We start from the raw sequence: 477,405 nt of genomic DNA, 5'->3' as shown, positions 1-477,405 counted from the left end.
ACAAGAAGGGAACCAAGTGTTTACTGGATGCAAGGCAGTTTGTTTAAGGAGCCTAAAAAAAAAAAACATGGCCAGGCACAGTGGCTCACGCATGTAATCCCAGCTCTCTGAGAGGCCAAGGTGGACAGATCACTTGAGGTCAGGAATTGAAGACCAGCCTGGCCAACATGATGAAACCCTGTCTCTACTAAAGATACAAAAATTAGCTGGGTGTGGTGGCATGCGCCTGTAATCCTAGCTACTCGAGAGGCTGAGGCATGAGAATCGCTTGAATCCTGGAGGTGGAGGTTGCAGTGAGCTGAGATCATGCCACTACACTCCAGTCTGGGTGACGAAATGAGACTCCGTCTCAAAATAAATAAATCAATCAATCAAAGATGCAGCCATGATAAAGAACAAGATCACGACCTTTGCCGGGACATGGATGGAGGTAGAGGCCATTATCCTTAGCAAACTAACGCAAACAGAAAACCAAGTACCGCATGTTGTCACACACGAGTGGGAGCTATATGAGAACACACACAGAGGGGAACAGCACACACTGGAGCCTTTTGGAGGGTGAAGGGTGGGAGGAAGGAGAGGATCAGGAAAAGTAACTAGTGGCCGGGTGAGGTGGCTCACACCTATAATCCCAGCACTTTAGGAGGCCAAGGCGGACGGATCACCTGAGGTCAGCAGTTCGAGACCAGCCTGACCAACATGGAGAAACCCTGTCTCTGCTAACGATAAAAAATTAGCTGGGCATGGTGGTGCATGCTTGTAATCCCAGCTACTCGGGAGGCTGAGCCATGAGAATCACTTGAACCCAGGAGGTGGAGGTTGTGGTAAGCCAAGATCACGCCACTGCACTCCAGCCTGGGCAACAAGTGAAACTATGTCTCAAAAAAAAAAAAAAAAGAAAATCTGTTGACTCAAAAGCCTGGTAAGCAGCTTTCCCTGTTTTCACCAAACCTCACCTTCCATAGTCTTGACCACAGGTAAATATCCCTTATGAGTCACATCACAAGAAAAGAGCCAACTGTTTATTGCATGTAAGGCAGTTTTTTAAAGAAATCCTTTAAAAAATCTGTTGACTCCAAAGCCTTGTGACCAGCTTTCACAGTATTCACCAGACCTCATCAGAGCCACAACAATAAACCTTCCCATAATAGTCAACTCTGGTGTCCCAGAAGACAGCGGCAGAGCTATGGGTTGATTTATCAGGTGTTATAACATTCCTACTTGCACACAATTGGATTTCTTTTCAATACAGCCTAACTTTTTTTTCTGGCCCTTGTACCACGTTCGCTTGCCTGGTTTAGTTATCTAAAGGCTTTAGGTGAAGTCAGGAGAGTTTCCAACACTACAAATATGATTGGAAGTGCTGCTGGTTCTTTATACAAAATAAAGCTGTCGTCACCGGAATTCTTAGAAAGTGAAGGGCCGCAGTCTCAGGGACCTAAAAGCCACCATCAAGCAGGACAGAGCAGGGCTGAACTTGAGCCTCCTGTTACTCCTTGGGTCCTCTGTTTCTTTCTACCTTATCGCTTTCTTTTTTTGAGACAGTGTCTCCCTCTGTCAGCCAGGCTGGAGTGCAATGGCATGACCTCAGCTCACTGCAACCCCCACCTCCCGGGTTCAAGCAATTCTCCTGCCTTAGCCTCCCAAGTAGCTGGGACTGCAGGGGTGCACCACCAATTTTTGAATTTTTATTATACACAGGGTTTCACCATGTTGGCCAGGCTAGTCTCAAACTCCTGACCTCAGGTTATCTGCCCACCTTGGCCTCTCAAAGTGCTGGGATTATAGGTGTGAGCCACCTTGCCCAGCCACTAGTTACTCTTCCCGATCCTCTCCTTCCTCTCATCCTTCACGCTCCAAAAGGCTCCAGCGTGTGCTTTTCCCCTCTGTGTGTTCTCATGTAGTGAGCCATCTTGCCTGGCCACTTTCCTCCTTGTCTCTTATCCTTGTTTTCCTTCTCTTCCCTTTCTCCCTATTCAGCTACAGTCTTTTTTTTTTTTTTTTTTTTTTTAGTGAGACAATGTCTCACTCTGTTGCCCAGGCTGAGATGCAGTGGTGTGATCACAGCTTACTGCACCCTCCACCTCCCAGTCTCAAGCAATCCTCCTGCCTCAGCCTCCCAAGTAGCTGGGACCACAGAATCCCTGGTTGATTTTTTCATTTTTTATAGAGACAGGGTTTTGCCATGTTTCCCCGCCTATTCTTGAACTCCTGGGCTCAAGCAATCCTCCCATCTCAGCCTCCTAAAATGCCTGGATTATGGGCGTGGATCACCTCACCCAGCTCATCTAAAGTGTTAATCACTTAGTGAATTACAGCTCTTACCCAGAACTCTCATCTGTCTTTCGTTCCTACCTTCCAGGGCATCTTAAGGTTGTTCCCATTTTCTTCTCCTCTTTGAAAACATCTCCTGTCTCTGCTTACATGTCCTAGACTACCCACCTCCAAATCTAATATCCTTTATGCCACCAGGTGATCCCAATACTGTCACTTCAGTCATAACTGAAATATTTTTCTTACTGATTCATCTCATCTTGCATTGGTGCACAGGTTTGTTGCACACCCCAATATCCATTCTCTCTCTCCTTGATTTTCAGATGGAACATGGCTGCTCAAGCAATTCACAGCCTCTCTTGCAGTGAGAAATTGTCCTGGAACAGGCTGGGCATGGTGGCTCTAGCACTTTGGGAGGCCACGATAGGTGGATCACCGGAGGTCAGGAGTTCGAGACCAGCCTAACCAACATGGAGAAACCCCATCTCTACTAAAAATACAAAATTAGCCGGACATGGTGGCACATACCTGTCATCCCAGCTACTCGGGAGGCTGAGGCAGGAGAATCGCTTGAACCCGGGAGGCAGAGGTTGCAGTGAGCTGAGATGGGGCCATTGCACTCCAACCTAGGCAACAAGAGCAAAACTCCATCTCAAAAGAAAAGAAAAAAAAATTGTTCTGGAACAAAGAGTTGCAACCAAAACCATTGTGTGCATTGTCCAGAAAATGTCCTTTAAAAAGGGTTATGGGCACTGTCTTTTACTCCTTCCTATTTCCTACTGGGTAGAATATGCATGTGCAGTCTGAAGCTTGAGCAGCCAGCTTGGATTGTGAGGCTGTGTGCTAAGCACATCAGAACATTAAAACTAGACGTGTTGGCCTGGCGTGGTGGCTCACACCTGTAATGCCAGCACTTTGGGAGACCAAGGCAGATAGATCACCTGAGGTCAGGAGTTTGAGAACAGCCTGGCCAACATGGTGAAACCCTGTCTTTACTAAAAATACAAAAATTAGCTGGGCATGGTATTGTGCACCTGTAGTCCCAGCTATTCGGGAGGCTGAGGCAGGAGAATGACTTGAACCAGGGAGATGGAGGTTGCAGTGAGCAGAGATGCAGTCTGGCCAACAAGAGTGAAACTCTATCTCAAAAAAAAAAACAAAACAAAACAAAACTAGAGGTCTCGGGCACAGTGGCACATGCCTATAATCCCAGCACTTTGGGAGGCTGAGATGGGCAGATCACTTGAGGCCAGGTGTTCAAGACCAGCCTGGCCAACATGATGAAACCCCATCTCTACTAAAAAAAAATTTTTTTTAATACAAAAAATTAGCCAAGTGTGTTGGCACACACCTGTAATGCCAGCTACTGGGGGGCAAAGGTGGGAGGATCACTTGAGCCTGGGAAGTGGAGGTTATATTGAGCCAAGATCACACCACTGCACTCCAGCCCCAGCAATAGAGCGCAAATCTGTCTCAAAAAACAAGAAAACTAGAGGCGTCTTGAGTCTCTGATGATTAGGTAACTCCATACTAGCCCTAGAATGACCATGCGAATTCTGTTATTTGAGTGAGAAACTAAACTCCTATCACTTTTAAGCCCTCCCTTCCCCCTGCCTTTTTTTTTTTGCCAATCAGTTTGAGCTTATGAGGTTGCTCAGGTTAGCCTTGAACTCATGACCTTGCCTTCACAAGCACCACGACCTCCGGTGGGAGCCACTTTGGCCCCCCCCCCGCCTTTTTTTGAGATAGTGCCTTGCTCTGTTGCCCAGGCTGGAGTGCAGTGGCACAGTCTCAGTTCACTGCAACCTCCACCTCCTGGGTTCGAATGATTCTCCTGCCTCAACATCCCAAGTAGCTGGGACTACAGGCACCTGCCACCATGCCCAGCTAATTTTTTGTATTTTTAGTAGAGTTGGGGTTTCACCATGTTGGCCAGGCTGGTCTTGAACTCCTGACCTTGTGATCTGCCAGCCTCAGCCTCTCAAACTGCTGGGATTACAGGCATGAGCCACCGTGCCTGGCCTCCCCACTATTAATTTTTTAAATATGTGTAGCCAGATGTACATTCTAACATATGGAATGTATAAAGTTGACTTGCATATAAATCTAATTCACCTAGGTCCATCCCAAAGTCATCAGGCCCAGGGTGGGCCTTGGAGAGAGAACAGATAGAGTAGGGAATTCTACTGGCTCAAAACCCTTCCGACCAGTTTTCACAGGCTGACCAGATTCCCTTAGTGCTACAGAAAACATTTCATAATAGCTTTAGTGTCCAGAGGCAGAAGATACTGTAATATTTTGTAACATTTTTTGCATAATTGTACTGTTCTTGGAAGAATAGTGGAGGGAGTTCCCATACAACCTTCACCCACATTCCCCAAATGTTAATATTTTTATCACATTTGCTTTATCATTCTCACTATATTTTTTTCTGAAACATTTGAGAGTAAGTTGCAGACATACCACCGCTTTACCTCCAAACACTTTTTTTTTCTTGAGATAGGGTCTTGCTCTGTTGCCCAGGCTTGAGTGCAGTGGTATGATCATGGCTCACTGCAGCCTCAACCTCCTGGGCTCCAGCAATTTTCCCACCTCAGCCTCCCAAGAAGCTGGGAGTACAGGCGGGTGCAACCACGCCCAGATAAGTTTTGTTTTTTGTTTTTGGGGGTTCTTTTTGCATAGAAGAACTCTCACTATGTTGCCCTGGCTAGTCTCGAACTCCTGAGCTCTCAAACTCCGGCCTTGGCCTCCCAAAGCAGTGGGTTTATAGGCATGAGCCACCACATGCAGCCTCTAAACACTAAACAAGGAATTTTGTGGGAACATAACCACAGTAAGATGATTAAAATCAGAAAATTCACCTTCATACAACACTATTTGCTAACCTGTAGACTTCTTTCAGATTTTGCCAATTACCCCAATCATGTTCTTTTTAAAAAATTTCAAACCACATGTTGCATTCTGTGGTCATGTCTTTTTGGTCCTCTTCAACTTGGAAAGATTTCTCAGGCTGGCCCTGACTTTCACAGCCTTGACTTTATATATATATATATATATATATATATATATATATATATATATAATTTTTTTTTAAATTGCATTTTAGGACATTTTTGAGGAGTTGGTTGTTCTTCAGAATGTCCCTCAGTTTTGGAACATCTGTTGCTTTTCTCAGGACTAGATTCCATTTGTGCGTTTGGGACAGGAATACACTGGAAGTAATGCTGTTCTCTTCTCATGGCATCACAGCAGGAGACCTGTGATGTCAGTGTGTCCTGATATGCAGGATGTTAATTTTGATCATTGGTTAAGATGGTGTCTACCAGCTGCCTTCAAAGCAAAGTTAATATTTTTTCTTTGTAAAATAAGTATTACGTACCTGGGTACATGGCTCATGCCTGTAATCCCAACACTTTGGGAGGATAAGGCAGGAGGATTACCTGAGGTCAGGAGTCAAGACCAGCCTGACCAACACGGTGAAACAACCCCATGTCTACTGAAAAAAATACAAAAATTAGGCCGGGTGGCTCATGCCTGTAATCCCAGCACTTTGGGAGGCCAAGGTGGGCAGATCACCTGAGGTCAGGAGTTCCAGACCAGCCTGACCAACATGGAGAAACCCTATCTCTATTACAAATATGAAATTAGTGAGACATGGTGGTGCATACCTATAATCCCAGCTACTCAGGAGGCTGAGACAGGAGAATTGCTTGAACCCTTGAGGCAGAGGTTCTGGTGAGCTGAGATAGCACCACTGCACTGCAGCCTAGGCAACAAGAGTGAAATTTCATATAAAACACACACACACAAATCAAAATTAGCCTGGCAGCCAGGTTACATAGCTCACACCTGTAATTCCAGCACTTTGGGAGACTGAGGTAGGCTCATCATGAGATCACGAGTTCAAGACCAGCCTGGCCAGCATGGTGAAACCCCCTCCCTACTAAAGATACAAAATATTTGCTAGATATGGTGGCACATGCCTGTAATCCCAGCTACTTGGGCAGCTGAGGCAGGAGAATCACTTAAACCCAGGAGGCGGAGGTTGCAGTGAGCTGAGATCACGCCATTGGACTCCAGCCTGGGCGACAGGGTGAGACTCTGTCTCAAAAAAAAAAAAAAAAAAAAAAAAAAGCCTAAGCCTGGTGCCTGTCCCCAGCTACTCAGGAGGCTGAAGTGGGAGAATCCTTTGAACCCAGGAGGCAGAAGTTGCAGTGAGCAGATTGCACCATTGCACTCCAGCCTGGGAGACAAGAGTGAAAATCCATTAAAAAAAAAAAAAAAAAAGAATAAGTGTGAAACACTTTGAGACTGTAAATAAGTGTGTAATCCTCCAACTTTCACCCAAACCTTTTAGCATTCCTTGATGATTCTTGCATGAATCATTTATGATGATGATTGGCCAATAGTGATATTATAACACTTTTATTTTCTTTTCCTTGGAAGATTGAAATTCAGAATGACATGAAAACAAACACTGTGAGAAAAAAAAAGAAAGAAAACAAAAATCCAGACACATGGTGTTTATTTCCATGAACAGGATATGAATAAAAATAATTTACCAATTAGGAAATCTCTTTTTGGCCAGGCGTGGTGGTTCCCGCTTATAATCCCAGCACTTTGGGAGGCTAAGGAGGGCAGATCTCCTGAGGTCGGGAGTTCGAGACCAGCCTGACCAACATGGAGAAATCCATCTCTCCTAAAAATACAAAATTAGCCAGGCATGGTGGCATGTTCCTATAATTCCAGCTACTCGGGAGGCTGAGGTAGGAGAATTGCTTGAACCCGGGAGGCGGTGGTTGTGGTGAGCTGAGATTGCGCCATTGCACTCCAGCCTGGGCAACAGCCAGACTCTGTCTCAAAAAAAAAAAAGAAAGAAATTTGTTTTTGAACACAAAGCATGTGTCAAGTTGTGCCAGACCTTAAGATTCGAAAGTAAATTAGTCCATGGCCTACCACTGTAAACACGCCTGATCTCAGAAATTAAGTAGGGTCAGGCCTGGTTAGTACTTGGATAGGAGGCTAACAGGGAATACCAAGTGCTGTAAGCTAAAAAAAAAAAGTAAATGAGATATCCGAGTTATCAGGGAGCACACTTGTTTAACAGAGGACACGTGAATAAACAACACAGTAAGGGCTACTTCTGGAACCAGGTTCCTTATATAGCAGGGTCTGGGGCTCTGCCGTGGAGTGGTGTAAGATGACACACTTTCTTTGTCTTGGAGCTATTTGCATACATTGAGAAAGATAAGTTGCTTTCTGGGAGGCAAAAACTTGAATCCTATATATTACTGATGTGTCTGAGGAACTTGGGTGCGCAGGCAAGAGCAAGATTGCAGGAAAGTACTATAGAAGCCTTAAAAAAGATCTCACTTTAAACAAAGAGTTGGTTGGGTGAGTCAACTACCCTGGCCTAAGACCCTCATAGCCCTGGCTTGGGGACGTCCCACCTGATATCATGTCAAACATGAAATATACCCACAGCTCATGTTATCTCATGTTATATTAATTGATGTGTGTATATATTAGTTTTATATAAGATGAGGGCTTTTTTTGTTTGGTTTGGGTTTTTTTTTTTGAGACAGAGTTTCACTCTTGTTGCCCAGGCTGGAGTGCAATGGCACAATCTCGGCCCATTTGTACTTTTAGTAGAGACAGGGCTTCTCCATGTTGGTCAGTCTGGTCTCGAACTCTTGATATCAGGTGATCCGCCCACCTCAGCCTCCCAAAGTGCTGGGATTACAGGCATGAACCACCAAGTCTGGCAAATTTGCCCATTTAAAGTGCACAACTCAATGGTCTTCAGTATAAAGAGTTGTGCAACCATCACTACAATCTAATTTTAGAACATTTCATCACTTCAGGAAGGCATTTTTATGCCCATTTAAAGTCACTCTCCATCCTTCCTCCAGCCCCTGGCGCCCCCAGTCTAACTTTTTGTCTCTATGGATTTGCCTTTTACGGACCTTGCATCTAAATGGAATTATACAATATGTGGTCTTTGAAGATTTCTTTCCACTTTGCCTAATGTTTTGAGGTTCATCCATGTTGTAGCATGTATCAGTACTCCATTTTTTTTTTTTTTTTGAGACAGAGTCTCTCTCTGTCTCCAGGCTTAAGTGCAATGGCGAGATCTCAGCTCACTGCAACCTCTTCCTCCTGGCTCACCCTCCCAAGTAGCGGGTATTATAGGCATGCGGCACCCCGCCCAGCTAATTTTTGTATTTTTAGTAGATACTGGGTTTCGCCATGTTGGCCAGGCTGGTCTTGAACTCCTGGCCTCAAGTGATCTGCCCGCCTTGGCCTCACAAAGTGCTGGGATTACATGGGTGAGTCACCACGCCCAGCCTGAAGCTGTAATTTTAGATCAAAGATCATAGATAGGCCAGGTTCAGTGGCTCATGACTGTAATCCCCACACTTTGGGAGGCCGTGGCAGGAGGATTACTTGAGGCCAGGAGTTCAAGACCAGCCTGGGCAACACAGGGAGACCCTGTATCTACAAATTAGCTGGGTATGATGGCATATGGCTGTGGTTCCAGTTACTTGGGAGGCTGAGAGGTGGGAGGATCACTTGAACCTGGGAGGTTAAGGCTGCAGTGAACCATGATCACACCAGTGAAACCCAGCCTGGGCAACAGAGCAAGACCCCATTTCCAAATATATATATATACACATATATACATATATATCATACATACATAGGCCAAAGTCAAAACCAGGGATGCAAAAGGGAAACAGATCAGGAACCAAGTATCAGGATCAGGATCCAGAAAGGCAGGATTACAGCAGAGACATTAAAACCAGGACCTGGCCAGTGTGGTGGCTTAATGCCTGTAATCCCAGCACTTTGGGAGGCCGACGCAGGTGGATCACCTTAGGTCAGGAGTTCGTGACCAGCTTGGCCAGCATGGTGAAACCTCGTCTCTACTAAAAATACAAAAAATTAGCCGGACATTGTGGCGAGCACCTGTAATCCCAGCTACTCGGGAGGCTGAGGCAGAAGAATCGCTTGAACCTGGGAGGCAGAGATTGAAGTGATGCCGTGAGTTGAGATCACACCACTGCACTCCAGCCTGGGCAACAAGAGCAAAACTCTGTCAAAAAAACAAACAAACAAAACAGGACCATAGTAAAAGTGAGACACTGGAGATGGAAAACCAAAGATAACGTTGTAACTGGGAGCCTAGCTCATCTTGCAGTTGAATTTAGAGGCAAATTGGGTGATTTTTCCACTGGCTGACCTTTTGAAAGTTCCAGACATGCTCTCCCAAAGGCACTAAGTTCTGTATCCCAGAGAGGTGGGCTCATGGCACGGCCAATCTCAGAGTTGGTGCTTGGGACAGCTCCTGACACAAGGCACTCCTATAAATGAAGAGTCAAGCAAGCAGCACATGTTTGTTGAAGGTCTACTCTGCGCCTCTTGTGGCAACACATATACTTGGAGGCAGAGGCTACTATCAGAATATAAATTGTACTCTCAGGAAGCTGAGAAGACAGTTGGCTTAGAAACTAGCTTAGAACATTTCCAAGTTTGACACAGGGCCAGGAGCTGTTAAGCCTCAACCACAATGCAATCAAGCACCAGCTCTAACCCACAGGCACATGTCCAGCTCGGCTAATAAATGGAAAAGTCAGGATTAAGATTCAAGTTTTTTAGCCTGGGCAACAATGACAACAAAAAATGAGCAGTTTATAGTGGTGCAGGCTTGTAGTCCTAGATACTCAGGAGGCTGTGTCAGGAGGACCGCTTAGAGGCTGCAGTGAGCTATGATTGTGCTACTCCACTCCAGCCTGGATGTCAGAGCAAGACTCTGTCTCTAAGAAAACCAAAATAAAAATAAATACCTGTAATCCCAGCACTTTGGGAGACCGAGGCGGGTGGATCACGAGGTCAAGAGATCGAGACCATCCTGGTCAACATGGTGAAACACCATCTCTACTAAAAATACAAAAAATTAGCCAGGCATGGTGGTGCATGCCTGTAATCCCAGCTACTCAGGAGGCAGAGGCATGAGAATTGCCTGAACCCAGGAGGCGGAGGTTACGGTGAGCCGAGATCGTGCCATTGCACTCCAGCCGGGGTAACAAGAGCGAAACTCTACCTCAAAAATAAATAAATAAATACATAAATAAAATTTAAGTTTTCTCGGCTGGGCATAGTAGCTCACGCCTGTAACCCAGCACTTTGGGAGGCCGAGGCGGGCAGATCACCTGAGGTCAGGAGTTCAACACCAGCCTAACCAACATGGTGAAACCCTGTCTCTACTAAAAATACAAAAATTAGCTGGGCCTAGTGGTGGGCATCTGTAATCCCAGCTACTCGAGAGGCTGAGGCAGGAGAATTGCTTGACCCTAGGAGACAGAGGTTGCAGTGAGCTGAGATCATACCACTGCATTCTAGCCTGGGTAACAAAGCGAGACTCCATCTCTAAAATAGAGAGGTTGGATAGATAGATAGAATTTAAGTTTTTCTACTCAAATGTGGGGCTTTTACATTCATATCATAGGATGCTCAGAGGGACAGTGGAAAGAGATGAAAAGGACTGAGCTTGATTATTTCTTTCTTTTTTTTTTTTTTTGAAACAGAGTCTCACTCTGTTGCCCAGGCTGGAATGCAGTGGTGTGATCGTGGCTCACTGCAACATCCACCTCCCAGGTTCCACAGACTCTCCCGCCTCAGCCTCCTGAGAGGCTGAGACTACAGGTGCGCACCACCATGCCTGGCTAATTTTTGTATTTTTTTTAGTAGAGACGGGGTTTCACCATATTGGCCAGGCTGGTCTTGAACTCCTGACCTTGTGATCTGTCCACCTCGTCCGCCCAAAGTTCTGGGATTACAGGCATGAGCCACCTCGCCTGGCCAGAGGAGAAAGGAAGGGGAAGAATCAGAGAACAAAGAAACCCCAACACATTCCTCTGTACAGGGTTCCAAAGACCCAAGCTATGGGCCCTGCCCCTTGCTGGGGAGCTTCATAGTTAGACCAGGGATTTCCCAAGAAGGTGATACTATGCCCTAAGGGGGTCTTGAAATCTGCAGGGACATTTTTGGCTTTCACAATCAATGGGGAACGCTACCATTAAATGGTCAGAAACCAGGAATGCTAGGCATCCTGCAGTATGTGGTGTAGGACAGGACTTTCCAGTGCCCACATTGGATATTGATGGAGGCAAAAATTTTATCATGGAGGCCGGATGTGGTGGCTCATGCCTGTAATCTCAACAGTTTGGGAGGTTGAGGCGGGTGGATCACTTGAAGTCAGGAGTTTGAGACCAGCCTGGCCAACATGGCGAAACCCTGTCTCTGCTAAAAATACAAAAATTAGCCAGGCATGGTGGCATGCACCTGTAGTCTCAGCTATTCAGGAGACTGAGGCAGGAGAATCTCTTGAACACAGTAGATGAAGGTTGCAGTGAGCTGAGATTGTAGCACTGCACTCCAGCCTGGGCCACAGAACAAGACTCTGTTTCAGAAAAAAATAAATAATTTGACCTGGCACGGTGACTCAGCCTATAATCCCAGCACTTTGGGAGGCTGAGGTGGGTGGATCACCTGAGGTCTGGAGTTCAAGACCAGCCTGACCAACATGGAGAAAACTCATCTCTACTAAAAATACAAAAAATTAGCCTGGCGTGGTGACCCATACCTGTAATCCCAGCTTCTGGGGAGGCTGAGGCAGGAGAATCACTTGAACCTGGGAGGTGGAGGTTGCAGTGAGCCAAAGTCGCACCACTGCACTCTAGTCTGGGCAACAAGAGCGAAACTCCGTCTCAAAATAAATAAATAAAGTTATCTATCATGGCCGTGGTTTTTTGTTGTTGCTGCTGTTTTTTGTTGTTTGACAGGGTCTCACTCTGCTGCCCAGGCTGGAGTGCAGTGGTGTGCTCAGCAATCTTCCCAAGTAGTTGGCATCACTGGTACACACCACCACACCTGGCTAATTTTTTCTTGTGTTTTTTTGTAGAGCTGGGATTTCGCCATGTTGCTCAGGCTGGTCTCAAACTCCTGGGTGCAAGTGATCCACCTTCCTTGGCCTCCCAAAGTGCAGGGATTACCGGCAGAAGGCACCAGGCCTCATGTAGGTGTTTATGATGATCTTGGTTGTGATGGTTAATTTTATGTGTCAACTGGACTGGCTTGAGGGATGCCCAGATGGCTTGTAAAATATTAGTCTGGGTGTCTCTGGAAGAGATTAACATTTGACTCAGTAAACCAAGAAAAGAAGATCTGGCTTCAATGAACGTGGTGGGAGGCGGGGGGCAGTGGGGCCATTATCCAATATGTGCAGGGCCCCGAATAAAACAAAAAGGCCAAGGAAGTGAGAGTTCTCTCTCTTCTTGAACTAGTACATTCATCATTCTCCTGCCCTTGGACATCATAGCTGCTGGTCCCTGGTTCTTAGACCTTTGGCCTTGGACCGGGACTGAATGACACCACCAGCTTTCCCGATTCTCCAGCTTGCAGATAGCATATTGAGTGAGCCAGCTCCCCTAACAAATCTTTTACGTCTCTCTAAATATATCCTGTTGGTTCTATTTCTCTAGAGAACTCTGACTAAATATATCAGTCCAGAACCTAACTCTACTCTGCATACAAGCATTGAGTATTGTAGCACATTTTATTTTATTTTATGTCTTTTGAGATGGAATCTCGCTCTGTTGCCCAGGCTGGAGTGTAGTGGTGCAATCTCGGCTCACTGCAACCTCCGCCTCCCGGGTTCAAGTGATTCTCCTGCCTCAACCTCCAGAGTAACTGGGACTATAAGTGTGCTCCACCATGCCAAGATAATTTTTTATATTTTTAGTAGAGATGGAGTTTCACCATATTGGCCACGCTGATCTTGAACTTTTGACTTTGTGATCCGCTCTCCTCAGCCTCTCAAAATGCTGGGATTACAGGCGTGAGCCACCACTCCCAGCCTTATTTTATTTTATTTGTGTATTTATTTGAGACAGGGTCTCACTCTGTCACCCAGGTTGGAGTGCAGCGGTGCGATCATGGCTCACTGCAACCTGTAGCTACCAAGCTGAAGTGATCCTCCCACCTCAGCCTCCTGAGTAGCTGGGACTGCAGGCATGTGCCACAACAGCCAGCTAATTTTATTTTTTTAGAGACAAAGTCTTGCTTTGTTGCCCAGGCTGGAGTACAGTGATGCAATCTTGGCTCATTGCAACCTCTGCCTCCCAGGTTCAAGTGATTCTCCTGCCTCAGCCCCTCAAGCAGCTGGAATTACAAGCGTGTGCCATCATGCATGGCTAATTTTTGAATTTTTAGTAGAGACAAGGTTTCAGTATGTTGGCCAGGCTAGTCTCGAACTCCTGACTTCAGGTGATTCTCCTCAGCCTCCAAAAGTGCTGAGATTATAGGTGTGAGCCACTGCATCCAGCTAATTTTTGTATTTTTTTGTAGAGACAGAGTTTCTTTGCCTCTGAACTTTTATTGGCCTCCTGCTCCCAAAGGGTCCCCTGCTTCTGCTGGCTTCATGTCTCAGAACTTTGGTGTCGTTGATCTCAGACACCACTTTGCCATCCACTATCCAGCGACAGTGGATGGTTTGCATGGAGTTGCTGCTGTCCAGGGCATCACCAAGATTCGAGTCCTCACCATTGTCCAGCAGGCGGCGACAGGTGGCGATCTCGGCCTCCAGCTTGACCTTGACGTTAGCAGGTCCTTGTACTCCTGGTCCTGGTGCTGCCCCTCTGCCCGGGAGACAGGCTTTCACTCTGTTGTCCAGAGTGGTCTCAAAATCCTGAGCTCAAGCAATCCACCTGCCTCAGCCTCCCAAAGTGTTGGGTGAGCCACCATGCCCAGATGAACTTTTTTTTTTTTTTAGATAGTTTCACTCTTGTTGCTCAGGCTGGAGTGCAATGGGGTGATCTCGGCTCACTGCAGCCTCTGCCTGCTTGGTTCAAGCAATTCTCTTGCCTCAGTCTCCCGAGTAGCTGGGACTACAGGCACTATTGTATTTTTAGTAGAGATGAGGTTTCATCATGTTGGCCAGGCTGGTCCATAGCTGGGCACAGTCATCTGGGTACTTCCTATGTCTTCTAGTGCAGCCATGCCCAAGCAGTTCCATATTGAAATTTTGCATTCTATTTATTTTAATATAAATCAACTTTCATTTATTTCTTCTTTGTATTGTGGAGGTTTGTTTTTTGAATTAAGCGCATAGGTGCATTATTTTCTATATTAATTTCTTTTTCTTTTTTTTTTTTTTTTTTGAGACAGAATCTCGCTCTTTCGCCCAGGCTTGGAGTGCAGTAGTGCAATCTCAGCTCACTGCAACCTCCAACTCCGGGGTTCAAGTGATTTTCCTGCCTCAGCCTTCTGAGTAGCTGGGATTACAGGTGCGTGCCACACCCAGCTAATTTTTGTATTTCTAGTAGAGATGGGGTTTCACCATGTTGGTCATGCTGGTTTCAAACACCTGACCTTGTGATCCACTCGCCTCAGCCTCCCAAAGTACTGGGCTTATAGGTGTGAGCCACCGTGCCTGGCCAACAATTTCTTTTTTTTTTTTTTTTTAATCTTCAACTTTTGTTTTAAGTTCAGGGGTATGCGTGCAGGATGTGTGGTTTGTTTCACAGGTAAACGTGTGCCATGGTGGTTCGCTGCACACATCATCCCAGCACCTGAGTATTAAGCCCAGCATCCATTAACTGTTCTTCCTGATGCTCTCCCTCCCCCACAGGCTCCTCCCTCCCATTAATTTTATTTCAGGAGAACAGAGAGAGTATTACAAAATGTTTGGTTAAAAAGAAGGTAATAGATGCGATCCAGCTGAAAATGACTGAGCGGACAAGGATCTGGCTGCAGCCACCATCCCCTTCTCATTTGGTGTTGCTTTGGATCAGATCTTACTCTTTAGGAAACAGCTACTTTTACACACTAATTAGCATTCGGTGTGTATTTGGTTTAGAGAAAGGCCAGCAAAAAATCATCCAGGAGCCAGGCACAGTTGCTCATGCCTGTAATCCCAGCACTTTGCAAGGTGGAGGTGGGAGAATTGTTTGAGCCCAAGAGTTCAAGACCAGCCTGGGCAACATGGTGAAACCCTTCTCTACAAAATAAATACAAAAACTACCCAGGCATGGTGGTGCACTCCTGTAGTCCCAGCTACTTAGGAAGCTGAGGTGGGAGGATGGTTTGTACCCAGGAGGTTGCATTGAGCCTGAGATTGTGCCACTGTACTCCAGCCCGGTGACAGAGGGAGACCTTGTCTCAAAAAAAAAAAAAAGTGGATCACCTGAGGTCAGGAGTTCGAGACTAGCCTGCCCAACATGGTGAAACCCGTCTCTCCAAAAATTAGCCGGGCATGGTGGTGGGCGCCTGTAATTCCACCTACTGGAGAGACTAAGGCAGGAAAATTGCTTCACCTGGGAGGCGGAGGTTGAAGTGAGTTGAGATCGCGCCACTGCATTCTAGCCTGAGTGACAAGAGCAAAACTTATCTCAAAGGAAAAAAAAAAAAAGCAAAATAGCAAAGCAATTACCTTGAGCAGGCAAAGGGTAGCTCCTTTGTCCCACATCCCTTGTGGGCGTAAGCAACCTACACTTCCTGGGTCATAAGTAGCAGGGAGCACCCAGCCACAGAGGCTGCCCAATATGAACTAGAGTGGCTCCATCTTGAATAGGGGATAGGGGTTGGGTAAAACGAGGCTGAGACCTACTGGGCTGCATTCCCAGGAGGTTAGGCGTACTTAGTCACAGAATAAGATAGGAGGTCAGCACAAGATCCAGGTCACAAAGACCTTGCTGATAGAACAGGTTGCGGCAAAGAAGCTGGCCAAATCCCACCGAGACCAAGATGGCGACAAGAGTGACCACTGGTCGTCCTCACTGCTCCTTATACACTAAGTATAACTAACGCTTTGGCATGTTAAAAGACACTCCCAGCAGCGACATGACAGTTTACAAATGCCATGGCAACATCAGCAGGTTACCCTATATGGCCTAAAAGAGGGAGAAATCCTTAATTCTGAGACTTGCCCACCCCTTTCCCAGAAAACTCATGAATAACCCACCCCTTGTTTAGCAGATAATCAAGAAATAACTATAAGTATCCTTAGTCCAGCAGCCCAAGCTGCTGATCTGCCTGTGGAGTAGCCGTTCTTTATTCTTTTACTTTCTTTTTTTTTGAGACAGAGTCTCCCTCTGTCACCCAGGCTGGAGTGCAGTGGTGCAATCTCAGCTCACTGCAACCTCTGCCTTCCAGGTTCAGGCAATTCTCCTGCCTCAGCCTCCCGAGTACCTGGGATTACAGGTGCGTGCCACACCCAGCTGGGATTACAGGTGCGTAGCTGGGAATACAGGCATGTGCCACCACGCCTGGCTAATTTTTTATATTTTTATTTTATTTTTATTTATTTTTGTGGTTGTTGTTTTTTATGTAAAGACAGGGTTTCACTATGTTGGCCAGGCTGGTCTTGAACTCCTGACCTCAGGTGATCCGCCCGCCTCGGCCTCCCAAAGAGATTACAGGCATGAGCCACCACGCCCGGCCTTTTGTGTATTTTTAGTAGAGACGGGATTTCACTGTGTTAGCCAGGATGGTCTCGATCTTCTGATCTCATGATCCACGCGCCTCAGCCTCCGAAAATGCTGGGATTATAGGTGTGAGCCACCACACCTGGCCTCCTTTACTTTTTTAACAAACTTGCTTTTACTTTGTGGATTCTCCTTGAATTTTTTATTGTGCAAGATCCAAGAACCCTCTCTCGAGGTCTTGTTTGGGACCCCTTTCTGGTGTTAAAGCAAACTAAATATGCCCTGAGAAGGACTCTTCTATGTTTGAGTCCTTGTGGATGAACTACAACCTAGCTTAATAGGTAGCCAAGAGGCAGGTGTGATCACTCACACCTGTAATCCCAGCATTTTGGGAAGCTGAGGCGGGTGGAATGCCTGAGGTCAGGAGTTCAAGACCAGCCTGGCCAACATTGTGAAACCTTGTCTCTACTAAAAATACAAAAAATTAGCTGGGCAGAGTGGTGGGCGCCTGTAATCCCAGCTACTAGGGAGGCTGATGCAGGAGAATCGCTTGAACCCAGGAGGCAGAGGTTGTGGTGAGCTGAGATCGTGCCATTGCACTCCAGCCTGGGCAACAAGAGTGAAACTGTCTCAAAAAAACAACAAAAAATCCTGTAATCCCAGCACTTTGGGAGGCCAAGGTGGGCGGATCACCTGAGGTCAGGGTTTGAGACTAGCCTGACCAAGAATGAGAAACCCCATCTCTACTGAAAATACAAACTTAGCCGGGCATGGTGGCACATGCCTATAATCCCAGCCACTTGGGAGGCTGAGGCAGGAGAATCACTTGAACCTAGAAGAAGGCAGAGGTTGCAGTGAGTCGAGATGGCACCATTGCACTCCAGCCTGGGCGACAGAGTGAGACTCCGTCTCAAAAAAGAAGGTAGACAATATTGAAAACCTAATCTAGGAGTATGCACCTGTAACAATAGCTAAGTCTTGGCCAATTCCTGCGGCCTTACTTAACCATTCATACACTGCTGAGTGTTCAGACTCCCTTTAAATAAGGCAGACAGCGAGGTGTAACCAATCCAGCTGTTCTGTACCTCACTTCCAGTTTCTGCAGTCATTTCCCTTTCTTTGTCTATAAACCTTCTTCCACCACGTGGCTGTACTAGAGTCCCTGAATCTGCTGTGATTTGGGGGCTACCCAATTTGCAAATTACCTTGATCAATTAAACTCCATTAAATTTAATTCAGCTGAAGTTTTTCTTTTATCACTGATAACAACTGCACAGAGAACAGCTGCAGACACCAAATGGAACTGAAGACGACAATGCCTGCCTGGGAAGGTGTCGGGTTGGAGGATGCTGAGTAGAAGAAGGGATTCAGGTGGTGGGCAGGACGAGGGTGTCTTTGAATGCAAATAGTCACTGCCAGGCTGGACACGGTGGCTCATGCCTGTAATCCCAACACTTTGGGAGGCCGAGGCGGGCAGATCACTTGAGGTCCGGAGTTCGAGGCCAGCCTGGCCGACATGGTGAAACCCCATCTCTACTAAAAAATACAAAAATTAGCCAAACGTGGTGGCACGCACCTGTAATCCCAGCCTACTCAGGAGGCTGAGTTAGGAGAGTCAATTGAACCTGGGAGGCGGAGGTTGCGGTAAACTGAGATTGCACAATTGCACTCCATACTGGGTAAGAGAGCAAGGCTCTGTCTCAAAAAAAAAAAAATTTTTTTTTTCGCAGAACAACTTCAACATGGTCCATGAAAATAAAAAAATTAAAAGCCAGGTGCGGTGGCTCACACCTGTAATCCTAGTACTTTGGGAGACTGAGGAGGGCAAATTGCCTGAGCTCAGGGGTTCTAGACCAGCCTGGGCAACATGGTGAAACTCTGTCTCTATTAAAATACAAAAAATTAGCCGGTGTGGAGGCATGCAACTGTAATCCCAGCTACTTGGGAGGTTGAGGCAGGAGAATCACTTGAACCTGAGAGGCAGATGCTGCATCACACCACTGCACTCCAGGCTGGGTGACAGAGCGAGACTCCGTCTCCAAAAAAGAATAGACATTGCCCTCCCCCTTTCCCTGGATGGTATCTCAGAAGATTTGCCCATTCTCTTGGGCATTCATTATGGTTTTCCAAGGGCCACAGCAGGTCCTCCCTTCTGCAGTCCCATGATGATGAGGACTTCTCAGTAGTCCTATTCATTCCACTCCATAAAAGTTCTTGCCTTGCCTAGCATAGTGGCTTCATCCTGTAATCCCAGCACTTTGGGAGGTGGAGGCAGGTGGATCATGAGGTGAGGGGTTTGAGACCAGCCTGGCCAATAAGGTGAAACCCTGTCACTACTAAAAATACAAAAAATTAGCCAGGCATGGTGGCCTGCAGCTGTAGTCCCAGCTACTCGGAAGGCTGAGGCAGGAGAATCGTCTGAACCCGGGAGGTAGAGGTTGCAGGGAGCAGAGATTGTGCCACTGCACTCCAGCCTGGGTGACAGAGGGAGACTCCATCTCAAAAAAAAGGAAAAAAAAAGTGCTTCCCTAGGTAAATTATCCCCCGGGAATCTTCAGGCCTCCCACTTCTTGCCGATTCAGGACTGCCAACCCACCCTTTCAAATCCTGGCTTTGGATTTGATGTTTCAGAGCTTTCCTTGCTTCCTTGTTTGCCTTTCCCGAGACTCAACACCAGTTCGCCTTTGCATCGTGACCCACAGCATAGGCCTGACCCACCCTCACTGGAGAATCAATTTCACTGTGTTCCATTGCTTCATAACTGCTGACCAATCATACCTCTTTCAAGCCCAGACCTGACTCCCAAGCTCCTGGCCTGGGCTAGAATCCAAGGTCCTATTTTCCAAGGAGAAGAGGTTGGACAGTTTTCCCAGCTGCTGCCTTGCTGAAAGCAGAGCCTCATACCCTGTACTCTGACCTCATCAGTCCCGTAGTTGGCATTACTCGTCTCTCAGAGGTTGAGAGAGTTGGCATTACTCATCTCTCATCACCAACATTTTTATTTTTTACATTTGAAAAGAAATTAAGAGCTTCCAGTGTTTAGAATCTACTTCCAAGAGGAATAGCCCTGTTGGAAAATCTAAATTAGCCATTTGGGCAGTTTACCTATTTATTCTGCAAAGTCCTCTTTTTTTTTTTTTTTGAGATGGAGTCTCACTCTGCCACCCAGACTGTAGTGCAGTGGCGCAATTGTGGCTCACTGCAACCTTGGCCTCCTGGGTTCCCAAGTGATTCTCCTGCCTCAGCCTCTTGAGTAGCTGGGATTATAGGCATGCACCACCATGCCCAGCTAATTTTAGTATTTTAGTGGAGATGGGGTTTCACCATGTTGGTCAGGCTGGTCTTGAACTCCTGACCTCGTGATCTACCCACCTCAGCCTCTCAAAGTGCTGGGATTACAGGTGTGAACCACCGCACCCAGCCCAAAGTTCTCTTCTTTAGGGCACTTCTTGAGTTTGTACTGAGCCATTGAATTTCAAAGCCTGTGGTAGGATCTAAGATTATATTCAAGATATCACTCTAACCTTATACCTCAAACACAAACCAACGAAACCCCAGCCATTTTCTAGGTGTACAATCTACTAAATCCATTAGAATTCTGAATACAATTCCATTTTTTTTCTTTTGATAATTTAGAAAGTGTCTAGAGCATTGTATCATACCATGGATTTTCTGGCAAATAATAGGTTCATTCTCTCTTGCCTTTAAGCCGTCTTCGACTTTGGATTCTCGTCCCCATTGATCACCTTTCCCTACAGAAATGATCAAGCTATAGTTCCCATCCTTGTCCCTCTCTGTGTCTTGCAAATTTCACAAGTCTCTGGTGTCAAAAGCATTTTTTTTTTTTGAGACAGTTTCACTCTTGTCGCCCAGGCTGGAGTGCAATGGCGTGATCTTGGTTCACTGCAACCTCCGACTCCCGGGTTCAAGTGATTCTCCTGCCTCAGTCTCCTGAGTAGTTGGGATTACAGGTGTCCAACACCATGCCCAGCTAATTTTTGTATTTTTAGTAGAGATGGGGTTTTACCATGTTGGCCAAGCTGGTCTTAAACTCCTGACTGCAGGTGATCCACCCACCTCGGCCTTCCAAAGTGCTGGGACTACAGGCATGAGCCACTGCACCGGCCCAAAAGCATGTTGATGGCCCAGTCACTGCTGCTCTCACAAAGGAGCCAGCTAGGTTTCTGGAGCTCCATCCTTCCTGGCTTACCCAGGGAGATGAGAGTAAGCTCTGGTTTCAGTGATGTGTGGGACGTCTTAGGGTAGGAAGAGGCTTGACTTGGAGCTGCAGCTGGTTTGTCCTAGTGTATTTAAATCGAACATTTGTGGCCCAGTGAGGTGGCTCACGCCTGCAATCTCCACAGTTTGAGGGGATGAGGTGGGCAGATCACCTGAGGTCTGGAGTTCTAGACCAGCCTGATCAACATGGAGAAACCCCATCTCTACTAAAAATACAGTATTAGCCAGGCATGGTGGTGCATGCCTGTAATCCCAGCTACTCGGGAGTCTGAGGCAGAAGAATCGCTTGAACTGGGAAGACAGAGGTTGCAGTGAGTCGAGATCGTGCCATTGCACTCCAGCCTGGGCAATAAGAGTGAAACTTCATCTAAAAAAAAAGAAAAAAATCAAACATAAGTTGCCTTGATTAATTTTCTTCTAAAACCCTCTCCTGTCTGGACTGCATAGGAGATTTATATTCTTTCTATTAACACAGCTTTGAGCCTGTTTCTTGTAAATGAACCTGCTCTGCTCTGTGCCTAGCATGTGAGCCTGCCTGTTTTCCTTGCCTGAGGCTGCATGACAGAGCATCCCACCTCAACTGACAGCCGTTGCTGGCAGACCCAAATGGACAGGAGGTTTCTTGGCGCCTCGAGGGGTGGGAGCAGGATGAAAATTTAGCTCACCCAGCCTAATTACAATTAAGATTATTACTTATGTCTCCATGCCCAGCCTAATAGGCTGGGAGAGCCCGAGGAAGTGAAATTTGCTAGTTCTTTAAATATTGAGTCAGCCAGGTATGACCTAAATAGTAGATCTCTATTAAATAGAACTTTCATTACAAAACAACACCAATAACAATAACAGCAAATCTGTATTTCCAGTCTAGGTATTATTACCTAGGTTAGGTAAGATAACCAAGTTTACTGTACAGACTTGACGGGGCTGCATTTGGAATATGTGCAACTCCATAACCACCCTGATGTTCCCATTTCCAGGCCATCAAGTTCAAGCTGAAATCTGAGAATTCATGTCGGGAAAGCCCATGACTGCCTGTTGAGAGATTTTGTAAAATCGAACAAAGTACATCCTGACAGATATTTAGATATGGCACTACAGGCCATTGTGACAAAAGGAAATCATGAAACTATATTTTTCAAATCACTTTTTTTTTTTGAGACGGAGTCTCAGTCTGTCACCCAGGCTGGAGTGCAGTGGCACAATCTCGGCTCACTCAACCTTCACCTCCCGAGTTCAAGCGATTCTCCTGCCTCAGCTTCCTGGGTAGCTGGGACTACAGGCCCCCGCCACTGTGCCTGGCTAATTTTGTATTTTTAGTAGAGATGGGGGTTTCACCATGTTGGCCAAGCTGGTCTGGAACTCCTGACCTCAAGTGATCTGCCCGCCTCAAAGTCAGGAGTTCAAGACCATCCTGGCTAACACGGTGAAACCCCGTCTCTACTAAAAATACAAAAATTAGCTGGGCATGGTGGCTCACACCTGAAGTCCCAGTTACTTGGGAGGCTGAGGCAGAATTGCCTGAGCCCTAGAGGTGGAGGTTGCAGTGAGCTGAGATCGCACCACTGCACTCCAGCCTGGGCAACAGAGCAAGACTCCAACTCAAACCCAAACAAACAAACGAAAAGACCATTGAAGGGAAAATGATAATACGATAATACAAAGGGCAATTGTGATCCATCTGGCTTAGGTTTGTCATGGTTTCTTCCCCAGAATCCAGGCCCAATCAAAGTCTGTAAACAGCACATAAAACTGTGTTACCTGCCCTTCTGTCATTCACCATTCCAGGGAACTGCCTGCTGGGCACAGGCGTTTACAGATGAAAAGTAAAGCACAGATGAATAGGTGAAGCACAGGATTCTGGGGAGGGTGAAACTACTCTGTGGGATACTATAACATGGATCCGTGCATGTCAGGCTACATTTGTCCAAGCCCATAAAGTAGGACAGCAAGAGTGAACCTTAATGTAAACTATGGGCTTTGGGTGATGATGATGCGCAGGCCCATCGATGGTAATGTTTCTGGAAAGGGGTCCTGATTTACACCCCAAGAGACGGTTCTTGGATCTTGCCCAAGAAAGAATTTGAAACCGGCCGGGCACTGTGGCTCACGCCTATAATCCCAGTACTTTGGAAGGCTGAGACTGGCAGATCACTTGAGGTCAGGACTTCGAGACTAGCCTGGTCATCATGGCTAAACACCGTCTCTACCAAAAATACAAAAATTAGCCAGGTATGATGGTGGGCACTTGTAACCCCAGCTACTCAGGAGGCTGAGGCAGGAGAATGGCTTGAACCCGGGAGGTGGAGGTTGCAGTGAGCCAAGATCAAGCCACTGCACTCCAGCCTGGGCGACAGAGCAAGACTCCATCTCAGAAAAAAAAAAAGAAAAAGAAAGAGAGAGAAAGAATTCAAAGCCAATCCATAGAATAAAGCAAAAGCAAGTTAATTATGAAAGTAAAGGAATGAAGAATGGCTATGCCAGGCCGGGTGTGGTGGCTCACACCTATAACCCCAGGCTCATGCCTGTGTAATCCTAGCACTTTGAGAGGCCAAGGAGGGCAGATTACTTGAGGTCAGGAGTTCTAGACCAGCCTGATCAACATAGCGAAACTCAGTCTCTACTAAAAATACAAAAATTAGCCAGGCATGGTGGCAGGTGCCTCTAAATCCTAGCTACTCAGGAGGCCGAGGCAGGAGAATCGCTTGAACCTGGGAGGTAGAGGTTGCAGTGAGCCGAGATGGTGACATTGCACTCCAGCCTGGGGGACAGAGGGAGACTCCATCTAAAATAAAAATAAAAATAAAACAGTGCTGAAGCAATTAAAATACAGCACATAAAGTTTAAAAAAAAACCTTTTTTTAAGGTGATGCCTTGCTCTGTCACCCAGGCTGGAGTGCAGTGGCGTGATCTCAGCTCACTGCAGCTTCCACCTTCCTGGTTCTAACAATTCTCCTGCCTCAACCTCCCAAGTAGCGGGGATTACAGGCATCTGCCACCATCCCCAGATAGTTTTTGCATTTTTAGTAGAGATGGGGTTTCACCATGTTGGCCAGGATGGTCTTAAACTTCTGACATCAGGTGATCCAATTGCCTCAGTCTCCCAAAGTGCTGGGATTACAGGTGTAAGCCACCGTGCCTGGCTGAAAGTCAAATGTTTAACTTGCTGATTTGATGAGATTTTTGTTTTGTTTTGTTTTTGAGACAGTCTTGCGCTGTCTCCAGGTGCCAAGCTGGAGTACAGTGGGGTGATCTCGGCTCACTGCAACCTCCGCCTCTTGGGTTCAAGCGATTCTCCTGTCTCAGTCTCTGGAGTAGCTGGGACTACAGGCGCGTGCCACCACGTCCAGCTAATTTTTGCATTTTTTAGTAGAGAGGGGGTTTCACCATGTTGGCCGGGATGGTTTCTATCTCTTGACCTCGTGATCCGCCTGCCTCGGCCTCCCAAAGTGCTGGGATTACAGGCATGAGCCACTGTGCCCAATGATTTGATGAGTTTTAAGGAAATTTAGATAATGGATATCAAATTTGTATTGAGTTTCCATCCAGTAAACATAGCTGGACCTCATTTGTTAAATTATTAACTTTTTTTTGTGGAGGGGCATACCTCTCAGCAGAAGCTAGACCTCATTCTTGCTGTTGACTGAACTTTGTCTCAAAGTGCCTAGGACCCAGATCAACGTAGGACACACATCCTAACCTTTTCCCTGCTTTTCTCCCCCAAGTGCCCAACACCAGCCGGCTTCCTGCTTCGACAGACCAAGTTCCATCCACAGGGGGGCAGCCCTATCCCAACCCCCAACTCGTTTTCTGCTCCAGGAGCCCTCTTCCAAAGGCTGAAAGAGCTGAGACTGACCTCTCAGCCCTGCTACAGCTGGAGTATGGGTATGTGGCCTGAGCCTGGCCAATGGGTCCTGGAGGGGAGCTTCTGGGAAAGAGTTCCCCAAGTGCAAGGACGCTCATGGAGGAAATCACTTTCTTGGCTAGATTTGTGCTTATCTGCGATGCCTGGAACTGCTCAACCATCTTTTGACAGCAAAGAGGGATGCTGCTGACATGCTGAGTGTGGCCAAATGCATAGTTGGGAAGTTGGGAAGCACCTCGGTCTTCAGTGTCATGGTTGAGCCCCTGCATTTAACCCGGAACCCACGCCTCTGCCTTTGAACCTCTGATTATGTGAAATCATACATATCCTTACCGGTTAAGCCACTGGCTCCCAAACTTCTAGTCTCAAGACCTCTTTAAGCATTTAAAAATTATTGAAGACCCCAAGAATCTTTTGTTTATGAGAACTATCTTTATGCTAATAGAAACAACATGTTTTTATTAAAAATTTGTCGTATTTTCCAGGCCGAGTGCGGTGGCTCACACCTGTAATCCCAGCATTTTGGGAGGCCGAGGCGGGTGGATCATGAGGTCAAGAGATCGAGACCATCCTGGTCAGCATGGTGAAACCCCGTCTCTACTAAAAATACAAAAAATTAGCTGGGCATGGTGGCGCGTGCCTGTAATCCCAGCTACTCAGGAGGCTGAGGCAGGAGAATTGCCTGAACCCAGGAGGCGGAGGTTGCAGTGAGCCGAGATGGCGCCATTGCACTCCAGCCTGGGTAACAAGAGCGAAACTCCATCTCAAAAAAAAAAAAAATTGTCGTATTTTCCAAAAGAAAAATAGATTAACGGCTGGGCGCAGTGGCCTCACGTGGAGGCCAAGGTTGGGGTCACTTCAGGCCAAGAGTTCAAGACCAGCCTCGTTCCTGGCCAACATGGCAAAACCCCGTCTCTACTAAAAATACAAAAATTAGTCGAGCGTGGTGACATGCACCTGTAATCCCAGCTACTCGGGAGGCTGAGCCAAGAGAATCACATAGACCCAGGAGGCGGAGGTTGTAGTGCCACAGTACTCCAGCCTGGGTGACAGAGTGAGACAATGTCTCAAAAAAAATAAAAAAGATTTGCCAGAAAGTAGAATGACAATTGACAGGAGCTGAAAGGTGGGAAGAATGGGGAATTGCTTGATGGGTACAGGGTTTCTGCTGGTGAAGATAAAAAATGGTCTGGGGCCAGGCACAGTGGCTCATGCCTGTAATCCCAGCACTTTGTGAGGCTGAGGAGGGCGGATCACCTGAGGTCAGGAGTTGAAGACCAGCCTGACCAACGTGGTGAAACCCCATCTCTACTAAAAATAAAAACTTAGCTGGGCAGTGTGGCATATGCTTGTAATCCCAGCTACTCAGGAGGCTGAGGCAGAAGAATTGCTTAAACCCAGGAGGCGGAGACTGCGGTAAACCAAGATCATGCCATTGCACTCCAGCCTGGGCAACAAGAGTGAAACTCTGTCTCAAAAAAAAAAAAAAATGTTCTGGGGATGAATGGAGATGATGGGCTGTACAGCAATGCGGATGTATTTTGTGCTACATCCACTGTACACCCAAAAGTGGTTGAAATAGTACATTTTCTGTTATGTGTGTTTTATCACAATAAAAAATAAGTCTTGCAAATGTACATACTTGAATCATTACAAGTAACAGATTACCTCTGATATAGCTCAAAACTAGAGAGGCTTTACCTCTACTAAGACACCAGTATTTTCAGGCTGGGCACAGTGGCTGACACCTGTAATCCCAGCACTTTGGGAGGCCAAGGCAGGCAGATCACCTGAGGTCGGGAGTTCAAGACCAGCCTCACAAGCATGGAGAAACCCCATCTCTACTAAAAATACAAAATTAGTCAGACATGGTGGCACATACCTGTAATCCCAGCTACTTGGGAGGCTGAGGCAAGAGAATTGCTTGAACCTGGGAGCAGAGGTTGCAGTGAGCCAATCAAGTCATTGCACTCCAGCCTGGCAACAAGAGTGAAACTCCATCTCAAAGAAAAAGAAAATTCCAGCACTTTGGGAGGCCAAGGCATGTGGATCACTTGAGGTTAGGAGTTTGAGACGAGCCTGGCCAACATGGCAAAACCCTGCCTCTACTAAAAATACAAAAATTAGCCGGGCATGGTATTGGGTGCCTGTAATCCCAGATACTCAGGAGACTGAGACAGGAGAATCATACCATTGCACTCCAGGCTGCATGTCAGAATGTGGCAGCGTTCACGCCAAGGGCTTGAGACAGTTAGCGTGACTCGCCCATCTTGGCTGCTGGACCTGTGCTGCTCTCCCCCGGCTCTCGAGGGCTGTCGAGTTGAGGGAAAAGAATGGCTAAGCCACTGAGGCAAAAACAGAATGCAGAGTAAGGGCCTGCCTGACTTCAGGTCTTGCGGCCCTCCAGACCCCATTTCTCTATTCTCTTTTTTTCCGCGCGCTCTCTCCCTCAGGTTGAACGAGACATCTACGTTGGTGGTCTTGGGGATTCCCGTGGGTCGGTAGCCCCCCTGGCAGACGTGCCGGACCCCAACAAGAATGAAACTTCATCTCAAACAACAGCAAAAAAAGATACTGTTATTTTTATTATCAACAAAGCCCTGGTCCAGCTAATGGTCGAATTCTTTTACAAAAACTGTCATTCACAGTCACTTATTCTTTACAACTAAGTCAGCTAGGGAGGAACAGATCATCTATTTGCATGAAAGCAAGGGGAAGCCAGGGCAGAGCTATATACTGAACTGTTTCACACTATCACAAATAAAATCGCAGGTTGAGCCTCAACCCTGCCCGCCCCCCCACACACACGAATGCGCATGCAGAGTATCAGGAAATAGCCTGTCCATTTTGGCTGCAGACGCAGGGATTTTGGTTTCCTTGGCTTCTGAGCTGTTCTTGGAGCAGAGCCATCTAGGGAAACTGAGCAAGTACACGGGGCCATCAAACTTGGACTGGATCCATCAGGGACACACAAAAAAAACAGACTCTCCAGCCCTCTCTTCCAAGTGGAGCAGACAACAGTGCTGTTGATGCTGAAGCTGCAGAATGCTTCAGAAGGTCCCGTGGGAGGAAGCTTGGCATGAGAGGCCAGCGGCTCCAACAGGCTGGGGTGGGATCCAGGCTCTGTTCCAACCAGAGAGCCCGCACCCTTCGCCTTCTCACTGTGAAGGAGAGAAACTGCCTGCCTGGTAGGTTCCCCTGGTGTCTGAGAAATGTTCTCAAAAAGACACCTCCCACCACCCATGGAAAAAATGCTCATGATACAATGTTGAATGTCAAGGTTCTATCATCTATCTATCTATCATTTTTTTGGAGGCAGTTTTACTCTGTTGCCCAGGCTGGAATACGGTGACGCGATCTTGGCTCACTACAACCTTTGCCTCTCTGGGTTCAAGTGATTCTCCTGCCTCAGCCTCCTGAGTAGCTGAGATTACAGGTGCACATCACTACATCCAGCTAATTTTTGTATTCTTTGTAGAAATGCGGTTTCTCCATGTTGCCCAGGCTGGTCTCGAACTCCTGAGCCTAGGTGATCTGCCACCTTGGCCTCCCAAAGTGCTAGGATTACAGGCATGAGCCATCTCGCCCCGCTCTACTATCTAATGTCACCCATGTTTAAAAAAATTTATTTTGCCTTTGACAACAAACCAGTAAAACTTTGGGCTAAAAAAAATAATAAATAAATAAATTTATTTTTCCCGGCATGGTAATATGGTGCCTGTAGTCCCAGATACTCATGAGTCTAAGGAGGGAGGATCCCTTGAGCCCAGGAGTTTGAGACCAGCCTGGGCAACACACCAAGACACTGTTTCACTTAAAAAAAAAAATTTTTTTTGGCAAGGCGAGGTGGCCCATGCCTGTAATCCCAGAATTTTGGGAGGCTGAGGTGGGTGGATCATGAGGTCAGGAGATCGAGACTATCCTGGTGAACATGGTGAAACTCCGTCTCCACTAAAAATACAAAAAATAGTTGGATGTGGTGGTGCATGCCTGTAATCTCAGCTACTCAGGAGGCTGAGGCATGAGAATCACTTGAACCCAGAAGGCAGAGGTTGCAGTGAGCTGAGATTGTTCCACTGTACTCCAGCCTATCGACAGAGCGAGACTCCACCTCCAAAGGAAAAAAAAATTTTTTTGAAGCATGCATTGAAAAACAAGGCCAGAAGGAAATACAATACAATATGATCAGTGATATTGTCTGGATGGTTGGATAATAGGTCATTTTGTATTTCTTCTTGAAATTTTTCTACAGCTTTTAAATTTTCCTCCAGCTAGGATGTGGTTTTTTCCTTTTATTTATTTATTTATTTTTGAGACAGGGTCTTGCTCTGTCGCCCAGGCTGAAGTGCAGTGGCACAGTTTTGGCTCACTGCAGCCTCTGCCTCCTGGGTTCAAGCAATTTTCCTACCTCAGCCTCCCGTGTAGCTGAGAATACAGGCATGCATCCCTATGCCCAGCTAATTTTTGCATTTTTAGTAGAAACGGTGTCTTGCCATGTTGGCCAGGCTGGTCTCAAACTACTGACCTCAGGTGATCCACCCACCTCAGCCTCCCAAAGTGCTGGGATTACAGGCATGAGTCACGGCACCCAGCAGAAAGGATGTGTTTTCTGATCATCATAATAGATCTTTCTTCTTCTTTTTTTTTTTTTAAGACGGAGTTTCACCATGTTGGTCAGGCTGGTCTTGAGCTCCCAACCTCAGGTGATCCTCCTGCCTTGGCCTCCACAAGGGCTTGGATTACAGGCGTGAGCCACTGCGCCCAACCCATAATAGATCTTATAATAATGGACACCACCCGGAACTCCACCAACCCAGTGACCCCTCAGCATGGGGGAAGATGTGGGCTGTGGAAAAACGGGTGGGGAATGCTCTTCAGAAATATTTGGCCCTTGCAATATGCTTGCTGCTGAGGGGAAAGGTCTGGAAGGCCAGAGCTAGCAACGCCCCCCGCCTGTTTGCCTTTGAGTTGCCCTCCATGTTACATCTCATGGTCAGGTTGGGCAGGTGCTGGTGGCTCTTGCCTGTAATCTCAGCACTTTGAGAGGCCGAGGTGGGTGGATTATGAGGTCAGAAGCTCAAGACCAGCCTGGCCAAGATGGTGAAACCCCATCCCTACTAAAAATACAAAAACTAATGAGCTGGGCATGGTGGCAGGTGCTTGTAATCCCAGCTACTCGGGAGGCTGAGACAGGAGAATCACTTGAACCCTCCTCACTGCGGAGGTTGCAGTGAGCTGAGATCACGCCATTGCACTCCAGCCTGGGTGATAGAGTGAGACTCTGTTTCAAAAAAGAAGGTCAGGCTGCAGTGACCTCATTCCCTGATTATTGGCTTATGCAGCAAGAGACACAGTATCAGGTATTTTTCCCAGGCAAATGCAGTCCAAACTCCTAGAGCAAAACTAGCTTCTTGCCCCTGCTTCCCGCCCCGTATTCCTCACCCGATCTTCAGAAAGACTTTTCTGTTTACTTTCCACAACTTTCTCAGCTGCCTTGACCTGTCTTTTGACACCTCCGAGAAGGTCAACACTCCTAGGGTCCTGGCCACTTTGTGGCCTCAGGGCTCCTGACACCCAAAGCCCTCTCTGCTGCTGACCCTGCCATGCTGGGACCACGTGGCTAACGCCAGCTGCGCTGTGGATAATGACATAGCCAGAGTCTGTCCCCTGGAAACATTTCGCATGTTCCTTAAAGGAACAGCTTAGCTCATCTCAAGAAAGAGGGGCAGTGCAGTCATCTCTGGATTCCACAGGACTCTATTTCTTGGCTTTTTATTTTATTTTTTTGAGATGGAGTTTCCCTCTTATTGCCCAGGCTGGAGTGCAATGGCTCGATCTCGGCTCACTGCAACCTCCTCCTCCTGGTTCAAGCAATTCTCCTGCCTCAGCCTCCTGAGTAGCTGGGATTACAGGGATGCGCCACCATGCCCAGCTAATTTTGTATTTTTAGTAGAGAGGGAGTTTCACCATTTTGGCCAGACTGGTCTCACTCAAGCTCCTGACCTTAGATGATCCACACACCTCAGCCTCCCAAAGTGCTGGGATTACAGATGTGAACCACCGTGCCCAGCCCTTTTTTTTGTTGTTGTTTTAAATATCATTAGGGCTGGGCGCAGTGGCTCACGCCTATGATTCCAGCACTTTGGGAGGCTGAGGCAGGTGGATCACCTGAGGTTGGGAGTTTGAGACCAGCATGACCAACATGGAGAAACCTTGTCTCTACTAAACATACAACATGAGCTGGGTAGGTTGGCGTATGCCTGAGCCAAGATCGTGCCATTGCACTCCAGCCTGGGCAACAAGAGCGAAACTCTGTCTCAAAGAAAAAAACAATACCATTGGATTTTTATAGCCTTTAGTTTCCCAAAGAATGAATATTCCTCATGTCAATGGTATTCTGAGGCGGTCTCACAGGCACCTCACAGAAGCAGACTCAGGCCCTCTTCATGGCTTGGTTTTAGTCACTTTCTCTGAATTCTCACTTTGTGGTGGGGTGGGCTGGATGAAGTCTTAGAATGTGGCCAAGAGGGTGCTCCTGGAGCTTTGGGAGAGGAACTTGTATTTAAGAATAGAGTGAGGGCTGGGTGCAGTGGCTTACCTTGTAATCCCAGCACTTTGGAGGCCAAGGCAGGTGATCACCTGAGGTTAAGAGTTCGAGACCAACCTGACCAATGCGGTGAAACCTCAACTGTATTTAAATTACAAAAATGATTCTTCTGATGGTGGTTTTGAATCAAGAAAAAATAAAAAAGATAAAATTTTTTAAAAAATAAAAATGATAAAATTTTTTAAAAAATAAAAAATATAAATATAAATAAATTACAAAAATGAGCTGGGCATGATGGAGCACGCCTGTAATCCCAGCTACTCGGGAGGCTGAGGCACGAGGATCACTTGAACCTGGGAGTCGAAAGTTGCAGTGAGCAGATTGCGACAGTTCAGCCTGGGCAACAGAGAGAGACTCTGTCTCAAAAAAAAAACAAAACAGAAGAATAGACTGAGGACATCTGGGAAGGCTGAGGTTGAGGGGCCGGAGGCCTGGTTTGAGAGGATGAGGTGATGAGAGCTAAAAGTTTGCTGCAGCTGCAGCTGTGACCACCCCCAGGCACCGCTCCCTCTCACACAGGACAGCCTTCGTCAGTATCCGCCTCCCTCTCAGGAGGGTGGGCAGGGTGCTGTCTGTGGAGGTGGAGGCAGAGCTCCCTGCTGTCCATGAGAAGTTCAAGGCAATGAGGCATACCTACTCCAAGTCCCTGCCTGGGAGGAGATCAGGAGAGGGCCACTCAGCCACTTCCCTAGCCCTGTTCCTTGTCTCCTTCTCTCTCTCCTTTTTTTTTTTCTTGAGATGGAGTCTCACTCTGTTGCCCAGGCTGGAGTGCAGTAGCATCATCTCAGCTCACTGCAACCTCTGCCTCCCAGGTTCAAGTGATTCTCCTGCCTCAGCCTCCCGAGTAGCTGGGACTACAGGCACACTACCATGCCTGGCTAATTTTTTGTATTTTAGTAGAGATGGGGTTGCACCATGTTGGCCAGGCTGTTCTCAAACTCCTGACCTTGTGATCCATCTGCCTCAAACTCCCAAAGTGTGTGATTATAGGCGTAAGCCACCACACCCGGCCTCTTTTGTTTGTTTGTCACCCAGGCCGGAGTCCAGTGGCACCATCCCAGCTCACTGCAGCGTCAACCTCCTGGGCTCAAGCAATCCTCCCACCTCAGCCTCCTGAGTAGCTGGTACCACAGGTACACACCACCACGCCTGGATTTAAATTACAAAATGTATTTTGTAATTAAAAAAAAAAACGCCTGGATGATTTTTATATTTATTGTAGAGTCAGGGTTTGCCATGTTGACCAAGCTGGTCTCGAACTTCTGGGCTCCAGAGATGCGCCCGCCTGGGCCTCCCACAGTGCTAGGACTGCAGGCACGAGCGATGCACCCGGCTTCGGCTGCTCTTGTCTTGAAGATGGCGCCCACCTTGTGCGAGGAACGTCCGTCCTTCTACTTCTGCCTGTCCTCCAAGTAGGCTGTTTCCATTGCCCTATCCTCCTGGGTCACAAAGGAAAATTCCCTCAGGGCTGGTCCCCTCCCTTTCCTGCAGGCCGGGGTCCCGGGGCTGACGCTCCTGCTCCTGGGCCTGCCCCAGGTCCCTGAACGGCTGGCAACACCCGGGTCAACTGGGCCACCGGTGACCACAGAAAGCGAGTTAAAGCTGCTTCCTGCTACCCTTAGAGAGATCAAAGAGCGTGCGCAGCACTGGCCCGCTTCGGAGAACAAGATCCAGGAGAGGAAAGGCCTCGGAGATCTCCTGAGTCAGGACACCCTCCTGCCTTAGAGCACATGTAGGCTCCTGCAGAGAAAGCGCAGACTGAGGCCGTGAGCAGCGCCGCCCTCTAGTGGCTTGGAAGGGCCATGCTGGTCTCTCCAGGAAGCCAGATACCATTAGTTTCTTTAAAAATAAAACCAAACAATAAAGTGTATATATATTACATATATATTATATACTTTTAAAAATATATAATATATAAATACTTTTTTTTATTGAGACGGAGTCTTGCACTGTTACCCAGGCTGTAGTGCAGTGGTGTGCCGGGCTCACTGCAATCTCTGCCTCAGCCTCCTGAGTAGCGTGCGCCACTACTTCCAGCTAATTCTTTTGTATTTTTAGTAGAAATGGGATTTCACCATAGTGGCCAGGATGGTCTGGATCTCCTGGCCTCGTGATCCGCCCACCTTGGGCTCCCAAAGTGTTGGGATTACAGGTGTGAGCCACCGTGCCCTACATAAATACATATTTTAAAATACATAATGTATATCTAAAATATATAAATGTATATAATATATAATATACATTTTAAAATATATGATATATAAATATTTGTGTGTGTGTGTGTGTGTGTGTGTGTGTATATATATATATAATGTATATATTGGGTTTGGAGACAGAGTCTCGCTCTGTCACCCAGGCTGCAGCAACCTGAACACCTGGGCTAAAGTGATTCTGGATTCCCTTTAGTAGCTGCGATTACAGGCATGAACGACCATGCTGGCTAGCTTTAAAATGCTTATTTTGTAGAGACTGGGTCTTGCTATGTTGCCCAGGTTACAAAAAACTTTTTTAGGGCCAGGCATTGTGGCTCACACCTGTAATCCCAGCACTTTGGGAGCCTGAGGTAGGGGGATTGCTTGAGCCTAGGAGCTTGAGGCCAGCCTGCGCAACGTGGCAAAACCCTGTGTCTACAAAACAATTATGCAGATGTGGTAGTGCACACCTATGGTCCCAGCTACTCAGGAGGCTGAGGTGGGAGAATTACTTGAGCCCAGGAAGTCAAGGATGCAGTGAGTCAAGAATCTTGCCACTGCACTTCAGCCTGGGGAACAGCAAGACAGCCTCAAAAAAAAAGTTTAAGAAAACTTAAAAAGAAGCGAGGCACTGTGGCTCGCACCTGTAATCCTAGCACTTTGGGAGGCCAAGCTGGGCAGATCATTTGAGGTCAGGAGTTAAAGACCAGCCTGGCTAACATGGTGAAACCCCGTCTCTACTACAAATACAAAAGTTAGCCAGGCATGGTGGTGGATACCTTTAGTTCCAGCTACCTGGGAGGCTGAGTCTGGAGAATCACTTGAACCCAGGGGGCGGAAGTTGCAGTGAGCAGAGATAGCGCTACTGCACTCCAGCCTGGGCGACAGAGTAAGACTCTGTCTCAAAAAACAACAACAAACAAACAAAAACCTTAAAAAGCATGAAATGTTGATGGGTGGGTTTAGCACCCTCTTTTCCTCCTCTTTTTTGTCTTTATTTCTGAGGAAGACAGAAAGGAGGCCTCGGGAGGAGAGAAGCAAGATGGGAGGGGCGTGGAGGAACTGGAGGAACGTTTAACCTGTTTCATAAAAATTGGGCCAAGTTAAATATCCCCTACCCCAGACAATCAGAAGACCATTTGCTTTTTGCCCCCCAAGCCTGGCCTCTTTTAGCAGACTAGTGAGGAGTCCAGGCTGATAACTGTACCGAATATTTTCCTGGGATGGATGAGTGCATTTAATCCTTGTAAAGATGCTAAGCAGGCGGATTATCATTCTGACTCTCCTCATTTTACAAATGGTGATGCTGGAGTACTGAGAGGTTAAGTGACATACCCAGGGGTCACAGAGCTATTAAATAAGGAAGCCTGGATCCGTGTCCAGGAAACCACATATTTCCCCTACACTGAGGCAGCCAGCACAAGTTAAAGATTGTTGGAATACCACCCCCCCATTTTTTTTTTTTTTTGAGACAAGCTGGAGTGCAGTGGTGCAATCTCAGCTCACTGCAACCTCTGCCTCCCGGGCTCAAGCAATTCTCCTGCCTCAACCTCCCAAGTAGCTGGGATTACAGGCACTCACCACCATGGCCAGCAAATTTTTGTAGTTTTGGTAGAGATGAGGTTTCACTATGTTGGCCAAGCTGGTCTGGAACTCCTGACCTCAAGTGATTCCCCCCACCTCAGCCTCCCAGAGTGCCAGGATGACAGGTGTGAGCCACTGCGCCCAGCCGCCCACACCAGTGAACTCATCACACATTCTGTCCTTCATGTCTCAGATCCCTCCTGAGAAATTGCCATGACCACCTCCAGTGAGGCTGGAGTGCAATGGTGCAATCTTGGCTCACCGCAACCTCCACCTCCTGGGTTCAGGCAATTCTCCTGCCTCAGCCTCCCGAGTAGCTGGGATTACAGGCGTGTGCCACCATGCCCAGCTAATTTTTTTTATTTTTAGTAGAGACGGGGTTTCACCATGCCCACCAGGATGGTCTCGATCTCTTGACCTTGTGATCCACCCGCCTCGGCCTCCCAAAGTGCTGGGATTACAGGCTTGAGCCACCGAGCCCGGCTGTACTGGTTTATCCGTGGGCCCTGGACAAGTCCCCATACCTCCTGGACCCCGTGTCTATCTCATTTGTCAAAGGAGGAGATGGGACAAGGTGAGCCGCTCCTGAGGGCGCTGACACCCTCCAAGCCCATGAGAGGCAGAAGGGAGACACAGACGGTTTTTGTTTCTCACTATCAATAAGCTCTTTAGTGACCCTGACTCTCTGGGCAAAAGAATAAAAATTATACGTGTAATGAAAAAAAGCCCAGAGAAATGTATTGCTTAATGAGCAGAAAAGCTACTTATCTCCAAAGATTGCAAACCGTCTTCTGCCCCAAGTCATTTAACACAGCCTACCCAAGGGAAATAACATACCCAGGATTCTACCACACACCGATCATCAATTCAACAGGTATGTGTGCAGTCACACGCTGCATAAGAACGCTCTGTTAATGACAGACCGCATAGATGGCAGCCCTCTAAGATTAAAATGGGGCTGGAAAGCTCCTGTGGCTTAGTGACAGCGTGGATATGTCATATCACACACATTGCTCACGTGTTTGTGGTGATGCCGGTATAAGCAAACCCACTGTGCTGCCAGTCACATAAAAGTCTAGCACATAGGCCAGGCACGGTGGCCCAAGGCTATAATCCCAACACTTTGGGAGGCTGAGGCGGGCGCATTACCTGAGGTCAGGAGTTCGAGACCAGACTAGCCAACATGGTGAAACCCCATCTCTGCTTAAAATATAAAAATTAGCAGAGCATGGTAGCAGGTGCCTGTAATTCCAGCTACTTAGGAGGCTGAGACGGGGAGAAATCACTTGAACCCAGGAGGTGGAGGTTGCAGTGAACTGAGATCGGACCACTGCACTCCAGCCTGGGCAACAGAGCAAGACTCCATCTCAAAAAAAAAAAAAAATGTTGGAAATAGATGCTCAGTGCCACAAATAAAAATTAGCACTGAGACAAAGGATCTTTCATTCAGCAACGCAATTCTTACTTCCTAGACTGCAGGAAGGGCGTCCTCTTTAGCCATCGTGCCACAAGGACATATAATTATGTACAATATAAAATATTTAACAATAAACAACCATGTTACTGGTTTATGACGATAGTATATTTTTTATTGTTAGAGTGTATTTTTTCTACTAATTAAAGAAAAGTTGGCCAGGCATGGTGAGTCACACCTATAATTCCAGCACTTTGGGAGGCCAAGGTGGGTGGATCACTTTGAGGCCAGGAGTTTGAGACCAGCCTGGCCAACATAGTGAAAACCCATCTCTATTAAAAATAAAAAAAATTAGCCAGGTGTGGTGGCACGTGTCTATAATCTCAGCTACTTGGGAGGCTGAAGCCAGAGGATGCCTTGAGCCCAAGAGTTTGAGGCTGCAGTGAGCTATGATTACCACTGCACTCCTAATTTTTGTATTTTTTGAAGAGACAGGGTTTTGCCCTGTTGGCCAGGCTGGTCTGGAACTCCTGGCCTCAAGCGATTCGGCCTCCTTAGCCTCCCAAAGTGCTGAGATTAGAGGAATGAGCCACTGTGCCCGACCCACCTTTATACTCTTGAGACGGCTCTCATGCAGAGGAGCAGGGAGCAGGTCTGCATTTGCTGCTCGGTGTTTAACAGCCCCGGGATCTCAGTGTTCTATCCATCACCAGGGAGATGTACAGATGGCTTAACTTAAAGGCGGTAGAATCATGTGGAAAGTACCAACTGTCTCAGCCTGGATTCTCCAGGGAGCACAGCCTGACGCAAAATCTTATGTGCCACTAATTTATTGCAGAGTGCAATTTCAGGGAGCAGGGCACCAGGAGAGCAGGAGAGAGGCCATAAAGGAGGGAGAGTAGATACTAGAAGGAAGGTACACTATTATTCATTGGGTTTTTTTTGAGACGCTTGCTCTGTCACCCAGGCTGGAGTGCAGTGGCACAATCTCCACTCACTGCAACATCTGCCTCCTGGGTTCCAGTGATTCTCCTGCCTCAACCTCCCAAGTAGCTGGGACTACAGGTGCACAGCACCACACCCAGCTAAATTTTGTATTTTTAGGAGATGGAGTTTCACCATGTTGGCCAGGCTGGCCTGGCACTCCTGACCTCAAGTGATCTGCCCACCTCGGCCTCCCAAAGTGCTGAGATTACAGGCGTGAGTCACTGTGGCCAGAAGGTACATTATTAAACTGGCTGCTGCTAAATGTGGCTGACATTCAATCCTGGGCACTGTCCTCCAATAAATCACCTAATCTGCATGTTAGGATAGTCATTCTAGAGTAAGAAGCAGGAATGACGCCATCCCAGGCTCCCTTCCCCGATTGGTCAAAGCTTTGCCTCATTGTATGCTAACACCCCCTGCGGTGGCACAGGCTTGTGCAGGTGCCAGGCTGGGTCCTGCTCTGTCCTGTCAACAGGGAAGCCCTAGGGTGGGATGGACGTGATAATGCAGACCCATGGCAAGACACAGTGTGGCCACGCCAGCTTGAAGTTGTTTGAAGTTTATGAAGAGGTGACAGTTGAAAAAGTAACAGATGAGGCTGAAAAGACCTGAGGGGATTCATAAGAGGTAATTGATGTATCATCTGAACAATAATCGGAACTGTCATTCCAAAGAATGCAGTAGCCAGAAACATCAGTAAGACCTCAGAGAACAACTGAACGATGATGTGTGTTCAAGAGTGTTTGCAGCAGCACTGCTTGTAATAGGAAAAAAAAATCAAAATCAAAATCAAGAACAATGGGAAAAGCCATTCAAACAATGGGGACTGGTTAATAAGTGATGGTATTTAGTTCACCAAAGAATCTAAGCCTTCAGTGAAAAGAAGGATGGGCCGGGCACAGTGGCTTACACCTGTATTCCTAGTACTTTGGGAGGCCAAGGCAGGTGGATCATGAGGTCAGGAGTTCAAGACCAATCTGGCCAAGATGGTGAAATCCCATCTCTACTAAATATACAAAAATTAGCTGGAGGTGGTGGCGGGCACTTGTAATCCCAGCTACTCGGGTGGTTGAGGAAGGAGAATCACTTGAACCCAGGAGGCAGAGATTGCAGTGAGCCGAGATCATGCCACTGCATTCCAGCCTGGTGACAGAGTGAGATTCCGTCTCAAAAAAATAATAAAATAAAATAATAAAAATAAAAAATTTAAAACTATAAAATCTGGAAACTATTCAGTCATTAGGGGACTAGTGAATAAATAGTGGTATTTAATACATTAAAAATTTAGGCCAGACATGATGGCTCTTGCCTATAATCCAGCACTTTGGGAAGTTGAGGAGGGCAGATCACTTGAGGTCAGGGGTTCGAGACCAGCCTGGCCAACAGGCAAAACCCTGTCTCTACTAAAAATGTAAAAATCAGCCAAGTGTGGCAATGCACACCTGTAGTCCCAGATACTCAGGAGGCTGAGGGAGGAGAATTATCTGAGCCCGGGAGGCGGAGGTTGCAATGAGACAAGATCGTGCCACTCTACTCCAGCCTGGGTGACAGAGCCAGACTTTGTCTCAGAAAAAAAAAAGGTGCCGGGTGTGGTGGCTCACAACTGTAATCCCAGTACTTTGGGAGGCCGAGGCGGGTGGATTGCTTGAGGTCAGGAGTTCGAGACCAGCCTGGCCAACATGGTGAAACCCCATCTTTAGGAAGACTGTACAAGGAGCTTTGGAAACATTGCCCAAGATATAGTAAATGAAAAAAGCAAAGTACAGAGCGATGCTTTTGTGTTCAGTTTTGGAGATTGACACATGTGGGCATGCTAGGACATTAGAAGCTAAACAGCAACAGAAAACTAAGATTGTAAATGGCTTAAACAATCAAATTTTCTGATCTCTTAGAACTTACAGGATCAAAAGTGAGGTGGGTTCCAGGCCAGGGGTTACCAGTGGCTCCAGGAAGCCATCAAGAGCCAAGATCTTGGCCTTTCTTTGTTCCACTGTTCTCTACATTACTGCTCCTAAGACAGGGCTCCCTGGTCATGGGATGGCTTCCAGCAGTGCCTGGAGCTACGTGCTTCCATATTAATACGCAGCAGGAAGGAGAGAAGAGCTAGCTCCCTAATCACAGAACAGAAACCCTTCCTCTGGGTTTGACTGGGCCAACATAGAGTCTAACAGAAGTCAAACCTGTGGTTGAAGGTAGGATCCCACTACTTGTGAGAGGAAAAGAACACTGGGTGGGCAATCAGAAGAATCTACTATGGTACGTTCCTAAAATTTTTCTGTAAAAGACATTTAAGAACTTGGGCTGGGGGCGATGGCTCACGCTTGTAATTCCAGCACTTTGGGAGGCTGAGACGGGCAGATCACCTGACAGGAGTTTGAGATCAGCTTGACCAACATAGTGAAACCCCACCTCTACGAAAAGTACAAAAATTAGGGAGCTGCAGTAGCTCAGGCCTGTGTTCTGGCACTTGAGGAGGCAAGGCTACATGTTCGAGGCCAGCCTGGGCAACATAAAAACCTCTCATCCATTTTTTAAAAAACAAAAGAAACAAAAGAACCACATTAGCTGGCATAGTGGCAGACACCTGTAGTCCCAGCTACTCGGGAGGCCGGAGCAGGGGAATCACTTGAACCTGGGAGACAGAGGTTGCAGTGAGCCAAGATTGCACCATTGCACTCCAGCCTGGGTGACAGTGCAAAACTCCATCTCAAAAAAAAAAGTTGTGAATGGTATTAAAGAAAATGTGTGCAGTTAAGAATCGGTATGCAGTTTTATGAAGATTAGAATTAGAGCTATGTAATAAATGAGTTTATTCAGTAAGTTCAGTATTTTAGTCTCTGCTGCATAACAAACTATCCCAACAACTTATTGTTTCAACTACAATTTCTTATTTCCCATTTGACCGTTGACTGAGAAGTTCTTTTGCTGGTCTGGCCTGGGCTCACTCACCGCTATGTTCAGCTGCAGGTCAGTTTGGGACCAAGGTCAGGTTGATGGCTAGACAGTGGGCCTCCCTCCGTGTGGCCTTTCCAGCAGGATGGCCTAGATGGTATTCCAGGACGACCAGCCCCATTCAGAGGCACTTGTCCAGTTTCTGCTGGAAGTGCACTTGCTATTGTCCCATGGGCCAAGCAAGTCACATGGCCAAGCCCAGAGTCTCCATGAGGGGGGATTACACCAAGGCATGAATATTAAGAGGTATGATGCACGTGGGGTGGGGGGCGTTATTGTTTGTTATTACTATTGCTATTATAACTATTCCTACAACTACACTCTAGTTAAAGAACAACGTCTTCAAATAAGGGAGACACTCAGTTTTGAGAGACATTTTCTTTCTTTTCTTTTTTGTTTTGAGACAGAGTCTTGCTCTGTCGCCCATGCTGGAGTGTAGTGGCATGATCTCAGCTCACGGTAATTTCCACCTCCCAGGTGGAATTCTATGCAATTCTATGCCTCAGCCTCCTGAGTAGCTGGGATTACAGGTACCCACCACTATGCCAAGCTAATTTTTGTATTTTTAGTAGAGATGGGGTTTCACCATCTTGGCCAGGCTGGTCTCGAACTCCTGACCTTGTGATCCACTCACCTCAGCCTCCCAAAGTGCTGGGATTACAGGCGTGAGCCATCACGCCTGACCTTGACAGTCATTTTCAAAACCCCAAATTATATACTCTTGCGTTATTGTTAGACACAAGCTCTGTTTAGACAACATAATTTAACCTGTGTGATAACCAAATATTTGTCGTAATGAGGAATTGAAAGCAAATTTACACAATAAATATTGAAAGAAAAAATATTAATGTAAATATTAAAACAGGCTGGGCCAGGGCAACAGAGGGAGACTCCGTCTCAAAACCAATAAACAAAAGCAAAAGCAAAATCAAAAACAAACAAACAAACCCAGGCTGAGTGCAGTAGCTCACACCTGTAATCCCAGCACTTTGGGAGGCCGAGGTGGGAGGATCATTTGAGTTCAGGAGTTGGAGACCAGCCTGACCAACATGGTGAAACTCCGACTCTACTAAAATACAAAAAGTAGCCATATGTGGTGACATGCGACTATATTCCCAGCTACTTGGGAGGCTGAGGCAGAAGACTTGCTTGAGCCTGGGAGGCAGAGGTGAGCTGAGATCACACCACTGCACTCCAGCCTGGTCAACAGAGCTAGACTCCGTCTCTAAAAAAATTTAAAAAGAGCTAGACTTAACGTCAACAGGCCAGGCACTGTTAGGTGCTGACGTGGAGAAAAGGGAGGGGAAGGGAGGAGGTGCTGTGGCTCACACCTGTAATCCTAGCACTTTGGGAGACTAAAGCGGGAACATCGCTTGATGGTCAGGAGTTCAAGACCAGACTGGACACTATAATGAGACGCCATCTATACAAAAAATTAAAAATTAAAAAACTGATGGGGCGCAGTGGCTCACGCCTGTAATCTCAGCACTTTGGGAGGCTGAGGCGGGTGGGTCACATGGTCAAGAGATAAGGACTATCCTGGGCAACATGGTAAAACCTCGTCTCTACCAAAAATACAAAAATTAGTTGGGCATGGTGGTGTATGCCTGTAGTCCCAGCTACTCGGGAGGCTGAGGTAGGAGAATTGCTTGAACCCGGGAGGTGGATGTTGCAATGAGCCAAGATTGTGCCACTGCACTTCAGCGTGGGGACAGAGCAAGACTCCATCTCAAAAAATAAATAAATAAAATAAAAATATTAGCCAGGTGTGATGGCATGCACCTGTAGTCCCAGCAACTTAGGAAGCTGAGGCAGGAGGGTTGCTTGAGCCAGGGAGTCTGAGGTTGCAGTGAGCGGTGATGGCACCACTACACTCCAGCCTGGGCCACAGAGTGAGACCCCATCTCTGAAAAATAAGAAATACATCATCCCAACTGACACTTGAGAGACTGGTAGATGTTGGAAGGATAATAGGAGCAAGTCTGAATTATGAAAAATCAAAATGTGAAAGTAAGATGAGGAAGTAGAGATTAAAAAGACATGTGAGATAGAAGGGGAGAGAGTCCAGGTGTAGCGAGAGCACAGCTGTCTCCTGGTAACTGATGTAGAGACTGAGCGGACGGGGAGGCAAGGAGCTTCCGTTCCAGGCTTCCATTTCCAGACTCCCTGGAAGTCTGATTCCTGCAAACCCTGCCTCCCTTAAAGCCTCATCGGCCTGCTTCATGCATCCTATCCTCTCATTTCAAAGAGTTGGAGACCTTCTTTTCCTTACAAAAAACTAAATAAAAGCTCTTCAAGATAGTGTCATAGGTTGAATACCAGCCCCCCAAAATTTATATCCACCCAGAACCTCAGAATGTGACCTAAGGTCAGATTGGACCAGGGTGGGCCCTAAATCTCATAATTTGTGTTCTTGAAAGAAGAGGTGAGGATGCACAGAGACTCCAAAGAGGCACAGGTAGAAGGCCATGAGAAGCCAGAGGCAGAGACTGGAGCAATGTAGCCACAAGCCAAGGAGTGTTGGGGCCACCGGCAGCTGGAAGAGACTAGGAAGGATCTTCCCCTGGAGCCTTCAGAGGGAGCGTGGCCCTGCTGACACCTTGGACTTTGACCTCCAGAACTGTAAGAGGATAAATTTCTGTTGTTTTTATTTTTATTTGTTTATTTTTTGAGACAGAGGCTAGCTCTGTCGCCCAGGCTGGAGTGCAGTGGTGCGATCTCAGCTCACTGCAACCCCTGCCTCCCGGGGTTTATTATGGGGGTAGCCTCATCCTCCTGAGTAGTGGGGATTATAGACGCATGCCACCACTCATTTTTTGTATTTTTAGTAGAGACAGCGTTTCACCACATTGGCCAAGCTGGTCTTGAATTCCAGACCTCAAATGATCCATCCACCTCGGCCTCCCAAAGTTCTGGGATTACAGCTGTGAGCTGCCACGCCCAGCCCAATTTCTGTTTTTGTTTTTTGTTTTGTTTTTGAGACGGAGTTTCACTCTTGTCACCCAGGCTGGAGTGCAATGGCACGTTCTTGGCTCACCACAACCTCCACCTCCTAGGTTCAAGCAATTCTCCTGCCTCAGCCTCCCGAGTAGCTGGGACTACAGGCGCATGCCCCCGTGCCCAGCTAATTTTTGTATTTTTAGTAGAGATGGGGTTTCACCATGTTGACCAGGATGGTCTCGATCTCTTGACCTCGTGATCCACCCACCTCGGCCTCCCAAAGTGCTGGGATTATAGGCATGAGCCACTGCGCCTGGCCTTTTTCTGTTGTTTTTAAGTCACCAAGTTTGTGGTCATGTTACGGCAGTCCTGGGAAATGAATTCATTTCACCTGTGCTGAAACCGGAATGCAGCTCTCTTTTCAATCGAGCTCTTTGACCACAAGAACACACTTCATCCGGGTTCTAAGGCCTGGTTCAAAAAGTCTAAATGTGAATTAAGGGGTCACATAGCAGGTTTGTGAGTTTGAAAAAGCACTGCCCTGATACCCAGAAACTCTGGTTTAAAAAATAAAAAAACAAGGCTGGGCACAGTGGCTCACAGCTGTAATCCCAGCACTTTGGGAGGCCAAGGTGGGCGGATCACCTGAGGTTGGGAGTGTGAGACTAGACTGACCAACATGGAGAAATCCCGTTTCTACTAAAAGCACAAAATTAGCCAGGCATAGTGGCACAAGCCTTTAATCCCAGCTACTTGGGAGGATGAGGCAGAATTGCTTGAACCCGGAAGACAGAAGTTGCAGTGAGTTAAGATGGTTCCATTGCACTCCAGCCTGGGCAACAAGAGCAAAACTCCACCTCAAAAAAGAAAAAAAAAAAAAAATCAAGGGTTCCCAGTAATTTGGTAGGTTGTTCAGAGAATTCTGAGTCTTACAGCTAGGAAGGCAGATGAATTAGCTCAGCCCTTGCCTAACACAGTAGATATAAATTCAGTCTCCCATGCTTATTTCAGAAATCATCCTACAACTTGATTTTTTTTTTTTTTTAATGGATTGGAGGTTTCAGTGGGACGGGAGAATCACAAGGAATCAGGTGTTCAGAGGAATGTATTGAGTAGAGGTGAGGAACTAGGATGTTGAAAAGTAAAAAAAGGAGAGAAGGAGAGGAAGAAAGAGGAAGAAAAAAGAGGGAGAGAGAACAGGAATATTGCTTCATTCTAAAAATGGGTATTAATAATGGCCGATCAATATTTTGTGTATTTAAAATGGAGAACTCTATAAATATTTATTGAGTTTACTTGTTCTGGATCTGAGTTGAAGTCCTGGATATCCTTATTAATTTTCTGTCTCGTTGAGTCTAATGGGTCTTATGTATCTGGGTATTAAGATCTCTTATTGTTGCATTGGTCCTTTTACCACTGTCATCTTTGTTGCTTTGAAATCTATTTTATCAAATGTGAGAATTGCAACTCCTGCTTTTTGTTTATTTATTTATTTTTGCTCTCCATTTGGTTGGTAAATTTTTCTCCAACACTTTGTTTTGAGTCTTTGTGTATCTTTGGATATACCATTAGGTTTTGGCTGTATCTTTTAATTGGGGGATTTCGTCGATTTAAATTTAGGGTTACTGCCATTTGATGTTAACTGGCTATTTTATCCATTTGTTGATGTAAATTCTTCTTTATGTTGATGCTCTTTACTTTTTGGTATATTTTTTAGAAAGGTTCATACTGGTTGTTCCTTTCTATGTGTAATGCTTCTTTCAGAAGCTCTTGTAAAGCAGGCCTGGTGGTAATAAAATCTCTGAGTACTTGCTTGTTCATAAAAGATTTTATTTTTCCTTCAATTGTGAAGCTTAGTTTGGCAGGATATGAGATTCTAGGCTGAAAGTTCTGTTCTTTAAGTATATTGAATATTGGCCCCCACTCTCTTCTGGCTTGTAGGGTTTCTGCTGAGAGATCTGCTGTAAGTCTAATAGGCTTCCCTTTATGGGTAACCTGGCCTTTCTCTCTGGCTGCCCTTAGTAGTTTCTCCTTCGTTCCGATCCTGGTGAATCTAACGATTATGTGCCTTGGGGTTGCTCTTCTTGAGGAATATCTTTGTGGTGTTCTCTGTATTACCTGGGGTTGAATAGTGTCCTGCTTTGCTAGATTGGGAAAACTTTCCTGGATAATATCCTGAAAAATATTTTCCAGCTTGGATTCATTCTCTCCATCACATTCAGGTACACCAATCAAACGTAGATTGGGTCTTTTCACATAGTCCCATATTTCTTGGAGACTTTGCTCATTCCTTTTCATCCTTTTTTCTATTCTTGTCTTGTCGTTTTATTTCATTAAGTTGGTCTTCGACCTCTGATGCCCTTTCTTCTGCTTGATCCATTCTGCTATTAAACTTGTGCATATTTCACTAAGTTCTTGTGCTGTATTTTTCAACTCCGTTAGTTCATTTATATTCCTCTCTATATTGTCTATTCTTTTCAGCATTTCGTCAAACCTTTTTTCAAAGTTCTTAGTTTCTTTACATTGGGTTAGAACAAGTTCTTTTAATTCCCAGAAGTTTCTTATCATCCACCTTCTGAAGCCTACTTCAGATAATGGAACACAGTCCTTTTCCATCAGGGCTTGTTCCGTTGCTGATGAGGAACTGCAATCCCCTGTAGAGGGAGAGGGGTTCTGATTTTAGGTATGCTCAGCCTTCTTAGGCTGGTTTTTTTCCCTTTATTATAAATTTATCCATCTGTCGTCTTTACAATTACCGTCTTTCTAATTAGGTTTCTGAGTCGACGTCCAATTTATTGATTCCCAGTGCTGGGATTCAAACAACCCACTGCACCGGCCAAAATAGCAGTGATAAGACTGATGGTGCTCTTCTGCCCGGGAATCTCTGGTCTGGCTTCTTTCTTGAGTCCGCAACAAGTGGCTCTGCCTTCCCGGAGCTCCAAACACTGGTCAGTAAGGGAACCAGTCCCGTTTACTCTGCATGAAGAGCTGCCATGCTAAGGTGCCGGCAAAACCGCTGCACCGGCCACAAGAGTCGTGCTGGCGACCCGTGGCGCTCCTCCACTAGAAATCTGCTGGTCCGTGAGCGACAAAAATTCGTCTGAAAGTGTGGCGTCCTCTCGTTCTCTGAGCTTTCACTGGGAGCTACAATCCTGAGCTGTTAGTGATCAGCCATCTTGGATCTCTCTCATTTTGATTTTTGTTCTAAATCAAATGACATCCTATTCGGCCTGTAGTACTTTACAAAGTAAATGAGAAATTTCAAGATGGATTACTCTTGGGGATGCTCTCCCTCTTGTCTGGTTCCTATAAGAATTTAAGCTTGCTCAATTCAAAAACCAGCCTGTAATCCCAGTACTTTGGGAGGCCAAGGTGGGTGGATCACCTGAGGTCTGAAGTTCAAGACCAGCCTGGCCCACATAGTGAAACCCCGTCTCTACTAAAAATATGAAAATTATCCTGGTGCAATGGCACGTGCCTGTAGTCCCAGCTACTCAGGAGGCTGAGGCAGGTAAATCACTTGAATCCAGGGAGACAGAGGCTACAGTGAGTCAAGATTGCACCACTGCACTCCAGCCTGGGTGACAGAGCAAGACTCAAAAATAACCAAAAACAAAAAGCAGGAAGGGGCCCAGCCTTCAGGCTGCAGGGGCACAGGCAAGCCCTTGGGGGGGGTCTGTCAGAAGTGGGTGGCTCCAGCCCCTCTATGCCAAACCTGGTGTTCACTTTGGAGGGGCTCACATTCAGCCACCCTGTCTGAAGCTGTGCCACCGCCTCTCTGAACTTAGGGACTGTGTGGAAGGGCAGCACACATCCCTGAGGACCCACAGAGTGTACCGGCACCAACTCCTTCCCCAGGCTTGGGGAGTAAGCGATTCCCTCCTTTCCAATGGAGTTCTGCCCCTTCTCTTTCCAGCCTCGCACTACATCTGCCTCCATTAATCAATTGCTCATTTCACACAAATCCAGGGGCAGAAGTCAGAGTCTCCCCATAAGTTCACCTCTCTGCCTGTGTCATCTAGCTCTTTAAGAAAGGGCAATGGGAGGCTGGGCGTGGTGGCTCACACCTGTAATCCAAGCACTTTGGAGGCCAAGGTGGGCAGATCACCTGAGATTGGGAGTTCAAGACCAGCCTGACCAACATGGTGAAACCTGTCTTTAAAAAAAAAAAAAGTAAAAAATTTTAAAAAAAGGGCGAGGGGGCACAGAAACATAAAGACTTCTTGGAATGAAAGAGGGAAAAATACCCGTTTATTTTATTTTACTTTTTTTGAGACGGAGTCTTGCTCTATTGACCAGGCTAGAGTGTAGTGGTGTGATCTTGGTTCACTGCAACCTCTGCCTACCTGGTTCAAGCAATTCTCCCACCTCAGCCTCCTGAGTAGCTGTGACTTCAGGCGTGCACACTTGGCTAATTTCTGTATTTTTAGTAGAGATGGGCCAGACTGGTCTCAAACTCCTGATCTCGGGTGATCTGCCTGCCTCGGCCTCCCAAAGTGCTGGGATTACAGGCATGAGCCACTGCACCTGGCCTAAAAAAATACCTGTTTTATTTCATTTGTTTTTGAGCCATCCATAATAGTAGGAATGCCAAACACACAGCTCAATAAATCATGTTCCACTTTATTCGATGGAAGGCTCCTGAGGTCCTGGTTCTCTGTACTGGTTCTTTCTTGGATGCATTGACACACAATGGCCTTATCGCGGTTCCTTTTGCCTGTGAGGGCGTTAGATGTTGTCTTGCTCAAAGTAACTGGCAATACTCTAGGACTTAACTTTTGAAAACGACAGAGTGGCCTGGTGCATCTGAAATAAGAAGGAAGTGAAGACGGCTCCCAGCAGTTCTGTTCATTTAAATTCATTTGGAGTAGCAGAGCTGAATGATTCTGTTCCAAACACCAGGATTCTAAGGAAACAGCTTCGACAGTTGGTTCATCCCTTCACCGGCAAAACAGGTAGTTCATCAACATACGCGTTTCAGCATGATCCCATCTCAGAATACGCAGCATGTGAAGCAAGTCCAGCAAGTGCTGGTGTAACTACTATAACCAATAGCAGTTTTTGTGGGGTTTTTTGAGACAGGGTCTCACTCTGTTACCCAGGTTGGAGTGCAGTGGCGTGATCTCGGCTCACCGAAACCTCTGTTTCCAGGGTTCAAGCTCTTCTCATTCCTCAGCTTTCTAAGTAACTGAGATTATAGGTACATGCCACCATGCCCAGCTGTTTTTTGTTTGTTTGTTTGTTTTGTTTTGTTTTTTGAGACAGAGTTTCGCGCTTACTACCCTGGCTGGAGAGCAATGGTGCCATCTTGGCTCGTCGCAACCACCGCCTCCCATGTTCAAGTGATTCTCCTGCCTCAGCCTCCTGAGTAGCTGGGATTAGAGGCCCATGCCACCACATCCAGCTAATTTTGTATTTTTAGTAGAGACGGGGTTTCACCATGTTGGCCAGGCTGGTCTCGAACTCCTGATCTTGTGATTCACCCGCCTCGGCCTCCCAAAGTGCTGGGATTACACACGTGAGCCACTGTGCCCCGCCTAATTTTTGTATTTTTAGTAGAGATGGGATTTTGCCATGTTGGCCGGCTGGTCTAGAACTCCTGACCTCAGATGATCCACCCACTTCAGCCTCCCAAGGTGCTGGGAATACAGGAGTGAGCCACCAAACCTGGCTCAGATACAGAGTTTTAATCTAGATGGAAAATGCTTTCATAGAAGGAGCACTTGACTGTAATACTGGCCAATGTTTTCCTCCACATGAAACACTTGCCATAAACATTCACAAATAGCAGGGGAATTTAAAAACCAGGAAGGAAATGAGTGATAATTGTCTCACGGGAAGGAACATAACTTCCTTACAAAGACACGAATGTTTAGTACTCACTTGTATCACATCCAGCCTCTGCCTGGCAACTGAGTTTGCTTAGAACGATGTCAAGTACTGAACGATTTCCCTGAATATATCATCAAGAGTTCAATAGTAACTGGAGTTTAGCCAACTTCTTTCAACAATGCAGTGTATCTCAAAAACTACGACATAATTAAACATTTTAGATTCGAATTCGGAAAAAAATGGTCCAGTCCTAAAATGAAGTTAAATTCAAAGTAAGAGGCTGGGCATGGTGACAGGCACATGTAATCCCAGCTACTTAGACGGCTGAGGCAGGAGACTAGCTTAAACCTGGGAGGCAGAGGTTGCAGTGAGCCTAGATCACACCATTGCACTCCAACCTGGGCGACTCAGTCTCAATAAATAAATAAACAAACAAACAAACAAATAAAAATGGGCACTTCCACTGGCCAAGGTCCTCATCCTGCTCAACTTTACTGACTTTCATTACTTACCTGGTCCCTGGAGGCATGTACACATTTGTCACCCTTGGGGCTCAACGAGATTGTTTTTAATACATTTATTTGACATTAGTGCTTGTATTTTTTCATTTCACATAAGTGTTCTATTTTCCTAACTAGATTGAAATAAACCAACGGGCGCAGTGGCTCATGCCTGTAATTCCAGCACTTTGGGAGGCTGAAGCGAACCGATCACCTGAGGTCAGGAGTTGGAGACCAGCCTGATCAACATGGTGAAACACCATCTCTACTAAAAATACAAAAATTACCTGGGCATGGTGGCATGCGCCTGTAGTCCCAGGTACTCTAGAGGCTGAGACCGGGGAATCACTTGTTTTCAGTGTAGTGCTTAATTTGACTTTCTACTGTCTGGGCTATTTCAAAATTTTGTAGGATCAGAGATTCGTTTACAGATTTTTCTCCACCAGAGATGCAAATAATTCTTATGTGACAAAACAGATAACCTTAAGACATAACAGAATATGGCTCTGTTGGACTTTGATTTTTAAAAATTTTTATTTTTATTTTTTAATGCCTCCTCTAATAGAGCCAGTCCAGGGCTTCGACTTTTTTTTTTTTTGAGACGGAGTTTCGCTCTTGTTACTCAGGCTGGAGCGCAATGGCGCGATCGCGGCTCACTGCACCCTCCGCCTCCTGGGTTCAGGCAATTCTCCTGCCTCAGCCTCCTGGGTAGCTGGGATTACAGGCACGCGCCACTGTGCCCAGCCAATTTTTTGTATTTTTAGTAGAGACGGGGTTTCACCATGTTGACCAGAATGGTCTCGATCTCTTGACTTCGTGATCCACCCGCCTCGGCCTCCCAAAGTGCTGGGATTATAGCCACCGCGCCCCGCCTGGACTTTGACTTTTTAAATCAAACTAGCAATCTATCCTCATATAAATAGCCTAGCTTCTCAAATACTCTTTGAACTAATTTTGACTTTTTTTTTTCTTTGAGACGGAGTCTCATTCTGTTGCCCAGGCTGGAGTGCAGTGGTGTGATCTCAGCTCACTGCAACCTCCATTTCCCGGGTTCATGTGATTCTCTTGCCTTAGCCTCCCGAGTACCTGGGACTACAGGCGACTGCCAGCACACCCTGCTAAATTTTTAGTTTTAGTAGAGACGGGGTTTCACCATGTTGGCCAGGCTGGTCTCAAACTCCCGACCTCAAGTGATCCGCCCACCTCCGTCTCCCAAAGTGCTGGCATTACAGGCATGAGCCACTGCACCTGGCCCCATAATCTAAATTTTAGAGAAAGAATTTATTTCCACACTCTGACTGTAATCCCTAAGTACTGACATCAGAAGAAAATCACATTATCCTTTGCATTCCGAAAGGTGAAGGAGATGTGGTCTTATATAGCAGTTCCATGAAGCGGGAACACTGAAATGTCTGCACTGCATCCTATATACAATGGAAAGCAATGGGGCAGCACCAGGAAACCAGCTGTTTAGTATTCTGTAGTGAGGGGCTGTTGTGCATTCAGTAGTAGCAGACATGATGTGCATTTGAAGAAGCATTTTGTTCCTTTATTTATTTATTTTTGAGATGGAGTCTCGCTCTGTCTCCCAGGCTGGAGTGCAGTGGTGCGATCTCGGTTCATTGCAACCTCCACCTCCTGAGTTTAAGCGATTCTCCTGCCTCCTGAGTAGCTGGGATTACAGGCACGCACCACCATGCTAATTTTTGTATTCTTAATAGAGACAGGGTTTCACCATGTTGGCCAGGATGGTCTCAAACTCCTGACCTCAGGTGATCTGCCCACCTCAGCCTTCCAAAAGTGGTGGGATTACAGGCATGAGCCACCATGTTTGCCCTGTCACTCTTTTTTTTTTACAAGATGGGGTTTCACCATTATGGCCAGGCTGGTCTTGAACTCCTGACCTCAGGTGATCCACCCACCTCGGCCTCCCAAAGTGCTAGGATTACAGGCATGAGCAACCGCACCCGGCCTGGCCTGTTGCTCTTTCTTGAAGGTAAGTTAGCTCTTTTAAAGTTATTTAATTCTTAAAATCCTCAAAAATTCTAATTGAATCTAATGCTAAAATTTGATCAAGTAAAATTAGTCTACATCATGTTTCTTTAATCTTTTTTAGTTTCTGTACTTGCAAATGACATTTAAGCATTGAAAAAAGAAAAACATTATGAAACCAGAAAGTTTTCTTTCATAGTCAAGAAAAATGTCCAAAGTTGAAGTTAAGGTATGAAATTGAACGAGGTACTAAATTTAGAGGTGTTGAATTTCTTAAAGACAAAGATGATTTTTAGTACAGAGTTGGTACTCGTCGCACATTAAATAGGGCTGTATATATGGCAATACAAAACAATTAAGAAAGGGAGCTTCTGTGACAACTTCCTTCCTCCTAGCAGATAAAACTGTCCTTGTTGAGAGCATTCTTTTTTGAAATGGAGTCTCACTCTGTCACCCAGGCTGGAGTGCAGTGGCGCAATCTCAGCTCACCTCAACCTCTGCCTTCTGGGTTCAAGTGATTCTCCTGCCTCAGCCTCTCGAGTAGCTGGGATTACAGACTCACATACCACCACGCCATGTTAATTCTTGTATTTTTAGTAGAGATGGGTTTCATCATGTTGGGCAGGCTGATCTCAAGCTCCTGACCTCAGGTGATCCACCCACCTGGCCTCCCTAAATGTTGGAATTACAGGCGTGAGCCACCATGCCAGGCCAAGAACATTATTTTTACACCCTAGTTTCAGAAGAAAAGTTGTCCCAGATGTGCTTTTGTGGATACATAAATAATGTATGTTTGTTTAGCTATTTTTATTATTCATACCAAATAATCCCTTCTTATTTGTACCCAGTGATGTCAAATGAGCTTTCGATTTTTTGGTTTTAAAATCTTAACAAGTTTCAGACCCCAGACCACCACCTATTGAGAACATAGGAGGGCCATCTCTTTTTTTTTTTTTTTTGAAACGGATTTTCATCCTTGTTGCCCAGGCTGGAATGCAATGGCATGATTTTGGGTTCATCGCAACCTCCACCTCCCGGGTTCAAGTGATTCTCCTGTCTCAGCCTTCTGAGTAGCTGGATTACAGGCACCTGCCACTATGCCCGGATAATTTTGGTATTTTTAGTGGAGATGGGGTTAACCGCGTAGGCCAAGCTGATCTTGAACTCCTGACCTCAGGTGATCCGCCTTCCAAAGTGCTGGGATTACAGGTGTGAGGCACCAAGGCTGGCCAAAAGCACCATCTTTAATCATAATTGCTCGACTGGGCTCAGGCACACGATACACACCCAACAGGGCTGAAATGACTTAATAACGCTGGTCACGAGTAATGCCTACTCTGTTGGTTCTTACTCTCCTTGGCAGTAGGTGCAAGAGGATAGGAGGTTTTGAGGAATTATCTTTACAGTTAGTGGAATAAGATTTAAAACAGTAAGGTGGGGTACAGTGGCTCATGCCTGTAATCCCAGCTCTTTGGGAAGCAAAGACAGGTGGATTGCTTAAGCCCAGGAGTTCAAGATCAGCCTGGGCAACAGGGTGAGATGTTGTCTCTACAAAAAGTTATACAAACAAGGAAAAAAACCAGCCAGGTGTGATAGCACACACCTGAAGTCGTAGCTACTCAGAAGGCTAAGGCAGGAGCATCACACGAGACCAGGAATTCGAGGCTTCAGTGAGCAGTGAACCCTTTAGCCTGGGTGATAGAGCAAGAACCTGCCTCTAAAATAATTATAATCAGCTGGGCACAGTGACTCATGCCTATAATTCCAGCACTTTGGGAGGCTGAAGTGGGCAGATCAGCTGAGGTCAATAGCTCTAGACCAGACTGGCCAATATGGTAAAACCCTGACCGTCTCTACTAAAAATACAAAAATTAGCTGGGCATGGTGGCATATGCATGTAGTCCCAGCTACTTGGGAGGCTGAGGCAGGAGAATCGCTTGAACCTGGGAGGCGGAGGTTGCAGTGAGCCAAGATCATGCCACTGCAGTCCAGCCTGGGCAACAGAGCAAGACTCTGTCTCAAAAATATATATATAAAATAATAATTATCATCATCATAAAATAGTAAAAACTTTACCAGGAATTGTCCTTGCCTGGTCTATCATAGCACTCCCTGGCACATATATATCCTTTTGGGTTTAAAATATGCAAGCTGAATGAAAGGTCTCTGCACTATCTGTGCAATTTCCTCTAACTATTATTTCCAAAAAGAAAAAAAAAAGAAGCCAATATGCAGACATACCCAAAGTAATTGAAAATGGAACTTTAGGCAGATACCTGTTAGCCTATATTCATAACATCACTAGTCACAATAGCCTAAAGAAAATGACTGGCCCTTTGGCCAGGCACGGTGGCTCACGCCTATAATCCCAGCACTTTGGGAGGCCGAGGCGGGTGGATCACGAGGTCAAGAGATCGAGACCATCCTGCTCAACAAGGTGAAACCTGTCTCTACTAAAAATACAAAAAAAAATTAGCTAGGCATGGTGGTTCGTGCCTGTAATCCCAGCTACTCGGGAGGCTGAGGCAGGAGAATTGCTTGAACCCAGGAGGCGGAGGTTGTGGTGAGCCGAGATCATGCCGTTGCACTCCAGCCTGGGTAACAAGAGCAAAACTCCATCTTAAAAAAAAAAAGAAAGAAAGAAAATGGTCGGGTGTAGTGGCTCACGCCTGTAATCCTAGCGTTTTGGGAGACTGAGGTGGGCAGATCACCTGAGGTCAGGAGTTTGAGACCAGGCTGGTCGACATCATGAGACCACATCTCTACTAAAAATTCACAAATCAGCCAGGTGTGGTGGCACACACCTATAATCCCAGCTACTTGTGAGGCTGAGGCAAGAGAATCGCTTGAACCAGGGAGGCTGAGGTTGCAGTGAGCCAAGATCGTGCAACTGCATTCCAGCCTGGGCAACAGACATGGTATGTACAGACAATCAAATGGTCTTCAGCCTTTAAGAGGAAAAAAAGTCAAACACATGTTACAACAAGAGATGAACCTTGAAAACATGATGCTAAGTGAAAGAAGCCAGACACAGAGGGGCCCTTATTGTCTGTTCCCATTTACACAAAATATCTAGAATAGGCAAATTCATAGTGACTGAAAGTAGAATAAACATTGCCAGAAGCTGGGGAAATGGGCACTTCCTGTTCATGGTTACAGAGTTCCTGTTTGGGGTGATGAAAAAGTTTAGAAAATAGATAGGGGTGATGGTTACACAACACTGTGAACGCTATTAATGCAACTGAGTTGTGCACTTAAAAAGGGCTCAAGTGGCAAATTTTCTACTTATTTTACCACAAGTGTGTAAAAAGTCAATATACGGAGACTTTTTGTTTTGAGACTGTGTTACTCTGTCCTCCAGGCTGCAGTGCAGTGGCGAGATCAGAGCTCATCACAGCCTCAACTTCCTGGTGATGTAGAAGTTAAGAAGCAATTACTGGCCAGATGCAGTGGCTCACACCTATAATCCCCGCACATTGGGAGGTGGGCAGATCACTTGAGGTCAGGAGTTTGAGACCAGCCTGGCCAATGTGAATGAGAAACCATGTCTCTACTACAAATACAAAAATTAACCAGGAGTGGTGTTGGACGTGTAATTCCAGCTACTTGGGAAGCTGAGGAGGGAAAATTGCTTGAACCCAGGAGGTAAAGGCTGCAGTAAGCCCAGATCCTGTCACTGCACTCCAGCCTAGGAGACAGAGCAAGACTCTGTCTAAAAAATAAATAAATAAAAGAAAAAAAGAAATTACTTAGGCAGGTAGCGAGGGTACAGGAGTCCTCGGTAAGGTTTTCTTTTCTAACAAAAAGCAGCCTGTAAAATCAAGCTGCAGACATAGACAAGCAAGCTAGAAGCTTGCATAGGTGAATGCTGGAAGTTGGGCCAATGGGAAAAGGCTACCTGGGACCAGGCAGGCTCCATCTGCCCTTCTCTTTGCCAAACCACGTGTACAGTAAGGAGAAGACAATAAGGCTCCAGCCAGGCAAAGACCCTATTTACATAATAAGATTAGGAAGGCAACCAGCCTTCCTGGCACACTATGTAAATATCACACCTGACAGAACCAATCTGTGGGCCCTATGTAAATCAGATACCACCTCCTCAAGCCTGCCTATTAAATCTAATGCTGTCCATGGAAGGCAGGGTTTTCCTTTTGCGAAAGCCCCTTTCTCTGGCAAGGGAGAGAGCTGTTCTCTTTTCTTTCTTTTTTTGTGCCTATTAAAGCTTTGCTCTTAAACTCACTTCTCATGTGTGTTCGTGTCCTTAATCTTCTTGACCTGAGACAAGGAACCCTGGGTATTTAGCCTAGACAACAACCCTGCTTCACTGGGCTCAGGTGATCCTCCCCTCCCCCGTGAGAGTGAATGGGTCTCATGAGATCTGATGGTTTATATAAATGGGAATCTCTCTGCACAAGCTCTCTCTTTGTCTGCCACCATCCATGTAAGACGTGACTTGCTCCTCTTTGCCTTCTGCGGTGACTGTGAGTCCAATTAAACCTTTCTTTTGTAAATTGCCCAGTCACGGGTACGTCTTTATCAGCAGCATGAAAATGGACTAATACACCTTCTGTCAGTCATCCTAGTTCACCAGCAGTTAGTTTTAGCAACTGTACCCCTACTGTATGCCAGGCAACATGCTCCACCTATACCCAGTGATGGGGTTCTCACTGCCAGCTGGCTAGTGGGTAACCTGGCTACAAAATCCCATTTTTGAGTCAGCTTTCTCAGACCGCTTCCAGCACCAACAGAAGCTGACTCTGAAATGGATATTCGCAGAGAGCTTATTGAGGCTTGCTTGGATCCAATCCCTTTAAGCAAGTGAAGGAAAGAAGGATCGGGAAGAGAAAGATGTTGAACTACAATATGGTTGTAACAAAGGCCTCAGTCAATCTTGGGGGAATTCTCCAGAGCTAAAATGGCCCTTCAGAGTTGTCCCAAATTGTAGCAAGAGCACCAGGACTTCATATTCTTATATCAATTAGTCATTGGAAGGGAGGCAGCTCTCTTCAGCTGAAGGTGATCATGGGGAGTGGAGGAAGTGGGTGAGGACACACTCAGCTATGGGTCATTAACACTCCCAGGACCAGGCAGGCATTTCAGTCTTGAATGAGACTAGCTGGGTGATACACCACAGTGTTCACTAAATAAAATGAAAGAAATATGGGAAAGTGGTAGAATATCTCCTTCCAGTGAAGTTAGAAGTAACTGAAGGGCAGAGAGTGCAAAAACTACAAAGAGAAGCTGAGTCCTATTTCTTAAATATAAATAGGGCATTCCAGACTGTTGTTGAAACTGTTTTTTTTTTTTTATTTGAGACGGAGTTTCGCTTTTGTTACCCAGATTAGAGTGCAGTGGCGTGATCTCAGCTCACCGCAACCTCCACCTCCTGGGTTCAAGCAATTCTCCTGCCTCAGCCTCCCGAGTAGCTGGGATTACAGGCGCGTGCCACCATGCCCAGCTAATTTTTGTATTTTTAGTAGAGATGGGGTTTCACCACGTTGACCAGGATGGTCTCGATCTCTTGACCTCATGATCTACCCACCTCGGCCTCCCAAAGTGCTGAGAAATGTTTGAGACTTTAAATTTTTATTTTTACTTAATTATTTTAAGAGACAGTCTTGCTCTGTTCTCCAGGCTGCAGTGCAGTGGTGACATGGTGGCAGGCCAGGTCTCACTAACCCAGGCCTCTGTAACGACTGTTTGAGCACTGAGTGATGAAGTTAAATATTAAAAGCTGAGAGAGCCAATCCCCTATACAAAGGCTGGAAAGTAGCAAAAGCCCATCAAGAGTTTTTTCCCCAGGGCTCACACCTGTAATCCCAGCACTTTGGGAGAGACCAGCCTGACCAACATGGGGAAACCCTCTCAGTACTGAAATACAAAATTAGCGAGACGTGGTGGCACATGTCTGTATTCCCAGCTACTAGGGAGGCTGAAGCAGGAGAATTGCTTGAACCTGGGAAGTGGAGGTTGCAGTGAGCCGAGATTGCACCACTGCACTCCAGCCTGGGTAACAAGAGGGAAAACCGGTCTCAAAAAAAAGTTTTGCCCAGGCCCTTCCTAGGCCTTAAAGCATGCCAAGATAACGAAGAAATTTTTTTTTTCTTGGAGGCGGAGTCTCGCTCTGTTGCCCAGGCTGGAGTGCAGTGGCTCAGTCTTGGCTCACTGCAACCTCCGGCCCCAGGTTCAAGCAATTCTCCTGCCTCAGCCTCCCGACTAGCTGGGACTACAGGCTCGAGCCACCGCACTCAGCTAATTTTTGTATTTTTAGTAGAGATGGGGGTTCACCATGTTGGCCAGGATGGTCTCGATCTCATGACCTTGTGATCTACCCCCCTCAGCCTCCCAAAGTGCTGGGATTGCAGGTGTGAGCCACCACACCCGGTAACAAAGGAATTCTTAACAGGACCCATTTAGGATTAAACAAGCTGTTTTGGGGGCTGAAGAAACTCCCCAGACTTCCACAAAGTTTATTGAGGGATCTGAAGAAATTCCCCAAACCTTCATGATTTAGCAAGAGACAAGATAAGGGTAATCACCCCAGTACTTGGATCCATTTAGATTAAGTAAATTTACTGAGGCTACAGAAGGTCGTCAGGACTCAGATCTTAATGATTAGAAGTTAATCACTTATGTCTTTAGATGAATTCATACTTACATGTAGACATACATCTTAGAAGGTGTATAAGCAAGCTCTGGAAAATTCTGAGTTGGTCTGGCAATATTTTCCAGGCCTTTTCCCTGTACTCAGTTATGGAAAGAAACTCCCTTATTTCTCAGTTCATCTGCATCTTGTCACTGGGCCGTGACAATAAGCGGCCCCACCCATGGTTGGTTTGGGAACGCAATCACAGCTCACTGTAGCCTCCACCACCCGGGCTCAAGTGATTCTGTCACCCGGGCTTTGTGTAGCTAGGACCACAGGTCCATACCATTATGCTAGGCTGATCTGAGCTAAAGCAAATTGTTTTCTTCCTCCCACTCCCACCCATTTTAAATTTTGTGGGGGAGATGGGGCTCTCACTATGTTGACAAGACTGGTCTTGAACTCCTGACCTCAAGGGATCCTCCTGCTTTGGCCTCTCAAAGTGTTGAAATTACAGGTGTCAGCCACCATGCCCAGCCTATTTTTTAGGGTGGATATACTCTTAGGAAAAAACTTTTCACAGTAATGTAAAGTTGGACATGAAGATAGAAACAAAATTCCAGCAGGTGTGATAATGAAGGGTTAAAGAAGATTAAGAAGAGGCCGGGTACAGTGGATCACGCTTGTAATCCCAGCACTTTGGGAGGCCGAAGTGGGTGGATCGCCTGAGGTCAGGAGTTAGAGACCAGCCTGGCCAACATAGTGAAACCTTGTCTCTACTAAAAATAATAATAATTTTTAAAAAATAGGAGGGCCCAGCGGGTGGATCACGAGGTCAAGAGATCGAGACCATCCTGGTCAACATGGTGAAACCCCGTCTCTACTAAAAATACAAAAAATTAGCTGGGCACTGTGGCACGTGCCTGTAATCCCAGCTACTCAGGAGGCTGAGGCAGGAGAATTGCCTGAACCCAGGAGGCAGAGGTTGCGGTGAGCTGAGATCACGCCATTGCACTCCAGCCTGGGTAACAAGAGCTAAACTCCGTCTCAATTAAAAAAAAAAAAAAAATAGGAGGGCATGGTGGTGGGTGCCTGTAATCCCAGCTACTTGGGAGGCTGAGGCAGGAGAATTGCTTGAATCCGGGAGGCAGAGGTTGCAGAGAGCGGAGATCATGCCATTGCACTCCAGCCTGGGCAAGGAGAGTGAAACTCTGTCTAAAAAAAAAAAAAAAAGGATTAAGAAGCAATTCAACAAGCACTTAAGTTTTTATGTAACAAATGATGGATTACAAAGATAAACATGGTACCCAATTTAGTAAAAAGAAATAGCAAGATAATGAAACAGAATCTCCAAAGAAACATCATTCAGTTCCTTCCTTATACTAAATATTAAGCTCCAGGCTGTGTGCAGTGGTTCACAGCTGTGATCCCAGCACTTTGGGAGGCTGAGGTGGGAGGATCCCTTGAGGCCAGGAGTTTAAGACCAGCCTAGGTAATATAGTGAGACCCTGTCTGTCTCTCATCCGGGCTGAAGTGCAGCAGCACAATTTTCATGGCTCATTATAGCCTCAACCTCCCAGGTTCAAGTGATCCTCCTGCCTCAGTCTCCCAAGTGCTTGGGATTACAGGTATGAACCATCACACTCGGCCTCTACAAAAAGTTTAAAAAATTAGCCACACTGGCATATGCCTGTACTCCCAGCTGCTGGGGAGGCTGAGATGGTAGGATTACTTGAGCCCAGGAGTTCAAGGCTGCAGTAAGCACTCCAGCCTGGGTGATAGTGAGACCCTGTCTCCAAGAAAACAAAAAATTAAGCTTTAAGTTAGGAGCATTGTTTAATATCCTCTCAAAATACCAAGACCATTTCTCTCCATCTCAGTAGGCAGTAGGGAAGCAGACTTTCAAATAACTAAACTCCAAACAACTGGCACTGGACGAGCATCACGCTGTGGCTTTACTGTCACGTGTACCTTACATTCATTTTTTCCCCCTAAAAATCTTTTAAAAAACCAACACATTTCAGTTCTTTTCTAGTTCTTATTACACATGTTGTCAGGAAGAGTGGTTCTCAAAGTGTGGTCCATGGACCTGCAGTTCTGGCACTGTTAACTTGTTAGAAATTATAATACTTGGGCCCCACTCCATCCCTACTGAGTCTGAGTCTAGGGTGGAGCCCAGCAATCTGCTTTAACCACCCCTGCAGGTATTCTGATGGGCCTTGAGATGAAGGACCACTTGTCAAGTGCCCAGTAAAGCATGGCCTAAGCCACCAAACTCAAATCAGCAGCTTAGGAGGGGCAGTCAGCTGGCTTTTGAAACTAGATGTTTTCTCACTGCTTAAAAAGCAGGTTCAGATTTATCCAAAGGATTTGGAAACTTATGTCCACACAAATGTTTCCAGTTTTATTTGTAATTGCCAAAATGTGTAAGCAAGTTCCCTCAGGAACTGAATGGATAAACTGTGGTACATCCACACAATGGAATATTTATTACTCAGCACTCAAAAGAAATAAGCTATCAAGCCACGAAGAGATGTGGAGGAAATTGAAATTCGCTTTACTAAGTGAAAGAAGCCAATCTGATAAGGCTGCCTGATGTGATTCCAACTATGTGACATTCTAGAAAAGGGAAAAACTTCCATACCATAGACTAATGGTCTCTGAGGCAAGAGGAAAAGGGAAAAGAAAAAGAGAGAGAAAAAAGGGAAAAACTGGAGACAGTAAAAAGACACCATTGTCAGGGGTGTTGGGGGAGGAAGATATATCTGGCAGAGAATTGTGGGGGTGGTAAAGTGTTATGATAGAATAATGGTGGATACATGTCATTATACATTTGTCCAAACTCACAGAATGTTCAAGAATGAACCTTAAAAAATGTCCCCCTCTGGTGGGGGATGTTGATAACGGGGGAGGTGTGAGAACAAGGAGAATATGGGAAATTTCTGTACCTTCCACTTAATCTTGCTGTGAATCTAAAATTCCTCTAAAAATATAAAGTCTTAAAAGACAAAACAAAAAGTAGGTTGAGAGAGGTGATTTGGGGTAGATAAAAATGAAAATTATGGCCTTTTGATTCAGACAATGAAAACTGAAGTGATCTTTTAAAGTATGAGTTTATTCTCCAGGTTTTCTTAAATACCCACAAATTAGTGTTTTTATTGCTGCTATATCCAAGAGCTGAAAACAATTTAAAATATGTACTTTTATCATACATTTAACACTTACAAGAGATAGAATGGAACTGTATGAATTTTAAAGATAAGCTTTTCAGATTCGGTAACATATGACAGAAAATTGAGGATAATTATAGAAACAGCTATTGAACTCTAAAATAAAAAAATATGGAAAGAAAAGATTTTGTTTTTTAAAAAATGGCTCATCACCTCTCCTGCTGGTTAATACACTAATGACAATGAAATTGAGTCAAGTGTTATCTTCTCCATATTTAAAACAAAGTGCTTCTTTTCATGATTGCCAGCTTTAGGTCTGAAATGTAAAACAGGATTAATTGAGTTTCCGCACAACTCAGATATTTTACTATTGTACTTTATGCTAATGAATTATTTTGTAATACTTAGAAAATAAATTGGTAAATACCTCATAAGTTTGCTTGATTAGTTTGACAGGAAAAAACAAGAAATGGATGAACAGCTGATGGAGTTGATTGCGATTTGGTCACTGGGACTGTTACAAATGGCACTGAATCATACACAAAGAGTCTAGTGTGAGGGTGTGTTAAATTAAGACCAAAGACAGGCTGGGTGCAGTGGCTGACGCCTATAATCCTAGCACTTTGGGAAGCCAAGGTGGGTAGATCACCTAAGGAGGTTAGGATTTCGAGACCAGCCTGGCCAACATAATGAAACCCAGTCTCTACAAACGCAAAAATCAGCTAGGCATGGTGGCATGTGCCTGTAACCCCAGCTACTTGGGAGGCTGAGGCAGGAGAATCGCTTGAACATAGGAGGCAGAGGTTGCAGTGAGCTGAGATACACCACTGCACTCCAGCCGAGGCAACAAGAGTGAAACTGTCTCAAAAAATAAATAAATAAATAAAACAGGAGGAATATTTGCAATCTCTAGCAATGTATTTGTCCAAATAGTCCAGGTTTGACAAGCCCAAAGGTAATGAGTCCCTAGAAAGATGGAAGTTAATGGGAAGCTAGTTTCAAATTAGCTTCAATTTTGTTTACAAATTAACAATACATAATTTCATCTTCTAGCCTTTTCATTCAAAGGAAAAGTAAAACCATTCTCTGTTAGTGTGAACTTCTGTTTCTAAACTTGTTTTTTTTTTTGGAGACAGAGTCTCCCTGTGTCACCCAGGGTGGAGTGCAATGGCATGATTTTGGCTCACTGCAACCTCCACCTCCCAGGTTCAAGCAAGTGTCCTGCCTCAGCCTCCCAAGTAGCTGGGACTATAGGTGAGCACCACCACGCTTGGCTTACTTTTAAATTTTTTTTTTAGTAGGTTTTACCATGTTGGCCAGGCTGGTCTCAAAATCCTGACCTCAGGTGATCCGGCCACCTCGGGCTCCCAAAGCGCTGGGATTACAGGTGTGAGCCATCTCACCTGGTCTTTTTTGGTTAGTTTTTAAAAGATAAGTGATAGCAGATGTTAATGTTATTAATGTGACCAATGCATTGAACTTCCAAAGAAAAAAATTAGATTACTTTAGTACTATGTCATTATTTGCAATGACTCACAGCATAAACATGACAGATATCCCACAATTGTCTTCAGTCCTGTGATCATGAAACAGGACAATTGATAATTTTCCATTAAGTGGAAAATTAATTAGGAGAAATACCATTTCTAGAATGTTTAGGTTTCTCTTCTCTTCATTTGAATTTTTTTAAAGTAGACTTCACACTTTCTTCATTTAAGCATCATTTTAAATAACCTTCTGTTTTTTTATTTTCTCCAAAATAAATCAAATTTAAAAAACACTTGCAAAATGTTTGTACCAATTGATCTCAGATTGTTTCTTTGACAGTAAGCTACTTTTAATTCTCTGAAAATATTTAATGCTATACCAGTTACTATGAGGGAGGCCTGAAGTCTTTCTTTTTGCCATTTTTTAAAGCATTAGATTATCCAGTGTTCATAAAATGGAACTAAAGTTCCTACAAAAATAATAAATGTGGAACAATAATGATGTACTTAGACTTAAAAGTTAAAGCCTCAAATAAGCCTTATAAAAACAACTTTATGTTAAATTGAAACCCATGCAAAATACAAAGAAAGGGGGAAAGGGAGAAAAAAAAAAAGCAGTCACTATCCCTATTGACAGGACTGCCAGAGGATGAGGGCTGAAAGCAATCAATCTACTGTGATTGGAAGCAGTCTGACTCAAAAAAACAACCTCTACAGCTTACCAGATTGCTGCATACACACTCAGTCTAGACTTTCAGCCACAGGATCAAAACACAAATTCTTCACAAAACACAACTCTATCCCGAATGTTCTTGTGTGCTCTATGTTGCTTTTCTATTCTACTAAATGATTGATAGCTTGACAACGAAATTTATTTTATTTAAAAAACACTTGTCAAATCACCCCATAAAATGTTTGGAATCAGAGGTAACTGTAGAAAGGAAATGTGTATATACTGCTTTTTATTGTAATATGTTTGTTAGTTGAATGAAAACAAACAGTAGCTAAAAAGGTTTCAAATAGAAAAACATATCTGGGTAAATTATTACACAATTTTTGTGTATTCAGACGACAGAAATGTGTATTTTTGCACCAATTGCAAATGCAAAGTTAAAAATGAACTCAGGGAACTGAAAGGACAAAGGGAGTCTCAAACATACTCACTATTTTAAAATTTAAGACAAAGAAGCTTAGAAAAAAACCCAACATATACACCATTATAACAGTCTTTTTTTCTTTTTAATTACTTCCAATTTTAACTGTTTTCTAAAAGCATTAAGACCTTTATTGTAGATTATGTATCATCTCCTCTTTGGCTATGAGATGTGTAGTTTTGTTAACCAGAGACATTAATGAGTTCAGTTTCTGAGACCAGTCATTTAATAAATTATTTGGATCCTTGGGTCTCTGGAAGTTGATAATTCCTGCTAATCTGTCTACTTTAGCAAAGATGGTCTTGTTAACTACTAGATTTGAGAGAAAGGCTTCAGACTCCTGCAAGAGAGAAAGACGAATTGAATTAAGACAGGATAAATTACAGACGATATACAAAACTTCAAAAAGCATTTCCTAAACTCTTTATCCAAGAATATGCAGGGCTAAAAATTCATGTTTAAGACTTAGTAACTGCTCAGCTGGGTGTGCTGGCTCACGACGGTAATCCCAGCACTTTGGGAGGCCAAGGTGGGTGGATCACATGAGGTCAGGAGTTTAAGACCAGCCTGGGCAACATGGTGAAACCCCATCTCTACTAAAAATACAAAAATTAGCAGATATGGTGGCATGCACCTGTAGTCCTAGCTGCTTAGGAGGCTGAGGCAGGACAATCGCCTGAACCTGGGAGGTGGAGGTTGCAGTGACTTGATATCGCACCACTGCACTCCAGGCTGGGTGACAGGGCAAGACTCTGCCTCAGGAAAAAAAAAAAAAAAAAAAAAAAAAAAAAAGAATTAGCAACTGTTGACTTACTGTACTTATTTTACTGATATTCTAGGGAATCAATAGAATCTCAGTAGATTCAGTCAGGGGTGAGTTTGAATCTGCCTCCCTGCAAACTCAATACTGCTGGTATCCATGCCAACAGCAAGCTGGTCTACTCCCTTTTCTACAGTTTCCCCTTAAAAGGCAGCATGGTAAAGTTAATTTGCTTCCAGAAATGCTGAGTTAGAATATACGCTCTCCCACTTGGCAACTACGTAGCCATGGACAAGACAGTTGACTTCTAAGGACTCTGGTACTCTCATTCCTAAGTGACAAGCGCTGATGAGGTGATCAAGGTGCAAACCTTCCAATTCTAATGTTCCATCATTCTTACCACCTAAACTGTCACAACTCCTTCTGATGATAGACATGGCTTTTCAGGCCATTACTGTACACTTCGGTTAACTCCTCTTTGTATGCTGTGCATTCTGTCAACACGAAACGGAGACCTGAAGACAATACCGCTACAAGTGACTCTTGGATCACCTGATACTTAGGTTATTTTTTGGTACTCAAGACAGCTTGGGAAACTTTCTATAATTCTATTACCTAAACATAAAAGTAAATAAAACTGATTTCCTTACTCAACCTTTACAAGTCAATATTCTAAAGGAATAACTACAAATAACTCAAAGTTTATGTTTACTACTTACATCAACAGATAGATCCAGAAGCTGTGCCATTCTTTTCATTGTTATCCGAGTATAATACTTAGCCATTATTCTAATATTCTGGGGAAAGGACAGAGAACAGGGAGAATACATAACATTTGTCAGTAACTCTAAAAGTCCATTTATTTTCATATCCAAGTAAGTTTACTTGAAATGTTAGACTCAGAGCTTTTATTTTTCTATAGCCCATCCCTGGAGCAAAGGTGATTCTAATCCTCAATAACAAAACTAAATACAGATATTTTGGTTTCTGCAGTTATTTGTGAATTACTCTGAGTATTCTACATAGCTCTTTAAACATATAGTCAAAATATATGCCTATCACTAAATTCGTAGTTAATAATTATAATTGTACTGAAATATTTTTTTCTGAGTGCAAGAATCTACAGTTAAGCTTTTCTAATTTTAACAAAAATGTTTTAAAGGCTAAAATCTAAAAAATGTTTGGAGATTGGGTACAGGGGCTCATACCTGTAATCCCAGCACTCTGGGAGGCTGAGGTGGAAGGACTGCTTGAGGCCAGGAGATCCAGACCCCATCCCCGCCGGGCGCAGTGGCTCAAGCCTGTAATCCCAGCACTTTGGGAGGCCGAGGCGGGTGGATCACGAGGTCAAAAGATCGAGACCATCTTGGTCAACCTGGTGAAACCCCGTCTCTACTAAAAATACAAAAAATTAGCTGGGCATGGTGGCGTGTGCCTGTAATCCCAGCTACTCAGGAGGCTGAGGCAGGAGAATTGCCTGAACCCAGGAGGCGGAGGTTGCAGTGAGCCGAGATGGCGCCATTGCACTCCAGCTTGGGTAACGAGAGCAAAACTCCGTCTCAAAAAAAAAAAAAAAGACCCCATCCCCACAAAAAAATTTTAAAATTAGCTGAATATGGTAGTGCATGCCTACAGTCCTAGCTACCTAGGAAGCTGAGGTGGAAGGATCCTTTGAACCCAGGAGTTCAAAGTTATAGTGAATAGCCACTGCACTCCAGTATGGATGACAGAGCTAAACTGACTCTCACTTTCTTAAGAGACTGGGTCTTACTATGTTGCCCAGACTGGAGTGCGGTGGCTATTCAAAAGCACAATCCCACTACCGATCAGCATGTGAGCTCACTTTCAAAGAAAAAAAAAAGATTGGATATCATTTCATGTAATCATCACTTTACCACTGTTCCAATGACTTAAAGGTAGCTTCATATTAAATTTCTAAATTTTCACTGGAGATGGTGTTGAAGTTAAGACACAGAGACTCCCCTTTACTATTCTTATTGGTAGTAGTATTAACAATAGCACTCAAAAAAAGGTGGGGGAACAGTGGGGAAAAAATGTACTCATCTTTGAAGAAGCTGCATCTTCTCCTGTCTCTATCGGGGCTGATGGCAACACCAACACATCAGAAAGCATGAGAAGCATTCTTCCACTCGCTTTTCTTTTTCCTTTAAATCTAACCTTTTCCTTCATGCTTTAAGTCTAATCAAAGGCTGCATCCTATTGATTTCCTTCCTTGTTGAAATCCTATTGATTTCCTTTCCATCCTATTGATCCCATTCCATGCACTCTTTAATTCCTCGGTACTGCCTTAGTTGAATTCCATCTCTCTCTCACTTTGCTAGTCTTCTCTAGTCTCATCTCTCTCCAAATGCTTTCTCCACATTCACTCTCAGAGGGACTTAGTGCTCAGGCTGTCCTCCCGTCCTTGTCTGCCAGATAACCTCACACTCCTCTTAGAAGCCTCACTTCAATCAACAATTCTTTCAACCTGATCATTCCTCCATGCAGAAATACCCAAGTTTCCCGTAAGTCTCACTCCGCTCTCTATATGTGTACTACAATATCTGATACTTTTTATTTATAAGTACATCTTTCCCTATCATTTTTAATCTTATTAAAGGTAGAGTAATATCTTATTCTCCTGTGTGCCCTGGCACTTTGTACAGCATCTGGCACATAGAAGGCTCACAATCAATGTTTGTTATGTGAAAGAGTGAATGGTAACATAATACAACATAACAGCAGCGATAACCTAAGATCAAAGTTCAGGTTTAAGACATGCTACCTGTTTCCAAGACTAGCGAGTGAACACTGGGGAGAAACACCCTCCTGCCCCTATTCTTGGGAAATTCTGTCTGGTTTACATGCTATAAAATTTTGGATTCTTGAGAGGTTCTCTCAAATAAAGCATGCTAAAATATAGCCATCTTTTCTGAAAAGCCAAAAATAGGGAAAAAAACCAAGACGAGTGAGATACATTCCAATATGCTTTTGGAAATGTAAACATTTGAACACCAAATTTATATCACACTACACTGGGCATAAAAAAAAATCCTAAGTAAAGAATTAAAGACATACCATCTAAAATGAAGATTTAATTCTCAAATGTGAAAAATAAAATAGTTTATGCTCAAATTTGCCGAAGTGTAATTCTAAAAAGTAAATTGGCTAAAGGTTAAAATAAAAGTTGTCATTTCTATGCCAGATTCTTACATGTTCAACAACTCTGTTCTTCAAGTCTTTCCACCTTTTTTCGCCTTCCTCTGTAGAACCAAAAACATCAGTTGCAGGACTCTCAGGGGAACCTTTCCTTAATTCCATTCCATAGTCCTCAACAAGTGTGGACCAACGCATCAACTCCATTGTGGTAAAAAGCTTTAAAAGATCCCTGCAAATTGGATACATCTTAATATTCCAAATCTGTAAAAATTAAGTATTAACTAATATAACAGCAAAGTTCAAAAAAATCAACAGACTGTTTTTGTTCAATTTTATTTAGGAGACACAATTTGATTATTTATTTTACCAATTTTATTAGCATTTTTTTTCCCACAGTAGTTCAGAATACAGCATTCTCCCACTTAACACTCTGCTCTCTTCTGCACTGTCAATTTCTGAAATAACACTGTAAATGTACTCATGAAACAAAGAAATAAGAGCCTGTTGTGCTTATGATGAAGCAAGTCTATTTTATATAACAGATTTTCAGAAGTGTGTCTTTCTGAGAATCACAAAGCTCTAAACTACTAGTGGTGGAACGCTATCGAATGGTTACACAAAAGCCGCTAAAGCAGACCTGATATGAAACTTCCACCTGAAAAGCAATGTAGAATAAAGTATATTATGGTCTCGTTGATTGCTAATGTAATACTAAAAAAAATTTCACCACTTTATCATCTCTACTTTTATTTTTTAATATAATCTATCAGTAACCAATTAAGAAGTTAACACTTCGGCCAAGCATGATGGCTCAAGCCTGTAATCCCAGCACTTTGAGAGGCTGAGGTGGGCAGATGACCTGAGGGCAGGAATTCAAGACCAGCCTGGCCAACATGGTGAAACCCTGTCTGTACTAAAAATACAAAAATTAGCTGGGTGTGGTAATAGGTGCATGTAATCCCAGCTACTTGGGAGGCTGGTGCAGGAGAATTGCTTAAACTTGGGAGGCAGAAGTTGCAGTGAGCTCAGTTGGCACCACTGCACTCCAGCCTGGGCAACAAGAGCGAAACTCCATCTCCAAAAATGAAGTACAAAAGTATACACGTAGGTTAGCCAATTTTCTTTCAAAATGGAGTTTCTACTGCGATATTATCATGCTAATTTCAAAAGTACTTACTTGTATTTGGGAATTTCTTCTAACTTCTTGTCACCACTTATTCGGTGAACCAAATCGGACTGTTCGTTGTCAAAAGGAGCCAGGATAACATAGAGTACAACACTCTTCAGAGCCTGAAAGAGTTGTACAATAAAGGTTATATGCAAGACTAGACATAATGGAAACATTGGCAAAAACTGAACAATTACACACTGCCATGTGTGTACCTATGCAACTGTCTTGCATGTTCTGCACATGTACCCCAAAACCTAAAATGCAATAAAAAAATTAAAAAAAAAAAAAAAAAAAAAAAAACTGAACAATCACGGAATAACTACATATCTATTACGTATGTTAAAGTCCTAAGGGAAAAAATATTGCCAGGCTGCCTGTTCATAGTGTCTTTCTATAGCATTTAGTTTTCACAAAACTATTATAATAAATCATTGCTAATCTGAATTACTACCTTAGCTGACATTTTTGTTGACATTCATTTTTGACAAATGTATAAAGAAAAAGTTCTTAAAACAATTTGGCAGTATAAATGTGGAATGTATATATAAGCACTTTAAAACAGCTTTTGTAAAATAACTTTCCAAAGTAATGCCGGGTCTTTAACTGCAACCTTTATTAAGATGTGACCCACGGGACATATTTTAAACAGGAACCCTATATTTCTCTGAAAGTGAAACAAAATCTAAACTATTGCCACAATTAGACTGAATCAGTAATATACTAAACAACACTGAATAGAAACCAGCACCATACAAGTGCATCTAATTATTGCAGTTAAAAAGATTTGAAAATTTAAAAACGCAAATTACTCTTCTGAATAAGAAGCCATGTCAATTACATGAATATATTCTTACCTGCTGCCATTTTTCACTTTCTGCCTGTATACAGGGAGTATCATATATTGCTCTGTAGTGCTTACAAATAGACAAATAGGATCCCTCATGTTGATCCAGCTGAATCATTAAATTATAGTACTTCAACTTTAATTTCTGCAATAAAGTTGACAAAACAAATTGGGGTTTATGGGTTTTCTTCATACTTTTAAAGTAAACATATAGTCAGAGATATGCTCACCTCTGTATTTTCTTCCTGGAAAAATTTGGTGTTAATTTTCTTGCTGATGATTTGTGTTCGAATGTAATCCTTCACAGCTAGGCAGAGCCTCATCTGCTCCAAAATAAATTCCACTCGCTCTTTCTTTTCCATTGACCCGTAGGTTTCCACCTAGCACAGTAATTCCCCAAGTAAGTTTATAATACTTTGCAATTTTGCAAATTGCAACAAAATTAAATAGATATTAAAATATTCACCCTTGTTAAATAATAAGAATCTTCATATGTATAGGAAGAGTGCTGACAATTAAAAGCTAGTTACCTCTAGAAAATCACAATTTATAATGGATTTTTCCCCTTTGGTAGAAAAAATTCTATGAATTTTAACAGATGTAGTGATTTGCGTAACCACCATCACAATGAAGATACAGAACCCAAAAAACCTTCCTCACATTACCCCTTTATAATCACATACTTCCCCTTTCTCATAAGCCCCCTCTAAGACATCCAATGATCTGTACTCCATCACTATAAATTTGTCTTTTCAAGAAGGTCAAATAGAGTATACATTGCTTTGAGGCTGTCTTTATTCACTCTAAATAATGGCCTAAGTTGTAAGATTCATTCTTCAATAGTTCATTTCTTTTTACTGCTTAGTAGTATTCCATTGTACAGACATACCACAGTGTATTTATTTACCTGTTGAAGGATATCTGAGGTGATTCTTTTTACTATCACAAATAAAGCTATTATGAACAGGTTTTGTGGACTGGTTTAATGTAAATGTACATTTTCATTTCCCATGGGTAAATACTCAAGAATGGGATTGCTGGATCATATGGCAAGTATATTGCCAAACTGTTTTCCAGAGTGGCTGCACCATCTTGCATTCTCACCAGCAAGGGATAGGAGTTCCAGCTGCTTTGCATCCCCATCAGCACTGAGTATTTTACTGTTTAAATTGTAGGCATTTTAATAGGTATGTAGTGGTACCTCATTGTTGTTTTAATTTGCATCTTCTTAATGGTTAATGAGGAAATGACAATTTTAAATATGAAAAAAGATGCCATTCACAGGCTTTCAATCAAAATCCAATATAATTATTGGTCCCAAATATTCTGGATAAGGGATACTCATCCTATATTTCTATTAGAATATACTGCTAGGCCGGGCGCGGTGGCTCAAGCCTGTAATCCCAGCACTTTGGGAGGCTGAGGAAGGTAGATCACTAGGTCAAGAGATCGAGACCATCCTGGTCAACATGGTGAAACCCCGTCTCTACTAAAAATACAAAAAATTAGCTGGGCATGGTGGTGCGTGCCTGTAGTCCCAGCTACTCGGGAGGCTGAGGCAGGAGAATTGCTTGAACCCAGGAGGCGGAGGTTGCGGTGAGCCGAGATAGTGCCATGGCACTCCAGCCTGGGTAACAAGAGTGAAACTCCATCTCAAAAAAAAAAAAAAAATTGAAAAGAAAAGAAAATACTGCTGACTAAACAAAGTTTTACCCATTCTAAAACAAAGTACCTTACCTGTAGCTCCTGCAAGATGGAGGCTGCCTCTTTCACATCACCGTTTTGTTCTTTTATAGTTGCTAATGTTTTAGTCAGTCGAGCACGCTCAATTTCAACATAAATCTACAAATGAGAAATTTACACAATCAAAATTCTGCGGAAATGTGTTAAAATTTTAAAAGTAGGTTGTGTGTGGTGGCTCACACCTGTAATCCTAACACTTTGGAAGGCTGAGGCAGGAGGATTGCTTGAGCCCAGGAGTTTGAGACCAGCCTGGCCAACATAGTGAAACCCTATCTCTCCTAAAATTACAAAAAATTAACAGGGCGGTGGGGGCCTGTAATCCCAGTTACTCAGGAGGCTATGGCAGGAGAATCGCTTAAACCTGGTAGGTGGAGGTTGCAGTGAGCTGAGATTGCGTCACTGCACTCCCGACTCCGTCCGTCTCAAAAAAAAAAAGAAAGAAAGAAATTACCATGTTTAACAAATAATAGGACCACAAGCTACATAAATGGCACAGAAACTGCAAAGTGCCTTTTGAATATTTGAAAAGTGTGTTATATGTAGTCCAACGTCTACAATTAATACTCTAATTCTGATGTATCTTTAAATACAAGACTACCTTCTTTAAAAATATCTGATTTTTCTAGGTATTAAAGTTGTTAACATTTTTGTAGTTATTAAGTAATGTTAGTAGATTTACAATTTCCAACAAATTAAACACTAAAAATATGACTACAGTATAACCTAAAGCACCTGGGGAATGAATTTTCATGCTTAAGTTTCCTTACTCTATTTCCAATAATATCAAACTAATTACAGCTTCCTACAACTATCACGCATTTCTTACTTTGGTGTCTTTGAATATAATTTCCTCTATGTCTAAAATGCTCTTCTCCTGCACTCTGACCCTGTGGAATTTTTATTCATTTTTTTTTAAGTCACAATATAAATCTGCGATGACTAATACCTAGAAAAAGCTAGATATACCATGGCTGTCACTATTTAAATCGATTCATTTGCAGAAAGGGATGTACAAAGACATTAGTTGAATTAAAGTGATGACCTTTTGTGTATTTCTTTAAAAAATAAACATAATAGGGCCAGGTGCGGTGGCTCAAGCCTGTAATCCCAGCACTTTGGGAGGCCGAGGCAGGTGGATCACGAGGTCAAGAGATCGAGACCATCCTGGTCAACATGGTGAAACCCCATCTCTACTAAAAATACAAAAAAAAATTAGCTGGGCATGGTGGTGCATGCCTGTAGTTCCAGCTACTCAGGAGGCTGAGGCAGGAGAATTGCCTGAACCCAGGAGGCGGAGGTTGCAGTGAGCCGAGATGGCGCCATTGCACTCCAGCCTGGGTAACAAGAGCGAAACTTCGTCTCGAAAATAAAATAAAATAAACATAATATATACTTATACAAAATATCTACATACATTAAGATTCTCTGAATATAGACAAAACAGTTTGTATCATTGTGAGTTATGTCAACAGAAAATTTACCTTGCCTTCGGTAACCATTCGTAGAGTATCAATTAATCGAAGTTTGATAGGAAGGTCTGTGATTTCCTCAACGTAAGTACAGCACTGTTGAACCATTTTAGCAACAGCCTAAAATATTAAAAACCATTCATAAGTAAAATACATTCCTCACAGAGGAAAAAAATAATGTATTTTGTTGATGGAAGAGCAATGATTGAACTTGGTCTTCCCAAGCAACTCTAGACCTGGAAACATCAAAGAACATCACATCAAAATTTCCCTAATACCGAAAAAGTCCCAAGTACCCCGTAACAAGTCAGAAAAGGTCAGGAAAACCTCAGATGCAGAGATGCAGCCAAGCAGGAAAGCACAGAAGAAACAGCATCTGATTAAAGGGACAAAAAGGGAAGAGAAAGCAGAGGTCCACAGCTACTTGAAGCCACGACCTGCAGATAACTGTGACTGAGGAGGAAAAAGGCAATGGCAGAGGCAAAAAAAAGGTAAAACAGTGCAGAAGAGTCACAGTCACCCAAATTCACCTCAATATGATGTGACCGTGAGAGCCAGAGACACTCTTCCCTTCAGTTCCTCACATGTTATATCTAGGGGCTGGAATACATTAAGCACTAACATTCTGATCTAGGTCACAAATCAGCAAACATTTTCTGTAAATTTTTATAATATTTACAAAGTAATTATTTTGGACTTTGTGGGACACACATTCTCTGTGACAACTATTCAACTTGACCTCCTTAAAAACAAATGGGCATGGCTGTGTTCCAATGACTTTATTTATAAAAAATAGGCAGGTGGGATTCGGTTTGTGTCCTGTCATTTGCCAGTGCCTGATCTAGAGTTTAAGCAATATATCATAATCATTAATAATTAGGCCCATGAGACATTAAGAAAATGTGAAATTACATTAAATATATTTTGGTTAAGGCAGCAGGGAAATAAACAGTATGTCTTAGAAAGATTTCCATGAAAAACATTTAATGTTTAAGAAGCTTAAACGTTTTTGTTATGGAGGTGATCTATCTTATTTTAGATTCAGGGGTTACATGTGAAGGTTTGTTTCATGAATAGATTGTATAGTGGTGAGGTATGGGCTTCTAGTGAACTCATCACCCAAACAGTGAACATGGAACCCTAAAGGTAATTTTGGATACAACAGGTAACCCTCACCTCCTTTCATCCTGCTTTTGGAGTCCTCAGTGTCTATTATTTCCATCTTATTTTAATTAAAAAGAATTTGTTTAAATGACATGGAGCCTCACTTTGTCACCGAGGCTGGAGTGCAGTGGCAAGACCATAGCACACTGCTACCTCAAATTCCTGGGCTTGAGTGATCCTCCCACCTCAGCCTCTTGGGCAGCTAGGACTACAGGTGTGTGCCAACACACACAGCAAATTTTTAAAAGTATTTTTGTAGAGACAGGGGTCTCATCATCTTTATGCTCCTGTGCACCTACTGTTTAGCTTCCATTTATCAATGAGAACAAGCAGTATTCAACTTTTAACTATGTGAAACACTGGCTATTTAGAGACCCAGGCATTCCAGAAAGCTAAGGTTTTATTATAAAACAGAACTCGTTCACTAAGTGCAAGGCCCTAGGACATCTAGTATCTCACAAAACATATGATCCCTGTAAAGTTAATTATAATTTCTAGAAGTGCACACAACTTGATAATTCTAAAAGCTGTGCAAAAAATCCACGAACAGAAATCAGATGCGGTTAAAAATAACAACAATAACCACAGTAGTCCCAACTTATCAAGGTTTTGCTTTCCAGTTTCAGTTAGCCATGGTCAACTGAGGTCTGAAAATATTAGTAAGTTTTAAACTGCACACCGTTCTGAGTAGTGATGAAATCAAATGCAGTCCCTCAAATCAGCCCTTGGTCCAGTGTCTCCACACTACACACCCTAGTCACTCAGGAGCCATCTCAGGTACCAGATCCACTGTCTCACATGCAGTGCTTGTGCTCAAGCAACCCTTATTATACTTCACAACAGCCTCAGAGCCCGAGAGTGGTGATGCTGACCATTCATATATGCCGAAGTGAAGCCATAAAGTGCCTCCTTTAAGTGAAAAGGTGAAAATTCTCAATAAGGAAAAGCATAATGGATATACAGTTTCATACTATTTGTGGTTTCTGGTCTCCAGAGAGGGTTTTTGGACATATCCCTTATGGATAAAGGGAGACTACTGTACATGAACACACTAATAATGCAATGGGGATGCTATTAACAACATTCTAATAAGAAGTGACCATCCTACCGCTCTCTGAAAAATATGCAAGACATTAAGGAAGTTATAGTTGGAGTGATGCCTTGGGCTCAAGTGACAGAAAATAAATAGAAAGCATTAATATTAAGCAATCAAGAAAAGGTTATTTTCATTAATTTTTTTTTTTTTTTTTTTTTTTTGAGACAGAGTCTTGCTCCATTGCCCAGGCTGGAGTGCAGCAGTGAAATCTTGGCTCACTGCAACCTCTGCCTCCTAGGTGCAAGCGTTTCTCTTGGCTTGGCCTCCTGAGCAGCTGGGACTACAGACATTTGCCACCATGCCCGGCTATTTTTTTTTTTGTATTTTTAGCATTGACAGGGTTTTACCACATTGCCCAGGCTTGTCTGGAACTCCTGGGCTCAGGCAATCAGCCTGCCTTGGCCTCCCAAAGTACTAGGATTACAAGCATGAGCCACCATGCTCAGCAGAAAAGATTATTTTCTTAAAGTTACTTTCCAAGTCTGCTTAAGCAAAATTTTGTAGTTAAAAAATAATTATAAGAAAAGTGGACTTTGTGGGTCACAGAGGCATTCTGAGTCCCTAAGCACTTTCCATAGCTATGGAGACCTAATATGTTACAGGGAAAGGAGAATGCCTGGTTCCAGTTCTGGTTGTCACTAGCCAGCTGTGAGACAGACTCAAAGTCCTCTCTCTCCAAGAAACCTTCCCCAATAAATCTAACCCAAAATATTCTCATCCTCCTTTCACATTTCTTTGTACATCCTATTACTCTTGTGTCACTTATACATTGCCTAATGTATGTGTAGCAATTTTAAACAATCTTAAAACTACTTGTTAAAGATGTGCTCTAATTGCTGGGTGCAGTGGTTCACACCTATAATCCCAGCACTTTGGGAGGCCGAGGTGGGTGGATCACTTGAGGTCAGGAGTTTGAGACCAGCCTGGCCAACATGGTGAACCCCATATCTCTACTAAAAATACAAAAATTAGCCGGGCGTGGTGGCGGATGCCTATAATACCAGTTACTCAGGAGGCTGAAGCAGAAGAATCGTTTGAACCCGGAAGGCAGAAGTTGCAGTGAGCCAAGATCACACCACTGCACTCCAGCCTGAACGGCAGAGAGAGACTCCAACTCAAAAAAAAAAAAAAATGCTATGATTACTTGTGACTTATATACATTACTAACCAACAGGCTGCCAAGGGGAAGACCTATAGGCTATATGTCTCTTCACATTCCAAGCACCTAACATATAAATCTGTTTCTCCACTTAGAAAGTAACAGGGCCAGGGCCAGGCACGGTGGCTCATGCTTGTAATCTCAGCACTTTGGGAGACCAAGTTAGGAGAATTGTTTAAGCCCATGAGTTTGAGGCCTGGTCAACATAGCAAGACTCCATCTCTACAAAAAATACAAAAATTAGTTGGGCATGATGGTTTGTGCCTGTAAGTCCCAGCTACTTGGTAGGCTGAGGGGGAGGATGTCTTGAGCCCATGAGATTGAGGCTGCAGTGAGCTATAATTGCACCACTGCACTTCAGCCTGAGTGACAGAGTAAGACTGTCCAAAAAAAAAGGAGGAAAAAAGTAAGGGTTAAGCAACAACCCCTACTACTAGCTCTGAGATCTTATGACATAAGAAACTAAAGTTTAAGATGTGTGCTTTGAATTGTCCTAATACTACATAAAACATAAATTTGTGTTGATTTCAATCTAGGTTGACCCAAGACTTCTAATAAAGGAGCCCTTTCAAAATTGTACCATAGAGAGTAAGTCTCTTAGAAAATAGAGTAAGATGATGGTCTAATAATTGTCTCTCAAATCACTCAACTGGGCACCAAAAAGCACACTTGAATTTCATGGCTGGGTGTGGTGGCTCACACCTGTAACCCCAGCACTTTGAAAGGCCAAGGCAGGTGGATCATTTGAGGTCAGGAGTTTTGAGACCAGCCTGGGCAACATGATGAAACCTTGTCTCTATTGAAAATACAAAAATTAGCCGGGCATGGTGGAACAGGCCTGTAATCTAAGCTACTTGGGAGGCTCAGAAGTAGTACTTGAACCAGGGGGGTGGAGGTTGCAGTGAGCCGAGGTAGTACCACTGCACCCCAACCTGGGCAACAGAGCGAGACTCTGCCTCAAATACATACATACATACATATATACATACATACACACATTTCACATTCACATATTTTAGATTGCCTCAATTAAATATATGCCAATTCTTAACACTGGCGTGAGAGAGAGAGAGAGTGCGTGTGTGTGTGTGTGTGTATTTTTTGAGACAGTCTTGTTCTGTTGCCCAGGCTGCAGCACAATGGCACAATCTGGGCTCACTGCAACCTTTACCTCCTGGGTTCAAGCAATTCTCCTGCCTCAGCCTCCTGAGTAGCTGGATTATAAGCACCTGCCACCACACCTGGCTAATTTTTGTATTTCTTGTAGACAGGGTTTCACAGTATTGCTCAGACTGGTCTTGAACTCCTAGGCTCAAGTAATCCACTCACCTTGGCCTTCCAAAGTGCTGGTATTATAGGTGTGAGCCACCGCACCTAGCCAACACTGTCTTTTATATGCATGTAAACTTACCTAAAGAAAAATAAACCAAAACCAATTACAGTAACTCTGACTTTTGCAAAAAACAGTTTAACCCACTTTAATATCATCTTTACCCTATAAGCAATCTAATGAATAAAATAAGAAATTTGGACAAGAACAATATATATCTATTTTTGTTCCACTACATCTTTTACAATGTTCTTATTATTTAAAGCAAAAAATAAAAACCCAGAAACTACTCAGGAAACAGCATTTAAAAGATGAGATAAAAATGTAAAAAATGAATCTACTTGTATAGGGGAACATTTAAATATATCTCAAGAAGAATAAGGAAACAGTAAAGAAAATCCAACTTCACCAAAACACTAAAAGAGAACTTAAATAATCTCTAAACAAAATAAGCAAAATGGTCTCTCTAAAAATGGCCTCAAAAATAAGTTGGAGAGCTGGGAACAGTGGCTCATGCCTGTAATCCCAGTATTTTGGGAGGCCAAGGTGGGAGGATCACTTAAGCCAAGCAATTGGAGACCGGCCTGGGCAATGTAGCAAGACTCAAGCCCCTATTTCTGCAAGTGCATGTGAGCATGCACACACACACACACATACACTAAAGATTAGATGTTTAACAGTTTATTCTTTTGGCAGACTTCAGTTTTCTCGGGCAGGCACTCTAAGCAGGGCTTGAGTCAACCTAGAAACACAGCCTTCAGCTGTTAGAAACAATCTTAGTATTTATTTAAGTCTATATAGGACAAGGTGAAGGCCTTGTGAAGAGGAGGGCTCTTTAGTCAAGGAGATAAATTTTTGTCAATATGCGCAGTTTTTGAGTATCAGTAATACCTCAAAAAGCTATTTTCCAAAAAAAAAAAAAGATAATATGACAGTGAAATGATATTTAATTATTAAACATATTTTAAAACAGCATAAAGTGTTTAATAAAAGAGGTATGACAAAATAAATCTGAATATCAACTTGATAAATTATAACATAACCATTTAAAATAAAAGTGGGGCCAGACACAGTGGCTAACGCCTGTAATCCCAGCACTTTGGGAGGCCAAGGCAGAGGGATCACTTGAGTCCAGGAGTTTGAGACCAGCCTGGGTAATATAGTGAGACCTTGTCTCTATGAAAAATTTAAAAATTGGCCAGGTGTGGTGGCACACGCCTGTAGTCCCAGCTGCTTGGAGGCTAGGTGGGAAGACTCCTTGAGCCCGGGAGGTTAAGGCTACAGTGAGCTGTAATCACACCACTGCACTCCAGCCTGGGTGACAGAGTGAGACCCTATCTCAAAATAAGTAAATAAATAAATAAGAAAAAAATAAAAGTAATGACACCAAAATAGAACAAAGCTGTATGAACACTCTAAATATATAACACAATTTTTAAAAAATATACAAACGTAAAGACTGGAAGAAAAAACAAAACAGTTGTATCATTATGAGAATGGACTGATTTTTAAAACATACTCTAGGATGTTATAATGTTGACTTAACACATTTTAAACAGACTTATAGAAGAGCTTTTGAAAAGTTCTTATTTAAATACAAATACATTTGTGTTTTAAGCAGTCATGATCATGAACTCACTTGTTTTAACTGACTCCGTCTTTTGGATAAAAGCATAATATTTTCATTAAGTAAATCCCATTCTTTAGCCTCATAGCACATCTTCACTACTGCAACTAAGATACGGGATGTAGATACCATATCGGAAGCCTGTAACGATGAAAATATATTGAAAGTTAATGGAACAATATTCAACCCAATGAATGGTAACTGAGCTTCTCCCTGTAAACTACTCACAGTACGAGTCTGCTTTTCCAAAGAAAGAAGGGTTTCAATGACTTCTTGAAGTCTTCCTTCCTAAAACAAAAGATAAAAATGAACACTAAACAACACATGAAATCCAAATAATTAGTCTAAAATGAAATGGTTTTGACACAGAAAAGGAAAAAATCAACAGCCTGTTCTAGAGGAAAAGGACCATCCCATAACTACTTTTGTTTCTCTCCTTTCATGATAGTCCTTGCTTCTCCAGTGGATTCCATCAGTCAGTGGTTCCCTACTTGAGGCCCACAAGCTATTTTTAATATTTTTAAATGCCTAAAAGAAACAGAATATATAACAATCATGTAACACCTGAGAAAACACCAAGTCTTTGTTCTGGATTCTAATTTATCAACTCAGTGTGGTAACACCTGTTTATCTTATTCTTTTTTTCTGAGACAGAGTCTTACTCTTTCACCCAGGCTGGAGTGCAGTGGCACCATCTCAGCTCACTGCAACGTCCACCTCCTGGGTTCAAGCAATTCTCGTCCCTCAGCCTCCAGAGCAGCTGGAGCTACAGGAGTGTGCCACCACGCCCAGCTAATTTTTGTACTTTTTGTAGATACAGAATTTTGCCATGTTGGCCAGGTAGGTCTCAAACTCCTGACCTCAAGCAATCATACTGCCTCAGACTCCCAAAGGGCTGGGATTACAGGCATGAGCCACTATATCTGGCAGATCCTGTTCTAATCAGAGACTAAGTGGTAGTCACATGTGTCTTTAAATAAAAACAAGCCAGGTACAGTGGCTCATGCCTGTAATCCCAGAATTTTGGGAGGCCAAGGGGGGTGGGTATCTTGAACTCAGGAGTTTGAGACCAGGCTAGGCAACATGGTGAATCCCATCTCTACAAAACAATACCACAATACAAAAATTAGCTGGGCATTGTGGTTCACACCTGTAGTCCCAGCTACTCTGCAGGTTGAGGTGGGAGGCTGGCTTGAGCTGGGGAGGTGAAGATTGCAGTGAACCAAGATTGCACCACTGCAGTGGGCGACAGAGTGAGACCCTCTCTCAAAAAAAAAAAAAAAAAAAAAAAAAGTAGAAAAATAAATGATTTCTTTACAGTCACTTACTTTAACAGATTTTAAAATATAGAGTTCCGGGCTGGGCGCAGTGGCTCAAGCCTGTAATCCCAGCACTTTGGGAGGCCGAGGCAGGTGGATCACGAGGTCAAGAGAGCGAGACCATCTTGGTCAACATGATGAAACCCCGTCTCTACTAAAAATACAAAAAATTAGCTGGGCATGGTGGCGCGTGCCTGTAATCCCAGCTACTCAGGAGGCTGAGGTAGGAGAATTGCCTGAACCCAGGAGGCAGAGGTTGCGGTGAGCCGAGATCGCACCATTGCACTCCAGCGTGGGTAACAAGAGCGAAACTCCATCTCAAAAAAATATATAAATAAAAAATAAAATAAAATATAGAGTTCCAAGAAAAAAGAAGAGTATCTAATGCTAAAAGATAGGAAACTCGGTGGGGTGTGGTGACTCATGTCTGTAATCCAAGCACTTTGGAGGCCAAGGCGGGCGGATCACCTGAGGTCAGGAGTTCAAGACCAGCCTGACCAACATGGTGAAACCCCATCTTAATTTAAAAAAAAAAAAAAGATAGGAAACTCTAATTTCTCAATGACTTTAAAAATGAATTAGTAATCATGCTTACAGGAAATGAAGGCCACCTGAGAACACCCATACATGCTATCCCGAAAGCCATGCTCTTAAGTAGATACTGATCCAACTGAAATATACTTTTTGACAACTTATACTAACCTCACCACACCTCTCTCATATGTAAGAATAAAATATTCTCCCTGGGCCAGGCGCGGTGGCTCACGCCTATAATCCCAACACATTGGGAGGCCGAGGTGGGTGGATCACGAGGTCAACAGATCGAGACCATCCTCGTCAACATGGTGAAACGCTGTCTCTACTAAAAATACAAAAATTAGCTGGGCATGGTGGCGGGCACCTGTAGTCCCAGCTACTCGGGAGGCTGAGGCAGGAGAATTGCTTGAACCCAGGAGGCAGAGGTTGTGGTGAGCCAACATCGCGCCATTACACTCCAGCCTGGGTAACAAGAGCGAAACTGTCTCAAAAAAAAAAAAAAAATTCTCCCTGGGATAAGCATTTGGAGACTGGAACAATAAAACTCAAATAATATAAACATAAATGATAATACACCAGGACTAAACAAGTTATCCTATTAGGAACCACACATTTTGATAAAACCAAAACCAACATACAGCACAAAAATTGCACCACTGGCCAGGCATGGTGTCTCACATCCTATAATCCCAGAACTTTAGGAGGCTGAGGTGGGAGGATCACTTGGGCCCAGGAATTTGAGACCAGTCTGGAAAACAGGGCAAGATCCTGTCTCTAAAAAACATGTAAAAAAATTAGCTGGGCAGGCTGGGTGTGGTTACTCATGCCTTTAATCCCAGCACTTTGGGAGGCCAAGGACGGGTGGATCACCTAAGGTCAGGAGTTTGAGTCCAGCCTGACCAACATGGTGAAACCTCATCTCTACTAAAAATATAAAAATTAGCTGGGCGTGGTGGCATGTGCCTGTAATCCCAGCACTTTGGGAGGCTGAGCAGGTGGATCACAAGGTCAAGAGATTGAGACCATCTTGGCCAACATGGTAAAACCCTGTCTCTACTAAAAATACAAAAAATTATCTGGATGTGGTGGTGCTCGCCTGTAGTCCTAGCTACTTGGGAGGCTGGGGCAGGAGAATTGCTTGAACCCGGGAGGCGGAGGTTTTAGTGAGCTGAGATCAAGCTACTGCACTCCAGCCTGGCAATAGAGCAAGACTCTGTCACACACACAAAAAAAGTAAAAAAATGCATGTATTTAACATGCTTATATTAATAACTATCATGTAAACACCTCTGACAATAAATTGAAATGAGAAGAGTATTATTTAAAAATTGTTTTTCTAACCGAAAATAAAAATTTTTTTACCTTAATGATATTCATGAATGGTACATGAGTACTATCCTTTCCTACTGATGAAAAAAACTTACTAAATAAATAGCTTCTGAATTATGGGCATAAATAATGTTTTGACTTTTTAAAATACTGCTGCCATATTTTTCCAAGATAACTTTTAAACATGCGTGAATTTTCCATGCAGCACAGCATATATGCTACATAGCCCCTGTCTAAACTTATTTTAATTAAATCTGAAATATGTGACTATTAACATATTTTAACAATATTTCCTTTTTGGAGAGCCCTAGTTCTCCGTTCTCTGAAAGTTCTATAGATTAATGTATATAATAAATACTGGCTAAATGTTCATCAGAGGAAAAAAAACAATGAACAAATCTATAAATTCTCCAAAGTTGAAAGCTAATAAATCCTAAAAGATGAAAGAATCTTAGAACTATAAAGACTGGTAGGGAGTATTTAATTCAATCACTTCATTTTAGAGATTAAAAAGACTGAGGACTAAACAGCTTAAATGACTTGCTTAGCACGAAAAGGAATCAGCCCAACTAGATCCAAGCCTCTTTCCTCAAGGTCCAGAGCTCTCTCCACTACAGTGCAGTGCTTCCCCTACCATACGCGTTTAAATCTCATCTTCTGCTTTAATCAAAGTAATCTCTATGGTTACCATCTGGCAACAAAACACAGGGTAAAAATAGTTAAAATGCAAAATACTGTTTAATGACAGTCACCTGTCACATTTGCAATTACCATTACTATGATCACTAGCGTATGGTTTAATATATGGTATTCTAATTCAGAAGCATGGGTATTAAAGAATTGCATCATACACGCAAGAGAATCACACAGTGGCCTAAAGCCATGATCTGGAGTATCGTCATTTTCTCACAAACGAATTTTTGGATAATGCTCTCTGAAAGTCCGTAGTCACTTAGCACCTCTTCCTTTCATACTCAACCCTACTGACTCTACTCTGCAATTACCCCAAACTGGATTCTATTTGGGTGTTTACTGTCTTTCTAGTCTCAGGAGAATATAAACTCAGTAAGAACAGGGAGCATGTCTATATTGTTCATCACTGCAGTTCAGTGAGCTGCATCACACCAAGTACATGCCACTGCTTCTGCAGATACTATGGTCCATCCTTTTATCCTTCTATCAGTGACTGATGCACACAGCTGACCTCCTAAGTGGTCTGTAAGTTCCTTTAGGGCTGGATCCTTGTTTGTTACTTCTCTTTGCACCAACCTCCACATAATATGTGTTGAATGGATTGGCACATACCTGATCTATATTCAGTTGATCTTAATGGCTGACAATTCCTAATTCTTACTGTCACAATAAGCAGGATGTGACAAATTATATGGTTGACAATTGAGTGCTATTTGAAGGACACTACCATCATTTATTTTATAATTACAATTCATTTAATACAATTGTTTTTCCAGCTCTCAGCTCATGTTCTTCTTGGGACACTTAATACAATTTCTAATTTTCAAATCACCCCACCCTTTTCTTCCAATCTTCCATGTTCTACCCTATGGCTAAACATCCTTCTCCTTTTCCTGTCTATTCACACATTTCCTGAAATTCCAACTCCTTGATGCTGCCTTTCAACTCAGAAGGAACAGTATGGTTAGAGTTATCCAAAACCAACCTGGTAAAACATGTGACTCATTTTTCTCATTAAAATAATCCTTGTAAATTCCATAAGTGACTAATGAGTTTGTTCAATATCCATACATGTTGGGTATCTGTAAGTTCTGTTTGTGCCTCCTTTAATTCCTTAAATGAATCCAATCTTATAATGATTTGTTACACAACCTAAACAAGTAAGAAAAAGGCTGATAAAAAGTCATCACAGCCAGGCATGGTAGCTCATGCCTATAATCCCAGCACTCTGGGAGGGGGAGATGGGCGAATCACTTGAGGTCTGGAGTTCGAGACCAGCCTGGTCAACCCGGTGAAACCCTGTCTCTGCTGAAAATAGAAAAATTAGCCAGGCATGGCGCTATGTGCCTGTAATCCCGCTACTTGGGAGGCTGAGGCACAAGAATTGCTTGAACCTGGGAGGGGGAGGTTGCAGTGAGCCGAAATCATGCCACTGCACTCCAGCCTGGGCAACAAAGCAAAACTCGGTCTCAAAAAAGTCACCACAAATAGCTGAAATTTAAAGCCAGTCCAATCCGCCCCCCCCCGCCCCCCCGCATAGTCCAACTTTTAAAGTGACCTATTCCTTAAAGGGGTCTCTTTTGTTTAAGCTAACAATGTGAACTGTTGTACATTTTACTTGCTCTTTATTTTTAACATTAACCATAAGAAGAGGCTACTGGTGACAAAAAGAAATGAAAAGACATTAAGCCAGGTACAGTGGTGTGTAGGCAGGAAGCCAAGGCAGGAGGATCTCTCAAGTCCAGGAATTTGAGACCGCTAAGCTTGCTTATAAGGAGTTACTTATATCCTATTGCTCAAGGTCATTAACAAGGTCTGATTTTTCACAAAAAAATTTTGCAACCTCCAGCATAAATGGGTTAAGAGGAAGGAGAATCAAAGGTACATTCAATTTAAGAATGTAAGTAGTCCTCAAATAACTATGTGCCAAATATGCCATAATTAAAAAGAGAATGAGAAACCCTCAGTATAATAAGAACTGCTAAATACCCTATCTTTACAGTTCAGAAAAGGCCCTCCTTAAGATTAATTTTTAGCTCCTGAATACAAGGCAAAGAGATAACCATCATCAACAACTAGTATCACTTTTACTAACACTCCATCAATCTGATGCAGGGTGTTCATACACCAATCACAGAGGCAGTAGAATGATTAAAAATACAGGCTCTGGTCGGGAGTTCAAGCTGCCCAATATGGTGAAACCCTGTCTCTACTAAAAATACAAAAATTAGCTGGGCGTGGTGGAAGGTGCCTGTAGTCCCAGCTACTCAGGAGGCTCTTAATACCCAATTGGCAAAGATTATCTAAAGGTGAAGAGCTACTGCCTCCTTTTCTGGGCAGGTACTTAGGTTTTTGGCCAGCTGCGGTGGCTCACGTCTGTAATCCCAGCACTTTGGGAGGCCAAGGCAGATGGATCACTTTAGGTCAGGAGTTCCAGACCAGTCCTGGCCAACATGGTCTCCACTAAAATACAAAAATTAACCAGGCGTGATGGCACCTGTAGTCCCAGTTACTTGAGAGGCTGAGGCAGAAGAATCGCTTGAACCCGGGAGGCAGGGAGTCATAGTGAGCCAAGATCGCACCACTGCACTCCATCCTGGGTGACAAGAGTGAAACTCCATCTCAAAAAAAAAAAAAAAAAAAAAAAAAAAAAAAGTTCAGGTTTTCATTACAATTGGCTCACTAGGCACGACAGCATGGTGTATGAAAACACAAGCTCCAGAATCTAGAATCGGACTGCCTGGGTTTGCTTCTTGACGTCACCACTTTATTAGCTGTATGATCTTGGGGCATATTATTCAACTTTTTCTAGCCCAAGTTTTCTTATCTGTAAAATAATAATAATAGCTATTGCATAGGGCTGCGGTGAGGATCAGATGGCTTAGTACATGTAAGCACAGTGCCTGACACTGCAGAAACTACTCAACAAATGTCAGCTATTGTTATCTGTCTGGCATTGGGGGCAGCTGAGTTTTCCCACCCTTATGTAACTGATGTTTGTTTATGCCAGCTGCTAGAAAGCTCTTAATGAATTGATGGCTCCTCCTCAGCAAGCATACTGAACCTAAGGTATACAGAGTACCAACTTACCACCTTTCTTCATCCTTGCTGTTTGGAAAGCCCGTTAAACTCTTACAGTGCCGACTTGTCTTTACTTCTGTAGTCCATCTCCAGTAATGACTCCACCCCACCCCAGTCTCATTAATTCTTCAAGACCCAATACAAATGTCAGCCCTCCTGTAAAACCTTCCCTTATGGCACCATTAAGAATGCATAGCTTCCTTCTCGGTGTTCCTGTAACACTTTCCCCTTGTATGGTCCTCACCACCATGCATGACTTGACTAATTCACTACGTACATCAACTCCTAAAGGACAGGGTCCTGTGTTACTCATCTTTGTACTATCACTTTCCTGCCTCTTCTCCAAGCCAAAGACCAGGCACATAGCCATGATCCATAAACGATTTAACGACATAAATTGATTCGGCAACAGCAATAGAATGATACTCTCTGATCTGGCCTGAACACTGAAGCGGCCTTATTCTCTGGCAAACTCCTAAGGTAAACGTTACTTAAACAACATCCAAGAAAAGACCAAAAGTAAAACGGAGCCCTAAGTCCAACAGAGGGTAGTGATCATCTGTTTTCGGGAGGGTCTGGGAAGCTATAGGCGTGGGCGTGCTCCGCAGTCCCGGCTGGGCCGACCTGAGGTCTCCCACTCGTGCAGTCCCAACTAGGGCTGAGCAGGTAAAGGGGGGAATGCATGCTCCAGCCCGCAGGCCCCCTGAGGCCTAAACAGGCTCTGCGCCGTGACTCAGCCCCTGGCGCCCGCCAACAGCCAGCCGGCCTCTCCTCACCTTGGCTAGCTTTGCACACTCGGGTAGGCGCTGATCCACCGTGGCGCTGTAGTCCACCTCCATCTTGACGATGCGTCCGTCAGCCCGCTCCGACCCGCCGTCCGCCATGGTCCCCGCCTGAGCGTCCCTTGCTGTCCCCCTGCTTCGGCCACCACTCGTCACCCACACCGGAAGCCGCCCGCGCGCCCGCTCAGGCAATGCATCGGGAGCCCAGGCGAAGGACCCTTCGAGGCCCCCGTCACTGGTCGCTAGTCAGGCACTGCCGCGGACAGCCCTGAGGGTGGGGCTTGGGGCACGCGGGGCGGGGCTCGCCGCTTCACCCAGCAGCCCGCGTCTGGTTTTGTCTCTGTAAACATCTGCCTTTTAATATCTAAAATTTGCGATGAAAAACGCGAGGGTAATAGAACAGACCATCTCATATATTCCTACACCCTTGCTCCGAAATATAATTTCTTAGGATCGTGGGCAATCGCTTAACTTTTTTTGGATCTCGGTTTTCTCATCTCTGCATTAGGAGGCTGAAATAAACCTTAGAAAGTTCTAAGGTTTTATCTAGTTGAGAATCTTGGTGGCTTAATCTGTGGGATCTCTGAAAGCTCCTAACAGAAGACATGGCAGCAGCTCAGTCATTTAACAAGCAAAGTGATTTGTTTGTTTTCGTTTTTACTATAATCCACTAAGTTGGAAAAAGAAAAGTTAGAAAGACATTTTATTTGTTATCCCCGTAGGACTTTCGTGAGCATCAAACGAGATGACATGTTAAACAATTTCAATCCTTTTTTTAAATATATGTAAAGATGGGGTTTCACCATGATGGCCAGGCTGGTCTTGAACTCCTGATCTCAGGTTAGGCCTCCCAAAGTGCTAGGATTACAGGGGAGAGCCACCACGCCTGGCCACAATTTCAATTCTTAAGGGCCTTACAGGTGTTATGTGCTATTTATACCATGCTGGTCCCTATAAAATAGCTGGAGATCTTAAAACAGCTTAGCATCCTTGAAAATGGGAATGGGGCTGGGCGTAGTGGCTCACGCCTGTTATCCCAGCACTTTGGGAGACTAAAGCGGGTGGATCAGAAGGTCAAGAGATCGAGACCATCTTGGCCAACATGGTGAAACCCCGTTTCTACTAAAATACAAAAAGTAACTGGGCGTAGTGGTGCGCGCCTGTAGTCCCAGCTACTTCGGGACGCTGAGGCAGGAGAATTGCTTGAACCCGGGAGGCGGAGGTTGCAGTGAGCCAAGACTGCGCCACTGCACTCCAGCCTGGCGCCTGGCGACAGAGCAAGACTCTGTCTCAAACAAAAAAAAAAAAAAAAAAAAAAAGGAAAGAAAGAAAGAAGATGGGAATGAGGTTTCGTTTCGTTTGGTGTGGGCATACGGTCAACAGCAGCCTGGAAAGCAAACAAGAAAACCGGAAATCTTGGAGTGGTTTATCTGTTATGTTAGTGGTTCTCAGTTTAATCAGTGCCAACATGGCTTTATAGATGCTGAATCGATCTTTTTGTTTTTTATAATTGCAATGAAAATCAGGGAAAATTTAACCTATCTGCAAGCAAAATAAGACAGTATCTTAGTTATAATCTGTAATATAAATGAGAAAAATTTTACCTTTTTTTTTTGTAGAGACAGCAACTCTACTACATTGCCCAGGCTGGTCTCAAACTCCTGGCCTCAAGCAGTCCTCTCAGCTTGGCCTCCAAAAGTGCTGATATTACAGGTGTGAGCCACTGTGCCCAACCAAGATACAAATTTTAAAACAGCAAAATAATTTGTATTTCAAAAGATAAAGGCCAAAACACGTCTACAGTAGAAAATACAAGGAAGTAGTCATTTGCTTGCACCCATACACAATAACTATAAATGGAAAAGCTGCCACTGCAACAGGTGTGTTCTCTTGGTTCCTGAAGCATCAAAGGGCTTATTATTGGTGACATTTTCCAAATTGGTAACCAACAAGCCACTTCTTGGTAGAGGTTTTTTTTGTTTGTTTTTGTTTTTGAGACAGAGTTTCATTCTTCTTGCCCATACTGGAGTGTAATAGTGTGACCTTGGCTCACTGCAGCTGCCACCTCCTGGGTTCAGGTGATTCTCCTGCCTCAGTCTCCCAAGTAACTGGAATTACAGGCATGCACCACCACCACTCTATCCTTCCAGATGCTCAAGTCACAAACCTTGCAGACATGTCTGACCCCTCTCCTCTCACATCCATCAGCAAATCCTGTCTTGGCTCTGTCTATCTTCAGTAGATATCTAGAATCCAGTCACTTCTTACCACTTCCACCACCTGAACCTCTGCCTCCCAGGTTCAAGTGATTCTCCTGCCTCAGCCTCCCAAGTAGCTGGGATTGCAGGCATGCACCACCACACCCGGCTAATTCTGTATTTTTAGTAGAGATGGGGTTTTTCCATGTGGTCAGGCTGGTCTCCAACTCCCAACCTCAAGTGATCCGCCTACCTCTGCCTTACAAAGTGCTGGGATTATAGACGTGAGCCACTGCCCCTGGCTTTTTTTTTTTAATTTTGTAGTCTGTTGGCTGGGCCTCCTGTGGCCCATGCTGGTTTCTCCCTCTTCCCTCCGTGATTGTGACAACCCAAATTCCCCTACAGGCTTCTAAAACACACTCTAGAGGCTGGTATTGTTGAGACACACTAGGCTAAGATGCCTTCTTTTCACTATATATTCTGTGTGAAATTGGTTTGACGAGAGTACACGTCAATAGGATCTGGAAGTGTAAATTAATTTTTTTTATTAAAAAAAATCTTTTTTGAGACAGTCTTGTTCTTTCGCCAAGCTGGAGTGCAGTGGTGAGATCAAGGCTCACTGCAGTGCTGACCTCCTAAGCTCAAGTGATTCTTCTGCTTCAGCCTCAGCCTCCCAAGTAGCTGAGACTATTCAGCTGTTGGTTTTTGTTTTTGTTTTTGTTTTTCTTTTTTTTTTTTTGAGATGGAATCCTGCTCGGTTGCCCAGGCTGAGGTGCAGTGGCACAGTCTCTGCTCACTGCAACCTCTGCCTCCCAGATTCAAGCAATTCTCCTGCCTCAACCTCCTGAGTAGCTGGGATTACAGGTACCTGCCACTATACCTAGCTAACTTTTGTGTTTTTTAGTAGAGATGGGGTTTCGACATGTTGGCCAGGCTGGTTTCAAACTCCTGACCTCAGGTAATCCACTTGCCTTGGCCTCCCAAAGTGCTGGGATTACAGGTGTGACCCACTGCGCCCTGGCCTGTTCTTTTCTTTTTTTGAGGTGAAGTCACAGTCTGTCACACAGGCTAGAGTGCAGTGGTGTGATCTCGGCTCACTGCAACCTCTGCCTCCCGGGATCAAGCGATCCCCCTGCCTTAGCCTCCTAAGTAGCAGGGACTACAAGTGTGTGCCACCACACCTGGCTAATTTTCGTATTTTTAGTAGAGACTGGGTTTCACCATGTTGACCAGGCTGGTCTAGATCTCCTGACCTCAAGTGATCTGCCTGCCTTGGCCTCCCAAATTGCTGGGAATACAGGCATTAGCCACTGTGCCCGGCCCTCAGATATTGTTTTAATTTTTTCTTTTTCTTAGCAGAGATGTGGGAGGAGGGGTTCACTGTGTTGCCCAGGCCAGTCTTGAACTCCTGGCCTCAAGCAAGCCTCCTGCCTCTTCCTCCCAAAGTGCTAGAATTACAGGCATGAGCCACGGCGCCCAACTGGAGGTCTAAATTTAGAGTGAAGAGTTTGAGAAGACGAAAAGTAAAAAAGGTATGATGGAGTAGACAGATTTATGATTTCCTGAACTCAAAAATTAAGGAAAGGATTTAAGAAGGGGCAAATAAATAGGAGGGGGAGAAAAGTATTTGGCTCCCAAACCAAATTAGAACCCTTCCTTGCTGAGTTCAGAGGTAAAAGAAAATGAAAGCAAGTTGACATCCTAAGGAAACAAGAGATTAAAGTTAAATAAATAAGAAATCTCAGAAGTCTGAGAAATGGTCAGAAAAAAATAGGTGAGAGTACTGTATTACAGACAGATACTTTATGAATTCTTTATCTGGGTGAGTCTGAGATTAAATCTGTGGCTTCGTAAGAAAGAAGTTGGTTTCAGAAGAGAAAAATCGACAGTGTAGGAATATCTAAAAGGCAATAGAGAAATACTGATTGGGAAGAGGGGTTTATTCAGAAAGAATGTCATCGTGTATATTACAACACTCATTATTAGAAGTAATGTGCCCATGTATTAATTACTATGTTTGGTATATTTTTTCCTAGTTGGCATTCCTGGCACATTCATCTTATTGGCTGTGCACATATCTGACCCAAAGATCCTGCCATTGGGAAGTGAACATTCTTTTTCTTTTTTGAAACAGAGTCTTGCTCTGTCACATAGGCTGGAGTGCAGTGGCACAGTCTCAGCTCACTGTAGCCTCAGCCTCCCAAGCAGCTGGGATGATAGGTGTGCACCACCATGCCTGGCTAATTTTGTATTTTTAGTAGAGACTGGTTTTGCTGTGTTGGCCAGGCTGATCTCAAACTCCTGACCTCAGGTGATCCGACTGCCTCAGCCTCCCAAAGTGCTGGGATTACAAGCCTGAGCCACCATGCCCAGCCATGGAAAGTGAACGTTCTAATGGGGAGAAGACAGAAAATTAATATGTAAATATGTGTGGGGGTGGGGCAGGGGTTGATAAACATTTGGAAGTGGTCAGGCAAGGCATTACTAGTGAGCCAAGAATGAAGGTAAGTAAGGAGCCGGGCTTGCAGGGATTTGGGGGATGAAGAATTCAGGCAGAGGCTGCAGCAGGTGAGTGAACGCTGAGATGAGAGCGATCAGATCATGTCTGGCCTGTTTGAAGAACAAAGTCAGAGTGACCAGAGCAGAATAAGTGAGGGTGAACATCGTAGGAGATGGGGTTTAGGGCAACTTGACCATTGTAAGGGCTTGGTGTTTTTGGTTTCTACTCTTTTAGAGAAGATCCCGCTATGTCACCCAGGCTGGTGTTGAACTCCTGGGTTCAAGCGATCCTTCTGCCTTTGTCTCCCAAGTAGCTGGCCTCTTAGGTAGCTGAGATTACAGGCATGAGCTATAGGACTCGGGTTTTTGTTTTGAGATGGGGTCTTGCTCTGTCACTCAGGCTGGAGTGCGGTGGCACAATCAGCTCACTGCAGCCTCGACCTCCTAGACTCAAGTGATCCTCCAGAGTAGCTGGGAATACAGCTACTCTATAGCATCCACAACACCTGCCAAATTTTTTTCATTTTTCAAATAGAGACAGGGTTTCATTATGTTGCCCAGAATGGTCTTGAACTTCTGGACTCAAGTGATCCTCCCACCTAAACCTCCCAAAGTATTGGGATTATAAGTATGAGCCACCTCACCTGGCCTGGACTGTTTTTTTTTTTACAATGTTAATTCACTTTATTTTTCTTGTTTAAAAACCCTATGTTGTAGCCACAGCTGGAGCTTGGGTCCTCTGCACAGAGACTGGTGTGGGTCTTGACAAGGTGGTCAGTGAATTCCTGATAGGGAGACTTGGTGAACACTGTCTCCTTCCAGAGATCGGGGGTCAGGTAGCTGTAAGTCTTAGAGATGGCATCAAAGGTGGCCTTGGCAAAGTTGCCCAAGGTGGCAGTGCAGCCCCTAGCTGAGGTGTAGCAGTCATCTATACCAGCCATCATAAGCAGCTTCTTAGGCACAGGTGCTGAGACGATGCCAGTACCCCTGGGCACGGGGATGAGACGCACCAGCACAGAACCACAGCGGCCTGTCACCTTGCAAGGGACGTGTGGGGCTTGACGATCTTGTTCCCCCAGTAGCCTCTGCGCACGGGGACAATGGAGAGCTTGGCCAGGATGATGGCCCCACGGATGGCAGTGGCCACCTCCTTGGAACACTTAACACCCAGACCGACGTGACCGTTGTAGTGAACCTGGTGCGCTGGCCAGCACGGGTCTGCTTCTGCACCGGCATAATCTTCAAAACCTCATCCTTGAGAGACGCCCCCAGGAAAAAGTCAATGATTTCAGATTCCTTGATGGGCAGAGAGAAAAGATAGATCTCCTCCAGAGATTTAATCTTCATGTCTTTGACCAGGCGGCCCAACTTGGTAACAGGCATCCATTCCTTATCCTCGGCTTTGCCTCCGCGAGCTCCGCGGCCTCGGCCCCGGCCCGGTCCACGGCCGCGACCCCGGCCCCAGATGCCACTGCCGAAACCTCCGCGGAAGCCACCGCTGTTCCCCATCCCGGGGCCCCCAGGGCCTCCGGCCCCCCCCCCCCCCCCCCACTGCACCGGCGTCATCCGCCATTTGGTGTTTTATTGGAGAAGAAGCTGGACTGGTTTTTAATCCTAGGGAGATGAAAAGCTATTTGGGGTTTTGGGTGTGAGCTGATTTACTTATTAAAAGAATCATTCTTGCTGCTGTGTGATGACTAGATTGGGCAGAAGTTAGGAGACTAGAGGTTATTGCAATAATCCAGAATGAAAGTCCTGGTGATCTGAACTAAGGTCAAGGTGGTAGGTTGGGTGCGGTGGTTTACGCCTGTAATCCCAGCACTTTGGGAAGCTAAGGCGGATGATCACCTGAAGCCTGGAGTTCAAGAACAGCCTGACCAACATGGTGAAACCCCTTCTCTACTAAAAATACAAAATTAGCCAGGTGTAGTGGCACATGCCTGTAATCTCAGCTATTTGGGAGGCTGAGGCAGGAGAATCACTTGAACCTGGGAGGCCGAGGTTCAGGTGGTGGAAGTGGTAAGAAGTGACTGGATTCTGGATATCTACTGAAGATAGAGCCAAGACAGGATTTGCTGATGGATGTGAGAGGAGAGGGGTCAGACATGTCTGCAAGGTTTGTGACCTGAGCATCTGGAAAGATAGAGTTGCCATTTACCAAAATGGAACAGATTAGGGAGAAGCAAGTCAAGGGGAAAGGAGGAGCTCAGCCGGGCACGGCGGCTCACTCCTGTAATCCCAACACTTTGGGAAGCTGAGGCAGGTAGATCATTTGAGGTCAGGAGTTCGAGACCAGCCTGGCCACCACGGTGAAATCCCATTTCTATTAAAAATACGAAAAACAGCCGGGTGCAGTGGCTCACAAATCGCTTGAACCTGGGAGGCAGAGGTTGTAGTGAGCCAAGATTGCACCAGTGCACTCCAGCCTGGGCGACAGAGTGAAACTCCGTCTTAAAAAAACAAAAACAAAAACAAACAAAACAAAACAAAAACAAAAATTAGCTAGGCGCAGTAGCTCATGCCTGTAATCCCAGCTGAGGCAGGAGGATCTCTGAGGCCAGGAGTTCAAGACCAGCCTGGGCAACATAGCAAGACCCTGTTTCTACAAAATATGTTAACAATTAGCTAGGCAGCCGCCGCCGCTGCCTGAAGCCTTGTAGTATCAGCCATGGTCGACCCCACCGTGTTCTTCTCCTTTGAGCTGTTTGCAGACAAGTTTCCAAAGACAGCAGAAAACTTTCGTGCTCTGAGCACTGGAGAGAAAGGATTTGGTTATAAGGGTTCCTGCTTTCACAGAATTATTCCAGGGTTTATGTGTCAGGGTGGTGACGTCACACGCCATAATGGCACTGGTGGCAAGTCCATCTATGGGGAGGAATGTGATGATGAGAACTTCATCCTAAAGCATACAGGTCCCGGCATCTTGTCCATGGCAAATGCTGGACCAAACACAAATGGTTCCCAGTTTTGCATCTGCACTGTCAAGACTGAGTGGTTGGATGGCAAGCATGTGGTCTTTGGCAAGGTGAAAGGAGCCATGAATATTGTGAAGGCCATGGAGCGCTTTGGGTCCAGGAATGGCAAGGCCAGCAAGAAGACCACCATTGCTGACTGTGGACAACTTTACTAAGTTTGACTTGTGTTTTATCTTAACCACCAGACCATTCCTTCTGTAGCTCAGGAGAGCACCCTCCACCCCATGTGCTCGCAGTATCCTAAAATCTGTGCTCTCGCTGCAGTTCCCTTTGGGTTCCATGTTTTCCTTCCATGCCTAGCTGGATTGCAGAGTTAAGTTTATGATTATGAAATAAAGACTAAATAACAAACAAACAAAAAACAAACAATTAGCTGGGCTTGGTGTGCCTGTTAACCCAGCTACTCAGGAGGCTGAGGTGTGCGAATCATTCGAGCCCAGGAGTTTGAGGATACAGTGACCTATGATCATGCCACTGCCTCCCAGCCTGGGAAACAGAGCAAGCCCTGTCTCAAAAAAAAAAAAAAAAAAGATTTGAACTTGGGAGGCATTTATACATACATATATGGTATCTAAAACCATGGGGGTTACATTACAGAAATGTTCCCGAAATGTTGTGTGTAAAATATTTGTTTTTGTAAGTTGCCTATATTGTGAATCATTTTGTAGAGAAAATTACATTGTATTTTAGCATTTGAGTAACTTTCTTGGTCCTGTGTTGGAATTTCTTCATGCCAGATGCAGTTATATCAAGTGAATTATGTCAACACAAAGTCAACACAAGTCTTCCTATTAGTTTCCTCTTGCTACTGTAACAAATTACTACAAACTGGGATTACAGGCCTGAGCCACTGCTCTGGTCAATTTATTACTATCTTATTTATTTAAAAAAGACCCTGGCGGGGCTTGGTGGCTCACGCCTGAAAATCCAGCTCTTTGAAGGCTGAAGCGGGCAAATCACCTGAGGCCAGGAGTTTGAGACCAGCCTGACCAACATGGAGAAACCCTTTCTCTATTAAAAATACAAAATTAAGGGGCTGGGCGCGGTGGCTCACACTGTAATCCCAGCACTTTGGGAGGCCGAGGCAGGTGGATCATGAGGTCAAGAGATCGAGACCATCCTGGTCAACATGGTGAAATCCCGTCTCTACTAAAAATACAAAAAATTAGCTGGGCGTGGTGGCACATGCCTGTAGTCCCAGCTACTCAGGAGGCTGAGGCAGGAGACTTGCCTGAACCCAAGAGGTGGAGGTTGTGGTGAGCCGAGATCGCACCATTGCACTCCAGCCTGGGTAACAAGAGGGAAACTCCGTCTCAAAACAAAAACAAAATTAGCTGGGCATGGTGGCACATGCCTGTAATCGGAGCTACTCAGGAGGCTGAGGCAGGAGAATCACTTGAACCCGTGAGGTGGAAGTTGTGGTGAGCCAAGATCACTTCATTGCACTCCAGCCTGGGCAACAAGAGCGAACTCCCTCTCAAAAAAAAAAAAGAAAGAAAGAAAGAAAAAGAAAGACAGAAACTATACCTTTGGCCACAGAACCTCCAGTTTTTTTCTATGTGAAGCAATTTGTAACACATCATTGTCGATTTGTTTTTATTTTATTTTATTTTTATTTACTTATTTATTTGAGAAGGAGTTTTGCTGTTGTTACCCAGACTGGAGTGCGATGGCAGGATCTCGGCTCACCACAACCTCCGCCTCCTGGGTTCAAGCAATTCTCCTGCCTCAGCATCCTGAGTAGCTGGGATTACAGGCACGCACCACCATGCCTAGCTAATTTTTGTATTTTTAGTAGAGATGGGGTTTCACCTTGTTGACCAGGATGGTCTCGATCTCTTGATCCACATGCCTTGGCCTCCCAAAGTGCTGGGATTATAGGCGTGAGCCACCGCGCCCGGCCAATTTACTTTTATTTTATGGGCATGTACTGCACAGCTACAAGCAATTCTACATCAAAGACATTCTCTGTATTTAACAGAGGCCTGATAGGTGGGTGGCTCTCTACACATAAGAATTGCCTTGGGACTTCCTATATGTCATTTTATTAAGAAATAATTTGGCCGGGGGTAGTGGCTCACACCTGTAATCCAAGCACTTTGGAGGCCAAGGCGGGCAGATCACCTGAGGTCGGGAGTTCAAGATCTGCCTGACCAACACAGTGAAACCCCGTCTTAAAAAAAAAGAAAGGAAGAATTTAACATGGCCGGGTGCGGCTCATGCCTATAATCCCAGCACTTTGGGAGACGGAGGTGGGTGGAACACGAGGTCAAGAGATTGAAACCATCCTGGCCAACATGGTGAAACCCCGTCTCTACTAAAAAATACAATAATTAGCTGGGCATTGTGGTGAGTGCCTGTAGTCCCAGCTACTTGGGAGGCTGAGGCAGGAGAATTGCTTCAACCCAGGAGGTGGAGGTTGCACAGGTTGCAGTGAGCGTCGCTGCACTCCAGCCTGGCGCCTGGCAACAGAGTAAGACTCTGTCTCAAAAAAAAAAAAGAATTTAACATTAGCTTAGTAACCAAACAAGATCAGATATACAGGTTAACACAAACACACACACAAACACTTAGACTTTGTTGGGATTAAGCAAGCTTATTTAATACAAAAATTAATTGTAGCCTGGGCATGATGGCTCACACCGATGAACCCAGCACTTTGGGAGGCTGAGGCAGCTGGATCACTTGAGTTCAAATGTTTCAGACCAGCCTGAATAACATGGCAAAACACCATCTCTGCAAAAGAAATACAAAAATTAGCCTGGCATGGTGACATGTGCCTGTAGTCCCAGCTACTTGGGAGGCCGAGGCAGGAGAACCACTTGAGCTTGGGAGGTGGAGGTTGCAGTGAGCTGATATTGCACCACTGCAAGAGACCTGGGCGACAAAGGAAGACTCTGTTTCAAAAAAATTAATTAATTGCAAGAATAACATTTGATTTTTAAAATGTTATAAAAGGCTTGGTGCAGTGGCTCACGCCTGTAATCCCAGCACTTTGGGAGGCCGAGGCGGGTGGATCACTTGAGGTCAGGAGTTGGATCACTTGAGGTGGATCACTTGAGGTCAGGTCAAGATCAACGTGACCAACATGGTGAAACCCTGTCTCCATTAAAAAAAAAAGAAAAAGAAAATGTTATAAAAAAGAGGCCATGTCAAAAGGACATAGGCGCCAACCAGAAAGAACTCCCAATGGCCAATGCTGGAACTATCTGAACAGCAAAATAAATAACGTAATGTTGATTATAACTTAAAGTATAAAATAAGTACAAATCCATGCAGATTATATATATACATATATAATAAACAGGAGAAAATAAATGGGAAAGAATATAAATAAATGAGAGTATATAATAAATAAATGGGAGAGAAGGGACAAATTTTTTTTTTTTTTGAGATGGAGTCTTGTTCTGTCACCCAGGCTGGAGTGCAGTGGCATGATCTCAGCTCGCTGCAACCTCCACCTCCCGGATTCAAGAGATTCTCCTGCCTCAGCCTCCCAACTAGAACTACAACTAGAACTAACCTCCAGCTAGAACTACAGGTGCAAGCCACCACGCCCACCTAATTTTTGTATTTTTAGTAGAGACAGGATTTCACCATATTAGCCAGGTGGTCTCGAACTCCTGACCTCAAGTGATCCACCTGCCTCGGCCTCCCAAAGTGCTGGGATCATAGGCCTGAGCCACTGCTCCTGGCCTTCATTTTTTAATCATCAGAAATTCCTGTTAATACATTCTTCTTTCAGAGGCTATTTACAGAGGTGGGTCAAGCCTTTGTTACTTTTTTTCACACAAACAGAATTAAAGAGATCATCAGAATGCCTCAAAGAGAATAGGTCGAAAGTCTTCTTAGATGATTTCAGTGTGCCGGTACCCCCTCCCGTGTTTTGAGAGCCCCCGCTTTCTGGGGCTGTCACTTATCTGAGAACAGATGTTGTCACAGACATGCAGAACCTCATATTCTTTTCCTCTTTGTCTTATCATTCCTCTCTGGTAACTTTACTCTTTTGTTCCTCTTTTTGCCTTTTGTGCCCCACCCCCATTTAAAAATGTGATGATCAGCCATGGCAGATTGTACCTTGTTAATGGAACATCATGACTATCCGTAATGATGATAGCAACAGCTTCAAGGCTCTTTGTAAGTAGATATTGCGACTTCATTGGTTGAGAAGAAACAAAGATACAATTCTTGCCAGACACTTGCTGAGGACAGGACTTCATTATTTTTAAACCACTGCGCTTGGCCAGTAGATGGCGCGCCCCGCCCTCAGTGTGCATGACTTATGAATGAATATGCCCTCCCTGTGCCCTACACCCCGCCCTCCCCTCTGCTCTCCTCTCCAGCTCACTGCTATCAGAACCACTGTCTGAAGCACAGATTGCCAAGGCCCAGCTTTAAAATGGTGTCATGGGGATTGAGCTGGGGAGAGGAATTCTCTGTGAAGGCAATGGGACCAACAAAAGGGTTAAGGTAGAGAGGTGGCAGGGGAGGAGGGGCTTTTGCAGCCAACCAACTCTTCTATTTGGTTGGAGTTGGGTTGGGAAGGGTAATTGACTAATGTGGGAAAGATAGGTCCAGAGCCTTGAACCTCCTACCAAGGGATTTTGACTAGCTCATTAGGCCATAGAGAATCACTAAAAGGTTTTTTGAGACGGAGTTTCGCTCTTGTTACCCAGGCTGGAGTGCAATGGCGCGATCTCGGCTCACCGAAACCTCCGCTTCCTGAGTTCAGGCAATTCTCCTGCCTCAGCCTCCTGAGTAGCTGGGATTACAGGCACGCGCCACCATGCCCAGCTAATTTTTTGTATTTTTAGTAGAGACGGGGTTTCACCATGTTGACCAGAATGGTCTCAATCTCTTGACCTCGTGATCCACCTGCCTTGGCCTCCCAAAGTGCTGGGATTATAGGCGTGAGCTACCGCGCCCGGCCCACTAAAAGGTTTATATATATATATTTTTTACATTTTGGAGACAGGGTTTTGCCATGTTGCCCAGACTGGTCTTGAACTTGTGGGCTCATGCAATCAGCCCTCCTCAGCTTCCCAAAGTGCTGGGATTATATAGGCGTGAGCCATCAAGCCCGGCTGGGAATCACTAAAAGGTTTTGAAGGTGGCAGGATGAGAGCTGTACTTGCACAGCATTAATATGACCAGGTCTGTGGATGCACTGAATGAAAAGAAAATTGAGAATCTGATGGAAAGATCACCTTACAACAGGAGGGGTGGGCCTGGCATGGTGGTGGCTCGTGCCTGTAATCCCAGCACTTTGGGAGGCCGAGGTGATCACCTGAGCTCAGGAGTTTGAGACCAGCCTGGCCAACATGGTGAAACCTCGTCTCTACTAAAAATACAAAATTAGCCAGGCATGGTTACAGGCACCTGTAATCCCAGCTACTCTGGAGCCTGAGGCAGGAGACTTGCTTGAATCCCGGAGGTGGAGGTTGCAGTGAGCTGAGATTGCACCATTGCACTCCAGACTGGGCAACAAGAGCGAAATTCTGTCTCAAAAACAAGAACAACAATAGGAGGGGTGTCGGAGGAAGCATATATGTGACAATTTACAGTTTGGGAAATTCAGAGAAGTCGCTCCTCAACCGTGTCACCCATCAGTAGAATATATCCTTCCAGAATCAGTGTCAGGAAATGTCCAGGAACCAGGAACCCAGCCTACACATCCCGATGTCCTACATGCATGCGTATGTGTGGCTAGCCAATCCCTTGCCTTCCTGCCTCTGGGAAGATTATTAGGTCTTCCACTTGTTTTCAAGTAAAAGTAAAAAAAAAAGAAAAAACAGCTTGAGTTTCTTTCCATATCACAGACTTTCAATGTGTTATTATTCAACACTGCAGTGTCAGATTTAGATTTTCCACCTCGAGGAATTTGGTTTAGCTTTAATTAGTTGCTGTGAATATTTCTGAGCCAACTCTGGAAAGCATTTATCTGGAAAATAGTTTCCACTAAAATATAAGCTGGATATAGGGTATCATTTTCCTAGCAGGGTCTGTATCAGTTCACACAGTTATAAATTCTCTCCAGTCCTCTGGATGACTTTTGCCACAAGCCCATCATCATCATATTGGTTAATTACTTATTAAACACAATTCAAAATACTATATTGAGGCATCAGTATCGCCATCCAAGCTCTAGCCTCAGGACTTCAGAGCATGAAGATTTTTCGGAGAAAAGATAATGCTTACAGGTTATTCTCATACAGGCAACTGATGCATTTTTCATCCGGCAACTTTTCAGAAAAACAAGTTGAAAAATACCAGACAAATGAAAAACAGTCCTCAGTAGTTCCATGCTGCTTCCTGAGTAACTGAAGAATGTGCTTCTTGTGGTTAAAATGAGGGATCTGTTTAATATGGATGAAATAGCAACACCCCAGGCATTTTCATTGACATTTCACTGTGACTTTTTGAACTTAGGAGTGCGGATCCAAAAACCTACCCTTTCTTTCTGCTGTGCGGAGCCTGAACAATCTGCAGAAAGATTGCAGAGCCGGGCCAGGCGAGGTAACAGGCTACGTGGGGTTTCTGTTCTCTCTGGTTGTCCTCCCCCCACCCCCCCGCCCGTTTGTACTTCATTTCCATTCATACGGCTGCACTTCCCAGTTTTCCAGGATCTCTCCTCTGAAACCAGGCAAGGGTTTGTTCTCGGACTCCCAAATCCCACCCTTTGCCTCTCCAGCCCTGGACCTGCTGACTGGACCCCAAATAGGTGGTGGGCATTAGTGACTTGTCCCTAGGGCCAGGGGACCAGAAACTGCCCAGAGGGGCTGCACGGAGCACAGTGGTACTCAGAGCACATTGGAGAGCGGATTCAGAGGGCAAAGGAGCCGAGGGAAGCCCCTCTGCCCGAGCCTCCCCAGCGCCCGCCGGGCTCCGCTCCCGAGCAGCCCCGCCGTCTGGCAGAGACATGCTGTTTTGTTTAAATCCTCCACATTCTTTGCCATTTCCCCATTGGCCGGATGGGGCTACCCTCCCCGCCGCGGCCGCTGCTGATGTCAGCCTCGCTCGCGCTCGCTCCTCCCGCACCCACCTCCCGGCCCCAGGCACACTGCATCGGCGCGGACGCTCCGGCCCCGGCAAGGTGGCTGCAAACTCGCGGGCACGCACGGCGCCCGGGGAGCCGAGGGACTCGGGGGAGGGGACGCGCGCGGAAGGCGCCAGCTTCCTCCCACCCGCCCCTGGCAGCCGCGAGCCGAGGTTGGAGGCGCCCGGGGCCCCAGGCGGGCAGAGCCGAGCGGCCGCGGCGGCGGCTTCCCTTTTCTCCCGGAGCCGAGCCCCAGAGCGGCGCGGGGACCGGCCCTAAAAAGAGCAGGAAATCTTGTTTACCGCCTGCGGAGAGGAGCCGATCGAGCCTTTGTCTGGAAAGTCAGCATCTCCGGCTCCGGCTGCTATGTGTTCCTGGTGACATTAGCCTCGGGCAGACCCGCTGAAGGAGGGCGGTCGCCAGGTTCCCGTCTGCTTTCGGGGGCGGATTGAGCGGGGGACTTTTGTGCATTCGTTTTGATTTTGGGGAACCTCTCTTTTTTTCCTCCCTCGCCCGCTGCCGGGCATGTCCTGATCTGGCGGCCGCTCCTACCACCTCGGGCTGAGGATCAGAGCCGTCCCCAGCGGGTCTCCCTGCTGCCTGACTTTGCAACACCGCGTTCCGGGAGCACCGGCCTCGGCGACGGAGGAGGCGGGGAAGCCGCGAACACCCCAGACCCAAACCCTGACATGCTACGGGGCGGAGAGGAGGAAGCCAGGAGCTGAGCGCGCCGCGGGGGCTGCTTCGCCCGCCGGCTCCGAGCGCTGGGCTCCGGGCGCCCTGCCCTGCGCCTGGGCGGCAGCCTTGCTGGTCTGGGGGGCGCCCCCCGCTTCCCGCCCTGGGGGTCCGCGGCCGGCAGGACCATGCTGCTGAAGGAGTACCGGATCTGCATGCCGCTCACCGTGGACGAGGTAAGCGCCGCGCCCGGCCCGGCCTCGCCCGCTCCGGTATCCCCGCCGCCGCCTCCCGGCCGGCGAGCCCCGGCGGGAGGCAGGAAACCCAGGTGGACCGTACCTCGCAAGCCCGAAGGCTGGAGGAGACAAGGGGGCGCATTTGCAGCTTCCACTAGTCACCCGGGCCGGGGAGGGCGGTGCTGGGTGGGGCGGCGGACTCCGGGCGGGCTCTTTGGGGGCGCCCAGAATCCAGACTGTTGGGGTTCACAATGAGCCAAAAGGAGTGGGTGCGCCCCCTCTCTCCAAATAAGAAAATGAATAAAGCAAACCCAAGGGCCCCCAGTGCGCGCTGTAGCTGGGGTGTGGGGGACACCCCGTCCTGACAGTGGGCCCAGCCTTCCCTCTCCGCCCTCTGAGGTCTGGTCGGAGTACGAGGAGAAGCCCTGCGCCCTCGGGATCTGCACGCCCCGAGCCCCGCGGGGGGCACCTCGGAGCCCTAGGGGGAGATCTTTCCGGGTCCGACTTCTCGCCGTCGCCGCGGGCTTGGGCGCCGCTCCCGGCACGTCAGCCCTTCGAGGCTCCCAGACACGGCTCCGTCCTTTCGCAAACCGCCTGGCTCGGAAACTTTCTGCGTCTCTTGTTTCTTCCGCCGCCGGGAGCTTGCTTGGTCGGCTCGCGAGCCGAGAGCGACGGGGGCTGCGGCGCGGCCACAGGAGGGCGCTCCAGCACGTGGTGCCGGGGCCGTGGCTGCCGGCTGGGGGCGCGGGGCACGGGGCGGGGGCTCGTCCTCCACGCGCGGCTCTGCTGCCCTTCTCCCGATCCTGCGAAGCTGCGAGCTCCGGCATTCAGGAAGTGGTGACTCAGAGAGGATTATTCCAGCCCCGGCTTCCCTTTCTTCCCCTTCTTCCTCCCCACCTTTGTGGTGATTTCACGACTGCTGAGCGTCTCTGTCCAGGGACAGCCAGGGAGTCTAAAGCCAAGCAAGCCCACGTGAAACTCACTAGGGTGGTTTGGTATGGCAACACACATGAAATCAGCGACCCAAACAGTCTTTATACTTAAATCCAGTGACTTCAAACTATCAGATATGTCATTGAGCCACTACTGGGTGAGAGGGGCGATGTGCTTTGGGGGAGAAAAAGACACCTACCTGAGAACGTGGCTGAGCTCACTCACAGGGGCTGTCTGGATTTGCCATCTGGACCAAGGGTTAAGGCAAGACTGAAGTACATTCCAAGACAAGATCAAAAAAGCCACCAGTTTACAAAACGTATCACGGGGACACAGGCTGCCAAGGAGGGAGAGAGAGATCAGCTCCCACCAGAATGATCAACCGAGTTTTGGAGTTCCTTGGCATTTGAGGAGGGAGCATTTAAGCAGGGTTGGGAAGAGTGGATGCCAGGTGGGTAGGCAGAGATTCGAGTTGTATACGACCTTGAACGTGGAGAGGCAGCACATAGCTTTGTGGAGAAGCAAAGGCAAATGAATGGGACTGGTGTTTAGGAGTCTTTCCAGAAAAGGTGGAGATCTTTGCACCTTGTGGGCAGCTGAGCTGGAGTAGTTCAGCTGGGAGGCATGGATCCCTCTACTCTCTCTCCTCATGACCTTGTTTGTTGATATGAGTTAGGATTCTAGGAGCAATGTTGGGACTGCTTGAAATACACAGAAAATTGCAAGTAATAATCAGGAAAAGGACCAGTTCTAGAATCTTCTCTACTACCTACAAAATCTCCTTATCCTAGTTGGCTCCCTTTTCAGGCTTTCTGAAACACTCAGGCAGATGTTTTTACCATTCTGTTTTTGCACAGAAATACCCACAGGTACACGGTGGGGTAATTACATTTCAGTGATATAGGTGGAGGCCCTTTCTTTTGTTCTTTCTTTCTTTTTTTTTTGAGATGGAGTTTCACTGTTGTTGCCCAGGCTGGAGTGCAATGGCTCCATCTCTGCTCACTGCAACCTTCACCTCCCAGGTTCAAGTGATTCTCCTGCCTCAGCCTCCTGACTAGCTGGGATTACAGTCGTGCGCCACCATGTCTGGCTAATTTTTGTATTTTTAGTAGAGGCAGGGTTTTGCCATGTTATCTGAGCTGGTCTCAAACTCCTGACCTCAGATGATCTGCCCGCCTCAGCCTCCTAAAGTGCTGGGATTGTGGGCATGAGCCACCTCGCCCAGCTGACCCTTCCTTTAATTGGCCAACATAATCAGACTCATTAGACTCCGCCTGTAATATAATTATATAAACTCTTCATTGTATAATTCATTTGGTAACATATGACTCCGTTTTTGTCAGGTTCATATTCTGAAGTCATTTTTTGTTTTGTCAGAGAAGCAGGAGGGCAATTTAGATTAATAGATATTTCCAGTTAGAAGAATTCAGATTAGCTAAATCTGATGATGGCTGAAGAAATGAGGCCTAGTTTGCCAGCTGTTAAACCCCTAGTGTCCCATCATCTCCTTTTCCACTGATCTTAACATTGAAAACTAGGAAGCAACTTGGGTTTTTTCAAAGAAGATGTTTAGGTAAGATTTTTAGTCAGACTTTGGAAGCCTGACTTTTCTTCTTCTTCTTCCTTTTATTTTTCTCTTTTTTTGAGACAGGGTCTTGCTCTGTCACCCAGGCTGGAGTGCAGTGGCATGATCCTGGCTCACTGCAGCCTCCATCTCCTGGGCTCAAGTGATTCTCCCACCTCAGCCTCCTGAGTAGGTGGGACAACAGGCGTGTACCACCAACCCGGCTAATTTGTTCACTTTTTGTGGAGACAGGGACTGGCTATGTTGCCCAGGTTGGTCTTGAACTCTGGGCTTGAGGGTCCTCCTGCCTCCGCCTCTTAAAGTGCTGGGATTACAGGCATGAGCCACTGCACCTGGCCCAGGAGCTTCACTTTTGCTTTGACTCTTGGTTGGCTCTGGACCTGATTCAACCTACAAGGAACCTCTGGAACTTGTTTCTGTTTAACCACAAGAGTTCATGGGTAGCCGTGTCCATACTTTTGAAAATGAAGCCAATGCTCAGGCTTTGGAGAGTCAGCGAGAGAACCAACACTTTGCCTGTTCCTGGGCCTGGCCTTACCCTTTTTCTCTCATTTAACCCTCTGATGGCAGCAGCACAGGAGCATTAGTGGCAGTGGTGTGTTATTATCCATATTTTGCAGATGAATACATTGAGATTCAGAAAGGTTAGGTAATGTGCTCCAGGACACGCAACTAGTTAATAGCCAAGTCAGAAGGAGAGCTTGGTGAAACCCATTATTTGTTTTTCCTTACTCTGCTTTTGCCTGTCACTAGTATTTAATCCAGCAAAAGGAAAAACATTTCTTGAAAACAGATCAAGTCAGCACTATCAACTAAATGAAAAATCAGAGGCCGTTGACTTCCTATAGATGGTACCAGCTTCTATTTCTCCAGCCTTATTTTAACACATAAAATGTTCCCTAGTTCCAGGAAAAAAGAACAGCTCTGGGAGATCAAGAAAATAAAAGCTGAACTGCGGTCTAGATTAGAGTGTTGGTAGGGTTTTCAGTGTGTGTGTGTGTGTGTGTGTGTGTGTGTGTGTGTGTGTTTAAAATGTTAATTTCAGAGTAAAGAATTAATAGAAGTAACATTCCATAAATTCTAATTAAAAATTAATCCCTTGTTTGTGTTCAAGGTAGTGGTCTCTGAACTCAATATAAGTCTGTTGGAAAGTTTGAACAAGGAAAAGTTCCTGAGAGCTGAGAGTTGCTATCCAGAGACAGTTGTCATTATCTTCATTTGAAACACTTGGTGACATAGATTCTAGAGTTTTTTCTGTTTGGTTGTTTTTTTGAGATGAAATCTTCCTCTGTTGCCCAAGCTGGAATGCAGTGGCATGATCTTGACTCATTGCAACCTCTGCCTCCCAGATTCCAGCAATTCTCCTGCTTCAGCCTCCCAGTAGCTGGGATTACAGGTGCTCACCACCAGCACTATGCCTGGCTAATTTTTGTAGAGACGGGGTTTCACCACGTTGGCCAGGCTTTTCAGGTGATCGTCCCGCCTTGGCCTCCCGATGTGCTGGGATTACAGGTGTGAACCACCGCGCCCAGCCGATTCTGCAGTTTTAGACTTAAAACGACTATTGGAGATTATTTATAATCAAGCCATTTTATTTTATAATGAAGTCTAGATTTGTAGAAGGTGCAGTTCAGTCGTCTACCTCATGAGAAACTCTAGGCTAGAACCAGGTCTCTTTTAAGCCTCAAGGCGATTCTATTGTGTGGAATTCTCCCTCCTCTGGGATTCCTTGCTGGAAGAAAATATTCCCCCGAGGACCCATGAGTAAAGCAAGTACTGTGGTTTTAGTCTCTAGTTGAAGGTGGCTGGGGACTCTGACTTTGTGTCTACTTAGTGGGACACATAGGGTAGCCCCATTGGAAGCTACTGGAAGGGTGACCCACCTCCTCCCCCAGCCACTCCTTGGTCCCAGGGAGTCACCTGCTCATCAAGGAGGCTCCTTGGAGCACAGTCTGAAGATCACCCTGCACCCGCCACCCTCACCCCAGAGGGTGTTAGTAAAATGAGTGTCTCTCCAGAGGCGCTCCTAATATCTAAGGCAGGAATGCTTTTGTTTTCAATGCTTTCTTTACTGTTTAACAACAGTTCTTGCTCAGCATCTCCCGTTCTGACTGCATTCACATTAATGTGTGTACTTTTGGGGATTGATCTGTAGTCTTTGGGGATTTGGTGCACAACGCAGAAAAATAGAAACACTTCGCTCCTCTCCCAGAAAAGAGAAAGGAAAGAAAAGAAAAACAGCTTTTTCATACAGAGTATTCTTTTGTTCTTTGCCCTGGCAGGGAACCAGTGCACTTCATCCGGGCTCCCCCAGGGTCCCCGGAGAGTTTTGTTGCGCACATTTCTGAGAAGGGATTTGGGATGAGGGGTGGCGCCGGCTCTGGAATGGCATGAATAGAGATGCCGAAATGTCGAACAGTGCTCCCTGTTCTCTGCTTTAAACCATTGTCGTTGGATGCCGTAGGTCACGCCTGTAATCCCAAGACTTGGAGGCTGAGGCGGGCGGATTGCCTCAGCACAGGAGTTTTCGACCAGCCTGGGTAACACGGTGAAACTCCGTCTGTACTAAAATTCAAAAAATTAGCCAGGCGTGGTAGTGCACACCTATAATCCCAGCTACTCGGGAGGCTGAGGCGTGAGAATAGCTTGAACCCAAGAGGCGGAGGCTGCAGTGACCTGAGATTGCGCCACTGCACTCAGCCTGGGCGACAGAGCCAGACTCTGCTTCAAAACAAACAAACAAATAAGCGAAACAACAACAAAACACACACCATTTTCCTGAAAGGCATCTGCAAACATATCAAGGCAGAAATTATTGAAAGGAAGAGATTTTAAGGTTGCTGTTGGCATAGTAGCTCTGTCTGGTATAAAAATCTTATTCTGAATAAGATAATTGTATAAAAAGTTTTCTCAAGAATGAGCACGATTTTGAGGTTGTTTTTATTTAAGTTTTCTGTTGAGAAGGGACCACGGTCAGGGTCATGAGTGTGATTTCTAGGCGATCCAGGTAGTTTCCTTGGCTTGTTCCACAGCCAGGGGACAGTGGAGGTTTGCCCAGCTGTCTTGCAAAGCTCCGTTTTTTGTCATAACCGGCACAGGGAAAGGAGGGCGGGTTAATAGGTTTGTGCAAACCTTTCAACACTAATGGAACAGACAAGGAGCAGATGCTGTCCTTCTGGCTGGTCAGTGAAATTGACTCTGTCCGTGAAGGACGCTGTATTTTCCCAGTGACTTGGGTGGGACTACCAGACACAGGAAACAGATTCAGGGAGCAGGAAAGCAAACTGTTGTTAACAAAACCCTGGTTAAAAGTAGGTAGTAATTGAGTAGGTAGTAATTGGCCAGGCACGGTGGCTCATGCCTGTAATCCCAGCACTTTGGGAGGCCAAGGCAGGTGGATCACGAGGTCAGGAGTTTTAGACCAGCCTGGCCAATATGGTGAAATCCTGTCTCTACTAAAAATACAAAAATTAGCTGTGTGCCTATAGTCCCAGCTGCTCGGGAGGCTGAGGCAGGAGAATCGCTTGAACCTGAGAAGCAGAGGTTGCAGTGAGCTGAGATCGCACCACTGCACTCCAGCCTGGGCGACAGAGCAAGACTCTGCCTCAAAAATAAATAAATAAATAAACAAACAAACATAAATAAATAAAAAGTAGGTAGCAGTTAACTTTTGCTTTTTCTTACTGTGATAGGGAGGAAGTTTCTAAGGCTCTTACAAGTCAGTTTAGAAACCTTGTGTCTGATTGCATGAGTGTGACTGATATTCCAAAGCTAAGTAACTAATTCATTTCAGAAAGGCTGTTGTTTTAGGTGAATGGAGAATATTATTTATTGTAGACATTAAAATAAATTAATGTTTTTTCCCTTCTCTTTCCCTTTCCTTTCCCCTTTCCTTCTCTTCTCTCCCCTCTCCCTCTTCCTGTCCTCCCCTTTCCCCTCTCCTTTTCCCTCTCACCTCTCCCTCTCCCCCCTCCCCTCTCCCTTCTCCCCCTCCCCTCTCCCCGCTTCCCTCTCCACTCTTGCTCTTGTCACCCAGACAGGGGTGCAGTGGCGGTATCTCGGCTCACTGCAACCTCCACCTCCCAGGTTTCAAGCAATTCACGTACCTCAGCCTCCTGAGTAGCTGGGATTACATGTGCCTGCCACCACGCCCAGCTAATTTTTTTGTTGTTGTATTTTTAGTAGAGGTGGGGTTTCACTATGTGAGGAGGCTGGTCTCAAACTCCTGACCTTGTGATCTTCCTGCCTCGGCCTTCCAAAGTGCTGGGATTACAGGGTGAGCCACTGTGCCCAGCCTAGAATAAATTAATACACTTTAAACATTCAACCTCTTTAAGTGCTTCCCCCTCCTACAGATGTGTATGTATGGGATGGGGAGGGGGAAACCACAACGTTTTAAGTTTATAAAAATATAAAAGTGTATGCACAATGACAGGCAGTAAATGTGTTTTTCAGGAGCAGTAATTACTGGAAAGGTACGTCTAGGTTCATTGCTTTAGCGGCCTGAGTGAGACTGCAGCACCCGGGCTGGCTCCTGTGGGCTTTGGCCTGCTTTCTGTTGCCTGGAGGTCTGTAGTGTCAGGCAAGTCTGAAAACTTTTTTTGAAAACTAAGTAACACTTTTGCCCCAGTTCAGAGAAACAGACTGAGTTCTAGAAATCAGCTAACTTGAGGCCTGGCGCGGTGGCTCATGCCTGTAATCCCAGCACTTTGGGAGGCCGAGGCGGGTGGATCACAAGGTTAAAAGATCGAGACTATCCTGGTCAACATGGTGAAACCCCGTCTCAACTAAAAAATACAAAAAATTATCTGGGCATGGTGGCGTGGGCCTGTAATCCCAGCTACTCAGGAGACTGAGGCAGGAGAATTGCCTGAATCCAGGAGGCGGAGGTTGCGGTGAGCCAAGATCGCCATTGCACTCCAGCCTGGGTAACAGGATCAAAACTCCGTCTTAAAAAAAAGAAATCAGCTAACTTGTAGTGAGAAGCTTTCATGTCTCTTTAACAAATTCAGCCCACTGGGAGAGGGAAAGAATTTCAGACTAGAAATAAGGCATTTTGTGGTATTCCCAAGTGAGGATTTTTCCTGTAGGTTCCAAGGAGGATGAAACCTTGGATTTAAAACGGACAAACCAATCGTATCTGGAAAATGTAAAGTTGTCTAGAAAAATTATCTTGGAAGCTTTACTTTTTGTGCTATGCAACCTCGAATTTGCAAATAGCATCCAAATCATTCAAATGAACAAGGGTCGCAAGGCTGCACACCGCCAGGGGGCACCATTTACATGGGACCCAGTGGGAAGACAGCAGTGTGATGGCCTGCAATTGACCAACCTGCCTTTTACCGCCCTTTCATGCTCCTAACCCCTACTGCTGTCCTGGGTTAGAACTTGACAGTTTATACCAAACTCGTGTGTTTGTAAGTGAAACATCACACCCTTAGCATCGTCTTTCCTGACACTCCATCTACAGCAGCTTTCCTCATCTAAAATAGCTTTCCCCTGGCTGGGTGCAGTGGTTTACACCTGTAATCCCTGCACTTTGGGAGGCCGAGGAGGATGGGTCACTAGAGGTCGGGAGTTTGAGACCAGCCTGGCCAACATAGTGAAACCCCATCTCTACTAAAAACCTAAAAATTAGCTGGTAATGGTGGTAGTGCCCCTGTAATCCCAGCTACTCGGGAGACTGAGGAAGGAGAATTGCTTGAACCTGGGAGGTGGAGGTTGCACTGAGCTGAGATCGAGGCTATACTCCAGTCTGGGTGACAGAGTGAGACTCCATCTCAAAATAAAATAAAAAAAAAAAAAAGTAGCTTTCTTTTAATATTCTCCCTGATCATTTCCCCTGTCATCTACCTCTCCACACCTGTTTATTCCTTCATAGCATTTATCGCAATTTGTACTTACTGTGTTTACTTGTTTGTTATCTATTGCCGTCGTTATCTTTTCAACATGTAATCCACATGAGAAAACACTGATATGATCTTTTATTTATTTTCACACTAAGTCTATGAAATCGAGTGTGTATTTTCTGTGGACATACATCTTAATTTGCACTGGCCACCCTGCAGTGCTCAAGGACCATGAATGGCTTGTGGCTGCCATATTGGATAGTATGGCTCTGGTGCTTAAACTTAGGGTCCACACTTGGGAAATACTTGCTAAGAGAATGGATAGGAAGCTGAAAAAAATGGAAACCTTCTTAGGAACCCTGATCCTCTATGTCCTAAAAAATCGTTTAAAACTTTTTCACTTACATTTTATACTGCTTGAAATTTTACCAATTAGAGATTCTTTTGTATTTAAAATATCTTCATTTAAAAAATTCCTTAGTGATACCCCTGAGAAGTTTGAAATCAGTCATATATATCTTGGAGTTACTGTAATCAGACTGCTTTCCTCCTACCTCCCAGAAGAGGGTGTATATTAGTTTTCTTTCCTTTTCTTTTTTTCATTTTGAGACGGAGTCTTGCTCTTGCATCCAGGCTGGAGTACAATGGCGTGATCTTGGGTCACTGCAACCTTCGCCTCCTGGGTTCAAATGATTCTCCTGCCTCAGCCTCCCGAGTAGCTGGGATTACAGATGCTCACCACCACGTCTGGCTAATTTTTGTATTTTTAGTAGAGATGAGGTTTCACCTTGTTGGCCAGGCTGATCTTGAACTCTTGACCTCAGATGATCCACCCGCCTTGGCCTCCCAAAGTGCTGGGGTTACAGGGGTGAGCCACCATGCCTGGTCTCTTTTCTTTTTTTTGTTTGAGACATAGTCTTGCTCTGTTGCCCAGGCTGGAGTGCAGTGGCATGATCTCAGCTCACTGCAACCTCTGCCTCTTGGGTTTAAGCAATTCTCCACCTCAGCTTCCCTAGTAGCTGGGACTACAGGCGTGCACCACCACACCTGGGAAATTTTTGTATTTTTAGTGGAGACGGGGGTCTCACCGTGTTGGCCAGGCTGGTCTTGAACTCTTGACCTCACGTGATCCACCCACCTCGGCTTCCCAAAGTGAGCCACTGTGCCTGGCCATATATTAGTTTTCTATTGCTGTGTTACAAGATCACAAACTCAGTGGCTTAGAACAACACGCATTTATTAGCGCACAAATTCTGTAGCTCAGAAGTCTGGGTTTGGCATGGCTGGATTCTCTGCTCAGGGTCTCATAGGCTGACGTCACAGTGTCAGCCAGCCTGCCTCTCTGGAGCTTGGAGTTGTCTTCAGGGCTCACACTGCTGTTGGCAGAATCAGAATGCAGTTCCTTGCAGTCTATCAGTTAGAGGCTGGTTCCTAGAGGCCACCTGCCATGCCCTGCCCTGTGGCCCTCTCCACAGCATGGCAATTTGCTTTTGCAAGTCCAGCGGGAGAGATTCTACTGCAACTTCAGATCTTTACCACTTGCTGTCTCTTACTTCCCGACTCCTTTCCAAAAGGGCTTACCAGTCAGTGGGAAGCTTGGAGGCCGTTCTGCCTCTCTTAGGGATATTAGCTGAATCCAGTTTCCAGTGGAAGAAAGAAGTAGTTATTTCTTGAGTCTGGAAAACAGGGCTATGGAAGTTGCAGACTGACATAAGGACACCATCTATTCACAGATACTCTATTGAACTCCTGCCCTTTGCCGGGTGCTGGGCCTGGAGTGGCTAACAAGGCAGGTAGATCCCTGCCCTCTTGGAACTCCTAGGCCCGAGGACACTGGAGAGGTTTTATTGCCGTTTAAAAATAGATGGCCGGGCACGGTGGCTCAAGCCTGTAATCCCAGCACTTTGGGAGGCCGAGGCGGGTGGATCACGAGGTCAACAGATCGAGACCATCCTGGTCAACATGGTGAAACCCCATCTCTACTAAAAATACAAAAAATTAGCTGGGCATGATGGCGCGTGCCTGTAGTCCCAGCTACTCAGGAGGCTGAGGCAGGAGAATTGCCTGAACCCAGGAGGCGGAGGTTGCGGTGAGCTGAGATCGCGCCATTGCACTCCAGCCTGGGTAACAAGAGCGAAACTCCGTGTCAAAAAAAAAGAAAAAGATGATGGCCATGGTTACACAGCTCTGTAAGTGCATCAGGAATCACTGAATTGGTAGGTAAAGTACATCTCAATAAAGTTGTTTTTGAGAAAGAAAAGTGCTTACAGATTTGTTGGAGCAGAATAGATACCCATGTTCAGAGAGAGAGAGAGAGAGAGCAAGAGTGCACTGTTGAGAGGCAGAGAGTGCTGAATTTGAATTCTGCGTAAATGGAAAGGTTACCATCCCCGTCCTTAAGGAGATGGCTCTGGTTGTCTTGAATTTAGATAGCCTTCCAGGGAAGGAGGTTCTCTTCTGCAGCAGTGTGGGGAAAAAATCTGCCAGATTTGGGCCAGAATGACTGCAATTTAGGGTCAGGACATGATACTTAGAGGGAAAAAAGTAATGGCTTGAATAGCTGCCCTAAGGCTAGCTACAGGGCTGCAGGGGTCCGGGGAACCTTCCTTGTCAGAGCTAAGGATCCTTAGGAGTTCCTACAAGGGGACGGAGGCTGTGGCTATCATGAGTGGAAGAACCAGCTCCGGGAGGAACCCAGGATTGTTCTGGCTCTGACTCCAGGTGCATGTCTCTGCTTTCTGTGAGCATTGAATGGGAAATCACGTGTTAGTAGAATAAATCCCAGAATATACATTCAGGGAGAGATGGTTCCACATGGCACATAAGTCCTTTGTATGTCTGGCAGATGTCCTTAAGCCTTCTTCCCATCAAGGGCTTTATTCTGACGGTGGCTAACTGGCTATTTAAACCCCATCTCAATAGTGTCTGTCTAGGATGGCAAAAATCACACCAGGTTTTGCTGGGCAAATCTCCCAAGTGGCATTTGCTAGAGGAGAGCCCCACTGCAGGAGGCACACTGTCTTGGCCATTGGCTTTGCACGCCATAGTGGAGGAAGGAGTTTGGGGTCACCAACCACTTCGTGGCTGACTGCCTGAGCCACATTTTACAAGACTGTTTTTTGACTTATAAATACTGAACCAGAGCTCACCAAGATTTTGACATCAAGCAATAAAGTGACTCATTCTTTCATTTCCCAGCATTTTGACAAAAGCGGCCTCTCTTAAAACTCCTCATCGGACGTTTGTGGAAGTCGACTCATGCATCTAAACATGTAGCCAACGTAAGTTCTTGGTCAGATTGATCTAATGACTTTTTTTTTTTAGCTTGTGGTGTTTTTTTTGTTTTGTTTTTGTTTTTTAGAGACAGGATTTCACCATGTTGGCCTGGATAGTCTCGATCTCTTGACCTCGTGATCCACCCACCTTGGCCTCCCAAAGTGCTGGGATTACAGGCCTGAGCCACCACGCCCAGCCTTTTCTCTTTATCTTTTTAATTTTGGGTGAAGTTTAGAATTCCTATTTATTCCTAAGCAAAGAAAAAAGTCATCATTCTTTAATTCCTTTAGCACCATATCTGACCATCTTTAGGGTGTTGTTTCTTTTCTAGACTGAATCACCCAGAGAAATAAGATTGGCCAAACAAATGTAATTTGATGATAACCTTTAATAATGTTGTTTAAGTACCTAATCTAAGCCACTAATCTTCAAAGACTGTTTCCCATGTCATTTTACACACACACACACACACACACACCACACGATTCTGTATTAAGGCCATATCCAGGTGTTTCTGAGCATTAGTTTGTGTGTTTTTATGTTGAAAATAACTATGTATTTATATATTTGTGAGATGGAGTCTCACTCTGCTGCCCAGGCTGGTGTGCAGTGGTGCGATCTCAGCTCACTGCAACCTCTGCCTCCCAGTTTCAAGTGATTCTCCTGCCTCAGCCTCCCAAGTAGCTGGGATTTCAGGTACTCACCACTGTGCCGGCTAATTTTTATGTTTTTAGTAGAGACGGAGTTTCACTCTGTTGGCCAGGCTGGTCTCAAATCCCTGACCTCAAGTGATCTGCTCACCTCGGCCTCCCATAGTGTTGGGATTACAGGAGTGGGCTGCTGTGCCCGGCCAAAAAAAATCCAATTTCTTAGAGATTAAATAAGCCTTCAGGATTATGAAAGGAAATAATTAGGGAAAGGTGATGTTCTGTCCCAGTAAGAGAAGAGAGTGGTCCAGAAATTTAATCTCCCATCAAATGATCAATTTTACCAAAGTATTAAACCAAGTGACATTCTGCATTTTAACTTTAATAAATGAATCATATTCCTCTTTGAAAATACCTTTTGTAGTTCGTGCTCTAAAAAGAGAACCGCCCCTACACTCTTGGAAATTATTCCTTTTAATGACAGTAAAAACCTTTGGCTTTCCTAGGCACCATCAGCAGAGATGTTAGCTCGTGAGCACCTCTGAGTTTCTCAAAATTAGTATCTGAAAATGATGGGAACAGACAGGCGGCACCATGTCTTTGGCACATTTTGTTGAAAACTTAAAATTCTTCGGGTGGAGGTAAGCAAATTGGAAGGTATTACAAATGATCAACATGTACTATTCAGAGTTATGGATTTACCCTTCCATCTGAGATGCCTGTGCCTTGGAAACCCCCTGCTCACTTTTATGTAGCAGTGCCTCCAGATCCAGTTTCTAAGCTACACATGCAGATTAACATTATTCTTTTATAGTCACACTGCATGTGGACTAAAATAATTTTTTTTAAGAGACCAGGTCTCACCATGTTGCCCAGGCTTGTCTCAAACTCACGAGTTCAAGTGATCTACCGGCCTTGGCCTCCCAAAGTGCTGGGATCATAGGTGTGAGCCACTGCGTCTAGCTGAAATAAATATTTTAGGATTTAACATGGTTATTATTTTGAAAATGGAACTCTAAAAGACTTTTCAAAATTCAAAATGATAAAGAACGTTAAAAATAAAAAAGCACCCCAAAACCTGCCTTAGGTTCTGCAGGGGAGATTCAGAAATGTTTTGCTTTGTATCAGCTCTATTGAAATAAATATATTGTTACCTAAAAGGACATTATTTGAACAAGACTGCACTTAATTGGATGTGTATATCCTGGTCAGTTTATTATTAATGTTTATTGTGTTTTTTTTTTTTGAGACAGAGTCTTGCTCTGTCACCAGGCACCAGGCTGGAGTGCAGTGGCTCAATCTTGGCTCACTGCAATCTTTGCCTCCTGGGTTCAAACAATTCTCCTGCCTCAGCCTCCCAAGCAGCTGGGACTACAGGTGCACGCCACCACGCCCAGCTAATTTTTATATGTTTTAGTAGAAACAGGGTTTCACCATGTTGGCCAGGATGATCTCGATCTCTTGACCTTGTGATCTGCCCGCCTCAGCCTCCCAAAATGCTAGCATTACAGGCGTGAGCAACTATGCCTGGCCTAATGTTTACTGTTTTTAAAAAAATGTGCTAAATGACCGGGCATGGTGGCTTACGCCTGTTAATCCTAGCACTTTGGGAGGTCAAGGCAGGTGGATTACTTGAGGTCAGGAGCTGGAAAGCAGCCTGGCCAACATGGTGAAACCCTGTTTCTACTAAAAAATACAAAAATGTTAGCTGGGGTGGTGGTGCACACTTGTAATCTCAGCTACTCGGGAGGCTGAGGCAGGAGAATTGCTTGAACGGAGGAGGCAGAGGTTGCAGTGACTGGAGATCACACCACTGCACTCCAGCCTGGGCTCCAGAGCAAGACTCCACCTCAACAACAACAACAACAACAACAACAAACAAAAAAGGAAAAACAAATAATAATAAAAGAAAAACATGTTAAAATATACATGACACAAAGTTTGCCATCCCAACCCTTTTTGAGTATACAGTTTTAGTAGCATTAGGTACATTTACATTGCTGTCCAACCTTCACCACTGCCATCTGCAGAACCGTTTTCATCTTGCAAAATTAAAACCTTGTATCCATTAAACCCTAAATCCCTATTTGTCCAACCCAAAGCCCCTGGCGACCACCATGCTACTTTCTGTCCCTGTGAATTTGACTACTCTAGGCATCTGGTCAGGTTTTTTTTTTAATTTGTTATATTACTTATCATTAAACTCACTCGTCATTTCTTGAAACGAACCCAATCAACTTTAATGAGAGCTAACTAGAATTTTTTCTGAATTCTGCCCTCTGTTAAAGGAAGAAAATGACAACATGGACCCATATCTGTATGTGGGTGGCATTAATGACTTAGTTAGTGACCTTCACCTTTGCAGCAAGAGACGTACTTGACAACTTTAATTTAAAAATATTACTGTATCATCATTGAACAGAATTACTTACTAAGGCAGAAAAATACTGATTTTAGATGCATTTCAAACAAGCGGGGTTGGCACCGACCAGTGTTCTTTTAAGGTAGAAGACAGAATATTTGACTAAAGACAGTGCTGTGGCAGGTAGAAATAGATATTATTTATACCCCTTTTCTGAGTAAGGAAGACTAGTTAAAATGTTAGCTTAGATTTTGATTTTAGAAATGTCTAACTCAAGAGAAAAATATAACTTAATTCAGTATAATGGCATATGAATAAGTTAACTGTGTAACATTTCATTCTTGTCAGTTCTCTTAGTGATGTCTACAAATAGAGCTTTCAGGTCCCTATAGCAGTGACCTGGACGTTATTAGATTTTGTAGTACAACGGTCCTGCCACTTTCAAGGAGCAGTTTGTCATGGACACTGTCCAAAAAAGTATCTAGAAAAATGTTAATTTTTCAGAGTTTCAGTCCAGTCTGAGAAGCATTTTCCTACCAGGGACAAAAGATGTTTCTTAAACCCTTAATGTTACCAAAACATTACACATCTACACCACAAAGGTTACAGAAGTCCAGTCTTGGTGCTCATGCCTGTAATCCCAGCACTTTAGGAGGTCAAGGCAGGAGGATCGCTTGAGCCTATGAGTTTGAGACCAGCATGAGCATGGCAACATAGTGAGAGACCCCATATCTATTTATATATATATTTTAAAATGTATAGTAAGCAATGCTCTTATTAAACTGGTAATTAGCAATTAAAGTAGAAAAGCATCACTGGATAGATGCCTGAGAAAAGGGATCTATAATCACCTGCTTATCTGGGCAAGTCTTGTTTTTTGTTTTTCTTTAAGAGATAGGATCTTGCTCTGTTGCCCAGGTTGCATTATAGTGGCACCATCATGACTCACTGTAACCTCACACTCCCAGCTCACTCTATCTTCCTGAGTAGCCAGAACAACAGGCCTGCACCACCATGTATGGCTAATTTTGTCTTTTTGTAGAGATGGGCAGGGAGGTGTCTTGTTATATTACTCAGGCTGGCCTAACTCCTGGCCTCAAGCAGTCCTCCTGCCTTGGCCTCCCAGACTGCTGAGATTACAGGTAAGAACCACCACACCTGGCCTGGACAGGTTGTTTTGAAGACGGGTTTATCACTAGAGAAGTTTGAGCTTGAGTCGATGAGCACGTCTTCTGAAATGTTTAAATTTCCTATTGTTAGTGCTCTGGTGGCATGGCCCTCCATCAGGAACATTTTGCTGAGTTTTCCGTGACTTGAAATAATAATGGCAACGTTGGTGCTGATGAAAAGACTGATGTGGCCCTTACATCCCACGTGAATCATCCTCCTCCATAAAAGTGATGCAGTGGATGAGAGTGATTTTTCTAAATACTTAAAAACACTGTGGGCTGGGCATGGTGGCTCATGCCTGTAATCTCAGCACTTTGGGAGGCCGAGGCGGGCAGATCACAAGGTCAGGAGTTCGAAACCAGCCTGATCAACTTGGCGAAACCCCGTTTCTATTAAAAAAAAAAAGAAAACAAAACAAAATGCTGTGAAAATAAGACAGGTTTAAAGATATAAATGTGATTATTTACTTCTGCCCCCACTCAAGTGCCAGGAGTTTGTTAACCAGAATTGCATTTAGTCATCGGTGTACAGATTGTACCTTGCAGGCTAGAGACTCAAACCCCGGGCTGTTGAAAGCCATGATAGAGGCTCATTTTTTGATAATATGTTTTTGCTGCTCATGAAGATGCATCATGTTCAAAATGAAAAATCTTTAGATTCAGGACTTAATAGTTCACCTCTTTTGGATTGTGTTTGATGGAAACTTGGACACAGCTGAGTGTAATTATGTTTTTCAGCAGTACGACTTATAATACTGCAGATATGGGCATACTTTGAGATTTTTTTTTTTTGCCCAAATTTGGCTGAAAAGGAGCTTGAGGGTGGTGGTGTGTGCATGTGTGTTTTTAAGGTAATTAGGCTATTAGGGGTCCAAGGGGAATAATCCCCTTAAGCCTTTTCAAGAAAAACACTTTTGAAAGGTTAAGTATATTTAATGTTAGCCATTATTTATGTAGGTGCTCAACCTTTTGACCCTGTTCTCTAGGAGCTGTTTCTTTTAAATGTTGGTTATGTTTGTCAAAAACATCTTATTTTTAATATTTATTTATTAATTTTTGAGACAGAGTCTTATTCTGTCGCCCAGGCTGGAGTGCAGTGGCATGATCTCAGCTCACTGCAACCTCCGCCTCCCAGGTTCAAGCAATTCCCTGCCTTAGCCTCCTAAGTAGCTGGGATTTCAGGCACCTGCCACTATACCCGGCTAATTTTTGTATTTTAGTAGATACGGGGTTTCATCATATTGGCCAGGCTGGTCTCGAACTCGAACTCCTGACCTCAGGTGATCCACCAGCCTTAGCCTCCCAAAGTGCTGAGATTACAGGTGTGAGACACCGCACCTAGCCTGATTTTTATTTTTCGTGATGGGGTCTTGCTCTGTTGCCCAGACTGGAGTGCAGTGGTGCAATCACTGCTTACTGCAGCCTTCACCTCGCTGAGCTCAAGTCTCAGCTTCCTGAGTAGCTGGGACCAAAGGCGAGTGCAACCAGGCTGGGCTAATTAAAAAAAAAATTTAGAGACAGGGTCTCGCTATGTTGCTCAGGCTATTCTTGAACTCCTGGGCTCAAGCGATCCTCTTGCCTCATTCTCCCAAAATGCTGGGATTACAGGTGTAAGCTACCGTGCCTGGCGACCATCTTATTTTTTACAGAGGGTGTTCAGTACTGGTTCTTAGATCAAAAGCAGCCAGATCCCTGGTATCACAGAAGCTTTATCATAGGTTCACGTATTTTTCGTCTCCAGAACGGCCACCTCAGGGTTGTCCTGGCCAACAATCTGTTCTGTAGATCTCAAGAAGGAAATGCCCTAAGGGTCTTCCAAGCCTCTCTTGTTGAGAAAAGTAAAGAACAAAGTAAAGAGACAGAGTGGAGAAATTACGTCAGGGTTAATGGATTGGATTTTAGGGCTGCGTCCAGGCTTATGTTGCTTTCTGCTGAGCTTAGGATCTGCCCTGGACATCTCTCAAAATCACGGGCTGGGGTAAAACCTGCTCACCCTGGCTCAGATCAGAGGAATTTGCAGCCACCTCAAGACACACGTTTGGGTGTGTCTCATCTCCAGTCAGGATGTTCAACTTACTTTTGGCTTTTCTTTTCTTTTCTTTTTTTTTTTTTTGAGATGGAGTCTGGCCCTGTCGCCCAGGCTGGAGGGCAGTGGCGCAGTCTTGGCTAACCGTAACCTCTGCCTCCTGGGTTCAAACAATTCTCCCGCTTCAGCCTCCCAAGTAGTTGAGATTACAGGCACATGCCACCATGCCAAGCTAATTTTTGTATTTTTAGTCAAGACAGGGTTTCACCATGTTGGCCAGGCTGGTCTCGAACCCTCATGATCTGCCTGCCTTGGCCTCCCAAAGTGCTGGAATTACAGGTGAGTTACCATGCTTGGCTGCTTTCTGCTTTTCTTGGATCTTTTTGAATTGCAAATGTGGCCACAGCTGACCACTTGCTTTTGCACCAAGACTTAAAGTGTTCACTTTTAAAGTCCTGGTAATTGCCGCCCCCCAATCAGTATTAGTGCAAAAGTGATTGTGGTTTCAGACCATGAATTTTAAATCATTGTAACTAGGCTCAAACACATCTTTGTTAATCAAAATGAGAACTATTACAATCAACACATTTTTGCCAATGAGAAATAAGTCTTATTTTTTTCCTGTAACATAAAAATCCTTGCTTTGGGATTCAGCGGACTCTTGGAAAGCGTTTTCTGCATCTTGCTGGTTGTTGGAAGCGTTTTCCCTACAAAAAGTTGTCGAGATGCTTGAAGAAGTGGTAGTCAGTTGGCAAGAGGTCAGGTGAATGTGGCGGATGAGGCAAAACTCTGTAGCCCAATCGGTTCAACTTTCTAGGCGCTGGTTGCGCAACATGCGATTGGGTGTTGTCGTGAAGAATTGGTTGGTCCCTTTCTGTTGACAAGTGCTGGCTGCAGAGTCGCAGTTTTTGGTGCATCTCATCGATTTGCAGAGCATACTTCTCAGCTGTAATGGTGTCGCTGGGATTCAGAAAGCTGTAGTGGATCAGACGAGCAGCAGACCACCAAACAGTGACGGTGATCTTTTTTTGGTGCAAGTTTAGCTCTGGGAAGGGCTTTAGATTTTCTTTTCAGTCCAACCACTGAGCTGATTATCGCCAGTTGTCATAAAATCTACTTTTCACTGCACATCACAATCCGATGGAGAAGTGGTTCATTGTTGTTGCATAGAATAAGAGAAGACAACACTTCAAAACGACAGTTGTTTTGATTTTTGCTCAGCTCACGAGGCACCCACTTGTCTAGCTTTCTCACCTGTCTGATTTGCTTCAAATTTCGAATAACCACAGAATGGTCGACGCTGAGTTCTTTGGCAGCTTCTTGAGTAGTTGTAAGAGGATCAGCTTTGTTTGTTTGTTTGTTTGAGATGGAGCCTCACTCTATGGCCCAGGCTGGAGTGCCATGGTACAATCTCAGCTCACTGCAATCTCTGCTTCCTGGATTCAAGCGATTCTCCTGCCTCAGCCTCCTGAGTGGCTGGAATTATAGACAGACGCCACCACGCCCAGCTAATTTTTGTATTTTTAGTAGAGACGGGGGTTTCACCATGTTAGCCAGGCTGGTCTCAAACTCTTGACCTCATGATCTGCCCACCTTGGCCTCCCAAAGAGCTGGGATTACAGGCATGAGCCACCACACCCAGCAGAGCATCAGCTTTGTTGATTGTTCTCAATTGGTCGTTGTCAACTTTCAATGGCCGGCCACTACGCTCCTCATCTTCGAGGTTCTTGTCTCCTTTAAAAAACTTTTTGAACCAGCACTGCACTGTACATTCTTTAGCCATTCCTGGGCCAAATGCATTGTTGATGTTGAGAGTTGTCTCTACTGCTTTACGACCCGTTTTGAACTCGAATAAGAAAATCGCTCAAATTTGCTTTTTGTGTAACATCGTTTCCATAGTCTAAAATAAATATAAAATAAACAGCAAGTAATAAGTCATTAGCAAAAAAAGCAAGAAATATGCATGAAAATGATGTATAACATAACCACATTTATTTAAGAATGTATTCCAGTATCCAATGGCAAATTCCAACAATGCAAAAACGTACCCCTGAAAAGAGGCATGGTCACTTTCAAACTTGATTTTTCTTTCATTTTTACTCTATCCTTTCATTTGATGACACACCTTTGCATTTTATCTCCCTGAGCCACAGTATCTGTAAGATGCTCGGAGCTGGGGTTTCTGGTTGAGGTTGGTGCAATACTGTGGAAGAGTGTGGACGCAGAAGACCTAGTCAGTCCTTGCTGTGTGATATCCATGATTTGATTGAGAAAGACTCATTTTCCTGGGCCTTACCTGTTCATTTTCTCAACTGTCAAATGCCCCTCTTTTGGCTTGTATTAGGGGCTAATCTCATGTAATATGGAGCCTACTCTGCAAATACAAAGGGTCATGATCATTGTCCATTTGTGGGGAGTGTGAAAACACCTGATGATCATGCTGGGCTACATACTGTCTCACACTTTTAAATGCCTTTATTGGCCGGGCGCGGTGGCTCAAGCCAGCACTTTGGGAGGCCGAGGTGGGTGGATCACGAGGTCAAGAGATCGAGACCATCTTGGTCAACATGGTGGAACCCCGTCTCTACTAAAAATACAAAAAATTAGCTGGGCATGTTGGCATGTGCCTGTAATCCCAGCTGCTCGGGAGGCTGAGGCAGGAGAATTGCTTGAACCCAGGAGGCAGAGGTTGCGGTGAGCCGAGATCGCGCCATTGCACTCCAGCCTGGGTAACAAGAGCGAAACTCCGTCTCAAAAAAAAAAAAAAAAAAAAAAAGCCTTTATTTTAGCAGGATCTTCTAGTACAATAGGTATTTTGGAGTCTCTGCTTTCCAAATGGCCTATGGGAAATCCTGAAGTGTCCATAGGATCTAAGTTTGCCCAGTGGGAATGTTGTGTCATAGTCATAAAGGCTTAAGGATTAGTTTATTTCCAGCCCTGCAGGGGCTATAAATTGCTACTGTAAATTTCATTCTCCAGCACCCTGATGTTTATGTTGCTATGGTGGTGTGTCTCTTGCTGGGGTGACAAGATTGCCATTGGAAATAGGCCAAAATAACAGCCTAACAGGTGGCTGTGCTTTGGGAAGTCATTTGTAAAACTATTTTGCGAAGAAATCTGGTGCAAATAAGTCACACGACTGTGCCCTTAACTGTAGTTTCTAGTTTAGCATGATTTTTTTGCTTAAACACATTCCTCCCCCTTTCCGTTTTATATATAGACTTTTTTCCTCTTTCATGTAGTGCCATGCTGATTTCCTATAGTAACACAAGGAAAGATTTCAGCTCATTTTATTTAGCAGTGAATGTCCTTTCCTTATTTTGTGTAACCGGAGTACTCTTTCTAAAAATAAGCCTTCTTTTCCTAATGTGATTCTTATTATAGCTGATATACTCTATGTAAATTAATGGCCTCCTTTTAAGATGCCCATTCTAATTGATATATGTTTATTATATATAACTATATATAATAAAAAATACATAAATATATAATAAAAGTAGATTTCCCTGTAGGGTCTAATTCTTAGCGAATGTGGTAGCAGAAATTGTTATGCTTTCACCTGCCAACTATGATTGTTTTCTTTCTTTCTGTTTTTCTTTTCTTTTTTTTTTTTTAGATGTAGTCTTACTCTGTCATGTCACCCAGGCTGGAGTGCAGTGGCGCAGTCTCGTCTCACTATATCACTGCAACCTCTGCCTCCCAGGTTCAAGCGATCCCCTGCCTCAGCCTCCCGAGTAGCTGGGATTACAAGCATGCACCACCACAGCCAGCTAATTTTTGTATTTTTAGTAGAGATCATGTTTCACCATGTTAACCAGGCTGGGTCTCAAACTCCTAACCTCAAGTGATCCACCCACCTCGTCCTCCTAAGGTGCTGGGATTACAGGCATGAGCCACCACACTTGGCCAATTTTCTTTCTTTTGAGATGAAATCATAGAAAGAACCTGAGTATTAAACCAGTTTAACCTTCTACCCACTGTAAGAGTCCTTCCCAAAATAATCTTGGATGCTGGCCGGGCGCGGTGGCTCACGCCTATAATCCCAGCACTTTAGGAGGCCGAGGAGGGTGGATCACGAGGTCAAGAGATCGAGACCATCCTGGTCAACATGGTGAAACCCCGTCTCTACTAAAAATACAAAAAATTAGCTGGGCATGGTGATGCGTGCCTGTAATCCCAGCTACTGAGGAGGTTGAGGCAGGAGAATTGCCTGAACCCAGGAGGCGGAGGTTGCGGTGAGCCGAGATTGCGCCATTGCACTCCAGCCTGGGTAACAAGAGCGAAACTCCGTCTCAGAAAAAAAAAATTTAAAGAAATCTGTAATGGTATCCTTTGGTTGTCTCTTCTGCTGGCTTATTACTCTTAATTCCTTCAATTGAGATTCAATTTATGAAATGCTTTGGTCTCCCTCACGAATCCTATGGTTCCTCTTTGTGATTGTCCTTTAGAAAATATTGAACACAATGCTTTAGAGCAGAGGTCAACCAACTTTTTCTGCAAACGGCTAGATAGCAATACTTTAGACTCGCAAGCCGTCAGATCTCTGTTGCAACGACTCAGTCTGACCTTGTAACCTGAAGGCAGGCAAAGGCAACACATAAATGAATAGGCGTGGCTGTGTTCCAGTCACAGTTTATTAGTGGACACTGAAATTTGAATTTTGTAAAATTTTCACATGCCATGAAATAGGATGTGCCTTTCGATTTTTTCCCCAACCATTTAAAAATGCAAAGCCCATTTGTAGTTGGAGAGGCGTACAAAAACAGGCTGTGGGGGGCATTTGGCCCATGGGCCGATATTTACCGATCTTAGATGCTGGAGGACCAATGCTGAAATCACTGGAACGTTAGCTTTAACACTAGCCCGTCATTTGCAGAAGCTGCATCACACTGCTTGCTGCTTCTGACAAGGTGCTCAGCTACACTTGGTCTTCTCTGCCCCGCCCCTCCCCCCCCCCCCCCCCGTTTCCTGACATTTTCCCCCCGCCCCTCCCCCATTTCTTAACCTGTGGGTATTTGTTCTGCTGAAAACAAGCAGCCGTCCTGGCAAGGTGGCTTATGCCTGCAATCCCAGCACTTTGGGAGGCCGAAGTGGGCGGAGCACAAAGTCAGGAGATCGAGACTATCCTGGCTAACGCAGTGAAACCCCGTGTCTACTAAAAATACAAAAAAATTAGCCGGGCGTGGTGGCATGCACCTGTAGTTCCAGCTTCTCGGGAGGCTGAGGCAGGAGAATCGCTTGAACTCAGGAGGTGGAGGTTGCAGTGAGCCGCGATTGAGCCACTGCACTCCAGCCTAGGCGATAGAGCAGGACTCCGTCTCAAAACAAACACACAAACAAAACAAAACAAAAAACAAGCAGCCATACCACAGCAACCATACCCACAGCTCTTCCAAACAAATGCAATGAATGGCATCCACTAGTTTCAAGTTTGAGCACGTGTGTTTTGTTTTGTTTTTTATTGTTTATTTCTTCGTTTGTTTGTTGAGATGGAGTCTTGCTCTGTCGCCTAGGCTGGAGTGCAGTGGCACAATCTCTATTCACTGCAATCTCCCCCTCCCAGGCTCAAGTGATTCTCCTGCCTCAGCCTCCCGAGTAGCTGGGATTACAAGTGCCCACCACCTCGCCTGGCTAATTTTTGTATTTTTGGTAGAGACGGGGTTTCACCATGTTGGCCAGACTGGCCTGGAACTCCTGACCTCAAATGATTCGCCTGCCTCGGCCTCCCGAAGTGCTGGGATTACAGGCGTGAGCCACTACACCTGGCCTGAGCACGTTTTTGATTCTTGCTTCTGTTACATCTGTCTTAACCATTCCTCTTAGCTTTGTGGCAGATGTGATAAGCATGCCTTTGTGTCTTTCTCTAAGTCACTGACTTTTCAGTAACATCTAAATCATAAAACATCCGTCTGGCCAGGTGCAGTGGCTTGTGCCTGTATTCCCAAGAGGCCGAAGCAGGAATGATCCCTGGAGTCCAGGGGTTTGAGACTAGCCTGGGCAACATAGTGGGACCCCGTCTCTACCAAAATAATAATAATAATAATTAGAAAAAACCCTTAAGTCATGACTGCTTTCCTTTGTTACAGAAACCAGTAGGTATTTGGGTGTAGAAATGAAACCCCCAATTATATTAATAAGCCTAGGAATGAATTATTTCCTACCTCCTCATTTGTTTTAATTTTTAAACTAAGGTTCTCGTTAGATATTTTGAGAAACCGTTTAAGATTAGTTTTGTATGCAAAGGAGAAAATTTAGAAAATGGTGAAGCCAACTTTTTTAGTGTATAAACATTTAATTATAATTATATATGTGTCTATATGGACATTTATTTAGCAAGGCTTTGCTTTAAGAGGAAAGGAAAACACAGAGGGCCAACATTTATGGAACATTTTAGTGGGCTAGGCCCAGTGTGTTAATCATCTCATTTCATATTTGCAGTTATCCTCCAAGGTGGATCCTATAATTTTCATTTTACAGATGTGGAAATTGAGGCTTAGAGGATTTCACAAAATACCCCGATTGTTAATGGCAGAGCTGGGTTTAAACCCTGGGCTTGGGTGGGCGCGGTGGCTTATGGCTGTAATTCTAGCACTTTGGGAGGCTGAGGTGGGTGGATCATCTGAAGTCAGGAGCTGGAGACCAGCATGCCAACATGCTGAAACCCTGTCTCCACTAAAAATGCAAAAATAAGCCAGGCATGGTGGCGGGTGCCTATAATCTCACCTACTTGGGAGGCTGAGGCAGGAGAATCACTTGAACCTGGGAGGTGGAGGTTGCAGTGAGCCGATATTATGCCACTGCATCCCAGCCTGGGCGACAGAGCCAGACTCCATCTCGAAAAAGAAAAGAAAAAAAAAAACGTGCATACATATATATGTGTATATATATATAACAGCAACACCCCCGGGCTCTTTGTCTACATATTCCATTAGCTTTCTCCAGCAACACCATTGTTTTGTACAACCAAAGAGAAGTTGACATTAAATCATTATCAGGTTCTTTGTATCAATATACTAAATATCCTAAAATGGAAGCACGTTACTGAATTATTTACTGGAGTGGTAACATTTCTGGAGCATATATCTCCAAACCTGTAATGTGAATTAAGAATATGAACCTTCTCAGTGGAAAGGGACTGTTCAAGTTAACATTTGCATTTGCCATTCTTTGGTAAAACGGAAACATAGATACAATTTTAGATTACCTTCAAGCTATTATAAATCTTGAAGGAAATCTTGATTGTTTTTAGAAAACTTCTATGTCTATCTAGACGGTATCTTACAAACAGGCACTTTACGATGTCATTATATGAATATTCAGAAACTAAGCTGTAATAGAGCCTAGATGAGAATGTGTGATAATCTAAAGATATTATTTAAGTCAGGGCTTTAAAAATACATGACTTCAAGTGAAAAACTAAGCCTTGTATACAAGTTCTTTACAATTCACCAAGCATGCTCTAAACCTGCATCTATCCTGAGCCCTTTAAAAGCAGACTTATAAAACGGAGATGAAAGAGATTTTCAAAATACATTTTTGAAGTGCAAAGTAAAATGTATTTAATAGTTTAATTGTTTAATTGGATGAAATGAGTTGCTTAAACTAATAGCTGCTGCTGGGAATGACAAAAGCTTGACTAAGATTATTCAGTGGGGAAGCTGGTTTATGGCTTTCTGGAGCTAGCGGCCAGGCGTGGTTTAGATTATGGGTTCCTTGTTGGATTATGATTGTTACTGCCTCTTTTAAAACTCCCTATAGTAGCTTTTTTTTTTTGTTTGAGACGGAGTTTCTCTTGTTACCCAGGCTGGGGTGCAATGGCGCAATCTCGGCTCACTGACACCTCCGCCTCCCGGGTTCAAGCGATTCTGATGCCTCAGCCTCCAGAGTATTTGGGATTACAGGCACGCACCACCATGCAAGGCTAATTTTGTATTTTTAGTAGAGTCGGGGTTTTACCATGTTGTCCAAGCTGGTCTCAAACTCTTGACCTCAAATTTTCTACCCACCTTGGCCTCCCAAAGTGCTGGGATTACATGCGTGAGCCACTGCGCCTGGCCCAAATCATTCATTTCTTTATGGCTAAAAAATAGTATCCTTTCTATGAATCTGCCATGATGTATATTTATTCTTTGTTCCATACACATTGGGTTGTTTCCAGAGGTTGCTGTTATGAACACTGTTGCTCTGAGCTCATTTGAACGTGTCTCTTACTATCTGTGCCTGAGTTTCCCTCTAAGGGTATGAATGAGCCTAGAAGTATAGCGCGTGCATGTGTTTTCTGAAGCGATTGTCATACTTATGCTCCTATCAGTGATGTGTCAATTACATTTTGGAAAACAGTTTTAAGCATTCTGTTTTTGTCTCTCCCTGAAAAGAGTCATTACTAAAAAGAAACAAGTGTTATTTGCAAGTGAAATTTGCCTTGTAGGCCTCTGATATTTTATTAGCAAGAATTAAACAAACAAAACACCAGTAGTTAGAGAACGCAGTGTGCAATTAGTATTGCTTAGTTTTGTTTATTTAGTTTATTTTATTTTTTCACAGTGAAGACTTAAGTATCTCTTTACAACTTAAAATATTAATGTGCAGCTTAAACAGGTCTCTGGCTGGCTGAGGTGGTGGTTTGTTTGTTTTTGAGACAGGGTCTCACTCTGTCACCCAGGCTGGAGTGCAGTGCAGTGGTACAATCACAGCTCACTGCAGCCATGACCTTCCAACCCCAAGCGATCCTCACACCTCAGCCTCCTGAGTGCCTGGGACCACAGGTGTGTACTACCATTCCCAACTAATTTTTTTGATTTTTTTTTTTTTTTTGTAGGGATGAGGTCTTTCTATGTTTTCCAGGCTGGTCTTGAACTCCTGGGCTCAAGAGATCCTTCCACCTTGGCCTCCCAAAGCACTGGGATTACAGGGGTGAGCCACCTCACTGGCCTGGTGAAGGTTTTTGCTAGTAGAAGGTGAGTCTGTGTGTTAATTAAAGCAACATCACGCCAGCCTACTATTGTTCTCTTACCTAGGGTCTGGAGCAAGTATAATAGAGCAACTGGGCCGGGCTCGGTGGCTTACATCTATAATCCCACACTTTGAGAGGCCAAGGTGGGTAGATCATAAGGTTAGGAGTTAAAGACCAGCCTGACCAACATGGTGAAACCATGTCTCTACTAAAAATACAAAAATTAGCCAGGCGTGGTGGTGGGCACCTGTAATCCCAGCTAGTCAGGAGGCTAAGGCAGGAGAATTGCTTGGACCCGGGAGGCAAAGGTTGCGGTGAGCCGAGATTGTGCCACTGCACTCCAGGCTGGGCAATTGAGAGAGACTTTGTATCAAAAAAAAAAAGAAAAATAGAGCAGTTGAGAGAATCAACAGTTATGAAAGGGAGGTGGGAGTGCTTCGTTTTCTTGGTACCCTATCATCATTCAGTGGTTATGCTAAGACAGAATTCTGCTCATAATGATGAGACACCTGCCCTATTTCATGATCTCATTCACTAGTATCGTGAAAGGATTGAAGGATGGAAGGGCCAATAGCGCTCAGAACCTTGAAAGAGTAGGAAATTCTCTCTGGAGGGGGGCACATCTACAGCTTTTACAGAAAGTGAGTTGTCCTAGAAAGCACAGCACACCGGTCATTAGGGATGGCCAGCAGGAGGTAAAGAAAGGCTCCTGGAAGGTGGGTGGGCTGGGGAGGTGGGCATCCTGCCTGGCAGAGAAGCATGTTGGAAAGTGCTCCACCTAGAGCTAGGGCATGGGGACAGAATGCCACTTACAGGGCAGGAGTGAGAGCAGGAGAAAGGAGGAACTGACAAGATGCCCCGGGCTCAGGGAAGCCTGGGTCCTAGTAGGTCACTAGGCCCTATGTTAAAGAAATGGGAACTTGAAGACCAGAAGGCACCTTGGTGTCAGGAACAGGGTAACGTTATGACTGCTTATTATACCTGGGGCACAAGACAGAGCTAGATGGAATTGATCCTTATTCCTCTTACACAGAGTGATAATGACTATCATTCTGGGGGTACTTAATAAGGGCTAAGCACTTACATATATTAATTTGTTTAATCTACACAATGATCCTGTGAAGTAGATTCTGCTACTGTTCCTGTGTTACAAATGGGAAACTGAGGCACAGAGAGGGGATTGGCAGAGCCAGGGTTTGAACCCAGATACTCTGGCTCCAGAGTTCAAGCTCCCTTTCCATGGTACTGCACTTCTTCCAGAAAAACCATGGTTTGGGGAGTCAAACAGGCTCAATTTCTTTCCTTTTTTCCTTCCTTCCTTCCTTCCTTCCTTCCTTCCTTCCTTCCCTCCCTCCCTCCCTCCCTCCCTCCCTCCCTCCCTCCCTCTCTCCCTCTCTCCCTCTCTCCCTCTCTCCCTCTCTCCCTCTCTCCCTCTCTCTCTTTCTTTCTTTCTTTCTTTCTTTTTCTTTCTTTCTGCGTTTCCCTCTTGTTGCCCAGGCTGGAGTGCAATCTGCCTCCTGGATCCAAGCAATTCTCCTGCCTCAGCCTCCCAGGTAGCTGGGATTACAGTCATGTGCCACCACGCCTGGCTAATTTTTGTATTATTAGTGAAGACGGGGTTTCACCATGTTGGTCAGGCTGGTTTCGAACTCCCGACCTCAGGTGATCCACTCACCTTGGCCTCCCAAAGTTCTGGGATTACAGGCATGAGCCACGCTGCTGGACCTAGGCTTGGTTTCTAATCTGCACTTCAACCTCTACTATCTTTCTTTTATGATCTTAGGCAAGTCAAGGAAATTGTCTATGACTCAGTTTCCTTCTTCATTGAGATGCAGATCACACATGGAAGTGCCTCACCCCTTGCCTGGCCCTCAGTAGGGACTTAGTAAATAGCCCTTAATACTACTCCTTTCCAAACTGAGCATTGGACTTGGCCTGGAGCCTTGGGCAGGGTTTAAAGTGTGCTGAGGATCAGGTAACTTATCTAGGGAGGATGAGAAACATGGAGGTCAAAATTCCAGGCGGATAACTGACAAAACTCGGTGCTCACAGCACAAGCTCCCGGAGCCTTGGAATTAACCAAGTTCTCCAGCTTGACTAGAGAGTAAGTTAAAATCTCAAAGACCTCATCCCTCATCCCTGAAATTGGGCTCTTGATTGCCTGTGACCTTACCTTGAACAAGCCCTGATTTAACCTAAAAGAGAATAAATCAGAAGATGACAAGGTCTGCTGTTTCATCTTCTTACATATTTCTTTTTTTTTTTTTTTTTGAGATGGAGTTTCACTCTTTTTGTCCAGGCTGGAATGCAGTGGTGCCATCTTGGCTCACCACAACCTCTGCCTCCCGGGTGCAAGCGATTCTCCTGCCTCAGCCTCCTGAGTAGCTGGGATTACAGGCATGCGCCACCACGTTTGGTTAATTTTGTGTTTTTAGTAGAGGGGGTGGGTTTCTCCATGTTGGCCAGGTTGGTCTTGAACTCCCAACCTGCCTCAGCCTTCCAAAGTGCTGAGATTATGGTGTGAGCCACCGCACCAGGCCTTCATATTTCTCTTTATTTTAACGTTTTTATTTTCTCATGTTTCCCATTTGCAAGTTACTTTCTAGTTCCTGTCCATCATCTCCTTACTACTGTTTTCCTCTGTGATGAGTTGGCTGCTAGATGTGACTTCAATGTTTTGAAAATCTGAGACTGATGGAGGAGAAATGGAAAGATAGGAATAGAAAGAGATTCCATTAGGAATTAAATTTCTTGTTATTCTTTTTCTGATATGAAACCAAATTGGAGGTTAGATCATCCAGAAAGAGAATTTGGTGTTTTCCAGTCTTCTAAACTGCCCGCTCTTAAGAATGATAGGTAGTTCCGAGGATAGCACAGATAATTTGTACTTTTAGCAAATACTCTCCATGATTTTAGTATTATATGGGAATTAAACTTAAACCTTCTTTAAATGAAGACCCTAAGTTTGACACATTAGCTCAGCTACAGAATTACCGAATTGGTTTTTTTTTTGAGATGGAGTTTTTCTCTGTCACCAAGCTGGAGGGCAGTGGTGCGATCTTGGCTCACTGCAACCTCTGCCGCTGGGTTCAAGCGATTCCCGCTGCCTCAGCCTCCTGAATTGCTGGGACTACAGGCACACGCCATCACACCTGGCTAATTTTTTTGTATTTTAGTAGAGACGGGGTTTCACCATGTTGGCCAGGTTGGTCTCGATCTCCTGACCTTGTGATCTGCCCACCTTGGACTCCCAAAGTGCTGGGATTACAGGCATTTGCCACTGCGCCCGGCCATATTTTCAGTATGGCAATACTGTCAAGAAAAAGCAGTTTATAATGTGTTTAATTTAATTTTCATTTTTTTTAAGTATGGAAAAGTTTAAGGCTATATAAAAAACAGAGAGAATGGGGCTTCTCTCTAGCTTCAGCCTGTGTGTCATTGCCGTCATGCTGGGCATTGTTCTCTGCCGCTGTGCCTGGGCTCCGAGGCCTCCTGCGCCTCTGGCCCTACCACTGCTATCCTGTCAGTTTGCTGCTGCTCCCATGGTTCACATGAGGTAGTTGAGGATTTTGATGCTTGCTGGGTGGCATGCTTCAACAAGCCAGAGATAGATGCCTGGGAATTGCTTAAAGAATTGAACACACTTGCTGGCTGTGGTCTGGTTCCCGAACCCAAAATCACTGATGTTGCATTGCAGGCATGCAGACAGTTAAATGCTTTTGCTAGGGCGGTTTGCATCCTCGAGGGTGTTAAGGACAAAGCAGGACCTCATAACAAAAGTCTTATCCCTATGCCATCCAGGAACTCAGACCTACTATAAATGAATTGAGAATTTCCACTCCGGAGGACCTGGGCCTAGGCAAAATGTAAACCCCACAGACAAGCTTACTAAGGACTTTTTGGGATTGCTACTTGATTGTAAGCAGTCCCCTGGAAATGCTGATGATAACATGTTACCTTATTTGAACACCTTTTTCTTTACTGAATAGCAGACCGTGTTATGGTAACTCGGACTTTAACAAAGGGGAAATGAGTTTGAACTGAAAAAAAAAAAAAGAAAAAAAAATAGAATGGTGTGATGGACTCCCACGTACCCTCAACCCAGCCTTATCAGTTTTCAAACCATGGCCAAGTAAGAGGCACTTTGGAAAGAGAACATAGGAGGAATTATCAAACAGTAAAGGCAGAAATTAAAAGCGACTATGCCTGTTTCGTTTAGAATACCCAAAACCTGGAAACAATCCAGATGTCTACCAATAGGTGAGTGCATAAACCAATTGTGGTATGTCCTTTCAATGGAATACTATTGAGCAGTAAAAAGGAGCGAACTATTTATAACATACAAGAAGTTCAAAATAAAATATGAAAAATAGGAATAGAAATAATGACAAACCACAATCAGTGTCACGTCAACAGAGAATACCCAGGACGAAGGGGAAGGTCCAGTTGAATTGAAATGCTCACCAGTTCTGAGCATGTTCTATGTTTTTCTGTTTCCGTGTCTTTGCATGTTCTCCCTTTTTTTTATTTTTATTTTTTGAGACAGGGTCTTGCTCTGTCACCCCGGCTGTAGTACAGTGGCATGATCTTGGCTCACGGCCACCTCTGCCTCCTGGGCTAAAGCAATTCTCCCATCTCAGCCTCCTGAGTAGCTAGAACTACAGGTGTGTGCCACCAGGCCTGGCTAATTTTGTATTTTTTGTAGAGACAGGGTTTCACCATGTTCACCAGGCTGGTCTCAAACTCCTGAGCTCAAGCCATCCACCCTCCTCAGCTTCTCAAAGTGCTGGGATTACAGGCATGAGCTCCCATGCCTGATCCTCTTTGCACACTGTCTCGATTTATTAAGCTCTTTCGCTGCCATCCACTGCTGTCAAAATTCTACCTACTCTTCAGGGTCCAACTGAAACGCCACATTCCCAGGAAAGGTTTTTCTCATCACCCCAGCCATACTTCATTTCTCTTCTGCCCTTCTGTAGCTCAGGACCCTCTCTAGATGTCACTCCCATTAGATTGTAAGTTTCCTAACAGCAAGACACACGTCATCATCTCCACATCCCTTGGGTCAGCACAGCCTGTTTAATAATACAAGTCTAAGCCCCTTTGTGTGGCATTTAAAGTCTGCCTGGACTGACTTCATTTAGCCTCATCCTCTGCCCTTCCCTTGTGTCCTGGGCTCTGGCCAAATCAAACCACCGTTCCCCAAATGTACTATGTAGTTAACTTTTAATATCTCTTCTTTTTATTGCCTTGGTTCGCTGAAAAATCAGAGTTAATGGATTGTTGGCTATTACAGCTATGTGGACATGGTTATGTAACGGCCTTGCGATGCCCTTAATAAATGAAATCTAAAATGTTACATCTTTTGGAACTGGGCAACTCATTCTAACTTTATTCTGCCTGAAGCTTTATAACATTTTCTGAAGATCGTGTTGTGCTCTTCTTTCGTCTAGATGATTTGGTCAACAGCAATAAAGTTCCAGCTTAGACTTGATAAGTATGCAAGAGTCAGGTCTTTCAGAATGAAGACAGTGACTTTTGAAAATCACGCTTGCCTAAAAAAAAAAAAAAACCTGAGTAGGGTTTATATTTGCTATATGTGTAAAAATGTACTGCCTTTCTTCATTCTTCTTTGCTCATTAGGTTGAAGAACAATTGCAAAAATGAAAGCCGTGGCATTACCAGTGTTATGTGTAGATTGATATGGAAAATAGCGTGTGAGGTATGGAGAATGACCAGAGTCTTATGAACCCAGGTACTCACTGAAAATTTCACTTAATTTTGGACATACACTTTATCTTTTTTTTGTACATAAATTTAAGTCTCCCTTTCCTTGTTTACTTTTGTATTGCTTTCTTTCTTTCTTTTTTTATTAATAAAGATGTGGTTTCACCATGACAGCCAGGCTGGTCTTGAACTCCTGACCTCAGGTGATCCACCCACCTCGGCCTCCCAAAGTGCTAGGATTATAGGCGTGAGCCACTGCACCCGGCCGCTTTCTCTTTTTTTAAGACAGAGTCTCACTCTGTCACCCATGCTGGAGTGCAGTGGTGCAATCTCGGCTCACTGCAACTTCTACCTCCACCTCCTGGGTTCAAGCCACTCTCCTGCTTCAGCTTTCTGAGTAGCTGCGATTATAGGTGTTAGCCAACACAACTGGCTAATTTTGTGTTTTTAGTAGAGATGTGGTTTCGCCATGTTGGCCAGGCTGGTCTTAAACTGATCAACTGATCCACCCACCTCGGCTTCCCAAAGTGCTGGGATCACAGGCATGAGCCGCCATGCCCAGCCATGTATTGCTATTTTTTTTTTTTTTTTTTTTTTTTTTTTTTTTGAGAAAGGATCTTGCTCTGTCACTCAGCTGGAGTGCAATGGCACGATCTTGGCTCACTGCAACCTCTGCTTCCTGGGTTCAAGCAGTTCTCTTGCCGCAGCCTCCCGGATAGCTGGGATTACAGGTACCCACCACTATGCCCGGCTAATTTTGTATTTTTACTAGAGACAGGGTTTTACCATGTTGTCCAGACTGGTCTCGAACTCCTGACCTCAAATGATCCTCTCGCCTCGGCCTCCCAAAGTGCCAAGATTACAGGCATGAGCCACTGTGCCCAGCCCATGTGTTGCTATTTTATTTACAATGGAGCCCTTTATAATTTCACCCACTGTCAGATGGCAGATGCAGCGTATTTCTCCTCGCATGCCTTGGCCGCCAGGCTCTTATCCTGGTTCCCAGGTACAGGGATGCTGTCATGCTGGGGTGGGTCCTGCCATATTTGAGAAGTGCGATTTTTGCTGAACCACATTCCTCTTTTATTCAGCTTGGCACCTGTGTCACCATTCAAGAACAGCTTTCATCAGTGATCAGTGCCTTAAAAGGAAATGGCCAAAACATTCAGCCTTCTCTTAAAAAATATTTTTTTTGAGACAGGATCTTGCTCTGTCACCCAGGCTAGTGTGCAGTGTCATGATCAAAGCTCACTGAAGCCTTCAGTTCCTGGGCCGAGCAATTCTCCTGCCTCAGCCTAGTAGCTAGGACTGCGGGCACATGCCACCATGCTTGGCTAATTTTTTACATTTTTTTGCAGAGACGGGGTCTTGCTATGTTTGCCCAGGCTGGTCTTGAACTCCGGGCCTCAAGCGATCCTCCTGCCTCAACCTCCCAAAGTGCTGAGATTACAGGTGTGAGCAGCTGTGCTGGGTCCACATTCAGCACTCTCTTGATTCTTGAGCCCACCAAGGTAAAAGAGGTGGGCTCCCAATACCTATCTGCAAGGAAAGAGAAGCAGAGGTAATTTAACCTACATATAATTTATTGGTTGCCAACCTTCATGAGTCTTCTACATTGTCCTGTAGATCTGTAGTGTTTAAAAGTGTGAATTGAATCTCTTGTATTTTCTGTAAAATTCTGATATTCTCTGCTGTGGGTTATATTTATATTTGCACAGCTCCGAAGTTACTTCTCAATCAGTTAATAGCACACCTCACCTCTGGTACCATTGAAAAGGTTTCCCTCAGACATGGGAGCTCGAACTGCTTGAAGTCAGTGGAAGCTGGGTGCAGTGTCTCATGTTTGTAATCCAAGCACTTTGGGAGCCTGAGGCAGGAGGATTGCTTGAGCCCAGGATTTTTGAGATCAGCATGGACAACATGGTGAGACTCTGTCTCTACAAAAAATAAAAAAAAATGAGCTGGGCGTGGTGGCACACACCTGTAGTCCCAGCTATTTGGGAGGCTGAGGTGGGCGGATCACTTGAACCTAGGAGGTCCAGGCTGCAGAGAGCTGTGTTTGTGCCACTGTACTCTAGGCTGGGTGACAGAGCAAGACCGTGTCTGGAAGAAAAAGTCAATGGAATGCGGCAGTGTATTGGGATATTCTTTCCTTGGGAAGGGTATGTCATAAATCCTTTCACTGACAGATGATTTGGATCTTAAGGCTCCCAGGCACAGGACTTTATTCTCAGGAGAAGCTTAGGCAGTAGATTAAGATGTGCTTATTGCCTTGTGATCATATAAAGCTCCCAATACCTATTTTTATTGGAGACCAAATTTCTAACTTGTTCAATTGGTCTGCTTATGGCAGTGCTGCTCTGCCAGTCATGGGAGAAGACAGTTTTACATTTAAATGGAATATTCTAACTTTGCTCAGTAAGTAAGTACTGACCCAAAAATAAACGAAGGGAGAAAATGGAATTTCAGGGTTTCATGCAAACAGTTCCTATCACAAGAGAATCGCAGTTTTCATTCCTTGGGTAGGTAGGTAGCTTTCTTCATGTTCCATGAAACTGTGTTGCTGGAGGGAAGGAAGCAAAAACACAAATCAGCAGCTGAGGATGGGGCATATTAGGAATTTTTTTTTTTTGAGACGGAGTTTTACTTTTGTCACCCAGGCTGGAGTGTGATAGCACAGTCTTGGCTCACTGTAACCTCCACCTCCTGGGTTCAAGCGATTCTCCTGCCTCAGCCTCAAGAGTAGGTGGGATTACAGGCGTGTGCCACCATGCCCGACTAATTTTTTGTGTTTTTAGTAGAGACGGGTTTCTCCATGTTGGTCAGGCTGGTCTCGAACTCCCGACCTCAGGTGATCCACCCATCTTGGCCTCCCAAAGTGCTGAGATTAAAGGCGTGAGCCACCTCGACTGGCATTTTTTTGTTTTTTTTTTTTTTTGCTCTTGTCGCCCAGGCTGGAGTACAGTGGTGCGTCTTGGCTCACTGCAACCTCTGCCTCCTGGGTTCAAGTGATTCTCCTATCTCAGCCTCCCGAGTAGCTGGGATCACAGGTGCCTGCCACCATGCCTGGCTAATTTTTGGATTTTCAGTAGGGATGGGGTTTCACCATGTTGGCCAGGCTGATCTCCAACTCCTGACCTCAGGTGATTTGCCCACCTCCCAAAATAACAGGATTACAGGCGTGAGCCACTTCACCTGGCTGTGAGCCACCTCACCTGGCCTGAATTTTACTTAATAAAATCATGTGAAAATGAATGCACTTAACCAGAGAAAATGGGCACTGGTGATGAGTTGGGTAATATGCAGAGATCATTCAGCCTGTGAGAACTTTGTGCTTCTTAGGGTTGGCTTGATATTACAAAGCTACCACTGGCTACTTCCATGCACACTCACCAGGTAGGAGGCATTTGGACCTCTTGGTCCAGATTAACATTTAGTGATATTAAGCAGAGACTGTGGCTTCCAACTGTAAGTAAAAGCATGCTTGGGGGAGAAGGAGAGAGAAAAAAATGAGAAAGCAGAAAGATGGGAACAGGGATTGGGAAAGAGGCAGGAGCAGAGAGTGAGGGGGAAAGTAGGTACATGTGGTAGAGAAGTGGAAGCTCTCCTAGTGGTTCCATCAGTTCTACCATACTGGCACAGATTCTAGAAGTTTCCTATTTCTGGAGTAGGACACAGACATGATGCATTTCCTACTAAGACAGATTTATATCCAGGAAACATCATCTCAAGTTGCAGTGCCAGGCTCGTGGATCCTTCTCTGTGTCATTGCTTCAAATGTGGTGGGTTCAGCACATCTTTTAATGTAAGAGCTGGCCTGTCTTCCCTACCTATTGGGACACTTTCTAGTTTTGACCTTAAGTAGGGTATCAGGAAAATTCCGAGAAAGGGAAGACACTCTTATTCCTCAACTACAGAGTAGACTGACTTATTAGAAAAAATAAATAAAACAGACCAGGTGTGATGGCTCAAACCTATCATCCTAGCATTTTGGGAGGCCAAGGTGAGCAGATCACTTGAGGTCTCTACTAAATCCCATCTCTACTAAAATCCCGTCTCTACTAAAAATACAAAAATTAGCCGGGCATGGTGGCTCATACATGTAATCCCAGCTACTTGGGAGGCTGAGGCAGGAGAATTGCTTGAACCCAGGAGGCAGAAGTTGCATTTAGCCAAGATTGTGCCACTGCACACCAGCTTGGGTGAGGCTGAAGACCCAGAGCGAGACCTGGTCGAGAGAGAGAGAGAGAGAGAGAGAGAGAGAGAGAGAGAGAGAGAGAGAGAGAGAGAGAGAGAGAGAGAGAGAGGAGAGAGAGAGAGACAGAGAACAAACCCTTTTGTTCCAGAACCATCCACATCTGTCTCTCCATCCATAAAGCACAGAGCTATCAGAGATGAATGGTGGTCTCATTTTGCTTCGTGCACTTTGGGCCTGACATCAGTCCATCTTTGGTCTCTGAGGGTGGCAGAAACAAGCAATGCTTTTCAGAGTGAAGCTAAAAAAGGCATTCAATGGAAGAGAATATATTTTATTGATCAATGATTAGTGAGTCTTTTTATGACATGTTTTGTATTAATTATGATTTGAATACCTCCAGTGGAGGGTTCTCAGGAATTACTAAGTCAGCTTGTCAGCCTGTCCCTGGATACAGCAAGAAGCAGTAGAATAAAGAATCTCAATGTGTGGCCAGATTTGTCAATTCTTGGTGGTGTACAGAAATTAACCACTTCTATTTCCTTCCCTCCCTCCCTCCCTCCCTCCCTCCCTCCCTCCCTCCCTCCCTCCCTCCCTCTCTCCCTCCCTTCCTCCCTCCCTTCCTCTCTCTTTCTCTTTCATTCATTTGTTCATTCGTTCATTCAAGTCTTGCTCTGTTGCCAGGCTGAAGCACAGTGATGAGACCTTGGCTCACTGCAACCTCCACCTCCTTGAGTCAAGCGGTCCTCTCACTCAGCCTCCCAAGCAGCTGGGATTACAGGCATGCACCACCACGCCTGGCTGATTTTTGTATTTTTAGTAGAGACGGGGTTTTGCCATGTTGGCCAGGCTGGTCTTGAACTCCTGGCCTCAAATGAAATGCCTGCCACAGCCTCCCAAATTGCTGGGATTATAGGCATGAGCTATTGTGCCCAGCCTCACTTCTATTTTCTACTTGTGTTTTTATTTCCATTACATTTCCTGATTTGTGTATATTTTTTCGTTGTAGAAGCACTTAGTGTTTTGGTACTCCGAGTTATTTTCCAGTGTTTCTTCTGATCAATCAATAGCCCTTTACTTATACCATCTATATGTGGTGGAAGGAAAGTCATAAATATCTAATGGGGGAGCATAATTCATTATGAAGCTACTTAGAATTTCATCAGCCATGAATAGTGCATTACCCATGATGTTAGCTAGAATATATTGGGCTCCAGTCTCTTTTGGGGGATCTTCAGGGTCCTTCTGGGTGCAGAAGGGAAGATGACATTTCAGGAGATCTCTGCACACCCCTCCCTGGCTTCCTTCCTTTCAGGTAGGCTGAGAGAAAGCTTTCTTCTTGATGATGCTAGTGAGAACTTGGCAGGTGGAGCAGGAACTGTTAGTTTTTCACTCCCTGTTGGAGTCATTCACACATGCAGCCCATATAGAAGATGGATGTCTTTTCCTTTGGTGCCAAAGACTTGGGAACAGAGAACAGTAACTTTTATTTATTTATTTTTTTGAGATGGAGTTTCACTCTTGTCGCCCAGGCTGGAGTGCAATGGTGTGATTTCAGCTCACTGCAACCTCTGCCTCCTGGGTTCAAGCAATTCTCCTGCCTCAGCCTCCTGAGTAGCTGGGATTACAGGCACTCATCACCATGCTTGGCTAATTTTTGTATTTTTAGTAGAGATGAGGTTTCGCCATGTTGGCCAGGCTGGTCTTGAACTCCTGACCTCAGGTGATCCACCTGCCTCGGTCTCCCAAAGTGCTGGGATTACAGGTGTGAGCCATTACACCAGGCTAGAATGGTAACTTTTGAAATCCATTTTTGTTATTCCAAAGTTTGCACAGTGTGGCGTTGGGAAAGCTGGGTTGCTGTATCAGATGAGTACCCTCACCCCAGTTATGGCTGTTCTTACATCTAATTCTAGGAAGCCTCATTCTTGCGTGGTCGTAAAAAAGCAACCTTAATGTTCCTGTGTCTTAGTTTCCTTACCTCTTAGAAATGTATATGGCATCTGTTTATTTAGTAAATATTTATCAAGTTCTGGGAATACAGTGGCGAATAAGCCAGCAAATCCTTCCTTGATGGGACTCACCGTCTAACAGGGTCCAGGCAATGAGAGACTTTCCAGGAGTAACAGTGAGAGGCAAATTATACATGTAGGTGACACCTGAGGCCAACAGGAAATGACCTCAAATGGAAGTTGAAATTCACGATGTGAGATGAGCTAAGAATCTGTGAAGCCTTAGCACTCAGACAAGGTGAGCTGGTATGACTGGCAGGAAGTATGACTCAGTTGTGACTGTGCCCAAGAAGGCTTAAACCACATCATCTCAAGAAACAGTGTGCCAACATACACTTCCAACAACTGAAAGAAGGGGCAGAGGGCAAAACAAAACAGCTTGTTCCCAGGCCCATCCCAGGAGAAAGGGAGGCTATTGGGACATTCCTTTGACATTGTCTAGTTACCATTGCATGGAGTTGGGGGCGAGCGGCATGTAGAGAAACAGGGATTTGGAGATAGACTGTTTGAATCCCAGTTTTGTCTTATTAGGCCATGGACAAGTCGTTTCAACTCTCTAAGCTTCAATTTGTTCATTATTGATTTTTTAAAATAGAGATGAGGTCTTGCTCTGTTGCCCAGACTGGTCTTGAGGGGCCTCCTGAGTACACACAGGAGTGAGCCACCACACCCACCCACCCAGCCCTAACTTTCTGTTTCTTTTATTTTCTTTTTTCTGTTCTTTATTTTATTATTATTATTTTTTTAGACAGAGTCTTGCTCTGTCGCCCAGGCTGGAGTAAAGTGGCACAATCTTGGCCCACCGCAACCTCCTCCTCCCGGGTTCAAGTGATTCTCCTGCCTCAGCCTCCCAAGTAGCTGGGATTATAGGTGAGCACTACCACGCCTGGCTAATTTTTGTATTCTTAGTAGAGATGGGGTTTCACCATGTTGGTCAGACTAGTCTCAAACTCCTGACCTCATAATTCTCATGCCTCAGCCTCCCAAAGTGCTGAGATTACAGGTATGAGCCACCGTGCCTGGCCACTTTTCTTTTCTTTTCTTTCAACAGTCTTGCTCTGCCACCCAGGCTGGAGCAAAGTGGAATGATCTCAGCTCACTGCATTCTCCACCTCCCAGGTTCAAGTGATTCTCCCACCTCAGCCTCCCAAGTAGCTGGAACTACTACACTCAGCTAATTTTTGTACTTTTAGTAGAGATGGGGTTTCACCATGTTGGCCAGGCTGGTCTCAAACTCCTGACCTCAGGTGATCGACCTACCTCGATCTCTCAAAATATTGAGATTAAAGGCATGAGCTACCACGTTGGTCTAGCTTACTCAAACAGTGCCTAGTTTGCAGAGTGGTGTATGTACATGCCTCAGTGCCTTCTGTGTGATACACACTTAGTAAATGTTAGCTCGGCTCTAACAGACTGATCTGAGATCTTGATTCTGTAGCTCCCAAGAGTTTGGTATGCTAGCATATATTTTTTTTAACATGAGGAAGAATTGGAAGAGCTGTTTTAATTGCATTATGGCTCAACTGCTGTTTAATGTGTTGAACAAAGTCCATTGATTCTTCATGGAGGAGTGCTTGCTGGGGAGTGTGAGTCAGCACATCTGCGTTATTAACTTGTTCGGAAGCTTTTTGTGGCAGATTGATTTTAAAAGCCCCCAATAAAACAGACGATTTTATTTAATAGAAATATTGTCAGAATGACACTGAGATTTGGGTTAGGCTTTCGAATCATTGGATACGAGTTGAATAAGGTCTTTTCTCTGACAGATATTAGAAATGTGATGTGTTGGAGAAATAGTCTCCATCGCCTGGCAGGGCCCTCGCCTTGGGGCAGGACGGGGATGATATTTGTCTGGAGCACCCCGGTGACTCCACCTAGCAGGCCTGACTTTCTAAAGGCAAGGATGTGGGCTTGGTATAGAGAGGTGGTGAAATCTCATTACCAGTATTTTCAAATCTGATTACTAGTATTTTCAACCTACGTGACTGGGAGCAAATCCATCCTCATTCAAATGCAGTTCTACCTGAAATCATGCCTCATTGCAACCTTGCACTCCTGGGCTTAAGTGATCCTCCTATCTCAGCCTCCCTAAAGGTCTAACTGCATTTGAATAAGGATGGATGTGTGGGCACCTGTAATCCCAGCACTTTGGGAGACCGAGGTGAAGTCAGGAGATTGAGACCATCCTGGCCAACATGTGAAACCAGTCTCTACTAAAATACCAAAAAAAAAAAAAAAAAAAAGGATGGATGTGGTCCCACGTCTGTCTTTGTGGGTTTCCGTCCTATAGTTTTGGAGCTAAGGACAAATGGAAGAAAGTTGCTAAAGAAAAGAAGAGAGTTTCTGTGGCTCTGGGACCCACAAGTGGAGAGTTGCAATCCTTCCTCTTGGGCATCTCTGTTCTCATTTGGATTCAGGGCTGAAACATTGGGATCAGTTTCACAGATGAGGTTTCGCGTAGATTTCTTGCAGTCCTGAAAGTCGCACTTCTCTGAAATTGGTTTAACACCAATCCAAAACCTACTGGTGTTCCTGTTAGATTTTACAACTCTTCATATGCCCCTTGAGAAATGACCTCTCTAGAGAAAGAAGAATCACCAATTCATGGTACAGGAGAACGAACTCCTCAGAAATGGTCACAGCTTATTCACAGCCTAAATCATTGCTATGGCGGGGGGCGGGGGGCGGGGGGCGGTCAACAAACTTCTTTTCTCCCTCTTTCTCTCCTTTCTTCCTTTTTTTTCTTTTCTTTCTCTTTCTTTCTTATTCTCTTTCTTTCTCTCTTTCCCTCCCTCCCTCCCTCCCTCCCTCCCTCCCTCCCTTCCCTCCCTCCCTCCCTCCTCCCCTTCCTCCCTACCTCCCTCTCATTCACTTGCTCACCATTCCTTCCCTCCTTCCCTTCTTCCCTCCTTCCTTCCTTCCCTCCTTCCTCCCTCCCTCCCTCCCTCTCTCTCTCTTTCTCTCTTTTACAGGGTCTTGCTCTGTCACGTAGGCTGCAGTGCAGTGGCCCAATCATGCCTCATTGCAACTTTGCACTCCTGAGCCCAAGTGATTCTCCTGCCTCTACCTCCCAAGTAGCTGGGACAACAGGTGCCCACCACCACACTTGGCTAATTAAAAAAAATTTTTTTAAAGAGATGAGGTCTCATTGTGTTGCCCAGGCTGGCTTCGAACTCCTAGCCTTCAGCAATCTCTCACCTTGGCCTCCCAGAGTGCTGGGATTACAGGTGCAAGCCACCATGCCAGGCAGCAAACTGTTTCTTAAAAGGCCAGAAAGTAAATATTTTTGCCTTTGCTGATCATAAGGTCTACGTCACAACCACTCAGCTCTGCCATTGTAGCTCAAAAGCAACCACAGACACTAGGGTAAAGGAGGGAGTGTGACTGCGTTTCAGTAAAACTTTATTTAACACAGAAGCCTCCCTCCTGCAATCCCGTTTGCTGATCTCTTCATAGACCATCATACACTTCCTATCCTCTTTGGAGCTTGAAAATCATACTCTGGAGTAAGGAATTCTTTTGAATATAAATTACATATGTTTGGCTGTGGAGAAATAGGAGTGCTTTTATACTGTTGGTGGGAAGGTAAACAGTTCAGCCATTGTGGAAGACAGTATGGTGATTCCTCAAGGATCCAGAACCAGAAATACCATTTGACCCAGCAATCTAATTACTGGGTTTATACCCCAAGAAATATAAATCATTCTGCTATAAAGACACGTGCACATGTATGTTTATTGCAGCACTATTTACAATAGCAAAGACATGGAATCAACCCAAATGCCCATCAGTGATAGACTGGATGAAGAAAATGTGGCACATATACACCCTGGAATACTTTACAGCCATGAAAAGGAGTGAGATCATGTCCTTTGCAGGGACATGGATGGAGCTGGAAGCCATCATCCTCAGCAAACTAACACAGGAACCGAAAATCAAACACTTTACGTTCTCACTCATAAGTGGGAGTTGAACAATGAGAACACATGGACACAGGGAGGGGAACATCACACACCAGGGCCTGTTGGAGGGTGAGGGGCGAGGGGAGGGGACTTAGAGGGTGGGTCAGTAGTTGCAGCAAACCACCATGGCACACGTATACCTATGTAACAAACCTGCACGTTCTGCACATTTTTCCTGGAACTTAAAATAAAATAAAAAATAAATTATATATGTTTAGGTAAAGGAAGCTTCCATATTTATGTATTATTTTAATTTTAAAAAACTTATTTAACTTGCCCACAAATGTTCCACATTTGTTTCCTGTGAAATGGATTCCTTTGCTGATAAATGAATCCATTTATTGGTAAGAGTATCCATGTTTGAAATGAAACAAACTAATTGATGATGCCAAAATTCCTGTTTACTCTGAAGTTCTTTTCACGAGCTGGTGAGTTCTGAGCACCGTGCTCACGTGCACCTCTTCTTTACAGCAAACGTAAGTTATGAGGTCCCTATGACTCCTAATGGCACCGAGGTGCTGTCTCAGGACCTTCTCCTAATCCTGAAAAAGTCTCCATTATGGCCCTGGAGGAGCTCTCCTTGTTGTCTGGAATGAGTTCATACTAAAAGTCAGGGCTCTAGGCATTGAGAGACCCTGGCTACTTTCTTTCTTTCCCACAATGTACACTTTCTCACCATGAAAACCTCCTCACAAGAGTGAGGGAGCTGGATTTGCTGTCTTTTCAAAGTCATCCTTCATGACACATGAACATTGCCTGCACCCTGAGCTTGGCTGTGAACTGAGGATTCTCGCCAGGGCCTGTTAACACAAATTCCATCACTCCTACAGCTAAAAATAAACCATATTTAACACTCAGAAGCAACATTCCAGGCAAATATATAATCTGATTTGATTGAATCTTTGTTGAAAATGTTAATGGTGGAATCAGATGCTTACCTTTAAGATGAAAGATTGCATTACTTCATGAGCAAGGTGCCTAGAAATCAATTCTAACTCTTGATGTAATCAGAGAGATTGTTGGATGCCTAAGTGTCTGAAATGACACTGGTTCATCTTGTCTAAGGACATTCCCCCGTTTATGGCACACTGTCCTTGAGGATCAGTCAGTCGGTCAATTATTTATTTGTTTATTTATTTATTTGAGATGGATTTTCACTCTTGCTGCCCAGGCTGGAGTGCAAAGCTGCAATCTCCACTCACCGTAACCTCTGCCTCCTGGGTTCAAGTGATTCTTCTGCCTCAGCTTCCCGAGTAGCTGAGATTACAGGCATGCACCACCATGCCCAGCTAATTTTGTATTTTTAGTAGAGACAGGATTTCTCCATGTTGGTCAGGCTGGTCTCCAACTCCTGATCTCAGGTCATCTGCCCACCTTAGCCTACCAAAGTGCTGGGATTACAGGCTTGAGCCACCTTGCCCGGCTTATTTATTTTACTTTTTTAGAGATGGGTGTCTTGATGTGTTGCCCAGGCTAGAGTGCAGTGACTGTTCACAGGCCCCATCATTGCACACTGCGGGCTTGAACTCCTGGGCTTAAGCAATCCTCCTGCCTCAGCCTCCTGAGTGGCTGGCACTACAGGCATTCGCCACTGTGCTGGGCTCAGTCTTTATTTCAATAATGCTGCTACTTTAGAGAGCTTAGGACCATTTCGTGTTTATAGCTAGCTAGTGTCTGTATAATATGAAAACATATTGTGCTTTGGCCGGGTGTGGTGGCTTAAGCTTGTAATCGCAGCATTTTGGGAGATCGAGGTGGGAGGATCACTTGAGTCCAGGAGTGCAAGACCAGCCTGGGCAACGCAATGCCCCCCTCTACAAAAAATAAAAAGCAAAAATTAGCAGGGCATCACAGTGCACACCTGTAGTCCTAGCTACTTGAAAGGCTAAGGTGGGAGGATTGCTTGAGCCCAGGAGGATGAGGCTGCAGAGATTGTGCTGCTGTACTTCCCCCTGGACAACAGAGTGATACCCCATCTCAAAAAGAAAGGAAACATACTGTGCCTAGTAATACAAATATGAATAATAGTGATCTGTGAGTAATGAGATTATAGATGCTTTTAGACATTCTTCTTGATACTTTTTCTGTGCTTTACAAATATTTAATACTGAATATGTATTACTCTAAGAAAAACAGTACAAAGGTTTTCGACCTTTTTGACAGTGACTTATCTGCAGGAAGTACATTGTACATCCCAACCCAGTATAAACTAGCATTTATGTATTTATAAACTTAAGACTTTCATGAAACATTAGTTAACCTCTTTTTTCCTACTTGTCTTTATCTCCTCATGTTTTCTATTTTTCTATTCTATTTTATTGAAGAAAAAAGAAAGAAGAATATTCATGTATTGACTAGGTCAAATGATTTCATGAACCACTGATGGGTAAATTGAAAAATAGCGATGATAGGTCAGTGGTTGCCAGTTTGTATTTCATGGGTCAGTAAAATTTAAAAGAAATTTTGGGGATTGCTGTAAGATCATCTACTTTTTATGTTGCAAAGTAAGGATATTTTAAAACTTACAAAGTAGCTGGGCACAGTGGCTCACACCTGTAACCCCAGTACTTTGGGAGACCAAGGCAGGTGGATCATCTGAGATCAGGAGTTTGAGACCATCCTGGCCAACATAGTGAAACCCGTCTGATCAGGAGTTCGAGACCGTCCTGGCCAACATGGTGAAAGCTGTCTCTACTAAAAATACAAAATAAGCTGGGCATGGTGGCAAATGCCTATAATCCTTGCTACTCGGGAGGCTGAGGCAGGAGAATCACTTGAACCCGGGAGGTGGAGGTTGCAGTGAGCTGAAATCATGCCATTGCACTCCAGCCTGGATGAAAGACTGAAACTCCGTTTCAAAAAAAACAAAAACCAACTTACAAAGTAATCATTTCTATCACCATTATTCTTTTATTCATTTGTCATATTAAAATTTTGTTTTTATGAATTTTATGATTGGGTGAATTTTCATGTCAAAACATCCTTTCTTTTCTGAAAGAATACTTTAGCATTAAATATTAGAGGGAATATAATTTCAGTAGTTATGTGATGAGTACATGCAGCTTTGAAAACAGACCACACTTGCTTTGTTTGTCCATTTGGCAGTGAACCTGTGCACTAGAGTTTAGGAATCATTTAGGAATTATCAGGGTAGTAGAAAGAGGCTTGCTTTGAAACAACACAATTTTACTTCCAGTTCTGAATCATTTAATTTTTCTGAACTTCATTTTACCCATCTGCAAAAGAGGAATCTCAGAGGTGTAGAGATAAGGTTTATAAAGGGTTTACGACAGTTCTGAATGCGTAGGAGTTTATAAATGGCAATGTCTTTTCTCTGGGTCATTAACTCTTTACTACTTTGTGATTTTAAAAACTTAAGAGTGTGGTGGCTTATGCCAGTAATCCCAGCACTTTGGGAGGCCAAGGCGGGAAGACCACTTGAGATCAGGAGCTTAAGACCACCCTGGCCAACATGGTCTCTACGAAAAGGCAAAACAATTGGCCAGGTGAGGTGGTGGGCACCTGTGATCTCTAGCTACTCTGGAGGCTGAGACAGGAGAATCACTTGAACCCAGGAGGTGGAGGTTGCAGTGTGCCAAGATCGTGCCACTGCACTCCAGGCTGGGTGAGAGAACAAGACTCGGTCTCAAAAACAAAAACATAAAAAACTTAGATTCTTGGCCAGTGTGGTGGCTCATGCCTATAATCCCAGCACTCTAGGAGGCAGAATACTCTAGAGGATAGAAGCGGGAGGATTGCTTGAGGCCAGGAGTTGGAAACCAGCCTAGGCAAAGTAGTGAGACCTCTGTCTCCGACAACAACAAAACAGCTGGGCATAATGGTGCATACCTGTCACCCCAGTTACTCGGGAGGCTGAGGTAGAAGGATCGATTGAAGCTGGGAGATCAAGATTAGCCTGGGCAACATAGTAAGACCTTGTCTCTAAAAAAAAAAAATTAGCCAGGTGTGGTGGCATGCATCTGTAGTCCCAGCTGCTCAGGAGGTTGAGGCAGAAGGATCCCTTGGGCCCAGGAATTTGAGGCTGCAGTGAGAAATGATCATACCACTGCACTCCAGCCTGGGTGACAAAGCAAGACCCCATCTCTTAAAAACAAAACAAACGAAACAACACACCAACTTGGAATGTTGACGTTGATATGTTTTCATGTTATGATGAACTATTTCTTTAATTTTTACTTTTTCAGTTTCTTGTCTCTTTCTTTTTTTTTTTTCTTTTTTGCTATGGAGTCTCGTTCTGTCATCCAGGCTGGAGGGCAATGGCATGATCTTGGCTCACTGCAACCTCCGCCTCTCAGGTTCAAGTGATTCTCATGCTTCAGCCTCCCAAGTAGCTGGGACTATAGGCGCTGGCCACCACACCCAGCTAATTTTTCTATTTTTAGTAGAGATGGATTTCACCATGTTGACCAGGCTGGTCTCAAACTCCTGACCTCAAGTGATCCACCTGCCTCAGCCTCCCAAAGTGCTGGAGTGAGCCACCACACCTGGCCTCATGTCTTACCTACAGCTTTCTCCCTCTTTCTGTGTTTTCTCCATCCTTTACCCTCAAGTCAACCTCTGTATACCATTATTCATGATGGGAACTCAGCTTGTCTCACAGTAGGTTTTAAGACACCATTAGAAAATATTCCTTGATAGTACAATGAGTTTGCAGTTTTAAGTTGTGGTTTGGGGCAGAGATATTAATAAGGGTTTGGACGTTGAGTGGAATCCTAAGAATAAGAAAAGGATGTGCTTAAAATACATCTCATGCACTTTCTATTTAATTACATGGTAATTCAACAGACTGGCTTCTGTGGCCTTGAATACGAATATAGACTTTCCCTAACCACAGCTTATCTTCCAGTCACAAACATAGAGACATACATAGTTCACACATCTTCATGTATTTTCTATGTCCAAGGAAGATATGATCCCTCTGAAGAACTGAAAGATGAATGAATCACTCTGAAAAACTTTTCTTCCTTTGTCTTAACATCATGACTGTCTTGATAATTGACTGTTTATTTCAGCAACATTTCTCTTTAGAGTCTCTTCTCTCCGGCTCGGTCAATGTCTTCAGTTTCACCGGCTCGGACCACAGCCACACTGCTTCCTATTTTCCTGGTGGATGGGTTCTGCAGGAAAACGTCAGCTACTCGACACTCCCGGGAAACAAGCTGGGTGTTCCTGATAAGAAAGGTTTATCAGAATCTTGTAAAGATGGTTTCTCTAATAATAGCTGACATATTTATAAGCTTGCTGTGTTTTAGAAGAGGGGTGTTCAAACGTTTGGCTTCCCTAGGTCACACTGGAAGAATTGTCTTGGACCACATATAAAATACACGAACACTAAGATAGTTGATGAGCTAAAAAAAAAAAAAAAAAAAAAGGTCCGTGTATAATTTTTGTGATGTCTGCTGCCACAGATAAGCCAAAAAATCCTCTTATTCAAAGGGTTGGACACAGCTGTTTCAGTAACTTCTTTGCAGGCTTTGTGAACATTATCTCATTTAATCCTAAAACAAAACAGAACAAAATGGCCTTCCCTGTCTCGATTTCCTAAGCAATCTTTGTAAACATCAGCTATGATAGTGTGCTCTTTCGTGTAGATTTCAGGTGTGTGTGACTGTTGTAAGCATTCAGCTTACCACTATTTATTGAGTGAGTATTATGTGCTAGACACAGCTCTGGAGATAGGTATGACTAAAACAAACTCCCTGCCCTCAAGGTGCTTATATTCTGGAGGTGGGAGAAGGACCCTGACAATAACATGGAAACATACAAATATAACATGATGTCAGGTAGTCCCAAATACAGCAGGATATAGGGACAGGGGTGGGAGTGGGGGTGGGGAGAGTGATGGTGGAAGACCCTTGAGGAGGCGACAGTTGATCAGAGACCCGTTTGAATTGCAGGAGCAAGGCTTGTGGATATTTGGCAAAAGAGCCATTTGTTCATGCCCTACATGGTTCTCCCTCTTCTGCTTTCTACAGTTTTCCTGTCTTTGTGGTCAGTGTCAGAAAGGGGCTTAGCTGGGCCAGACCAAGGGAAGCCAGACCTAGAAAGGAGGCAAAGCTACAGGTGTGGAGCAGAGATAAGGTCTTAGTGGCGGGCGGGTAAGGCTGCGGGACAGGGGAGCCTGCAGAGTCTGCTGGCTGCGCGCAAACATGGCCGTGCTTCTGGGCAGAGGCGTCGAGGGCAGGATAGCACCGAGCAATGGGAGCATCCAGCCCCGGGCAACATACATAGCAAAGAGGAAGCTGGGGAGCCAGATGCAGTAACTTGAAATCCCAGCACTTTAGGAGGCCGAGGCGGGCAGATTGCTTGAGGCTAAGAGTTCCAGACCAGCATGGGCAACGTAGGGAGACTCTGGGTGTGGTAGCCTTTACCTGTAGACCCAACTACTCAGGGGGCTGAGGCAGGAGGATCCCTGGAGCATAGGAATTTGGGGCTGCAGTGAGCTCTGATCCTGCCATTGTGCTTCAGCCTGGACAGTAGAGTGAGACTCCATCTCTAAAAAATAAAAAAAAAAAAAAAAAAAGAGGAAGCCAGGTACAGGCTCAGGAGGCTGAGGTGGGAGGATCACTTGAACCCAGGAGTCTGAGACTAGCGTGTGAGGATCACACCTGTGAATAGCCCCTGCACTCCAGCCTGGATGACATAGCGAGACTGCCTCCTCCCTCCCATAATAATAACATAATAATAAAGAGGAATCTGGTGTTGGCATAGAGATACAGGCTGGATGGGAGGGTGGTCAGGATGGGGCGGGGTGGGGGGCGAGACCACAAATGGCCCTGCTCCTGGGGCTTAGAACAGGACCTGGTTCTCCAGGGAGGTGAGGAGCAAGGCCAGAGCTCAGCAGCAGAAGCTGTGTCTTGAGAGAGAGCCTTGATTCCAGGTGGGAGGAAGTCAAGCGCCCAGTGCCTAGAACCCAGGCTGCAGATGGGGAATGAGGCTTATGGCCCCGTGATGGTGACGTAATGCTGACACCTCAGCTGTGGCGCCACAGAGTCCTATGTTACCCCTTCCTGTGCCCACACAAGATTACCAGAAACTACTTTGCATCCCATTGAATGCAATCTGCTCTCTGCCTCTCGTAAAATCTGCCCATTTGCACATGGTGATTGCCACCCCAGCCTGGGAACTGAGCAGCAAGAGGAAGCCTCCCACCCACCCCACCCCTGAGCAGCGTTTCCTCTTCCAGCTCCCACAGGCCCGTTATGTAACCTTTCTTAGGGCCCTCTGCACAGAGCTGTAATCTTTGGTAGAGGGGCAGGCTGTGCTTTAGAAGCCCAGCGCTCAGCCCAGGCGTGGTGTCTCATACCTATAATCCCAGCACTTTGGGAAGCCGAGGCAGGTCCCTTGAGGCCAGGAGTTAAAGACCAGCCTGACCAACATGGGAAAACCCCCATCTCTGCTAAAAATACAAAAACATTGGCCAGGTGTGATGGCACATGCCTGTGATCCCAGCTACTCAGGAGGCTGCGGTGGGAGGAATCTTGGCTCCTCTTGGACAAATTATTCAACCTCAGTTACTTCATCTGTAAATAATAATGATACCTATCTCTGCAGGCTCTCGTGAAGATAAAAGCCACAGAAGTGTTAGTACTTTGGACATTTCTGCAACTTTCACTAAGCTGTGACACCCACCAGGGCCATTGTAGGCATTTTTGGTCCCCTCAGTGGCTAACATACCACCCAGCAGGCACATGGATTCATTCAACAAATATGTATTGAATGCCTTCTTTCAGGCCTGGGATGCAGGGACACAGCCACGAACTAGACAAACTCCTGCCCTCATGGGGCTGATATTGTGCTGGTGGAGACAGTCTGTAAGCAAATGAACTCGGACATAAATAATAGTTTCAGGCTGGGCATGGGGGCTCACACCTGTAATCCCAGCACTTTGGAGGCCAAGGCAAGTGGATCACAAGGTCAGGAGTTCGAGACCAGCCTGACCATCATGGTGAAACCCCGTCTCTACTAAAAATACAGAAATTAGCCAGGCGTGGTGGCACATTCCTATAATCCCAGCTACTCAGGAGGCTGAGGCAGGAAGAGAATCTCTTGACCCTGGGAAGTGGAGGTTGCAGTGGGCCAAGATCACACCACTGCACTCCAGCCTGGGCAACCGAGTGAGACTCTGTCTCAAAAAAAAAAAAAAAACCAGTTTCAGGTAGTGATAAGTGCTATAAAAAAAGTAAGTTGGGGGTCATGTAATCAAGTGACCTAAGATATGTGAGATGCGTGGTGGGTGTTGTTTCTTTCTTTTACTTTTTATTTATTTGAGACACAATCTTGCTGTTCTGTTGCCCAGGCTGGAGTGTAGTGGTGTGATTATAGCTCACTGCAGCCTCCAATTCCTGGGCTCAAGGGATCCTCCTGCTTCATCCTCCCGAGTAGCTGGGACTACAGATGTGTGCCACCAAACCCAACCACCCAGCTAATTTTTAAGTTTTTTGTAGAGACAGGGTCTCACTATTTTGCCCAGCCTCCTAGAGTGTTGGCTTTACAGGCATGGGCCTGTGCCTGGAAGGGGTGCTATTTTAAAAAGAATAGACAGAGAGAGTTTCTTCAGGAATTTGACGTTTGAACAATGGTCTGATCAAAGTGACAATATGAGAGACAGCTGTCCAGACAGAGGGAGCAGCAAGTGCTAGCGTGACCTCCTTGTGTCTGAGCCAGGAGAGGAATAAAGATGAGGGTGAGGGAGGCAGGAGGTGAGCAGAAAGTGCGGCGGCCAGGGAGAGGAAGGAGGGTGATGGCCGAATGAACGCATAGGACAGGGCATGCAAAGCTGTCGGGGCCTGGCTGAGAGTTTGGGATATGTCCTTCGGAGCCATTGAGAGTTCTAACACCAGGAGTGACATAATCAGATTCGTATTTTTTAGCTGTGTACAGAGCTTTGCAAGAGTGGCACCAGGGATAAAAGTCCTGAGACCAGGGAAAACCCATGACCTCCTGGACTTGTGTGGATGCCTGAGATAAAGGGGACTCATTCTCTGGCCTTTCCTGGAAAGCTGGGTCATCTGTTATCAGTTTTAGTAGCAGGTTGAATAGTGTCCTCTCAAAATTCATGTCTGCCTGGATCCTCAGAATCTGACTGTATTTGGAAATAGGGATTTTTTTTTTTTTTTTTTTGAGACAGGGTGTCACTCTGTTTGCCCAGGCTGGGGTGCAGTGGCATGATCACAGCTTACTACAGCCTTGACTTCCCTGGCTCAGGTGACCCTCCCCGCTCAGCCTCCTGAGTAGCTAGGATGACAGGCTTGCACCATCATGCCTGACTAATTTTTGCATTTTTAGTGGAGACAGGATTTTGCCATATTGTCCAAACTCCTAGACTCAAGTAATCCACCTGCCTCAGCCTCCCAAAGTGCTGGGATTACAGGTGTGAGCCACTGCATCTAGCCAGCAATAGGGTTTTTGCAGATGTAATTAGTCAAGGGCCTGAGGATGAAATAATCCCGAAATTAGGGTGGGACCTATATCCAATGACTGATGTCCTTATAGGAAGAGGAGCATACACAGAGAGATACAGGGAGAAGAAAGCTCCGGGAACATGGAGGCAGAGCTGGAGTGTTGCAGCCATGAGCCAGGGAACGCCTGGGGCCACCAGAAGCTGGAAGAGGCAAGGAAAGGTTTCCTCCAGAGCATGGCCTTGCTCATACCTCGATTTTGGGCTTCTACATTCCAGAACTGTGGGAGAGCACATTTCTGTTGCTTTAGGCACTTGGCTGGTGGCACTTCATTTCTGCAGCCCAAGGAAACTAATGCACCTCCTAAGGGTCACTGGTTTCTTAGGAAGATTTGCATTAGGGCGCAGGCATGAGAGAGGCCTTATTAGGAAGACTGGCCACTCTGTAGTCCTTCCTTAAGCCCTGGAGAGGCGGATGGTCTTACCAGGAACTCAAAGGAGCACTAAAGCCAGGCACGGTGGCTCACGCCTGTAATCCCAGCACTTTGGGAGGCTGAGGCAGGCGGATCACAAGGTCAAAAGTTCAAGACCATCCTGGCCAACATGGTGAAACCCTGCCTCTACTAAAAATACAAAAATTAGCTGGGTGTGGTGGTGTACGCCTGTAGTCCCAACTACTGGGGAGGCTGAGACAGGAGAATCGCTTGAACTCAGGAGGTGGAGATTGCAGTGAGCCGAGATCATGCCATTGCACTCCAGCCTGGGTGACAGAGCAAGACTCTATCTCAAAAAAAAAAAAAAAGGAGCTCTAAGATCCCTGAGAACAATTGAATGAATAAATGAATGAATGAAAGGGCCCAAGGCTGGGCGCAGTGACTCATGGTTGTAATCCGAGAACTTTGGGAGGTCGAGGTGGGTTGATCACCAGAAGTCAGGAGTTGGAGACCAGCCTGCCCAGCATGGTGAAAGCCCATCTCTACTAAAAATTACAAAAATTAGCTGGGCATAGTAGCACGTGTCTGTAATCCTAGCTTCTAGGGAGGCTGAGGCAGAGAATTGCTTGAACCTGGGAGGTGGAGGTTGCAGTGAGCCGAGATCGCTACACTGCAGTCCAGCCTGGGAAGCAGAGTAAGACTCTGTTTCAAAAAAAAAAAAAGAGAGAGAGAAAAAGAAAAAAGAAAGGGCCTAAGACAGGGTTGTGTCTGACCTTCAGGGCACTCAATATCGTAGCCATGAAAGTTGTAATTGACCCTCCACAGCCCATGGACCACTAGTCAGTGTGGCCACCATCCTTCTGCTGTGTGCCTAAATTTTTTTTTTGAGATAGAGTCTTGCTCTGTCACCAGGTTGGAGTGCTGTGGCACGATCTCAGCTCACTACAACCTCTGCCTCCTGGGTTCAAGCGATTCTCCTGCTTCAGCCTCCCAAGTAGCTGGGACTACCGGAGGGTGCCACCATGCCCGGCTAATTTTTGTATTTTTAGTAGAGACAGGGTTCACCATGTTGGCCAGGATGGACTCTTATCTCTTGACCTTGTGATCTGCCTGCCTCGGCCTCCCAAAGTGCTGGGATTACAGGCGTGAGTCACTGTGCCTGGCCCCATTGTGTGCCTTCCAAGCTCTTCTGAGTTGTAAGATCTTTGTTAGAATTTGGATAGAGAGGACAGAGTTCTAAGTGACTTTTTTTTTTTTTGAGACAGAGTTCGCCCAGGCTGGAGTGCAGTGGCATGATCTCAGCTCACTGCAACGTCTGCCTCCTGGGTCCAAGAAACTCTCCTGCCTCAGCCTCCTCAGTAGCTGGGATTACAGGCGCTGCCACCACACCTGGCTAATTTTTGTATTTCTAGTAGAAATGGAGTTTCACTGTGTTGGCCAGGCTGGTCTTAAACTCCTGACCTCAAGTGATCTGCCCCCCTCAGCATCCCAAAGTGCTGGGATTATAGGCATGAGCCACTACCCAGCTGGGCCTAAGTGACTTTCTAATGCGTAGAATGTGTGAATTTTAGAATATGATCTTTTACCATCCATTTTTTCTGGACTCAGAAGTAATTTTTCCTTCCTTCCTTTTAAATGTTCATTAGGTCAAATTAGAACTGGAGAAGCAATCCAGAGACATAATACTCTGCCCCAGCAACAAAAAGCAGCTGTGCTGCTGACTTACAGCTACTATTCTGAGTTGAAAGTGCTAGAAAGAAAACTCCAGGCCATGCACATTTAATTTGATTGTAATCCTGCCAGAGGTCCACCTGCTTTGCTCGCATCCGTTTCCGTTGGCCTGTCCTATAGAAAGGGACTACAATTGAGCACTTTTTTCTAATTAAACAAATGACCTGCACTTTCCCCAAAACACAGTTCCAAATGGCAATGGCTTATTAAGCATCAATTCCTCCTAGGAATCCTGGGCCACAAGTTTCTGGTTGGTTTCAGACAGTGTAGGTGCCGAATTAATTCAAGGTGTTTCTTTAATTCAGCCCAGAAGCATCTGATTTGCTTAGGAAATTGATTAGGCATATATTACCTGGATGATGTCAATTTCTTTCTTTTCTTTTTTCTTTGAAGCGGAGTCTTGCTCTGTTGCCCAGGCTGGAGTGCAGTGGCGAGATCTTGGCTCACTGCAACCTCCACCTCTCAGGTTCAAGCGATTCTCCTACCGTAGCCTCCTGTGTAGCTGGGACTACAGGTGCGTGCCACCACTCCCAGCTAATTTTTGTGTTTTTAGTAGAGATGGGGGTTTCACCATATTGGCCAGGCTGGTCTGGAACTCCTGACCACCTGCCTCAGCCTCCCAAAGTGCAGGGATTACAGGCGTGAGCCACCATGGCTGGCTGATGATGTCAATTCCTGTGTCACCGCTTCTCTCCTGTGTAATTGATGAGCCTCCTAATGTTGACTTTATTTTATCAAACACTGTATTTAGTTAATAAAAAATACAGAATAGGATTCAAAACAGCTGTGTTTGCTCTTGGCATGGCCCTTACCCTCCCAATACCTGTGCATGTCATAATAGACGACATTTGCAAAAACAAAAGGTTAGAAATAAAAGGATGACTTTTGTCCCTCCAGCTACCAGTGACAACCCACAGCCTCAGCTCATAGTATTTATTTAATTTTGTATCTGTGATCAGGCTCTGAGACACTTCTGTGAAGCAGATGTTTGAAGATCTGACAAATATGGAAGAAAATTTCTCACTGAAAAAAATACGTTCTCCAGCCTTGGGCAGGGGCCTGACATTACGCTTGCACGTTCCATTCATTAATTTATTGACAAATGAAAAATTATATATATTTATAATATACCAAGTGATACTTTGATGTGTGAATACATTGTGGAATTATTATGTTAAGCTAATTAACATATATATCACCTTGCATAGTTATTTTTTGGTGATGAGATGGACATTTCTTTTCTAAGTATGCTTGAATGTGTTCATGGATTGTGTGGAATTTTTGGTATCCCATTTCTTGATAGACCACTTGCCACATTTCTTGTTTATGTTGTGTGTATCCCAGCCAGTGATGAAGGAAGAGGATAAAGAAAAAACAGACAAACAAAAAGCAAACAAGTTTTGAAAAAAACAAAACCAGAGGGGTGCAGTGGCTCACGCCTGTAATCCCAGCACTTTGGGAGGCCGAGGTGGGTGAATCACGAGGTCAGGAGTTCAAGACCAGCCTGGCCAACATGGTGAAATCCCATCTCTACTAAAAATACTTTAAAAATTAGTTGGGCGTGGTGGCACACACCTGTAGACCCAGCTACTCGGGAGGCTGATGCAGGAGAATTGCTTGAACCCAGGAGGTGGAGGTTGCAGTGAGCCAAGATTGCCCCACTGCACTTCAGCCTGGGTGACAAAGTGAGACTCTGTCTCAAAAAAAAAAAAAAAAAAAACAACAAAAAACAAAATTATACCAGTATAGCACTGGCACATTATGACACCCAATAAATGCCAAATAAATGACAGCTTTAAATATTATAATTCATAATTATTCACAGAGTGTTAAGATCCCAGGCAATGCAAGCAGGTAGTACCTAGGCGTATCAGTCTCTGAAGCATCTGTCAGGGTTAACCTGCCTTTGTTTTTAACTTTGTGGGACATATCAGAATATAGGCATTGTGCCTGTGCTTTGAACACTCAAACATCCGTTCAACTGCTAAGTAACTGATTTCCTGTTTAGTCATAGCTCCTTGCCTGGGCCTGGCCACGGGCAGCAAGTTGCCATCTTCTGTATCTCTCTCTCAAAGCAACTCAGCCTTCTGAAGATGTCTAGAAGTTAGGTTTTGTAGGTTTTTATTTATTAAGCTCCCTGACTCCCCAGTTATTTTGAGTGTCTCAAATGCATTTCCCACACCTGATGATTCATCTGACGACACCTCACCCTTGTCACTGACACTGTCCAAAACCCAGAGCTCAGCCTCTGATTTGCTCAGCCAAGATGGGACTATGTTCATATTGTGTGAGACAGAAGCTAACATAAGCGGAGTGGAAATCCCGGAAGCGAAGTGAAGTGGGAATCCATTGGAACAGAAAACTGGAAAGCAGCTCATTCATTCCCTCCAATTGTGCAAGGCGAATGGAAGCAACAATTTTGCCAGCCTTTCTTCTAATCCGATCACAGTTGTAAAGACCATAAAGCCACGCCCCGACTTCGATTATTCTTCTCCCTGGTCCTAAGAATGCAAAATTAGGTGGGGAAAAATGACAGAAGAGTGTCATTAAAATAACTTATTACACTTTGCGGGTCTTATTCATCATTAATGGTTGTTCCTTTTTGAATATTCATCAGTGCACCCTGCTGTGCAGCAAGAGAGGCTATATGAAGTAGGAATGGCACATGCCTGGCTTTAATCATGTATGTCTTGGATTTAAGCTCTTCTTTTCCACTTAATTAGTTAACGGGAACTTATTGAGCTGGGCACAAAATGATACAGAAGAATAGGAGAATGGGATTGTAACCCCTGAAGCGTTTGTGATTTAATTGGTTAGAATAAATTCTGCTGAGCCCAAGCTGATCCTCAGCCTCACACGCTTGCTGTATTTCCACATTCTTTCATTTCTGCCCTGGAAATGTTGCTTGGATCTGGCTTCTCCTCTTTAACCGTCTAAACTTTTACTGTTGCTTTAGGACTGGCCCTCCTCGTTTATTGCCATGTTGATTGCACTGCCCTGCCAAACCATACTGGAGCTTGACTGGGAGAAAACACCCACCTCTATATATACACAGGTCAAAATATCCTCCCATATTGTGAACCACATGGAAAAGTTAATAAAACTCTGCAGTGAAAAACAAATTGACTGAGTTTGTCCAATCTGTAATCCTGTTATTGTCAACCCTCATAAGCCCACCCAGTGGGTTAGGAGGTGGGAGATGAGGACGGGTGGGGTGGGCATTCCACAGCCAGTGGGAAAGAAGGCAGGGGACTGAAACAAACCACAACAAGCCCATCTTTATTTACAATTTAGATGTATTTTCATTGTGGATTTCCTTTGCATTGGTTTTGATCTTTTAAAATATGCATTATGGCTGGGTGAGGTGGCTCACGCCTGTAATCCTAGCACATTGGGAGGGTAAGGCAAGTGCATCACTTAAGCCCAATAGCTTGAGACCAGCCTGGCCAACATGGCAAAACCCTGTCTCTACCAAAATACAAAAAAAAAAAAAAAAAATTAGGCAGGAATGGTGGCACACACCTGTAGTCCCAGGTACTAGGGAGGCTGAGGCAAGGAGAATTGCTTGAACTTGGGAGGTGGAGGTTGCAGTGATTCGGGATTTCCCTGCTGCACTCCAGCCTGGGCAATAGAGCGAGACTCTAAAAAAACCGAAAAATAAAAAAATGCATTAAAATAATATTTATCTGTATTGCTAAGGTTTGAGGCACCACCTTAAATTTTGCACCTAGGCAAAGAACCTCCAGCTGTCACCCTATTCCAGGTTCTGGTCTATGCAAAAGTCCGCTCGGGCTCTGACCTACAAAGCCACCAGTGACCTTCCTAACAGACTACCAGTGATCATGTCACTTTTTTGTTACTCCAGATTGCTGGGAGCGAAAATCCAGCCCGCTCGGCTTGGCATTGACGCCCCTTCACAATCTGGCCCCCCCGCTTAACTCACCAGGGTTCCTGCCGCATCTGGCCCTGTTCCCTCCTCTCTTGCCTCATCAAACTTCTCCAAGACTGCACCTTTGTGCATGTTCTCCTGTCTGCCTGAATTGTGCCCCTGGCTCCGGAATTGTGTCCCAAGTCCCTTAAAATATTCCTGTTAGCTCTTGAGTTTCACCTCAGATATCCCCAACTGGCTGGGCAGCCTTCTTGGACTCCCCCAAGCTGGCTTCCTTATTCTGTTTTCCCATAGGAAACTGTTGGTTTCCACTCAATTCATATCTTGGGGGTTGCATTCATGATTCGACTGTGATTTATCTGTTTACTGGTGTCCCTAGTTCCACTGCCAGCTCCTTGAGGCGAGCAAGCAGGGCTTTTCATGTCAAATGAATAAATGAATACAATTTGGCACAGTGAAAAAGGCAGGAACAGCAACCACAGAATAATCCATGAAAAACAAAAGCACAGAGGACAATAAGCAGAGAGGACACCACTGTTTTTTTGTTTTGTTTTTTTTTTTTTTGAGACAGAGTCTCACTCTCTCATCCAGGCTGGAGTGCAATGGCTCGATCTCGGCTCACTGCAACCTCTGCCCCTTGGGTTCAAGTGATTCTCCTGCCTCAGCCTCCCGAGTAGCTGGACTTACAGGTGCGCGCCACCATGCCCGGCTAATTTTTGTATTTTTAGTAGAAACGGGGTTTTACCATATTGGCTAGGCTGGTCTCGAACACCTGACCTCAGGTGATCCTCCCGCCTCGGCCTCCCAAAGTGCTGCGATTACAGGCATGAGCCACTGAGCCCGGCCGACCATGGTCTTAAAATCAGGAGATTCTGTGTTTGGCTCTTGGTCCTGTCATTAACCAGCGTTGCAACTCTGTCATTACTTTCAGATTTTTACTATGGAAACTTGAAAATTGTAGCAAAAATAGAACAGCCTGATGAACCCATGTGTACCCATCACCCAACTAGAACAATTAACTCGTGGTTTCTTGTCATACTGCCCTCCTCTGCTGTCCCCATCCTTGGATTGTTTGGAAGCAAATCCTATACATCACTATCACTCACATACAATTATTAAAGGAAGAACATGAACATTGTAATTAATTGCAAACTCACTGGTGTAAAGAGGAGATCACAATAGGCTGAGATCATGGGGAAGTTCTTGGAAGCAAGTTATGAAGCAGAAATACACATTTTGGCAGAGAAGGTCTGTAAGTAGGAAGCTGTAAATCATGTGTGCAACATGTGGTGTGCAGATTGTTTTATCTGGAGCGAGGACTGCGTGGGGGTGGGGGAGCAGTGGACGGAGAGGCAGCCTTTGGGTGAGGAGACAGACTGGTGAATCTTTTAGTTTTATGTAATGCAAGGGCTAAAGAAAAAACTTCTCCTTTGTCCCCCGAAGGTTTGCTGAAAAATAAACTGACAAAAAGCAGATAAATAGAAGAGAAGTCTGGCCAGGTGCAGTGGCTCACTCCTGTAATCCCAGCACTTTGGGAGGCTGAGGTGGGAGGATCATCTGAGGTCAGGAGTTGGAGATCAGACTGGCCAACATGGTGAAACCCTGTCTCTACTAAAAATATAAAAATTAGCCGGGCATTGTGGTGGGCGCCTGTAATTCCCAGCTGCTCGGGAGGCTGAGGCAGGAGAATCACTTGAACGCAGGAGGCGGAGGTTACAGTGAGCTGAGATCGCGCCACAGAGCACTCCAGACTGGCAACAGAGCGAGACTGAGTCTTAAAAGAAAAAAAAAAAAAACAAGAAGAAAGGGTATACAAATGTGTTAGTGTGCATGATGGGGGGATGGGGAACACAGAGTGATTACCGTATCTCAGTGGGGTACAGATGTTTATATATGTTATTTTTTTAGAGGAAAGAAAGATGGGGAGTGTGGATGATTTCAGGGAGGTAATAGATGATTTTTAGGGAATTCGATGGGCTTGAAGAAACATACAGTGGCTTGGGACAAAGTCTGATGGGGAGACAGTGGTTTGTGACAAAAATCTGTCCCTTGTGTTGACCGACTTTAGTCTTTCTTCCTGTGATATGAGTTCAGTTAATGAAAACTGAGGGAAGGAAGGGAGTGGAGGTGATTGTTCTCTTCTTTGCCAGGTCTAGACATTAGGTGGATAAGGGAACTCCAGAGAATAACTTCGTCCTGTGTTTTGGGAGGACAGAAGTGAGGGGGAAGCAGGAATATCAGAGGCACCTTGAGGCTTCTTCCTCAATTCAGCATGTCAAAGCGCCATATTTTGGGATATCGCTTTCTGAGCCCTACAGTAACAAGCTGTTATTTGGAAAGGTTGCATTCACACTTGTGCCATGCAGCAAAGGCCAGTGGTAATACTTCTGTAGTGCCCTCAGCTGTGTCTCTCAGTCCACTTTCTTTGTTAACTAATTTCTCCTTTACTAGCAAAAGGAATTGTGACAGGTGCGTTTAAAGAAACTGTTACCTGCACCAACTACCAGACTAGCGTTGGGGGAGGGGGAATGAGAATTCAGGTTTTCCGTACTCAGCCCTACCCCAAGATGACCTGGCAACTGTACATTTTATCCCACTGGGTTTATCCTTATAATGAATAACAGAGAGAAACTTTGTTATTCATGGGAGTGGATTTCTGCTGCTGGGAGAATTAGCGATGATCTTATTCAGGAAGGTGCCTTCTAATGCAATGAGGTCTTTTGAACTGTGCATAAATAGAGGCCATTGTTTAGGCATTTGGAGCCCAGGGCTTCAATTGCTCCAGAGGTTTCAATCAGACTCTAGGTATCTCTGGCTGATTCGTGTGTGTGTGTGTGTGTGTGTGTGTGTGTGTGTGTCCTGAGGCCATACGTGGTAGTGTGCTCCATATTGCTTTTTTTGACCTGCCTCTTCAGCATGCCTAAAACTAGGGCACAACCAATCCTTTTCCTGGAGTCCTTTGTGCCTAAACAAGGAAGAAATTCTTCTGTTTTTTTTTTTTAAAAAAAAACAAGGAATGCAAAATAAAAGAATATGCCAGCTTCACCAGGATAGCCCACAGACATTTGAGCCTTTAAGAGTATGGTACAAAAATAATTTCCTTCCTAATTAAGAATTTTTAGGCTAGATGCAGTGGCTCACACCTGTAATCCCAGCACTTTGGGAGGCCAAGGCGGGCGGTTCATGAATCAGGAGATGGAGACCATCCTGGCTAACACAGTGAAACCTCATCTCTACTAAAAGTACAAAATATTGGCCAGGTATGGTGGCAGGCGCATGTAGTCCCAGCTACTCTGGAGGCTGAGGCAGGAGTATTGTTTGAACCCGGGAGGTGGAGGTTGCGGTGAGCCAAGATCATGCCATTGCACTCCAGCCTGGGCAACAAGAGCAAAACACCATCTCAAAAAATAAATAAATAAATAAATAAAAATTAAGCTAAGAGAACTAGAAGAACAGTACAGAGTGAGCCTATTGAAGTCTTACCATCCCAGAATCTCTTAGGAGGACAAGGAGAGATACTTTAGTGTCTGTAAAGGGAGGGTTGACTATTTGTGCAGGTTTCAAAACTCCTGCACCCCAAACCCTGGCAGAATAAGCCTCTCTGGGTCCGTTGAAGGGTGGATTTTTGAATGGTGGCTCTGGGTCCTTGTATGGCAGACACACCTGACAGCCATAACTGAAGCACACCCTAAGAATGACCCTAGGGTTGGCTGTAATCCCAGCACTTTGGGAGGCCAATGTGGGTGGATCACTTGAGGTCAGGAGTTTGAGACCAGCTTGGGCAACATGGTGAAAGCCTGTTTGTATTGAAAATATAAAAATTAGCCAGGCATGGTGGCGGGCACCTGTAATCCCAGCTACTCAGGAGGCTGAGGCAGGAGAATAGCTTGAAGCCAGGAGGCGGAGGTTGCAGTGAGCTAAGATCATGCCACTGCATTCTAGCCTGGGTCATAGAGTGAGACTCTGTCTCAAAAAAAAAAAAAAAAAAGAATAACCCTAGGGTCTAAGAAGAATGTGTGTTTGGACTTCCAAGCTAAGGAATCTGAGAGTGGCCAACCTGGAGATTCACTCCTTATCTAGGACAGACATCAGAACCCCTGGCCCGTTCCTTAGAATGCAGGGCGCCCGGGGGATGGATGCCCTTTGCTTTGGGTTAATTGGAGGTTGCTGGGTAGAGGGTGCTAAGTGGAAAATGCAATGTAAACTGCATGCTTAGTACAAACAGTAGCGGTTCTGTCCAGTGTGCTCCCCCAAACCCTGTGTCTCCCTCATTGGCTCCAGGTCACTCTCTTTTTTTTTAATGGAGTCTCCCAGGCTGAAGTGCAGTGGTACAATCACAGCTGACTACAGGTGTGTACCACCACGCCCAGATAATTTTTTTTTTTTTTTGAGACGGAGTTTTGCTCTTGTTACCCAGGCTGGAGTGCAATGACGCGATCTCGGCTCACCGCAACCTCCGCCTCCTGGGTTCAGGCAATTCTCCTGCCTCAGCCTCCTGAGCAGCTGGGATTACAGGCACGCGCCACCATGCTCAGCTAATTTTTTGTATTTTCAGTAGAGACGGGGTTTCACCATGTTGACCAGGATGGTCTCGAACTCCTGGACCCAGGTGATCCTCCCACCTCAGACTCCCAAAGTGCTGGGATTTCAGGGATGAGCCACCATGCCCATCCTGGGTCTCTTCTTTGGCCCCTGGGACATGGTGCCATCACTACTTGGAGTCAGCAGAGGTCTTACACAACAGTCCTTTGAATGGTGGAAGCCTATTTTGTTGTCTCTGATACTCTGGAGAGACAACTCCCTGCTTTGAAGGTGTTTATTTTCTGAAATTTTTACCTGAGATCTCAGCTATCACATTGTTTTTCTTTCTTTCTTTTTTTGAAACCAAGTCTCACTCTGTCGCCCAGGCTGGAGTGCAATGGTGCAATCTCAGCTCAGCTCACTGCAACCTCCACCTCCCAGGTTCCAGTGATTTTTCCTGCCTCAGCATCCGGAGTAGCTGGGATTAAAGGCATGCACCACTATACCCAGCTAATGTTTGTATTTTTAGTAGAGACAGGGTTTCACCATGTTGGCCAGGCTGGTCTCGAACTCCTGACCTCAGGTGATCTGCCAGCATCGGCTTCCCAAAGTGCTGGAATTATAGGTGTGAGCCACCGTGCCTGGCTACCTTGTTTTTCTATAAAGCCTTATTTAAAATGATTCTGGGGGCTTAATTTAGGGTGTTTTCATTTGCTTTTGGTCACAGTCTTTATGTGTCACTGAATGTATGGATGTCTGGGGTTCTTCTACGTAGAGGAAAGTGATTTGATCACCTGGAACCAGAGGCTCTGAGAACTGGGGCAGCCTCCCTGGCTTGCAGGAGAGGTACAGAGACTGCCGCTGGCGTGCAGCTGCAGCCTGGAAAACCACTTGGGGGTCCTCGTTCATGAACCTGCCCTTGGGGGTGCTTCATGCTTTATCCCAGTCTCTACCGTTATTAATCCTACCTCCACTTCTTCCCTTCACTGGGCCTCTTCAGAACCACTGGGTCATTCATTCTCTCCTCTGTCATGGTCCTGTACTTCTTGACCTTCCTGTGGACTCTTACCTTCTGGTGCAAAATTCTTTATCACCTTCCACAGTCAAAATCACCATTAGGCCATATGTACTGGGCTGGAGAGGCAGGTACACTGATCTTGTTTGTTTGTTTGAGGTGTCTTGCTCTGTCGCCCAGGCTGGAGCTCGGTGGCGCAATCTTGGCTCACCGCAGCCTCTACCTCCCTGGTTCAAGTGATTCTCCTGCCTCAGCCTCCCCAGTAGCTGGGATTACAGTTGCACGCCACCATGCCTGGCTAATTTTTGTGTTTTTGATAGAGACGGTGGTTCGCCACATTGGCCAAACTGCTCTTGAACTCCTGACCTCAAGTGATCCGCCTGCCTCAGCCTTTCAAAGTGCTGGGATTACAGGCGTGAGCCAGTGCACTCCTTATTCATTGCTAACATCTTTATTTTCTTGTTCTTACTCCCCATCACTTGAGCATTGTCACCCAAGCAATTAAAACCGTTTGGTTGTACCTATTTAATTTTTGCTGACTTTCTAATGGGTGGCACAGCAAAGTGCCTTATCTTGCATGTTTTTTTCCTCTTCCATGTTCTAGTTGGGAAAGGCTCTGAGTTTTGGAGAAGTGAAAAGTGAGTCAGATAATTGCTTTTGATGGTGGTGCCGATACATACATCTTTTGAAGCTGAGATTGGGTATTGTCAATTTAATTTGGAGTTTATCAGCTTATAGTGTTCTAATCACCCATTCTGAAGCTTTGCTGACGACCCAAGATTCCTTGTTAAACTGCCAGTGGAATAAGCATAACACTTTGCATTAAAGGAAAAAGAAAAAGTTTTTTAAAGTGATAGGCACATCCTTTTGTTTTCTTGACAGATTGCAAAGGGAAAAATCTTCCTGCCTTTACCTTGACAAGACATGTACTTTTGCTGGGAGGTTTTGCTTGAATGAGAACTTCAACATTATAATCTAGGCATCTTGGAGAATTAAAATTCAACAGCTTTCTCTGTTTTGGGGTGGAGAAAAGGGACAAAAAGTAGTCATATACAGCTAGCTGTCCAAATAGTCAAATATGAAAACTAATTTGTCTTCTTTTAAAAGGTTAATTTTTTGATGCATCCATCACAGTTAGTGTTAAAATGAAAGTGTTTGAAGCAAACTGTTTTTCTGTTAGCTCAGATTAAATTTTTTTTTTTTTTGGAGATATGGGGGTGGTCCTCACTATGCTGCCCAGGTTGGTCTCGAACTCTTGGCCTCATGCAATCCTTTCGCCTTGGCCTCCCAAAATGTTGGGATTACAGGGGTGAGCCACTGAGCCAGATTTGGAATATTTTGATTACTTACCTGCTTGCCTCTCTGGCAATGAGATTAAGTGCAGTAGCCTGTGATTACCAACAGTTCAACAAAAGAACAAGTCACATACAGCAACACTTACGCTTCCCATAAACCCAATTAAAACCACACTTCAGGTTTGCTTTCATGATTTAGAAGGAAATTTAGAACCAGTTTTGTGATTCTTGCGGTATTCTTCAAATTAACGCCATTAGGCGTTTGGACAATGGGCTGTGTGAATGTAAACTGCGTTTTCTTCCCTTTGCTGTCAATTAGAGACAGTTAAGACCTCAACGGATGAAGAAATAGTCACCTGAAAGCCACAGGCAAGTCCCAGGCGCTTCTTCCTCCCGAAGGCTGCATGTGAGACTTTGTAAAAAAAAAAAAAAAAAAAAAGTGGTAAAATACATATAAGATAAAAATTTACCATTTTAATTTTTTTTTTTTTGAGACAAAGTCTTGCTCTGTCTCCCAGGTGAGTGCAGTGATGTGATCACAGCTCACTGCAGCCTCAACCTCCTGGGCTCAAGTGATCCTGCCACCTCAGCCTCTTGAGTAGCTGAGACTACAGGCTCACACCACCATGACCACTAATTTGTTGTATTTTTAGTAGAGATGGGGTTGTCGCTGTTGTCCAGGCTGGTCTAAACTCCTGGGCTCAAGTGATCTGCCTGCATCAGACTCCCAGAGTGCTGGGAATGGTGTGAACCACCATGCTCAGCCCATTTTAAGCATTTTAAAGTGTACAATTTAGTGGCATTAAGTATATTCACAATGCTGTGCAACCATCATCACTGTCCACTTCCAGAACTTTTTCATCATCCCAAAGAGAAATTCCACCCATTCAACACTACCTCCCACGGTCTCCTTCCCCACCCTCGGGTACCCTACGTTCTGCCTCTATGAATTGGCCTATTCTAGGTGCCTCATAAAAGTGGAATCTACATTATGTGTTCTGTGTCTGGCGTCTTTCCCTCAAGCTTCAGTTGTAGCTGGTATGAGAATCTAATTTATTTTCCGTTTTTTGAGACAGTTTCGCTCTTGTCCCCCAGGCTGGAGTGCAGTGGCATGATCTTGGCTCACTGCAACCCCCGCCTCCAGGTTCAAGCCATTCTCCTGCCTCAGCCTCGTGAGTAGCTGGGAATACAGGCACATGCCACAATACTTGGCGGCTAGTTTTTGTATTTTTTTATAGAGATGGGGTCTAACTGTGTCTTCCAGGCTAGTCTTCAACTCCTGAGCTCAAGCAGTCTGCCTGCCTCGGCTTCCCAAAGTGCTGGGACTCCAGGAGTGAGCCTGGCCAGTAGTTGGTTCTTGTTCTGCTGCTGAGTGGTAGCATTCTGTTGTATGCATGTACCACATCTTGTTTATTCATCACCAGTTAATAGATATTTATTTCTAATTTGGGGCTACTGTGAATATTGCTGCGGTGATCATTTGTATACAAGTCTTGGAATGGACATACGCTTTCATTCCTCTTGGGGAGATACTTTAAGGAGTGGAATTACTGGGTCTGTGTTTTATTTGAGATGGAGTCTTGCTCTGTCATCAGGCTGGAGTGCTGTGGCACGATCTCGGCTCACTATTACCTTCGCCTCCTGGGTTCAAGCGATTCTCCTGCTTCAGCCTCCCAAGTAGCTGGGACTACAGGTGTGCGCCACCACACCCAGCTAGTTTTTGTATTTTTAGTAGAGGCGGGGTTTCAGCATGTTGGCGAGGATGGTTTTGATCTCTTGACCTCGTGATCCACCCGCCTCGGCCTCCCAAAGTGCTGGGATTACAGGCATAAGCCACTGCACCCGGCTCCTGAGTCTTATATTAAACTCATGTTTAACTTATAAAGAAATTGCCAGGCTGTTTTCCAAAGTAGTTCTTGCATTATTCACTCTCACTCGCAATGTGTGAGGGTTTTGGCTTTGCCACATCCTTGCCATTACTTGGTATTATCCGTCTGTTGTTTATAACTATTCTAATGGTGTGTGGCGGTATCACACTGTGGTTTTAGTTTGCATTTCCTGTAATCTTTTAAAACTGCTTTCCATTACAGAACATGTCGTGTTGTGCTGTTATATGTAGGAAACTTCTGCTAACCTGTGAGCTGCTCTATCTGGCGGATTGATCCAGTATTGTGCCTAGGAGCAGGGTACGTGGAAAATACTTAGGTTTTGTTGAGTGAATGAGCAAACTGATACTTAGTAGGAGTGGCCGATTCTCAAATATTTTAGGTAACAGAAAACACTGGTGAATCAACTCTTGAGATGATGTACCAGTCAAATCTCTTCCCCTGAACAAACTTTTTGTCAGTTTCGAAGTAGAATTAAACTTGACTCAATTAAGTTTTACTTTTTTTTTTCTTTGCTTTGCTCACCCCTTGCTGAGAGGTAATGGATAAAATATAGACAGAGCAGGAGAAAGAAAGAAACTCAATCTTGAAATGACTAAGCTTGTGGAACAGCTTGGGAGAAATCGGGTTATCGGCTACTCTGCAGTTCCAGGTGTGGGGAATTATTCTCGTCAATACCTCCCATCACTCCCCTCTGCCCTCTTTCTTTGTGTTAATTAGATCGGGGGTCTGCAAACATTTTCTGTAAAGAGAGTATATACGCCAGGCTTTGTGGGCCAAGAGACGACATCTACGACATTGTGGAGGTGCTTACATAACGAGAGACAAAACAAATTCCCATGTATTTCTATTGATGAAACTCCAAACATAGTAATGGGGTTACAATTTTCTGTAATACAAGTCTGCTAATGAGAAGAATTGAATTCTTTAGGGGAGGAGAACATTTTCCTTAATTGGAAGTTCAAAGTTAATATTTCCTATCATCATGGTAGAAATGTGGCCTCATTCTACTACAAAGCTTCTCTGAAATGCAGTGGTCTTCCCTCCTGAGAATTCACCAGAATGTGCTGGCTTGATACGGCCTCATAATGTTAGGGAACTTTTCACATAGGGGAAGCATGTTAAGAGTACAGGCTCAGGACGGGCGCGGTGGCTCACGCCTGTAATCCCAGCACTTTGGAAGGCCGAGGTAGGTGGATCACCTGAGGTCAGGAGTTCGAGACCAGCCTGGCCAACATGGTGAAACCCCGTCTCTACTAAAAATCCAAAAATTAGCTGGGCATGGTGGCAGGCCCCTGTAATCCCAGCTACTTGGAAGGCTGAGGTAGGAGAATCACTTGAACACTGGAGGCAGAGGTTGCAGTGAGCCAAGATTGTACCACTGCACTCCAGCCTAGGACCCAGAGCAAGACTCTGTCCCCTCCAAAAAAAGAGTACACACTCTAGGGTAAGACTGTGGGGTCTGAATTCCAGCTGGAAAACTTATTAACTATGAGGTCGTTCACTGCTTACATAACCCATCTAAAAGCTTTGGTTTACTGATCTATAAAATGAGTAATAGTACCTACTTCACAGAGTTGCTGTAAAGATTAAACACAAAGATTTAGAATGACATATTGTACATTTTATTCTTCTTTTGATTTTTTTTTCAATTATTTAAAAATGTAAAAGCATTCTTAAGTCATGGGCTGTATGAAAACGGGTGGCAGGCTGCATTTGGCCTGTAGGATATAGTTTCTGGACCCTGCATTAGAGTATGAACTTCAATTATTGCCGTTTACTTTAGAAATTATGATTGCTTTTTTCCTAATTGCAAAGCACCATATGTTCACTGCAGAAAACTTGGAAAACACAGAAAAGCACAATAAAACAACAGTCATTCAGAATCTCCACTATCCAGAGATGTTTCACAAGTAGCATGTTGCCCCATACCCTTCTGGACAATTGTCTGTGTACATAATATGCATATTTTATTATTTATTATTTTATTTTATTTTGGAGTCAGGGTCTCATTGTGTCACCCAGGCTGGAGTGCAGTGGTGCAATCACAGCTCACTGCAGCCTCCTCCTCTAGGGCTCAAGGGATTCTCCCATTTCAGCCTCCTGAGTAGCTGGGACTACAGGCTCATGCCACCATGCCCGGATAATTGTTAACTATTTTTTGTAGACATGGGATCTTGCTATGTTGCCCAGGGTGGTCTTGAACTCCTGGGCTCAAGTGATCCTCCTGCTTTGGCCTCCCAAAGTGCTGGGATAACAGTGTGAGTCTCTGTATCTAGTCTACACATATTTTAAAGTAAAACCTAAGCCCTTATTATGCATACTGCTTTGTATCTTTTTTTTTTTTTTTTTTGAGATGGAGTCTTGCTCTGTTGCCCAAGCTAGAGTGTCATGGCGAGATCTTGGCTCACTGCAACCTCCGCCTCACAGGTTCGAGTGATTCTCCTGTCTCAGCCTCTCAAGTAGCTGGGATTACAGGCATGTACCAGCATGCCTGACTAACTTTTGTATTTTTAGTAAAGATGGGTTTTCACCGTGTTGGTCAGGCTGTTCTTGAACTCCTGACCTCGTGATCCACCCACCTGGGCCTTCCAAAGTTCTGGGATTACATGTGTGAGCCGCTGCCCTTGGCCTGCTTTGTTGTCTTTTTCACCTATTAATATACAATGCTTGTCATTAATAGTCTTCTATAACCTGAATTTTAACTACTGCATACTATCCTGTTATACTAATGTCCTAAAATTTGCTAAAACCATTTACAACAACATTAATATTGGTTTGAATTTTTCACCATTAGACTGAATTCAGCGATAAACTGGAACATACATGCTTGTACACATCTCTGATTAATGCTTTAGAATAAATTACAAAATTTAATCACTGGGTTATAGAGTATCTACTTTATTTCTTTATTTTTTTTGAGACACAGTGTCACTCTGGAGTGCAGTTGGGTGATCTCGGCTCACTGCAATCTCCGATTACTGGGTTCAAACGATTTTCCTGCCTCAATGCCAGAGTAGCTGAGGTTATAAGCGTGCGCCACCACACCCGGCTAATTTTTGTATTTTTGTATTTTTGGTAAAGATGGGGTTTCGCCATGTTGGCCAGACTGGTCTCAAACTCCTGACCTCAAGTGATCCACCCACCTCAGCCTCCCAAAGTGCTGGGGGATTACAGACATGAGCCACGGCTCCTGGTCGGGTATCTACAGTTTTAGAGTTTTGGTGTATCTTGCAAAGTTGTCTCCTAGGAAGGTCGTATAGTTAGCCACTCCCAGATGATGTAGGAGAGCATCATTGTTTACAGTGCTCCTCTTGTATTTTTACTTGGTTATTGGGTTTGTGAATTTTAAAAATTAAAACATTTTTATTTTAAAAACAATTCAAAAAAATAAAAATAAAAACAATTCAAATATATAAAACATGTACAGATAATAATGAAACTCACACTTATGTACCCAGCAGAGAGATTAAACTGCTGTTAACATTTTGCTGTATTTGCTTTTGTTACTTTAAAAGAACACATTCCAGATTCAAAAACAAGTTTATTATTATCATTCCATTTTACAGGTGAGGAAACTGGCTCAAAAACGTTAAGAAACTTGTCCAGCTCTTAAGCACCAGTCAGCACTTTGAGAGGCTGGGGCGGGTGGATCACAAGGTCAGGAGTTTGAGAACAGCCTGATCAACATGGTGAAACCAAGTATCTATTAAAAATACAAAAATTAGCCAAGTGTGGTGGCACATGCTTGTAATGTAATCTCAGCTACTCAGGAGGCTGAGGCAGAATTGCTTGAACCCAGAAGCCGGAGGTTGCAGTGAGCAGAGATCATCCATTGCACTCCAGCCTGGACGAAAGAGTGAGACTTCATCTCAAAAAAAAAAAAAAAAAAAAGAACCAGTGAGTGGTCTGTAAAGAACCAGTTGATCCTAATGATGCTTTTGCATTAGCCTTTTTTGTTGTTGTTGTTGTTTGAGTTGGAGTCTCTCTCTGTCGCCAAGGCTGCAGTGCAGTGGCGTGATCTCGGCTCACTGCAACCTCTGTCTCCCAGGTTCAAGCAATTCTCCTTCCTTAGCCTCCCGAGTAGGTGGGATTACAGGCACACATCACCATGCCCGGCTGATTTTTGCATGTTTAGTAGAGATGGGGTTTCACTGTGTTGGCCAGGCTGGTCTGGAATTCCTGACCTCATGCGATCTGCCCGCCTCAGCCTCCCAAAGTGCTGGGATATCAGGTGTGAGCCACTGCGCCCAGCCTGCCTTAGCCTTTTAATGATATTAATATAGCTCTTCCTGTCCTTCTTCCTCTTTTTGGTCAGTTTCTGTCTGGTACATGTTTTCTAAAGCCTTTACTTGTAACTTTTCTATGTTGTTGTATTTTAGATGTGCCTCTTGTAAATAGCACATAGCTAAATTAAGAAAAAAATCCCAAGTCTGGGATTTTTAACCAGCTATTAATAACCTGTTTTTTAACCAGCTATTTCAGTCTGTTTGCATTTATAGCAATTGTTGATGGCCTTTGAATTATTTGTCTTATTTCGTGCTTTCTCTTTCCCATACTTTTTCTTTGCTTTCTTTCTCCTTTCCTGTCTCCTTTTGAGTTTTACCAACTCCTCTCTTTTTTCCTCTACTAGCTTTGTTATCCTAGAAAATTCAATGTGTATACTTAAATAGCAGTCAGAAATTAACCCCTATTACCTCCCCTGCCCAGTTTATTTATTTTTTATTTAGTGTCTTAATTTCTCCCTTTTTTGATATTTTATTGTATTTTGTATTTTATTCACTGTTATTTTTATTGTATGGTACAGCCCAAACTCTATATATTTTTATTTACTAGTGTCTTTACTCACCATTGTTTCTAAGTATTTTTCTATGTACAAATTTTACTTTCTGAAATAATATGCTTTAGTGCATTTTTTTTTTTTTTGAGACAGAGTCTTGCTCTATCACCAGGCTGGAGTGCAGTGGCGCAATCTCAGCTCACTGCAACCTCCACCTCCTGGGTTCAAGCGATTCTTCTGCCTCAGCCTCCTGAGTAGCTGGGACCACAGGCACGTGCCACCACACCTGCTAATTTTTTTTGTATTTTTAGTAGAGATGGGGTTTCACCGTGTTGGCCAGGATGGTCTTGATCTCTTGACCTCGTGATCCACCCGCCTCGGCCTCCCCAAGTGCTGGGATTACAGGCGTGAGCCACCACGCCCAGCCTTATTTTCTGAAAATATATACGTTAGTGCATTTTAGCAAGAGCCTGTGAACATACTTAGTTCTTGTTTGAAAACATCTTCTTTCTTTGTCTTCATCTTTCAGTGACTCCCTTTTAACTTAGTATAGCATCTCCTGTCAACCCTCTGAAGGTAGCGTTTCATTTGTCTTCTCAACTTTTTTTTTCTCATTTGTTTTCTTTTTTGGAAATGGGGTCTCACTATGTTGGCCGTGCTGGAGTGCAGTGGTCACTACTGATCAGTACAGGAGTTTTGACTTGGGCCATCATTTCACCCCTCCTTAGGCAGCCTGGTGGTCCCCCGATCCTGGGAGGTCACCATGTTGATGCCAAACTCAGTGTAGATACCTGATTGGCACAGTATGCTGCAGTCCAGACCTCCTGAGCTGAAACAGTCCTCCCTCCTCAGCCTCTGAAGTAGCTGGGAATACAGGCTTTTGCCACCACACCCCGCTCAGCTCTCATTTGTTACTGAGAAGTCTTCTGTCTGATTGCTCTCCCTTTGTAGGTAATCTGCCATCTCTCTCTGGCTGTTCTTTAAGATTTCCTCTTTGTCTTTGATATTCTAGTGTCTGAGTCCTGTGTGTATGGATTTATTTTTATTTATTCTGCTTAGAACTTGGTATTCTTTACATGAAGGATTCATGATGTTTACAATTCTGGTAAGTCCTTAACTATGATCTTTTAAAATATTGCTTCTCTTTCCTTGTGGCAGCCATAAAACCATGCTGCTTGGTTGTCTTGATGGGGGAAGCATAGCTGACTGAGCTCCAGAGTCCATGTCTCAGATTCACTCACGGTTCTCCTGGGCTGCTCCCAGCTGATGGCAGAATATGACAGGGGTACCAGTGCTGGCCCATTGTTGCAGGAGGCAGGATCCCCTCATGGATGACGTTGGCTCCCGGACTCCCCATCAGTGTGACCAAAACTTTCTTACAACTGCATCTCAGAGTCTTTTCCTACCCAGTACTTGTTTCTTCTCTCTCCATCATAACCTTCACCATGGTCTGAAGGTTCTCTCTGCCTCCTCCTGCCTCCTCCTCTTTTTCCTTCACAGGTGTTTTTCCAACATCTCCTCTTTTTTTTTTTTTTTGCTTGTAGAAAGTGATTTATTGAGAGGGAGAAAGAGAGACCAACATCTCCTCTTTGCTTCTGCTTCTTGGAGGACTCAAACTAACAGCATATCTCTGTTTTCATCATCTGAATCTTGTATTAGATGCATATGGACCTTCTCATTGTATTCTCTATGCCCTTAGCTATTCTTTTATGCCTCATTTACCTCTCTGATGCTCCTTTGGTAATTTCCTCTGATCTGTTTTCCATTTTACTGAACTCTCTCTTTGTTTCTGTCTAATCTACAATTTAATCTATGGATTGCATTTTAAAATTATAATATTTATTTCCAAAAGTGCCATTTGGCTTATTTTCACATTCGACTCTTTACTTTTTTCCTAGTATATTTTTCTCAGGATTTTAGTTTCTCCTTTTCTGTCTTTATTAATCTTAAGCACACTTATATTGTACTCTCTCTTTCAAATTGTATTTTATAATTCCAACCAGAGCTCTAATAATCTCATTTGTTGTATTTGCTGTTTTCTGCTTATGACATATTCTAATTTTTAATGTTCCTCTCAACTAACCTTTAGTGGGGATTATTTTTTTTCCCCGTGGGAATCTTACATGGTCTGATAGTGAGGCTCCTTCAGAACAATTTGCATTGCTTTTTCTAGAGATCCCAGGAGTGTCACTGCCTTGGGGCCAATATTTCTGCTAATTTCTTAGTTTAGAACTTCCTGGATCACCCTGCTTAAGGCTCAGGTTTGGGATATTCATTTTCAGGGGAGAGGTTTTTTTCACTTAGAACCCAAGAACACAAAATTGTTCTTCAAGACCACTGTCCCAGGGGATGATTTTCCCCCCTAGTCTTTCTTTCTTTTTTTTTTTTTTTTTTTTTTTTTGAGATGGAGTTTCACTGTTGTTACCCAGACTGGAGTGCAATGGCATGATCTCAGCTCACCACAACCTCCGCCTCCTGGGTTCAAGCAATTCTCCTGCCTCAGCTTTCCGAGTACCTGGGACTACAGGCACGCGCCACCATGCCCAGCTAATTTTTGTATTTTTAGTAGAGACGGGGTTTCACCTTGTTGACCAGGATGGTCTCGATCTCTTGACCTCATAATCCACCCGCCTTGGCCTCCCAAAGTGCTGGGATTATAGGCGTGAGCCACTGCGCCCAGCCCCTAGTCTTTTCGCTGGGGAAGTATTTCTCTGAAGATTCTCTCTTTGGGGCTTTTTTTGTTTTTTTTGAGACAGAGTTTCGCTCTTCTCACCCAGATTGGAATTCAATCGTGTGATCTCGGTTCACTGCAACCTCTGGCTCCCAGTTTGAAGCGATTCTCCTGCCTCAGCCTCCTGAGTAGCTGGGATTACAGGCGTGTGCCACTACACCTAGCTAATTTTGTATTTTTAGTAGAGACCGGGTTTCACCATGTTGTCCCGGCTGGGTTTGAACTTTTGACCTCAGGTGATCTGCCTCCCTAGGCCTCCCAAAATGTTGGGATTACAGCATGAACCACCTTGCCCGGCCTCTTTGGGGTTTTAGTTCCAACTCTCTGCTTCATGGTGGCTCATGGTTTCACCTCCTTTGTCCACCTGGGTTTTAAAATGTAAGTCTGTAAGTTACTGGAACAGTCCCAGAATCAGCTCACACACATTCACTCTGTTTTTCCCTCTTCCTGGGGTTATATTTTACCCAGTATCCCCAGGTGTTTGTGGTGGGAGATTCCTTTCCTATGTTATCTTTTTTTTTTTGAGACAGACTTTTGCTCTTGTTGCCCAGGAGTGCAATCGCATGATCTCAGCTCCCCACAACCTCTGTCTCTTCGGTTCAACTGATTCGCCTGCCTCAGCCTCCCAAGTAGCTGTGATTACAGGCATGAGCCACCACACCTGGCTAATTTTTTGTATTTTTAATAGAGACGGAGTTTCTCCATGTAGGCCAGGCTGGGCTCCAACTCGAGACCTCAGGTGAACGGCCACCTCCGCCTCCCAAAGCGCTGGGATTACAGGCGTGAGCCACTGCACCCAGCCTCCTCCCCTACGTTATCTTAATTTGTCGCCATATTTCTGAACCAGGAATCCCATTTACCGAATTGAATTCTGGACTTCAGAGTTCTCAGGGCATCAGTTTCTAAGCAGTGTCTTTAGCGAAGCCCATAGACTCACCCATTATCAGAAAAATAAAGATTTTAAGATCTTGTGGAGAGGGTAGATATACAGTATATCCTGAGGGGTTTGGAAAAAAAGCTACCTTTATTTTCCAACCCATGGTAACTTCATTGGTAAATGCAGACGGCTCTTTAAGATTTTACAAATGGAACCGGCAGCTTAGAAAACAAAAAATAATAATCGCTTTATCGTCACAGTTATTCCTTTTACTGCCTCAGCCCAGTGACACAGCTCTTCTATCTCTCTCCTTTCTTTCTCCCAGCTTTCCCACCATCCTTCTCAATTTGTCCTTTGTCAACAGGGCAGAAAAGGGGTTGAAGTGATGTATGGGCATAATCCACTGTGCACTGCTAAAAAGATAAACTTAAATGAAGTGATTTATTACCTGTGGCAGGTATTCTGCACCCAGAATTGTCTGTCAAAATGAGTGCTCATTGATTTTCCATACCTTCCCTGTCAGCCCCTGCACTGCCATTGTTTCTTAGAGGTGGCTGAGCAGTTTAAGGCATCAGGGTGTTCTCCCAGCGTGGGCACTCGCTGCCATGCAGGCCTTAGCCCTCATCTGTGTTCTAGGGCCCGGAGCTCCCTAGTTGGCCCATTGATGTAGGGGCAGGATCCTTTCATGGATGGCAGTGGCTCCCAAAATCCTCATCGGTGTGACCAAAACTTACTTTTTTTTTTTTGAGACAGAGTTTGGCTTTGTCACCCAGGCTGGAGTGCAGTGGCTCGATCTCAGCTCACTGCAACCTCCACCTCCCAGGTTCAAGCGATTCTCCTGCCTCAGCTTCCGTAGCTGGGACTACAGGTGCTCGCTACCAGGCCTGGTTAATTTTTATATTTTTAGTAGAGATGAAGTTTCATCATGTTGCCTGGTCTTGAACTACTGACCTCAGATGATCCACCCTCCTCAGCCTCCCAAAGTTCTGGGATTACAGGCATGAGCCACCATGCCCGGCTGCACTTCTTCTTTTTTCTGCAGTGTGCCAAAGACATGGTTATCTAGACAAGAATACCACCTAATAGATGCTTTCCCCATACATATCATGCTAGAAAACAGACGGATTTCATGCAAATGAGGTGGAGCTAGGAAAATTATTTAAGTCATGATTATTTCACAACTGGAAATTTTTTGAAAACAAAGACGATTTAGCTTGAGCTCAACGGAAGACTTCGGTTTGCATATTATAGACAAATACATAAGTTGTGTTTATATAGACTGTGTATGTATATAATTATATACTGACGAGATGTAGCGTTTGTATTTTTTAAAACCACAAACATCCTGTAGTAATTCAGACTTATAAATACTTCCGCATAGCAAGTAACAACTTATAATAGCTAAACAGTAATGAATATGGATAGTATTTTCTCTTTGTGCCTCTGATTGGGGGGGTGGGGAGATTACAAGCATGATTGTGATTAGTTTTTTTGAAAAAAGTAAAACTATGTGCATTATTGATTAATCACTTAGTTGAATTGGTGGGATATATTTTCATATATGCATTTATGGCAATATTGATTCAGCTTTTTCTGAGCCCAAACTACCGGTTCTTGAAAGTGAAGCAAGATGTCATCTTTGTGCTGTAGTCATTTTATACTTCACATAGTACGTTGGAAGTCTGAGGTAGTAAATTCAGCTTCTACAGGTCCTCGACTTGGGGTCAAGGAGCATTGCTGATATCAAAAGAAGTTGCCTGAATGTGAATTCTATGGTAAAACTGAAAAGATATTTTATGTGTTTGGCCAGGTGCAGTGGCTCACACCTGTAAACAAACTTTGGGAGGCTGAGGCAGGCAGATAGCTTGAGCTCAGGAGTTCGAGACCAGTGCTGTGGGCAATGTGGCAAAACCCTATCTCTACAAAAAAATACAAAAGTCAGCTGAGCGTGGTGTTGCACACCTGTGGTCCCAGCTACTTGGGAGGCTGAGGTGGGAGGATCAATTAAGCCTGAAAGGTGGAGGTTGCAGTGAACTATGATCATACCACTCACTGCACTCCAGCCTGGGTGACAGAGTGAGACCCCATCTCAAAAAAAAGAAAAAAAAAAAAAAAGGGCCAGGTGCAGGGCTCATGCCTGTAATCCCAGCAGTTTGGGAGGCCAAGGCAGGCAGATCACTTGAGGTCAAGAGTTTGAGACCAGTTCGGCCAACACAGTGAAACCCCATCTCTACTAAAAATACAAAAATTAGCCAGGTGTGGTGGCTTGCACCTGTAATCCCAGCTATTCCAGAGGCTGAGGCAGGAGAATCGCTTGAACCCAGGAGGAAGAGGTTGCAGTGAGTCAAAATCATGCCAAAAAAAATTTATGTGTTCGTATAAGCAGAGAAGTAAGTATACACCGCGTTATGTTCATTTGCTTCCCAGTGTGCCTTGGTGGCCTGATTATTCATCTAACTGAGATGCAAGATCTTTTGAGCTTCTAACATAATAGTTATTCATAAAGACATTTAGGCTGATGGCTTTCTCAGAACGTCCTGCTGTTCATGATGGAGTTCATCTATATTTCAACAAATTTCTAAATGGAGGAAACAGAACATTTTTCCTTTGATTAATTCATTGGTTTTTCAGTCCTAAAGGACCCATAGGCTGGCAAACTCTATGAGGAAGTCACAAAAGGAAGAATGGTAAATTGGAATTGGAACCATGGAACTCCCCCCGTGAAAATCTTTTAACACTGTCCTGAATTCAACATCTGAAATACGGTGGACTGGGAGAAGATTTATGGAAGCCAGTTTAAAAGCTAATTTAAAATTGCACCAAAAAAAAAGCACAGCGTTATGAATTTAATAAAGTTCATGGGGTATTTTGAACCATGATTTTACAACTGTCTCGCATTTTTTTTTTTGAGACAGAGTCTCACTCTGTCACCCAGGCTGGAGTGCAGTGGCACAATCTCCTCTCACCATAACCTCTGAATCCCAGGTCCAAGCAATTCTCCTGCCTCAGCCTCCTGAGTAGCTGGGACTATAGGCATGTGCCACCAGGGCTGGGTAATTTTTGTATTTTTTTGTTTTTTTGAGATGGAGTTTTCGCTCTTTTACCCATGCTGGAGTGTAGTGGTGTGATCTTGGCTCACTGCAACCTCCGGCTCCTGGGTTCAAGTGATTCTCCAGCTCCTGAGTAGCTGGGATTACAGACATCTGCCACCATGCCTGGCTTATTTTTGTATTTTTAGTAGAAAGAGGGTTTCACCATGTTGGGCAGGCTGGTCTTGAACTGCTGACCTTGTGATCTACCTGCCTCAGCCTCCCAAAGTGCTGGGATGACAGGTGTGAGGCACCACACCCGGCCACGACTCTCTCACTTTTAATTGACTATCCCAGAATCAAACACTTTGACTAGCAAATGACGGCTGGTTAGATCACAGAGGTGTCAGTTGCATTCTGGGTCTATTCACTGTGAAACTGGGATTTTAAGAGTGTATGCTGTTGAGCATACACCTGTCTTTGAGTGGTCGGTCCCCAGAGGCCAATCCTAAGGTGAAGATTTGGGGAGGTGTTCGTGGGAACCCCCAGGAGGAGCAGAGAAAAATGAGAAAGGGGTGGAAGGGAAGGTACTAGAATGTGTGTTGCAAGAGAGTTTTCTCATGAGCCAGTGCAGCCAGGAAAGTCTTGAAATGCACTAAGGAAATACAGTCTGTGCCGTGATGGTAGTGCCAATGTGAAATCCCATAGCGGCTGCTTGAAAAGGACTTGGTGGCAGACATAACTCTTTTTGCCTTGTAAGTGATCTGGGAGATTTCACATGCTAATGTTGAATTGTTCCCAACTTGGGTTCAGGGCACGCAGGATCCAGCAACATCAGCTTTTTGTGGTAGGATCTTTCTGGGCGCCAGGGTCTATCACCTAGCAATGGCAGGGCCCTGCAATGGCTATCCATTCTCCAATCTGTATAAGGCAGAACAGGGAAACGAGCCTCCTCTCTGGTGTTTGGGGCTTCAGCTGGGCAGGGTTGGGAGTCCTCTGTGCCTAGCTCCCCATGGGAAGCACCGGAGACCTTGAACTGGAAATTCTTTCCCTAGAATCAACTACATACTCCCAAAACTTCCTGGAAGCTTAGCTCCTTGTGTCTTTTGTCAGTTTCCCTAGAAGTCAAGGGATTCTCCTGGAGATGATGTATGGGGTGGAGGATGGCAGGGCAGGGTGAATCTAAACTTCAGGTGTCTCGGGTTTTGATACATTTATCAAAACCTGCATCACAGAGCTGGTTTCCCCCTACTGTCAGGCAAGCTCAGCCTTTTTTTTTTTTTTAATTTTTAGTTTTAGAGACAGGGTCTGCCTCTTTCATCCAGGCTAGGGTGCAGTGTTACCATCATAGTTCACTGCAGCCTTGAACCTCTGGGCTCAAATGATCCTCCTACCTTAGCCTCCTGAGTAGCTGGGACTACAGGCACACACCCAAATACCTAACTAACTTTTAAAGTTTCTGTAGAGATTGTGAGTGCTGGTGGTGGGGGGCGGGGGGGGGGTGTCTCACTATGTTGCTCAGGCTGATCTCGAACTCCTGGCCTCAATTGATCCTCCTGTTTTGACCACCCAAAGCACCAGGATTCACAGGCATGAGCCACTGGGCTGGCCAAAGTCAGCCTTTTGTACCCCTCTCAATGTCAGCCATTGATTGGTTGTGGGCTGCCCACAGGTGGAGAGGTTCCCATTTGCTTGAAGGCAATTTCCAAACAAGGGGGCAGATGGGACCCATTAACGGCTGAAACTCACAGCAGCCAGTGCCCAGTAAAGGATTCATGCAAGGCTCCCCCGCTACCCCGCACTACCCAAAACACCAAAGAGAAAGGGCCAGGTGTTGGCCTTTTTCTAACTCATCCCTTTTAACACAGTACGTTCAGCAGTCCTCTAAGAGTCCCTGTCAAAGTACCCTTCTTGCCTTCCGAATTCAGTGTCATTAGGTCTTTTGCTTGAAAAGCCCTCACTCTTGGACACAGAGGAAGTAGGAGTCAGATGTCTGCACCTTCTGTACCTGTGGCTTGAACAGACCCTCTGGGGGTCTCGGGAGGAGTGCTTGGCCCGGGTGCTTGGCTGGGAGATGATGAATGCCTTGATCCTCTCTTTCAGCTACTTTGTTCTAGTGGTTGGAATACCTCAGCAGTGAGTATTAATTTTCTGCCCTGCAAATCCAGCAGGCAATCTACCTCTTTAAGAGAAGAGTATGTTTCTTCTATTAACAGGATGTTGACTCTTTTTGCAAAATAATAACTGGGCTTTCTTGTGTTAGGGACCATGTGTTTCCTTCACCTGCTTTTCTTCCCAATTTAGCCACCCAGGAGTTTTTGTTTTTATTTTTTTGAGACGAATCTTGCTCTGTTACCCAGGCTGGAGTACAGTGGCATGATCTTGGCTCACTGCAAACTCTGCCTCCCGGGTCCAAATGATTCTTCTGCCTCCCAGGTCCAAATGATTCTTCTGCCTCAGTCTCCCGAGTAACTGGGATTACAGGTGTGAGCCACCATACCCCGCTGGAGACCTTTTCTTTTTGAACTAAAATTTTTTTTCAGATACAAGGCTCAGGTAGAGTGGTGTGGACTGGTGAGAGAGCGTTCATTGGTACCTTTTTCATTTTTAATCTGACCCAGAGTGTTTGGAGTGTTAACTTAATGGATGTTGTCACAGGCTTTTGAAGTGGCCTTGTGTGGTGATTGAGTGGCTCTTGCAAAATTCTGAATTTTGGAACCAGGTATTGCTTTCTGACTATACTAATATGTCCCTTTAGGAATCGAATGAGATCTGCTTTGCCTCCGCCCCAAACAGATTTGCTCTACACATTATTGACACTTGGGGCAAGCTCCAAGTTCTGTAACTAAAAAGCAGGCTGGGCGCAGTGGCTCACGCCTGGAACCCAGCACTTTGGGAGGCTGAGGCAGGCAGATCCCTTGAGGTCAGGAGCTCAAGACCAGCCTGGCCAACATGGTGAAACCCCGTTCCTGCTAAAAATGTAAAAAATGAGCTGAGCATGGTGGCAGGTGCCTGTAACCCCAGCTACTCGGGAAGCTGAGGCACGAGAATCACTTGAACCCAGGAGGCGGAGGTTGCAGTGAACCGAGATTGTGCCTTTGTGCAAAACTCCATCTCAAAAAAAAAAAAAAAAAAAGGCAAGGCCACCTGCCAGCCACAACCAGGTGCATGTTGCCTTTGGGCCTTGTGTCAAAATATCTTCATCATCTAAGAATAAAACCCTCACAGAAGTCAACTTGACCTTGCAGAAAGCTGACCTTGTAGAAAATGATTAAATATCAGTAAACAAGAGCATTTTAGACAACTGACAGGGTCCCTAATGTTTGTGTTAAGAGAATCCTAATGGGTCAGAACTGAGCCAAGGACTTATGATGTAAATGCATGTCCTGTATTACATGCCAGACTCTCAGCTTTGTGCTAGGGCAGAGTGGGGAGCAGACCACAGGGCAGAGAGGGCCCCTGCTCTTTTATTCTCCTCTGAGAGAGATGGATATTCACAAATAATCCTGTCCCTAATTAACTGCAGTTGGGATAACCATTATAAGAGAAACTACAGAGTGTGACAGAGGGGGACTATCTCTTGGTCTTGGTTGTCAGACAATGCTATGGGATATTTAGTAGACATAGCCAGTACACCATCAGCTGATGAAGGTAGTACAGGAAGAAGCAGGTGTGTTTGGGACAAGGTAAATTCTAGGCTCAGTTAAGGAGCTGGAGATATCTACCAGCTGTTAGCACTAGTGGGGACGTGGAGGAGCAGCATCAGGAACAGATTTGGGAGTCACCTGGGGAAGCCATGGTGAAGCCGCAGAAATGAACAGGTGGCTTTCTTTTTTATTTTTATTTTTTTGAGATGGTCTTGCTCTCTCGCCCTGGGTGGAGTGCAGTGTCATGATCTTGGCTCATTGTAACCTCCACCTCCTGGGTTCAAGCAATTCTCCTGCCTCAGCCTCCCAAGCAGCTGGGATTACAGGTGCCCGCCACCATGCCTGGCTAATTTTTGTGCTTTTACTAGAGATGAGGTTTCACCATGTCTGCCAGGCTGGTCTGGAACTCCTGAGCTCAGGTGATCCACCCGCCTCGGCCTCCCAACGTGTTGGGATTACAGGAGTGAGCCACCAGGTGGCTTTCTTGAGTATAGAGAGGAATCTGGGAGAAGGTCTGGACCAAACCTTTTCTAAGGGCCTGTCAGCTACATGCAATAAGGACCATACTAATTGTAATAAGACCTTTGTTTACATTTTGTTACTCCATTGGTGCAATTTCCCCAGTCCTGTAGTAGCCCCAGGGTGGCTCAGAAACTGTCTGGGCTTCTACTGTAGTCACTGTGACGACTTCCTTCCCAAGTGTAGCCAAGCACCCGCCCCACTGCTGCGGTCTGTGCCAGCCGCCGCCTCCTCTGCACACACTGCACATCCCTTGGTCTCCGTTTTGAGCTCAGAGTGTGGGCCTCCAACCATAACCCTCAGCACCTTATCACTCTGTAGCTTGTTAGAAATGCAGAATCTGCAGCCTCCGCCCAGCCTGCTGAATCAGGTTTTAACAAGATCCCTGGGATCTGTCTGCTTGTGGACAAGTGAGAAGCACTGGTCTAGGTTACCTCCTCCGCAGCATCCTGAGCCTGGCCGGAGCCCCAGCACACGAAGACCAGTGGCCCAAGGCTCCGGTGACAGCAGCCACCACACCCGTGGGAGTTCAGGTGTGGGTGAGCAGGGACCTGCTGGTAACTCCACCTCCCTGGGTGCCTCAGCTTAGAGATTCCACTCCAGTGTGGACCCACAGAATTAGAGAATTGTTCCTCTCTGCTCTGGTGCCCTCTTTGCACCCATGTTTAGGGGCCTAGAGAGGGCATCAATAAATAGAACAGGACAAAAGCCCCCAAGAGGAAGGAGGAAATTCAAGTGCCATAGCTATACAGAGGCTCAGGAGGATAAAAACAAAGCAATAGCAGGACTGAGAGTTTTTTTTTTTTTAAATTAGCTTTATTGTGATATAATTCTGTTTGTTTGTTTGAGTGGGAGTCTCACTCTGTCATTGCACTCCAGGCTGGAGTGCAATGGTGTGATCTCAGCTCACTGCAACTTCTGCCCCCTGGCAAGCGATTCTCCTGCTTCAGCCTGCCAAGTAGCTGGGATTACATGTGTGCCACCGTGCCCAGCTAATTTTTATATTTTTAGTAGAGACGGGGTTTCACCATGTTGGCCAAGCTGGTCTTGAACTCCTGATCTTGTGATACACCCGACTTGGCTTCCGAAAGTGCTGAGATTACAGGCGTGAACCACCACATCAGGCCAGCTTTTTTTTTTTTGAGATGGAGTCCTGCTCTGTCACCCAGGCTGAAGTGCAGTGGTGTGATCTTGGCTTACTGCAACCTCTGTTGTATTAATACAGCCCCAACAATTCTCCTGCCTCAGCTCCCCAAATAGCTGGGATTACAGGTGTGTGCCACCACACCCGGCTAATTTTTGTAGATAGGGTTTCGCCATGTCGGCCAGGCTAGTCTTGAACTCCTGACCTCAAGTGATCTGGCCACCTGGGCCTCCCAAAGTGCTGAGCCACCATGCCCAGCCGTATTATGATATAATTAACATAAAATAGAACTCAATTATTTTAAGTGTACAGCCTGGTGAGTTTTAACACATGTATATACTGTAGTCATGTAACCACCCCCCAATCAAGATACGGAACATTTCATCACCCCCAGAACTTCCCTTGCAACTTTTTGCCATCAATTTCTTCTCTCTACTCTCGATACTCCCCACTCCTGTTCCTAACAAGCACTGATGTGATTTTGCACTAAGGTCTTGCCTTTCTTAAAGTTTCCTAGAGATGCAGTCATACAGATGTAGCCTCCTGTGTCTCACTTCTTTTGCCCGACACAATGCTTTTGAAATCCGTCCATATTGCTGGATGTATCAGTAGTTTGTTCCTTTTTATTGCATAGTGGCATTCCCCTGAATGGATAGACTGGAGTCTGTTTATTCATTTACCAGTTGATAGACATTTGGGCGATTTCCAGTTTGGGATGATTATGAGTAAAGTTGCAAGGAACATTCACATACAGGCCTTTGTGTTGACCTATGTTTTCATTTGAGAGCTTTTTTTCCTTTTAAACTTTCTATTTTATGAGGTTGGTGCAAAAGTAACTGCGGTTTTTACCATTGCTTTCAAAGTTAACTTCAGACTTACAGAAGAGTTGCAAATCCAGAGAACCCCCCGCCATAGTCTTCATCCACCTTTCCCCAATGTTAATACTATACAAATTATGATACACATGGGTACAGTCGTATTAACTAAACTCCAGACTTTCCCCAGATTTCACCAGTTTTTACCCTAATGTCCTTTTTCTGTTCCAGGATTTAATCAGGATATAACATTGCATTTAATTATTACATCATAATAGTCCCTATGACAATTTCTCTGTCATTCCTTGTTTTTTATGACTTTGACATTTATGAAGTGGGCTGGTCAGGTATTTTGTAGAATGTCCCTCAATCTGGATTTGTCTGATGTTTTCTGATCATTAGACTGGAGTTTGGGTTTGGGAGCAAGAATACCCCAGAGGTGACATGGCCTTCTCGTCATATCATATTAGGGGTACATGATGCCGACCTGATTTGTCACTGGTGAAGTTAACCTTGATCACTTGGATAAGGCATTGTCTACCAGAGTTACCCACTGTAAGCTGCTGATTTCCCTATCCATACTCTATTCCAGGGGTGTCCAATCTTTTGGCTTCCCTGGGACACATTAGAAAAAGAAGAATTGTCTTGGGCCACACATAAAATACTTTAACACTATGATAGATGATGAGCTTAAACAAAGAAAAAGGACTGTGCATAAATCTTATAATGTTTTAAGAAAGTTTATGAATTTGTGTTGGGCCACATTCAAAGTTGTCCTGGGCCACATGTGGCCTGTGGGTCGAGGGTTGGACAAGCTTGCAGTCTATTCATTAGAAGTGAGTCACTAAATCTGACCGACACTCAGGGGAGGGAGATTAGGCTCTGCCTCCTAGAGGGAGGGGTATCAATGAATTTTTGGACAGATGCTAAAACCACCATAATTAATATATTTTTATAATTTAAAAAGTTATTTTTAGAAATGGAGTCTCTCTATCTTGCCCAGGCTGGTCTTGAACTCTTGGGTTCAAGCTGTCCACCCACCTTGGCCTCCTAAAGTGCTGGGATTACAGGCATGAGCCACTGTACCCGGCCTGCTTTTTAATATTTTGTACAGATGGGATCTTGCTATGTTGCCCAGGCTGGCCTTGAACTCCTGAGCTCAAGTGATGCTCTTGCCTCAGCCTCCAGTGTAGCAGGCATTACAGGTACACGCCACCTCACCTGGCTAATAAATGTTTTTGGAGTGATGCATTGAGTCTATGCAGGTACCCTGTTTCCCCTTAAAGTTTGCCCATGAACTTAACATTCCTCAGTGGACCCTGCCTGGAGCCATTATTACTGTAATATTCTGGTGATTTTCTATTCTCCCATGCCTTCTGCCTTTATTACATGGAATTCTTCCTTAAGGGAGACTTGTCCCTTCTCTATTTATCTCATCATTTATTTATATGAGTATGGACTCACAAGTACTTATTTTATTCTCTGGGCAAGACTTTTTTTTTTTTTTTTTTTTTAGATGGAGTCTGACTCCGTTGCCCAGGCTGGAGTGCTGTGGCACGATCTCGGCTCACTGCAACCTCTGCCTCCTGGGTTCAAGCGATTCTCCTACCTCAGCCTCCCAAGTAGCTGGGACTACAGGCACATGCCACCATGCCCAGCAATTTTTTATTTTTATTTTTATTTTTTTGTATTTTTAGTAGAGAAAGGGTTTCACCATGTTGGCCAGGATGGTCTCGATCTCCTGACCTCATGATCCACCTGCCTCAGCCTTCCAAAGTGCTGGAATTACAGGCATGAGCTACCAAGTCCAGGGCTGAGAGATGTTTTTAAGATGGGAAAATGGCCCATTTTAAGTCAGCCAAACTGTGAGCCAGGTAGCAGGAGGTGTGGGGAGGAGGAGCACAGATGCTGGAGAGGAGTGGACGGTAGATGGAGCAAAGTTCCTAGGAAGGTCAGTGAGAAGGAGATCCAGAGGCGGGGGCCTTGGCAAAAACAAGGGACACCCTGTTCTCACAAATGGATAAGAAGCAAGTTTGGGAGAGTCGATTTCCATGTCAGGAGGGAGAACTTGAAGGAGTTCCCTTTAATTAGCTTTTGTCTTCTCTGTCAAGATGTTTTCTGTGATGACAATGGGAAATTGACTTTTGGAATTTTAATTATCTTGGCCAAAATTCCTGGCCTCTAGAGTAACGTTTCTCAACCTTGGCCCTGCCAACATTCGGAGCGGATAATTCCTTGCCGTGGGAGCCGTCTTGTGCATTGCAGGCTGTTTCACAGTGCCTCTGGCCTCTGCCTTCTAGATGCCCATAGTGCCCTCTCCCGTACCCCCAGCAGTAACCACTTAAATGTTCCCTGGGGAGCGAAATTGCCCCATGCTGAGAACCACTGATCTAAAATTAACACACACAATTCTGGCAATCCACAGGATTCTTCTTATTTTTATTTTTATTTATTTTTTTTTTGTTTGCCTCTGTTGCCAAGGCTGGAGTGCAGTGACATGATCACAACCCACTTCAGCCTTTTGACTTCCAGCTAATTTTTTTTTTTAAGAGATGAGGTCTCACTGTGTTTCCCAGGCTGGTCTCAAACTCCTGGGCTCAAGCAGTCTTTCTACCTCAGCCTCCCAAAGTGTTGTGATTACAGGCATGAGCCACTACACTCAGCCCACGGGATTCTTGACCATTACTTTTGAAAGACTAAGACAGTGGCATTCACCTATAAATTTTCTCCAGAAAGAGCTGAGCTGCTCTAGTGTGAACACTTGACGTTGACGCTGTGGATGAGGGAGAGCCCTGTTTTCTTGGGAATGGCGGATGGTCCTTTTAGCACACAGCCAGATGAATCAAGAGGAAATGGAGTTCTGGTTCGCAGAGGGTCTTTGGTTCTGAATGGGGTTGCTGTGGTTCTAGCCTTCCTCTCGGTGGAGGGGTGTTTTGCTTTCTGTGTGGTTTCCGTGTGGGCCGTGGGAAGTAACTTGGTTGTTATGGCAGTTGGGGACACAGCAGCTCTTCTCATAGGTTAGTTTCTGAAAGCCTGTGTGTTCTAAATCCAACGTGACGCCTGCTGAGCTGGGTACAACCTTGGTTGTTGGTAAAGTTTCATAAAACAGCCTGGTGTGCTGGGGAGTCTTATTCCTTTACAACTCTCATTTGTCCAAAGACGCTTGCACTGGGACCTCATTTTCTTTCACCTTCCCTGTGTTTTTAACAAGACATTGCCATTTTAAACATAGCAAACATGACAGATGAAGGAACAAGGCCAAGGCAGAGGCTGCGACGACCTTGTACGGCCGCTGATGCCATCTGTTGGTGGCTGGCAGAACTGATGCCCTTTGCTGAGAGGGAGGTTTGTTTATTGCACAGAAAGTTGAAAGTTGGCAGCAGAGAACCTTGTTACCACCTGGGAGCGTAGGACTGGCAGGATTAGGGAGGACTGGGAGGGGAGGGAATGAGTGTTCGCTTTGTAGATTCTGCATCAGGAATCAGATGGTGCCAGGAGCCCATAGCTGGAATAATTTGAGGAGGATTTTTCAAAGTTCTGACTGGGACGCCACTGGGACTTCCAATCCATTTCTCACTTGATTGTCAGTTAAGGAATTGGGCCATGGGGAGTTCACAGCAACAGAGCAGTCTCTAAACTAAAAATACCCAGTGTGTCCCATAGAGTTAGCATGCAGTCCTTATTTATGGAATTTGATCACGAGGGACAGTATTAACTCCTCACTCAAAGATGCTAAGACAATATCATGCAAATAACTATTATATTCTATCCTCTTTTAAAGTGCTTTTGAAGACTATAAATTTGTGGCCTAGGCTGTAGGGCAGTGGTACGATCTCAACTCACTGCAGCCTCCATATCCTGGGTTCAAGCAATTCTCCTGCCTCAGCCTCCTGAGCAGCTGGGATTACAGGCAGGTGCCACCATGCCTGGCTAATTTTTGTATTTTTAGTAGAGCTAAGGATTCCCCATGTTGGCCAGGGAGGGGGCAGGGGTCTCGAACTCCTGACCTCAGGTAATCCACCTGCCTCGGCCTTTCAAATTGCTGGGTTTATAGGCATGAGCCACCATGCCCAGCCTAGAGACTGAATTTCTCAGGTCTGTAGGTCTATTTAATATCGAGAGCTGGAATTAGTTCAGCCAGTGGGTTCTCAACTCTGGATGCACATAAGAATCACCTGGGAAACAAAAAATCTTAGTGCTTGGCCTCACTGTCAGATATACAGATTTATTTATTTAATTTTTATTTATTTATTGAATTGTTATTTATTTACTTTAAGAGATGGGTCTCACTAGGTGGCCCAGGCTGGTCTTGAACTTCTGGGCTCAAGCAATCCTCCCACCTCCGCGTCCCAAAGTGCTGGGATGACAGGTGTGAGCCACTGCACCTGGCCAGATACATGGATTTAATGGGGCTGGGCCAGGGCTGGGTGCTGCGCTGTGATACTAACCTGTTGTCTGGGGTTGAAGTGCTGCTGCTCCAGCAGTGGTCCATGGACCAGGGGCATCGGCATCTCCTGGGAGCTTGTTAGAAATGCAGAATCTCAGGCCCCACCCAGGCCCTCTGAATCAGAACCTGCATTGCAACGAGGTTCCCAGATGATTCCCGTGCATGATAAAGTTTGGAAACTCTGGATGTTGCCTTCAAGGTCGTACAGTTCTATCCATTGCTGTCTCTGTGCAGAATGTCTTATTTATTTATGAGACAGGGTCTCTGTCACCCAGGCTGGAGTGTAGTAGCACGATCACAGCTCACTGCAGCCTCTACCTCCTGGGCTCAAGGGACCCTCCTGCCTCAGCCTCCCAAGTACCTGAGACTACAGGTGTGTGCCAACACACCCAGCTCATTTTTTCAATTTTTGTATAAGAGACAAGGTCTTGCTTTGTTGCCCAGGTTGGTCTTGAACTCCTGGCCTCAAGTGATCCTCCCACTTCGGCCCCCTAAAGTACTGGGATTACAGATTACAGGCATGAGCCACCGCACTCGGCCTGTTTGATTTTTACCATTCAGACAGCACTCAAGGCCTATTTTGGGTGACCTCCATCGACAGCACCGAGCTTCCCTCTACCCTGAGGGTACCATGTGTCTCTCAGGTTGAAGCCATGAGAGAATCCAGAACCACTCTCACCCCACAAAAAAAGTCTTGCTCAAGGCCAGCTGAGTGCTCTACAGCCCCCAATCTCTGGCTGTGTCATAGTGTAGTCACCAATCGAGGCTTGTGGGCTGTGTCCCGGTTCTTCCTGTTGAGAGTGACAGCATGTCACTGCTGGCTTCCCGGAGGATGAGAGGTTCAACTTCTTTGGTTCAACCCCTAAGATTCTCTCACGCTACCTGTAGCTCAGAGACTCTGCTTGTATTGGAAAACTGGGAGGCAGTGCCTTTTCCTCTTTTTTCCTTTCTGAAATAGAAGGTACTTGGGAAATGCTGGATTGGAATATTGGAATAAAATGAAGGCTGTGTAGACCTCTGGGCAGCCTTTGGTGTTAGAAACAGGCTTCATCCTGGCTGGACTTGAGTTTTGGTTGAGGAGCTCCTATATAGGCAGCGCTCTTCACCAGAAAAGGCCGGTGTCTTTTGAAAAGAGATCTTTTTTATTTCATTTCTTAAAATCCAGTGCTATGTGAGAGCCAGTCTGATCTTGTCTAAATCTGTACTTTCATTTTCGGTAGCGCCTGAAAGAGACACAGCAGTCCCTGTTGAACCTCTTTTCGGGAAACCGAGAGCTTGGCTGCTTCTCCATCCCTTCTCTGCTGTTTTCAACAACAAACCCCCTTTGATGAAGGACCATTCTGAGACGGGCAGAGCTGGTTCCCCTTTTATTCCTCATCTTTTCCGGGCTCCCCTCTGCCACCTCCTGTATCTCTTCCAACCTTTCTCCCCCAAAGAAAAACAACAACAAACCAAACTTTGAAGAAACAAGGGAGGCTTGTCCCCATTGGTGAAATCCCTTGAAAGGCTGTCACTGAGAAAGGGTTTCTGTGGCTCTCTCTTTCTGCAAGCATTGGGAGGTCTCTGAGGATCTGACCTGGGGAAATGGAGTGCTAATTATATGCACAGAAGCCATTCATTAGTTGCCACTAGCAAGAAGACTGGCAATGCTCTGAATCCAGAGGTTTTGAAAGAACCCCAAACTGGGCCTTGTGACTTTCTTCAATCTTGTTTTTTTAAATATGTATATATATTTCTTCCCTCTCCGGCCTCTGTTCTCCTCTGTTGCCCACAGCAACCTCAGCAGTTGGTACCAGCACAGAGTGGAGAGGGCAGGCCAGGTTACCTCGGTGTCCAGCAGTCGTTACTGAGCAATTCACCAGAGCCTCACAAAGAAATAGGTTTCTCTGAAAATCTCCTGATCCAAACCACCCCCAGTATTTCATCAGCAGCTATCTGATGAAATACTGGGGGTGGTTTGGATCAGGAGATTTTCAGGGGTCTTTCCTGAGAGGTCCGTGTTTTCTGGTACCTGAGCAGACAGGTATGAGCCACCGCCTCCCTGCCTCTTTGAGGCCTTTGTTTACCAGCCATGCTTTGTTAACTCTTTAACATACTGCTCCAACATTCACACTTGCCCCTATCACCTGCACGTCCAGTAGCCGATAGACAAGGGGGAGAATTGAATGATTAGCCAAAGGCTGCCCATGTGGAACAGGCAGTAAGGCAGATTTTTCCCTTTTCCTCTTTACCAGGAGACAGAGCTTTGTCAAAAGGAAGTGCCAAAGTTGTCATGGAAATAAATCATTAGCTAGATTGAGCTATCTTTAATTTGGGCGGGAGCCTGCCATTAATATGTCTAAATCTCAGTTTACAAATGAGCGCTTGATGACTTGATTCCCGACACTTACTCTTGTGATTCTTTTGAATCTCAATTAATAAGACTTTCTTTCTCACAAAATGCCATACGGCTTCTTGGAACAAAGGACAAGCGGGTAGAATGCTTGAAATAGACCAAGTCAAAGATTATGATTTTTTTTTTCTGAAGGGCAGAAAAAAATAAAATTGGAAACATAAAGATAAGGCTCATCATGATATCCTGCTGTCTGATTTCTAAACGTACGATTCCTTTAGGTTCCCAGGATTGGTGTGTTCTTTGAGATATTTGTCAATGACATGTGAAATGTCCTCTGAGTAAAGGCATTTTCTTCTGCAGTGTTCACTCCTATTTCAATGGTCTGCCTCAGTTCTTTTCTTTAATTAATACTGTTTATGCTCACTGATGAGTAATTCAGAGTCGTACAAGCAACAGATGTCAGAGGATTCAAAGTGACTTTCCCCGAGTTATTTATTATTTCTAAAAAAGTAACAGGTTTGTTGAACAAGTAATTGGCAACACAGATGTACAGCAAGGTTTGTCAGCAGGCAACAAGTTTCACTACTGCTTCCCCTTTTGTGCATGTTAACCGGAACGGCATTGTCTAAGGGGGAGTCTGCCTGATGCCACTGCTTACGGAGTCATTGACCCATCCTGCTGCTGACTTAGAGAGCTGGAACCTTATTTGGTTTCCAGGTTGTCTCATGATGATGAAACATGAATGGGAATTCATCCAAAAATACAATTAATGAATGTAGCCTTGTAAATATCTCTCAGACAGAATGACTTAATGCAGGTGCCCAGAAAGAGGGAACATCTTTGTTTGCAAGGATATGTTAAGAATAGAGACCTAGAAGAAAAATAATTTGACAGATATGCAAAGGTTTATGTACGAGAATGTTCTCATGACAAGTTTTGCAAGGAGACAACTCAGACATCCAACAATGAAAGACTGGTTCAACAAATTCTGGTAGATCCAAGCAATGAAATATTATATTGCCACTAGAGTGATATATATGTATTTTTGAGCTGGAAAAATATCAACAATATCAACATATTAAATGAAAGATGATATTAAGTGAGAGAGTCTATACACTGATATGGCCTGTTTCTGTAGGAAAATATGTGTATGTGTGTTTTTGCATAGGGAAATGTCTAGAAGGAACTACCCCAAAATATGAATAGTGGTTATTTAGGGGTAGGAGGATCCAGCATGACTTTCCTTCTGTTTCACATATTTTCCCATCATTTCCACTGTAAATATGCTTATGTTATGAATCTCGATTAATATGACTTTCTCATAGAATGCCATATCTCTGGCCAGGTGTGGTGGTTCATGCCTGTAATCCCAGCACTTTGAGAGGCCGAGGCGGGCGGATCACCTGATGTCAGGAGTTCAAGACCAGCCTGCCCAACATGGAGAAACCCCGTCTCTACTAAAAATACAAAATTAGCTGGGTGTGGTGGTGCATCCCTGTAATCTCAGCTACTCGGGAGACTGAGGAGGGAGAATTGTTTGAACCTGGGAGGTGGAGGTTGCAGTGAGCTGAAATTGCGCCATTGCACTCCAGCCTGGGTAACAAGAGCAAAACTCCGTCTGAAAAAACATAAAAGTAAAAATAAAAAAAAATTGAAAGAATGCCATACCGCTTCTTGGAACAATGGACAAATGGGTAGAAGGCTAAGGTGCTATAGCAAGAGATCCAACAATATTGCGACTTAATGAAATAAATCTTGGGCCGGGTATGATATCTCACATCTGTAATCCCAACACTTTGAGAGGCCGAGATAGGTGGATCATCTGACATCAGGGGTTCGAGACCAGCCTGGCCAACATGGCGAAACCCCATCTACAAAAAGTACAAAAATTAGCCGGGCGCAGTGGTGCATGCTTGTAATCCCAACTACTCGGGAGGCTGAGGCGGGGGAATTGCTTAACCCAAGAGGTGGAGGTTGAAGTGAGCCGATCATACCACTGCACCTCCAGCCTGGGCGACAGAGTGAGACCAGGCCTGCCTTGCAATATTCTAAATAGCCAAGTCTGGGTGCTGTCACGGGAAGGAAACATGCGTATGGAAGAGGCATGACTCGTTGTCTAAAGGCCCTGGTCCAAAAGTGGCCCATATCACTCCTGCTCCCAGCCCTTAGCAGGGTCATAGGCATGTGGCTATACCACACTGCCAGCTGCAAGGCAGGCTAGGAACAAAGTCCTTACAGGCATTTATATGACCAGCAATACCACTGTGCTATGGAGAAAGGAGAAAAAGAATTTTGTTGGGATAACTTTCAGTCTCTGCTAAATTTATTTAGTTAGTTTTAAATACTTTTTAGAGATGAGGTCTTGCTTTGTTGCCCAGGCTGGGCTTGAACTCCTGGGCTCAAGTGATCCTCCCGCCTCGGCCTCCCAAAGTGGGATTACAAGCATGAGCCACCATGCCCGGCTGCTGCTAAATTTGTTACCTGTATAATAAAAATAAAAATTTTAAAAGGAAGTTGAGTTTTGATTAGATGTCTTCAGAGGGCATTTCGTTTTAGAATTAATCATACAGAAGAGGTATGCTCTAAAGCAATTTGAAGAAGTGAAAAAAAAAGAAGAGGTATAAAATTTGGACACTGCCTTCCAGGGATTTACAGTCTGATTGAGAAACTGACCAATAACAATTCGAAGTAGTATATGCAAAAGGCCAGAGAGTGTTGAGATAAGTGCAGAGGAGAAAATTGGCTAGGGCCATGGAATAAGGCTTAGGTGAATTGAAAAGCTGGCAATTCTGCTTCATTGAGCTACCAGGATTACTTGTACTTTTGGAAGCAGTAAAACTATTTGTGTTTTGTGACATATTAGGGTAGCATGACCTCCCTTTGTAACACAGAGGAACTGAATCATATTTTCCTAGTGACTGACCTAACAGTAATTGAAGGCTCTAATTGATCTTCCGTTAGCTGTCATCGATTGTAATTCTTTGTGAAACGCATATGATCTTTAACATAAAATATCTTGGAAGAGCTACAACTTAAAGGAAACTCTTGATTGGATGATGTAAAAATTATCTTTAAAATTTTTTAAATATGGTTTTAAAGATTTTTAATATGGTTATCTTGAGTAGGGTATTTCTAGGCCTATTTGGAAGGAAAAGGAAAAAGCAGAATTTTTTTCCTCCCTCGGACAGAAATTTTTCTCTTTAACAGATTAATGGTAATCATATATTACCTCCTTAATAAGATCAAATTTTATAAATCTTTTGCCTCGAATCAGATTCTTCAGCTCTGTGGCATTCAGGCTAGTAGAACTCAAAAATATGCTGTTTTATGCACAAAGCCTCTCAAATGGTGGATTTTAGTTCTTCTTTAACCTATCCTGAATATAGTCCCTTAAAGCATGGTGGAATCCACATCTACTATTTCCCTGCTATTCCGTGAGATGCAGCAAAATGTTTGAAGGGAGGCAGTAGGAATCACTTGGTGCTTTGGTGATCTTTTCAGGAAAATCTGGTTTGGAAGCCCCATAAGGCAAGAATTTTTGCAAATAAGGCCCAGATTTGAAAATTGCTGTTTTGCAAATTGTGCTTATTCTAGAAATAACAATTTCAGCAGCTGGGAAGGACTTTAAAAATTGGGTGATCCAGTTGCCAGCTTTGACAGATGAGGAACTGCAATTCAAAGAGGTCAAGCTAGTTGCTGGGGTCACCTAGCTCATTTGTGACAAAACTAAGAGCCATGGGTCTGACTTAGTCCTCTGACCTGCTGCCCTGAACCACCACAGGTCTCTCTGTATTATGCCGCTGGTAGTCACCCACCTTGCTTCCCACCGTCAAAGGGAACCTCTGGTAGAAACTCCTTTGACAGCTCCTGATCTACAGGAGTGATGAATTTACCCTGGGATGAAGTGGGAGTGACAGAGCCATCTTTAGACCTGAGGTCCTTTCTGGATGCTTTGTTTGCAGAATAGCTGCAGAGAGGATGAGGGATATTCCTTGGTTGCTATTAATAAGAAACTCACTGGGGGCAGAATTTCTGCGAGCTTGCAGCCAATTTTATAAGGAAGTTTTGCCTCAGAGTTCTGAAAGTTACATTTTCACCATGACAACAAAAATAAAATATTTCCTGCTTATTGTAAAGAGTTGAAAAGCAATACCATCTTTTGGAATAAATTTCTTACCCTTCTTTGATCAACATTAAGATGCATTGCCACTCTGGGGCATGATTCTGGTTTAATTGTTGCAGTGTTTTGGAAAATGTTTGATGGCCTATAGGTTTATTGATTTCAAAGACTGTAAATCCATCTGCTCATCTATCCATCATTCACCCACCTATCTGAGAGCAGTGTGGGAAGCTTCTTTTTTCTTCTTTTTTCTTTTGAGATGGAGTTTTGCTCTTGTTGCTGAGGCTGGAGTGCAATGGCACAATCTTGGCTTACCACAACCTCCGCCTCCCAGGTTCAAGCGACTCTCCTGCCTCAGCCTCCCAAGTAGCTAGCTGGGATTACAGGTATGCACCACCACGCCTGGCTAATTTTGTATTTTTAGTAGAGATGGGGTTTCTCCATGTTGGCCAGGCAGGTCTTGAACTCCCGACCTCAGGTGATCTGCCTGCCTCAGCCTCCCAAAGTGCTGGGATTGCAGGTGTGAGCCACTGTGCCCGGTGAGTGTAGGAAGTTTTTTTTTTTTTTTGAGACGGAGTTTCACTCTTGTTACCCAGGCTGGAGTGCAATGGCGCGATCTCGGCTCACTGCAACCTCCGCTTCCTGGGTTCAGGCAATTCTCCTGCCTCAGCCTCCCGAGTAGCTGGGACTACAGGCGCGCGCCACCATACCCAGCTAATTTTTTTGTATTTTTTTTAAGTAGAGATGGGTTTTCACCATGTTGACTAGGATGGTCTCGATCTCTTCACCTCGTGGTCTACCCACCTCGGCCTCCCAAAGTGCTGGGATTACAGGGCCTCCCAAAGTGCTGGGATTACAGGGCCTCCCAAAGTGCTGGGATTACAGACATGAGCCACCGCGCCCGGCAAGTGTAGGAAGTTTTTAATGAAGTGCCAGTAACTTGGATTGGTAGCCTTAAGCCCTGGGGGGACTTGGTACTCCACATTTTAGTTTTTCTACCTGAAAAACATATAGTTCTTAATTTTCAAAATACAGCCTTGTTTATGCCTGAAGAGAAGGACGTTTCATAATGCAGCCAGCACTGTTGGTTGTCACGCGATAACCGTTCCCTCTTCACCCTTGCGAACCCTTTTCTTCATTCCATTTTCTTCCTGTGAGATGTGCATAAGATCCAGCTCAGAGAGTTGTTGTTGATCCCTGATCTCTAACTTTGTCTAATTAGATTTCTGTGAAGCTTGAGATCACTTATAGCCAACTTTTTCTAGATTAAAATCATAAGCCTCTGTTGAAAGGTTTTGTTATTCTAAATTGGGACCATCTTGACTTCACATCAAATAATTCATCTCTAGTTCAGTCACCATATCAGCTTGTATAATTCTCTCAGGGCTCCTGTCATTGCTAATTTACATCTGACCTTGTTCTGAAAAATATTAAAGACAGTGGACCCCTAACTTAGAACTTGCTGGCTTTTAACTTTGCCAATTGGTCTGGACTTGTGAAAATACTTATCCAATCCCCTAAGAAATCAGAGTAAAGATTTTCATGAAAATTTACAGCTGGGCATGGTGGCTCATGCCTGTAATCTCAGCACTTTGGGAGGCCGAGGCAGGCGGATCACTTGAGGTCAGGAGTTCGAGACCAGCCTGGCCAACATGGCAAAACCTGGACTCTACTAAAAATACAAAAACTAGCTGGGCCTGGTGGTATGTGCTGGTAATCCCAGCTACTTAGGAGGCTGAGGTAGGGGAATCACCTGAACCTGGGAGGTGGAGACCACTGCACTCTAGCCTTGGCAACAGAACGAGAGTCCATCTCAAAACAAAAAACTTCCAAAACCATCCTTAAATATTTGTTTATTTTGACTCTTGATCATTGTGCCAAGAAAGTTAGTTATGACTAGAATTTCCATCTTACAAATAGGTAACTGAAAACTCAGAAAGGTCAAGTGACTTCCCTGAGGTTGGTAAGGAGTGGTAGAGCCAGGACTTGAACCTGGTCAAGGTAGCCACAGGGTCCTCACTTTTAACCACTTGGCTATACTGCCTTCATATCCAATGCACATGTCAGATTCCTGGTGGCGATGCCACTGGGAACATTTATCCCAGGCGCAGTGGGAAAAGCTAGGAGCATGCTGGAAAGCATAGATGCTTGCATTTTCATTCTGGATTTATGGATTTTGTACTAGGCTATCTGTGAGGCCAAGAGCTAGAATTGTGTACCTCCTGACAGTCATCATCATAATTAGTTAGGTATTTCTTTTTCTTTCCTTTTTTTTTGAGATGGAGTCTTGCTCTGTCACCCAGACTGGAGTGTAGTGGTGCAATCTCGGCTCACTGCAGCCTCCACCTCCTTCGACAGGTTCAAGTGATCCTCCTGCCTCAGCCTCCTGAGTAGCTGGGATTACAGGCATTCACCACCATACCTGGCTAATTTTTTTATTTTTAGTAGAGACAGGGTCTCACCAGGTTGGCCAAGCTGGTCTCTGTCTACCCAACTTGGTCTCCCAAAGTGCTGGGATTACCAGTATGAGCCACAGCACCCAGCCAATAAGTTATATTTGTATGGAAGAACAACTCACCTGCCAATTTAGTCTGTAACATCAGGAATTGAGGGACATTGGAGCCACAGAAAACCTTATTAAAGATGACTCTTAAGATGTCAAGAGGAAAAAAATGACTGCTTAGCTTAAAAAAAAAAAAAAGCAAAAGCTATCATAGTGTATGAGCCACAGCTGAAGAAGCATGGCTTCTGGGGTGGCTTACATGCATTAGATGAGTCTGCAATGTGGATTAAGGGATGGTGGGATTTAACAACTTGTGTATTAAAGAATGGCCCTGCAAATGTTACTCTAACATAAAAATATAAGCATTTTAATTGAATTTAGAAGCAATAATATTAAAATTTCTTTCGGTGATGCTTCTTAGATGCATTAAATAAAATATCAAAAGTCACAATTGATTAACTGAAACTGTAGCATGGGAGTTCTCAGGCACTAAATTCTTCTGCTAGAAGTTTTTATTTTATTTTTTTCTGACATCTACTTACAAAATTCTCCCTTTACATAATTTATGGTCACTCTGCAGTTTAAATGTGCCAAAGAATGTTCTCAGAGTTTTGGCAGCGTTTTGAAGTAGAGTATATTATCTTAGTCTTGGGCTGTATATGTATATAATGAACACTCAATATATATTGACGGTGGTGTTTTCATCAGTTGAAATCTTGCTATGAGCAAAGAAAGGAATAAGCTATTCTATTACATGAGATGTGTAGCCTGCCTTTAATGAGTAATGTAGAAAAATACCCCTCTTCAGCTGGACATGGTGACTCAGGCCTGTAATCCCAGCACTTCGGGAGGCCGAGGCAGGCAGATCCCGAGGTCAGGAGATCAAGACCACTCTGGCCAATATGGTGAAACCCCATCTCTACTAAAAATACAAAAAATTAGCCAGGCATAGTGGTGCATGCCTGTAATCCCAGCTACTCGGGAGGCTGAGGCAGGAGAATCGCTTGAACCCGGGAGCCAGAGGCTGCAGTGGGCCAAGATTGCACCATTGCACTCCAGCCTGGGTGACGGCAAGACTCCATCTCAAAAAAGAAAAAGAAAAAGAAAAATACCCCTCTTCTTCCTCCTGTGGCAAGTCTCTATGTAGTTTTGCTAAGCTTGTATCTGCCTACAAATAGTAATGAGAAGATGACATTCATCTGAGATGGTAACAACGTACAGCTGGGATGCTGCTGTCCATATGTTCTGTGGACAGAATTCCATGGACTACAGCCAGCCTTCTAGAAATCACAAAGCATGAGTGATAGTTATCAGCAAGGAGGTCTTCTCGTTTTTATCTAATGACAAGCAAATGAGACAAATGTGAGGGTGGTCGGGGGAGGCAGAAAGGTGGCATTTTGAATCTAGACACATAATGAGGAATATGGTTGACGGAAAAGTGTCTATGCATTTGGAGCACTGAGAGCAGGCACTTAGGAGCATCCAGGAAACTGCCTCCTCTTGCCTTTCAGGCTGTCTTGTCCCCAGAGTGGCATGTTCGGCATTAAAGAGTCTCAGGAGGCCAGACATGGTGGTGTGTACTTGTAGTCCCAGCTACTTGGGAGGCATAGTGGTGCATGCCTGTAATCACTTGAGACTGGGAGTTCAACGCTGCAGTGAGCTATCATTGAACCACTGCACTCCAGCATGAAAAACAGTGAGATCCCATCTCTTAAAAAAAAAAAAAAAAAGAGAGAGAATAATACTGTGGAATTTATCCTGATGTAGCTACATGAAAAAAACTAATAACCTAAAATATGAGTTCTGGTTAGAAGTCTATCACAAACAAGTCACACCATTTTATGTTAGACCACCCAGCCACTTCCCTTTTTAAAATTTTTTTTGACAGGGTCTCACTCTGTCACCCAGGCTAAAGTGTAGTGGCGTGACCTGGGCTCACTGCAACCCCCACCTCCCTGGTTCAAGCAATTCTCTTGCCACAGCCTCCTGAGTAGCTGGGATTACAGGGACTCACCACCATGCCCAGCTAATTTTTGTATTTTTAGTAGAGACGGGATTTCGACACATGGGCCAGGCTGGTCTCTAACTCCTGGCCTCAAACGATCCACCCTCCTCGGCCTCCCAAAATGCTGGAGTTACAGGCGTGAGCCACTGTGCCTGGCCTCCTTTTTGTGGTTGCTCAGATTTACAGAAATTTATTTTGCAAAATCTAAAAGAAACAAGCGAGTGTTTCTCTGGATCCATCTGTGCTCAGTAGGATGCTCAAGTGAAAGGTGCTTAATCCAACTTCTGTTGAAGGATGGACTTCTCAGGGACTGTTAATTTGTAAACTCTAAGAAAGGGGAAAGTTTAAATTTTTCCAGCTGCCAAACTTTGGGCTTCATGTTGAATCATCAGGACAGGCTTTCTAGGCCAAGTGTAAGCACTGTTCTGGGGGCCACTGGTCTGAGGGTGGGGGAGCAGGATGTGTTTATTTAGATGCATGGCCAGAGTTCAGACACTTGGGATTTGGGATCAGCCTCCAGGGCCTAAGTGATTTCTCCCAGGAGACGTCTTCGCATCTCAGCCCTTGTATAGGGTCATCACAGACTGCTCATTGAAGAAAAGGGTTAGAAAAGAGAGAAGCTATGATTTTCTTCTCTGTCTGTCACAGAAGTATCAGTAAAGGAGAAAGCTTATTTACTTGAAAGGTGTGGATTACTGAGCAGCTCCAAAGAGCCATTGCTGGTGGGATTTTCTCCTTGCTGAAGTTTTTCTTTGCCCCTAGAATACTAAGCAAAAAGGAAAGAAAAGATGAAAGGTAAGTCCCTCTTTAAGAATATGTTCAATCAACCCATCATAGAAAAAAACTCGGAGATTTCTCAGCTGACAAATAAGTGGCCTTACTGCATCTGGGAATTAGAAAAAGGCTCCACGGTAAAGTTATGTGGGAATTAATCAACACTTGGCTCATCCCAGGCGTGGAGCAATTTGAAATTCACCTCGTGTTACTTGGAAGCTGGCAGCCCGGTTGTTACACAACGTGAACCCAGAGGCCTGCCAGACGGCCCTTGCTGTGCCCCAGGGGAGTTGCGAGGCTCTGTAACTTTACTTGCAGTCAGCCAATCCTGCAGAACAGAGTCCAGGGGCCTGGGGTGTGCTGTGTTTTACAGATGACACATTAACCTTTAAAACTCTGTCCTCAGTCACCTTCATCAATGCCTGAGCAAAAAAGTAAGGGCTACAGGTGGGCTCTTTTTGTTTGTTTACTTTTCCAAATGGAGATAAAAGACATATAACAATATTTACCATCTTAACCATTTTAAAATGTACAGTTCTGTATTATTAAATGCATTTCTATTGTTGTGCCAGCATCGCTGCTATCCGTCTGCAGAACTCTTTGCATCTTGAAACTCTGTGCCTATGCAGTGGTAACTGCCTGTTCCCCTCCTGGCAGCCACCCATCTCTGAATTTCAGAGTCACTTTCTGTCTCTGAATTTGAGAGTACTACTCTCAGTACTCACATAAGTAGAATCACACTGTATTTGTCCTTGTGTATCTATCTGGCTTATTTCACTTACTGTAATATCCTCAAGGTGCATCTATGTGGTAGCATGTGTCAGAATTTCCTTCCTTTTCAGGAGTGCATAATATTCTATTGTATGGATATACCACATTTTGTTCATTCCTCTGTGGATGGACACTTGGGTTGTTTCCACCTGTTGATATTGTGAATAGTACTGCTGTGAACATGGTGATACAAATACCTGTTTGAGCCTCTGCTTTCTGTTCTTCAGGGTATATTCCCAGAATTGGAATTGCTGGGTCATATGGCAACAGATTCCTTTTTTAAAAAAAGAAAAGTATCTTGAGAACTTGAGAGAGCCACCCTAGGAGTACGGGACTGGATTGTTTGCTCTGTCTCCTTTTGCCTCCAGGGACAGCCCACAGGCCTCTGTCCCCACACATGTGGTAGGGAAGGGTGGCCTTGTTCCAGCGTGAGATCAGCAGTGTAGACCTTCTCAGTTTAACCCTATATCTGATGAACCTCCTCAAGGCACAGAGAGGATCTCAGAATGAACTGGAGATAGTGGTCTATAAATGACTCCTTCCTTCTCCTTTTCTTCCTTGGATGACAAAGACTGTGGTCTCTACACAGTTGTGCTGGTCTAAAGTTTGGTAAATCAATGATTTACCAGCTTCATGTTAGCTGCCCAGTGGATTCATCTTGTGGCTTACGGATGTCCATATCCCACCTCTAGAGATTCTGATATCACTGGTTTGAGTCCTGGCCTCAGCATGGGGACTTTTGAAAGCTTCCAGGTGAGTCTAATGTGCAAGTGAATCACTGAACCCAAATTTCCCCCCATCCCTTTCATGCTATCTGTTGTTTTTTGGTTCTTTTTTTTCTTTTTCTTTTCTTTCTTTCTTTTTTTCTGGGGCGTGGTGGGGAATGGAGTCTTGCTCTGTCCCAGGCTGGAGTGCAGTGGTATGATCTCAGCTCACTGAAACCTCTGCCTGCCAGGTTCTAACAATCCTCCCACCTCAGCCTCCCAAGCAGCTGGCACTACAGGTGTGCACCACCAGGCCCAGTGAAGTTTTGTATTTTTAGTATTGATGGGATTTCACCATGTTGGCCAGGCTGGTCTCGATCTTCTGACCTCATGATCCACCTGCCTTGGCCTCCCAAAGTGCTGAGATTTTGGGCATGAACCACCACACCTGGTCACGTTATTTCTTTAGAGCATATTTGCAGATTTGAACAATCTCAGTCCACGGTTTAAAGAATTAGAAATGGGCTTTCTCTCCCTCTCCCCCCCCCCGCCTCTCTCTCTCTCTCTCTCTCTCTCTCTCTCTCTCTCTCTCTCTCTCTCTCTCTCTCTCTCTCTCTCTCTCTGTCTGTCTCTGTGTGTGTGTGTTTTAATTAACGAGGATGCATTATGTAATTTTGGAGCTAAGAATGAGAAACGAGGCTGCATTATGTAATTTTGGAGCGAAGAATGAGGAGACCTGGGTCATACTCTTGTGTGTGTTATTATCTAACTAGGGATGACGAATTATTTAACTTGTGAGGATCTCAGCTTGTTGGTGGTGCTTTTTCTTTTTTTCAAATCTTGGCTTGAAAATTAGGACATAGATTGGCAAACCAGATAAAAGAATGAAATTAATGATTTTTTTTTAGAAGTCCCCTCTAGCTCTGACATGCCACAACTCTGAATGAACAGGTGGAATTGATGGGGAGTGAGGAGGTTGGAGAGAGCCCCCGGGTGTGAACACATCCTGCTCTAGCAATAATGAGCGTGAGGATGAAGAGCCTCCCCGCGGGGGACTGCTGGGAGTTTCTGGTGTCCCAGAAGCAGCCTTCAGGGCAGCTCTGATCAGTAAATAAAAGGGTACAAAATAAAGATCTCGAAGGATCTGTAGTAAATAAGAAAGGAGGAATGTCAGCCCAGGGAGGCTGTTCCTGTTGGGGGCTTGGTCAGTCACAAGAGAACATAGCAAGACTCTGGGTCCAGCAGAGCAGAACATCAGAGCCTCTGTCCTCATGAAAATAGTGACTTCCCTGACATCATCCACCTGATGCAAAGAGCTGTTTACATCAACATTTCTTCTTGGTATTCGTTCAAACTTTATACTTACATCTCTCCTCCTCTCATTCCATTCAGGGAATGTGAACGGCTTAGGTTTTGTTCTGTTTTGTTTTCCTCTCTAGATTAACACAGCTAATGCAGTGGAACTGTGATGCCAGGGGCTATTCGTGTAGAGAAACAAAGAATGCAATTCTGCCCTGGGCATGAGATTTTACTTCCATGGTGACTTCTTCTTAAGCCCATGGGAAAGTGAGAGGGAGGTGACCTCCTCACAGCCGGCTCAGCCTCTGGAGCCAGGAGCCGGAGCCAGCCCCATAGCGTGTGGCCATCGGGATGACGCAGAAAGGCGTGTGAACGCAGCCGGCCGCTGCAGCTGGTGCACTTGACTCTGGGCAGCGCGTTCCCAGGAACCCACAGGATACTGAGGACCGTGGGTGATGTAACCCAGATCTGCCAGATGTGGGAGCCAGCATGAGTCACAACGCTGGGCCGTTCATTAAGAAATGCTTTCTGGGTCATCTGGGTACAGAGCACTGCTGCTTCCCTGCTGTCCAGGGTTGGAGGCACCAAGTCTGCACACCAGGAATCCCCAAGTTCATGAACATCTGTCTAAAATTATAGCCTGGTTTTCTGAGCCAATGTGGTGCAGAGCTCATGCACGCTGATGGTCTCTGGCTTGTAATTTGTTAAAGGATCTCACCACTTTGGTTAGTGGTGGGAAATCAGATCATAAAAACATGCCCTGGCAGGGGGATCACTTGAGGCTTCCTAGCCTAAGACCAGCTCCAACAACACAGTGAGACTCCGTTTCTGTGAAAAGATAAAATTCCCCGGGCATGGCCTGCCTGCAGTCCTAGCTACTTGGGAGGCTGAGGTGGGAAGATGGCCTGAGCCCAGGAACTCAGGCTGCAATAAGTTGTGGTCACACTCCTGCACTCCAGTCTGGGTGACAGAGTGAGACCCTGCCCCAGAACAACAGCAACAGAAACAACCCCAAAAGTGTCAGTTGCTGTGCAGTTTCTGCACTTTTAGTAAGATCAGAAATGGGGTAGGGTGTTGAGAGAAGCCAGAAACTCTGCTGGCATTGTGCCAATGAAATGCCAGCAATTGCACCTGGTCTTCCTCTTTTTTTTTTTAAAGATATGTACAAGATGCCTTATGGTGCATAACAAATATATTTCTGGGAAATTGTAAACTGACTCTTTAATAAAAATTCTTATGGATATAAGACATACAGTCAGAAAAGTTCATGCATGCATCACTGGGTAAAAGCTCACATCCAAGTAACTGTAGTGGGTTGAAGGGTGGCCCCTTAAATGTCCCCCAGAGCCTGCAAATATGATCTTATTTGGAAGGAGGTCTTCGCAGACATAATTCAATCAAGGATCTTGAGATGAGATCATTCCGGATTGCCTAAGTGGACCCTAAATCCAATGACAGGTGTCTTTACAAGAGACAGAGAGGAGAAGACAGAGGAAGCGATGGTCCCTCGTGCCTTTGGAGGGAGCATGGACCTGCTGACACCTTGATTTCTTTTTTCTGGCTTCCAGAACTGTGAGAGAACAAATTCTGTTGTGTGAAGGCACCAAATTTGTGGTGATTTGATAAGGAAACTAATAAAATCATCCCACCTACATCAAGAAGCAGAATGTTATCCAAACCCTGGAAACTCCCCCTCAAGCCTCGTTCCGGTTTTCATACCACCCCGGGATAGCCACCGTTCTGACTTCCATGGTTAGGTTTTATGCCCTTTGAACCATAATAAATGGAGTCTTACGGTGCATCGTCTTCTGCTTCGGATTTCTTCCACTCCACACTTTGAGAGATGTGTCCATCCTGTTTTGTGTTTGATGATTCTCGCTGCTGTGTAGTTGCAGTGTTCCATTGTGTGAATGTGCCATGTTTTATTTATTCTTCTCCTATTGGGGGCATTTGAGTTTGGGGCTACTATAAAGAGTGCAGTTACAAATTCTGTTTTGTGTTTTTCTGGTGAATACACGTGAGCACTTTTGTGAGTTACATTCTCAGGCACTGAATTGTTGGGTCATAGGCTGTGTGTTCAGCTTAAGTAGCTGTTGGCAGTTTTCCAATTAATTTTTTACACACCTCATCCTATTTGGAATCTGTGTGTGAAATGGAGAATCCCCGTGGTGATTCGATGACCATGCTTTCATGTGGCTATTTTATAAGGTCCAAACATTGAATGCAGGGTTTTCTTGGAGCAAGTCTCTTCCTTAGATCACAATCAGGAATACTTTATGTCTCGGAAGAGCCCATTACAGGGTGGGCAGTCATGAAATCACACCAGTTTCTGGGAATCAGAGAAGTTGGGCTACCGACTGTGAATTTTAAATATTCTTAACCCATCGCTGGGATGATGAATGGCACAGCTGTCGTATCCTCCATCTCAAGACTCAGAAATAAATTTGCAGTCTTTTAGGAGCTCCAGTTTTAATTCTTCTTCCCAGATTTTAAGCTCTCTGCATCCTCAGTTATGGAGCAACCAAATGATATGCAGCATTTCTAAATATTCTGCTTCGATAAGCGAGTGGAAATAGTGCTGGTGCAGCGGATAAGACTAGATTAAACCCGGGGTCCCCAGCTGTCTAAAGAAGATGTGCTGCTTCTGATTTGCCTGATGCCCCAAAATCTTTCTGGCAATGGGGGAGGGTGGCTTTTACCTTGGAAATACTGGAAAGGGGAGGAAGGTGTGGTGATAGTACCTCAGAGCTGTTTTCCCTGCAGACCTAAGATAGATGAGATGGTAGCAACCTAGCTATCATTATGAATGATAAGCCTTCTTTTTCCCAATACAAAAGCAATTTGTCTTCCTTGTAGAAGGAGAAAAATTCAGGTTCACCAGGAAATAACCACAAACTTGACACCCACAGTTAACCACTATTGAATATATTTGCACATATGCATTGCAGATACAAACCTTTCTTCCCATATACACATTTTATTTCTGCAGTCAATGAGTATGTATTGAATGCTTGCCATGTGCCAGTCCCTGGGGATAAAGCATGAATAAAACAGACAAACCATCCCCTGTCCTTGCAGAGCTGACCTTCCAGTGAGATCTTATGTATATGATACATATAGTACTAAAATGAGATCTTACAGCACACATTTCTTACAAATTGCTTTTTTCCCACTATCAATGTGTGTAACCTCTTTCAATGGCAACAGATACTCAGATATAACTTTTATAGATTTATCAGTGAATTAAATCCCCGGTGGTTTTGCTTGCTGGTGCTGGTGGTAGCCTGCAAATTCAGAGATGGTGACTGCTCTGATACCGCAGGTCCTGAAGTATCTAAGAGGACCACGGTGCCGCCTTTGACTTGCAGGAGCCAGCATTTGGCTGGGTGTGGTGGCTCATGCCTGTAATCCCAAGAATTTAGGAGGCTGAGGTGGGCAGATTGCTTGAGGCCGGTGGTTCAATACCTGCCTGGGCAACATGGCGAAACGCTGTCTCTACAAAAAAATGCAAAAATTATTCGGACCTGGTGGTACAAGCCAGTGGTCCCAGCTACTCTGGGGTAGGGGTGGGGGTGGACTGAGAGGCAGGAGGATCATTTGAGCCCAGGAGTTCAAGGCTGTAGTGAGTGGTGATTGCACCACTGAACTCCAGCCTGCATGACAGAGGGAGACTTCATCTCAAACACACACACAAAAATAGCAACAACAACAAGAAGTAAACTTTAGCAATATAGAGCCATGGAGATCTTCAAAAAAGCTTTTAGGTTCAGGGGTGCACGTGTGGGTTTGTTATATGGGTAAACTCACATCACGGGGTTTGTTGTACAGATTATTTCATCATCCAAGTACTAGGCCCAGTGCCCAATAGATATTTTTTCTGATCCTTTCTTTCCTCCCACTCTCCACCATCAAGTAGGCTCTGATGCCTCTTGTTCCTCTCTTTGTGTACATGTGTCCTCATCATTTAGCTCCCACTTATAAGTGAGGACATGCTGTGTTTGGTTTTCTGTTCCTGCATTAGTTTGCTAAGGATAATGGCCTCTAGCTGCATCCATCTGCTTGCAAAGAACATTATCTCATTCTTTTTTATGGCTGCATAGTATTCCATGAGCTGTGGCACCGTTGAGTTTCTTTGTTACCAAGCATAACTGGCCAATCCTGACCAATACAAGCTATGATTGTAACATATAAAGCACCTTCAGGGAAGAGGACATTTAACTAACTCTATGACATTGTCACACTGATGTTAATAGAGAAGATTTTGTTTTTTAAACCAAAGACGTTAATCCATTAATTGACATTTAAAAGGTAGAAATGTCGTTGGATGTTGGAAAGTTCTTCTGTATTTGACCATTTTTTCTTTCCTTTTGACTCTTTATGCTTATAATTTTGGAAATTTTGAAATACAAATGAGCTTTTGGTATTGTTGGGAATTGAATTCTGAGAAGAAAATGTTGGAATGTTGGAGAGTGCTTCTGGAATATTACCAAGCGTAGTACTTGTCCTTAGAGGAAAAATGCTGGGGAGCACAACTTCAGATGGGAAAAAGAGAACACGTTTTTAAAATATCACCTTTCTAACAAATGCTTTCACGATGGAGATGTTCGTTCCCCTTTCCCTGGTATCTTTCTTCTTCATTTCCTCCTACTCTTTACTTTAACTACAAATTCTTGCATGCAGTTATTCCCCCATGTAAATTATGTGAAAAACATTTTTAGTCTTCTAACTACATTATCCAATATGCAGCTTTCTAGCTCCTGCCAAGAGGCGTTGAAGTCCCATGCGTGGCTCCCTTTGAGCTGAGTCATCTAAAAGTTACGGCTTGTCTTAGTAAAAACTGCTGTGTTGAGTGCACTGGTAACAACGATTACCCCATCTTGAGTCCCAGCCTCCCCATGTTTACTATGGAATGATCACAGTTCCACTCTTGAGAAATGTGGAAAGCACTCACTGTTCACTCTGGTTGAACCCTCCTGAAAGCAGATGTGATTAATCCTGGGAAGAACGGGTTCATTCTGTGGGAGCTCTTCAGTGATTTTCAACCCCAGACTCAGAGCAGGGTGACTGAAAAGAACAGAAGGTTAGCAGAATTATTTCTACTTAGAATAGAGACGAGAAGGTTGAGGGTCATAATTTCAAAAATGGAAAAGTGGGTTTTAAAAACTCAAATGTGATACATAATGGCCAGACGCAGTGGCTTATACCTGTAATCCCAGCACTTTGGGAGGTTAAGGTGGAAGGATCATTAAGGTCAGGAGTTTGAGACCAGCATGGGCAACGTGGTGAAACCCCAACTCTACTAAAAATATAAAAAATTGGCCAGCTGTGGTGGCACATACCTGTAATCTCAGCTACTCCAGAGGCTGAGGCAGGAGAATCGCTTGAACCCTGGAGACAGAGGTTGCAGTGAGCCAAATTGCTCCACTGCACTCCAGCCTGGGTAACAGAGCAAGGCTCTGTCTCAAAAAAAAAAACCAAAAAAAAAAAAACCCACACACAAAAATCCCCAAATTCCAAATATATTTAGAGTAAGAAGCCCTCTTTCAGCCCTCCAATTCTGCCCTTCTCTGCAGAGCTTACCACAGGTTAAAAAAAAAATAGTACCATTTTATCCTTTCAGACCCTATACTATGCATTTATAAATGTGAGAAATCCAGGCATGGTGGTGTGTGCCTGTGGTCCCAGCTACTTGGGGGGCTGAAGCAGGAGAATTGTTTGAGAGCAGCAGTTCAAGGCTGTTTTTAGCTATGATTGTGCCTGTGAATAGCGACTGCACTCCAGCCTGGGCAACACAGTAAGACCCTGACTTTCAAAAATGAATAAACATGAGAATAAAACTTATCTGTGTTTTTTTAATTTTTACATAAGTAGTCACACAAGACATATTATTATAAAGCTGTTTTTTTTTTTTTGTTAAATGGAGTCTCATTCTGTCACCCAGACTGGAGAGCAATGGTGCAATCTGGGCTCACTGCAACCTCTGCCCGCCGGGTTTAAGCGATTCGCCAGCCTCAGCAGCCCGAGTAGCTGGGATTAAAGCTTAATTCATAGTGGAGTCACTTTGTGCAGGCACACTTATAGGGACATATTCTTTGGAGCAGTAGTCCATTAAATTGATAAACAAAACTTTATTCTCTTAACGATACATTTAAGAAGTCTTTTTTTCTATTACAAATAAGGTAAACTTGTGTTTCCATAAACTCGTTTGTTTGTGTCTTTTTTTTCCTTCCGAGGCAAGGTCTCACTCTGTTGCCCATGCTGGAGTGCAAGGGTGTCATCATGACTCACTGCAGCCTCGACCTCCTGGGCTCAAGCCAACCTCCCATCTCATCCACCTCAGTAGGCGGGACCACAGGTGTGCGCCACCATGCCAGGCTAATTTTTGTTTGTTTGTTTTTAGAGACATCAGGCTGGTCTCAAACTCCTGCACTCATGCAATTCACCTGCCTTGGTCTCCCAAAGAACTGGGATTACAGGTGTGAACCACCGCACCCAGCCTGTTTAGGTCTTTGAGCACTTGTGTATTTTCCCAAGTTGGATTCCTAAGGTGGGATTGTTGTTTCAAAATAGCTACATTCTCAATTCTAATCCACACTGCAGTCTCACCTTTCTAGAAGCCTTGCCATTTTACATTCCTGCCAACAGTGAGCAGGTATGTTTCTCTACACTTTCACCAGTGCTGCCATTTCAGCTCTCTTTTTATGTTTGTTTATTTATTTTTAGAGACAGGGTCTCACTATGTTGCCCAGCCTGGCCTCAAACTCCTGGGTTCAAGCGATCCTCCTGCCTTGGCCTCCTGAGTTGCTGGGATTACAGGCATGAGCCACCATGCCTGGCTCATCTCTCTTTTTAATTTTTGCTAATCCTTTGGCTAAAAATCTTAGAGTTGATTTGATCTGCATTTCCCTGGTTTTGGTGAGCTTGGTCATCCTATCTTATTTTTATTTTCAGACAGGGTCTCATTCTGTTCCTCAGGCTAGAGTGCAGTGGTGCAATCTTGGCTCACTACAACCTTCATCTCCCAGGCTCAAGTGATCCTCTCACCTCAGCCTCCTGAGTATCTGGGATCACCACATCCAGCTAATTTTTTGTATTTTTGGAAGAGACGGGATTTGAGGTTTTCACCATGTTAGCCAGGCTGATCTCAAACTCCTGAGCTCAAGCAATCCATCTACCTCAGCCCTCCAAAGTGCTTACAGGTGTGAGCCCTGCGCTTGTTTATTATCCATGTATGTGTCATCTTCAGAAACTGGTGCCCTCATATCTCTTGCTTATTATTTCATTTTGGGTTATCTTTTTAATTAATTTTAGAAACTCTTTATATATTAGCAATATTAATCTTTAATATTGGCTGGGTGCAGTGGCTCAGTCCTGTAATCCTAGCACTTTGGGAGGCCAAGGCGGGCAGATCACCTGAGGTCAGGAGTTCGAGACCAGCCTGGCCAAGATAGCGAAACCCTGTCTCTACTAAAAATACAAAAATTAGCCGGGCATGGTAGCTAATCCAGCTACTCTGGAGGTTGAGTCAGGAGAATTGCTTGAGTTGGTTAGGCGGAGGTTGCAGTGAGCCGAGATTGCACCATTGCACTCCAGCCTGGGCAACAAGAGTGAACCCCCATCTCAAAAAAAAAAAATCTTTAGTATTATGTTACACATATTTTCTCCTAGACTATTGTTTTTGCTGGTGTGTGTGCATTTATATGTTTTGTTTATAAGATCTTTCATTATAGAGAAATTTAGAAATATTTTATAGTCATTTCATCAATTTCTTTTGTAGTGTCTGGATTTCATGTCTTGCTTGGAAATGTCTTCCACATCCTAAGACTAAAAAATATTTTCTGTTTTCTTGCATGGAGACTTTAGAATCTGACCCTGCATAAGATATAATTCCTCTCTTCATTTCTCTCAGGTCTTTATATTTGATATGCTTCAGTAAAGTTTTATTCCTTTCTACATGTAGGCCCTGCACATTTTTTTGGTTAAATATATTCCTGGATATTTTATGGTTTGGGTTGCTACTGTGAATGGGATTTTTCCCAGAAAAGTCTGAAGATTTGCCCAGATTCACTCCACAGACAAATGGACTATATATTTTTTGCTGGTGTTTCATACCAGCTTAAAGGGGATGGCGGCCCCACCCTCTGTGTATCTTGGTTGTGGGAGGCTGGTGGACAGTGGGTACAGTAATAGAGGTGGCGGGTTGAAGAGGAAAACCTTAGGCCAGGTGCAGTGGCTCAAGCCTGTAATCCCAGCACTTTGGGAGGCCGAGGCAGGTGGATCACGAGGTCAAGAGATCGAGACCATCCTGGTCAACATGATGAAACCCCGTCTCTACTAAAAATGCAAAAAATTAGCTGGGCATGGTGGCGCATGCCTGTAATCCCAGCTACTCAGGAGGCTGAGGCAGGAGAATTGCCTGAACCCAGGAGGCGGAGGTTGTGGTGAGCCGAGATCGCGCCATTGCACTCCAGCCTGGGTAACAAGAGCAAAACTCCGTCTCAAAAAAAAAAAAAAAGAGGAAAACCTTGGCTGTTTGCTTGGTCATCTGAGTCTTCTGTTTTTCTTCTTCTTCTTTTTTTTTTTTCTGAGGTGGAGTTTTGCTTATTGCCCAGGCTGGAATGCAGTGGTGCGATCTTGGCTCACCACAACCTCTGCCTCCTGGGTTGAAACAATCCTGCCTCAGCCTCCCAAGTAGCTGGGATCACAGGCATGCACCACTATGCCCGGCTAATTTCCTATTTTTAGTAGAGACAGGATTTTGTCATGTTGTCCAGGCTGGTCTTGAACTCCTGACCTCAGGTGATCCACCCACCTCAGCCTCCCAAAGTTCTGGGATTACAGGCATGAGCCACTGTGCCCAGCCCTCTTCACAATTTTTAAGTGTACAGCACAGTGTTGTACAACAGATCTCTAGAACGTTTTCATCCTACAGGACTGAAACTCTATACTTATTACACAACAACTCTGTTTTCCACTCTCCTCAGCCCCTGGCAACCCCATTCTACTATATGTTTGATAACTTTAGATATTTCATATTAGTGAAATTACACTGTATTTGTCTTTTTCGGATTGGCTTACTTACTTATAACATTACTTAGCATAGAGTTTTCATTAACATCCATGCAATGGGATTTCCTTCTTTTTTTTTTTGAGATGGCATTTTGCTCTGTTACCCAGGCTGGAGTGCAGTGGCATGATCTCAGCTCACTGCAACCTTCACCTCCCTGGTTCAAGCAATTCCCCTGCCTTAGCCTCCCAAGTAGCTGGGATTACAGGTGCACACCACCACACCTCACTAATTTTTTGGTATTTTTAGTAGAGACGGGGTTTCACCATGTTGGCCAGACTGGTCTCTAACTCCTGACCTCAGGTGATCCGCCTGTTTCGGCCTCCCAAAGTGCTGGGAAGATAGGCATGAGCCACTATGCCCAGCAGGTTTCTTTCTTTTTAAAGGCCAAATAATATTCTATTATATGTATGTACCATATTTTCTGTATACATTCACCCATTCATGAACATTGAGGTCATCTCCTTGGCTCTTGTGAATAATGCTGCAGTGAACTTGGGTGTGCAAATATCTCTTTGAGGTCTTGTTTTCAGATCTTTGGGGTATATAACCAGAAGTGGTATTGCTGGATCATGTGTTAGTTCTATTTTTAATTTTGTGAGGTACCTTCATGCTGTTCTCCATAGCAGCTGCACTACTTTACAGTTCCATCGATGGTATGCAACAGTTCCAGTTTCTCTGCTTCCTTGCCAACACTTATTGTTTTCTGTTATTTTGATAGTGGCCTTCCTAACAGGTGTCAGGTGATATCCCATTGTGGTTTTGATTTGTATTTCCTTGATAATTAGTGATGTTGAATATCGTTTCATATACTCATGTACTCACTAGTCACTTGTGTAGCTTCTTCTTCTTCTTTTTTTTTTTTTTTTGAGATGGAGTCTCACCCTGTTGCCCAGGCTGAAGTGGCACAATCTTGGCTTATTACAACCTCTCCCTTCCAGGTTCAAGTGATTCTCTTGCCTCAGCTTCCCAAGTAGCTGGGCTTACAGGTACTCACCACCTATAATGATTAGCCATGGTTAATTTTTTTCATATTTTTAGTAGAGACAGGGTTTCACCATGTTGGCCAGGCTGATCTCGAACTCCTGACCTCAAGTGATCATCCACCTGCCTCGGCCTCCCAAAGTGCTGGGATTATAGGCATGAGCCACCACGCCCAGCCTGTGTATCTTATTTGGAGAAATGTCTATTCAAGTCCTTTGCCCATTTTTATTATTTTGAGAAGCAGAGTCTTGCTCTATTGCCCATGCTGGAGTGCAATGGTGTGATCTCAGTTCACTGCAACCTTTACCTCCTGGGTTCAAGTGATCCTCCCACTTTAGCCTCCTGAGTAGCTGGGACTACTGGCAGGTGCCACCATGCCGTAGTAATTTTTGTATTTCTTGTAGAGACTGGGATCTCACCATGTTGCCCAGGCTGGTCTTCAACTCCTGGGTTCAAGCAATCTGCTTGGCCTCCCTGGCCTCCTAAAGTGCTGGGATTACGGGCATGAGCCACTGTGCCTGGCCAGCCTAAAGAATCTTAGAAAAAAAATTAAGACCTTGGCCTGAATAGCTGGTCTGCCACCTCCCTACTTCCTGTTGCCCAGAGGCAATTATAGTCACATTTCAGTCAAGGAAGGATCTCATAGATGATGGTGGTCTTATGAGATTACAATGCTGTATTCTTACTGTACCTTTTGTGTGTTTAGATACACAAATACTTATGGTTATGTTACAGTTGCCTACAACATTCAGTACATTAGCATGCTCTTCAGGTTTGTAGCCTAGAAACAACAGGCTATATAGCGTATACCATATAGCATAGGTGTGTAGTAGACTACACCAGCTAGGTTTGTGTAAGAACACTCTATGTTTGCACGACAGAATTATTTCACACATTTCTCAGAACATATCCCTGTCGTTAAGCAATGCATGGCTGTACATCTGTTTTTAGTTCTCAATTGGTGAGCCTCCATAGGTTTAAATAAATGTATATACTGTATGCTCTTTCTCACTGTATCAGTTTTGGAATTATTCATCTTCTCCCTATGAATAGATAAGTAGGCTGCAGAGGATTCAATTTGCTTGTCTGCTTCTCAGCTCTATAGCTTCTTCTGATGGTTAATAATTTTATACAATTAGTTTTAGTTCTCTTGGCTACCTCTGGTTATTGCATTTCTGTCTCTATTTCTTGTTTTATTAATTTTAAGCAATATTCTCTTTCCTTTCTAAATAAAATATTAAGGCCTTATCCTTTCACTTTTCTCTCTTTTACATTGTCCAGATTCTGGATAAATGAATATGGCATATCCATAAATGGGATATTATCTGGTAAGAAAAAGGTATGAAATTCTGGCTGAGCACGGTGGCTCACCTCTGTAATCCCAACATTTTGGGAGGCCGAGGTGGGCAGATCATGAGGTCAGGAGTTTGAGACCAGCCTGGTCAGCATGGTGAAACCTCGTCTCTACTAAAAATACAAAAAATTAACCAGGCATGGTGACATGCACCTGTAATCCCAGCTACTCAGGAGAGTGAGGCAGGAGAATTGCTAGAACCTGGGAGGCGGAGGTTGCAGTGAGCCAAAAGTATGCCACTGCACTGTAGCCTGGGCAACAGAGCGAGACTGTGTCTCAAAAAAAAAAAAAAAAATCTGATCTACAACATGGATGGACCTTGAAAACATCATACCAGGTGAAAGAAGCCAGACGCAACAAACCACATATTACATGATTCCATTTATATGAAATATCCAGAATAGGCACAGAAAGTTGATTAGTAGTTGCCAGGGGACTTGAGGAATAGCCATTAACAGCTTAAGGATACCAGGTTTCTTGTCAGGGTAAGGAAAACATTCTGAAATTAGATAGTGGTAATGGACTCATAACCTTGTGAATATACTAAAAACCACTGTATTCTACACTTTAAAAGGATAGATTTTATGGTTTGAATTCTATCTCAAATTTTTTAAAGATTCTTTTTTTTTTTAATTGAGAGAAGGTCTCATCTGTCACCCAGGCTGGAGTGCAGTGGTGCGATCACGGATCGTGGTTCACAGCTCACTGCAGCCTCAACCTCCTGGACTCAAGTGATCCTCCCACCTCAGCCTCCTAAGTAGCTGAGACCACAGGCACACACCACCATACTTGACAATTTTTTCTTTTTAAAGTAGAGACGGGGGTCTCACTATATTGCCTAGGCTGGTCTCAAACTCCTGGGCTCAAGCAATCCTCCCACCTCCACCTCCCAAAGTGCTGGGATTACAGACATAAGCCACTGCACCTGGCCAAATGAAAGATTCTTAACTGTAACATTCCATTTTCTAATCCTAATTAATGTCTTTAGCTTATTTCTGAATGTGGGACTCCAGTAAACAACATTTATTGTCACTGTATAAACATTGCTCACTGCAGGCCCCGGTGCTGGTGTTATGTTACTACCTTCTTTCTAGAATCAACACCGCAGTCCACAGACCTAAAGGATAACATTTCACATATCAGGGTTCAAGTGAATTCTCTTATTTACCATTGACTACTGCTTTTTTGTTTTCCTGGAATTCCTACTTACTTTCTTTTTCATGTAGACCCCAAAAATACACTTTTATCACCTAGAGCTGTAGACGCACTCCTGGTTATGTGACATCTTCTTACTTCTCAGGGCCATTGTCATCTGGCTCCAATCTACCAGCCTGTCCTGTGTCCTTTACTGCCTTGTCTCACAATCTTATTATTTCTTTCTTCCTCTTTTTTGTTCTGTTCCCTTATTTTGTAACCTTTTGAATGGGTAGACCCTCTTGTAACTTCCACATTAAAAGTTTGGGGGCTGGCCAGGCGCGGTGGCTCATACCTGTAATCCCAGCACTTTGGGAGGCCGAGATGGGCAGATCACTTGAGATCAGGAGTTTGAGACTAGCCTGGCCAACATGAATCTGTACTAAAAATACAAAAATTAGCTGAGCATGGTGGTGGGCACCTGTAATCCCAGCTACTTGGGAGGCTGAAGCAGGAGAATCGCTTGAACCTGGGAGGCGGAGGTTGCAGTGAGCTGAGATCATGCCATTGTACTCCACCGTGGGCAACAAGAGTGAAACTCCATCTCAAAAAAAAAAAAAATATTGGGGGAAGTAAGCTTTCTGAATTCAAGCATGCCTGAAATTCTCTTCGTTTTGGTCTTCTGCTTTGTCAATATCTGTTTCCTCATCTGTACAAGGGAGGCGATCGTAATTGCACTGACATATTAATGAGGATTACATGAGTTACTGTGCAGAAAGTCTTAAGACAACTTTTGGTACATCATAAATTTGTTTGAGAGGCATTAACCGTTCATGTTGCAGTTGTAGCTCATTAGATGTGCCGTTGCGTTCTGCACTCTAAAAACATCGTGAGGACTAACAGTTAGATAATAAGATGAAAGTTTGTGTGCTGAAGTAAACAATCCTATTACCGTAGTTGAACCGTAAGCTTATGAATTATTCCTTAGTGCTTTTCTCTGCTTTCATAAAATCATAATCGGTGTTTTAGGATTTACTTGTACTTTTTTTTTTTTTTAGGCCACTAGACTGTTCTCACAGCTCTCTAGATTTTCAGCAAAGCACAGTCATTTCCAGGAAATGGATTTAAATTGTGATGCAAATTTGGTTTAGATGTATGAAAGCGGTTTTGGAGAGTCACAATGCAAGCTACTTAAGAAGATTGGAAAATTGAGGATATTGAAGATTTAAGGAACAGTTTGGCCCAAGTAACAAAACCATTGGCCTGGTCAATCTAGAGTGGCCACTTGGAACACTGGTTGGAAGGCGATTACAGGTGACATTGGGCTGTTGTCAGTACGTGACATCTGCCATGGGCTAGGAGGGTTTGCCATTCCTCGCCTTTCCGTGAACCTTTCTCATGAAAGAAGTATAAGATGTTATGGAGAAGATCTGACAGGGAGAATTTGTCTAGTTTTGGGTACTCGAGGAAGTTTGTGTGAGGTAAGATGATTTTATTGTATTTTGTTTTATTTTTGAGATGGAGTCTTGCTCTGTCACCCAGGCTGGAGTGCAGTGGCGCGATCTTGGCTCCCTGCAGCCTCTGCCTCCTGATTCAAGTGATTCTCCTGCCTCAGCCTCCCAAGTACCTGGGACTACAGGCACTTGCCACCACACCCAGCTAATTTTTGTATTTTTAGTTGAGATGAGGTTTCACCATGTTGGCCAGGATGGTCTCGAACTCCTGACCTCAGGTGATCTGCCTCCCTTGGCCTCCCAAAGTAGGGATTACAGGGGTGAGCCACCTCACCTAGCCTCTATTTCTTTTTAAAGGAAGTAGAGATGTTGAAGAAAGCATGTCCGTTGTATGGAGTTTTAGAAAATAAAGATATCAAAAACTCAAAAAAAAAAAAAAGTAGATTTATTCAGAAGTAAATCCACAGGAGGTATGGGGTTGGGGTGGGGAATACTCCAAGGATGTTGGCTGCTGAATTTCCCTTTGTACGACAGGATAAAAGGAGGTAAGAACCGGAAAACACGGTATCACTTATTGACCACTTGGTCTCATAAACGAGATGACTAAAGCTTAGCAAAGGTAAGGTGACTCACTGTGGGCCACAGCGCTGGCAGCAGAATCCAGTGGCCTGGTTCCATCTTGAAGGGGAGAAGGGGGCGTTGTTGCCCAGGTACCATGTCACACTCTGATTTTTTTTTTTTCCCCAACCCTGGTATTTTCTCTGAAGGGGACAAGGGAAAACATCCTCTTTGTCTTTTGAAGGTTTGCCAAAATCAAGTCACAAGGGACACATGAACAGGGGAAAAGACATAAAAATGTACTAGCGTGCATAGGAGGAAAATCACGAAGTGATGACCCAATATCCTAATGGGGCGCAGATGTTTATATGTCTTATTTCTGAGAGGAAAGGGAGACGGGAGGTGTGGATGATTTCAGGGAAGTAATAGATGATTTTTAGGGAATTTGATGGGCTTGAAGAACATACAGTGGATTGGGACAAAGTCTGCTGGGGAGACAGTGGTTTGTCACAAATCTGTCCAGGTGTGTTGACCAAATTCAATCTGTCTTTCTGTGATATGAGTTCAGTTAATGAAAACACAGGGAAGTCACAAGAGGTGATCGTTTTCTTCTTTGGCAGGTCCAGAACTTAGGCAGATAAGGAAACTCCAGAGAATAACTTTATCCTGTGCTTTGGGAGAGACAGAGAAATAGAGGGTGTGGGGGGAGGGTCAGAGAGACCCTGAGCTGCTTCCTCTGTTCAGCATGTCAAAGCACCATATTTTGGGGTATTGCTTTCTGAGCCCCAACATCTCCAACCTTCAAGGAGTCTGTGGCATATCCTTCCCCGAAGGAGTAGGGTCACTTGAGCACTCGACTGAACCTAAGTTGTTTTTCATTTTATTTTGCATCTGCCTTGAAGTCTAGAGAGAATGAAAATACAACACTGTATAAACAAAACATGAAAAAAGCTGCTCTGATCTTCCTGTTTTCTCAGGTGCAAAACAGGTCTTATCTAAAGCAACTGGAAAGGCATAGAGGTAACAATTGCTTTGCTATTCCAGGAACTACTAGCCACATGGGCAAAACTATTGAAGAACAAGTTTTCAGCCTTCTGCTGTGAAAAGGTACACAGGAATGGCTAAAGTCTCTCTGGGACCCATTCCTCCCTGGAGCAAGTGGAAGACCTGGGAAATGTTTTAACAAAGGAATGCTTGGCCAGGCACAGTGGCTCACACCTGTAATCCCATTACTTTGGGAAACCAAGGCGGGTAGATCATGTGAGGTCAGATGTTCAAAACCAGCCTAGCCAACCTGGTGAAATCCCTTCTCTACTAAAAATACAAAAATTAGCTGGCTGTGGTGACGGACACCTGTAATCCCAGCTACTCAGTAGACTAAGGCAGGAGAATCACTTGAACCCAGGAAGTGGAGGTTGCAATGAGCCAAGATTGCACCACTGTACTCCAGCCTGGGCAACAGAGTGAGACTCTGCCTCAAAAAAACAAAAACGAAAACAAAGCAATGCTTATCATATTTTTCAATACCAGGGGAATCCAATCAGTCTTCTCTTTTGTTTGGCCAGTTTGGCTAAAATTTTATCAATATTGGTTTTTTTTTTTTTTTTTTTTTTTTTTAAAAGATGGGGTTTCACCATGTTGGTCAGGCTGGTCTTGAACTCCCGACCTCAGGTGATCTGCCCTCCTTGGCCTCCAAAGTGCTTGGATTACAGGCGTGACAATATTGTTGATCTTTTCAAAGAACCAGCTTTTGTTTTTGTTCAGTTTCCCTGTTGTTTTTCTGTTCTCTAGTTCATTAATTTCCATTCCGATCTTTAATATTCCCTCTTCCCAACTTGCTTTAGGTTTAATTTGCTCTTCTTATTCCTCTGTCTTCAGGTGGAAGGCTAGGTTATTGATGTGAAATCTTTTTCTTTTTTAGTGTATGCATTTACAGCGATACACTTCTCTTTAGGTACCACAGCCTTCGCTGTGTCCCATACGTTTTGGTATGGTGTATCTTCGTTTCTAATCAGCTCAAAGTATTTTCTACTCTCCCTTGTGAGTTCTTCTTGGATCCATTGGTTGGTTGAATGTGTTGTTTAGTTTCCACGTATTTATAAATTGCCTGAATTTCTAATTCCAGTTTAATACTCCATCGTTGACAGAGAACTTACCTTCTATGAATTCAGTCCTTTTAAATTTATTGAAGTTTGTTTTATGGTCTAGTGTAGGGTCTATCCTGGAGACTTCCCCATGCGCTGAAAAGAGTGTATATTCTGCCATTCTGAGTGATGTGTTCTATTGATTTGTTAGGTCTAATTGGCTTCTAATGTTCAAGTCTTCCGTTTCCTGGTTGGTCTTCTGCCCAGTTGTTCTATCCATTATTGAAAGTGGGGTACTGAGGTCTCTAACTATAGTTGTGATAGTTTAGTTTAATTGTGCATTTCTCTTATCAGTTCTGTCAGTTTTTGCTTCATGCATTTCAGGGCTGTATTAGGTGCATACATGTTTACAATTGTATCTTCCTGAAGGAATGACCCTTTGATCATTACATAATGTCTCTTTTTCTCTGGTAACTTTGTTTGTTTGTTTGTTTTAAAGTCTACTTTGTCTGATGCTAGTACAGCCACCCCAACTTTCTTAGGTTTACTGCTTGCGTGACATATTTTTTCTGTCCTTTAATTCCAGTCTATTTGTAACTTTGGATCTAAAATGTCTCCTATAGACAGCATATAGTTACATCTCTTTTAAAATCAAGCCTGATAATCTCTGCTTTTCGACTAGATTGCTTAATCAACTCAAATTTGATGTTATTATCCATGTAGTTGAATTTACATCTGCCATTTTACATTTTGCTATGTATTTCACATCTTCTTTGTCCTGTTTTCCCTTTATTGCTTTCTTCTGAAGTAAGTGAATATTTTCTACTGTAGTATTTTAATTCTTTTAACAATTTTTTCCACTTTTTTTTTTTAGATGGAGTCTCACTCTGTAGCCCAAGCTGGAATGCAGTGGTGCAATCTCAGCTGGCTGCAGCCTTCACCCCTCCAGGCTCAAGTGATTCTCGTGCTTCAGCCTCCTGAGTAGCTAGGATTACAGGCGTGCACCACCGCACCTGGATAATTTTTTATATTTTAGTAGAGATGGAGTTTCACCATGTTACCCACGGTGGTCTTGAAACTCCTGAGCTCAGGCAATCTGCCTGCCTCGACCTCCCAAAGTGCTGGGATTACGGGTGTGAGCCAGCCGATTCCTCTTTTTAAAAAGTTATTTTCTTAGTAGTTGTTCTAGGGCTTACCTTATATCATAACTTACCAGAATCGATTTCAGATTCATACCAACTTAATTCTAGTGACATATAGGAACTTTAGTTCTGTCTAGGGCTAGCTCCTCTTCCTGCTTTTTGCACTATGAGTGTTGCATATTGTATCAGTGTATGTTATACATCCGACAATACATTGCTATAAATATTACTTTATATAATTTAAAGTCTTTTAGACACTGAAAGAAGAAAGGAAAGCACATATTCATAAAGTTTGTTTTATTCACCTTTTCATTTACAATTTCTGGGTCTCTTCATTTGTTCCTGTGGGTGTGAGTTACCATCTTATACCATTTCTTCACTCTAACACGGCTTTGCCTCTACGTACCTCCTTTGTGCTGTTATTGTCAACTATCACATTTCTATAAGGCATGGGCCCAATAATATAATGATATACATGTTGGCTTTTTTTGTCAAGATGGAGTCTCGCTCTGTCACCCAGACTGGAATACAGTGGCAAAATCTTGGCTCACTGCAACCTCTGCCTTCTGAGTTCAAGCGATTCTCCTGCCTCAGCCTCCTGAGTAGCTGGGAGTATAGACACACACCACCACGCCCAGCTAATTTTTGTATTTTTAGTAGAGACGGGGTTTCACCATATTGGTCAGGCTGGTCTTGAACTCCTGACCTCATGTGGTCCACCCACCTCGGCCTCCCAAAGTGCTGGGATTATAGGTGTGAGCCACCGCACCTGGTCTACATACTATTTTATATTATTACTTTTTTTTTTTTTTTGAGACGGAGTTTCGCTCTTGTTACCCAGGCTGGAGTGCAATGGCGCGATCTCGGCTCACCGCAACCTCCGCCTCCTGGGTTCAGGCAATTCTCCTGCCTCAGCCTCCTGAGCAGCTGGGATTAAAGGCACGCGCCACCATGCCCAGCTAATTTTTTTGTATTTTTAGTAGAGACGGGGTTTCACCATGTTGACCAGGACGGTCTCGATCTCTTGACCTTGTGATCCACCCGCCTCGGCCTTCCAAAGTACTGGGATTACAGGCTTGAGCCACCGTGCCCGGCATATTACTACTTTTTAAATCACTTAAGAAAGAAGAAGAAGTATACTCGCCTACTGTCTTTTACAATTATATAATTACCTTTACTAGCATTTCTTTTTTCATGGGAATTCAAATTGCTGTCTGGGACTACTTAGGATATTTGAAGTGCTATTTCTATTATTGCCTACCTATTTGTCTTTTAAGAAACAAAAATAGCCGGGAGCGGTGGCTCACGCCTGTAATCCTGGCACTTTGGGAGGCCGAGGTGGGCAGATCACGAGGTGAAGAGATGGAGACTATCCTGGCCAACATGGTGAAACCCCGTCTCTACTAAAAATACAAAAATTATCTGGGCGTGGTGGTGTGCGCCTGTAGTCCCAGCTACTCGGGAGGCTGAGGCAGGAGAATTGCTTGAACCCCGGAGGCAGACTTGGCGTGAGCCAAGATCACGCCACTGCACTCCAGCTTGGCGCCTGGCAACAGAGCAAGACTCTGTCTCCAAAAAAAAAAAAGTAACAAAAAGAACCAAAACAACAGACAATAATAAAAGAAGGAAATTCTCTTCAGCCCATCTGTTATTTCCCCATCAGTTCAGTTATATGAATGCTGTTATATGAAGTTAATGTTAAATGTAAAACGTGGTAGCAATCGTCATGCTTTTTGTAGTTGCCCACCTGTCTGAATGCTTAATGGTCCCAAAAAGAGAGACAATGATGGTTGTGTGTCGTCATCCGTGGCACACATGCCTGACCTGCAGGCCCAAGAGCAAAGGAATAAACTGCTGGAACACAGAAAAACAGGCTTGTAATAATCATCACCAGGCTACAGCTTGAAAGTCAAAACAAAGGAGAAAAATTTAATTGCCTTGATCATTTTGGCAAGGTAATGTTTTGTTTCCTAACCTCTTTTGACTGCAAATTATGTTTTGTTGTGCTTTTGTTTAATCTTATTCTGATTATCAAAGTAGTATATACTCATGTTTAGGAAATTTAAAGGAAATTCCATAACCCAGAAATAACCACTCTGAATATTTGGGAGACCTTTCTCTTTCTCTCTGAAGTGTATATATTGGTATGTATATATGATATTTAAGTGGCATCTGAGTTTGAATTTAGGGTTGCCTTAATCCTAAGCGTCGTGTAATAGTCAGGTTCCCATCTGCAGTATTTTTTTTGCCTTTGATTCCACTTTGCCTCTATCACCTAAGACTTAATGTGTTATTGTTTTTCTTTTCTATTTTTGTTTGTGACTGTAGTTTTGATTTCCACTATGACCAAACGCTTAAATAGGAATGTCCTTTGAAATTCTCAAGTATTGGGGTTTTGATTTAGACTTCTAATTCTTTTAGGTTTTTGTTGTTGTTTTTGGTGGGGTGTGGGAGGTAAGGGGTTACATTGAGGCTTGTATACATTCTTCTTGGAATTTTTTAGGTTTTGATTGTAGTCTATTTTTAGAAGTCTTCCATGAGCACTTGAAGAAAATACAGCCTCTGTTGTTGTAAATCAATATCACTTCTTTTTCTTTGTTCTTCCCTGCTAAATCTCTGATCATCATTTCTTTTTTTCTTTTTTTTTGGTTCTGTCTCTTGTAAGCAAAATGTCACTGGGCTTTATTTTTTTCAACCCAATATGTAAGTTATTTCCTTGTAATATGTAACTTTTTCTATTTATTATAACTAATATGATCTTCTGTCAGTCATTTTGTTTTTAAATTTTTTATGCTTCACTTTTCCTTTACCTTCTGCTTTTTGGTATATGCACTACACCTTCTACATGTTCTCTAGTGATTCGAAAAATTCACGTCTTGTTAATTTTTCTTGTAGTTACTTTTACGTATTGCAAAAGCCTTCTTAACCTTTGCCTTTTCTGATTATTAGGGTCCAAGTAATCTATATCTGGAGCAATACTTTTGACTCCCTCATCTTCCTCCTTCATGCTCATACATGCCTACGTACCTCCATCTACGATCCTTTTTTTTTTTTTTCGTAAGTCGAGCTCTTTGTCAAGCACCTACCATCTACAATTATATGTGGATCTCAGAATGTTATTAATCCTTTTTTTACATGATATATTTAAATTTTTTATTTCTAGCAAATATAACATTTATAATGATTATTTAGATATAACTATTTTGCTGGTTTAATGCATACTACTAGATCTTTTATAACTGGTTTTGCCCTATATTGAGCTATTAATTTGGATGCAGTTTTTAGCCATTTGGAGTAGATCTTCAAGTTGTTTTTGAAAACATCTGTAGGGAGTGTTTCCTAATCTTTGCATGTGTTACACTTGAACACAAATGACAGCTTGGCCATATATAAAAATTTTAGAGTAACCATCTTTTCCTTCCATCCCAATTCTTTTTTTTTTTTGAGATGGAGTCTTTGTTGCCAGGCTGGAGCATAGTGGCACAGTCTCGGCTCACTGCAACCTTCGCCTCCCAGGTTCAAGCGATTCTTCTGCCTCAGCCTCCCGAGTAGCTGGGACTACAGGCGCGTGCCAAACACCTGGCTAATTTCTGTATTTTTAGTAGAGAAGGGGTTTCACCATGTTGGCCAGGATGGTCTCGATCTCTTGACCTCGTGATCCACCCGCCTCGGCCTCACAAAGTGCTGGGATTACAGGTGTGAGCCACCGCGCCCGGCCCATCCCAATTCTTTTGATGGTGTTTCTTCATATTTTGGGGGACAATCTTGGCCTCCACCTCTTTACCTGGCTTACACTGGAGCCTGCGATCTAGTCTTGTTACATGTGCCCCTTGTCCAGTTGTTGACCCTCCCTTGTCACTCCACCCTTTCCTGCCATCCTGGGCACTGGGCAAGCCTTAGTCCCACTCAGTCTTTTTCCCCTTCTCTCCCTCCTCCCTGAAATCATCATGCTTGGGAGATAAGACCGTGCCTGCTGGCGAGATATTACTTAGGGATACTGAAAAGTCACTTTACTATGGGCAAGCATATAAATCACATTTATAACTGGCTTTTGCCTACTGAAAAAATTTCAATGTATTTTTATGTGAAGAGAAACTGCTGAAGAAAAGGAAATGAAGAAAAGGTGAAGTAAGATTTTACACACATTTTCAGATGAGATGATACTAATTTTCCTGAATATACAATCCCCCTGTAGATTTAAGATACTGTTTTTTAGTTTAGTTTAGTTTTGCTTTGTTTTTCAAATCACTGCCTTAATCATGAATTTCAGTCTTTGGAAGAAGGAAGGGCCTTGGTAGGGTGAGGAAAGCAGTAGTTTTTTCAGGTGTAATTGACTTTGAATTGACAAAAATTTACAAATTTATTTTACACAAGCTGAAAACAGTTTATTTTTTTCCATTTAAATAATATATTTGCTATCTGAATGATCAAGTAAATTCAGGACAGGATTTGCCTATTGTTATTTCCATAAAACCTCAATTCAAACATCTTTTGAATACTTACTGTGTACAATGCACTGTGGGTAAACAAGCACATTTCTTAAATTCTCATTCAGTAATTAGAAGTTGATTCAATTACATCTATACTAGGAGAGATTTTAGGCAACCATTGATAACTTTTGAAGAATATTTAAAGATATGAGAAATGCTGATAATGTATTCAGTTAGAAAAAGCACATTTCAAAGTAATATATTCAGTATAATTTTCATCGTATCTAAAAAAATTCAAAACCAGAATTCAAAGCTAGGAAGAATATGTACCCAAATGTTAACGTTGTTTATTTCTGGATTAGTTTTTTGAAAAGTTTCCTTATTCTAATTTTTTTAGAATGAAAACAAATCGATACTATAATCAGATGATAGTATGGTGGTGGTGGGGGTGGTTTTTTGTAATGACACAGACCTACTCTTTAGGATTGCCAGAAACGGACACATTCAGCCCACTTAAAGGATTCACTGTGACCTCTTAGAAAACATGGGATAGAAGCACGGCCTTGAAGGGAGAGTAAGATATTCATAGAGGAATACATAGAAAGAATGACTGACTCACTGAGCAGAGGAGCCACCATGAGAATGTGTGCAGAACAGAGCAGGCGTGCAGCCAATAACCGGAGTGGGTGATGCCAGGACTAGGGTGGTATGAGTCAGAGCTGAGTTCGGGAGAGCTGCAAAACTCTGGGAGGAGTTCGGATGTTGCTGTGTACATTGGAGCAAATCATGAAAGATTTTAGATTTGCAGTGAGAGAATCGTATCAGGATTAGATCTGTCTGGCCAGGCGTCGTGGCTCGCACCTGTAATCCTAACATTTGGGAGGTCGAGTCGGGTGGATCACTTCAGGTCAGGAGTTCAAGACCAACATGCTGAAAACCCGTCTCTACTAAAAATACAAAAATTAGCCAGGTGTGGTGGCAGGCATCTATAATCCCAGCTACTCAGAGGCTGAGGCAGGAGAACCGCTTGAACCGGGAGATGGAGGTTTTAGTGAGCTGAGATCATCACACTGCTGCATTCCAGCCTGGGCGAGACATGGTCTCAAAAAAAAAAAAAAGAGTAGACCTGGGTTACTGTGTTATTGAAGGTTGGGAGACCAGGGACAGGAGAGCATTTAGGAGGCATGCTCCTGGTTTCTTCTTTCTCAGGCTGGTCCTTCTCAGTGACCTTCCTGGGTTTTTCTTCCTTCCCTTACCCCTAAATTGTTGGTGTTCCTGGGTACTGTTCACCGCCCATCACTCCGTGCCTTCACTGACCATCTGAGTGCTATGGTCTTCCAACCCTCAGCTGCAACCTGGATCTCTTTCCTGGGCTCCAAGCCAGGATGTGTTTAAACATGTCCAGGCCACCTAGTTGTCCCCTAAATCCTAAACCTCACAGGAAGTTATTTTTTCCAAAGCCTGCTCCTCCTCTTTCTATATCTAATTCCCGAGCTTAATCTCCGTTCTCCCATCCTACCAGTTATGCAAGCCAGAAACCTGAATGTCCTCAAGAAATTTGTGAAGCTCTTACCAAAAAGGGTCCCCAGTCCAGACCCCAAGAGAAGGATCTGACGCAAGAAAGAAATCAGGGCGAGTCCATAAAGTGAAAGCAAGTTTATAAGAACGTAGAGGAATAAAAGAATGGCCACTCCACAGACAGAGCAGCCTGGAGGGCTGCTGGTTGCCCAGTTTTATGATTATTTCTTGATGATGTGCTAAATGAGGGATGGATTATTCATGGCTATTCTTTTAGACCCTGTAGGGTAACTTCCTGATGTTGCCATGGCATTTGTAAACTTCACTGCTACTGTGGGAGCGTAGCAGTGAAGAAGACCAGAGGTCACTCTTGTCGCCATCCTGGTTTTGGTGGGTTTTATCTGGATCCTTCACTGCAAGCTGTATCTTGTGCCGACCTTCTGTCTCATCCTGTGACTTAGAATGCCTTAACCGGGAGTGCAGCCCAGTGAGTCTCAGCCTCATTTTACCCAGCCCCTATTCAAGGTGGAGTTGCTCTGGTTCAAACGCCTCTGACAAAAAGACAAAAACTGTACAACTCCACTTAGATGAGGCATCTTGAAGAGGCAAATTCATAGAGCCAGAAGGTGGAATGATGGTTGCCAGGGCCAGTGGGGAGGGGATACAGGGCACTGTTGTTTAAGGAGTGTAGAGTTTCAGTTTGTGGTGATGGCACATTCTAGTGATAGCGGCACAACATTGTGGTTATACTTAATGCACTGAAGTATACACTTAAAAATGGAAAAAGTGGTGTATTTCATGTTGTATATATTTTACCATAATTTAAACAAAAATAAATAAATAAAACCGGTTCAACTGGATTTGACTCAGTTTTTTCTCAGACTTATTTGACTGTGGTTCCCTCTGATCAAAAGGAAAAAAAAAATGCTTTAAAGTGTGACATATATCACATCCTTTCCGTGTTAGAAAAACACACTTTAGGGAACATTCCCACATACTTGGGGGTAGGGAGGAAGAATGAAGTTCCTGAATGTATTAACTCAGAGGAATATTATTAGAAATGGTGGTTGAGTTTTTATTTAGGGGAATTTTGGGTCAATCCGTCTTCCCTGTGCAGGCCTAATGACGTCATTTCTATGGGAGAATGTATTTGGAGCTTTGAAACACTTTAGCTTGAAAAGAAATGTCTAGAACACAGCCGCTCAAATTGGAGACTGATTGCCTTCAATGAGTCTTAAGTACACAATCTGCTGCCTTTATACAGAGGTTTGGAAATTATAGGAGGTTCCTCCTTTAGGGTGGCTTCCAGTCAGTATCAGATCGCTAAGTGCTGAGACATTTGAAGCTGAGCACTGGAATTGGGTGAGTAAAGGGAAAGTGAATAGACAGCCTTGGGCAGCACATTTGTCCTTCCTTCCTTCCCCCCAGGTCCTAGACTAATCTGGGTCTAAGGCAGGAGTTACTTAAGAGACTCGGCCCACAGTAGCTTCAATGCCTTTCACCCTGTCTGCAGATTTGGGAATCAGAGCCCCCCTTGGGCTTCTTCAGCCGCTATGTGGCCCGATTTCAGGACACCCCGAACCTCTCTTGTCACTAATCCCTGCATCCAGAGTTGATGTGCGTACCCCTTTCCTTCTCTAAAGACCCCCATTTTTAGCAGCATTCCTGCCCCGTTTAGACCCCTGGGCTGGCTTTTGCTTTCGTTGCCTTTCTGAGTTCCTTCTTCAGAAGCCTCTCTAATACCTGAAGCCCTGAGCCACTCAAGCGGGCGCCCTTGTGCAGTGAGCAGCGTGGGCAACCGCCCTTGTGGATAAAGACTTCCGGATCCCATCCCTCTGTCTATCGGCCCCCCTACCCAGGGATTGGAATCCTGCCCTGAAATTTCAGCATTTGGTCACCTTTTCCATGCCAGCTTATTATTTCTTCTACCTGAATGTTCCTTATAAAAACTTCAAACCTCATAGAAGTACCTTTCCCATAATTATCTCTTAGGTGGGCCGGGCGCGGTGGCTCACGCCTGTAATCCCAGCACTTTGGGAGGCCGAGGCGGGCGGATCACGAGGTCAAGAGATCGAGACCAGCCTGGCCAACATGGTGAAACCCCGTCTCTACTAAAAATACAAAAAAATTAGCTGGGCGTGGTGGCGTGTGCCTGTAGTCCCAGCTACTCGGGAGGCCGAGGCAGGGGAATTGCTTGAAACGGGGAGGCAAAGGTTGCAGTGAGCCGAGGTCGCGCCACTGCACTTCAGCCTGGTGCCTGGTGACGGAGTGAGACTCTGTCTCAAAAAAAAAAAAAAATTATCTCTTAGGTAACTGCCATTAACAATGGACAATATACTTTTAGAGATTTTTCTTTTTCTATTCATATACAAGTATGTTTTGCAGCTTACCTTTTTTCACGTAATTATGCATCTGGGGCATCTTTCCATCTTGGCAAGGAGAGCTCTAGTTCATGATTTAATAGCCGTATTGTATTTCATTATTTGGATGTACCATGATTTATCTGGCCCCATTGATGGACAATTGGAGTTTTTCCAGTTTTTTGTTACTGCATATAATGTAGACATGAATAATCTTAAGCATATGAATCTTTGCACAATTGCAAAAGGGTTTCTCTAGGATAAATTCCTAGGTAGAGTAGTTAGGCAAAATGGTAAGAACAACTTAAATTTTAATGGACGTTACAAAATCATCTTTCCAAAAGACAACCGTTTTGCTCTTCCACCACAATGTGGACCCAGGTTGGTTCCCTTCACCTCATCAATACTAGCTAGCTTTTTTTTTTTCTTTTTGAGACGGAAACTTGCTCTATCACCCAGGCTGGAGTGCAGCGGTGCAATCTCAGCTCACTGCAACCTCTGCCTTCTGGGTTCAAGAGATTCTCCTGCCTCAGCCTCTTGAGTAGCTGGGATTACAGGCACTTACCATCACACCTGGCTAATTTTTGTATTTTTAGTAAAGAGATTTCAGCATGTTGGCCTGGCTGGTCTCAAACTCCTGACCTCAAGTGATCCACCCACCTTTGCCTCCCAAAGTGCTCAGATTACAGGCATGAGCCATTGCACCCAGCCTGGCTAGCTTTTTAAATCTTTAATAATGTGATAGATGGAAAATGTTTTAGTTTACATTTTTTAAATTGGTTTTGCAGGTCCTCCCATTGCAAAACTCTAGGGTGATACTGATTACTTGGGGTTGAATATTTTCATATGTTAATTGGCCATTTGTATTTCTTCTGTGAATTTCTGCCTGGGCTAACTGATGATGCACTTGAATTTCGCATTGCTGTTCTCTGCCTGCCAGGATGGAAAATCTATTCCTTCCCTTCAGACCTGCTCCTCCCTGCCTCAAGGCTAGAGAGTAATGTCCACCTCCGAACTTGGGATGAAAAAGACCCATGTTGGCCGGGCATGGTGGCTCACGCCTGTAATCCCAGCACTTTGGGAGGCCGAGGCGGGTGGATCACGAGGTCAAGAGATCGAGACCATCCTGGTCAACAAGGTGAAACCCCATCTCTACTAAAAATACAAAAATTAGCTGGGCATGGTGGTGCGTGCCTGTAGTCCCAGCTACTCAAGAGGCTGAGGCAGGAGAATTGCTTGAACCCAGGAGGTGGAGGTTGCGGTGAGCCGAGATTATGCCATTGCACTCTAGTCTGGGTAACAACAGCGAAACTCCGTCTCAAAAAAAAAAAAAAAGAAAGAAAGAAAGAAAAAGACCCATGTTAACTCCCAGCCGCTCCACTAGTATGTCACCTTGGACAATTTACTTCACCTCCCTGGGTCCCAGTTTCCTCATACAAAAACTGGACTTGGGGGTCAGATGCGGTGGCTCATGCCTGTAATCCCAGCACTTTGGGAGGCTGAGGCAGATGCATCATTTGAGGTCAGGAGTTCGAGACCAGCCTGATCAACATGGTGAAATCCCCATCTCTACTAAAATACAAAACAATTAGCTGGGCGTGGTGACAGGTAATTTTAGCCTCTCGGGACAGTGAGGCAGGAGAATTGCTTGAACCCAGGAGGCCAAGGTTGCAGTGAGCCGTGATCATGTCACTGTACTCCAGCCTGGTTGACAGAGTAAGACTCTGTGTCAAAAAAAAAAAAAAAAGAAAGCTGGACTTGGAGGCGGAAGATCAAAACCGGGAGGCTCTATCCTCTGTTCTCAGGCACCCTGAACTTCCTTTGAGCGTATTTACATTTTATTATCATTTTTTGTTTATCCATTTCTCGTACTAGAATCTAAGCTCCCTGATCACAAGGACTATATTATCCATCCTCACATCATTGCTGCCCAGGATATAATGATGTTCAATAAATATTTCCAATGCATTTAATTTTTAAGAATTTTATTGACTCTTTTACCATAAGAAAAGCTGCATTTTAGGTGCTATGAGAATACAAAAAATATTTAAAATGTAGTTCATATCTTGTTGGGGAGATAAGCTTGTTCACTCATTCATTGAGTTCTTCAATATATCCGGATTAGCTAAGCCCCAGTCAGCTTGTCAGGGTCCAAAGAGAAAAGATAAAGTCAAGTTGTGTACCCCACACTCAAGTGGCTTCCAGTATAGTAGGGGAGACAGATATAAAATAAGCACAACATAATGAGATGCATGCAGTCATATAGAAATCATTTCTAATAATTATTAAAAATATATAGTAAGGCCAGGCGCACTGGCTCACACCTGTAATCCCAGCACTTAGGGAATCCAAGGCAGGAGTTAGAGACCAGCCTGGCCAACATGGCGAAACCCCATCTCTACTAAAAATACAAAAATTAGCTGGGCATGGTCGGGGGTGGCTGTAATCCCAGCTACTTGGGAGGCTGAGGCAGGAGGATAGCTTGAACCTGGGAGGCAAAAGTGAGCTGAGATCGCACCACTGCACTCCAGCTTGGGTGACAGAGGAAGACTGTATCAAAAAAAAAAAAAAAATACACACACACACACACACACACACACACAGAGCAGTACATGACTTGGTAGTTGCCAGGTGGAAGTAGAGCTCACCTCTCACTTAATGTGCTCTGGGAGTCACTAAGGGCGCAGGAAGAAGAGACTGCTGGAAGGGGGCTTCACAGTGAAATCAGTGAGTGGCCACATTGCGTATCAGTACAGCAAAGACTGAGAAGGCTTACAGGGAAAACTTGTTGAATTCTGTTTGACCTAATGTCACCCACATGTATTTAACTGCGAAGCTCTCTTCCTCCCACTGCTTGGCATCCTGTGGATCTATCATTCTTTAAAATCATGATGGGAAATGCTGGTGTAGATACTATTTATAATTAGACAGTGGCTCTTAACCTCTTTGGATCATGGACCTTTTGAGAATGGATGGTCGGAGGGGATTGTGCACCATTCCTGTGTTCTTCAAAGCCCACCCGAGACCCACCTCCATGATCAGGGAAAGCAAAGAAGGGAAAAAAGTCCCAGGTGATGGGGAGATCTGTGTAGGTCAAGACAGAAGAGGGTAGAAGATGATATGGAGCTTGTTCACTGCCAGGCAGTTGACTTATGAGGGAGAGATTGTGTGGGGAGAGGGGATATCAACTGTGAAAGACCTTAAGTACTTGGAATACTTGGTGTAGAATTCATGGTTCTTTTTTTTTTTGAGACGGGGTCTCACTCTGTTGCCCAGGCTGGAGTGTAGTGGCAGGATCTCATCTCACTGCAACCTCCGCCTCCCAAGTTCAAGCAATTCTTCCTGCCTCAGCCTCCTGAGTAGCCGGGATTATAGGCAGCTACCACCACACCCAGCTAATTTTTGTATTTTTTAGTAGAGATGGGGTTTCACCATGTTGGCCGGGCTAGTCTTGAACTCCTGACCTCAGGTGATCTGTCTGCCTCAGCCTCCCAAAGTGCTGTTACAGATGTGAGCCACTGTGCCTGGCCAAATTCACGGTTCTTGATAACTGACCAACTCTAAAAGTCAAGGGAAGCCGGTGCGGTAGCTCAGGCCTGTAATCCCCGTCAAAGATGACTCGCCAGCAGACACCGGAGTCATAGTAGGATTATTTACAGAAATAAGGTCATGGAGCTGGAACTTCAACACATGAAAACCTATGTTTTGATCATGTTGAAATGCCCCAATTTGCTTTTATTAACTACGGCTCAGTCTCCCAACTGAAATTTCATTTTAAGAATTGAATTTGCCATCTAACTGGGCATCCTACCTCGAACGGTTAAAAATCAGATTTGTCTGATTTCTAATTTTAGAAGGAACCAGGCTGACCTTCATTCCGCTGTTGCTAACTGGAGCCCTGTTACCTGGGTGACTAGATTTACAATATGTCAGTATGCAAATACCATCTGCCCAAGAGGAGAGAGGAAGCAAGGCCTTCTTCCTCCAGGGGTTGTCAGTAGTTCTGGAAACATCTTCCTCTGGGAATGGGGAGGAAGGCGTGCCGAAGAGAAGGAGAACAGGGAATAAGACACGCTGATTAGAGCCTCTCCCTCATTCTCTTCCCACAGAGGAGTGTGTCGTCTGCCTTATGGACAGTCCTTAATATACATCACTGGGATATAGACAGGAACTTAGATTGCATGTTTCTCTTGGTAGAGTGAGCAAAAGGGGTAGTATATATCACTTCAGGGGATCACAAAACACTTAGATTCAGATAGCTGGAATGGCTTAATGAAGACTTTGAATATACGATTCCTGCCTCCCCAAATGCCATTAGGAATCTAAATTTCCAACTGATAAGAGTGTGGGCTGGGCGTGGAGTTGGCTGCCCTTATTGGGTGAGCTTTGAAGAAGGGTGAAAAGAAGCAGATATTCATCTCATTTTCCTACACTTCAGGTTGGCTGGGCAAGCGAAATGGATTTTTCTCCCACAGAATATCTATATTCAGCACTTGTCCTGAGTATTGTTTCAGGCGAGGGCTTGGAATCACATTTGGAAACATTCAAATCCAAAGGCAGGGATGTTCTGCTGTTCCTTTTCATGAAATTACTGTCACATCAGCTGTCAGCTGCAGGAATCTCTCCCACCCACGCATTTTGTGAGTCCAAATTAGGTGGACTAATTAATTGTAATTTTTACTTTCAAGTCTCAAGGACTTTGATGGGCAGCTGTGCTTCCTTTCATGGCTGTGTGTAGGAATTCATGTAGAAGGGAGACCTTCTAGGAGCAGGACCAAGGGTCTCAGGCTCTTGGCTTCTAATTTTGTCCCCCCAGATTACTTCCCCTGTGACCTCTCCTCTCTTTGCTCTCCTTGGCTCTGCTGTCTCTCATCTCTGGTAAAAAAAGAACTTTTCTTTTTTTTTTTGAGACAGAGTTTCACTCTTGTTCCCCAGGCTGGAGTGCAGTGGCGCAATCTCGGCTCACCGCAACCTCCGCCTCCTGGGTTCAGGCAATTCTCCTGCCTCAGCCTCCCGAGTAGCTGGGATTACAGGCATGTGCCACCATGCCCAGCTAATTTTTTGTATCTTTAGTAGAGACGGGATTTCACCATATTGACCAGGATGGTCTCGTTCTCTTGACCTTGTGATCCACCCGCCTCGGCCTCCCAAAGTGCTGGGATTACAGGCTTGAGCCACCGTGCCCGGCCAAAAAGAACTCTTCTTAGCGTCAACCTGAAACTGTCAGCAGCATGCAGGAGTGAGCAGTCACTTTACTTACTGTGACGTTTTCATCCAGCTAGCCTTTTTATCCTGATGTTAAGCAAGCGGCCAAGGAGATCAATGGCTGAGTGCATCCTGGAGCTGGACTGGCTGGGTTCAAATCCCAGCTCTGCTACTTACTAGGTGGGTGACCTTGGGCAAGTGACTTAACTTCTGTGCATCAGTTTCCTCATTTGTCAAATAGGGATTTAAAACACTACCTTCCTCATTTCATTGTTGTGAGGATTAAGTAGGATAAATATTTTAGAACTGTGCTGAACTTACAGAAGCTGGGACTCTGGGCGGCAACTTTTAAGATTACTTCTGTCATGCATCTGCAGGGGTCCTGGTGAGGTGGTGAAGTTTTGCTGTGAGCAAGTAGATTTCCAGAGTGTGCTTACAGGCAGTGACCTCCCCGTTCCTTCTTGCCATGCTAGTTTCTCTTTTGAGATGGAGTCTAGCTCTATTGCCTAGGCTGGAGTGCAGTGGCACCAATCTCTGCTCACTGCAACCACCTCTCAGGTTCAAGCAATTCTCTCACTTCATCCTCCTGAGTAGCTGTGATTACAAGCACCCGCTACCATGCCAAGCTAATTTTTGTATTTTTAGTAGAGATGGGTTTTAACCATGTTGACCAGGCTGGTCTTGAACTCCTGACCTCAGGTGATCTGTCCGTCTCAGCCTCCCCAAGTGCTGAGATTACAGGCATGAGCCACCGTGCCTGGCCATGCTAGTTTCTATTGATGCACAGATCAAGGCTAATTTTCCATGTGGCACCCCGCCCCTGACAACTGTACTGCATGCCGCTCTGTTCCTAACCCCTTGCACCCTTTCTGTCAATGCTATGTAATTAGCACATTTGGACATGGTATCTTGGCTTCTCACGCTGATCGTCTGTTCTGCTGTTTGTGTCCTTGAAGAGTAATGAAAAGATGCCTCATGGCCAGAGAGCTGCCCGTGATCATTGTTCAGTGGATGATGTGCCCAAGTTCATACGACAGTGACTTAGACAACCACATTTGTCCTTAGCTTACTCTTGGCTTTTGAAGTCACTTCTTTGGCTTTCTTATTTCTGTATATAACTTAAAACTATCAAAAGAAAGTATGAGACGTTGCAGGTGGGAGTATAAAACGGTGCAGCTGCTATGGAGGAAAGTCTAACAGTTCCCCAAAAGGTTAAACATGTTGTTACCATGTGACTCAGTAATTCCTCATCCAAGAGAAATGAAAACGTACATCCTCAAAAGACACACACAAATGCTCAATAGCAGCATTATTCACAATGGCCACAAGGTGAAAACCAGTGAAATGTCCATCACCTGATGAATGGATAAACAAAATGTGGTATATCCATAAAATGGAATATTATTTAGTAATAAAAAAGAAGTACTGATTCATGCTAGACATGAATGAATCTTAAAAACATCTTAAATGAAAGGAGTCAGTGACAAAAGGCCAGGTATTGTATGATTCCACTGACGTGAATGTTCAGAATGGCCACGTCCCTAGAAACAGAAGGTCAATTAGTGGTTGCTGGAGCTGGAAGGAGAAGAGAATGGGGCATGATTGTTAGTCAGTATGGAGTTTCTTTTGGAGATGATGAAAATGTTGTGGAATTAGATGGCAGTGGTGATTTCACAACCATGTGAATATACTAAAAGCCATCGAATTGCGTATTTTTTTTTTAAAAGTATGAGAAACATCTATATGCTCAACTACAGAGTTTAAAGTCATCTTTAAGATTACTTTTTCAAGAGTAGCTGTCACCCAAAATAAAATAAAAAGTGACTTGGTCTGCAAGGAAAACATGAAAAATGTAAATGATCAAGAATGGCTTTTTCACCCCAAATTGTTGAATATAAATTATATACATGCAATTCATAAGCTCTGTAGGATTCAGCTGCCTTCTATGCTGAGATTCTATAATTTACTACATTCCTGGATGGGCCATCAAAATAATACTGAAAGCGGCTTCTATAACAGAAATAGAAGCGCTTTTTCAGGTTCTGCCCACCACCACTCCTGGGTTCTCTAAGGTAATAATTCACAGCTGCCTCTTTGTGGTGCCTTTACAAAGAGCGATTTAACTGTTTGTAAAGGTGTTGGGACCTTTTTGACATTAAAGAGATTTACTGAACTGAATTTATCTTGTGTTTACAACCAGACTATTTCCAGGAGGCCCCTTCCAGCCCCCTAAAAATTAACCATCTCGGCTTATCAGTGTTTCATCAGGAGCCTACTGATTGACTCTTCCAGTTTAATTAAATAATAGGGTTGAAATCTCTTCCAGGGCTGTCTCAGTACTTATCTGGAAGAAGGATGTGAAATGCCCAAGCACCGCCTAAAATGGGCTTTGCAAGAATAAATGATCCAAGAGAGAACCCAGAATTGACTTTAAAACATCCTGTAATCATGTCACACCTGTTAGGATGGCTGTTATCAAAAAAAAAAAAGAAGTGATGATGGGCCAGCCATGGTGCCTCATACCTGTAATCCCAATGCTTTGGGAGGCTGAGGTGGGAGGATCACTTGAGGCCAGGAGTTGAACACCAGCCTGGGCAACATAGCAAGACCTGTCTCTACAATTTTTTTTTTAATTAGCCAGGAGTAGTGCTGTGTACCTATAGTCCCGGCTGCTCCAGAGGCCAAAGTGGGAGGATCGCTTGAGCCCAGGAGGTTGAAGCTGCAGTGAGCTGTGTCACAGCAGCCTGGGTGACAGAGCAAGACCCTTTCCCTAAAAATATTCTTAAATGTAAAACAGGTGTTGGTGGGGATGTGGAGAAATCAGAACCCTCGTATATTGCTAGTAGAAATGTAAAACTGTGGGAAACAGTTTGGTGGTTCCTCAAAAGTTCAACAGAATTACCATGTGATTGAGCAATTCCACTTCTAGGTCTATACTCAAAATAATTAAAAGCAAAGACTCAGATACTTGTATACTCATGTTCACAGCATTCCTTTTTTTATTTTTATTTTATTTATTTATTTTTTATTTTTTTATAGACGGGGTTTCACCATGTTGGCCAGGCTGGTCTTGAACTCCTGACCTCAGATGATCCACCCATCTTGGCCTCCCAAAGTGCTGAGATTACCCGTGTGAGCCACCGCCCCCAGCCCTAGCAGCACTCTTTTTTTTTGGCTGGGGGTGGGGGGCGGTGGGGAGATGATGTCTTGCTCTATCCCGCAGGCTGGAGTGCACTGTTGCAATCTGAGCTCACTGCAACTTCCTTCTCCTGGGTTCAAGCAATTCTCCTGCTTCAGCCTCCTGAGTAGCTGGGACTACAGGTATGCACCACCACACCTAGCTGATTTTTGTGTTTTTAGTAAAGATGGGGTTTTGCCATGTCAGGCCAGGCTGTTCTTGAACTCCCGACCTCAAGTAATCCACCTGCCTTGGCCTCCCAAAGTGCTGGGATTATAGACTGAAAGCAGCTTTAGATTTCAGGCATGAGCCACTGTGCCCAGCATAAGCCACTGTGTCCAGCCAGAAGATCAATTTTTAAAATGTAGCAATTCCTGGAAATGTACCAAACTTACTGTTTTCTCTGTCTTCACTGACTACCTCAGGAGAGCAGGAATGGACTCTCCTTTGCTTTCCTGCATCCGTTATCTGCTTTTTTTTTTAATGAGGGAAGAAACACTCTTAGGCCACTATGGCCTAGAAATGAATGGTGGCTCCCTGCAACCAGCCACACACCCTCTCTGTCTACAAGTGCCATCCATGCCTGTGGAACCTGGGGCTTCTCCTAAGAGGGTGAGCAAAGATGCCAGAACTTTCCAAGTCTCAATCCACAGATATAATTTGGTTATAACTCTCTCCCAGCCTTGCTAGGTAGTTACCAGAACCCCAAAACCACTTGCCAAGCCAGCTAGCAGTTAAGTAAGCAAAGGAGTCCAGTGACCCTCAAATATTACTGAGGTCTTGTTTGTCTAGGCACGAAGTACCTTGAATAACTCAAAACATTAAGAACTCCTGTTGTGCAATTGTACCTGAAGGAGCAAGAGCTTCTCTCTGCATTCTCTTTACCCTCTGTTCTCAGGTCTCAACGATGCTGAAACTAATTGCTGTCATTCCCGAATGATTTCTGCTTTTAAGTGGTACTGCAGCTTCCCTTGATGCTACCAGCCATCTTCATAAAGGATTTCATAAAGGGTTGATGGGTGCATTAGGCTTCACAAACAAAGGGTTCTTTTCATTCTGGAAAGGCCTTGCTGCCTTGATAAGAGGATGGACCTCTCTGCTGGGAACACCTTCGGTTATGGGGCCAAGTTTACAGAGATGACAAAGGGGTCACAAGCGGATGGCGCAGGATACGTTTCCTGGGAAAGCTCTATCTCAATTTTCCCCCTTTCTGGTCTCGTGATTGACTGTGGGTTTATGTTCTGTAGTAAACACAAGAGCCTTGATTGCTTACTAAAGGTCAGACTTGTCAGCAAACCTCTCCATTAACCTGAGTTGCGATCGGTTTTACATTTCCTGGCAAATCGTTTGAGAGCTCTGATGAATGCATCGGGATCCTTCAGTCTTCTGTCTTCAAGGCAGACACACTCAAGAAACCCTCCCTCTTCGCCAGACACCAAGTGTGTCTTGTTTGCAGCTCTGCCTCCAGCGTCTACAGGGCTTGGCATACACGTGAAATGCATGTTGAACGATGAATAAGAGCGTGCAGGACTCTTAAGAACCAAGACCATCCCCACAGCCAACGTATAAAGAAATTCCATGTGCTGCTCCGGGAGCCAACTGCCCTTGTGGTTTTGAGTTGAGTTCTGGCAGTTCCTGTCTTTGCTGTCTTATTCGTTCTTCATGGGCTCCCACTAATGGCTAATTTGCTCAGCTTGTCACTTATAAATATAAGGACATGACACCAGTGCCTTAGCCAGTGCTTATAAAGTAGCCTAAAAGTGCTGCATGTTATCATCTTGGCTTTTCCATTTATGAGTCAAATGAATTCTCAGGCCTAGAACATCACTTCTAAAAGCAAGTTGGTGTTGGAAGCAGCAGCAAAATGTTCATGCGCTCTAACGCTGCATAGACTGTGAAGAATATTGTTACTCTTCTGTACTCAGCCAAGTAGATTATTCCCCTCAATGGTCTAGTACACTTGAGGTAACTTGCACAGTCTTGCAGCAACCGTAGGGATAGAGGTTGTACTGGCACCAGCACGAAGCATAGCCTGAGCCCTTAACTTGGAGTTAAGTTGCTCTATTTCTATTCAGTTCGGTCCAGAACTTAGGATGGGTTAAGCATCAGCATCCAGTACAGTTTATATTAGTTTGTCACAAAAGGAGGATTTTTTGAATTAAATGTTGATAACCCAGCTTCTTCTTAAATCTTTTCATCAGCTTTTTCATTCCCATACCCTGGCATAATGACACAGGTATTACGTAAACAAGATACCTCCGAGGGCTGCTTATAAAAACTCGAGAGAAAAGATAAATGTGTGATAATGCACTGATACCCTGAAATATGAGCTGCAGGTTTGTATCCTCTTTGTGGGATCGGATATTGGTTTTCATGGTTTATTGACCTGGCTGAGAGACATCTGACAAATCACCCAAGAACTTTATACCCTTTTTTTTTTTCTTTTTCAACCTTCCTGTCTATGTGGAGAAACCTACACATTGAATCACAGAGCCGGGAAGACTGCAGGCTTAGCCAGTCATGTTCTTAGCCCTGGCAGAGCCCAAATCAGATCTAGCTGTTGAATGTAAGAATACAGGCTGCTTTCCCAAAGGAAGAAGGAATTGGAATTGGTCTCACTGTAGTTACCCTTGGGCAGAGCTTCAGGATAAGGAGCAACGGGAGGGGTAGACCATGAATGTGATGTTCATGTTCATTCACCTGACGTTCATATTCATTGAGGAATGTGCTCCCATTGAGACCAGATTAGAACACTTTTGGGTTCAGTTAATTACTCTTTCCTTTCTGCCCAGGTCTTTGTCTGTAACATGGAGCACTCAGCACCTGGTTACTTGGGAGCATCACCAACAGGAATCCTCCAGAATGGTCATAGTAAAGACCTCTAGGGCTGGGTGTGGTGACTCACACCTAGAATCCCAGCACTTTGGGAGGCTGAGGCAGGCGGATCACCTGAGGTCAGGAAACCCTGTCTTTGCTAAAAATACAAAAATTAGCCTGGCTTAGTAGCACATGCTTGTGGTCCCAGCTACTCACTGAGGCAGGAGAATTGCTTGAACCTAGGAGGTGGAGACTGCAGTGAGCTGAGATCATGCCACTGCACTCTAGCCTGGGCGACAGAGTGAGACTCTGAGACTCCCTCCCGCCCCCCACCCCACCGCCAACACCAAAAAAAAAGATATCTAGGCTTAGGACACAGCAAGCAGAGAACTGCTGTGGCATGGCAGGAATCAGGGAATCTCATGTAATATTGTCTCTCAGGAGAGTCTTTTTATATTTCTGCTGTCTTCTAGGCTCAACACCTTTCAGGAAGGTTCTAAACCAAAAGTTCATCACATAGAAATAATTTAATAAATTATTTCGGCCGGGCACGGTGGCTCATGACTATAATCCTAGCACTTTTGGGGGCCGAGGTGGGTGGATCACGAGGTCAAGAGATCAAGACCATCCTGGTCAACCTGGTGAAACCCCATCTCTATTAAAAATACAAAAATTAGCTGGGCATGGTGGTGTGTGCCTGTAATCCCAGCTACTCAGGAGGCTGAGGCAGGAGAATTGCCTGAACCCAGGAGGCGGAGGTTGCGGTGAGCCGAGGTCCCCAGCCTGGGTAACATGAGCGAAACTCAGTACCCCCCCCAAAAAAATTATTTCATGGTAAATTTTAATACTTTTTTTATAATCATAAAATAATTATTGGAATGTTACCTTGAGGCATGAGCCATACTCACTGAAAAATGACAAGTTTCCAGACTTTTAGTAAAATATGATCAAATATACATATCATAAAATTTACCAAATCTTTTTTTTTTTTAATGGGGTCTTGCTTTATTTCCCAGGCTGGAGCACAGTGGCATGATCATAGCTCACTGCACTGCAGCCTGAAACTCCTGGGCTCAAACAGTCATCCCGCGTCAACCTCCCGAGTGACTTGGACTACAGTCTGTACCACCATGCCCAGCTAGTTTTTTATTTTTTGTTTTATGTAGAGACAGCGTCTCCCCAAGCTGTCAAGGCTGGTCACCAACTCCTGGGCTCAAGCTCAGCCTCCCACCTCAGCCTCCCAAAGCACTGGGATTGCAGACATTAACGACTTCTGGCCCATTGTAACCAATTTGAAGTGTACATTTCGGTGACCCGTCATCACCATCTACCTCCAGAACCTTTTTCATCTTAAACGGAAACGTTGTACCCTAAACACTCACTCTCCATGAGCCCGCCCCTCCAGCCCCGGCAGCTACCATTCAACTTTCTGTCTCTGCGAACTTGACAGTTCTAGCTGCCTCATCTAAGTGGAAGTTCTCAAGCTTTTGATAATACTTATGGGAAGCATTCAATCTGACTTGCCGTCTAATGAAATTTTTACAGAAGGAAAAGATAGTGTTGAGCAGATGGTCAAGTTTCCTTTGGTTTTGGCACTGTACAAGTGATGGCAGATGCCTCATTCTTTTATACTTTCTGGAACCTGTGGCATAACAGGGATATGAATGAAACGGATCTGCAAGTCACAGTCAGACATGTGGCCAAGGAGAAGGAACAGTGGCAAGGGCAGTTGGTATACCATTTTATTATACAGTTGACGAAGCATTTTAATTTGTAAGGTTTTTTTCTTCTCCCTTGATTCTCACCATGTCTTGTGAGGTATTCTATTAGCTCCATTTTAATGATAACAAGCTGTGGCTCAGCTAAGTAAATCGTCTAAGGTTACAAAGCAAGTCAAAGGCAGAATCAGGACGCTGGCTTCACGTTTTCATTTTTAAAACCCCAGTGCTTTCCATCATAGACCACTGTGAACAATTATCACCTCTCTGGAGTCCTAGGTAATAGCAGTCCTCAGGAAGGGAGGGCTTCTCCAAATGCAACCCTTATTGCTAGTGTTCTACCTCACCAGCTCAGAAATACATGGAAGTTTTTTTTTTTTTTGAAATGGAGTCTTACTCTGTCACCAGGCTGGAATGCTGTGGCGCAATCTCGGCTCACTGCAAAGGAGCTCCACCTCCTAGGTTCAGCGATTCTCCTGCCTCAGGCTCCCAAGTAGCTGGGACTACAGGCGTGCGCTACCACACCCAGCTAATTTTGTATTTTTAGTAGAGATGAGGCTTCACTGTGTTGGCCAGGATGGTCTAGATCTCTTGATCTTGTGATCCACTGCCTCGGCCTTGGCCTCCCAAAATGCTGGGATTACAGGCATGAACCATCATGCCTGGCCAGGTGGAAACTCTTAACCTCCTTCAGAGGTCTGAGCAGCCAGCCTCCAGGGTCTTGGTGAAGTCTTGGTGGGGTATCATAGCTCCGCTCTGAGTCTGAGTTGGTCTAGATTACAGTCCAGCCTGGCACTGCCCATTAGGAATATGTAAGCCACAAATGAGAAGCACACATGTAATTTTAAATGTTCTAATAGTCACATTTTTTCAAGTGTGTAAAAAGAAACATAGGTCAGCTCGAAGCAGCTCACACCTATAATCCCAGAACTTTGTGGGGCTGAGGCGGGAGGATGGCTTGAGGCCAGGTATTTGAGACCAGCCTAGGTAACATAGCAAGACTCCATCTCTACAGAAAAAATACAAAGCTTAGCTGGACGTGGTGGTGCCTGCCTGTAGTCCCAGTGACTCAATAGGCTGAGGTGGAAGGATCGCTTGAGCACTGGAGTTCAAGGCTGCAACGAGCCACAGTCATACCACTGCGCTCCAGCATAGATGGCAGAGCAAAATCCTATCTCTAAAAAATAAAAGAGAAAAAAAGAAGTTTGGATAACAGAGTGAGGCCCGGTCTCTAAAAAGAGAAAAAAAAAAAGCAAGTGAAGTTAAATACATATTTTAGTTAACCCAGTATATCAAAAATATGAGCAATTTCAATCAATATAGAATTATTAATGAACTATTTTGCTTTTTTTGTAGTAAGTCTTCCAAATCTAGTGTGCATTTTAGTCTTAGACAGCACTCCCTAGTCAGATGCTAGATTTTCGTTGGCAGTACTATTGATCTTTATTTAGATTTCATAAAATTCCCAGTTGAAAAAGTAAATTCACATACCCAAAGTGTTTCAAACATATATGAAGATTTTCTAAGAACTGAATCAAGCACTAGTCTTAAATTTAAATTAATTAAAATGAGCCAGGTGCAGTGACTCACGCCTGTAATCCCAGTGCTTTGGGAGGCAGGCAGATCACAAGATCAGCAGATTGAGACCATCCTGGCCAACATGGTGAAACTCCGTTTCTACTAAAATACAAAAAATTAGCTGGGCATGGTGGCACGCACCTGTAGTCCCAGAGACTTGGGAGGCCGAGGCAGGAGAATCACTTCAACTCGGGAGGCAGAGGTTGCGGTGAGCTGAGATTGCATCACTGCACTCCAACCTGACCACAGAGCATACTCTGTTTCAAAATTAACTAATTAATTAAAATGAAAGAAAATTTAAAATGTAGTCCCTCTATTCAATGGACCATATTTCACATGCTCAGTAGCCACACACGGCTTTGATTTTGGGCAGAGCAGATCTAGATGTACAGCTGGGGGTGGCCCAGACTAGACCTAGCTGTAGAATAGAACAAAGGTCTGCAAAGTTTTTTCCGTAAAGAGCCAGAGAGTAAATCTTTTCAGCCTTGAGGGTTATAGAGTCTCTCAAAGTACTCAACTCTGCCATTGTAATGTGAAAGCAGCATAGAATGAATGAGCATAGCTGTGTTCCAATAAACTTTATTTACAAAGCAGGCATCAGCCCGCATGCTTTGCCAACTCTTAGACTAGAACATTTGTCCCAGTGCCTTAGCTGTGCTGTGGGATTACCAGAAAAACAGACAGCTCTCGGCTCCAGCTTTCTGAGATGAGGTTGTCAAAATCTGGACTCATTGGATCTCCTTCCCTGTGTGTAATTAGAATTTTGACACCACTCGGCGTGAAGCAACAACGGGCCTGAGTCCTGTGTAGTGATTTATCCTTCAGGTGCTCTCTGCAGTGGACGGTTTGTGCCTCCTGGAGCAGTTGCTGCCCTGTGCTCTGAGGTCCATGTATTGACAGTGGAGAAAGCTGGAAGAAAGGCTTCAACAAAAGCATTAATGGTGATGTAAAGAATGTAGGAAACTCCCGAGAAAGCCAAATGATTTCACTCTCTGCTTTTCCATCTATGCACACAGCCTATGTGAGGCAGGAATCACACGTTTCACAGCTGGGTCAATGTGTGATTTCACGTTAAATGAGAGGGACAGGTGTCTCTCTGTGCTTGTTAGGTGATGTGGTATCCACCCATTTTGATGGTAAAGGGCAAAGTAAATATAAATTCTGTTTCTTGACCTGGGGCCTTGGGGTCCGCAGGCAGAGAATAACTCCACCCAATTCAGGAATATACATTGCAAAGCTGTGGTTCCCGCTGTTCACATTGTGATGTTTGGAAATGATATTGGGACTAATGGAGGGGAAGAAAGAGGACAGGAAGGGAGAAGATAGAGATTGGTTGGCAGGAAGATGACACCCACTTAGTGCTTTAGAGTGGCGGGTATGGGAGGCTGGCTTTGCAGAAACTCTGAGACTCAGCAGCTGGGGAAGTGTTAAGTGAAAATCATTCATAGCTTAGAGTTCTGCTGACCCTAACACTTTGGACGCAGTCTTTCTTCAGGCATGAATGATGCTGAAGGTATCGTTGGCGCTCATCTGATAATCCCTTACAGTACACAAGTTTTGGCTTGGGGTTGCCTTTTTTTAAAAAATCAAAGTTCAAGGTTAAATGACTTGGCCAGGTGTGGTGGCTCATGCCCATAATCCCAGCACTTTTCGAGGCTGAGGTGGGAGGATCACACCTGAGGTCAGGAGTTCAAGACCAGCCTGGCCAACCTGGTGAAACCCTGTTTCTACTTAAAAAAAAAAGAAAGAAAAAAAATTAGCCAGGCATGGTTGTGTGTGCCTGTAATCCCAGCTACTCAGCAGATTGAGGCAGGAGAATTGCTTGAACCTGGGAGGCAGAGGTTGCAGTGGGCCAAGGTTGCACCATTGCCCTCCACCTGGGTGACAGAGTGAGACTCCATTTCAAAACAAAGAAACAAACAAAAAAGGTTAAATGATTTGATGGTGCCCCATGTGAAAGTTTGCAAAAGTTCAAACTAATGAAACTGCCGACTTCATCAACACATTATGCAACCCTGCCTTTTCTCAAATTTTGCAGCTCTATCAAGTGTACAGAGCGGTGTGGGGGAAAGATCTGGATCCCATGATGTCTTTTGACTATGGAGGTAATTATTTGGAGTAGTTGTTCTGATGATAACTCACATGGAGGTTCAGCACGGAACTGTCTCTACTCATGATTGCCTATAATGATGATTACCCAAACTCTGGAATTATAACAATAGATGTTACAAAGTTAGAGCATAATTGCTCTACCATTCCTTGCATATGCACAGATTAAACAACTTTGATCTTTCAGTCAGAGTTTTGTTACTCATCTTCTGCAATAGCAAAGGTCAGAGGCAGTAGCTTTCTGCCACCTCCCTCCCCACTTTTTAAATCATAGTAAGGCTTAGATTTTTAAAGCATTTCACTTGGTAAAGAAATAAGGGTTGAAGTTGGGTGGAATAGAATGAGTAGAGGCCTATAGGGGGTCAGAATTCAATTCCGACATCTAGAAGCTCCATAACATGGATAGAGTCTATAATGTCTCTGCGACTCAGCTTCCTCATCTGTCAATACCCACTTGGCTGAATCATTGAGAGATTAGAAATGAATATAAACTGAGCTCACACCTGTAATCTCAGCACTTTGGGAGGCCAGAGTGGGAGAATTGCTTAAGGCCAGGAGTTTGAGACCAACCCTGGCAACATAATGAGACGCTGTCTGTACGAAAGGAAAAATATAAAAATTAACTGAGTGTGGTGGCACACCCCTGTAGCCCCAGCTCCTCAGAGGTCTGATGCAGGAGAATCGCTTGAGCCCATGATCTTGAGGCTGAGGTGAGCCAGGATCATGCCACTGAACTCTAGTCTGAGTGACAGTGTAAGGCCCTGTTGCTTTATTTATTTATTTAGAGACAGAGTCTCACTCTGTTGGAGCAAGTGCAGGCTGGAGTGCAGTGGTGTAATCTCAGCTCACTGCAAGCTCCACCTCCTGGGTTCAAGTGATTCTCCTGACTCAGCCTCCCAATTAGCTGGAACTACAGACACCCACAACTATATCCAGCTAATTTTTGTATTTTTAGTAGAGACAGGGTTTTGCCATGTTGGCCAGGCTGGTCTTGAACTTCTGACCTCAGGTGATCCACCTGCCTTGGACTCCCAAAGGGCAGGGATTACAGGCTTGAGCCACCACACCCAGCTAGACCCTGTCTCTTTTAAAAGAAAGACAAACGAAATATAAAGCACTTAATCAGTGCCTTGCACCAATGGGCAATCAATAAATCAATGCTAATCATCATTACCATTAATTATGTGATCAATTCCCAGGCTTTGGAGGCTTTAAAATCTTTCTATGTCTTTGGATGTTGCAGCCTTTATTCAGCATACAAGTTTGTTTGGAGCTGGTGGTCAGGGATATGGTATTTTCACTAAGTTAGGGATGGAACTTTGTAAGAAATCAGCATAAAGGAGGACAAAAGAAACAGGCCTTCTAAAGACAGAACATTTACTGCTGAGCAAGTGCTGATGGCTGCCTTCACCAGGTTCTGCTGCAGTGGTTCTCAGCATTTATGTGCATTTCAGAAAGATTACCACTCTCCTCTCCCCAGAGCCTGAATGGGGAAGGTTTGGAACAACCTCAGATTCAGCATTTTTAGGAGCGTCTATGGAGATTTTTAAACAGGTGGTTCAAGGACTCCCTGTCTCTTCTCCTTCCCTCAAATCAGAAACTGCTACTTGTGTCTGCGAGTGAATATGAGATTTGAAAACAACAAAACCACTGCTCCTGAAATGGCCCAGCTCCCATGGCCACGACCCAAAAAGTGGGCCTGATTTTCTTAGGAGGGGAAGAAGTGACCGCTGCAGAGCCCTTGACCATCTCAGTGTCTGGGCTCAAGTGTCCCGCCACCCCCAGCGTCTGCGGGTCACCCCCAGACTGACGCCGTCTCAGTGAGCTAATGCCAGTGTCTGCCCCACGCCGGCTCATTTAATAGCCACTGGAATGATCAATGAGGCCGAAGGCTCGGCCCTCCACCGGCTGCGGTGAATCAGCTGCCTCGGCCATTCCCATCTCCACTGAGCAGGAAGCATTGGAGCTGAGCCCAGGCAGGGCTGACTTGCGTCTGGCTAATGGCTTTTCTGTGTCATGCATTGACCTTGATTCTATATGTTTTTCATATGTGAGTGGGTTGGAGCATCTATAGATGGTCCAGTGGTGGAAGTAGCTCTTCTGCTAAGCCCCTCACCGAGGTCCTGGGCTGTACTTTGGTTTAGGGGTGTCTGCTTCCGAAGCAGAATCAGTGATTTTGTTGAAATTGATGTGAAATTCATGTAACATAAAATCAACCATGTTAAAGGGAACAGTCGGTGGCATCCAGTGCACTCACAATGTCGTGCAAACCACCTCTATCCAAAACACTTCCATCGCCCCAGAAAGAACCTCTGTACCTGTTACATTAGTTTACTACGGCTGCTGTAACGAAGTGCCGCAGACTGGGTGGCTTCAACAACAGAAATTTTGGGCTGGGAGCGGTGGCTCATGCCTGTAATCCCAGCACTTTGGGAGGCCGAGGTGGGTGTATCATTTGAGGTCAGGAGTTCAAGACCAGCCTGACCAACATGGTGAAACCCCATCTCTACTAAAAATACAAAAATTAGGCGGTAGTCGTGCGCACCTGTAACCCAGCTGCTTGGGAGGCTGAAATAGGAGAATCACTTGAACCTGGGAGGCGGAGATTGTAGTGAGCCGAGATCGCACCACTGCACTCCAGTCTGGATGACAGAGTGAGACCCTGTCTCAAAACAAGACAAAAAAACAACAACCAGAAATTTACTTTCTCACAATTCTGGAGGCTGGAAGTTTGAAATCAAGGTGTCAGCAGGCTTGGTTCCTTCTGGAGGCTGTGGGGAAAGGATCTTGTTTGAGCCTCAACCCTTGGCTTAGAGATAGCCGTTTTTCTCTTCACATCATTTTTCTCTATGCCTATCTGTGTTCATGTCTTAATTTCCCCTTATTATAAGGACACCAGGCGTACTGGATAAGGACTTGCCTTAATGACCTCATTTTGACATGATTACCTCTGTACAGACACTATCTCCAAATAAAGTCACATTTGGGGTTACTGGGGGTCAGCACTTCACAGTATGTATTTTGGGGGAACACGATTCAACCTTTTACATCATTAAGCAGTTTCAGTATCAGTACTTCATTCCATTCTATGGCTGAATAATATTCCATTGTAGGTAAACACTTATTTCTGAACCCCAAGTACAAAGCAACTGTCAGTGAAATCTCCACCCCTGGGTAGTGGTGTCCCTTGTTACAGGCTTGTGTGCTCATCTGCATAAGGTGGCATGTTGATCTCACAGGTGTAGCTCATAAATCTGCAATCTGTAAACTTTTTCTTACTCTCTTTGTCCTTGAAAGAGTGTTAGTCTTTATGAGCAACGGTCAAAGCAGTCCTGGACTAAGGGAAGAGAGGTCAAGCTTCTGATCCTAAAATTCATTTTAAAAATTGATTTCAGGCTGGGTGCGGTTGCTCATGCCTGTAATCCCAGCACGTTGAGAGGCTGAAGCGGGCGAATTGCTTGAGCCCGGGAGTTCAAGACCAGCCTGGGCAACATGGTGAGATCCTGTCTCTACAAAAAATAGCAAAATTAGCTGGGCATGGTGGTGTGTACCTGTAGTTACAGCTGCTTGAGAGGCTGAAATGAGAAGATTTCTTGAGCCTGGGAGACGGAGGTTGCAGTGCTAACATCACTGCACTCCAGCCTGTGTGATAAGGGTGGAGACCCTGTCTCAAACAAACGAAAAAACAGGATTTCATCTTTAAATTTCCTTTTTCCTTTTCCTGATCTTATCCCCCTGTGCTTTCCACTTCTCGGGAGAACAGGCACACAGACACGTGCACATATACGCTCACATTAAAAGCATTTTCATGTGACCATTCTGGAGAGGGGTGTGGCACAGATAGGAGGCACAGGCCTTTGAGAAGACCCAGACAGCAGTTTGCTTCCATTGTCATGGTTACTGGGCTCGGTCCCTAGGGCTGGCTGCAGATCAGAGCCTTTCCGAGCTTCTTCACACTCCCATCCCTGCTCCTGCCTCGGAATGAAAGAGAGACCTTCGGGCACATGTGTTTTCTCAGCTGTGAAACTGACTGCACTGTTGACTTGTACATTTCATCTGCCCCCTTAATTTAAGATCTATTTCTGTCTCTTACGCAGGCAGACAGGGGACCTGCATCCCTGCAGGTTCTTGGGGAATAACCCTGAGTCCTCATTCATTTGTTGCAGAGTCAGGCCCCACTCCCCCATTCCAGAGGCATAGATGGTAATGATCCCATGTCTGTCTGTAGGAAGGACGACAGCAGGGTTGCATCATCCTGCGTCCTGACTCTGAGCAGAGTTGTCCCTTACGCAAAAGTTATTTAGTCCCCTCCTTCCTCTTTCTCTCTCTCTTTTTCATCAAATTCATTTTGCCACTTTGAAAGTCCACTGGGGGAAGAAATCCGTGCTCACCCTAGGGTTTTCAGAGAGGCAGGAAGGCAGATGGAACCGTTCATACGTGAAAAAAAGGATAGAAAATGTTCATGCTGTATGTGGCTCCATATGATTTTAGGGTAAGACAGGTGGCTTTGGGGGCCTTGGACTGGAAGGCTCCACGCTCTTCATGGAATTGGATGAAAAGGAGTTAGAGGTACTTTAACTTTTTTAGAGTAGGTGTTCCTCGGTGAGGAGAGGCCTTCGGGGGCTCAGATTCTGAGCCTTGGCTCCATGCATGGTGGGGTCTGGGTCTCCGGAGCTTTGAAAAGCTTCCAAGTGATTCTAATATCCAGCCACCTTTCTTGTAGGGGACAGAGGCCTCCAGGAGAGTTGAGCATTTTGAGAGAGGGGGAGATAGAAGAAATAGGTGATATCTAATCCTCCGTGTTCAGCAATGCCACTAATTAGGCAGAAAGCAGGGGCAAAAATCACATGCCCTTTGCTGTCTTGGGCCAAACAAGCAGGACTTTCGCTCCATTTAGGTCTGTATCCTGCAAAGAGAGACTCCAGGGTCCCCCTTCCCAAGGTTTGGTGGGCTGCCAAACCTTACAGGCTGCCAGCCACCCCAGCGAGCATTTGCCAAGGTGATGTAAAATATTCACGGGAACATGCCGTCTCGACAATCTACTCACAACTGGTTCTCTCTCTAGCTCCAGGAAAAGTAACATTAGGCCCATGTGGCTGCTTTCTCTTCTCAGCAGAAGGTGCTGATGTTATTAGTGCCTTGCCAAGCTGTGGTTGGAGGGGGATGTCAGGGGCACGCCGTGGGGCTGACCTTTCTGTCTCTGGCTCTGTTTTGTAGTACAAAATTGGACAGCTGTACATGATCAGCAAACACAGCCATGAACAGAGTGACCGGGGAGAAGGGGTGGAGGTCGTCCAGAATGAGCCCTTCGAGGACCCTCACCATGGCAACGGGCAGTTCACTGAGAAGCGGGTGTATCTCAACAGGTGAGTCATGGCAGCCTGCGTTCTACACAGGAGCCCCTCCCACCTGACCCCATGGTGTGATAGAGGTGGAGGCATTGGGTGTCTGGGATGAAAAGATCACTTGGAAAGTCATTACGTTCACCCTCTATGCCCACCAATCTCATTGCTTTTGAAAACAGAATCTGCCTGGGCAAGGTAACCCATGCCGGTAATCCCAATGTTTTTGGGAGGCCAAGCGGGGAGGATAGCTTGAGGCCAGGAGTAAGAGGCTGCAGTGAGCTATACTCATACTACTGCACTCCAGCCTGGGGTGACAGAGCAAGACCCAGACTCTAAAAAATATTAATACATAAAATAAACAAAACAAAATCTCCTCGCCCCCACCCCCGACTTGCATTCCGCAAAAATAGTCCTCAACTGCGTTTCCCTTAAGAGCTCATCTTTCCTACCCCTTTGATGACAGATTATGATGAAATGTGATCTTAAGAATTCAAGAGCCTGGAAGGTGGAGGCTGCAGTGAGCCATGATCATGCCACTGCTCTCCAGCCTGGGCAACAGAGGAAGAACCTGTCTTGAAAAAAAAAAAAAGAATTAAAGGACCTTGTCTCATCCCTTGGTTCAGTGTTAGCTGAAGGAAGGAGATGGCGCTGCCTATATGCTGTAGACAAGTAAGTGCTGGAGGAGGCAGTGCGTCTTTGGGTCTCACTTGGGTGTCCAGAAAGGGAATGACAAAGCAAACAGTCACCTGTGACCTAAGTGGTAATGCATTGGTTAAGAGAGCTCCCACTTCTCAAGGGGACCCGTCGTAGAGGTTGTCACTCTCCTTTTGGAAGGGAAACACATCGAAGATGATAAAACAGCACTAATCAAGTCTGCCATTTCTGCTTTGCAAAGTGTATTCTTTAATCCCTTGCTATTTTCTTTTTCTTTTTTTTTTTAAGACAGAGTCTCACTCTGTCACCCAGGCTGGAGTGCAGTGGCGTGATCTCCACTAAATGCAACCTCCGCCTCCTGGGTTCAAGTGATACTCCTGCCTCCGCCTCCCGAGTAGCTGGGATTACAGGTGCCCACCACCACTCCCAGCTGATTTTTGTATTTTTAGTAGAGATGGGGGTTCCACCATGTTGTGTGAGGCTGGTCTTGAACTCCTGACCTCAAGTGATCCACCTGCCTCAGCCTCCCAAAGTGCTGGGATTACAGGCGTGAGCCACCGCACCTGGACTTTCTTGCTATTTTCTTATCATGAGTGGCATAATGTATTATTAGGGCTTGTCTGATCTCCTCCCCACCGTATACTCCTATCCAGCCCATTTCTTCCATTCAGTTCTTTTCTGGATTAGAATATTTGTGGTTAGATGCCATATGAAATATATTTTATTGGCTGAGTGTGGTGGCTCATGCCTGTAATCCCAGCACTTTGGGAGGCTGAGGATGGTAGGTCAGGAGTTCAAAACCAGCGTGAGTAACATGGCAAAACCCTATCTCTACTAAAAATACAAAAATTAGCCAGTCATGGTGGTATGCACCTATAGCCCCAGCTACTCGGGAGGCTGGGGTGGGAGAATTGCTTGAGCCTAGGAGGTTGAGAGCTGCAGTGAGCTGAGATCATGTCACTGTACTCCAGCTTGGGCAACAGAGTGAGAACCTGTCTAAAAAAAAAAAAGAAAAAGAGACACATATATGATACATATATATTTATAAATATATAATATAAAAATGTATTTTGTGTATCTATATATATTTTTTTGAGATAGAGTCTCTGTCACCTAGGCTGGAGTGCAGTGGCACAATCTTGGCTCACTGCAACCTCCACCTCCTGGGTTCAAGCAATTCTTTTGCCTCAGCTTCCTGAGTAGCTGAAATTACATACAAGTGCCCACTGCCACACCGGCTAATTTTTGTATTTTTTTAGCAAAGATGAGGTTTCACCATGTTGGCCAGGCTGGTCTCGAACTCCTGACCTCAGATGATCTGCCTGCCTTAGCCTTCCAAAGTGCTGGGATTACAGGAGTGAGCCACTGCCCCTGGCCAAAGAAATATCTTATTGAGATTAACTATCTGTTCCAGCAAACAAGTCTTACGTCAGCCATTTCATGAATACTTTTACCCCTACCTGTGGCCTCTCCAGTTGGCCCGTGTGTGATTATCCAGAAAGTATTTCCAACACCCTAGCTGGGCAGTGCCCCGGTTTATTCACAGACACTAGTGACTGTCCATTCTCAGGGCCTCGGACATGGTCAGATGGCTCTGAGAGAAACCATATTTAGATCTCACTATTCTCACCTTGGCCCCACTTCCTAGCAGCTTGAATTGGACTATTCCTTCTTGATGGGAGACTTTGGTTCCTGTCACTAGGGTGGGTGGAAGTCTCCCAGACCCGTGTCCTGACAGTGAAGGGCATGAGCTGATTAAACTGATGTTTTAATTTGCCCAGAGATGCAGTACCAGGGAATTCCTGAGTCACAATGAAATGCAAATGAGACTGATCCCATTCATCTATTAGTAGCTGTGAATTCCCAGGCTTTGGAACCAGTTCAGTGTCCAGCCAGCTGTTGATTTGCAGGGGCAGCTGGGCTCTGGGTCTGGCCTGGGTATGGCTTCTTTACAGAGACAGGTTTCTCAATGTGCTGCTTTAGCATTCTTAGTGTGGAGCGTGTAAATCAAACATTGAGCCAGTTTCTCCTCAGGGATCACCTCTGCAGAGCAGAGAAGTGAGGGAGAGGCAGGAAAATAGAAACCTATGGAAAATTCCATTTCTTGGCATCTAGTTGTATTCTCCCAAGTTATTACCTGGGGAATGTTCCCTATGTATGAAAATCAAGGAGAATTTTAGGAACTTTATAAGTTTTACTGAAACAAAGTAAGAAGCATCCAGCTCTTCCCGTCATGTCTGTTTTGTCATATGTATATTGTGTTTATTTTAAAGGAGAGTGATAAACATTCGTAAGAGGGAAATTTATTATAAATAGACGTGGACTTCCAGGAATAGTAAGTAAAAAGATTAATGGGGACACTCCACCACTTCTCCTGACAAACACAGGATAATATATAACTATGTAAAGAAGCCGAGCTCAAAACAAAGAAAGGGAAATCCTCCGAGGCTAGAAATAGAGAGGCAAACTGAAACTAGAGTGGAAAAGCAGACCCGCTAATGCTAAGGAAGGCAGGAACGTCAGAACAGAATGCCAAATCTGACATCTAGGGACTGGGCATGTTATGCCCATGAGGAACAGGAATCAGGGCCTCACCCCTGCATAAATGGAAAGTTGGAACTGAGAATCAGGCATACAGATAATTTTTGACAATCAAGAGCTGAGAGAGTTTACTAACTCAGACCCATATTGAAAGAACTACTAAAGGATGTGCTATAAGAAAGAGGAAACTAAGCCTAGGAAGAGGAGTGGGGATTTCTAGAAGTAATAATAAATGAAGAAATTGATAAACAACTAGGTAAATCTTTGAATGGATGTAGGATGTTTTCAAAAAGGTAATAATGAGAAAATAACACAGAATGTGGGAGAGCAATAATTATAGTAAAAAGCACTCTAAGGTGCTAATATTGTTTAAGAATTAGAGAAAGATGTTGAATAATTTTAGATTTTCTTTTCTTTCTTTTTTTTTTTTCCCTTGAGACGGCCAGGTCTGTTGCCCAGGCTGGAGTGCAGTGGGGCAATCTCAGCTCACTGCAACCACCACCTCCTGGGCTTAAGCGATTCTCGTGCCTCAGCCTCCCAAGTAGCTGGGACTACTGTGTGCACCACCACAATGCCTGACTAATTTTTGTATTTTTAGTACAGAGAGAGTTTTGCCACATTGGCCAGGCTGGTCTTGAACTCCTGACCTCAAATGATTCACCTTGGCCTTGGCCTCCCAAAGTGCTGGGATTATGGGATTATAGGTGTGAGCCACTGTGACTGGCCTAATTTTAGATTTTCTAAGACAAGTATGCACAGTCAAAATATAAAGGTAATCTCGGAAGGGGTAGTAAAACAATCCATAACCTCCAAGAGAAAACTTGATCGATCCACCAAAGGCAGAGGAACAAAAAAGCCTACAAAAAGCATGATCATAGAAAGCACAAATTTGAATGGTAAGATAAAATGAAATGGCAGATACTCACTTTTCTAGCCACCCCACCAGCTAGGGATGGCCATGTGACCTAAGATTTTTCCTCCTTGATCAAAAGAGGAATGTTCAAGGAGCTATCTTTGCTATTCAGAGAGAATCTGTTCTGATGTCTCCCCACTTCATGATCTGCATGTAAGAAAGTGGGGAGGATGGGGCTGACTGCTGGAAGGACAACTAATAGTGTCCCTGATAACAATACTGAACAGTAACAGTACCAAAAAGAAACTTACAGGCCAATCTCAGTTGAGAACATAGACATGAAAATACTACATAAAACATTAGTGAGGCCAGGTGTGGTGACTCACATCTGTTATCCCAGCACTTTGAGACGTCAGATTACCTGACGTCAGGAGTTCGAGACCAGCCTGGCCAACATGATGAAACCTCATCTCTACTAAAAATAAAAAATTAGCCTAGTATGGTGGCAAGCACCTGTAGTCCCACCTACCTGGGAGGGTGAGGCAGGAGAATCGCTTGAATCTGGGAGGTGGAGGTTGCAGTGAGCTGAGGTCACAACACTGCACTCCAGGCTGGGCGACAGAGTGAGACTCTATCTCAAACAAAAGACAAACGAACGAGAAAACTACTTAACAAAAAATTAGCCAATCAAATACCTCAGAGAATAATAATAATAACAATAATAATCACAGTGTATCATGACCTAATCAGATTTACCCCTGAAATTGATGCAATTAACATTTAATAAATCTGTGTACTTATTCAGAGTACAGTCAGGAATCCAACATTGTGTGAGGTCCTAGCCAATGCCATAAAACAAGAGAGAAATAAAGAGGGAAGGAAGAAACACAATGATCATTTGCAGATAATATGGTTGTCTAATGGAAATTTCAGACATTTTCTACAGGGGTTAACATCAATATGAGAATTCAGCAAGATTGCCGGGTACATTCCATACCAAAAAATCCATAGCAGTATTATACAGCAAGAAAAATAATAGAGAAAACATAATTCTAAAAAAATTTTATTTATGATAGAAAAACAAGGTTACCCAGTAATCAATCTACAAGATAGGCAAAATATTTTTGGAGAAAAACATAAAACATCTGTGGAAGACATTTTAAAAGCCCTAGACAAATGGTGAAATATACTATATTCATGGATGGGAAATGTTACAAAGTTCTCATCGAATTTCAAACCATTCTATAAATTTAATAAAAATCTAATTTAAGATGCCAACATTTTTTTTTTTTTTTTGAGACGGAGTTTCGCTCTTGTTACCCAGGCTGGAGTGCAATGGCACGATCTTGGCTCACCGCAACCTCCGCCTCCTGGGTTCAGGCAATTCTCCTGCCTCAGCCTCCCGAGTAGCTGGGATTACAGGCACGCGCCACCGTGCCCAGCTAATTTTTTGTATTTTGAGTAGAGACAGGGTTTCACCATGTTGACCAGGATGGTCTCGATCTGTTGACCTCGTGATCCACCCGCCTCGCCCTCCCAAAGTGCTGGGATTACAGGCTTGAGCCACCACGCCAGGCCCATGTTGTTTTTTAATAAATAGATCTGGGACCAGGCACAGTGGCTCACACCTGTGATCCCAGCACTTTGGGAGGCTGAGGCCAGTCGATGATCAGGAGATCAGGCGATTGAGATCATCCTGGTTAACATGGTGAAACCCCATCTCTACTAAAAATACAAAAAATTAGCCAGGCATGGTGGTATGTGCCTATTGTCGCAAGTACTAAGGAGGTTGAGGCGGGAGAATCGCTTGAACCTGGGAGGCAGAGGTTGCAGTGAGCCAAGATCACACTACTGCACTCCAGCCTGGGTAACAGAGTGAGACTCTGCCATAAAAAAATAAATAAATAAATAAAATAGAACTGGAGGAGATAATGGTAAAATTCATATGAACAATTTGGAAAGTTGAAAGAGGGACTTGACTTACCGGATATCATTATAAAGCTAATTAAGAATTACCTAAGTAATTATATAAGTAATTAAGGCAGTGGGGGTACTAGAGCAGAGTTAAACAAACTCATGGAAGAAAGTAGCCCCAAAACAGATCCAATCCATCAGTAGTGCTTTGTATTTAATAGAGATGGCATAAGAAATTATTGAGGGGAAGATGAACTCTTCAGTATATGATGTTGGGATCACTGGGCTTCTAATTGGAAAAATGGCTAGAGCCCTCCTTCACACCACACACACAAATAGATTCCATGACTGGGCATGATGGCTCATGCCTATAATCCCAGCAGTTTGAGAGGCCAAAGTGGGAGGATCAACTGAGCCCAGGAGTTCAAGACTGGACTGGGCAACATAGCAAAACCCCATCTTTATAGAAAATACAAAATTAGCCAGGTATGGTGGCAAACACCTGTGGTCCAAACTATTCAGGAGGCTGAAGTGGGAGGATTGTTTGAGCCCTAGAGGTGAAGGTTGCAATGAGCCAAGATTGCACTTAGATAAACTAAACCACAAATAAATAAAATAAATTCCAGATTGATTAAAAACCTAAATGAGAAAAAATCAGAAGAAAATGTATGTAAATAGCTATATTATTTGGACAGTAGGCTAGGACTGATTAAACAAAATGTAAATAAATGAAATCATTAATATTACAACACTAAAATTAAGAGCCTCTGTAGAGCAAAAGACTCATAACAAGTAAATAAAAAAAAAAAACTTTGCATAGTGAAAGACACCAAAATTAAAAGGACCATTCCTGCCTGGAAGTAAGTATTTACAAGTGCACATATACACCAATGACTAGTATTTAATTAAAAAAACAAAACAAAACAAAAAACTCATAGATTTTTTTTTTAATTTGAAAAAAAAAGACAAAATAATCCATTCAAAAGATAGGCAAAGGGTTGAACGTGCACTTCAGAAAAGAGGAAATGTGAATGGCTCATATATACATGAAAAAAATCCCACCTTATTAGAAGACAGGAAAACAAAATAAAACAGCAATAGCATCATCTTTTACGCATATCCCATGGGCAAAAACTTGAAAATCTGATAATACCAGGGGTTCCTAAAGGTAAAACAACTCACTTCCACTGCTAGTAAGAGATAGAAACGGATATCTCCTCTTTAGAGAGCAATGGGCAGCAACTGGAAAAGCTGACAACATACATTCCACTTAACAATTATATTTCTAGGTAGAGCCCTAGAAAAATTCTTGCACTGTACACAGGGAGACATTTACCAGGAGATTAATCCTAATGCTGTATGCGATAGTAAAGAAATGGAAGCGATTCAAGGATCTGCGAATGGAAATACATTATGGCAAATTCATGTAATGGAAAATTCCACAGCAGTTCAGCTTAATGAATTAGACATACTTTGATAAATTTCAAATGTACAATATAATGTGCAATATATCAGCTGCCAAAAAAGTATATAAACACATGATGCCATTTATATCTATTATAATTTTATGTATATCTATTTTAAAGATATCCAAAGATATCTTTAACAAAGATACATAACACTGCTACATTTATATAGATTGTTTACGGACAACCATATATGTAATAAAAGCATCAAAACATGGACATGTGGTTACTTCAGGCTGTGGTTACCTTTGGGGAGGGAGAGGAATGAGTTGGCATAAGAGGGAACTTTACTATACCTGTATCTATAATATATATATATTTTTTAATTTTTGAGATTGAGTCTTGCTCTGTCACCAGGCTGGAGTGCAGTGGCATGATCTTGGCTTATTGCAACCTCTGCCTCCCAGGCTCAAGAGAGTCTCATGCCTCAGCCTCCTGAGTAGCTGGGATTGCAGGCATGTGCTACTTCGCCTGACTTAGTTTTATATTTTTTTATTTTTATTTTATTTATTTATTTATTTTTTGAGACGGAGTTTCGCTCTTGTTACCCAGGCTGGAGTGCAATGGCACGATCTTGACTCACCGCAACCTCCACCTCCTGGGTTCAGGCAATTCTCCTGCCTCAGCCTCCTGAGTAGCTGGGATTACAGGCACGCACCACCATGCCCAGCTAATTTTTTGTATTTTTAGTAGAGATGGGGTTTCACCATGTTGACCAGGATGGTCTCGATCTCTTGACCTCGTGATCCACCCGCCTCGGCCTCCCAAAGTGCTGGGATTACAGGCGTGAGCCACCACGCCCAGCCTTATATTTTTTTAATTAGAGAAAGCGTTTCACCATGTTGGCCAGGCTGGTTTCGAACTCCTTACCTCTAGTGATTCTGCCACCTTGGCCTCCCAAAGTGCTGGGATTACAGGTGTGAGTCACCGTACCTGGCCTACTCCTTTTTTAAAGGGAGGAAGATTATCACAAATATAGGAAATGTTAGTTTCTTAAATCTGAATGGTAATGTTAACATTCAGAAGTGTACACCAGAAATGGTCTATTTTACTGTAATTTAAAAATAAAATGAAAAATATAAATTCTGGGTGGTAGATACATGCATGTCTGTTATCTTTCTCTTGATTTGTTTTATATATGTGAAATTTTCCACGATTAAATAGATATTTTTAAAGTAAATTAGGTGGAGAAATGCAGCCTACCTACTGTGAAAATTGGGGTGGATTAGTGACCGATTGAATAACCAAAAAGGTACAGATGATGGATAGTGGCAACCAAGAGAGAAAATTCTATGTGTAACTTAGAAATAATATGATTTAGTCATGTGACTCAGAAGTTGAACTCAGTCCTACTGGACTTTTTAAGCCAACATCTGGCTAAATATAGAAAATGGGCCAGGCGCGGTGGCTCACACCTGTAATCCCAGCACTTTGGGAGACTGAGGTGGGTGGATTGCCTGAGGTCAGAAGTTCGAGACCAGCCTGACCAACACGGAGAAACCCCGTCTCTACTAAAAATGCAAAATTAGCCAGGTGAGGTGGCGCATGCCTGTAATCCTAGCTACTCGGGAGGCTGAGGCAGGAGAATCGCTTGAACCCAGGAGGCAGAGGTTGTAGTGAGCCAAGATTGGACTCCAGCCTAAGTGACAGAGTGAGACTCAATCTCAAAAAAAAAAAAAAAAAAAAAAAGAAGGAAGTGTTCCCCCTGGAACATTCCTTGGTATCTTTTACATAAGCAGAATATGTATAATACAAAATATATACATCTAGAAAGTGTCCTTTCCATACCCTTGAGACACCTACAGCCAAGAAGGATGATAACTTAAAAATACTGACTGAGGGCTGATTGTGATGGCTCACACCTGTAATCCCACAGGTTGGGAGGCTCAGGCAGATGGATCACTTGAGGTCAGGAGTTTGAGACCAGCCTGGCCAACATGGTGAAACCTTGTCTGCTAAAATACAAAAATTAGCCAGGAGTGGTGGCAGGCACCTTTAATCCCAGCTACTCAGGAGGCTAAGGCGGGAGAATTGCTTGAGCCTGGGAGGCAGAGGTTGCAAAGAGCCAAGATTGCACCACTGCACTCCAGCCTGGGTGATAGAGTGAGACTCTGTCTCAAAAAATTATAGTAAACATAAAAATAAATAAAATAAAAACTGAGTGAGGATTCAGAAAAACTTCAGTAGTTTAAAATTACAGGCGGTTTTCTATCAAGATGAAATTAAATAGAGGCAAGTATATGGTCTTGTCTTTGGATCCCAAAATACAAATTGTATAAGTGTGGGATGAAACATTGATAACTTTGCAATGGCCTGTTTGAAAGAAATACAGTGATTTTAGTTGATAATTCAATACGAAGCAATTATACATATACATAGATATACACACGCACAATAATTTTTGAGTGTGTATGTAATAGGTATACAGCTGCAAACATTATTCTTCAACTGCTTCAATAAAAGTAAAGTAAAATATCTAAAATCATGTACTTGATAATCTTGCCCAATTTTCCACTAGTCAGAACATACTTGGAATATTTTTGTCTGTTCCTAAATGGCACACTTTAAAATGGATATAGACAAACTATATCTAGTAACTCAAGAACTAGAAACTCAAGTGATAGGAAAAACGACTGAAGAAACCAAGGATATTTAACCTGGAAGAGCTAGACTTGGATGTATCATGGTGCCATTAGATGGAGAAGAATCAGACCTGTGTATGCCAGAGACCTTGCTTAGCAAGACAAATGGGACCAAGATTGGTGGATAGGAATGCTGGGAGAAAGACTTAGGCTCAGGTTAAGGAAGAAATTTGCAAACACACAAACTGTCTCGGAATGCCATAGGGTGCCTTATAGTGGATTTTACTGTTGCTGGAGGTGTTTCAGCAAGAGCGAGACCCTATTTGTCAGGGTGTCCTGAAGAAGATTCAAACAGCTAATAGGCGGTTGAACATATTGGGTGGCTGGTTAAGCTAGACAACCTGGAAGATCCTTTTCAACTGCAACTTTCTACACTCAAACTATGTATCAGACATTGATTGTCCTGATTCTCCTCCAGCATACCTGAGTAACCAAAGAGGCCCAGGAAAAGAAATATTTTCAGTTCCATTTGCACAATTCTAAACTAGGTCCATCATTTCATAATTTTACAAAGTTCTTGGTGTATTTGGTAGAGTATGGATGCATATTTTAGAACCAGAAAGATTATGATTTATCAAGAGAGAAAAACATGGACAGAATATCAATTAGATAAATCCCCAGAATCATAAAATAAAACCAAATCCATTATTTAATCGTCACAACCTAGAGACACCTCAAGGTGACTCAAGACCTACATGTACAAGTCACTGACTGCCTTGTGGGTGGGGCTGCTTCCAAGTTGTAATTCATTGAACGATATTTGCTGAAATGTACCACGTACAACACTTTGTGCAGGCACTGGAGAGAATCCCTTAAGGAATAAGCCATGATCATGGTTCTTGCCTTATGATCAAGGTACGGTCCAAGGCCATTTGGTTTCAGCATTTTCATAAATCCACAGGGGAGTGGGTCCTGAGAGTTGGACTGGCTGTAACTAAGATGTTCCCAGTGCCCATTTAACAATTTACACAGAGAAATATCATTGACCTATGGTCCTGAACGCATGAGCTGGTGTAGTGAGTGGATTCTCTTCCTTACATCTATCTGTATGGAAAGCCAAACCACATTCAGAAACTGCCTTATTGATTACCCACAGTAATTATGAGAGGCACTGGAAATATTCAAAGCCTGTGTAATCAGAACCTTCTCTCCAGTTAATGTGGAAATGAGAAAGTTGCTCAGAGGGGAGTTAGAGTCAACAATAATTATTATCACTAAGCAAAGACAGTGTAAACATCCGTCTATTGACCACTGGTCCGCTTCGGCTGGTGGTTATGTCGTCTGTGGGGGATGAGCGGGAGATGGGCCAAAAAGGAGGCCTGAGGCTTTAGCTTCATGGCCCACAGTTGCCAGCAAGAGAAACTGAGTCTCTTGAGCAGAAAGGACGTTTCATGGAAAGATATTAGAAGCCCCGAGGCTCATCTGGAGGCTTAAGAGTGGGCAGAAATCAATAGCTCCATGATGACAGCTATCTTTAAGCAGAACCAGATGGCTTCATTCTGCCCCCACCCCACCCCCACCTCTGCTGCCTGCTTCCATCAGCACCACAGCTGGCCTGGGTAGATCTGAATTGTCCCTTTTTTCTTTCCATCACTTGTTCCAACATCCCAAGCACAAGTGTCCCGTTGGGTTCCCAGACCAAGCCCTGGGCTACCAGTGAATGGGAGAAAGGAACTGCTAAACTGTTTTCCAAAGTGGCTGCACGTTTCATATTCCCACCAGCAATGCAATAGGACTCCAATGTTTCCACGTAATCAGTGACTCTTGCTATTGTCTGTCTTTTTGATGACAGCCATCCTAGTGGGTATGAAGTGGTATCTCGTCGTTTTGATTTGCATTGCTCTAATGACTAATTATGTTGAGCGTCTCTTCATGCATTCATTGGCCATTTGTATATCTTCTTTGGAGAAATGTCTATTCCTTTGCCAATTTTTTAATTGGGTCTAATATCCTTTGAAAATGCCATCCGTCCTTTTAATACATGCCTCTCATTTCCCAGAGGTTGTGGGGTTGCTTCATCCTCTGGACCCTCCTATAGCATCTAGCACACTATTGATACATAGCCCCTTGTGATGGTTGCTTAATCTCGTTGGTATATGAGTACTAATGCATTAGTACATTTACATTACTGCTAATACAATAATACACTTGGTAGCTGTGATTGGGCTTTTTTTTTTTTTCCCAAGATGGAGTCTCACTCTGTCACCCAGGGGCAGGAGTGCAGTGGTGCAATCTTGGCTCACTGCAACGTTGGCCTTCCAGGTTCAAGTGATTCTTCCACCTTAGCCTCCCAAGTAGCTGGGATTACAGGCACCCGCCTCCATGCCGGGCTAATTTTTATATATTTGGTAGAGATGGAGTTTCGCCATATTGGCCAGGCTGGTCTCGAACTCCTGACCTCAGGTAATCTGCCCACCTCAGCCCCCCCAAAGTGCTGGGATTACAGGCATGAGCCACTGTGCCTGGTCTGTGCTTGGGCTTTTGATCCAGTTCGGTTAACCAAGCAAGTGGTATGTCTTGGCTTGTCTTCAAAAATCCTGGTTACAACTGGCATCCAAGGAATGGGGGCATACTAATCAAATTCTAGAATAGTGATTCTAAGTAAAACCTGTCACCCAGAAACATATGAAGGTGGACTTTTCTTATGTCACCTTTTATTTTCACTTCATCTCTAGCATCTCTTGGATCCCTTCCCGCTGAAGCCCAGGAGGGGAGGGGATGGGGGTTGGGGGTAGAGGGACACTGGAGAAAAACTGGAGACTATTTTTAGGCTTGTTTTTCAGCCATGAAGTGTCATGTTCTTCACCACCCCGGCTGCTGGATTAATTAGGCTGTGCTGGCAGCTGCCAGTCAGGGAGGATTGCCAGCTTCTAACGGTGATTCCGTCTAATGCCTGAATTGATATGCAGAGGGAGAACATTGTTCCTGCTACCTGGCCCTTGCCTTCCATGGCAATGTCTCCTGGCCTCTGGTGGCTTTGGGTAGGAGAGGATAAAGCTTTCCTAAGTCACAAACCCTTTTTTAACCAGACATGCAAAGCTACCAGCTGGTCCTTTGATCTAACAGCTCATTGGTAGAACCTGGCGGTCACAGCTTGGGTCTCTCTTTCCCATTTCTGCTTCCTGTTCTCCCAGATCTTCCTCCAAATAAGCTCAGTGCCCAGAATTTGTGTGGTTTTGGGAGATTCCACTGCCCGGGCAATAGGTGATAGAGAAAGAGTCAGAGACATAAACTCTGACCAAATAGCTCATTTTCAGGCTATTTTTCTAAGACTCTTTATGGTCATTATTAACTTCTGGGTATACAAAGACAATCTTCATTCATTCAAAAAATATTAATTGAAGCCAAGCATGGTGGTTCACACCTGTAATCCCAGCACTTTGGGAGGCTGAGGCAGGAGGATCCCTTAAGGCCAGGAGTTCGAGACAACATAGTAGGACAACATAATAGAACTCTGTCTCTACAAAAAGTTTAAAATCTAGGCAGGCATGGTAGCATACTCCTGTTGTTGTAGGTATCCAGGAGGCTGAGGCAGGAGGACTGCTTGAGCCCAAAGGTTCAGGGTTGCAGTGAGCTATGATGACACCACTGCACTCCAACCTGGGCGAGTTGAGACCCTGCTTCTAAAATATGGGTCTCCCAGCACTTTGGGAGGCCAAGGCAGGCAGATCACTTGAGGTCAGTAGTTTGGGACCAGCCTGGCCAACATGGTGAAACCCCAGCTATACTAAAAATACAAAAATTAACCAGTTGTGGTGGCGCATGCCTGTAGTCTTAGCTACTCTGGAGGCTGAGGCATGAGAATTGCTTGAACCTGGGAGGAGATGAAGATAGCAGTGAGCTGAGATTGCATCATTGCATTCCAGCCTTGGTGACAGAGTCAGACTCTGTCTGTAAGTAACATAACATAACATAACATAAAATATGGGTCTCTCTATCATTTACACACACACACACACACACACACAAATATATAAATATATATATATATATTTTTATTTGAGATGGAGTCTCACTCTGTCACCCAAGCTGGAGTGCAGTGCATCTTGGTTCACTGCAACCTCCACCTCCCAGATTCAAGTGATTCTCCTGCCTCAGCCTCCTGAGTAACTGGGACTGCAGGTGCGTGCCACCACACCTGGCTAAGTTTTTTTATTTTTAGTAGAGATGGGATTTCACCATGTTGGCCAGGCTGGTCTCAAACTCCTGACCTCAGGTGATCTGCCCGCCTCAGCCTCCCAAAGTGCTGGGATTACAGGCGTGAGCCACTGTGCCTGGGCTATATTAATTTTTTTACCAAAATAGATGATGCCCATGCCATGTTCGAAAAATGGCTCCTTATCTAGTAATAGCTGGGCAAGTTACTTGACACACAGTCTAGACATATATATGCACACATACACACTGACACAGAGAGTAACACCTGCTGGGCATCAGGCACCGTTTTAGGTGTTGGGTTGCAATAGTGAACAGAACAAAGATCCCTGCCCTGGTGGGACTTGCATTCCAGTTGGAAGTGACAATGCACAATAGCCATAATAAAGAATGGTATATCATCTAGTATATGTAACTTTATATGGTCTGTATACTTATTTATATTACATGTTATTTATATATAGGGACACTATATATATATATTTTTTAGAAGGTGATAAGTGCTATGGAAAATAATAGAGCACATGAGGTGCTTCCTTTCACCCTTTCACTCCATGCTATGGTGTTCTGTCCCGATCTCAGTACTTAAGGGCATGCCAGGGACTCTCATGCTGCTGGGCCTCCTCCCCTGTGCTCCTGTGGGAAATCGTAGAAACAGAATGTTTAGTCCTGGTTGGGATCTCCGAGAGCATCCAGCCAGGAGGTTTCCACCTTGGTTCTGCCTCACTGCTAGTGGATGATGGTGTATCCTGTGTCGCCTCGCCAGGGGCTTCTCAGCACACTGGCCATTTGACTCCGATGCTGTCCAAGCAGGGCCTTCCATGAACCTGCGGGAGGGAGCCCCCTTTTCCCAGAATCCTCACACAAACTGTCTTTTTAATTAGGGAGGTCGGGGGTGGGGTTCATGAGTCCAAGTTCAAGGAGTTCAAGGAATTTGGTTTCTGGCCAGTCCCTGCGGGGGAGGCCCCGGACACCCTGCCTCCCACAGGTGATAGCTCTGATCTGGAAACTGCTCACTTCCCCACTGCCATATAAACAATTACATTAAGAGCACAACTAAAAGACCAGCCAGAACAATCACTTAGAAGAGTAACTAGATGAATCAGAGCAGCTGGAGAAGAGATTTAAAGACCCTAGAAATCACTGCACATAGAAGTGGATGGGGGCAATTGATTATGAATCAAACAGATGTCAATTGCCAGTTTCAGTGCAACGAGGAAACAGAAGGTCAGTGTAACGAGGAAACAGAAGGTCAGTGTATTCCTCCTGGACTACCTTGTGAGAAATGAGGATATGAAGGTAGCTATTTAAAATGAGCTGCATTTATTTGAGCATAATCTAAGTGCAGAACATGGCAGGTTTTAGGCATGCTGTTGAGGAGAAAATCTCAGGGCTGTCTTTTCTGCTGGGAATGTTTAAGTTATGGTAAAGACTGGGCACACTGGCTCATGTCTGTAATCCTAGCATTTCAGGAGGCCAAGGCAGGAGGACTGTTTGAGCCCAGGAGTTTGAGACCAGCCCAGGCAACATAGCGAAACCCTGTCCCTACAAGAACATTTAAAAATTAGCTGGGTATGGTGATGCATGCCTTTAGTCCCAGCTACTAGGGAGGCCAAGGCAGGAGGATCACTTAAACCCAGAAAGTCAGGGTTGCAGTGAGGCGCGATAATACCACTGCACTCCAGCCTGGGCAACAGAGCGAGACCCTGTCCCGAAAGAGAGAAAAGAAAAGAACAAAACAAAATTTCTACTTAAGACCGCCATAATTCTGACCTGTGTTGAGAAAATGAAATTAGACTCCATTTAGACAACATTTGGCCTAATGATGTTCAAATCCTCCTGGAGCAAATCCCAAGTGAACATACACTGCCTTGCGGGATTAGGCACCAGGAGGAATTTTGTGATCATATGGAATATAAAGTACCAGCAGCTTCTAATGGAAGAATGATTGTGGTTTCTGCTCCAGAAGCTCCTTATGAAGTAGGTAAACATACTTAACCTGAGACCAGTTCCGATTACATCTGCCCCAGGACATTCTTATCAAGTCAGTCGTGATTTTGGGAACCTTAGGGAATGTATGAGATGAGAGACGATCTGCCAGGATTTAAACCTTATTGCTGCTGATGCTTTGGGCTGGATCATTATTTGCTGTGGGGTCCTGTACTGTGCATCAGAGGAGGTTGAGCTGCATCCTCGGCCTCTGCTCTGTAGATGCCAGTAGCACCTCCCACCCCACCCTACCTTTGTTGAGACAACTGAAAACCTCCAGACATTGCCAAATGTCTCCTGGGGATGCAAAATCTCCCTCTAGTGAGAACCCCTGTTCTAGGGTGACCAACTGTCCCAGTTTGCCTGGAACTGAGGGCTTTTATGGCATATGGGACTTTCAGTGTTAAAACCAGGTAGCTGCCAGGCAAACCAAAAGAGCTGGCCCCTTGGCTCTGTCATTGATATGCTCTATTCATATCAACATTTAAAAGCAAGAAACCAGGCGGGCGTGGAAGCCCACACCTGTAATCCCAGCACTTTGAGAGGCCAAGGTAGGTGGATCACTTGAGGTCAGGAGTTTGAGACCAACCTGGCTAACATGGTGAAACCTTGTCTCTACTACAAATACAAAAATTAGTCAGGCGTATTGGCACATGCTTGTAATCCCAGCTACTTGGTAGGCTGAAGCGAGAGAATCGCTTGCACTTGGGAGGCAGAGGTTGCAGTGAGCTGAGATTGCGCCGTTGCCCTCCAGTCTGGGTGACAGAGGAAGCCTCCCTCTCAAATACATACATACATACATAAAGTAAGAAACCGGAGCTTTTGAAAAATCTGTCTTTGGGAAGCATTGACAAAGCATCTAGGGAAATACGACATGGGTTATGGTATCATTTTGCCCCTCCTTTTCCCCAGTGTCTCTAAAGCCTGAGCCTTGGTGAGACGGGCCATCGGGAGGTTTGATCTTAGCCCACAGACCAAGGAGACTTGATTCAAACCTGCTGCCTTTCTAGCAGAGAGGCTCTTGTTTGGCACTTGGGAGTGAGTTTGAGTGACAGACTTTTTCTTGGAATTGTAGGCTGTGTGACAGTATACATCATGAAAGTGACAGCAACAGTGGGGACTAATTTAATTTCATTTTCCTTTGCAGGCCCTGATAAATCATTGCTGCAGGGAAAAATAAATTTTACTTTCTCAGACAAATGCTTCGAATAATGATGGGCTCTGGGGAAATTGGGGGCTGAGAGAAGATGTGTTAGTGGCTTAAAAATATTTAAATAGCACATCATGGACTTGTTGCAAATGCCTCTCATGCCTGGCCTGGAAACTACCAGAAGGAGCCTCCTTTCCAGACTAATTAGAAGAGTCCAGGCCGGGCGTGGTGGCTCACACCAGTAATCCCAGCACTTTAGGAGGCCGAGGCAGGCGGATCACCTGAGGAGTTCGAGATCAGCCTGGTCAACATGACAAAACCCTGTCTCTATTAAAAATACAAAAATTAATGCCAGGCGCGGTGGTCACGCCTGTGATCCCAGCACTTTAGGAGGCCGAGGCAGGCTGATCACCTGAGGTTGAGAGTTCGAGACCAACCTAACCAACAAGGAGAAACCCTGTCTCTCCTAAAAATACAAAAATTGGCCAGGCATGGTGGCACATGCCTATAATCCCAGCTACTCAGGAGGCTGAGGCAGGAGAATCACTTGACCCTGGAAGGCGGAGCTTGCAGTGAGCTGAGATAGCGCCATTGCACTCCAACCTGGGAAACAAGAGTGAGACTCCGTCTCAAAAAAAAAAATTACAAAAATTAGCTGGGCTTGCAGGTACATGCCTGTAATCCTAGCTACTCAGGAGGCTGAGGCAGGAGAATCGCTTGAACCCAGGAGGTGAAGGTTGCAGTGAGCCAAGATCGTGCCACTGCACTCCAGCCTGAGAGATAGAGCGAGACATCTCCCAAAAAAAGAAAGAAGAGTTCCATGAAATATCAGCCATCTTGACTAAATGATTGTGGTTTTTTAGGCCATCTCAATGGAAAAGCTCATTGATTATCATTCTGCATGTCCTGTGTAAGATGGTGGCTGAAACAGCTAAAATAGATTCTAGAATCTGGAATCCTGACGGGCCATTTACAAATATGAAAATTCTCAACATGGATGGAAAATTGCCCATAATTTTCACTTCCCTTCCAGGAAATGATGGTTGCTCAGGAGTATATGGTTCTGCTGGGAGGCTTTTAAAATGTTATAGGGAATGAATTATGTAGTGAGGAGGTACTTGGGCCCCAGAGTACTACTGTGCATGAGGAATTTGAGGAGGGGTGCAGTGTAAATGGAACCCCTGGCCACAAGAGGACAGTGGAGAATGGGCTTTAATACCTTAGGGAGACATGCGTTCTTTGTCTAAGCTAAACAGTGCCAGCTGGGCGCAGTGGCTCACGCCTATAATCCCAGAACTTTGGGAAGCCAAGTTGGGTAGATCACAAGGTCAAGAGATCAAGACCATCCTGGTCAACATGGTGAAACCCTGTCTCTACTGACAATACAAAAATTAGCTGGGTATGGTGGCGCGTGCCTGTAGTCCCAGCTACTTGGCAGGGGAGGCAGGAGATTAGCTTGAACCCAGGAGGCGGGGGTTGCGGTGAGCAGAGATCACGCCATTGTACTCCAGCCTGAGTAACAAAAGCGAAACTCCGTCTCAAAAACAAAACAAAACAGTGCCTTGCTTACTCAAGGGAGATTCTCCAACCCTGTGTCAGTCCATTAAAAGCACAAGAAAATCACCTGCCTACAGCTAGAATCCACATCTTCCCACACTAGCCATTGGCACATTGCACTGGGGTGTGGGGGCAAACAGGAAGGAACCAGGGGAAGTTTTGCTCATGACCATTTCCTGCACACGAGCCAGTGCAATTTTCCCACTGTCAGCGTCACCTGAGTTGCACTCCAACTTCAGTGATGGATGAAATACATCATCTGCAAAAGCTATAAAAACCCCATCCTTTTGAGCAGTGTGAACGTCAGGGAAATGAGCAGTTACTGCGGAGAGGATTTTATAGGAGTGAAAAATTCTGCATTAGAGCAGCAAGAATTGTTATGTGAAAGATCAGACTGCTTCACTCACTCCTCACAGCCCTCCTGAAAGCAGGGGTCTTTGTCTAACACTCACTCAACTTCTGGGGAGCTTTGCTTTCCTGTTTGTTTCAACCCTGATTAACAGCCCGGAGCTATGAGTTAGGTCCGGCCAGCTGCTGAGAATCCATCTTTGTCTTTTCAAAAGCCAGGCCTGGATGCTGTCAGAAATAAGAGAAACAACTGGGAAAGACAGGCCAGGTACAGTATTTTACAGCTCTGATTGTCGTTTAGATTTCACATCCAGGAGGATTTTGAAACTTGGGGTTCTGTTAGCTCCATGTCTCTTCCAGCTTCCTGGTTCTATCAGCTTGGAATTCCAAACTGCTTTTCTTTTTCTTTTTCTTTTGAGATGGAGTTTCACTCTGTTGCCCAGGCTGGAGTGCAGTGGTGCAGTCCTGGCTCACTGCAACCTCTGCCTCCTGCCTCAGCCTCCTGAGTAGCTGGGTTACAGGTGCCCACCACCACACCCAGCTAATTTTTGTATTTTTAGTAGAGATGGGGCTTTCACAATGTTGGCCAGGCTGGTCTTGAACTTCTGACCTCGTGATATGCCCACCTAAGCCTCCCAAAGTGCTGGAATTACAGGCATGAGCCACTGTGCCCAGCTTCAAAACTGCTTCTTGATGTTTCTTATTGCCAACATGCAGCCCAAAGGAGCTAAGGGTTTACGTCATCTCCCTGGATCCGACTCTCTGGATCAACTGCTAGACATGAGCATCCCAGACACTTAGCTATAGTCCCCAGAGTAGGAAAGAATCAAATGGTTGCCTCTGGAAGGACAGAAACCCTTGGCGATTGGGCTGGGATAAAAATGAAATCATGCAGATATATCCTAAGGAATAGAAACATTATATATTTCAATATAATGTTTAAGGAATTAGCTGAGGGTTGCACTGTTCTCTAAGGTTTGCCTTTGAAGAAAAACAGAATTTCATTGGTTTTTGGTTTGCAAAAGACCCTGGGACCTGTGCCTTTTGGGGATTTGTTTTCTGCAAATGGCTGCTCCAGAGGAATGACTGCACCATTTTATGGGCCTTCTAATAACTTTCCAAAACAAATCACTGCAAACTAGGTGGCTGAACACAGCACAAATGTCTCCTCTAGCAGTTCTGGGGGCCGGAAACCCGAAATCAAGGGGTTGGCAGTGTCGTTTCCTTCTGGGGAAACTGAGAGTCTGTCCCCTGCCTCTGTCCCATCTCCTCGCGTTCCTTGGCTTGTGGCAACGTCACTCCCATCTCTGCCTCTGTCCCCACATGGCCTCCCCCTCGGCGTGTCTCTGAGTCTCAAATCTCTTTCTCCTTTCTCTTAGAAGGATACCAGTTATTGGAGTTAGGGCTTACCCTAAATCCGGAAGGATTTCTTCTTGTGATCTTTAACTTAATTACATCTACAAAGAGCCTATTTTCAAAGCAGGCCATATTCACAGTTACTGGAGGTTAAGACTGTGGATGTATCTTTTGGGGCAGACACAATCCAACCCACTATAACTGCATTTTATTACTCTTCCTGTCTCTGAGTTGTGCTCTCTGTTGCTTTCGTCCATTCTCAAAAGGTCACTCATATGGGCTGCTTAGGCTGAAGTCTGTCTCCAAGATTAACTTCTTCTCCCTGCCGATGTTTGGGCTTAAACATTCCACGATAACCCTCCTAGGAGACAAAGGTCAGGCTGGCCGACCCCTCCAAACATGGAACCCCTGAGACCCTGAATTCACGTGTCTTTGCAAATCCAAAGAGAACAGGCTGACAGTGTGATGGAGTCCCCCACAGGGCTGTAGCCTTCTGCCTTCACACATTTTGAGAGCACTCGAATATGCATGGGAAGCAATTAACTATGGCAAGGACCAGAGAGATGAGAAAAGGGTAGCTGCAGAGAAAAAGAGATGCCCCAGAACTCCCCTGATTTCTCCAGCATTTGATCCAGAAAGATGTGGTAAGATGTGGTAGTGTGGTGAGACTCTGAACAGACACTAATTGTCTTTTTTTTTTTTTTTTCTTTTCTCTTAGCAAACTGCCTGGTTGGGCTAGAGCTGTCGTCCCCAAAATATTTTATGTTACAGAGAAGGCTTGGAACTATTATCCCTACACAATTACAGGTGAGTCCTACAACCATATGCCACATGTAGTAAATGCAAGGACATAGTGTAGTTGAATTTCATTGATTTATCGTTGATATCCAAGCAGGGCCTTGTGGGAGCCCAGAGTATCCCTCTCCTTTTTGGTTATTTTTACTTGTAGGTCATCAGTACTTCTTCTAACACTGAGACATAGAGATGGCAGGTGACGGTGGCGGGGGAGGGTTAAGCTAAGCCATTCTATCTTCCTTCTTAGAATTACAATAAATAGCTTATTGCGGCCTGGCCGGGCCAGCCGCAGTGGCTCACTCCTGTAATCCCAGAACTTTGGGAGGCCGAGGCAGGCAGATCACTTGAGGTCAGGAGTTTGAGACCAGCCTGGCCAACATGGTGAAACCCTGTCTCTACTAAAAATACAAAACCAGGAGGTGGAGGTTGCAGTGAGCCAAGCTTGTGCCACTGCACACCAACCTCACAGGGTGACACGATGAGACTCCATCTCAAGAAAGAAAAAAAAAGCTTATGGAAAAGGGAGGTGAAGATCTTGAAAGAGATATTTCCAGAGGTTTTATGATTCTTATTTCCTTGTTTCTTCAATAATTCCCAAGTAATTTATGGGTATGATTGTCTATAAACAAGTGGCTTATTTTGATGTGTTTGCTTTTACCACTCTAAATTTTGAACATAATTTGTATAAAAAATTCTGTGAGGTCTCTCTGCCCCCAGATGACTTCCTTAGCTATTAGATAATATGAAAATCCTTAAGATCAATTTCCCTCTCACTTGCAATGTGATGGTAATAAACTCTTCTGTACTGAATACTGTCCCAGAAACTGTGGCCAGAAAAACTCAGGTTTGATTCCTGCCCTCAGACACGCTAGAATTTGAAATCCCACCTCAACATCATCATAACAAACTCTTCTTATTTGTTATAAAAGCTGCTTTTCCACTTAAAAGATTTCCTTTGTGGTTAATGAAATGCTCTACTGGAATTATTAGTCTTTCATTTGCTTTTATAATACCAACTCTTTGGTTTTTAATTAGCCACAAGCCTATAGGCTAATTGAATCTTGTCTTACGGTTCCTATCTGCCCAACCACAGAAGTATCGTGAAAGAATTTCAGTGCAAACATGGAGACATTCAGTATTTATGAAAGTTTCGTTAGTACATTTTTCGTAGTTATAGTTGATCAGTATTTGTTAGTTCTGTGGTTTTATATTGCATATAAGCATGGTCTAAATCATCTTTTGTCTCTTTTTTCTTTCCTGTCTTCTTCAAATGAACATGTGGAAACAGAATACACAGTAAGTTTCATTTAATTATTTTTAAATGTTTCGTCTATGATCAGTGGTGGAATTGGAGTGTCTCTTGTATGTAGTAAGTTTTAAAAAGAGGAATAATTCAGAGTCAGAAATGTTTCAATGTAGGCTATTAAACATCGTTCGTTATATATGATGCAATAATTTGAATGTTCTCATTTGTTCAAGAATATGAATTCTATCTTAAAGTGCCTTGATAGTCACTTCATGTAATTAACTTTTTAAATAGCTTGACTGCTTTATTGGTTATAGTTCACTGTAATAGAAGAATACTTTCTAGCAATGTGATATTAAAGAGATGATGGTAGTTATTGATAAAGAAGGTGGGGCTCTTACTCATCGGCTGTGATTCCTCTTTGGAGAAGCTTGGCAGTGAAGAGACAGACGTGAGAACTATTTTGCACATCAGAGATCTGGGTTGGGCAGCTCTGTAGCTTGATAAAATTACTTCTTTACCTAAGAGCCTCTAGGGTTATTACTTAGACTTAAAAAGAGAGAGAGAGCCTATAACATCATTGTGTTGTGGTATTTTCATTCAGATCATTTTCCCCAGCAGCTCACACGTCAGCCTATCACAACAAGAAAATAGGTATGATTTTCTTTTTTTTTCTTTGAGATGGAGTCTTGCTCCATCACCTAGGCTAGAGCAATGGCATGATCTCAGCTCACTGCAATTTCCACCTCCCGGGTTCAAGCCATTCTCTTGCCTCAGCCTCCCAAGTAGCTGGGATTACAGATGTGTACCACCACGCCTGGCTAATTTTTTTATTTTTGGTAGAGATGAGGTTTCACCATGTTGGCCGGGCTGGTCTCGAACTCCTGACCTCAGGCAATCTGCTTACCTGGGCCTCCCAAAGTGTTGGCATTACAGGTGTGAGCCATCGTGGCCGGCCAATAGTTATGTATTTCCGAGCTGTGTTAAGAGTTGAATTTTTTATTTCAATCCAAATAGCCAAAGAAAAGAGAAGTGGTGAGAGAAATGGAAGAAAGTGATTTGTCATGCCTGTACGGGAGGAGCATGGTACCTGACACATCATAGGTGCTCGATCCATAGTTATTGAGTGAAAGAATGATGCGTGAATTCTAGGTAGATAAATGGCCCCAGCACAGGCTTCGGAGTCAGAGAGGCTTAGCTGTCCTCTGGTTTTGCCGCTCACTGGCCAGAATTCCTGCACTTCAATTCATGCTGGTCCTTGAATATGTTCTCACCTGTCCTCTGCGGAATGAAGAAAACAGGAATAGTATCCAGAGTTCTTCATAACATTAAATGTATTTCATCCAACGTGCTGTTGGTAATTACATTCCATCATATTCGGGTATTAAAATATCTTTTCTTTTTTGAAATGATAGGAATATATATAGTATTTCCCCCTACAATGTCCCTAACTTTGAAAAAAGAGGTAATTTATGGCAAAATGCAAATTTAAAATTTTAGAAGCAGGGGAACCACTGCTCTAGGACAAACATCTTCGCTTTTCTGAACCCAAGTTTCCTGTTTTCTGAAATTAGAAGAACCTCTCCTTTCTAGAGATATTAGCAGAAGGCTTCAGTGGTCTACCTTTGAACTGGAAAATATTTTCTCTAGATGGTCATATTGTAAATGTTTTCTGTTTTGCGAATCATACAGTCTCTGTCTCTGCAAAGCAGCCTTAGATAGTATGTAAACAAATTAGCATGGTCCTGTTTACCCAGACAGTGGGTCAAATATGGACCCCAGGCTACTTTGCCAACACTAAATATAATACATAGAAAGCTGTTAGCATACTGCCTGTATACAGCAGGCAGTTAAATGGTTCCCTACCACCAACACCACCCCCTAATTCCATTGCTTCTAGCAACTGCATAATCATCAAGAGATAGACTTTGGGCCGGGTACAGTGGCTCACACCTGTAATCCCAGCCCTTTGGGAGGCTGAGGTGGGTGGATCACTGGAGGTCAGGAGTTCCAGACCAGCCTTGCCAACATGGTGAAACCCCCTTCTCTACTAAAAATCCAAAAAGAAAGAAAAAAGAGAAAAGTTAGTCATGCGTGGTGGCGGGCACCTGTAATCCCAACTACTTGGGAGACTGAGGCAGGAGAATCACTTGAACCCAGGAGGAAGAGGTTGCAGTGAGCTGAGATCACGCCACTGCACTCCAGCCTGGGCAACAGAGTGAGAGTCCGTCTCAAAAATAAAAAAATAAAGTCAACATTCATTTATTAGGCATCAATGATGTGCAAAAAATCATGCTAGATGGCATAACAGCGATTATCTCTGCCATTTGGGGTCACAAGCTGATTGGAAATAACTGGACATTCGACTCAAAGTCTAGAGGTCACCAGCAAGTCCTGGGCTTTTCCGGAGGCAAGAGGGGACTTAGCCAAGGAAGCAAGCTGGCCTCAGACCTGTCCACTGGGCTGGTTAAGCTCTGAGCTGAGCTGCCAGCAGAGATTCAGACCAGAGGGCAGAATCAATGGCTCTGGGAAATCCACGCAGATAATGTAAAAGGAAGGGTGCCGACCTCTGGATTGGGACCTTGAGTTTCAGGGAAGGGCTAGTCCCCAGTGTGGGAGACAGGAAGAAAAGTACATAGCACTCAGGCAGGTTACTCAGTATCATGCTGCTGAGATAAGATTGTCAGCCTTATTAAGTGAAATTACAAGAATGTCCAGGTAATGTTGAATTTTCAGATAAACAATAAATAATTTTTAGTATAAGGATGTCTCTTGGCTGGCGGTGGTGGCTCACACCTATAATCCCAGCACTTTGGGAGACTGAGGTGGGCAGATCATGAGGTCAGGAGTTCGAGACAAGCCTGACCAACATGGTGAAACCCTGTCTCTACTAAAAAAAAAAAAAAAAAAAATGCAAAAAAAAGAATGTCCCACATGTTGCATGGAACATAATTATGCCAAAAGATGGTTGTCTCATATTTTTCTGCCAACCTGATGGGAGAGAGATGGTGGTGTGGAAGAACTGGTCTCAGAGACTCAAGTACAGAAATCGGTCATGAAAACAGGGCACACTGGTGGGCCAAGGGAAGGGAGGGGACAGGAAGTATGTAACGCAGGAACCCATCCTGCAATTGATATGCCATAATAACTCTAAGGCCAGACCAGAGATTCAGCCATCTGGCCTGAATCTCTGCTGGCAGCTCAGCTCAGAGCTTGTCCAGCCCAATGGACAGATCTGAAACCAACAATCAAAGGCGCTGGTGGAACCACTCCGAGAGCCTTCCTGCCCCAGTTGGGATTGGCTCAGGACATGGAATGAGCTCGGCAGAGCTGGGAAAAATTAAGTGGGAGCTTCCATAACTGTCAGCATTTTATAGAAGACCTGTGTTGCATATAAGTGTTAGAGTTGAGGTGCGAACAGAGGATTGTAGGAAGGAGAGAGAGATTCTGCCAGGGAGAAATATGAGGAGGTTTCTCAGAGAAGGTTGCATTTGGGCTGGACCTGAAGGGACAGTAGAACTCCCCCTGTCTGTCTTAGCTCAGATTGCTCTAACGAAACACCACAGCCTGGGGGGCTTAAGCAACAGATATTTATTTCTCACAGTTGCAGAGGCTGAAAGTGCTGACCAACTGGGTTCCTGGTGAGGGCCATCTTCTTAAGCACATGGCCATCTTCTTGCTATGCCCTCACGTGGCAGAGACAGAGCAAGTTCGCTGGTCTCTTCTTTTAAGGGCACTAATCCCATCATGAGGACCCCACCCTCGTGAACTTATCTGCACCCGATTAGGTCCCAAAGTCCCACCTCCAAACACCATTGCATTGGGGATTAGGGCTTCATAGGAATTTGGGGGAGACATAGTTCAGTCCCTAGCATGCTCCTAGCTCCAGTGGGCAAGCAATAGAGGTGGATCCTGGCTACCTGGACACATGGAGGGCAGGTCATGGTGTTTTCAATGTCAGGTCATGGTCTAGATTTAATTCTCTCTGAGGAGGTCACATTGTTCCTGGCTAGTTCACTTTCATTTTCCATCCCAAATATAGGACAGCTTTTCTTTCCATCTTCCTGGTGACCAGGGGATCTGGATTTTTCTCTCTGGCTCTAGTGCATTCCTTGGGCCCGCAGCATGCGTTTCGAAGCTGCCACCCTTTGACTCAGACTCAGCCATGTTGTCACGCTCTCTGCCCACGACAGCCCTGGTGGCAGAGCCCACCCTGGACTATGGCTACAGAGTCTGCTCCCTGGATTTACGACATGCTACCAATTGCCTTCATCTTTTTTTCCTGTTTTAAATGCATTTGAATTGTGCTCTTTATCCTCTGATCTTTTAATCCTAAATACCTCTTCTGGCTGTCTTTCCCAAGCTCCGTAGTTCCTGTTTTGTGCCTCAAAGCAAACTTCCCAAGTTCAGAGCCTCAATAAGGGTCACAGTGCCCTTCCCTTCCTTAGAGAGGCAGCCCCTTGGGCTCGAAAGCCTCCAAACTAATGTCTCTTCTTGGAAAGCATTAGGCCAAAGCACGAGGCTGTCTATACTAGGGTGTCCTAGGTCTTATATCTGACTGTTTAGCCTGTTACTCAGACCTCATGCTGCCCTCCTTCGTGACAAAGCCCAGGCAAGGAAACCTTCTATTTAGGGCCATCTGGGGCTTTGACACTGTCACAATTTTCAAGACATTGGAGCTTTTTCATCCCTGTGAGTGACTGCGTGTGTTTACAATAACGTGGAAATGCCATTTGCCCAGGAAGTGGGAAAAACATCTTGCTTATGGAAAAAAAAAATCTTAATTATACAGTATACAAAGAACAACACAACGACAGTTTTACAGAGGACAGACCATTCAGCCAGTTCTTCAGAGCTGGCAGGTTCTTCTGAAGTTAGTAAAGTCTGAAAAGAAAGGTGCCTGAGGAGACTGGCTGCCTTCCAAAGGAGTTGATTTTGTTTTTCTAGAGCTAGAAAAAAGTCTGTGCTTTTAGATGAGCATAACTCAACAGCATCAATTCAGCCTCAGTCCTAATGAAGAACAAAGGATTTTCTTCTTGTTTGGAGGAATTTGAAAACTGAAGTTATAGGAAATTGATAGCAGCAACCTAGAGTATACAGTTGGCATATATATTTTGCTGCCGTGACCACCCCTCTCTACCAGCATCTTTCTTAATAAGCATCCGCAAAAGAGGAGAAATGGGATGCATCTTTGTGTTCGTTAGATTGACAGAAGCAAAGGCAGGTGGGTTGACAGTGCTACCTAACATTTTAATTATTTAGATGAAAGAGATGGAAAAATAAATCACAACAGACCAGGGAGGGTGAAATGACTCTGGAATGAAAACCTCAAATCGTATTGAGCCACTGTGAGAGATGAGATTGCTTGAGCTGGTTTGGAAGAGCTGAGAGAAAAGGCTGCTCACAGCTGAGAGTCTGTCGTCAGTCACCCCAGGTGAACCTGGGTTGTCTGCCCAGGAGTGGCCATGGGGAGATTGAGGTATTTTTCTGAAAGCCACTAAACTGCTGGGATAGGAATTGCACTCACAGTCTGGGCCTGATCAAGCTCCCCAGTAATTCGAAGAACTGATGGGTGCTGTGTTTATAGACCAGTGACCTCCATTCCTCACAAGCCCTGTCTCCCTTCTAAGCCTTTCTTCCCCCCACCTTCCACTGAGTCCCAGCCAAGGGCCAGTATAAACCACCTATTCCATGACCAGGAACGCAGGGACAAGTCCAGGGAAGATTGTGTTTATTACACCACACCTCTAGGACTGGGCTTGTTTAGAACGAAATTAAAGAACAAAACCTGGCCATCTCATCTATGATGTAAGCTAAGAGAGTGAAAGTCCCTAAGAGTCCCTTCTTTGAGGCCATGCAGTCAGGTGTTAGCTGGTTAGGAAATAACTTTTATCTATGTATCACAATTAGCCCTGGATATCTAGTGCAGTACATAATTTTTTTAGACAAAGGGAAGTATCCTTTCTATAGGGACCAGGCCAAAGAAACAGTCGTCCAGTTGGGGGCACTATTGAGCAAGGCAGCAATTACGCATAGGCCTGAAAAGGACCCTTACAGAGAAGATGACAGTAAGGCCAGGTGAGGTAGCTCGCGCCAGTAATCCCAGCACTTTAGGAGGCCGGGATAGGTGGATCACTTGAGGTGAGGAGTTCGAGACCAGCCTGTTTGGTACAGCTCGTCTGTACCAAAGATACAAAAATCAGCTGTGCATGGTGATGCCTGCCTATAATCCCAGCTACTCAGGAGACTGTCTTGAACCCAGGAAGCGGAGGTTGCAATGAGCCGTGATCATGTCACTGCATTCCAGCCAGGTGAGAGAACAAGACACTGTCTCAAAAACAAAAGATTGTGTGAGACCGGTGTCAGAACAGAGCCAGAACGACCATGCTCAATAATCGTAATGGTTCTAAAGAATTTAGATAAGAGCAATCTAGAACCATTTATAACTATCATTTAAGATGGTACACAGCTGAGTAAGTAAGGGATGGGTTATACAGAGCTAAATAGATTTTATAATTATAGGACTTCTCAGGGCCTTTCCTATTCTAATGTACGTTGTGAATCTCCAAAGGGAGCTGTGGCATGCAGCATTTCTTGGGATGTTGCAAGGCCGATCTTTTAAGATTTAGAGGTGTTCCAGAAACTTCTCTTCAGGTCATAGCCGTTAAGCACCCACTAACTATGCCAGTGGATCAATTCTATTTCGGTAAATGTTATTTTCTTCTAAATTTCAATGAGCTAATATGTTGCCTGAAGATGACTATTACTCAGATGCCAAAGTTTTTTGAAGAATGCCCAACAGTAATAAAAGTGTTTTATTTTTAGAATCAGGTGACACAGAACCCGTAAGTTCCTTCTCAAGCAAAGTCAGTTCTGTTCAACCACACTGCAAAGTCAGCAGTACATTGGGATGGCAGTGCATTTGTGCATTCGGATTTCAGATTTGTTTCCATTTAGAAAATGAACTGGTTGTACGGGTGAGCCAGTTGCAAACCAGCCTATTCACAGATGTACCGCTGCCCTTGTGTGGGACCAGAGCTTCTCTCTACATCTCAGCAACCCAATTAGTGCCTGGTGAAGCAGGAGTCTTGGAACAACCCGTTTTGTTTGTTCAGATTATCCCATTTCCATTTGCTCTAGCTGTTCCCAAGCTCTTCTGTGGACTTCACAGAAAATTAATTCAGCCGTTTTGAGAGGAGAGAGCAGGTGATAGAACGCACGCCTCTACCATAACACAACAAAACATTTTTAAATTGTTTGCATTTTTTAACACCACTCAAAATGACTTTACAGAGGGCAATGAGCAGAGAAAACAGAGTTGTTTAAAGAAATGTTCAGTAGAAGATTTTACTAATAAATTCTCCTTTTCTTCTTTATTGTTTATTTTCCACTTTCAGTACTGAAAAATTTGATTTGCCTTCTACATTTTACAAACGCCTGTGGAGCTGTGTTCAGTTCAGTTGGTGAGATGTGCAAATTACAACTGGAAAGATTTTGTGGGGCAGATTTCTTTCTGTAAAAATAAAACAGTATGACTATGGGTATACCAACGTAGTATATTTCAAGGATTAAAGTGAATGCAAAGGCCAAATGTGGTGGCTCACACCTGTAATCTCAGCACTCTGAGAGGCCGAGGCAGATGGATCACTTGTGGACAGGAGTTCGAGACCAGCCTGACCAATATGGTGAAACCCTGTCTCAATAAAAATACAAGAATTAGCCAGGTGTGATGGCAGATGCCTGTAATCCCAGCTACTCAGAAGGCTGAGGCAGGAGAATCACTTGAACCTAGGAGGCGGAGATTGCAGTGAGCCAAGATTGCACCATTGCACGCCAGCCTGGGTGACAACATAAGATTCTGTCTCAAAAAAAAAAAAAGGTAACGCAAAATTGCTCTGAATCTTTGACCTTTTTGAACAGTAAGATACTATGAACCACACAATAGTGTATATATATTTACTGTCTAAACAAGTATTGATACAAGAATATAACCATCTTTTCAGTTCAGAATTTTACATTGATACTATTTTTCTCAGTTGAGAATTTGCCAGGTCAGTGAAAAGGGATGATTCTTAACCATTTTTAACTGAGAAAGCTTGCCATCTGAAAGTTTCCTACCTGGCCGTATGCTCACTTGTATTTGGGAAGTCACACTGATGTATTCCCACCTCTGATATTATTTTTAATTATAAAATAGAGACAGGGTCTTGCTATGTTGCCCAGGCTAATTTCAAACTCCTGGGCTCAAGCAATCCTCCTGCCTTGACCTCCCAAAGTGCTGAGATTACAGGCCTGAGCCACCGTGCCTGGCCCCATCTCTGTTATTTACATGAAATTCTTTTTATTTGATGTGGTCTCCCTGTCTCTTTAAATTCTTCTCTTGCCATTATGGTATGTAGCTATCAGTATTCATGAGCATCCTCTGCTTATTTCTGCCTTGACAAGTCCAGCCCTAGATCATCTGAGCCTGAATTTCCTTTCCCTGCATGATTATCCTAGAAGTGCGAGCAAGTAGCAAACCATCCCCCCATTCAGAAAACATGCTTTCATTCATGTCTTCGGCTCTGTCTCCCTTCTGGCCTTGCTTTCCTAGTGAGTTGCTATTACTCAGCATGTCAGAGGATGGGAAGAGGCTCCATGAGTGAATGAACTAATGAATGAACAGAAGCCTCTGTGTAGGGTGCGGGCTGGTGAGGAGCAGCCGAGAAGGCTGCGTGCATTTCCGTGCTGTGGCTGGAATACAAGCAGCTGTTTCCCGGCTGTATTTCGGAGCTCTGCCTTTTACACAGTCCCTTCCTCTCACCCTCCTCCACTTCTCTTTCAGGTCCCACCTTTCCTCTTGGCCACATTTTTCTTCCTATGCAGCATATATTTAGGAAGTCACTCTGATTCATCCTCATGCAATTCTTTTCTTGAAATTTACATGCAATTTCTTTTCTTCCTTTCCTTTTTGCTTTAAAATTCTACTTTTTTTCTCTACTTGAGTTCCTTTTCTGGCTATCTTCTTTGCAATTTTTTTCTCCAACTATCCTGTCACCATTACCACCAACCTTATCTGTGTCTAAAGTCATATGTAGCCCCCAGAAGCCAGAAGAGAAGGGAGCACAAATATCTCCCCTTATTTCCTTAGCATCTTTGCTTGAACGGTAACTAAGGTTCTGAGTAGAGGGGGACAGCCAGACATTTACCTTTTTGAAATTGATGTGTGTATTAAAGAACTTCTCTGCACAGAACAGACATTTATATTTTGTCTTCCAAGGATGGGGTAAAATTTCTATCAAAACGGAGGGCCAAAAATTTTTTAATGGGCCAGGTGTGGTGGTTCACACCTGTAATTTCAGCACTTTGGGAGGCTGAGGCAGGCAGGAGTTTGAGACCAGCCTGACCAACATGGTGAAACCCCATCTCTACTAAAAATATAAAAATTGGCCAGGTGTGGTAGCGGGCGCCTGTAATTGCAGCTACTCAGGAGGCTGAGGCAGAAGAATCACTTGAACCTGGGAGGTGGAGGTTGCAGTGAGCCAAGATCACACTACTGCACTCCAATCTGGGCAACATATCGAGACTCTGTCTCAAAAAAAAAGAAAAAAAATTTTTAATGAATAAGGAAAGCTGAAAGGTATTTTAAGATCTAGGTGTCTACCAACGTTCTGTAAACACGTTTATCATCTACTTTCTTCTATTTTTCAAGCAACACAGGCTTTGCTCATTGATTTTTTAGTAGCTCCAGCCCCAGAAGATAATAAGCCCTAAACTCTATGCTGGCCCTCACTAGCACTGTGGAATATTCTGGATGTGAGTCTCCTGTTGGTGAAGAGAGAAAATACTTGCAAATTTGGTTTTATTAATGATCCCATCTCAAGTTGCAATTCCCAGTGAGGCCTTGGATCACAGTTAATGTGATAATATAGAATCTAGTACCAGAGAATCGATGTCATCTACAGGGGAACTCCATTAGAGAGAAAGTCAAGTCTGTATAGAGTTTCAGGCTCATGGATAGCAGGGAACACGTGTTGCATACTGTCAGAACAAGATGGCAAGAGAAGAATGCATTGAATTCCAGATAAAAGCTGAAAGGAAATTATCTTTTAAAAGCCTATAAATATTTCATCAACCCCAAGCCGGCTTCTCAACTCTTCCATTTTGCTTTCTTGATACCAGGCCCCTTGTAAAGCACTGCTCTCAGACATGGAAAGATTTGGGCTGGTGAACAGGAATAAAGCGTTGAATTACTGGGCTGAGGGTTTGTTGAAAAGAATTCATTCTTCTCAATGAATGTTTTTCGAACTGACCTCCTGTAGGCCCCGGAGATTCCATGGACGGGTCTCAGTGGCCATTCTGCCCCTAATATTTTATTTAAAGAAAGAACTCTGGCCGGGCGCAGTGGCTCACGCCTGTAATCCCAGCACTTTGGGAGGCCGAGGCGGGTGAATCACGAGGTCAAGAGATCAAGACCATCCTGGTCAACATGGTGAAACCCCATCTCTACTAAAAATACAAAAAATTAGCTGGGCACGGTGGCACGTGCCTGTAATCCCAGCTACTCAGGAGGCTGAGGCAGGAGAATTGCCTGAACCCAGGAGGCGGAGTTTGCGGTGAGCCGAGATCGTGCCATTGCACTCCAGCCTGGGTAACAAGAGCGAAACTCCGTCTCAAAAAAAAAAAGAGAAAAGAGAAAAGAAAGAACTCTGATGCCAGTTAAAATGGTTTGAGAAATACTGAACTGTGACATCTCTCAGCTCCTGCCCTATTCTAAAGATCATGAATAAGTGTGATGTATATGAGACAGGAACCACTTGACGTAGCAGTACCCAAACTTAACAGGTTTGCAGCTCCTCCGTCTACTTGATGGTGCTTATATTAGTCAGGGTTCTCCAGAGAGACAGACCAATGCAGGGGAGGGAGTCGGGAGAGAGGGAGGGGGGAGAGAGAGCAAGAGAGAGAGAGAGAGAGAGAGAGAGAGAGAGAGAGAGATGAGTGAGTGGATAGACAGATTAGATAGGTAGATTACATAGATGGATGGATAGATGATTGATAGATATTAATAGATAAGAGAAATGCGTAGAAAGGTAGATTAGTTAGATGGATGATAGATATTAATGGAGTAGATAGGTTGGATGGATGGATGGATGAGAGGAGATTTGCTAGGGAAATTGGCTCATGTGATTAAGGAGGCTGAGAAGTCCCACAGCAGCCCACCTGCACGTTAGGGACCCTAGGGTGCCAGTAGCATGGCTGAGTCCAAGTCAGAACCAGGGGAACCTGGAGCGTAGGTCCTGGAGTCATTGTCCAAGGACAGGAGGGGAGGAGTGTATCCCCGCTCCAGCAGATAGATCCATACGTTTGCCTTTCCTCTGTGTATGTCCTCTCCAGGCCCTCGGCAGGTTGGATGGTGCTCACCCACATTGAAGATGGCTCTTCCTCATCCCATCTTCAATGCACCCCAACTCACATGCCAGTCTCTGAAAACACCCTCACAGACACACCCAAAATAAGGCTTTACTAGGCTTCTAGATATTCCTTAATCTAGTCAAGTTAACACCTAAAATTAACCATCACAGTGTTCTTTATAATATACTCCTTTAATTTAAAGTAGATTAAATTATCAGAAGTTTTGGAAAATCTTGTGACTTCCTTTAAGATGATACAGTTACTATGGGATGCCATTGATGTATTCGTTCATTTTTTTTAGTTGGATTTGAATTTTTCCTGCTTAATAGAATGATAGATATTTATTGTGATAGCATTATAAAAATCTATACCACAGAAAACAAAAAATTTCAGAATTTCCACTACTTTCCTCCATGAGAATATTTTACCATGTTTTTCAGTGTGTATATTAGTTTTCCATGTTTCTCAGTATATATATTAGTTTTTCCATGTTTTTTGGTGTGTATACTAGTTTTCCATGTTTTTCAGTATGTATACTGGTTTTCCCATTTTTTCAGTATGTATACTAGTTTTTCCATGTTTTTCTGTTTGCATATTAGTTTTCCAGTGTGTATACTAGTTCTTCCATGTTTTTTGGTGTATGTATATTAGATTTCCATGTTTTTTAGTGTATATAGTAGTTTTCCATATTTTTTGGTGTGTATACTAGTTTTCCATGTTTTTTGGCATGTATACTATTTTTTCCATGTTTTTCAGTGTGTATCATGTATATACTAGTTTTTCCATGTTTTTCAGTGTGTATAATAGTTTTCCATGTTTTTCAATGTATATACTAGTTTTCCCATTTTTTTTGGTATGCATACTTGTTTTCCATGTTTTTCAGTGTGTATACTAATTTTCCATATTTTTCAGTGTATATACTACTTTTCCATGTATTTTGGTGTGTATACTAGTTTTCCATGTTTTTCAATTTGTCCACTAGTCTTTCTTTTTCTTCTTACACAAATGGAGCTATCCTGTTTTACACCTTGCTTTTTTAATGGTTTTAGAGTTGATCACAGTGTGCTTACCCAGCTTCCTACTGGTGAACTTTGACTTGTTTCCAAGTTTTTTGTAGGACCAGCAATACAGTTAATGAACATGTGTTCATTTATAATATTATTTCACACCTGAGAATTCATGCTGGAGTTCTGGGCTGGGTTTTTTGTTTGTTTGTTTGTTTGCTGTTTTTTGATACAGGGGGTTGCTGTGTCACCCAGGCTAGAGTACAGTGGTGCGATCTCAGCTCACTGCAACCTCTGTCTCCCAGGTTCAAGGGATTCTCCTGCCTCAGCCTCCCAAGTAGCTGGGATTGCCAGTGTCCACCACCACACCCAGCTAATTTTTGTAATTTTATTAGAGACGGGGTTTCACCATGTTAGTCAGGCTGGTCACAAACTCCTCCCCTCAAGTGATCCACCCACCTTGGCCTCCCAAAGTGCCGGGATTATAGGCGTGAGCCACTGCACAGGGCCTAGGCCTGTTTTTAAAAGCACTTTCCCAGTAAGAATTCACCTAAGCCATTATATTTAAATTCAATTTTCAAAAACTATTGTGTTTTCAAGGACCTGGGATATTTTGGCATCTAAAGGAATACCACTGAATTTCTGAAATGAATAATTATTTCCTAAATCTGTCTTTTGAGTTACTCCTGGTTTTCCTGATTTGGGATTGTTTGAAGCAAGGCATGTCTATCATATGACAGATGCACACACACATATTTTCTCTGCTCTTAGTGCCACAGCACATACTGAGAAGCAAAGCCTGTGCTTACAACCTCTGCTCCCTGGAAGTCTCTGTATGATTTCCTGATACTCAAGAGTCAGCATGAGATCACAAGCATGAACTTCAGAGCCAGACAGCCTGGCTTGAGTGATCATCTCCCCTACACCTTTGTTGTGTGACTTGAAGCACACTGTTGGACCTTTCTGTGCCTTTGTTTCTTCATCTGTAAAATGGGGATGTATGAGGGTTAATGAGTTAGTAGATGAACTAATAGATGAACAGGCACTTGGACCAGTGCCTGTTCACAGGAAGGATAGTATAACACTATTGTCATTATGACCTCAATATTGTGTTTTGTCTGTCCCTGGCTGGACATGTGGAATGTTGGCCACATCTCCTTTGGATTGTCATTTTGACCCAAAGGTATCTCAGAACCTCCCAGGGTTAAGAAATACCTGGGCAACGAGATGTGCTGTCAAGGAGGTGGAGAAATTGGAACCTTCCTACACTGCTAGTGGGAAAGTACAAAGGTGCAGCCACTTCGGAATGGGCAGCCATCTGGAAGGTCCTCAGAAGGTTAAACATAATTATAGTATGATCAGCAATTCCACTACAGGTATACACACAAGAAAAATGAGAACATATTATCCACACAAAAACTTGCACAAGAATACCTGTGGCAGTAGCCAAAAAATAGAAACAAATGTTTATCAACTGATAAATGGAGAAATCAAATGTGGTATGTCCATACAATGGACTCATATGCTGCCAGAAAAAAGGAATAGAATAGCTATACATGCTATATATATAATATAGATGAGCCTTGAAAACTGCTAAGGGAAAGAAGCCAGGAATAAAAGACCACATATGATACAATTATTAGGGCTTGCGTACAATGCGGTGTTTCAGGTAGGCGGGAATGTGGAGTGACTGCTGATGGATACAGGGCTTCTTTGGGGGGTAATGGGAATGTTCTAAATTAGATTGTCATAATGGTTGTATAACTCTGAATATACTAAAAACCATTAACTTGTATACTTGAAAGGAGTGAATTATATGGTATGTGAATAAAGCTATTTTTTATTCATTTTATTTTATTTTTTTAGAGCTGGGATCTTGCTCTGTCGCCCAGGCTGGAATGCAGTAGTGTGATCTTAGCTCACTGCAGCCTCAAACTCTTGGGCTGAAGTGATCCTCCTGCCTCTGCCACATTTAGGGGGAAGAAGGTGGAAACAGCTCCTGAGTTTGGGGGTGGGCACCCAGTATCTACCAACTTACTGAAAGCAAGCCATCTGGAGAGAGGCCTGTATTCTGTTTTCAACAAGCCCAGCAAATGAGACATCATTAAGTAGGTCTCGGAAATACACTGCCATAGAGAATATTACTTTTATTTTACATTGTAAAGTGGGATGGGATAGGATTCATACCTTTTAGCTTACATTTTTGCTACAGGCTAGGTGCTGTGGAAATACAGGATCTTTTGATGACAATAATGACAATCTTCAAAGTGAGCGGTGCACATTCTTCCAGAAGTTTTCCACTTCCTGCTTCTGAAGTGCAGTGCCCTAGAGAGCCTCAGACTCATCCCCCAGGGCCCCCATTCTCTGCAGCCACCATCGTCTCTCTCCCTGCGCAGGTGCAGAGACAGCAGTAAGGGCTTCAGGCACCACCCAGAAACTGACAATGAAATCCCCAGTGTGTCTGACCCTTTCTCTTTAACACTTCGCTTTGCTTACATTTCATTTTGTTCTTGTGTTTCTTATTGCCATGGTAACCCTGATCAATCACTGGACCAAAAATAGCTCTTTCATGTTTTCCAAAGCATGTCTGTAGTGAATTGGTAATTCAGTTCTGCCGTGCATTTTACATATGCTGCTTTCATTTCCCAACACTGAACCTGGGAGGGCTTGTGTCTGGAAATTATTCTTGCAGCGGCCCAGACACCTCACTTGTCTTTCCTGGCGTTCTTCTTCCCCACTGCAGCTCCCCATCATCCCTTCCAAAAACTACACGTAGACGCCTTTAAATGCTCAACCATCACTTTTCTGTACATTGAGTTTTAGGTGCTGGAGGTTTTACAGGTACCAGACTATCACTTTTCAATAAGAGGTTCATCCTGGTGGATTCCATTGGGTTTGGAAGGCCAATTCTAGATGCTTAGACACCTGATAAAAGGAAGAGGGGCATGGCAGGGAGCAGGTGGCAGCAACACCTGTAAGATTCCTCTGGCTTAGGTGGATCTAAGCTAAAAAATCAAAGATGAGATGATAGCAGAGCTTCTGCCTTGATCCCTGGCTTCTTCCTAACACTGCTACTGTTTTTAGGGGGTTGGGGCAAAATAAACACTGAATGTCATTAAGTGAATATTTTTATGATTATTTCTCTACTTTATTCTCCCTGCCAAGCTGTGCCTCTAGTCGAGAAGAAAGAGAGAAGGATAAAAAATAAAAGATTTTTTATGAGAAAGAGGATTCCAGCCCTGGAGTGAGCCCAGAGGAGGAAGGAGAGGTGGAGAGGGACGGAAATGACTCACTGATGTCCCCAAGGCTCCAGGGACAGGAGTGCTTTTTTGCCTTCCCCTCTGCCTGTAAGCAGAGTCATCTCTGTGGCCTCAAGGGTTCCCAACTTCTGTTTCATGCTTCTGTTTCCTAACGTCTTGGTTTTGGCAATTATGCGGAGTGAACCAGTGGACATGCAGCCTTTGGATCTAGGAAAGAAGAGTTCACCGAGATCCTGGTAGAGTTTTTGTTCCCTGCATGAAGTCAGCAGAGGGTCAAGGGAAAGCTCAGAGAAGAGGCCAGCAGAAGGGGCACCTGCTCAGAAGGAGATGCCAAGAATGGAGCCTGGGACATGTGGTGACATTTCCTCAGCAGCAGAGCGGGTCAGTGAGTCTGGAAGAGCCCAAATCTGCTCTGTGTCTTGGCTGCCTTCCTTGCCATAGGAAGGAGCCATTAGGTGTCCTATGGCTGCCTTTCCAGAAGCCTCTGCATCCTTGCATCTTCATAGTGGAGGATCTGCCTTTGACCCCAGCTCAGCTTTCTCATCCACATTGCCTAGGAGAGTGCAGTGGAGTGGACCAATATCTCTCCAGCACCTGCCAGATGCTGGCTGGCCCTGGGCATTCGTTATCTCTTTCCATCCTCACTCCACAGCTTTGAGGTTGCAGGTGTCTCCATTTGATAGATGAGGAAACTGAAACTCAGAGGGATTCGGGAATTTGCCTCAAGTCACGTAGTTTGTTGGAAAAGAAGCTGGGGTTTGAACTGAAGTCTGTTTTGCTCCCAAAACCGGTATTTTTTTTCCCTTCTAAATCGCCATGCCCCCTCTCTGTGAGCTAGGTGCCTGCTGCTGCATCTGGACACCAGATAATGACATGCTTGCTGATATCAGTTACTAGTAAATATCACCCTGGGCAATAAACAGTGGCCATTGATTGACAAAGCAGGTGGTGTCATAGGTAGAACTGCTAAGTCAGAAAAAGCACCAGTTCTCCCTTCCCTTACATATGCTTGAACCTCAAAGTCAGTGATGCTTTATTCAGATGAAAACCAGATGGGTGATTTGGAAGGAGACAGCCAGCAGGCTGGGTGTTGTGTTGGTTTTCTCTTGCTGTGTAACAAATCTCTCACAAATTTAGCAACTGAAAACAACACAAGTGGCTGGGTGCAATGGCTCATGCCTATAATACCAGCACTTTAGGGGGCCGAGGTTGGAGGATCACTTGAGCTCAGCAGTTTGAGACCAGTCTGGGAAACAGTGAGAGCTTATCTCCACTAAAAATTAAAAAATTAGCTGGGTGTAGTGATGCATGCCTGTAGTGTCAGTTGTTCAGGAGGCTGAGGCGGGAGGATCACTTGAGCACAGGAAGTTGAGGCTGCAGCGAGCCAAGCTAGCTATGATCACACCACTGCATTCCAGCCTGGGCAACAGAATGAGACCCTCTCAAAAGAAAAAAGTAATGCAGGTTTGTAATCTTGCAGATTCCATGGGTCAGGAGTTGGAACCCAGGCTGGCTGGGTCCTTGGCTTAGGGACTCATCAGATGGAAATCAAGTCATCAACCAAGGTTTCAGTTTCACCGGAGATGCAGGGTCCTCTTCCACGCTCACTGGTGGTTGGCAGGATTCTTTCCTTGTGGTTATAGGACGGAGGTCGAGTTTTCTCCTGGCTCTCCTGCTGGTGTCAGTCAATATCTTTCAGTTCCCAGTCAATATCTCTTGGGTCCTAGCCACACGGCTATCTCACAACTTCAAAGCCAGCAAAAGAATCGCTGCTTTTTCTGAAGTGAAGTCTTGTATACTGAGACAGAATCTCAGGAGTGACTGCCTGTCTGGTCTTTTTGGTATCAATCAAAGACTGTGCCCCCTCTCAAGGTTCAAAGGGGCGGCCGGGGGAGTGACAACCCATCATATCCCCAGGCCCTGCTCACACCTGAAGGGAAGGATTACACAGGATGTGTGCATCAGTGGCCGGGACTCTGGAGGCCGTCTCAGAATTCTGTCTGCATTGGGGTTTTCAGTCTTTCCTTCACGTATTGTGGGCCAAATGGTACTTTAAACATTCAGCATTTCCAAATGACTGTTCCTTAGAGGGCACTGGAAGGTTCAGAATCCCTTAGATATCTTCCTATTTTAGCCAGTGGCTACAACCTAGTGTCTCTCTTCTCGGAGCAAGTTCAGGTGTGGTTACATCTCTTTCCCAACTTTTTTTCTACTCCCACATTCCTGACAGACCCCTCGGTAATATAGCATCTCTCCATCCAAAGACGTGTATCAGAATCTTTAGGGAACAGCGCATATTTCGAGAAAAAGTCCAGGGTTGGAAGGCGGGGTTTCCTTTTTCCCGTTTATGTTTGAGAATGGCTAGGTTAGGTGGTATATTCCTAGTGGAAACAAAAGCCTTAGTCACAGAAAGCATTATTTGAGCAAACCTAAACAAAAGGGGGTGCTCTGACACCTGAAGAAGCTGGGTAAAGAAGGGATGTGAAGAAGAAGGGGGGTGACTTTGACAACCACCATTCCTAGTGGTACTGGAGTTGGGGGCACCCTCCTGTTGGAGTGAGAGCTTACCATCTGGTTGGTGAGCTTGGCACACACACAGCTCATGGTAATGGTGACAAAGGAGATAACGTGCTGTGATAAAGGGACAAATGGAATACTGCCAGCAGGCATGGGATAATCATTCTGAAGTGCTACTTGAGATGGTCTTTGATTAAGATTTGGGAAAGAAATTTTGGACTGAGAGAACCATGAGGAAAAAAAAAAAGTTCTGGCAGCAGGAGGTGTTGCAGGGAAGGCAGAGTGGACCTAGATTTAGGGTGGGACTAAAGCCAATGACGGGTGTCCTTGTAAGAAGAGAAGCGAGCACAGAGACCCAGAGAGAAGAAGGGATGTGGAGATGAAGGCAGAGTGGACCCAGATTTAGGGTGGGACTAAAGCCAATGACTGGTGTCCTTGTAAGAAGAGAAGAGAGCACAGAGACCCAGAGAGAAGAAGGGATATGGAGATGAAGGCAGAGTGGAGTGATAGGCCACTCCCAGGGCCACCAACAGCTGGAAGAGGCAAGGACAGACTCTCTCCCAGAGGCTTCGGAGGGACGGTGGCTCTGCCAGCACCTCGGTTTCAGGCTTCTGGCCTCCAGACCATGAGAATAAACTGCAGCTGTTTCAAGCCACCCAGTTTGTAGAATTGGCTACAATAACCTAGGGTACCAGTATATTCGCATTCAGTCTGGACCTTTCAAGTTTGATGAACCATTTGAGAGGCCAAGGCGGGTGGATCACGAGGTCAAGATATCGAGACCATCCTGGTCAACATGGTGAAACCCCATCTCTATTAAACATACAAAAAAATTAGCTGGGCAAGGTGGCGCGTGCCTGTAATTCCAGCTACTCAGGAGGCTGAGGCAGGAGAATTGCCTGAACCCAGGAGGCGGAGGTTGCGGTGAGCCTAGATCGTGCCATTGCACTCTAGCGTGGGTAACAAGAGCGAAACACCGTCTCAAAAAAAAAAAAAAAAGTTTGATGAACCTGTTACGCCTTTGTTAGGAATGGCCGGTGGGCAGCTGGAAGTAGAAGAGGAGCTGGAATTTGAGATGTTGACTTGGGAGGCATCTGAAAAAAAAAAAAAAAAAGGTCCTAAAAAGTCAGAAGTAGATGAGATTACCAGGGGAGAGGGTTTGGATCAAGAAAAGAGGCTGTAGGTAGGGTAGATCCCTGAGGGATCTCCTGCAGGGAAGGAGTGGAGGAGGGAAGAGGAGGCCAAACTGCTGCTCAGAACAGAAGAGTTGCTCAGTCATGTTGCCGTGTAGAGAGGTCTCCAGGGTGCAAATGGAAGTGAAGGTGGTTGGGAAATTCTTTGATGATCAGGTGGGAGGTGGAGAAAAGTAGACAGTAAGCACTGACTACTCTTTTTTTTTGAGATGGAGTCTTGCTCTGTCACCCAGGCTGGAGTGCAGTGGCATAATCTTAGCTCACTACAACTTCCACCTCACTGGTTCAAGTGATTCTTCTGTCTCAGCCTCCTGAGTAGCTGGGATTATAGGCACCTGCCATGATGCCCAGCTAGATTTGTATTTTTGTGGAAATGGGGTTTCACCATGTTGGTCAGGCTGGTCTTGAACTCCTGGCCTCAGGCCATCCACCCACCTCAGCCTCCCAAAGTGCTGGGACTACAGACATGAGCCACCACTCCTGGCCACTGACTACTCTTTTTTTTTTTTTTTTTTTTTTTTTTTTGAGGCAGAGTTTTGTTCTTGTTACCCAGGCTGGAGTGCAATGGCACGATCGCGGCTCACCACAACCTCTGCCTCCTGGGTTCAGGCAATTCTCCTGCCTCAGCCTCCTGAGTAGCTGGGATTACAGGCACACGCCACCATGCCCAGCTAATTTTTTGTATTTTTAGTAGAGACGGGGGTTTCACCATGTTGACCAGGATGGTCTCAATCTCTTGACCTCGTGATCCACCCGCCTCGGCCTCTGACTACTCTTTTAATAAGTTTTGTTATGAAGACAGAGAGATACAGGATTGATTATAGATGGGGAAAAAGTAGAATCAAGGGAACTTTGTGCTTATTTATTTTCTAAGAATGTGATGCTTTTCATTAAGTTTTTAGGCTGTGAGAAGGAAGCAGGGAGAAGATACAAATAATCGGTGAAACAAGGTTCCAGAGAAAAGCTTACAAATAATTTTTACTGTGCACCTACTATGTGCCAGTCACTGTGCTGGGGTTTAGCTGTGTGATCTCATTGATCTTCTGAACACTGCTACAAAGTGGAGAAGGATTGTTCCCATTCTCTGCTTTGGGCAACTGAGATTGAGAATAGTAAAATAACTTGCCCAGGTTACCATATCTCGGATTTGAGCCCAAGTCAGCTGACTCCAATGTCTCAGTGCTTTTCATCATATTATTTCTCTGCTGGAAAAGAGGCGGATGTATCTTTCTCTGATTCAGAAAGAATAAGAAACGCAAAGAAATAAGCACATTTGTGATGGAGGAAAGGGACGTGGTAGGTGTTTCCATCATGTGGTCCGTGTCCTCATTAAAATGTGACTCAAAGCGATCAGCTGTGAGAGAGAGGGGAGAAAGGGTGAAGCCAGGCAGGGGACCATGAGAAGGGAAGGGATTTAGGATAGATCAGTGGGTGAGATATTACAGGGAGACAATCAGAAAGAAACAAAAGACCTTGCTTTAAAGCTAGGAGTAGTGGGCTGGATTTTTAGAGAAACCAACCTACATGGGAGAGGCAGAAGATTGTCTTAGCATGGACATCTCCCCAGAGAGATTTCAATGACAGCACCAACGGAGCCCGGAGCCACAGATAATGCTGATTTTAACTCGAGACACCCGCACACCCCAGGGCTCTGAGAACAAGTCATCAGACATCCCCAGGGGATTATCAGCCCCAACCGCCTGCCACAGGAGAAAGTGCTGACCAGCTCGGAGTTAGCAGGAGCTGTTCTCTGGCCACCCCCCTGAAGCCAGGTGCACTCCAGCCTCCTGGCAAGGTTGCCATTCTGATATGAAAATATTCAAAGTCCTCACTCAAAAATAACAACATCTGCTAATTTGCATGGGAGTTTTGCATTTCATATTTGGGTTTAATACGCAAATGCTAACATTCATGTGTTGGTCTAGCTAGGTGGTTTAGAGGTGCCACGGGTAAAAACTCCTCATGGTTTTCCACTCCAGTGCACCGAAACCCACACCCAGCCTGCACAACTCTGTTCTCTCCCTTCTCCTTGGATTGACCCTCATGTGAATGATGGGATAAAAAATCCGAATTCGATTTACCTAAAGACTTGTCATGTTTAAGAGCGTCTCTTGGCCAGGGCGTCCCCCCATGTTCCTGTGTCTGCTATGGGGTCCGAGTCCTCCAGCATCTTCATTTGAGATGAGCAGCTGCTCCTTGGTGCCACTTGGACCTGGGTGTGAGGGCAGCGGTTATGGAGTGAGAGGTTTGAGAGGAGACAGCAGAGAAGGTGTTAATGAATAATTGCAGGCCCTCATTCTCCATAAAGGCAATTACTGGGATTGATTGTTTCTGTGTTTCCTTAGTCACAGTTCAGATGGCTTGTTTCACTTAGATTAAGACAGATGCATGCTGAATGCGCCCTGGCATGGGATGCCAGGAGAATTATCAGTGGCACATCCCAGACCTCTGCCTTCTCGTGCAGGTGCCACCAAAGGTCTGAAAGGGAAGCATGGTCATTGTGTGGCTGAAGCACGCGTGTGCTATAGCCAGGTGGTTTTCCAGCTTGAGCATGCCTCAGCATACCCTAGAGGGCTTGGTAAACAGATTGCTGAAGCCCACCTCCAGAGTTTCTGATTTAGTCGGTCTACTGAAGAATTTGCATTTCCTTTTTTTTTTTCTTTTTGATATGGAGTCTCACTCTGTTGCTCAGGCTAGAGTGCAATGGTGCAATCTCAGCTCACTGCAACCTCCACCTCCCGAATTAAAGCGATTCTCATACCTCAGCCTCCCCAGTAGCTGGAATTACAGGGTTGCACCACCCCACCCAGTTAATTCTTGTATTTTTAGTACAGACAGAGTTTCACCATGTTGGCCAGGCTGGTCTCGCACCTCTGACCTCAGGTGATATGCCCGCCTTGGTCTCCCAAGTGCTGGGATTACAGGTGTGAGCTACCATGCCTGGCCAAGTATTTGCATTTCGTTTTTTTTTTCTTTTTCTTTTTTTATTTTTTTTTTGAGATGGAGTCTCACTCTTGTTGCCCAGGCTGAAATGCAATGGTGCGATCTCGGCTCACTGCAATCTCTGCCTCCCAGGTTCAAGTGAATCTCCTGCCTCAGCCTCCCAAGTAGCTGGGATTACAGGCATGAGCTACCATGCCCGGCTAATTTTGTATTTTTAGTAGAGATGGGGTTTCTCCATGTTGGTCAGGCTGGTCTTGAACTCCTGATCTCAGGTGATCCACTCATCTTGGCCTCCCAAAGTGCTGGGATTACAGGTGTGAGCCACCATGCCCAGCCCCGAGTATTTGCATTTCTAACAATTCTGGGCTGCTCCAGCTGGTCCAGAAACTCCTCTTTGAGAACCACTCAGAGTGGTAAGGAGCATGGACACCAGGACCAGGCCACCTGGCTGTGTGACCGTAGGCCATTTACTTACCCTCTCTGCACCTCCATCTCCTCACCTTTAAAGCAGTGGGGATAGTAATAGTACCTCCTTTGTGGGGTTGTTGCCAGGAATAAATGAGTGAGAACATCAGAGCATTTGTAGCAGTATCTGCTGTAGACAGTATGAGTGTTGGAAACATGTATAAAGGACCCAGCCTCTTGGGACTGTGATGTGATCAGGCCAAGTCTGCTTTCCCCAGGTCCTGCAGATCACCATGGAGTTGCTGGGTCATTTTGCCCATTAGCCTTCAATCCTATCTCTGGTGGCCAAGAAAGTTCATGCCCAGCTCAGTGCCAGCCGGAGCATGATTACACCAACATCCATCAAAATCCTCTTCTCAAGCCACCTTAACCCTTCACATCTGCTGAATGCATACAGCTTGACTCAGGGAGACTGGGGTCGTAGGGCTGGATTGCATTTGGGGTTTCTCTTCCCTTGTGGGCAAAGAGAGGGACTGCCTCTTATGGTTCCGTTTCTACCCATGGATGCTGTCTGCTGAATGCATTCTCACTGCCCAGCACTATATGTTTTTAAAACACCATTTTATTAATATTTAACCTTCACAGCGTCACTCTTCGGTAATCATTATTATTTCTGTGTTAACTCTGTTGGGGTTCAGAGACGTTAAATGACTTATCCGAAGTTGCATATTAAAAGCCAGGGTCTCAGCCGGATGCAGTGGCTCATGCTTGTAATCCCGGCACTTTGGGAGGTCGAGGCAGGAGAATTGCTTATGCTCAGCAATTCGAGACTAGCCTGGGCAACACAGAGAGACCCCTGCCTCTAAAAAAAAAAAAGTTTTTTAATTAGCCAGACATGGTGGTACACACCTGTAGTCCCAGCTACCCGGAGGCTGAGGCGGGAGGATCGCTTGAGCCCATAGGTCAAGGTTAGTGAGCTGTGATTGGACCACTGCACTCCAGCCTGGGTGAAAAGCAAGACCCTGTCTCAAAAATAAAAATAAAAAGAAGGCTGGGTGTGGTGGCTCACACCTATAATCCCAGCACTATGGGAGGCTGAGATGAGCAGGTCTTTTGAGCTCAGGAGTTCGAGACCATCCTGGCCAACATGGAGAAACCCTGTCTCTACTAAAAATACAAAAGTTAGCCGGGCTACTCGGGAGGCTATGGCATGAGAATCACTTGAACTCAGGGGGCGGAAGTTGCAGTAAGCCGAGATCATGCCATTCTCCAGCCTAGGCAACAGAAAAAGACCCTGTCTCAAAACAATAAAGAATAATAAAATGAAACATTAAAAATTACATTTAAAAATTAAAACAAATTTTTTTATTTAAAAAAAATAAATAAATAAAAGCCAGATCTATCTGATCTCAATAATCTACAATTTTAAAGTTCTATATTCCCTCGCTAACATTATATAAGTATTTATATAAAGATTAAGGCTGGGTGCCCACGAATCCAGCGATGGCAGCTGCTCCCCAAAGGTGAGCTCTCCAGAACTGGAACTGGCCTGACTTAGGGGTTTGCTTCTCTAAAGCTTACACTTGGAGTCACAGAACATACTCCTTTTGGAAATGTCCTTTTCGGGGACTTGACTTCTGTTGCTGGTTATTCTGTGTGGCCTGACTGTCTGGATTAAACTGCGTTCATGGTCCTAAAGGCAGCTTTCCTTGTCTGAATTTGGATATTGACTTGGAATCTTAACATTTCTGCTCCTGGACGATACTTCCAACCAAATGGCCAGGAACGTATTCAGAAGCTCTGCTGAAATAGGAAGAGAGAAAACATGTTATGCTAATGAAAGTTTGCTATTCTCCCACAGTGTTCCTTTCTGCCGAAATTCTCCATTCATATAGAAACCAAGTATGAGGACAACAAAGGAAGCAACGACAGCGTGAGTAGCCCCTCCCTCCATGCTGCGCTCACCTCTTGGGCTCTGAAAGTCACAGCACTCCTCGCAGCCCCTCTGTGACCAGGGCCAGCACTGGGACCTGTGCCCAGGACCTCAGAGATGTTCTGGCCTTTGGCTTCTGAGGGTTATTTCGCTGGGACTTTTCCCTGGAATTCTTCTGTCGTCTAGCTTTTCTTTCTTCTCATTTTTATGTGCTTTCCATGGGCCTCTGAGCAGAAGCCTGTGACCTGGGGCAATTGTCACTAGAGGTGGAGAGGGTGACGAGGCAGTTGGAACTCCAAAATTTGGTTTCTGATCATTGGATGCAGCGTACATCTTCTCAATGCCTATTAATATTTACTTAGAAAAGGGAATACAATCAGATGTATGTGTGAATAAAAAAAGAAAATACAGGCGGGGTACAGTGGCCCACACCTATAATCCCAGCACTTTGGGAGGCTGAGGTGGGTGGATCACCTGAGATCAGGAGTTCAAGACCAGCCTGGCCAACATGGCGAAAGCTTATCTTGACTAAAAATACAAAAATTAGCTGGGTGTGGTGGTGCACACCTATAATCCCAGCTACCTGGGAGGCAGGAGAATTGCTTGAACCCGGGAGGCAGAGGTTACAGTGAGCTGAGATTGCACCACTGCACTCCAGCCTGGGCCGCAGGGAGACTCCATCTCAAAAAAAAAAAGAAAAGAAAACAAAGAAAGAAAATACAATCAGAAGTATGTGTGCATACTGTATATAAGCTTACTTACATGCGGTATATGTATGCACCGACACAGCCTACCTTAAAATCAGGGGCTACCCCCACAAAATATTTGTCTCCTGAGGCATTCTGACTTTTACTAAATTTCACCCAAGTATTTTGCTTAATCATATTGCTCAAAACCCATCTTGTGGCTGGGCACAGTAGCTCACGCCTGTAATCCCAGTACTTTGGGAGGCCGAGGTGGGTGGATCATGAGGTCAGGAGATCAAGAATATCCTGGATAACACGGTGAAACCCCATCTCTACTAAAAATACAGAATATTAGCTGGTGGCACATGCCTATAGTCCCAGCTACTCAGGATGCTGAGGTAGGAGAATCGCTGGAACACAGGAGGCAGAGGTTGCAGTAAGCCAAGATCATGCCTCTGCACTCCAGCCTGGATGACAGAGCAAAACTCCATCTCAGAAAAACAAAAAAGACCATCTTCTGACCTGGCTTTTACCCCAGGCCCTTTCTGCTGGGGCAGTACATTTCTAAGTTCCCTTTTCTTTGGGAGTGAGTGTTTTGACCTACCAAAAGCCTCACCTGGGATTAGGCTGTGGGTTCCTTCAGTACCCATTGAAAGGAAGAACCTGAATCTAGAAGCTTCAGCGCTTCACCAGAGTTCGTGGAACTTCCCAGAGGAGAGAAGAATACAGCTGGCAAAAGTACTATCCTACCACTATGTTCAGGAATTCCATTGTTAGTGTCTCTTTGAAGTGGCGGCCCAAAGGGACATTTTAGGGCCATCTTCCTGTCACAGCCCGAAATCACAGGCGCATTCCTGGCCAAGTTCCTCAAAACCACAATGTCTAAAACAGCATCACACCGTCTTTAAGCTTGAATCCTTGTAACATACTGATATTTTTCTGATTAGAAAGCCGGCAGGTGCAGTGGCTCACGCCTGTAATCGCAGCACTTTGGGAGGCCAAGGCGGGAGGATTGTCCAAGCTCAGGGGTTCGAAACCAGCCTGGGCAACATGGCAAAACCCCATCTCTACTAAAAATATAAAAAATTAGCCGGGCATGGTGGTACATGCCTGTAATCCCAGCTACCCAGGAGGCTAAGGTAAGAGAATCACTTGAGCCTGAGAGGCAGAGGTTGCAGTGAGCCCAGATCGCGCCACTGCAGTCCAGCCCTGGCAACAAAGAGAGACTCTGTCTCAAAAAAAAAAAAGATGAATACATGGCTATTCACACTTGGAAAATGCACACACAAAAAAGGGTATTAGAAAAAAAAAAGGAAAAACCAATAGCAGTTCCACGATTTAGAGATGACTTCTGTTAGCGATTTGGTTCTTGTTGCAGATTATGGACACATTTATTTTTTAACCAATTCCTCCTGAATTGAATCATATAGTACGTTATTTTTAATATGCCTCGAAGTGTCCTTCCCCATAGTGATTCTTTCCGGCCGTACTGCCTTCCATGCTTCAATGTACTTCTTTAAACAATTGCTAGTCCCTGGATATTGAAGTGAGCTTGACCATTTTCATGTAGCTGTGGACTCTCATGAAAAGGATAATAAGGTTCGGGTGCCTGAATTGCTTTTCCTGGGGTAATATGAAAATGTGGGGAATTTTTTTTTTTTTTAAGACAGGATCTCACTCTGTCGCCCAGGCTAGAGTGCAGTAGCACAATTTTGACTCACTGCAGCCTTGACCTTCTGGGATCAAGTGATCTTCCCACCTCCGTCCCCTCCCCCCTTCCCCCCCTGCGCTGAGTAGCTGTTACTACAGGCACACACAACCATGCCCAGCTACTTTTTGTGTTTCTTTAGAGATGAGGGTTTCAACATGTTGCCTAGGCTGGTCTCGAACTCCTGGATTTAAGCAATCTGCCCATCTCGGCCTTCCAAGGTGCTGGGATTACAGGTGTGAGCCACCATGCCTGGCTGGGAAATTTAAAAAATTTATCCTTTAGTCTTTCCAAACAAATTGCCTTGCTTTCTCTCTTTTCTCTGTGAGTTCATTCAAAACAGCTCTCTACTTGAAGAGGCGTAGCAAGGTCAGGCGCGGTGGCTCTGATCCCAGCACTCTGGGAGGCTGTGGTGGGTGGATCACCTGAGGTCGGGGGTTTGAGACCACCGGCCTGGGCAACATGGCGAAACCCCATCTCTGCAAAATTAAAAAATTAGCCGGCATGGTGGCACATACACCTGTGGTCCCAGCTACTTGAGAGGCCGCAGTGGAGAACTGCTTGAGCCCAAGAGGTCAAGCCTGCAGTGAACCCCGTTTGTACCTCTGCACTCCAGCCTGGGTGACAGAGTGACACCTAAAAATAAAAAAGAGGTGCAGGGGGAACATGTGGCCTCACTGTGATCCCTATAGGTTGGTGGGACCACTGTAATCTGATTTATCCTCTACCCAGTTCAAATAGTCCCCAAAATTCATGTGGTTATTATGTATTATCATATATCCCTTTTTTGGCAGGTGCTAAGGTTTTTTTGACTACTCTGCTAGGAATTGAAAATAACAAGTTATCCATCTTACAATCAGGATCCAGGCTGGGCCCCTTTGAGACTTAGGCTGGCCTGCAAGAGAAGCAGGGATCACCTAGACACTCTGCAATGATCACCTTGGCACTCTGCCCCAATCACCAAGGCACTCTATGCAGCCCTTGGATACAATGTGCTTCCTCGAGAAGTAGCCTGGCTTGCCTCCTCCTCTCCAGCATGTGGATTCTAGAACTGCCCATGGAGCATGCTCCTCATCTCCCTGTCAGGGCACCCAACTTGCCCAAGCCCCAGTCCTGCCATCTTGTTGTACTGAAGAGGCCCTTAATGTTTTTGGCCCAATTCCCTCCCCCTTCCCCCCAGGCTCTGCTTGACTCTGCTCCACAGACCCCAGGTCATGCTGTCTTGCTCCTGAGGCCATAGGATCAGATGGCCTAGACCCACTTGATTAGACTTCTTTGCCAGTTCGCCCCCTCTAATTTACATATTCAGCAGCAGTTGGTTGTCCAGCAGGTTCAAGGTTGGTCCCAGAGAGGCAGAAAAGGAGGGTTGCAGCTGGGTGTGGTGGCTCACGCCTATAATCCTAGCACTTTGGGAGGCTAAGATGGGCGGAACACCTGAGGTCAGGAGTTCAAGACCAGCCTGGCCAACTTGGCGAAACCCCATCTCTACTAAAAATATAAAATTTAGCTAGGCATGGTGGTGGGCATCTGTAATCCTAGCTACTCAGCAGGCTGAGGCTGGAGAATCGATTGAGCCCAGGAGGCAGAGGTTATAGTGAGCTGAGATTGCACCACTGCACTCCAACCTGGGCTACAAGAGTTCAAGCAATTCTCTGTCTCAAAAAAAAAAAAGGAGGGTTGCCTCTGTTTCCATTCATACTTATTAATGCTTCACAATCTGAACATGAGAAGTATATGTTTATCTAACAATTCTTTACTTACTAAATGCTAGCTTTATCTAGCCAGGGATTCCAAATGGCGCTTAAGCCGAGGCGTGTGCTGCTGTGCCCTTTTTCTGTACTGGGTTGTGTGTGGAGCTTTTGGTGGGGCGCAGAGTTGCTAAGGAAAGCAGTGCAATAGTGATAATTCTCCTGTCTCACCGCATCTCCAAACTATTTAATAAACTCCATTCATTTATTTGCATTTTCTGGGTGTACACTCTTATCATTCAGCTACCATCTTCATACTGCTATCTGCACCCTCTTTCCTCCCCTACCTGCCAAAATTTAATGAAATTATGACGATAAGCAATAATTAAATTCAAAGAGGCTACTGATAGTCATATTGATGGTAGTGGCCGAATTGAGTACACGTTGTTATCCTAATATCAATTACCATATAGGTAATTTTTTTACATGACCCAATATCTAGTAAAAAAAAATAAATAGTGGCAGTATGACTAGATATACATATCTTCTCTTCCTTGTTAAAAATAAAACCAGTGTATGTATGATTGTGAAAACCCTTGAACTGTGATTACATGAACCAGGACGCAGAGGGGAAGTTGTCTTAAATTGAGGCCCATTTATTTTATGGACATACTTATGAGAATTATTTGGGGCTTAATTAGCGCTAGGGAGGATGGCACCATGCCAAGGTAAGGTTCTGTTGTTTGTCCAAGGCCATAAATCTAGACCTGGGAGAGTCTGTGCTTAGCACTGCCTGGTTCAGCTGAAGGAGAGGCTGCTCGTGTGGTGACGGCTGCCAGGTTACTGGTGTTCAGTGAGGTTAATGGGGGCAGCCTTACTACTTTACTTCCTCTTTCAAATAAAGCAGGCGCCATTTAAAGCAATGGTTCCCAGCCTTGGCTGCGCACTGGACTCACCTGAGAAGTTTTAACAACAGCTCATGCCTGGGTCCCAGCTCCCTGGGATTTTGATTTAACGGGTCCTGGATGCAGGCTGGTCTAAACCAGCCAATGTGCATGAAAGACAGAACACTACCTTCCAAAACAGCGAATTCTTCAACTAGGAGCATGTGCAGTTTTAAAGAGATACTCTGAGGCTGAACCTAATATGTTCTCTTAGGGGACAGTGGCTGTGCCATCCCCTCCCCCGTGAAGATCTAGACCAGCAGTTCTCAATCACAGCTGCCTATTAAAATCACCTGGGCCAGGCCGGGGGTCGGGGTGGGTGGTGCTCACACCTATAATCCCAGCACTTGGGAGGCCAAGGCGGGAGGATGACTTGAGCTCAGGAGTTCGAGACCAGCCTGGCCAAATGGTGAAACCTCATCTCTACTAAAACTACAAAAATCAGCTGGGTGTGTTGGTGCATGTCTGTAATCCCAGCTACTCAGGAGGCTGAGGCAGAATTGTTTGAACCTGGGAGGCGGAGGTTGCAGCGAGCCGAGATCACGCCACTGTACTCCAGCCTGGGCAACAGAGCAAGACTCCATCTGAAAAAAAAAAATCAACTGGGAAGCTTTAGCCATCACTGGTGCTGTTGTCCCGGCCCTGGGGATTCTGATTTCGTTTGTCTAAAGTGGGGTTCAGGCACTGGGATTTTTACAGCTCCCCCAGGGGAATCTGAGGGGTGACAAGATTGAGAACTATAGATTTAAGGAAACAGTAAGTGCTACTTAAAACCAACACTGAGGAACACAGGTTATCCAATGTCTTTACTTCTTTATACTCCTGGAAATAGGACAGTTTACAAAAGGCATATATGAACCCCGCTTCATTCCACTCCCACTCACGCAATAAAAAGGCTGGGAACTACATGTATTCTCATTAGCCACAGCTCACCAAGGACATTGTTCCTTGCAAAAAAACTCCTCTGATAAAATGGAGAGAATGTCCAGTTTAGCTCCTGGAAACATGAAGCTCTTTCACAGAGTTCTCCTTGGAGGCTGCCTAAAAGAAATATCTGGAATTTATTTCATTTCTAGTTCCTCTGTGTGGTAATGAAAGAACACAAAGTTGTTCTTCATGAAACAGAAAGATCATTATAGAAGTTCCAGTTATCACCATAACCAAATAAGGCTTGGTTTCTTTATTTTAAAAAATAGGGCCGGGCGTGGTGGCTCACGCCTGTAATCCCAACACTTTGAGAGGCAGAGGCAGGCAGATCACGAGGTCAAGAGATCAAGACCATCCTGGCCAACATGGTGAAACCCCACCTCTACTAAAAATACAAAAATTAGTTGGGCATGATGCGTGCCTGTAGTCCCAGCTAGTCAAGAGGCTGAAGCAGGAGAATCACTTGAACCTGGAAGGCAGAGATTGCAGTGAGCCAAGATCACGGCACTCACTGCACTCCAGCCTGGGCAACTAGAGCGAAACTCTGTCTCGAAAAATAAGAAAATTTTTAAAATTAAAAAAAAAATAGGATGAGAGAATAAATGCATGGGAAGAGAAAAAAATAGGACAAATAATGCTTCCATCAGGGTGTGGAGGATGCATAGAGGTTAGTTCACTTCATAAACTGTAAAGTGCACTGTAAATGCACTTTAAAACTGTAAAGAAGCACTTCATAAACTGTAAAGTGCCATGCAAATATAAGCCATGATTACTGTGATGGCCATACCTCAGGATTAACTGCACTCATGATGATTTCCCAATGAGACTCTCATTTTGTCTGAAGCGTCAATAAACCATTTGCTGTTCAACAAGTTTTGAGCCCCTACTACATACCAGGCATTAGGAGAAGGATCAGGGATACAGCATTAAGACAAACCAGCCCTCCATTAATCATGGAGTGGGGAAGCAGATAATAGGCAAGTAAACAAACAAAAGAATTATAGGTGATGGGGAGGAAGGCAGCAAATCACACTGCCACATGTGTACCTATGCAACAGTCTTACATGTTCTTCACGTGTAGCCCAAAACCTAAAATGCAATAAAAAAAAAAAAGAATTACAGCTGTGCTAAGTGCTAGGCAAGCAATAATCAGGCTAGAGGGAGCTCAGCCTGCGGCCTCAAAGGCCTCTCGGAAGACACAAGTCCAAGTGCACGTGAGGTTTGAGTATGGGAAGAAGCCAGCCCTAAGAGATGTATGTTCCCCCACCCCAGATTCATATGTGGAAGCTTTAGAATGTGGCTGTGCATGGAGGCAGAACCTTTAAAGAGGGGATTAAGTTAAAATGAGGCCATTAGCTGGGCATGGTGGCTTACGCCTATAATCTCAGCCCTTTGGGAGGCTGAGGCAGGCAGATCACGAGGTCAGGAGTTCAAGACTGGCTTGGCCAAGATAGTAAAACCCCATCTCTACTAAAAGTATAAAAATTAGCCAGACATAGTGGTGGGCACCTGTAATCTCAGGAGGCGGTGGCAGGAGAATTGCTTGAACCTGGGAGGGGGAGGTTGCAGTGAGCCAACATCATGCCACTGCATTTCAGCCTGGGTGACAGAGCATCTCAAAAAAAGATGGACAAGAGTCCATCTCAAAAAAAAAAAAAATGGCCAGTAGAGTGGGCCCTAATCCAGTCTGACTGGTGTTTGTTTAAGAAGAGAACACTTGGGCCCATGAAGAGACTCTAGGTTGGGTGCAGTGGCTCACATCTAGAATCCCAGCACTTTGAGAGGCTGAGGCAGGCAGATTGCTTAAGCTCAAGAGTTCAAGACCAGTCTGAGCAACATAGTGAAACCCCATCTGTACATAAGAAATACAAAAACTAGCCAGGTGTGGTGGCGCACACCTGTAGTCCTGGCTAGTTAGGAGGCTGAGATGGGGGGAATCACTTGAACCCAGGAGGCGGAGGTTTTGGTGAGGCAAGATTATGCCACTGCACTCCAGCCTGAGCGACAGAGAGAGACCCTGTCTCAAAAACAAACAAACAAATGACTCTTAGGGTACACCATGTGAAGACATAGGGAGAAGGAATCCATCCGCAAGCCAAGGAGGAAGCCTCAGAAGAAATCAACCCTGCAGGCACGTTGATCTTGGACTTTCAGCCTTCACAGCTGTGAGACTATTAATTAGATTCTATTGTTTATACCACCCAATCTGAGGTCTCCTTCTATGGCTAACCCCACAAACTAGTGCAGAGTGCAAAGGGCCTGGCCCCTGACACAGCCTAACACATTCCAGGAACTGCTGGAAAACCACTTGCTAGAGCGTCAGGAGTGAGAGTGAGTAGATGGTGGGAACTGAGGTTGAAAATGTAGAAGCCAGACTATGGAAGAGCTATGGGGTCACGACAGAGTCTGGATTGCAGTGAAGTGGGAACCCATTCAGGGATTTTAAATGAAGGAGTGACAAGATATTGTTCACGGCATTTAAAATTTTTTTTTATTTTGGGATAATTTTAAATTTATACTAAAGTTGGCCTGGTGCAGCAGCTCATGGCCAGCACTTTGGGATGCCAAAGTGGGTAGATTACCTGAGGTCAGGAGTTTGAGAAGACCAGCCTGGCCAACATGGTGAAACCCCATTTCTACTTAAAAAAAAAAAAAATTAGCTGAGCATGAAGGCTGAAGCAGGAGACTCACTTGAACCCGGGTGGTAGAGGCTGCAGTGAGCCAAAATCGTGCCACTGCACTCTAACGTGGATGACAGCAGCAAAACTCCATCTCAGGAAAAGAAAAATTATACTGAAGTTGCAAAGATTGTGCACAGGGTTCTCAAATACATTTTACCCAGCTTCCCCTCGTGTTAATCTTACCTAACCATGATTCCATTGCCAAAATTACAGACTTTATTCAGGTTTCGTCAGTTTTCCCAGTAGTGTACTTTTGCTTCTGTTCCAGAATCTAGATTAGGACAGCCTGTTACATTGGGTGATTTATGTTTGTAAATGTTTGCTCTGGCTGTTCTGTGGAGAATGAGTGAAAGAAAAGACTGGAAGCAGGGAGTCCCGTTGACAGGCTATGGGAATGATCCAGACCAAGATGGTGGCTTGAGCTGGGAAAGATGGCAATGGATAAAGAGAGGAGGAAGGGATCTGTTTTGAAAACAGACTTTCGGCCGGGTGCGGTGGCTCATGCCTGTAATCCCAGCACTTTGGGAGGCCGAGGTGGGTGGATCACGAGATCAAGAGATCGAGACCATCCTGGTCAACATGGTGAAACCCTGTCTCTACTAAAAATACAAAAAATTAGCTGGGCATGGTGGCGCATTCCTGTAATCCCAGCTACTCAGGAGGCTGAGGCAGGAGAATTGCCTGAACCCAGGAGGTGGAGGTTGCGGTGAGCCAAGATCGTGCCATTGCACTCCAGCCTGGGTAACAAGAGCGAAACTCCATCTCAAAAAAAAAAAAAAAGAAAGAAAGAAAACAGACTTTCTGTTAGAATTGATGTGGAGCATGAGGGGGACAAAATAGGGATGACCTGAGCTTTCTACCTTTGCCTATTGGCCCTGGGAAGTCGTGGTGCCATTGCCATCATGGGAAACAGTGGATGAGAAGCATGTTCTGAGAAGAAAAGCAAGAGCGCCATTTAGACATGATCGGTTTCAGATACCAGTGAGCCTTCCAAGTAGAAATGAATGGTAAGAAGTTGGATACTGGCTGGGCATGGTGGCTCTTGCCTGTAATCCCAGTGCTTTGAGAGGTCAAAGCAGGAAGATCACTCACACCCAGGAATTCAAGGCCAGGTTAGGCAACATGGTGAGACCCCCATCTCTACAAAAAAAATTAAAAATTAGCTGGACAAGGTGGCACACACCTGTTGTCCCAGCTACTCAGGAGGCTGAGGTAGGAGGATCGCTTGAGCCCAAGAGGTCAAGGCTGCAGTGAACTATGATCAAGCCATTTTTATCTGGGAAGAGGAGTGACAGAAAAGAGAGGTTTCTAGATGTTCCAAGATGAAGAATGACTGAGTCCTGAGAAGGACCTTCTCATGGCTTCCATGTCCAGTTTCTCATTGTTATCTTTATTCCTTGGTTAAGACTGATTTTCAATTCCTGAGTTGTGCTTGGTTTTAGGAAATTAACAATCTCATTAATTTAACCATGAAGATTTACTTAGATCCAATTTCTTCCCCAGGTGCCTCCTTTGGGTAGATTGCATGAACCTCTCAATGTCTTGACTGGGATCAACTTACATGGCTTTGGAGAGTAATGTTCTCTTCCTGACTACAGGTAGCTTCCCCTAGAAGTTACCAGCTGTCAAAAAGGGAATGTTATCAGTTCAGGAGAGCTGTATTTATTGAGGCTTGACAATAGTCATCATGAAGTTTGTTTTTTGTTGGTTGTTTTTGTTTTTTGTGGTGTTTTTGTTTGTTTGAGACAGAGTCTTGCTCTGTCACCCAGGCTAGAGTGTAGTAGGGTGATCTCAGCTGACTGCAACCTCCACACCCCAGGTTCAAATGATTCTCTTGCCTCAGACTTCTGAGTAGCTGGGGCTACAGGTGTGCACCACCACACCCAGTTAATTTTTGTATTTTTAGTAGAGACGGGATTTTACCATGTTGGCCAGGCTGGTCTTGAACTCCTGACCCCAAGTGATCCGCCTGCCTCGGCCTCCCAAAGTTCTGGGATTACAGGCATGAGCCACTGCACCAGGCCACGAAGTTTATTTTCTAATGAGCATAGTCCCTGCTTTGCCAAGGTTTCACTTTCTGAAGTTTTAGTTCCCTGCAGTCAAATGTGGTCCAAAAATATTAAATGAAAAATTCCAGAAATGAACAATTCATAAGTTTTAAATTGCATGCTGTTTTGAGGAATGAGATGAAACCTCATACTGTCCTACCCCATCCCACCCAGGGCATGTAGCTTCCCTTTGTCCATCATCTCCGCTCTGTACCCGCTACATGCCTGTTAGACACTTAGTAGCTATCTCGGTTATCACATCAAAAAATAGAGAGTATATAGAGTTTGGTACTGTCTGAGGTCTCAGGCATCCAGTGGCAGCCTCAGAATATATCCCTTTCGGCCAAGGTCGGGGACAACTGCTTTGTATTTGTAACTGTAAGAGGACAACATGGATGGATGGATGTTAATGCATTTCAAAATGTACTAAAATTAATTTGTAAAGCAGGAGTGCCAGTGGGAACTGCAAAATCCATATTTACAGGTCTCTGGAGCTGATTATCTTTCCCTTAAATGGCTTCTAATTGAGGATTACAGAAAGAAGAAAAGCATTTGCTTTATTTTTAGACGTGATCTCTGATGTCTTCAAACTTTTATCGTGCTGTTTTTAACCTTAGATTATTATAACCAGCCACCTACAAAATCTGCAATTTTCTCTAATAAGTCAGCACCTGTTAAAAAGGAGGCTGCACAAAACGCTCCCATTTGCAGTTTAGAAGGATTATTATCTACTTAGGTCTGTGAAGTGGAAAGTCAATGTCCTTACTCAATCTGTGTCTAATGGTATCATTTTGAGGACAATGGAAAACAGATCATGTTTGATGCCTTAAGATGCAGCCACTGCTACTTGTGTTATAATTTGACATGAGCAAAAATAATTTTTTTTGAGGCGGATTCTAGCTCCGTTGCACAGAGCTGGAGTGCAGTGGCATGATCTCAGCTCACTGCAACCTCTGCCTGCCGGGTTCAAGCAATTCTCCTGCCTCAGCTTCCCAAGTAGCTGGGACTACAGGTGTATGCCACCAGGCTTGGCTCATTTTTTGTGTTTTTAGTAGAGACAGGGTTTCACCATGCTGGCCAGGCTGGTCTCGAACTCCTGACCTCGTGATCCATCCGCCTCAGTATCTCAAAATGCTGGGATTACAGGCATGAGCCACCACGCTCAGTCCTGAAAAAAGAATTTTTATCCAACACGAGGGCTAGCTTTCTGATTCTCAGATGTATAGTGACAACACAGCTTACCCCTGCATTCAAAGAAGCTAGAACTTACCGCTGATAATCATTAGTAGTAGAAGACATCTTAAAGTAGTGTCTGCTTTCTGTCTAGACCTGGTTCACAGGTGCTGTGATAAATCTAAAAAGACCTGCCTACGCTGATGTGCCAGTATCAAGGGGTGAGGGAGACAGTTAACCAAACTGGTCAAAAGCAGTGTCAGCAAAGACCCGGTGCTGAATCACGGTTGGGAAACTGGAGTTTGGAGCTAGAGAGGCAATACCAAGTATCAAGATCTGAATGACCATTTTGTAAGCACTGTGGTGATAATTGACTCAAAAAAAAAAAAAAAGTCATCAATGGATGCTAAGATCATTGAGCAAAACAAGTATTAGGGAACAGGATATTCACACTGTTTCAAAATATCACCACCAGTGCCAGGCGCAGTAGCTCGTGTCTGTAATCTCAGCACTTTGGAAGGCCAAGGCAGGTGGATCATCTGAGGTCAAGAGCTTGAGACCAGCCTGGCCAGTCTGGTGAGACCCTGTGTCTACTAAAAAAAAAAAAACAAAAAACAGATGTCATGGCACATGCCTGGAGGCTGAGGCAGGAGAATTGCTTGAACCCTGGAGGTAGAGGTTGCAGTGGGCCAAGATCATGCCACTGCACTCCAGCCTGGGTGACAGAGTGAGACGTCGTCTCAAAAAAGAAAAAAAAAAAGAAAGAAATGCATAGAGGACAAATCAGAGAATAATGAGATTGGCTACCTACAGGGGTGGGGGGCTGGTGTGTGGGATCAGGGTGGAGATGGAGAGAGAAGCACTACTTCTGGGAGTAGACCTTTTTGAATCATTAAACTTTTGCAATCATGTTAATGTTTTCCCCGATCAAAAATAATGAAACCAAATCAACAGGGATTAGTCGGGGGTTTGATGTGATGGAAGATACTAAAATAGAAGTAAAACAGAAATAGGCTGGATGTGGTGGCTCACGCCTGTAATCCCAGCACTTTGGGAGGCCAAAGCAGGCAGATCACCTGAGGTCAGGAGTTTGAAACCAGCCTGACCAACATGGCGAAACCCTGTCCTAAAAAAAAAAGAAGTAGAACAGAAATAAATGAACCTACCTGTATTTTAAAAGACATAAAATAACTACACAGAAAAGGAGAAAAAAAGACCTTTCCCAAGTAATTCTCAATTACACAGCGCTTTGACTATATACCCTCAGTCTGAAGACAGGGAGTATTGCAAATAAATATTGAATTCTAAATCATAAGTGTGTTTCTTACTGTAGTATGGGCTAGAAGTACTGAACTATTTTCTGTGGAATGTAAGGCAATATACAACCATAGGGCCTAAATGTAGAAGAAAATCACCATTTGCAACCATCATAATAGTAATTGATTTAATAGTAAGCATCATTGAATGTTAAACTAATGTGTGAAAAGTTTGATAAGGAACAGGATATTTATATGAACTAAGAGTATTTCTCTGCAAATGACTTATTAATGGAAAGGGGAAATAGAAATAATTTTACATAGACGACCGAGCACAGTGGCTCACACCCGTAATCCCAGCACTTTGGCAGGCCCACGCCAGGGATCAGGAGTTCAAGACCATGGTGAAACCCCATCTCTACTGAAAATACAAAAACAGTTGGACGTGGTGGCGGGCACCTGTAATCCCATTTACTGGGGAGACTGAGGCAGGAGAATCACTTAAACCTGGGAGGTGGAGGTTGCACTGAGCCAAGATCGTTTGGCAGGCCCACGCCTGAGGTCAGGAGTTCAAGACCATGGTGAAACCCCATCTCTACTGAAAATACAAAAACAGTTGGACGTGGTGGCGGGCACCTGTAATCCCATTTACTGGGGAGACTGAGGCAGGAGAATCACTTAAACCTGGGAGGTGGAGGTTGCACTGAGCCAAGATCGTGCCATTGCACTCTAGCCTGGGCAACAAAAGTGAAACTCGATCTCAAAAAAAAGAATTTTACAATAGACAAACCTGGTGTATACCACCTTAACCAAACGTCTGTAATGTTATCAATCCTGGAAGGAAACAGTAGCAGAAATGATATGCTGTCCTGAAAAAGACACATCCACTCTGTGCTGTTCTTGCCCCCCAAAAATACCCATAAGCTAAATCTAATCATAAGGAAACTTTACACAGACACAGATTGATGGGATTCTATAAAATAATTGGCCTATATGCTCCAAAATTGTTGAGGTCATGAAAGACAAAGAAAGGCTGGTGAATTATTTTTGGTTAGAGAAGACTGAAGGATCAAGACAACTAAATGCAGTATGATCCTGGACTAGAACCCTAACTGAAGAAAGAGCCCAAAGGATATTACTGGGTAATTGGCAAAATTTAAATAGGGACTGAGGATTCGATAACAGTATCATAGCAATGTTAAACCTCCTGATTTTGATCGTCGTGCTGTAGTTATGTAAGAGAATGTCCTTGTTCTTAAGAAATTCACCCTGAAATATCTAGGAATCAAGGGATATATCTGCAGTGTTCTCTCAAATCTGTAAGACAAAGCAAAAGGAGCAAATGTTAACGGTTAGAGAATCTGGGTAGGTGTTCAGGAATTTTTTGATATTTCTTGATTTTTTAAATATCTTTCAATTTTTTGATATGTTTGACATTACATTATTTAAAATCACACTTGTTTATTTGTTTAAATTTTTTCTGGAGACAGGGTCTTGCTGTGTTACCCAGGCTGGAGTGCAGTGGCACCATCACAGCGTACTGCAGCCTCAACCTCCTGGGCTCAAGCAATCCTCCCACCTCAGCCTTCGCTGTGACTACAGGAGCTCACCATTATGCCTGGCTAATTATTATTATTATTATCATTATTTTAGAGATTGGCATCTCACTGTGTTGCCCAGGCTGGTCTTAAACTCCTGGGCTCAAATGATCCTCCCACCTCAGCCTCCCAAAGTGCTGGCATTATAGGAGTGAGTCACCACACCTAGCACAATGATTTTTTTTTTTAGTTAAAATTGAAACAGCAAAAAAAATGGCATAAGGAATGTAACCAAAGCTAAAACAATTTTGTTATAAGCAGACAGTGTGTATAAATTGAAAACCTAAGAGAATTTACGAATTATCTTAAATGGAATAGTAAATAGTTAAAATGATTGAGTTCAGAAGAGTTACTGGATATCAGATCAATATACAAATATCAATAATATTCCATATATAAGTAATGATTAGAAAATATTAATCCCATTATCAATAGCAACACAACTTTAAGGTACCTAAGAACGAATCTAACATTTCTAGGCAAAATTATTATTGAAGGACATAACAAAGACCTGAACAAATAACAAATACTCCATGTGCATGAATCAAAAGACTAAACACTGTAAAGAAGTAAGTGATTTCCTAAATCACTTTCCAAATTAAATGTAATTCCAATCAACATCTCAACAGGATGGTCATAAATCGTAAAATTAAATGGATAAATAAAAGTCCACAGATAGCTGAGACAAATTTTGAACAAAGAGGTGAGGTTCATTGTATTTGATAACAAAATCATATGAAAGCATGTGGTATTGGCACAAAGACAGACACACACATAAGCTGATGATGTGAATTTGATACTTAATAGATAAGGTATCTCCAAACAGTGGGAAGAAAAGATAACTTTCTCAGTAAATGACATTAAGTTAATTGACATTTCACAAGGAAAAGTAAAATAATAGGCCAGGCTACCCTTAGCTTGTGCAAGTAATCCCAGCACTTTGGGAGTCCAGGGCAGGAGGATACCTTGAATCTAGGAGTTCGAGGCCAGCCCGGGCAACATAGCTAGACCCCATCTCTACAAACAATAAAAATAATTAGCTGGGCATGATGATGCGGGCCTGTAGCTCCAGCTACTTCTGAGACCAAGGCAGGAGAATCACTTGAGACTGGGAGGTCAGAACTGCAGTGAGTCATGATGGCACCACTACACTCATCTTGACAACAGAGCAAGACCCTGTCTCAAGAGAAAAAAAGAAAGAAAATAATCGATTCCTACCTCACTCCATATTTAAAAATAAACTCCAAAAGTAGTTTACAAACCTGGTCATGGAAACCATTAAAATCATTTAAGAATATCTTATTTATGGATGCAGATGCATTTATATGTTGCATAAAGTATAAAGTTTATTTTAAAATGTAAACCAGGTTCACAATAAATTTATGATAGCTGTCAGCCAGGTGTGGAAGAGGAAGGAATTTCAACTCTAAGTGTCAAATTTTCTCTTTTTTTTTTTAAGTAGGGACAGGGTCGGAATCAAATATGACAAAATAATTGCATATGTTTGAGTGTGGCTGTTTTTGGTTTTTTGTTTTGTTTGTTTAGATGGAGTCTCCCTCTGTCACCCAGGCTGGAGTACAGTGACATGATCTTGGCCCACTGCAACCTCCACCTCCCGGGTTCAAGTGATTCTCCTGCCTCAGCCTCCCAAGTAGCTGGGATTATTACAGGCGTATGCCACCACACCCGACTAGCTTTTACATTTTTAGTAAAGATGGGGTTTTACCATATTGGTCAGTCTGGTCTTGAACTCCTAGGCTCAAGTGATCTGCCTTCCTTGACCTCCCAAAGTGCTGAGATTATAGGAATGAGCCATGTTTTTTATATGATTTTTCATATTCTTCTTGATACTGGTCTTTTGAGTTCTGAAAAAGAAACTATTCATCTGAGTCTTCTGTTCCATGAAACGCAAACTTCTCCAGTACTTTGTGATCCATTGTTAGCCTCAGTCACTGGCTTTGCAGCTGTTTCTTAAATGTCTGCCTTCTTTTCCCCTCATAATTACTATGGGTACAGTGTACATCACAAAAAAAATAGGCCCAGCTTTGCTGTTTATTTACCTGGAGCTTTGTGTTTATGTTTGTTGAGTCCAGTGGTTGGTGCCTTGGTGGGTGGATTGCTCATGTCAGAGGATGGACAGCAGTCTTGGGTCTTGGAGCATTTTGGTGGAGGCCACTTGAAGAATCTGCTAAAGCTAGTAGCTGGCCAGGCCCAGTGAGTAGGATGATGTACTAGAATCAGAGAAATCACCAGCCTTCGACCAAATGGAGTCCAAAGCAGGGCTCTGCAGCCGAGTGATAATGGGACTTTGCTGTTCTGAACTTCCCCAGCTGTGTAAAGGGGAAAATCGCACCCACTTCAGAGAGAATGGGGAGGATTCAGTGAGATGCTGCATATCAAGTGCTTCGTAAACCATAGTTCTGTTTTCTCTTTCACTTCAGTTATGCCTCATGGGAACCACTTCAGAGTTGGACTCTTAGAGATCCACAAATGAGGAGCTCAGTGCAACTTCGCGTGTCCTTTTGGAGGGAAAGTACCAAGTTTTCACGTTTCTGAAGTCCGCAGTCCCTATTTGTTTTTCAGCATCCAGAGGCATCCTCAGACATCAGTTGATACATCTCTAGGGGCTTTTGAGTTCACTTTTCCTAAGTGGAGAGAGGAGTGGTCACTGGTACAGGCAGCAGACCCTCTGCCTCATGGCCTCCTGCCTGGAGGTTGGGGATTCTGGTTTCAGACACAGTGCTTCCTTGGGTTTAACTCACCTGTAAGGGATCCTGCTTGTCACAGCTCTGTTCCAAGAGGTGAGAGCCATCTATGCTGTTGTTCCAAGTTAATCATCTAGAGGATCATGGCACAATGGAGAAAGGATGAAGACTGTAGATGCTAGAGTCAAGCCAGGTGTCTTTGAATCCCAAGTCAACTCCTTAGCAGCTAGTTAAGGCATGTTATTTCACTTCCTTGTGCCCCTGTCAAATGGGCATCATGATAGTTCCCATTCATGGGGTACTTATGAGGATTAAATGTGCTATGCATGAAAAGTGCACAGGATAGGGCTTGGTACACATTTTAGACATTCAGCATGTTTTAACACGGCCATTGTTTTTCATGTTTTAACACCCTTAAAAATGGAATGCATATTAGAGTTGATGGCATGTCACAATTACAAGTGGCAGCATGTTAGAGTTGATGGCATGTCACAATTACAAGTGGCAGCATTTTTTCTTTTTTGGTGGTATAATTGGCGGCATCTTAGATTCAATGAATTAATTCAGCGTGATACTCCTTTTGCATAGGATATTGAGATGTACATCATAAGTGCATTTCAATACTGAATAGTGTTTGCATACCAAATGTGAACACTGAACTGAATTCTGCCAAAGTCAAGTCATTGAATAATAAGCTATTCAGTTGTTCAGGCCTGGAAAGTTGTTAACTTTTTCCAGGGCACTGGCTGGCTTCCTAGTCATGCAAATGCCTTGATAGAGCTCTGAAAAGGGAACCATTGAATCTTCTCCTGGTACTTTCAGAGCCATCTTCTTTATAAAATGGATTCCTTACTAAAAATCCCTGGATGCCATCTATCTGATACACCTTCAAGGACAAAGTCTCAGCTAGTATTTTAGTTTTTTAAAAAAATGTGGGGCAAGAGGATAATAGGAGCTGAGCTTACAGAAAAAAAGTTAATGATTTCCAATGGACATGATTTCAAAGCAATTTTTGCCTTTTGATGCACTAAAAGCATTGCGCCCATCTGCTCCCCTGCTTGTACACAGGCTCTGCTTTTTAACCATGCAGTGTGTCAGCTGTTGCCCACCAAATTCCATACTTTATCTTCTGAGACTAATGGCAATTCCGTCTGAGTAATATGAAGCTATTAAATCATATTTAAATCTTATTTCTCCACTAATACCGATTGAAGCCGTATTTATATTCCATCTTATTTTTATGGCCATTTGGTACATAAATTTGGTAAATATAAACCTCATGGGGCCGGGTGCAGTGGCTCATGCCTGTAATCCTAGCACTTTGGGAAGCCAATGTAGGCGGATCATGAGGTCAGGAGATCAAGACCAGCCTGGGCAACATGGAGAAACCCCATCTCCTCTAAAAATACAAACATTAGCTGGGTGTGGTGGTGCATGCCTGTAATCCCAGCTACTCAGGAGGCTGAGGCAGGAGAATCGCTTGAACCTGGAAGGCAGAGGTTGTGGTGAGCCGAGATCACACCACTGCATACCAGCCTGGGTGACAGAGCAAGACTCTCTGTCAAAAAAAAAAAAAAAAAAAACTTCCTGGAGCTTCATCTGAAAATGTTTCATCTTGTTCCCAGTCATGTAAAGAGATGATCATAAATACCTTTGGACTATGCAGACCATTATCTAGAGTAATTTTAATTATCTTTAGCTACGCCAGTCAGATTATTAATAAACAGATGTTGAAAAGCATCAGCAAAATACCATCATGGAAGAGGTACTTGGATAAAACAAAATGATTGACCATTTGGTGCTGAAATGTTTTATTATCACTCTTACCAAGGTTCAGAAATCTATCATGAGATTGGATTTGTTATGAACTCAACATCACCTTGGTTGGGACGTCAAAACTAGCGTGAAATATTGAAATGAAATATGAAACATATTAAGGAACGTCCTCGGGAATGAAGGACACTGGAAAGACTGATTTTTTTTCTAGTAACTTAATTTTGATCTATGGGTGAAGCTTTGTTTTCAGCACCCAGCTATATTTGCCTAGAGCCATCTGGGTCTCTTGGAATAGATAATGTTAAACCAGATACACCAGTTGTACACTGGTGTGCCTTTGTCGAGGACTTTTGGTAACAGTTTGAAATAGAAAAAAAAAGTATTGCTTTAAGAAAAAAGTGATCCTGGCTAAGCGTGGTGGCTCACACCTGTCATCCCAGCATTTTGGGAGGCCGAGACCAGCGGATCACAAGGTCAGGAGTTCTAGACCAGCCTGGCCAATATGGTGAAACCCCATCTCTACTAAAAATAAAAAAATTAGCCAGGTGTCGAGGTGGGCACCTGTAGGTCCCAGCTACTTGAGAGGCTGAGGCAGGAGAATTGCTTGAACCCGAGAGGCAGAGGTTTCACTGAGCCGAGATCATACCACTGCACTCCAACCCTCGTGACAGAGCGAAGCTCTGTCTCAAAAAAAAAGTGATTCTGTGGTACTCACAGGTGGTAACATTCTGCTTTGGCTAAGAGTTTACATAACTGCATACTGTTCCCTATTTCTTTTTGTTGTTATTGTTTTGTTTGTTTGTTTTGAGATAGAGTCTCTCTGTGTTACCGAGGCTGGAGTGCAGCAGTGCAATCCTGGCTCACTGCAACCTCTGCCTCCCAGGTTCAATCGGTTCTCCTCTCTCAGCCTCCCAAGTATGGGATTACAGGTGTGTGCCACCACCCCTAGCTAATTTTTGTATTTGTGGTATAGACGGGGTTTCAGTCCCATGTTGCCCAGGCTGGTCTCAAACTCCTGACCTCAGGAGATCTGCCTGCCTTGGCCTCCCAAAGTGCTGGGATTATAGGTGTGAGGCACTGTGCCCACCTGTTCCCTATTTCTAATATTTGTTCTTGCATTCAGAAAATCTTACTCTTGGGAAAAAATATCTCTAGTATTCTTAAGGGTAAAAAAAATTAATTAGTGGCTCCCTCTGGGTAGATTTTCGAGAGTTGTTTTTTTTTTTTTTGCCAGATTTCTTCTCTAACTGCTCTGAAGACTGTGGCTTCTTTCTGGTACCCACTTGTAAATTTTCACCATGTCAAGGAACAGAATGTACAATGGGCAACAGTAATCATTATACACTTGTGCAAACAGGAACGTCCCGTGTAAAGGACAACTCTGTGTGCTTTATCTTGTAGCAAACCAGTGCCTTTACAGATAGCAGGTGTTTAGTTATGTTGGACAAAGTCAAGAAGTGGCTTTATGGGGCAGAACTCTCAGAGACACTAACAGGTTTCTCCTGAGGCAAAGTTGGGGCAATGTACTTGAAGAGTCCCATGTTGTCTCAAGGTAGTCAGCAGCTGCCTTGAGAGATGGGAAGATCAGACTTGTTTTGAAGAAACCTAGATTTGCTCATGTTCTTCCTAACTTTTATTCTAAACTGATAAAAATGTAAAGTCATCTGGTTTCAAGACCGACTATTCCCTTGGTGTTCCTTATTCCCCAGAGGCTGAGTAAATTCTTACAGTTTAAAGGTTCTTCCCCCTTGATTTTCTATACTTCCTTGGGTTTGGTTTTTAAAATGATCGTGTTCTGAACATTTTTGTTTGTTTGTTTTTGAGACAGAGTCTTGCTCTGTCACCCAGGCTGGAATGCAGTGGCACAATTTCAGCTCACTGCAACCTCTACCTCCCGGACTCAAGTTATCCTCCCACTTCAGCCTCCCAAGTAACTGGGACTACAGGCACTTGCCACCATGCTCGGATAATTTAAAAAAAATTTTTTTATAGAGACTAGGTCTTCCTATATTGTCCACTCTGATCTTGAACTCCTGGGCTCAAGCAATCTTCCCACTTCGGCCTCCCAAACTGCTGGGATTACAGGCATAAGCCACCATGCCTGGCCCCAAATAATTGATATAAGCCATTTATCATAGTTCCTGACATATCATAGATGTTTAGCAACTATCAGTTATCTTCCTCAGGCCAAGCACGGTGGCTCACACCTGTAATGCCCACACTTTAGGAGGCCAAAGTAGGTAGCTCACTTGAGGTCAAGAATTCGAGACCATCTTGGCTAACATGGCGAAACCTCGTCTCTAGTAAATATACAAAAATTTGCCTAGTGTGGTGTCACACACCTGTAATTCCAACTACTCAGGAGGCTGAGGCAGGAGAATCACTTGAATACAGGAGGTGGAGGTTGCAGTGTGCTGAGATCGTGCCACTGTACTCCAGCCTAGGCGACAGTGAGTGAGGCACCAGCTTAATAAAAAAAGATACAGAAAAAATAAAGTTATCTTCCTTAATCTCTTTGTGTTAACTTCCTAGTGGAAATTTGAGAAGTCCTTTATTTGACATTAGAAAGGGAGGATGATTTTAATGGCATATTAATTCACTGTACAAGAAACACTTGTGAAGCATCTACTCGGCACCAGGAGTTGTCAGGCTGGTGAGGGGAGGCAGGTACTGCCATTGCAAGACAATGCGATAGGCTCTACGGAGGACACACGCTAGAGGGTCAGGATGGAAAGACAGGATCGTGATGCAGGGAGAGACTGGCAGAGAACACAGATTTTTGCAATAGATCAGATGGTAGAGAATGCAGCTCGAGATTTAAAGCAGTGACAGTTGAAACAGAGAGGAGAGAATTAGGAAGAGAGAGAAAAATTGGTGCCTAGTTCGGATGGAGCAATTGGCTCAGGGGACTAGGATAATTCAGGTTTTTGTCAGGAATGGGTGTTGGTGCCACCAACTAAGACAAGGAGTTTTTTTTAAGTAGTTTAGGAGATGCTATGGTGCCCCTCACCCCCAAATTCCTATGTTAAAATCCTAAGCCCCCCCCCCCCAGGTGATAGCATTAGAAGGTGAGGCCTTTGAAGGTGCTTAGGTCTTAAGGGCCCCAGATAGACCCCTTGTCCCTTCTACCATGTGAGGGCACAACTAGATTATACTATCTGCCCAGGCGTGGTGGCTGAGCCAAGAAATAAATTTCTTTTGTTCACACACTACCCAGTATATGGCATTTTCAAATAGCAGCCCAAACAGACTAAGACAGGTAAGGTTGATGAGGTCAGCTTTTGTCTAGTTGAGTTTGAAGTACTCATGGAAAACTTAGTGAAATAACCAGTAGGAAATTTGGTATATACATCCAAAGCTGAGACCTAGAGATACAGATTCAGAAGTCATAAAGGTAGTTTTGAAAGCATAATCACGGAGGATATTACCAAAGGATACTTGAGGGATAAAATGAAAAGAAGGGCAAGGATGGAGCCTGGGGAAATATTGACATTTAACGGGAAAGAAATGGAAGAGCATCCCATAAAGATGGATGAGAAAGGAATGCTCTGAGAGTTAGAAGGAGAATCAGGATGCTTGGGAGTCACAAAGGCCCAGGAAAGAGAACAATAAGGAAGAAACTGTCACCAATAACAGCAACAGAGTTTCAGGAACACAGAACTTAAAGGTCCTGTGGGAATGAGCAATAAGGTCACTGGTGACTCATTTTCACCATGAAAACAAGTGACATGGTGGAGGTAGAAGCCAGTTTGCAGTATCCTTTGATGCTTGGCTATGGAAGGAAGGAAAAGAATCGGATCAGAAGGAGACGGAGTGGAAGGGAGAAGCCGGTGCCAGATTTCCCATCTCTGTGGAAAAGAAGTTCATGTTCTGATGCATCTTCTCCGTTCCAAACGCAGAGCAGTGGCAGATAAAATACAAGGAGAGAAAGTCAAAGTGATATAGCTGGACTCATGGATCAAAACCTCGGAAGGATGGGGGTAGCCTGGATTGGCTGGACTCCGGGTCTGGGGGCAGGCAGGTATTGATGTAGGTCTTTTATGCCAATAGGACTAAAAGTACTCAATGCAAACTAGGGGACCCCAGCCAGGCTCATGTTGGAAAAAAGAGGCTGGTGTAGGGCCCCCCCACCCTCTTTTCATTCTTTCAGGTGAAAGGAACCTGAAAAGAGTCCCTTAGGACTAAACTAATATTAGTTTCATGGCAGTGGCTTACGGCACTAGCTTTGCTTTGGGGAGGCAACTGTAAAGCCTAGAGATTGGTGTGAGGAGTCAGGGAGTGGAGGTGGAGAAAAACAGCAGCAACAGCAGCAATAACCACAAAGCCTCCCCCTCAAAACAACCCCACAAATCAAACTTAATAAAGACAGCCAAGGTATCAACAGTCAGAATGTAAATTCACTGCCAAAGAAAATAGCTTTGTAGATAGACCTGATTAAAATAGTATAGCTGGGCTGCTCAGAGGAGAAGGTAAAGAAATGATGTTCATTTTAAAAGAAGGAAAAGTTAGGAAACAAAAAAGAAACAAGAACACAAGGTTTGAAAAAGAACCAGTTTGAAAATTTAGGGACTGAATCGTTGAACCCTGAGCGGATAAGATAAACTAGGCTAGATACAACTGAAGAGATTCGTGAATTGGAAGATATTAATAGCATTGTGAAATACAGTCCATTTCATGGCACAGAAATATAAAGAATGTTTAAAATCAATCATTAAATTGGGAAAGAATGAGTTGCCACGTGGTCAACTCATAGGAGCAGAAAAATACTAGGTTGGTGCAAAAGTAATTGTGGTTTTTGCCATTACTTTTAATGCAATTACTTTTGCACCAGCCATACAATAGAGAAAAGCAGAAAAGCAATACTTGAAACAATAAAGGCTAAGAATTTTCCAGGATTGAAGAGAGACACAAATCCTTACATCAAAGTATATTTGAGTAATAACAGTAATGGTAAACACTTATTTAGCCCTTATGTTCCAGGCAATATTCTATATGTTTTCTTTTTTAAAAAAAATCCATACATACACACACACACACATATAAAATTGCATTTTAGGTTTTGGGGTACATGTGAAGAACATGCAAGACTGTTGCATAGGTACATACGAGGCAATCTGGTTTGCTGCCTTCTTCCCCATCACCTATATCTGGCATTTCTCCCCATGTTATCCCTCCCCAACTCCCCACCCCCCACTGGAAAATATGGAACACTTCATGAGTTTGTGTGTCATCCTTGCACAGAGGCCATGCTCATCTGCTCTGTATTGTGCCAATTTTAGTATATGTGCTGCCAAAGCAAGCACAGCATTCTATATGCTTTCTGTGCATTAACTCTAATCCTCTAATATCCCTGGGATAAGAGAAATCTGCATGTGAATCAACTGGAAAAGAGAGAATGTATGTCATTCACCCAAGATCACACAACTGGGTGATGGGATTTGACCCCAAGCAGCCTGGCTACCCTCTAATACCTCTCTAAATTCTAAAGGATTAACAAAAATAAATCTATACCTGGATACATTGTCATGAAACTATAGATTATCAAAGCTTTTTAAAAAGAGCTTCTTGAGAGGAAAGAAGGATCACATCCAAAGGAACAACCCTCATCCTGATAGTGGGCTTCTGATTAGCAACAACAGTTGCAAGTCAATGAAAGGATGGATTCTAAAACCCAGGACAAGGCATGGGACACAAGAAACAAATGCCGGCCCATCAAATGATACAATGTCATACATTAACTCCACTGTGAAATACTAAGGAAGGAGCTGGTAGCCAGTGAAAGTTTGGAGTTAAAAGAGGAAGAGCAGCTGGGCACCAGGTGGCCCATGCCTGTAATCCCAGCACAGTGGGAGGCTGGGGAAGGAGATTATTTGAGTCCACAAGCTCAAGACCAGCCCGGACAACATAGTGAGACCCCGGCACTACAAAAAAAAATTTAAAAATTAGGCAAGCATGGTGGCGCTCACCTGTAGTCACAGCTTCTTGGGAGGCTGAGATGGGGAGGATGACTTGAGCCCAAGAGGTTGAGGCTGCAGTGAGCCATGATTGTGCCACTACATTCTAGCCTGGGTGACAGGGCAAGATCGTGTCTCAAAAAGAAAAAGAAAACATGATGAAGAGCCTGCCCCTGGAAGCCAAAAGTGAATGGTCTTCATGAAACTCTGAAGCAGAAGGGAAAACAGGGGTAGAAGGGGCAGAAAGTGACGAGCACATGCCTGAAGGCCTCTGGTTTCCAGTAATACGGGAAGAAAGGTCATCTCCTATAAAAGAAGGGGTCAGGAAAGAGGGCTGAAGGAGGATCATAAAGGTCAAAGATAACCTTTATGGGAAATGGATGAGAAGAGTCAGCGCATTGCTCGAAAGTCTTGGCAGTGTGGTGAAATTTTGAGTGAGTGGTGCCATCAGCCTAAATAATTGTGTTGTTTTCCCAGCTGTGCTTTGCAGCCTGCATGTAGGAGCACAGGAAATGGTTGAATTGATTCAGGATTTGTCTTCAGGGTAGGTTCAGCAGAGTATGGAAAAATTGAGTAAGTGAAGGTCAAAATGAGCTTTGGAGTCCAACAGAGACTCTTGGGGATTGGAGGGTTCGGTGAGGTCAAGGAGAAAGCGTCCTGGGAGTGAAAGTCACAGAACACAGGTTGGGGCTGGAGCAAAAGTAACTAGAGCTTTCAGATTTCAGAAGTGGAGTAATTCCAGGAGGTTCAAAAGCCTGTGGAGCTTGAAGGGGAGTGGTTAGAGGTGGAATGGAGGTGAAGGTCATTGAAGGAGAAGGAAAGGAAAAGGAATTTGGAGGCTGGGCCTGTAGTGTTGACGGGCTGCCCATGTGGACCCTGAAATCACAAAGATGTGGATATAAGTTAGGGCAAGGTGGAGTCCTGGGCATGGTCCATGGTGTTCATGAAGCCAGGGGTCATGTGGTCTGTAAATAATAGCAGTCATCACTGATCATCAATGAGGTGTGTGGCTGGAAAGCATGAGTCTGGAGGAGGAGGGCCCCAGAAAAGTGCCAGTCATTCTACAAGTGACCACTAACCTCAGGAGTGTGTGTGTGTGTGAGAGAGAGAGAGAGAGTCAGTCTTGCTCTGTCACCCGGGTTAGAGTACAGTGGTATGATCTTGGATCACTGCAACCTCGACCACCTGGGCTCAGGTGATCCTCCCACCTCAGCCTCTCAAGTAGCTGGAACTACAGGTGCACACCACCATGCCCAGCTAATTTTGGTATTTTTTGTATAGAGATGGGGTTTTGCCATGTTGCCCAGGCTGGTCTCCAACTCCTGGGCTCAAGTAATCCTCTTGCCTCACCCTCCCAAAATGCTGGGATTACAGGCATGGGCCATCACACCAGGCCCCTGGGTCACCTCTTACACCAGAGCTAATGGGTTCATTTGATCAATCTGAGCAGTACTCACAGAATTCAGTAGTCTTCTCACACCTTTTCCCCGGTTTCAAAGTCCAGAGTCAGAGCCACTTTCTGACTTGAGTGGTTATGGCAGGGCCCCATCTAATGGCCCTTTTGCAAAGTACAGCTGGAGCAAGCAGGCTTGCCTATGCCCCTTTTCTCATCAAAAGGAAGGCAAAGAAGGTAGAGATTAGACCAGCAGGCCCTGACTAGGAATTAACATCTTCGAGAATAAAGAAGTAATCATGATGGCAGCAATGTGGATTTTGACTTGTAATAATGGTGACGGACACACGGATATTGGCAGGAATATTTACATGAGCCCAGCATCCTGCCAACCTGTCTATAGATAGCCACAATCTCATGAAATCCTCACAACTATTAATATCCCCATTTTACAACTGACACTGAGGCTTAGTGAAAACCAGTGGTCTGCACAACCTCAGAGCTAGCAAGTGTCGGATCTAGGACTCAATTCTAGGTTAGTTTAGCCTTGGAGCACGAGCTTTCATATAACTAATCTGCTGTCTTTGGCTCTAAAAATGAGATAAGACTGTATATGGAGCCAGGTGCAGTGGCTGATGCCTATAATCCCAGCACTTTAGGAGGCTGAGGCAGACAGATTACTTGAGGTCAGGAGTTTGAGACCAGCATGGCCAACAAGCTGAAACCCTGTCTTTACTAAAAATAAAAAAATTAGCCAGGCATGGTGGTGCATGCTTGTAATCCTAGCTGCTTGAGAGGCTGAGACAGGAGAATCACTTGAACCCAGGAGGCAGAGACTGCAGTGAGTTGAGATCACGCCACTGCTCCAGTCTGGGCAACAGAAAAAGAAAAGAAAAAAAAAAAAAAAAAGACGGTACATGGAGTCAGCTACTCTAGTTTTTAAAGTCTGGTTGGAGATTTAAATTTTCAGTGAGGAAAAGGAAGTAAGTCATTCCCATCTTAAAGAAGCATTGTCAAAGGAATTTTTTTTCTACTTCCAAGTTTTGCAGGGAGGCAAATATTCTGAAAGGAATTATCATAGTAATAATGTCCCTTACCACTTTTTTTAAATAAAAAACTCTTTTATTACTAGGAATTTTCTCAGATTTAGTACCGCATAATGGGTGTTTATCAACTGGAATAGTGAGGGAAAATGGCCTTCCAGCCATGCATCCAGTTTTTATACATCTTCAAACATGGATGGAAGGCGGAGCTGGCTGGCCTCAAGTCTGGGTCAAGTCAGCTTCCCCAGGATTAGAAGGGGAGACTGGTAAGCTAACAGCAGGATGCAGGTGATAGATGAAGGAGGGGATGTTTCTCATGAAAACAAATTCTCAGAGAAAGAGGATCTGGGTAGGAACACCAGAGAGATTGAGCATCAGAGAGATTGGCCTCAGAGACCCAAAAGCAAAATAAATAAGTTAAAAATAAAACAGTCCTAGGCCAGGCATGGTGGCTCACACCTATCCCAACTCTTTGGGAGGCTGAGGTGGGTGGATCACTTGAGGTCAGGACTTTGAGACCATCCTGACCAACATAGTGAAACCTCATCTAGTAGAGATGTTTTGTATGTTTAGTAGAAACATACAAAAATTAGCCAGGCATGAAAATATGCACCTGTAGTTCGAGCTACTCGGGAGGCTGAGGCACAAGAATTGCTTGAACCCAGGAGGCGGAGGTTGCAGTGAGCTGAGATCACGCCACTGCACTCCAGCCTGGGCAACAGAGTGAGACTCCATCTCAAAAAATTTTTTTTTTAAATATGGCCAGGCACAGTGGCTCACACCTATAATCCCAGCACTTTGGGAGACAGAGGCGGGCAGATCACCTGAGGTCAGGATTTCAAGACCAGCCTGACCAACATGGTGAAACCCTGTCTCTACTGAAAATAAAAAATTAGCCAGGCATGGTGGCACATGCCTGTAGTCTCAGCTACTCAGGAAGCTGAGGCAGCAGAATCGCTTGAACCCGGGAGGCAGAGGTTGCAGTGAGCTGAGATCATGCCACTGCACTCCAGCCCAGGCAACAGAGTGAGACTCTGTCTCAATAAATAAAATAAAATTTTAAAATTAAAATAAAATAAAACAAGGCTTATGATAAACCCAGGGGCTCCTTGGCAGGAGCAAAATTGAACCGAGAGCTCTATTCCTGAAGTCCCACGTCTGAACGGTGTATTTTTCCTATCTCGTAGTCCCCACGTGCCTTTCTCAGCTGAAATCAAGTGGCAAAGGACATCTCAGAATACTCACAGCCAAAACTTCTCAGCATAGCTCCCTACGTGGAGCAAGAGACAACTCTGCAAGTCTTTGTCCTGAACCGTTTATGGATTTTCCATGGTCTGCAAGACCTCGGGCTCACAATGCCTGCCAGCTGGCAGCTGGCAGCTGCTGTCCAGCCTGGGAACAGAGCTTGCTCCCGACTGTGGCGAGTCCTCCTGGGGTTTATTGTGGATTTTCCTGGTTTTGCGTTTTCATCCTGAAAACCTTCCAGCCTGTCCTTAATGAAGATTTTAGCTGGGGGAAATTGCATCAGTGCCTTGTGTATTTCTGTCAACCTTCTAAATTATGTTAGTTGTAAGTAAAAAGAGTACAGTAAATCCTTGTATCCACTGTGGGCTGTTCCTGGGAATCATAATGGACAATAGAATAATAAGTAATGGACAGGAAGACGCTCTTAGAACCAAGTTGGAAAACTCCTCCACTGCCAGACGAAAACTAGCCCCCTGCATCGTTATCAGGAAATCAAGTGAAGCCAGTAAACACTTGTGGAGCTCCTTTTAAGTCCCAGCACCAAAGAATATTACCTAATACTTCTAGTTAAGAGAGCACCGTACTAAGTATTATCTCAGTTAATATTCACAACAGCACATAAGGTTAATGCTCAGTTTGCAGATGAGGGCACTGTGGTTGAGAGATGTTTTTAATACATTGCCCAAGGCCACGCAATGAATAATTGACAAAACTGAGATCTGGGGTCTTTTGATTGTGTCTGCTCTTTCCACACTCTACCTCAGCTGCTGGGAAGCAGATCCTGGGACCAGAATGGACCTCTGTAGGAAGCCTCAGAGATAGAAGCTTTCTGCCCTCAATTGGCTGATTGAATTAATGGAACAATAGGAGATAAGTGATGGAATTATTTCATGGTTTGGTTGAAAAAGTCTTCAGTATATAAATAAATGTTGCATAAATCATGGGAAATGAGAGAGATAAGGGAAAAGACAGAAGTATTTTATTTATCAAACCTTGGGGAAAAGCATCTTTTCCTCAAATACCCAATATGGCATGTATCATTTTTTTGTTGTTGTTATTAGGACAATGTATCCTCACTTTGGGAGGCCGAGGCGGGTGGATCATGAGGTCAAGAGATCGAGACCATCCTGGCCAACATGGTGAAACCCCGTCTCTGCTAAAAATACAAAAATTAGCCAGGCGTTTGGCACGCACCTGTAGTCCCAGCTACTCAGGAGGCTGAGGCAGAAGAATCGCATGAACCCAGGAGGTGGAGGTTGCAGTGAGCCAAGACTGCGCCATTGCACTCCAGCCCGGCGACAGAGCAAGACTCTGTCTAAAAAAAAAGAGAGAAAGAAAAAAGCAAAAAAAACACAAGGGATCCTTTTTTTACCCAGACCCAAATTCAACTGCCTTCAAAGAGATGGGACAATGTTTAGAGAGCAAAGTTTCACACTGAAAACCAGCTTTTCCAAGGAGCTCCAAAGGTGCACGTTTAAATTTGGCGCTAAGTTGGAGGGCTTTGCAAATGTAGGCCGGAGACCCCTGGCCCACACTTGGATGACAAGGCGTGAAGTGAGGACCCTTTGCCTGGAAGACTGTACCTCCATATCAGAAACCTTTTTAAAGCTGAACTTTATAATGGAAACGCGGCCACAACCTGCTATCAGCAACCACGATATTAAACAGGCATGGAGCCAATAGCAGTGGTGCGGAGCCAGCGAGGAGAGATTAGCATCACAAGTAAGAGATTTTAGGCTCAGTGCCAGAAGAGGTTTTTTTTTCCTCCCTTTTTATTAAAAAATAATTTTTTATTATTTTTTAATAAAAAGGGAGACAAAAAAAAAGAGGTGGAAAGGTGCAAAAGAATTCCTGTTTAGCCACCCTCCATGAGATCATTCTCCTTGGTTATCCAGATAAGTACAGAAACAAACCACTGCCTGTCTGAAAACCTGGCAGTCACTTGACCTTAAAATGGTCTCTGCAATAACCCTTCCAACCTGCTCCACTCTCCTGTCCTTGGCTCGCCCATGTGCAGAATGGAGCGTGTGACCTCCAGCACAGGGAAAATAATCAGCAGCAAGGTTCACTGTTTCCACTTGGAGTTAGAGGAAAGACCATGTGCGCACAACTTTGGGTTGCTACCTTCTTGCCCTGCGCTGCTCTAAGAAGAGACGTGCAGTAGTTGGAAGTTTTGCTACTGGCAGAGCGTCGTTCCAGCACTCAGTTTGACTTTGTGCAAGATGGTGCTTTTCTAACTAACTCCTCCCTTTAAGGTGTAGCCTTCTGAAGTCTCAGATTTCAGGAGAGGACGCCAGTCCCAGGAGTTGTATAATGCAGCAGAGCAAAGGTGGCGTTTTCCAGGTGAGCTTGGGGACTGCCCCCTTGCGCTCTCCCTCTCCCGACTGCCCATGGCTTGATGGCTTCGGATGGGCAGCGGGCGCTCTGTTAAAAACAGCTCTCAGAGACTAGGGGATGTGCTCCGTCTTGCTGCTTGCTCCAGACCAGCACGAGATTTGTTGCAGATTCTTTTACACTTTTTATTTGGAAAATTTCAAACCTACAGAGAAGTTGCAAGAAGAGTGCAGCGATTCTGCATTCACCAGTTGTTAACGTTTTTCTCCATTTGCTTTGTCTCTTCCTCTCCATACATATTTCCACATTATTTCCACCCCACCCCCAGAACCCTTTGAGAGTTATTTGCAGACATCATGACTCTTTACCCCCCTCCTTTTTTTTTTTTTTTTTGGAGACGGGGTTTCATTCTCGTTGCCCAGGCTGGAGTGCAATGGCCCGACCTCAGTTCACTGAAACCTCCGCCTCCTGGGTTCAAGTGATTCTCCTGCCTCAGCCTCCCAAGTATTTGGGATTACAGGCAACTGCCACCACATCCAGCTAATTTTTGTATTTTTAATAGAGATGGGGTTTCACCATGGTGGCCAGGCTGGTCTCGAACTCCTGACCTCAGATGATTCACCTGCCTCGGCCTCCCAAAGTGCTGGGATTACAGGCATGGGCCACCACATATGGCCTCACCCTTTATCCTTGAATACTTCATTGTGCCCTAAGAACCAGGGCTTTCCCTTACGTATCATAGTGCAATGCTTAGGTTCTGGAAGCTTAACATTGGTACAATACTATTATCTGATAAAGAAGCATATTTACATCTTGCCGATTATCCCAAAATGTTTTTTCAATAGCAAACAACAATTTTAAGAAAAAACAATTTAAAAAATAAAAACGTCATGACTTCATGACTTGCCTCGATACTCAGGAGGCTGAGGCAAGAATGGCCGGAGCCCATGTGTCCAAGTCCAACCTGAGTAACGTAGTGAGACCCCATCTCTTAAGAAATAAATCCGTAAATAAATAACCCTTCATGACCCATGTTCCAGTAGAGGCTCACACATTGCATTTCATGGTCACTTTCTTTAATCTCCTCTTTAATCTGGTGCCATTTCTCATCTTTTTTTTTTTTTGAGATGGAGTTTAACTCCTGTTGCCCAGTCTGGAGTGTAATGGCATGATCTGAGCTCACTGCAACCTCTGCCTCTTGAGCTCAAGCAACCCTCCCACCTCCCGAGTTGTTGGCATGCGCCACCACACCTGGCTAATTTTTCTATTTTTTTTGTGGAAATGAGGTCTTGCTATGTTGCCCAGGCTAGTCTCGAACTCCTGAGCTCAAGTTACCTGCGCTTCCCGGCCTCCCACGCCCAGCCCGTTTCTCAGCTTTTCTTTGTCTCTCATGACACTGGCATTTTGCAGAGCATTGGCTGGTTTTGTGCATGTCCTCATCACTGGGTTTTCCCCACTGTGTTCTCACGATTAGATTCAGACAGTGCATCTTTGGCAAGAATTCTATATTAGCAATACTGAGTCCTTGTGGACTTTCAAAATATCCTTTCCCCAATATGCATGGCTTCCCTGTGGTATGTATGTATGTACGTATATATGTATGTAGAGATGGGGTCTCCCTGTGTTACCCAGGCTGGTCTTGAACTCCTGGGCTCAAGCCATCCTCCTGCCTCAGCCTTCCAAACTGCTAGGAACACAGGCATGAGCCATTGTGCATAGCCTTCCCTGTATTTTATTTTCTGGCCTTTGAGAAGACTTTAGCCTTCTTTGTTTTCCGTAGCTGTGATCATCACAGATCTGGTGTCAGAGGCCTGGGGAGAGTTGGTCGTGTTCTCATGTTCTTCTTTCATTTTTTTTCTTTTTGAGACAGAGTTTCACTATTGTTGCCCAGGTTGGAGTGCAGTGGCACAATCTCAGCTCACTGCAACCTCTGCCTCCCGGGTTCAAGTGATTCTCCTGCCTTAGCCTCCTGAGTAGCTGGGATTATAGGTGCCCACCACCACACCTGGCTAATTTGTTATATTCTTAGTAGAGACAGGGTTTCACCATATTGACATGGCTGGTCTCAAACCCCTGACCTCAGGCGATCCCACAGAGCTATCTGCCAGGGGAACCCATGTAGACCCCACATCTGATCATTTTCACAGTAGCTGGCACCCAGGATCTTCTGTCACTGGCCACTATTTTCCTGTGTTGTTCTACTATTCCATGCTCCCTGCTTCAAAGATACATGCCCAGAATAGCAGGTCAGGATGTGAGAGTCTTCAGTGCCAGCGTTACCTGGGAGCTTGTTAGGATCTCAGGACCACTCCATCTCAAAAAATATATATCTATGTATATATATTCTAAACTTTTTACATCTGCTGCTACTTGTTGGCTACTTGCTGGCAAACAAAATGAGTAAACTACTAGCAAATAAATAGCAATATTAAAATTCAACGTACCTGGTTGTCTAACAGTTCAGTGCAGCAAAAGCAAAAAATAAAAATTAAAACATTGAGTGTTAAGCTTCTATTAATGTATGAGATACTAGAAGATGTCTGAGGGATGCAGAGTTGGATGAGATATATCCTATAGCTCGTTTCCCATGTCTCCAAGGCCACATGTGCTTGTAGTACTGAGGCACTGAATGGTACTTCAGCAATGATCATCCTTTTATTAGAATCCTTGGGATGCTTCTAAGTCCAGATTTGCAGAATTCAGCAAAATGAATGACTTTTGCTGTCACCTGTCAAGTTGATTTCATCTTCTCTGTCCAGACAGCTATCCAAACCAATATAACCAGGAAATTTACTCTGGATTTCTCAGTTTGATAGATGAATGTTTTTTAAAACAAGAATCACAATGAGCCGGTTGCCTTTTATTGGCTATGGTTTAGGAAGAGAGACTTTAAAAGCTTGGAGTTGAAGGATAATGGTTCAACCTTTCTTGGAGTGTGATTTATGACCTCCTAATTTAACAAAAGTAACAACAACTAAGACAAACCACTTATTAGAAGTTCCTGGCAATTCCATCAGGGAGATAGGGGTTGGGACCTTGAGAGCCCAAGAATTAAACAATAACTGAATGTTATCCAAAATCTGAATTCATCATATACATTATTGCTCTACTAAAATATTTACAAATAGGTGATCAAGAAAGCCTTGGCAGAGGCCAAGATCTTGAAAGATAAGTTGGTGTGTGCCAGGCAGGTAGGGTGGGGAGAGCTTTCAGGGCACGGGAGGAGCAAGGGTGAGAACATTGAAGGTTGAAGGGTGAGCAGCGTATGGACAGGAAGCTTCAGGCTCCAAGGGGCCATAAGGGCAGGCCCAGAGCAAGGAAGAGAGAAAGGAAGATGGTCCAGGGAGGTGAGTTGATGAGAGGAGGCAGGTATACTAAGTCTGTTCATGTGTGTAGCATTTGAGAGTTTGCAGAGCATCTTCATACCCACTACCCCACCAGGTCCTGAGAGCTCAGTGAGGGGGTGTGGCAGCTAATGTCCTCACTTCCAGGAGATGAAATAGAGGCCTGGAGACTTTATAAAGTCATACAACTCCTAAGTGCTGGAGACAGGATTAGTACCAGTTATTTGGACTTTTGGAGTCTGATCTTTCCGCCATAAACTGATATGTTTCAGGAGCACTGAGGAAAGCTTCCTAGCATATTGGGAAGAAAACTCATGGCTGGGGTATGGACAGACGGATGGATGGATGGATGGATGGATGGATGGATGGATGTGGAGATCAGAGTCTCAAGAGAAAGAGAGTTAAGAGTCCACAGTTAGGTGGATGAGATGGGGATTCAGATGTCTATCAGGAAGGTAGATTTGTGAGATATAGAGGCAGTGGAATAAATAGAACTTGGTGCCTGATCACATGTGAGAATGAGAAAGAAGAGTTTAGGTTAACACCCAAGTTTTGACCTTGGATGGTTAAAAGACCACAAAGAAAAATAAACTTAAACCTTAGAGCCAAAGTGGTAAAGGTGGAGATTATGAATGTAGCTTTCAATATGTCTAATTGTCCGTTGATATCCATGCATCTAGAATTCAGGAAAAGTGTCTGAGATATTCAGGAGATTCATTAGGTCATCAGCGATCAAAGGTTAACATTTTATTATAGATGTTCACTGTGTTATTACAAATAACATTACCAAATTAGAAAAATAAAAAGGAAAGCTCTTAAACATGTAACAATTGCAGATAGGCTCATTTATGTTACAGCCATATATTGAAATGCAATTCAGACCTTAAAAATGAGTGCTAGCTTTGGGAGGCTGAGGCAGATTACTTGAGGTCAGATGTTCGAGATCAGCCTGGTCAACATGGTGAAACCCCATCTCTACGAAAATACAAAAATTAGCCGCATGTGGTGGCATGCGCCTGTAATCCCTGCTGCTCAGGGTACTGACTGAGGCAGGAGAATTGCTTGAACCCAGGAGGCAGAGGTTGCAGTGAGCCAAGATCACACCACTGCACTCCAGCCTGGGCAATGAAGTGCGATTCTATCTCAAAAAAAAAAAAAAGAGTGCTGGTTTGGTAGGTCACTGCGGGCAGAGCACTTGAGTCCAGAGTTTGAGACCAATCTGAGCAATACGGCAAAACCCTATCTCTACAAAAAAAATAGCCTATATTCCCAGCTACTCAGGAGACTGAGGTGGGAGGATCACCCGAGCCTGGGGAGGTTGAGGCTGCAATGAGCCATGATCGCGCCACTGCACTCCAACCTGGGCAACAGAGCAAGACCCTGTCTCACAAAAGGAGAAAGAAGCGGAGAAGTCCTTGTTGATACTGACATCTGTCACTGGCAGGGTACTTCCCAGGCCAGATCAAAATGAAGTGGGCTTTCCCTGCTTTATGTCATCAGATCTTCTCTACTACCCAGTGAGGGAGGAACCGACACTGTTCTTACTTCACAGATGAGATTCCATAATAAAGATTCTTTATTCTGTCTAAAAAAAAGAACTGGTATGATTGTGATAAGAAAAAAAGGAGAAAATGTTTTTTAAAAATTGGCCAAGCACGGGAGCTCACACCTGTAATCCCAGCACTGTGGGAAGCCGAAGTGTGGAGACTGCTTGACCTCATGAGCTCATGAGTTCGAGACCAGACTGGGCAACATAGTGAAACCTTGTCTCTACTAAAAATACAAAATTAGCAGGCTGTGGTGGCACGTGCCCTAGTCTCCAGCGACTCGGGAGGCTGAGACAGGAGAATTGCTTGAACCCGGGAGGCGGAGGTTGTAGTGAGCTGAGATTGCACCATTGCACTCCAGCCTGGGCGACGCAGTGACACTCCATCTCAAAAATATAAATAAAATAAATAAAAAATGACATCACAGGCCAGGCACAGGCCAGGCACAATGGCCTCACATCTGTAATCCCAGCACTTTGGGTGGCTGAGGCAGGAGGACAGCTTGAGCCCAGGAGTTCGAGAGCAGCCTGGGCAACATCGTGGGACCTTGTCTCTACTAAAAAAAAAAAATGTTTTTAATGACATAAGAGACAGCCAGAATTGATTGACGAGAGTGTATATGAGAGCTGGCCCTTGGAGGCAGGGATGAGGTGGCAGATTTCTCCCCACTGGGGAAAAATACAAACAACAGGCCCACCCAGGGGCCTAATTCTACCACAACCCTGGGAAGGGCTCTGGAAGCCAAACCCTCCCTACCTGCCGGCCCAAGCCTGGCTTACCCGTGCCTGGAGGGTTCCTCCAGGAGTCTTCTAGGCAGCTGCCCTGGGGGGCAGGGGCCGTGGAACTCAGCCAGGAGGCCTTGCGTAGTTTCCCTGACGTTGCCTTGAGAGGTCAATCCGCATAGACAGAAATCACAGCCAGTCCACATAGAGGGAAAACCAAACCAAACAGAGCCTACCAGGAACATGTAACAATTTGTTCCTTTCTTTTGCTTTGCCTGACAGTAGATGCAATCTATCATGATTCTTAAGTGGTTTTGGGCTGGTGCCCATTCCATTGTTTTTGCCCAGAGAGGCTCACCAGGAATGAGCTGGAAGGAGACACAAGCCCTGATATACCTCGGGAAGTTGTTTGATGAACAAGAGAAGGAAACTCTGAGAGCAGGGCTGCTGGCCTCCTCTTCTTTCTATGCCCTGTGCGGCCACCCTACCGCATGGGACGCTGCAGCCATCTGTCCCAGTATTTCATTCTTTTCTGTTGAGGCTGAGCCAGTGTAGTGGCTGTGTCAGGAACCCTGCCTCTTTGTGCAAAGAATTCATTGTTCAGAGAAGGTTGAGGATCCAGTTCACCTCGGCATGGCACACCCCAAACACGGAGGCTGTGAAAGGCTGGGCTGTCTGTGTCTCCAGGCTCAATATCGATTTGTCAATTTTAGAGAAAACCAGCAGTTCTAGTTCCCAGAGACCACCCTGAGAATTGAAATCAGAAAGAACGGGGAGAAATTGAAGCTGTTTTTAAGCTCAGCTTCTGAGACTTATTTTAGGAGGCTTATTGATCATACTTCGGGGAAACTGTTCCGCGTCTCTGCTGCCAGAATCTACAAGTGCACATGTGAAGTGTTGGCCTGGACTCATAAGATGGTCTGTGTGTCCAAGGGAGGCTGCAGCCCAGAGGAGAATTCAGATTGAGGCTACCTTGCATGGAAATTAGACCAAGCTCATGAAAGGGCCCTGTTATAACTGCCCTGGGAACTGTAACTTAGAAGTAATTTTGAGGCCGGGCACGGTGGCTCACACCTGTAATCCCAGCACTTTGGGAGGCCGAGGCGGTTGGATCACAAGGTCAGGAGATCAAGACCATCCTGGTCAACATGGTGAAACCTCATCTCTACTAAAAATACAAAAAATTAGCTGGGCATGGTGGCGCGTGCCTATAATCCCAGCTACTCAGGAGGCTGAGGCAGGAGAATTGCCTGAACCCAGGAGGCGGAGGTTGCGGTGAGCCAAGATCGTGCCATTGCACCCCAGCCTGGGTAACAAGAGTGAAACTCCGTCTCAAAAAAAAAAAAAAGAAGAAGAATTAATTTTGTACCCAGCTCATGCCTGTAATCCCAGCACTTTGGGAGGCCAAGGTGGGTGGATCAAGAGATCAAGACCATCCCGACCAACATGGTGAAACCCCATCTCTGCTAAAAATGCAAAAATTAGCTGGGCTTGGTGGAGCATGCTTGTAGTCCCAGCTACTCAGGAGGCCAAGGTGGGAGAATCACTTGAACCCAGGAAGCAGAGGTTGCAGTGAACTGAAATCACGCTACTGCACTCCAGCCTGGTGACAGAGCGAGATTCCATCTCAAAAAAAAGAAGTGATTTTATGCCCTTACAGCCTTTTTAGTAAATGCATTGAGTCATAGCATTTGTGATCCTTCCACTTGTACTTTTGTACTTTTTGTCCTCTTTTAATTTTTTTTTTTTTTTTGAGACAGAGTTTTGCTCTTGTTGCCTAGGCTGGAGTGTAGTGGCGCGATCTCAGCTCACTGCAGTCTCCACTTCCTGGGTTCAAGCAATTCTCCTGCCTCAGCCTCCTGGGTAGCTGGGATTACAGGCATGCGCCAACGCACCCAGCAAATTTTTGTATTCCTAGTAGAGACAGGGTTTCACCATGTTGGCTAGGCTGGTCTTGAACTCTTAACCTCAGGTGATCCACCAGCCTTGGCCTTCCAAAGTGCTGAGATTACAGGCGTGAGCCACCATATCCGGCCTCTCTCCTCTTAATTAGTTACCATGACCTATAGACCTGATTAGAACGTTGTTTTTCCAAACAGCATCTTTTTCTCATTGGTCACCGTATCACTCTGATGACTGCCTCTTGAATCTGCTTCCTCGCCTCTTATTTCACCCAGATGAGCCATGGTTTACCATATGTGGGACTTCAGGTCATGACACAAACTGGTTCTCTCCACCGGTTTACTGGAGCTCTTTTTAGACACGAACGCTGGAAGAGACGTACGTGTCCTTTCCCTCAAAGGGATCCCACTGTGGATTCCTATCCACTTTGTTATCCTTTTTACCCTTAGATCTCCGCCTTTCCACTTTCCCAGGCAGCCTCTGCTTTTTCATCTTCCTGTTCCCATTTTCCCCTGCTGCCTTCGTCAGCGGCTTTTATGTTAAACTTCGAGGATGAGCCGTGCCTGAAGTTATTCCTGTCCTTCTTTCTCTGCGGTGTATTGTTGTTGACAGGTTTTTATCTGTTGTTTTGAATTTTCTGTGACCTTTGGGGTGGGCAGAGGAAAAAAAAGGACAAATGTCCACCACTGGCCAGTCTGAACACATTTAAGGTGTTCTTTTCGAGTGTTCTAACCCTTCCCTCTGCCTGCACACATTTAATAACAGAGAACAAAAAAAGCCTAGTTGCCTTCATTCATGAATGTTCGGGACAGGGAGGCCTCAGAAAAGGCCAGCTTTTCTAGCTGCAGAGACAGTCATGGATCTGGAGAATGGAAGAAAGATGTCCTTTAAAAACCAGAGAGTTAGCTGGGCACAGTGGCTCATGCCTGTAATCCCAATGCTTTGGGAGGCCAAGGTGGGTGGATCACTTAAGGTCAGGAGTTTGAGACCAGCCTGGCCAACATAGTGAGACCCATCTCTACTAAAAATATAAAAATTAGCCAGACATGGTGGTGCACGCCTATAATCCCAGCTACTCAGGAGGCTGAGGCACGAGAATCGCTTGAGCCCTGGAGGCAGAGGTTGCAGTGAGCCTAGATCGTGCCACTGTACTCCAGCCTGGGCGACAGAGAGACTCTTGTCTCAAACAAACAAACAAAAAAGATATGTAAAGCTTTTATGGGTGGTTGCCAATTTCTTCCTTGTATTTGACTGCATTTTTTAAACTAAAAACATCCAGTTCCTGGCTGGGTGCAGTGGCTCACACCTAAAATCCCAGCACTTTGGGAGGCCGAGGCAGGTGGATCACCTGAGGTCAGGAGTTTGAGACCAGCCTGGCCAACATAGTGAGAACAAGGTGAAACCCCGTCTCTATTAAAGATATAAAAATTATCTGGGTGTGGTGGCACACACCTGTAATCCCAGCTACTTGGGAGGCTGAGGCAGGAGAATCTTTTGAACCTGAGAGGCAGAGGTTGCAGTGAGCCAAGATCATGCCACTGCACTCCAGCCTGGGTGACAGAACAATACTCCATCCCAGAAAAAAATAAAAATAAAAACCTCTAGTTCCTAAGAAATCTTTTCAAAAAGAAAGAAAGCAAGCCAACTCTAGAGGATGTGCTTTATGCCTTCTAAGCAGGCTTGTTGATGAAGGGGCCAGATTGAACTGTGTAGGAGACCCCCACATATTTCTGTGTGCTGAGACTGGGGGTAACCATGATGCTGAATTTCCCTAAACTCGTATCTTGCCAGCCTTCTTGGCAGAGTTCTATCTGGAAGTTTAAGTAGTTTAATAGAGAGAAACATTATTCAGTGACTAGGAAAAAATTCATGCTCCCAACACCATGAATACCCACATTTTGTAATCGGCTCTCTCAAGGTGGCCCCAGATCCAGGGGCTCTTTTCTACTCGTGCCTCTGGGCATCCCCCTCCAAGGACCCCCACAGCATTCTCACTCTACTGCCAATCACTCTGCTGGGGGCTCAACTTCTCTCTCTGGAGCCCTAGCCAACCCTGTGTGTGCCCGTGCCCTCGCTTACTGCCGGGGACCCAAGGCCAACATGCACAATGCCTGCAGAGGATGCTGAGAGCAGCCGCCTTCCTTTATCTCACCTTCATCTCTGATCAAAGCTGTCCCCACCATCAGGTGCTCCTCTGAGAGCTTTCCCCTCCCCTCCCCGCTCCCAGCTCACCCCCCCACCCCCACCCGTTGCCATCTGCAGGCTCATGTCAGTATTTCACCCAGCTTGTCTGCAGAGGTGCACCACTCTTTGCCTCAGAGGAGTCCTCACTTTGCCAGCTCACACCCCTGAGAGCTTGACCCCATCCTCACGCCCTCCCCCTCCTTCCCAGAAGCCCGTAACTAGAACAGCCTAGAAGTGTCACCAAGGCCTAAAGACAGCCTTCTGAAGATCCCTTCTCAGTCTCTTAGTCTCCCTCTTTGCCTCCTCTGTTTTGAGCCCTTTATTTATTTATTTCTGTTGTTTTTTAAGACAGTCTCGCTCGGTCTTCCAGACTGGATTGCAGTGGTGCTGTCACAGGTCCCTGCAACCTTGACCCCCCCCAGGCTCAAAAGGTCCTCCTGCCTCAGCCTCCCAAGTAGCTGGGATCATAGATGATTGCCACCACACCCAGCTACATTTTTAAATTTTTATTGAGACGGGGGTCTCACTGTGTTGCCCCAGCCAGTCTTGAACTCCTGCTTGTAAACAATCCTCCTGCCTCTGCCTCCCAAAGTCCTGGGATTGCAGGCATGAGCCACTGCACCCGGCCTTAGAGCCCTTTAAAACTCAGTCCCAGGACACTGGAGGGTAACTGATCTGTCACTGAAAGGACACGGGACAGTATGAGGAAAGCAGAAAGGCACAGCAAGCCAGTCTCACGGAGATCCACAGAGATGTTCTTAGGAGCTCCCCTTCCTAACCTTCACCTTTCCCCATTCCTGCTGGACAGGTTCATCACCACCTCACTGGGGACAGAATTTTCTCAGACACTCTCAGGACTGAAATCTTTGCCTTCAGTTTGCTTTACAACTCCCTGCTGGCTCTGGAAAAACATTTTCCCCTCTGTACCAAAGGCCTAATGATGTTGTCCACCCGAAAGTGTTCTCCAGAGAAGCACTGAAGTTTACCCAGCAGCTGAGACGATCCGGCCCGATCCTGATAAACGAGTTTCCTTTACTCAGCCCTAATACCCCCGAAATCCTGTGGCAAGTGGAGTGTTTGATGGGGATTAAATAAAAGCAGTTAGTTTACTTCCCACTGTATTACCAGATGGGCTTCAATTCCATTCCAAAATCAAAGTCAGTTCAGGAGTGGATCTGGGGTCATCAGTGTCTAGAGCCCCCAGCACCAGAAGGCAGTTCTCTGGGGCCCCCAGATGGAAACCTCAGCAGCCCTGAGCTATGTTCCTGGCCTGGTGTCTCTGGACCACACTGCAGGCACCATGTGGATTGGATTCTTTCCTCACGACGCCAATCAGCCAGTCTCTTGTATCACCCCTGCTGGCCAAATAATCATCTTGGGCCCCAACCACTATGGACCTGTGTTGATTTCTCTCCTTGCTGAATTTGGACTACCAGAGTACTCTTGTCTGAAGTACATCTTATTTTTATGTTATTTTATTTTAAGACAAAGTCTCACTCTGTCACCCAGGCTGGAGTGCAGTACAATCTCAAATCACTGCAATCTTCGACTCCCTGGTTCAAGCCATTCTCCTGCCTCAGCTTCCCGAGTAGCTGGGATTACAGGCATGTGCCACCACACCCAGCTAATTTTTGTATTTTAAATAGAGACAGGGTTTCACCGTGTTGGCCAGGCTGGTCTCAAACTCCTGACCTCAAATGATCCACCTGCCTCAGCCTCCCAAAATGTTTGGGTTACAGGTGTAAGCCACCGCACCCTGCCTGAAACGTGTCTTTTAGTAGTAATATATAGATGATATGTTGTGTAATGTTGATGAAAACAAAATCATAGTCTCCACAAAATCATAGCCCCCTTAAGAGTGGACTTTCTCTTATATATTTTTCAGAGGCACAATGTTGAACACACAGTAGGCGCTTAATCAGTATTTGCCAATTCATCTAGTGGTGGGCATTCAGCCTCTTCCTCTCTAGAGTGCTATCCTTAAATACAGTAATTCTTTTTTTTTTTGAGCCAGAGTCTCACTCTGTCACCAGGCTATGGTGCAGTGGTGCTATCTCAGCTCACTGCAACCTCCACCTCCTGGGTTCAAGTGATTCTCCTGCCTCAGCCTACTGAGTAGCTGGGATTACAGGCACGTGCCACCATGCCTAGCTAATTTTTTATTTTTAGTAGAGATAGGGTTTCACCATGTTGGCCAGGATAGTCTTGATCTCCTGATCTCATAATCCTCCCACCTCAGCCTCCCAAAGTGCGAGGATTACAGGCGTGAGCCACCGTGCCTGGCCTAGTAATTCTATCTTAAAAACAAATAGTTACCCAACTGTCTATTCTGGGAAACAGAAAAAATAATAGAGACCAAAAGTGGTTTTGAGACCAGGTGCTGTGGCACACACCTGTAATTCTAACACTTTGGGAGGCCAGGGCAGGAGGATCACTTGAGCCCAGGAGTTTGAGATGCACCTGGGCAATGTAGCAAGACCCTGTATCTATTTGCAAAAACCATGATTACTTTTGCACCAACCTAATGTTTACAAAAGAAAAGAAAATGGTTTTGAAGAGATCCATGAAGTCTATCCTTTTTATTCCTATCTTAATGACCATGTAGAAGACACGTTGAAATACTCTTGGGTTGGATCATATTCCTATATATGTATATATTTGTGAAACAGTCACCACTGAATTGTGTAGCTGTGAACATGTTCTCAGTGAGATGGCCAGTAGAGATGGTTTTCATCATTGGCAACCTGGACTTTTTCTTTTAATTCACAGCCATTAGTGCTTTTCAGATTCTCCCCAACTGGATATGCTGCTATTAGATAATAATTGATAAACCATGAACCAGCTGGACACCATGGCTCATGCCTGTAATCCCAGCACTTTGGGAGGCTAAGATGGGTGGATCACCTGAGGTCAGGAGTTCGAGACAGCCTGGCCAACATGGTGAAACTCCATCTTTACTAAAAACACAAAGATTAGCTGGGCATGGTGGTACATGCCTGTAATCCCAGCCACTTGGGAGGCCGAGGCAGGAGAATCACTTGAACCCAGGAGGCAAAGGTTGCAGTCACACCAATGCATTCCAGCCTGGGTGACAGAGCAAGACTCCATCTAAAAAACAAAAACCCTGAACCAATGCTAGACCCACATGCCTAAAGTATTAACTAGCAACTAGTATCCCCTCCCTCCACCAAACCAGTAGCCACCTTGCCAGTGCAGAGCTTGAGTAGGAAAGCATCGTTAAAACGTGAATTCTGCTTCCAGTGTTCCTGCTTGCTGAACCTGTATTTTGTTGGCATATCTTCATCAATTGCTTCCCCCAGAGAGCTCCCGAAAGCCAAAAAATAAAGTTATAGTAGAGAGGAACGGTGGTTTGGCTAGGCTTCTCTGTTTAATCATATCTGAAGCACAAAACAAGATGACTGGTAGACTTTTCTCAACATCCCTCCTCATCAGCCACCTCTACCTTGTATCTTCAGTGGCTTGTACAGATGGCAGGAAGATAAAAATCTACACCTTCCTCCACAGCCCCTCAATTTTTAGAGGATAATAGATTTTCTTTTCTTCTTTTGTTTTTCCTGAGACGGAGTCTGGCTCTGTCGCTCAGGCTGTAGTGCAGTGGCACGATCTTGGCTCACTGCAACCTCCACCTCCCGGGTTTAAGCAAATCTCCTGCCTCACTCAGCCTCCCGAGCAGCTGGGACTACAAGCGTTTGCCACCAAGCCTAGCTAATTTTTTATTTTTGTAGAGATGGGTTTCATAATGTTGACCAGGCTGGTCTCGAATTCCTGACCTCAGGTGATCCACGGGCCTCAGCCTCCCGAAGTGCTGGGATTACAGGCATGAGCCACCGCACCCAGCCTAGATTTTATTTTCTAGAACAGTTTAGATTTACAGAAAAATTTTGCAGAAAGTACAGAAATTTTTCATCTATGCTTGGATCTTAAACCATGAAAGTTACTATTGTAGAGAAAAGAGCTTCAGAATTCATGATTCCCCAAATTGTGGATTTATGAAGAGCCACCCCACAGAGTGATCTGGATGGATTGTGTCAAAAGAAGTCACCAAATCTAGAAACAAATCTAGAAATGAAGCAAGAGCAATTACAAAATTCAGAAAGACCTTCTGCTCAAGGAGAGATCTAGGCTGCTAAGACACATCCCATGTTTATCAGTGTGCCTCTCCTTCTCAGTTATGACCACAGGAAATGGATTTATCTTCACTTCTTTGGCCATTCTCCCATAGTGGGATATTTAAGCTGTTTTCTTTCTTTTTCAATCTTTTTTTTCCTTGACATTATCATAATAATATTGCAATAAAAATCTTTGTGCATAGTTTTTTCCTTTATCTTCTCCCTCCCTCCCTCCCTCCCTCCCTCCCTCCCTCCCTTCCTTCCTTCCTTCCTTTGTTTTTGACAGGGTTTCACTCTGTCACCCAGGCTGGAATGCGATAGTGCAATCATAGCTCCCTGCAGCCTCCACTGCCTGGGCTCAAGCAATCCTCCCACCTCAGCCTCCTGAGCAACTGAGACCACAGATGCATGCCACCATGCCTAGCTAATTTTTTAATTATTTGTAGAGACAAGGTATCACTGTGTTGTCCAGGCTGGTCTCAAACTCCTGGCTCAAGCCATCCTCCCACCTCAGCCTCCCAAAGTGCTGGGATTACAGGTGTGAGCCACTATGTCTTGCCAAGATTCTTTTCTTTTTTTAAAGATACAGAATCTTGCTCTGTCATTGAGGCTGGAGTGAGTGGAGCGATCTTGGCTCACTGCAACCTCTGCCTCCTGCGTTTAAGTGATTCTCCTATCCCAGCCTCTTGAGTAGCTGGGACTCAAGGCACCCACCACCATGCCCAGCTAATTTTTATACTTTTTAGTAGAGACGATGGGGTTTTGCCATGTTGCCCAGGCTGGTCTCAAACTCTTGACCTCAAGTGATCCACCTGCCTTGGCCTCCCAAAAGTGCTGGAATTACAGGTGTGAGTCACTGCACCTGGCCACCAAGATTCTTTTCTTAAGATAAATTCTCAAAGCATAAGCTTACTAGGTCAAAGTTTGTGAAGATTTGTAAGACACTTGATACTTATTATTCTAATACTTTACAAAAAAGAGACAATGACTCCCTTCTGATTGTGGAATCTATAAGATGGTAATGATTCAGATTCACCTTCTCCACGTAGCATTTCTAGGTTCATATTTAAAGGAGTTTTTCCTACTAGCATTCATTCTCTAGTGTGTGTATGGCTGGGGTAGCCAGGGGTGTCAGCCAGACTGACACCAGAATCCACTGCAGGTGATTTGTGGGTAGACAGTAGAAGGGAAAGGATAAACACTTCTCCTTCTCCCTGTCTCTGATAAATAGCCACAGACAGGAACATGATTACAGGTGATATAGGAAAAGTGCCTCCGTGAACTCCTGCACCCAAGTCCCATCTGAGGAGACAAATTTAGCCCAAGGAGCAAATGAGACCATGAAGGTCCCAGCTCTCCAGTGTCAGGCTCAGCCCCGTGAAGCTTTGGCTTGGTGCAACAACAAAAGGCATCCGCATCCTAACACAGTCTCAGCAGATCCTGCCTAAACCTCCCAGAGCTCTGGCAGCTGCACCTGCCGCCACCAGGGAGCCCAAATGAATCACTGCTGTGGCTGAGTGTTTTTCTTTGGGGCCTGGTTAACCCTCTGCTTGTTTTTAACGGTGTTGGCTTACTTGTGGCTCCTGCCATGAACTGAGCATGAAGATGAGACCATTTCACCTTGTCTGTGCTCTCCAATTACACCACATTGTGACCACTGCCACTTCCCACTGCTCTGTGGCAGCCCCTCTGTGTCCTGCCCAAGTTGGCTGACTACGGGATGAAAGAAGAGAAGGAACGAGCCAAGGAGCAAGATGGAGGAGACTAACAGGACGCAGAGGCCACTCAACACCACAGGCTTTTTAACCGCGAGGAATTTTCATGATCATCTGGGTCACTTGTTCTCAGCGTCCTTAGGGCCACAGATCTCTTTGATGATCAAATGAAAGTGATCAAACCCTCTTTTCAGAAAAATACGCCTTCCCCAATTCCAGGATGTCTCCCAGAATCTCTGAAATCCGCTCACTTAGACTAAGTTTTTTTGTTTGTTTTTTGTTTTTGTTTTTTTTTGAGACAGAGTCTCACATTGTTGCCCAGGATGAAGTGTAGTGCCGTGATCTTGGCTCACTGCAACCTCTGCCTCCCGAACTCAAGAGATTCTTGTGCCTCAGCCTCCTGAGTAGCTGGGACTACAGGTGCACACTATCACGCCCGACTAATTTTTGAATTTTTATAGAGACAGGGTCTTGCTGTGTTGACCAGGCTGGTCTGAAACTCCCGGGCTCAAAGCCATCCTTGTGCTTCAGCCTCCCAAAGTGTTGGGATTACAGGGATGAGCCACTGTACCCAGTTAGACTATAAGATTTTAACTTATAGATAAGGACATGGAGGCCCAAAGGAAATGCAGGAATTAATCCAACGTTACACAAAAAATTTACTGAATTTACTTGTTTGTTGTTTGTTTGAGACAGAGCCTTGCCCTGTTGCACAAGCTGGAGTGCAGTGGCGCATTCTCAGCTCACTGCAGCCTCTGCCTCCTGGGGTCAAGCAATTCCCCTGCCTCAGCCTCCCTAGTAGCTGGGATTACAGGCATGCATCACCATGCTCAGCTAATTTTTGTAGTTTTAGTAGAGATGGGTTTTCACCGTGTTGGCCAGACTGGTCTTGAACTCATGACCTCAAGTGATCCAACCGCCAGGCCTTCCAAAGTGCTGGGATTACAGGTGTGAGCCACTGTGCCCTGCCAGATAACAGTTTAAAGTCAGCTCTTCTGATGGCCAGTGTAGGACCCATCAGCCCATTGTAGGAGGTTGTCAACCTTCTGAGCCCTATGGTAGCAATTGTGGGAAATTACGGTGCTCACAACCAAGGAAATAAGATCTCAGACTTATGAAAAAAAGCTAAGATCAGTGAATAAGCAACATTCCTGCCATAGAGTCCTCTTTGGAAGGTAGAAGCTAATGCCTTCCATTAGTTCAGCAGGCATTTGTTGAGCACCCGTGAGCATCTCCTTATCTCTAATCACTGGGAGATTATTATTTATCAGAAATGAAAACTCATTGTCATCTCAAGCCTGAAGAGGATGTGGTGGATACCTCACCCTGAAATACTTACTACAAAGTTCAAGCAAAGCAGCTTCCTCATGTTTGCTGTTCCGTGGACTTCGGCATGAGAATGAAGCACCCAGTTAATGAAGGAGGCCAGTGGTTGGACTAACGGGTGTCTATGTGTCTTCTGCTGCAGCCTTAGGCTCTTCAACAGAGGAACAGAAGAGTCCTCTGTCGCTGGGAGGTTCTCAGTGAGAGTTTCACAGGACACACATTTTAAGTAGCAGGAGACTCAGATTCTGAATTTTTCTTTCTAGAAAGATGCAGGTAGCAGTTTTGATTGATGTTTATCTTAGCAGTTGGATGCTAAGAGGCAGTTGGTTTGTTTTTTAATTGGGAGGACCTGGTGGAGCCTACAGACTCGCCCTCAAATCAGAGCTTCTCTGCTGCCTGGCTGTGTGACTTGGAGCAAGGCTCTTTCCTTCTTTCAGCCTTGGTTTCTCATCTGAAAGGCGAGAATAATACTGCTATGCTCATAATATTGAACCACATTGTCTCCTTTCCCTGCTTTACAACGTATTCTTTTCTTTTTCTTTTTTTTTTTTTTTTTTTTGAGATGGAGTCTCACTGAGTCATCCCGGCTGGAGTGCAGTGGCACAGTCTCAGCTCACTGCAACCTCTGCCTCCCGGGTTCAAGCAATTCTCGTGCCTCAGCCTCCCAAGTAGCTAGGTTCATAGGCATGTGTTACCCTACCCTGCTGGGGTTTCACCATGTTGGCCAGGCTGGTCTCAAACTCCTGACTTCAAGCAATCCACCCACCTTGGCCTCCCAAAGTTCTGGGATTACAGGTGTGAGTCACTGCACCCAGCCAACAGCCTATTCTTTTATTTCTTTTGCAGCACTTACTCCATTCTGCCTTGTATTTTTGGTAATAACTTCCCAATCTGTCTCTCCCACTAGATGGTAACTTCTAAAGGGCAAGAACTAAGACCTCATCTTTGCAGTCCCTCAAGCCCAGGGCAGCACTTTGTATGCAATGGGTGTATCAGTCCAGGCCCAATCAGGAGACAGAAACCATGCAGTAATTTGAATAAGAGAAATGTAATAGAAGGCATTAATAATCTCCAATAGGAGCAACTATAAGGATGTAAAGGGAACTCCAAAGGGTTCCCTAAGGCTGAGAGAGAATACCCAGGAAGCACAAACTTGGAAGGGGCCCCCTGCATTGCTGTGGTTCAGACTTCACTAGAGGTGTGGTTGTAGCCCACAGGATGGTGGAGAAGTACACGAGGTTGATGTGAGCCAGGGCTGGTTGACAGTGGCTGAGCAGCAGAGAGCCCTCTCTAGTGCAGACCAGAGGACGCTAGTGGACAGGTGTGTGTGTGGAGAGAGAGTCAGGGCATGCTGCCAGTGCAAGGCCTGCAGCACGCAGTGCCTGCAGCAGGAGGGCCACCGTGAAGTGGTTACTGGGCCCGGGCCAGGGCTGCAAGGTCACTGAGCAACTGTGCACTCTAGGCATGCAGCTAGGGCAGAGCATGACCAAAAGTCCCCACAGACAGACTCTGCAGCTCAGCAACATCCAAATCCGAAAGAGAAATCCCCTTCCTCTTGCAGTGGCCCTCCAGGGCCCCCTACTGATGAGGCTCACTGTAACAGAGAGATGCTGACAGGGCCCAGACCATGATCTCAGAGCAGAAGTGAAAGGAGACTTTGGAGCTGAGGCTATACTGTGAAAAATGAAATGGGTGTGATGGGGGTCACTAAAATGTTTGAATTAAATCAGGGAAAGCTATACAACCTGTCAGGCCCCCTCATCCCTGCTTAGTTCCCTTTCTGTGAGGCCTGAAGATTTTACCCTTTTGTAATATACTCTCTGGAAGTTCATTTCCCTCTGGGTGTGTGTGTGTGTGTGTGTGTGTGTGTGTGTGTGTCTTTGGTGTTTTTTGAGACAGAGTCTCATTCTGTCAGCCAGGCTAGAGTACAGTGGCACAATCTCAGCCCATTGCAACCTCCGCCTCCCAGGTTCAAATGATTCTCCTGCCTCAGGTTTCCAAGTAGCTGGGATTACAGGTGCATACCACCATGCCCGGCTAATTTTTTAATTTTTAATAGAGACATGGTTTCACCATCTCACCATGTCAGCCAGGCTGGTCTTGAACTCCCAACCTCAAGTGATCCACCCACCTCGGCCTCCCAAAGTGCTGGGATTACAGGTGTGAGCCACTGTGCCCAACCTCTGTGTGTCTTCTTAAGGAGGCATGGGTCTCTCTTCTTGTAGCTCACACTTAAAAGAGATTTCCAAAAAGAAAGAAGGAGCAGGGGAATGAGCTCTCGTAAATAATCTGAGACCCAGTATTTTATTTCACAACTTATTTCTCCACTTGAACTTGAACTTGTTTCTCCACTGTCTATTTCATTTTGAGGCAGTCCACTTGTCTCTTCCAAAATGCTTTAGGAGTGTCCTGAAGCACTTGACTTCAAGTAGCAGTGGAAAGAATCAGAGCCGATCCAAGAACCAGTCTTTCTCTGACTTGAAGGAGAAGTCAGTGGCCACTTTGGGTCAAACTGGGGAGTTAATCTCCTTGGACAAATTTGAAGAGTTCAATCTCCAAATATTTAGAACAGAATGGGTAAGAAGAGAAGAGACACCAGCAGACTTTGAGGACAGTTACAACACAAGTATTATTCAGAATGCATTTAGAAAGGACTAATCGTTGGCCACGCTCAGTGGCTCATGCCTGTAATCCCAGCACTTTGGGAGGCCAAAGCAGGCAGATCGTGAGGTTGGGAGATCGAAACCATCCTGGCCAACATGGTGAAACTCCCTCTCTACTAAAAATACAAAACTTAGCTGGGTGTGGTGGTGCACACCTGTAGTCCCAGCTGCTTGGGAGGCTGAGGCAGGAGAATCGCTTGAACCCAGGAGGCGAAGGTTGCAGTGAGCCAAGATTGTGCCACTGCAGTCCAGCCTGGGCAACAGAGTAAGACTCTGTCTCAAAAAAAAAAAAAGAAAAGAAAAAAAAAGAAAGGATGAATCGTTTTAATTAACATGATAATCCAACCAAAACGAGTTGAGTCTGTAAAGAGCCCTTCAGATGCCCTCTTGTGGGAGATTGTGTTGTTAATAGGCACCAAATTTGAATAGGCCAGTGTTCTTGGGTATCAACCACCCTGTTCTTCCAAACTATTGCATTCTCTCCTCAAGAGTCAGATGTAATTGGTGTTAACTGGTGATTCCCTGAAAGAATAAGCTAAATAAGCTATTCTTTATAAGAAAAGCTATTCTTTTATAAAGAATAAGCTAAACAGTGAGATGGGGTTACAGTTAAGACTTCCTCCAAGAATGAAGTAGTTTTCCAAACTTTAATCTGTTGGCCAGGCACAGTGGCTCATGCCTGTAATCCCAGCACTTTGGGAGGCCAAGGTGGATGGATCAGTTGAGGTCAGGGGTTCGAGACCAGCCTGGCCAACATGGTGTAACCCTGTCTCTACTAAAACTACAAAAATTAGCCAGGTTTGGTGGTGAGTGCCTGTGATCCCAGCTACTCAGGAGGCTGAGGTAGGAGAATCACTTGAATCCAGGAGGCAGAGGTTGCAGTGAGCTGAGATTGCATCACTGCACTCCAGCCTTGAGACACTGTCTCAAAAAAAGAAACCTGTTTATCATCCTGCAGAAGGATGATCATTCCTTTAGACCAGAAAAATAACAATGAGAAGAACTAGACAAACTTATTTTTTCTGCCGAAATTTAGATTGATTTATTTATTGAGACAGAGTCTCACTCTGTTGCCCTGGCTGGAGTGCAATGGTGCAATCTCAGCCCACTGCAACCTCTGCCTCCTGGATTCAAGTGATTCTCCTACCTCAGCCTCCCGGGTAGTTGGGATTATAGGCGTGTGCCACCACACCCAGCTAATTTTTATATTTTTGGTAGAGACAGGATTTCACCATGTTGGCCAAGCTGGTCTCAAACTCCTGACCTCAAGTGATCCACCCACCTTGCCCTCCTAAAGTGCTGGGATTACAGGCATGAGCCACAGCACCCAGCCTGACATTTGTATCTGTATATTGCGGATGTGTTACTTTTTTTTTTGGCAAGTAATGTGCATTCTTGGCCAATGGAACCTAGGGCAGATTGGCAAGAAACCATCTCGGTGTCTTACCAAACTTTACCTTGTTACCTTTATGTGTACAAAGGAAACTGTGCTCTTAAATGATCAAGAATAACAGGTGTGTTTCCCCTGGGTAGTGGGATTGTGGGTTATTTTTGCTTATCTATATTTTCTGCAGTGAGCATGTATTATTTGTGAAACTAAATATATATAAAATATAACTTAAACAAACACACACTGTTGTTTCTAACTCTTGGCCTATATCCCTGCTTTTTGACTCAGATTTAGCCAGACCCTTTCCAACCTCTTTATTCCCCACTGAACTGTGAAAAATCAGCAGACTTCAGTTTGGGAAGAGATTTTTTTGGAGGAAATTAATCTCCTCACTCTTGAACTTCTAAAAACAGCCCAGTTTTTCCTCGGCTTCTTACCAAGCAGTGATTGATGCTACACTTGACTCTGATTTGACAAAACCAAAGCCATGAATCAAAGCTTTCTATGATTCTTGCACGTTCTGAGGCTGGCGAAACGTAGCCGGGGCACTGAGCCGTGTGAAGATGCTCTGTGGGGGGGTTATCCTGCCTCAGGCACTTTGGAGGGTATCACCTGCCATCACTAACCTTTGATATGTTGCTCTGCTTTTTCAGATTTTCGACAATGAAGCCAAAGACGTGGAGAGAGAAGTTTGCTTTATTGATATTGCCTGCGATGAAATTCCAGAACGGTACTACAAAGAATCTGAGGTAAGTGACAGATTCATTCATTCATTCCACAAATATTTCTTAAAGACCTCCTAACTTGGGCGAATTCCATCTCTCGTGTGGATTCAATTTGCTTTCAAGTCTTGCTGGTTCTTTTTGCAAGTATCAAAATTAAGGCCCTAACTCTTCAGGGACGACCATCACTGGCCCTGGCCATTACTCAATTTCCACTTAGTTTTCCTGTCTCCCAGCTCTGCCATCATTCTGGGCAATGTCAGTATCCATAGGGCTGGGCCATCCAATACACTGGCCTCTCTGAAAAACAACAGTCTCCTCAATCACATGCTCTCTCTCTCTCTCTTTCTTTTTTTGAGACAAAGTTTCACTCTTCTTGCCCAGGCTGGAGTGCAATGGTGTGATCTTGGCTCATGGCAACCTCCATCTCCCAGATTGAAGTGATTCTTCTGCCTCAGCCTCCCAAGTAGCTGGAATTAAGGCGCACATCACCACACCTGGCTAATTTTTGTATTTTTAATAGAGACAGGGTTTCTCCATGTTGGTCAGGCTGGTATTTAACTCCTGACTTCAGGTGATCCGCCCACCTCAGCCTCCCAAGTGCTAGAATTACAGGCTTCAGCCACTATACCTGGCCTTTTTTTTATTTTTTGAGATGAAGTCTCGCCCAAGCTGGAGTGCAGTGGTACGATCTTGGCTCACTTCAAACTTTGCCTCCCAAGTTCAAGCCATTCTCCTGCCTCAGCCTCCTGAGTATCTGGAATTACAGGTGCCAGCCACCATACTGGGCTAATTTTTGTATTTTTAGTGGAGATGAGGTTTTACCATGTTGGCCAGGCTGGTCTCCCAAATTCTGACCTCAAATGATCCGCCCACCTCAGCCTCCCAAAGCACTGAGATTATAGGCATGAGCCACCTGTGTTTTATTTAGATTTGAATCAGTCCTTGAAAACTTTGATAGCTCATTCCAGCACAGTGCCTTTCTTTCAGAACAGCAGACACCTTTGTGAGGGCTGAGAATAATTTCAGACAACTTCTTTCTCTCTGGTTTTGAACCTACCAGGATCCATCCTTGCCTTAGTTCTACCTTCTTGTTACACGGTTTCTACGAGTCACCATTTCTATCCCGTTGGTATTTTATTAAGGGCTGCTGATGGAACCTGGGGGACCCGCTTGCAAATAACATCCCAGCCCTGCGATGCCAGCAGATGCAGGGCTGTTTTTGTTGTTGAACAACATGCCGCCAATCCCAGTAGGTTTGGAATCGGGTCCCCACACTCGTCCTTGAGCCATAACACATGGACCTTGAAACGCTTCTCCCAGACTCGTTAAGGCTGATGGAGACACAATCAATAAAATTGTTCAAAATGAATTCAGCCATTACGCAAATAAGCCAGGCTCCCCATGTGGTTTGGATTTCTTTTGCCTCCAAGTTCTGGGATTCATTTTGGTATAAAAGTCTTACCTGATCTTAGCAAATGTTTGGCTGCTTAATTGCAGGTATGTGTCTTCAGCTGCTGTCCCCGAAAGGGCTGGGGAGAGGCTGATGTGGATCACACTGTGGCTCATCTCTACCCAAAGGCTGAGTGTTTCTTTTTTTGTTTTTCTTTTCTTTCTCTCTCTTTTTTTTTTTTTTTTGAGATAGTTTCACTCTTGTTGCCCTGGCTGGAGTGCAGTGGCGTGATCTCAGCTCACTGCAACCTCCACCTCCCAGGTTCAAGTGATTCTCCTGCCTCAGCCTCCTGAGTAGCTGGGATTACAGGCATGTGCCAACACGCCTGGCTAATTTTTTGTATTTTTAGAAGAGAAAGGGTTTCTCCATGTTGGTCAGGCTGGTCTCCAACTGCCGACCTCATGTGATCCATCCGCCTCGGCCTCCCAAAATGCTGGGATTACAGGTGTGAGCCACTGCACCTGGCCAGGCTGAGTGTTTTAGCATCATCCACTTTTTTTATGCCCTGCGGCCAACTACACCTATGCATTTTAAGATAAACAAAGTTAAATGCTCTCTGCATAATCATGGACCCATAACTGCATAACTGGGGGAAATAAACAGGGCACCACTGACCTTCCCTTTGTCTCACTCCATGGAAATCCTGTAGTTTCATGTCAAATCCACTGGTGCTTAATTGGGCTCTGATGCCATGCAGGGCATAGTGCAAAGCACTCCTGTGGCTCCTTGAGCCCTACCTGGATGTCCCAGCCTCTTTGGGTGCTCTGGGCCTTCCAGGGAAGCAGGGTTGCCAGAAAACTCTGAACTAATTTCAGCTTTTCCTCCCAGTGTGCTTTGGCGTGGTTCTGCCTGGACTCCAGGGAGTTCCCTCCTGATTCAGTAGGAAGTCTTGATACAAATATAGAATATTAATGAAGAAATCAAGTCTCATTTCTAGTCAACGGGTGCCTGACTCATTTCCCTGTGCTCTGTGCCCCAAAGAACCTCCACTAGAAAGCTTCCTTTCATTCACATAGATTTTCAAGGCGCTTTTCCTTCATGCTTCAAAGAGCTGCTCATGGGCACGTCTGTACCTCTTTCCCTGGGTCCTAAAGTATTCTTCCCTGGATGCAGCTTGTCCAAGTAGATGAGAGGTAAAGAATCCAGTAATTATAGGCTGGGCACGGTGTCTCACACCTGTAATCCCAGCACTTTGGGAAGCCGAGGCAGGTGGATCACGAGGTCAGGAGATCGAGACCATCTTGGCCAACATGATGAAACCCCGTCTTTACTAAAAATACAAAAATTAGCTGGGCATTTGGCACGCACCTGTAGTCCCAGCTATTCAAGAGGCTGAGGTGGAACAATCGCTTGAACCCGGGAGGCAGAGGTTGCAGTGAGCCGAGACTGCGCCACTCTGCTCCAGCCTGGTGACAGGGCAAGACTCCATCTCAAAAAAAAAAAAAAAAAAAAAAGAATCCAGTAATTATTCATCAAAAAAATATTTATGGAGTCCTCACTGAGTGTCACATGCAATGTTAAGACATGGGATGACGACTGGGTACGGTGGCTCATGCCTGTAATCCCAGCACTTTGGGAGGCTGGATCGGGTGGATCACCTGAGGTCAGGAGTTTGAGACCAACCTGGTCAACATGGTGAAACCCCATCTCTACTAAAAATACAAAAATTAGCCTTCATGGTGGCGTGTACCCATAATCTCATTTATTTAGGAGGCTGATGCATGAAAATCGCTTGAACCTGGGAAGTAGAGGCTGCAATGAGCTGAGATAGTAACAGAGCAAGACTCTGTCTCAAAAGGAAAGGGGGGAGGGAGAGCAATGAGCCAAAGAGATACTTAGGGTCCCTCCCTTCAGGACACTTCCAGTCTAACAAAACAGTAAAGAACTAATCACACAGATACATAATGAAGTTCAGAGTCACAAGTGCAGGAAGGCAGGTACAGGGAGAGAATGTGATAAGGAAACTGAATTTAACAGAATGGGATCAGGAGAAATGCTATGGACGAAATGACAGTTCAGGCCAGGCTCAGTGCCTCACACCTGTATTGCAAGCACTTCAGGAGGCCAAGACAAAGAGGATTGCTTGAGCCCAGGAGTTGGAGATTACAGCGAGCAGTGATCATACCACTGCACTCCAGCCTGGGAGACAGAGCAAGAGCCTGTCTCTAAAAATAAATGAATGAATGACAGTTATGATGAGACCTGCTGATGACAAGTATGAGGGTTGGGGGCAACAGCGTGCCAGGTGGAGGTAGAAGCACATGTAGGAGCTCCCAGGAAACACGTATGAGGAACGGGAAGGAGGCCAGCATCACAGCTGCAGCACACGCAAGAGGAAGAGGGCACGGAGGGAGGCTGGAAGGGATGAGGGGGCCATGCTAAGTAAGATACTCAGATTTTATTCAAGCATAACAGGATGCCTTCAAAGAAATTTGGTGCAGTGGCTCACAGCTGTAATCTAAGCACTTTGGGAGGCAGAGGAAGGCAGAGGCAGGCAGATCACCTGAGGTCGGGAGTTGGAGACCAGCCTGGCCAACAGAGTGAAACCCTAATTGTACTTGGAAGGCTGAGGTAGGAGAATGGCTTGAAGTCCCAGCTACTCGGGAGGCTGAGGCAGGAGAATTGCTTGAATCCAGGAGGCAGAGGTTACAGTGAGATAAGATCATGCCACTGCAATCCAGCCTGGGCAACAGAGCAAGACTTGGTCTCAAAAAATTAAAATTAAAATAAAATAACACGGAAGCTGAGGCATCATAGGATCTAAATTACGCTTTGAAAGATTGTTCTGGATAGAGAATGGAGTGGAGAAGAACAGTGGAAGTCAGGAGACCACCGAGGCCACTATCATTATTTATATCATCAGTTACTTAGGTTCTATCGTGGCTTGTGCTAGAGTGCTGGCAGCAGAGATGGAGAAGAGCAGATGGTTTTGAGGTATATTTTGACGATGAGTTGACAGGGATTGGCCACGGATTGGATATGGGGATGAGGTTGAAGGAGAAGTTGGGATGATCTTAAGGATTCTGGCTTGGGTGACTGAAAGATGGGGGTGCCGCATACTGAAATGGGAAGATGAGAAGAGCAATGTACCTTGGAGAAAGATGAGTGGATTTTATTATGTCAGAGAGGCATCTAAACAAATGGAAATGGACTGGCGCTTAGGTGAGAGATCTGGGCTGCAGACAAATTTGAGAGTATTTAGCAAATGAGAGATTTAAAAATCCTGGAGATGGATGAGAGGAAGCAAGCGTGAAGTATAAATGGGAAAGGGTTCAAGTCCGAGCCTTGAAGGATGGCAGCACCTGGAGATCAGGTAGAATCTGAAAGAATCAGGAATCCAAAAGAATTGCCTAGAAAAAGGCTGGGCACAGTGGTTCATGCCTGTAATCCCAGCACTTTGGGAGGCTGAGGCAGGTGGGTCACCTGAGGTCAGGAGTTCAAGATCAGCCTGACCAACATGGAAAAACCCCATCTCTACTAAAAATACAAAATCAGCCGGGCGTGGGGGCACATGCCTGTAATCCCAGCTACTCGGGAGGCTGAGATAGGAGAATCAATCATTTGAACCCAGGAGGTGGAGGTTGTGATGAACCAAGATTGCAGCATTGCACTCCAGCCTGGGCAACAAGAGTGAAAAAAAAAAAAAAGAATTGGTCAGAAAGTTAGGAGGAAAACAAGGGAAATTTACCAAGGAATGCAAGTTTCCAGAGGAAGAGAGTGATTGGATGTGCTAAATGCTGCTGAGAGATCAAATAGAAAGAGAAGGGAAAACTGTCCGCTACAACAGTTCTCAACTGGGGGTGATTTTTGCCTCACAGGGATGCTTGGCAATGCCTGTAGACATTCTTGGTTGTCACAACATAGGAGGTGCTACTGGTATCTACAGTGGTGTAGAGGCCAGGGAGGGTGCTACAATCCTCTAAAGCACAGACAGCCCCTCACAACAAAGAGTTATTTGGCTCCAGATGTCCATAGTGCCATGGCTGGGAAACGTTCTACAGGAAGAGGTGGTTGAAGATGGATGGAACTCTGGATTCAGCTCTGACACTCAGGGCCACCTCTGGCCTGTCCTGGAGTCTTAGGGTTACTTAATGGATTTGGGAGAAGGGACCCCCTAGGGCTAAGCCCTGCACACTCATCATCCATTGCGTGACCTCCCAGGGGATCTGCTGGCCTGTGTCACAGGTGGAATTCCTCCTCCATGGACCTGGCAGCCTGATCTTAAAGGGCTACAGTTACCATCGGGAGCCTGCAATAAAATCTTAGAAAAAGTATTCCCCACTGGGGCAACTCCCTTGTGACCCCAGCCCCCATCTTCAACAGGCCAGAATGCAGACTGCAGTCTGAACCCACCCAAAGGAAGAGGAGTGAGTTTCCTGGGCTGTTTTGCTTGTTGTGTCTACTGTAAACATGCCAGGCACCAGGAATAAGAGGAACAACCGATTCAGAAGGCAAATCATTTCCAAACAAATGTCTAACCCGCACCCTGTAAATGATTAACACCCTCCACCCCACCATGGGAGTTTCCTTCTCAAATGAAATCTGACCTTGTTCTGTGCTTAAAACCCCTCACTGGTCTTGCTTTACAGTTCAGCTCACACAGAACTCCCCCTCTCTGAGTTTTCCTGGGCATCCTGCTCTCCCACTGCTGGTGGTCTGGGGGCAGCAAAGTTCTGGTCCATGGCTTCTAGGGCATGCTAGATTGTGCTAGCTCATTGCTATGGCATGAGCTCAGCAAAGACAAGAGCTGGCTCTTCCCCAGCCGCTGCCACAGCAGGCGCTCACCCAATGTTTGCTGAATGAATGAGTGAAGACAAGGAACTTTGCTTTTTTTCTTCCAGCAGTGACAATTTCAGAGCAAGCGCTATCAAAGAAAATGAATTCGTTGCCATTAAGCAAGCAGTTGTGAATCAGAGTTCCATTTTTTTTTAATCGGAAGCATCCAGCTTCATGGGCCTTTTCTTCCCATCCATCTTTGTAAGTTGACGATGTCAGTATCCTAAATAGAAACACTCTTTATATGAGGAAGCCGGATGCTGATGGGCTGAAAATGTTTCGGGATTTTTTTTTGATGCTGATGAATCCAGAGCAGGGTTATCTGGGTTCCTCCTCTCCACCCAGCTCCTGTCACACATGGCCATCCAGGCCAAAGTGGGGATGCTTTTTTTTTTTTTTTGAGACAGAGTCTTGCTCTGTCACCAGGCTGGAGTGCAGTGGCACCATCTCTACTCACTACAACCTCCGCCTCCCGGGTTCAAGCGATTCTCTTGTGTCAGCCTCCCGAGTAGCTGGGATTACAGGCATGTGACACCACACCCAGCTAATTTTTGTATTTTCAGTAGAGACAGGGTTTCGCCATGTTGGCCAGGCTGGTCATGAACTCCTGACCTCATGATCCGCCTGCCTCGGCCTCCCAAAGTACTCGGACTACAGGCGTGAGCCACTGTGCCTGGCCTGCACTTTCCTTTCTTTTTCCATTTATCCCTGGAAACCTTCGAGCCACACAGTTAAGACTGCCTCTCTCATGAAGGTGACCAGAGCTGGGAATTTTCCACGGGGTACCCTCTGCCTGATGGCCCTTGTGCCATCACCACTAAGCAGAGATTCAGAAGCATGCTCTGGGGACTCAGGATCAGCTGACAGTCCAGCTCAGTGCTTTCCTTATTCTCATTTTTGCAGTGCTGCTATTTCCTATCAGGGCCCAGAGCTTCAGTTCTCAAAAGCCTCTTAGCTTCAAGTTTTTTTCTCACAGTCATTAATGGACTCTGCAGGGCAGTGCTGGTTTGTGGGGAGAAAAAATAATGTGATTTTTTTTTTTTTCAGGCAGGGAGAGCCCGTCCATTGGTCACACAGACCACTAAGACCCTGCCTGTCTATAAGAGTCATAAAGCTGCCGGGTGCAGTGGCTCAAGCCTGTAATCCCAGCACTTTGGGAGGCTGAGGCGGGTGGATCACAAGGTCAAGAGATCGAGACCATTCTGGTCAACATGGTGAATCCCCGTCTCTACTAAAAATATAAAAAAATTAGCTAGGCACGGTGGCGTGTGCCTGTAATCCCAGCTACTCAGGAGGCTGAGGCAGGAGAATTGCCTGAACCCAGGAGGCGGAGGTTGCGGTGAGCCGAGATCGCGCCATTGCACTCCAGCCTGGGTAACAAGAGCGAAACTCTGTCTCAAAAAAAAAAAAAAAAAAAAAAAAAGAGTCATAAAGCTATTTGCTCAGTGTCACATGGAGCAGGAAAAGGGGGTAAAACCAAAAGCTGAGCAGGTTGGACTGGTTATGTGGCTGATACATAGCGTCTTGCTACTGCCAAGATTTTCATCCCAGCTCCTTGATGCTCTGCCAAGATTTCAAGGTGAAGATCCCAGCAGAGGAATGAGGAACTCTGCACGATAAGTTGGAGCACGCCTGCAGAGGCCAAGGCAGTGAGGCCATACCCGCAAGGCTGAGTTGGCAGTGTTGGGGTACCAGAATGAACCTCAACTTCTAGCCTGCAGGACTAGCCCAAGCTGAAGAATCTCTGAAAGTTATGCTCAGAGAGACATAACCCGGAGGCCTTTGGTGTTGGCTGACAGTCAAGTTCAATCTATTACTCTTTCTCCTCCATTCACTGCAGTCATTCATGAGGTCTGGCTTCCATCATGAGATAGGGAGTGACCAAAGAAAGTGGTGTCTATACTGGCCTCCTGGGGGCTGCCACCTGCAGCAGTCTCCCCTAGACACCAATGTGTAAGGCGTGTGCAGCGTCCCAGTCTTCAGACGTACCTCCAGGGCAAAGGAGGAGAAAGAAAAAGGAATGTCTGGCCAGGCGTGGTGGCTCACCTCTGTAATCCCAGCACTTTGGAAGGCTGAGGCAGGTGGATCACCTGAGGTCAGGAGTTCAAGACCAGTCTGGCCAACATGGTGAAACCCCATCTTACTAAAAATACAAATTTTAGCTGGGCATGGTGTTGTGTGCCTGTAATTCCAGCTACCCAGGAGGCTGAGGCAGGAGAATCGCTGGAACCTGGGAGGCAGAGGCTGCAGTGAGCTGAGATCATGCCACTGCACTCCAGCCTGGATGACAGAGCAGGACTCCATCTCAAAAAAAAAAAAAAAGGAAAGTCTTTCACAGTTGAGGAAGTTTAGAAGTAGAGGGTTGTTAGGCTGGGCGCAGTGGCTCACGTCTATAATCCCAGCACTTTGGGAGGTGGAGGCGGATGGATCATGAGGTCAGGAGTTCGAGACCAACCTGGCCAATATGGTGAAACCCCGTCTCTACTAAAAATACAAAAATTAGCCGGGTGTGGTGTCAGGCACCTGTAGTCCATTACTCGGGAGGCTGAGGCAGGAGAATCGCTTGAACCCAGGAGGCAGCGGTTACAGTGAGCCAAGATCAAGCCACTGCACTCCAGGGTGGGTGACAGAGTGAGACTCTGTCTCAAAAAAAAAAAAAAGTAGAGGGTTGTGTGTATGAGTGCTTTGTTTTTTCAGTCTTCATTGACTTATATAATGAAAATCAAAGGCATATCTAGCTCTCAGAGGTTCTCAGCTAGGAGCAAATTTGTCTCCCAGGGCCATCTGGCATTATCTGGAGACATTTTCGATTGTTGAAACTGGATAGGGCATGATATGAATCTAGTGGGTAGAGGTCAGGGAGGCTGCTACACATCCAAAATGGGCCAGGTGCAGTGGCTCATGCCAATAATCCCAGCACTTTGGGGGAGGCTGAGGCAGGAGGATCACTTGAACCCAGATGTTTGAGGCTGCAGTGAGCCATAATCATGCCACTGCACTGCAGCCTGGGAAATAGAGAGAGAGACCCTGTCTCTAAAAGAGAAAGAAAAGAAAAAAATTCAAAATGCACCACAACAGAGAATTATCCAGCTCCAAAATGTCAGTTATGCCAAGATCAGTAAAGCCCGACCTAGACCAATCCAAGGAAAAGAAACTTAGTAAAATCTATCGGTATCAAGACTCATTAATGAATTCCTTTAGTTAGCATTTATTAAGCAGCTACTGTGTGCCAGCTCCAGGCTAGGCATTGAGGGTACAAAAATGAGATTATGTCAGCCCTCAAAGGGCCTGTTTCTACTGCCTTTTGAATTGATCTTCTTGTTACAGATGAAGCAGTTTCTCTTCCCCTTTATTTTGGAGGATATAAAGGCATTCTTACTAGTGATAAGTATAGCATAGTAACTTGAATGGGGAAATTTGCAATTTTTGAACGCAGGTAGCAACGAAGGAAAAGAAATAGCATGAGGCTGTCCTAGAATCGTGGATGCCTGACGTGGCATAATTGGATGTGTTTTAGACAAAATCTGATTTTGAAGTTTCCCTCAAGTTCGTGTCTGAGTCTCCAGGTCCCTGGATCATCACCTTCCGGGACCAGGAACTCCTTGGCAGCCAGTTTGCTGGTCCCCACAGATCTAAATATCTGTTGAATTCTCTCTTAAGGGAGAGAGAACGGAATCAAAAGAGATACATCTAGCTTTCCCAATAACTGTCAAAGATGAGATTAAACGTTGTTTGCTAAGGATGACGGGCCCCCAGAAAGGGAACAGAGAGACCAAATAAGTAAATATTGTCCTACTTAGCTGTACCCTTCGGTACAAAGAGCTTCATCCAAATCACTCAGCTCCTTCAAATTAAAAATATTTTCATTCTGGTCTACATCTTGGCCTTTGAAGGTGGTAAAGATTTTCAGTTATCTCTAATGGCCAGATTTAACACAGCTGCCTCATGCGGGGTACATTGTTAAGTTTACTTTGTTGTGCTGTAATTATCATTTTCCCCCCTTTCCCTCAAGTCCATCTGTTTCTTTCTGAGAGTAACACAGCTGTTTTACAATGGGTTCCAACTTACTGGGGCCTGCATGCTTCTTGGAAAATAAGAGGACTGATGACATCACTAGGGTGGGGAGAAAAGTCCCTGCTGCCAAAGGGGTCCCTGGTGGGAGCCTCTAAAACTGGGGGAGAGAGAGGAAGGCTGCAAAGGAGATGCTAGAGAAGGGTCCCCGGCAGTTGCCACATCGCTGGTCCTGAGCCCTCTCCCCTCACAGAGTCTGGGTGACGCCAGTGCTGTTAAAAAGACCAGACTACGCCTGTAGTCCCAGCACTGTGGGAGGTCAGGGCAGGCAGATGACTTGAGATCAGGAGTTCGAGACCAGCTTGGCCAAGATGGTGAAACTCTGTCTCTACTAAAAATACAAAAATTAGCCAGGCGCGGTGGCTCACTCTTATAATCCCAGCACTTTGGGAGGCCGAGGCAGGCAGATCACGAGGTCAGGAGTTCGAGACCAGCCTGGCCAACAAAGTGAAACTCTGTATCTACTAAAAGTACAAAAATTAGCCAGGCATTGTGGTGAGTGCCTGTAGTCCCAGGTACTCAGGAGGCTGAGGCAGGAAAATCGCTTGAACCTGGGAGGCGGAGGTTGCAGTGGGCCAAGAGTGTGCCACTGCACTCCAGCCCAGGCAACAGAGCAAGACTCCGTTTCAAAAAAAACAAACAAAAAAAAATTAGCAGGCAAAATAGAAAAATTAGCCAGACATGGTGGCGCATGCCTGTAATCCCAGCTACTCAGGAGACTGAGGCAGGAGAATAGCTTGAACCCAAAAGGTGAATATTGCAATGAGCCAAAGATGGCACCACTGTACTTCAGCCTGGGTGACAGAACAAGACTCTGTTTCAAAAACCAAACAACAAAAAAAAGAGGCCGGGCGCAGTGGCTCACACCTGTAATCCTAGCACTTTGGGAGAGTGAGGCAGGTGGATTGCCTGAGCTCAGGAGTTCAAGACCAGCCAGGACAACATAATAAAATGCCATCTCTACTAAAATACAAAAAATTAGCCAAGTGTCATGGTGCGCACCCGTAATCCCAGCTGCTAGGCAGGCTGAGGCAGGAGAATCATTTGAGCATGGAGGCGAAGGTTGCAGTGAGCTGAGATCGAGCCATTGCAGTCTGGTGCTCATCTAGTGAGTTTTAGGTGGCCGGTTAATATGGCAATGAAGGTTAGGGGCAGTGGCTAATGCCTGTAATCCCAGCACTTTGGGAGACCAGGGTGGACAAATCACTTGAGCTCAGGAGTTTGAGACCAGCCTGGGCAACATGGCAAAACCCCATCTCTACAAAAAAATACAGAAATTAGCCAGGTGTGGTGGCACATGCCCGGAGTCCCAGCTATTCTGAAGGCTGAGGCAGGAGGATCTCTTGAGCCCAGAAGATGGAGGCTGCTGCAGTGAGCAGAGATCCTGGGCAGCAGAGCAAGACCCTGCCTCAAAATAATAATAATAATAATAATATAACAATAAGCCAGTGTACAGTGGTGCCATGTGTAATATTATTCTCCATTTGATGGACACTTAGGGTGTTTCCATTCTTACTACGGTACTGCAAGAAACGTATCTTTTGGGAGCTGTTCTAACTTCTGTAGAATAAATCTAAAAGTGAAACTGTTGAGTCAGTGGACATGTGAGTTTAAATTTTCCTAGACATAACAAAATGGCCCACACGCTGTGGCTACATTGAATTGCCCCTGACTCACACTTAGTTGGGAGCAAACTGCAGTCTGAAGGTGTGTGAGATAGAATGGGCAATGTAGTGAATGGCTGGAAATAAGGAGTCTCAGTGCAGAGTCAAGCGTCAGTAAGGCACAAGGAAAAAACCTTGAATGCCAAGCTAATGAATTTGGACTTTATTCTGCAGGTTGCAGAGACTTTTCAAAGCAGGGGTCACCAAAAATTAAAAATTCCATTGGCCAAGAAAAAAGAAAAAGAGCTGGCAAGGTGGCTCACATCTGTAATCCCAGCACTTTGGGAGGCCAAGTCAGATGGATCACCTGAGGTTGGGAGTTCGAGACCAGCCTGACCAACATGGAGAGACCCCATCTCTACTAAAAATACAAAATGAGCCGGGCATGGTGGGGCATGCCTGTAATCCCAGCTACTCAGGAGGCTGAGGCAGGAAAATTGCTTGAAACCCAGGAGGGAGGAGGTTGCGGTGAGCCGAGATCACGCCATTGCACTCCAGCCTGGGCAACAAGAGCAAAACTCCATCTCGAAAAAAAAAAAGAAAAAGCAGGGGTCATCAGCAACCATGCAAGGGGACTCTACTTGTGATCTCACCAGAGGGGCTGACTCTCTTGTGGGGATGGTGAGGGCAGGCTCCTGGGTGCCCAGAGGGTTAGGACCCTCTAAATCCTTCAACCTACTTCTTTCTCTATTCTGCTACCCTCTTTCTTGAGCAAATTGCCCTCAGCCTGTCCTGATAACAAGAAGATTTTACTAATGAATAGGAACATTTGGAAATAAAAAAGCATTAAACAGTAGTCCAGTCCTTAACAACCCTGACTGCCTCATTTTCAGACCAATCATTGGCAACTCACTTCCCAAGGAATAATGAGGTATTCTTTCTCAGACCTCACTCCTTGCAAATCCAGGAAAGATGAGACGCCATGTCTCTCTGCAGTACTGTGCCGAGTGCTGATTTTAAAAGCCACTGCTGTTCTCTTGGCCTAATAATGTGAAGCTACCTCAGCGTTTTGAGCAAACCCCATTTTTACTGGGATGACTACAAAAATAGTAGTGCCCAACTTCATCCTGGAGAAAGAGTTTTTGTTTTTTTTAAATTTTCAAAGGGGAAAAAAAAGACATTTAAACTGCTGCAGTAATTGGCATGAATGATCTTCCCCAGAACTCAGTGTTCGGAGCAGCAGTTGCAAATCCTACCAATTGAATTTGGTAGTGAAATACCAGACGAAGTAGGTCAAACAAAATCAAGGCGTATGAATTCCTAAATGCCAGATCAAAACAAGAGATTCTAAGTCTCTGCCAGAAGTGGAGTTGCTGATTGTGGCATTGTGGGTGATTGAATCAATAGAAAGAGCCCTTGGGGGCTGGTGCGTTGGCTCACGGCTGTAATCCCAGCACTTTGGGGCGCCAAGGCAGGCAGATCACTTGAGGTCAGGAGTTTGAGGCCAGCCTGACCAACATGGCAAAACCCTGTCTCTACTAAAAATGCAAAAATTAGCTGGGCATGGTGGCATAGGACCACCTGTAGTCCTAGGTACTAGGAAGGCTGAGGCATGAGAATTGCTTGAATCTGGGAGGCGGGGGTTGCAATGAGCCAAGATTGCCCCACTGTACTCCAGCCTGGATAACAAAGCAAGACTCTGTCTCAAAGAAAGAAAGAACCCTTGGGGAAATCACCCTATCACCCTATATCTCAAACGGAACAGACCAGGGAGGGAAGAATTCATCCAAGCAAAACATCCATGGAAGGGAGAAATAGTTGGGCTTTTCGCAGAAGGATCTGTGCAAAAGATAACCCCCCTGGAACCTATGAATTGGGATTCCCAGCTTAGGCCCTCCATGTCTAGAGGATTCAGCCCTAATGTGGTGAGGACCCTGGCTCTGGGAGCCTGCCAGGCGGTTACAGCCACTGCATTTCATTATCATCCATTCTGTGTCTCAGTCCCTCTCTCCCTTCGAGAGAATGGACAGATGGATAGATGGCATGGAGAAATGAGGTGACGTCAAATGCAAGAGATAGAAAATGACTAGCATGGTCCCTGGCACACAGTAAGCGCTCCATAAGTGTTACCTTCTCCTTGCTTTGACCCTGCTTCGAGCTCTGCAGACAGGTTGCAGGAATGGTGGCTCTGTGGAAACCATGTGTCTTTGGAAGGTGGCCACCGCGAGTGGCGTCACAGGAGTTTGTTTGCATGTTGCTTTTCCCTTGTTGGTGTGAGTGGAGAACAGGAGCAGAGGTGTGATTCCAGTAGCTCCAGCTCTCAGGATCGTGGAATCTTCCTCCAGCTCAGCGAGACCCTGCAGAAGTGACAGCCATTTGTGCTGCTGAGACTTTTCAAAAAAAAATGTGTTACTGCCTCTGTTGCGGTTTAACCTGAATTCCGGATGGCACGTGTGTCTCTGGTACTTCACCTCTAAGAAACCTTAGAAGTTACATTTTCTGTTTGTTGTGCCAAGTCTGGGCCATCTGTGGCACTGCAGTCCCAGGATGGTACCCAAGGCAGTATTGCCATGCTATCTCTGTCTGCCATGAGCCTTCTTACAGCAGTGTTATAGAAAACTAACATTTAAGACTTTCAAAGAAGGAGGCAAGAGCTGAAGGGCCCAAGGCTCTCAGCCAGGAGCGAACAGATACAACAAGCTCCTCTTCAGTTCCATCTCATGGAGAACTTCCCTCTGTACTTTTTTTTTTTTTTTTTTTTTTGAGACAGAGTCTCGCTCTGTTGCCCAGGCTGGAGTGCAGTGGCTCGATCTTGACTCACTGCAGCCTCCGCCTCCTGGGTTCAAGCCATTCTCCGGCCTCAACCTCCCGAGTAGCTGAGACTACAGGTGTGTGCCATCACATCCAGCTAATTTTTGTATTTTTAGTAGAGACAGGGTTTCACCGTGTTGGCCAGGCTTGTCTCAAACTCCTGACCTCAGGTGATCCACCTGCCTTGGTCTCCCGAAGTGCTGGGATTACAGGCGTGAGCCACTGCACCCGGCCATGCTCTGTTCTTTCAGGAAAACAGGCAGCAAGTCGACAAGTTGCTCAGAACTGGGGCCAGCCGCATCAGCCTCTGCTGGTTTTAGTCTTATTTAAAGTTAAACACCAGAACTTCTTGGCCCTTAGAACAGAGTTCCCAGATCAGGTCAGAATCACCCAGGGAGGTTTTGGAAACTGGAGATACCCAGGTTTCACGTTAGACCAAACCAACCAGCCTCACTGGGCTGGGACCCAAGAATCAGTGTGTAAATGCACCAGGTTTGGAGAAACGGCCTCAGAGTAGAGCTTCACATCTGTTTTCAGCCTTGACAGGTAGAAAATGATTTGTTTTGATTGACACATCAAGGAGGAGCTCCTGGTCAAGATGACCCACCCCCAAGGTCAGGAGGCCCAGTCTGTTACTCAAGGGCTCAGGCAGCAATGCCTTATCACATCTACTGTCCATTCACTGTAGGGAAGCTTTGCTTAAGAGAGCTCAACTTATTGCAGTCAAGGTTTTAAACCACTTTATTGTTACTTAATTTGGGGGACGGAGATGCAGGGAATAGCAATGTAAGCCTGTAAGCCTGCCAATTCCTGGATTGTGTGAGAGGTCATGCTTTTGAATGTTGTTCTGTCTGTTAGAAATCTGATGCCATCTGTGGAATCAGGTCCAAAGTCTTCCTTGACAGCTACTAACATTAATTATAACATATGTTTGTGTAGTTTTTCTCCTAAGTTGCCTCTGAGTTGGGGGTGGCTTCAGATTGACACTCAATGAAGTTTAAAAGACTCTAGGCTGGGTATGGTAGTTCACACCTGTAATCCCAGTGCTTTGAGAGGCCAAGGCGGTGGATCACTTGAGACCAGGAGTTCAAGACCAGCCTGGCCAACATGGCGAAACCCTATCTCTACTAAAAATACAAAAATTAGATGGGTGTGGTGGTGGGCGCCTGTAGTCCCAGCTACTCAGGATGCTGAGGCAGGAGAATCGCTTGAACCCAGGAGGCAGAGGTTGCAGTGAGCTGAGATTGCACCATTGTACTCCAGCCTGAGCAACAGGGTAACACTCTGCCTCAAAACCAAAACAAAAAGAACTAATGGTTGTCCACCAGGTCCTCTGGCTAAACAAGCCCTTTCTTCAATTAGCACTCTAAGAATCTACAACAACGACTCTATGATGTTTGGAGTGGCGTTTTTCTCCTTGAGAAATAAGACCTGACTGAGCGATTCTCTCCTCCACATCTATTTATTCAGACTCCAAGTACAACTGTTCAGCTTCTGTTCCAAAAATACCCAAGAAAGAATAAGTGTTATTAAGGTGCTTGTCTTCATCTTTTACTATTAACAGGCCCAGAGAAAGACATATAATTACCAGCTCATTAGCTTGGGCCTTAGAATTTTCAAGAAAAATTTCTCACAAAATTGCACAACCTGGTTTTAACTTTTGAGAAAAATAAATGGTACTGTTTAGTTTCACTCTGTCCCCCAAGCTGGAGTGCAGTGATGCAACCACAGCTCACTGCAGCCTCCACCCCCCAGGCTCAAGCAATCCTCCCACCTCAGCTTCCCAACTGCTGGCACATGCCACCACACCAGCTGTGTGTGTGTGTGTGTGTGTTTCGTGATAAAGGTCTTGTAATGTTGCCTAGGCTGGTTTCAAACTCCTGGGCTCAGCCTCCCAAAGTGCTGGGATTACAGGTGTGAACCGCCGCTGCACCTGGCCAATATTGTCTCCATTTTATAGATAAGGAAACTGAGGCTTAGAGAGTCTAAGCAACTGGCGGAAGTTTCAGGAAGCCTGGATTCAAACCCCAAAGTGTCCTACCCCAAAGATTATGTTCCCTACACCAAATAGACTCCTTCAGGTAAATTAGAGGTACAAACAACTATTGACCTTGGAAATCACTCTAAGAAATAGTTCCTGGCCAGGCAGAGTGTCTCACGCCTGTAATCCCAGAACTTTGGGAAGCCAAAGCAGGTGGATCACAATGTCAGGAGCTCAAGACTGGCCTGGCCAATATAGTGAAATCCTGTCTCTACTAAAAATACAAAAATTAGCCAGGCGTGGTGGCACGCATCTGTAGTCCCAGCTACTTGGGAGGCTGAGGCAGGAGTTTGGAGGCGGAGGTTGCAGTGAGCCAAGATCACGCCTCTGCACTCCACCCTGGGTGACAAAGCGATACTCTGTCTCAAAAAAAGGAATGGGGGGTGGGGAGAAATAGTTCACTCCTTAAATATATCTTCCCAATCCTGAGTCTCAGTGACTCAGTGATCTTAGGGAAAGATTGGTACGTAGAAAAAGAAGAGCCTTTCCAGTCCCTTGGTTACCTGATCTGATAGAACTCCACCCCTCATCTTTGGATGAGAAAAAATTTCCTCTTTACAAACATTCCAGAAAGTAGTGGAATGGCCAAAATCACCTTTGGTCTGTTAAAAAAAGAAAAAAAAAAAAAACTAAAGCTAAAAACTAGCCATCCTCTATTATAGAAACCATTTTTTTTTTTTTTTTTTTTGAGACAGGGTCTCACTTTGTTGCTCAGGCTGGAGTGCAGTGGCACCATCACGACTCACTGACTCATTGCAGTCTTGAGATCCTAGCTTTAAGCCATTTTCCTGCCTCAGCCCCCTAAGTAGCTGAGACTATAGGTACCCATCACCACACTCAGCTAATTTTTTTTTTGTAGAGACAGGGTTTCACCATGTTAGGTTTACCAGGCTGGCCTCAAGCTCCTGAGTTCTAACCATCTGTCCTCCTCGGCTTCCCAAAGTGCTAGGATTATAGGTGTGAGCTACCACACCCAGCCCTGGAACCTATTTTAAAGAAAAAAAAAAGAAAAACATAAGTCACCAAAGAACCCATCTAGAGACCCTAATTTGGAAATACTCCTTTTCTCACTTTAGCATCCACATGATAGTCTTAGAGTGAAATAACTAAGTCACTTGCCCAGGTTCACACGGTAGTTATTAGAGCTGAAATTCAAACCTAGGGGTGGGGCAGGGGGCGGGTTCCCTCTCACTTCAAAGCCTCCTCGGTTCATCTCTCAGTTCTGCCCCACAGATCTGAGGACTCTACAGGGTGCTCCCGGGCATGGTAAACAGTGAAATCTATTGTGTCAAAGGGAGAAACAGCCTGAAGAATCCTCTCATCACTTTCCCCTGCTTTATATACTGGGATTCCAAAAGTGCATTTGGAGACACAAAATGAGCTCTAAGGCTCGAATAAGTTTGAAATCTAAAAACTGAAATATTGTATTGTCGTCAAATTACAGACTGATTGGCTTATTGAACATCTCTATCCCAGTTTCTGCTCGACAAGTTGGAGGCCTAAATTTTCCAAAATAACACAATACACAAGGAGCAAGCCACACTTAGGGACAGTTAATCTGATGCTGATCACTGTTGACGTGTTGCAACCCATCGAGATGTCTGTTAGTCTATTATCAGCTTTTGATTTAATAAACTTATGCTTTCTCTAGGCCAAATTGTAGGTCCTCGGTAGGAATGGGGGCTGTTAATGCCTCTACATAGCCGATGTCTAAACAGCACTGCTAAAATCAGAGTGGAGAATGGCCTCAAGTTCAAAGGCTGCAAACCGAGCCAGGTTCTAATAAGCTCCCATTATGGGAGGAGCTGGGTTCCTGGCCTGTCACTGTCACATGTATTAAGGCGGGATCCTCTCCAGTGTGCCCTTGAATGACCTTATTGCTTTTGATTAGAGGTTACCTTGAACTGTACTCGTGGTGCAAAGGGAACAGGTTAGTATTATGCAACAGGATGTTCGGGAGACATCTCTTGTTGCTCTAGAACTGGGAACCAGGCTCAAAGCTAGGGACAAAGAGGAGTTGGGACTCCACATTCTCCAGGCAGCTGCTGATTATCAGTGGCCCAGAAGTGCCACAGCTCTGGTTGCCTGTCTCTTCTTTCCTAGGCCATGTGTGGAGATGGAGGAGGGGAGTTTGCAGTCATTCTTGCCTAACCCCAAACCCATGTGACAGGAGTATTCTGAGTGAATCAACTACAGAAACTGGGGCATCTGCAAAAAAGCTGGCCATAGGCCCAGCACGGTGGCTCATGCCTCTAATCCCAGCACTTTGGGAAGCCAAGGTGGGAGGATCACTTGAGGCCAGGAGTTCGAGACTAGCCCAGACAACGTAGCAAAAGCCCATCTACAAAAAAAAATTTTTAATTTTAAAATATTTTAATTTTAAAATTTTTTAAAGGCTCATGCCTGTGGTCTCAGTTACTCAGGAAGCTGAGGTGGGAGGACTGCTTGAGCCTAGGAGTTCAAGGCTGCAGTGAGTCATGATTGCACCACTGCACTACAACCTAGGTAACAAGACCCTGATACACACACACAAAATAGTTGACTATTCGCTAAGCTGGAAACTTGCAGGCCCACCCTCAATGCTGCCATCTTATAAGACTTGGGTGAGACTAATAAATGTCCCCAGAAGCTTGCAGAGGAACGTAGAGATTGCACCTGCTGCCCATCTGGAAATTACTAAGGGAGGAGCTTTGGAAGGAGCCTGTGGCTGGGGCTAAGACAGAATCATGGGAATGTGAGCCTGGAATAGCATGGGGGCAGCCCCTTGGACTGAAAATGGAGATAGCAGTGGGCAACTTTTAATAGCTTCCTTATGAGAATTCCAGGGTGCTTTCTGTGTCCCCAGCCAGTTCAGTTCTCCAATACCAGCTGTGTGTCCAACAATTCCAATTCAGTGCAGACACTGTCTATCTGAAGTTAGCATCAGACCCCAGAAATTAAAGAGCTCAGTCCCACAAAGCTGCCCCTGCTTCTGACTGACAGGCTGTAAATCTGGAGTGTCGGCTGGGCACAGTGGCTCATGCCTCTAATCGCAGCACTTTGGGAGGCCAAGGCAGGCAGATCACTTGAGGGCAGGCATGTAAAACTAGCCTGGCCAACAGAGTGAGACCCCCCGTCTCTATTTTTTTACTTAAAAAATGTTTTTTTTAATCTGGGGTCTCCACAACTCCTTCCTCAGGCTCAATAAGTTGCTGGAAAGGCTCATCGAACTTAGGAAAACATTTATTTAGACTTACTAGTTTATTATCAAGGATATGACTCAGTAGCAGGTAAACGGGAGAGAGGCATCAGGTGATGTATTGTGGGATGGGGACTTGGGGCTTCCACGCCCCCTCTGGGTGTGCCACCCTCCCAGCAGGTCAGTCTGTTTAAGTGTTTATGGAGCTCAATCCCAGCACCCCCTCCCTCCCCAGAGGTCAGTGGATGGGGCTGAAAATTCCAACCTCCTAATCACTTGGGGTTTCTAGTGACCAGAGCCATCTTGAGGCCATCAAGGACTCCCCACCTGTGTGTGTGATCAGAAGGAGCTTGTTATGCATCCCAAAGACACCCCCATCACTCAGGAAATTCCAAGGGCTTTCAGAGCATTGTCTCAGGAAGCAGGGACAAAATCCAAATCTATTTTATATTACATCACAAGGATGAAATGAGAGAGCGAAGCTAAAGTGTCTGACACAGCCTCTGGTATGGAGCGAGCACTTGAAAAACATCAGCTCCTAGGATTATTTTTCCCTCCTTCCTTCCCTCACTTTCCTCTGACCTCTCTTGCAGGTCTCATTTGCTTTTATCTTCTCCCCAGTCCCTAAAAGGCATCCTAGGGCTAGAAACCATGGGCCTTTTTTTTTTTTTGAGACGGAATGCTCTGTCTCCCAGGTTGGAGTAACGCAGTGGCACGACCTCAGCTTACTGCAACCTCTGCCTCCCAGGTTTAAGTGATTCCCCTGCCTCAGCCTCCCGAGCAGCTGGGATTACAGGCATGTGCGACCACACCTGGCTATTTTTTTTTGTATTTTTAGTAGAGACAGGGTTTTACCATGTTGATCAGGCTGGTCTCGAACTCCTGGGCTCAAATTATCTGTCCGCACCTGGCCAAAACTATAGACTATTACATTGTTTTGTGTGATGTGCTCAAATTTCTCATTTGCATTGTCTCTATTATCAGATCAGTGAGTTTCAAGTGTTTCTGGCACTGAACTATAACTGAGAAGGGCACAAAACACACAGAGAAACACTCCTCTAGGCACAGCCGCCTTTCTGTGTCTTTCTACACATCAGATGCACCTTTTGAGTCAAGCTCCTTTAAGAGAGTCACTTTAGAGAAAAAGCACAAACTGCTCAGGGTCTGCGGTGCATTCTAGTGCCAAGAGCAAATGCTTTAAAAATAGCACTTTAGGTATTAACTGCTAACAAAGCAAGAATTGACTGATTCTGGCATGGTTTGCATTTAGGGTTTTGGGTTTTTTTTTTAAGCTGATGCATAGCAGTTGACCTTTTAAGTCAAGTTTTAAGTCAGTTCTCCAGCACATTCTGAAAACTTCTTAGTTTTGTCTCTTTTTTAAAAAACAGCTTTATTGCCTAGCCGCGGTAGCTCACCACTGTAATCCCAGCACTTTGGGAGGCTGAGGCAGGTGGATCACCTGAGGTCAGAAGTTTGAGACCAGCCTGGACAACATGGTGAAACTCCATCTCTACTAAAAATACAAAAATGAGCCTGGTGTGGTAGCACGCACCTGTAATCCCAGCTACTCGGGAGGCTAAGGCAGGAGAAGCGCTTGAACCCGGGAAGTGGAGGTTGCAGTGAGCCGAGATCATACCATTGTACTCCAGCCCAGGCGAAAGAGTGAGACTCCACCAAAAAAAAAAAAAAAAGCTTTATTGAGATATGCATCATATACCAATATACCATACAGTTCAGCCATTTTTAATGTGTAGTTCAATGGATTTTACTGTAGTCACACATTTACATCACCACAATCAAATGTAAAATATTTTCATCACTCCACAAAGAAACCCCATATGCTTTGGCTATCTCTCCCTCCCCTCTCTTCTCACCCCTCTCCCAACCATCAGCAACCACTGATCTACTTTCTGACTCCATAGATTTTCCTGTTCTGGGCATTTCATATCAATGGAGTCACTTAATAAGTGGTCTTTGGGGACTAGCTGCTTTGAAAGATCCTTGGTTTTATGTGCATCCCTCTTAAGATTCAAGTTCAAGAAATCCTACATTAATTCAGGGCTAAACTTGACTTTTGTTGGAGGGGAATGAGAATGAGATCTATAACACCTTGGAGTCTTTGGGAGAAGTTCCAGAATGGAGAGAAAAAAATCTGACATGTGATATGTGTTGTTCATCCATCCCTATTTTAGAGCTGAGGGTTATAGTTACATAATGTAGCCGTGCCTGGCTGGAGTTTCTGCTTAGCCTTTATTCATTCAGCATTTGTCAGAAACTTCTCACTTCAATTAACAAGGCAAGCCCCTGTTGGTTATTGCCTTTTGTGGTTAAAGTTGAAAGTGTAATTAATGATGGAGACTTCATATCTCAGTGAACATCGGCTAATAAGATTGCCTCCAAGATGCAAGCTCAGCCCCAGCTGGACCAAGTGCTCCTGTGGGCTTCTCCTTGCATCTTCCAGGTGGGAGACTGATTCTATCCAAAATAGGGATGTAGTTTTACATGGGCTCCTCGAACAAACCTTTAGTATCCCTTTTGCTCTGCCTTGTCCCAGTGTAAGATGGATGAGCCCTGCAGGTGTGGCTGATCCTCTGGAGTGGATGCCTTCTAAAGATGTGCTGAAGTCCATCTGGCCCCAGGGAAACAGCCCTGGCACCAGCTCAATCCCCTCGATACAGATGGGCTTTAACTACAAGGGTCCAATTTGCCATCTGCCAAGCCTGGAGGGAATCGGCAGCATTTGGAGCCAGGGATCTCATTGTGGATGAATTTATAAAACCCCGGCCAAAAGAACTTGCAGCCCCATGAGTTCCCTACCCACCAGCTGCTGGGCAAGAGGAGCTGGGCAGGGCCCTTAAGCCAAGAGCATCACTTGCAGAGAACTTCCACATCCCCCAGTGGAGCCAGCTGTCACTACTGGGGTTTGGTGTTCCATGACCACATGAGTGAGCTGGAAGAGTGACCATGGAACCCAGAAGACTTGCCTTGTAAAAACCTCTCTGACTCATGTTATGGTTTGTGTCCCCCCTAAAAAGCTGTGTTGACATCCTAACCTCCAGAGTGTGGACTTATTTGGGATAGAGTCCTTACAAAGCTAATCAAATTAAAGTGGGATCATTAGGGGAGCTCTAATCCAGGATGATGGGTATCCTTATAAAAAGGGGAAATTTGGAGCCGGTGCAGTGGCTCATGCCTGTGACTCCAGCACTTTGGGAGGTCAAAGCAGGTGGACTCTCTTGAGGTCAGGAGTTCGAGAACAGCCTGGGCAACATGGTGAAATTCCGTCTCTACTAAAAATACAAAAATTAGTCAGGCGTGATGTTTCTCGCTACTTGGGAGGCTGAGGCAGGAGCATTGCTTGAACCCGGGGGGTAGAGATTGCAGTCAGCTAAGATCATGCCACTGCACTCCAGCCTGGGCGACACAGCAAGACTTTGTCTTAAAAAAAAAAAAAAAACTTGGGGCAGATTTGGACACATTGGACACAGAAACAGACAAGCACAGAGGGAAGATGATATGAAGACACAGTGAGAATGTGATGTCTCCACTCCGGAGTGATGCTTCTATAAAACAAGGAATTCCCTGGGGAGAGGCATGAAACAGATTCCTCCTCACAGCCCTCCTAAGGAGCCAGCCGGATGATACCTCAGTTTGGGGCTTCTAGCCTCCGGAACTGTGAGACAATACATTTCTCATGTTTAAGCCACCAGTCTATGTTTTTGGTGTTTTTTTTTTTCTGTGATACTGATACAGTAGACAGTAGGAAATGAATACAGTAGGGGAACTAACCCTCTGCCCTAAACAGGGATGGATGAACGGCACAGATCACATGTCAGATTTCTTTCTCTGCATTCTGGAACTTTTCCTGAAGACTCCAGAGTGTTGCAGATCTCATTCTCATTCCCCTCCAATGAATGACCATTTCCACCAGGTAAAGTTTAGCCCTGAATTAATGTAGATTTCTTGAACTTGAACTTGAACCAAGGGGGAAGAGAGCCCTGGCTTGGAAGATTCCTGGAAGGAAATTAGAGTATATGCCTCTGTGTACCTCTCAGCGCTTCACAAGGAATGCTTGTAAGTCACCTTTAAGATGCTTGAAGCCTGCCGGGCTTTGAAGCTGACCCATCCTGCCATTGGGAGGTGGCTGCCCAGTATATGCACTGGTCCAGGAGAGCGCCCTGCTTGGCTGGGACCAGGTGGTTCCAGAGGCCCCCAGGTGAAATCGCCTAAGGGAGGCGCATGGCAGGGACAATCTGCTCTGCTCTATGCTTTTGTCCACTTGGAACAGAGTGTTCCTGCCTCTGAAACATAAGAGAAAGAAGGAAAGAAATTGGTTCTGAGCACTGAAGACTATTGCTTTTCCTGGACCCAGAACCCAGTCATAACATCCCACAAACAAGAACCCTTCTCTTGGAATTCCTCCAGCCACTATACTTATGGACACTGGCACGTGACAGCTTCCAGAAAATGGAAACGCCCACCCAGGTTTCACTCACACCAGGAAACCTGTGTGCTGTTGGGCAGTCATATTTTTTATTTGAGACGATCACCATTTTTCTGTACAGTTGACTACAGGATAACAATAAACTCATAGTAATCCTCCAGCCCCTGGGATAGTCCTACTGCGTTTCTTTGGAGGAGCTTAATAAGATTTGAAGACAGTGTGCTACAGCATCTCCCAGGGCATTCTTGCATCATGCGCTTCTCACTTTGGGATGTCTCCTGTGCGTCAGGCTGGGCTGGGGACTTTGCCTACATTATCCAATTTAAGTATTGCAACCATCCCACAAGGGAGTTTTTACACCATTCTACAGATGGGGAGACAGAAGCTCTCCTCTAGTAAATTGTACCAGAGTTTCAGACAGGATGGCCTGTCCGCATGGTGTAGGGGTGAAGTCTTAGTCCATTTGGGCTACAATAACAGAATACCTTAGACTTGGTGGCTTGTAAACAACAAACATTGATTTTTTACAATTCCAGGGTGGGGCAAATCTAAGATCAAAGTGTTGACAGATTCAGTGTCTGGAGACGGCTCGTTTCTTGGTTCATAGATGTTGCCCCCTCACTGTGTCCTCACATAGCAGAAAGGGTAAAGGAGCTATCCAGAGTTTCTTTTATAAGAGCACTAATTCCCTCCCAAAGATCCCCTCCCCCAATACCATCACATTGGTGATTAAGTTTCAACCTATGGGTTGGGTTCAGTGGCCCACACCTAAGCACAGTATTTGGGAGGCCAAGGCAGGAGCTTTGCTTGAGGCCAGAAATTTGTGACCAACCTGGGCAACATAGTGAGACCTCATCTCCACAAAACATTTAAAAATTTTTTTAATTAGCTAGACATGGTGGTGCATGCCTGGAATCCCAGCTAGGTATGATAATTGCCACCTACCTGGAATCCCAGCTAGGTATGATAATTGCTTGAGCCACGAGCTCAAGGCCACAGTGGGCTATGATGGCACCACTGCACTCCAGCCTGGGAGACAGAGCAAGACCCTGTTGCAAAAAAAATAAAAGTTTCAACATGTGAATTGGGGGAGGGGAAACAAACATTCAGACCAGAGGTTCATAGGAGCCCGGGTCTGGGAGGACCGTGGCTGAGTTGCTGATCATTTCTGAGCTTCGGGTTCCTCATCAAGAACATGGAGATAACATGTGTACTTCATAGCAGTGGCTGGATCTTGGCTGTATATTCAGATCACCCCCTGTTCAGACCCCACTCAGGACCAGTTAGATCTGAGCATAGGGTCTAACCTTGCTCTGTCTGTGGCTCGTCCCCAGAAGTTTCAGTAACAGTTCTGGAGACCAGAAGTCTGAAATCAAGGCGAGGCTCTAGGGGACCATCCTCCTTTCCGTCTTCCAGCTTCCAGTGGCTCCAGAAGTTCCTTGGTTTGTGGCTACTTAACTCCCATCTCTGCCACTGTCCTCACATAACCTCTTCTTCTGTGTCTTCTCTTCTTCTGTCTCTTGTAAGGACACTTGTCATTGGATTTAGGACCCTCCCACTTAATCCAGGATGATCTCATCTCAAGCTCCTTAACTTAATTACATCTGCAAAGACCTTTCCCAAATAAGATCACATTCATAGATAGATACATACTAGGGGTGAAGACTTGGACATATCTTTGGGGAGGGTCACCGTTTAACCCACAAGAGATCTTTCCCTGTGTTTTCTGATTGCACTGAGTTGGGACCCAACAGGGGTTTCGAGACATGTCATCTCGGTCACACTGAAGTCCAGCCTTAGGACGTTTTATAATTGGCCAAACCTTGAAACCTGCCTGTGCAACCTTGTAAACCTTCCACAGTGCATGTGGAAAGGCCCAGGGGACTTTTAACATCAGGGATGAAGGTTGAAGTTTACAAACCTCCTTTTAAAATAAGAAAACCTGGAAATGATTAAAATTAAAATAATTCTGTTTATATATATATAGATATATATAGATACAGAAATATATATATAGATGGATAGATATAGAAATATATATAGATAGATATAGAAATATATATATAGATGGATAGATATAGAAATATATATAGATATAGAAATATATATATAGATGGATAGATATAGAAATATATATATATAGAATATATATATGAAATGTTGTAAGAAAGGTCAACTGATATGTGAAGGGGGCAATTTAGATACTGAATGTTTGTAAACCCAAGTGAGAAAATGAGAAAGAAAATGACTTTATAAAGAATGAGTCTTGGGAGGTGGTAAGGAGGACAGTGAGGAGGGGGTAGAATGTTGAAAGAAAAGCTTGCAGGGACCAGCCTATTTCTAAGATGGCATGATTTGATTTCTTTCCCCTCCCACCCCACCCCCCATTTTTTTGTGGCTCATTTTCATTCAAAAGCACTTACCTGGATGTTCATTTCTAATCTTGAGTTTTGATTAAAGGAGTCCTTTCCCTTGCCTCCCTCCAGCTCTTTGAAAGTGAATCCTTAATTATAGGCCATGTTTGAGATTGACTAGATGAAATCAACAGCTGTAGATATGACACCAGACTGCAAAATAACGATACAATGTTGCCATAAAAAGCCCAATTGTTAATGGCTTATTTGGCACTGGGCTATAACAAAAACACCCTTTTCCTGTTTAATATTCAAAGTAAATGTAGTGGAAAGAACATCGAGCTAGAAGTAAGGTAGGCTGGGATTCTAGTCCCAGTCCTATTACCAAGTGCCTGTGATTTGGGGGCAAAGTATTTAATTTTTCTCAGGCCTTGGTGTCCCTATCTATAAAACCGAGGGCATGAAACCAAATTATCACTTTCAGCTTAAAAATTCTATTCTTGGCCGGGCGCAGTGGCTCACGCCTGTAATCCCAGCACTTTGGGAGGCCGAGGCGGGTGGATCACGAGGTCAAGAGATCAAGACCATCCTGGTCAATATGGTGAAACCCCATCTCTACTTAAAAGAATACAAAAAATTAACTGGGCCTGGTGGCACCTGCCTGTAATCCCAGCTACTAAGGAGGCTGAGGCAGGAGAATTACCTGAACCCAGGAGGCGGAGGTTGCGGTGAGCCAAGATCGCACCATTGCACTCCAGCCTGGGTAACAAGAGCAAAACTCCATCTCAAAAAAAAAAAAAAAATTCTTAATCGTGAAAATACAGCATACTTCTCATTTCTATCTATTTTTTTTCCCAAAACTTTATTTCACAATACCCCAATATAGTTCTATACTTTTGTCATGCAGTCAGGAACCACACATTGATTTAAGCATCTAGATCATTTTTGCTGTGCAAGCAATACTTTTCCAGTCTTAGTCTGAACTGACGTGAGCTGTCAGGCCCCACAATTCTCAACAGCTTTGAAAATGCAATCCACTGGTGTTCCATTTTTAATACTGCAAAGTCTTGTTTTATTCTTGAAAAGTATGAGCCTGAAACGTACATGAAGATGCTGGAATAGATACCATCTCAAACTCAGCTGTCATTGACTGAAGAAACAAGCCAAAGGGAGTCCATGAATCAGGGAGGGAAGGCAGGGTCAGGCACGGTCAACTGGTCCAGGTTCCTCTTGCTCAGTCAGACCCACTGTTCAGGACCTGAGGGGCATGAAAGCAGCTCAAGCCATGGCCCTGGTAACAGGGACAGGAGGGAAGCCAAATGCCTAGGCAGATAGAGGTGGGACCCCAGTGAAACCCCTCTTCCAAGCCAAAGACAGTTTAAAGCCTGAAAACCAAGCTATAGGTTAAATCCTCAGACCAGATTGAGAACTGGTCTTTCCTCTGATCCCCACCCTTCACGTATGTTACATATGCCTGCTCTTTCCAAATTGGTTTTCTACACTGTCATGCCCACTTTTGAGTGGTATCTTTACTTTAACCTTTTTTGCATACTCACAAACCAATCAGCACACACTCCCTATTGTGAGCCCATAAAAGTCCCAGCGTCATCTGTACTAGGGGACTTTCTCTGCTTTGGGCTTGGGAACTACCCGCATGTCCTCTCTTTGCTGAGAGCTTGCTTTTCCTTTAATAAATTATACTCCACTCATTCTCTGGTGTCGTCATACCTAATTCTTCCTGGTTGTGAGACAAGAACTCAGAACTAGCTGAGCTAAGCAGCAGAAAAACTCCTGCATCACTGGTTTTTATTTATTTCCCTGCCTCTGGTGCCTACCCACCTTGCTTTGTTTGCTGGGGTTTTTTTGTCCCCTACATCTCTGGGTTACCAGGAGCTTGGCCTCCTGCTTTCCTCTACTTGCTGGCTCTGTCCTATCCTTTACTTACTCAGTTGCTTACCCAAGCAGGAAGACTTCCACTTAGGTTCTCGAGTGTTTGCCTGTCTATATTCTGGCCAACAGCAGGTGGAAGCCATGTCTTATACGCCTCAAGATAGTCGTTTACGTGCAGTTAATAATACTTATCATTCCCATGACAGTGCTTGCAAAAAGGAAATAAATAATAATAATATTCATCATTTGCCTCTGTTGGGAGGAAGTCAAAAGACAGATGGGGAAAGAAATCAGATGTCCCTGTTTAACTTCACCTCCTGTATTTTAATTCACTAGACCTTCTTGGCAGGTATAAATTCCCTTGTTTTCAGCTTTCAGGCTTGTGGCTGATTGTATGAACTTCTGGTGTGCTCTGGGAAAGAACAAAGCAGCATTAATTCTCTTCATCTTTGGTAATCCAATTAATGCACCTGGTTTATAATATGCGTGACACATCTGCTTTGTTACCTCTTGCTGAGTAACAGCCCCAAAATTTAGTGGCTCAAAACAACAACAGTGCATTGTTTCTCGAAATTCTGGACTCTTGACTGGGCTTAGCTGGCCACATCTGCTCTTTATGGTGTGAGCTTGGACTGAAATATCTAAGATGGCCCTTTCACTCACATGGTCTCACCTGAGATGGCTGGAGCATCTAAGACCTGGTTGAGCATCTTGCCACATGGTCTCACCACATGGCTAGCTTGGGCTTCCTCACAGCATGGTGCTCTAAGGTAATCAGCTTAGACTTCTTACATTGTGGAGGGTTCCAGTTTCTGGCTTCCAGCTTCTCTTGAAAGGCTAAACTGACATAATGTCTCTTTTGGTACATTCTGTTAGTTAAAACAAATCACAGACCAGTCTAGATTCAAGAGGCGGGGAAACAGACTCTGCCCCTTGGTGAGAGGAGCAGCATGTCAGCACAGTGGGGTAAGGAATTGATGTTAGCCATCTTTGGAGATGTATGTAACCTCTCATTTTTCCCCTAAATTCAATATTATTTTTTAAACATACAAAAAGCTGTACATAGCTTTTTAATGCATAGAGCTTGATTATTTTGAACATAAGTATACACCTGTGAAACCATCACCACAATCTATACCATAAATCTTTTTTGTTTTTTGGTTTTTTTGGAGACAGTCTTGCTCCGTTGCCCAGGATGGAGTGCAGTGGCACAATCTCAGCTCACTTCAACCTCCACCACCAGAGTTCAAGCAATTCTTATGCCTCAGCCTCCTGGAGTAGCTGGGACTGCAGGCGCGCACCACCACACCCAACTAATTTTTTGTATTTTTAGTAGAGACAGGGTTTCACCATCTTGGCCATGCTGGTCTTGAGCTCCTGACCTCATGGAGCTCAAAGTGTTGGAATTACAGGCGTGAGCCACTGCGTCTGGCCAATGGAGTGCACTGTTTTTTAGGGGAGCTACAGTTAGGAAGTGGTCACCATAGCATAAAGGTCCTAATGGAGGAGGCAGATGTGTAAGGGAAGTCAAGGGCAGCCTGAAAGCCCTCTTCAGAGTCCAGTGCCAGATGGCCTCCGTGGAGCCACAGCCAGACCTGAGAGAATAAGCCTGTCTTTATTTGTAAGTAGCTGCTTTTACCTGCCAAGCCCACCCCTGAGACACAGTCTGATCCACATTAAAAGGGCCAGGGCTGTCCCAGCCAATTTGGTTTTGTGTCTCGTCCTATCTACTTCTTTATGCAGGACCCCCGACTGCCAAGTTTCTCCTGGGAGGGGAGACGCTCATTTTCTGCTTTACCCTGTAGACTCAGCTTTGTGTCGTGAGGTTCTTTCCCTTCCTGGGGTCCTGCATCCCTATGAACAGGACCAGGACCAGCCCCAGACCCACAACTGGACAGCAGGTCCTAACGTGGCTGCACATCTTTATAATAATGAAAATTGGCTGCACCCAGTGACTCACGTCTGGGAGGCTAAGGCAGGCAGATTGCTTAAGCTTAGAGGATTTGAGACTAGCATGGGCAACACGGCAAGACCCCATCTTTAAAAAATCCAAAAATTAGCCAGGCATGGCAGTGTGCACCTGTAGTCACAGCTACTTGGGAAGCTGAGGTTGGAGGATTACTTGAGCCTAGGAGGTCAAGGTTGCAGTGAGCCATGATCATGCCACTGCACTCCAGCCTGAGTGACAGAGCAAGATCCTGTCTCCAAAAAAAAAAAAAAGTAATGAAAATTAGCTCATGCATACATGTTTAAGCATAATTACTGGCTTTTATATAGTTACATGTTCTTTCTAAGGTATCTTGGAAAAAACAATCTAATGAAATAATCGGCAGCTGATTGGCTCATGGCAATCATTAGACAAATATTAGATCATTAAACTTTTTTTTTTTCCGAGGTGGAGTCTTGCTCTGTCACCAGGCTGGAGTGCAATGGCGCAATCTTGGCTCACTGCAACCTCCGCCTCCCAGTTCAAGTGATTCTTCCGCCTCAGCATCCCTAGTAGCTGGGATGACAAGCAGGTGCCACCACACCTGGCTAATTTTTTGTATTTTTTTAGTAGAGATGGGGTTTCACCATGTTGGCCAGGATGGTTTCAATCTCTTGACCTCATGATCCACCTGCCTCAGCCTCCCAAAGTGCTGAGATTACAGACATGAGCCACCGCGCCCAGCAAACATTTTTTTTAAGCTCTTGCTGGGCACAGTGGCTCACTCTTGTAATCCCAGCACTTTGGGAGGCCAAGGTGGGTGGATCACTTTCATTTGGGAGTTCGAGACCAGCTTGGCCAACATGGCAAAACCCTGTCTCTACTAAAAATACAAAAATTAGCTGGGCATGGTGACAGGTGTCTATAATCCCAGCTACTCAGGAGGCTGAGGCAGGAGAATCACTTGAACCCAGGAGGCAGAGGTTGGGGTGAGCTGAGATCAAGCCACTGCACTCCAGCCTGGGTGACAGAGCGAGGCTCAGTCTCGAAAACAACAACAACAAACCCTTTTCCCTGTCTTTTTTATTCTTGTAATGGAAGCATAACACAAATCTTAAATGCAAAACTCAGTGAATGTGTGCACGTTACATCCAGATCAACATATAAGCATCCCAGAAGGTTTCTTCATGTCCCTTTGCACCAAACCCCCGCTCCCCAAAGAGATTACTGCTTGTATTTTATCACCAGATGCTAAAGTTTTGCTTGTATTTGAACATCGATTTGAATCATACAATGTGTGTTCTATTGCTTGGCTGCTTCTACTTAACATAGCATCAGTGAGAGTTGTATGTGTTTTTGCAGGCATCTGCCATTTGTTCTTTTTCATTGCTGTGTAGTATTCCATGGGGCACCTAGACGATGATGTATCTATCTGGTTTCTTGGTGATGAACATTTGGATTGTTTCCAGTTTTTGCCTACTGTATTTAAAGGTGTTGTGAGGCCAGACATGGTGGTTCACACTTGTAATCCCAGTACTCTGGGAGGCCAAGGTGGGAGGATCACTTGAGGTGAGAAGTTGGAGACCAGCCTGGTCAACATACTCAGACCCATCTCTACAAAGAAAGAAAAGAAAAAATTGAGACACAGTATAATTCGCCCTTTTAAATAAATGTGCAAATCAGTGGTTTTTAGTATGTGTACAAGGTTCCGCAAGTATCACCACTGTCTAATACCAGAACATTTCATCACTCCAAGAGGAAATGTTATATCCATCCATAATCACTCTATATCCCTTCCTTTCCTCAACCCTTGTCAACTACTAATCTACTTCCTGTCTCTTTGTATTTAATACTTATTCCTGACATTTACTATCAATGGTCAAACTTTATGTCAATTTGTTTTATTTTTTTTTTCTCTAGGATCCTAAGCACTTCAAGTCAGAGAAGACAGGACGGGGACAGTTGAGGGAAGGCTGGAGAGACAGTCATCAACCCATCATGTGCTCCTACAAGCTGGTGACTGTGAAGTTTGAGGTCTGGGGGCTTCAGACCAGAGTGGAACAATTTGTACACAAGGTAAGAGGTCCAACAGCAGTTCCTGGGCTATGGACAAGGTAACTGTCTATATTGCCAAGTTGGAGTGCATGATACACACGAGATACACAAGTACTACTCCAACATCCGGTCACTGCATCTCAAAAACACCGTTTGAGCCAGTCGCAGTGGCTCATGCCTGTAATCCCAGCACTTCGGGAGGCCAAGGCAGGTGGATAACTTGAGGCCAAGAGTTCAAGACCAGCCTGGCAAATGTGGCGAAACCCCATCTCTACTAAAAACATAAAACATTAGCTGGGCATGGTGGTGGGTGCCTGTAACCCAGCTACTCGGGAGGCTGAGGCAGGAGAATTGCTTGAACCTGGGAGGCAGAGGTTGCAGTGAGCCGAGATCACTCCATTTCACTCCAGCCTGGGCGATGAGAGAAATTCTGTCTCAAAAAATAAAAAAGGCTTACCTGTGAACATATCCCCTAAAGTTAATTGCCACTCAAAAGATCTGCAAATGTAGGCACCTAAAGCAGAAGATGCCCAAGAGACAGAACAAGAAATCCCAATAGTCCCACTGGACAGTATACCTCAGCATTTCTGCTCCTTTAATAACTCTGTTACCAAAGTCGCCAGGCTCAGTGGCTCAAGCCTATAATCCCAGCCCTCTGGAAGGTGGAGGTGGGTGGATCACTTGAGGTCAGGAGTTCGAGGCCAGCCTGGCCAACATGGTGAAACCCTGTCTCTATTAAAAGTACAAAAAAATTAACCAGGCATGATGGCCTGTGCCTGTAATCCCATCTACTCAGGAGGCTAACACAGGAGAATTGCTTGAACCTGGGAGGCGAAGGTTGTAGTGAGCCAAGATTGTGCTACTGCACTCCAGCCTGGGTGACAGAGCAAGACTCCATCTCAAAAATAATAATAATACGCGCCTGTAATCTCAGCACTTTGTGAGGCCAAGGTAGGCAGATCATGAGGTCAAGAGATCGAGACCATCCCGGCCAACATGGTGAAACCCCATCTCTAACTAACATACAAAAATTAGCTGGGCATGGTGGCGTGCACCTGTAGTCCCAGCTACTTGGGCGGCTGAGGCAGGAGAATTGTTTGAACCTGGGAAACAGAGGTTGCAGTGAGCCAAGATTGCGCCACTGTACTCCAGCTTGGCACCTGGTGACGGAGCAAGATTCTGTCTCAATTAATAATAATAATATTAATAAGGTTACCAAAGAATTGTTAACAGCCTCAGGATGTAGATTTCAATTGTATACCCACTATGGCTAAACATGCTAATTTTGTAGCAGAAACCTACTTGGTGATGATTTATATTTTCTCAGGGTTTCTAACATGACTCTGTCCCTCATGGGAGAAAAAAATGGGAACCGCAGTGTTGAGCATTGCCCTTTGTAGCTGTTCTCATTTTCAAAAGAATAAATATGGGCCGGGCGCGGTGGCTCACACCTGTAATCCCAGCACTTGAGAGGCCGAGGCGGGTGGATCACTAGGTCAAGAGATTGAGACCATCCTGGTCAACGAGGTGAAACCCCATCTCTACTAAAAATACAAAAAATTAGCTGGACATGGTGGTGCGTGCCTGTAGTCCTAGCTACCCAGGAGGCTGAGGCAGGAGAATTGCTTGAACCCAGGAGGCGGAGGTTGCAGTGAGCTGAGATCACGCCATTGCACTCCAGCCTGGGTAACAAGAGCGAAACTCTGTCTCAAAAAAAAAAAAAGAATAAATACTACCCAAATTGTCTCTACATTCCAGATAGGCTAGTTATCTGTTTATTTTTCCACTCTAAAACTAATAAAGAGTAGCTTTCCAAAATTATTTTGGAGTCACTGGAATTTAACCTTAATGCACTGAGCTTGTCATTACTTAGAGGGAATTGTGTATTGAGATTGGGGGCCAACTGAAAATAAAAAGTTTAATTCTGGAATTTAGATCCAAGAACTAAATTGCCGGTCTCTTGAACCCTCATAACTCAGGCTCACAGCAATGGTGGACTCTGGCACAAACTTGGGAGCCTGGGTGTCTTCTTCAACGGAGAAGTATGCCGCTCCTCTCCTGTGCTCCAGAACCTATTCGGACAGCCAGGAGCCAGAATGAAATGTGATATGTAGAAATCGAGCTGCAGGATCTCCCGTTTTCCTTCTGTGTCCTGATTATTGCCCAGGAAGTCAGTTGCAGCTCCCAAAGTAAATGTTTTCCAGCCTCAGCTCTGTGTCTATCTAACGCAGTATCTTCCTTGGTTTCCCACAGCATCCCTTTTTGTGTGTGGCTTTTTAGGGTAAAAAGACCTCCTCTTACTAGGGCCACTATCATAGAGCTTTTTTTGTTTTGGTTTGGTTTTTTTCAGTCAGACTCTCAATCTGTCGCCAAGGCTGGAGTGCCGTGATTCGATCTCGGCTCATTGTAACCTCTGCCTCCCAGGTTCAAGCAGTTTTTGTGCCTCAACCTCCTGAGTAGCCAAGGCACAGGTGTGTACCACCACACCTGGCTAATTTTTGTATTATTAGTAGAGATGGGGTTTCACCATGTTAGCCAGACTGGACTCGAACTCCTGACCTCAGGTGATCCACCCACCTTGGCCTCTCAAAGTGCTGGTATTACAAGCATGAGCCACCGTGCCCGGCCTCATAGTATGCTTTATTTCCACTCACAAAGCATATTTATCAAGCCAGAGGTGTCTGTTAAAAAGAGAATAATACAAAAGAAAAATAAGGCTGGGTACGGTTCATACCTGTAATCACAGCACTTTGGAAAGCTGAGGCAGGCAGATCACTTGAGGTCAGGAGATCGAGACCAGCCTGGCCAACATGGTGAAACCCCATCTCTACTAAAAATACAAAAATTAGTCAGGCATGGTGGGGGGCACCTATAGTCCCAGCTATTCGGGAGGCTGAAGCAAGAGAATCACTTGAACCCAGGAGGCAGAGGTTGCAGTGAGCCAAGGTCATGCCACCGCACTTCAGCCTGGGTGACAGAGCAAGACTCCATCTCCAAAAAATAATAATAATTAAAATTTAAAAGGGTATATTTAGATTGCCCCAGGGCCCACTGTGTTTCTTTTCTCACAGATGATTCAGGCTAGTTTTAAGAATCTATTTCTTGAAAATACCTGTGAGATTGATGCCTTGCCCTTTCCAAATATCATGAAATGTTATCGACACTCCAGAAACACACCTGCTCTGGCACGTGAGTCGCTAATAAGTATCTGAGGCTAGCATTTGCATGGGTTGAAGGTGCCAGGGATGCCTTTCTCTGAACACCTTTGTTTTTTAAAGAATCTATTCACAGTTAAGGGGGAAAAAATGTTCGAACGCGAGCCATTAGCATGTTATTGAATTCTTGTTTCCAGTCAACAGCTGTGTTGTGCTTCGTGTAATAGGGTACATTTACTGATGCCTCAATGCTGTTCTTTTGATTTCCATGAATTTGACACACTCAGCACTCAAGTGTGTATGGCTGCATGTTGTTTCTTGTATTCATTATGTGTTTCCTACTTCCAAGTCATAAAAGCCTCACTAGATATCCAGGGGCCTGGAGTAATAAACACTTCATTATAAATGCTTTCCTTGTTTCTGCAAATTCACCGAATTAAAATCCTCCATTTATTGAAACATGCTTGAACCTTCCACGGAGGTTTTTGACAATCACTGGATTTGTTTGGGAGGACGAAGGGAATGTTGGAGGGAGACTGTGAGTATCCAAGAAATGTGAAAAGACATATTTACACAGGATGGAAATTAATACTATGAACTAACACACATGAGCAGTAACACACACACAAATGCTATATGTTATTTTCTTTAACCTTCTATTGCCATTATATGTTACCATAAGAAACAATTTCATTTCTTTTGTCTCCAGTCAAGCTTATCATTCCATTATGTTCTATGCTAGTTCAGGTCTATTTTTTTATTTTTTCAATGATCATTAAAATAAACTGCCTTTCCCCCCGCCTTCTATTACATGAAAGTCAAACCTAAAAGGATATTTACTTATCTTGTATTTCATTTATTTCATTTATTTTTGTTTAAAAACTTTCTTGTTTAAAAACCTTCATTTATTTTTGTTTAAAAACTGAATCGATATTTATTTTTAAACTAATGTTTGTGGGTACATAGTAGCTGTATGTATTTAGGGGATGCATGAGATATTTTCATAAGGCATGCCATGTGAAATAAGCACACTGTGAGGAATGGGTTATCATCCCCTCCAGCATTTATCCTTTGTGTTACAATCCAATTATACTCTATGTTATTTTCAAATGTACAACTAAAAAATTGAATCAGGCTGGGTGAGGTGGCTCACATCTATAATCTCAGCACTTCAGGAGGCTGAGGCAGGTGAATTGCTTGAGGCCAGGAGTTCAAGACCAGCCTGGACAACATGGCAAAACCTTGTCTGTTCTAAAAATACAAAAATTAACCGGGCGTGGTGGTGCACACCTGTGGTCCCAGCTACTCGGGAGGCTGAGGCACAAGAATCGCTTAAACCTAAGAGGCGGAGGTTGCAATGAGTTGAGATTGCACCACTGTCCTTCAGCCTGGGGGACAGAGCAAGACTCTGTCTCAAAAAAAAAAAAAAAAAAAAGAATATTTAGGATATGTCATCAGAGAAGAGGGAGTGTTAAGTTCTCTTTACTTAGAAGGGACTTGCTGCCTAGAAAAGTGTTGTAGATTTCCAACATGTGTGACCTCCTGGCACCAGTGAGACACACCCTCCTACAGATGAAAAATAGATGCTGTTTTAGTTAAAGATAAATGGAGAGAAAAACTTCAAGGTAATTAACTTAGAGATTTATTTGTACAACTGCTGTGTGACTGCCAAGTATTTGTCATTAGTTTGTACACACACCCAGCCCTACTCTCAAAAAAGACAAGGAGATGAATATACTGCAAGTGTATGTACAGCCTGGAAAGGGCTGGAGGTGTGCAAGCACTATAGGACCTACAGGCAGCCTATAATTGTCGTCACCTATGCACAGAGGGATTGAGAAACTCTGCAAGCGCCAAGATTCCCAGAATTGGTAACAACCCTGTCTTCCAGGTAGTTTTCATCAAAGATTCTATTATTTCAATCTCCTTCTTTTACTTTTTAGGTGGTCCGAGACATTCTGCTGATTGGACATAGACAGGCTTTTGCATGGGTTGATGAGTGGTATGGTAAGTCCATTTCTCCAAAGTAACTTGTAGAACAATTTCATGTTGACTTGGGCTTTCTGTCCATTTGGCTTCAACAGCTACCTAGAAGGACAACAACAAAGGCAAGGCCACTGCTTCCTGTGTTGGAAATAGCACTGTCTGCCAGGCATAATGAAGATGTAATTATAGAAGCTTGGTCTAAAATAACCACAGAATTATTGACTAAGTAGGAAGCTCAGGATGTTTGATGCTTACATAGTTGATACGCATGGCTCCATCATTCTCTGTTAGATGGGTTTCAAACCCATCCTAATTTATCCCTAACTTCAAGATCAAAGCTCTCTGAAGCATCCTGTCAAGTAAAAGCAGTCCTTTGATTCAGAGAACACTTGAAACCATCCCTCACCAAATATATACAGGTTCTGCAAGAATTCAAGGGCAGACAGAGGCATAGGTGCCCCGTTCATCCTAATTGAAACTATTGTTCTGGCTTTTTTTTTGAGATCGAGTTTCACTCTTGTTGCCCAGGCTAGAGAGCAATGGTGCAATTTTGGCTCCCTGCAACCTCCACCTCCTAGGTCCAGGTGATTCTCCTGCCTCAGCCTCCCAAGTAGCTAGGATTACATGCATGGCCACCACACCTGGCTAATTTTGTATTTTTAGTAGAGACAGGGGTCTCTCCATGTTGGTCAGGCTGGTCTTAAACTCCCAACCTCAGGTGATCCTCCAACCTCAGCCTCCCAAAGTGCTGGGATTACAGGCGTGAGCCACCACACCCGGCCTGTTCTGGCTTTTTTGTTCATGATCTGGGAAGAGTTAAATGAGTTCTACACATTTCCAGCAAATGAAAACAAGGTTAGCTTCATCCATGATGTATGGACCATTCTTCCCAGGTCCTCAGCAGTCTTGTCTTGTCCACATAAATTTTCTGCACTCCCAGAATCAGTCATCAGATAGCTACCGTCCTTGGCTATAAATAGAAAGGAACATGCCCCACTGGTGACTTAGGTTAGATCTGATTTTCAGGTCGATTGTCTAATGAAATGCCCTCCTCCTTGGCCTTTTCCTAAGTCACATTAAATTTGTTCTGAGTATAACCTAGATTGCATTTTGGTCCTTTTCTGTGATTGTTCCACCAACTACCTCCCTTTCCTTAGCAGAGGGTACCAAAGTAAAAGGACACGTTGGATGGAAGGGTCAAGACAGTGATTATTATTAATATTGTTAGCTATTTCTGAGCCACATTTAAAAGGCGTGGTTCTATAAACTACGGGCTTTTCTTTTCTTTTCTTTTTTTTTTTTTTTGTTTCCTTTTGCAGTTTTCCCAGCTCTGCACCTCTGAAGAGCAAATGCACCTTCCTGGGTTTGTCCAAATGCAGATCATTTACACTCTCTTATCACACACCCACAGAATGCTGTGCTTATGCCGCAAAGGCACTGGCTTGCCACATTGTCATGAAGTCTCCCAGAGACCTATTTCTAGTTGTCTTTTGTGAGGCAGGCAGGAGAGTCTCCTGTGATTACTTCTTCTGAGCCTTAAATAAATCTTTCTGGTTGTTTTTTTCTGGGGTGCTTTTCTTCTATTCTCAGAGGAAGCACCGACCCCAAAAAAGGATAAGAACTTCTAGTCTCTCCCAACTTGTGCTCCTCAGAGCTCACGGTTTCCTTGCTACCAACACCAAGGGAATATCAAAAGGATATTTAAAGATTTATAGGTGCGGCCGGGCACCATGGCTCACTCCTGTAATCCCAGCACTTTGGGAGGCCAAGTTGGGTGAAATCACCTGAGGTCAGGAGTTTGAAACCAACTTGGCCAACACAGTGAAACTCTACCTCTACTAAAAATATTTTAAAAATTAGCTGGTGTGGTGGCACACGCCTGTAATCGCAGCTACTCAGGAGGCTGAGACAGGGGAATCGCTTAAACCCAGGAGGCAGAGGTTGCAGTGAGCCGAGATCGCACCATTGCACTTCAACTTGGGCAACAAGAGCAAAACTCCCTCTGGAAAAAAAAAAAAATCATATATGCAAACAGATTAGAAGTTTAGCAAAAGGAGAGGCACCTGAAGGGCCACAAATCTGCTACTCTGAAAACCAACAGACAGGGCACTCTCTGTTGCCAGAATGCCAAAGAAGACTGAACACTTTTCAGCTAAAAGAATAGCCAGGCTCTGATCAAGAAGATAAAAGAGGCTTTGATTAGAGGAAAGATATAGGAAGAAAACCCAGTATGGGTGGGTATCTAGTAAATGAAAGGCCAGGAAGGGGATGGGGCCTGACTTTTCCATCTCAGCTGAGCCTAGGGCAAGGAAAAGACTTAGGGACTTTTAATAAAAATTGAAAAAAAATTATTCCAGGCATGGTAGCCTGTAACCCCAGCACTTTGGGAGGCCTAAGGATGAAGAATCACTTGAGCCCAGGAATTCGAGACCAGCATGGGCAACATAGCAAGACCTCGTCTCTACAAAATAAATAAATAAAATTAGCCAGCTGCATGCCTATAGTCTTCGCTACTCAGGAGACTGAGGTGAAAAGATCACTTGAGCCCAGGAGCTGGAGGCTGCAGTGAGCTATGATCACACCACTATGCTCTAGCTTGGGTGACTGAGCAAGACCACATCTCTTAAGAAAAAGAAAGAAAGAATTCTCAGATTATAATGGGAGCCCAAAGCTAGAATAATGTATCAAAGGAGACAGGAGATCGCCACAAGAACATTTATTTACTTAGGATGAGTGAAGTGGAGGCATTTAACAACTAAGGAGTCTATTGTGCAAAAAGCCTTTTCCTTATCTGAGCACAAAACAGTGTGGGCTTAGTGAATGGGGATCATTAGGAAGCCTTGCACTCCCCATAGCGGGTCTCGCCCTGCATCCACTGACACAACCCCAACCAAAACAAGCCGCCTTTTCACTCAGCAAGGGTCTGAGAACTACACCATTAATTTCATGTAAACTACTGCAAGCATCAGCACCCACAGCTGAGCTGCTGACCAGGTGAACAGTGGCTCCTTCATCACACAGATGCAGACACTGAGTGAATCAAATGAATGGAAATGGCTCCTGCCCACAGAGTGCCTTCTCAGTTCTTTATTCAAAGTAATTCTGGGAACTGTGGGCCATGTGTGCCACTGGTACCCAGGCTAAGCGCCCACCAGCATTACCTTTCCACTCCATTTTGGGGTACTTGAAGTGGCTTATTTTTATTTGATCTGGCTCAGTGAGGCTCTCATTAGTAAACACGGAAAAGGTCCAAAATAAATCCTTGCCTATAGCTATAGCTTCTAGCACTGGTTCTCAAAGTCAGGTCCCTGGACTGGCAGGCAACATCACCATCCCTTGGATGCTTGTTAGAAATGCATATTCTCAGGCCCCACCCCAAACCTACTGACTCAGAAACTCTGAGGGTCTAGCCCAGCAATTGTTTTAACAAACCCTCCAGATGGTTGTGTTGCTGGCTTAAGTTTAAAAACCACTGGCTTATTGCATGGGCTGTAAACCAGACTAGGACATTGGGCTGTCAGGACAGCTTAATTCATTCAATCCAAATAGGTTAACTAGAGAATCATAGCTATCTACAGAATCAACCACACTCCAGTCTGGGCAACAGAGCAAGTCTTTGTATCTAAAAAACAAAAACTAAATAAAAACATGATTGCAGGAACCCAAATTCTTACAACTCTGATTCCTTGTGAGAATTAGAAAAAAGCTCCCCTTTAGACAGATGAATTAGAAAAAGATGCCCCTTCTGGGCAGACTCAGCAGGTGCTCTGGACTTGGGGCTGAATTTTAGCCCCATTGGCTTCCTCTGCTGTGTGTTCATACAGTGCACAAACTGTACACGCTGACGCATGGGCAGCCCTAGATGTCTTTCTCTCTAATTAGACTCACCACCTTCAGTGCTTAATTAAGAGTCAAGAAAAAAAAGGACATTGTTGAGGGTAGTGATCATTTGTCAGCCAAGGATTAATTTTGTATCTCTTCTGAGTTTCAGCATTTGGCTGTCATGAAACTTTCCCTAAAGAGATTTTATTCTGCTCATGTTCATTGTAAAGTGTAACCATTTCCATGTTGGAGGAGTTGAGTGTGTCTTTCAAAGCCCTGATTGGTCTTTATCCACGAGCCCTGGGTCTCTCTGCATGACTAGAACACTAATCAGAGAAATAACAACAACATATTTCAGGAGTTGGTGTGAGAGGGAAAGTGGATAAAAATAGGCAGCCCAGCCTCAGAGAGGCATGGTTTTGCTTTACAAATCTGACAGTGTTTTGAGAAAGGAACACAGAACATTTTCAGAGGGAGCCTGTGATTGAGTTGAACCTCACAAATGTCTTTGAAAACTAGACTCTAACCAAAAAGTATGAGGGAGGGGGAGTTCTGGCTGGCATAGATGACACTGCCTCATGAAAGTGACTTAGAAATCAGCCTGGAGTCCCTAGAGCAGGTCTAACGATGAGTGAAGCAAGGTTAAGGTGGAGAAATAAGCCTGCTAGGGGTTACATTAGCTGGTTGAGTTCACCAAGCCAGCATTTTCCAGTGCAACATTTTATGTGTATGTGTGCTTATATTCGTTTAGCTGGGGAGAGAATCTATAACTTTCCATCAGATTTTCAGAGGAACCTGTAAACCCTTCCCCTGCCTACTCCCTGCTCCCAATTAAAAACTACAGGAAAAAAAAATCACAACTGTAAGGCCAGGCACGGTGGCTCACACCTGTAATCCCACCACTTTGGGAGGCCAATACAGGCAGATCACCTGAGGTCAGGAGTTCAAGACCAGCCTGGCCAACATAGTGAAACTCCATCTCTACTGAAAATACAAAAATTAGCCAGGCATGGTGGTAGACACCTGTAGCCCCAGCTACTCAGAAGGCTGAGGCAGGAAAATCACTTGAACCCAGGAGGCAGAGGTTGCAGTGAGCTGAGATCGCGCCATTGCACTCCAGCCTGGGTGACAAGAGTGAAACTGCATCTCCAAAAAAGAAAAATCACAACTATAGATTACAGTTCTAAATCTTACTGGTCTCAATTATGTGGAATAGGTATACACCATGGCTTGAGGATTGGCTACTTTCACTACAAAAAAAAATGGAATCACCCTAAGCTTTTGAAAGAAGCATGTATTGAATTTATAATCATTTTAAAAGGTTTAAAAAATGGTGTTTTTCAAAGGATGGCCACCATTTTCTTGGAGCCAAATGAGTGTCCATTCTTATTTATGATTTCTGGAGCCTCCCTGACTCAACTACTTGTTCAAGACTTTGATTTTGACTTAGAACGATGTAAAAATGACTTCTGTTTTGGTGAAGGAGCCTGAAAGTGAAGGGAAATGTTTGTAGAGGGAAATAAAATATGATGTGCCACTGTACAGGTCATTGAGTTAGAACATAAGACTCCCCTTTTTAAAATTTTTGCTGCTGCAACTGTGTGGTACAGTGAAGGAAAATTCATGCTTGCAGATGCTTTGTTCAGGGGCATTTGTCGTTTTCACTTATGTTCAACTGACCTCCATCCTAAAGGCCTTTCAGACATATGATCTTGCCTCCGCTTCCTGTGAAATCACCGTCCTTTCTTTAAAAATACAATGATTGAAAGAAAATTGCCACCATAAACAAAGCTAGAAGACTAGGGGAAAACATTTGTAGCATATGTAGTCAACAGGAATACAATCTATAATATATAAAGAGGTCCTATACATTGAAAAATTGACCAGGTATGGTAGCTCACACCTGTAATCTCAGCACTTTGGGAGGCCAAGGTAGGAGGATCACTCAAGCCCAGGAGTTTGAGACCAGCCCTAGCAACATAAGGAGACTCCATCTCTACAAAAAATTAAAAAATTCGCTGGGCATGATGATGTGCCTGTAGTCCCAGCTGCTTGGGAGGCTGAGGTGGAAGGATCACTTGAGTCTGGGATGTCAAGGCTACAGTGAATCATGGCCACACCACTGCACTCCAGCCTAGGTGACAGAGTGAAACCCTGTCTCAAAAAAACAAGAAAAAAGAAAAAAAAATCCAATAACTCAATAGGAAAATGGTAAAGGACATGAATAAGTAAATGATAGAAGAAGAAATGCAAACGGCCAATAAACTTCCTTCTAATCACAAGAAATGTAATGAGAAAAACAAGAAGCTAGGACGTTTGCCTGTCTGATGTCAAAAATGTAAGAGTGATTGTATCCAGTTTTCAATATAAAATGATAATCTGATTTAATAAAATATACCATAGAAATGATAAGCACAACCTATAACCCAGCCAATCCACTTCCAGAATTTTTTTCTGGAATACACATGAGGCCAGGGACAGTGGTTCACACTGATAACCCCAGCACTTTGGGAGGCCAAGGTGGGCAGATCACTGGAGGCCAGGAATTCGAGACCAGCCTGGCCAAAACCGAGAAACCCCATCTCTACTAAAAATACAAAAAAGTTAGCTGGACATGAAGGCACGTGCCTGTAATCCCAGCTACTCAGGAGGGTAAGGCAGCAGAATCGCTTGAACCCAGAGGCAGAGGTTGCAGTGAGCCGAGATGGCGCCACTGTACTCCAGCCTGGGAAACAGAATGAACTCTGTCTCAAAAAAGAAAAAAAGAGGCCTGGCACTGTGGCTCACACCTGTAATCCTAGCACTTTGGGAGGCTGAGGCGGGTGGATCACCTGAGGTCAGGAGTTCGTGACCAGCCTGGCCAACATGGTGAAAGTATCTCTACTAAAAATACAAAAAATTAGTCAGGTGTGGTGGCAGGCACCTGTAATCCCAGCTTCTTGGGAGGCGGGGGCAGGAGAATCACTTGAACCCTGGAGGCAGAGGTTGCAGTGAGCCAAGATCACACCATTGTACTCCAGCCTGGGCTACAAGAGTGAAACTCTGTCTCAAAAAGAAAAGAAAGAAAAGAAAAAGAAATGTAAATGTGCTCATGAATACATGTATAACATGTACAAAGCTATTCTGTGTGGTGGTGTTCATAAAAGCTAAAAATTAGTCTCAGTGTAAATGTTTACTAACAGGATTATCAATTAACAAACCCCCGGAGAACAGAGCCTCTTTGCCAAAGTGGAGCTGATGGTTGAGGAGGAGATTTTGGCCTCAGCCCAGTCACTGGTAGAGGAGAACATTCTACTCAGGCCCCACTCAGTATGACCTCACATCCTGAGATAGGAGTCTGGGGTCTGTTCTTGCCTCACCTGAAAGAGAGCAAGAAAGAAAAGGAAAGAAACGGCCTCTCTAGAGGGCAAGGAAAGGAAATGTCCCACTGAAATACAATGAGCGGGGCATTTGTAGCCCCAGAAATACTTCCCAGGGCTGTTTAACCTCTGATAGCAAAGTCTCAAAATATTAGGATGTACTTTCTTTATCAGAAGAAATACTCTACCAGTTCCAATATTCTCTTAAATTAGGCAATTATCCCTGTATTGCTGGCTTAAGGAGTCTTTATGTAGGAAACCTTATTTAGGAAGAGTAAATTATGACCTTTCACAATGTATAAGTTAAGGGCTGATTGTTTACCAATGTATTTGCAGAGTAATTGACGTAGGCTTCCTTTAATTAAGAGTTTGATACATACAAGCATTTGTTTGCTGGAAGCAAAGATGTCTGAACCTAAATTGTTAGAAGTCACTCTGATTGTTGAAAATCAATCAGTAATGAACATGAATCATCGTTACTGTATACCCTGTGATTGGGCACATGTAACTGAATTTCCTAAAACATTGATTTCTTTATAGATTTTGAGGTCACGTATGTTGCAAAAGCTGGACAGTGCATTTCACCAGCTAACCTGAACAGGAGCATTTTCACTTGATTAGGATTTCCATAAATTACCGAGAAATACTGAAAATATTTACATCATGTTCATACACATTTATAGTCTGTAAGGATATTTCAGGATTTAGACAAACATATTTTACTTCAGCACAGCAGGGACCAAATTATCACCATCTTTTAGAGAGCAACTCAACTAGGAATGTTCATTCCTGTGTGGCCAAATTGGGAGATTTTCTTTTATAGAATTTTCTGAAATTTAGTTTTTTAACTCTTTGTTTAAAAAAATAATAAGGGAGGGCTGGGCACGTTGGTGGCTCACACCTGTAATCCCAGCACTTTGGGAGGCCAATGCAGGCAGATCACTTGAGGTCAGGAGTTCAAGACCAGCCTGACCAACATGGTGACACCCCATCTCTACTGAAAATACATAAATTAGCCAGGCATGGTGTCGCACACCAGTAATCCCAGCTACTCAGGAGACTCCAGTGGGAGAATCCCTTGAACCCAGGAGGCGGAGGTTGCAGTGAGCTGATTGTACCAGTGTACTCCAGCCTGGGCGACAGAGTGACACTCTTTTTTTTTTTTTTTTTGCCAATCAGTTTGAGCTTATGAGGTTGCTCAGGTTAGCCTTGAACTGATGACCTCGCCTTCGCGAGCGCCATGAGCTCCGGCGGGAGCCACTTTGGACCCCGACACTCTGTCTTAAAAAAAAAAAAACAAAAAACATAGGCTGGACTTAGTGGCTCACACCTGTAATCCAAGCACTTTGGAAGCCAAGGTGGGCAAATCACCTGAGGTTGGGAGTTCAGGACCAGCCTGACCAACATGGTGAAACCCCGTCTTTAAAAAAAAAAAGAAAGAGAAATAAAAACAACAACAAGGGATATGTTTCAGAAATTCTGGAAAGTATATCTTTTCTTTAACAATTCCAAATTGATGGTATCCATCTTATAATCATCCAAAGTAATACGGTTTTTTTTGTTTGTTTTTGAGACAGTCTTGCTCTGTCACTCAGGCTGGAGTGTGGTGGCATGATCTCAGCTCACTGCAGCTTCTACCTCCTGGGTTCAAGCAATTCTCGTGCCTCAGCCTCCCCAGTAGCCAGGGTTACAGAGGTGTGCCACCACGCTTTGCTAATTTTCCTATTTTTAGTAGACTAGGGTTTCACCACGTTGGCCAGGCTGGTCTCTAACTCCTGGCCCCAAGTGATCCGCCCACCTCGACCTCCCAAAGTGCTGAGATTACAGGCATGAGCCACCGTGCCCAGCCCAAAATAACAGATTTTTAAATAATGTTTTTTTCTTTTACACAAGCAATGCATATATGATGTAGAAATTTTCAAAAATGTCCATAAGCAAAAAGAAGGAAATGAAAATTACCTGTAATTCTTTTTTTTTTTTTTTTTTTGAGACAGAGTGTTACTCTGTCACCCAGGCTGGAGTTCAGTGGCACAATCGCAGCTCACTGCAACCTCCACCTCCCAGGGTCAAGCGGTTTTCCTACTTCAGCCTCCCAAGTAGCTGAGATGACGGGCACGCGCCACCATGCCCGGCTAATTTTTGTAGAAAATTACTTGTAATTCTAACTCTTCAAAATAATCACTTTAAAATGTTGAAATATATCCTTTCAGTGTTTTTTTTAATGTAGATAATGGTTTTCTGACTAAATTAATTTCATATCCTGTGTACATTTTTTTACCACCTATTTTTTATTTAACAATAGATAAGGATCTCTCTCTAGTATTAACTATTCTTCTACCTAATTTGTAATGATTGCATAGTGCTATCAGTCCCCTGGGTTGTTTTCAGTTTTTCATTATTATGAACAAGGCAGAAATGAAAATCTTTGTTATTAAACCCTTTTTCACATCCATAAAATTGATACATCTTTGAAAGTCCATAGTCACCAAGTTTAAGCCCCTATCTTGACGTTGAGCTAATAAAGATAAAGTATGATTTCTGTTGGGATTCAGTAGAACAAAAAAAGCTATAACTCCTTGGCTTTTGTTTTCCAAATTACTGTCGTGCCTGTTGGGGTGGTGGGGGGCAGCCCTAATGACATATAGAGAGAGAAACTTCTTTAGATTTTCAACTTGCAGCTAAAGACGATCGTCTAGTATTTATTTCAGATATATTTGTGTTTAAGAAATGTTGATAAGCAGCCAGTGAAAGTAAAGTGATGGTACTGAAAGAATGAATTGTGATTATTAACTGAGATGCATTCGTTCTCGTCATAAAGCAGCATGGTTACCTCAGTTTTCTAAAAGAAAAGCATGCTCCTTGCTTGGCCAAGCTGCTGCTTAGCATTCTTGATACTTACATTGCTTACGGACCACATTTTTGATTGAGGATTTCCAGGTATACCTGGAAATCATCTGCTGCATAAAATAGTCCAGGTCTGGATTCAGAGGCACACACCATCTTGGTCCCAGACCGCAGTGAATTAAATCATAAACTCCTGGCAAGTCTGCCCTTTGGAAATGAAGAGAACCTCACATGACCCATGGATTGATATAAAAAGACACCAAACCACATGATGCAGAAAATACTTGAGGAGAAATTCCAGCTGTGAATGCCCACTCTAAATCCCCACTAAGCCAATTAGTGGCCAGGGTGGCAGAGTAAGCCCTGTTCAGCATACCATCATTGGTAAAGAGGCATGAAGTTGAGTTCTGCCAAGAAAGTAACAGAGGAATGCCTACCTGGGAATATTGCTGATAAAATGTAAAATAACCAAGCAGTGGGGTAGGGGTGGGGGATAAAATGCCAGAAGTATTTAAATGGTCATTTTTATGTACTCCACATACTGAAGATAGATGAGTTCCTTATTTAAGTTTTTGTTTTGTTTTGTTTTTGAGACAGGGTCTTACTGTGTCGCCCAGGCTGGAGTGCAGTGGTGCGATCTTGGTTCACTGCAACCTGTGCTTCCTGGGTTCTAGTGATTCTCCTGCTCAGCCTCCCATGTAGCTGGGATTACAGATGCCCACCACCACACCCAGCTAATTTTTGTGTTTTTAGTAGAGACGGGGTTTCATCATGTTGACCAGGCTGGTCTCGAACTCCTGACTTCAACTGATTCACCTGCTTCAGCTTCCCAAAGTGCTGGGATTGCATGCATGAGCCACCATGCCTGACCTTAAAATCGTTATCAGTTGGGTTAAGACAGGGTTTCTCAACTTTGGTACTTTTGACATTTTGGAACAGATAATTTTTTGTTGGGGGCTGGGGGTCCTGTGCATTGGAGGATGCTCCACAGTGTCCTTGGCCTCTGCACACTGGATCCCAATAGCACCCCTTCCCTAGTTCTGACAACCAAAAATGTCACAAAATTGTCCCCCGTTGAGAACTACTGGATTAAGAGATCATTATCCTGAAAAATTGCAGACTTGGGCCAAAAATCATGTCATGTGCCATTTTATTTTTAGATCAGTGTGGGTGGAAGTAGTGCCAGCCATCTTCAAGCTGTTAGGCTAGACTTGAAGTTCAGTATAGACCTGCACTCTCTGACGCCAGGCATTCTGTGCAAATTTACATCTGTGGGCAAATTGCACCAAATCTCAATGGTAGCAGTGAATATCATTGCCTTGCCTTCTACGTCCTGCCTCCTGTAACAGCAATGAAAGTGTCCTTTATGTTGCCGAATGCATTGATTTAAACAATCTTTAAATCTATTTTGAAAGCTATATGGAAGGTAAGTATTAAACCAAGCAAAACTGAGCCTCTGTCCTCAATGGGATCTTCTAAAATTGCTTTAGGAGATCTCAGGCTATGGCACTGCCCACACGCTAATACCTTCTACCCACCTAGCTCACTTTACAAGAATCACCCCTAAACAATTTCCACTCTTCTCTGTTCTGAGACTATTTTGACTTAACTTCCTTGCCCTCGCTCCCACTTTGGTTGGTTTAGCTAACTTTATGACTTACTCATCATAAAGTTAGGTAAGTCTTTGCTTTTTTAAACCTCTTTGGTTACTGCTAAGCTACCATCTTTCCCTAAAGTCTCCCCATTGAAAGTGTGCCTCTAATAACGGAAGTTGCCAACGTCTTGACCTCTTTCAGATATGACAATGGATGATGTTCGAGAATACGAGAAAAACATGCATGAACAAACCAACATAAAAGTTTGCAATCAGCATTCCTCCCCTGTGGATGACATAGAGAGTCATACCCAAACAAGTGTACGTAGAATTTTTAAAACATGTTGCCCACCCTTTCACAAATGCACATGTAAACTGATCGTGGAAATACAGCAAATCCCTGGTTCCCAACCTTCCACAGAAACATGTTGTCACCCAGAGCCTGTAGCTGCAGAACCTGAGCTGGATCTAAATTGGGCAGTGTCACCTCTCTCTGCCAGACATTTCGATCCTTTAAAGTTGCTTGACGTGGAGGTTATTTCGGTCATAAGACCAAGAACATGGAGAGTGGAAACATTTTTGTGGGACTAGTAAAACGGCCTGCACCATAAAAGAGCAGAGGAGTGAAAACGGATGTCATGTAAACTAGAATAACATGTCAGTAACTTTTAAAAACATAGCTAACACTCACTTATTCATTCCGGGGAGGGCTTCTGGCTCATCGGCTATTTTAGGTTTCTTTACATTTGCTTTGAAAAGCTTTCTGTGGCTCTTTATAGCTGTTTTACCCAATCAGTTCCTTTTTACTTAGGATAATCTCAAGATGGGCTGCAGTCTGTGCAGACACACAGGCTGAGCAGCGAAGGGGTGTGAGCTGGGGATGTGCTGAGCTGATCCTTGGGACTTAGGATAAGCCTCAGAGACCCTCAGTTATTTCATTGCACCCTGGAAATTGTGAGCTGACTGTATCTTGTATGCCAGCATTTTAAGTATCGTAATCTCTCAATCATTCATGCTAATGAAAGAGAGATAGAGATAACAAAGAAAAGTGTAATCAGCAAATCATTTCTTTGCATCAAATCATTTCTCTTCATTGAGCTGTGGTCTCTGGGTTCTACCTTGAGTCCTCATGTCCATTAGCCCAGTCTCCAGAATAATACATAGTAGGTATTTAAAAAAAAAAAAATCAGTGCTGTAATTCTAGGAAATTTAGACGTGGCTGTTGTCATAAATGGATCTTCAGAATTGTGGAGACCTTCTGATTGCATTTTGGAGATTTCTAGTGACATTTTTAGAGCATGTCTTTGGAATGTGCCCTGCAAGGCTCATGCACTGCAGTTGGTTGCATGTGATTTGCCCTTGAGGTTTCGAGGGCCCTAACTCTCCCCCCTTTTTGCATGCAGTAATTGGATTTGCAGGAACCTGTTAGAACAAGAGGTGTTTCCTGTTTATGCACAGACCAATTCCAGTAGGACTTCCCCCTAGACGTTCTCTTTAAGGAAACTCTCCTTGAATTTCGATCACTTTCAATTACCTTTTCTTTTAGAAATGTTGGACCCCCTCGACCAACAGAAATGTTCCCCCTCGACCTCTCTGAAAGCTGTTCACTATAAATATGACCAGACAAACAAAGGAAGCCACAGGAAAAGAGGGGACGCCAGATGTCTCAAGCCTTATCTAAGTCCTGAAGGCCCACAGCTTAAGGCCCTTTGCTTGGCTTTCTTTCAGTTTTACTGTGATTATGACTTCGAATTAAAGTCCACTTACTATATGGAAGGTGATAACGCAGGATGGTTCTCCCCCTGGGAAAGCCCATGTAATACCTGGCCGCACCTCAGCGCTGTTGCCGTGACTTTAGGGTGAAAGATGCCTGCCTCCTGAGAAGTCACACAAAGTGGTTATTTTGAATGCTATGACACTTCCATTATCCTTTGGAATTCCGTTAAATTGGAGCTCATTTAGTTTGCCGTAGTCTTTCTTCTGTATCATAATGAAAAACAGTGAAAGTCAGGAGGTGGTTGTTTGTCACAAATAAAAACGGCATGGGTGCTAAATGGATTTTAGATCATCAACCCGTGCAGGGACAAATTAGATTGAAATTAGGCAAAATTAACATCCATGAACACAGCAGTAAGGAAATAAGTCTCCTTTTCAATTGAGCAGGTTCAACGCCTTCAAGGAAGGGAACTTCTAAGAGCCTCTGGCAGTGAAAATCAAAATTCTGTGCTTTAGATTATTTCTGCCCCCTGCTGGCTATGTGGAGTAGAACAATGTATTCAGCCACTTGATTAAGAAAGTCTGCCTTTTCTTTCTTCCTTTTCTTTTTCTTTTTTTGAGACGGAGTTTCGCTCTTGTTACCCAGGCTGGAGTGCAATGGCGCGATCTCAGCTCACCGCAACCTCCGCCTCCTGGGTTCAGGCAATTCTCCTGCCTCAGCTTCCTGAGTAGCTGGGATTACAGGCACGCGCCACCATGCCCAGCTAATTTTTTGTATTTTTAGTAGAGAGAGGGTTTCACCATTTTGACCAGGATTGTCTCGATCTCTTGACCTCGTGATTCACCCGCCTCGGCCTCCCAAAGTGCTGGGATTACAGGCTTGAGACACCGCGCCCGGCCGAAAGTCTGCCTTTTCAAAGATAATATCCATTTATCAGAGCAAAAACAGCATACTCTGATTCACTAAAATTTTTCTCGGTCTCAACTTTACTGTTAAATAAATGCCTCTTTTATATAATCTTAATGTCACTTCTTAGTTCATTTAATAGTCTTCATGTTTTTAAAAATTGGTAACTTTACAGGTATGATTTTTCTTGATGTATTCTGAATTTTATATTTTATTCACACAGTCATACTGATTTATTTCCTTTGTAAAAACTTTCTCTTTCAAAAAATTTAATAGTTCTCCCCAGGAAATCCTCTTACGGATTTCATTTTGTGAAAAATACTCTGGTTTGCTCAGATGTTATAAGACCTAGGGATTAGGCCGGGCGCGGTGGCTCATGCCTGTGATCCCAGCACTCTGAGAGACTGAGGCCAGCAGATTACCTGAGGTCAGGAGCTTGAGACCAGCCTGGCCAACATGGTGAAACCCCATCCCTACTAATAATAGAAAAATTAGCCAGCCGTGGTGGCAGACGCCTGTAATTCCAGCTACTCAGGAAGCTGAGGCAGGAGAATCGCTTGAACCCGGGAGGCAGAGTTGCAGTGGGCTGAGATCACACCATTGCACCCCAGCCTGAGCAACAAGAGCAAAACTCTGTTTCAAAAAAAAAAAGGGCTAAGGATTAATACTGTTAGGACTATTCATTACATACTCAGTATTTCCAAAGTGGCTATATTGTTTCATGCTGGTTATCCATGCAGTATTATCATTATAATGAAGTTTCAACTGCTAAGTACATGGCAGTGGGCAAGAAAGAGTGAAAAATGGGTCTCTGGGAGGCCAAAATAGGCATAGAAAATCTACGGGCAGTAGACTTCACATTTTTCTCAAGGATAAGCCTTGAACCTTGACTGAGTCTTTAATAAGCCCAGTTACCTGTTTTCCCTGTTCCCAGCAAATAAAAATGGCAAAGGATATCAAGGATAGCCAGAGTAACAAAAATTAATTATAATAGTGATAATAGAGTTCCTGAGTGTGAGAGAAGAGCTCTCAAGCCATAAAGAACAGGTGGGGCGCGGTGGCTCAAGCCTGTAATCCCAGAACTTTGGGAGGCTGAGACGGGTGGATCACAAGGTCAAGAGATCGAGACCATCCTGGTCAACATGGTGAAACCCCGTCACAACTAAAAATACAAAACATTAGTTGGGCATGGTGGCGTGTGCCTGTAATCCCAGCTACTCAGGAAGCTGAGGCAGGAGAATTGCCTGAACCCAGGAGGCGGAGGTTGCGGTGAGCCGAGATCGCGCCATTGCACTCCAGCCTGGGTAACAAGAGTGAAACTCCGTCTCAAAAAAAAAAGCCATAAAGAGCAAATAAACCCTGAGGAAGAACTAAGGAACTGTATTTTTGCACAGTGATATATTTTCAACATATTATATCTCAGATGTAAGTATATATAATACATTAAACACATTAGGAAAAGATTTACATTTTTTAAATACTGTTTTTACTTTCTCACTTAATAAGAACATTTCAGGTATTGGGAAAACCTACATTATCCCACAATGATTATTAACAGTGGTCCTCACTATTAAATCATCCTCTCTTTTCAGTCTCTATTCTTTTTAAGTTTCCTTAAGAAATGGTTTTATTTTCTCAACTTTGGAATGATTAGCAGGATGTGGTGATATTGTTGATTTATGTGTTTTTTTAAAGCTGAATTTATTAAAACACAACCTCTGAACCTTCTTAGGATCGATACACAGTCAGGAAAACAGAAACAATAGCATCTCTGTGGCCCCTCAGAATAAAAACATATATGTATTGATTAAGAAGATAGCATGTTGGCCAGAGTACAGTGACTCGCGCCTGTAATCCCAGCACTTTGGGAGGCCTAAGCAGGTGGATCACTTGAGCTGAGGAGTTCGAGACCAGCCTAGGCAACATAGCGAGACCCTGTCTCTACAGAAAATACAAAAAATGAAACCAGGCATTGTGGCATACACCTGTGGTTTCAGCCTCATGGGGGCCTAAGGCAGAAGGATCGCTCAAGCTCAGGAGGTCGACACTGCAGTGAGTCACGATCGCACCATGGCACTCCAGCCTGGGTGATGCACTGAGATCCTGTCTCAGAAAAAAAAAAAAAAAGAAGACAGTATATTGACAAATCCTGATGATTTACCCGTTTCCCCTATAAAGGTATGCTTATTCTTTCATGATCTAAAGTTGACAATAATGACGATAATATGTCTTATTTCAGGGTCATCAATTGTTTTAATTGCCTTCTCTTTATGGAAAAGATGACCAGTTAATTATAGCTCCAAATAGCCCACACAGTACTCACAACAGTACAGATGCACACACACAGGCACACATTTTCCCCATCTAGTTCTGTACTCTACTGTTAAGTCCTTATTGACAATACTTAAAATTCACTGAAGAGTACTTTGGAAAATCTCAAATGGATATTCATAAGGGAATATTGTTTTCAGGATGCAGCTTCTGATAAGAAAAAATTGGGGGTTCGGTCTTTCAGTGATAATTTGGGTGTATGATTGAGAGAGGCCCTTTTGTGATAGGGATCCCATAGTTCTTGTAAAAACAAGGGTAGTGATGAATCTATTTGCATCTCTTGTAAATAACTGCTGGTTGTTCTTTCTGTTTTTCTCCTTGAAGACATGACAATGGATGAAGTCCGAGAATTTGAACGAGCCACTCAGGAAGCCACCAACAAGAAAATTGGCATTTTCCCACCGGCAATTTCTATCTCCAGCATCCCCCTGCTGCCTTCCTCTGTCCGCAGTGCGCCTTCTAGTGCTCCATCCACCCCTCTCTCCACAGATGCACCCGAATTTCTGTCCGTTCCCAAAGATCGGCCCCGGAAAAAGTCCGCCCCAGAAACTCTCACGCTTCCAGATCTTGAGAAAAAAGCCACCCTGAATTTACCTGGCATGCACTCTTCAGATAAGCCATGTCGGCCCAAATCAGAGTAACTTTATAGAAATATCTCATGGGGTTTTATATTTTCGTTTTGTTTTTTTTTTTTTTAAGAATTTTCTGATAGAGAAAAAGACTGCTTTGTCACTCAAACATGTTCCTTCGAACTCTCAGTGTGCATGTGATTCAGTAACTTCACATAGAATATGATTACCTAAGTATGCCATACAGCATCATATTAGATGTAAGATGTAAGACCTGCAAAGGACAGAAGGAATCTTCTGTAACCACAGCTGTAAGCCAGAGAGGAAGCCTTGTTATTGGGCATTTGATGAGGTTGGCATGGACTTCAAGGATAAATGAATGAAAACTTTGCACCACTTTGTTACAAGGTATGGTAGGAAATAGTGAAGTCAGTTTCCTCTCATCAAATCTAAAATTCTCCAAAATACTCTCAGGCGTAACATGCTTAATTGTTAAGTTTTGAACTGCTAATTACCAATACTTGAATACCAATAGTTACTGAGACTCCTATTTTGGTTAGTCTGACTCAGGATTTGGGGCCTAATTAACTCTTTAAACTTTTGAAAATTTTAGTCATCAAGCTATAGAGGCTCCAAGTGCAATTAATAATAACTTATTTATACCTTCCACAGAATTTAATAAAGATTCTACTTGTTTCCGTCTTTTAATAACTTTCCCTTTGTGCCCTTGTGGCCTCAGAAATCCTTAAGAATTGCATGGATGAACGTGACCATAACTGATTTTAGAATGGTTCAGTTTAGGAACCAAGAGGTCCAGGTGAGGCAACAGCTTTTTTCTCTACAGGTACCAATAAACCTTGACTTGTCAGCTTCCGTCATCCATTAAGATCCTCAGAATTTGCAATTAATTGAATAGAATTCATTTACTATCTGCCCTCTCAAAGAAGTTCAAGGGCAGAGTAAGCTAACTGGGCTTACTATCAGAATGTCTGGTGCATGAACCATTAAAAAGAGAACTGTCTCCCATCCCCTTCCTTGTTTTACTCTTAGTAACATCCAGAATTCCCTGGAACAGATTGCCTAACCCTACCACCAGACCTTAGGAAAGACTGTCATTCTCTTACTCCTTGCTTGAAATACAAATATGGGGAAGTGACAGACATCAAGTAACTACTGTCAAGTAAGAGGAGAGAATGAGCGGAATTGCTGACTCCTATTTGTGGAGTAAAAAGGAGACGCGATAATAAATTCCCTTCTGTCTAGCTTTCCTTTCTTCAACTAGTGGTAATGCAAGATTAGAATCAAGGTTGACAGGAGGCAAGATCACTCGTGGAAGTGGCAGAAAGACAAATCTCCTTTGCTCTAAAGAGAGGAATCTGTCACCTTTGCACCTCACTGCCTTTAAACACAGACGGGAGGGCAGGCAGAATCTCAGCATTGACTTTTGTCCTCTGAGAGAGGAAAAGAAGAAGGTAATTGGGCAAATCCAAGGCCCATGCCCCAGCTAGCCTTCCTGATCGTAACCTCTAACCTCAGGAAAGGGACCTTCCCAAAACACAGATCCCAAAGGAAACAAAATAGACCAAGGAGCATATTGTGCTTCTCTCACACAGCCTCTCTGCCAATGGACCCTGCCTGCTTCCCTCTCAGTGCTCAGCACTCTGAGTAGTGTCTTTCAGGTCGATACACTCTCCCAAGGTGCAGGCGCTGGCCCCATGAGCCCAGCACCAAAGTTTTCTAAGTCATAGGTCAGACTATCAAGATCATTTCTTTATCCATAGGTTGATATTTAGCTTAAAAAAAAATAAACCTAGAACTCAAAGGAAACCCATTACAAATAGCTTAGCTCAACAGTGTATCTCTTCCCTAAGAATGATAGTATCTTAGTAAGACACCTTCTATGCATGGTATGGAAGCATGATTTTTGCTTGTGGGAAAACTTAATCTTTTATCAAACCCCTCGGACTTCTCAATTCCTCCCTCCCCACAGTAGTACTTAATGAAAATGTTTTGCTTTAGAAAGCAAAATCCTACTTTTAGAAGACACTGAAATCATATATGTATTTGCTTACCATTTGCAAGCTGAAATCAAGGTGGGGTGGGGTCATTATTTTCATGTAGAATGTATTTATTTTGTGCAGGTTGTTACCACATCTGGCACCTAGTTTTTCCATTAATATCATTGCTATTTTCCCTTTTTATAAAGTAGCTTCCGCTGTCAAGGTCAACAATTCTATACGCTTTAGGAAGCTAAGGTCTAATTTCCTTTTGTGAGTCTCATTTCTTTTATAACCAGTGTGATACCACAGACATCAGTTGCAAAGCTACCATGATAGTGTGATTCTTAGCCAAAAAAAAAGTGTGTGCTCTTAAAGTATGTTCAGTTTTTCTGTCTCCATGTGCTTTGTGTGCATTAAAAAGGGGCTGGGGGGGGTGCAGACATTCCTTTAGCTGCTTTGCAATATTTAACCCGGTCATCAAAAGGCATAAATGACTTTCAATATTTGATATATCTTGGTTTTCAAATATCATTTTACATCCTCTATACATGACTTTGTTATTGTGGAATACAGGCCTGCCATGGATGTATATATACAGAACATTAATAATTCTTATAAGGGTGGAAGTCAAATGGCTGCATGATGGAAATTAGAAGAAAAAAAAAGCAGAAACTTGAATTTGCTAAGCATGTTTGGGGGGAAATAGAATTCTTAACTCAGTGCCTCTGTCTGCGATAGGGAAACCTTCAACTTTGTTCACCAAAATTGTATTATACCTGTGTATATATATATATATAAATATGAATATAGTAGAGTGAATCAGACACCATGGTTTTAAGTCTCTGGTAGCCAAGTTTAAATAAATAATCTATAGAATATCACATGTTCACCATCTCCATCTCTGAAGTTAGTGGACTTCATCAAAAAGACTGTAAATTTCATTACTCTGGGAGGATTTCAAATGTGAAATGCCTCTGTGTGTTTTGTTGGCCCAAGCACAGCATTCTTGCTTTAGCTGTGCTTTCCTAGGATGAGAAGATCTTGGTGTTTTTAACATATAAGCTTGGTTAGAAATCACCTCTGAAGATCATTTCATTCTCTCACTTTGGGCTGTTGCAAGACAAAGCAAAGGAAGATAACAACGAAGGAAGCCCGTGACATTTTAGTTACCACCGTTGTAACTCAGACAATAAGGGTTTGTTGGTGAACCGACTTATCAAGGCTTCTGTTACGGTTTTGCATCTGTATGTGGGGAAAATGATTTTAATTTATTTGGAAGTATTTATTAGCCATGATGTTGGTCCTGAAGATAAATCTCTAAGTAGCACACTTGTGGGTATATTATGCAGACACTTACGATACCTGCAAAAGTTACTGTGGTTTTTCTTTCAAGACACTGTGATCAACGGTGAACTAAGAAGAGATTCTGACACATCTCGATAAATCATTCTCTGCAAAAGTTTCAGGGCTAACGTATTTATGTCTATTTTTAAATTCTTTCTTTGGCATCTCTTCATGGCTCAGAGACAACAAGGTAATAAATAGGTCATTGGCTGGCTTAGGTCAACAGGAATTTTAAGAAGGGCCAGTGTATAACTGACTCTACATATAATGTGTAATCAGATAATCCAATAGAGAGGAGTTGCCCAAATGGCTTTAGTACCTTTCTGATCATCTGACTCAGCAGGCTAGGAGACAGTCTGTCATCTGAGCCATAGTTCGTGAGATTTAAAAAGTCTGTCCAGTGACTGCAATCTGGTTATAAACAAACTATTTTAAACTATTCATTCTTGCTGAAACTGAAGTGTACACAATAGCACAGTGTTGGCATGCTGAGGCAAAACATTGGGTTTTGTGTTCTACCTTCGAAACAATCCATTTGCATTTGAAATATAAGTGTTTAAGCTTTTAGGCATTAGTGTAATAAGGGAACATGAATACGTTGGGAAATTTTCAGATGCCATTAATAATTGTAATTTTGTTGTTAAATTAACAAGTCCTTTAGGATAAGCCTCTTGATGTTTTTGCTTTAAACTGAAAGCATGTCTGTTGAACTGCAAATCCCCCTTCAGTTTCTGTGTATCACCCAGAAGAGGTTCTTTGAGTTGCTGTTGTACCTATACCATTCACATGTAGTGTCAAGTGTAATTTTGTGTTTACACTCAAGCTGGGATCTTGACTGGTTAAATTAATCCACATACCACTGCCACTGCTGAAGGACCAGGTGTTGGCATACACAGCGTTACAGACTATAAGCAAAGCAAACAAAAGTTGATCCTCACATATGCCATCCTTCTGTGTCATTTTGTGGCTGTTCTGCGTTTATCTCCCTAGTTATTTATTATTGTTAATAACTTACTTTTTCTTACGTTCTGTTGTAAATAAAATATGAAGCAATCTTCTTTCCAAGTGTAGCTTCCTCTCTCTCTCTCTCTCTCTCTCTCTCTCTCTCTCTCTCTCTCTCTCTCTCTCTGTCTCTGTCTCCTTCAGCTGTTCTGGAGGGAATGTTAGCAATTGTTCGCTCGGGTTGATGGGCTTGTTTCTTTTCCTCTGGATTTTTTCCCATCCATGTGCCACTGCCACTGCTAAAGGACAACATGTTGGGATACACAGCGCTACAGTCTATAAGCAAAGCAAACAAGAGTTGATCATTACAGATGTCATCCTTCTCTGTCATTTTGTGGCCTTGCCTGCTAGTAGGCACGTGGCACCTTCAGGACCCTTGTTTTTAAAAAAAAGCCTGAGTGTCTGCACTAATTATCCAGTCAAAAAGTACATAAGGTGGCCAGCCAGGCCAACATGGCAAAACCCCATCTCTACTAAAATACAAAAATTAGCCAGGCGTGGTGGCACACATGAGAATCGCTTGAACCCTGGAGATGGAGTTTGCAGTGAGCCCAGATCACACCAGTGCTGTCCAGCCTGGGTATGACAGAGCAAGGTCCTGTACCAAAAAAATTAAAACCCCAGCCAGACACAGTGGCTCACAACTGTAATCCCAGTACTTTGGGAGGCTGAGGCAGGTGGATCACCCGAGGTCAGGAGTTCAAGACCAGCCTGACCAACATGGTGAAACCGGTGTCTACTAAAAATACAAAAATTAGCCGGGAGTGGTGGTGCATGCCTGTAATCCCAGCGACTTCGGAGGGTGAGGCAGGAGAATCGCTTGAACCTGGGAAGTGAAGGTTGCAGTGAGCCGACATCACGCCACTGCACTATAGCCTGGGCAACAAGAGTGAAACTCCACCTTAAAAAACAAAAAAATCCAAGGTAAACCTATAACCCAGTGGGATGCAAATATACTCATGCACGCATCCACCAGGGGTTTGGTTTCCCCTTCTCAAATGTGAAGCTACCCACCCCAGGGGAATTGGTAGGAACACCATCCCAGTGGGACACTTAATTGGGCCATTTTTAAGGTGAGCTGAAATCACTCTGATATGGTTTCTACCTTTCAAGTAGCCCCTGTGCACAAAAGAGTTCTCTGCAGATGAGTAGTCTGAGGACAGAAACTTTTTTTCTTCTTTCATTTCTTTTTTTTTTTTTTTTTTTTTGAGTCTTGCTCTGTTACCCAGGCAGGAGTGCAGTGGTGTGATGATCATGGCTCACTGAAGCCTTGACCTCCCAGACTCAAGCGATCCTCCTACCTCAACCTCCAGATTAGCTGGGAATACAGGGGCACACCATGACACCAAGCTAATTTTTTATTTTTTGTCGAGACGGGTTAAACTATGTTACCCAGGCTGGTCTTCAACTCCCAGACTCAAGTGATCATCTCGACTCAGCCTCTCAAAGTGCTAGAATTACAGGTGTGAGCCACCTTACCCAGCCAGAAATACTTTCTAGCCTGCTCTTTAGTCTCCTGCTAAAACAGCACATGCTCTCACTCTGTTCTCTCCTCTTGAATCGTGTCAATATCCACATCCTATGTTCTAATCTCTGATTGGATCAGACACACAGCTTCATAGAACAGCACACCATCAGTTGGCTTTCTACGCTGAAAATTTTCCTAAAATCATATTGCATCGTTCCAATTAACAAAAACATGCTTGCTTTTGTAGCTCCAGCTTCACCATTACCATCCCCACCCTGCCTTTTACTTCTTTTTTCAAAACACACAAACTTTCCACACATTGTTGCTGGCCAGCTTTCAGCCGGTGAACTTGGCTACAGCCAGGCTGGGTGTTTATTGCTGCGGCCAAACTATATGGGTGGTTAAATATTTGGATGCCTAATGTTAAAAATACATATATATGTTTGTGTCACCCCCAATTTCCTACCACAGCTTTTCATCAAGGCATTATCTCATTTGAGCATTACTCTTTAGATTTCCAAACACCCACATTCCTTTCTATAACGTCCTTATTTCCTTCATTACATTCTACTTGGGGTTTCTTGCATCTGACTTCCAGCTGCATCTTGGCCTCTCAAGTTCAGAATAATCATGCAACCATCCTCCAACCCTGTCATGAAATATCCCTCTATGAAACTATCACCCTCAGCCGGGCACAGTGGCTCATGCCTATAATTCCAGCACTTTGGGAGGCCAAGACGGGTAAATCACCTGAGGTCAGAAGTTTCAAGACCAGAGCCTGACCAACAGGGGGAAACCCCCATCTCTTCTAAAAATATAAAATTAGCTGGGCATGGTGGCACATGTCTGTAATCCTAGCTACTCAGGAGGCTGAAGCAGAAGAATCGCTTGAACCTAGGAGGCAGAGGTTATGGTGAGCCAAGATTGTACCATTGCACTTCAGCCTGGGCAACAAGAGCAAAACTCTATCTCAAAAAAGAAAAAGAAAAGAAAATGTCACCCTCAGTCCTGAAGCTTTGATGCCTTTGGAACAACAATCTGTGTGTGTGCACACACAGTTGTGTGCGTGTTTAACTCAGTGTGGTTGATCCAGGCAAACCCAGACTGACTTTCTTTGCCTAACATACCTGCCCTCTGACATTTCATCTTCCGACAAATCCTCCTTTTCCCACAGTATGCAACCTACGAGGATATCCCATTCAAATCCAAATCTCCAAGTGCTTCCCTGCTCCTGAGAAAGTTGGAAGCAGGCTGGGACTTTGCTTTAGTGCTTTTGCTCTGTTCCCAGCCTTGAGGAATGGAGCCAGCCTGTGGCCAAAGAAACCTGACACAGCTTCAGAACCTAATGAATCAGCCATTTAGTGCTGGTGAATTAACCGGCTGAATTAAGCACCTGGGATTTAAGGGCGAATCGTGTTTAACTGTAAGTACCAATTTTCTCCACCGGAAGCAGACACGAAAGGCTGGATCATCACTTCCCCTGCTTTAGCTTTTAGAGGAGGGAGTTTTGAGCGCTCTGTCCCTGAAGGGCATTTGAGGGTGGCCAAATCTGGACTTCTGTGATTTTTTTAAAAGTTTTATTCCAAAATAACTTTCTTCCTCCCAAGAGACTCTTCATGCAAAAGGCTGGCAGTTTACAGCTCATTAGCAACCCTTGAGAATCATTTTGTGCTCTCAAACATACCAGTGATTATATTCAGAGTGTTCAAAGACAGCTTGCTGCTTTGTGTGTGTAGTCAGTCAACAGCACTGAATACATATTTTGTCTGTTCTCAGGAGACAACTTGAAAATTTAGAAAGATTCTACAAGTTTAAAATTTACCACTGTCATCTTAAAGTTACTGTATTTCTTTGCGTTTTGCTAAAAATATATAAATCCAAGAATGTGACTTTTCACCTTCATTAAGTACTTTAGAATTTGTGTTCTGTACAGGATAATCCATACATGCCTGTCTTTCTACAAAATGCTTAGAAGATTTTCTAATTGTTTTATAAACATCTTTACGTTTGGTACATGGCATGTTTATCATTTTTCACAGCCATATAATATTCCATTGGGTTGAAAATCTGTAACTTAAACATTCCTTTGTTACTTAGCATTTAAGTTATGTTATTATTATTATATAAAGCTCCATTAGGAACATCTTCACAACATAGCTTATGTCTTCTTTTTAATTATTTGTTCTGGATAAATTCCCAGAAATTGAATTACTGGGTCAAAGGATATAAATATTTTCCTGACTTTGGGTCCTTACTGCCAACATCCCCTCCAAAGAAAATTATACCAATTTACAGTTCCACTGACAATATCTGAGTGAAAACATGTGTCTCTTTAAACAAGTATTTGCCGTTGTAAAAGTTCACCATTCTCAACTTATTAAGCAATTGCCACCATCCAATTCCCATATAAGTCTTTTGTTAGTTTAATGTATTAATAGGTCAAATATCCTTATTTTGGGTAGGCATGTAACAAAGAGAGCACTTAGACACAAAGAAGCTCTCTGAATTATTTAAATGTTCAGTGCCTTCTCCAGCCTAGCTAACAAGCTGCAGAAACATTTGACTGGCTACTACAGAAACAAAAGCCTAACTTGAACATAAGGAACTGCATTTAATTGAATAAACAAACATCAACTCTAAGTCATTCTGTTTTCACACTTTCGGTGGTAACAAACATGGAATGCATCTTTACTTGAAGTTTTCCTGAAAAACCACCATGTAAGTGCCAAAAAGTTTTTTTTTTTTCCTTGAACTAAGAAGGAATCGGTTAAAAAAAAAAGAAAGAAAGAAAAAAGGTAAAAAACCCTCCAGCTCTCTTACTGTTATTTTAGAATCAGTGATTCCCAGATTCTAGCAGAACCTTGATAAAGACAAAGCAGAGTCCTTCCAAAGTCTTTGATTTAACTTCTTGGGAAGCAACGTGATGATGGATTGCACACGTGCTCCAAAAAGGGAAGAAATAGTCAGTACATAGCACTCTTTTCAGCCATGTGTGAGCCATTCCTAGGAGAGGAATGGTCATTTTTCATACATAACAAGGTATAAAATTTACATTCAAGTTAGTTTGGAATCTGACTTCAGTGTTTACTTTTTTTTTTTTTTCTTTTTTGAGACCGAGTCTCATTCTGTATCCAGGCTGGAGTGCAGTGACATGATCTTGGCTCATTGCAACCTTCACCTCCCGAGTTCAAGTGATTCTCTTGCCTCAATCTCTAAGTAGCTGGGATTACAGGCACATACTACCACACCCAGCTAATTTTTGTATTTTTTTATTAGAGACAGAGTTTCACCATGTTGGCCAGGCTGGTCTTGAACTCCTAACCTCAAGTGAGCCACCTGCCTCGGCCCCTCAAAGTGCTGGGATTACAGGCATGAGCCACTTCCCCTGGCCCAGTCTTTACTATTTTATTGTCAGTGTTGTGTGTTTAATTATTTTGAAATAATTATAGATTCATAGAAAGTTGCAAAGAAGTATACAAGATGGCCCATACACCCTTCACCCAACCTCCCCTGATGATAATGCCTTGAATAACTATAATAGTACATCAGCTGGGCCCAGTGGCTCATGCCTGTAGTCCCAGCATTTTGGGAGGCTGAGACAGGCGGATCTAGGTCAGGAGTTCAAGACCAGCCTGGCCCACATGGTGAAACCCTATCTCTATTAAAAATATAAAAAACTTAGCCGGGCATGGTGTCAGGTGCTCATATCCCAGCTACTTAAGAGGCTGAGGCAGGAGAATCACTTGCACCCAGGAGGCAGAGGTTGCAGTGAGCCAAGATTGTACCACCATACTCCAGCCTGGGCAACAGAGCAAGACTCCATTTCAAAAATAAATAATAAATAAATAAAGACCTGGTGTGATGGCTCATGTCTGTAATTCTAGCACTTTGGGATGCTAAGGCAGGCAGATCACTTGAGGCCAGGAGTTCAAGACCAGCCTGGCCAACATGGTGAGACCCATCTCTACTAAAAAATACAAAAATTAGCTGGGTGTGATGGTGCATGCCTAATCCCAGCTACTTGAGAGGCTTAGGCACAATCACTTGAACCCGGAAGGCAGAGGTTGCTGTGAGCTGAGATCGTGCCATTGCACTCCAGTTCAGGAGACAGAGCAAGACCCTGGCTCAAAAATAAAAATAAAAAATGAAGAATAAAAAATAAGGTAAAATATGTTTCTGTTTGAAAAGAACCATAGAAGTGAAGTCAGACATGCAAAACCTGTTTTGTTTTCATGCATGCAAGTTGTAAAAATAACTATGTTTCACTCCTGTAAAGACAATTCAATGAGGGTGCTTAGATCATTACACACACACACACACAACTGACTAAGTTCAGATTATCTGCTGGGTCAATAGTGTTTTATATTCAGATTCTAAGTAACATGACCTGTTATTGTCAGAATATAAAAATGTCAAAAGTTTCTCTTTTTCCTGATATACTAGATCTAATTTGCATCTAAATGAAGAAGCTTTTTAGCACGATAAGATACCTCCCCAAGCTGAAGGATGACTTTTGAGACAGATCTGGTTAATATGCAGAAATTTAACTAAAAGGCCAACATTTTGTTAATCAGATTTGCTAAACAATACCTACCACTGCCTCAGCTGAAACTCTTCAGTAATTCCTTTTCTATAAAATTAAACCAAACATATCCAGAGAAGCACTCGTATCTTTGAAAATGAGCCTTTTCAATTCTGGATCCAAATACAAATCAATTATTTTCAGTGGTTTGGGTAGGTTCTTTTTCACCTCCCCATGCACCTTTCTTGACGCCTCAAATGAAAACCAAGGAAAGATGGTTTAAAAAGTAAAATACCAGGCCGGGCGTGGTGGCTCACGCCTATAATCCCAGCACTTTGGGAGGCCGAGGCGGGTAGATCACGAGGTCAAGAGATCGAGACCATGCTGGTCAACAAGGTGAAACTCCGTCTCTACTAAAAATACAAAAATGAGCTGGGCATGGTGGTGTGTGCCTGTAGTACCAGCTACTCGGGAGGCTGAGGCAGGAGAATTGCTTGAACCCAGAAGGCAGAGGTTGCAGTGAGCCGAGATCGTGCCATTGCACTCCAGTCTGGGTAACGACAGTGAAACTCCGTCTCAAAAAAAAAAAAAAAAAGTAAAATACCAGGCCTGGCGCGGTGGCTCATACCTGTAATCCTGGCACTTGGAGTCTGAGGCAGGAAGATCACTTGAGCTCAGGAGTTTGAGATCAGCCTGGGCAACATAGGGAAACAGTCTCTACCAAAAAAAGAAAAAGAAGAAGAAGAAAAAAAATTTTTTAATTAGCCGGGCATGGTGGAGTACACCAGTAGTCCCGCCTACTCAAGAAGCTGAGATGGGAGGATTGTTTGACCAGGAAGGTTCAGGCTGCAGTGAGCTGTGATTGGGTCACTGCACTCCAGCCTGGGTGACACAGCGAGACCCTGTCTCAAAAAAAAAAGTAGAATACCTCCAATTTTCCTGAAGGGACAGTCTGCTGAGAGCCTTTTTTTCCCAGAGGAAGCACTGAGACCCATCAAGGGGACCTCTAAGTTTTCACACAGTATTCTTCTCTTCCCTCCCAATTTTAGGCCTTTGCTTTTTTACTTTCCTCTAAATAATAGGGCCAGGCGCGTTGGCTCACACCTGTAATCCCAGCATTTTGGGAGGCTGAGGTGGGCAGATCACAAGGTCAAGAGATCGAGACCATCCTGGCCAACATGGTGAAACCCCATCTCTACTAAAAATGCTGGGCGTGGTGGCGTGCGCCTGTAGTCCCAACTGCTCGGGAGGCAGAGGCAGGAGAATTGCTTGAACCTGGGAGGCGGAGGTTGCAGTGAACCGAGATCGCGCCACTGCATTCCAGCCTGGGTGACAGAGCAAGACTCTGTCTCAATTAAAAAAAAAAAGAAATTAAAAAAAAACAGGTGGTCTCCAACTCACTCATCTGAATTATTAATGACCCACCCACACAATGGCTCCTTCACCACCATTTCAGCTGTCGTAATGCCTGACACTGGGTCTCAAACTCATCTCTCCACTCCTGGCTTTTCCGTGGTTTCTCGCCTCCAGGGGGACTCGCAGAGCCACCTCTCCTTATCTAGTTTCCAGCAGATGAAGATGTTTTCCTGACATCCCAAGTGGGAACTCTAAAAATGTTTTCCTGTTGAACCACGGCCATTGGGGTTTCCGAGGCAAATAGGAAGGTGGGATTGATCAGCCTTTGGCTGCACTGGGCAGGTTTACTGGCCGAGGTGAGAGCCTAGTTTCCCCGCTCAGCACTGCCACTGCGAAAATATGATCTGAATTCAAAACAACCAGCTTTCAAACCACCTTCACAAACACAGCTCTTTTATGTGTGTATATCATTTTGTTTTGTTTTGTTGAGACATGTTCTCACTCTGTTGCCAAGGATGCTAGAGTACAGTGGTGCCTTCATAGCTTACTATAGCCTTGGACTCCTGGGCTCCAGCAATCCTCCTGCCTCAGCCTCCTGAATCCAGGACTATAGGCACACAGCACCTCACCCAGTTAATTTAAATTTTTTTTTTTTTGTAGAGATGGGGTCTTGATAACAAAACCCAGGCTGATCTTGAACTCTTGTCTTCAAGCAGTCCTCCCACTTCAGCCTCCCAAAGTGCTGGGATCATAGACATGAGCCACCTAGGGTTTTTTTTTTTTTTTTTCTTTTTTTTTGAGACAAAGTCTTGCTCTGTCGCCCAGGCTGGAGTGCAATGGCATGGTCTCAGCTCACTGCAACCTCTGCCTCCCGGATTCAACCGATTCTTCTGCCTCAGCCTCCTAAGCAGCTGGGATTACAGGCACCCGCCACCACACCCAGCTAATTTTTGTATTTTTAGTAGAGATGAGGTTTCACCATGTTGGCCAGGCTGGTTTTGAACTTCTGACCTCATGATGTGTCTGACTTGGCCTCCCAAAGTGCTGGGATTACTGACATAAGCCACCACACCCAGGAAGCCACCAGCTTTTAATAGCAAGTTTTTAATACCATTGATAGCTACTAATTGGATGTACTTCAGGGAAGAAGTCATCTGGTTTTTTTGGTTTTTTTTGGCGGGGCGGGGGGAGACAATAAATCTAATTTTACTGGAATTGAATTAAATTTAATTCCAGAAAAAAACAATTTATTGGCATGAAAACACTACCTAAACTACAAAGCTTTATAAACATATGCTGCCATTCTTTTTATTTCCAAATATTAAAATTTAGATTTAAAAAATCTAGACATAGTTAACATATGCTATGAAGACAGCATCACCTCCAAAAAAATTTTAGCAAAGAATTGAAACGTGTGTGTCAATGGCACCAAATGTCTTGCTACTTTTCTACTCCCTTGATTGCTAAGACAAAACTTAAGCAATTTATAAATAAACATTTATGAAAAAAAGTCGTCAACTAGACATTTAGGTGAATAGGACTGATTTATTTGCAGGACTGGTTGAGAAGGTGGGACTTAGGTGCATGGATTGTCTTGCACCCACATGCACCCTCATGCTGGCTCCTGCCGGGGACATGAAGGTACAGGATTCCCACAGAGTTGAATGGGAGCCTAGCACAGACCCACTTGAGCTTCTCTTCAGGCAGCAGTTCCATGAGCACACTCACCAGTGCCCACCCCTGTTTGCCACACCTAATAGAGTTCAGGGATAGAAGGTGTTTAAGCAAGGCCAGGCACAATGGATCATGCCTGTAATCCCAGCACTGTGAGAGGCCAAGGCAGATGGATCACTTGAGGTCAGAAGTTCAAGACCAGCCTGGCCAACACGGCGAAACCCTGTCTCTACTAAAAAGTACAAAAATTAGCCAGGATGACCAGCACCCATAATCCCAGCTACTAGGGAGGCTGAGACAGGAGAATCGCTTGAACCCGGGAGGCGGAGGTTGCAGTGAGCCAATCGTGCCACTTCACTGCAGCCTGCGTGAAAGAGGGAGACTCCATCTTAAAAAAAAAAAAAAAGGTGTTTACGAAGCTTCAAACCTCTTTTTCAGCCCCACCCCCAACATATAAGGACAAAATATCAAGTTACTCTCCTCCTAGGCTGAACTAGGGGCTTTACCTTCAGCCTGCATTCCCCGTGTCCTCCCTATGAATTGGTTGTCAGGTTCAATTTCTGCTTGAATTCTCATTCCTCATTTTGGTCCTAATAGAACTTATTCTATAATCTTATAAGTATTTTCATCTTTTACTTTTTTTTCTTTTCTCCCTTCCCTTTCTTCCTCCCTCCCTTGCTTCCTTCCTTCCACAGTGTCTATCATGTACCAGATACTAGAAGAATGGCACAAAAGTGAACAAAAATAAATCTGGGGCCGGGTGCAGTGGATCATGCCTGCAATCCCAGCTACTCCGGAGGCTGAGGCAGGGGAACTCGGGAGGTGGAGGTTGCAGTGAGCCAAGATCACACCACTGCATTTTAGCCTGGGTGACAGAGTGAGACTCCATCTCAAAAAATAAATAAATAAATACAAATTATTCATTATCTGAAATTCAGATGAACTGGGCATCCTGTGATGAATAATTGCATGGGCCATACCTAAAAATAAAAAATGATTCATTATCTGAGATTCAGATTAACTGGGCATCCGTGTTCTACTTGGCAACTCTATTTGTAGGTCAAGGTAAGGATATGATTTTGCTCATACCTTGTGAATGTGGTATTAAAGGGTTTTAAGCAGGGAGTGGCATAATCGGATTTGAATTTTAATAGATCATACTGGCTACAGATTGGAAGAAGGCAACAAGGGAGCAGAGAGACCAGGGAGCAATTATTGTGGTACAAGAAAGAGACAGGGCTGGGAACGGGGGTGGCAGTGGAGAAGGAGCGAGGTAGACAGGTTGAGCTATGTTTAGAAGATAAAATCCACAGTAGTTGGCGACCTACTCCAGTCCCACTGCTTTAGATTCCTATCATGTGCCAATGATACCTCCATCTCTATCACCCGCCTGGGCTCTGCCAGGAACTCCAGCATCATATGGGATACAGCTTATTTGGCATCTCACTTAACACAGCCAAAATAGAAATTTGGGTATGGCTTCTCCAAACAACCCTTTGCAAATCTCCCACCGCCCCCCATCCCACCCCCCACCGCCCAGACTTCCTCATTTCAGTAAAGAACACCCGAATCCACCTGGTCACTCAAGGTAAACGTAGAGAACATGCCTTCGATTCCTCCCTCCCTCTCACTATCACACTCAACCCATCTTCCCCCCTGTCGACTCTCCCACCAATTCACATTCTGAATTCACCCACTTTTCCCTGTCTCCACTATCACCACGTACCACAAGCCACCATCTCTTGTAACCCTAAAACTGGTCTTTCTGCTTCTACTTTTTATCCCCTGTGGGCCATTTTCTGCTTGAGAGCCAGGGTGACCTTTTCATAACAGAAATCAGACCTTAGCGTTAAAAAAAATCTTTTTTAAAGATTTTTCTTGTCACCCAGGCTGGAGTCCAGTGGTGCGATCTCGGCTCACTGCAACCTCCGTCTCCCAGGCTCAAGCAATTCTCCTGCCTCAGCCTCCCAAGTAACTGGGATTACAGGCATGCACCACCATGCCCAGCTGATTTTGTATTTTTAGTAGAGATGCAGTTTTACCATGTTGGTCAGGCCGGTCTCAAACTCCTGATCTCTGGTGATTCACCCACCTTGGCTTCTCACAGTGCTGGGATTACAGGCATGAACCACTGCATCTAGCCTATCCTTCGGTAAGTTTTTAACTGTATTTAGAATAAAATGCCATCTCCTTACACTGGCTTACAGAGAACCCTATATGATCAAGGTTCCTGCCTATCTCAGCCTCATCATCTTCCATTCTCCCCTTCACCTGCTCCTCCTTGTCCATGGAATCTCAAAGGAAAGGCCTTAACCACAGGGAGAATTTTCTCATGCAAGCTGCCTCCCCACACATGATGGAGAGCCCTCTGGGAACAGGAACTTTGTCTCTCTCCTTTCCTGCTGAATTCACAGTTCCTAGGCACACCAATATTTGCAAAGTGGGCCAGGCAGCAGTGGCTTACACCTGTAATCCCAGCATTTTGGGAGGCCGAGGCAGGAGGATCTCCTGAAGCTAGGAGTTGGAGACCAGCCTGGGTGACATAGGAAGAACCTGTCTCTACAAATACTTTTAAAATTTAGCTGAGCCTGGTGGCATGTACCTGTAATCCCAGCTGAGGAGGGAGGATCACTGGAGTCCAGGAGTTTGAAACTAAAGTGAGCTATGATCATGACACTGCACTGTAGCCTGAGTGACAGAGTAAGACCTGGTCCCTTAAAAACAAAAAAGTGTATAATGAATGAATGCCTGGGTACAGTTTCGATGTGGGAGATGAGGAAGAGGAAGTATCAGTGGTTTTTGTTCAGGTCTGAAGCTTTGTCTTGTTTTTGCTTTCTCCTGAGCCTCAGCCCACTGACTGGAAATGACTTCCAGAGCCCAGACCTCTCTCAAGTTGTTCACGCACCTGCCAGCAATCATTTTCCAGAGCACTGGTCGCTGCTCTAACTCCAGCTTGGACCCTTAATGATGACAAGCAGCCTAAACTGTTCCTGAAGATTGTTGGGTTCTTGCAGGCACTGTACTCTGCCCACCGATCTTAAAACTCTTCAGCCCTACGTACTTACCTATCCTGTTAGAGCTAGATCAAAATGGCTTGCTTGACCTCAAATTCCCAAATACACACACTCTTTAGGATGGCTATTATTGTGCAAATTTTAAAAAAAGAAAATGAAAAACGGTCACGCACGGTAGCTCATGCCTGTAATCTCAGCACTTTGGGAGGCCAAGGCGGGTGGATCACCTGAAGTCAGGAGTTCAAGACCAGCTTGGCCAACAAAGTGAATCCTCATCTCCACTAAAAATACAAAAACTAGCCGGGTGTGGTGGCATGTGCCTGTAATCCCAGCTACTCAGGAGGCTGAGGTGGAAGAATCCCTTGATCCCGGGAGGTGGAGGTTGCAGTGAGTCAAGATCATGCCACTGCACTGCAGCCTGGGTGACAGAGCAAGACTCTGTTTCAAAAAAAAAAAATGGTTAAGAGGCTTGGCACAGTGGCTCAGGCCTGAAATCCTAGCACATTGGGAGACAAGGCAGGCAGATCACCTGAGGTCAGGTGTTCAAGTCCAGCCTGACCAACACAAAGAAACCCTGTCTCTGCTAAAAATACAGTATTAGCTGGATGCCTGTAATCCCAGCTACTCAGGAGACTAAGGCAGGAGAATCACTTGAACCTGGAAGGCAGAGGTTGCACTGAGCCAGGATTGTGCCATTGCACTCCAACTTGGGCAATAAGAGTGAAACTTTATTAAAAAAAGAAAGAAAGAAAATTAGCTAGGTTTGGTGGCGGGCACCTATAATCCCAGCTGCCTGGGAGGCTGAGGCACAAGAATCACTTGAACCCAGGAAGTGGAGTTTGCAGTGAACCGAGATTGCACCACTGCGCTCCAGACTGGGTGATAGAGCGAGACTCAGTCTCAAAATAAAAAATGGTTAAGAGCCAGATGCCATGGCTCACGCTTATAATCCCAGCTACTGGGAAGACCAAGGCAGGAGAATCACTTAAACTCAGGAGTTCAAGACTAGCCTGGGCAACATAGCAAGACCCGGTCTCTTAGAAAAGTTACTAACATGGTTAAAATGGCAATTTTATGTTATGTATATTTTAGCACAATAAAAAAATTTGAAATACACTCATTGGGTTTTGGCACCACTGGGAGGGTGCTAACATTAGGTTGAAATGCATGCCCCATCCTCGTTAGAAAAAAAAATAAAAGAAAGAAATGTATGCTCCAAAGGATGACAAAAGATATTAGATTTTTCCTCTCTGATTTTTGCTGGGCAGAAAATGTCTGTAGGGGCATACGCCTAAATTCTGATGATTTTGTTCAATTATTTGTTATGGTCTGAACATTTACCACAAAGTTTTTTTTTGAGATTCTGAAACTGAAAAACATATCTCAGATCCTTTTTAAGAATCACCAGAACTTTCAAATAACATAAAGATTTGGTGGCATACACATAATTACCATCCACATTCTTTGCAGAATGGTTCTTCTACAAATATTCCTTTGATGAAGCACTTACTGTACCCCATTCATGCAAAGTACACATCACCAGCTGTCAACCTTCCATGATAAATTTCTAATGGCTAACATCCTCCCTTTTGAATATGAGTAGGCTTCCCTTCCTACCCATTATATATTTAGACTCATTCATTGTATATTTATCATCTGATTCTATACTAAGAACTGAATGTGAGAGGCGATATCTTCCCCCAGTCTTCACAGCTAGGCAGCCAAACAGCATAAACATGACAAACAATCCAGAGAGAACATCCACAGCACACAGTAAAATGTACGGGGTCATAGCTGCCTTTGAAGACCAGCCTTAAATGTCTCTATAACCAGTGATGGATAGCCAGACTCTCTTCTTGCTCGTTGACCTTGACGGATGCACAGTGGAAGTGGAACACTTCCTGACCTATTCCTAGCTTAGGCTTGGTTGCAGAAGACTCCTAGTTCCCTTATTACAGCTGGTGTCCTTTCCAGAAAGGATTGCAATCTCCTTTAATAGTTTACCAAACTTAGACTCAAATTACAGACGAATATGCAAGCACAGTTCCAACTTTCTCAACCAGGAAGTCTTACTTTCTCTTAATGGATCAAGTCCACATTCTATTTATTACCCTAGCTTGCAACGAACAAACATGTATTAAGCTCTTTGTAATGGATCACACACGATTGCTGGTGCCGTGAATACAAAAACGTGAAGTGGCTGGGCGCAGTGGCTCACACCTGTAATCCCAGCACTTTGGGAAGCTGAGGCAGGCAGATCATCTGAGGTCAGGAATTCGAGACCAGCCTGGCCAACATGATCAAATCCCATTTCTACTAAAAATACAAAATGAGCCACGCATGGTGGCGCATGTCTGTAATCCCAGCAACTCGGGAGGCTGAGACAGGGGAATCGCTTGAACCTGGGAGGCAGAAGTTGAGTTGAGATTGCGCCATTGCACTCCAGCCTGGGCAACAAGAGCAAAACTCGGCCTCAAAAAAAAAAAAAAAAGAGATCCTCTTAAGGAGGCCTTCTGTGGTCATCCTAGTTAAAATTTCACATAAACACATACCACCTGTTCCTCCCTCACACTCCCATGCTTTATCTCCCATTTCTGAGATGAATGTTTTTCTTCTTACCACCTACCACCACAATGTAAGTTATGAAGCATAATAATAAACTACATCCTCCTGAACTCACAACCCAACCTAAAAATTAAAATATTATCAGAGTTCAAGGTCACCATGGACAACAAAGCAAGACTCCATGTCTGCAACAAATACAAAAATTAGCCCGGCATGGTGATGGATCCCTGTAGTCCCAGTTATTCAGAAGGCTGAAGCCGGAGGGTTGCTTTAGCCCAAGAGTTAGAGGCTGCAGTGAGCCATGATAATGCTGTTACTTTTGAACAACGAAAGACCTATTAGCTTTAAATTTTTTTTTTTGAGACAGAGTCTCGATCTGTCTCCCAGGCTGGAGTGCAAGGGCGTGATCTCAGCTCACTGCAATCTCCACTTCCTGGGTTTAAGTGATTCTCCTGCCTCAGCCTCACAAGTAGCTGGGAATAGGGGCATCTGCCGGTACACCCGGATAATTTTTGTATTTTTAGTAGAGACGGGATTTTATCACGTTAGTCAGACTAGTCTTGAACTCCCAACCTCAGGTGATCCGACCGCCTCAGCCTCCCAAAGTGCTGGGATTACAGGTGTGAGCCACAGCGCCCAGCAGCTTTATAAAAACTGGCTGTATCTGATTCCTTCACAGTGGCTGGATATTCTCCTTTTGCCCATGTTTTCATGTTGTGGCAATGAGAAACAACACACATGGAGCTCTGGTAGATGCTTAAATATAAACTGAGGCACTTTGTCACACAGGGTACATTTGTTTAGTAATTGCCTATTAGTTTCTCCCTAAGAACATCACAATTTATCTTTTCTTTTTCTTTTTTTGAGACGGAGTCTCACTCTGTCACCCAGGCTGGGGTGCAGTGGTGTGATCTCGGCTCTCTGCAACCTCCGCCTCCCGGATTCAAGCAATTCTCCTGCTTCAGACTCCTGAGTAGCTGGGACTACAGGCGTGTGCCACCACACCCGGCTAATTTTTGTATTTTTAGTAGAGATGGAATTTTGCCATGTTGGTCAGGCTGGTTTTGAACTCCTGACCTCAGGTGATCCACCTGCCTCAGCTTCCCAAAGTGCTGGGATTACAGGCGTGAGCCAACGCGCCCAGCCCACAATTTATCTTTGATTTTTAAAAAAACATTATTGATTGAATCTGCCAGGCTTTATCTTAGAAACAGATTTCTCCCGGAAATAAAACCTTGCCAAAAATCAAGGGAACTTCAACTTCACCTTCATCAAACTAATTTGAATTTCCTGTAAGCTGGGGAGAGACTTTCCATGCTGGGGCTAAGAGGAGGGGAGTCAGAGAACTCGGAACTGGAGGGGAATTAAGCATTTCACGTAGGAACAGCACGTTATTGGGAGTTTACCTACAGAGATAAATTTGTTTTCTTTGGCTCGTGGTTCCACAAGGCCATGGGAGGAATTCCTAGGGAGTGACCGCAGAGTGAAAAATAATCTAGTTTATTTATATTTGACCACTCCCTAGACTCATCATGCAGTGTCTCAAGTCCCTACCCGGAACGGCTTGCACCCAATAAGCAAAACTTCCGCACCTGCCCCATCCCTTCCTGGAGCACATCCGGGACTCGAGGAGGCATGGTCTTGGGAGGCGGAGTCTGACACAAGCCGGCCCCGCCCCCTGGCTGAATTCACAGTCGCGCTCGCTCCTTCCCCCCGCCAGAGGTCGCAGGCTGCGAGAGTGGGTTCTTGGTTTGGCAAGCACCTGCCCCCTCCGGTCCATTCGGTCTCGCGAGAGAAAGCGCGAAGCCTGCCGGGAGGGAGCGTGATCGTCCCTAGGTTTGCTCAAAATGGCATCGTTGGAGGAAGAATTCACGTTGTCTTCGGTAGTCCTGAACGCCGGCTCTGAAGGACTCCTAGGCGTGGAGCAGACCAGCAAAACAGACCAGTTCCTAGTGACAGACAACGGCAGGACCGTCATCCTCTATAAGGTGAAGGCGATAGGATCGGGAGCGCCCCAACTGCCTTCTCGCCCCTTTCTGAGCGCGGATCCCGAGCTTCTCATAGCTTCAGAGAGAGATCGTGGAGTGGGCTTAGCGGAGAGCCAGCTTGGCCTGTCGGGAACGCTGAGTGAGGTCTAGAATCTGGATGCTTGCCTTCTTGTAAAGGCGTATTTCCGAGTTGCAGGGACAGAGCTTCTGAGTGCACGTGGGTTAGACTCGAAAAATAAAGAGAACCTGTGCTTTTGCTTCGGAACTCGCGGTGATGGCCTTGCTAAGATTCCGTCCTGGGGTCTTTAACATCTTAGCTGCCCGCGGGAGATTGGTTGGGCAGGAGAGGATGACACTGACAGACTAGGAATAGTGGTTTAGCCCTGTGTCTCTTCACACTTCACACTCCTCTCCTTGGGTGGGAGGGGGACAATTTTAGAGGGTGAGGGACTTTTCTTGATAGTTCGGTAAGAATCTTGACTCCAGGTGACTTGTCTATTGACACCTTGTGAATCCTGGAGTCGAGAGTCCCGGGAAAATCTGCAAGCCCTGCCCCCTTTTATGCCTAAAGCCTGATTAAGAACACTTTCTCACCTTGCTCTTGGCGGTCGCATGGAAAACAGTTACTTTTATCTGGGCCGCTGAACAGTTAACAGTTTTCCATGTTTACAGAAGTTAGCTATCTATCTGCTTTGACGTTTTGAGAACAGGTTGCCAGCAGCTCCTTGTTGTGTTTTGACTCTGCTGACTCTGTTGGGTTTTACTTGAGCTGTCAAGTAGATTTGCAGTTTTGCAGCTCCTACATAGGAATACAGGGGCTGATTGGAATTGGATAGACATGATCCCCAGCTGCCCCTCCTTAATTTCCCATACCTCTGTTCAGAGGCATAATAGAATTATTTTTTTAAATGTACTATTGTTTTTTAACAAAGGGTTGTTTACTTATTTAGGGACTTTGTTATCTTTTCATTTTAACTACCCCTTTAAAGTTTTGCCAGGGGTCGGTGGCTCATGCCTGTAATCCCAGAACTTTGGGAGGCCGAGGTGGGCGGATCACTTGAGGTCAGGAGTTTGAGACCAGCCTAGCCAACATGGTGAAATCCTGTGTCTACTGAAAATAGAAAAATTAGCCAGACGTGATGGTGTGCACTTGCAATCCCAGCTATTTGGGAGACTGAGGCTCGAGAATCGCTTGAACCTGGGAGGTGGATGTTGCAGTGAGCTGAGATCACACCAAACTCCAGCCTGGGCCACAGAAGGAGACCCTCTTTCTGGAATTGCAGGCTATAATTACAGGTGTAAGCCACTGTGCCTGTCTTTATATTAACTTTTTTTTTGCTATGGAGTTTTGCTCTTGTTGCCCAGGCTTGAGTGCAATGGCACAATCTCGGCTCACCCCAATCTCCACCCGCTGGGTTCAAGCGATTCTCCTGCCTCAGTCTCCTGAGTAGCTGTGATTACAGGCATGCGCCACCACACCTGGCTAATTTTGTATTTTTAGTAGAGACAGGGTTTCTCCATGTTGGTCAGTCTGGTCTCAAACTCCTGACCTCAGATGATCCGCCAGCCTTGGCCTCCCAAAGTGCTGGGATTTCAGCAGGAGCCACCAAGCCTGGCCTATCTTAACTGTTTTTAAGTGTATATGCTTACTGCCCAGTGCTGTTAAATACACTCACATTATTGTGCAGCTGTCACCATCGTGTATCTCTAGAATTCTTTTCATCTTGCAAAACAAATTCCATACTCATTAAACAATAACTTTCCACTGCCCCAGCTTCTGGCAACCACCATTCTTTCAATCTTTATTTGACTACCTTAAGTACTTCATATGTAAGTGGAATCTACAGTATTTGTTGCGACTACTTATTTTTTTAGGAAAATTTCTAAATGCTGTTATTTTAATGACATTTAGGATTTTTTTTTGAGATGGAGTCTCACTCTGTTGCTCAGGCTGGAGTGCAGTGATCTCAGCTCACTGCAACCTCCACCTCCTGGGTTCAAGTGGTTCTCCTGCCTCAGCCTCCCATGTAGCTGGGATTACAGGGGTATGCCACCACACCCTGCTAATTTTTGTATTTTTAGTAGAGGCGGGGTTCAACCACATTGGTCAAGCTGGTCTCCAACTCCTGACCTCAGGTGATCCACCTGCCTCTGCCTGCCTCCCAAAGTGCTGGGATTACAGGCGTGAGCCACTGTGCCCAGCCAGGAAATTTGTTAAATGCTGTCATTTTAATGGTTTCTTTCATTGATTATAAATTTAATTGCTTTTAATGTCTGAAATTGACTTCTTGAATATTGTATTTATCTTAATTTCATTAGGTTTCTGATCAGAAACCTTTGGGGAGCTGGTCAGTGAAACAAGGTCAAATTATAACGTGTCCAGCTGTGTGCAACTTTCAGACTGGGGAGTATATTGTTGTACACGATAATAAGGTGAGTTTTAAAACTTTTATATAATATATACAACATAAATGTTGACTATTAACTATTTGTAGTTATTACATGTAAATGGAGAATAGTATAGTTTTTAACTAGTATGTTTTGATTTAAGGTTTTAAGAATATGGAATAATGAAGATGTAAACCTGGATAAAGTATTTAAAGCTACAGTAAGTCATTGAATTTTCCAACATATTTATTTAGCTTATTGGTGAAATAGAATCATTGATAATAAAGTATGTGTTATTTATTTTGATATCTCTGAGAAAATAAGCATAAGGTCCTAATCAGGTTTTCATTCTAATTATCTTACAGTGTATCTTAGGAACATACCATGAGTTAAGGAGATGAGGATTTATATAATTCATGAATGAGAAATTTATACTTATTTGCATAAGTTTGGATGTTTGGAATATGTCTTTTGTGAGAGCAAATGAACTTCCTGTGCCCTTTCTTAGAATAGGTAGAATAAACCCTGCAAGTTTCATGTATATTTTTAAGAGTGACATGTAATGCAGTAAAAATAAAAAACATGACTAGCTGTACATGTTATACTAATGACCTAAAGTATATTCGTTTTTTCTTACTTATAAAATGAGGATCTTAAACTAGGTTAATCTTGAAAGTTCTTTCCAGTTCTAAATGTCTAAATATAATTGGCACATTTTAGAAGTGGCTCACAATCGGGCTAATTCAGATATAATGCAGTTGTTGCCTGGATCCTTGAAATTTTCAGCCAGCTAGCTGTGCTGTTCCCTGGCTCCAGTTTTTTCATTTGCCTTAAAATTAATAACACAATCCTGAATTTTTCACACTAGGGTTTTTTTGTTGTTTTACCTCACACATAGTGTTAACTTCTTTTTCTGGAATTGCAGGCTGTAGTTACAATTGTGGCATACATTATTGTCTAACACCAGAATTGCATGTATATTTGCATTAATGGCTTATTTGTATCTTCCCCAGTTTTAAGAAACCCAGGTTTTAGCATAACCTCTAGTAATCACAATGGATAAACTGAAAATGAACTTATGGATTAAAGCAGGGGCCTGGGTAGAGAGGATAAGAGAAAAAGTTAAGACTTCTAAATGTATTTCATGTTGTAGGTTAGATTTTGGAACCACAGATAATTATAAAGCAAAATGAAAATGAAAACAAAGCAGTCACTTAAAAAGAAACCTTCTCTAGTCCAGGCGCAGTGGCTCACGCCTGTAATCCCAACACTTTGGGATGCTGAAGCAGGCGGATCACAAGGTCAGGAGTTCGAGACCAGCCTGAGAACATGATGAAACCCCTCTCTCTACTAAAAATACAAAATTTAACCAGGCATGGTTGTGTGCGCCTGTAATCCCAGCTACTTGGGAGGCTGAGGCAGGAGAATTGCTTGAACCCAGGAGGTGGAGGTTATAGTGAGCCGAGATTGTGTCACCGCACTCCAGCATGGGTGACAGAGCAAAACTCTGTCTTAAAAAAAAAAAAAAAGACTTATCTAAATAACCTTATCCTTTATATTAGGTATAAGTTGTTTTAGAATAAAAATTAAAATATTTTATGTTCTTCCAGTTGTCAGCTGAAGTATGTAGGATACTTTCAGTGCAAGGGACAGAACCCTTGGTGCTCTTCAAGGAAGGTGCTGTTCGTGGTTTAGAGGCCTTGCTTGCAGAGCCCCAGCAGAAAATTGAAACTGTTATCTCAGATGAAGAAGTGATTAAGTAAGTTCCAATAGTTGTAAGTAAATTTATCAAAATAAAAATGCACTGAATGTTTTTTGCCTTGTTCAAAAGTATTTTGGTTATAAACATAATAAAAGTAACCTAATTTAAAATTGTTTATAAAACATTGACTGAAATAACATTCTAAAAAGCTTCTGGACATGATTATTGAAGAAACTGTAGAGTCATATGAGGTCTTGACAGAACTGGATACTCAGTTATTTGAGGATGAAATGGATTGTCCCAAAAGACCAGATTCTTTTTTTTTTTTTTTTGGTCTGTCTTACAGCCCTGACTACCAAGCTCCCATCCTTTTACCCTGGCTAAAAGTGCATCTTGTTAGTGAAATCATGGTATGTGTTAAGATTCTGAAATAAAACTGGAAAAGTGACACTTCAAGGGACAGAAGGACATTTCGTGATTTCACATCTTCCGATCTTCTTTATTTCATCACATTTCCTCTTCATTTGACTTGTTCTCTCCAGTTCCACCTGGTAGAAACTAATTTTCCAAAAGTCAGAGTAAAGACTTGTACTTACAACGTGGACAATAACCTGTTATTTATTAGACTGACCTGATGAATACCTCTAAGGTGTGAGCAACTGTTATGAGGGAAATCTTTGGAGGATTTGAGTTCTAGTTGCCACTTTGCCACAAACTGACTATGCAGCTGATAATTTCTCTGTGCCTCAATTTCCTCTGTCACTTGAATAATAAGATCTTAATGTTTCCCTCAGAACACAAGTCCCAAAAGTAACTCTGAAAAAAATGGGATGGAGAGTCGATTTACGTTTAGGAAGCACTGCATCACCCCTCTTAGAACCTTACAATTCACATTATCATCTGGGGAGGTCAACAACCTGCATTTGATCCAGAGCTGCATTTAACAAATGCATACTCCCTGTGGTATATGTTTTTGAAACACCATATTAAGTGTTCTCTGAAGTCTCTCTGATTCTAAAAAATATTAAGTGAAAACTGATTAAATTTTGACTGATAACATTTCTCCCAGCTAGTGATTTTTGCATCTTAAACATTTTTTTTTCTTTTGTAGGTGGACAAAGTTTTTCATAGTATTCAGGCATCCTGTTTTAATTTTTATTACTGAAAAAGTAAGTGATATCTTCAATTCCTGGCCCAATTTGTGAAATTTCTTTTTTAAAAAAATTTTATTTAGAGAAAGGGTCTTGCCCTGTCACCCCGGCTTGAGTGCAGTGATGCCATCATGGTTCACTGCAGCCTCAACCTCCTAGCTCAAGCGATCCTCCCACCTCAGCTTGCTGAGTAGCTGGGACTCCAGGCATGCACTACCCATGGCTGGCTTATGTTTTGTGTTTTGTAGAGACAGGGTCTCACTCTGATGCCCATGCTGGTCTCCAAACTCCTTGGGCTCAAGGGATCCTCCCACCTTGGCCTTTTGAAGTCCCGGGATTACAGGTGTGAGCCAGTGTGCCCAGCTGTGAAATTTCAAAATCATAAATTTTTGAACTAAAATGGGACTTTATTATTCTCTCAGAAGATCTCTAAGTTGTTAATAACCTCTTAAATTTAAGGCTGGATGTAGTGACCTTGTCTCTGTTACAAAAAGAAAAATAGTGGAGCGTGGTAGTGCACACCTGTATTCCCAGATACTGGGAAGGCTGAGGCAGGAGGATTGCTTGAGCCTGGGAAGCGGAGGTTGCAGTGAGCCAAGATCACACCACTGTAGTCCAGCCTGGGCCACAGAGCAAGACCCTGTCTCAAAACAAACAAATAAACCAAAAAAAAAAAAAAAATCAACATTTTAAATTTAATTGGACAAGATGTTTTTTAAGTACTCATTGATGTAATTAGAATGGGGTAACAACTGGTTTTAACATAATGTAAAGGTAGTTGGTTGAAATGGAAATATTTATAAATTCTCTTTTTTTGCAGCATGGAAATTACTTTGCTTACGTACAAATGTTTAATTCACGTGTCTTAAGCAAATATACATTCTTATTTGGACAAGATGAAAACTCTATTATAGAGAGTTTTACAGCATCTGTAGATAGGAAATTCATCTCTTTGATGTCATTAAGTAAGTAAGTTTTATTTCTTTGAACTTTCAGAGATTATAAATAGAGGAATATTACAGGATAGTGTATGTTTTTGAATCGTAGACTTTGTGAAGCATTCCATTACAGCCCTTTTTGTGCTTCCTTACAGCATTCATGCTTTTGTTTTTTTTGGGGTGGACATTCTCGCTCTATTGCCCAGTCTGTAGTGCAGTGGTATGACTTCTGTTCACCGCAACCTCTGCCTCCCAAGTTCAGTTTTCCTGCCTAAGCCTCCCAAGTAGCTGGAATTACAGGTGCCCACCACCACACCTGGCTCATTTTTGTATTTTTAGTCTAGACAGGGTTTCACCATGTTGGCCAGGCTGGTCTCGAACTCCTGACTTCAGGTGATCTGCCTGCCTCAGCCTCCCAAAGTGCTGAGATTACAGGCGTGAGCCACCACATCCGGCCCATGCCTTCACTTTCTGTACTTTGCCTGACTGGCCATGCGTTAGATCAGTGATGCTGTGTTTTGAGGGCCTACTGAAGTACTTTTGGTACAGTATCATTGTCAAACATTGCTTCTCTACATTTTATGCCTTAAAATGTACTGTAAGCAGTAAGTAACAATATTAATATGAATGAAAAAGAGAAATCACCTTTTAGGTGATAAGGCCCAGGTTCTTTGAGTATAATTAGTTAACCATAAACAGTCTATGCTTGGCATTGAATGGTCCCTCTGCTCCTTTTCTCCAGCCATTAAATTTAATGTGCCCTTCTTTGAATAGTGACTGAGACAGATGGGCAAAAGGAGACTTAGGGCAAAACAGCAGCTTTGGCCCATGCCACTTGCTTTTTACAGACTGTAATGCCTTAGAGTCTACCTTTATGAAATGATCTAAAGTATAATCCCAGTCTTAGGCCTCTAGAGCAAAAAAGGGAAAAAAAAGGTCTTTGTAGTATCCTCTCCCCTCCACCCTTCACAGCTGCTTTTGAAGTTGTTCTGAAAAGGTGATGGAGATATTAACAAGAGCAGTATTTAGGAAACGTTTCTGTATTATCACAATTAAAAATCTTTGTGAAGGTTTTCAATGTACAGATGTTTGCAGTGGCTTATTTTTAAAAGACTTCTATCATTCTCATATCTTGGGGGGTTACTGGAATCTACTTAATGTTTAGCTTAATGAACTTTGAAGTGAGGAAGTCTAAACCAAAGGGTCAGATAAATCTTTATGTAACAATAGCTAGAATCACATGAAACTGCCAAAATTCAGTTGGCCCACAAGAAAGAGCAATTTCACATGGTCTTCAGGGTGATCGGGTAGGAAGAATTATAATAGACTGAGCACAGTGGCTCACCCCTATAATCTCAGCACTTTGGGAGACCAAGGCAGGAGGATCACTTGAGCCCAGGAGTTGGAGACCAGCCTGGGCAACATAGCGTGACCCTATCTCTAAAAAAAAAATTTTTTTTTTAATTAGCTGGGTGAGGTGTGTATACCTGTAGTCCCAGCTATTTGGGGGCCTGAGGTGGAAAGATAAATCACTTGAGCCCAGGAGGTTGAGGCTACAGTGTACAGTGAGCTGTGATCACACCACTGCACTACAGTCTTGGGCCACAGACTGAGACCCTGCCTCAAAAAAACAAACAAGCAAAGAAATAGAATGTATAGACCAGATACTAGTTTCTAATGAGGGATATATCCTTCTAGGGACTAGATTATCTATATTCTTGGCAGTCCCCTCTCAATATTTTAAGTTATTGCAGGTATTTACAGTTTGTATTTCTTGACTATTACATTTCTTACTGAGATTTTTATTAATAATGCTCCTTTCCCCAGTTTAAATTTGTAGTATTCTTTAAGAGAAAGCACAGTGATGGGCTTGTTTATTTTTCTGGTTGGTTTTTACCAAATTGGTAAAATCCTAAAAACAACCTAGTACACTTAACTGTAATAGATACAGAAGTGCCCTTCAATAACCACCAACAAATGCTTGTTTCCAACAGGCTCTGATGGTTGTATATATGAAACCTTGATACCAATACGTCCAACTGACCCAGAAAAAAATCAGAGCTTAGTTAGATCACTGTTGTTCAAGGCTGTTGTGTCTGGTGACGCTCGACATGGAGTTGCACTCACTGTCCTGGATCAGGATCACGTCGCAGTCCTGGGAAGTCCACTAGCAGCTTCTAAGGGTAACTGAAATCCAATTAATTAAGAAAGGCTTTGTATTTTTCCTTCACAGTGTCTATTTTAGTCTTTCTTTTCTTTTTCATTTTGTTATTCCCAGTGTAACTCATTCTCTTTATCAGCAGACCCAGTTCTTTTTGTACTTTCCTAATTCATCTTGAATTGGCTTTTTATTTTTATTTTGCATTGATTAATCTTTTTGTGTTGAGATGCAGTCTCACTTTGTTGCCCAGGCTGGAGTGCAGTGGTGCTATCTCGGCTCACTGCAACCTCTGCCTCCTGAATAGATGGGACTACACGCGTGAGCCACCACGCCCAGCTAATTTTTGTATATTTAGTAGAGATGGGGTTTCACCGTGTTGGCCAGACTGGTCTCGAACTCCTGACCTCATGATTTACCTGCCTTGACTTCCCAAAATGCTGGGATTACAGGCGTGAGCCACCGTGCCTGGTTTATTAATCCTTCAAAAGCTCTCCTTTATACCAGCCTGCAGGTATTTGAAACATTAGTAAGCCTTGCATTTGAGGATTGGATTCCTGGCAACATTTCACAGCATGGAAATCCACTGGACAGGGACACTTTTAAATGTGGGACCTAATGGTGTGCCTTTAGTCTCTGTGACTTCTGAATAGGATTTTCATCACCACCTCACCTCCCTACCCACCAACTCCCCTCCAGACTTTTTAGTCTGTCATGAAGAACTTGCCAGTGGAGGATCGCAGACCCCAGCCTTCACTAGAAAACTCAGAATCCATCATTTAGCATAAGTCCCTTCACGGTCTAGACCCATCCACCTTTTCCAACATTTTCTCCCAAATTCTGAGCAAGAACTCTCTGCTTTATTCAGGCAAGGCTGTCTATTGACTACACACTTGATATGCCCATCCTCACCTGTGTCCTTTGTTCTGTGTTTCTCCTGCTTATTATTAAGATAGGAGCTCCTGCCTGGCATGGTGGCTCACCCCTCTAATCCCAGCACTTTGGGAGGCTAAGACAGGCAGTTTGCTTGAGACCACGAGTTTGAGACCAGCTTGGCCAACATGGTGAAACCCCATGTCTCTACTGAAAATACAAAAAGTTAGCTGGGCATGTTGATGCACAAACCCTGGAGGCCAAGATTGCACCACTCCATTCAGCCTAATCGACAGAGTGAGATTGTCTCAAAGAAAAAAAGAAACAGGAGCTCCTAGTTATAGTATAACTAAACCATGTGCCTGGCACTTTACTAAGATTATCTCATTATTTGTATCATTTATTCCTCTAACAACCATATGGGAGGAAATACAGTTATCAACCCTCTTTTAGGGATGATTATTAGTAGTAGAACTAGGATTCAACCGGAACAGGTTAACTCTGTTAGGCCACTTCCCCTGCCACTCTTAAGTCCTGGCTCTTTACCACTTGACTATGCTGTGCTTCTCCTCTCTCTCCTCCTATCTTCCTCTCTTTCTTATTCCTGCTCTACTTCCCTGCCCAAAAAAACTCCACTAGCTACTATAGAATTTCCTGTGTCTCTTTCCACGGTTTTTTTTTTTGGTCCATATACAAGCAAATACTACTGCTTAAGGGTTTTTCCCTCCTCGTTTAACACACGTGGTAGCACACCATACATACTGTTTGTGTCCCTTGTTTATTCACCTACCCAAGATCTCTCAGACATCTTTGCATATAATATTATTCTTTTCTCTTCCTTGTTGTTTTAATAGCTTTGTACTATTTCATTGAATTTCATTGAATGGCTGCCCCACAATGTGTTTCATCACTCTCCTATTCCATACATGAACCAGACATTCTGTTTTTTTAAATTAAGATGAAATTCACATAATATAAAATGAACTTTTATTTAAAAAATTTTTAATGCTCTTTTTTACTTTCATCTATTTTTAATTTTTGGTAGGCCCTTGTAGAAGAGATTCACTGGCTTTTGTTGTGCAGCTACCACTTCTGTATAGTTTGTGGTTTTTTTAGATGGAGTTTTACTCTTGTTGCCCAGGCTAGAGTGCACTCTTGTTGCCCAGGCTGGAGTGCAATAACAGGATCTCAGCTCATTGCAACCTCCACCTCCTGGGTTCAAGCGATTCTCCTGCCTCAGCCTCCCAGGTAGCTAGGATTATAGGCATGCACCACCACGCCTGGCTAATTTTTTTTTTCTGTTTTTAGTAGAGATGGTGTTTCACCATGATGGTCAGGCTGGTCTCGAACTCCTAACCTCAAGTGATCCACCTACCTCAGCCTCCCAAAGTGCTGGAATTACAAGTGTGATTGGCCACTGCACCTAGCCAACTTCTATCTAGTTTTAAATCATTTTCATTGTGTCGAAAGGAATCTCTGGACCCATTAGACAGTTGTTCCTCATTCTCCTCCACCCCCTACCCCTGGCAACCGCCAATCTCCGTTCTTCTATGAATTCACCTATTAGGAATATTTGTGTAAATGAAATCATACAATACTTTTTGTGTCTGGCTTCTTTGTATTTAGTTTTTAGTAGCAATGAAGGTCTTGCTATGCAGTCATCCTGCCTCAGCCTCCTAAAGTGTTGGGATTACAGGCATGAGCCACCACGCCTGGCTAGCCAATGTTTTTGAGGTTCATCTACATTGTTGCATGTATGAGTGTTTCATTCCTTTTCAGGGTGTAAAAATATTCCATTGTATGTATATAACACAGTGTGTTTATCTGTTCATCCATTCATGGATATTTCAGCTACTTCCACCTTTTGGTTATTGTGAATAATGCCATGAACATTGGTGTGCATGTATTTGTTTGTGTACAGTTTTTAGTTCTTTGGTATATAACCTACCTAGAAGGAGAATTACTGGGTCATATGTTAATTCTATATTTAACTTTTCATTTTTTAATTTTTATGGGTACATAATAAGTATATGTATTTAAGGGGTACATGAGATATTTTGATAGAAGCATGCAATGCATAATAATCACATCAGAGTAAATGGGGTATCCATCACCTCAGGCATTTGTCATTTCTTCATGTTACAAACATTTTAGTTATACTCTTTTAGTTATTGATTGAGTTTACCTTTTTGAAGAACTGCCAAACTCCACAGTGGCCAAAGCATTTTACATTCCCACCAGCGTTGTACAATGGTTCCCAGTTTTCCTACATTCTTGCTCACACGTGACTATTTTCCTTATTTTGGATTCTAGTTATCCTAGTGGGTGTGAAGTGGTACTTCAGTTTGGTTTTGATTTGTATTTCCCTAATGACTAAGGGTGTTGAACATCTTTTCATATGCTCATTAGCTGTTTATATGACTTCTTTGGAGAAATGTTTATTTGAGTCCTTTGCCTATTTTTAAATTAGGTTGTTTGTCTTTTTGTCGTTAAATTATAAGCATTCTTTATACATTCTAGTTACTAGACCCGTATCAGACATATGATTTACAAGTATTTTTTCCCATTCCATAATTTGACTTCACTTTCTTGATAATGTCTCTGGTGCATAAAAGTTTTACGAAGTCCAGTTTTTGTTTTTCTTTTGTTGCTTGTGCTTTTGGTGCCACATTCAAGAATCCATGGCCAAATCTAAGGTCATAAAGACTTATCCCCACATTTTCTTCCAAGAATATTGTGGTATAGCTCTTTTTTTTTTTGAGACAGAGTCTTGCTCCATCACCCAGGCTGGAGTACAGTGGCGTGATCTCGGCTCACTGAAACCTCCGCCTCCCTGGTTCAAGCGATTCTCCTCCTTCAGCCTCCTGAGTTGCTGGGATTACAGGCATGTGCCACCACGCCCAGCTAATTTTTGAATTTTTAGTAGAGACAGGGTTTTACCATGCTGGTCAGGCTGGTCTCCAACTCCTGACCTTGTGATCCACCTGCCTCAGCCTCCTAAAGTGCTGGGATTACAGGCATGAGCCACCACAACTGGCAGTTTTAGCTTATATTTAGGTTGTTGATCCATTTTTAATTATTTTTGTGTAATGTGTAAAATAAGGGACTAACTTTATTCCTTTGCATGTGGTTTCTCAGTTGTCCCAGCACCTCAGTGGTCCTGACACATTTGTTCAATAATCAGTTGGCCCCAGCTGACTCTCAGTCTATTGCACTGGGCCAGTACCACACTGTTTTGATTACTGTAACTTTATAGTCAGCCAGTTTGGAAATCAGGAAGTATGAGCTCTCCAACTTTGTTCTTCCTTTCAAGTTTGTTTTTGCTGTTTAGGCCCCTTGCAATTATTCCATGTAATTTTGAAGGTTGACTTTTCCATTTCTGCAAAAAAGACTGTTGGAATTTTGATAGAGATTGAACTGAGCCTGTAGGTTGCTTTGTGCAGTATTGCCATATTAATATTAAGTCTTCCAATTGAGGAACACAAGATGTCTCTATTTGTTTATGTCTTCCTTAGTTTTATTTAGCAGTGTTTTATAACTTTCAGTGTACATGCTTTCACTTTCTTGGTTAAATTTATTCCTAGGTATTTTATTCTTTTTGGATGCTAACATACATGGATTTTTTTTTCTTAATTTGCTTTTCATTTTTAGTATATAGGAGCATCTGATTTTTGTATGTTGATCTTGTGCCCTACAACTTTGCTGAATTAATGCTGATCTTTTCCTGTGGATTCTTTGGGATCTTCTCTATACAGGATCATGTCATCTGTGAATAGAGTTAGTTTTATGTCCATTTAAATTTGGATTTTGGGCTGGGTGTGGTAGCTCACACCTGTAAACCTCTGCGCTTTGGGAAGCCAAGGCAGGTGGATCATCTAAGGTTAGGAGTTCGAGACCAGCCTGGTCATCATGGTGAAACCCCATCTCTACTAAAAATACAAAAATTAGCCGGGCGTGGTGGCATGCACCTGTAATCCCAGCTAATTGGGAGGCTGAGGCAGGAGAATCACTTGAATCCAGGAGGCAGAGGTTGCAGTGAGCCGAGATCATGCCACTGCACTCCAGCCTGGGTGAAAGTGAGACTCTGTCTCAAAACAAAGTTTGGATTTTTGTTTTTCTTCTTCTCGTCTAATTACTGTGGCTAGAACTTGAATAGAAAATAAGGTAAAAATAAGCCTCCTTGTCTTGTTCCTTATTTTAGGAAGAAAGTTTTCAGTCTTTAACCACTCAGTGTAATGATAGTTGTGTAGAATAGCAGTGGGGAAGAGGGCAGGGCAGGACCCTTGTCTTTTTCCTTATCTTAGGGGGAAAGCTTTTAGTCTTTCACTATTGAGTGATGGTAATTGTGGGTTTTTCATAGATGCCCTTTATCATGTTAAGGATGTTCCTTCCTCTTCCTAGCTTTCGGAATTTTTTATCATAAAAGAGTGTTGGAGTTTGTACAATGCTTTGTGTCAACTGAGGTGATCATATGGTTATCCCTTTGTTCTGTTGATGTATGTACTACACTGATTGGTTTTCATTTGTTGAACTACCCTTTCATCCCTGGAATAAATCCCACTTGGTCATGGATCTTAATATTTGCCGTTGGATTTGGTTTGTTGGTATTTTGATGAGAATTTTTTGTTTTACATCTATATACACGGGGTTATTGCGCTGTAGTTTTTTTGTACGGTGTCTTTTGTCTGGCTTTGGTATCAGAGTAACCAAAAGCCTGAGTGGATTTAGGAAGTATTTCCTGTTCTTTTGTATTTTGAAAGAGTTTGGGAAGATTCAGTGTTTCATTTTTAAATTTATGGAATTTACCAATGAAGCCATCTGGTCTTGGGCTTTTTTTTGTTGGGTGTTTTTCACTGTAATTCCCAATTCATAAAGCCCTCCCTTCCTCAGGGCTCACCTTCCCAGGCTGCTTCTTACCAAGAGCTCTTGTTTCTTCCAGCTGTATTCATAATTCATCTGTATACTGAATTAAAGCAAAACTTATGTATTTGTACTTGGGACTTTTTCTAAATTTGTATGTCTTATTTTATAGAGTGCCTCTCTGTATGGAACATAAAATTTCAAACACTACAGAATTCAAAAGAGTTACCGCAAGGGACCAGTGGTCAAGTAAGTTGTTTCACTTGAGTACTTTCTCTTATTTAGTTATTTTGTTGTGTTTTGTTTTGCTTTGTTTTGAGATGTCTTGAACTCTTGGGCTCAAGTGATCCTTCTGCCTCAGAAATGTAGTTATTTTTGTGCCTAATAAATATGCTCTAAGGTCTCTTTGGACCTAAGTATTTTTGCAGCTTTTCAAGCCAGGTGTGGTGGTGTGTGTCTGTAGTCCCTGCTACGGAGGAGGTTGAGGCAGGAGTTCAAGGCTACAGTGCTGTATGATTGTGCCTGTGAATAGCTGCTTCAGTCCAGCCTGGGCAACATAGTATGATCCCATCTCAATCAATCAATCGATTGATCAATATTTTGGCAGTTATTGATTAAATTAAGAATTTCTTTTTTACCTGAGAGATTGTTTAGTTTGGTTGTTGTTGAAATCACTTCCTTATGTTTATCACTCCCAAAATTCTAAATTATTGCCAGAACAATTAACTATTTAATAAAACACCTTTTGTTTTTAGCTGCTCTTTTGTTTTGTCTTTTTACTTACATATTTTGAACTACACACCCTCAATCTGTTACTTTTTCTAATAAATTAATCTTTTAGATTATATGTTAATTGTTACCATGAAATTATATTAAAATACTTAAATGAATTAAAAGTGAAGCTGACCAGACTGTGAACTTCCTGAAGCAGGGTTCCTTGTGTGCTTTGTTCTCTGTTGTATTTTCAATGCTTAGCAAGGTGCACAATAAGTTTTAGTTACTTTGTGAATGAATATTCATATACAAATAAAATGTAAATCAAGGCAACAGGATGTTTTGGTAATTCTAATTTGAGGATAAAGAGACAAGGTTTCTCAGCATATAATTTAATTATAATTTATATGTGAATGAGTAATTTTAACAAAATTATTTACAGGGGTTTTTTTGTTGCTTTTTTTTTTGGAGACAGAGTCTCGCTCAGTTGCCCAGGCTAGAGTGCCGTGGCGCCATCTCCAGTCACTGCAACCTCTGCCTCCTGGGTTCAAGCAGTTCTCCTACCTGAGCCTCCCAAGTAGCTGGGGCTGCAGGCACGTTTCACCACACCTGGCTAATTTTTTATATTTTTAGTAGAGAGTGGGCTTCACCATGTTAGCCAGTATGGTCTCGATCTCCTGACCTCGTGATCCACCCTTTTTGGCCTCCCAAAGTGCTGGGATTACAGGCGTGAGCCACTGTGCCCAGCCCACAATTTTTTATTGTGAATAAACTTACAAACTTCTTTTTTTTTTTGAGACAGAGTTTCCCTCTTGTTACCCAGGCTGGAGTGCAATGGCACGATCTTGGCTTACCACAACCTCCACCTCCTGGGTTCAGGCAATTCTCCTGCCTCAGCCTCCTGAGTAGCTGGGATTACAGGCATGCGCCACCGTGCTCAGCTAATTTTTTGTATTTTTAGTAGAGACGGGGTTTCACCATGTTGACCAGGATGGTCTCGATCCCTTGACCTTGCGATCCGCCTACCTCGGCCTCCCAAAGTGCTGGGATTACAGGCTTGAGCCACCGCGCCCATCCAACAAACTTTTTTATTACAACTTATTATTTTGTTGTTGTTGTTTTGTTTTTTTTCTTTTTCTCTCATAGCGGCAGCTATCAATTTACAACTTATTTTATTATTTTATTTACTTTATCATTTTATTATTATTGCAAATTTATTTTTTTATTTGATTGTTCCTTCAGGATTTTTTTTTCCCATATACCTGTCTTATTTTTACAATCATAAGATATAAAGTGTTAAATTCTGGTTTTTAAATTCAGTACATTAGAAGTTTGCCCATGTTATAATAGCCTTGGTAATTATTACGTTAATAGATGTATAATAGTGACAGCATTAATTTTAAACAATTGAGGTTTTTAACATGTATACATTGTTTACAATATTCTGAGTGGAAAATATTCTTTAAATTATGCTTCATTCAGACTTGGGCAGAAATAAGCCTTTTTTTTTTTTTTTGAGACGGAGTTTCGCTCTTGTTACCCAGGCTGGAGTGCAATGGCACGATCTCGGGTCACTGCAACCTTCCCCTCCTGGGTTCAGGCAATTCTCCTGCCTCAGCCTCCCGAGCAGCTGGGATTACAGGCACGCACCACCATGCCCAGCTAATTTTTTGTATTTTTAATAGAGGCAGGGTTTCACCATGTTGACCAGGATGGTCTCGATCTCTTGACCTCGTGATCCACCCGTCTCAGCCTCCCAAAGTGCTGGGATTACAGGCTTGAGCCACCGTGCCCGGCCAAGCCTATTTAATAAGCTCTACATATGAAATTCTTCTGGGAAGTTGCTTGATTTTGCCTTGTTCTTTTGAATACTGAGAGCTTATACAATAAGTGATAAAGCTTTATTGAGTCATCTTAGAAGAGAAAAAAAAATTTGTTTATGTTTTGGATAACTTTTTTTGTAGCTCTGGTATTATGGGGAAAATTTGTTTATGCTACATGGAAGATCTCTGACTGTGATTCCATATAAGTGTGAAGTGTCATCATTAGCAGGTGCTCTTGGAAAACTCAAGCATAGTCAAGATCCAGGTAGAAACTTAACGTTTGTTTTATTAATACAAACCATTTTATTAACCTTTAGTTTCATATAGCTTCCAATAGTCTTTTATTTGTAAAGCTTGTTTTTAATTTTGAAATTTACCACTGTTTATTGAAACTTGTGAACAGGCCAGGCACAGTATCTCACGCCTGTAATCCCAACACTTAAGGAGGCAGAGGCGGGAGGATAGTTTGAGCCCAGGAGTTCAAGACCAGCCTAGGCAACATAGTAAAACCCCATTCTCCACAGAAAAAGGAAAAAAAAAAAGTTTGAAACTTGTGAATGGTCCAAATTGCAGGTACTGTTGTAAGCTGAAGAGCTACATTGTGTGGTTTTTTTTTTTCTGAGATGGAGTCTCACTGTGTTGCCAGGCTGTAGTGCAGTGGCTCGATCTCGGCTCACTGCAACTTCCGCCTCCCAGGTTCAAGCAATTCTCCTGCCTCAGCCTCCCATGTAGCTGGGACTACAGGCATGCACCACCACACCCAGCTTATTTTTGTATTTTTTACTAGAGATGGGGTTTCACCATGTTGGCCAGGATGGTCTCCATCTCTTGACCTCGTGATTCACCCACCTTGGCCTCCCAAAGTGCTGGGATTACAGGCGTAAGCCACCGCGCCCGGCCTACACTGTGTTTTGAATGCCAGTTTTCTTCTTACTTTAGGGGCAATGGGAGAACCCCCAAAACAAAATCAGTAATACCTCTGTCCTCCCTTGTTTACTGATAGGTTCATCTGTTGGCTTAATGTTGTTGGACATACAGCCTTTTCACTATATTATGATTTACTTATCTGAGGTTATCAGTAGAATTACGTGGGCTTTAAAGTCTCTCTTAAATTGTATGAGTGGGTTTTTTTTAATTGTTCTTTGTTTGATTGTTTAGTTGGGTAAAAGTAAGTGTAAGTCAGAACATTCCAGAAATTGTGCATTTTGCATATTCTTAGGAACTCATGTCGTGCCCCATTTTGTAAACTGGGAAACACCTCAAGAATGTGGACTTGGAGCCCAGAACTCAGAGCAGTCAAGAAGAATTGTAAGTTTCGTGGGTGAAATTGAAATATTAGTATGAATGTTGAAAAACAGAAAAAGACTGAATTATTTTAATGACTCATATCCTTACAACTCTTACAGATTTGATGTTAATGGCAGGACAGTTTGAGGCTTGAACTCAGTAACCTTACATTCTTTATCCAGAAATGCCACACGTAGTGTATTAGTTACATTTATTTTCAAAAGTTTTTGATGAGAGCAAAATGTGCTAATCTCTTTGGAGTGTTTGATATCTTTCTAAATGTATATTGGATCTCTTGTATTGTTTTGTGATCCTAATCAATTTACTTAATTCCAGTTAAGGAGACGAAAAATTGAAGTGAGTTTACAGCCAGAGGTTCCACCATCCAAACAACTTTTGTCAACCGTAATGGTAAATAAATAATAATAGAAATATGAAAAATCCAACTCAAGTGTTTTAAATAAATCCTATCTACTACTACTCATTCTGTCTTATTTTTATGATTATCTTTATAGCTGTAGCTAACATCTGTGTATGTCTTAAGGGTGTCAGAGCTGATCCAATATTTTGGCTTCTTTGATGCTCGCTGTCACCTTGTGAGATTGATATGGTGTTATCTTACCTGTTTCTTATTTAACTTTGCAGTATCAACTCCAGCTTTGCCGAAATGCATGAAAACTGTTAGTTATTTGACAGAATGTTGTGCCAGGAAACTTTTAAGTTGAGAGTGAGATTATTAATGTGCCAAACGGAATCCTTTAATTCTGCCCTTTCAGAAAGATTCAGAAAAACACATTGAAGTAGAACTACGGAAATTTTTGGCTATTAAGCAGACACCTGACTTTCATACTGTAATTGGGGACACAGTAACAGGACTTCTGGAAAGGTGTAAAGCAGAACCATCATTTTATCCGCAGAACTGTCTGATGCAGCTTACCCAAACGCATGTGCTTTCTTACAGGTAGCTATTTTTGTGTACCACACAGTACGTGCATGACTCTTCTGACCTTGTTTTTTATAGTTCTTATCTTCTGAAACTCTGAAAAGGCTTATAAATTATCTGCAGTTGAGAGTCTTAATGTGTATTAGTTATTCAGATTTTTTTGTCTTAGTCTGTGCCCCGACTTAATGGAGATTGCCTTACAAAAGAAAGATGTACAGTTGTTACAACTCTGTCTACAGCACTTCCCTGACATTCCTGAATTGGTCACCTGTGCTTGCTTAAAAGTTTTCCTAAGGTAAGTTACACTCTAATGGTCCGTTTTCTTCACTTTATAATCTGTTACATTATTTGATTTCTAAAACTTCGATGCTTAGAAAACGAAATTTTTCCTAAAAGTTTGGTGATAAGGGTTAACCTCTTGCTTTCACTTAACATCATAGCATTGCTGATGACAGTCTTCAAGAAACAGATGTCAATATGGAGTCAGTTTTTGACTGTAGTAATTCTGTACGTGATGAGAAAATGGAAGAGCAAACTGAAATTCTTCAAAATGGCTTCAATCCTGAAGAAGATAAATGCAATAAGTGTGATCAAGAGTTAAATGAAAAGCCCCAGGCCAAAACAAAGGAGACCACTTTATGCCCTGTGATAGCAAAAAGAGCAGCTCTACTGTATCCTTTGAAATAGAGCATCCTTCTGTTTCTCTTTACAGAGTATAGTTATTTGCCAAGCAGTAACTAAGGAGTAACAAAGTAATTTAATATTTTTCTTTCCTTTTCCAATTTGTTTTTATTTCTGTTTGAAAATAGATTATGTTCAGTGCCACATTAAGTAAGGTTTACTTAAACCTGTTTTAATTAAAAAGCTATACTAGGCTGGGCATGTGGCTCATGGCTGTACTCCCAGTACTTTGGGAGGCTTAGACAGGAGGATTGTCTGAGCCCAGGAATCCGAGACCAGCCTGGGCAACATGGCAAGACCCCCATCTCTACATCAGATTTAAAAAAAAAAAAAGGAGGAGAAGAAGCTATACTAACACAGAAGCTCTATCAATTCTGAAGATTAGTATTCTGAATAAATACCGATTAAAGTATTCCATGTGATCTCCAATCATTAGGAGAGTGGTGATAGAGCTCTTTTAGAGACATAAAAGTTTTGTGTAAATTATTGAAATAAGCTTTTCCTTTAGTCCTAAGTAATGCAATTCTTCATTCAGCGTATAGTGAAACATTTCTTCTGCCTCATTTGAAAGACATCCCAGCACAGCATATCACAGTAAGTGTTCATACAAGTTCTATAGAATTTTACTTCCAGTTTAAATTTTGCTATTTAACTGTAACCAGCTGTCAGAGCATTCTAAAGGTTATCAAATTATTTCATGTGAATAAGAGGTTGTCCAGCTCTCATGGCAAACACGTGCTAAGAAAACTAGAGTGATTCTAGGCTGATAGACCATGGCATATTCCTTGTGCCAAACTTGAAGGCCAAGTTAAGCTTCCTAAGTTATAAATGAGTAAACACTAAAAAGAGTTGCCGAGAGAAGGGTTCTCTCTCTTTTAACTATTATTTATAAACAATAAGCTTATCAACCAGCACTATCCCCAAACCAGATGAGCTCCTCATTAATGTGAGGGACTGCATTTTATTCATTTTTGTGTCCAGATGTCTGGCATATTTGTTTGATGTATAGTTAAACTGAACATCCTCTTACAATTTTTTTTAGTCTCTTGATTGTTTTATATAATAAGAGGAAGTTTTTCTGTCAAAGTGATAAATTGTCCATTTTTTTTCCACCCAGCTGTTTCTCAAGTATTTGTACTTCCTTTATCTGAAGTGTAGCGAAAATGCTACTTTGACTCTTCCTGGAATACACCCTCCTACCTTGAACCAGGTGAGATTATTTTTTTACTTTGATTTGGTGCTGGGAACAATCTGTAAAAAAAGTTGTATTCAAGGTCAGCACCTGTATTCAAGAGCTGACTTCTTGTCTCCTAGGCCATAGGAATCTCTTCCCTCATAAAACCAGACCACAGCAGTTAGAAATGGAGAGGCTCTCATTTACTAGATTTCTAGATCCATAATTCTACACCATAGAATTTTAATTTATCTTAAATTTTTGATTCTTTATGATCCTTTTCCAAGAATTTCCTTAACCTTGATGTGAGACAACAGGAAGGGGCTGTTAATATCTTGCACCCTTAATTATCTCTTAAGAATAAGAGAATAGGATGGGCTTGTTGGCTCATCCTGTAATCCCAGCACTTTGGGAGTCTGAGGCGGGTGGATCACCTGACATCAGGAGTTTGAGACCAACCTGGCCAACATGGTGAAACCCTGTCTCTACTAAAAATACAAAATTAGCCGGGCATCATAGTGCATGCCTGTAACCCCATATGCTTGGGTGGCTGAGGCAGGAGAATTGCTTGAACCTGGAAAGCAGAGGTTGTGGTGAGCTGAGATCACGCCACTGCACTCCAGCCTGAGCAACAAGCAGAACTCCATCTCCAAAAAAAACAAAAAAGAATAAGAGAATAAAGATTAGTAAAAAAATATTCCCAGAGAATCCTATGGTAGTCCCTCTTTAAAAATAATACTTATTTGAGAAACAGTTAAAAAAAATAAAAAAATAATATATTCACCCTCCTACAAAGGCATGTCTATAGTTCCTTGTCTTTGGACATGTAAGAACTGGAGGCAAAGAAATGTGGACTTGGAGAAATCTGGGGCCAGCTTGCTCCCTGCAGGCTCAAGATCAACCATCCCACATAGAAGCAGTAAAAACAGTAAATTGTTTCGGTTTGGTAATATGCTATTCTAATTAAGGATTTTAAACACTGAATTTGGCTACTTTTCATTTAGAAAATAACTTTTTTTTTTCCTTTTTAAGAAGGCAAGGTCTCGCCCAGTCAACTAGAGTGCAGTGGCAATCGCAGCTCAGTGCAGCCATGAATCCTGCCCTGAAGTAGTCCTCTGCCCTTAGCCTCCCAAGTAGATGAGACTACAGGTGCATGCCACCACACCACATTAAAAGACAATATTTTTCTTTCTTCTTCTTTTTTTTTTTTTTTTGAGACGGAGTCTCCCTTTGTCTCCCAGGCTAGAGTGCAGTGGCACAATCTCAAGTCACTGCAACCTCCACCTCCCAGGTTCAAGCGATTCTTCTGCCTCATCCTCCCAAGTAGCTAGGATTACAGGCATGTGCCACCACGCCCAGCTAATTTTTATGTTTTTAGTAGATACAGGGTTTCACCATGTTGACCAGGCTCGTCTTGAATTCCTGACCTCAGATGATCTGCCTGCCTCCCAAAGTGCTAGGATTATAGGTGTGAACCACCACGCCCGGCCAAAAGTCAATTTTTTTATTTTAGTTTTTCTTTTAGGGACAGGGACTCCCTGTGTTGTCCAGGCTGTCCTCACACTGCTGTGCTTAAGTGATCTTCCTGCCTTAGGCTCCCAAAGCACATGGATTACAGGCATGAGACACTTACCCGGTCTAAAAATAAGTTGTTTTTTTGTTTTTTGTTTTTATTTGAGACGGAGTCTTGCTTTGTTGCCCAGGCTGGAGCTAACCAACATTAAGAGTTTATTTTCTCTTTTTTAAAAAATAGAGACAAGATCTCACTATGTTATCCAAGCTGCCCTCAAACTCCTGGGCTCAAGTGATCCTCCCTCCTCAGCTTTCCAAAATGTTAAGATTACAGGTGTGAGCCACCATGCTTGACCAAGAGTTTCTCTTCTGTCTAAACGTACACAAACTTAACTTTCTCTTGTTTTGTCTAAATGAATGAGATTATAAGTATGTGTGCTATTCTGCAGTTTGGTTTTTTTTCACTCAACAGTATTTTAGACATTTCCTGGACCAGCAGACATAAATCTGCCTCATTCCTTTTTACTATTTCATTTTGCAAATGTATATTAATGTATCTGTGAATCCTTTATTGGTGGGCATTTCTGTTGTTTACCATTTTTTGCTGTTGCAAACCTTCAGTGAGTATCTTTATACAGATATTCTTATATATTTATGAGAATGCCTGTTGGATAAATTCCCACAAGAGAGATTATTGGATGGAATGGCATGTGCATTTTTAGTTTTCAAAATGCCAGACTATCTTTCTGAAGAGTTGTGACCACTACCACAAGCAAGGTCTGAGACATTCTTTTTCACATTCTTAACTGACATCCAGTTTTGTCAAACTTACTCTTTGCCACTCAGATGGGTAACAGGTGTTAGCTCATTTTATTTTGCATTTCTTTGATAATGAGAGAAGAGAACCTTCTCTTGTCCATTTATATTTCTTTCTGTGAATCTGCCTAGTTGGCTTCTTAGTCCATATATTTATTACATTTTCTGTCTTGTGGTATATAAACAGTTCTTTTTATATTAAGGAAATTAGCCTTTTTCTATCATATGCATTGTAAGTACTTTTTTTCTATTTGTCTTTTTACTCTCTTTAGTATAATTTTTGACAGACACGTTTTCATTTTCACGCTTTTAAAATTAGTGAAACTTTTCCTCTATGACTTCTTTATGGTTTATATTATGTATAACCCCTTCCCACTCTAAGATTATGAAAATAGTCACCAGTTTTTCCTACTGTATTCATGGTTTTATTTCTTGTGTTTAACTCTTTGATACATACAGAATTTAATTTAACATAAGGAGTTTCATAGGGATCAGCTCCCTGTCCCCAAATGGATGACCACTTTCCTGGGTACTTTGTCATTACAGTGAAATTTGCATGTTAACTACACCGTTGGAAGATGGAGGACTACATAAGAAACTTTTATAAGTGCTTAGTAATAATCCTAGTTTATGGTAGCTCATCTGTAATACACAACACCCTGTCCTTGGGGGAAAATGTATTTTGCAGAATAGAAGATGAGTGATTTTTTTTTTTTTTTTTTGGGTAACTGAACATTATCAAAACTGAAAAGTAAAATTTTTAAAAATAAAAGATAACTACTGACCAGGCACAGTGGCTCACACCTGTAATCTTAGTAGTTTGGGAGGCTAATGTTGGAGGATTGCTTGAAGCCAGGTGTTAAAGACCAGCAGGACAATAACACAAAACCCCATCTCTGCAAAAAATGTTAAAAATTAGCGGGGTGTGGTGGTGCATCTGTAATCCTACCTACTCTGGATGGCTGCAGCTATCTGGGAGATGCAGGCAGGAGGATCACTTCAGCCCAGGTGTTTGGAGGCTCCAGTGACCTATGAATTGTGCCACTGCCTATTTTTTTTTTTATTAAAATAAATTTTTTAAAGCCAGAAATTACCCTTTTTATATTTCTTAGAAATTCCTCTATCTGTAAACTAAAATGTTCAGATTTTATTTATAAAGCCTTATTTTTCCCATAACTGTTTGATATATTTATGAACTTTGTAAAATGAATTAACCTGAAGTTAAATTTAAAATCTTAACTAACTTTCCTTTTCCTATTTATCTTCAGATTATGGATTGGATATGCCTACTTCTGGATGCAAATTTTACTGTTGTAGTAATGATGCCAGAAGCAAAAAGGCTACTGATAAATCTTTACAAGCTTGTGAAATCTCAGGTTTGTGATTATTTGACGTATACTGATTTTATTTGTATCCAAGTATCACCTGAATTACAATTTTATTCTTAAAATTGATCCTTAAAAAACTTACTAATAATCATGGAAGATTTCTTTCTATATAGACATTATAGTAAAAGATACTCTGAAACTTTTTTCTTTAGATATCTGTTTATTCCGAGCTCAACAAGATTGAAGTAAGTTTTCGGGAGCTACAGAAATTAAATCAAGAAAAGAATAATAGAGGATTATATTCAATTGAAGTGCTGGAGCTTTTCTGATATTACCAGTTCTCCTTCATAGACATTTTATAAAGCTCTTTTATGTGAACTCTTGCTTCATCCAGGCAAGAAAGGTGTTTTGTTTGCAACCGTCTCAGTGTCCAGAAACGTGTCAGTGAGTACCTGGCCCATAACTTACTGATGCTCCTGGGTAGGACTGTAGGTTTTACATGAACCTATTCTAGGTTGTGGACACTGGTGTGGAGAGGTTCTGCAGTTTTTTAAAATACGTAACTTGGTTGGTTTTAAGTACAATTATTTGTGTATTGATAAAAACTCTAATTTCTTATCATGTGTTTTGAATTGCTTTTCTTTTAATAAAAAATGATCATTGAAGCAGTGATTCTAGGAAGAATGTCATTTGATCTAGTGAGAAGCTGCCCCTGCTCATTTGTTCCACAGCTCATCTTTCTTTCATACATATTTGTAGTGTGTCTTCTGCATGGACCTCTTCTGCCACAAGCAGGGCAGAGAGGGGTCCTTATCCGGGCACATACTTGCCTCCTGCCATCTCCCCTGTCCTTTAGGACAAATGAAAAGTTCAAGTGAGATTCTACAGCCCAGATTTACCGAAAGAATCCAGATGGTTGAATTTACCTCGCAGTAGTGAAAGCTGCATTTTAGGTCAGGCACTCTGTGTAAACTTTAGTCACACATGTGGCCATTAATAAACAGGTCTCCTCCATCATTTTTAATCTCTCAGTAGGCCTTAATGGAAAGAAATACCAAAGGAACAAAAAATACAAAAAAATTAGATGGGGGCTTGGTGGTGCGTGCCTATAATCTCAGCTGTTTGGGAAATCGAGATGGGAGAATCACTTGAACCCAGGAGGTAGAGGTTGCAGTGAGCCAAGATGACACCACTGCACTCCAGTGTGGATGACAGAGTGAGGCCCTGTCTCAAAAACAGAACAAATAAACAAAAATCACATTCTTTTTATGTAATGGAACCTTTGCTCAGCTGCAATGCAGTACTCAGCAGAAATGAAAATGTGGAGACCACAGCAGGTCTCCACAGTGCATGTCCCCTTTTTATCTTTTTTTTTTTTTTTTCTGAACCATTCAAAAATTATTTGTAGACAGCCAGTTATAAAATTATGAGTTCCTAAGCTTTTCTTTATAGGAATTTTGAGCTTTTGCCTAGTGGATCTTTATTTTGTATCTAAGAACCCATAATTAAAGAGACAAGTCTCATTGATCTCTGACCTCTTAGCCAGTGAAAACAAGTAAATGACTGAAATGCGGAGGCAGTCCCCAGATAGACATTTTACTCTTTGTGACTTCTGATTTAATTGTGTACTTAAAGACTGGCTTCTACCAAAAGTAACTTATCTGGTAGGGAATCAGATGCTCGATAAAATGCGACTATCTCAGACAAGACTATAAACTATATTATGGTTTACAGAATTATATGCCATTTTAATTGGAGTAGAAAATTGTAAATGCCTTTATTTTATTATTTTACTTTATTTTTGAGACGGAGCCTCACTCTGTTGCCCAGGCTGGAGTGCAGTGGTGTGATCTTGACTCACTGCAGCCTTTGCCTCCTGGGTTCAAGTGATTCTCATGCCTCAGACTCCCAAGTAAGTGGTATTACAGGCATATGCTACCATGCCCGGCTAATTTTATATTTTTAGTAGAGACAGTGTTTTACCATGTTGGCCAGGCAGATCTCAAATTCCTGGTCTAAAGTGATCCAACTACCTCGGTCTCCCAAAGTGCAGGGATTACAGGCGTGAACCACTGCACCTGTTCATAATCGCCTTTAATTAGTAGTTGTAAATTATTTCTAGATTACCTGCAATCTAAGTTACTAAAATTAAACTAGGATTTTATAAAGCTATGCAGAGACTTTGATAGACTGACTCCTTCAAGGCAAGGACTAAGCCCAGGACCACTGGGACATGACAAGTATTCAGTAAATGGTGTTAACAGGTGTTCAGTAAATGGTTAGTGAATAAAGTTTTTGAAGGATAGATTGTATCTAACTACAGAGTAAAATTCTGACGGTTTGCTATAGTTCCTTTTCTTGGAAAGGAAATCATCCATGTTTGCCATATATAGGCAGTGTGCCTTCTTCCTCTAGGCCAAGAAACACTATATATCTCAGATTGGTTTCTGATAATATACTATATACTACATCTATAAAAGAGTTGTTATTTAAACTGACATACCGTCTAGATAATGACCCAGCTAGCACAGTGGCTTATGTCTATAATCCCAGCATTTTGGGAGGCTGAGGTGGGCAGGTTACATGAGGTCAGGAGTTCAGGACCAGCCTGGCCAACATGGTGAAACTCTGCCTCTACTGAAAATACAAAAATTAGCCGAGCATGGTGGTGTACACCTGTAATCCCAGCAACTCAGGAGGCTGAGGTGGGAGAATTGCTTGAACCTAGGAGGTGGAGGTTGCAGTGAGCCAAGATCGTGCCATTGCACTCCAGCCTGGGCAACAAGCAAAACTCTGTCTCAAAAAAAAAAAAAAGAAAATGACTTCCTGTTATGAATCTTAGCTGTTTTCCGAAGGAAATGTGGGCTTACGGATTATTACTACTTAAGATGCAGCATTTATTTGCTTTTTGCCTCCTTAGCCTTCTTTGTACATGTTTATGTACATGTTATGACATCATTATGGTTGAGTTCATTCTGGATCATGTGTCCAATTCTTTTTTGAAGTTTAATTCTTAAAAAATTGCAAGAGAAAACAATGAACACCCATACACCCTTCATCTAAATTTACCAATTGGTAACATTTTACTGATCTATACATTTTTATCTTTCGCTCCTAAACCATTTGAGAGTTGTTTGCAGACATCCAGACTCTTCAGCTTAATCCCATAAACATTTCAGCTTAATCCTCTAAAACAAGGACATCTTCTGGCCAGGTGTGGTGGCCCATGCCTTTAATCCCAGCACTTATGGAGGCCGAGGCGGTGGACCATGTGGTCAGGAGATCGACACCATCCTGGCCAACGTGGTGAAACGCTGTCTCTACTAAAAATGCAAAAATTAGCCAGGCATGGCGGTATGCAGCTGTAATCCCAGCTACTCCTGAGGCTAAGGCAGGAGAATCGATAGAATCGAGGAGGCAGAGTTTGCAGTGAGCCAAGATCGTGCTACTGCACTCCAGCCTGGGCAACAGAGCAAAACTCTGTCTCAAAAAAAAAAAAAAAAACAAAAAAAAACGAAAGGGCATCTTCTGCAGACCACAATACAATGATCAAGTTCAGAAAATTCATATTAATGCAGTACTGTTCTCTAGAGTGATTACAGTCTGTATTCAGATTTCCACAATTGTCCCAGTAATGTATTTCATTAGGAGGAGGGGATGTTTCTGGGGGTTGCACATTGTTGCCAAAATGAAATTCTTTTTTCATGCAAGTATCTTTCCTCGAATTCCGTACTTGCCAAGCAACTGACACTGATTTACTTTCCCAGAAACAAATACCAGGATGAGGAGGCTCTGTATGAGAGGTAATTACAGTTTCCTAAATTGGAATAATCCCTGTAAATTGACAAATTGAAATTCTTTCTAAATTTAATTTCATGTGAACCTAATTATCTTTGGCTACTTTTCATCTCTGGATGAATTCATATGCTTTGGGTTGTCAGTGCCAAATTTGTTATGCCTTTTTTAATGTATTCAGACCACAGAGCTGACAGTATCTAGTTTTTTCTGGTTTGTTTGGTTATGCACCAGGTAAGGTATAGTTAGTGTACAGATGTGTTTTATACTACTTTAAAATGAATTTGGACCAACTGGGCACAGTGGCTCATGCCTGTAATCCAAGCACTTTGGGAGGCTGAGGCAGGCAGATCACTTAAGCTCAGGAAATGTAACTGCCACATAGTTGGGTAACATGAGGAGACCCTCTTTCTACAAAAATTTAAAAATTACCTGGCTGGGTTGGTGCATGCCTGTAGCTCCAGCTACTTGGGCTAATGTGAGATGATCACTTGAGCCCGGGAGGTTGAGGCTATAGCGAGCCATGTTCGTGCCACTGCACTCCAGCCTGGGTAACAAAGTAAGGCTCTGTCTCAAAAAAAGGATAGAAATAAAATAAACTTGGGCTGGCACAGTGGCTCATGCCTGTAATCCCGGCCCTTGGGAAGGCCAAGGCAGGTGGATCACTTGAGACCAGGAGTTAAAGACCAGCCTGACCAACATGGCGAAACTCCATCTCTAAAAAAAAAAATACAAAAATTAGCTGGGCATGGTGGCTTATGCCTGTAGTCCCAGCTACTCAGAAGACTGAGGCATGAGAATTGCTTGAGCCCAGGAAGCAGAGTTTGCAGTGAATCAAGATTGTGCCTCTGCACTCCAGCCTAGGTGACAAAGTGAGACTGTCTCAGTAAAATAAATTAAGATGAACTTGGAGTACAATAAAGTTAAAGAAAGTGTTCTTGGATTTGTACAGACCACATGCATCATTTCTGTTGCATTACTAGGTTGGACAAGAGCATGTAATACACAACAGCCTACTCTACAGAATTAAATTTGCACCATTTTCAAGTTTAATATATGATCCCCCTTAGGAAAATCAGGAAGTTTAAGTCTTCTGTTAGCTGCGGTATAAGGCTTTTTGATTTATTTATGCATTGTCTGTTTCACAAAGAGGCATGTACAATAAAATAGGAGAATAGGCCTAGGAAAGGTGAATACAAACAAAACTGCCAAAGTCAACAAAATTTCAACTCACAGAGACTGTCTGATTATATATTTTAAACTTGTGTAAGTTCCTCCTTTTTTTTCTTTTTATTATGGACAACTCCAAACATATAAAAAGAAAAAAGAGACTTTAACAAATACCATGTATATCACCCAGCTTCAAGAGTTACTTTTTTTTTTTTTTTTTTTTTTTTGAGATAGGGTCTCGCTTTGTCACCCAGGCTAGAGTACAGTGGTGTGATAGCTTATTGCAATTTCCACCTCCCTGGTTCAAGTGATTCTCATTCCTCAGCCTCTTGAGTAGCTGGGATTCCAAATAGTTTTTGTATTTTTGGTAGAGACAGGATTTTGCCATGTTGGGCAGGCTGATCTTAAACTCCTGACAAGGTAATCTGCCTGCCTCAGCCTCCCAAAGTGTTGGGATTACAGGTATGGGTCACACCGCACCTGGCCTTAGAGTTACCAATATTTTCCCAATCCTGTTTCATCCATACCCTTCCTTCCCCTCCCATATTATTTTATATGTCAAATCATTTCATCATTGAATATTTCAGTTATTTATTTTCACAAATTATTTGAATCAGTACAAGCAAAATTTACACATTGTAGTGATTGGTTGATAGGTCTCAACCAATCTCACTATAGATAGGTTAATCTATAGATTTCCTCACCATCTCTTGTTTTTCTTTTTTTCTACTTACACTCACTTGTTGAAGAAATTAGGTAATTTGTCCGGTAGAATTTCTACTGTCTGGATTATGCTGATTATTTTTCCAGAGTATCATTTTTTATGTTCTGAATTTATATTTCCTTTAAATTGGTTTTTGGACCTAGAGGCTCTTTACGAGATTCTGGTTTCTTTGGAATGTAGTGTAAAATTTTTACTTTTATTTATTTTTTTTTTTTTGAGACGGAGTTTCGCTCTTGTTACCCAGGCTGGAGTGCAATGGCACGATCTTGGCTCACCGCAACCTCCACCTCCTGGGTTTAAGCAATTCTCCCGCCTCAGCCTCCTGAGTAGCTGGGATTACAGGCACGCGCCACCATGCCCAGCTAATTTTTTGTATTTTTAGTAGAGACGGGGTTTCACCATGTTGACCAGGATGGTCTCGATCTCTTGACCTCGTGATCCACCCGCCTCGGCCTCCCAGAGTGCTGGGATTACAGGCTGGAGCCACCGCACCCGGCCAGATTTTTAAATAAGCTATTTAAACCTTTCAGGATATCATGAATGAAAATTAACAGCAGTTTATTTATATTAGGGATAAGTGTATGCTGAAATGGATTGTGCTTCAAGAACTAGAGGTTAATTCCCTAGGATTTCAAAAGTTCTGTCTATGCCTACACCTTTAATAGGTAGTGAGGTGTTTTTTATTTTGGCTTTTGTTTGCTTTTTTTTAAGACGAGGTCTCGCTGCTCTGCGCCTGGCTTCTGTGGTATTCTTGATGTTATATATTTCTCTGACATACTTGTATCACCCATGCTTGGTTGCATTTGCTATAGGATGGTATGGTTTTGAAAATGTTAAAGGGGTCAGTTTTCTTACCTGGTCTCCAGTACAGATTTTGTGGTCATTTTTGCCTCAAATCCCTGTTTGTTTGTTTTATTTTGTTTTTGTCTTCCTTAATTCTGCTATAGTTTTCCTTTATATAGAATGGCAGAAAAGGTCACAGGCAACTTTTTAGATCATTATTGCTTGAGTTCTTTCCGCCAAAGAGATATATTTTAATGAAACCGTGGCTGATTGTCTGTAATCCCAGCACTTTGGGAGGCTGAGGCAGGCAGATCACTTGAGCCCAGGAGTTCAAGACCAGCCTGGGCAACGTGGCGAAAACCTGTCTGTACAAAAAATACGAAAATTAGCTGAGTGTGGTGGCATGCACCTGTAGTCCCAGCTCCTCAGGAGTCTGAGGTTGGAGGATCGCCTGAGCCCGAGGAGGTCAAGGCAGCAGTGAGCTGTGCACTGGACTCCAGCCTGGGTGACAAAACGAGACCCTGTCTCGAAAGAAAGAAACTGTTCATGTAAAGGTAGTCTGTCTCTTTGTAGGAAGCTTAAAATCCTTGTATAGCATTTGTTCATAGTGCTAGAAGTACTTTACTGTTGGAGTTTATGGAGAGAGAACCTGAGAGGTTTGTTCGGGATTGGTTGCTACTCAGTGGCAATGGTGTTTGGGCTCAGACTCAGATTTTGTGGGCAAACATCCTAAGTTCCGAGGAAAGCATCAATGAGGACAACATGTATTTGGTTTAATGGCTAAGCCCTTGTTTCAGGGATTCCGGTTCAGGAAGAGTCTAGGGATCCAGGAGATGAGGCTGAAGGAGCGGTTGGGAGATGAATATGAAGATGGCACAGAGGACATGCTCCTTAAATAATCAGGCCGGGCATGGTGGCTCACGCCTATAATCCCAGCGCTTTGGAAGGCTGAGATGGGCGGATCACCTAAGGTTGGGAGTTCAAGACCAGCCTGACCAACATAGAGAAACCCCATCTCTACTAAAAAAAAAAAAAGAGAAAAAAAAATACAAAATTAGCTGAGTGTGGTGGCACATGCCTGTAATCCCAGCTACTTGGGAGGCTGAGGCAGGAGAATGGCTTGAACCCAGGAGGCGGAGGTTGCAGTGAGCCAAGATGGCACCATTGCACTCCAGCCTGGGCAACAAGAGCAAAACTCCATCTCGAAATAATAATAATAATAATAATATGATTATTGAGTGATTGGAGAAGATGACAGCTGGGGTGGGGAACAAATGTGAGATGGAGGAAAAGTTTTCACAAAGCAGCAACTAAGTGAGTAAACAAGTGATCGTTTAGACACAAGCAGAAAGCCTGGAGGGGAAGAACAGGAACTTGACTTCGCAGAGGACATTCTTCTCCACCTGACCCACTCTGCCTGTGGAAAGGTGAACTTCCAAGAACTTTTAGTTGCTCAACCCATCTACTCTCCCCATAGGCATCAGCAGCAGTGGACTGTGTTGTAAACCCAGAAGACTTTTGGAGAACTATAAGATATAAAAATATAAGGATTTTAAAAGGCAGGCCAGCCACGGCGGCTCGTGCCTGTAATCTCAGCACTTTGGGAGGCTGAGACAGATGAATCACCTGAGGCCAGGAGTGTGAGACCAGCCTGGCCTACATGATGAAACCTGTCGCTACCAAAACTAAAAAAATTAGCCAGACGTGGTGGTGGGCACCTGTAATCCCGGCTACTCGGGAACCTGAGGTAGGAGAATTGCTTGAACCCAGGAGGTGGAGGTTGCAGTGAGCCGAGATCACACCACTGCACACCAGCCTGGGTGACAGAGCGAGACTGTCTCAAAAACAAAAAGGCAGTAGAAAAAGTGGGAGAAGGCTGTGCGCAGTGGCTCACACCCATAATCCTAGCACTCTGGGAGGCCGAGGCAGGAGGATCACCTGAGGTTGGGAGTTCGAGGTGGGTGGATCACCAGAAGTAGGGAGTTCAAGACCAACCTGACCAACATGGAAAAACCCTGTCTCTACTAAAAATACAAAATAAGCTGGGCATGATGGCTCATGCCTGTAATCCCAGCTACTCAGGAGGCTGAGTCAGTAGAATCACTTGAACCTGGGAGGCAGAGGTTGTGGTGAGCCAAGATCACGCCATTGTACTCCAGTCTAGGCAACAAGAGCGAAACTCTGTCTCAAAAAAAAGGAAAAAAACAAGTGAGAGGAAACTTTCCTACCTTTTATGTGCTTACACTCGAAGAGGAGACCATAAAGCAAAATCAAATCTGAACACAAACTCATCTTTGTCAAATGAGTGTTGCTGATATTCAGTGTTTCTAGAGTTCTGTGGAAGAAGAAATCTATGACCGTGTTTCCCAAAACAATTTCATGAGTCAGTAAAATTTCCAAAAGATTTTGGAATCTGACATGAGCATTGCCAAGGTTTTATTTTGCTTATTCATCTTTGGGAAGAGCTCTCTATATTGCCCTAAATTTTGTCAATTCACCTCAAACCTTGGCTAACAGTCACAGAACATCAGCCAGTAGACTTCCATTTGGAGACACAGAACTAGAGTGATGTTAGAGAGGACAGGAAGAAATGAAGCTAGGCTTTGAATGGGTAAGATTTCTGTGGACAAAGAAAAGTATTAAAAAATACTCAAAACTGGCTGAGTGCAGTGGCTCATGCCTGTCATCTCAACATTTTGGGAGGCCAAGGCAGGAGGATCACTTGAGGCCAGGAGTTTGAGACTAGCCTAGCCAACATATGTAGACCCCATCTTTATTTTTAAAAATGTAAAAATTGGCCAGGCATGGTGGCTCACACCTGTGATCCAGCATTTTGGGAGGGCGAGGCGGGCAGATCACTTGAGGTCAGGAGTTTGAAACCAGCCTCACCAACATGGGGAAAACCCATCTCTGCTAAAAATAAAAAAATTAGCTGGCCGGGCGCGGTGGCTCAAGCCTGTAATCCCAGCACTTTGGGAGGCCGAGGCGGGTGGATCACGAGGTCAACAGATCGAGACCATCCTGGTCAACATGGTGAAACCCCGTCTCTACTAAAAATTACAAAAAATTAGCTGGGCACGGTGGCGCGTGCCTGTAATCCCAGCTACTCAGGAGGCTGAGGCAGGAGAATTGCCTGAACCCAGGGGGCGGAGGTTGCGGTGAGCCGAGATTGCGCCATTGCACTCCAGCCTGGGTAACAAGAGTGAAACTCCGTCTCAAAAAAAAAAAAAAAAAATTAGCTGGACGTGGTGATTGTTGCCTATAAATCCAGCTACTCAGGAGGCTCACGAGAATCGCTTGAACCCAGGAGGCAGAGGTTGCAGTGAGCCAACATTGTACCACTGTACTCCAGCTTGGGCCATGGAAGGAAGCTCTGTCTTTAAAAAAAAAAAAAAAAAAGTTCATCTCTGTTGTAGTGAAGGAACCCAGAGAATTTCGCCCCAAAATATGGCACCCTGGCATGCTGATTATTTTAAATTAAGGGCCCTTGAAAGATAGCAGGTGCTGGAAGGGATTCTACTCTATTTTTCTTTGTCTGCCTTAAGACTGGACCCACCAAAGAAAATGCAGTTGCCTTCATTTCCTCCCTGAAATTTCATTATCTATCCCAGAAAAGACTGCTGGGTTTTTTTCACAAAATAGTATCTGCCTCTCATGCTCATTCAAATTCCAAAGAGAATCATTTACAAGTTAATTTCTGTTTCTTGGCACCATTCATTCTCTCAAATAATCTTTTTTTTTGCCTTTCTTTTTAAGATAGTGTCCCACTCTGTCACCCAGGCTGGAGTACAGTGGTGTAATCATAGCTCGCTGCAGCCTTGACCTCCTGGACTCAAGTTATCCTCCTGCCTCAGCCTCTCATGTAGCTAGGGCCACAGGTGCATGCTACCATACCAAGCTATGTTATTGTTTTTTAGAGACAAGGTCTCACTTTGTTGCCTGGGCTGGTCTTGAACTGAGCTCCAGCAATCTTCTTGCCTCAGCCTCCCAAGGTGCTGGGATTACAGGCATGAGCCACTGCACCTCCCTTCTCTAATAATTACTTACTACCTCTTAAAAAGACTGCCTACATTCCCCGCTTCCCCCCTCCCATATTGAAAGAGGACAGATAAGCATCTGGGTAATGATTATTGGGTAATCATTCTGTGATTCCTCTATGCTTATGGAGGAATTCCTTACATGGTTCCTGTCATAAGGCCCCCTGCTTCATGGCCTCCCGGCTCCATTCTGTTAAGACATTAACAACTACACTTTAATACTGATAACTTACTTTCTTTTTTTCTTTTTTTTGATACCGTCTTACTCTGTCACCCAGGCTGGAGTGCAGAGTGCAGTGGTGTGATCTTGGCTCGCTGCAACCTCTGTCCCCCAGGATCAAGCAAGTCTTCTGCCTCAGTCTCCCAAGTAGCTGGGATTACAGGCACGCACCACCATGCCTGGCTAATTTTTGTAGTTTTAGTGGAGATGGGGTTTTACCATGTTGGCCAGGCTGGTCTCGAACTCCTGACCTCAAGTGATCCACCTGCCTCAGCCTCCCAAAGTGCCAGGATTACAGGCATAAGCCACTGTACCTGGCCTAATATTGATAACTTTCACGAGGATTGACAGATGTTGGTCAAAGGACACAAAATTTCATTTAGGCAGGAGGAGTAAGTTCAAGAGATTGTTACAGCCTGACAGGTTCTTCTTGCTCACTGCCCAGAAAAAAGATAACCAATGAATCAAGAATAGCAGGTGTTGCAGCAAAGAAAGAGTTTAATTAGCACAGAGCCAGCCAGGTGGGAGGATGGGAAAAATTCCTCAAATCCACCTCCCTGAGAATTCAGTGTTTAAGGGTACTTTGGCAGGCTGGGGGCTGGGGAACCAAAACAACTGATGGGCTGGGAATGAAATCAAGTGCTGTCTAAACAGTCTTTGTGCAGCCAAGTCCATTTCCAGGAGGGAGTCTCAGATCAGGTGGTGTCTTGTAGTCTGCCAGAATGCTAAATCTGAAGAATATCTCAAAGACCAGTTTTTTAGTTTTCACAGTTGTGACGTTATAGGAACAGTTGGGGAAGCTATAAATCTTGCAACCCCCAAGGCGGAGTCTTGCTCTGTCACCGAGGCTGGAGTGCAGTGGCTCCATTTCAGCTCACTGCAACCTCCACCTCCTGGATTCAAGTGGTTCTGCCTCAGCCTCCCGAGTAGCTGGGATTACAGGTGCCCACCACCATGCCCAGCTAATTTTTGTAATTTTAGTAGAGATGGGGTTTGACCATGTTGGCCAGGCTGGTTAGCCAGTAACTATGCCTATTCTTTAGCGAAGTCCAAACCCCTACTGTCAGAGGCATTTGAATCAAAGCAACACCATCTTGAACAGGCTGAGACTTACTGGGCTCCATTCCCAGGAGGTTAGGTATTCTAAGTCACAGAATGAGACAGGAGGTCTGCACAAGATATGGGTCACAAAGACCTTGCAAAACAGGTTGTGGTGACCCGGCATGGTGGCTGACACCTGTAATCCCAATACTTAGGGAGGCTGAGGCGGGTGGATCACTTGAGGCCAGGAGTTTGAGACCCTCCTAGCCAACATAGTGAAACCCCATCTCTAGTAAAAATACAAAAATTAGCTGGGCTTGGTGGCTTGCACTCGTAGTCCCAGCTATTCAGGATGCTGAGGCAGGAAAATCACTTAAACCCAGGAGGCGGAGGTTGCAGTGAGCTGAGATTGCACCATTTACTCCAGCCTGGGTGACCGAATGAGACTGTCTCAAAAAAAAACAGGTCATGGTAAAGAAGCCGGCCAAAACCAAGATGGCCACGAGAGTGATCTGTGGTTGTCCTCAATGCTCATATTGCTAATTATAAGGTATTAGCATGCTAAAAGACACGCCCACCAGTACCAGGACAGTTTACAAATGCTATGGCGACATCAAGAAGTTACCCTATATGGTCTGCTAAGGGGAGGAACCCTCAGTTCCAGGAATTGCCCACTCCTTTTTCAGAAAACTCATGAATAATCCACCCCTTGTTTAGCATATAATCAAGAAGTAACAATATAAGTAGCTGAGCCGCCCATGCCTGCTCTGTCTGTGGAGTAGCCATTCTCTATTCCTTTATTTTCCTAATAAACTTGCTTTCACTTTATGTACTAACCCCGAATTCTTTCTTGGGAGAGATCCAATAATTCTAATCCTGTAACCTTTTGTTAGTCTTTACAAATATAGTTTCAAGTTTTGTTTTTGTTTTTTTTTTTTTAGAGTCTTGCTCTGTAGCCCAGGTTTTAGTGCAGTGATGCAATCAATCTTGGCTCACTGCAACCTCCATCTCCTGGGTCCTGGTTCAAGTAATTCTCCTGCCTCAGCCTCCTGAGTAGCTGGGATTACAGGCACATGCCACTATGCCCAGCTAATTTTTCTATTTTTAGTAAACACGGGGTTTCACCATGTTAGCCAGGCTGGTCTTGAACTCCTGACCTCATGATCAACCTATCTCAGGCTTCCAAAGGGCTGGGATTACAGGCATGAGCACTGCTCCCGTTCTCAGTTTCAATTTTTGAACAAGGAGGAGATTAGTTCCAGGGAAGAACTATTATGGCCTCTGCATAAGAATAAGCAAAAGCCTTTGAGATGCCAAGGTGGCTGGATCACGCGGTCAAGAGATCGAGGCCATCCTGGTCAACATGGTGAAACCCCGTCTCTACCAAAAATATAAAAAATTAGCTGGGTATGGTGGTGCGTGCCTGTAATCCCAGCTACTCAGGAGGCTGAGGCAGGAGAATTGCCTGAACCCCAGAGGCAGAGGTTGCGGTGAGCCGAGATCACGCCATTGCACTCCAGCCTGGGTAACAAGAGTGAAACTTCGTCTCAAAAAAAAAAAGAATAAGCAAAAGCACCAGCCTGGCAAACATGGTGAAACCTTGTCTCAACTAAGAATACAAAAATTAGCCAGGTGTGGTGGTGGGCACCTGTAATCTCAGTTACACAGGAGGCTGAAGCAGGAGAATTGCTTGAACCTGGGAGATGGAGGTTGCAGTGAGCTGAGATTACACCACTGCACTCCAGACTGGGTGATAAAGCAAGACTGTGTCTCAAAAAAAAAATAAAAAAAGGAATGACCAAAAGCAATTTCATCTGGTAGAAGCAAGATGGAGTCAGTTATGGCAGACTTTCCTTACTACTATAATTTCCACAAAGGCAATTTCAAGATCTATGGTGATTACGTTTAATAACAAAATATTATATACATGAAAATTACTAAGAGAATAAATTTTTAGTATTCTACCACAAACAAAAATAAGTATGTGAGGTAATATTTATGTTAATTAGCTTGATTTAGGCATTCCAAAAGGTATACGTATATCCAAACATGATGTTGTACACCAAAAAAAAAAAGGAAAAATAGTCATTTTACTGGGAAACACATTATGAATATTTTCTCCTTCAATTTAAACAAAAGTCAGCTCATGCCTGTAATCACAGTGCTTTGGGATGCCAAGGTTGTTGAAAAACATGCGATTTGAATGAAGAGACCAAACAGACTTTGTGTGAGCAACATGGCTGTTTATTCACCTGGGTGCAGGTGAGCTAAGGCCGAAAAGGGCATTAGCAAAGGGCAGTGGGATAGGAGTTGGTTTTATAGACTTGGGTAGTTTTTTGGGGGACAGGGGTGTTGCAGAGTAAGATAAGTTACAGTGGTGGGGGATAGGGGACAAGGAGTGTAGAGGACCACAAGTTCAGTTACAATGGTAGGGTTGGGTGAGAGGTATTTGTATTATCATAAGAACAGTTAAGATGGCAGGGTTGGATGAGGGGGCTTGTCCGGGGAAGCTCTGCTGGGTGATCAGGGACAATGGCGAACACAGGCAGGGGGTGGGAGACATCAGCCAAGGCAAGCAGGACTTCAGACTTTCAGGCTCCAGGGTTGCATATGGAGACCTGACAAAGGTGATAGCAGTAGGAGGCAGACAAATCCTAGGCAGACGGAGGCAGATCCCCAGTGAAAGCCAATCTTCAAGACAAAGACAGTTTAAAGCCTAGCTACAAATCCCAGGTAAGTTCACAGACTGGATTGAAAACCTTTCTTCCTGTGATTGATCCCCACCCTTCACCTATTTTACATGCACCTACCCTTCCCTAATTGGTTTATTATACTCTCCTGCCCACCTTTGAGTGGTACCTTTATTTTAGCCTTTTTTGCATACCCACAAACCAATCAGCACATACTCCCTATTCTGAGCACATAAATGCCCCAGACCCAGCCATACAGAGAGAGAGAGAGACCATCTGACTTCAGTAGGGGACCACCCTCCCATCTCTGCTGAGAGCTGTTTCATCGCTCACTAAAATTCTTCTCCACCCACCTCACCCTTTGATTGTCAGCGTAACCTCATACTTCTTGGACAGGAGATAAGAACTCAGGACCCACCAAACACAGGTACAAAGAAAGCTGTACGCCCTCCGCCAGTGGAGGGAAGCTGCCTCGTGTGACGGGAAGCAGCAGTAGCGCTGAGCCAGCCCTGGAGCCATGGGCCAGAGTGGGGCAACAGGACGGACAGAGCTGTTAACATGCTGTCATCCATCAGGCTGTGGACTAAGGGACTAAAAGAGCTAATTAGCATGCTGTAACACCCCCTCTGGGGCTTCAGGGTCATAGGCACCCCTGCCTGAGTGCCACTGTGTTCCCCTAATCTAGATGCCAGAGTCCACCATGGGAGTCACTTGTGACATGCCTGGTCCGGCCACAAGCCCCACACAGAGCCCACTCCTCTGTCAGCACTTGGAACCTGCAAGTTCCCTGCACATGCTCACTCACACACCCCCTCCTGCCACGGGCTAAGCAGGCAGTACTGGCGGCCACGGAACCTGCTCTGGAGTGTCAGCCGGTGCGGCTGGGCAGGCTGAGTAGATGGGGTGTCTCCTGCAGAAAGCCGAGGCCTGAGCAAGGCCTAGGCAGGGGCTTGCCAGCTGGAAATCTTCAGCTGGCAAAGTGACTGAGAAAAATCGTGCATGAAAGGTGGGAGGATGTCTTGAGCCCAGGAGTTTGAGACCAGCCTGGGTAACCCCGTCTCTACAAAAAATAAAAATTAGCTGGTCCTAGTAGTACCAGCCTGTAGTCCCAGCCACTTGGGAGGCTGAGGTGGGAAGATGGCATGAGCCCAGAAATTCCAGACTGCAGAAAGTAGCATGCCACTGCACTCTAGCCTGAGTGACAGAGTGAGACCCTGTCTCAAATAAAAGAAAAAGTTTGATTTCTTGGTGTTATGTGACCTCAGTGAACAGGAGCCTGACTCACTTTGTTGATTTCCTTATTGAAAGGCAATCTTCCTTTTACTTACACCCTCTGTGTTACCTGGTTGTTGGGCTGATTGCAGCAGCAATAAAAATGCAAAGAGATGTGTGGAATGGGGCTAGGGGCTCTGAATATAGTCCTCTTCGGATGTCTGTGAATGCTGAGTACTCATTCAAATGCGGAATATTCTGCTTTTTGCTAGAAGCTGAGAAGTAATAGATTTATAGACCTTTTATACTTGATCACCCTTGAGGGTGGAAATTGCTTTATTATAATGCAAATAATTCAATACATATTCTCCTAGATTTAAACTCAATCTTCTGGCTAGTGGTCCTTAAATTTTCCTTTCTAGCTCTGACTTCCCCACTAGTTCCTAAATTTGAATTTCCACTGCCTGATTAATATTTTTGATTAGATATCTCAAGCTTAATGTACCCAAAATGGAATTCTGGATATCCCCCCCACCCAACTTCTGTTTGTTTGTTTTTTTTGTGTGTGTGGTTATTTTTTTTTTTTTTTTTTGAGATGGAGTCTTGTTCTATTGCCCAGGCTGGAGTGCAGTAGTGTGATCTTGGCTCACTGCAACCTGCACTTCCTGGGTTCAAACGATTTTTCTGCCTCAATCTCCTGAGTAGCAGGGATTACAGGTGTGTACCACCCTACCCAGCTAATTTTTGTATTTTTGGTAGAGACAGGGTTTCACTATGGTGACCAGACTGGTCTAAACTTCCGACCTCAGATGTCAGGAGTTCGAGACCAGCCTAGCCAACATGATGAAACCCCATCTCTACTGAAAATACAAACATTAGCCAGGTATGGTGGCACATGCCTGTAATCCCAGCTACAAGGGGGCTGATTGGGCTAGCTCATTTCTCTCTTCTTATCAAGCCACTAATCTTTTTTTTTTTTTTTTAGACGGAGTTTCGCTCTTGTTACCCAGGCTGGAGCACAATGGCGCGATCTCAGCTCACTGCAACCTCCGCCTCCTGGGTTCAGGCAATTCTCCTGCCTCAGCCTCCTGAGTAGCTGGGATTACAGGCACGCGCCACTATGCCCAGCTAATTTTTTGTATTTTTAGTAGAGACTGGTAGAGATGGGGGTTTCACCATGTTGACCAGGATGGTCTCGATCTCTTGACCTCGTGATCCACACGCCTCAGCCTCCCAAAGTGCTGGGATTACAGGCGTGAGCCACCTCGGCCCAAGCCACTAATCTTATTCCCATGATAACCCACTAATCCATTAACTAATGAATGGATTATTCTATTTATGAGGGCAGAGCCCTCTTAAAGAAGGCCCACCTCTCAGTACTACCACATTGGAGATTAAATTTCAACATGAATTTTGAAGGGGACAAATATTCAAACCATAGCAACACGCTCTGTCTCCCAAAGTGCTCAGATGACAGGTGTGAGCCACTGTGCCGGGCCAGTTTTCTTCCACTTTTGTTCCCCTCCTCAATCCCGACTTCCTGGGTACCTGGCATCTCACTTCTGTCACCCCTCATCCCTCAGCAAGTCTTGTGCATCTTCCCTGTGAGATATTTCCAAGGTGCAGTAGGCCTGGTTCAGCCACAAGCCCCACACAAAGCCTGCTCCCTTGCTGGTGCTTGGAATGCCTGGTGCCCCATTCCCCGCTCCATCTCCACTGCAGCCACTAGACCAGGTCTCCAGCATCCCTCACCCTCCCAACTGCGGCAGCCCCCAGCTGATCTACCTGCTTTCCCTCTGGCTTCTCTCCTACCCGAATATTCTTTCCACAGCAGATTATCCTAAAACATAAGTCACATCAGTTCACATGCCTCTTAAAAAGTAGCCTCAGGCCGAGTGCCTTGGCTCATGCCTGTAATTCCCACACATTAGGACGCCAAGGCAGGTGGATCATCTGAAGTCAGGAATTCGAGGCCATCCTGACCAACATGGTGAAAACCCGTCTGTACTAAAAATACAAAAATTAGCTGGGTGTGGTGGTGCCCACCTGTAATCCCAGCTACTCGGGAGGATCACTGTAATCTCAGCACTTTGGGAGGCTAAGGCAGGAGGACCACTTGAGGTCAGAAGTTTATGACCAGCACAGGCAACAGAAGGAGATCCCATCTCTATAAAAAATAAGGCTGGACGAGCTGGTTCACACCTGTAATCCCAACACTTTGGAAAGCCATGGCAGACAGACCGCTTGAGGCCAAGAGTTTGAGACCAGCATGGCCAACATGGTGAAACCTCATCTCTACTAAAAATATAAAAAAATTAGCTGGGTGTGGTGATGCACACCTGTAGTAGTCCCAGCTGCTTGAGAGGCTGAGGTGTGAGAATCACTTGAGCCCGGGAGGCAGAGGTTGCAGTCAGCCTAGATTGCACCACTGCACTCCAGCCTGGGTGAGGGAGCAAGACTCTGTCTGAAAAAGTAATAATAATCAATTAAATAGTTTTTGTGTAATTATCCATGCTATAACATGGATGAATCTAGAAAACATGACACTGAGTGAAAGAAGCTGGTTTAAAAAGGCTGTGTGTTGTATGACTCCACTTGGGTGAAATGTTCAGAAGAGGCAAATTAGTAGAGAAGGAAAGCAGGTTAGGGGCTAACGGGCTGGTGCTGCGGGGGGCAGAAGGTGGGTAAGCGAGGAATGGGGAGTGGCTGCTGAAAGGGTGTGGGGTTTCCTTTTGGGGTGATAAAAAATGTTCCAGAACTGGATACTGATAATTGCACAACACTGAGTGTACTAAGTATCACTGAATTGTGTACATTAAAAGGGCAACTTTTGTTTTGTGAATTTTACCGTATTTTTTTTTTCTAAAAAAGGTTTAATGACTTCTTCTTGTGGTCTTAAAATAGAAGCCAGGGCCGAGCATGGTAGCTTTTGCCTATAATTTGCACTTTGGAAGGCCGAGGTGGGTGGATTGCTTGAGGTCAGGAGTTCAAGACCAGCCTGGGAAACATGGCAAAACCCTGTCTCTAGAAAAGATTAGCCAGGTATGGTGGCATGCGCCTGTAGTCTCAGCTACTGGGGAGGCTGAGGTGAGAGGATCACTTGTGCCCAGAGGTGGAGGATGTAGTGAGCCATGATTGCACTGAGGAAAGAGATCCAAGCATCTAAGATCACCTCCCTCTTGACTTCCATGCTGCATTTCAATAAAATTAAAAGCTGGCCGACCGGCGCCTCCTTAATTGCCTTCCTATAGATGGCAGGCATGGTATGGGGGAATCTTTCCGGAAGGCATTGTTTTTACCTAAACAAGATCAAACCCCCACCCCACACCTATTCCATGGACCAAGACCCTTTCACATGTAATTTCTAAGACTGTAAACCCAAGACCCTTTCACATGTAATACCTAGAGTTGTAAGCCTATATAAAGACAGAGCTTCTCTTTGTTAGGCGAGCTTGGCTGTTAGACAACTATGTCACCCTGCTCCAGGCCGAATAAATCACCCCTTCCTTCCTAGTTCAGTGTCCCAGAGGTCTGTTTCTCGTGGCCGTTCCTGCTTCAGCACCACTGCACTCAAACCTGGGCAATAGAGCCAGACCTTGTCTCAAAAAAACAAATAAATAAATACAATCCAAATTCCTTACTAAGGCCCACAGAGCACTGCATGATCTCGCCACCCGCCTCCTCTCCTTGTTCTCTGAGGCTTGCTCTACCTGCTCTAAGCTGTTGGGCTCAGAAAGTGATGCACCGAAGTATGGCACTTGGGCATGCTGAGTATTTTGAACTAATAGAGATTGGAGGCAACCTCAGAATCAAGGTCTTTCACCCCTCTTTCTTCCCTAAAACACAAGAAAGGGATCTCTCTGAATTTCCCTTGTCTGCCTAAAGACATGAAACTGCCTTTGCAAAAATTATGACAGCGAGAGAAATCTGACATAGCTGCCTTCATCTTGCTTCTAAACTCACAAGCTAACTGTCTCTGTTCATTCATGGGCATAGGCCAAGCTAACTATGGAAGTTTAGTTTACAATTTAACTTGAAAAGATGATTAACAGTTCCCTCCCAAAACGAATCCCCTCTTTGCTCAGGGACTGAAACCACCTGTATAAATCTAACAAGTTGGCCACAAGGTTGGAATTACAGTTGAGGAGTCATGTTGCCAGAGGCGATAAGATTCGTAACCCGAGGTGGCTCAGGCTTGTAATCCTAGCACTTTGGGAGGCCGAGGTGGGTGGGTCACCTGAGGTCAGGAATTCAAGACCAGTCTGGCCATCATGGTGAAACCCTATCTTTAAAAAAAATGAAAATAAGCCGGGTGCGGTGGCTCACGCCTATAATCCCAGCACTTTGGGAGGCCGAGGCGGGTGGATCACGAGGTCAAGAGATCGAGACCATCCTGGTCAACAAGGTGAAACCCCGTCTTTACTCAAAATACAAAAATTAGCTGGGCACGGTGGTGTGCGCCTGTAGTCCCAGCTACTCAGGAGGCTGAGGCAGGAGAATTGCCCGAACCCAGAAGGCAGAGGTTGCGGTGAGCCGAGATCACGCCATTGCACTCCAGCCAAGATCGCGCCATTGCACTCCAGCAAAACTCCGTCTCAAAAAAAAATAAAAATAAAAATAAAAAAATAATTTAAAAATTAAAAAAAAAGATTTGTAACCCAACCTCTCAATTGCTGCTGGAGATAACATCATTGTGATAAAACCTAAGAGTGCTATTTGAGGTATTTTTCAGACCTTGTATTCTGTTGGACCAGTTGGCACCACCTGGACCAGTAACCTATACCAAGAAACTGACTCAACCAGTCCTGCCACTCCACCCTGGAACTGCCTCAGTGCAAGAAGATACCTTCCACTCACTGTGATTTCATCCTAGACCCAAGCAGTCAGCATTACCTGTTCCCTAGCCCCCTGTGCACCAAACAATTCTTGAAAAATCCCAGCCTCTGAATCCTCAGGGACTGAGAATTATCTCTTGTCCTTCCACTCAGCTGCCTTGCAATAATTAAATTCTTTCTTTGCTGTGACACTCCTGCTGATCTCATTGTATTGGCTTTTCTAGGCAGCAGGCAAGAAGAACCCACTGGGCAATTACAGACAGACTTTCTAGAAGGAATAGAATTGTCATGAGTCCCCTCCCCCAGGAGCCTCATCAACAAGAGATTAACTGTATCACAGGAGAGACTGAAGGTTGACCTCACACCTAGAGTTCATCACAGACTGTGTCATCTGTTCTTCTGAGGGCTGCTGCAAGAGAACTTCTATCATGAGATCTTTTATCTGCATAACAAGACAACCTCTGCTCACCATGCATTTCCTCTCCTCACCCTCCCATAACTTGTCACCACAGCTCCCCCAGAAGCCACAGGCCCCTCTATTGCTTTCAGTAGCTCTGGTCTTATATTTTGGGACTCACATGCACAAGATTGTTATTAAAATGATTTTTCTCCTATTAACATATCCACTGTCAGTTTATTTCATAGACTCAATTTATTTTTATTTTTAGTTTTTGAGATGGAGTCTCGCTCTGTCACCCAGGCTGGAGCGAGGTTGTGCAATCTTGGCTCACTGCAAGCTCCACCCCACTGGGTTCAAGCAATTCTTGTGCCTCAGCCTCCCAAGTAGCTGGGATTATAGGCACATGTGACTACAACCAGCTAAATTTTGTATTTTTAGTAGAGATGGGGGGTTTTGCCACTTTGGGAGGCCAAGATGGGTAGATCACTTGAGGTCAGGAGTTTGAGACCAGCCTGGCCAACATAGCGAAACCCTATCTCTACTAAAAATACAAAAATTAGCAGGGTGCAGTGGTGCACACCTGTAATCTCAGCACTTTGGGACGCCGAGGCAGGTGGATTACTTGAGGTGAGGAGTTTGAGACCAGCCTGGCTAACAATGCAAAACCCTGTCTCTACTAAAAATACAAAAATTAACTGGTGTGGTGGCATGTGCCTGTAATCCCAGCTACTCAGAAGGTTGAGACAGGAAAATCACCTGAACCCAGGAAGCAAACATTTCAGTGAGCTGAGATCTGCCACGGCACTTCGGCCTGGGCAACAGAGGCAGAGACTCTATCACAAAATAAAATAAATAAATGCATGTGTGTGTGTGTGCGTGTGTGTGTGTGTGTGTGTGTAGAATAAATGAGTGAAGCTTTAAAGATAAAGAATACACGACACTTCCTTTGTACCTTTTTTTTTTTGAGATGGTGTCTCACTCTGTCATCCAGGCTAGAGTGTAGTGATATGACCTCAGCTCACTGACACCTCCATCTCCAGGATTCAAGCAATTCTTCTGCCTCAGCCACCTTAGTAGCTGGGATTATAGGCATGTGCCACCATACCTGGCTAATTTTTGTATTTTCAGTAGAGATGGGGTTTCATCATGTTGGCTAGGCTGGTCTCCAACTCCTGACTTCAAGTGATCCTCCTGCCTTGACCTCCCACAGTGCTGGAATTACAGGTGCAAGCCACCATGCCCGGTTCCTTTGTAATTTTTAATGGTGAAAAAATATATACTACCTATGTAAGAGATCTTAAATCTGCAAGGCATTTTCTGTGTTTGATCAGGAACTGGAGAAAGTGTGTTTGTCAACCAGACGTTGGGCAAGACATAACTAGTGCTCAAGATCTGGCTTGAAGCCGCTGGTAACATACAGAACGTGAAATTTGGCCTGCCTCTGAAGAAGCTGCAGCCTTTTCAGTAGCAAGCCTTTCAGCACAAGGCCTAATTCAGAGAAGTACAAATGTTTATAGGCCTCATTTTTTTTTTTGAGATGGAGTTTTTCACTTGTCACCCAGGCTGGAGTGCAGTGGTGCAATCTCAGCTCACTGCAATCTCCAACTCCTGAGTTGAAGTGATTCTCCTGCCTCAGCCTTCAGAGTAGCTG

The 477,405-nt window shown here is 44.2% G+C and overlaps 3 protein-coding genes, 3 long non-coding RNA genes, 2 other non-coding genes and 1 pseudogene across 10 annotated transcripts; 5 read left to right on the top strand and 4 right to left on the bottom strand.

Moving 5' to 3' along the window:
• Positions 1-12,236: 12,236 nt before the first annotated feature.
• Positions 12,237-26,185, top strand: LOC144582615 (uncharacterized). The gene is made up of 2 exons (XR_013535672.1): positions 12,237-12,352; positions 24,722-26,185. It is a non-coding gene; the product is annotated as an uncharacterized LOC144582615 (long non-coding RNA).
• Positions 26,186-61,541: 35,356 nt separating this feature from the next.
• Positions 61,542-87,684, bottom strand: PSMD12 (proteasome 26S subunit, non-ATPase 12). 2 transcript variants are annotated; one of them, XM_035300504.3, is made up of 11 exons: positions 87,516-87,684; positions 80,009-80,068; positions 79,793-79,921; positions 73,417-73,524; positions 71,930-72,034; positions 70,423-70,572; positions 70,203-70,337; positions 69,355-69,467; positions 68,232-68,406; positions 65,738-65,815; positions 61,542-64,598 (listed from the first exon to the last, which is right to left on the bottom strand). In XM_035300504.3, the coding sequence occupies exons 1-11, from the start codon at positions 87,621-87,623 to the stop codon at positions 64,389-64,391; spliced, it is 1,371 nt and encodes a 456-aa protein (XP_035156395.1). In that variant the 5' UTR covers positions 87,624-87,684; the 3' UTR covers positions 61,542-64,388. The 2 variants fall into 2 exon arrangements, with proteins under 2 accessions (XP_035156395.1, XP_035156396.1); XM_035300505.3 differs by lacking the exon at positions 73,417-73,524.
• A 5,240-nt stretch (positions 87,685-92,924) lies between these two features.
• On the bottom strand, positions 92,925-93,815 carry LOC108594049 (small ribosomal subunit protein uS5 pseudogene; annotated as a pseudogene).
• Positions 93,816-97,769: 3,954 nt separating this feature from the next.
• On the bottom strand, positions 97,770-104,471 carry LOC118153754 (uncharacterized). The gene is made up of 2 exons (XR_008481542.2): positions 104,273-104,471; positions 97,770-97,929 (listed from the first exon to the last, which is right to left on the bottom strand). It is a non-coding gene; the product is annotated as an uncharacterized LOC118153754 (long non-coding RNA).
• PITPNC1 (phosphatidylinositol transfer protein cytoplasmic 1) lies at positions 102,251-413,968 on the top strand. The gene is made up of 9 exons (XM_002748676.7): positions 102,251-103,140; positions 254,436-254,584; positions 275,907-275,995; positions 277,272-277,279; positions 301,804-301,875; positions 354,611-354,706; positions 387,149-387,304; positions 392,382-392,445; positions 409,322-413,968. The coding sequence occupies exons 1-9, from the start codon at positions 103,093-103,095 to the stop codon at positions 409,636-409,638; spliced, it is 999 nt and encodes a 332-aa protein (XP_002748722.1). The 5' UTR covers positions 102,251-103,092; the 3' UTR covers positions 409,639-413,968.
• LOC144582613 (uncharacterized) lies at positions 205,168-207,774 on the top strand. The gene is made up of 2 exons (XR_013535666.1): positions 205,168-205,278; positions 206,669-207,774. It is a non-coding gene; the product is annotated as an uncharacterized LOC144582613 (long non-coding RNA).
• On the bottom strand, positions 326,262-326,368 carry LOC118154223 (U6 spliceosomal RNA). Its single transcript, XR_004744115.3, has one exon. It is a non-coding gene; the product is annotated as a U6 spliceosomal RNA (small nuclear RNA).
• Positions 413,969-430,323: 16,355 nt separating the features above from the next.
• NOL11 (nucleolar protein 11) lies at positions 430,324-475,972 on the top strand. Of its 2 annotated transcripts, none has more exons than XM_017972776.4 (18): positions 430,324-430,499; positions 432,819-432,932; positions 433,051-433,107; positions 434,498-434,646; positions 435,701-435,758; positions 436,561-436,705; positions 438,673-438,861; positions 444,742-444,818; positions 447,248-447,371; positions 448,326-448,414; positions 448,730-448,804; positions 449,170-449,354; positions 449,506-449,631; positions 449,777-450,007; positions 450,533-450,611; positions 451,135-451,227; positions 454,788-454,895; positions 475,579-475,972. In XM_017972776.4, the coding sequence occupies exons 1-18, from the start codon at positions 430,359-430,361 to the stop codon at positions 475,624-475,626; spliced, it is 2,088 nt and encodes a 695-aa protein (XP_017828265.1). In that variant the 5' UTR covers positions 430,324-430,358; the 3' UTR covers positions 475,627-475,972. The 2 variants fall into 2 exon arrangements, with proteins under 2 accessions (XP_017828265.1, XP_002748724.1); XM_002748678.6 differs by lacking the exon at positions 475,579-475,972 and adding an exon at positions 455,060-455,519.
• On the top strand, positions 451,975-452,105 carry LOC118154364 (small nucleolar RNA SNORA38). The gene has a single exon (XR_004744231.1). It is a non-coding gene; the product is annotated as a small nucleolar RNA SNORA38 (small nucleolar RNA).
• Positions 475,973-477,405: the final 1,433 nt, after the last annotated feature.

This window comes from Callithrix jacchus, chromosome 5, assembly GCF_049354715.1.
Source record: "Callithrix jacchus isolate 240 chromosome 5, calJac240_pri, whole genome shotgun sequence".
NCBI lineage: Eukaryota > Metazoa > Chordata > Mammalia > Primates > Cebidae > Callithrix > Callithrix jacchus.
The sequence above is the reverse complement of the archived record's forward strand: the minus strand, read 5'-3'. Positions and strand labels throughout refer to the sequence as shown.

Coding starts and splice junctions, on each gene's coding strand:
- PSMD12 (XM_035300504.3), bottom strand. CDS start 87,623: ATGGCGGACGGCGGGTCGGAGCGGGCTGACGGACGCATCGTCAAGATG. Junction 70,573..71,929: donor CCATCTTGCAGGAGCTACAG/GTAAGGTACTTT, acceptor TTACTGTGCTAG/GTGGAAACCTACGGGTCAAT. Junction 70,338..70,422: donor TCCAGGAAGAAAATACAGAG/GTGAGCATATCT, acceptor ACTTTATTGCAG/AAATTAAAGTTGAAGTACTA.
- PITPNC1 (XM_002748676.7), top strand. CDS start 103,093: ATGCTGCTGAAGGAGTACCGGATCTGCATGCCGCTCACCGTGGACGAG. Junction 254,585..275,906: donor AAGCGGGTGTATCTCAACAG/GTGAGTCATGGC, acceptor CTTTTCTCTTAG/CAAACTGCCTGGTTGGGCTA. Junction 301,876..354,610: donor ACAAAGGAAGCAACGACAGC/GTGAGTAGCCCC, acceptor CTGCTTTTTCAG/ATTTTCGACAATGAAGCCAA.
- NOL11 (XM_002748678.6), top strand. CDS start 430,359: ATGGCATCGTTGGAGGAAGAATTCACGTTGTCTTCGGTAGTCCTGAAC. Junction 432,933..433,050: donor TTGTTGTACACGATAATAAG/GTGAGTTTTAAA, acceptor TTTTGATTTAAG/GTTTTAAGAATATGGAATAA. Junction 444,819..447,247: donor CGCAAGGGACCAGTGGTCAA/GTAAGTTGTTTC, acceptor CTTTTTTTGTAG/CTCTGGTATTATGGGGAAAA.